The sequence below is a fragment of the Schistocerca gregaria genome, chromosome 2, assembly GCF_023897955.1.
Source record: "Schistocerca gregaria isolate iqSchGreg1 chromosome 2, iqSchGreg1.2, whole genome shotgun sequence".
Lineage (NCBI taxonomy): Eukaryota > Metazoa > Arthropoda > Insecta > Orthoptera > Acrididae > Schistocerca > Schistocerca gregaria.
Window position 1 is genome coordinate 473184461 of NC_064921.1, and position 458379 is coordinate 473642839.

The 458379-nt window shown below is 41.1% G+C and overlaps 2 protein-coding genes across 5 annotated transcripts; one reads left to right on the forward strand and one right to left on the reverse strand.

Moving 5' to 3' along the window:
* Positions 1–4820: 4820 nt before the first annotated feature.
* On the reverse strand, positions 4821–397008 carry LOC126326481 (peroxisome biogenesis factor 1-like). The gene is made up of 19 exons (XM_049995644.1): positions 396558–397008; positions 356830–357057; positions 339341–339455; positions 329254–330080; positions 280146–280435; positions 279949–280067; positions 272005–272112; positions 255002–255149; positions 247061–247223; positions 232754–232925; positions 214789–214967; positions 210829–210963; positions 190745–190809; positions 167313–167372; positions 155960–156146; positions 139733–139892; positions 128790–128854; positions 28395–28489; positions 4821–6559 (listed from the first exon to the last, which is right to left on the reverse strand). Exons 1-19 carry the CDS (start codon positions 396660–396662, stop codon positions 6472–6474), a joined length of 3309 nt encoding a protein of 1102 aa, XP_049851601.1. The 5' UTR covers positions 396663–397008; the 3' UTR covers positions 4821–6471.
* LOC126326510 (G2/mitotic-specific cyclin-B3) lies at positions 396985–447532 on the forward strand. 4 transcript variants are annotated; one of them, XM_049995670.1, is made up of 9 exons: positions 396985–397249; positions 421194–421387; positions 421497–421822; positions 421906–422053; positions 423594–423824; positions 423897–424052; positions 440918–441092; positions 441164–441269; positions 447010–447532. In XM_049995670.1, exons 2-9 carry the CDS (start codon positions 421196–421198, stop codon positions 447059–447061), a joined length of 1386 nt encoding a protein of 461 aa, XP_049851627.1. In that variant the 5' UTR covers positions 396985–397249; positions 421194–421195; the 3' UTR covers positions 447062–447532. The 4 variants fall into 4 exon arrangements, with proteins under 4 accessions (XP_049851627.1, XP_049851619.1, XP_049851635.1 ...); XM_049995662.1 differs by having other exon boundaries at positions 397015–397264; positions 421894–422053; XM_049995678.1 differs by having other exon boundaries at positions 397017–397264.
* The last annotated feature ends 10847 nt before the right edge of the window (positions 447533–458379 follow it).

Here is a 458379-nt window from a genome sequence, read left to right on the forward strand (position 1 = left end):
GCGTCGGTATATCAACTGTTGAAAATCATGTAATTTAGCTGTATAATGGTGGAAGAATAACTAAATTGGATAATGTGTAACTACTGATGCGAGATATGCAGGATGAGGTTATTACAGGTACTCCAAACCGAAAAATTCGAGACGAATATTCTGAAGGAGATATATCCCAGGACAGTATCCGCGGCGGGAACAAAAAATTCGTCCATGTCCTGCCACCCCAGCTCCCAGAGCCGGACCGCATGTCTCAATGACCAGGAGACTGCCAGCTAGGGGGAGGAAATGCTGGGCGAGCTGCAGCAGACGCAGAAGCCATCGCCGTAAGGCGGAACGATCGAGCGCCCAGGTCCGCAAGTAAAGCATAATAACATCATGGAAACCGAGAAATACCGCCATACTAATGACAAAGCAGAAAGTGGTAAGGAAGGCTAGGTACGACGCAACAATAACTATTCAGGTGCCGTAACAGCAGAAAAGAGCCTATGAAACATGAAGTTGCGAAAGTCTGAAGTCACCACAGCAGAGCACATAGGAAGTGGCAACATAAGTACCGTACGCTTATTAAGAAACGTCTGATTGTCGAGTGCTGACTGCCAACTGTACAATGTATAGCATCAGCCCTTGTATCGCTGTAGCTATCCAGTGAGAAGGGAGGTTATGGAGGTAGATTCTCAGTTTAGGTAGCTTTCTTCGGTCATCTCTAGAACCATGAGTCCAGCTGGAAGGATACTGGTCCTTCCAACTGCCGAGGCGACGCTGATGAGGCGCGGAAGCCGCCATCACCCTGCAGGCCTGGCTGGAGGCTTGATATGCATGACTTGGATGCTGTCCGTCATCCGCCTTCGAGAGGGGGTGGAGGGAGGCACTGCTGCTACTCATCCAGTTCTTGTGGCAGATACCAACACCGCCGGCTCCTGTTTGTTTAAAAGGGGCTGAGAGCCGACTCCTGCGAGTCAGTGACTACTTCAGTTGGACCTGAGACGAGACTCCTAAGTGCAAATCTTCGATATCAACGAGAGAACTTTGGAGATCGACACATAAAGCCTGAGGTAGCTGGAGCCCACAGGCCGATGACCCCCGTGACGCAATAGCTGATACCGAACTCTTCGCCGCACTGGCGGTAATGCCAGTAGAGCCCATGCCAACATTCCGCTGCCGACGAGGCGCTGTTCCGCCGGCCGGGTTGAGGCACGGTGCTCTGGAAAACGATCCTATATTACCGCCTAACAAATGCGTTATTATCAACGATGTTTTCTACGCGCTCTCAAGCCTAAGTAGGTCCTGATCACCGCATTCCACCTGGCTCTCTCCTGTAGACTGTAGGAGTCTGGGATCGGACACCCATAGCGCAGTTTCTCACATGAATTACGGCTTGAAGATGATAAACCGAACAGACAAGAGTAGAAAACAAGTTTATGGTGTTACAGAAGAATGCCGAATATTAGACAGAACGATTAGATAACTTATTAAAAGAAAAATGTTGATGGAACACATTCTGTCACATCAAGAATTAGTTAATTTGATAATGGAACGAAGTGTAATGGCGAAAATTGCAGTGGGTGCCCAAGACTTGACTACAGTAAAGTGGATGTAGGTTGCAATAGCTATCCAGAGATGGAGAGACTTGTGCATAACAGCCTATTCGGAGACCTGTATCGGTCCAATCTTCAGACTGAAGACAACAACAACAACAACAACAACAACAACAACAAAAACAACGCAGTTCAGAGTAGGTAGCCAAGGAAGGAATGGCAGAGTGGTAAGTACTGGCAATATCAAGTTATTACAGATGGAGCACATCGCATTTGCTAGGAAGTGTGAATGGAAACTGCTGTCGGTTTGATTACAGATGCATTTTCCATTTAACCGTTTGCCTCAAGTGGTTTGGGGAAATCAATGTCACCCTAATTCTCCAAAGCAGAACAGAAATTTGAACCAAACTCTTCATCCACTTTAGTAGGACCGCAACTCTGCATAAGGCATGTGTCAAAGGGTTCGTAGAGTTCCAGTATCATTTCACTGTCTTCCTACTCCGTTCTTGAATTTTACAACGGAAGAAAGACTGGCAGTTCATTTCTATGTAAGGCCATATATCACTAATTTTCCCATCATGGTAAAATAAGTGTGTATCATTAAGTAATGTGCGTCTAGGCAGGCCTTGCAATATACACTCCCGTAATTCTAAAAGACGACACACCATGTGAGAACTTGAACGATTTTCCCTCTCTATCTCTCTCTGCCTTCTGTAAGACATCATGAAAGGGTCTCTTCGAGACCAAAAAAAGAGAGGGCTTTGAACGTGACCTCCACATAAATGAACTAAAGGCACTCAGAGAGAGGAGTTATCTCAGTTTTAAAAATCTCCCTTCACACACTCTTCCCTGGATACTAATAAGAAACTGGACAGTTAATTTCCCAAAGCTAAACCATCTTTCAGCTCTTAAATTTTGTTATTAAAAGTTAAGCAAATTAGTCGTAGAACTAGTTCTGATACTTAGGGAAAGACATTTTTCATTTTCTTTCACATAATTGAAATCTTCTTACAAATATTTTTTGTTCTTTGACCGCTACCAGACCTCAGACTTTCTGTTCCAGCGGCCAGCTGGTCTGATATTGCAGGAAAGCCTTTCTTCGTTTAAATCCGAAATGTGCACGTCTTTATGCTGGATGCAGCACAAATATAAACTTGGCTGGCGGATTCCTCAGACAAAAGCGGACATAAATAAAGGCCGAAAGTCCTTCGTTTTGTTAAAGAATATTTTACTAGGTTTTCAAGTCAGAAGCTCATAGCAAATGTTCAAAATGGTATCCGCTTGCTTCTGCACACTCATTTACGCCCACCCTTTTTTTTTTTGCTCAATCAATACAATGATAGGACAATTTAATCTAGGCATCAACAGCTGTTTAATGAGTGGCCTGGAATTTTAGGCGACAGTCCAATGTTATCCCACCGCACCTCACAAGAACTGTGGACACGGATTTTATACTGAACATTGTTTCATAGTTGCTACAGGACACAACGGCCTTACCTCGTTCAAAACACTGATTCTCGTCAGAACACAAAGGATAAGCAACGTCGGGGGCGGCCAGTGCTTGGTTGAGTAATTGCCTGGATATGCTACAAACTGTTGGCAGTTTTCACTTTGCCTTTTACGGCAAACAGAGGGACGGATTGTGGCGTGAAGTCCATGATCATCTGTCTTTGTGCCAGTGTCCTGGATTAAATTCCAAACCACTCTGCTGTATCTGATGAAGTAAGGGTACGTGACACCGTTGATGGTGATCTGTCTGTCGGATATGGAAGTTCAGCTCGGCGTTACCCCTTAGTGTTATTCGGGAGCTACAGGCTATGTGATCACACCTGGTTTCACCCTCTCTCTTCTCTCGTCATCATCCAACACATATATGACAGCACACTACACATACACCCGTACCCATACTTATGCCTAACTCGGGGCACTTAAACACACAATAGTCACACTTCACGAAGGAAAGGTGTCACTTTCCACGACGGATAGAAAAACCTTTCCAACTAGGCGACTGAATTTACCATTCGCGGTCTCCCGGCCAACCATGCTTATAACTTTATTTTTACAGCATGTACCTTGCAAAGAATGCTGAAGATTAGACGGATAGATCATGTAACTAATGAATGGACTTGAGGAAAAGAGGAATTTGTGGCATAACTTTACTAGAAGAAGGGGTCGGTTGGTAGGACATGTTCTAAGGCATCAAGGGATCACCAATTTAGTATTTGAGGGCAGCGTGGAAGGTAAAAACAGTGGAAGGAGACCAAGAGATGAGTACACTAAGCAGATTCAGAAGGATGTAGGTTTTAGTAGGTACTTGGGGAACACAAGGAAGCATGTGGTTCAAATGGCACTGAGCACTATGGGACTCAACTGCTGTGGTCATCAGTCCCCTAGAACTTAGAACTACTTAAACCTAATTAACCTAAGGACATCACACACATCCACGCCCGAGGCAGGATTCGAACCTGCGACCGTAGCAGTCGCACGGTTCCGGACTGCGCGCCTAGAACCGTGCTATCACCGCGGCCGGCAAGGAAGCATGTGGTTTGTGCATCACGGGGCTCCAGCACATTTCTGTCACGTTGCTCGACATGCATTGGATGACATCAACCGTGACAGACGAAAAGATAGGGCAAACCCAGTTCTATGGCACCCTGTTCTTCCGACCGCAGTCCTCAGGGATAATCAACCTCAGGCAGAGGCCAGTGAAACCATTTGACTCCGTCCGTTTTGAAAGGGACTACTCTTCCACAAACGTAAATGATTCGACCAGTGTATGTGTTTGTATAACAGTTTTTTCCTTCTTTTAGTACAAGGATTCCGCTTACAATGTTAGTAAAAGCGTTTCTACTACGCTCATATTAGTAGCGATGTATGATCTTTGATTTTGCACGCAGTATTTTTGTCTTTTTATATCGTCATGAAATACGAGGGCTACGTGAAAATTTCTCGACCTGATAGTAAAAGACTGGATTTTTTAAAGCTCAAAAACACACTTTTCCGTTGACAAGATCAATGTACTGCGTCCAGAGTTGTTCAAGGGAGGGCATTTCATCTCTCTAGTGAGATACCCGAAGATCTGCAAAATGGAAATCGTCCATGAACATTTTACTTCGAAAAAAAAAAAACATTTTGTATACTTTTAGATGCGTATGAACTTCAGTAAATCTGCTTTAGCACTCACTGCGCAACCACGCAATGCTCTTGACAGCTGTTAAACAGACGCCTGTGGTTATGGCTATGTAATATGATCACTCAGAAGTAGAACACAGGAAAAAGACAGACACAGGTAATACGCATGCAACATTTATTTATTCATTTAACAAGTATAAAACCCATTTGTACTTATAAAAAATAACATTTGAACTGCTATATATAGAGTATTAACCTCCGTAAGGTCTCGCCAGTCCACAGAAAAGCGAGCCGTTCACTCCCACCGTTGCGGTCCCTTAACACAGCGTCCGCACAATGACGCTACAGACCTCCGACCCTCTTGCTCGCTCGCAATCACCGTCCATTGTATCTAACTGGTCAGACACAAACACCTAATAACGGCTAATGACAATTCACATCGAAAATAATATCCTTTGTCAATCCGGTCAATATTCCGGCAAACGCGATCACCTATTGTTCTGCCTGGTGCAACAGGTGGAAAATATATATATTTTTTCCCGTTGTCGAGGGGAGTGAGGAAACGGAGATTAAGGTACTATACTTTTACTGTTCTCGTTAACTGCACATCCTTGTCGTAAACCAACTTGGTAAAACATTTGTACTATCTGGGAAACAGTCTTATCTTTACTGAGCAAATGCTGTGGATCTGAATTTAACGGTCTGACACCAAAGATGAAATGGAAGAAATGATGTCTGCTGCGTTGCTAAGAAACATACCTGAGATTCAGTTGTCATGGATCAAAATGCGACAGAATCGCCTTCTACGGAACAAAAAAAAGTTCATGGTTGCACAGTTTGCTTTGAAATAAGAGTTGTAATGCATCAAAACTGTAATACCACCATGTTGAACGTATAAAAAAATTAAGAACCATCTAGTGTTAAAATACCCAATCAATATAGAATTAAAAAGAAAATAGATACAAGTAGTTTCACTACGCCCCAAAGTATATGATAAATTCAAAGAAAATAAGGATACCCAGAAATAAAGCTGCTAACAAAAATATAAGAATTTTTTGGTAAATGTGAGCATCGTTACTGGAAAGCACTAACTTCCCAATCTCTTAAGTAAATTCCCCACGATTGACTTAAATAACCGGCCTGAGGCATTGATTGTTAATAGGAGCCGAAAGCGATATTCTGACATTCTAGGTGAATACGTCAATTGAAAACAGGGACTTATTAAGCAGAAACAAATTGTGTTACGAGCAAGAAACATGCACGTAAACTTATTCTCCATTTGAAATGAAACGTTAGTTGAGTTAGTGTCTAAATGGAATGGAGGTACAGCACAGAGGAAGCGAAGGTGACGCATGAACAGTCCCCCGTAAACAGCAAACTTGTTAGCCACATCCTTCGTACATAAGGAAGATGGGATTTGCAAAAGAGAGCAAGTTTTTTCCTCCTAAAATGTGTTTGATCATCTCGAAAATATTGCTACGGACTGGCCTAATCTTAAGATTGATGAAGTCTTTCACTTACATAAGCCACAACAAATTACTCTTCATATATTCAGTCTTATTATGGAGTACCGGGAACTTAGGTTCAGATTCTTCAGTTGACGGGAGCATTTAGAATGTAAGCTACAGATGCATGTCCAAGAAGAGGAAAAAATGTATGAAGGACGTATTCAGCTTGGTTTGCCTTTTTTGAAGCGCAACTTACGACCTCACTGTTTGTACCGAACTTAGCTGGAACTAAACGGAACTTTGTAACTCTTTTAAAGTACAATGCGAATATAATAATGCCTCAGCGTCCAGAATGAAAAGTTTCACGCCAGTGTCGCTCTTTGGACCATCCTCTCCACCTTGGATTTGTTCTTCAGGCTGCCGCTACGGGACTTCTCGAACTTCTGGTAGCTGCAACATACGAAATAACATTTAATACCTTTCATACTATTAGTTTACAAGTGGTTCAAAATACCAGTATAGAAATACATTGAAACTTTGAAGGTGAATGGTCTGTGGAATTAGATACGACAATATACACAGACTACATTGGTATTACTGGTTGAACTATGACTACCTAAATAGAACATCTGGAGTTTCCAACTGAAAGGGAAGAAATGTTACTTGGGCCCAATGCCACGTGCTTTCGTATTCGAAAAGTAAATTGCGCCCAGGTAGTGTATGATGGCTCAGTAGCACAAGTTCGTAAGACACGCTGCACAGTACGCAGTGCAGCGCTAACATTCAAAACTGAAAGGCCCCGTTGCGACAGGAAGGCAGTGAAAGAAACACCAAAAATGCGAAATAAGGGATAATTTTCGGTTAGAGCTTCAGCGCACAACTCTCAATCACTAGAAGCATTTACAAAACAAAGTGCAGAGTCATAGCATCCAGCATCGAGTCTGTAAAAAAACAACGTGAACTAAATATTCACAAAGACTCTCTTATACTCTTTAAACCCGTTGCAATGGACATTTGCTGTGAGTAAAAGGACTCTCTGAAAGTGAAAAACAAAAGGAAATTTTAGTACAGACAGGGCCGGTTTTAGGCCCAAGCGACATATGCTGCCGCTCTTCGAGCTGAGACGAATGGCAGGGGCGCCACAGCTGTAAGTTCTCTATACAGGCTATATCGCAATCAGTAGCGGCCGCGTAAGGCAGCCCTGGCACCCAAATGCAAGATTTGTATACTGTGCTTATCGTCTATAGTAGCGGAAATTTACCGGGTGAGAATGTACAACGGAAAAAGGGTTAGAGGGCGGGAGCCAAATGGCAAGTCGCTTGTGCCGAAAAATATTCTAGAACCGGCCCTGAGTACACAACAAGAAATTCTTACATACTTGGTCTACATACAACTGAGCTAACGTTGTACATATTTAACATAATACAGCAAAAATTAAGCAAATTTTCCACAGAAAATCCGTATCAGCGACATCAGTAGACATTAGACATCGTGAGCGAACAGAATGGGGCGCCCCGCGGAACTCACGGAGAACCGCACTGCTGCTACGGTCGCAGGTTCGAATCATGCCTCGGGCATGGATGTGTGTGATGGCCTTAGGCTAGTTAGGTTTAAGTAGTTCTAAGTCTAGGGGACTGATGACCTCAGATGTTAAGTCCCATAGTGCTAAGAGGCATCTGAACCGTTTGAACTCACCGACATCGAACGTGGTCAGGTGACTGGGTGTCACTTGTGTCATATGTCTATAGGCGAGATTTCCACACTCCTAAACATCCCTAGATCCACGGTTTCCGATGTGATAGTTAAGTGGAAACGCCAAGGGACACGTACAGCACAAAAGCGTACAGGTCGACCACGTCTGTTGATTAACACAGACCGCCAACAGTTAAAGAGGATCGTAATGTGCAATAGGCAGACACCTATCCAGACAATCACACACGAATTCCAAACTGCATCAGTATCCACTGCAAGTACTATGACAGTTAGGCGCGAGGTGATAGAACTTGGATTTCAAGGTCGAGTGGCTGCTCATAAGCCACACATCACGCCGGTAAATGCCAAACGACGCCTCGCTCGGTGTAAGGAGCATAAACATTGGACGATTCAACTGAGGAAAAACGCTGTGTGGGGTGACGAATCACGGTACACAACGTGGCTATCCGATGGCGGGATGTGGGTATGGCGAATGCCCGATGAACGTCATCTGCCAGCGTGTATAGTGCCAACAGTAACATTTGGAGGCGGTGGTGTTACGATGTTGTCGTGTTTCTCATGGACCCCTTGTTGTTTTGCGTGGCAGTATCACAGCACAGGCCTACATTGATGTTTTAAGTACCTACTTGCTTCCCACAGTTGAAGATCAATTCGGGGATGGTGACTGCATCTTTCAACACGATAGAGCACTTGTTCATAATACACGGCCTGTGGCGGAGTGGTTACACGACAACGCGACAATAACATGCAAGTAATGGACGGGCCTGCACAGAGTCCTGACCTGAATCCTACAGAACACCTTTGGGATGTTTTGGAACGCCGACTTCGTGCCAGGCCTCACCGACCAACATCGATACCTTCCTTCAGCGCAGCACTCCGTGAAAAATGGGCTGCCATTCCCCAAGAAACCTTCCGGCACCTGATTGAGCGTATGTCTGCGAGAATGGAAGCTGTCATCAAGGCTAAGAGTGGGCCAACACAATATTGAATTCCAGCAATACCGATGGAGGTCGCCAGGAACTTGTAAGTTATTTTCAGCCAGGTATCCGGATACTGTTGAGCACATAGTGTACTTACAGACACGCCCCACTGAGGAACAGGGTTAGCAGGCACGTGACACTGCCTCCTTATACGTAAGTGAACGAGATGAACCGGTGTTAGCGGCCACTGTTTTCAGGGATCAGTCTCAGCTCGTGTGTTCGCCGGAGATAGGTGGCACATAAAGCGTACGAGAAATGACTGTGAGCTGCTAAGTGATGGCAGCTGTAGCCATTGACTCAGAGAGAGAGACTATGTACTCACTCCCAAAATGCTATGTACTCACTCCCATAGCGCCACATACTCTCAGCAGGCACCGAGTGAGTACACAGAAACGGGCTGGAACACACCTCCCTTCACCATGTCAACGTGGCTAGCGCGATCCCATAGTCTTCGGAACAGGAGAAAGTTGCCTTCACAGCAACACCAAGTCAGTCTAGTGTTCTTTACCAGACACGCGCCGGTGGTCATTCTGTTGATCACCTACGCTGCAAACTTGGCTCAAGTTATTTGTCCGTGACAGTACTTATTACAGCTTTACGACGAACTTGGGCCTTACGCAAGGACTAAGTGTTTCTCCATATTTGGCGTTTATATAACCGCACCCAGCCAGAAGCTTTTCTTATGCGCCTAACTCTTAAGGGTACAGAGCTTCGGAACCACCATTTCATCAAGGCTTCAGCCATGTTCTCAACAGGCTTATGGGGAGCAGGTCAAGCTAGTTTCGTACGACGGGTCGCGTTTCCTAGTAGCGGCGGACTAGTCGTGATGTACATGGACGTGTCTCCGTACCTACACCTACTGTATGTTTATACTCCGCAATTCATTCTACGGTATGTGGTGGGTGTCGTAAGGCACTCCTACCATCTGTTCCATTCACGAATGGTCTGTAGAAAAATGACTGTTGGTAGTGCTCTGTATGAGTTTCAAATTTCTCTGATTTCATTGTCATGATTATTTCGTGAGCTATATGCGGGAGGAAGCAATATGTTGCTTGACTATCCCTCGAACACGAGCTCTCACACAGTTTTAAAGGTATTTTTTAAGGTTTCTAAGGTCTCTTCATGATGCATGCTTCCCTTGTAGCTTCTGCTACCAGATATGACTGACCACCTCCGTGACGCTGTTACACTGACTGGACGAATATGGGACGAATTCCCTATCAATCTGTTAATCTGAAGTGGTAGGGGTTTTAGGCTGGCGAGCAGTATTCAAGATTCTCTTGAATGAGAATTTTGTAAGGTACTTTCTTCGTTGATGTTCCTACGAATCGCAAGAGATAAAGTGGCGGGTAGGAAAATGTGCTCTCACACAATTTTATAGGGTACTCTCTTCCCGAACCACACTGCATCACTTGCAGCTTCTGCCAACAGATTTCGTTCACCATCTCCGAGACGCTGTTACACTGACTGAACGAATCTGGGACGAATTCTCTATTAATCTCTTAATCCGAAGCAGTAGGGCTTCCAGCCTAATTAGCAGTATTCAAGATTCGGTTGAACGAGGGTTTTGTAAGCTACTTTCTTCGTGGATGTTCTTAAGTAAACACAAGAGAAAATGTGGCGGGTAAAGCATGAGGGGGAATTTGCTCCAATTGAAACACCGGGCGAACATGCGCAGTGATTAGCACACTGGATTCGCATTCATGAGAATGGCGGTTCAAACCCGCGTCAGGCCATCCTGATTAGGTTTTCCTTGATTTCCCTAGATCACTTCAAGCAAATGCTGGGATGGTTCCTTTGAAAGGGCACGGCCGATTTGCTTCCCCACCTTTCCCTAATCCGAGCTTTTGCACCGTCTCTAAGCACCTCGTTGTCGACGGGATGTTAAACAGTAATCTCCTCCTCCTCCGACTGAAACTTGGGCATCAGTAAGGAATTTTTGACAGTGTTTCTTTTTCAGTAGTTATCTCATTATATATATTGTAGAAATATGGGCGAGTCCTTTATATTGCAAGCCTCTCATACCACTTTTGTTATTATTTGCTATCATATTACGACCAACAACTATTTACAATTCATCGATATGTTTATTAATGGACACCGCTTATTTATATCCTGGGACTGCATCTATGGAGCTTTCTCCACCAAGATTTGTTTGTCGAAGTTTGTACCCGTTTTAATGGAAACCAACCGAGATCAGCGTCTGCCAATTCCATAGTAACCAACATCAACGCAATGTCGTCTGTTGGACATCACCTATCGATACTCGCAGCCATCTCTCTGAAAATCGCCGTGCTCCTGCAGATCGGAAACGCCGTCCTCCATCTCCATATCTACAGCTACATCTACATTTAAGCTCTGCAAACCACCATGAAGTGCATGGCAGAGGGTACGTCCCTTTGCATCAGTTATTAGAGTTTCTTCCTGTTCCATTCACGAACTGAGCGCGGGAAGAATGATTGAATGTGTTTGTACGTGCAGTAATTATTCTTATCTTATGCTCACGATCCATACGTGAGCGATACGTACGGGATTGTAGTATATTCCTAGAGTCACCATTTAAAGCCGGTCCATGAAACTTTATTAATAGACTTTCGGCATAGTTTATGCCTACCTACAACAGTCTTCCAGTTCAGTTCCTTTAGTATCTATGTGACACTGTTCCACGGATTAAACAAACCTGTGACCATTCGTGCCGCCCTTCTCTGTATACGTTCAATATCCGCTGTTAGTCCTATTTGGTAGGGGTCCATCGAAACCAACAGCACTGTAAGTATTTTCCTTGCATGTCCCAGGAGGGCAGCCTATATGCAACGAATGCGATGCTTATTGGTTTCCTTTTCAAGGCATTTAGTATATTTATTTGACAATAGCTGTATTAACAACCTGTTTCTTCTTTGCTATAAAATTATTCTAAGTAATTATGTCATTTTACTAATACGTACATCGTTTTGCACATAATTCTTTTGACTTATACCTGATTGATTAAAGCTGACATGCAGATATAACTAACATGGGTATATTTATGTTTTGTAATTTTTGATAGTTTTACGTTCTTTTGTGTGTTCCTCTATTTTATATCCTGCGTCATATTACAGTTTTGAAGGTCTGAAACGGATCATGTGATGATCGAAACTGGACATCTACTAATAAAAGTTCCTTTTCTAACTAGTCTATTTTATAACTAATTGAAATATTCTATTTTGATCGCTGACTATCTCCATCAATGTTTTGGAAAATAATTAATATTAAAGAGTTTTATTTGGAGGGCCCACGTAAACCGTACCAGACACATTTCCGTAGATGTTTTACAGCTGTTAACAGTTTCCAGTGAACTAAGTTCAATAGTGCAATGACATAGGAATGAGGCATCCCCTTTATTTATGCACAATGTGCTTTCATTTCTCTTATGTTGACAGTCAGCTGCTAGTCCGCGCACTCGCCGTGGCTCCTCATTAGGTCTGGTTCAAATGGCTCTGACCACTATAGGACTTAAGCCTGGTTCAAATGGCTCTGACCACTATGGGACTTAACATCTGAGGTCATCAGTCCCCTAGAACTTAGAACTACTTAAACCTAACTAAACTAAGGACATCACACACATCCATGGCCGAGGCAGGATTCAAACCTGCGCCGTAGCAGTTGCGCGGTTCCGGATTGAAGCGCTTAGAACCGCTTGGTCACCGCGGCCGGCCTCATTAGGTCTTCCTGGAATTATGCACAACTTTTGGGCGCTGTTATTGCCCTTTACACAAGAGAGCTAAGCAACTTCTGACGCTATCCACCAGGTAACTGACATAGCGACGGTCTTGTAACTGTTCTTTGGCAGAACTCCCGAAGCTATTTTTAAACCCGACAATTTATTTCCGTTCCCAGTGTACTAATGTCTATTTGCTATTAAGCCTCCAATGCAGTCTGAATATCCATAAGAGCACAATAATAGTTAAGTATTGCTCAAAAATAAGCAGAAAGAACTATTACTGCTCGATAACGCTAAACCACTGGAAACAGTAATGACCATAAGAGCGGCATAAAGCGAACCGGAAACATATAACCAATGGTAAGAAAGGTAGACGCCAGACAGATTCAACGGAAAGTCCTAAAGAAAGCATTCGGCTATAACAGAAGCAGCTTACAAAACCATGATTCTACAGATTCTTCAGTATTACTCGTCAGTCGGAGACCATTACGAAGAGCGAACGACAAACGACACACGAAAGATACAAAGAAGAGAGGTTCTGTGTAGTAAGCGCCAGACTCTAACGGAGATGCTAATCAAACTCCAGTGACAGACACTACAAGAGTTTTAGGGAGCACCGCAGAGTGGTTTACTGTTAAAATATTCCAATACTGTACTTTCCAGCTAGGTTCAGGCAACATATTATTTCCATCCACATGACTCTCCCGAAATAACTATGACGCGAAAATCTGGGAAATTTGAGCTGATACAGAGACTTAAAGACAATCCATCTTCCTGGGAATGTAAGACAGTGATGTCAGAAGTACGTTACTATTGCGGGTTTTAGCAATTTCACTATGCGTCGGAAACACGGTGGGCATCGAATTTTACTGTCACAGAGTGACAGAGTGCTTGCAAAATCCAGAAAGGCGACAACGCGGGGTCTTTAAGTGTTCCTCAACATCTTGACAGCAAATGAGTCCACAGTTACAGGCACTCCCCTCTTCAAAACGGGACTGAACTGCCCTTTCCAGACACTTGCATCTGCTCTAGTCAGCCACGATCTACCTTCCCGGACATGAGCAGATTTCTATAACCACCTCATTCTTTACGCAGCAAATATCCTATATTCAAAAAAAATTTTCTAGCTCAGCGAGTAAAATAAACTCGCAGTGCCTGATTGTAGCATATACACTGGGGTGACAAAACTCATGGGACAACGATATGCATATACACAGATGGCGGCAGTATCGTGTACACAACCTATAAAAGCGCAGGGCATTGGTGGAGCTGCCATCTGTACTCAGGTGATTCACGTGAAAAGGTTTCCGACGTAATTAGAGCCGCATGACGGAATTTAACAGACTTTGAATGTGGAACAGAAGTTGGAGCTAGATGCGTGGGACACTCCATTTCGAAAATCGTCGTGGAATGCAATATTCTGAGCTCAACAGTGGGCCGAGAATACCAAATTTCAGACATTCACCACTAACGACGCACTTAACGATCGACGGCAGCGGCGCTTGCATGGAGTTGTCAGTGCTAACAGACAAGCAACACTGCGTGAAATAATTCTGAGCTCAACAGTGTGCCGAGAATACCAAATTTCAGACATTCACCACTAACGAAGCACTTAACGATCGACGGCAGCGGCGCTTGCATGGTGTTGTCAGTGCTAACAGACAAGCAACACTGCGTGAAATAACCGCAGAAATCAATGTGGGACTTACGACGAACGTTTCTGTTAGGACTGTGTGACAAAGTTTGGCGTTAATGGGCTATGGCAGCAGACGACTGACGAGAGTGACTTTGCCAACAGCACGACATCACCTGCAGCGCCTCTCCTGGGCTTGAGACCATATCGGTGGACGCTAGACGACTGGAAAACCTTAGCCCGGTCAGATTAGTCCCGATTTCAGTTGATAAGAGCTGATGGTAAGGTTCGAGTGTGGCGCAGACCCCGCGAAGCAATGGACCCAAGTTGTCAACAAGGCACTGTGCAATATTGTGGTGGCTCCATAAAGGTGTGGGCTGCGTTTACAAGGAATGAACTGGATCCACTGGTCCAAATGAACTCATCACTGACTGGAAATGCTTATGTTCGGCTACTTGGAGGCCATTTGCAGCCATTCACGGACTTCATGTTCCCAAAGAACTATGGAATTTGTATGGATGAAAATGCACCATGTCGCCAGGCAACAGTTGTTCGCGACTGGTTTGAAGTGCATTATGGACATTTTGAACTAATGGTCGGACCATCCAGACACCCGACATGAAACCCATCAAATATTTATTGGACATAATCCAGAAGTCATTTCCTGCACAGCATCCTTCACCGGCAACACTTTCTCAATTACGGACAGCTATAGAAGCAGCATGGTTCAATATTTCTGTAGGGGACGTCCAATGAATTGTTCTGTCCAGTCCACGTCGAAGTGCTGCACTATGCTGGGCAAAAGGTCCGTCACGGTATAAAAGGAGGCCTCCCATGACTTCTATCACCTCAGTGTACTTTTCGTGTGTCACTTGTTTTCATTTCTGAACGTTCCCAGTAGGTGGCAGCATTTGCACACAGAAAACAGTTTTGTTTGGTTTTAGTAAGTTTGGAATAGAATGTGTCTAGAACATTAATATATACAACACTATCGAATAAGTATTTGTTTTATCACAACAATACACCGATGTATTTTTTTCGTTTTAGCATTGACGCTACATCCGGCAACGATCTATTCTTTCACATTCCAGTGGCACCGTTTTCATAACTTTTAAGAATTAGTAAAGCGTTTTCTGAATATTGTACGTATTCCAGTTATTTTCTAAAACAAACAGTAGTATTCATTTTGAACAAGTTCTAACATTTTGGTGAATCTCACCGGTTTTTTAAAAAAAATCAGTATTTTAATCTTATTTTGTAACAGAACAATGCACTAACCACTAATATAAACTTTTCATTCATATAATCAGAGTTGAGGAATGAGGAAAACAATCTGTATACACAGGGTGATCCATTGAAAGTGACCGGGTCAAATATCTCACGAAATAATCATCAAACGAAAAAACTACAAAGAACGAAACTCGTCTAGCTTGAAGAGGGAAACCAGATGGCGCTATGGTTGGCCCGCTAGATGGCGCTGCCATAGTTCAAACGGATATCAACTGCGTTTTTAAATATGAATGTTTTAGTTGGACCATTTTTTTCGCTTTGTAGATGGCGCTGCAATAGTCACAACGTATAAGTGCGTGGTATCACTTAACATTCCGCCAGTTAGACGGTATTTGCTTCGTGATACATTACACGTGTTAAAATGCACTGTTTACCAATTGCGGAGAAGGTCGATATCTTGTTGATGTATGGCTATCGTGATCAAAATGCCCAACGGGCGTGTGCTATGTATGCTGCTCGGTATCCTGAACGACATAATCCAAGTGTCCGGACCGCTCGCCGGATAGTTGCGTTATTTAAGGAAACAGGAAGTGTTCAGCCACACGTGAAACGTCAACCACGACTTGCAACAAATGATGATGCCCAAGTAGGTGTTTTAGCTGATATCGCGGTCGTCGAAGCACCATGCCATGGCACGCACGTTCACAGTATCTGACGTCCCTGGATTTCTTTCTGTGGGGAAAGTTGAAGGATATTTGCTATCGTGATTCACCGACAACGCGTGACAACATGCGTCAGCGCACTGTCAATGCACGTGCGATCATTGCGGAAGGCGAACTACTCGCTGTTGAGAGGAATGTCGTTGCACGTGTTGCCTAATGCATTGGGGTTGACGGACATCATTTTGGGCATTTATTGCATTAATGTGGTATGTACAGGTAATCACGCTGTAACAGCATGCGTTCTCAGAAATGATAACTTCACAAAGGTACATGTATCACATTGGAACAACCGAAATAAAATGTTCAAACGTACCTACGCTCCGTAATTTAAAAAAAACCTACCTGTTACCAACTGTTCGTCTAAAATTGTGAGCCGTATGTTTGTGACTATTACAGCACCATCGATCACAAAGCGAAAAAAGTGGTCCAACTAAAACAGTCATACTTCTTTACGTACTACACGAATATGTAATAAAAATGGGGGTTCCTATTTTTAAAAAAAAACGGAGTTGAGATCCATTTGACCTATGTCAGCGCCATCTATCGGGCCAACCATAGCGCCATCTGGTTTCCCCCTTCAAGCTAGACGAGTTTCGTTCTTTGTAGTTTTTTCGTTTGATGATTATTTCGTGAGATATTTGGCCGGGTCACGATCAATGGACAACCAGGTATATCATGTTTCATAATTCCTACTACTGGTTTCCAGGGGGTTAGAAGATAAAATTTTGATAAGAAAACGATGTGCTGAAATCCACCGTTTGGATATAATCTCAGTTTGAAGATAGGATCACGTTCAAATCGGCCGCTTCACGATATGCACACATACTGAGAAGAGGGCGCTGTCGTCACTGAGTGTTGCAATGATGGCATCACATTTTATTTATTTATTGCCAAATTATAGACATGTTACCTGATGTTCTGAAACAGGCAGTACATCTTATAGTTTTCTGTTTTCATCTTTTTGTAGCTTTCTTTTATTTTTATCTACAACGTTTTACTTTTCAAAATAATAAAATTTAAGGTTGAGATATAAATAAAATTTTGTTGTTTTTTTAAGAAGACACAGGATACAGGAGAGATCTGTTAGTGCCATCACCGATTGTGACTGGCGGTGAATATCTCAGAATGGTTTATTCGAGCTGTTGACCGCCAGTTATCACAAAAAATTTAGTTTTGTCAGCAGTACCGAAATAGTATTGCTAATCGTATGCATTAACGTTAGGTACTCCTCCGTGTACAATATTTGGTACTTTCTTGGCTGGCTCGCCAGCACCTTATGCTTATTTACTGTCACATCTCGTCTCCTCCTCCTGTTCCTCTTCAGTATCAATGTTTAGACTGTCACTGTGGGTATCGCTGTTCCGCCCTCTGGAGATCGTTATTACGTTGCATATACGCAAGTCTGTTATTTCGTGTCCGCAGGCACTCTTCATGCGTTGTTTTTGAAATACTGTTTGGCAGTACGTGTAGTTGTGCCCATTGTTCTTCGTATCATGTATGTCAGTTTCTGTGCAGTCTAAGTGTAGTGCATGTCCACTGTTTGCGTATTGCCCGCGGAAAAAGACAGTGTGTACTGGGGAACCTTCTTCCCCGCATGCATTTGTAGATGTAGATGTCTGTCTCAGACTCAAACGGTTTAAGTGCATGGGGTGAGGTCCGTGTCCGGTTAAGAAACGTACCATACCGTTGTTGGTATCGATATATTTCATTCTCAACCGCTCCCCAGCATCACATACCATTTAAGCCCGACTATAGCAACAACCTCGAGGAACTCGTACTTTCGCAACTGGGAGGGTTGATTGTGGTGTTCCACGGACTCGCCCCTCTCTACACTTTGAAGAGGATGTCCTTCCTTACGTAGAAAAGAACGCGACGGTGAGTATTCGAAACACTGCCCATACAGAGTTGCCTCCTATTACGAGTATACAAAGACAAAGCAGAAGGCGACATATAAGCAGATTTACCAAAGTCTTTATTAGCAAGTTCGGCCATATGGTTGGTGCGAAATGCAATAATGCCTCTGTCAACGAAACTTACGAGTCCACCAACATTGGGTACTCCAGAACCTCCACGAACAATGGCTACAGTAAACCATCCGTTACCATGACCAAACGAATCATTAATATCTAAACTAAAATTAAGTTAACGAAACTTTCGAGTCCACCAACATTGGGTACTCCAGAACCTCCACGAACAATGGCTACAGTAAACCATCCGTTACCATGACCAAACGAATCATTAGTATCTAAACTAAAATTAAGTCATACAGAATTGTGCCGTACAGAAGATACCGTCGCCGCTCTAAACAGACAGTGTACAAAACCATCGAGAACATTGAGTTTGCTACAACATCTGTATACCAGTCAGGTCTGTCGCTGCTGAAGCCTTGCTGGACCGGCCTTCTGTTTTCTGTGCGTACTGCGAAGTGAGCATTTTCGAAATGATAACGATCTTCAATTTTTTTTATACACAAACTGTACATTCCTGGACCTGAGTTCTTTATCAAAACTTTACCTAACATCCCTAGAAGCGTGTAATAGGAACTGCGAAACACCCTATAGATGCGAAGAACTACCTCTCCAGGGTCAGTGCTCTACCTTCAAGTAAGCGATTTTAATTGAATTTTCCATTACTGTGTGATCACTACATATGTCATTTTTGGTGTTGTGCAGATCCCGGAAGGAGTAACGGTATTAAGGTTTTCAGTGAAGGAAGAAGCCAGCAATGCGATCTACTCTTTGTCACCATGTGTTTCAGTTCAAGTATGCTCACTGAGGGTGAAAGAACAGTTTCATGGGCAGGACAAAGCTGCACGACAGCTTTCTGTCTGATGTTTCAGAAGGCAGGTAACCTGTAATGTGAGAAACACTATGGAAAACCGTGTTACACATTCATCGCGCAACTGATGCGGGTACAGAACCATGCTCGTAGTATCAAGTGAGGGGAAATGTCCCTTGTCCCGATAAATGAAGGGAAATTGCAACAGTGACAAATCAAGCAGAAGACTGAATTATGGTATGGCGATGATGATAACGATAGATTTTTTTATGTCTCGTATGAAGTATGAAAAATTAGATAACACTGATCTCAAATGACAAGTTCAAGATTAAACAGACTTGGATTATTAAAGTTTGTTAACAAAATTCGTTTGGCAAAGAACTTCCAAACCCCGCTACAGAACAACGATGCCGCTCGTGACTGCTCCTCTCGCTCCCCCTAACGCCTCCCCTCCCCCTCTCGCCCCCGCCCTTCCCATCACTTAAATACCTAATGGCGTAACGTGACGGTCTATCGCATTATTCCACGATGAACGGTCGTTCGCCACTCGCGTTGATTACACATTGGCAATATAGTGGTCACGACTCCGGCAAATAGGTTTCTAAAGCCAATAACCGGGCGCGGCGGACCGCGCACGCCGTGTCAAACGCATTAGCCGCACCAAACTACGCAAAATGATCCCCTGTGTTTCCAACTTCGTTACCAGCCAAACAAGCGTTATTTGCCGGCACCGAACCGCGATAATTTAGAATAACTGAAAATGACGGACAGCGCTTGACAACAGAGCTTCGAAACAAGGACTCCATAACTGGCAACCAAAGGCTACTGCTTTTGTTGGGGAGTAGACTTTGCACTCAGAGGAAACGACCTTCGGCGAGTATTATTAAACTACAAGGGAATCTCATCCAGCACGTTATGCTTGGACAGACATCCACTCCTTAAAAGGAACAATTGGGAAAGGAGTACAATATCACTATAACGTCGACTGGTAAGTGTACCACATTCAAAGATTTGGAGGTCAATACGCCCACGCAATATCATGCGCCCCCACACCATAACACGTGCGTCATCACAAAGAACATGCTCAACAATGGTGAACGTACCCTCATATAGCGGGAAGTACGATCACTTAATGCACCCAGAAACATAGTCGAACATGATCGTTTTGATGATCTAGGTGTTGTGGTGTCTGGGCTAGGGGGAGGGGCTAACGCTGCATGGGCGTCATCCAGATGATATCATCATCATTTTCCAATTCCAGTTTCCCGGGTGATGTGTACAAACGCACGCCACCTCTTCTGTCTTCATACATCTTCTGTTACAGCATAACTTCCGATTTGTCCCCTTTATCCTCCACGCCTGATCTTACGGTTTCTATCCAGCGTTTTCTTGATATTCCCCGGGGTCTTCTTCCTACGAGGTTTAGTTTGAAATACTTTTTGGTAGGTCATTCGCTGTTCATTCTCATTATATGCCCATACCACTGAAGCCTGCGTTTTTTTTTATGGCACTGGCAACAGGAACCTCAGTACCGTCTACTTTTCTATTCACCTCATTCCTGATTTTGGCCTTTCTAGTAGAAATTCGAATGAATTTCATTACTGTTGACTCATTTCTGCTGAGGTCTTTGTTTAGTAGGGTACATGTTTCTGAACCATATGTAAGATATGGTACGAAATAGCTGTGGTACATGGTCGCTTTTGCTTTTCGTGGCATTTTATCGTACCAGCGAAGATTTCTGATTTGATTGTAAAAACTGAATGCTTTCTGTATCCTCCTCAGTATTTCCTGATTAATGGTATTTTCTTTCGAGATCGTGCTTCCGAGGTACTTGAAATGGGAAACAAATTCTACTTTGACTCCTTCCAGAAATATATTTGAGGTTGCTCCTCGCCTGTTGACTGTCATTTCTACTGTCTTTGTTATATTTTTTTTTTAGTAAGAAATTTTTGAATGTGTTGTTAGAATCATTAAGTTTCTTCTGTGCTTCAGCTTCTCTCCCCATACTGTCAAATCATTAGCAAAAGCCAGGGCATTTGGTTCCCTATTTTCTTGATATGTACTTTATGTTCTTGTCCATTACTATCACAAACTGGAGTGCTGGTAGGGCACTTTCTTGTTGGAAACGTCTCATTGATTTAAATCATTCTGATCTTCGTTCCCTACCTGGACACAGCTGTAACACTTTTGGTATAGTTTCTTGACTTTATGAATTAGGTACTTTGGCACCTTTAAAGGCCTTCCAAACATTCACATATCTTGTTTAGAGAAACACTGTCATACGCTTTTTCAACGTCCACAAATTCAGACACAAGATTTCTTCCATATTCCCAGCACTTTTATCATAATTCTTACTGCAAAAATAATATCCATAGTAACTCGGTCTTTCCTGAATCCCGGTTGTTCTTCCTCAGGAAGAGGTTCTACTATCTTTCCATATCTCATTTCTGTGATGTTTTCAGCAGCTTCATGGTGTGTGGCAGCAGCGTGATGACTCTGTAACCAAGTGTTTCCTTCTCTTTTGATGTGGCTCTCGATTTTCCGCAGATGTCCTTGGCCTCTTTAAAAAGGGTTTCTTTGAATAAAGACCATTCTTCTTCAACTCACCTTTTCTCATTTTTGGGTAAATTGCCTATTATTCGCGCTTTTAGTTTCTTTTCTTTTCCATATCCTTCAACAGCTAAGTCACAACCTTTGGCATTCTCTTTTGTTTAAATTTTTTACTTGAACATCTTTTAGGTCAGCAATTAATAATCGGTGGTCACTATCTACGCATTCAATGGGCATGACTTTAACATCTGTAACATACTGATCAACTTATCTATGCTTGATGACGAAGTCTTATCATAGTCTTGAGCTTGCCATCCAGTTGTATTTTGTTATTTTATGACTTTCCCTCTTCTGATACCACGTGTTCTGCATGGTTGTTTCGCACACGGAAAAGAATTAGATTATCTCTTTCCGGGTTTCTGTTCCCATAACCATGAGGAACGATGATGTTTTCACATTGTAGTGTTTTTTAGCAACTTGAGCATTCAAATTGCCTGTGTTATTTGTTCTTGAAGCTCAGTAAGGAAATGCTCTTTCTCCTCCGTCGTACGTCCTGTCTGAGGATGCTTCACTACAATGACTTCCTCTGGTAGCGCTAGATCTTTCTTAGCGCTTCCTTGAATTGGATTACAAAATCTGAGTACAGGATCTTACCGTTCTCCTGATTGCCCGTGGTAATGGCTACTGTCGCTAACTTGGCACTCATTTCATTCCTGCGAAGAACGCCACGGGATTTTAGCAATATAAAAGTAACGTCGTGTTCCTTTCTCGCAGTTTTATATACCGAATTATCTTAAACATCAAAGGGATCTTATAGCGTTGTCCGCTGTGATATTTCAGTACTTCTAGTGCTGCTTGAGAACCTTTCAATCGGGAGCAGAACTCGATATATGTGCACTAGTGATGAGGAAGAGGTCCCATACTCCGAGGAGCGTAGGGAACGATGCCGTTGACCCGCACCGCCGTCTAGGAAAAGTCCTAGAGGTGGTGGTTTTCCTTAGCCTGAATGATGATGATGAAGACAACACAACTACACCAGTCATCTCGAGGCAGGGAAAATCCCTGACCCCGGCGGGAATCGAACCCGGGGCCCAGTGCGCGGGAAGGGAGAAAGCTACCGCGAGACCACGAGCTGCGGACATACACTAGTAAAATATGATTAATAGTACTGTACACTGGTGTCCAAAATTTAAGGATGGAAATAACTTTCGCGTCATGTGTCATTGGAAAGTAACATAGCCCGATGAAATTTGGACCTTATACAAAAAGAACTACTTCAGTATAGTTCAGAAGGTTGTTGGAAGAAATATCCAATGATACGGTCAGATATGACACTTTGATTCAAAGACAATAATTATACTGATATCGCCGCGATTTATAAGGGTATCCTCGACATTACAAACGCAGGGTGGCCGAGCGGTCCTAGACGCTTCAGTCTGGAACTGAGCGACCGCTACGGTCACAGGTTCGAATCCTGCCTCGGGCATGGATGTGTGTGATGTCCTTAGGTGAGTTAGAATTACTTAAATTCTAAGTTCTAGGGGACTGATGACCTCAGACGTTAAGTCCCATCGTGCTCAGAGCCGTTTGAACCATTTGAACAAACGGCGGACACGATTCTTTAATAGGCTGTTTGATCACCACGGACGGCGATACACGATCTGCAACGCGTTCCTATGCTGGCCACAATGTAGGGAAGGAGTGCTTGCGGTACGAGGCTCCCTTCCTCCACCAGCGCGGCTGACAACTCCTTCATGGTCCGTGGTGCATGTGGACGCGCCGTAGTACGCTTCTCCAACGCATCCCCCGCGTCCTCGAGGGAATTTAAGTCGGGGGAACGGGCAAGCCTGTCCATTCGCCGTTTCAAGAGTTGCTGCATCTACGTTGCTCAATGCGTTCGCACATTGTCATCGACAGAAATGAAGTCAGCGGTGAACGCTGTCCAAAAAAGACGCACTTGGGGAAGGACGACAGTGTCAGAAATAAGGTTGACGGTGAGAGTAGCCTCTTCAAAGATTTGGTGCTCAGTACGCCCATACATACTGGTTTCAAACCTAAACCAAGCCTCGGATGGAAGAATGAATTAAAGACGAGACATGACAGTTCTTCGAGTACCGCTCGAAGTAATTCGGTGCAAATGGCTGGTGCTCATCGTAGACAACGGAAGACACAAAAAAAAACCTTCCCAAAAAGGAACGACAGAAAATTGGTACACGCAGTATCCTCACTCTTAACAACAAATGTGAAGAACTAGTAGAACTTATGGGCAGGCGTAAGCTCAGGATATTGGGATTGGGTAAGACAAAGTGGAAAAGCTGTGAGAAGAAATCACTGAGAAATGGATATGTGTTATACTGGAGAGGTAACAGTTGCGAATCCAAAAATGGAGTTGGCCTCGTCCTCCATAGATGTACAGACAGTGCCTGGATCATCCAGATGAGAATAGGGACTGGTAATACACAGAATTCTGTGTTGCATGTATATGCACCTCAGAAACAATATACCCCTGAGGAGAAAGAGTATTTCCTTAATGACATTGAAGAACAAATAACACAGGAGAATACTATAAGTACAGGCGATTTGAATGCTCAAGTTGGTAAAAAAGACTAGGATGTGGAAACATCATCGGTCCTCATGGTTATGGGAACAGAAACCCGGAAAGAGATAATCTAGTTCTTTCCCGCGTGCGAAACAACTTAACCATGCAGAACACGTGGTATCAGAAGAGGGGAAGCCATAACACCACCGGTATACTAAACGAACCTTACCATGAAGGATTTACGTAGCAGTTATGCTCAAAAATTCAGACACAGAAGTTTCATACAACACCTACGTCGAAACGGCTGGGTAGAGAGCAAGAAGTTTCTAACTACACTGTGCTCGCCTGCCAGCGACGGGAACCGTGCAACGGACACACTACTTCATCAGCTGTTCAACTCTGGATAAAGGCCACTTCAATTCATAGTGTCATAAGGCTTCTGTCTATCGCCAACGTCAGGGTCAAGGTCTTGAAACTACTACAGACCTCCCTTACTTCAGATGGGACAAAGATACTATACGACTATCAAGCCTTAAAGAAATTATGTTAAGATTTATGCGTAGGAAGTACAACATTAAGAATTTTGATGAGTGAGCGCGCTTATGGAAGTATGTATGTGGAAACAGTGTCGTCGCTCCATGAAACGTTTGTGCAAGTATGCTGTATACGCTGATGGTATTGTACAGTCTCTAACATGGCTCTATGACTATCAAATCAATTTCAAAAAGTCAGTTTCACAGAATTTTAAATTAACACTCAAAAAGACGTATGTTTTTAAGCTATTGCCTGAGGCAGAATTCAAAAATTTCTAACAACTTTGGATCATTGCACATACTATAAACATTTAGTAACGTTATAACGTTTAAGTCGCACCGATAAGTTTCTGCCGGCCGTTGTCGCCGAGCGGTTCAAGGCGCTTCAGTCCGGAACCGCGGTGCTGCAACGGTAGCAGGTTCGAATCCTGCCTCGGGCATGGCTGTGTGTGATGTCCTTAGGTTGGTCAGGTTTAATTAGTTCTAAGTCTAGGGGACTGGTGACCTCAGATATTAAGTCCCATAGTGCTTAGAGCTATTTGAACCACTTGACCAGTTGCTCAATAAGTACCCAGAAGAAACATGCGTTCTATCGGAAGTAGTATTAATAATTTACTACGCAACACGAATGACTAACATCATCGGCGCTACAACCGTAGAAAACATAAATCCTACGCGTCATGTCTCCCTATCTTGTTGCTCGAAGATTTGCCATTAATGCCTGCTCTTTCTGTGACCAAGGGGTAGTTCCCTCCTTTTCCTATTGAACTGGAGACTAAAACCAATCCAAAAACGAATCCGAGGGTGATTGTGCCTGCGACTTATCTTTCAAACAGGCTTCGTCAACATGTACTACGTTCATGTTTTCAGTTAAAGATCGATGTTTATTTTATTATCAACCTATACTCATTCCTGCGACGTACGACATACCCCGCAACTGTTCCTTTATTGTGTGAATTAGTCTGACACATTGCTCCACTGTCATTGGTCTCTGTAGAAAACGAGGCATCTACCCTGGAGAGAGTGACGCAATGTACAATAGTACTTCATAAATGATAGTTAAAGGCTAGTCTCCGTCAATACACTCACCAGCCAACTAGCATCAGAACTTCGTCGTCTCTGCTCTATCTACAAATATCATAAATTAAAATAGGCCGCCGCGATTTTTCTGCCTGTACGTATATTATGGTTAATTTCAGGAACTACTGCAGCGATTCTGATACGTTTTGCACTAATAAATAGACTGACTCACGAGGAAAATTTTACTACCCCTACGCTAGATACGTCATCCATCCGAGGATACTTAAGAGGTTACGAGGTGCACTCAAGTAATAACACTTCCGACTTTTTTCTCGCAAACTAATCATACGAAAACTGTGAAATTTTATCAGCTCTCCACTTAATCTCCCTGCAGCGTACACATGTATACCAACGTCGACCCGACGATTTACGGGCTGCCGTGAACGTTTCTTTAGGAGTCTGTTTTGACAACGGTAAATCGCTGATGCAATAGGATCACGACTAGTGAATGTGCCACAACGAAGTGTGTCTGTCACCGTTGTAAACAGCCACGAGTCGCTAGGATCCAGGTCAGATGAGTAGCGACCATAAGAAATCACTTCACAGTTTTTTTCGCGAAGATACTGCTGCATCCCATGCACCCTATGAGCTAGTGCGTTCTCTTGGTAAAAGAGCACATGTACAGCCCTTTTTTGGCCATTTTTCACACAATGTTTAAAGGAGCTTGTTCTTCAAAACATCTTGGTAGGGTATATCTGTGACCGTAGTGTCCTTTAGAACGCAATGTGTAAGAATTACGCCATTAAGCCACCGCTGTCCCAGAAAATGGCCATCATCGTTTTTTCAGCACTCGCGCTTACCTGAAATTTTTTGGATGGTGGTAGTGTGTGTGTGTGTGTGTGTGTGTGTGTGTGTGTGTGTGTGCGCGACATCGATATCTCATCCTTCTTCAAAATCGATGAAGAGTCCCATTCATGCCGTCATCACGCATCAGCATTGCCAGACAACGTGCCACACGCGCAGCCTTGTGGTCGTCCGTCAGCATCCGTGGGATCCACATGGAGGACACTTTTCGTATTTTCAGGCCTTCATACTGGATTGTGCGGACAGTTCCCACAGAAATGCCAGCTTCGGAAATGGTGCGTTCCACACACGTTCGGCAACACTCTCAAACAACTTTATCCACTCGATCATGTCGTCAGACAGGTAGGGACAAGGCCGAGATCGTCTTTGTTGTCACCAGACGTTCTGCCTTCTTTGAACTTTCGCACCCGCGCACACTCGTTAGACACGTCAATAACACCATCGCAATATGTATCACTCAACTGAAGATGAATTCCAATCGGCGTCACAGCATGGAAATGAAAAACCGGATGATTACGCTGCTCGCGGAATGTAAATACCGCCATTTGAAGTATCAAAACCAGTCCACACACTCTCAGCTACCGCTATAGTTGTCCCTGTATTAGACAGGTGCTGTCTCTGTCACACGTTCACAACGAGTGCACGCGTATTTCAAAATAAATCTCATCTTTCTACCTGTTTCCAATTGTGAGAAAAAAAAACTGAGGTGCACTTCGTACAATCAGCGTTACCCGAGGGAAGTTGGGAGAGGTCGCTGTCGCTAGTTGCTAGTAGTTTCCAAACCCACCAACCTCTTGCTGGGACATGTTTTCGCCATACAGTACCTGCCGTAACTGGCCTATCTGAGAGAAATACCATTAAAACGTGCGCCGAATGTACAGCGCTAAAATGGCGGTGTATGTGCCCACTATCTGCTTGTACTGTAACAGCATACAATAGTGACATGAACTGTCAAATTAATTTTACAGCACAATACGACTCAAATTGTTAAAATGAAATGCGTAGCGTACCTGCTGGTAATGGAAGGTTAATAGAGTAATTACCTTTTTAAATAGGTTTCAATCTCTCCACTGAAGGATCGATCGGATTCTTCGAGACCCGACTCACTGTAGAGCTCAATGTTTTCCAGTCAGATACCAGTCGAATGTGGGGAATGGGGGATATGGGCCTTGGGGCAGGGGAGAGGGAGCGAAAGGGAAGACAACAGAATATTTGAGAACTGATTTCCAGTTCTGCTATTTGCCTTATAAACAAGGGAAATCTCCCGAAAATCTTTGATTAGGACCAGCAGATCGGCAAGTATTTTTTACTTAGTTCTGGGACAATACGTCTCAGACGAAAATGTGGAGACTACTAAATGTAAAGAGAGTAAAGTAGATGACTTGGTCAGCTTGGGTAGTGCGTCTACCGCAGCAGTCGCCTGCTTGAAATCCTACCTTTTGTAAATTTCCCAGCGGAGAATATAGAAAAGAGAAACCCTCCAAGAACCTTGCTCAGAAATGGCTCATTTGAAATATTTTTATTTTTGTATAAAAGCTTGTCTGTTTTCGTATATCTGTTGGCGTCAGTTAAGACAGGACTGTCGATGACTTGTTCGACAGCCTTAGTATACCTACGGTAGTCGGCTGCATATGATTCTCTTTTTAAATTCATTAATGCAAAGGGGTGGTTACGCACACATTATAAATTTGTGTATCTGCCCTGAAGTATGGCAGAACGAACATAATTCAAGCCTGCCAATGCGTCAGGCGCTTGCTTCAGCATTACACTGAAACTTGTTACTAATGTTTCAAATGGCTCTGAGCACTATGCGACTTAACTTCTGAGGTCATCAGTCGCCTAGAACGTAGAACTAATTAAACCTAACTAACCTAAGGACATCACAGAAATCCATGCCCGAGGCAGGATTCGAACCTGCGACCGTAGCGGTCGCTCGGCTCCAGACTGTAGCGCCTAGAAGCGCACGGCCACTCCGGCCGGCACACTGAAACTTGACCATCTAGCTATGACTAGGGGTACTTACATCATATCGTACTTCGCCTTTTCAGCCGGCGACAAAGAGGGTCTCGTATTCTTTAGCGATGTTTCCAAATGATGTTGCGTGATGACAGGAGCGAGCTGAAAGAAACAACAACATTAAAATTACACGAACAACTCACCAAAGGCTGTTAAATTAAAATCAAGTGGATTAACCCAAAACATGAAGCAAGTTCCCAGTACACCGGGATTCTTACTCACGGTACAGAATAAACAGACTTTAGATAGAAGTTACTGGATCAAAACGCGCAGGATGGAAATTTACAGTCAGCTACATAGCAAACAGTATCTATAACAACTGAACTGCAGACCGCGAGAAACACAGAAAGAACGGAAATCTAACCCTGAGTTACAGCTTCTTGCGTGAAAAGAAATCACTCACGCAATCAGAGCCTAAAATTTTTAACGCCTGCCGTAATTGTTTCCTTGTACAATGTACAAGACGTAGAAAGTAAAAATTAAAGTCCCGTGCATCTGTTCTCCCCCCCCCCCCCCCCTCCCCCCGTTTGTTACGATCTTCAGGTTTAGGCACCTAAGCATGTCTTGTCTTTTCCCTTCTGTCGTCTGTATTATAATTATCTTACACGATAAATCCTGCAAAGAATTCCTTTACTACAATTTCTTTCATTTTATCTATTTTTATATACACACTATGTGACCAAAAGTATCCGGACACCCCCAAAACATATGTTTTACATATGTGCATTGCGCTGCCACCTACTGCCAGGTACTTCATATCAGTGACCTAGACATCGTGAGAGAGCAGCATGGGGCGCTCCGCGGAACTCACGGACTTCAAACGTGGTCAGGCGATTGGGTACCACTTGTTTCATACGTCTGTACGCGAGATTTCCACACTCCTAAACATCAATAGGTCCACTGTTTCCGAAGCGATAGTGAAGTGGAAACGTTAAAGGACACGTACAGCACAAAAGCGTACAGGCCGACCTTGTCTGTTGAATGACAGAGATTGCCGACAGTTGAAGAGGGTCGTAATGTGTAATAGACAGACATCTATCCAGACCATTAAACAGGAATCCCAAACTGCATCAGCATCCACTGAAAGTACTGTGGCAGTCAGCCAGGAGATGAGAAAACTTGTATTTCATGGCCAAGGGCTGCTCATGAGCCACACTTCACGCCGATAAATGCCAAACGACGCCTCGCTTGGCGTAAGAAGCGTAAACATTGGACCATTCAACAGTGGCAAAAGTTGAGTGGAGTGACGAGTCACAGTACACAATGTGGCGATCCGATGGCTTGGTGTGGGTATGACGAATGCCCGGTGACATCATCTGCCAGCGTGTGTAGGACCAACAGTAAAATTCGGAGGCTGTGGTGTTATGGTGTGGTCGTGTTTCTCATGGAGGGGACTTGCACCCCTTGTTGATTTACGTGGCACTATCATGGTACATGCCTACATCGATGTTTTAAGCACCTTCTTACTTTCCACTGTTGAAGAGCAATTCAGGGATGGCGATTGCATCTGTCAACACGATCGACACCTGTTCATAATGGCGGAGTGGTTACACGACAAGAACATGCAAGTAATGGACGGGCCTGCACAGAGTCCTGACCTGAATGCTACAGAACACCTTTGGAATGTTTTGGAACGCTGACTTCGTGCCAGAACTCACCGACCAACATCGATACCTTTCCTCAGCGCAGCACTCCGAAAGAATGGGCTGCTATTCCCCAAAAAAACATTCCAGCAACAGACTGAACGTATGCCTGTGAGAGTTGAAGCTATGATCAAGGCTAAGGGTGGGCCAACACCATACTGAATTCCAGCATTACCGATGGAGGGCGCCATGAACTTGCACGTCATTTTCAGTCAAGTGTCCGGATACTTTTGATCACATGTGTACATGCCACCACCATTTCAGTTTCTTACCGATCACTATGACTATACATCCTCGCACATATAGACGATTATTCGTAAGTACCGATGGGGTTTCAGAAGTCAACTGCCAGAAAATAGAGTACATTTTCACTCTACAGGAGGTCCCGAGTTCGAGTATCGATCCGGCACACAGTTTTACTGCCAGGAAGTTTTATATCACTGCACACTCGGATGTAGAGTGATAATTTCATCATGGCTTCTGTTCTCCACAAACCATGAATTCCGCATACTTCAGCGATTACGTGAACTCATTTGCTTGTGTGCTGGCTGACAAACTGTGTTTTCCACAGAATCCATCTTCCAACTGTAACACAGTTGTGGTTGCACATATCTAAAACGATACCGTGCTCTGGCAACATAGTGGACAAACGCCAGCTCTGAAGGTCTGAGTAGCCACTGCATAAGACGTGCATTCCTGAGTACTACATATTGAGGACAGTCTGAACAATAGGTCGTTCAAAATGTTTTTGAGCCTGCTTACACCCTGCCCTTCAGCTTATTCTACATGCTGGAACAATACAATCCCAGCCTATGTACTTTTACATTCTTCAATGAACATCTGGGGCCACAGTCTCCCTAGCCTGTAATTTTGTGTGACACCTCGCCTATCAACCATATCTGCTATATGGTTAACAGCAAGTTTAGTCGGAGAGAATCTAGTGTCAGAGAGCTTATTGGCAAATGACGTCAAACAACGTGTGCTTGTCCAGAACATTCGTCAACTGCTACCGAGTTTCGCGATTCCTTCGAGTTTTACGGTAGTAAGGTGTGTGAGTGGACCCTCGGAAATTTGCGATATATTCGTAAAGAAACAGCTGAATGTTTGTTGCAAGCAAGAATACAAACATAATTGCTTCTCAATCCAATTACAGAAATCTTTCGCTGTTTAATCAGACTGAAGCCACAAAATCGCAAAAAATCACTTTTGTGAGAGAGCACTCTTATATGGAAATAACATCGAATACTGCAGACCATTCTTCTATTACATTCATAAAAAAAATTCGGAATCTTACACAAACGCAAAGACATATAAATAAGTACTAGGATATTGTAGGTCTCAAACCTACTTTTTCCACTCCTTAACACCTCTGGCCGTTACGCAGTGACGAATACATGGTTGGTTGGTTGGTTGTTTGTTTGGGGAAGGAGACCAGACAGCGTGGTCATCGGTCTCATCGGATTAGGGAAGGACGTCGGCCGTGCCCTTTTGAGAAGAACCATCCCGGCATTTGCCTGGAGTGATTTAGGGAAATCACCGAAAACCCAACTCAGGATGGCCGGACGCGGGATTGAACCGTCGTCCTCCCGAATGCGAGTCCAGTGTCGAACCACTGCGCCACCTCGCTCGGTGACGAATACATGGACAACTTTCAACAATGGTATCTTTCATCTTAGAATTTCCTTAAGGCTTTTACCGCCAATGTGTTATTAACTGACATTTAATTATAATAAATCCTACCAATAGTGATGAGTTTGTGGTAATTCTATAATGTGGCAAGCGAACGATACTGCGATGGCAACAGAAACTCTTCAGAACCGGATCCATTTTTGGTGGAAAAAGGACAGGTCGAATAGCAACACGCCACCAAATACGTGCAGCAGTGGCGGTTTCTCTGACCATATTTACCATAAAGTCACTGCGGAAAAGATCTGCTGGACTTGACATTCCAAAGGACGTGCAGTGAAGCCATGAAGCTTACTCATGATTACTCGAGATGTTTGCGACATTCCCACAGCGGGGCAAAGTTTTGTGATTAGAAGAATGTTCAATTTACCGATCTTGTAGGAATAAGAGCATTTTTTCTGGAGCAAGGAACACCCATATTATTACGAGGAGTTAGAGAATAATCCCGGAAATGTTACGATCTGGGCTGCAACGTCCAGTAGGCACCTCATAAGGCCGTATTCCTTTGACAGTGCGATGAATCAGCGTTTTTAATTGTAAATGTTACGTGAATATTTTATTCCAGAGCTCCAGAGACTGAACATTCTTAGTGACAGATGGATTCAACAAACTCGAGCTCCTGCCCACTACGCTCTCCGTGTTCGAGAATTTTTGGATGAAGTGTTACCCGAGAGGTGAACAGGGCAATCAGTGCATCTGCCAACCCCGATCCAGTGGCCTCCGGGGAGACCACATCTGAAATCATGCGATAGTTGCCCGTGGAAACAATTAAGCAGCTTGTCGCGAAACAACGACACCAGACAACTGCCGATCTAAAGCAAGCTGTTAGGGACACATTCAAGGACATCACGCTGCCTGTGCTTCGGAAAATTTCACACAGGGCGCATCATTTAGTGCCGCGACAATGATGGTGCCCATACTGACGTTCTCGATCACTAAACAAATTGCAATGCAAAGTATCAGCGTTTTGCACATATCTACTATAACATGTTCTAAATAAACAAATAAATACACATCATGACCGAAAAAGTGGGAGATGACAGGACTTTAGGACAAGGCTGTATATTCCAGGGGGCGAGATGAACTAGGCCGCAACGATAGTATAGCTACTATGTTACTAAACCTGCCGTTTACTGTGCACTCCGTACCACAGTGCAACGTAGCATTTTCTCATTTACATGTCACTATCAGAGGTAGAAAAAGGGAGAAGTGACAGAAAAATCGCATGACCAATGGTAGAGCAACCTCCAACCCAATGGATTTGTAGTTTGGCATTTATCCACTGAGCCAAAACTCAAACTTTTGGATAAAGCACTAAGTAATTATTTACATCGATGAGCCTCAGAAACTAACACTCTTTATAGGTGACACAGTGTAGATAAAGAAATTAACACCAAAAAATCCTGTAGTAGTCCTCTTTATTTGTTAGTTAAGTGGGCGAATAACAAACAATAAGTAATTATTAGTATTAGCGTAGACGAATAATCATTTTATTCACGAATAACTTTTCGGATTATCTATTTATTCGAATAATTATCTAGATGGGAATTTATTCAAATAATGTCCATTTCTTTTTATGGGTATCGAAAGAACGACCATGTGTTGGTGACAAATTGGTGCGCATACTAAAAAACAGGGACGGTGGTTGCCATCCTTCTTTCTCTTACCGACTTGTACCCTCCCAAAAATTCTCACCCGGGACAGATCACCCACAAGCCAAAGTACAGACTCGATGTCGACAGCACGATTTGACTTCGAATCGTTCGATAACTTTCCTGGTTTCAGAATCAATATTACCTTAGCTGTTTTCCAATGTAATGGGATCTTTTACTGTACGTAACTGTGTTGAACAAACTTTGTGAGGATATGATTAATTCATTTGGTGCTTATCTTAATGTTTTCCTAATTATTCCATCCATGCCTGGCGCATTACTTCTTCCGTTATTGATAGCGGTTATAATTTCTTGTTCCATAATTTCGGTTGATAATTGAGCATGATATTCACCTAACTGTAAGTCGTCATCAATAGGGGTATATAATTCATCACTGAACAGTTTATCCATGTTTCAAGTAAAACTGTTCATCGTTTGGATGTTGCCGAATATTATCTAGCACATTTTTAAAATGTCGGTCACAACGCTTCCTTCGTGAATTAGTGGAGGATTTTCTCTGGTGGTGTAGCCGAATTTCTTTTTTTAAGTTTTGCAGAAGAGTCATCAATTTTTATGGTCCAATTTAAGAGTTGTTTCGATCCATCTTCGTGAATGGAATCCCTTTAAGTTGATTTCTGAGCAGTCTGTTTTTCTAGTCAAGAAGACATAATACATTTTACGTTTATATTATACTGTTTAAATTATATCTATGAATCCTCTGTCTTCCTGGAGTGATCGGTGGATCCAAGGGGGCCACTCGTGTACCGCACTATTTGTGGCATTCATAATTATTTTGTTATAGTCATTTATATCCCCTTTGTTGGTAGACTGTTCAACATCCTTAAGAGAAATTTTTAATTTTTATTCCAGTTTTTGCGTTTTCATTCTGTTCCGGTCCTGAATGATTTTTCATTGTTGTTGTTGACTATTATATGTTAAAGGGAAGTATTGAAGTAGACTGGGAGATGGTCACGAAAGACGACGAATAGTAGAAACAATTGTGTAACACAAAAGATATTGAATTTAATCGATGAAAAGAGAAAATATAAAAACGCAGTAAATGAAGCAGGCGAAAAGGAATACAAACATCTCAAAAACGAGATCGACAGAAAGTGCATAATGGCTAAGCAGAAATGGCTACAGGACAAATTTAAGGTTGTAGAAGCATATATCACCAGGGGAAACATAGATACCACCATATCGCCTGCAGGAAAATTAGACAGACCTTTGGAGACAAGGGAACCACCTGTATGAATATCAAGAGCTGAGATGGAAAACCAGTCATAAGCAAAGAAGGGAAAGCGGAAAGGTGGAAGGAGATAGAGACGGCCTATATAAGGGCGATTTGCTTGAGAGCAATGTTATGGAAATGGAAGAGGACGAAAATGAAGATGAGATGGGAGGTGTGATACTTCGTGAAGAATCTGATAGATCACTGAAAAACGTAAGTCGAAACGAGGCCCCGAGAGTAGACAACATTCCATTAGAACTACTGAAAGCCTTGAGGAAGCCAGCCATGATAAAACTCTTCCATCTGGTGAGTAAGACGTATGTGGCAGACGAAATACCCTCAGACCTCAAGAAGAATATAATTATTCTAATTCCAAAGACAGAAGGTGCTGACAGGTGTGAAAATTACAGAACTATCAGATCAATAAGTCATGGTTGCAAAATACACTACTGGCCATTAAAACTGCTGCACCAAGAAGAAATGCAGATGGTAAACGGGTATTCATTGGACAAATAAATTATACTAGAACTGGCATGTGATTACATTTTCACGCAAATTGGGTACATAGATCCTGAGAAATCAGTATCCAGAACAACCACCTCTGTCCCTAATAAAGGCCTTGATACGCCTGGGCATTGATACAAAAAGAGCTTGGATGACGTATACAGGTACAGCTGCCCATGCAGCTTCAACACGACACCACAGTTCATCAAAAGTAAGTGACTGGCGCATTGTGACGAGCCAGTTGCTCGGCCACCATGGACCAGACGTTTTCAATTTGTGAGAGATCTGGAGAATGTGCTGGCCAAGGCAGCAGTCGAACATTTTCTGTATCCAGAGAGGCCCGTACACTACCTGCAACTTGCGGTCGTGCATTATCCTGCTGAAATGTAAGGTTTCGCAGGGATCGAATGAAGGGTAGAGCCACGGGTGGTAACACATCTGAAATGTAACATCCACTGTTCAAACTTTACAGAAGCTCTCCTGCGAACCTTGCAGAACTAGCACTCCTGAACGAAAGGATATTGTGGAGACATGGCTTAGCCACAGCCTGGGGGATGTTTCCAGAACAAGATTTTCACTCTGCCACGGAGTGTGCGTTGAAGTAGAGCTGTAAGAACGGGACGTGAGTCGTGCTGGGGTAGCTCTGATGGTAGAGCACTTACCCGCGACAGGCAAAGGTCGCGAGTTCGAGTCTCGGTCTGACACACAGTTTTAATCTGCCAGGAAGTTTCGTATCAGCGCACACTCCGCTGCAGAGTGAAAAAAATCATTATGGAAACACCCCCCAGGCTGTGGCTAAGCCATAAACAATATTCTTTCTTTCAGGAGTGTTAGTTCTGCAAGGTTCGCAGGAGAGCTTTTGTAAAGTTTGGAAGGTAGGAGAAGAGGTACTGGCAGAAGTAAAGCTGTGAGGACGGGTGTGAGTCGTGCTTGGGTAGCTCAGATGGCAGGGCACTTGCCCACGAAAGGCAAAGGTCCCGAATTCGCGTCTCGGTCCGGCACACAGTTTTAATCTGCCAGGAAGTTTCATATCAGCACACACTCCGCTGCAGAGTGAAAATCTCATTTTGGAAACATCTCCCAGGCTGTGGCTAAGCCATGTCTCCGCAATATCCTTTATTTAACATGTGTGAGTTCTGCAAGGTTCGCAGGAGAGCTTCTGTAAAGTTTGGAAGGTAGGAGACGAGGTACTGGCAGAAGTAAAGCAGTGAGGACGGGGCGTGAGTCGTGTTTGGGTAGCTCAGATGGTAGAGCACTTGCCCGCGGAAGGCAAAGGTACCGAGCTCGGGTCTCGGTCCGGCAAACAGTTTTAATCTGCCAGGAAGTTTCAGAGAATAGATGCTTTAAAAATGTGGTGCTACAGAAGAACGCTGAATATTAGATCGGTGGATCACGTAACTAATGAGGAGATACTGAACAGAACAGAGAAGAGGAATTTGTGGCACAACTCGACTAGAAGAAGGGATCGGTTGGTAGGACACGTTCTGAGGCATCAATGGATCACCAATTTAGTAGTGGATGAAAGCGCCGATGGTAAAAATCGTAGAGGAAAACCAAGAAATGAATACACTAAGTAGATTTAGAAGGATGTCGGTTGCAGCGGTTACTCGGAGATGATGAGGCTTGCGCGGGACAGAGTAGCATGGAGAGCTGCATCAAACCAGTCTTTGGCTTTGGACTGAGGCCAACAACAACAACACCAACTTGAACATCACTGTATTCTTCTGGAGGCATATTGTAAGAGCTGGAACTATTTTGTCATGATGTACAGGAGTGGAAATCAGTATAAAGGCAGAGTTCCTCTGAAGCACACATGTATCAAATTTATTACGAAAGTAGTGGATACATATAAGACGTAAACAATGATAATGGAATTACGTGGTTTCTTTCAAAACACAAGTAACAAAGTAAGGCGTTTTCATTTCCCCGTTGGTAATTGGTATAAAGGCACTCACCAGCTTGTCGTGTTATTGCATTGTTAGTACTTTGTCCAATCTTTGTTCTTCCTAATTGTCTCAGAAATTCTCTTCGGCACTGATTTTGTTGTGATTTGTAGTTTTACAATGAAATTGTCAGCCGCTCTTCTTTTATCGCTCTTTTCAGTTCATAAACGGTCTCAAATTGCCTTCGACTGCGACAAACAAGCTTTTCAAGTACTTGCCAAATGTTTTCAACGGGGTTCAAATCCAGGCTACGAGGAGATAACGACAAGACACCAATACCATTATCTTCTAACCACTTTTTGTTGTATCAGAAACATGAGTAGATGCATGATCTTGTTGAAACATTAGACTTTCATTCTCTAGCTCTTCGAACACTGTAATCCATTCTGTTTTTAGTATCTCAGTGTACATGTTAGAGTTCATTCTAGTGTTCACCCAAGCGATGTGTCATTTACCTTTACTGCAGAAGGCTGCACAAATCATAACACTTCCACCACCAAGATTTCTGCTCACTTCTCAGATCAGATCAAGCCAGTCACACTGAAGTCCGTCCGTACCATCTACATTAAACTTTTTCTCATCGCTGAATATTACTTTATTCTATTATTAAGACCATGACATGTTTTTCAGCAAACTCCAATACAACCACTTAATGTTTGGGAGTCACAGCAGGGTTTTTGGCTATTAGACGATTATTATGTGAATTTTTACGATGGCATATATAATCATTTAATGCATCGCAAGATCATCTCTAGTTTCAGTGACGCCAAAAATTTTGGCGTTTCCTTATCAATGACATACGAATATTCTATTATCGGTTGTTTGGATCGATGGCTACTTGTATTAACGAACGCAGTGGTTAAATTACTTTCCATTATACCAGTGCAGGACATAATGTGGAGTCTTATATCTGTCTCTGGACTTCTGGAATTTGGTTTTCACCCGGTTTGTTTTATTTATGCAGTAATGCATTAGTGTTCCTGATTGAAAGCTGAGAATTTTCGGCGGAAGAAAGTCGTGGCAATTTGACTCATCGCTGTAACAACCTTTTTGTTGGAGAAGATATAAATTAGTGCTGTTGTAACTGCACGCAACGAATCATTGATATTTGAAATGCGTCCTCTGGTTTCGATTATGGCTCTGAAAAAAATGGGGGGATCGACATATTGGTAACAGCCGCAGTTTCAGTGCTTGTGGGCTTCTTGGGATACTTATAACTCTTTACATTGGTTGAGTGATGGTCTCCTTGACAGTTTGCGCAAAAAAAGTAGTTTTGATTCAAAGCTGCAATTGCTAGAAAAATTATCGTCAGTACATGTACTACATTTCACACGGCAATTTTCTGTCTAGTGATCAAAAGTATAACACTGGTACATTGCATATATCTTGGGGGAGATAAATTTGATGGTTCCACCCTACGCACTTGTCCCAAAAACTCGAAGTGGTTCTTGAGGAAGTAATCTACTGTGGTTTTTTCTGCTGTAAAAAACACGTATCATTGTTGTTGTTCATTTTATCAACCTTGATTTTACTCTTACTGTGTTTAGAACGTTCAGATTTGGGTTGCTTCTCAGCACTTCCACTATTTGTTTTGAGATCAACGGCTAAGTCAACAGTTTTAATAATCACATTAAATGTCGGCACTTGCCTGTCGCGCTCTTGGTAGTGTAAGCATGGCTTTTGTCGATGATTTTGGATAAACTTTTTAATTTTCGTTAAGACATCTGGATTGTAGCTTTCTATTCTTACTAATCTGTCTCTTGAAAGTGGAAGTTATAAATATCATTTGACACCACTAATTCCCAGTCGAGTGTTCTCTGAATTTCCTCTCTTTTTAGATTACTATTGAACACAATAATTAGTTCTTCAGTTGTAACTAAAGAGGTATTTTATTCTTCGGTGGGTTTTTCGGTTGGAATTGACAGTGTCATGTATTGACGGGTTCCAAGACCATGGAGATTTGTTCCTCAATTTGATCCTACGGAACTAGACGTGTAAAATAAAAAAGGGGTATTTTCTTTTTCAGTAAGTTTTACCGTAGTCCGATTTGGTTTCGCTACATCTTCCTGTGTTTTTAGTTGTATAATATTTGTTGGCCTCGATTGTGATGGCAGATCAAGGTTGTTTTATGTTTCTTGTTTTTTGTTTACCTTTCATGTTTTCTTTCACTTAGTTTGGAATCCATCATCTGTCATCGGATAATCTGGTATTTGGTCGATTCAGAATGTACGACATCAGCGCTAGCATTTGCCATTTGACTGGTCCTGAGTTCTTTCTCAGTTGTGAGCATAATTTTGAATGAGAGTTCTGATTTGGTTTTTTGAACATTCGTAAGTTGCGGAATAATGGCGCTGTGTGAGAAGTTGAAATCTATTATGGATTTTGGATCCATATCATAGAAGTTAACAGAGATTAAAATAGGTGCACCAGTAGAGAAACAGTAACATCTAGCTTTAGCCTCTGTACTCGCGGATAACCCCAATGTGAATGGAACCCTGGAGTGCGCGTCCCCTAGCTAACACCCTTTTCTGGCTAATGCAGGATCAAACTAAGTGATGAGGTAAAGTTTCGACGATAGTAAAATATTAACCGCCGGGGTGACTCCACCGGGTGGAGTCATCAGGTCCCAGCTTTTCACACTGCTGTAAGTTAACTGGAAACACGTTACAGATGCTGAAAAACAGCGCTCACACGCTACGCTAGAGCGCATACGTACTACTGAGACCCCCTCAAGTGGAAAAAGTCGTTCTTTAAAGACTCGGTGGGTTGAAATTTACACACGCGTCATTTGCCGATTCTGCTGAAGAAAAAATTGAACACTTCCTTATCCTACCATTCCATACAGCTTCCAAAATGGCAGTTCAAAAAATGGTGACGCTGTTCATAACTCCTATGCGAAAAAACTTGTTTCACCCTTCTGGTGAAGATGTGCCAAAACCTTTTCTGAGCTCTTGCAGATCCACGTCAGCAATCCACCCACGCTGCTACACCGGTGAAGACATCACACACTGCTTTATCTGCTTCTGCTCACAATCTGAGCAACAACATCAGCACCTCCCTTCCAAATGGGCTCTCCAATATGAGCACGAATCAAGAGATATCAATCATGTTCGGACAGCAGAACTATCAGGATCACAGGTAGAAAAAAAATGACGCTGCCAAAATCACCCACAACCATGATAAACCCAGACGTCCAAACTGACAGCCTGGGGCACGTCGCCAGAACACCCACAACACCATTCACATCCCCCAGATCCAGCCCATCGAACAATCTCTGTCCATGTCAGCGAGAACACTTGACTACCATGATCGATGTACTATCTGCATAGCCGGTCCCAAGCGTGGGGAAAATATGAAGGAGTGGTATTGCAAAACAGTCGGAAAATCTGCGGCTAACACCAACCAGTTTTTCACCGAGGTATTTCCGACCAGAGCGTTCGCTACTGCTGCTGATGCTTCCTTCGGCGGTCCGAAAAGCCACGGTTAAAATGGCTGTGGTCGTAAACATCACATTGACGTCAAGTGTCGGCACGTACACGGTCGGGAAGTCTTCGTCACCGCTGGAGGCTATCGAAGGGGCTGTTTTATCTCCATGGTAGGGGCTTTCTTCACTCCACGACAATGCCCCAAATCTTTCCACATAGGAAGCACAACCACGTATGCTGTTTCTTTGGGCCATCATATTTTGCCTCACCCACTTATTTTCCAGACGTGGTATTCACATCTTTCTCTTTCCTCGGATGAAGAAACCGTTACGCGGCAGACAATTCCCAAATGATAACGATGTGGTTTCAAAGGTAGGACGTTTCCTGAACAGCCAAAACGCAGACATGTACAACCAAGGCCTCCACGAAGAAATCCATTGTTGCAAAATTTTGAAGCTTGAATATGCAGCATGTCGCAGCATAATTTCTTCGAGACAATAGTTAAAACTTTACGACTAACCCTCGTACGTCTGAACTTCAGATGAGTACGAAAAACAAGTTCCAGAAACGAGCTATTTTATGTCACAGTGCTCACACCGCTTTATCCAGCCACCGTTCAGCCAGAGACAGATCCGACACGGGACGGCGTCAGAGTGAGGGATTTCCTGAAGTGGCCCAGATTGTGCACCACGAGGGTGGGCGGCAGGGGCCTCACCCCCGCCGAGCACGTAGCCCGACGACATCGGAGGCTGGCCGCCGTGCCGATACAATCCAGCGCTGATAATTACATCGTTAACTAACGGCGCGCTATTCTACCTTGCGCTGATCGGCCGTAATGGCTTGCCAGGGGCGGCGCGATAAACCTGCGCAGAAACTCAGCAAGATGACATTGTTATCTGGCGGCGCGTTAGGCCCGCCTCGGCCTGCTGCCGGCGCGGCTCAGCTAACAGCCCGGGTGATTCCCCGCCCTCCCACCACGACCGCCACCATACCACTCTAGTTAGTACCAGCAAACACCCGATTCTTTAACGAATCGAACTCCCATGTGTAAAACAACTTCAAAAGTCCGATTACTTTACATTTTAGTTAATGTGTTAAAAAAAGTACAGAAAATGTTTGAAATTACGTTTAAAATTTTTTGGAGGTGGTTAAGCGCTCTCATTATCAAGTACTGTGTGAATATAGTCTGAGTAACTGGAACTCCACTTTAAGCAAAAGCAAGTTTCTAGGCATTACAATGTTTATGGCACCATATCTCCTGAACTACGTGTCGTCAATGATATGATGTTACAGGTACATTCAATGGTATATACTCGTATGTCTACTGTCTGAAAAATGTGTTGAAGTTTTACTGCATGAACTTTCTTTCCCTTTCATACTTGGGGGGGGGGGGGGGGGGGGGAGGACGACGACGACAGCGAGAACAGGTTTCTCATGCATTTGAATTTATGTGTAATGTTTGTTGCAAGAAGCTAAGTGCTCTCCTTCAAACATACTGGATCTATCTCTTTTTTCTCTCCCACCAGCACTGTCTCCTCTGTCTTCGACTGTCGCTGGCTCTAGACTACTCTTTCACCACAAAAATAGGGCGACTACGCTCGCAAGCCAAAATTTTTAGTGAGGAAGGCGGAATGACGAATGAGAGAGCTAGTTTCCCCACTTTTCTGTCAGAGCCTGTTAAAGGGCAAAATATCCGCCTTTCTTCTGTTCCGACAGAAGAATTTTACCGCTGGTTCCGTGCTTTTCCCTGCTACAGCTGGGTGTGCCCCTTATATAAAACGAATTCTGGAGGTCAGTATCGTTTGATAGTTTATTTATATACTTCCACACACTTACATTCTTTGACACATATAGCCGGCCGGAATGGCCGTGCGGTTCTAGACGCTACAGTCTGGAACCGAACGACCGCCACGGTCGCAGGTTCGAATCGTGCCTCGGGCGTGGATGTGTGTGATGTCCTTAGGTTAGTTAGGTTTAAGTAGTTCTAAGTTCTAGGGGCTGATGACCACAGATGTTAAGTCCCATAGTGCTCAGGGCCATTTGAACCATTTGACCATGTTAGCATATCCTGTGTAAGCCTCTTCGCCTCTGCATAACAACTGCAACCTGCAGCCACTTGAACCTGCCTACTGTATTCAAGCACTGATCTCTCTCCACCAACATCACCTCCCATACTTCCCACCATGATCAAACTGACCCTCCGCTGATGTCTCAGGACGTGTCCCATCAAAAGAGCCCTTCTTTTGGTCACGCTGAGCCATACATTATAAAGGTCAATGAATTGAAATGGGACTGGGCAGGACATGCAGCCAGCCGAGGCTGGCAGATAGGACCAAGGCAGTTAACTACTGGATTCCAAGGGGTTGGAGAAGTGCCAGCCGACGACCTAATGGAAGGTGCGTATATAACATAAAGCGTCAAGGGGCAGCCTAGTTCCTTATGGAGTGGTTGATGACAATGACGTTGCAAATAACGATTCACAGGCATTCTATATGAACGCAGATATTTCAAGCTGTGTCAACATTATTTTTAAACAAAATTTAACTACATTCCGCAGTCAAGACCAAAATAAAGCTAGGTGTGTTTATTCACCGGTGGAGACTCGTCAGATGGGCAACTAGAGAATTCGTCGAATTTGCCTCATGAATGCAAATATCCTACCGTATGTCCCATGGCGTACACGATGCAGGAGTGACGTGCATTCGACTTCGGTCCATACTTTTTTCTTCTATCATTCTCCCTCGAATGTTTACCTGAGCAACACTAACGCTCTGCCAGAGTCGTTGGTTGTGGAAGAAGATAAACATGGCCCTTCACACACAGTCTCTCAGCCTCTCAGTTAATCAAGCCTTAGTTTTGCGAGGTTGAACGGTGCAAAACAGAGCCAACTACGATTAAGTTCAGTTCATCTGCACGGAAGATTGTCTTCTACGAGTAAATGAGTATCAGCGGTGAATGGGGAGGACAGTAACTTGTCCTATCTGGAAGAGAGACTTCTTGTAGTCTGTTTACAGCTGTGACACAATTTACAGCAGTCTACAATACTCAAGGGACAACTACCCTTCCTGGTCTCGTGGTTGCCTTTTATTTGCCCCTGATGATGTTAGTTTGTCAATAGGCATACACGCACTTTTCATAACGTTCCCTAACTTACTGAAAAAGTTAAACTAAAAAATTGATACACGGAGTTTCCCAGAAGTTCTACTACACCTCTATCCTTTGTGAAACTGGGAAATACACTGTTGTTTTGTAGATATTCCTTCTTTGAAATTGCCGAAATGTTTGTTAACAGTACTGTATCGTTGTGTCTCAGCACTGCAGTCTTTCAGTTGTGAAGAAGCCATCGCTGATGTGAGTGTTCCTAGTTACACTCTTGTGGAGCACTTAGTAGCGTGCGCGTGTGTGTGTGTGTGTGTGTGTGTGTGTGTGTGTGTGTGTGTGTGTGTGTGTGTACGCGCGCGCACGAACCTCTATAAAGTAAAACATGAGGTCGTTTTGGCAAGGTCCCCTCTTGTAATGGCCCCTACTTGATTGGGAGGAACGTACTTTAGTATCGCGATCAACACGCATGATGACATTAAAAAGTATTTGAAAATTAGTTATCTAACAACGACATGGAGCAGCGAGTTCGAAACTGCCGTGCTTTGTTGGCACACTTTCGAAATGCCGTGTCTTGATCCAGTAAGCAATTTTCTCATGAATGTGCGATGCACTGCAGTTCACACAAGAGGAATGTTGTTTTCTTGTCTATGGAAAAACCTCATTTCGTGAAAGAGTGGGAAAGGCACCCGCCTCAAGTTAAGACATGGCGCGGGCTGGCATCACGATACCTGTTCGTACCATATTTTTTAAGGATATCGCTGACTGGAAATTCTTATTTGGGCATGTTTAAAACGTAGTTAACACCTCATCCCGAAGGTAAAGTAATCGTGGATCAATGTGGTTACAGCATGTCGGAGCTCCAGCACAGCTAACTATTCCTTGATGAACAGTTTCTAGGTCTCTGCATTTGGCATGTGGTGCAGCAACATCTGCAGGCCCACTTAATTGGTCACCACGAAGCACGGACCTTATCACGCCAGATAAACAATTATGGGAAATAAACAAGCCCCACGTGGCTCAACGTCGGTACAAGACTACGCAAGAAACGAGCAAAACTGTTGAGGCAGCCTTTAGAAGCATAATTCCTTAGATGTTCCGTAAGATGTCAAGGAGGACGTGGAGACGCAAAGATCTCTGCACAAGCTACGATGGTGTACACACAGATCCGCTGGATGCAAAGTTTCTTTGCGAAAGTACTCAGATCTGCAATATACTATTCTAACATAGGCGTACAGGGACTCCTCGCTCAAACCTACATGCTAAAGCTGTTCATAATAATACGAGACTGCCCAATGCGCAATGCTGACGATTGTCTAGCTAGTGGTTGACTGGGTGAATGACTGTGATGAAAGGCGATAATGGATAGCAGAATATGAGCCTTATGGAAATGTACTACAGGGACATGTTGTATAAGGTCTAACATATGAACTAAACATGCACAACATGACTCTTTACAAATTCGTATAAATAAATTTGTGAAACTGACGATTCACTTATGTTGCAGGGTTAATATGCACCAAAATAACAAAAGTACGCCAGGCTCCCGATAATCCGGGTTAATGCGGACTCGAGGCCGCACGGATAACAGAAAAACATGGATAATCCAAAATACAAGTATGTTTACCTGTTAACTGTTTCATATCATATTTAAAAGCCCAATTAGAAAACTTCTTCGTGTCATTTGCTTTCAGTTCACTGTCGAGAAATAACCGTATAATTCAATCTGTTTCTGCTTTTCATTTGCTTTTTTTCCTGACGACGTTTGTCGTTCTCGAAGAGTCGAAACATCAGGGCAGTCAAAGGAATTTTATCCTGTATACTCTTACAACAGACACACGCGCTTCAACTCCTCGACGAACGTGATAGCGAGTTCCTCTGTCTCCTCGTCCAGTCTCTTTTCCTCTGACGATAAAATTTGTTCGCTACATTCACGTCACTTAGCTGCTATAACTCCGTTTCATAGGCATCGCTGTTTAAACACACGAAAATGTTTTCGGTCATCGATGTCTTCGTAAGCAAAAATTTGTTTCGCAAAACAGGTCCGACGAGTAGCAGTGCCACATTCATCACTTCTGTAACTTTCAGATCTTAGTTTCACGGATGGTGGCGTCATTTTCTTCAGAGGGGCGAACTGCTACTCCCGTCTCTACGTCTCTACGTCGTCCCAAGCCTCGTCTGTACCACGGATTACAATGAGCACGTTCAGTGATTTCTAAAAACCGAGGACGTCCAACGGTAGGACTGGCACCAGACGTGACTTCTGGTTGCACAACACATTATTCTTATTTAAATCGCCGAATCGTCCAAGGATAATCTGCAACCGGGCTAATCCTCACCCTGATAATCGGAAGATTGCTGCATCACTGATATAGATTACAAGTAGTTAAAGAAAAAATAGGGACTTCGATTACAGACACGTATTTCATTGAGGATCATTTCCCTTGTCTAAACATACACGGCTAAACGCTCGAAGTTTGTTCTTCTTCCCTCTCTTGTTTCCACTTCTCTACCGGTTCTGGTTTTTCCCTATTTGTTGATTTTCGTCTGTTGTCGCTTTGTTTACATCGCATTTGGGCAGGCTGTCAACTTACAGAGTTCATTTCGCTTTATATTTCTCGCTACATCATGATTTTGATATTCTTTGAGATCTCTCCCATCATGGCTTGCAACCGTAGGAGAGACTGAACAAAGACCGTGGGTACAGAAGGAAATCATAAAAACAGAAGAGATGAATTCAGATACGTGGAAAGGACAGAAATTCCAAGTCCGTCACCTTCACACACGCGTTTTGCCGCCCACAGTCTCCACCAGAAGATATCGCAAAACGGATCACATCGTGACCCCAAGGAGAACTATACCTGTAAACTTCGCAAAAAACCAATCCCCAAAATTCATTCAGTGAGGTATCAAAGGAGAACTCAACTACCAAGCACATCAACAAAAGACTGGTGAAATCATAACTGCCGGCCGCGGTGGTCTAGCGGTTCTAGGCGCTCAGTCCGGAACCGCGCGACTGCTACGGTCGCAGGTTCGAATCCTGCCTCGAGCATGGGTCTGTGTGACGTCCTTAGGTTAGTTAGGTTTAAGTAGTTCTAAGTTCTAGGGGACTGATGATAATAGATGTTAAGTCCCATAGTGCTCAGAGCCATTTGAACCAAATCATAACTCAAATGTAACTACATGGATGTGATAAAGTGATCAAACATTTGATTTTTAAATGAAAAGTGCCAAGATAAAGCCAATGCCATCATCATGATGTAAGGTCCTGGCGATGTCCGTAATCACATTATCTGGATGCTGATATGAATCTTCCAATAGGGCTTGAGGTCGGGTAGATCGGTCGCCCGGTGCAACTCTTTATAGCTGACACCTTTTCGGCGACTTGCGTGTCGATGAGGATAAAATAATGTTGAACACAACACAACACCCAGTCCCCCAGCGGAGAAAATTTCCTACCGGGCCGGGAATCGAAACCAGGCCCCTCGCATGGGCTTCTGCCGTGCCGACTCATCTATGGAGGCGAACTCCAATACCATTCATTAATCCATACGGTCAGCCAATGGTACGAAGTTACACTGCTGCTGGCGTCATGTGTAAACAGTGGTTCAAATGGCTCTGAGCACTATGGCACTTAACTTCTGAGGTCATCAGTCCCCTAGAACTTAGAACTACTTAAATCTAACTAACCTAAGGACATCACACGCACGTATGCCCGAGGCAGGGTTCGAACCTGCGAACGTAGCGGTCGCGCGGTTCCAGACTGAAGCGCCTAGGACCGCTCGGCCACGCCGGCCGGCTGTAAACAGCGCAAATATTGTATATTTAAAGTAGATTCTAAAATTTCATCTATATATCATAACAGAGGAAGCCAATGGGAGCAGTAATGCTGTCCTTCACCGGGAGCGGTCTAGAGACACTTGGGTAATCCTTGAGAGCGCTAACAGGACGAGGGTTTGAAGCTGATCCGTCACGCAGGAGAGTCGAGTTTTTCCGCACTGCGCCGCCTCCGCCAGTAGGGGAGCTCGTAACATAAGAGGCGTTGCCGATAAGGCTGGAACGCCCGGAATGGTACACACTGCACGCACTGCATAATGTGCGGCCTTTTATCGACGCTCGCGTAAATCTGTTCTTTGGACATTTTCACAGCTCCAGCGGTCATCAGCGAGTCCTTTCTTACGAGTTACTACTTGTATAACGCTCTGCGCTGATGTTTCTTGCTAGCTTCACAATCGATCTCGAAACTGCGGCGGCGACTGCCATTCCACTTTCGAGAGAAGTGCTCGACGCAGACGCTTCCGCTCCAGTGTAAAATTCCGGTAGCAAAAGTAGTATACAAGTGTAAGAAGTTTCTGCCGGATACGCACCATACACTGTGCAACGCACTGGGACTTGGCGGCCTTTTACCAGAATTAAAAACTATGTGCAACATCACACTGCTCTGCATCTGATGTAACTGAGTCCAAAAGCGGTTCCTTTGCCTCCAGAATGCAGTAATGCAAACTCATTCTTTCTTTCTCTCTCACACAGCACTGCTCACTACACGCTACATAAGGGCATGAGACTAGATAACGGCAACTTTGTTTTTAATTAAATTGCACGACAGTATTTTGGAAAACAAGGACAGAAATCCTGTAAGTACTATCAGGCACATATAACATGCTTAAACACAGATGCATTTGATATCTTTACTCCTGTAAGAGGATGTTGTCCTAGGTGGTCCCAAAAATCTTCTATCGGGGACAGATCTGGGGAACTTGAAGGTCACAGGAGTACCTAAACATCACAGACACAGTTCATAGCGACGTGTGGAGTGTGTGGATGAGCTTTGTGCTGTTGAAAAGTGGCATCACCATAGGGTTCCATGAGAGGTAACACATGAAGACGTAGGATGTCCGTGACGCGTCGTTGTGCCGTCAGACTTTCTTAAATCACTACCAGAAGTAACCTGAATTAATTACCGATGGATCCTCACACTATGACACCGGGAGTAACACCCCTATGCCTCTCCAAAGCATTGTAAGAATGATACGTCTCCGCGGCGCACAATCGTTGTTCAGTGGTGAAAACATTGCGATGCCACTCGTCTGCAGTACTACTCCCTGGTCACACCACCACTCCAGGCGCAGCTGTCTGTGTTGTTGTATCAAAGGCAGCGTATGCACGGAACAGCAGTTCTCTAGTCCGGCTGCTTCTGGTCTCTGACCAATGATGCGAAGGGGCACAGAATGTTGCAGGGAGTCCAGTACCAGTTCTCGGATGGCAGGCGCAGGTGTCACCATGTGCTGGATGCACTATATGACGATCATCCCTTGTTGTGGTTGGTTGGTTGGTTGATCGGTCCCATCGGATTAGGAAAGGAAGACGGCCGTACCCTTTGAATGGCACCATCCCGGCATTTGTCGGAAGAGATTTAGGGAAATCATGGAGAACCTAAATCAGGATGACCGGACGCGAGTTTGAACGATCGTCCTCCCGTCAGCCGTGGATGACCGGAACCTTATGACGAGTATGCCTACCCTAAGGTTCCCATGCAGTCCAAACTGGGATACTGCCACATTTGAAAGTCCCACAAATCTGCGTATTTCATGAGTCAACCATCTGCCGAAGTGGAGACTCGCAATGACGCTCCTTTTCAAATTATATTGAATGCTGATAATGCTGTCTCACAAGCGCATGCGGCATCTCCGTGTCCTTCACAGAGATCACTACACATCTGACCATGTTCACTCCCCTTATATACCCTATCTGGCTTGATGATAACATTAAACTCGAACGTCACCAATGCACTCTCGTGACCGTTCTACGTGTCAGAGAGAATTGCAACTCTAATCATTGACATACTCAATGATGGTGTGTACGCGCACGAAATTACATTCGCATCTGACAGTCTTCTGAGTGCTCCACATTTTAGTCAGGCACTGTACTTATGAGTCACACAGTGTTACGCATTAAATGAATAATTCTACTGACGTTTGTAGGTCAACTACTAACAGCATCATACGACAACTGTCTGGCAGTAAAAATGTAGATTTTACATTCATTCTTGTGCTAGAATATCCGTACTGTGCACTGCTGCACTGAATAGTTTTTTTTCTTTTTTTTACGAATAGCACGAGAAGTGTGATAAAAGTAATGAAATTGATTTTTTTATCTACCAAAGTTTTTATCTTTTTCAAACAACAATATGATCCCCCCCCCCCCCAAAGTAGTTCTCCTTAGCAGCTATACCTCGGCGAAATCATTCGCAGTCTTGGTAGCAGCGCTGAAGAGCTTCAACTGGTAGGCCCTCTGACGTGTCGCTCACATTCTTTTTAATGTTCTCCAGAGTCCCACAATGATGTCCTTTTGAGACTTTCAATTTCAGCAAAAGAAAACAAAGTCGCAAGGACTCAGATCAGGTGAACAGGCACCTGTGCAACAGTTACCTTTTTGAGGCCGTGTGAGATATGGTGTCATACTGATGCAGCAGCCACTTGTCTGCAATGTCCGGTCTCACTCAAAAGACCCTTGTCCTAAGCCTTTGAAGGACATTTTTGTGGAACACTTGGTTGACAGTTTGTCCTAGAGGAAAAAATTCGGTCTGATCTCACAAGAGCACACCCACGCTCGACGTTTTCGTCGTTTTTTGAAGTTGAACGTCTCCCTGTGCGAACTTCATATTCAAAACTGTTCTCGGCCTTCCAAAAATGATATCTACCAGTGAAAAACTTGTGTTCTTGATAAGGAATGTTCGCCATAGGCCTGATAAACTTTTCAAGTGGGTGTTTGGTTGATTTGGGGGCAGGGGACCAAACAGCGAGGCGCCGCGCGGGATTAGCCGTGCGGTCTCGGCGCCGCAGTCACGGACTATGCGGCTGGTCCCGGCGGAGGTTCGAGTCCTCCCTCGGGCATGGGTGGGTGTGTGTGTGTGTGTGTTTGACCTTAGGATAATTTAGGTTAAATCGTGTGAAAGCTTAGGGACTGATGACCTTAGCAGTTACGTCCCACAAGATTTCACACACAAACAGCGAGGCATCGGTCCCATCGGATTACGGAAGGACGGGGAAGAAAGTCGGCCGCGCCCTTTCAATGGAACCATCCGAGCATTTGCCTGAAGGCCATTTAGGGAAATCATGTAGAACCTAAATCAGGATGACCGGAGCGGGTTTGAACCGTCGTCCTCCCGAATGCGAGTCCGGTATCCTTTTCAAGTGTCACACCTGCGGATTCCTCAAGTTTTGAGTTAAACTTTCGCTTTTCCATTTTCGTAACACACAACAAAAACTTTCACAGACGCGCTCCCAAAAATCTTGTGACATCTGTAGGGAGCTGAAACTCGGACTGAGCATCTGGAAGTTCGCTTGCAGTGTTATCAGTCTCAATACTCTTCTCACACCCCTCGTACGTAAACAAGACATTTTATTGGTTATGCGTTGCTAATGGGACTTCACACAGCAAGGAGTAACTTTCCTGTTTCCACAAACCACCTTTATGATTCTCGTCTTCAGGGTTAACTTTGAAAGTCTGATATTTGCGTCGATCTTCATTTATCGGAGATACTAGCGTCATGTAACCACCTCACAACAATTTTTACAGTCAATAGCGGAACAACCTGTAATCGCTCTTAACTGTCATTAAATAATACTTAAGCCAAATTAGTTACATTCGTTAAACGCAAATCAAAATTTAGTTTAGAAAACTTGCTGTGAAACTGTGACGGTGCAATCATCGCACACTGGACTCGCATTTGGCAGGACGACTGTTCAAATCCGAGTCCGGCCATCCCGATTTAGGTTTTTCCGTGATTTCCCTAAATCGTTTGAGGCAAATGCCGGGATGGCTCCTTTGAAGGGGCACGGCCGATTTCCTTCCCTAATCCGAGCTTCAGCTCCGTCTCTAACTACCTCGTTGTCGACGGGACGTTAAACACTAATCTCCTCCTTGATTACAAAAGCATCGCTAGTTTCTTCTCATCAGCATAATTTCAGCATACGTGTTGTCCGTCGTTGCAGTACTATAAAACTATCAATACCAGCAGGACACCAACGACACATTATTCGTCTCCACATCGTAATTACTCGCAATTTTAACTCTGCGAGAACGCCACGAGTCGTAAATTAGCCTGTGTACGCTCAAATTACAATGGCGAGGAAATAATTTCTCAGCCTGGAAGCGATTTTTTTGACGACATAGTGCTCTTACGACATGTTGATGGAGAAAGTAGTCAGCCACAAATACTTTTAAGAAATCTTTATTTTACTACCTTGACTTAGTTCTTGCTATCATCCCCATCTTAGATGGGTGCACTCTTTTTACTATAGCACTAGCTGAAATGGACTCGCTTCGCACGGTTTTTATCTTCACTTGTTTTCTGCAAACATCCCCGATCAATCGAGAGTATTAGAGAACACAGTAGAAATGAATATTTAAAAAATCGTAAAAATTTAGTACGACACGGTAAAAAGTACTCTCGATTGCTAAAAAATACTCGCAAGTACTCTTTAATCCACTGAAGTATTGCACAATACCCAATTTTAAACAAAGTGCTCTGCCATCTATTTCTCTATAGAAGACCGAGACTATTCCAAAACATTTGAGAACGTTAAAAAACCAGGAACTTTCTAGAACGTTCTACAGTCTAAAACAATTGTGAATATTTTACAACATTCGAAAACATTCGTTAACATTTAAACATATTCACAAATGTACGACAACATTGTTAAGTCTCAAACATTTTCACTTTGAACATACATTGATGCGAAAGACGAAAAATTTCCTGATGACGAACATAATGTGACAGCGACCACTCGAAACATTCGTATCTCCAGAAGCACAACAACAAGCACAGCAAAATCAGTAAAGCACATAACAGGGCAACATAGGTTATCACCTGACACAAAAATTAGTGGTTGGCAGTACATTATTAACAGAATAAACCTTCAAATACAGAAACTGTGAATGTATACTCGATCATCATATTCTCAACATAGCTGTATTTAATGCAGTGAAAGAAAACTTTGTTTTGTTATCAATACATTTCGTTGTTAAAAACTAATTCTACAACAACACTTGCATTAGAATTACATTTGTCATCGTGTTACTTGGTGGGCAGACACACAAATTCCTTATGTTTCCCATTTTAGAACGAATATTCTGCTTAGTCTACACCACTTCGCACACGATTCCAAGCTGCTTCACTGTCTTCCCGTAAGAAGTCAATTAGTGTGAGCCCTGTTTTGGCACTTGGCATCTTCACACCCGCCCCTGCAGTTCCAAACCTAACCTTTTTCATGGATGGAGGGCAACTGAACCACATAAGCACCGTGTGTGTGTGTGTGTGTGTGTGTGTGTGTGTGTGTGTGTGTGTGTGTGCGCGCGGCGGTGTTATAACGGCACACACGGACAAACCACGCTAACATTTATTACGTAGTCGCGAACAAATACCCTCTTTAGACACCCATATCTTCGTAACTAACCCCTGGAGGTCAAAAAAACAACAGCCGTCATGGCTGGCGGATGGAGGATTACCACACTGCATAACCCCCACGGGGTTGTGAAATCAGCTTGCGAAGTTTTGGTGGCTCGCACAGTCACACCACACTTATTTTTATTATACAACTGCTTAGATCTGTCTGTATACTGCTAACGAATACCATACTGTAATAACACAAGTGCAACCATATGAAGGTGGATACGGTGACCCGATGGCAGTGAAATAAAGCTTTTTAAAAATTTCTTGGCTGGCTGCGTTCTCCATTAACAACCCTTAATTAACAACCACGGAGTTCAACGTACTCTTTAGTTTTCGATCTGCAAGTGACGCAATTTCCGAAGTACGATTCTGCAAAATGCGTCGAGGCCTTGCCAATGGAATCAAAATGTTTCCAGTAATAAATTTCTTTAGATGTGATTTATTTCGCTTCCAACTCAGGCTTCCGAAGTATTTCTTTTCATCCAGTTGGTCCAGAAGCCGTGAGAAGTATTCAGCACCCACTTTTTTACCCTTTGTAAGATAACTAGCAACTAGAACCCCGTTGCACCCCAGAAAAATCTCACCACAGTTTTCCCAGCAGAAGAAATCATCTTTGATTTTTCAAGTGCAGAGCCACGGGCTGCAGCCTACTGTTTTGGTTGCTGTGTCGTTTCTGACGTTAGTGTTGGACCGAAGTCTTATCCAGTGTAACAAAACATGCACATTGAATCGCTCCAATTCTTTTCAAAACGGCGTAAAACATGTGCAAGATACAGAGCTTTTGTATAGAGTCGGTGACAATGTTGTTGTATTCTTTTTTATATATAATATTACAATAAAGAAAATATATCAATTAATCCTACCGTTCTTTGCATTATTCGACCACTCATTGTGTGCCCTGCCAACAGAAAACTTCTTGTCAAATACTTTTTAACAGTGATGCTATATGTGAGTTCAGTTTCAGTTTGAGTTAAAAGCCCCATCGAGAAAGAGGCCATCAGAGATGGAGCACAAGCTAGAATTAAGGAAGGATGGGGAAGTAAATCGGGCGTTCCCTTTTAGAGGAGCCATCCCGGAATTTGTCTTAAGCAATTTAAGAACATCACGAAAAACCTAAATTGAGATGTCATGAGGGTGATTTGAACCGTCGTCCTCCTGAATGCAAGTCCATAGTGCTAACCATTGCCGTACCTCGCACTATCCAAACCTAGCAGAATTAACCGAAAGACTACTGACGAAAGCGTAAGTTATTCTGACCATGCAGTACATCTTCCTGCAGCAGGTGCACTAAATTTTTCCTTTATTTATGCTATAAAAGTTCTTTTCGCTTTTCAATCAGACGCCTTTCATCTTTATTTAGAAAGTCTCGTTGGAAGAGTAGCTTACTACGAAAAATGATGGTTTGGAACAAAAAAGTGGAAATCGATTGGTGTTTCAGCGTAACATGTAAACAACTGCTTTTACCCAGTAGGACGACGTACTTAAACGTGTCGACTGCTGCATACACTTAGTGAAAAACCAAGGTTAACCACAAGCACAAATAAAATCACAATTTCATTATAGTTTGTGCAAAGTGGCAAGTTTACTGAGAAATTGGGGTCTCATGCAGAGGCACGTTCACAGTTCTTTATAAGCTTTTATTATATAGTTTTCATTCCCCCCCCCCCCCCCCTCTCTCTCTCTCTCTCTCTCTCTCTCTCTCTCTCTCTCTCTCTCTCTCTCTCTCTTCCTGTTCCATTTAAGAATGGTGAACAGGAGGAACGACAGTCCATAAGCCTTTGAATGATTTCGAATTTCTGTGATTTTAATGTCGCGGCGTTTCAAGAGGTGGGTGGCCCAAGTAGTATGTTGCTCTGTTATTCCTTGGAACACACGCTCTCGTTATTTTAACAGAAAATCTCTCCATGGTACGTATCAGCCCTCCAGCAGTGTCTGCCGCTGGAGTTCGGTGAACATCTTCGTAACAGAACGAAATTTTCACTGTGCATTGGAGAGTGCGCTGATATGAAACTTCCTGGTTGATAAAAACTGTGTGTCCGACCGAGACTCGAACTCAGGACCTTTGCCTTTCGCGGCTCTACCGACTGAGCTAGCCAAGCACGAATCACAACCTGTCCTCACATCTTCAATTCTTCTAGTAGTTCGTCACACGACGTACTGGTAGAATTGAAGCTTCGAGGATGGGTCGTGAGTTGTGCTTGGGTAGCCCAGTCGGTAGATCCGCGAAAGTCAAATGTCCAGAGTTTGAGTCTCGGTGCGGTACAGAGTTTCATCTTCGTAACACTCTCGCATTTACCACACAGACTTCTGCCGAGGCGCTATGTTCTTCTTTGGCTATCTCTATGTCCTCGTTTAACATTACTTCCTAGGGGTCCCATGCTGACAACCAATTTTTTGCCGACACGGTGAAAGACGATGTTGGAAGCTATCTCCTTCAGCCCTTTGTGGATGGACTACACGTTTCAGGCCCATTCTAACGAATCTCGAACTGCCCTCTGGGTTTCAAATGGTTCAAATGGCTCTGAGCACTATGGGACTTAACTTCTGAGGTCATTTTGGAAGAGGTAGTCCACAGAATACATGCATGATCTGCAGCAATGCAGAAAATGGACTTCGGAAGCAGCATGGGAACCCCAGATCGGCGATCATGTGCTGGTCAAGCAGGATAACTTGCCTCCCTTGGTGTGGAGACTGGAAGTCATTGACAAGCTGTTTCCCGGTCCTGATAGGTGTGTGCATGTGGTAATGGTGAAAACTGCTAATGGGCAGATTAAGAAGCCTGTAGCAAAATTGTGTCCCCTGCCTAAGCAGTGAATCAGTTAAGTGTTTCCTCAGACCTGTGCAAAATGATTCAAATCGTTCTGAGCACTATGGGACTTAACATCTGAGGTCATCAGTCCCCTATAACTTAGAACTACTTAAACCTAACTAACCTAAGGGCATCACACACATCCATGCCCGAGGCAGGATTCGAACCTGCGACCGCAGCGGTCGCGCGGGTCCAGACTGTAGCGCCTAGAACCGCTCGGCCACTACGGCCGGCCCTCTGGGTTTCTTATATTTTGTTTAATGAGGGTGTTTCACTTTAAATCGCTCCGAAGACATACCCCCAGATATTTAAGAGTTGTTGCTCTTCCCAAATATAGACAGCCAATCGTGTATTTAACCAATAATGGATACTTCCACCTACCCATGGTCAATACCTTATATTTGTTTACACTTTAAACCATCTGTCAGTCCTGAACTGCGTCGGTGGTCCGCAGGTCTTCCCGAATTTTGATACAAATTTCAGGTATTGTGACTTCCCCACATACAACAGCATCATCTGCGAAAAGCGTCCGGGATTTCCCACATCATAAATCCCGTATGACTGCAAACTGCCGTTCAGCGAAAAAAATGCGAGTTTACCCAGTATCGGACCAGATTTAAGAGCGGATTCAAGACTTCCTTGCCGATTGAACACAACAAGTCGCTCTTAACGGAACAAAATAGACAGCTGTGAAGCTAATTTCAAGATTACCCCAAGAAAGTGCGATAGGACCGATACTGTTTACGATGTACACAGGGTGGTCCATTGATCGTGACCGGGCTAAATCTCTCACGAAATAAGCGTCAAACGAAAAAACTACAAAGAACGAAACGTGTCTAGCTTGAAGGGGGAAACCAGATGGCTCTATGTTTGACCTGCTAAATGGCGCTGCCATAGGTCAAACGGATAACAACTGCGTTTTTTTTAAAAAATAGGAACCCCCATTTTTATTACCTATTCGTGTAGTACGTAAATAAATATGAATGTTTTAGTTGGCCCACTTTTTTCGCTTTGTGACAGATGGCGCTGTAATAGTCACAAACATATGGTTCACAATTTTAGACGAACAGTTGGTAACAGGTAGGTCTTTGAAATTAAAATACAGAACGTAGGTACGTTTGAACATTTTATTTCTGATGTTGTAATGTGATACATGTACCTTTGTGAACTTATCATTTCTGAGAACGCATGCTGTTACAGCCTGATTACCTGTACATACCACATTAATGCAATAAATGCTGAAAATGATGTCCGTCAATCTCAATGCATTTGGCAATACGTGTAACGACATTCCTCTCAACAGCGGGTAGCTCGCCTTCCGTAATGTTCGCACGTGCATTGACAATGCGCTGACGCATGTTGTCAGGCGTTGTCGGTGGATCACGATAGCAAATATCCTTCAACTTTCCCTACAGAAGGAAATCCTGGGATGTCTGATCCGGTGAACGTGCGTGCCATGGTATGGTGCTTCGACGACCAATCCACCTGTCATGAAATATGCTGTTCAATACCGCTTCAACCGCACGCGAGCTATATGCCGGACATCCATCATGTTCAAGTACATCGCCTTTCTGTCATGCAGTGAAACATCTTGTAGTAACATCGGTAGAACATTACGTAGGAAACCAGCATACATTGCACCATTTAGACTGCCATCGATAAAATAGGAGCCAAGTATCCTTCCTCCCATAATGCCACACCATACATTAACCCGCCAAGGTCGCTGATGTTCCACTTGTCGAAGCCATCGTGGATTTTTCCGTTGCCCAATAGTGCATATTATGCTGGTTTGCGTTACCGCTGTTGGTGGATGACGCTTCGTCGCTAAATAGAACGCGTGCAAAAAATCTGTCATCGTCCCGTAATTTCTCTTGTTCCCAGTGGCAGAACTGTACACGACGTTCAAAGTCGTCCTCATGCAATTCCTAGTGCATAGAAATATGGTTCGGGCGCAATCGATGTTGATGTTGCATTCTCAAAACCGACGTTCTTGAGATTCCTGATTCTCGCGCAATTTGTCTGCTACTGATGTGAGGATTAGCCGCGACAGCAGCTAAAACACCTACTTGGGCATCATAATTTGTTGCAGGTCGTGGTTGACGTTTCACATGTGGCAGAACACTTCCTGTTGCCTTAAATAACGTAACTATCCGGGGAACGGTCCGGACACTTGGATGATGTCCAGGATACCGAATAGCATACATATCACAAGCCCGTTGGGCATATTGATCACAGTAGCCATACATCAACACGATATCGACCTTTTCCGCAATTGGTAAACGTTCCACTTTAACACGGGTAATGTATCACGAAGCAAATACCGTCCGCACTTGCGGAATGTTACGTGATACCACGTACTTATACGTTTGTGACTGTTACAGCACCATCTATCACAAAGCGAAAAAAGTGGTCCAACTAAAACATTCATATTTCTTTACGTACTACTCGAATATGTAATAAAAATGGGGGGTTCCTATTTTTAAAAAAACGCAGTTGATATCCGTTTGACCTATGGCAGCACCATCTAGCGGGCCAACCATAGCGCCATCTGGTTTCCCCCTTTAAGCAAGACGAGTTTCGTTCTTTGTAGATTTTTCGTTTTATGCTTATTTCGTGAGATATTTGGCCCGGTCGCTATTGATGGACCACCCTGTATACATGATGTAGTAGAAAGCGACGATTGTTCTTTAAGATTGTTCGCAGATGATGCAGTTGTCTGTAACAATGTAGCAACGCCAGAAGACAGTATCGATTTGCAGAATGACCTGCAGAGGACTGATGACTGGTGCAGGCTCTGGCTGTTGACCCTGAAAGTAAATAAATGTAACATATTGCGCATACAAAGAAAACGAAATCCACTGCTGTACACCTACACTACTGATGACAAAAATTGCGGGAAACAGTATCTACCGTAAAATATCCACGAGTACCTGTCCAGAGCGACCTTACGTGGAATGCCTACGTAAAACAAATAGTACGAAGAGAGATTCAAAGGAAGAATCTTAAGGAAATGTGACTCATCCAGAAGGAAGTGGCTTATAAGGCGCTTGTTCGACATATTCTTGAGTACTGTTCATTAATATGGGATCCTTACAAGTACGAATGCTAAAGTGATAGAGAAGATCCAACGAAGAACGGCGCATTTCGTCACGGGGTCAGTTAGTCGGCGTTAGAGTGTTACAAAAATGCTTAACAAACTCCATTGGCAAACGTTACAAGAGAAGTATTTTGCATCACGGAAATGGTTACTTTTGAAATTTCGAGAAAGCACTTTTCGGCAAGAGTCGGGGAACATATTTCCTACCACATACATCTCGCATAATGACAAGAGAAATTAGAGCCGATACAGAAACTTACCGACAATCATTCTTCAAAAATGGTTCAAATGGCTCTGAGCACTATGGGACTTAACATCTCAGGTAATCAGTCCGCTAGAACTTAGAACTACTTAAACCTAACTAACCTAAGGACATCACACACATCCATGCCCTAGGCAGGATTCGAACCTGCGACTGTAGCGGTCGCGCGGGTCCAGACTGTAGCGCCTAGAACCGCTCGGTCACTCCGGCCGGCAATCATTCTTCCCACGCGCCTTTAGCGTAGGGGAGTTCAATCAATTGTAGCAGAAATAGCCTCTGCTATGCACAATTAGGTGACATTAGGAGCATTGTGTAGATGTAGATGAAGATACAAAATTTTGTGAAGTGTTTGTGAACCTCTGCCGCACATTACTATGATAGCTCCATGCTGCCACGAATACGTGGATTCCTTCAGCGTTCCGCATCTTCTATTTACACGAAAAGTTTGGTGTTTCTCACTACCATTGCAAGATAATAGAATGACAGCCTCCACAGAACTAAGAGCAAGACAAACTAAGTTATCGAGTTTTATTCTGACTGTGCTTCAGTCCGCTTTGAAGCTGTTCCTGACAAGTCTATTTACAGTAAGTACAGTCAGTGGTGAGTTACTGAAGAACACTCTAAGACTAAAATAAGCGATACACCACGAAAGAATTATCCGAATGGGACGAAAATCAGTAGATGTGATGCACAGATAAACAAATGGTGGCAATTTCAGAAAAATTGGATGACTTATTTACGAGAAAGAGCAGGCGACAGGCTGGTTGCTTTCCCACCGCTGTATAGGCGTCTCCAGGCACGTCTTCGCTGGTCGTTGGGACTGAGTTGGAAGCGGAACTCTTCACTGAAGGCAGTTTTTCTCCAGTAATGAAGGCATGTCTAGAGGTGCCGTAGACAACGGTGGGGTACGAACCTGATTGTCGCCCACCAGACGGCCTGACAACTGGGAGCGATGGTCTGGGGCCTCATTTCATTTCATAGCAGGACCCCTTCGCTTGTCATCCGCGGAGGCATTACAGCACAACGCTACGTGATCGATATACCCTCCAACCAGCTCGGGATTCTGACGATCCAGTGCGTAAGTTGTACTGAATTTGGCAAGGAGTCCCTCAGAAGGACATACAATAACTCTGCCAATCAATGACCAGCCGAATAACTGCTTACATAAGAACCAGAAGTGGACCAACGCGTTATTGACTTGCTCAATTTGTGAAGCTCTTTCTCTTGAATAAATCATCCATTTTTTTCTGGTACGGTAGTCATTTGCTCGTCTGTCTACGTACATCACATTTACCGATTTCCGACCCATTCGGATAATTATTCTTTGTGGTGCGTATTTTGTTTTCCTTAGAGTGTGTATTAGGAAAAGAGGTGGTGTAAGAATGTCGTAAAAAATAAGACAAAACCGTATTCTGATAATTTTTAAGCTCTTAAACAGATAAAAGATGGGCGGTGTAATATTGAATGCAGCTGTAGAGCAACGCTGAAAGAGCTGCGTAGCATCGATGACTGGTGCAACGACTGACAGTTATCGTGAAAGTAAGGCAATTGTACGAGAATTGGCGAAGAGATCCATTACTGTTCGATTATGCTATTAGTTAAAAATTACTACAATCAGTAGCGACGGTGAAATACCTACGGAGTCATCTAAAGGGGAGTGATCATATAAAACTGACTCTAGGAAAAAGCAGATGCCAGGCTGAGATTCACCGAGAAGATCTTAAGGGAATGTAATTCATCTGTGAAAGAAGGGGTTAAAACACTTGTTCGACCGATTCTTGACCATTTTTCATCGGTTCCTTACCAAGTAAAAGTGAAGACGACGGGAAAAATTAGCGAAATTACTGCTCATACAGAGGTACTACCCGCCACACACCATATAGTGGTGGCGTGCAAAGTATAGAATTAGACGTAGAACGATGTTTCAGTTTTCAGTTCTTATCTCATCATGGGTTTTTACGATCTGCATACTTATAATATTTCATTACAATCTGTGTTTAACATTTTGTTTTCAGTATACAAAAAAGGCTAATTTGACTATGCGTGAGGGTTTGTTCTAAAATGTTTTCCTTTTCACTTGCGCACTTGTAAATTAAACACAGCTGAAAATGTTCATGCGAGCGTACTACCCGAGATGGCGCGCTGGTAAGACACTGGACTCCTACTCGGGAAGTCGGTCGTTCAAATTCCGATCCAGCCGTTCAGTTTTAAGTTTCAAGAGCATAACGACAGATGTGGTGGACCGGCAGCGATTGAAAAAAAAAATGGAATCAAACATTAACTTACTGAAAGGAGAACAAAGCAAAATACATTCTGGCGTAAGAAAAAAATTAAAATTCATATTTACACTGATTGATATAATGAACATCCACTGGAGTCCAAAATATAGAGACGAAAGTAACTTTCAAATGATGGGTCAGTGCAAAGCAACATAGCTCCATGAAACTTGGGACCATACATAGAAAGCATTGCTACAGTATAATACAGAAGGTAAGTGGAAGATCTACGCATTGAGACTAGCAGAAATGACACTTTTACTTAAAGACAATCACTACACCGTAGTCACCGCGATTTGTCATGCTCCCTTCGACATTAAATAAAGAGGGTCTTGGTCCTTAATAGGTTTTGTGATCACCACGAACGGAAATGCATGCTCTGCAACGGGATCCAATGCTGGCCACAAGTCTGGTAAGCAGTCCTTGTACTCCATTCCTCACCAGCGCGGCTGACGGCTGCTGGATGGCCTTTCATGCAGGTGGACGCCCTATAGTGCGTCTCCTCAATGCACCCCACACGTGACTGACGCGATTTAAATCGGACAAACCAACAGGCTAGTCAATTCGCCATACACACTCACGTTCCAAGAGCTCATTCACCTGCGCATTTTCATGCGGTCACATATCTGCCAGAACCGAATGCATCCCTAAAAAGACGCATATGGGGAAGGGGTACAGTGTCGCAATAACGTTGACTGGTGAATGTACCGTATCAAAGATCTTGAGGTCAGTACCCCCATGCAACTGTGCTCCCCACGCCATAATATCTGGACCATCAAAACGATCATGTTCGACAATGTTCCGTGCTTATGTTTCCATCTCTCGCCATATGAGGGTACGTCCAGTACTGCAGCTAGGCGGAACGAGTCACGCACGCGACTGACTTGTCAGCGAATGGTAACAAACAAGAAAACACTTCGCCTCTCACGTTCTCCCACACTGCAACGACCGTGCTACTTTTCTCTCTGCACCCCCTGCACCTCGAACGTAAATCACCAACTCTTCGCATTTTACATGTACGATAAAGATCAAAAGTGGGCCATAGATTCTGGGTGTATCAATGCAGCGATCCATATTGTCAAATAGCAATAAATTTATTTATACTTGGTAGTGTGTAAGGTTCGTAACTTCGTAATTTTAGAGTCAAAATACTCAATATATTATTATCGTGTCAGGAATGGAGGCAGGGGAGGGGAGCGGAGATGAAAATTATGTTTGAAAATTGAAAGATTGAAAAATGCAGACTTACGGCAAATGCCGCGATGGTTCCTTTAAAAAAGCATCTCCGACTCCATTCCCTTTCCTTCTCCAATTTTAGCTTGCGCTTTCTCCCACGATCATGTTGTCGACGGGACATTACACCCTATTATTCTTTCAAACCGTCCATATAGATATGTACAGCACCGTCAACTGAAGTATGGTAGTGTATTCGTATTAACATATGTTTACGGAAATTTGTATATTTTATCTCATTGTTTTACAGTTGAATCTCGATGTTTACGCGCCCTTTGCAGGTACACTGTGTGATCAAAAGTATCCGGACGTCTGGGTGAAAATGACTTATAAGTTCATACCGCACTCCATCGGTAATGATACAATTCAGTATGATTTTGGCCCACCCTTAGCCTTTATGATAGCTTCCACTCTCTCAGGTATACACTCAATCAGGTGGTGGAAGGTTTCTTGGGGAATAGCAGCCCATTCTTCATGGAGTGCTGCGCTGAGGAGAGGTATCGATGTCGGTCGGTGAGGCCTGGCACGATGTCGGCGTTTCGTAACGTCCCAAAGGTGCTCTATAGGATTCAAGTCAGGTCTCTGTGCAGGCCAGTCCATTACAGGGATGTAATTGTCGTGTAACCACTCCGCCACACGCCGTTTATTATGAACAGGTGCTCGATGGAGTTAAAAGAAGCAAACGCTATCCCCTAATTGCTCTTTAACAGTGGGAAGCAAGATGCTGCTTAAAACATCAATGTAGGCCTGTGCTGTGATAGTGCCACGCAAAACAACAGCGGGTACAAGACCCTTCCATGAAAAACACGATCACACCTTAACGCCACGGCCTCCGAATTTTACTGTTCTCAGTACACAAGCTGCCAGATGACGTTCATCGGGCATTCGCCATACTCACCCCCTGTCATCGGATAACCACATTGTGTACCGTGATTCACCACTAAACACAACGTTTTTCCACGCTTACGTTTACGCTCCTTACACCAAGCGAAGCGACGTTTGGCATTTACCGGCGTGATGTGTGGCTTATGAGCAGCCGCTCGACCATAAAATCCAAGTTTTCTCACCTCCCGCCTAACTGTCATATTACTTGCAGTGGATCCGTATGCAGTTTGAAATTCCTATGTGATGGTCTGGATAGATGTCTGCCTATTACACCTTACGACCCTCTTCAACTTTCGGCGGTCTCTGTCAGTCAACAGACGAGGTCGGCCTGTATGCTTTTATGCTATACGTGTCCCTTCACGTTTCCAGTTCACTATCACATCGAAAACAGTGGACCTAGGGATGTTTAGGAGTGTGGAAATCTCGCATACAGACGTATGACACAAGTGACTCCCAATCACCTGACCATGTTCGAGATCCGTGAGTTCTGCGGAGTGCCCCATTCTGCTCTCTCATGATGTCTAATGACTACTGAGGCCGCTGATATGGGGTACCTGGCAGTAGGTGGCAGCACAATGCACCTAGTATAAAAAACGTATTTTTTGTGGGTGTCCGGATACTTCTGATCACATAATGTATGAATGTTACCGTGTCAACAGGGAAGTACATACAACACACCCGTACTGGAGACCCATTTACACCGACATGCCATGAAGTATGTGCTTACTATGTTCTGATGTGCAGCTCTCAGCTGTCTCTTATTAAAAATGTCCGACAACAGAGAAGAAGGAGAGGGGGAAGAGAGTTAACACTTAAGTGTCACGGCGACGGCATACGAATCCGGACAGGGCAAGGAAGGGTACCGACCTGTCCCTTTCTTAGGAACCATGTCGGCATTCGCCTGAATCGATATTGGAAAGAACGGAAAACGTAAATTGGGATGTCCAGTCGGAAGCTTGTTCTACGTGCTACAAACTGCCGTTACTACTGCTTTACAAAAATAGTAGGCGCCGATTCAGAAATGGACGTCTTCGTCACCTAGTAGCGGTTTCGGCCATTTTTTTATGAATGCTAATGATATATTTTGTAGTCATGTGTTTTTAGGAAGATATAAGAATTGTAAAATTGTGTATTCGTTGCATTTATATATAGCGAGTAGTTATGGTCACTGACATTTTCAAACAGTACCAGCAACGTAAACAAATATTATATATGTTGTATGGAAAACATGCTGATGAGACTTAAAAGACATGAGCTTTGTTTGGAAAATGGCCAAGGACGACAACTAATTGCGAAGTGAATGCAGTAAAGCGGATACTTCGCAGACAGGTTAAATTAGTTTTTACAGCCTTGTTATAATGTTAATGATGGTAGTAGATGAACACCCGACGATCATCGTCAGTTTCTGGATATTAGTTCTCAACAGCACGTATTCAGCAATCCGCCCTCCAATGTAGATAATTAAATAAGCAGCTTTTCGACCCTTTCTTGTAGATTGATACTTTCACGCTGCTGTCCTCCCCGCCGGAGCTATTACACGTAATAAGAGGTAATGCAAAAGACGGTGCTGCGTTGTGCATATAATTGAATTGACTTAGATGTGTTTTTATAAAATATTATGTATCACGTAGAGCACACGAAAGTATCCTCACAACAGAAGCCGTATGCGCTGAGCTGGTCATCGCCACGCCACGACATAAGCGAAGCCAACAGGTGGCGTCGCTGAGTGACAAGCTTTAAGACAAAAAGATGCAAAATCGTTCAAAGACTGACGTCGCGTAGTAATGTTGTGGACAAGCCTTCTTTCTGACAACGCTACACGAGATGAATTGTGTGATACATGTAAAACCGAAGTTTGGAGTACATTAAATAAAGTAAGAAGTATGCGCCCATTTTGAACGTTTTTAAACACTGATACAGCGCTGATATGGACACTACAGAAATATCAGCAGATAATCTGAAAAAGTAACAATACCTCAAATAGCACAGTGGAAACAGATTGATAATTGAAAAATTTGTTAATATTTGTTTGGAAAACCGGTACAAAAGTTATACAAAGTACATACCAAATGTGAACAGGACCCACATGGAGTAACTTACATAATTTACAAGATAACACTGGCTAGTTAACGCGACCTGTGCGACGAAAATTAACAATCAAGCCACTACTTGGTATGAGTTGTGTAGCGTACGCCGTAGAGATTCACTTATAAGATACAGATAATAGAAAACAGGAAGGCATAGCCATGTAGGGCTTAAGAAGAGAAATCATTTTTTTTCCAAAAACCATGACAAGAGAATATCTTTAACATAACGAGTAGTGTATAACCGAAAAAAAATATTTAATTAAATATTAAACTTCAATCAAATCACTCATTTATATTGTACGGCTTATTTATTAGAACCATGCATGGTTCACGTCCCGACAATTTGAGCGATTTACGAAATATAATACATACCGACCGTGAAAGTCATTTGAGTAACCATTGAAAAATATTAATACCTGTCATTACAATCTTGGATAATGACCAATAAAACAGAAAATTTGGAAGCTTTCAATACATGAAAGATAAACAACGAGAGTAAATGACGACCAATAAGTCTGCGAGTACATAGTAATTATTCTGAACGCCTGAACTGAGATGATCTGGGAAATAAGATCCCATTGATTTTAACTATTACGAAAGTTTACGTCGGTACATTTACGTCGTATAAATTTCTAAGATTGGAAACAAGTTGCATGCTACTACTAAATTAAGTTTCTTGATTAAATACATTTAGGAATTCCAAACAAGAAGTGAGAAAGATTACAAAGTTTATGACCCGTGTAACCTCTACAACCGATCACTATTCAGTATAGGGTAGGGTCCCATTTAAGAAAAAAGAAATAATAAAATTATAGGATGTAACACTTATCCCTGAATATGAAGCTGATTGCTAATTAGCATCTGGGCGATTGGGGGGGGGGGGGGGGCGTAAATTAACTTCCTGAGGAGTAAATGCAAAAAGGATTTAATCATATATATCACTATTTTGTAACACTAGTATTTATTACATAAACATCGTCACCGTCTTAATCATTAGTCGTCTGATACTTACCGCTAGGTAGTGACCTCTTCTAGATTAAGTCTTCAGCTAGAAGAGCGTATACAGGGTTAGAGCTTACGGAGAGGGCTGGAGGGCATATTAGATTCGCGATGAATGGCGAAACAGTTTTGAGATTACACAACAAATGGTGCTGGGTACATTTGTTACTAGACAACATCCATTACATATGTCTTCAGAATGTGTGCGCCCGGGAAAATAATACGATTAGACCCAGATATCCGGCGATTCCGAAGTTTTTGTCTGGGGTCAGAAATTTAAGTGTTGGTAGGCATATCCGGCATATTTAGCTTTCTTGATTATTGTAAGTGGTACTCGTACACTGTACTGTACACTGTACTGTACACTCACTGTATATTAATAAATAATCAGATGCCCACTTTAAGTTAAATGATATTTATTGGTTTAGATAGTAAGCTATCTGCCGCTCGTATTCTTTTGTTAAAATGTATTTGAAAAACATTGCAACCTACGTTGTTGTTGTTGTTGTTGTTGTTGTTGTTGTCGTCTTCAGTCCTGAGACTGGTTTGATGCAGCTCTCCATGCTACTCTATACTGTGCAAGCTTCTTCATCTCCCAGTACCTACTGCAACCTACATCCTTCTGAATCTGCTTAGTGTATTCATCTCTTGGTCTCCCTCTACGATTTTTACCCTCCACGCTGCTTTCCAATGCTAAATTTGTGATCCCTTGATGCCTCAAAACATGTCCTACCAACCGATCCCTTCTTCTAGTCAAGTTGTGCCACAAACTTCTCTTCTCCCAAATCTTATTCAATACCTCCTCATTAGTTACGTGATCTATCCACCTTATCTTCAGCATTCTTCTGTAGCACCACATTTCGAAAGCTTATATTCTCTTCTTGTCCAAACTAGTAATCGTCCATGTTTCACTTCCATACATGGATACACTCCATACAAATACTTTCAGAAACGACTTCCTGATACATAAATCTATATTCGATGTTAACAAATGTCTCTTCTTCAGAAATGCTTTCCTTGCCATTGCCAGTCTACTTCTTATATCCTCTCTACTTCGACCATCATCAGTTATTTTACATCCTAAATAGCAAAACTCCTTTACTACTTTAAGTGTAGCATTTCCTAATCTAATTCCCACAGCATCACCCGATTTAATTTGACTACATTCCATTATCCTCGTTTTGCTTTTGTTGATGTTCATCGTATATCCTCCTTTCAAGACACTGTCCATTCCGTTCAACTGCTCTTCCAAGTCCTTTGCCGTCTCTGACAGAATTACAATGTCATCGGCGAACCAAAAAGTTTTTACTTCTTCTGCATGAATTTTAATACCTACTCCGAATTTTTCTTTTGTTTCCTTTACTGCTTGCTCAATATACAGATTGAATAACATCGGGGAGAGGCTACAACCCTGTCTCACTCCCTTCCCAACCGCTGCTTCCCTTTCGTGCCCCTCGATTCTTATAACTGCCATCTGGTTTCTGTACAAATTGTAAATAGCCTTTCGCTCCCTGTATTTTACCCCTGCCACCTTCAGAAATTGAAAGAGAGTATTCCAGTGAACATTGTCAAAAGCTTTCTCTAAGTCTACAAATGCTAGAAACGTAGGTTTGCCTTTCCTTAATCTAGCTTCTAAGATGAGTCGTAGGGTCAGTATTGCCTCACTTGTTCCAACATTTCTAGACCACCGTGGCCGGCTCTTCAGTTTTAATCTACAGGTCATAACCAATAGATTGCGGTCAGAGTCCACATCTGCTCCGGGAAATGTCCTACAATTTAAAACCTGATTCCTAAATCTCTGTCTTACCATTATATAATCTATCTGATACCTTTTAGTATCTCCAGGATTCTTCAATGTATACAACGTTGTTTTATGGTTCTTGAACCAAGTGTTAGCTATGATTAAGTTATGCTCTGTGCAAAAATCTACCAGGCGGCTTCCTCTTTCATTTCTTAGCCCCAATCCATAATCACCTACTATGTTTCCTTCTCTCCCTTTTCCTACTGACGAATTCCAGTCACCCATGACTATTAAATTTTCGTCTCCCTTCACTACCTGAATAATTTCTTTTATCTCATCATACATTTCATCAATTTCTTCATCATCTGCAGAGCTAGTTGGCATATAAACTTGTACTACTGTAGTAGGCGTGGGCTTCGTGTCTATCTTGGCCACAATAATGCGTTCACTATGCTGTTTGTAGTATCTTACCCGCACTCCTATTTTTTATTCATTATTAAACCTACTCCTGCATTACCCCTATTTGACTTTGTATTTATAACCCTGTATTCACCTGACCAAAAGTCTTGTTCCTCCTGTCACCGAACATCACTAATTCCCACTATATCTAACTTTAACCTATCCATTTCCCTTTTTAAATTTTCTAACCTACCTGCAACCTATACTGATACATAATTATATAAAAAAAAGACTGAATCTGATGAAGTAATATATTCGCTGATTTCTGAAATCATTTTATTCAGTGTAATATCATACTCCAGTTGGGAGGGGGGCTATATCTCCCATAGCCTCCCCTTGCCAACGCACCTGCTTGTACAGAACTGGCCATTAAAACTGCTACACCAAGAAGAAATGAAGATGATAAATGGGTATTCAATGGACAAATATATTATAATAGAACTGACATGTGATTATATTTTCACGCAATTTGGGTGCATAGATCCTGAGAAATCAGTACCCAGAACAACCACCTCTGGCCGTAATAACGGCCTTGATACGCCTGGGCATTGAGTCAAACAGAGCTTGGATGGCGTGTACAGGTACAGCTGCCCATGCAGCTTCAACACGATACCACAGTTCATAAAGAGTAGTGACTGGCGTATTGTGACGAGCCAGTTGCTCGGCCACCATTGACCAGACGTTTTCAATTGCTGAGAGCTCTGGAGAATGTGCTGGCCAGGGCAGCAGCCAAATATTTTCTGTATCCAGAAACGCCCTTAGAGGACCTGCAACGTGCGGTCGTGCATTATCCCGCTGAAATGTAGTGTTTCGCAGTGATCGAATGAAGGGTAGAGCCATGGGTCGTAAACACATCTGAAATGTAACGTCCACTGTTCAAAGTGCCGTCAATGCGAACAAGAGGTGACCGAGACGTGAAACCAATCGCACCCCATACCACCACGCCGGGTAATACGCCAGTATGGTGATGAAGAATACACGCTTCCAATGTGCGTTCACCGCGATGTCGCCAAACACGGATGCGACCACCATCATGCTGTAAATAGAACCTGTATTCATCCGAAAACATGACTTTTTGCCATTCGTGCACCCAGGTTCGTCGTTGACTATACCATCGCAGGCGCTCCTGTTTGAGATGCAGCGTCAAGGGTAACCGCAGCCATGGTCTCCGAGCTGATAGTCCATGCTGCTGCAAACATCGTCGAACTGTTCGTGCAGATGGTTGTTGTCTTGCAAACGTCCCCGTCAGTTGACTCAGGGATCGATGGCTGCAAGATCCGTTACCGCCATGCGGAGAAGATGCGTGTCATCTCGACTGCTAGTGATACGAGGCCGTTGGGATTCAGCACGGCGTTCCGTATTACCCTCCTGAACCCACCGATTCCATAATCTGCTAACAGTCACTGGATCTCGACCAACGCGAGCAGCAATGTCGCGATACGATAAACCGCAATCGCGATAGCCTACAATCCGACCTTTATCAAAGTCGGAAACGTGATGGTACACATTTCTCCTCCTTACACGAGGCATCACAACAAGGTTTCACCATGAACTCCGGTCAACTGCTGTTTGTGTATGAGAAATCGGTTGGAAACTTTCCTCGTATCAGCACGTTGTAGGAGTCGCCACCTGCGCCAACCTTGTGTGAATGCTCTGAAAAAGCTGATAATTTGCATATCACAGTATCTTCTTCCTGTGGGTTAAAATTCGCGTCTGTAGCACGTCATCTTCGTGGTTTAGCAATTTTAGTGGCCAGTAGCGTCTATATTTTCTAACGTCATCTACGCAGTCTTTTGGATCGGCATCTGGAATAGCAATACTTCGTCTTTCAATATTTCTGGTGTTAACCGTACAGCCATCTTTCAAGCCGAGTCGGTGACTGAATTAAAACCATAGAACACAATGATATACGAGTGGAGTACAACGGGCATCCGTGACAGGGCAGTTGGCACAACAACGCCTGTCGTAGATAAAATTTGTCTTAGAATATAACATAACAAGCGCAAGTCAGTAAATCCACAGTTTTTAGAAATTATATTGATCATTATTAAAATGGACGGCATGTGCTGAGATGGCAGGCAGCAAAGGCACAGAACAATAACTCCTCTGAGAGCGAAGGCCTGAAATATGTGGTTTCCGCAAACTGTCGAACTAGAAAACCTCGTCAAGGTTGAGAAGGTTGTCTGTAAGTTGTAAATCCACTACTTCCATATCCAGTAAATTCCAACAGGTAGAAACTGTATTCAGTATCTTGACTATCTCGTCATCCGAGGAATGACTAGTGAAAATACAATATTCAGTCATTGTGCTGTAGAAGGCGGATGTGTCGCCGGTTTTGATGCACCGTTTTTGCACAGCGCGTGTTGTTTGTAACTTTTACCTAACTGGGAAAGAATTTCATAAATACCCGTCTTTCGTAAAAATGTACACGCAAAACATCATATAAGAGACCTCTGAAAGAGAAAACTCCATATAAACAACAGAAAGAAGAAAGAGATTTAAAGTGCACGTGCTTTCGTCCGTACCAGTTCGTGAGAAACGTTTCTTCATAAACTGTTAGAATAATGCATAAAGTTGTCAGTATAATGTGAATACTGCTTGAATACTGTTCAGCAGTGTGGGATCCGTACCAGATAGGGTTGATAGAAGAGATAGAGAAGATCCAACGGAGAGAAGAGCGCTTCGTTAAAGGATCATTTAGTAATCACGAAAGCGTTACGGACATGATAGATAAACTCCAATGGAAGACTCTGCAGGAGACACGTTCAATAGGTCGGTACGGGCTTTTGTTGAAGTTTCGAGAACATACCTTCACCGAGGAGTCAAGAAATATACAGGGTAATTCAAAAAGAATACCACAACTTTAGGAATTTAAAACTGTGCAACGACAAAAGGCAGAGCTAAGCACTATCTGTCGACGAATTAAGGGAGCTATAAAGTTTCATTTAGTTGTACATTTGTTTGCTTGAGGCGCTGTTGACTAGGCGTCAGCGTCAGTTGATGCTAAGATGGCGACCGCTCAACAGAAAGCTTTTTGTGTTACGGCAGAAGTGAATCGACGACAGTTGTTCAGCGTACATTTCGAACGAAGTATGGTGTTAAACCTCCCGATAGGTGGTGTATTAAACGTTGGTATAAACAGTTTACAGAGAATGGGTGTTTGTGCAAAGGGAAAAGTTCTGGACGGCCGAGAACGAGTGATGAAAATGTAGCACGCATCCAGCAAGCATTTGTTCGCAGCCCAGGAAAATCGACTCGCAGAGCTAGCAGAGAGCTGCAAATTCCACAATCAACTGTATGGACAGTCCTACGAAAAAGGTTAGTTATGAAACCTTATCGTCTGAAATTGGTTCAAGCAGTGTCTGCAGCTGATAAGATTAAAAGAATCGATTTCTGTGATTTTATCCTTGCTCAAATGGAAACAGATGAATCTTCCGTTTCAAAGATTGTGTTTAGTGATGAAGCAACATTACACACTTACGGGAAAGTCAACCGTCACAATGTCTGTATATGGGGCACTGAGAATCCGCGGGAAACAACTCAGAATGAACGTGACTCGCCTAAGGTGAACGTTTTCTGTGCCATTTCAGCCAATAAAGTTTTTGGTCCCTTTTTCTTCGAAGGTGCTACTGTAACTGGACTACAGTATCTGGAGACGTTAGAGAATTGGCTGTTCCCTCAGCTCGAACAAGAAGCACAACAATTCATATTTCAGCAGGATGGAGCGCCACCACATTGGCACTTATCTGTCCGTAACTACCTGAACGTCAACTACCCGAGGCGATGGATCGGCCGCCAGGCAGCCCGTGACAGAGCACTTCATCACTGGCCTCCAAGAAGCCCTGATCTTACCCCCTCCGATTTTTTCTTATGGGGGTATGTTAAGGATATGGTGTTTCGGCCACCTCTCCCAGTCACCATTGATGATTTGAAACGAGAAATAACAGCAACTATCCAAACTGTTACGCCTGATATGCTACAGAGAGTGTTGAACGAGTTGGAGTATCGGGTTGATATTGCTCGAGTGTCTGGAGGGGGCCATATAGAACATCTCTGAACTTTTTTTTGAGTGAAAAAAAACCTTTTTAAATACTCTTTGTAATGATGTATAACAGAAGGTTATATTATGTTTCTTTCATTAAATACACATTTTGTGGTATTCTTTTTGAATCACCCTGTATTGCTCCCTCCTACGTATATCTCGCGAAGAGACCATGAGGATAAAATCAGAGAGATTAGAGCCCACACTGAGGCATACCGACAATCCCTCTTTCCACGAACAATATGAGACTGGAATAGAAGGGAGAACCGATAGAGAAACTCAAAGTACCCTCCGCCACACACCGTCAGGTGGCTTGCGGAGTATGGATGTAGATGTAGATGAATGAGATCTTCCGCCCGCCGGCCGAGGCAATCGCTCTTCTGGGATCTGTGGACGATAATCTGCTCTTATGAAAGACCGGTATTCTTGAAATTCCTCGTCACTGGGTAAAAGGCACACAGGACAACAATACGAACTGTACAACAGCGGTGCATCTAACACCACAGACACAACCGCCCCCTAAAGCATAATAAATATGCAGTTCCTCAACACCGTATTTCCACAGGTCACTCCGTGGATTCCGGAAAGTTACGATACTGACCAAACCTTTATCATAATGGAACTCAGTCGTCACGGAAGCTGTGGAAATTCAATTTTTAGACAACTTGCTCAACCGAGAGGAGAGTTTTCCGCTCGACAAATCATGGAAACCACTCATTACACCTCTCGACCCTCAGAGGAATTATTGTCTGAGTGTTCCCTCCCTGGCATTCCAGAACACGCCGTCCGTTATAATGATTAACCACATAATTTGTAAGTACTCTGGATTAGCTGTTGTACATACTGGCTTATCTATGACGCATGCGACTTTTACTCCACAGTACACTATCTGATAAGAAGAAGCCGGACATCTATTAATGGACATTAACATGGGGTGTGTTCAAGCTCTGCGTTCATGACGCTCGAACTCTCCAGGAAAGAGAAAGCAATGACGTAGGTCGGTGGGATCTCGAGAGAAGTCGACGATATAACTCATCCGAAAGTTGTTACATTGGTTCAGGACGGAACTGTAGGTAGGCCAGTCCATTTCAGAAATGTTATTGTCCACAAACCATTAGCTTACAGTTGCTGCCTTGTAACAGGGTGCAATATCATTCTGATACAGATAACTGTCATCTGCGAAATGGTGCTCTCCTGTACATAGTACATAACGCTGTAAAATGTGTTCATTTCCTCCAAATTTAACGTATTCTTAAATGCAATAAGGGGACCACACGATAATCATGGGAAACACTCCAGTACAGAAACATCAACTCCTCCAAGGTTAGAACTACACATAATGGCACATAACGCTTTCAAGGCTTTCGCTAAATCCAAACTCTTCCATCGGATTGCTACAAGTATAGCGTCATTCATCACTACAAATCATTCGTTGACAATCATCCACTGTCCAGTGGCGTCACTCTTTACACCACCTCAAACGTCGCTTAACATTGACTACAGAAACGTGTGGCTTGTGAGGATCTGCTCGACCACTGTGGCCCTTTATTATTAATCCCCTACCCACAGCCACTGAGCTACCTCGACCGCTGGGGCGACTTTGGAAGTCAGGAGGTATTCCTTACCCTCATTTCATACAACTTTTTTCAAGCAACCTCCGCAATGCTCGACGGTGTCGGCCTGTCAGTACATGACGTTTTAGATTAGATTAGATTAATACTTGTTCCATAGATCATGAATACGACACTTCGTAATGATGTGGAACGTGTCAGGTTAATAAAAGATGTCTGTACAAGAAATTACATTACACAAAATATTGCATGACACTAATGATTAAGTTTTTTTTTTCTTCTTAGTTTATATCTAAAAATTCAGCCAATGAGTAGAAGGAGTTGTCATCTAGAAATTCTTTTAATTTATTTTTAAATGTTAGTTGGCTATCTGTCAGGCTTTTGATGCTGTTTGGTAGGTGCCCAAAGACTTTTGTGGCAGCATAATTTACCCCTTTCTGTGCCAAAGTCAGATTTAACCCTGGATAGTGAAGATCATCCTTTCTCCTGGTGTTATAGGTATGCACACTGCTATTACTTTGGAATTGGGTTGGATTATTATCAACAAATTTCATAAGGGAATATATATACTGTGAGATTACTGTGAGGATCCCTAGATCCTTAAATAGATGTCTGCAGGATGACCGTGGGTGGGCTCCAGCAATTATTCTGATTACACGTTTTTGTGCAATGAATACTTTTCTACTCAACGATGAATTACCCCAGAATATGATGCCATACGAAAGCAGTGAATGAAAGTAGGCATAGTAAGCTAATTTACTGAGATTCTTATCACCAAAATTTGCAATAACCCTAATAGCATACGTAGCTGAACTCAGACGTTTCAGCAGACCATCAATGTGTTGCTTCCAGTTTAACCTCTCATCAATGGACACACCTACAAATTTTGAAAATTCTACCTTAGCTACAGACTTCTGTTCAAATTCTATATTTATTACTGGAGTTGTGCCATTTACTGTACGGAACTGTATATACTGTGTTTTATCAAAATTTAAAGAGAGTCCGTTTGCTGAGAACCACTTAATAATTTTGTGAAAAACATCATTTACAATTACATCACTTAGTTCTTGGTTTTTGGATGTTATTACTATACTTGTATCATCATCAAAAAGAACTAACTTTGCATCTTCATCAATGTGGAATGGTAAGTCATTAATGTATATCAAGAACAGTAAAGGACCTAAGACCGAACCCTGTGGGACCCCGTGCTTGATAGCACCCCAGTTTGAGGAATCAGCTGTTGTTTTAACATTACACGAACCACTTATTTCAACTTTCTGCATTCTTCCAGTTAAGTATGAATTAAACCATCTGGCTGCTCTTGGATTAGTTGTGGTTATTCCATCGCATTTCCACTTCACAATCACATGACCAATACTCGACTTGGACAGCTTTAGAAGGCTAGAAATATTCCTGATAGATTTGTTACTCAGGAGAAGTTCAACTCATAGTCCACGTTCGAAGTCACTGACTCTCCTGATCGACCCATTCTACTGTTACCAGTTGTCTACTAACGTTGTATACTGAGGGGGGGGGGGGGGGGAGGGGGGGGGGGAGGGTCCGCCTCTCGTAACGTATAGCGACCAATTGTGCAATACGCAGGGGTGTCCGGATCCTATGATCAGCTAATGTATACCGCTCGACCCGCTGCAGATCAAACCGTTGCTGCTGTCAAACGTCTCGCTCGCCTAAACTTCGTCGACATGTCCGGACGCGGAAAAGAAGGCAAAGTTGCCGCTGTGGTCGATTTCCTGTTCAGCCTGGCCGGCAACAAGAAGAGCGAGAAAAACAAAGCGAAGAGGAGCAGTGCTACCGCTACCAGAAAATGGGGCTCGAAGCCAAGACCCATAGGGGCACAGTCGCCTGATACACGTGATTGTGATAAACTGAGGGACGTCGCTGCCACGTATGTGAACTGCGGCAGCGCTCACGCTGTCAACTTACGCAGGTGCAGCTATACAAAGAGCACAACAAGGAGGGCAAGGCGCCCCCGCCCCCTTTCTACGCCCCCCTCCCCCTCCCCCACCCACCCATTCAAGAGGGGAAACTGGCCACGCCGCCACGAAGAAGGCAACGGTCACTTCCGCGCAGCGTTGCGGATAGCAGCTGACGACACAGTTGCGGCTCTCAGTTCCGCCATGACGGAGGAGAGGGCGGCCCTGAGGGCGGAGTTAGACGAGGCGCTCCGTCAGGTTCGGCACTCACGTGACGCTCTCTCTGCCACGCGCTTCTCGCAAAACACAAGAGCTGGCGTCCGCCCCCACCAGGACGGGAGCAGACGCAGGAACAAGGACTGTCTCCCCGAGGCAGAAACGCAGGCAGATCCGGAAGTGGGCACGGGAGCTGGAGACACCAGCCCCAGCCACAAAGATGGACAGCATGGACGCGGCTGCCTCTCCAGTCCACGCAGAGATGAAGGATGCTGAGGTGGCGGCCAAGACATGGAGACGTGAGGGCGGTACTTAACTACTTCGCCGTCTCTCTCCATGTTGGCACCTATCCACGCCATGACTTTCCCTATCTGTTCTCCGCCACAGACATCCCTGATCTCCCTCAACAACCCAACGATTTCCAACAGGGATACGAACCACCGAAATGAGAATACGAAAACGGCAGTTCTAACAAGCAACGCCTATTGTGCCACTGACTCATGAGTTATTGGTTCCATAGAAGAAAACCCACAGAAACACACATTATTTTTTTGTTTGAACATTAACTGATATGGTTTAGCTCATATCACTTTGAAAACTGATGTGTTAATGCTACTTCCTCCCCCCCCTCCCCCCCCCTCCCCAGTGACGCACCCGAACACTAATTAATGTTTCGTCAATAGCTAAAAGTTTCAAGAGATGTTGGCTGAAATCTGATCTAATTCAGGGGTAATGGTCTCTGAAAGCTTGGGAACCCGTTTATAGCATGTCTGCTTGGGATACATCTGTCTAACGGCACACGGAATCAGGGCAGGTGACCCCAGGAAACTTCCACGTCCCGCTAAAACTGTACATAGCGACGGATAATAAAACGATAATATGAAAGACGTCGTTTTACCAGAAATTTGAAACATTTAATTTAATGATTGCCTCTCTACTAACATTTCACCATACATATTCCTGCTAATTTTATTTGTACATATAGGTCAAAAGGAAAATGTGGATGTAAAATCTGTGAATTAAATTTTGTCTGTACTATACTATTCCAAATTTCTTTTAAATGTTGTTTATTTATAGGGCTTGGCGTGCAGTGAATTCTTTTAGCATTAATAAAAATACTGATTTCGTTTCGCTGGTATACCCCCCGCTCTGAAGCTGATGAAAAGCACTGTTGTCAGAATTGTACTGTTTTGGTTCAGTACCGTGTTGTTTCAGTTGCGAGGCCATATTTGACGTGAGCAGACACACACATGGTCCAGTCACAATAATGACCGAGCGAGATGGCGCAGTGGTTAGCACACTGGACGCGCATTCAGGAGGACGAAGATTCAAACACGGTTCCGGCCATCCTGATTTAGGTTTTCCCTCATCTCCCTAAATCACTTCAGGCAAATGTCGGGATGGGTGCTTTGAAAGGGCACAGCTGATTCCCTTCCCCATCCTTCCCCAGTCCGACGGGACCGATGACCACGTTGTTTGGTCCCGTCCCCCCAACCAACCATCACTTTACTGTGACCACCGCCCATGGTCGGTGTCAACGTGCAGTTATTGCTCACAGATGACAGGTGGCAGCACTAATAGTGCGAGGTATATAAAGTGTGTTGTGGAGACGTGGAAAATAATCCTGTCGTTGTCGTCATGTAGAAATGGAGCGATTTATCTGACGGCCAAAAGATAACAATCATTGGCTTTCAGAAACGGCCAAGTTTGCAAAGTGAAAGTATACCGTGAATGACAAAATGGAACTATGCAAAACCAGCGCTGAGGCAACTATGGTGCACCATGTGACATAAATGACAGGGGTGAATGATGGCTCTGGAGACGTGTAACTATAGAGCAACTGACCCCCACCCCCTCGACTCCCCTGACGAACCAAGGACTACTAACAGTTTCTCCTCAAAAACCGTTCAGCAAACGTTGTTGCGTAAGGGTCTCCGTAGGTGCAGCTTAGTCCATGCACCTATGCTGATTTCTGTTCATCGGCTACGAAAGCTGGAATTTGCACGCCAGTTCCGTATCCGAACGTCGAGTGAGTAGCAACAGATGGCAGTTTTAGATAATCACGTTTCATTCCCCATCGGCGTGAAACGTTTAAAAGCAAACTCCCTGCAACTATCGTTGGAAGGGCCCAGGCAGGAAGAGGAGGCGTTAGGGCCTGGGAAATGTTTTCTTGGTATCCCTTCGTTATCTCGTCATTCTGGAGGAACAATGGATGCATCTATCCTTGGGAACCACATCCACCACTACATGGAGTTTGTTTTTCCTCGGCACGATGGCATCTACCAGCTTGACAAAGCTATGTGTCACACAGCTCCCAGCACGGTTCAAAGAGCACATGGATCAGTTTACTATACTACTCTGGCCACCAAACTACCCGTTTTGAAATCCAATCGAGAATCCGTGGGACCACCTTGATCGGGCTGTTCGCGCCGTAGATCCTCAACCGAGAAACCTAGCGCAGGTGGCCACGGCAGTGGAGTCGGCATGGCTCCACATCCCTGTCGGGACCTTCCATTACCTCAATGACCGTCTTCCTGAAAAAGGTGGTTACTCAGGCCTTTGACACGTGGTCACATTAATGTGACTGGGCAGTGTAGTTATATGGGTGGGAGCTACTAGTGGCGTGTGAGTGCACAAACGTCCATTGACTGGCGAAAAATGAGTGCGTTTATGGACAATTTCGGTAAGTGTGTCCCTCCCCTCTCATAAAGCAACCATGCTTCATTAGGAGAAATGTGCTTTTGTTTGTGGCAGTGGCAAAGACAAGCCACTTAATGTGAGCGAGAGGAAATGTGTGATCTATCAATTGCACAGTATCCAATGAAATCCGTTTGCAAGAGAGCAAGTGAGTTTCAAGTACTACGGTCAATAATGCATGACCGCATCAATAGACACAGGAAAATGAAAGGACTTTGACGGATGTTTGGGAAATGAATTTCTGACAACTTGGAGCAACGAGCTGCAGCTTCTGTGCTTTGTGGGCACCGTTCCCAAGTTCCTTATCTCTCTACAGAGTGTTTACCTTTTATGCTGTCACGATATCTGTTTAGACCATATTTTTTAAAGTGTACATCAATGAAAAGAGTTCTTCAGTGACGATGCAAGTGTGACTAATACCTTATATAGAAGACCAGGGAATCACTGATCATTAAAGGAAATAAGAAAATCTCGTGTGGATCAACGTCGGTACAGGTCTAATGAATTGTCGGAAGTGCTGAAGAAACATTGTTATGTATAACTCTTGAGATGCTCCGCAAGATGTCGACGAACACATTAAGACGCACAGATTTCTGTCTAAGGCACAATGGTGCACATACAGATCCACTGTCGACATACTATTTGTTTGTAAGTAAATCAGTGCAAAATGTGCGGTTTTGATCTAGGGGCCGGCCTGTGTGGCAGAGCGGTTCTAGGCGCTTCAGTCTGGAATCACGCGACCGCTACGGTCGCAGGTGCGAATCCTGCCTCTGGCATGGATGTGTGTGACGTCCTTAGTTTAGTTAGGCTTAAGCAGTTCTAAGTTCTAGGGGAGTGATGGCCTCAGATGTTACGTCCCATAGTGCTCAGAGCCATTTTGAAGCTCTCTGCGAGAGGCATGTATCGGTTTGCCTGTAGGAGACGTTACTGAATATGGCTTCTGATAAAACTATAGTGCCAAACGTTTCTGATCCTGAGACGTTATCATCATACGGGCGGCTATTGATAAACAGTTCACATTAAAAAATAGCAGAGAGATGTTTTTTTTATAATCTCTGATTAGATGATCGTCTCAGGTAATTGAATGTGTACGGCTTCTTTAACTCTGACACAGTAAAGCTAATAATTCAGTCGCCAAAAAGATCGTTCTGCGAGCAAAATTTCAAATACTTCAAAATCGAGATCGCAATTAAGTTTCGAATATCATTTTCCCGGAGACCGGCTTGGAAAACTGGGCTTCGCACCCAACGTTGCTACTAGTCTATAGGTAGACAGTGATGTCATTAGCGACGAGACTGCGAGGAGGAAATTTGTCGAAAACATGAATCGCGCCAACTACCGACCGTCCTCCGCAAAGCGCTGCCGTTTCGTCTGCTGTCGTATTTAAGCGGCAGCGCCTTCAGAAGAAATTAAGCGATCTCAGGCTTCTTCCGGAGCGGCGGTTTGCTTTCCCGTCGCCTAAAATCAAACACTCCGCAGCCGACCGCAAAAACGTGTCGCTCCGCAGGCGCGCCCCGTCAAAAGAACCAATGAAATTATTTGGCTTTGCAAGGGTGAGGAAGGCACACAATCTCTTAAATTGGAATCCGGAATCTTGAACCTTCATCAAACCGGCGCGGCCGCAGCGCGCGGGAAACCAATCTCGACGGTGCGCATTCTGTAATGGAGACGGGGCGGACACGTGGGTCTCCTCGCCTCGCGAGCCTTAATTAATTCCCAGGACTGGCAGCGGGGCTCCGCCGGGTTGGCGCGGGCGCAGTCGGGGAGTGCCCCGGACGCAGAACAACGGAGACTTCGGCATTAACATATGGTACGGTTGGCCCGAGCAAACTGTGCCTGTACATCTACATTTACACGGATACTCTGAAAATCACATTTAAGTGCCTGGCAGAGGGTTCACCGAACCACCTTCACAATTCTCTACCATGTGTACCGGTATGAAATGAACGTTTTTTTTTTGTGAAAATGAAACACTATTTTTGAATTGAAAAGTAAAAACATTTTATCCAAAGTACTGACCACTGCTTTCTATACATTTTGACCACCCTTCTGGCAATTTGTGGACACCACGCGAATAGAAATGTTCGTCTTTTGAAGCAGACCAATCAGACACCCAATTTTCGACTTCTTCGTAGGAATCGAAGTGTTCCTCAGCCAATGCGTGTCCCATTGATGAAAACAAATGGTAGTCGGAAGGGGCCAAGTCTGGTGAATATGGCGGGTGGGGTAGCAGCTCCCAGCCAAGTGTTTTGATTGTATCCTGAACCAGTTTTGCCTTGTGTGCAGGTGCATTGTCGTGTACAAAAATTACTTTGCCATGTCTTCTGGCCCATTCTGGTCTTTTTTCAATCAATGCATAGTTTAAATTGATCATTTGTTGTCTGTAGCGATTAGTATTTACAGTTTCACCGGGTTTTAGAAGCTCATGATACACCACACCTTTCTGATTCCACCAGACACAGAGCATTGTCTTCTTGCCGAATCGAGCTGGTTTTGCAGTCGTTGTTGATGGTTGTCCCGGATTAACCCATGATTTTTCCCGTTTAGGATTCTTAAAATAAATCCATTTTTCATCGCCAGTACCAATTCGATGCAAAACTGATTTTCTTTCGTGTCTGTGAAGCAAAATTTGACAAATGCTTTTTCGGTTTTCCATCTGTCTTTCATTCAATTCGTGTGGCACCTATTTTCCACACTTTTGGAACTTTCCCATAGCTTTCAAACGGTCAGAAATTGATTGTTGTGCAACATTTAGCATTGCTGCCATTTGTTTCTGACTCAAAGTATCATCTTCATCCAATATTGCTTGCAATTCGGCTTCTTCGAACTTTTTTTATGGTCTTCCTCGTTCTTCATTTCTTACATCAAAATCATTATTTCTGAACCGTTGAAACCATCTTTTGCATGTTGCTTCTGATAGTGCATGATCACCATATGCCTCGACAAGCATTCGATGCGACTCTGCAGCACTTTTATTCAAATGAAAACAAAAAAAATAAGGCTTTCCGCAAATCATCACCTTCTGGTACAAAATTCGACATTGTTAACACGATGAAAACATATGATGTTGTTTGATCCATGACTTGATGTATACTAAATATCTCTAACAGATCTCATAGCAAAAAATAAAAAAAAGGCTCGTTCACAACAAATGTTCCCTATCGACACATTTGTATCTTAACGCTCATTTAATACCGGTACACCTGGTATTATTCCAATCTCGTATAGCGCGCGAAAAGAACGAACACCTATATCTTTCGGTACGAGCTCTGATTTCCCTTATTTTATCATGTAGGTCGGCGTCAACAAAATATTTTCGCATTCGGAGGAGAAAGTTGGTGATTGGAATTTCTTGAGAAGATTCCTCCGCAACGAAAAACGCCTTTGTTTTAATGATGTCCATCCTAAGTCCTGTACCATTTCAGTGACTCTCTCTCCCCTATTTCGTGATAATACAAAATGTGCTGCCCTTCTTTGGACTTTTCCGATGTACTCCGTCAATCCTATATGGTAAGGATCGCACACTGCGCAGCAGTATTCCAAAAGAGGACGGACAAGCGTAGTGTAGTTAGTCTCCTTAGTGGATCTGTTACATTTTGTAAGTGACCTAATAAAACGCAGTCTCTGGTTAGCCTTCCCCACAACATTTTCTATGCTTTCCTTCCAATTTAAGTTGATCGTAACTGTAATATCTAGGTATTTAGTTGAATTTACGGCCTTTAAAATTGACTGATTTATCATGTAACCGAAATTTAACGGATTCCTTTTAACACTCATGTGGATGACCTCACACTTTTCGTTATTTAAGGTCAATTGCCAATTTTCGCATCATACAGATAACTTTCCTACATCGTGCCTCGCAGTCGCGTCGTTACTGTGTGTGTGTGTGTGTGTGTGTGTGTGTGTGTGTGTGTGTGTGTGTGAGTGGGAAGGAGTGGAGGGGGGGGGGGTGTATATACACATCGATCATACAGACATCAATGAAACGTCAAACAATGGCGTGTACAGCACTGCTGTAGACAAAGCGTCAACGTCACGTCGCAAAGCCCGGTAGGGCAGGTTAAATGAAAATGTATGAGCTTCCTAAAAAAATTTAAAGGAAAACAAAAATGCCTGGGTATGCATTTATTACATTCTTCCATTAGTCCATCTCCTCCTACCCCCTCGCTGTATGCCATCTCCTCCTCCCTCTTCTCTCTCCACGTTTTCACCCCTATCCAAATAGGACTCAAGTTCTTCTTAACACCACAGTATTTCTTTCTGGATCATGACTGTGTACCAAATTTCGTTGAAATCGTTCAAGAGGTTTAGGTGAACTTTTTATACGTGACGTTGCTAGCGTACGCACACGCTAAATATATTTAAGATGTATTTAACACTTTTCACACGTATTTGTACACACGTTTCACCTGTATCTCTAGCGAACTTCGCCCTGCCGTTTTATCTTCACGCAGCTCAATGTCTATGGCGTTCTACCTCTTGAATTGTGTGTCCTACAATATCATTCTGCCGGTACATCCAGTGAGATATGTGGCTACTGTCTGAGCAACGTGTTCGAATAGACTCAGTAGTAAGGAAGTAATAAATTAAAACGTCATACATGATACCGCAGTTTCCGACAAATCTTAATATTTGACGTCATATCTCCTGAAATGTCTCCAAAATGTGTCGCGAATACAATAGGTAGTAAAGTAGTAGTAAATTAAAACGTCATGCTACATGTGGTAGTTTTGCTGCAATATGCGATAAACTTTTTTCCTTTCATTATTTTGTGGAGGTTTTCAGCGTGACAACATTTCGTAAACGTCTAGAATTATGTATAAGTTTGTTGCAAGTCACTAAGAGCTATCATTCTCAAATTCTGGATGAATAAAGTATGGGCACTCGCGCGTCGTGGCCTACACTGCTTTTTTCACCCCTAACCCTTTGACAGGTAGGTATATACAAGGTAGTCTACAAGTTAATTCAGGGTGTAAGCTATTGCCAATCGAAATGTCATCCAAATCAGTCCAGCCGTTTCAGCGTGAAGGTGATACAACATACTAACACAAACCCAAACTTTCGCATTTGCCAGGTTTTATTCCCTCCTCATAGAAAACTTACCTTTCAAACTGTTCACAAATGTAATAAAGTAAACTATCGACAAACGCCTCACCGAAACCCAAATGGGATTCAAGAAGGAAAGTTCAACTCTGACTGCATTAGAACTCCTGCCAAAGAGCGTATGAGAAGCCCTTAAAGATACAAAAAATTTTATGTGGTATTTATAGACTTCACAAAAGACTTTGACTTAATAAACAGAAAATTAATGACCAAAAACTAGAGGAAACCCTAAGAGAAAACAATATATGGACACGAATGGCAATACTGCGATGGAACGAAATACGGATCTGAGACAACCTCTCCCTGTCGGAACCGATACTCCAATCAAACGGAGTACTACAGGGAGACCCACTGAGTCCTCTGTTATTTATCCTTGCAACGGAAGAATACCCCAAAGGGAAGGTGTAATCTCACGTGCATATGCAAACAATATTGTAACAGGTGCATAGGACATTGCAATGTTACAAGAAGTGATAAACGATGTGGAAGATTGGTGTGTCAAACACGGCTTCGAAATAAATGTGGCGAAAACAGGAATGATGGTACTCAGAAACGGAGGAAGAGCATCTGCATCAGCTGAGATCTTCATACGGGAGAGAAAACTGAAGATTGTACCAGACTTCAAGTGCCTAGGGGTCACAATACAATCAACTTCAAAATGTTTCACAAAACATGTAACAGAGAAAGCAATGCAAGCAATAATGGCAATGCATGAAATACATCAGGTCCTTTAGCCTAGAGACAGAAATGCCACTATTCAGAACCAAAATCTTTCAAACGTTGACGTACGGCAAAGAAATTATCGGACCACATCTTACAGTAAAGAACCTAACGACACTAGAAAGAGTGAAGGGGACCTACATAAAGAAAGCAACAAGAGTGTACAAAACAACATGATCCAGACTTGTATACCTGCTGACGAGGAAACCCTTTCTCACTGAAGACCTACGGACAAACTTGATGCTACCCAACAGCAGCGCTTTGGAAAGTCTACTTAACGAATTGAAGAAAAAAAGGGAAAATGTCATTAAATATACATACGTTACCATACAGAATTCTTTACCAAACGGAGACCGTCAATAAGTGACTACGCAAATCACTATATGTAAAATTTCTAATTTCGTTTATTGTCATCATTGTACTATGAATTTGTATGGCTGTTTGGCTACAATAAACTTATTATTATTTCCTCCTCGTAAAGTAATAATCATGCATAAACTATTAATTAGAAATAAAAGAAAAATGGCTTTTGAATAAGAGTTAAGAACATATCCCTTCCAGGCACTGCGTATTTATCACAATTTTACTCTGAATTTCCTTGCTTTGAGTGAAGAAAACGGACTGATTATGTCAGCGAAAACCAGTTCAGTTCTATCGCCAGGATAGCTACAACTGACAGACTGCTTTCAATTCTTTCAATTTAAATGACTTATAGTTTTATATACACACAACGGCTAGCAACTTCCGTACTAGTGGCAATCAGTGAATTCCTCCACTCTCATGTATGAGACAGCTTCAAATGTCGGTTTACTTCACAAATTAATTGATGTGTTAAATATTTGATGTTACTCATGAAAGCGAGAAAAAGGTTTGAAATTATGTTGCACACTGGGTCACAACGTTTGTTGGCTATGTTGCATAGGAGGTTTCGGATCCCCAATGGGCGTAACACAGTCAAAGGAGTTATCAGGAAATGTTTAAAATGCTTTAGGCTTAAGTCCAAGACAGCAGTTCAACTCATGGGTCAGCTACCTGCAGCTAGAGTAAACCAGTCTCGTCCATTCCAGCACTGTGGAGTAGATTATGCAAGCCCTATTGCTGTAAAGCATGGTGGAAGTCGGAGTAAAGTTGCCACCAAGGCTTATTTTGCTTTATTCATTTTCATGTCAACCAAGGCCATCCACTTGGAATTAGTCAGTGACTTGGTAACAAGTTCATTTTTGGCTACCCTCAGGAGATTCACTGCAAGACGAGGGAAACCCTCTCACATGTGCAGTAACAATGGCACCACATTTGTAGATACAATGAGCTTAAACTTTTTTTCTCTAATGATGCTATTGTTGAAGGTGTGGCGAATTTTTCGACCTCAGAGGGAATCAGTTGGAGGTTCACTCCACCTCGCGCCGCTCACTTTGGTCGACTCTGGGAGGCAGGAATCAAATGCTCGAAGTCGCATCTCAAACGCGTCCTCGGCAATGCGGTACTGACATTTGAACAACTGGCTACTGTGTTAATTCAGATAGAAGCATGCTTGAATTCAAGGCCATTGTGCCTTCTCTCTGATGACCTAGATTCTCCTGCCACTCTAACTCCTGGTCATTTCCTAATCGGACACCCCCTTTGTTCTCATCCTGAACCCTCTGACCATGGGGTTCCCGCCAACAGGTTACACAGATGGCAACTTCTACAGCAGTTGCATCAGTCATTTTGGAAGAGGTAGTCCACAGAATACATGCATGATCTGCAGCAATGCAGAAAATGGACTTCGGAAGCAGCATGGGAACCCCAGATCGGCGATCATGTGCTGGTCAAGCAGGATAACTTGCCTCCCTTGGTGTGGAGACTGGAAGTCATTGACAAGCTGTTTCCCGGTCCTGATAGGTGTGTGCATGTGGTAATGGTGAAAACTGCTAATGGGCAGATTAAGAAGCCTGTAGCAAAATTGTGTCCCCTGCCTAAGCAGTGAATCAGTTAAGTGTTTCCTCAGACCTGTGCAAAATGATTCAAATCGTTCTGAGCACTATGGGACTTAACATCTGAGGTCATCAGTCCCCTAGAACTTAGAACTACTTAAATCTAACTAACCTAAGGACATCACACACATCCATGCCCAAGGCAGGATTCGAACCTGCGACCGTAGTAGTCGCCCGGTTACGGACTGAAGCGCCTCGAACCGCTCGCCCACCGCGGCCGGCAGACCTGTGCAGTGATATATGATACAGGGCCACTGCCAAAATGTCATTTACTGGAAGAATCTCATAATTCATAAGATCAGCTTGGGAAGCTGTGGATGTTTCTTGTGGACTAACTGCTGTTAGTACTGATTTCCATCTTTTTATGCAGTATGATATTAATAGTTTATTGTTTTGTGTCCTACATGTTGGTACCCATCATGTTTCACATGAAGTGTGACAGTGGTGTTTTGGTGATGTGAGCATCCCAAATGTTAGTGTATTCATGTTTTATGTGCATTGATATTGTGCCTAGTTCTATTTTTATTGTTTTCCTTGTTTTGGTTTTGTTGTTTGTTAAAATTATGGTTATTTGTAAAACGAGAATACTCATTTTTGGACCTCCAATGTACGCACGGGCTCTTCCTCCCGTGATGGCACACTGGAGAGTGAGTGTTTGGTGCGAGAGGACTCACTGTCCTCCCCTTATTTCCACTCACAATAATTTGACGGAACAAGCTATCTGGCATGAGAGTTTATTTGAATGAACCTTAACAACTTGCACAGGCTGCGCGCCAACTGCGGCTCCTGGCTTAGCTGGGAGACAGACACGCCCTTCCGCTAAGGGGTCTCGAAGCTACCTGTCCGGCCGTTACAACCGCTAATCTTACCTGCGCGCATAAAGGACCTGGGAGATCCACCTCTGCACGTAGCTCTGCACGTAGCTTTCAAGGTCTCCCGACAGGGAGATGACTACACTGGACAGTTTGACCTGCCCAGTTTGAAGCGGCCACTAGATCGCTGTTGGAGTGAGTAGCAGAGTCCAAGCAAATTATGTTTTAAGTTTACCGGAAGTCGCTAACTGCTCTCGGTGTCAAGCAACTGATGAGTATACACTGGTAATATGAGCTCCGTTTTAAGCAACACCTAGTTTCTAATGCATCTCAGTGTTTATAACGTTGTATCTCCCGAAATGTGTGTTGTGGAACGATATAATGTTGCAGATACATTCACTGGTACTCACTGAGTTGATAAAAGTCATGGGATGCCTCCTAGTATCGTGCCGGGCCTCATTTGCCTGGCGTAGAGCAGCAGCTCGAAGTAGCGTGATGGACTCAACAAGTCGCTGGAAGTCCCCCGCAGAAATATTCAGCCATGCTACCTCTACAGCTGTCCATAATTGTGAAAGTGTTGGCGGTGCAGGATTTCGTACCTAAACTAACCTCTCGATTATGTACCATAAATGTTCGATACGATTCACGTCCGGCGATTCGCTCAAACTGTCCAGAATGTTCCTCTAACCAGTCTCGAACAATTATCATCCGGTAACATGGCGCATTGTCATTCACAAAAATTCAGTACTTGTTTGGGAACATGAAGTGCACGAATGGATGCAAATGGTCTCCAAGTGGTCGAACATAACCGTTTACAGTCAATGGTCAGTTCACATGGACCAGAGGACCCAGTCCACTCCACTCAAACACACTCCACACCATTATGCAACCACTACCAGCTTGCACCGCGCCTTGACAACTTGAGTCCATTGATTTGTGGGGCCCGCGTCACACTCGAACCCTACCATCAGCTACTACTAACTGAAATCGGGACTCATCAGACCAGCAACGGTTTTCCAGTCGTGTAGAGTCCAGCCGACATGGTCACGAGCCCAGGAGAGGCACTAAATGCGATGTTGTGCTCTTTACAGAGGCACTCGCATAGGTCGTCTGCTGCCGTAGCCCATTAACGCCAAATTCGCCGCACTATTGTAACGGATGGGTTCCACTTTGTTTTCTGCGGCTTTTACACGCAGTGTTGCTTGTCTGTTGATACTGACAAATCTGCGAAAACGTCGCTGCTCTCGGTCGTTAAGTAAAGGACGTCGGCCATTCCGTTGTCCATGGTGAGAGGTAATGCCGGTGGTATTCTCGTCATACTCTTGATATTGTAGCTCTCAGAATATTGAATTCCCTAACGGTTTCCGAAAGGGAATGTTCCATGCGCGTGGCTCCTACTGCCATTCCTCGTTTCAAGTCTGTTAATTCTCGTCTTGCGGTCATAACCATACCGCAAACTGTTCACATAAATCAGCTGAGTGCAAATGACAACTCCTCCAACTCTTTTGTACCTTATGCACACGATACTACAGCTTTGACTTTTGTCGCCTCAGTGTAAGCTCAACGGCTAACAACTCCCATAATAGTAGCAATCTGTCCGCCCCCGGTAGCTGAGTGCGCCGGCACGGTAGCTCAGCGTGTTCGGTCAGAGAGCCGGTTGACCTCCGTAATATAAAACTGAGTGGAAGGATCAAGCACCGAACTTGAACAGGATGTCTTGCGACGTCCGCAACGACCAAACACAATGATCAATGACGGAAAAAAAGTGTTCAGCGCGACAGAATGTCAATACTAAGGGCCCGGGTTTGATTCCCGGCTGGGTCGGAGATTTTCTCCGCTCAGGGACTGGGTGTTGTGTTGTCCTAATCATCATCATCATCATCATCATCATCATCATCATCATCATCATCATCATCATCATCTCCCTATCGACGCGCAAGTCGCCGAAGTGGCGTCAAATCGAAAGCTTGCACCCGGAGATCGGTCTACCCGACGGGAGGCCCTAGTCACACATTTTATTTTGTACCAATCTGTAAATTCCCCCACTCCCGTGTATGATACTGTTTGAAACGTCCAATTACTTTACAATGAGTTAATGTGTCACAAATTTGTCGCTACACATATAAGGATAAAAAGTTTAAAATTACGTTTAAAGTTTATTGGAAGTCGCTAACTGATCTTATTATGACACACGAGCTGAGTACTGTCTATGTAATTTGCGCTCTGTTTTCCGTAAAGCTTAGTTTTTAACGCATCTCATAACGTTGTATCTCCTGATCTGTGTGTAGTCCAAAGATACAGTTTTGCAGATACGTTCAGTGGTATATGTGCATACTGTCTACAAGACTTGAATAGAACAGAATTATAAATCAGAATATATTATCAAAGTAACTGTACAAGTGCATGCCACTAAAACTCAGAAACGAGTTTCGGTACGGTCAAGCAAGTTATATGGTGTCGTAGCCCACTATCCCCAATCCATGAAGAAGGTCCCCGATTTTATCTGAAAGGCGTGCTTTTGAAGATATAATGGCTGGGAAGTTTTGCCCTCTACAAATTTATAGAACATTCCAGAACGTTCCGGAATGTTCAGAATGATCCGGGATATTCTGGAATGCTCGGGAATAGTCTGGAACATTCGACGATTCCAGAATGTTCGGGAACATCCCGGAACATCTCCGATCACTGTGGAACATTCCAGAACACTCTCGAATGTCGCTGAATGTTCTGGAACACTGTGGTCCATTCGAAGCCTTTTTGGTATGGTCTGGAATAAGCCACTTGTGGAACTACCCATTGGTAGCGGTATATAAACCAAGACCCGTCGTGTGTTCGAACATCAGTTTCTTATCAGTGACGAAGGAAGGAACAGAAGAAATGCAGAGAGTGAATAAAAATAAACAGTGAAGTGTCAGTAGTCAAAGTGATACAGTGGCTGAATCTAAAACGAAAATAAAGTTTGAAAAATGGAATATGGATGATCGTGAAAAAGCTATCGGATAACATCATCGAAGCCGAGCTTATGACTGAAAGTACAAAGGACACAAATTATTTATCCCCGGAATACTATTGATCTCTACTGAACTGCCATTCCAATTTAAAAGACTGTAATTTCCAATCAAACTAGCCTACAGTTTCACAGTTAACAAAACGCAAGGACAAAGTTTAAAATATTGCAGCATCAACCTCAAAGACTCCTGCTTCTCTCAGAGTCAACTGTACGCAGATTGCTGCCGCTTAAGAGACTTGAAAAATTTGTAGATATATACTCCACATAACAAGTACTGTAAATAGTTCAGATATGTTTTTAATAAAAAATTTTAGATGGTATACTTTACAGTTTATCCTTTTATTCCAAGTACAACACAATCTCAAATCAAATCCCTGAGCGAATCCGGAAACCCCAGCTAGTAATTAATAAATTAAAACATCATGCCTGATGCTGAAGTTTCACTGCATGAACAACTGAAATTTAGCAAGCAACAAACTTTTTTTTTCCTTTTCATCATTTTGAGGGAGTGTCAGTGAGAAAAAGGTTTCGAACAGCTATGAAATTATGTGTGAAGATTGTTTTCAAATATTGGTTGAATATAATCTGCGTAGCTCGCATGCCGTGAGTTATGCTGCCAGTTTCTAACTGTAATACTCACCCTGCTGTGTTAGTCTTGTATCTTAAGATTAGACCTCTTAATGAGCAGAATATGAAAACATTTTAAATTTCCAAATTTGCTCACTAATTATATGAAATGTGGACAAATTTTTGTTGCCCCTGGTAGTCGTTAGATGGGCAGCCTGGAGCTAGGACTGTGCACGGTGATATCACTTTAGTAACATTGGCTGTTTCAAGATTAATATCGGGTTTTATGCTTATCTAACATATATTACCATCATCTGTCCGCCGGCTTAGCTGAGTGGTAACGTGCTCGCCTCCCATGCAAGTGGGCCCGGGTTCGATTCCTGGCAGGGACTGAGTGTTGAGTTGTCTTCATCATCATTTCATCCTCATCACCGGCGCAAAAGTCGCCCAGTGTGGCGTCGAAAGAAGTAAGGCTTGCACTTGGCGGGCGAACTTCCCCAAATGGGGCCTCCCGGCCAACGATGCCATAGGCTCATTTCCATTTACCACCAACTTAAATTATAAATAATATGTCAAATCAAAGAACAATTCGAACAGTTACGTTTAAAGACCTGTTTCCTGTCTCATCTGTTGATAGCACTAGTAGCAAAAATGACTACTACTCAAAAGAAACCTTTTTTGTGTTTTACAGTTTGCAACAGCTGAAGTAGTCCCAGGCACCTGCAGGCATGCGACCACTGGACACCTCTCCGTTTCGGAACGTCTACTAGCAGTGTCCAGGACTTTCTCTCACACACAAGTAGGTTTTCTCTTTAAAGGCACATATTTAAACTTTTCCGTAAGTGTGAATGGGTGCCAGTGAGGGTATTGCTGAAACTGTGGGTCTTAGAGGAAACCTTTGTCATTTTTTGTCGAATGATTTTGAACGGTTCCTAGTGGTTCGACCCTGTACCCCAGAGAAAAAAAAAAATCAGTCGCACTAGCGGTCAAATCACGTTGGATGGGATTGCAGCGCCACGATGCCCTTAGAGAAGGACTGAATCGCCCGGGAGATGTCAGAAGTGTCAAAAATTGTCAATAACGTCAATATGTTGCTCACCGTACTGCAAATAGTTGTTTTCCACCGCCAAATGTGTGGGATCAACGCCCCAAGAGAAGCGTTAGTTTCGTTGAAGACTTTTCCCACAACTTCCAAGGCTTTTTCGTATCGAATCTGAGCGGAAGTGCGCTTAGCGTCGCCGTTCTGACCTCCATCGCAGAGGCGCCAAAAAAGGGGTGTGATGCTGGTAAAAGGGACTGTGGCGATCTTCGCATTATATGAGGGACCCACTGTTGCGTTGAGCAGAACTGTGGTGTAATTTGGTGTCAATGTGACATTATTAAGCCACCTTACACCTAGCATGAACTTCTGAGCTCTTGCTCTCCCCCCCCCCCCCCCCCCCCTCCCCTGCATGTGCCGACATCTTGCTGTTTGAAGCGTTGCCGAGACCGAGCATGACGTAGCTTTTGGTCCAATAGAGAGGAAGGTTGTAAGCACCTTTGTGCTAGATTTCAAACTTATGTGTCGCAATGGGAGACAAAAAGTGACTGCTTAATTGTGTTGCGCAGTATATTTACGAGACGAATGCTTGATAAATTTGGTGTCATGGTAATGTACAGCTAGTGAAGCAGTTTAATTTTACATAGTTCTACCAAGGGTCACCTGCAGTTGAGAATTATAAATGTCTGTTGAAGTCACTTCCTTCGTACTATTTTCGTTTTCCAAAGCGCGATACTTCTTTTGCAGAAGTCCAAGCTTCTGTGACATGGAGAATGAGTATGTGTGATTAATGTTTTAGTTTCCATGAGGAAAAACGGACTGAAAAGAATATAGCAGAAAATACAAAAAGAAGGATTTCATCTTTAAAAATGTCAGTTTGATAAATCTCTAATTTGCAGCATGACAGAATTCCAAAGTCGAAGTTTTTCGGTACGCTTTCGGATTGGTGCATTGAGAAACAATTTCACAATCCCACCGCAGCATAATTTATTAAAACAGAGAGTCGTAAACGTGATAAAGTCCAGCACAAAACCTAAAAAAGTACGTTGGTAATCCCTTCTTTTCCCACACCAGAAAAAGAGGAAAAAAGGGCAGGGGCATCTGAGCTTCGACACTTGTCGCAAACAAGCGAAATGCCCTCCTGTTTCTCTATTCGAAGCTACATCTACATCTACATACTCAGCAATCCACCAAACGGTGCGTGGCGGAGAGTACCCCGTACCACAACTAGTATCTTCTCTCCCTGTTCCACTCCCAAACAGAACTAGGGAAAAATGACTGCCTATATGCCTCTGTACGAGCCCTAATCTCTCTTATCTTTGTTGTCTTTCCGCGAAATATAAGTTGGCGGCAGTATAATTGTACTGCAGTCAGCCTCAAACGCTGGTTCTCTAAATTTCCTCAGTAGTGATTCACGAAAAGAGCGCCTCCTTTCCTCCAGAGTCTCCCATCCGAGTTCCTGAAGCATTTCCGTAACACTCGCGTGATGATCAAACCTACCAGTAACAAATCTAGCAGCCCGCCTCTGAATCGCTTCTATGTCCTCCTTCAATCGGACCTCATAGCGATCCCAACGCTCGAGCAGTACTCAAGAATAGGTCGTATTAGTGTTTTATAAGCTGTCTCGTTTACAGATGAACCACATCTTCCCAAAATTCTACCAGTGAACGGAAGACGACTATCCGCCTTCCCCACAACTACCATTACATGCTTGTCCCACTTCATATCGCTCTGCAATGTTACGCCCAAATATTTAATCGACGTGACTCTGTCAAGCGCTACACTACTAATGGAGTATTCAAATATTACGGGATTCTTTTTCCTATTCATCTGCATTAATTAACATTTAACTATATTTAGAGTTAGTTGCCATTCTTTACACCAATCACAAATCCTGCCCAAGTCATCTTGTATCCTCCTACAGTCACTCAACGACGACACCTTCCCGTACACCAAAGCATCATCAGCAAACAGCTCCACATTGCTATCCACCCCATCCAAAATATCATTTATGTAGATAGAAAACAACAGTGGACCTACCACACTTCCCTGGGGTTATATACAGGCGTCACCTGTGCTTTTTTCCAGTCGCTCGCGACTTTACGTTGGGCAAGAAATTCGCGATAAATGCAAGCTAAGTAAGGAGCCAATGCAGTAGACTCCCTGTAAAACCGAATTGGAATCCCGTCAGGACCTGGCTATTTATTTATTTTCAACCCATTCAGCTTATTCACAACCCCAGGGATGTATATCACTATGTCCTCCATACGGGAATCTGTATGAGACTCAAACGGCCCTATGTTTGTACGATACTCCTGCGTGAAAGATTTCTCAAATGCTAAATTTAAAATTTCAGCTTTCCTTTTGCTGTCTTCCGTTGCCAAGCCAGACTGATCAGTGAGTGACTGGATGGAAGCCTTCGACCCGCTTACCGATTTTACGTAAGACCAGAATTTCCTTGGGTTTTCAGCTACATCTTTTGCTAAGGTATGACTGTGGTAGTGGTTGTATACTTCGCGCATCGCTCTTTTTACAGCAGCACGAATCTCTACTAACTTTTGCCTGTCCCCATTCTCCCGATCTTTCTTGTACCGCGAGTGCAACTGTCTTTGCTTCCTGAGCATTCTCCGAATTGCGCTGTTAAACCACGGTGGGTCTTTTCCGTCCGTAACCCACTTTTTCGGCACATACTTCTCCAATGCGTGATTTAAAATGTGTTTTTGACCATAATTCCTCCACGTCCATAGTACCGGAAGTAAATGAAGTCGATTCATTTACTAAGTGGCATGCTAACAATTGCTTATCTGCTCTTTCTAGTAAGAATACTCTCCTAGCCTTCTTGGGCGACTTTTTAATTTTCGTAACCATAGTCGTAATGACATCATGATCACTAATCCCTGTCTCAACAATGACACTGTCGATGAGGTCTGGTCTGTTCGTGGCTACCAGATCTAACCACGTTGGCTGTCGATTTAGCTGCTCATGACAGTTTTCGGATGTGTTCAAAGGTAATTCACACGACAGCTTGTCTGTACCACCTGTAATGAATCCATAGACATCCCAGTCTATACTAGGCAGTTTGAAGTCGCCACCGACTAATATAGCATGATCCGGGTAGTTATGCGATACAGAGTGTAGACTCCCTTTGAATGATCTAGAACTGTCACAGTGGAACCTGGTGGCCGGTAACAACACCCAAAAATTAAATTAATTTCTCCTAGCCCTGTTAAACCTGTCCAGATAACTTTACAATCACACTCTACTTCGACCTCAGTAGACACAATACTTTTGTCAACTGCAATGAAAGCACCACCTCCTACGGTGTCTAATCTGTCTTTCCGATACACGTTCCAACCCTCACTAAATAGTTCAGAACTTCCTATCTCAGGGTTCAGCCAGGTCTCAGACCCTAGAATAATTTGCGCGCCACACGCTTCCTGGAGGGCAGTAAATTCAGGAACGTTACTCCGAACACTCGGAAAATTTCCGCACGTCGACTGGTGAGTGTTAATCAGGACATCTCGCACTACTGCCTAGCCTAAAAAATCCCCATGTGCACACCACAAGCACTCTGCTACCTGAGTAGCTGCTTCCTTTGTGTAGTGCACCCCTGACCTATCTAGGGGCGTCCTACAATTCCCCACCCAATAGCGCAAGTCTAGAAATCTGCAGCCAAGACCATCACAGAGTCGACGAAGCCTCTGGTTGAGACCCTCCACTCGGCTCCATACCAAAGGACCCCAATCCACTCTGGGAACGATGCTGAAAACACAGAGCTCTGCTTGCACCCCACGTGCGAGGCCAGCAGTCTTCACCAAATCCGCCAGCCGCCTGTAGGAACTGAGGATTGCCTCAGAACCCAAGCGACAGGCATCATTGGTGCCGACGTGAGCAACTACTTGCAGACGACTACACCCCGAACGCTCGATAGCCGCAGGCAAGGACGCCTCCACATCTTGGATGAGGCCCCTTGGCAGACAAACCGAGTGCACGTTGGAATTCTTTCCAACCCTGTACGCTATTTCCCTAAGGGGCTCCATCATCCGCCTAACGTTGGAGCTCCCAATAACCAGCAAGCCTTTGCCCCCGTGTGCCTGCTCGGGTCCTGCTGAAGAAGCGGCCACCTGCCCACTGACAGGATGAACGGGCGAGGCCAGCCGGCCAGCCTCCACATTGCCCCTCCGCCTCGAGCGACGCGTACGCGTTGCAGTCCGCCACTCACCCTGAGGTGAGGGCGGCCCCAAAACGCCGGGTACACTAAAAAGTACCTCAGCGGCTGAGTCAGTGGACGCAGCAAACGACACCTGGGGTGTCTCAAGAGACGCGCCAGACCCTCCGCCGTCGCTGCACCTCGAGGCAGCAGCCTGAAGGCGGCTGACCGTGACCAACAGCACGCTCGGCTGCTCGCGAACCGCGGCCATTTCCTCCTGCGCCCGCACACAGCACGCACACACCCTATCCATCCTACTGCTAATATCTGGACGTATAGAGTTGCGACAAATAAAACAGCAATATGCGACTGCACAGTTGCGTCACCAGCGCCAGATTGAGCTGCGACGTATGAACAATTACTTACGAACGAAGCTATCAAATGACCACGACTACGCCACTATACATATATGACAATGCGATCCTACCCCTGTCTTAGTACCAAATGACAACCGCCTTCGCGATGTTACACTCTACCGTTATTAAAATTTGATACTACCCCTTTCTAATTCGAAAATACCCAAAGATCCGAAAAATTTCACCACGCAAGCACACAAAAGTAATTTGAATTAAACCTACGGAATTAATACGAAAAACTGAATGAATATACGATTAGTTTCTGCTACTGCTGCTCGCATACGTCACCCTGTAAGCACAGATGAAACTGTACTGGCCTCTTTCTGCTGCTAACTGACTCTACGAAATAAACAGAAAGTACTGGCTGTCCAAATCAAACAACTGACTAACGACTCAGCGTGTCTGCAAGGAGTGGTGTACCTCTAACAGCCATGTAACACAGCGTGGCATCAGTGATGGAAAAATATCCAAACTGACAGGGACCGGCCACAGGTGCTACACCTTGTCAATGACAGTCTGTATCAAACACGACAGGAAGTGCTGTTATTAATTAAAGCAGTTGATCTCATCCACTTTGCGAGCAAACATTGAGAAAGAAACTGCAACCAATGGACAACTGAACTGACATGCCTCAGTGCTATTTTGGAGGTATCCATTTTTCATACCAGATTTAGATCCACTCATTCAGGTTACCGTGAACATTAACTAGAATGTGAAACTTGAGTTTCAACTGGCCTATAAAATGTTCAAAAGGCTTACGGAAATGGAGCTGCGTGACATCTTCGACAACCGCCGATATTTCGAACGAAATAGCAATGTGCAAGCAAATTTAAACCCTCGTTAGGCGGGGTTACAACGACCAAGAGCCATAATATGACATCTGCATAACAACAACGAACACTCACCGTAAACGTTTACTTCTATAGAGACGAAAATTGCCGTTGTTTGTGAAAGTTAGACAAACTTCGCATTAGAAGAATGAGAATGCAAGTGCACCAGCTCTTGTTCGTCACAGGATCCATTACACTCGCTTAATCTACATCACACTCTGAAATCATCCGAACGGTGTGTGACGGAGGGTACTTCTGGTACCAGTAACTGATCCTCCCTTGCCTGTTCCACCTGCGAATGGCGTGTGGGAAGAATGATTACCGGTAACTTTCTGTATTATTTCTAATTTCTCGAAGTTCCTCGTCGTGGTCACTAAGCTTCTTAGTCGCTGTCTGACTGGTAATTTCTTTCTGCAATTCACCGATATTCGGCTAAGTTTGAACTTTCGTGTCTCGGAGTGTGATATTACATCTCGGTGTCCTGTGATCGATCTCACGGAGAAATCATTGGACTACGCATCCTTATCCATGTTGAGGAATGGTTTTGACTTTGCAACGACGCCAAGCGTTTGCCAGTTCTTAATTTTTTTAATTTCAATCAAATAGGCCGACTTTAAAACTACCTCTAGACACTGTCGAGGAAGTTAGGAGACAACCATATTGTGTGTGGGCGGAGGGCGTTTGCCCAAGAATACAACAGCTGAAACGTGTCCTCAGCGTGCGCTCAGGATGGATCTTGATATTGTTATCTGCCGAACAATAGAAATGCTACATTTATGTTAGACAAAAAGGATATAAAGATGCAGCGTTTACCATTTGATCCAGCACACCATAGGCAGTGATTGCCCGACAAAAATAGTTCAGAGGAAAATTAATCACCTCCTGAGGAGTTCCTTCTCGCAAGAGACTATTAAGTGTCCTAACTATTACTATGCTGTCAATAAAATTCTTCATGGTATGTGATACCTTCATCTGGCCATATGGAGAAAAAGAGCTATCGAACTTTCACCAGTACCTCAGCCAAAAGCACACCAAAATAAAATTTACTTTGGAGATAGAAAAGAATCGGATGCTGCATTTCCCCTATGTGGAAGTTTACCAAAAGTCTGGTGGTAAACTTGGCCAAGAGTATATAGAAAATCTATCAGCACAAACAGGTACCTACATGCCTCCTCTCATCGTCACCCTATGCAGAGAAAAAAGCTGCCCTGCACATTTTATTCGAAAGGGTCCACAGCATCAGCAATGAAGAACATCTGAAGATGGAACCACAAACCTTCAAGTCCATCTTTGGAGACAATGGTTATGATATGAAGATGACAGATAAAACTATGGTGACAGAGGATGAAGGTAATAGAGAAGAGGAGTGGACAGTACAAAACATTGCAAAGAGGTCACTGAATATGTGAGCAAAATTCTATGTCAACCAAATATCAACCCAGTTTTCCAAAGCAGCAACAAAATAAAAGATGTTCTTAGGTCAACAAAATATGCAGTCAACAAGCTACATACTGGTGGAATCTACAAAATTGGCTGCAAGTATGGACTAGTTTATGTAAGCGGAACATTAAGATGAGTACAGGCAAAAGAGCCACTTAACTTGATTGGGGAGATTAGAGGCATGGTAGAAATAGGTAAGTGACCTGCCAACATGAATAGAGAAGATGAGTATAGACTTCAAGTGACTTGGCTGCCATCTATGGAACAACAGTATTTGCAAAGCAATCCACACAGGCACACAGAAGATCTAAGTGGCCATATGAATAAAGAGTACTGGTTTGCCTCAGGCAGCATTAAAACAGCACTACAACATGACTGCCACCTATTTCTCGTTGCCTGTTTCCACTAATGACAAGAGATAAAGCAAACACCAACAAAGGTCACCTAACAGCCTTCCTCCTCATCCTCAATATCCTATCAGATTACCAGAACAGTTTCTTTCACTAGTATATCAGAACTTAGGTTTTTCTCACTCAACAATCAGCTCAACATCCTGAGGAGACCCATTTGTAAGAGTGGCCAGAACACTGGAGAATTTTATATGTTAACATTGGTCACATACCCTGAAGAATTTTATTGACTGTGACAATAGCTGCAAAACCCATCGCTTACATTATTATGTGCTATCCCCTATAGATTATATTGCCTTCCAAAGATCTACAAGGAAAGGGTCCTCGTAGGCGTATTATCAGTAACATTGGTGCTCCAACATACCATGCAGCGAAACACCCTGATACTCTGTTGAACCCACTAGTAGCTCAGTGCAGACATCACACTAGGTAGTTGGTAGGTTTCTTGTGTGGGAAAAAAGAGATTGTATTTGAATGGCTCTGATATTTTAGTAAGTTTTAATGTGGACACACTATTTTGAGATATCTTAACTTGCACTTACTTTTTATTCAGTGACTACTTCAATAGATAGTTACATGGATTTGTGACAGAAAGCCAATTGTCATCTATCATCTGTTTATGGATTGTTTATGGTAGACTTTGAAGAAGGTGCCTTGGAGTTGGTGGCACTTTCTTAATGTGTATGTGATACTTTAGTTGTTTCACCTCATGACAGTGACAATTTGCAAACCTTTTAAGAACATCTCAATTCGGGTTACTTGAATATTTGCTTCACTGTGGAGATGGAAAAGAATGGCCACCTTGCCTTATTTGATGTGATGGAAAGAAGGGAATTGGTGGTACATTGGGGCATGCCATTTACAGGAAGCCAATTCACACTGATTTGTATCTTCAGGCTGATAGCTGTCAGTCATCCAGGTCATGATAAAGAGGTCCTTTGTACCTGGGGTCAGAAGGCCCACATCATCTCAGATCCTGAAAGTTTGTCAGCTGTGTTAGCTCTCTTCAAAGTCCTTTTCACCAGAATGGTCATAGTGAGCTACTAATCAAAAGCATATTATACTATCAATCTACTGTGGATCCGGTGAGGTAAAAATGACAAGGTAGCACTTCAGTCTATAGTCTTTTTGCTACATGCGGTAGCATTTCCAACAGGAATGGCCACCTTATTTAGAAACATGGCGTGAAACGCATTTTTTTACCACCATCTAAGATTAGAACCCTGTTAGGGCATTTAAGGGTTACCTAAGTCAGGTGTCTACAGTATACCAGGTATACAGGACCATCGGGACCATGAAGGATTGGTGCACAGAGTTTAAGCGCTTTATAGAGCAGAAGAATCACATACACTTACAACAGCTGAGAAAATCTGCTACTGCACATCATTGCCTTGGTATTCATTATCTTATGGCATAAAATAACAGAGAGATTCTGGCATGGACTTCCTGCTACAAGGATGGCATTATTAACAAAGTAGTTGAGATTAAATTAGCAAGTGACTTCATAAACAGAAATCAAGGCTTATTTAAATTCTGTTTGGAGTCCTGCTTCCCCCAACCCCACCCCCACCCCCTCTGCTCCACTCTCCCCTGCTCGGACAACAGAGAAACAGAGTTAATACTACCCATTGGTAATTAATATTCACTACTGAGAACTTCAAATATTGTTAATCTTTGATCATATGATGATACCAGTTATTTATGTTATGTAAACTGTCTTTCTTCATATGCCAGGCTATGGGCCTTGGTCAGCATAGCCCTGCCTACTGAGGGTTTAAATTTTCTTGCACAGTGCTCTGCTATTGCATCTGTGCCTTAAAAATGATGGGGTGTTCACCTGCCCAACTATCAGTGGTTGTCAAAAACATCACCCACCTGCATTCTGGTAAATTGCTTGAACATGAACCAGGATGTTTATTTCAACATTACTGATGACGAAGCACTACATTTCCTTCTACATCTTCATGATGAGTATGCTATGGACACTTCTGGCCTCCAAATGATAAAAGCGAAGTCAACAGGGCTGTACTCAGAGTCACAATTTGATAAACAGTCAGGCAAATTTTTGCACCTTAATTGGCTCACTAAATCCCCATATTTTAATCCCACAAGAAATGTCTGGGACTATTTTAAACAGTGGGGAAAATGTTGCTCTCAACATGCCTTCAATCTGGTAGCTCTAAGGTATATTATGTCAATAAATGGTTTCAGCTAGATGTGGCATACCTGCAGAAAATTGCAGACACGCCCTCACTGAACTGAGGCCATTATCAGGGCTGGAAGTGGTGGAACACAGTATAATGTGTGCTTCTCATTGAAATGATTAATTTTTTGCCCAATATGCTTATATACAGGTGTCTCAAAGCTTTTGGGCCAAACTGAAACAGTGACACTGGGCCCACAACTGATTTTATTGAGATAGGGAACCAATGGTCGGAAATGCATATTTATAGTGTTATGGACATATATAGTGTGCACCACATAACAACATAGCTCACATTAATTTTTCAAAGTGATGATCATCAGTCTCAATGTGCATATTGAAATGGCACATGCAGTTCTGCTGCACTCTCGCAAAGCCTCCGGGTGTTGTTGTACACTGGAACACGCAGTGGGCGATAATCTACCAGACAGACACCCAGTACACAATATAACTCATAGCACATACATCATGCAACAACTCCATATATCACACCAGTGCATTAGCGATCACTACAAACACACTGCTACCCCTGATGTCAGTTGCCCCTTGTGTCAGGAAGGTTGTGAAGCGTACATGGTGAGGCGTACCACTGTGTATAGTGCATGATGCATAGTCAAAGACAGAAAGGTACTCAACACAAGAGTTGGCAGACACACATTTAACGTACAATGCACCAGGATGTAGTGCCCGCACAGCAGTACGAATGTACAGAGAATGCTTTCCCAACAGGCATCAACCTAAATAGAGGAAGTTTCTCTCCATGGATTCCAACTTACAAGAGACGGGGTCATTTAGGCCACAGAGAGCCAGCCAAGTTTCCTGCCTGACATGTCCAAACACCAGATTTTGAGGAGATGGTGTTGGATCATGTGGCCAATCACCCAGCAATGAGCACTCGTCAAACATAAAGAACACGCACAAGCACTGGAACCAATGGATTTTGAGACCCATCTTCACTTCTGTCAGTGGATTAGCCATGACAGTGCTGTAGTGCCAAACTTTGTAAAGTTTGTACTGTCCATGCACGAGGCTTCATTCACCTGTGATGGTGTTTCCAAAAGCCATAACAGCCACATCTGGAGTGAGGACAAATCCCATGTCACACACATCGATAGCCACCTGTCAATGTACATGCAGGCATTGTCCTAGATCGTGTAACAGGATCTTATTTGCTGCCTTCTTGTTTGACTGGCCCATGTTACCTGGTGTTTGACTGGCCCATGTTACCTGGTGTTCCTGCTACATATGCTACCACAGTCTTGGAGACTGTACCCCTTTTTGTCAAAGAAAGGATGTGGTTTCAACATGATGGTGCAACAGGTCACTTGGATGTTAATATCTGCAAGCACCTGAACAACACGTACCCTCATCGTTGGACTGGAATGGGAGTTCCTGTCCAATGGCCAGCGCAACTGCCAGATCTCACACCTTTCGACTTTGCCTCCAGGGTTATGTAAAAATGGATGAAGACCTACTTGCTTGGATCCAAGCAGCCTGTGTCCCGGTACAACAGACACTAGGGATCTTTCAACAAGTGAGGATGAGATTCATGCAATGTTGCTAGTTTCGCACTGAGGCTAGTGATTATCATGTTGAACAATTATGATGAGTTACTTTGTTGTTCTGCAGTGTATGCGTTGTATGTCCACAGCACAATAAAGATTTATTTCCAACCATGGGTTCCATATCTCAGTATAATTGGTTGTGGATCTACTATCACCTGTTCAATTTAATGCAAAAAGTTTGAGACACCCTGTATGAGCACTAACGTGCTATAAATGATGGTAGAGCTTATCTGTGATTGAAGCAAAATTCATAACGGGCGTTCTTGACAAAGGTTGTACAGTACATTATACACGGTGTAAGGAATGGAAAGAATATGAAGAGAGCAATAAAAATATTTCAAAATATTATCGTATATTTCCTGTAGTACATATGGCATTTTTGCTTGATCTTTTGAGCCTCATTTTCTTTCTTTCTGTCAAATAAAACAAAACAATCCTTTTTCTCCCTCAATGGAGACTACTATGCTGCAGTTTTTTCATAAAAAACATTACTTTCTTATTTATGCCCAAACTGGGATTCATATTAGTAAAGGTAGGCTGCTGTTTAATATAAATAATTTTTCATTTTCAGATTTTGACATCATCTTTGAGAAACAACACTGGTACAAAATACATCAAGCAACTTCCACAACGAGTCACAAAATTAAAGCAAAATAAAGATAAAAATTAAGATGACACAAAGGCAACAAAATCCGCTTTTACAACTGGAAATAGCGGAAACTGAAAAAGAAGAGAATGTAAGTGGAGATATGTTGCTACAGAACGATAATGAAAATTAAGTGGCCTTGTAAGTCAACAAATGGAGACGTTCTCTGCAGAATCAGTAAGGAAAAGACTAGACAAAATTATAGCTTCATGGGACAGATGCAAAGGCATTGGGAACTAACTTTTATGATGCTAGAGGAGCCACAGAGGGGAAAAAACTGTAGAAGATGTACAATATTCAACTATAAATTCAACAAATAATCAAAGACCTTGAGCTTAACAGCTACTACAAGATGAAAAGGTCAGTGCACAGGAGAGCAAATTGTGACAGACTGAATTAAAGCAGTCAGTAGACGTAAGCCTCCCCCCCCCCCCCCCCATACACACACACTCTCTCACCCTCTCCCACCTCTCCCAGTAAAGTTATCCATGGAAAGTGTGTGTGAAAGCAAACAGTTTTGCTACTGTTTTTGATAAAATTTCAAGATTTTATCAGCTTGTAGAAGCTAGAGTTCTTGTTCACCATACCAAAAGAAGCAATGAACTAAAAACTGGGACTTAAGTTCATGCCATTTCAAGTTCAATCATGTAAAAGGCATGCAGACAGTTGCTATTCTATCAATAAATCAAGAGCTTCTAACACATTTTTCTGGATTAATAGATCTTGAATCTTCCTGACATCATTATTAAATAATTAGTTACAAAAATTGTTGAAAAGTAAAAGAAACTGGAATTAACAACCATAAAACTGCTACTCGTGATAGACAAGTACACGGCCAAAAAACACATAAATTTACACATACTATTGCAGCCAGTACTGGGAAGACAATTTCTCCATGTCTTCCAAGTTCTGGATAAGATGAAAACATTTCCTCATCTTCTCCCTCTATATTAGATACATCACCAACCAGTGATTTGTGAAAGACGAAGATGAAGTAGAATTTTGAGTTTTTCATGCATATTTCATTGTTATGGTATCCTTTCTAACTAAATTTTTATATAATAACATTACTAATACCTGTTTTCCAGCAGACAGTTGCACAGGTGCTCAGTAAATTGCATCACGTTACCTTTTTCTTCCTAAGTGTCTTCTACCGTGTCACTGATGTTGAAATATTAATTTTCACATTTGGAATCACTCCTCATCTGATTCTGAACTTTTTGTTGTTGCTCAATAACACTGTTCAATTTTTAGTAGAACTTCTGCATCTGATCCTTAAGATAGAGCTGAAATTAATAATATTGCTTCTTTCAAGTGCATCTTTGGAGGTAAGTACTTCAGCTCATGTTTTACTTTACTTGACCTGTAATATTGTTTTACTGTTTCTAACATCAGCTCTTGTAACTTAACATCTGGTTTCAGGACTGCTTTCTCTGAAAAACCTGTCACAGTCTTTGCTTCTCTAGTGTATTATTTCCTCAGATGCACATTTGCAGGGACTGTATTTTCTTTGCGGTACACTTGAAGTCTTTCAAAATCAAATTTTTCTCCAGGAATTATGTCAGTATCATATCTTTTGCAAGTGATTCTCATACCCACTGAGCCAGACTGCTGCAATAATGGGCCACTGGGCATGCCAGCTATGATCTTGCGTAAGAAACCACCAAATCAATCACTGGAAATTACTTAGGAGGGCTGAACAGTGATTTGATTCATTTTTCTCAAAAAAGCACGTACAATGACTCAACCACTGTGCTAACTCACTAACTCAATATAACTGATGAATCAGAACTGGTATTAAGAAACAGCTTCCCCTCCTCTCTGGGAAAGAATGAGTGTGAAAACACCCCAGGTGATTAACTTTTAAATAAGCAGAATATACATTGTCCTGAACTGGCTATTATTACTTATTTACAAGATAATCTCTTCAGGAGCACTTCACACACATTCTTTCTTAAGGAAGAAAGGGAAGCTGTTTGATACTGGCTCTAATCTGTCAGTCAGTATACTAGTCCTGTGTTGTACAGAAAATACACAAAAATAAATAATCTATCAGTCAGTATACTAATCCTGTGTTGTACAGAAAATATACAAAAATAAATAGATACATTCAAATGAGAAAATAACTGTGTAAAATTTAATATATTAACAATGAGCATCATTTTCAAGACAGTGTTAAACAATTATATTCTACTCGAGATACTCAGTTTCACTATTTTGAACTTGACCATTCATTAAATAAAGCTGATTTCATTCTGTTTCACTATCGCTGATGATCATTGGTTTGTTTCATATATAATTCCTGAATACTATCTGTTGTGCACAGGCCTCAAGAGGTACACAACTGTACTATAAAAGGCTGCCACCACGTACAATGACTCAACCACTGTGCTAACTCACTAACTCAATATAACTGATGAATCAGAACTGGTATTAAGAAACAGCTTCCCCTCCTCTCTGGGAAAGAATGAGTGTGAAAACACCCCAGGTGATTAACTTTTAAATAAGCAGAATATACATTGTCCTGAATTTAATATATTAACAATGAGCATCATTTTCAAGACAGTGTTAAACAATTATATTCTACTCGAGATACTCAGTTTCACTATTTTGAACTTGACCATTCATTAAATAAAGCTGATTTCATTCTGTTTCACTATCGCTGATGATCATTGGTTTGTTTCATATATAATTCCTGAATACTATCTGTTGTGCACAGGCCTCAAGAGGTACACAACTGTACTATAAAAGGCTGCCACCACAAAGCATCACTCATCCTATGCCTTCTCAGTTCAGAGCAGCCACCTCCAGATGGAACTTGCTAATCTGGATTACACACTGCTTCCACATCGCATCCATTAGTGCATCATATTTGACCAAAAATAGTGTTGTCAGTGATCAGAGAGAGCGTTTTCAACAGTGGAATAAGATACTTTTGTCCGATCTCAACACTGAAAACAAGTCAGTGTAAACCTACGGAATTATTCTTGTCAACAAGTGCAGAGTTTAACAAGCCAATACTGGAGACAGTTACAGAACTAAGCAGGCACTTTTACTTTAAATTTCTCTTTCTGAGTGTATGTTTTCTTTCTTTGATTTTTATAGCAAGATTATGTGGTCTACCATTATTTTGTGCATACTATACTCTAAGACTACTAATCCCTTTCCTTTTCAGGAAGATTTTTAAGAATTCCATAAAATGTTCTGATCATATTTTTCAGATATGGCATCTTATATTTAGAAAATACAACTTCAAGAAATGAAAAGAGTAGAAATAAGAACAAATAATTTTTCTAGGAAGTACCCGGAGCACATAGGAGGCACCACAGGTAGGGCGTACTCGTGAGGTTTCTTGTAGTATCATATGGCCTCAGGTGAGAAGCTGCTAGGAGCAATGAAGGCATTGTCTGTACATAAGCCCAATCATATATGGACTCAGGGCATCACAAGAAGAGCAGGGCTGCAGCAAGAGTCTCCAGTAAAGGCAGCAGCATCTCAATTGTGTGGGGAGAGTAGAGCATTCAGTTCAGACAATCATCTGAGAAGGGCCTCTGCATAGGTCAGGCCCACCACCTGGACTTGTAGTATTCGCCCTGGCTCTGGTCACATTCATACTTAGCTGCATACCTCCCTCCAACGCAATTTGATAGTAAGTAATAGCTTATCAGTACTTTACTTCAAGTCATTCAGTCACTTTATACTGCAATGAGCATTAAAGGTTGTTCTTGTTAAACTCTTGCCTTTTGATTGTATATTTCATGACAGAGTTACATGATTTCTTCAAAAACTTTGTTTAGCCATTTCCATGTTAGCTAACTGGACAGACCTCCCTCAGCATCCCACGCCATCAAGTGTCTTGACCATTTGCTGGGCGCTACATTAGAACTTAATAGTTTCTGGTGTCAGATGTGAGTTTGGTTGGCCGTTGATTGGTGTGTGGTCATTGTAATGCCTTGAGTTATGAGAGACGACACCTCTATTTGTAACATCAAACCTGCTCAGCCCAACAAAATGTAAAATGACAGAACAGCTTTGAGAACCCTTTGCATTACCTGACTAAGTAGTACGCAGGCCACAGTCAGAGCCAGGAAAGTAAAAGAATGTTCCTCTTCCACTTTAGAGAAGAATCTGTCAGGTTCTTTCCAGCATCAAGGAATGGAGGGCGCCAGAAGGAGAAGAAAGAAGAGGTCACAACAAGAACAGCAAACAGACGATTCCTGCGGACAAGGCAATCAGGAAGGTGGGCAGGGGGCAGTGCAGCCTCAGCAGCAGCTGACAGATCACACTCAGGATCAAGACGGACGTCCCAGAAGGTGACCACGGGTGCTGACAGTGGTGTGAGGTCACAGAAAGTGCCCAGAGGTGGTGCAGTGACAATGGCAGTTGCAGACACCTGAGCAGGTGACAGTGGTGTGAGGGCACGAGCAGCCACAGTAGTCATGGAGACAAGCACAGTGTCACAGATGATGCAGAGGTGGTGCATTGGCACTAGCAATGACAGACAGCAGAGCAGATGACACAGAGGTGGTGCAGTTACACCAGCAATGACAGATAGTAGTGGCAGTGCAGTCGAGGCCCAGGATCATTCACATCGGTATGAGGCACAAAGGCCTACACCAGCAGCAGTAGCAGCAGCAGCAAAGACAGATGGCAGCATGAGGGCAATGCTTTGTAGTGGATGGCACACATAAGTAGTAGCAGCAGCAGCAGTGAGAATTTTGATAGTGAGTTAGAAAGCTAGCAGGCATGACACATGATGGAGATGGTGTTTCAAGCACTGGCACTGACACACGAGTCACTCTGTAGGCAATTCATGACCGTAGTTTAACAGATGTACTAAAATTGATACTGCAATTGTTTGATGGCGTCAAGAATGCTCAACCCAGAGTAGCATGGTACCTTGTTGAAGTTAGTCAAAACAAAAATAGCTGTCTCCGCACATAAGAATTTGTTGATTAGAGACGTAAGCACCACTTGGCAGGATTTGCATGCCATACTATAAGAAAACTATGCTAGCAAAAGGATACTCAATTTATATGCTTGTTAGCAGTTTGCAAGTCAGCAAGAACATGAGGAAAGCATAGCACAGTGGGGCTCAAGGCTAGATGCAATGCAGCACAACTTCAGGGAAGCAATCAGAGGCACCATGCAAGAACATGAGTTGGAACACAGCTTTACACTCATCTGGAAGTTAAGCCATGCAGTGTTTATCCAAGGGATTTTTGATGACAGGATAAAGACTGTAGTGTGTATGTGTGGTGAGCACTTAATATTAATAGAGATCGTTCTGACAGGGGAGAGCATGACATATTCAGCCTGGGAAAAGGTGATTACACAGTGCAGTGCTGTGGTGTGGTGTTGTGGAACAATAAGAATGCCAGAGGTGCTTCACATGTGGGAAACCAGGAGGAGGAGGAAGAGGAGGAGAGTAGCGTTTAACATCCTGTCAACAATAAGGTCATTAGAGACAGAGCACACACTCGGATTAGGGAAGGATGGGAAAGTAAATCAGCCATACCCTTTCAAAGGAACCATCCTGGCACTTGCCTGAAGCAATTTAGGGAAATCACGGAAAACCTTAAATAGGAAGGCCGGAGATGGGTTTGAACCATCGTCCTCCCAAATGCGAGTCCAGTGTGCTAACCGCTGTGCCACCTTGCTCAGTGGGAAACCAGGCCAAACGGCACAGGATTGTCACACAGATAAAGGAAAATAAAAAGGAGGGCCAGTTATATAAGGAAATTGTATGGAAACTGATGGATCGTGAACAGTGTAGTGTTCACAGTGTAACTGGCAAAGTCATAGAGGTCCCATGTGAAGCTGAAGTGCACACCATGTTTTAAATTCAAATAAACCAGTCATTATCAGAGACTGCCCTGAGAGCACTTTTATGCACAAAAACCACACAGAAAACATAAAAGCCTGAAAAACTAAGTAGGGGCATAAGAAAGCAGCTGCCTCACACTCTACCCAGAAAGGTATTATTTGCCAACCATGGAAACAGGAATGAGTTTATAGAACCGGAGTGCCAGGAAGGAGGCATTAATAATTACCTGGTGTTTCTCACAGGTAGTGGAACACACACAACGCTAAATGCTAAAATTGCTAATACCAAGCAAAAGTGGTTGGAATTTCCCCTTAATTTGGATTCTGAAGAAGATGGACGACAGTAGAAAGCAAAAGTGATGAATAGTCATGGACTATAGAGAACTGAATGAGATCACCCTAAATTCATCATATCCGTTGACAGTCTAGGAAAGTCAAAGTACTTCTCAACCCTACATTTAATAGAGGCCTATTAACAGGTCTTGTTGAACAAACAGGATCAAGAAAGGAAGGCTTTCAGTATGCTATATGGACACTGCAAGTACAAACAAATGCCAAGTGCATTTCAGAGACTGATGAACTTCATTTTAACAGGGTTACAATATAACAAGTTGTTCATCAACTGGATGACAAGGCAATATATGGCTACTACTTAGAAGACCATAATGTGCAGCACAGAAATATTTCAACGACTTAGACTCCACAATTTAAATCTACAAGTGGACAAGTGCAAAATTTTTGTGAAAAGAAGGTCAAAGTGATAAAGCAGTATCTACAGCCCTAAAACAATAAAGCAACCGAAAGCATTACTGGGCCTTGGTAGATACTATATGCATTTTATAAGCAATGCCAGCAAAAGCATGAAGTTGCTACATGAATTATTGAGGAAAGTACCATTTTACACTTTGAGTGTCAAAAAGCAGAAAAATGCTTTTTTCAGGATTTGAGGATAAGCTGATCCGTCCATTGTTACTGCAGTATCTGTATCCCATCTTTTAAAAGGACTTCATAATTACAATGGACACTAGATAGATATCTATTGCAGCAATTTTACGCTTAATGAAAAATAGAAAGTGATTTATCTGTTGTGTGTATCTCAAGAAAACTGAATAAGGCAGAAAGAGGATACAGTATGATTGGGAAGGAAACATTAGTCATTTGTTGGGCAGTAAAATACTTTAGATCATATATATTTGGTACAAAGTTCCTGATCTTTACTGACCATAAACCACTAACATGGGTAGGCATTATATCAGATTCATAGTCCCGATTGATAAAGTTTAGGTTACAGTTGGAGAGATGTGACTATAAAATCATGTACAAGAGTGGCAAAAGAAATCAACAACCGGTGCCCTCTTACAAATGAGAGATGTCAGGGAGGCTGGAACATGACTGGAAGGGAACAGCAGCCTAAGGAGAAGAGGAAGCTGTAATGCAGGCCAGGGATCCCTGGGGGCAGAGAGAGTGGGGCTATTGACCACATGAGCAGGTGAGAAGCAAGACACTCAAGGACACCAAACACATAGAAGAGACAGCTGAATTGAGAATGTCAGAAGAAATAAGAAAAAGTAAAACCTGCAATATTAAAAAAGTTTCATGATTCTCCCACTGGAGGGCACCAGGGCATAGGAAGATCTATGAGTGAACAAAAAAATACTGAGAATGAAACAAAATGAAGAAAGATCTACAATAAAATATCTGGAAATGTGAGAGCTCTCAAAAGAATAAACTCACTAGGAAACATATAAATGCGCCAAGAAAATCACGAAGACCCAAAAATGCATTTTCAAAAGTTGTGATATTGAACTGGAAGATCCATTAAACCAAATGGACAGATGAAACAAGTATATCCTCACCTTTCAGAATATATTGAGCAAGTTTACGGCAGCTGAGACTTTTCAATGGCAAGATGCAGACATGGTAGTGCAAGGAACAATTGTTTCCATTGGAATGCATGTTGTAATTAGTGTAAAAAGACCGAACATAAGACTGAGGTGTGCAAATGAACCACAATCGATAAAAAAAATCAGACACTCAAGTGTACTGCAGTGGTCAACAATAAAAAGTCTGGTATTGTCCATAGCAAATATGTGCAAAGTCATAAAGTTTGATGGGTGAAACGTCACGTGAATGCCATGTTTTCCACCAATAACAAGTCATTATTTGTAATTCTTCAAGTTAACAAAGTGCCAGTCAATTTTCAAATTCCCACAGAGTCATAAATTTCCATCCTCAATCTACAGGAGCCCCAAACATTTGAATTGCCAAAGTTAACAGACTTTCAAGCTTCACTTTCAGTTACAATGATCAGGAGATTCCAGTAAAGGGACAATTTTCAGCAAATGTTACTACATTCATCATTGTAAATTCAAATAAATTACCTCATTTACTAGAACCGGTTGTCTTCAATGCTTTATTAGTCACCACCATTCATGAAGGAGCAAATCAAAATCAAAGTGATGTTCCAAATGGAAAGTTCATCTGTAGCAAGAAATTGAAGATCTTTTTTCTGAAGCAACAAGTAGTATTTAAGGTTACAAGGTGTACATTACACTAAAGATAAAAGCAGTGTCAAAATTTTGAAAGCATACAACATTCCTTTTGTGTTAAAAGATAATGTACAGCAGGAACTACACTGCCTTTGAAAGAATGAGGGTATATAAGGCAAAACCAGCTGCCAATGGCTGAAGCTAATTGTAGCACAGAAAGCGAACAGCTCCAGCTTGCATCTGCAGAGATTTGAAAGTGACAATCCATGCTCAGTGTATTAATGACTGCTACTGCAAAGCCAGAAGAACTGTGTCAAAATTATCTGGTGATGTGTACCTTGCAAAACTGGAAGTATATTTGCAAATTCCTTTGGATGAAGACAAACATAGCTTTATTGTGACAAACACTCCATTTGGTTCTGCCATCAAAATCAGTTATCCTTTGGAATAGTCAGCACACTCAGTTTGTTCCAGTGACACAGGAGACTGGGGCAAAGTGAGTAGTGAGACACAGTGAGCAATGGATTATAAAAAAATATATGACAAGATGCCATCATAGTTTTCTACATCCTACAGTCTCTGAGCATTTAGAAGACTGTGAAAACTAGAAGGCTGAATATGCTGGAGAATTGAACCTATGACTCTCCTGTTTTACTATCTTCCTCTCCTAATTGTGCCATGCCTGCATAATGACTTGTAGAAATTCATTTAATAGAAACCAGACATTAAAAATGTAAGCAGTTGTCACGGGTATTGTTTCTTCATAGCATATGAAATACAGAATTATAAAGTCTATTTGTTACTGAATAAATGTGTTTAACTGTGTTGATGGGATATGGGGAAGGGTGAGCAATTTTTTCTGGACACAATGAGCATACACTGATCAGCCAGAACATAAGTCAGCATGCTGTCCATGTGTAGAATAGGGAAGGCATGCAATCTAGCTCAGTCTGACTGAGGGCAGAATTGTGATGGTCCAGAGGCTCTGCAGAGCATTTCAGAAACTGAAAGGGTATTTGAGGAGTGTTGTGGTGAATGTTGTCTACAACATTTGGTGAAACCACGTCCATATGTTGTGAGGTTTGGCGGTCACTCATCCTTACAGATGTTGGCCACAGTAGGCTGGGTAGACTGATAAAGCAGGACAGACAGTGAACTGTGGTGGAACTAACATCAGACTTTAATGATGGGTAGAGTATAAGTGTGTCTGAGCACACAGTGCACCGGACTTCCGTAGCTGATGACCCATGAGTGTGCCAATGATAACACCACATCACTGGGAAGTACATCTGAAATGGGCACGTGATCATTGAGACTGGACGTATGCACAGTGGCAAAGTGCTGCATAGTCTGATGAAACCTGACATCTTCATCATCATGCTCATCGAAAGGCACAAATCTGTTGTCTTCTACAGGAATAGCTCCTTGACACCTGTACTGTGGGACAGAGACAAGCTGGCGGCAGCCTCATTATGCTCTGGGGAACATTCACGTGGGCATCCCTGGGTCAAGTGGAGCTCGTGCAAGGCACCTTGATGATCAGGGAGCATCGTACACTGGCTGCAGATCATGTACACTCCATTATGATGATCATGTTTCTCGATGGTAGCAGCATTTTTTAACATGATAATGCACCATCTCACAAGGCCAGGTGTGTGATCAAGCGGTTCACAGAAGGCAGTGTAGGAGTTCCAGTTGATATTCTGGCCTCCCAACACATCAGATCTGAAGCTGATCAAACGCATATGGGATATTATTGAACATGGCATCAGAGTTCATTGCCTCCGTCCCCAGAACTTATGGGAATTAGATCACTTGTGTGAGCAGATGTTGTGCCAGCTCCCTCCAGTGACCTTCCAAGGCCTCACTTTTTCCATCCCATGATGCATTGCTGCTGTTATCCCTGCCAAAGGTGGGCATACTGGCTATTAGGTAGGTGATCATAATGTTCTGGCTGATCAGTGCATAAGCAGAAAATAAAAATAGTCTGCTGTAGAGAGAGAAAACTACTTCTGGTCTAGTTCCAGATAAAGAAATGAAGAAAGCTGTGACTAACATGATTCAAAATGGCTTGAAAGTTCTGGTGAAAAATATTCCTCGACAGGTAAGACAACATCTCAGGATGGAGCAAAAAGAGGATGCACAAGAATACTTACTGATATCCAAGAGAAGCAAGAGCTTTTAGAATGTGAAAATGGCAAGGAAAGAAAATGGCCAAATTCTAAAAATCAAACAACCATTAAGCCCATTTCTAAAAATGCCTGAAGGCAACTTCAACCAGAAGAAACCTATAAAGTCCCCGGTAGTCTTCAGATGGGTGACAGTAACAGTAATTCACGTCTTCTCGATGAAGAAGAATTTAACATGGGAGGTAAGCTCAAGTAGAACCTTAGTAGGACATATCAGTCAATTAATAAAAATGAAAGCACTGAACTTGTGACTTATTTGCACAAGTCATGTAAGTTTGACAGACACTGTTCATATGCTGCAGATGAAGAACTACAGAGAATGTCATTTGTAGACTACCAAAATGAGTTGTAGAAATGTTTTATTTCCTATTGACATGGATACTTATAATCTCCATTTGATTTTGTTATGCATAACATCAATGTATCAGATAATGTTTACTATGAAAAATAAATATTTTCAATCTGCTGTAATATCGTATCTCAAGGAAGGACTGTGGCTCAAGTTTAAAGACAGGTGACTAGTAGAATAATTAATGGTAAGCAATACCCTCCACAGTATACAGTCTTTGTAAAGAAACTTGTCAAAAAACAGGTTAAGTGGCGGGGTACACATAGAAGAAATAGGAACCGAAATTTTGGGTAGCAAAGAAAAACCAGAAATTCTGAACTCAGTTTTCAAATGTTCCTTTACAAAGGAAGATCCAGGTGTACAGATCCAGTTTAATTCTTGCACCACTACAATAATGAGTGATATACATATTAGTGTCAACTGAAATCTCTAAAACTGAACAAGGCCTATAGGCCCAAAGAAATCCCCCTCAGATTTTATAAGAAATCATCACCATATTCTGGTCAAATCTGCCAGTGGTAGCGGTCAGGTGTGCATGAGGTGTGATTGCTTCTGTGAACATGTGCGTTTTCTTTGCTGAAAATGGTTTTGGCTGAAAGCTATAATGTGTTACAGTCTCTTCGTTGCACCTGTTTGCAACTCAATGGTTCATCTTTACAGTGAGTAGCAGTCAATCCTTTTCCTAATATTGTTAAATTAACACCTAATTTAGACCCTCTCTTAACCATAACATACTGTGAATCATGAAAAAAGAGCACAGTTCATCTCTGTCTACAGGAAGTGTAATGAGCGATCCACATCACTATCATCCTGCATCATAAACACTCATCTGTTGTAAAATACACGCATAAAAAAAATTTCCATCGCCTCGGTTCCAAAAGTTCCAAAACTTGTACACAAAATTGGATTAGAGATCAACATAAACATCATTTCAACCCTTTTTATTGCTCATGAAAACCACACATTTCATGTTATACCACACAGCAACACCTTCAGAGGTGATGGTCCAAACTGCTGTACACACCGATACCTCTAATACTCAGTAGCACATCCTCTTGCATTGATGCATGCCTGTATTCATTGTGGCATACTATCCACACATTTTTCAAGGTGCTATTGGTCCAGATTGCCCCACTCCTCGCGGGTAATTCAGCATAGATCCCTTAGAGTGGTTGGTGGGTCACGTCGTCCACAAACAGCCGTTTCTAATCTATCCCAGGCATGTTTGACAGGGTTCATGTCTGGAGAACATGCTGGCCATTCTAGTCAAGCGACGTTGTTATCCTGAAGGAAGTCATTCACAAGATGTGCACGATGGGGGTGTGAATTGTCGTCCATGAAGATGAATTCCTCACCAATATGCTGCCGATATGGTTGTGGAATCAGTTGGAGGATGGCATTCAAATATCATACAGCCATTACGGTGTCTTCCATGACCACAACGGCGTACGTTGGCCCCACATAATACCACCCCAAAACAGCAGGGAACCTCCACCTTGCTGCACTCACTGGACACTGTATCTAAGGCACTCAGCCTGACTAGGCTGCCTCCAAATAAGTCTCCAATGATTGTCTGGTTTAAGGCATATGTGACACGCCTCAGTGAAGCAAACGTGATTCCAATCCTGAGCGATCCATTCGGCATGTTGTTGGACCCATCTGTACAGCACTGCATGGTGTCGTGGTTGCAAAGATGGGCCTTGCCATGGACGTCGGGAGTGAAGTTGTGCATCATGCAGCCTACTGCACACAGCTTAAGTCATAACACGACGTCCCGTGGCTGCATAAAAAGTATTATTCAGTATGGTGACATTTCTGTCAGGGTTCCTCTGAGCCATAATCCATAGGTAGTGGTCATCCACTGCAGTAGTAGCCCTTGGGCGGGCTGAGCAAGGCATGTCATAGACAGTTTCTGTTTCTCTGTATCTCCTCCAAGTCCGAACAGCATCCCTTAGGTTCACTCAGAGATGCCTGTACACTTCCTTTGTTGAGACCCCTTCCTAGCACAAAGTAACAATGTGGGTATGATTGAAGCGTGGTACTGACCGTCTAGGCATGGTTGAACTACAGACAAAATGAGCCGTGTACCTCCTTCCTGGTGGAATGACTGAAACTGATAATCTCTCATACCCCCTCCGTCTAATAGGTGCTGTTCATGCATGGTTGTTTACATCTTTGGGCAGGTTTAGTGACATCTCTGAACAGACAACGATATCCAGTAAACGATATCCACAGTCAATGCCTTTCTTCAGGAATTCTGGGAACTGGGGTGATGCAAAACTTTTTTTGATGTGTGTATTAGACATATTCTGAGCTCAAACTTAATGACTTCATCTATGTTAAATGGCACGGAGTCCTAAATTATCAGGCCTGTGATACTTACCTCTAAATGCCTGAATATACAACAATCTGCTTGTTGCCATGTGCAGTGCAGAAGAAAACTAATTGTAAATATGTTTGCACATGACTCCTTTATTAATTTTATACTTTACATTGTAGGAAATGTTACTATGAATTACACATACCACTATTTATATGGGAAAATATCAGAAGAGCAAATCCATGTGTGACAAAAGCTAGCTGAACACATAACCAAGTTTGGAAGACGGGTGCCTCAAAGACCATTGGTAAGTATTCAAACCATTATTTACTTGTCCCTAACGTCTCAAGCCCACTGACTTACAAACATACAAATTGTATTCATAATTATCATGCCTTTCACGGGCAAGGATCGGTCATGAGTCGTGCTTGGGTAGCTCAGATGGTCGAACACTTGTCCGCGAAAGGCAAAGGTCCTGAGTTCGAGTCTCGGTCCAGCACACAGTTTTAATCTGCCAGGAAGTTTCACATAAGAGCACACTCTGCTTCAGAGCGAAAATCTCATTCTGGAAACATACCCCAGGCAGTGGTTAAGCCACGTCTTTGAATTATCCATTCTTCCAGTAGTGCCAGTTCCACAACATTCGCAGAAGAGCTTCTGTGGAGTTTGGAAGGCAGGAGACAAGGTACTGGCACAATTGAAGCTGTGAGGATGGGTTGTGAGTCATGCTTGGGTAGCTCAGATGGTACAGCACTTGCCCATGAAAGGCAAAGGTCCCAAGTTCAAGTATCAATCTGGCACACAGTTTCAATCTGCCAGAAAGTTTCAACAGTTAACTTTCTGTATGAACAGCGATTTGTTTGCAATACATTACTATCTGTCAAGGAACTTCATGATGTACAGTGTTATACATGTCATTTAACTAACAACAGTATCATGAAAAGGATAGAGGGCTACTCACTTAAAGATGTCATGCTAAGTTGGAGACTGGCATGATGGAAAGATTGTACACACAAGTGTTCGGCTGAAGCCATTCTGACCCAAGCGACCAGAGACAGCAGTCGTGTGTGTGCAGAAGAAGGGTTTGGTCAAAAGTCCTTGTGTACAGTCTTTTCGTCATGCCTGTTTGCAGATAAACATATCATCTTTATGATGAGTAGCAATATATCCTTTTTATAATATTGTTGATATTCCAACCTGTCCTTTCCACTGTTTCATTTAACTACCAAGAATTTTCAGTCCCTAAATATAAATACCAAATTAATTTGTTGAATTTGCTAATTAGTTATCTTTCCAATTTCTTTTGAATTGCATGGATTTCCCAGTCCTGTAATTATGTTAGACAGTGGCTGCAGAGGAAATTTTCACTGCAGTATATAACTTCATTCTGAACCCCAGACAAGGAGGTGAAATATACATGAACATTATTTTTTTGTGACATGAAACTTGCAGCTCAGCAGCAACAAGCACCACCAAGGAGTAAATATACTGGGAACTGTGTACAGGAATCCCAAAATTCTTAATGATGCTGCACCAAGATGCAAAATAAGCCTTTAGACAATTAGATACATTCCTAAGTGAAAGACACACTGAATTAAGTTTCTTCATTTATCTAGGAGGTCCGGGGATGGCACCTTTTTTAGGTTAGAATCAAGTTTCTGTTTTGAAAGAAATCACTAGAACAGATGAGCCCCACAAGAATGTTCAGAAAAGTAAAGTTAACTTATTCCACCAAAATATTAGAGGATTGACTAATAAGGTACAAGAGCTTCTTGCCTGCTTCCAGAATTTAGAGAAAAAGATAGACATTCTGTGCCTGTCTGGACACCACATGACCACAGGGTTAGATTAGTTACATATACAAGATTATAGTCTAGCAGCTTACTCGTGCAAAACTAATATGGGAAAAGGAGGAGATGTTGCATATATTAAGACAGAACACAAGTTCAAAAGCACTGACACAAGTAGATTTTGTAGTGATCAGCACATAGATATATGTGCTTGTGAATAAATGCTGAAAAACTATTCACTTTAATTTTAACAGTATATAGATCCCCACTGGGAAATTTTGAATCATTTGTGAGGAACCTGGATCCCTTCCTGTGCTGTCTGTCAGGCATCAGCAAGCAGTTAATAGTCTGTGGTGACTTCAATGTAAATTTTCTAAAGGATTCTGTTAGGAAAAATGATCTGGAAATCTTATTTGGATCCTACAATTTGCTCTCAGTAGTTAACTTTCCAACAAGGGTTTATAAAGACAGTAGGTACCTAATTGATAATGTTTTCTTTGGTGAGGCACAAAGCAATAAAATAACTGTCTACCCAGTAACAAATGCTCTCTCTGATCATGATGCACCATAAGTCAGGATAAATGACATAGTGCCTTACAGTGTGGATACACCTTAGTGGAAGTCAGTCAGAATTATTAAAGACTACCGCGCAAATTTTTTAAGAGTAGTCTATGAGAAAAAACCTGGGATGAAGTTTATAATTAACCAAATGCCAATATAAAATTTAATCTATTCCACAATAAATTCAGATCAGTATTTGAAAATAGCTTTCCGCACAAGCTAATCAGAAGGGACATTAAACAGGCATGTAAAAAACCATGGATCACTAAGGGGCTTAAAGTATCTTGTGAAAGGAAAAGGGAAATGTATCTTTTGGCAAAAACAAGCAGAGACCCTGCAGTAGTTGTGCACTGCAAAAACTACACAAAATTACTAAGAAAGGTTGTTACAAAATCAAGAAACATGCACATACTGTCAGAAATCAGTGCATCTGACAACAGAATTAAGGCAATATGGAATATAGTGAAGCAAGAGACAGGACAACCAACCACAGCAGAGGATAACAATACTGTTGAATTGAATGGAAGGATTATAAATTATGAGTCACAGGTAGCAAATGTATTTAGTAATCATTTCTTAAACATAGTAGAAAGCGTAGGGACCAACAGTTCAAGAGAAAGATCACAGCAATATGTTGAAGAGGTAACTGTCATAAAATTACATCATATGAATGTACCACTAACTTCTACTTCTGAAATTAAGAGGGTCATACATTCTCTCAAGAATAAAAGCTCTTCTGGTTTTAATGGAGTTTCCAATAGAGTACTAAAGATTTGTTCCCACAGAATAAGTAAAGTATTGTCCAAAATATGTAATGCATCACTAACTCGGGGCACTTTTCCAGAAAGACTAAAATATGCCATTGTTAAACCCCTCATTAACAAAAGTGATAAAGAGACACATCAGTAACTACTGACCTATTTCACTGCTCATAACATTTTCCAAAATTTTTGAGAAGGTGATGTATTCAAGTATAGTATCTCAAAAATGGTTCAAATGGCTCTGAGCACTTGGGACTTTACTTCTAAGGTAATCAGTTCCCTAGAACTTAGAACTACTTAAACCTAACTAACCTAAGGACATCACACAGATCCATGCCCAAGACAGGATTCGAACATGCGACCATAGCGGTCGCGTGGTTCCAGACTGTAGCACTTAGAACCACTCAGCCACCCAGCCTGGCCTATAGTATCTCACCTTGGCAACAATAATATTCTCAGCAAATCACAATTTGGGTTTTAGAAGGTTTGCTCTACTGAGAATGCCACTTACAGATTCACACACCAGATATTGTAATCATTAAATGACACAATAGCACCAGTAGGTATTTTCTGTGACCTACCCAAGGCAGTTGATTGTGTGAATCATAGTATACTCCTAGATAAATTGAAGTTTTATGGGATTGATGGTATAGGCAACCAATGGATCATGCCATATCCAACCAAAATATGCAGACACTTGTACTTAGTAGTAATTCAACCAACAGAATCCAGGGACATAATTTTGACTGGGGAGAAATCACACATGGGGTTCCCCAATGCTCAGTCTTAGGTCCACTAGTGTTTCTCATATATTTAAATGATCTACCATCTAATGTACAACAAGCAGAATTAGTTCTTCGTGCAGATGACACCAGTATTGTAATCACTCCCAGTATACATACAATAATGGAAGGAATGGTGAATAAGTATCATTGACTGGTTTTCTGTGAATGGTCTCACCCTGAATTTTACAAAGACCCATCATATTCAGTTCTGCACCTCTAGGGGTACTGCACCAGTGATAGGTGTGAGAATTGAAAAAGCACATTTTGGAGCTCCTAAAGCAATTTAGTTCAGCCACATTTGCACTTAGAATCATAGCAAATTTTGAGGAGAGAGTAATCAGTAAGTTGACATATTTTGCTTATTTTCATTCAGTAATGTCATATGGAACAATGTTCTGGGTTAACTCATATTTAAGAAAGAATGTCTTCAATGCTCAAAAACATGCTGTAAGAATAATACGTGGTGGTCAATCACAATCATCTTGTAGACATCTGTTTAAGAAGTTCGGCATTCTGACTACTGCTTAACAGTATATTTATTTCCTCATAAAGTTTGTTGTAAATAATCCACTACAGTTCAAAAGGGACAATGAAGTACATAATTACAATTCGAGAAGGAAAAATGACATTCATTATGCAACACTGAGATTGTCTTTAGCACAGGAAGGGGTGAACAATACAGCAACAAAAAATTTTGACCACTTACCCAGTGATATAAAATGTCTGACAGACAGCAAGGTAAAATTTGAAAATAAATTGAAAAAGTTTTTCCTTCACAACTCCTCCTATTCTATAGAAGAATTTCTATGTTTGAAATGTGTAAAAGGTGGTGGGTAGGAATTGCTAACTCAATTTGTATATCTTGTTTGCATTTTGGGGGGAAAATATATGGTGAGGTTTAGAGTACAAACAGATGTACAAATTAATTTGCAATATGAATGTAAAATAACTCATTCCACATCATGAAGATTTATCATGCAAAATGATCCTGGAACATGAAAGTAACTTTTTTTTTCAGTATAGTTGTATGATGGAGATAAACAGTGATTAATTTACTTATAATCAATTATTCAAAATTATAGTCACAATCACATTATTTATTTTGCCACTAACCAGTTTCAACCCGTGATGGGGTCGTCTTCAGGGCTATTTACACCATTTGGTCACTCGCCGGAGTCATCACCCTGCCCGTGCACAGTTGGTAACTATGCATTGGCAGGGTGGCGAGTCCAGCGAGCAATTTACACCATTTGGTCACTCGCTGGAGTTGTCACCCTGCCTGTGCACAGTTGGTAACTATGCATTGGCAGGGTGACGAGTCCAGCAAGCGACCAAATGATGTAAATTGCCCTGAAGATGACCCCACATGGGTTGAAACCAGTAGGCAGCAAAATAAATAATGTGATTGTAACTGTCATTTTGAATTACTGATGAAAGTAACTAACTAACTCCATTTTAATTACTATCTAGCTGGACCCACAAGAATTTTACATATTACATTTCATTTACTGTATGATTGTGAATAAAGGACATAGACACTATTCATACATTTCAACTGTGGTTGCATTGCTCTGACAGCAAGAGAAAAAAAAGAGGCTAATTTTTAAAGTGCTATCAAATCAAGTCACTTACCAGAAATTTGAATTTGGGTCTCTGATATAAAATAATTTAGTGGTTTGTCATCGTGTGATGAAAATCTGTAAGGCTGTAAGGCTCTAATGTAACTTTTTTCTAAAATGTCCTATAGAATGGTACTTCCATCTCACAAAATGTTGAACATAAGACACATTAAATCAATAAAAATCATGATGGCAACACCATACATTTTGATAATAAATGAAGCCCATTGTTTTACAGTTAACCAGAATTTACCAACCATCTACAAAGGATAAAATCAAATTATTAAAGAATTTGTAATAACACCAAGGTACGACTGAGGTAACAGATGAGAGGGCACAGTAGTAGTGGTGTACATACACTATGATTTATTACCTACTGTGCTACACACATCCAACAAAAATGAAGGTAAACAAGTGGAATATACATTCATAGAGATCAAAACCATTAACAGAAAATGCCTGACAGTGTCCTCTACAAACTCTTAAAGTAGTACGTCCGTCTGCTTCAAAACTGCTGTTTCGTGTCTCGAATTCATATATGAGCACACAATTATACATGGCATAACTAACATATATTTTCTAGACAGTAGTCCTCCCATGTAAAATTTAAGTCGATACTTATTTTTAAAACATGTTGCTACTTCAGGTTACTCCTCCCTATTGAACAAACAGTAGTCATATTCTCATAGATACATTGCAATGAAATCTCCAAAGACAGTAAATTCACACCTCTCAAGGCTCTGCACCTGGCATGTCAGCTCATGACACAATTTTCATGATGTACTTGCTAGAATGTCCCTGAAAGAAACCACAACTGACTGCTTACTGAGACTTTAAATGCATTAATTTATGTGAACTTGCACTGAGGTGCAAGAAATAGTTTCAGGAACATCACCCATTCCCTTCTCAAACCTAAAAGAAAAACTTCATGGATTTACTAATAAATTTAGTAAATTATGTGACAAATATGTCCCCCAAGGCCTAGAAAGGTAAGAAGGAAACCTGCACCTTGGTTCACAGAAGAATTAAAGCAGCTCACGAAGCTCAGAGATCACATAAACAAACTGTGCCCTATGCCTGAAAATCCAGAACAGAGTCAGTCAAGCTGTGAGAAATTCCAGACTCAGGCTTGCCCACACATTGACTGACAACAGAAATAGACCAGCCATCCTACGGAACAACCTGTACGATCTTTGTATAGGCAACGTAAAAGATGCAGCCAAAGAACTGAACTGGTCCTTCACAGCAAATACATCAACAAATAATGTGGGGACTCATTGATTACTTCATCAGCGTAAATAGCTGTAGCCATTAAAAATTCTATCTAAAGCATATTACTTGAAATGCCATCAAAAAAGCCATCATGCTATTCACATCAGCATCCACTGGACATGGTAGCACCACAGACCAAATGATGATGCTTATAATAATAATGATAATGGCGTGTGACGAGGGCCTCCCGTCGAATAGACCGCTCGGCTGGTGCAAGTCTTTCGATTTGACGCCACTTCGGCTACTTGCGTGTCGTTGGGGGTGAAATGATGTACTTACCCACTACTGCCCACTATAACAGATATTTTCAACCACTTCTTAACCACAAGTGTTTTCCCTGAGGATGGAAACAGGGGCTAGTTGAGATACTACCTAAAAATTATGTTGCCACACCACCCTCTGATTAGCAACCTATTTGCACTCTTCCTGCACTGTACAAGGCATTAAAACACATGGTCCATGACCAGTTAACAAACTATTTAACTACAAACAACCTACTAGGTGAATACCACTCATGTTTCTGTCAACATCACAGCACAACATCGACCTTAATAAGGGTAACAATGACCTCAAGCTTTCCATGGATGCACAAGAGAGAATTATCATTCACTTCTTAGACTTCAGAAAAGTCTCTGCAACTGTCAACTTTGACATTTTATTTGCCGAGCTTTGCAGCCTAAAATTCTCTCAAAGTGCAGGGCAATGGTTTTGCTAATACCTGATGTCTCACCAGCATTGCATCATGTCCGGCAGCATAAAGTCACAATGTATGCAAGTAGTAACAGGTGTCCTCTAGGGTCCTACTCTATTTTCATTGTATGTCAATAATGTGTCATACGAATTGTATACTGCAAATATCACATGTACCTTGAAGACCTCCAGTTGTATGTAAGCACAAAACCAATAAACCTGAAGACAGCTATCAAGATTCTCAGTACCAAACAGTGTGCATTATCAAAATGGATGCAGGATACTGGTTAATTAGGGCAGGCTAATTAGCACAAAGTATCAGGACTCCCTACCATATTTAACCATAAATGGGACAAATATCAGCTTCTCTCCTTTACCAGACAGTCCAGGAGTAATAACAGATGAAAATCTAAACTGAACTGAGCATATAACTGCAATGTGCATGAAGGCAGCAGTACCCTGTGAAAATATAAAAACCTCTTCCCACATGACCTGAAAAAGAAACTTTTACAAACACTTCCAATTATTGGTTACAGTAATGTTATTCCCCCACCCATGAACCATGGACCTTGCCATTGGTGGGGATGCTGGCTTGCCTCAGCAATGCAGATGGCCGTACCGTAGGTACAACCACAACGGAGGGGTATTTGTTGAGAGGCCAGACAAACGTGTGGTTCCTGAAGAGGGGCAGCAGCCTTTACAGTAGTTGCAGGGGCAACAGTCTGGATGATTGAATGATCTGGCCTTGTAACACTAACCAAAACGGCCTTGCTGTGTTGGTACTTCGAACAGCTGAAAGCAAGGGGAAACTACAGCCATAATTTTTCCCGAGGGTATGCAGCTTTACTGTATGGTTAAATGATGATGGCGTCCTCTTGGGTAAAATATTCCAGAGGTAACATAGCCCCCCATTCGGATCTCCGGGCGGGGACTACTCAGGAGGACATCATTATCAGGAGAAAGAAAACTGGCGTTCTACGGATCAGAGCGTGGAATATCAGACCCCTTAATCGGGCAGGTAGATTGGAAAATTTAAAAAGGAAAATGGATAGGTTAAAGTTAGATATAGTGGGAATTAGTGATGTTCGGTGGCAGGAGGAACAAGACTTTAGGTCAGGTGAATACAGGGTTATAAATACAAAATCAAATAGGAGTTATGCAGGAGTAGGTTTAATAATGAATTAAAAAAATAGGAGTGCAGGTAAGCTACTACAAACAGCATAGTGAATGCATTATTGTGGCCAAGATAGACACGTAGCCCATGCCTACTACAGTAGTACAACCGTTTATATGCCAACTAGCTCTGCAGTTGATGAAGAAATTGATGAAATGTATGATGAGATAAAAGAAATTATTCAGGTAGTGAAGGGAGACGAAAATTTAATAGTCATGGGTGACTGGAATTCGAGAGTAGGAAAAGGGAGAGAAGGAAACATAGCAGGTGAATATGGATTGGGGTAAGAAATGGAAGAGGAAGCTGTCTGGTAGAATTTTGCACAGAGCATAAATTAATCATTGCTAACACTTGGTTCATGAATCATGAAAGAAGGTTGTATACATGGAAGAACCCTGGAGATACTAAAAGGTATCAGATAGATTATATAATAGTAAGACAGAGATTTAGGAACAAGGCTTTAATTGTAAGACATTTCCAGGGGCAGATGTGGACTCTGACCACAATCTGTTGGTTAAGAACTGTAGATTACAACTGAAGAAACTGCAAAAAGGTGGGAATTTAAGGAGATGGGACCTTGATAAACTGGCTAAACCAGAGGTTGTAGAGAGTTTCGGGGAGAGCATAAGGGAACAATTGACAGGAATGGGGGAAAGAAATACAATAGAAGAAGAATGGGTAGCTCTGAGGGATGAAGTAGTGAAGCCAGCAGATTATCAAGTAGGTAAAAAGACAAGGGCTGGTAGAAATCCTTGGGTAACAGAAGAAATATTGAATTTAATTGATGAAAGGAGAAAATACAAAAATGCAGTAAATGAAGCAGGTAAAAAGGAGTACAAACATCTCAAAAATGAGATCGACAGGAAGTGCAAAATGGCTAAGCAGGGATGGCTAGAGGACAAATATAAGGATGTAGAGGCTTATCTCACTAGGGGTAAGATAGATACTGCCTACAGGAAAATTAAAGAGACCTTTGGAGAAAAGAGAACCACTTGCATGAATATCAAGAGCTCAGATGGAAACCCAGTTCTAAGCAAAGAAGGGAAAGCAGAAAGGTGGAAGGAGTATATAGAGGGTCTATACAATGGTGATGTACTTGAGGATAATATCATGGATATTGAAGAGGATGTAGATGAAGATGAAATGGGAGATACGATACTGCGTGAAGAGTATGACAGAGCACTAAAAGACCTGAGTCGAAACAAGGCCCCGGCAGTAGACAACATTCCATTAGAACTACTGACGGCCTTGGGAGAGCCAGTCATGACAAAACTCTACCAGCTGGTGAGCAAGATGTATGAGACAGGTGAAATACCCTCAGACTTCAAGAAGAATATAACAATTCCAATCCCAAAGAGAGAAGGGACTGACACATGTGAAAATTACCGAACTATCAGTTTAATACGTCACTGCTGCAAAATACTAACGTGATTTCTTTACAGACGAATGGAAACACACGTAGAAGTCGACCTCAGGGAAAATCAGTTTGGATTCCATAGAAACGTTGGAACACGTGAGTCAATACTGATCTAAACGCCTTATATTAGAAGAAAGATTAAGGAAAGGCAAACCTACGTTTCCAGCATTTGTAGCCTTAGAGAAAGCTTTTGACAATGTTGACTGGAATACTCTCTTTCAAATTCTGAGGGTGGCAGGGGTAAAATACAGGGAGCGAAAGGCTATTTACAATTTGTACAGAAAGGGAAGCAGTGGTTGGGAATGGAGTGAGACAGGGTTGTAGCCTATCACCAATGCTGCCATGGGCAATAGCTCTGCTAGCTGCCCTGGTTGACTTACGCGCAGGCGCCACATTGTGTCTATCTGATTGGATGCTGATGATGTCATTATGCCTATATAAGTGAGAAACCATAGCAGCCCCGGCAGTCAGTGAACTCCTGATGATGATGGTGGAGATGGTCATTGAAAGCTTGATGATTTTATTCAAACTGATGCGGCTTGAAAACTGAGAACGTTTCATTCATGTATGCCATCATGAAAGACTCTGAGGACACAGAGATCAGATTAAGTAAGTATTTAAATTAAATAAAAGCCAGTGCTAATCTTAATGCTAGTCAGAGCTTCTGATCATTTAGACTAGTCTACATGCCACCCATCATTTACCTACAAGTGACTGGCCACACATGCACAAGTGTGTGTGTAACCTAACCTGTGTGTGTGTGTGTGTGTGTGTGTGTGTGTGTGTGTGTGTGTGTGTGTCTGTGTGTGTGTTTTTAAGGAATCATTTTCTGAACAGTTACGTCCAATGCCTGTAGTTATCCAGTGTTGACCAGCTTGATCATTTCATTCTGCAATTAAGTTAGACTCATCTGCTCTATAACATTGGCATTTTTAATGTCACACCACATGATACAAATAATCTGTGAACCAAAATAGCTAATTTACAACAAGCAAATAGTATAGCAGTACTGTTTAAGGTCACAGGAGCAACCAAACAGAGACAGTGATAGGTTTAACTACATTAGAGATAAAAAATACATCCTACTTTCAGAGAGGAAACTTAGCAAATCTTACACACAGCAAATGGAATATAAATGATATGTAAAACAAAAATGACATTAATGTCTAAAAAAATCATTATTAATAAAGTTATGACATTCTCATAAGTGATATGTTTTAATAGACAACTGCCAAATCTTCATTTCTATCCATTACACATACAAGAACCACATAGCAGTCAGAATCACTGATTAAGGCAACTGAAACATATAAAATACAAATCGTACATACCTCCAATTTCTGAGTCACAGGAACACTATGTGATTCATGTAAGTCAACTGCAGTTTCCGTTAAGCCTGTAAGATTGATGGTCTGATTAATATGAACAGAAAACTTAACAAGCACAAAATATGAGAATCAAGAAGACTATGCTTTCTCTAATAAACCAAAAAAAGGCATCAAGTGATAAATTTATACAGATGTGAATGGTAGTAAAAATGAAGACTAAATTTGTATGAATTGTACTAAAAAGCTAAATGTAAGTAATAATACCTGGAGTTGGGAAGGAGTGGGGGGGGGGGGGGGGGGGTTTGGCTGTAAGAGTTAAGTAAAGTAATGTCTGTTACAGTCTTTGTGATTGTTGTTAGCAATTCATACAGTTCATCATTATAATTTGCAGTTTTGTATTTCACAGCTTCTAAAATTAGAATGTGATTCAAAATGGCAGAGAACTCAACAAAATTGCTCAGTGAGACTACTGTCATATCTTTGACTGTTTTCACCTTTGTTCAGTTCTCTATGATCTTCCATGTAGTCAGTAGATTTTGAATTGTTTACAATTGTATGTTTCTTGCACGAGTGTGAAATAAACTGCTTTCATTCACTGTATCAGGACATAAGTTTTTATTGTGGCTATTGATTCCACAAGAACATCTATTGTTACGTACTTCTAGTAGATGCAGATACTGTTGCACTAATTGCTGTTCCAAAGGATACACAGTACTGCAATGATATTCATGAAAGAGGTACATTTTGATGATTTTCTGTAACTATGAGTTTCTGTAACAGGAAATGCTGCAAAATGGTTGAGATCCCATTTTTTCTGACAGGAAGCATGAGGTGTTAAAAGTAAAGAGATGTGAATTTAAGCTATCATTCATCACCCAAATGGGTACTAATTACATGTGGTGTCCTACAAGATTCCATCTTAGGAGTCTTACTTTTTCTTGTATATGTCAATGAACTCTCATCCATAACATCACTGGATGCCAAGTATGTTTTTGTTTGTAGGTGACATAAACATTGCAATAAAGAGCAAATCAAGTATAGTCCAGAAAGATCTGTTAACAAAATTATTGTGGACATTAGTAACCCCCCCCCCAAGAACCATGGACCTTGCCGTTGGTGGGGAGGCTTGCGTGCCTCAGCGATACAGATAGCCATACGGTATCTGTTGAGAGGCCAGACAAACGCGTGGTTCCTGAAGAGGGGCAGCAGCCTTTTCAGTAGTTGCAAGGGCAACAGTCTGGATTATTGACTGATCTGACCTTGTAACACTAACCAAAATGGCCTTGCTGTGCTGGTACTGCGAACGGTTGAAAGCAAAGGGAAACTACAGCCGTCATTTTTCCCGAGGGCATGCAGCTTTACTGTATGGTTAAATGATGGCGTCCTCTTGGGTAAAATATTCCAGAGGTAAAATAGAATCTCCGCGCAAAGACTACTCAGGAGGATGTCATTACCAGGAGAAAGAAAACTGGCGTTCTACGGATCGGAGCGTGGAATGTCAGATCCCTTAATTGGGCAGGTAGGTTAGAGAATTTAAAAAGGAAAATGGATGGGTTAAAGTTACATATAGTGGGAATTAGTGAAGTTCGGTGGCAGGAGGAAAAAGACATTTGGTCAGGCGAATACAGGGTTATAAATACAAAGTCAAATAGTGGTAATGCAGGAGTAGGTTTAATAATGAATAAAAAAATAGGAATGCGGGTAAGCTACTACAAAAAGCATAGTGAACGCATTATTGTGGCCAAGATAGACACGAAGCCCATGCCTACTAAAGTAGAACAAGTCTATGTGCCAACTAGCTCTGGAGATGACGAAGAAATTGAAGAAATGTATGATGAAATAAAAGAAATTATTCAGATAGTGAAGGGAGATGAAAATTTAATAGTCACAGGCTACTGGAATTCGGTAGTAGGAAAAGGGAGAGACGGAAACGTAGTAGGTGAATATGGATTGGGGGTTAGAAATGAAAGAGGAAGCCGTCTGGTAGAATTTTGCACAGAGCACAACTAAATCATTGCTAACACTTGGTTCAAGAATCATAAAAGAAGGTTGTATAAATGGAAGAAGCCTGGAGATACTGGCAGAGTATCAGATAGATTATATAATGGTAAGATAGAGATTTAGGAACAAGGTTTTAATTGTAAGATCTTTCCAGGGGCAGATGTGGACTCTGACCACAATCTATTGGCTATTAACTGTAGATTGAAACTGAAGAAACTGCAAAAAGGTGGGAATTAAAGGAGATGGGACCTGGATAATCTGAAAGAACCAGAGTTTGTAGAGTGTTTCAGGGAGACCGTAAGGCAACAAATGGCAGGAATGGGGGAAAGAAATACAATAGAAGAAGAATGGGTAGCTTTGTGGGATGAAGTAGTGAAGGCAGCTGAGGATCAAGTAGGTAAAAAGACGAGGGCTAGTAGAAATCCTTGGGTAACAGAAGAAATATTGAATTTAATTGATGAAAGGAGAAAATATATAAATGCAGTAAATGAAGCAGGCAAAAAGGAGTACAAACATCTCAAAAATGAGATCGACAGGAAGTGCAAAATGGCTAAGCAGGGATGGCTAGAGGATAAATGTAAGGATGTAGAGGCATATCTCACTAGGGGTAAGGTAGATACTGCCTACAGGAAAATTAAACAGACCTTTGGAGAAAAGAGAACCACTTGTATGAATATCAAGAGCTCAGATGGAAACCCAGTTTTAAGCAAAGAAGGGAAAGCAGAAAGGTGGAAGAGTATATAGAGGGCCTATACATGGGCGATGTAGTTGAGGACCATATTATGGAAATCGAAGAGGATGTAGATGAAGATAAAATGGGAGATACGATACTGTGTGAAGAGTTTGACAGAGCACTAAAAGACCTGAGTCGAAACAAGGCCCTGGGAGTAGACAACATTCCATTAGAACTACTGACGGCCTTGGGAGAGCCAGTCCTGACAAAATTCTACCATCGGGTGAGCAAGATGTATGAGACAGGTGAAATACCCTCAGACTTCAAGAAGAATATAACAATTCCAATCCCAAAGAGAGAAGGGACTGACACATGTGAAAATTACTGAACTATCAGTTTAATAAGTCAAGGCTGCAAAATACTAACACGAATTCTTTACAGACGAATGGAAAAACTGATAGAAGCCGACTTTGGGGAAGATCAGTTTGGATTCCGTAGAAATATTGGAACATGTGAGGCAATACTGATCCTACGGCTTATCTTAGAAGAAAGATTAAGGAAAGGCAAACCTACGTTTCTAGCATTTGTAGACTTAGAGAAAGCTTTTACAATGTTGACTGGAATACTCTCTTTCAAATTCTGAAGGCGGCAGGCGTAAAATATAAGGAGCAAAAGGCTATTTACAATTTGTATAGAAACCAAATGGCAGTTATAAGAGCTGAGGGGCATGAAAGGGAAGCAGTGGTTGGGAAGGGAGTGAGACAGGGTTGTGGCCTCTCCCCGATGTTATTCAATCTGTATATTGAGCAAGCAGTGAAGGAAACAAAAGAAAAATTCGGAGTAGGTATTAAAATCCATGGAGAAGAAATTATAACTTTGAGGTTCGCCGATGACATTGTAATTCTGTCAGAGACAGCAAAGGACTTGGAAGAGCAGTTGAATGGAATGGATGGTGTCTTGAAAGGAGGATATAAGATGAACATCAAAAAAAGCAAAACAAGGATAATGGAATGTAGTCGAATTAAGTCAGGTGATGGTGAAGGTATTAGATTAGGAAATGAGACACTTAAAGTAGTAAAGGAGTTTTGCTATTTGGGAAGCAAAATAACTGATGATTGTTGAAGTAGAGAGGATATAAAATGTAGACTGGCAATGGCAAGAAAAGAGTTTCTGAAGAAGAGAAATTAGTTAACATCGAGTATAGATTTAAGTGTCAGGAAGTCGATTCTGAAAGTATTTGTATGGAGTGTAGCCATGTATGGAAGTGAAACATGGACTATAAATAGTTTAGAGAAGAAGAGAATAGAAGCTTTCGAAATGTGATGCTACAGAAGAATGCTGAAGATTAGATGGGTAGATCACATAACTAATGAGGAGGTGTTGAATAGGATTAGGGAGAAGAGAAGCTTGTGGCACAACTTGACTAGAAGAAGGGATCGGTTGGTAGGACATGTTCTGAGGCATCAAGGGATCACCAATTTAGTATTGGAGGGCAGAGTGGAGGATAAAAATCGTAGAGGGAGACCAAGAGATGAATACACTAAGCAGATTTAGAAGGATGTAGGTTGCAGTAGGTACTGGGAGATGAAGAAGCTTGCACAGGATAGAGTAGCATGCAGAGCTGCATCAAACCAGTCTCAGGACTGAAGACCACCACCACCACCACCACCACCACCACCACCACCACCACAACCACAACAACAACAACAACAACAACAACATCAGTAAACAGTTTCCAGCCAATTTTTAATCCTTTGAAAAAAAATACACTACATGCAGTTTAGAACTTTTAAGGGGTTCCCCACCAATATATACCTAAGATACGACTACAAGCAAACACTGTAAGTTGACACTTTAATTCTTGGGATTACAGCCTGAAAATAAATTACACTGGGAGGAGCACACCCTAGCCCTGCTCAGGTGCCTAAACAAATCTCTATTTACAATGTGAATTTTGTCATACAAAGGAGATATAAAAACAAAAAGCTAGAATACTATGCTTACTTTCATTTCATAATGTCATATGGGATTATGTTTTGGGTAACCCATCAAGCCACACTAAAATTTTCTGACTCCAAAAATGTGTAATAAGAATTACTTGTGGTATGATATCAAGAACATCATGCACAGGTATACTGTCTATTGCTTTCAAACATATTCATTGCTTGGCAAAATTTTTCATTAAAATATATCTCTTTTACAAACCAACCGATCAGTTTATAGAATCAGTACTAGAAATAAGAATAATCTTGACAAAGATTTAAAGTCACCTACTTTAGTCTTGAAAAGTGCCCATTATTGAGGAACACACATTTTCAATAACTTACCAGCAGCCATAAAAAGTTTAACTACTAATAAAGTTCATTTAAGGTGAGGCTAGAGGATTTATTAGTGACCAATTATGCATATTCCATTGATTAGTTTCTTACTAGAACCAACTGAAATGCATATCTTGCTAATAATATAAAATAATGTGAGTATTATGTACAATCTGACTTCTGTATAAATTCAGTGCATTGATGCTATCATTGTAAATAAATTGTTGTAAAATCATTTTTCTATTTGATGCTGTGTGGATACAACAGTTTAAGAATTAACATATGCAGCTTAGTGCATTGAACACTTACACGTTTAGTGACAACTTTGCAGTTACCTTGTAGATGAAAATATGTTCCACATTTTTTTGACTTACTTCACATCAATGAGGATCATTTCACTCAGGACATGAAGAGGGTACATTAGCCTATTTGTTTTCCTTTGTAAATATTTATTGTGTATTCCTGTTTTCTGATATGACCTACATTCTGGATGATGCCCTCACTGAGAGTCTATTGGAAGGAAAAGTACATCTTACCTAATTTAATCTGAAGCTGTCCTTCAGACAAGGCTCTACAAATAGGAAATAAGAAACAGTGGTACAGTCGTATAATGAGGAGACAGTAAACCATTTTCTGTCAACTATGTAGCACTATAATTCAAAATTCACTGTATTTTACTGGTTTCAGGGAAGTCACTTTCAGGAAAAATCTAAACTTGTGCACAAGCAATAACATTGTTTTTGTCTAGTATCTAACAACTATGGCTATTTTTATCTTAACAGAAAGCAGAGTTTTGAGAGCATACTTTGATTTGCTGGGACGGAATCACAGTTTCATTCTTTCTGCATCTAAAGAATATTCTTTGCTGAATAGCTCCATTTTCCAATTTTTTTGTTTATTTTGCAGCTCCAGAGCATGGCTGATCTGATGACTTACAGTTGACCTTCTACTCCTCTCTTTTTGTTGGGAAATCTACACATGGAATCTTAACCTTACAATAATGACATTTTTTGTACAAGAATGTATTCTGACTTGTTGTGCTTGCTCAATGAGGCAATGAGGAGGATGTATCCATATAGAAAAAGTAGTTGTGATACCTCAGTCTTTATTCTACTTCCTGGTATTTGTGTAAGGCTTAAGCTTTGGTAATGCCATATTTTTCTAGTCTTTCTGATCAGCACTTGACTACCCTACTTTACTGATCTGAGTACATTCTTCCCCTAAAAAATAATTCCATATGACACTATGAATGAACCACACAGCCTATCCACACTGCCTTTATAAGATAGGTATTTAAAATATTTGATAGCTTCACAGCACGCGCACGCAAGTGCGCACGCGCGCGCGCGCACACACACACACACACACACACACACACACACACACACACACACACACACACACACACACAAATAATACTAAAGTATCATGAATTGCATCCAATATCTAAAATCCATATTATGTATATGAGGGGTCAGCAAATCTATAGTTTCCTGTTTTCTGATACCCACTAGTTTAGCTATGGGACCATCTCTCATTTTCAAAAAATCTTGAGGTTTTGAGCCATCACCCCCAAAAATTCAATCACACCAACATGATCCACTTAAAACATGTGCATGCTTACATGAAAGAATATATTTTTGTTGGACAGTTGACTTCCAATGAGCCTTTTATCTTTCACTGTCATATATTTGCAAGGAAACCCATCATAGATAACACTCATTGATGTATTATTTTACCTCTGCACCCATCTTGCAATAACTAGATGGTACAAATGTCAGAAAAGTATACAGTAACCTGCTTTTTACTACATGATTATGGGTACAAAATAATTATTCTGATTTTATTATTTCAAAAATTATCTGTATGGCCCTATAGAAGTATGAGAGTACTTTTTTGTGCACAAGTTGGAAAATTAAATGACTGACTCCTGACAAGAAATTCTTGAAGTTTCCTGCAAGCAGAGTGCAGATATTGGGTATAGTATCTGATGCTAATATTTACTATGTCTGGATCTGAATAACTAAGTAATTGACAAAAATGTTTTTGTACAGGACAGTTGTCATAAAAACAACCAATCAGAAGGAGTTTCATTACACTTCTATTCTCTCCACCACTATCATATAACTCTGCTACCTCAGGTGCTACTTGCCACAGTCAGTTGTAAATAATGCTTGCGGCTGGTAACGTCACAATGGGAGTTCATTTTCATTGTCTGCATTGTTTCTCTAAGCAGTGTGTTTATTTTATGCTACAAAATGTGCTAAACAAGTTGTAAAAGTGACCACAGAAGTCATAAGGATGTTATTATTCCATTAACTGACCCAACACTGGATGGTAACTGGATGCCTGTGAATGTATCCAGAAAGAAAATGCTCAGCTGTTCCTGCCACAGACAGACCCTGAATAGGCAACATTGCCCCTTTCTATGCTCAACGATTATTATTATTATTATTATTATTATTATTATTATTATTATTATTATTACTCTCTCTCTCTCTCTCTCTCTCTCTCCCCCATGGATTCTAAATAGTCTCACTGCCCACAGGTGGTTATGGAACAGTCACCCCAGTAGTGGCTGGGTGGCGGGGATAGATGCTGGTGATTTGAACAGACAGAGCCCAGTAAGCTTGGTGGATCACAAGGAGAAGATGTCGAATATACGGTAGAGGGTCACCAGCATCTGCACACAGGCTAGTAACGGTACTCATGCAATAAGCCCTTGTTGGCAGCCTAATGCCCTTGTGATGGACCAAGTCCAGAATTTTGATGTAGTCTCACAAAGTCTTCTTAAAGTTGGAGCCGACTTGCCCTGAAGCATTTCAATTTTAGTTCTGTAAGGCATGGCAGCCATGTTAGCCTCTCATCAAAAGTGATGCCCAGATATTTCATCTTTTCCTAAAAAGTGAGAACAGTATCCCCCAGTTTTAAAAAAGGTAAATTATAAAGAGAGAGAGAGAGAATAAAAGCAATGCAGACAGTTTTCTCACAAGCAAATTTGAAATCTGTGGTGTTTGGCCATACCTCCAATTGCCTGATCATCAAATGCAATTGCTGAATAGGCACTGCAGGGTTGGAGGATGTAAAGATGATGGAGAAGTCATTCACAATGAACATTGAACTCCTCACCACAGAAGCAATACTGTTGATCACTACGGCAAATGCCAATTCACTTATGAGAGTGTCCGCCCCGGTAGCCGAGTGGTCAGCGCGACAGACTGTCAAACCAAAGGGCCCGTGTTTGATTCCCGGCTGGGTCGGAGATTTTCTCCACTCAGGGACTGGGTGTTGTATTGTCCTAATCATCATCATTTCATCCCCATCGACGCGCAAGTCGCCGAAGTGGCGTCAAATCAAAAGACTTGCACCAGGCGAACGGTCTACCCGACGGGAGGCCCTCGTCACATGACATTTCATTTCATTTTCACTTATGAGAGTTGTTCAATAATTAATGCCCCAATTTTTTTTCAGAACATATTTACTGTTAAGAGTCAGAATTTGGTGACAATATACATCAACATGTCTTGTACATGTCCCTATTTTTCTAGATAGTCTCCAGCAGGTTCTATGGCCGTATGCCAACATTGTGGAAGAGCATGTATTCCCTGCTGGTAAAAGCTCTTGTCCTGTAGGCGTAACCATGTTTTCACTGCATGACTGACACTCCCGTCACAGCGTGTTCTCCATAGAGATTCTTTAAGTGGCCCAAAAAGATGGAAGCCCGAGGGTACCACATCTGGACTGCAGGGAGGATGAGGCAGTGATGTTCAACGCAATTTGGTGATGTGTTCCTGGGTTCTAAGACTTGTGTGTGGGCATGCATTATCATGTTGGAGGAAGACTGCTGATGGATTCTTGTCTGACCAAACACATTGGAAACGGTTCTTGAGCTTATTCAGCATCTTCACATAAAGTGATGGTTGACCATCTTGGCATCACAGCCACGAGAATGATGCCATCACAATCCCAGAAGACTGTCACCATGACTTTTCCGGCAGAGGGGTTGCCTTGAATTTCTTCTTTTGTGGTACCTGAGGATGACGGCACTCCATGGACTGCCTTTTCATTTCCAGTGCAAAGTGATGCACCCTGCATTTGTTCCCCATAACAATCCGTGACAGAAAGGCCTCTCCATCGATCTCAAAGTGCTCCAGCAATTCAGATAAAATGGCTTCTCTTTGAATCTTGTGGTCCACTGTGAGCATTCATGGAACCCATAGTGAGCACCTCCTTGAATATCCAAGAATCTTGATCATTGCAAATGCACTTCCAATGCTGACTGACAACTGTAGAGCCAAATAACAAGTTGTGATGCACCGGTCAGCATGAATAATGAGATCCGCATGATTCAGCATGTCTGGAACAGTGGCTGTGACAGGAGATCATGGAGCTCTTTTTCTGCATTTTCTGGGCTGTAACTTTCTTTACCCATCACCCAACTGTACTCCTATCAACTGCAGCATCACCACACACTGCACACATATGTTTCTATTTCTGCACACAAGGATTCAGTAACAGCATACTGCTTGTAACACGAGTCATATGTACACACAACTTTGACACTGCACTACAGCTCTGCCATCTGTCAGAACAATTCAAAACATCACCGGCACACAAAACAAACATCAAATGTGGAGCACAAAGAAGGACATTTGTCTATGTATATTAATGAATTTTTTAAAAAAATGTGGGGCATTACTTACTGAATGACCCTCTTAAAACACACTGAGGTATGTCATTCCCCTGCTTGAAATGGTCAGACAGGGCATTTCTAACATTAAATCTCAAATACCTAATCAAGAGGAAGGACTGCATGTAAGTAGGGAGTTATCCACAGAAATGCCACTTGTAGAGCCACAAAACAATATTATGCCTCCAGGCAGTATTATGGGCCTTCTCCAAACTGAAGAATAATTGACAAGTTGTTACTTACATAGGAAAGCTTGTTGAATCAGCAGTTCAAGCAGGATTTGGTTATCAAGTGTGGAGTGATTCTTCCTGAACCTGCACTGAGAGTGACTTAGCTGTAATGAGGTTTTAACAACCTACACTAGGTTTGGTTAACCATGCACTTCAGTGTCTTTCTTACGCAGCTTGTGAGACTAATGCTACAATTACTACTAGGGTAAGTCCAATCCTTCCCTGGTTTTAAAATACAGAGTGAAATGGGTTCTTTCCGTGAGGCAGGATATATTCCTGTCAGCCAAATCTCATTAAAAATCTGAAAGAGGACCTTCTTTGACTGCAAGGTTTACGGTTCCAGCATGTGTTTGTTATCAGGTCATCACCAGACACACTATTATGAGCTACTGACAATGCAGGATCAAGCTCCCACAGAGAGAAACACTGTTAGTATTCTTCCATGTTGATGAAACAGAGATCAAGACCAACCCTCTCCTGTGCTACATGATGATGACAGAAAGCTAAATCATGGCAAGAATTGACCATAATGTCCTAAAGGATTCAGTCATTGTCCGAGCAATGTCTCTCTGCTATCAGCAGTCATGAGTTGTGCCAGGGAATTATTCCTATTGGCATCCCACACTTTGCTTGCATGAGTGGACCTATTGATGGAGTTCAGGAACTGTTGCTAGATCTCTGCCTGTTCTCTCAAATTATCCTCTAAGCATGTTTCAGATGGATCCACATAGGGTAGTTGTGACTGCCATGAAGGATATCATCCACCCCCACTGAGCGGTGTCCACAAGGTTTGGTGAGCAGAACGAGAGGTCCATGGCTGTAGCAGAACCTGTAGTGGTGCTGAAATACATAGCTTGATCCATGTTCAGCATGATGATGTCTTTTATGTTCATGAGAGATCCTCAACTATTTCACCCCCGAGTAACTGGTGTTGGACCTTCATGGTGCACCCCCACTTTTGACTATCAATTACATTGTTATTTTGATTGAGGTACAGGAAGAAATATAAACAATGCTCATGTAAAAAATCATACCTTGTTGTTCTTCCAGTGCCATTATTTGTGCTGTATACAGTAATGACTGAAGGTCAGCTCCTGTAAAGCCTGGTGACTTCTGAGCTATCTTTGAAAGGTCCACATCATCAGAAAGTTCAACTTTCCGGCTGAGAACTTTTAATATTGATAAACGATCTTCCTAAAAATAAAAACAAATATATTTGTATTTAGAGTTCTCATGCCTGCATAAAAGTAGCTTGCTCAAATGTAACAAACATTCATAAGATTCTATTAAGGAGACATGCACAAACCATGTAAACTAGATAATGCTGGCTTGAAGACAAAGTAGTGAATCATTATCCATTGTGTCCAATTGTCTTTTATTTTATTCCAAATATCATATCTCAGCATGACTACTGTGTGATATGACATTATGAAGGATGTGGTTTTACCAATGGTCTGGACTTCACAGGGGAGTTCTTGGAACCAAAAGAGAACCCTGCATAAACATAAGTCCAAATATTCTCCTGCTTCTCAACAATAACCCTTGATATGTTTGAATAACACTTTTTCAATATGTCTTTCATGTTTACCTTTCCAAAATATGTTATCTTGTTGTATGTGATAGTTACATCACCATGCATACAGACTTCACATGAATCAAGACCCACTTTATTAACTTGGAGCATAAGTTTGCAGCACTTTTGTTTTGAATGTTGGTACTCTGGTTGTTATGGGTTTATTTATTGATGGTCATATTTTATTTGTAGTTCACTGCTCCTATCTGAGTTTACATATTGTCATTCTGTCATCTGAAGATAGTGGCATGAGTTTTGGATGCTATAAAATGGAGTGCTAAGAGGAGAAATTAGAATATTTCCAACATGCTCTTCTGTCTGAGTTTAGTAGAGGAGTGATAGCAGTGGAGGCAGCCAGGAATGTTTGCACCATGTATGAGGATAATGCCATTGGACAGAGCATGGCAAGAAATTTGTTTTCTTGTTTTAAGGAGGATCATTTTGGTATTAGGGACTCTCCATGTAAGGCCTTTGGGCTTTGATGAAGAGCATTTAAACACTTTAATCCACTTTTATCCACATTAGTGTACTTGAGAACTTGCAAATGTGATGAACTGTGATCATTCCACTACTGTGGGACATTTGTAGGTGATGTGGTGGATTCAAAAATTGGGTGTATGGGTACTGCATGCTCTAAACCAAATCACAAAAATCAGTGGGTAGCCAAATGTGCGCCTCTGCTTGCTTGTCATCAATTGGCTCATGAACAACACCTACCCAGTATCATTAATGGTGGTGAGAACTGGTGTCTTCATCCTAACATTAGGGAAAGAGAGGAAGGTTTGAGCCCAAACAAAGCAGTGATTCCACATACAAAGACCTTGTGCATCCACAAAACACAGCATTATGCATCTGATGGAACAGTGATGGTGTGGAGTACTATGAACTGCTTCCCTGACGTGTAACCATTACGGCTGACATTTTTTCAACAGCTGAGATGTTTTGCAGGCACAGTCCAAGAACAATAACCAGGAAGACTGCATTAAGTGATGCTGTTACAAGATAACACTTGCTTGCATTCTGCTCAACTGACAAAAAACACTACACAGGAGTTTGGTTGGGAAGTCATTCTGCACCCACCTTATTCATCTGATCTTGTACTCTCAGATTTTCAGCTTTACCACACTCTACTGAACAACCTTTAAGGAACTTCCTTTCCCTACGAAAATGCACTCTCAACATGGCACAAAGAGTTCTTCACCCCAAAATAACATGATTTCTACAGTTGAGGAATCAAGCAGTTAGCCTAGCATTAACAGACTGTTGTAAACAGCAAAGGAGAATATATTATTGATGACTCACATCTCTGTTATCTGTATCTATTGTGTTTATTAAACTTATGGAAAAATGCAATGAACTTATGCACCAACCCAATACATGTAAAATATAAGACTAAGTTCTCATTTTCTCACTTCTTAAGTTTAAAATAGAGTTTCATAGTATTTTTGCCAAAAATAATCATTATCTTTTTCTTAAATGCATTTTAATACAAAATTTACACACTTAAAAATTTGTACAATGAAACCAGCCAAACTTGCAAAGAAACTAGTCATTGAGTGAATATAAAAAAGTGAAATCTGTAACTTTGGGTGGTTTTTCATTGTACTGATTAACAGAAGTTGTTGACCTACAATTACTCCCATATGCTGGAATTCGTACTTAAAAATTTAACACACAATACATAAATCATGCATCATAAATAGCCTCTGGATCATCTGCAGTGGAAGAATCTGTCAATGCCATAGTCAGTTCATTTCCCGTGACAGATTTCTTTACATGCAAGTTATTTGTAGTAGCTGAAGCATCTCCACAATGCAATTGACATTTGTTTGAAGTGCCACACTGTCTTGCAAAGAAGTGCTTCATTGCCAGCTGTATAAACTGTTTTGCCAGTTGATTATACAATTCTTTGTAACATTTAGGAGAATGTTCAACTTCTCTCTTCACTACTGTACTCCTTACTCATTCAGGATCACTGTTCTTCAAAAACTATCATTGCAGCATCAATCACTCTCAAGGCATCGGCCATTTTCTTCATTGTCAGCTTCCTAACAGATGGAACTTCTTCAACTTCAGCCTCTTCTTTATTATTGTTCTCACTGAAAACTACCAATCTTCATTGATCACGTTCTTAGAATGTGAGATTAGGTCACATATTCTCTTCACAGACCTCAGTGAATTCAAACTGTTGTGCCATGTCCACAGTGTGTCTCATTGCAACAGTGAAATCACTGACCACTTCATCTTTTAGCACTCACACAGCATGGGGCCACAGTTTCCTCCATACACCATTCATACATTCTGGAGTGATGTCAGTCCATGTGTCTCTAGTGACATTTTATCACAGTCTTAATATTAAACTGTCACCAAAAAAATCTTCATTGTAACTTTGTCATTTGAATCACATTCTTCCATGAGATTGGAGACAGTTTTATTCAGATAGCAAACCTTAAATTTAAAAATAACTTCCTGGTCCATGGGTTCCAAGATAGATGTAGTGTTAGGCAGGAGAAACAGGACTTCACAGTTTTTATTAGAATCAGTAATGAAAAGTGGGTGGCTGCAGCATTATCAAGGAGGAGAAAAATTTTGAAAGGGATTTTTTCCTTTCTCATGGCAGATCTTCATTTCTCTATTATGTACAGCAACAAAATTGTCATTGAAAATAGTATAAGTTGTCAAACCTTTTTTATTCCATCTCGAATGAACAGTCAGCATGGTCCTCACAACCTTTAAAGACCTAGAATTTTAAGAGTGGTAGATCATAACGGATTTTAATTTTCAGTCACTTGCAATATTTTCTTCAAAAAGAAGGGGGCATAATCCTTGGCAGCCTTGAAACCACAAGCTGTTTTTTATTCAACAAAGATGAAGATGGGTTCATTTCCAAAGCAAAGTAAGCACATTTGATCAGCACAGCCTTTTCCTGTCAATTTCCTTAAATCTCTTTTCAAATTCCTCAGCTTCAACTTCATCTGCTGCCACTGTCTCTACTCTGTTTTAATGGTGTGAAAGCCAAAACGATACCTGAAGCAATCAAAGCAACCTGAGGTGGACGAGAAAGGTGTTGCATCATCTTCTTCTTTCATCAAATCTGCATACAAGCTGTTGGTTTTGGCTTTAACAGCAGCTCCAGAGAGAGGCTTGTGGTTGTGGGTGGTGCTCAGCTCAATGGCTTAGAATTTTTTCATTCTTTCCATCACCTCTAAGTGCGATTTGTTCACTCTATAGCTTGAAATAGCCAAAGATTGGGCAGTTTTTCATACTGACTCAACAGTATGACAAATAGTTCTCAGCACGCACACGCACACAGGTACACACGCATGTGTTAATGCAACTCACAAACATGACTGCAGTCTCAGGCAACTGAAACAGCACTGTGAGCACCAACACCAGTGCATGCTGGGAGTGGCAACTGGCTGGGGTATGGAGGAGTCTGGAGTGGGGAAGTAGCGGAAAAGGAGAGAGGTAAAAAGACTGAGAGTGATGCAGGAATGATGGCTGTATAGTGCTGGAATGGGAACAGGGAAGAGGCTGGATGCATGAGGACACTAACTAACAAAAGTTGAGGCAAGGAGGGTTATGAGAACGTAGGATGTATTGCAGGGAAAATTCCCACTTGCACAATTCAGTAAAGCTGGTGTTGGTGCGAAGGTTCCGTATGGCACAGGTTGTGGAGCAGTCATTGAAATGAAGGATGTCAAGTTTGGCAGCTTGATCAGCAACCAGGGTGTCCACTTGTTTAATGGCCACGGTTTGTCAGTGGCCATTCATGCAGACAGACAGCTTGTTGGTTGTCATGTCCACATAGAAGCAGCACAGTGATTGCAGCCTAGCTTGGAGATCACATCACTGGTTTCACAGGTAGCCCTGCCTTCAATGGGATAGGTGATGTTCGTGACTGGGCTGGAGTAGGTGGTGGTGGTGGGAGGATAAATGGGACAGGTCTTGCATCTAGGTCTATTTACAAGGGTATGAGCCATGAGGTAAGGGGTTGGGAGCAGGGATAGTGTAAGGATGGATGAGTATATTGTGTAGGTTCAGTGGATGGCGAAATACCACTGTGGGAGGAGTGAGAAGGATAGTGGGCAGGACTTTTCTCATTTCAGGGCATGACGAAAGGTAGTCGAAAACCTAGCAGGGAATGTAATTCCATTGCTCCAGTCCTGGGTGGAATTGAGTTACGAGGAGAATGCTCCTCTGTGGCTGGACAGTGATACTTTGGGATGTGGTGGGAGACTGGAAAGATAAGGCACAGGAGATTTGTTTTTGTACAAGGCTGGGAGGATAATTACAGTCTGTGAAGGCTTCAATGAGACATTTGGTATATTTCGAGAGGGACCGCTTGACACTGCAGATGTGACGACAATTTGCATACACAGTTCTTTCCATTGACAGATGCACTTCCTTTCCTTTTACCAAGTACTGTAGATAAGATCCTATCAAGTGCACCTTCACAGCTATACTAACATGAACTGACAATTCATGTCTTGACAAATGCATAGAAGATGCATGTTGAGATGTGCTGATGTATTATTGCTTCTGTGTACTGTTAACAGATGGCAATACTGAACTTTAAACTACACTCCTGGAAATGGAAAAAAGAACACATTCACACCGGTGTGTCAGACCCACCATACTTGCTCCGGACACTGTGAGAGGGCTGTACAAGCAATGATCACACGCACGGCACAGCGGACACACCAGGAACCGCGGTGTTGGCCGTCGAATGGCGCTAGCTGCGCAGCATTTGTGCACCGCCGCCGTCAGTGTCAGCCAGTTTGCTGTGGCATACGGAGCTCCATCGCAGTCTTTAACACTGGTAGCATGCCGCGACAGCGTGGACGTGAACCGTATGTGCAGTTGACGGACTTTGAGCGAGGGCGTATAGTGGGCATGCGGGAGGCCGGGTGGACGTACCACCGAATTGCTCAATGCGTGGGGCGTGAGGTCTCCACAGTACATCGATATTGTCGCCAGTGGTCGGCGGAAGGTGCACATGCCCGTTGACCTGGGACCGGACCGCAGCGACGCACGGATGCACGCCAAGACCGTAGGATCCTACGCAGTGCCATAGGGGACCGCACCACCACTTCCCAGCAAATTAGGGACACTGTTGCTCCTGGGGTATCGGTGAGGACCATTCGCAACCGTCTCCATGAAGCTGGGCTACGGTCCCGCACACCGTTAGGCCGTCTTCCGCTCACGCCCCAACATCGTGCAGCCCGCCTCCAGTGGTGTCGCGACAGGCGTGAATGGAGGGACGAATGGAGACGTGTCGTCTTCAGCGATGAGAGTCGCTTCTGCCTTGGTGCCAATAATGGTCGTATGCGTGTTTGGCGCCGTGCAGGTGAGTGCCACAATCAGGACTGCATACGACCGATGCACACAGGGCCAACACCCGGCACCATGGTGTGGGGAGCGATCTCCTACACTGGCCGTACACCTCTGTTGATCATCGAGGGGACACTGAATAGTGTACGGTACATCCAAACCGTCATCGAACCCATCGTTCTACCATTCCTAGACCGGCAAGGGAACTTGCTGTTCCAACAGGACAATGCACGTCCGCATGTATCCCGTGCCACCCAATGTGCTCTAGAAGGTGTAAGTCAACTATCCTGGCCAGCAAGATCTCCGGATCTGTCCCCCATTGAGCATGTTTGGGACTGGATGAAGCGTCGTCTTACGCGGTCTGCATGTCCAGCACGAACGCTGGTCCAACTGAGGCGCCAGGTGGAAATGGCATGGCAAGCCGTTCCACAGGACTACATCCAGCATCTCTACGATCGTCTCCATGGGAGAATAGCAGCCTGCATTGCTGCGAAAGGTGGATATACACTGTACTAGTGCCGACATTGTGCATGCTCTGTTGCCTGTGTCTATGTGCCTGTGGTTCTGTCAGTGTGATCATGTGATGTATCTGACCCCAGGAATGTGTCAATAAAGTTTCCCCTTCCTGGGACAATTAATTCACGGTGTTCTTATTTCAATTTCCAGGAGTGTAAAATCACTTGTATGTGAAAATGTGAATAAGTATTCCATGTATAATGGGGCATACCTGTATCTGAGCAGAATATATTTAATCAATTTCAGTTTCAGCTTTGCAACTGTACATCTGCCCACACTATGGTCTTGTGAACTGTCCCTCCAAAATACCTGCCAAAGCATTAATGGAAAATCAAAGCTTCTGATGTACATGAATGTTAGCCTGTGTATTTGCACTGGAAAACTTGTGAATATTGTTGATATTAATTGTGCCCTCGCAACAAGACCCAGCCTCTCAAGTAAACAAAGATCAGCTACAAAGAGTACAAACAGCCACTCATAGAACATATCTATGACATCAGTGTGGCACAATGTGTTGTATTCATTGTTTATAGCACAGGTACAGCCGCAGATGCTGCAGATGAAACAGTACCTGCCAGGCCACTAGCACAGTGATCCTTGTAGTAATCACACACAGTTTACAATATCTTAAGATCTTTCTCAATGTTACATATAGTTCTGGATTACATTCAAATAACCATATCCCAATGCTGGATAAACACACTGCAAAATTTCCTCCTCCTCTAAAATGTTGATCAAGCCATATAAGTATATGATAATCTGAGATTGTTCTCAAAGAAGATTACATAAACCAGAATTACGTTTCCTCTGATAGAGCAATAACTCTTTTTTTTTTTTCCACAGGCTGAATCAGCCATCACAATTTGCAGACTGACATAGCTTTCCCAAATTGAAACAATTTTCATTATATAAGTGTACTAAGATGAATAATAGGGCCCAAGCTCCAGGTCAATATTGGTTGGATAAAAATGAAAGTTTAATCAAAGTGAAATTATGATTAGCAGACATGTGTGCAGTTCAAAATGTCTTATCATCATCACTGTGTGGCACAATAACATGAAATAAAGATTTAACAGCTGGCATAATAGTGACTTCCAGAACTGCCAAAATACGTAAATTATAAAGTACAGTCAACAGACACATTTAGAAGTAGAAAAAACTGATCTTTGTCTCCTATCATCCTCTAAACAGTTGGGTCCATCTCAACTTCAGATCTCAGTGAACTGGCCCTACTTTCAAACTTTCCTCAATGTATACCTCATTCCTCCCTCAAGACAGATCTCACATTTCAAAAAGCTAGGAATAGACTTTGTTTTGTTTTTCTTTTTTTCTCATACTTTCAAAAGTGTCAGTTGGCATTACTTGAAATTTCTCATATTGAAACCATTCTGTTTCCTTGTAATACAACAGCTTCCTGAAATGAACTTCCCTTTTAATACAAAATATATAATTTGAATGATTTGTTCCAGTGTGAATATAGAATTATGATTAAAAAAAACAGTGCATCACTAACAATTAAGAGTAACCTGAAAGAATTACTGCAACACAAACTTCAGATATCAAACAAATACCAGAATTTCAATTAAAATTTCCAAGCTGAAAGGCCATGATCGATACACATGAAACTGTTTCCTGACATTTCATTTCTGACTGTGCAAGACATCTTCAGAGGTAAAACGGTCACTACAAAAAGGGCTCAAAGGGCCCTCAAACTTATGAAACAGCATAGAGAATATCACCATTTGTTACATCATGCTGATTTCATGATTACGTCAGGCTGGTATCACTGTACTCAATTAAAAGTAATTAATAATCATTCTGCTGGTGGGGTTGGTGCAATATTGACATCAACATTTTATTTAACTTAACAGCATCTTCTTTTCTATTAACATTATTATGTTCTTCATGAATCTCTGTGGTCTCTCTACACATGTTCGCATTACAACAACAACCTTTCACCTGACTCCATCAAACTCCTGACCCCATCAACACCTCGCACTCCTACCTTCTACCTGCTTCCTAAAATTCACAAACCCAAACATCCCGACCGCCCCATTGTAGCTGGTTACCAAGCCCCCACAGAATGTATCTCTGCCTACGTAGATCAACATCTTCAACCCATTACATGCAGTCTCCCATCCTTCATCAAAGACACCAACCACTTTCTCGAACGCCTGGAATCCTCACCCACCCAGTCTGTTAGCCCCGGAAACCATCCTTGTAACCATTGATGCCACTTCCCTATACACAAATATCCTGCACGTCCAGGGCCTCGCTGCAATGGAGCACTTCCTTTCACGCCATCACCTGCCACCCTACCTAAAACCTCTTTCCTCGTCACCTTAGCCAGCTTCATCCTGACCCACAACTACTTCACTTTTGATGGCCAGACATAACAACAATTACAGGGAACAGCCATGGGTACCACGATGGCCCCCTCGTATGCCAACCTATTTATGGGTCGCTTAGAGGAAGCCTTCTTGGTTACCCAAGCCTGCCAACCCGAAGTTTGGTACAGATTTATTGACGACATCTTCATGATCTGGACTCACAGTGAAGAACAACTCCTGAATTTCCTCTCCAACCTCAACTCCTTTGGTTCCATCAGATTCACCTGGTCCTACTCCAAATCCCATGCCACTTTCCTTGATGTTGACCTCCATCTGTCCAATGGCCAGCTTCACACGTCCATCCACATCAAACCCACCAACAAGCAACAGTACCTCCATTATGACAGCTGCCACCCATTCCATATCAAACGGTCCCTTCCCTACAGCCTAGGCCTTCATGGCAAACGAATCTGCTCCAGTCCTGAATCCCTTAACCATTACACCAACAACCTGAAAACAGCTTTCGCATCCCGCAACTACCCTCCTGACCAGGTAAAGAAAAAAATAACCAGAGCCACTTCCTCATCCCCTCAAACCCAGAACCTCTCGCAGAAGAACCCTAAAAGTGCCCCACTTGTGACAGGATACTTCCCGGGACTGGATCAGACTCTGAATGTGGCTCTCCAGCAGGGATACGACTTCCTAAAATCCTGCCCCGAAATGAGATCCATCCTTCATGAAATCCTCCCCACTCCACCAAGAGTGTCTTTCCGCCATCCACCTAACCTTCGTAACCTCTTGGTTCATCCCTATGAAATCCCCAAACCACCTTCCCTACCCTCTGGCTCCTACCCTTGTAACCGCCCCCAGTGTAAAACCTGTCCTATGCACCCTCCCACCACCCCCTACTCCATTCGCATGAATGGACACAGGCAGACAGTGTTTGTTGGTAATGAGGATCACCCTGTGGCTAAACATGCCTTGGTGCACGGCCAGCACATCTTGGCACAGTGTTACACCGTCCGGGTTATCTGGATACTTCCCACCAACACCAACCTATCCGAACTCCAGAGATGGGAACTTGCCCTTCAGTATATCCTCTCTTCTCGATATCCACCAGGCCTCAACCTCCGCTAATTTCAAGTTGCCGCCGCTCATACCTCACCTGTCTTTCAACAACTTCTTTGCCTCTGTACTTCCGCCTCAACTGACATCTCCGCCCGAACTCTTTGCCTTTACCAATGTCTGCTTGTGTCTGTGTATGTGCAGATGGATGTGTGTGTGTGTGTGTGTGTGTGTGTGTGTGTGTGTGTGTGTGTGTGTGCGCGCGCGCAAGTGTACACCTGTCCTTTTTCCCCCCCCTAAGGTAAGTCTTCTGCTCCCGGGATTGGAATGACTCCTTACCCTCTCCCTTAAAACCCACATCCTTTCGTCTTTCCCTCTCCTTCCCTCTTTCCTGAAGAAGCAACAGTCGGTTGCGAAAGCTAGAAATTCTGTGTGTGTGTTTGTGTGTTTTATTTATTGTGCCTGTCTACCGGCGCTTTCCGCTTGGTAAGTCTTGGAATCTTTGTTTTTAATATATTACAATGTACTGGTTCTGATAAAACACTTGTCTCATTGAATTTTATTTCATAGTTCTTATCATGGAAGACTTGTTCTCCTATGATCCATTTCTCAGGTCAGGGTAGCTGACAGTTCTTTTCATGTTCAGCCAAGTGAGTGGTAATACGTTTCTTTGAAGAGTCAATGTATATTTGCCCACAACTGTAAGAAATTCTGTAAACCTCAAGTGTCACCAATGGATGTCGCACATATTTTGCCATTTTTAAGCAGCCTAAAAATTGTTTCAACGACATCCTTGGCCAACACTTTCCCAGTTCATAAACAGGAGGAAAACTTTCCTAGTTGTCCTCTTCTTATTCAGAGTGCTTGATTCGTCTCTTTAGTGAAGTAACTTTTTTTTTTTTTTTTTAAAAAAAAAGGACAACTATAGGTAATTTAGCTTATCTTGTAAATAATATTAGCTCTGTCCACCAAAGTTTTAATGATGCATCCTTTCGTCTTGGGTGATGGCTGTAGTCCTTATTGAAGTATTGATCAGTGAGAGTAGCTTTCCTTTGCACCTTATGACCCAAAGTCCTATCCACCTTTCTGATCACACATACTTTCAGAAAATTAAATAGTCCAATTTTCTTTTTCTTCTTCATAAATTGAATTTTTGAGCTGATATTACTTAGAGCCCTCCCAAGCCCTTGTTGCAGTTGGCATTTTATCTCTGAAGATGTCTCCCACAGTTGAGATGAGATGTCAGTGAATTGTTTTATATACCTCAGCCCATAAGTCTTAAATGAAGTAAACACTGGCTGTGAAAGCCTACACTGTATGATGCAAGTCTTGAACAAGTGTGCGGGAGAAAATACAAAAGTTTACTTGAAAAGTAACTGTGAGGCATGACATGGCATGACATACACCGACAAAGGGTACAACGCCAGGGGACATACTGTAAGTACACTTAATAATGGCATGTTGGAACATGGACTACAAACTATATTCAAGTGGACTGCAAATGTGGAGAGTGAGAATGCCAAAAAAAGATTGGCTGTTTACTGTCAGAAGGTTTACAGCAAATTCCTCTGTAGTACAAAGATGTGAAATTTTCAACAACACTCGGCGTTCAAACTGGAAAGTCTGGTTTGAGCCCCAGGAAGTGAACTGTCTACAGTAGTAAGCAGAAACATTAGGTTTAGTGAGGTTGGGACTTAGATCAATAATTGGTTGTTTCTACCTATTCTGTTACATTAGTTGTCAAGTCATTAACCTAAACCTAATAGTATGGAAATAGCTTAAGAATACAGTTGTGGTGGTAGTGGTAGTAATAGTACATGACTATAATATGACCAATATCAAATGGGAAAATTACACATACATTTTGACGTCAAGGTAAGATATGGAGGATTACAATTCAGCATTCCTTTGATGACACAGTTTCAATTATTGAAATATTGGGTTGGAAACCGGCTGCATACTTCCCAAAAGAGCTGTCTTACCATATACCAAAGTTCAGCAACTTAGAGAAACCACCAAAAATCTAAATATGGATGGCTGAACAGAGATTAGAAACCTTGTCTTCTCAAATGAGTCCACTGCCTCAACTGCTATGCCAACTCGTCCAGTAGGTTAGGTCAGTGTTGCAATGTAATTCTTAACTCACTGCCCTAAAACTACCTAGAACAACCAATCTCTTAACCATAACATGTCACAGATACACTGAATAAAAAACTGAGTCAGTCATTGGAGGGAATCACAGGCCATGCCTGTCTACAAGGACAGCAGAAGTGAGCCACAAAACTACCACCCAGTACCAATGACATTCATTTGTTGCATAGTCTTGGAACATATTTCAAGCTCAAACATAATGAGCTATCTCAGATGAAATGACCTCCTCATGCCAACCACCATGCATTCCATGAACATCTGTCCACAAATCCCAACTCTCTCTTTTCTCATATGACACTGTGACATTTGTGGATGAAGGAACTCTAGTGAATGCAGTACTTCCTGAATTCCGAAAAGCATTTGCATCAGTACCACATCAATATTTATTAATGAAAGTACAGTTATAAGCGATAAACAAAATTTGTAACTGGACAGAGGATTTCTTGATAGGGAGGACACAGCTTATTATCTTGGATGTAGAGTCCTTGCAGCTTAAAAATAACTGAAAAAATAACCAAAGAAAGTTCAAGCCTATTGAAAAAATTTTCTTCGGTAGTTTGCAAAACACAAACTCTTCTCTTATATTTTCATGATGGTCAAGGAAATATGCTTGGTCATCAGGTCAAGTTTTGTTTTTTTTTTTAATTTCGGTTAATGTAGGCGGAGTGACTTTTTGCACATTGATGGACAAGTAGAAATATTAGACTGATCATAAAGGTGTCTCAACGTCTAATATGTGGAAAAAATAATAAGAGGAATAGGTGCTAACTAAACCAGAAACTGGAATAGCTGTTTTCCAATCGTCATTTTTGAATGGGCTAGTAAATACGCTTCAGGCATAAAAATAACAGCAAAAAATAGTTTCCAAAATTCAGTTTCCATTTTCTGGAAGATGTGTCACATGTAAACATAATGAATTCATAATGACTATTGCAGTGAAACACATTTGTACATTGAATAAGCTGGCAGCAGTTGCAAAGTGGTATGAAAACTTTAGAATAACCACCAAGACCCAATCAAAATATCGCCAACTTCACACCATGAGGACCATTCCCTCTCAAGGCATCAAAAGCTAATGAAGGGAGGGATAGGGAGAGTACAATCTGACCTTGCATCCTGCGTACAGCCTGAAACAAACATTTTACAGTAAATCCATTTTCTTTAACATTATACAGATGCTAATTTAGCAATCAGTTTTCTCATAATCATTTTATTTTAAAAATAACATAAAGTAAGGAAATACTTTTACTTGTATCAGCATGCACTATGTTTAATTTTATGCATACCATCTGAAATGTTCTTGCATACCACCAGTGGTATGTGCACCACCATCTGGAGACCCCTGCTTTAAATGACTAATTGCATGTTGGCTTCAGCCTCGGGTTCTTTGGCTTTTCTGAAATTCTGCCAGTACAAGTGGCTAGAATTGTCAAAGCTTCACCCTCCACTGTCAGGGACAAGGGAAGCTTTGACATTGCTAGTTGCTCATGCTGGCAAAATGTCAGAAAAATCATCAAACAAATGTCAGCCAAAGAATCTGAGACAGAAGCCAACAGGCAGTTTGGCAACAAGTGGCCACCAAAGCCTTAATAATTTTATGCTTTAAATGTTCAGAAATTTATATTCTTTAAATATTCACAAAATGCAAAAAAAGTATCCTGTAGTTACAATATCAGTGTCACAATCAGAATGTCAACTTGCACAAATAACTTGGTGTAATAGTAGGCGGTAGAGAGTGGATTATTGGTAGGATACAGGGAAAATGTGGTCAGTCTGTAAATGAGATTTACAGAACACTCCTATGATCCACCAAAGTAAATTGTTCAAGTATGTGAGACACATACAAATAAGACTAACAGCGGACACTGAATGTGTACAAAACAGGGCAGCACAAAGAGTCTCAGTTTTTTCTGAAACTGAAAAAAACATGCCACAAAACTGCTCAATCATTTGAACTGGCATGTGCCTGAAGATGGATGTCAACTATTCCCTCCCCCCCCCCCCCCCCCCCTCCCCCCAGACCCTGTACATATCAATTCAATAGGCACAGTGAAGACAAGTGGAAAAATTACAATGTATACAGAGGCATTTAAACAGTCATTCTTCCCTGCTCTGCTTGTGATTGGAAATGCGGAAAAAAACCTAACACATTGTGCAAAGGGAAGTACCCTTTTCCATGCAGTTCACAGTTGTTTGCAGAGTAAGAATGTAGCAAGAGAAAATGCTCTAATACAGTTCCTTCAGACACATCACATTGAAGTAGGTCAATTTAGTTGTTAGCAACCGTTCGATACAATTATAAGTTAACTTAACAAACTGTTTCCTGCCTCTTAAATAGGAAGTAAGAGGTTTTAAGGCTACCTCTATCATTCCACATTCCTCTAAAATATGCTATAAAATGGTATGATTCATAGTCCCAAAAGCTTTCCTCACAGCCAAGAAAGTATCTTTTACCTTGACTTCTTTATCCAGTTTATTAATACTTCATGTATAAAATTTCCTATTGCCTAAATTCAGAGATACACCACTAGGATGGTAACAGGACAGTTTAGTCAATATAAAACTGTAGTAGACTTGCTTAGGAAACTTAAACTGGACTCTCTGGAGGAAAAGTGATATCAGCACAGAACTGTACTGCAAATTTAAAGAATCAGTTTTTAAGTAACACCATGTACAATTATGTTGCCTCTGTTCAATGTAGAATTCATGAGACTAAGATAACAAGAGATTTGAATATGAACAGGGGCATATCAACAGTCATTCGCCATCTGTCAGCACATGAATGGAATATGATGGAGTATTAATAACATTGTTATGAAGTACATTTCACCATGAGCTGTGCCCTGCCTTCCAAAGTATGTATGTTTGTGAATGTAGAACTAAGTAAATCAGATAATGAATACTCTGAAAGCATCAATGTCAAATGGGATTATCATTGGCACTAGACTACAACTTCCATCAGCACAAAGGAGAAACAATTATGCCAGAGTAATAGAAGACAACAAAGTATCTGCTTCACACAAAGCAGAAAAAAATTATGTATAATAGTGATAACATATTTTGGGATAATAATTGATTTTGCTATGGGCAATGGTGATTTTTACCAACTGTAAAATGATCAAGATTATAGTTATTGCATCAAAAGGAAAATTCAGTTGAGAATATAATTAAATTAAGAGACAGAACTGCTAGCCAGTACATACCTGCAGGATACAGCTTACTGAATACTGCCAACAGACACATGTAAGTAGAAGTACACAACAGTATCTTAGCTTTTGGAACTATTAGTTCCACCCTCGGTGAGGAGAGAGGTGTAGGTTGGGGAACGTCAAAAGGAAGGGCATGTTAATGACACCCCAGGATGAGAGGGACCAGCCTGTAGTAAGGATTAGCATAAACAAAGCTTGGTCTCAAAGGGGAGTGGGAAGACAGCAAGTAGTGACAGTCGCATGCCACAGTTTTCAACTTTTACACACAAGGATGTTGTTTTATGTACATAATTCATTAACCAGCCATCTGTAAGATGAAATGATGATGTTTGATCTTTGTAAAATCTCTAGTGTAAACTTGGATGACATACTCATCTGAGAGACTACACTATTAGAAAAACTATTTCTTCATTTCACCAAATAATTCATATTTCAAGACTCTCTACTATGAATCAGGCAATTTATATTTGTTTTCCTTTTCATTTTGAAACAAACCAGTTTGTTCTCATTACAGCCTGGCACAGCTGGCATTAACAGTTAATCATATTACTTGACAATTATTAAATGAAGCAAATTATCTCCAACTGTTTCAGTGAGCAGCCATGAGTTTTTCTTTTGGCTGATGAATTCTCTCCTGCTGATTAGGTTACATCTTTAAAACACACATGAAAATGTCAAACATGCCTGACTCTACTGAATAAAAATCTTTACAATAGACATAAATTCCATGGACAGACAATTTTCAATACTATTTGGTTCAGTCCTCAGGCACATTCATTGTAATACAGTCAACTAGAAGCTTAAACGCTGTTGCTCCCATTTTATTAAACACAGCCATCTCACTCGGTACTATTCTAGTGTACCAAACATATCCTTACTTAACTACAGTTTTTATTAAGAGGAATAAGGAACAGTTCTGCAATTTTTTATGAATTATGTTGCTGGGTTCCAAAATAAATTGCAACAATTTTAAAGAACCACTGAAAGAGTTAAAATAGAGACTAATCAAAATTTTAATGTCAAGTTTTAAAACTTGACACATTCCCATGTATCCTAATGCATATTTACAATTAAGTCATATACCTCTGTTGGAAGGGTACAGAGAACAGTATGATCAATTCTTCCAGGGCGAAGCAAAGCTGGATCAAGCAGGTCAGGGCGACTGGTAGCTGCCAATACCCAGACACCCTGCAGACCTTCTACACCATCTAACTGAGTCAACAACTGATTGACAACACGGTCTGTGACACCTGTACTATCATGGCCACGCCTATAACGAAAAAAGAAATGCTAGTTAACAAAGTAACTGACCAAATGAATGTCAAAAACATAAATAAGAAAAGAAACAGACTAAATATATGCTGTGAAACAATTACTAACAAAGAGATAGAGGGGCTGGCCAGTACTTACCTCAGCTCAGTACAGCCGATAGAGACACAAAAACAACCGAAAATTTAAGCTCCTAGCTTTCGGAATAAATGTTCCTTCATCAGGGAGGAGAGAGAGGAAAGAAAGGGAAGGAGGGAAAGTGGATTTAGTTACTCACAACCCAGGTGAAATCCACTTTCCCTCCTTCCCTTTCTTTCCTCTCTCTCCTCCCTGATGAAGGAACATTTATTCCGAAAAATCCACTTTCCCTCCTTCCCTTTCTTTCCTCTCTCTCCTCCCTGATGAAGGAACATTTATTCCGAAAGCTAGGAGCTTAAATTTTCACCTGGGTTGTGAGTAACTAAATCCACTTTCCCTCCTTCCCTTTCTTTCCTCTCTCTCCTCCCTGATGAAGGAACATTTATTCCGAAAGCTAGGAGCTTAAATTTTCGGTTGTTTTTTGTGTCTCTATCGGCTGTACTGAGCTGAGGTAAGTACTGGCCAGCCCCTCTATCTCTTTGTTAGTAATTGTTTCACATCTTTATATGAGATTTTCCATTAATTAGTTAAATATATGCTGTTTCAGTTAACATCTTTGCTACAGCAAAAAATTGTGTTCATTCAAGAGAAATAAAACTTTAAATGAAAGTGGCTGTATAGTGGATATTTTCCATCCTCTGTTTTAAGTTCAATGTATTACCATTGTAATAAAACTAATTTTTGTATTTCTAAATTTCCAAACTTTCAAAAAAAATAAGGACTTAAACCAAAGGCCATGAGTGTGTGTGGCACTAGTCATGGTAACAGGTAAACAGAGTAATAGATGAGAGCAGCAAGAAGAGGAATGTGCCAACCTGAATACATGTCCTGTCTAACCTCCCTAAGGGATCCAAAACACAATTGTTTTTAGTGTTGTATGGAAATATCTAAATATCTGCATCTTTCGGTGATATTTGTTTGTTGCATGAAATGTTTAGTGTTCCACAAAATACTAACTCACATTACAAAATAAATCACAGGTACTGACACAAATATATTGCAAGGGTATTCTTTTTTTAACTTGCTGTTGTTTCTTTTTTTATTGGGATTTGGTCTAAATATCGAGTAACCAGCACCATATTAAACGGATAGTAATCTGACATTTAATACGAAAAACACCTACAGTTATGTACCAAAGCATGTAACACCTGATGATATATGATATTGGTCAGTAATTTTAACATTTTTATGTTCTGTTTGATTTCCCTATACTGAAATGAACACATTGAATATTTATTCCATTTATTACAAATTAATCTGCAACTGCTGTCTTTAACTTATAACACTACTGTCCTCATGACACAATATTTAGTACACTGTGCATCATATGAGTCATCCTCCTAACATTTGAGCAAGCATGCCTGTGTATAAAGTGCGACAATCACAAATAACATTGTCTGGTACAATGCCATTATTGTTTTACAACTGTGAGCCCATACCTATTCCTTCATTATCACTTCAGCTAATATATTAATTAATTGTGTTGTCATATGTCCAAATGAGCATCAGTAATATAAAATAAACAGCCAACTAAGTGAGAAAAAATTTACAATCTGTGCAAGAAAATGACCCAGATTTCAAAATAGCAGCACAGTCCCCCAATGAGGCAGTTATCTACGAGATAATTAGTAATTAAGTAATCACTTGGCAGGGATCTGATGTAATGCACTGTTTAATGCTTCAACTGGGTCACTGCTGTGGGGTAACACTTGTATGCAGAAACAGAGTGATAACATGAAAGGTTTTGTGGGGTCCTGCCCTCTCGTCTCATATAGAGTGCCTAAGGGAAGCTGCATTCTTGGAATATTCAAGCAAATAACGTTAGTAGTTTTATTTCAATAAAGCAGATTGACAATACTTAACTTGTATTTACAGTGGTGTCGCAAGCAGTGAGTGACATGCAACATAAATCTGAGTCCTTTGCAATATAACAGTGTTCATGCAAGTTTGACACGCAGTTTGTGGATCACTAATACATCTACATCTACATCCATACTCCGCAAGCCACCTGACGGTGTGTGGCGGAGGGTACCCTGAGTACCTCTATAACTGCTGTCGTAGCACTCTCTTCTAGGCCATGCTAATGCTCTGCGAAAACGGTCCACTAATGTCTGACCAATGCTGGCAGGAGCAGCACTCATATTCACTTCACCTAGATGCCTCTCATATTGTGGTGATGTCCTGGTCAGCGCGCTATTGGCCGACATCATCTCACCACCTTCCCTTCTCTTGCATTCTTCATCTTTGTTCCAGCACTTGTGATTTCGCCAGAGCAGACTTATTTTATTCTTGTCTAATTGAACAGTGATTTAGCTCATGAAATGCAAGTTTATTTTATCATTCTTCAATTAAATTAACCATAAGATTAAACAGTGACTTTGCTCTTACATGTTTCCATTTGTAACATAAGGACAGCTATTCTTTATATATGTACAAGGTGCACCTACTGCTCACTGGCATTATGAAAAATAGCACACCTATCAGAGTGTTAATACAAGGATATACCTATTACTTTATGATGCACCTTCCAACAGTAAGAACTCCAGCTACAAGGCCTATAAATTCTGTCACAAGAGCAATGACTCTCTGTTCTGTAGAGTATTTGCTTGAACAAGCATGATCTAAGGATGTCTTCCACTTTAGTTAGTATTCCAAACTGTCTTTGGTTTTGTGGCAGGGTAAGAAACTAATCATTCTGGGATTTAAAAAAGAAGTATATACAGGCCTTTCAGTTTGGTCACTATGTTGAATTCAGAACAAACACATATTACATCTTCAATTTTCCATGATGTAGGACACCTTTTATTAAGTTTACTGAATGTAAGCATATAAATTTTTCCAATTCTTCTACAACATTTTGGTCATATATTTTCCTGCAATTCTCAGAATGAGTCAAAAAAGTTAATAAAAGTCAGTGGTTTCGACAGTGCATAGAATTTGTCCTCAACAATGATTCAGTCACAAAGACGTCATCATAGTGTTGCTACCACCAAAACTAGACCCCAAAATGATTTGACATTTGAGTGCCTCTTTCTTCCAAACCACTTATGAAGCCACCTCTTTGCCAAAGACCAGCCCCTTTGACACACATTCACATGTTCCTTGATGATGTACACAAGGGATATACTGGCAACATTTAATCAGTCTCTTAGCTCATTCCAAGGTCGACCAGAAGATGCATAATAAAAATTTCAGTACAAGAAGTGGAAACTGCATAGCTGCATGCTTGACACTTGATGGATTAACCACATATCAATTGGTTGGTTTGTAAGTTTACACCATTATTCATAGAAAAAGTAGTCTTTAATCTCTGAACTCTACTGAGAGTAAGCAGATGCAAATGTCATACCTCTTCTGTAATGAAGCAGCACAAGAAAATCATATGCCAAGCTATATAAACAAGAGGACAAAGAGTAAAATGAACACATTACAACTGAAACTGGACAGCCTGTGTGTGGAGCCATCAGTGGCTCTTCTGTTTTAATAATAGAGAAATATATTTAATTTGCAAAAAGGTCTGACTGTGTAGATCTCAACATTTTATAACAAAAACAGAAGTTTTATTAAATTAAAAGTACTGTTAACAGGTGACTCACACCATGCTTAATTAAAGGAATGCAAAAGACTGTACTTCATGATTAACACACTGGAGAATGAGAATCTCTTTCAGATTAAGAGAAATCATTGGAGTTCCACAAGGTTGAGTATTGGGCCCCCTTTTGCTTCTCATGTGTGTTTATGACCTTCCATTTAATACACAGTGAGCAGAATTAGCACTTTTTTCATATGTCACATGCAAATTATTCAATCCCAATAGACATACAGCAAATAAAGAAATTATAAATAATTTGTAGAGAGGGATTATTGAATGATTCTCCGCAAATTGCCTCTCTCTTGATTTTAAGAAAATACAGCATATTCAATTTTGCACATCAAAAGTTATGACACCATTGACAAATTTACAGAAGAAGCATGGGATAGTAAGACAGGCAGAACCTTTACAACTTTGGATGTACATACTAATGGGAAATGAAATTGGAAGAAATCTCACTTTAGAGCTTACTAAACAACTAAGTTCAGACACTTTTGTACTTTGTGTTATTGCAACAAGTACTTGACACAGGTAAATCAGCAAGTTAACATACTTCGCTTATTTTCATTTAATAATGTTATCTGGAATTTTACTCTGGGGTAACTCATCTTTCCTTATAAAGCAAGCCATAATAATAATATGGTGCTCATCCTATATTACCTTGAGTAAGTTGAGGGTTGGGAATTTTAATGATAGTATCATGCATGAAACTTCCTGGAAGTATCATGCCAAGTATAGTCAAGACAGACACAAAGCTGGTCCCACCACTTCAGTACAAATTTATGTGCCAACTAATTCCACAGATGGTGAAGTGAAACTGAAAGAATGTATGATGCAATAAAAGAAATTATTCTGATAGTTAAGGAGGAGAAAAATTTAATTTGTGGGGAGGAGACTGGAATTTGATAGTAGGAAAAGGAAGAGAATGGATTATAGTTGGGGGTTATGGACTGGGGGAAAGAAATGAAAGAAGAAGCTACCTGGTAGAATTTTCCTCAGAGCACAAATCACTCAGCACTAATACTTGGTTTAAGAAGTATCAAAGAAGGCTGTATATATGGAAGAGACCCACAGACAATGGGAGATATCAGGCTGATTACACAATGGTAACACAGAGATTCCAGAATTAGTTTTTAAACTGCATGGCAATTGTAGAGGCAGATGTGGACTCTGACCACAATTTATTCGTAAATTAAAAAAAGAAGAAATTGCAAAACAATAAGAAATTAAGGTGGAGGGTTCTGGGTAAGTTAAAAAAGAAAAAGAAAATAGATTTTATTGAAAGTTTCAGAGGGAGCATTAGACAACAACTGACTGAAGCAGAGGACAGGAATACGGGAAGATGGATGGGTAGCTTTAGGAGATTAAATAGTGACAGCAGCAGAGGATCAAATAAGCTAAAAGACAAGGTCAAATAGAAATTTTTGTATGTCACACAGGAGATATTAAATATAATTGATAAAAAGAGAAAATATAAAAACACAGCAAGTGATGCAGGTAAAAGGGAATTAGAGGTCTACAAAATGAGACTGACAAAAAGTGCAAAATGGCTAAACAGGAATGCCTACAGGGCAAATATAAGGCTATAAAAGCATATATAACTAGGAGAAAGGTAGATACCACCTATAAGAAAATTAAAAGACCTTTGGAGAAAAGAGAAGTAGCTATATGAATATCAAGAGCTCATATGGGAGATGTACTAAACAGAGAAGGGAAAGCTCAAAAGTGTATAAAATATATAGAGGGGCTGTACAAGGGAGATGAACTTTAAGGCAGTATTATCGAAAGGGAAGAAGATTTAGAAGAAGATGACATGGAAAACATGATAGTGTGAGAAGAATTTGACAGAGCACAGAATAATCTAAGTCAAAACAACATGCCTGGAACAGATGACAGTCCATCAGAACTACTGATATCTTTGGGAGGACCAGCCATGACAAAACTATTCTACCTGGTGTGCAAGATGGATGACACAGGCGAAAATCCCTCAGACTTCGAGAGGATTGTAATAATTCTGATTCCAAAGAAATCAGATGCTGACAGGTATAAATAATACTGCATAATGAATAATACTTTGCTATAAGTCATAGTTGCTAAATTCTGAGACAAATTATTTAAGAAGTCAACCTCAGAGAAGATCAGTTTGGAGTCCAGAAAAATGCAGAAACACAGGAGGCAATGCTGACCATACGACTCATCTTAGAAGACAGATTAAGGAAAGGAAAAACCTACACTTATATCCTTTGTAGACTTACAGAAATCTTTTGAGAATGTTGACTGGAGTACAACGTTTGAAATTCTGAAGATAGCAGGGTAAAATACAACGAGTGAAAGGTTACTTACAACTTGCACACAAAACAGACCTCAGTTATAGTGTTGTGGGGCATGGAAGGTAACACTGTTTGAGAAGGGAGTGGGACAGGGTTGTAGCCTATCCCCAGTGTTATTCAATGTGAGCACTGACCAAGCAGAGCGGGAAACCAAAGAAAAGTTTGGGCAAGAAATTAAATTACAGGGAGAAGAAATAAAAACTCTTGAGGTTTGTCAATGACTTTGTAATTCTGTCAGAGACAGCAAAGAACATGTAAGAGAAATGAAACGGAATGGACAGTGTCTAGATAAGACGAAGTACGATGAACACTAACAAAACCAACAGAAAGGTAATGCAATGTAGCCTAATTAAATCACGCAATTAGATTAGGAAATGAAACAGCAGTAGATGAATTTTGTTACTTGGGCAATGAAATAACTGGTGATAGCCAGGGTAGAGTGGATATAAAATGTAGACTGGCTATGGCAATAAAAGTATCTCTGGTGACGTGAGATTTGTTAACATAAAAAATTTAGCTTTAAGTGTTACGAAGTCTTTTCTGAAGATATTTGTCTGGAGTGCAGCCAAGTATGGAACTGAAATGTTGACAATAACCAGTTCAGAAAAGAAGCGAATAGAATCTTTTGAAATGCAGTGCTACAGAAGAATGCTGGAGATTAGGTGGTTATATCATATGACTAATGGGGAGAAATTGAACAGAATTGGGAGAAAAGAAATTTGTTGCACAGCCAGAGTATAAGAGGAGATCAGTTGATAGGATGCATTATGATTAGTACTGGAGGAAAGTGTGAGAGTTGAAGAATACAGTAAGAATTTTCAAATGGATGTAGGTTCCAATACTTATTCAGACATGTAAAGGCTTATACAGGATAAAGTAGCATGGGGAGCTGCATCAAACCGTTCTTCAGACTGAAGACCGCAACAACAGCAACAAAAACAACAACAACAACAACAACAACAACAACAACTACTACTACTACTACTACTACTACTACTAGTAGTAGTAGTAGTAGTAGTAGTAGTAGTAGCAGTAGTAGTAGTATTACTGTAACTACAACACAGTACCGATTTTCCCTCATGTAATTCATTGTAAATAATCCATCAGAGTTCAGAAAGAACAATGGCATCCATAATAACTATACTAGAAGAAAAAATTACCTCCATCGCTCATCAAAATTGGTTTTACCTGATAAAGGGGTAAATAATGCTGCTACCACAATATTTGCTTTCTTTGCCTATGATTTTAAACACCTGACTGAAAACAAGCTGAAAACATTCCTTGTTAGAAACTATTTCTACTGCAGAAACAAGGTGGAAACACTCTTTGTTCGAAACTACTTCTACTGCACAGAGCTATTTTTGTTTAGAAACTTGTAGCTTATTTACAGCAAGGCACTGCATATTTAGTAGCGGTATTATATTAAGCACTGATACATGAACTCATACGCATATGGTCAGCATGCAGCCATTTCTGAATACCAATTAAGTTAACATTCTGTAAAGTGGCTTGTTCCACATCATTACGGTACCTCATGCAAAGTGACCCAAGAAACATGTAACTAACAGAATATAAACAAACAGATCAGAATATCATGGTAATATGTGACTGTAAATGAAGTACTACAAAAGAATTTTAAGATTAGAATATTTTAGCGCTCTCTCTCTCTCTCTCTCTCTCTCTCTCTCTCTCTCTCTCTCTCTCTCATCTATCTATCTAATTTTACCTCCGCACCCTCTTGTGAGATATAAGAAAGAGGAAACAATATATTGACCAGCTCTTCTGCAAACACGCAGTCCCACAATATTGACAGTAAACTTCTCCATATTGCACACTGACACTCTTATAGAGCCTGCCTCTGGAGTTGGATTAGTTTTCGTATGATGTTTTTGCACTTACTAAACAAACCCAAGACAAAATATGACTCTCTTCTTCAGATCCTCTGCATGCTCTTTATCAGTCCTACCTGGCAAGGGTTGAAGACTGAAGAGCAATACCCAAGAATTAGTCAAACAAGGGATTTGTAAATTACTTCCTTAGTAGGTGGACTACACTTTGTGAAGAGACTTCCAATGAAACTCGGTCTGGCATCTGATTTTCCTAACTGGCTATCAAACTGTTAGTGATCACAGATTCTTAACATGCCGAGTAAAAGCTGTCATAAAGCTAGAAAGGAACAGACTCATCATGAGAGTTGTTCAAGAACAGGGAGGTTTAACAATCAAATTAAGCAACAGGTTCAGCATTCTAGGAAATTAATTTATTGATGCAGTTAATAGGGGTAATTATTTAAAAAAGGTAATTTTTCAAGCAACACTAAAAATTTCTAACAAACAATAATATGAACATACTTAGCTTAATGCAAAACTACTCAGAAATGACTCGGGGAGGATGTGAAGCGAATTTAGGTGAAAAGTTTTAGAAAAGAAAAGTGCAAAATGTACACAATGGATTTGAGGATGACAGCTCTCAAAAACTGGAACAATACTGTAATCATTTTACTTCAAAGCAAAGGAGACAATACATACAAAAAACTACAAAGCAGTCAACCTCCTCCATAAATTATCACCAATCAGACACAACAACCTGAATTTTAATCAGGCAAAGCAACAAGTAATTGCAGTCATGAACAAAATTATATTATGGAGTAATGAGTATTAACTACCACTTTGCCTGGCATTCAGAGATTCTGACAAAGCTTTTGATTCAGTTACAACAAAACCCATATGAACAGCACATGATAAACAAATGACTAATTTGACCTATGATATTATTCTGAAGAATATAAGCATCAAAGCTAAGGTTCCTTATGCTTCACCACAACACTGGGACATTCAAGACTGATAAAGGAATCAAGCAAGGAGATTCTGTTTTCAGTAGTCATAGAGAGAGGTTGCTATGTGATTTTACAAAGCATGCAAGAGTAAAACAGATACAAATAGCTGAAGTTAACTCATAAAAAACATGAATGGCTAATGACCTAGTGTATATTGAGGCCCAGAGGATTGCAAGTTTTGCTTTAATGACAGTTCATGTCTAAGCACTTAAGAGATGGTAGTACTAGTAAGAAGAACCCATATGCAATGATTTGTGAAGTAGCCACTGAAGCTGAGGTGTGATGTGCAGAAGTAGGTAGTCAACTATACTCTTGGCCACAGTCTGATAGTAATCAGTCATTCAGTTGGGCAGCTGGTTGGTGATCACACCCACTAAAAGCCTTTGCAGAATCTCAACAGAGCTGATATACCTTCTCTCACAGATGCACATGAAATGATCGAAGATATCTATGACAGGCCGGGAGGAAGAGGACAGGTCTTGCACCTACATCTTCCACAAGGTATGGCCCATATAAGAAGAGGAACACTTATCATACCTTCCAAAGCGGTATTTCGCCACCCACCCAGCCTTAAAAATATTCTAGTGCATCCTTATGCCAGGCCTACTTTCACCACTTGCCATATTGAGTGTCCAAAACAAAACAGGACCCTAAAATGTTCCCAGCATTTCATGACAATGTAATCTGAACAGCAAAGAGATCACCAGAAAATTATCCTACTAAATGAATCTAATCTCTGAAAACATTAATCCAGTGAAAGGCAGCTTGCAACAATAATCGAGAGATGCTCATGGAAGAATGATGAAATGCATTATGGAAATTAATAGGAGAGATAGAAAAAAAGAAAACAATTTGACAAGGGCATGGTTAGAGTGGAAGACATAATTATGACTGGAGTGAAATTAAAATAAATATGGGTACAGTGTGAACCAGATGGAAAGATGGCAGATAGACAGAAGAAGTTCTTTGCTGTATATGAGTGATAGTAAAACCGAAAAATGTTACATTTTCTTATATGCTGGTCCAACAAGCACCACTGGAAAATCTTCCAGTGCTTTCCTTTTTGAATGATACTGGATGACATCATCACAAGGGCACTCATTACCCTCGCAACATAAAATGAAGTAGCTGCCCTAAAAAATCAAAAACAACCACTGGTAGCTGCATATAGTACTGTCATAGTAAGCACTAGAATAAGATGAAGAGGCATCCATTATAGCTACACCTTAAAAATCATTTACGAGATTAAGGATACAATTGTTTTGGTAGGAACAAGCAACATTTTTTATGAATTTCAAACTCAGAAGCAAAGGCACCAATACAAGTATGCAAAAGTCTACAAAATTTTACACTTGCCAATCCACAATAACGAAGGTGATATGAAGGCCTAGAGTGTTCCTCCTACACCTGACAATGCCTCCCTGCATACAACTCTTGAAACACTACAATCAGTCATATTATCAGGATGGGAGTAATTTCCTCATTCTCCTTTGAATATATCTGGCACCAAGTGAATCATTCAATGGCAGAGAGCATTTATATGAGGACAATGTGTATGAAATTGACATCATAAAGTTATTGTCCCATTCTTCCATATTGATAACTTATGAACCCGTACTTCATGACAGTACTGTCTTTCACATATCAGCTCTTGAATCACAGACAGCTGAAATGCTACTTAAGATTCATTTAAATTCTTCATGGTTTTTTTTATAACACCCAACCTTACTTATGAGGTATGTCTCCAAAAAAATTGTTTTGAAAATAAATAAATAAAAGTAAATAAAGCTTGCAGCAAACTAAACCATTGTTAAACAATATCAACAAATAAGGCATGCTTTTGTTATTAGATTTACAGATATTTGAAAGAGTGTACTAAATTGTCTTGAGACCCTAAGAACAAATTGTAATTGTTTGTTTGAGAATGAATGCAAGCTGTATTCACCAAGATAAAGAGGGTAGATCACAAAGTAAATGTTGCACAACATGAAAAGGTGAACAACAACACACTGTAGATATGAATTGGGGATTACAGTGTCATTTACAAAAGAATACAAGTACCAACACCAGATAATCCTCATCACATCAATCGAAAACTGGGGAGACAAATGTTTCTCTCAATTGCAATAGTGTCATAGATCTTTGTTTTTAGTTACCAATAATATTTCCTTAAAGTAAGAAATATTGTGTAAATTACACACATTTAGAGCTTTTATCTTAAGATGGATAAACAAAACAAAAAATCTTTAGAAAACGTAAGTGACCACTCACCTTGGAGCCAAACTATCAAATTCATCAAAAAAGAGTATACATGGCTTGGCACTCTGTGCTCTGGAAAAAAGCAAGCAATTTATTTGTCAGCTTCTATTTATGCAGTATTTCAATTAAATGAATATTTATTAAATAAAAACCTGTTAAAACTATATTTATCTACAGAATTTCTTGATGGCAATGACGGCTCTCGCTGCTTATGTCCTGGTATATAAGTTTCACTTTTAAGTTATTTGTGTAATTGGGGGAGGGGGGGGGGGGGGGGAGGAGGAGGAGGAGGAGTAATTCAGATGCTGAATGAACTGTATGTTGTAAAATCCTGACCTCAAATATAATGAGATATTTCAAACAGAACAACCTCCTCTATCCCAACCTGAATGGATTCTGAAAACTTTGGTCATACAAAATCCGACTTGTGCTTTTCTCACATGAGTGTACTGGAAGCCAAGAATCAAAGTTAAATACATATGGTACATCTTGACTTCTGAAACATATTTAACTCAGAATCACACTGATACTCGTTAATGAAAGTATGGTCTTATGGAGATAGCAAATAAAATTTTTCACTGGATTAAAGATTACTGGTATGGAGGTTGCAACATGTTATCCTGGATGGGAAGTCATCAACATAGGTACAAGTAACTTGAGGTGTGTCCTAGGAAAGTGTGTAGGGACACTTGCTGTTAATGTTGTATATTCATGGCCTGGTGAACAACGTTAACAGCAAACTCTAACTTTTTGCAATTGGTGTGGTTATCTATGAAATACTGTCTGAAAAAAAGTTGCACAAATATTCAGTTAGAAATTGATAATATTTCAAAATAGTGCAGAGTATGGTAGACTGCTCTAAGCATTCAGATATGTAGAATTGTGCACTTCACAAAATGAAAAAAGACATAGTATTCAATACTAAAACATCAAGGAGTCACAATTGGAAACTAGCTGGGAGTGACAGTTTGTGGGGATATGAAATGGAATGATCACATAGGCACTGTTGTAGATAGAACAGATGGCAAACTTCAGTTCACTGGTACAATAAGGAGAAAATGCAATCAGTTTACAAAGGGATTTCTTATGAAAAACATGTGACACAGTGTACTACACTGTTCAGGTGTCCTGTACCCCACCCCAATCAGGCATGACAGGGACACTGGATGTATACAGTATGAATGGTCACAGGTTTGTTTGACCTGTGGGAGAGCATCATGGAGATGCTGAAAAACCTGAACTTGTTGCACACACTTGAATATGGAAGTCAACTATCCTGTTAAAGCCTACCTACAAAGTTTTATGATTCAATATTAAATAAGTAATGAACATTACAGCTCTCTACTTACTGCTCCCATAGAGGCCTTGAGGGTAAGATTAGACTAATTACAAGATTAGACTAATTACAAGATTAGTCTAATTATAATTAGAGGTATTTAAGCAGATAGTCTTCACATGCTGCATACATGAAGGGAATGCTAGGAAACCCAAACATATGGTATAATGAGAACAATTTTTGCCAAGCTTTTTTTGTTACAGTTACTGATGTTAATGTGCACTATATACACATACAGCCATACAATCAAGAACCTGCACTTATATTACGAAAATCAGGAGGGACTTGGATGCATAACATTTTATATGCATAAGAGGCAATCAAAAAGTTCCCATTCAGAGGAGGGCCACATGGACAAGAATCGGTATGCCAGTCAAGCAAAATCACTGTTAGCATTGAGGCAATCATTCCACCACCACACCAAGTTGAACATGCCCATTCGGTAAACACCATGTCCTACTGTGTGAAGACGTCTATAACTGCCTGCTACACATCCTCGTTCAACAGGAACCATCACCCTTGAAGGCCTTTTTTAAGAGGCTGTAGATGTGATAATCACATGGGGAGAGATGAGGACTGAAGGGAGTGTGTTCACATGTCTCCCATTTCAGTTAATCCATAACACACAAGGCTGGCCTCCCAAATTGACCAGCGTCTTGTGTCAAATTGCAACCAGCACGGAATTTGGTGCACCATTCCACACCAATTGTCTTTGACAGAGATGCTGTCCCATACACACTCTTCATGCTCCATTAGATGTCTATCAGTGTTTATCCTTCAGTAGCTAAGAAAATAATAACACATTGGTTCTGATGGTATGCATTTGGTAATAATGTCACTATAGTTTGTTTTCACATTTACCACACACACTTCTGAAAGACATGAATGCCCCTCTAATTCCTTGCCCACATGTCAGTGCTTATGTATTCACAATGGAGTTGTGCTACATTGTCTATAGACTGCATTGACACCCTCAAACAGAAACTTTTTAATTTCCCCTTGGAGTACACATGTAGGAAAACAAGTGGTGGCACCCATGCAATAGCATTCAATGTATGTTACAAAAAAGTTATTAAAATGTAATAAAGCATAAAAATTAATGATAACAGAAATGGCTGCATTACACATTTATATAGCCGATTTAATTACACATTCAAAATGCAACGGCTTTGTGGTAGCTATAGAGTAATGTGACACTTCAAAAACTAAGAATTTCATAGTTTAAAACCCTGACTGTTCTGGGTTGAATGCTCAGTCATATGCAAATGGTTTGAATGGCTATGGGACTTAACATCTGCGGTCACCACTCTCCTAGAACTTAGAACTACTTAAACTTAACTAACCTAAGGACACCACACACATCCATGCCCGAGGCAGGATTCGAACCTACGACCATAGTGGTCGCGCGGTTCCAGACTGAAGTGCCTAGAACCGCTCGGCCACAACGGCTGGCTTAGTCACATGCAGCTATGTATCCACACGCAGGTGAGGATAAACAGCTTACACTCAGGTAGTCAACACTTTCTATACTGATAAGAGGACTGATTAAAGAAGTGTGACTGCAACAAGACACGTTCCACAGAAAAATCCAGTCTAAGTAAATAGCACCCCTCAGGAGACACCGCCTTAACAAAACACTGCCCATGTGATCCAATGAAGTAGAGGGCTATACCAGCAATAGTGTAACTACCGGCAGCACCTCCCAAGCTGGACAGGTCTCTATAAAGGATCCAGATGAAGTGTGTCTCTCAACATCTTGTCTAGTGTCCTATCCTATCCCATCCTAGACTCTCTCTTCCTTTCCTTTCCATCTCTGTGATGTGTGGCAGCAGGCACAGTCCTCTAATGTGGACAGTGGAAGATCCTTGGAAACCAGGACAACGTTGATGCACATAGGCCGCACTGCGAACGGATGGATAGCGTTCTGTAGTCGTGGTGAAGACAAGCTATCTAAGGGGTAAGGTCCTGAAATAAAACCTTGGCAGGTGTGCAGGCCACGAGGTGGCAGCCCCACCAGGACACTCGGGGGCTGTGGGCTGATAACCCGCACCACCAAAAACCACATATCACAGAAACTAAAAGAAGAGACAGATGTATCTTAAGGAGATGACCTTTGGCCTGGAAAGGAAAACCCATATTGGTTTTTGGAATGTAAGGACATTGAGAGAGGCAGGAAGGCTAAGACAGGTTGAAAAAGAGATGGAGAAATACCAACTAGATATATTGGGATTAAGTGAAAAAATAAGGTGGCCAGAATTTGGGGAATTCCAAACACAAAATGGTGGAGTGCTGTTGTATACATGTCAGACAGGTGAGGGCGCGATGCATAGATATGGTGTTGGGCTCTTACTGTGTAAAAGCAGCAAGAAAAGCTTATTGGAGTGGAAACAAGTCTCAGAATGGATAATAACCACATGCTTTAAAACAGATGTGTGATATGTCACTGTAATTCAATGCTATGCACCTACTGAAATAGATAAAGGAAAATTAAAAGGTGTAATTTATACAGAGCTTAATGGAGTCCTTAGACAAACAAATTCTATGGACATAAAAATTTCAATGGGTGACTTGAATGCAAAAGTTGGTTCAGGAAATGAAGGGCTTGAACATATCATGGATGTGTTTGGCACGGGGACCAGAAATGTAAATGGTGAACTGTTGATAAATACGTGCTCTGAACATGACCTAGTCATTGGAGGCACATTGTTTCCACATCATAACAGACATAAGATAATGTGGGTATCTCCAGACCACATTACCAAAAATCAAATAGACCACATAGTCATAAACCGCAAGTTTCGACACTCTCTGTTAGATGTCAGAGAAGCAGATGTTGGAAGTGAGCAATACCTAGTTTTGGCGGAATTCAGACTGAAGATAGTGGTAAATAGAACCAAGCTCAATCACAAGAGAAAGAAAATATATGTGGCAAGGTTAAAAGACCATCAAATCAAAGAAACATTTGCCCTTGAACTACAAGGTGTACAACTTTGCTTCCACCATTTGCTGATAGGTGGCGACAACACTAAGTAGCGGTGGAAAGAACAGATCGTAGATGTCAGACAGTCAGCTTGGACCTCGGTCAACATAATCTCATTCAAACTTCCATCGATTTGTGACTGCATCATAAAGTTGTTCTTGACTGAAAATGTCAGTTTATGAGCCTAATTCTTGTTATTTGCAAGAGGTGTTACTGTTTTGTTTCAATATGAAGAAAACAGCATCTGAGTCTCATCAAGTGCTCTCAAGCACATATAGTAAGGATACTATTAGTGAAAGAACATGTCATGAGTGGTTTCAATACTTCGAGTACAGTGATTTTAACATCATAGACCAGCATAGTGGTGAAAGAGAGAATGTTTCCGAAGCTGCAGAATTGGAGACATTGCTGAGTGAAGACTCAAATCAAAATGAAGAAGAATTGGCATGATTAGTGGGAGTGAAACAGCAAGCCATTTCAAAATATTTCAAGGCCATGGGCATGATTCAGAAAGAAGGAACTTGGGTCCCGTGTGAGCTGAAACCAAGAGACATTAAACGACGTTTGTGTGTTTGTGAACAGTTGCTTCAGAGGCAAAAACGGAAGGGTTTCTGCATCGCATTGTGACTGGGGACAAAAAATGGGTTTATTACAATAACCCTAAATGCAAAAGGCAGGTGACAGGTTGAGATTCATTGGGAGAGTCCTTAGAAAATTTAGTCCATCAACAAAGGAGGTGGCTTACAAAAAAACACATTCGCCCTATACTTGAGTATTGGTCAACAGTGTGGGATCCATACCAGGTCGGGTTGACAGAGCAAATAGAGAAGATCCAAAGAAGAGCAGCGCATTTCATGACAGGGTTATTTGGTAAGCGTGACAGCGTTATGGAGATGTTTAGCAAACTCAAGTGGCAGACGCTGCAAGAGCGGCACTCTGCATTGCGATGTAGCTTGCTGTCCAGGTTTTGAGAGGGTGCGTTTCTGGATGAGGTATCGAATATATTGCTTCCCCCTACTTATACCTCCAGAGGAAATAAGGAATGTAAAATTAGAGAGATTCAAATGGGCACGGAGGCTTTCCGGCAATCGTTCTTCCCGCGAGCCATACGTGACTGGAACAGAAAAGGGAGGTAATGACAGTGGCACGTAAAGCACCCTCCGCCACACACTGTTGGGTGGCTTGCGGAGTATATATGTAGATGAAGACGAAAAATTCATGGGGCTACCCTGACCAAGCTTCCACGTCGAAGGCCAAACCAAATATTCATGGCTCCAAGATCATGCTCTGCATTTGCTGGAGCCAGCTCGGCAAAGTGTCTATGAGGTGTTAAAACCAAGTGAAACTATCACAGGTGCTCATTATTATACGCAATTAATGCCGGGAGACACCACCTTGACAAAGCACTGTCCTTGTGGGTGGAGAGGCTTGCGTATCCGCAGGAAGCTGAGGGCTAAGCCGAAGGTAGAGGACCTACTGCCAGACAGGCCTCAGCCGATGGATCAGACGTCCTGTCTTCCCTATCCACTCTTAATCCTACCCTATTCCCTGACCCAACCCAAGGTGTGATGCGATCCGTGCTGAGGGGTGCTTGGCACATGGGAAGATGTGTCGCAAATGGAGCCTCAGGGATACCGGGCGACCTCGCTGAGTAATTAGCCTTAGACCGCGTGGGAAATTTGTGGTGTGGCCCTTATAGATCCCCAAATCTCATGGGACCAATATGGACACAACTACAGAAAATAAAGAAAAAGAAACTGAGGGGCAAATTGAGACCTCAGATACCCTAACATCGGGGACAGAACCAATGGAAGGCATTTCCACTACTGAATCAGGGTCTAGACCTGAGCCAGAAGTGGGAACTGTAACCAAGATGCTAGACCAGATTAAGATCAAAGGCTTGTCTGGGGTCCAGATGAGGAAGCTACTCAGGGACCAGAGGAAAAAGGAAGGCAAAGAATGGCTTCCTAAAAACAAGTAGAGGGAAGTAAAGGGACTTGAACCTAAGACCCACAGGAAAAAACTGTCTCAGGTTGACGGGAACACGCAGACCACCACAACTTCAAAGAAAGGTAGTTAGCGAATAAGGGAGGAATCAGAGACTCCCTCCTCCCTGGATAAGCGAGTCCAGAAAAGACCGAGGCAAGAAATAAGGAAACAGACCTATAGTACTGCAGTCTAGGTTTTTGGGATGGTAGTTATTCAGGAAGGTTATACACTGGTGGCCATTACCTCGCAGCAAGAGAAACTAGTACAGATGGCCCTACTTGAAAAGATTGGGGGGATGCTGGCTCAGGTCCCAACTTCATGAGGGGCTATCTACATCGTGGTGTACTGATTTTTGTCTGTGAAGGTGTGTGCGCAGTAGAATGGCTCAAGGACAAGGTGCCCACAATATCCCCATGGGAACATGTGAAGCTGCTGGTCAAGATGGCAGTCGAGCTTCTTAAGACCACAAAGATATCATTATGGGTACCTAAGATCCTTAAGGAAGTCTCTCCCAAGACTCTGTTCAGAAAAATAGGGGCGCAGAACCCAAAAGTCCCGACAGAAGACTGGACAGTGATTAACCAGTAGGTAGCTCCATAAGGATGAACCCTAGTGGTGGAGGTTGGTGAGAAGTCCCTGAAGGCGATGCGGGAGCAGGACCTAAAACTGTTTTTAGGGTTCTCGCAGTTCACCATCAGGGTTCTCCAAGATCTCAAAGATGGTAGTAAGATGGAGCCTGGAGTTGCTGCAGATTAATCTACAGCAAAGTAAAGGGGCCTCTGCTGCCCTGAGCCACTGCCTGAGGAGACAGGAAGTGGACATGGCCCTGATACAATAACCTATTTATACAAAGTAGGCTGTATTGGGCCTTGGAGGCACTGCAGGTAAGCTGATCTATGCTAGGAATCTAAGAAACCCCAGAACATGCATCTATGTTAGAAATAGCATTTCTTTCATGCCAATGATGGTTTTCTGCTCTAGGGACTTAGTGACCATCAAAATGCAGCAATGTGAGAAAGGTATCACGAGGGAAATTTTGGCCTCAGCATATCTTCCCCCTCCCTTGGAGGTGAGAAGACTGGTAGAGACTTGCCATCGGCAAGGTGATCAAATGCTGGTGGGATGCGACACCAGTGCCCACAACCTAGTGTGGGGCAGCAAGGACACCAACAGTAGAGGTGAGTACCTTCTTGAATTTCTCTTAGGCAGCAACTTAAGAGGTCCTGAATAGGGGCAATTAACATACATTCAGGAATAGCAGAAGGGAAGAAGTAATTGACCTAACATTTGGTTCCATGACGATAGGTAGCTATGTCAGACAATGGCATGTGGTGTTGGAGCCATCCTCGTCGGACCATATATACATTAAATTCAAGGTTGAAATGGGAATCAGACAGACCATGACCTATAGGGATCCCTGGAAAACAAACTGGGAAACATATAGGAGGGACCTTGACTTAGGCTTATCAGAAATTAAAACCTTGATAAGGAAGCCAGTACAATTTGAGGAAGTAGCAGAGGCTGTTACCTCTGCCATAGTGACCTCATATCAGGACAACTGCACAATGACCAGGAAGTGCACAATTAGGGGTGTTCCTTGGTGGAATAACAAACTGGAAACGCAAAGAAAACAGGTATGAAGACTATTTAATATTGTGAGACATAAAGGACAATGGACTAAATATCATGAGGCCCTTGTCAATTACAATCTTGCAATAAGACAAGCAAAGGAGGCACCATGGAAAGCATTCTGTGAGGAAGTGGTGGGCACAGCTGCACAAGCCAGACTTCACAAGACTCCTACTAGAGTACCAACCAATCCAAGAGGTACATTGAGGAAGGAGGATGGGGAATACACAAGGACAGCACATGAGATGCTGGAATTGCTCCTTAAAACTCACTTTCCTCAATATGCTCTTCCGGACAACACACAAACACCAGTATATGACCCCAGAGAGACAACGGTTCTCAGGCACTCGAAGAAAGGACTGGGAAATGGCCAAGGAGTGTGTGAAATTCAACAAAATCCAGTTGGCAGTGGGAACATTCCAACTGTTCAAGTCACTGGCCCAGATGGAATTTTTCCAGCTCTCCTGCAACAGGCAGGAGGAAAGCTTATAAGAGTCCTATGCAGACTATTCAGGGTTAGCCTAGCAGTAGGAATCATTCCCAATGCTTGGAGGGCAGTGAAGGCTGTCTTCATCCCGAAGCCAGGGCGAATTAATCATACCAAGGCCAAGGATATGATAACAATCAGTCTGTCCTCCTTCATTCTCAAAACATTGGAAAAACTGGTTAATGTATTTGTTGGGGAGAGGAGGCTAAGTAGAGTCCCTCTACACCTAAACCAACACGCATACCAACCAGGTAAATCATATGAGACAGCTCTCCACCAACTCATTGGAAAAGTGGAAAAAGCACTTCACTTCCAAGAAATAGTCCTCTGCATCTTTCTGGATATAGAGGGGGGCCTCCAGTAACACGACCTTTGATTCCAAGTCAAGGGCAGCAGAGGTGCATGACCTGGAGACCACTACATGTAGGTGAAACAGGGTCATGCTTAGTGGAAGGAAGGCAGAGGCGACCATGATGAATGAAAAGATGGTAATTAAGACGACTAGAGGCAGCCCACAAGGAGGAGTTTTGTTCCTCTATTGTGACATCTAGTGGTGAACAAACTCATTGAGGAACTAAATTCCAGACAGTGCTTCTGCCAAGGATACGCAGACGACCTTGTCATAGTAATACTTCGCAAATTCACTGACACAATCAGGAATATGGCACAAGGAGGGTTGGACATTGTGCAGAAATGGTGCATTAAACGGGATCTGAGAGTTAATCCTAAGAAGACTGTTGTGATGCCATTTACGAAGAGAAATGTTCAACATGCAAGTTGGAATCTAAAGCTCTTCGATGAAACTCTACATGTGAAGGGGATAGTGAAATATCTAGGGGTAACCTTGGATGAGAAGCTAACTTGGACCCCTCATATTAAGAGCATCTGCTCCATGGCAAAAAGTACTTTAGCAAGTACTAGGAGGGCTTGTGGCAAAAACTGGAGCCTAAGCCCCAGGGGTATGCACTGGATATACACCACAGTGGTTAGACCTAGGATTTCCTATGGGCCGTAGTGTGGTGGAAGAAGGTAGAACAGTGGGTTGATGCTAAAGAGCTTGCTAAGGTGCAGAGATTAGCCTGCTTAGCCATAACGGGCAGAATTAGCAGCACACCAACCGCTGTAATGGAACCCATGCTGGATATGCCTCCACTTCACCTTTGGGTTAAGATGGAGGCAGCAGCTGGGGCACACAGACTTAAAACTGGCCAAAATTGGATCTCATTCGGATATTCAGAATCACACACTAACATAGTGAGTGAGGTAAATATAGGTATGGCTGGGTAAATGCCTTCCGACTATATAATAACTCCCAACTGCTTCAACAAGTCTTACAACATAATAATTGGAAGTAGGGAGCAGTGGGAGAAAACAGTTCAACACCGTATGGAGGACATCGTTTGGTTCACCGATGGGTCGAAAACAGACCAAGGCATGGGGGCAGGGTTGTACAGGGTTCAGCCAAGACTGGAGAGCATCATCTCTCTAGGGAAACTGGCCTCTGTATTCCAAGCTGAAATTACTGCAATCAGGGCATGTGTGGTGGAGAATACGCATAGGTGCTACAATGACCATAGTATCTACATCTATTCAGACAGCCATGCAGCCCTGAAATCATTAACAACTCCTGCAACAAGATCTAAGATCATTGCAGATTGCCACAGGGCTCTGGTTGAGCTAGGGGGAAGCAATAGGGTGAACCTAGTGTGGGTATCTGGCCACTCAGGAATCTGTGGCAATGAACAAACTGATAGAATGGCTAGGATGGGGGCAACCACTCCATTTATTGTACCAGAACCCGAACTAACAATCACCAAGGCTATGATCAAATTAGAACTATGGAACTGGCTTAGGAAACAGCACGCAGGATATTGGACCGAGGTCCATGATCAAAAACATGATAAAGTAATGATGGCCAAGCCATGTTTTAAAAGAAGCTCTGTAATCTTGGGATTGAACAGGAAAGAGATCAAACTCATGACTGGACTGATAACCGGCCATGAGAATTTCAAAAAAACACCTACACACAATGGGTATAATGGAAGAGGACCCTAAACGTAGGATCTGTGATGAGGGTGAAGAAACTGCATCATACCTAATCTTCGAATGCATGGCATTGGAGAAAAAAAGATACAGAATCTTCGGCACAACTACACTTGAAGAAATTGTGTCTAACAATAAACTGGTAGAGGCACTCCTTGCACTATTTAAGGGCACTGGTTGGCATTACTAGATATACAGGAAGCGATACTGCACAATAAACCTAGTTTCGGTGAGGGCAGTGGCGGGTCAGCCCTAAGCTGTTTTAGCTGCCTTGTTAAAACCAATCAATCTATGCATTTGAGCAGAGCATTAAAAGAAAAACCACCACAATACAATAAGAGGCATGATGAAGTGATTTTGCAGAATGACAATGTTCAACCCCACATTGCAAAAGAGGTCAAAACGTACTTGGAAACATTAAAATGGGAAGTCCTACCCCTCCCACTGTATTCTCCATACATTGCTCCCTCTGATGATCACCTGTTTATATCAATGGCCTGGGTGACCAACACTTCCGATCTCATGAAGAAGTCACAAATTGGATTGATTCGTGGGCCACTCCAAAAGATGAACAATTTTTTCGATGCGGGATTCGTACACTGCCTGAAAGATGGGAGAAAGTAGTGGCCAGTGATGTAAAATATAATGAATGATACATGTGTAACCAATTTGTTTCATTAAAGCCTCAAATGCTGTGAAAAAAAAAAAAAAAAACGGTGGAAGCAAAGTTGTACACCTTGTACAAAACAGATTCCAGGTCCTCTATGAAGGAAACTTTATGGAAGAGGGAAATTAAACATGTGGGCAAAATATCAAAGATAGTTATTTAGATGTGGGAGATAAAATCTTAGGATTTAAGGCACGTCAAAGGAAAGAATGGATCTTCAATGCTACATGGAATGAAATCAGCCACACAAAAGAACTAAAACTGAAGTTAAATCTTTGTAAGACAAGAGTGCAGAAGAGCAAACTGCAGAAAGAATACATGGAGGCAAACAAAAAAGTGAAAATATGGCTATGTCAAGATAAAAGGAAATGAGCAAGAAAAGTTAGTAGAAGAGGCAGCAAGACAAGGAAATATGAAAGAGCTCTAAAACATAAACAAATGGTTGTCAATGAAAAACTCAGACATGAGGGACCACTTAAGAACCAGGATGGGGTGATGCTTACAGCTCAACACCCACAGCTACAGAGATGGGAGGAGCGCTTCAAGGAACTTTTAAATTGTGAAGACAATCAAGAGGAACAGGTAAGAAATGTTCCAGAGGAAGTCGAAGGAGATCAAGACATAAATCTGCAATGCCCCACAATGGACAGGGGGATTGCTTTGAAAACCCAAATACAAAGTATCCAGGCCTAGAGAACACAGCACCAGAGCTCTTAAAAGTCGATATTGAAAGAACTGTTAAAATACTCCATCCGTTGCTGAAGCATATTTGGCTTGAAGAGAAATCTCCAAAGGAGTGGAAAAATGGTTTGCTGGTAAAGCTCCCAAAAAAGGGAAATTTGTCATACTGTAACAACCGGTGTGGTATTACATTGTTGTCAGTGCCCAGTAAGGTCCTCACCAGAATTATTTTAAACAGATTAAAGAGTCTCTTGATAAGTGACTGTGTAAAGAACAGGCCGGTTTTAGGGCACAATGCAGTTGTGTTGATCTTACTAGCACACTTAGGATTATTTTAGAGCAAAGCAAAGAATTACAAGCAACCATGTGCCTGGCATTCATTGATTTTCAAAACTGCTCTGGCAGGTGTTGCGGAAGTATGGCATACCACAGAAGATCTTAAACATCAAAAAAGATCTATATGATCTCCACAAGAGAAATATGACAGAGCCCATAAAAGTAACAACTGGAGTCTGTCGGGGTTGCATTTTATCACCAACACATTTTCTACTTATTCTAGACTCAGTTATGAGAAGAGTTATAGCAGGGAGGAGATGAGGAATCCAGTGGGGGATCCATGAATGTCTGGAGGATTTGGATTTTGCAGATGACATCGTTTTATTAGCTCAAAGGCTGACTGATATGCAAGCTAAATTAAACTTGCTGAAAGAAGAAGCAGAGACTGCTGGCCTCAAGATAAATACAGGCAAAACAAAGGAAATTAGAGTAAATTCAGGGAACATGGAGGTGCCACTGTTAATAGGGGAGCAGTGGGTGGAGACTGTCAACTCATTCCTCTATCTGGGTAATATAGAGATGGAAGATGGTGGAGCTGGAGATTACATGAAAGACCACATTAAAAAGGCAAATTCTGCCTTCATACAATTGTATCCAACATGGAAAAATAGAAATATCAGGTAAAAACAAAAATCCATATTTGAATACAAATGTGAAGGCTGTCCTGTATGCCAGTGAAAGCTCGAAAATGGATAAAAAGATAACATCCCAGTAACAAAGCTTCATAAATAAATGTCTCTGACACATCATGAATATCTGGTGGCCAGAAAAAATATGTAATGAGGAGCTCTGGTGAATAACAAACCAGATACCTATAGAAGATCAGCTACGAGAGAGAAAGTGGGGTTGGTTGGGGCACACATTGAGAAAACCAAATGGAACCATTGAGAAAAAAACATTGGAATGGAATCCCCAGGAAACAAGGAAGAGAAGAAGACCTAGGGGCACATGGAAGAGGACAGTGGAAGGGGAAGCAAAAAGAATTGGCAAGACCTGAGCAGAATTGAGACAAATGGCCAAAGACAGAGACAGATGGCGAGTTCTCCTGGATGCCCTATGCCCACACAGAGGAACAAAGGAATTAAGTCAAGTAAGTCAAGAAAATAATATTAACATTTTATTTAATTTGAGGAACAAAAGCTTTTTCTCCATTCATTGGCAATGAAATGCTTAGTATATAACTGCAAGCTGTCACATGATGCAGAACGCTCTTCAGTGTTAGATTTTGAAGATGGGACATTTCTTTATTTTTATCCTTTTTCTTTATTTTTATCCTTTCCATGACACAAAATAGTTGACAATGAAAAGTTACCCAAAATATAAGACATGGTCTTAGCTGCATTGCTGTATAACATGCAAAAATCTTCTATGCATAATTAACACCGTTGTCGTAGCAAAATCATTTTGCTTTAATACTTGCCCTTTAATACAGTTAAGTTTTACAAAACAATTCATTTCAGTCACATTTCTACACATACAGTATCTGGTGCAACTGAAACCAGAATGCTATATAATTTCAATCGGTTTTCTATAAGCAGGTTCTAAAGCATTGATTGAAACTCAAAGCTACACAAAGTCAGAGATCTAAATTTAGTTGCATGAAATTCATCTCATAATTGAAGCACATCATATGAAGAAAATGCAAAAACTCTAGACCTGGTGTATTTCTGCCTCAGATTTATTTCATGGAGTATTTCATTCTCCACTGTGTGACAAATGCTGATTTCTATGCAACCTACCAAACTGCACTACATGAAGGAACATGCAGCATGCTGCAATTATTATTCTTACTGTTATTATTATTCTTATTCTTATTATTATTATTATTATTATTGGTGAATTATACCCAGAAATTGAAGATGTTAAGCAAATAACTCAAACAATTTATCTTGTTCTGACAATAGGCTTTCATTCTTTCTGAAAAGACTAGTTTATCCTCATCCAGCCACATTAATTTGTACTGTTTTCTTTTGGTTGCTCTGATAAAACTTCCCATTTGTCTCTTTTGTGTCTCAAGCTGTTTCTTCCTAGAATGTCGGCTGGTCTTATGTTGCAGTATTTAGGTCCTTTCGAATTTCATCTAGCCAAGATGTGGAGTTCTTAAGTGAGATTATAGAATCTATTAATCTATTATTCTCTTTGTCAATCGATTTTCTAACAGTTGGCCGAGTTGACCAAAGAATTTCATTTGCCTTTTCCCAATACCAGTTCCAATATTTGAAAACTTTTGTGTTGTTTTAATGGATTGTAGGCTATAGCTATCTAGGGTACATCTTCCTTCTAGAATTTTCCAGATGATCTTTCCCTCTTCCATTTTGATGTCTTCAATTTGTTGTTTTCTGTTAAGGGTTTGTGTTTCACTCGCTTACAGGATTGCTGGTTTTATGATAGTACTGTAGTGTCATATTTTTTCCCATCTTGACATTTGTTGTAGAGGTTTTGTGTAAACCTTAATTAAATTTTAATTTTTTTTAGATGTTGCTGTGAGATTTTTTCAATACCTTTTGGTTCAATGAATTCTCCAAGGAATTTAAAGTCTGGGATTCTGTTAATTTTACCGTGTTTCGTTTTCAAGCTTGCAGTTTCTGTTTCTGAACAAAAGAATTGAGTTTTCTCAAATGAAATTTATAAACCTACTTTTTCTGCACATTCTTTGAGTATTTCCAGCTGTTTGACTGCAGTCTGCTCATCCACTGTTAGTATCGCCAGGTCATCTGTAAATGCAAGATATGGTAAGTAGAAGTTGTTTTTGCAAATGCCCTTTCGGATTGGCTGCCAAACCCCATATTTCTTGAGTTCTTTCTCTCATTCTTGCACAACTTTGACTGGAACTACATTGAACAGAATAGGAGAGAGTCCACACCTTATCTCACACCTGTTGGAATGTTGATGGGTTCTGAGATCTCCCCAATAAATTTTACTTTACATTTCATGCCAATTAGTGTTTGTTTTATGATTTCTCATGTCTAGGGATCCATCCCCCCCCCCCCCCCCCTCTCCCTCCCCCTCTACTAAAATTTGGAACAGTGAGGGCCTGTGTATTGATTCGTATGCTTTTTTTAAATCTACAAATGTGCATACTACAGGGTTTTTCTCTGAGAGCTCACATTTTGAGTATGGTTGTGAGGTTGAAAACTTGCTTCAGACATGATCTGTTTGGTCTGAATCCTGCTTGGTATCCTGCTACTTTGGGTTCTAATTGCTAATGTGTTCTATTCAAGGGAACAGCTGATAGAATTTTGTAGGTGACTGGTAATAGAGAGATCCTCCTATAGTTGTTTACATCTGATTTATTACCTTTTTAATGTAGTGGATGAATCAGATCAATCTTCCAGTCATCAAGGATTTTTTTCAGTTTGCCAGATGTTTTGGATTATTTTAGTAATTTCTCCGAGTGAATTCGAGCATAAATCTTTCAAGAATTCTGCTACAATTCTGTTCTCCCCTGATGTTTTATTGCTTTTAAGTTTCTTGATGAGCGGGTAAATTTCTTCTTGTGTTGGCCGTGACAAGTTCTGTGGCGAGGTTTCTGGCTGCATTTTCGGGAATCTCTCTTTGGGTTCTGGACAATTTAAAAGTTGTGAAAAATATGTGACTAGTACTGGGCAAGTTTCTTTACCTGTCAGGCCAATTTACCACATTATTTTCGGAAGCAAATGTTTTGTGGTGAGTACTCCTTGATCTGGTTTGTGAAGCTCTTATATAAATCATGTGTATTGTAGTTTTTGAAGTTTTCTTTGATTGACTGCAGTTGCTCATTGACATATTTTCGTTTAATTTGTCTCAAAATCTTAGAAGTCTATTTGTGCATTTCACAAAATTTCTTCTGTGTTTCTTCTGATTTATTTCAACTGTAAGTTTGAAAAGCCTTTCTTCTTTCTTCCCTCCCAGAGCACAAAGCCTTATCGTAGGTACCTTCAGTGCCATGCGGGAGGTTTGCGTGCTCCAATGAAGCCGAGAGCCGTGTGAGCGGTAGCGTAGCTACTGGCAGCGTCACCCATGCTGGACTGGTGTCGATGGAGGAGACAGACGAAATGTGTCCTGCAACATAGGGCAGGGGAGGCTCTATAGGCATAGGGAAGTCAACCCTCCCTGGCGAGTGAACCATAAAAAACCCAGGTTCTCCAAGATGGGGGTTGGGCATGAGTCTAACAACCTCACCCCAGGAAAAATGAGCTTGTTACGGAACCAAAGTACAAATAAAGCCAGATGGATGTAATGGATAAACAGCCTTGGTAACAGAAACGGCACATGAATTGGTATTTAGCGACATGGAACGCGAGAACACCGAACAAGCCTGGAGGACTACAGAACTTGAAAAAGGAATTGAAGAAATATAATGTGACGATAGTGGCAGTACAAGAAGTGAAATGGAAAGGAAGCAGAATATTAGCATCTGGACACACACACACTGTTTTACACCTGTGGAAGCAGAAGATATGGAGGCACAGGTTTTCTCGCTGATAATGCTCAAAAGTCTGCCACATGGAACTTTAACCCTGTTACTGAAAGAATCTACGTATTATGAATGAAAACCCATTTCTTCAATATGTCCTTCATATCTACACATGCACCAACAGAAGATGCAGAGTCGGTGGAAAAAGATGATGGAGCAGGATATAGCAGGAGTGGCAAAGCACGATGTTGAATTGGTTATGGGGGACTTCAGTGATCAAGCAGAAAAAGAAATCTCATACAGGAAAACAGCTGGTAAGGAGAGTCTGCATGACATTTGTAATGATAATCATATCAAGCTAATTGATTTTTCCATGAGTAATAACATGGTTATTAATAGCACACGGATGCAAAGGAAGTATATAAGGAAAGTTACTTGGGGCTCCCCAGATGGGATCACAAAAAATCAGATTGATTATGTACTCATAGATAGATGACATGCTTCAGATATATTAGAGGTGGATGGCTTTTATGGTGCAGATGGAGATAATGATCATTATTTGGTAAGAATCAAATACAGGCAGAGAATAGCCAATTACAAACATACAATAAAGCCATCACGCCAAGGTTTGATGATACCAAGTTAAAAACTGATGAAATTACAGTACAACAGTATAAAACTATCTTGACAAATAGACTTAATGAAGCCAAAGAGTGGGCAGGAGAGGATATTAAAGAAAGATGGGAAACAGTTAAAGGAAAATTACATAAGACAGCTGAAACTGTACTGAGCAGAAAGTAGCAATCAAGAACCCAGAGGTGGTTTGACGAAGGCTGTAGAAGGAAGACAGAAGAATGCAATGAGCAAGAAAAAGAATGATGCAGAGGAGAACTATAGGTACTGTAGAAGAATATCAGGAGAAGAGAAGGGAAGCAGATAAGGAATGTACGAGGAAAAAAGAGATAATTTGAAAAATGGTGGATTGATGAGTCAGAGGAGAGAAATCCTGCTCAAGAAACCAGGAAATATGAGGGTGAAAGCTATAAGGAAAGGATTCCAACATAGAGCAGTTTTTCGTAAAGATAAATAGGGAAATCTGATTGGAGGAAAAAAGCAGATTTTAGACCGATGGCTGGAGTATTTTAGTGAACTACTGAATGCAGAATTGAAAAATGAAGGTGGGATAGCTGCCGGTATGGCAGAAGAGGTGAGGCAGGAAGTAAATAGAGATGAAGAGCTCCAGGAATTAGTAGCAAAACCCACACTGGAAGAAGTTAAAGTTAATATCAAGACTCTTAAAAACAATAAAGTTCTGGGAAAAGACAATATTACAGCAGAAATGATAAAATATGGTGGAGAAAAACTAGTAAGGGTTTATCATGAGATTATAGTGGAAATATGGGGAAAAAAATATGCTGAAACAGTGGAGTACAGGAATTCTCTGCCCTATACATAAGAAACACGACAAAGCTGACTCCAGTAATTAACGAGGAACTGCATTACTCAGTATATTATATAAAGTATTAGGAAAAATCATGGCTGGACAGTTAAAAACATACATAGAAGAGTATCTAGGAAACTACCAGTGTGGTTTCAGACCTAATAAACACATCAAAAAAAGTTTTGCAACACCTCGTTTCCGAGAGTTCCGGAACCTGTATAGAAAATTGGAATAGAGATCAACATAAACATCATTTCCACCATTTTTATTGCTCAAGAAAAACTACACGTTGCATGTTGTACCACCATACAGCGAGACCATCAGAGGTGGTGGTCCAGATTGCTGTACACACCAGTACCTCTAATACCCAGCAGCATGTCCTCTTGCATTGATGCATGCTTGTATTTATCATGGCATACTATCCACAAGTTGTCCGCAGCTCTTGGTCTTGCGACAGCATTCTGACTTACCGTGCACAGGGTTCCTGGTTCGATTCCCGGCAGGGTCAGGGATTTTCTATGCCTCGAGATGACTGGATGTTGTGTGTCTTTCATCATCATTTCATCCTCATTCACTCGCAAGTCGCCAAAGTGGCGTTAAAGAACTTGTGGAGTGGTGGCTGAACCACCCCACAATGGGCCGTATGCTCATTATTATTATTATTATTATTATTATTATTATTATTATTATTAGTAGTAGTAGTAGTAGTAGTAGTAGTAGTAGTAGTAGTATTATCCACAAGTTCATCGAGGCACTGTCGGTCCAGATTGTCCCACTACTCAACGGCAATTCAGCATAGATCCTTCAGAGAGGTTTGCAGGTCACGTCGCCCATAAACAGCACTTTCCAAGGTGTCCCAGGCATGTTCGATAGGGTTAATGTCTGAAGAACATGCTGGCCACTCTAGTCGAGCGATGTTGTTATCTTGAAGGAAGTCATTCACAAGATGTGTGTATGATGGGCGCGCAAATTGTCGTCCACAAAGATGAATGCCTCGCCAATATGCTGCCCATATAGTTGCACTATTGGTCAGAGGATGGCATTCATGTATCGTACAGCCATTATGGCACTTTCCATGACCACCATGACCCCACATAATGCCACCCCAAAACAGCAAGGAACCTCCACGGTGCTGCAATCGCTGGACAGTGTGTCTAAGGCGTTTAGCTTGACCGGGTTTCCTTCAAACACATCTCTGACAATTGTCTGTTAGAAGGCATATGTGACACTCATCGGTGAAGAGAGCATGATGAGTGGTCCATTCAGCATGTTGTTGGACTCATCTGTACTATGCTGCATGATTTTGTGGTTGCAAAGATGGACCTTACCATGGATGTCAGAAGTGAAGTAGAGCATCATGCAGACTATTGTGCACAGTTTGAGTCGTAACACAACGTTCTGTGGCTGCACGGAAAGTATTATTCAACATGGTGGTGGTGCTGCTGTCAGGGCTCCTCCAAGCCATAATCCGTACCTAGCTGTCATCCACTGCAGTAGTAGCCCTTAGGCAGCCTGAGCAAGGTATGTCATGGACACTTCTTATCTCTCTGTATCTCCTCCAGGTCTGAACAACATCACTTTGCTTCACTCCAATACGCCTGGACACTCCCCTTGTTGAGAACCCTTCCTGGCACAAAATAAAAATGCAGACATGATAGAACTGCGGTATTGACCATCTAGGTATGGTTGAACTACAGACAACATGAGCCGTGTACCTCCTTCCTGGTAGAAAGACTGGAACTGATCGACTGTCGGATCCCCTACGTCTAATAGGCGCTGCTCACACATGGTTGTTGATATCTTTGGACAAGTTTAGTGACATCTCTGTACAGTCAAAGGGACTGTGTGTGTGATACAATATCCACAGTCAACGTCAATCTTCAAGAGTTCTGGGAACCAGGGTGATGCAAAACTTTTTCACTATCAGACAGATCTTTGAAAAATATTACAAGTTCAACATTGATGTCCACCAGCTGTTCATTGACCTCAAAAAAAAAAACAAGCTTATTGATAGTATCAAAAGCGATCAACATTGGAAGGCAAATTGAAGAGGCAGAGTCCCTAAGAAACTGATAAGATTGGTTCAAATTACTTTGAGAAGAACAAAGTAAAGATTGAGAGCACTTTATCAAAGGCATTTGAAGTTAACCAAGGACTGCGGCAGGGTGATGTGCTCTCCACTATTCGGTTTATTCTCGCCTTGGAGAGTGTAATGCAAAATACACAAAGCAACAACCCTGGGGGAACACTGTGTAATAGAGTTACCCAGGAGCTTGCTGTTATTTGTTAACCAGGAGGAAACAGCACCTGAAAGAAAAGTTTGAGAATGTAGAAATATATGGTGCAGAGATGGGGCTGACCATTAATCAGTCATAGACCAAGTATACGTTAACATCTAGGAAAAGATATAGTGAAGGAGAAAGAAGCATGACTTTGAACGGAAAAGAATATGAATGCTGTGAGAGCTTTAAATATCTTGGGTCACTGGTAACTGAGAATAATGATATGAGAGAAGAAATACATGCAAGGATTGCAGCTGGTAACAGAAGCTACTTTGCACTGGTTAAAGTGTTTAAAGCAAGGAGCCTTAGTAGGAATCTGAAGCTGATGGTGTATCGTACAGTAGTTAGACGTATGGTGATGTATGGGCCAGTGAATGATAGGGATTTTCAGAGAATCGGAAATAATAAGGATATCAGAAAGTTGTACAACAAACCAGATATCATGACTGGAATAAAGAGTAATAGATTACGTTGGTTAGGACATGTAGAAAGAATGGTGGAGAACAGCACAGACAAGAAAGTTTTCAAAGGAAAACCAGGTGGAAGTCATATAAGAGGCAGACCAACGATCACACAACGTGGAAGAGGACTTGAGAAGGATGGGAGTGAGAAGATGGAGAACCAAGACAGCGAGCAGAGAAGAGTGGGCAAAGGTTCCCCACAAAGGCTGTAGCGCCAAGTAGTAGTAGTAGTAGTAGTAGTAGTAGTAGTAGTAGTAGTTTCTTCTTTCTTCTTGTGCATTGTAGAATTCTTGATTCCACAAGAGTATTTTGGTTTTTTGTGAAGAAAGATCAGATCTCTTGCAGTTTTGATGATTTTAGTTTGAAATTTCTCCCAATCTTCTTCGTGTTGTTCTTCCCATTTTTCAGTGATTTTGGAGTCTTTGATTTTGTGTAGAACAAATTTTGGGATCAGTGTTTTTTTTTTAATTTCCTCTTGGGTGTGAATTTATTTTTTATTCTGGTTAAATAATGATTCGAATTAATATTTGCACCTCTGCACACTTGCACACCATGAATTTCTTTTTGGTTTCTGCAATTATTATTATTATTATTATTAAGTTTGTTTTCCAATAAACAAGAACGGTTCTTACTAGTGAAGTGAGAATGACAATCCATAATTCTGGAAACCATAATTACTACTACTTCACTAAAAAGCTCAAGACATTTATAACTTGATCATTTTGGAAATAAGTGTTGCCACACCTCACATGTACTAATAATTATAATTTTATTCACACAACGGAATGATGTACAAACATGGTAAAATATGGCCACTGTCCAGCCAGACTGTGTCTACCTCATAGATGAACTGCAGATACTCACTGGCCTCCATGATGTGTGGGGCAAAGCTGGGATAACTTGATTTATTTAGTTACCTCAATGTTTTAATAATCAGCTTTAAAATTTAAAATGGTTTATATTGTTGAAATATCAGACTAAATACAAGTACCATTTTAAAACAAAATAAAAAACAAAAACAATACTGCAACAAATTTATTTTTACATGGAACCCTGCATCTACTTCACAACATAATTTCTACTTATATTAAGGCACTTACTGTATCTTTCTACCAGCTTCTGAAATCTGTTCTCATGGAAAAATGCCAGCCATTTTTTCACTAGTCTTGATTTGATGTCATCATCATCTTCTTTATAGTGTTAACTGACAAGGTGCTTCTTTGAGTACAAAATAGGTGCTACGTCAGGGCTACCTGGAGGATGATTAAATTGTCCCCAGTTGTACGATGTGATGAGATCTTAAGTGCAATGAGCCACAAGGGGACAGACATTTCCATGCAGCAAAATGATGTCTCTACTAAGTATGCCATACCTTTTGTTTTGGATTGCACATAATAGTTTCGTTCAGTTCTCACAGTAACTATCTGTACTGAGTGAGTTACCTTGAAGCAAAAATCGAGAAGCAAAATACCGTCCCTGTCTCGGGACATAGTAAACATGATTTTTATGGCTGGAATTGTTTGCTAGTACTTCAATTTCTTAGCATATGTTGAATGTGTCCATTCCAAGAACTGTTGTTTTGATTTATGTGTAACATGAGCAACCCATGTTTCAATATCAGTGATAATAGTATCTCTGGTGGAAAGTCACTGCACTTGCTAAATAATTAGTTTTGCATAACTCAAATCAGCATTTTTTGTAATCTAACATGAAAACTACTTCCGATAGTGTAAGCATTCTGTCATAATTCCATATAGAACACTTCTTCAAATGTGAGGGAAGGTACAAGATGATGACGAAATCATGGATTGCCTACCTTCTAAATTTTTTTATCAATCTTCTGCATCACATTGTCAGTAATGACTTTAAATGCTGTATACAATTTTCCAAGCATTCTAGCATTCATAGTGCTTTTTCCATAGACTTTACTAAATATTCTGATGAATTTTGGCATCTTTTACATCTCTTGAATTCAACAAATGAATATCAATGTGTATTTCACTATCAATGGCATTTTCACTCTACTGAGTTACTTTGAACGTATACAAACAAATTTTCATGTGAGCAAAAGCTACTGTACGGCATTTGTGGTAGTCAACAGTTGAAAGCATTTTGCGAGCATGCAGAGTATGGTGACCGAAAACACCAATGACCATATTTCAAAATGGTACTTACTTCAAAAAGAAACCTCATCTGCTTAAAGCTCTTTAGAGCTCAATGAATAATTTATGTAGCGTTGTATGATTTCAAATTGCCTGATATAAGCTAACATCTACTTTCATTCCACATATGTAGCTCATACTAACATTTCCATTAATTCAATTCTGTATAATGTTCTACTAAGTGAAAATTATGTTAAGAGATGTAAGTTTATGCCAGAATGGATCAAAAACAGCTAGTCAATTATAATAATCACACAATTTAAATTGTGTTTACAATGAAGCACTATACTGAAACTGAAAAACAACAATAATTAGCGTGTTCACTTTAGGTCATTGCTAAGCTAAATTAGACATTATTTTTAATATAAAATGGATTAAGTAGCTTTGTTCATTTCTGTAAATGTCTTTTGATGTAAGTACATTGAAACTTTTGATTGAAATCAGGTATATTTCAATATGTGATAGTTTATGTATTTTGAAGTAATAAGACAAATAAATTATCAATTACAGGCAACTTATTTGAAAAAAGTTAATAAAAGCTTCAAAAAATTTACCTTATAAAAAGATTCCTTACAGCTTCTTCACTGGCTCCTATGTATTTTGAAAGCAGTTCAGGTCCCTACAACAATAAAACATTGATAACATGGTAAATGAAAACCAACATTGACTACAATCAACAGTACTGCCTGACAAAAAAGTGAGGAGAAAGCCAAATGAAGCTTCATGAGTTCAGTTGGTATGTAGGGTTATTTGAGTGATTACAAAATTGAGTCAAATTTGCCAATAACTTGGTAGTATGAGTCCATTTATCAGTATGACATTGCAGTCACTCTGCTCTGGATTCATACACCAATTCAGTTGGAAAAGATATCACAAGGCTGTTCTATACTTGCCTGAGGCAAGCTGGCCCAGAAATGCTGTAAGTGATTCTTGATATTCTGGATATTGGCACTCGAGTGGAGCTGACATCTGAGCTGGCCCAACACATGTTCTATTGGGGACAGATCCGGCGATCTTGTTGGCCATGGAAAAATCTCAACATTACACAGATAGTTCTTAGCCACATGTGCCATGTGTTGTTGAATGTTGCTCTGTTGAAAAATGGCACCATGATGCTGTTTCATAAGAGGTATCACTTGAGGGTGTAGAAAGCCTGTGAGACACTGCTGTGCCATCAGAGTTCCCTCAATCACTTGCTAGTGACCTGAAATTATACCAACTGGCTCCCCACAGCATGACACCAGAAGTAACACTGCTGTGCCCCACCAAAACATTGGAAGACTGGGACCTCTCCTCACCATACTGTCTCACAATAGTCATCCGAGGTACTGTGGATCATGATTAATCACTGAACACAATGTGATGCCATCAGCAGTTTATGCTCCCCGGTAATGCACCACTCCAAACGTAGTATTTTGTGCTGTAGTATAGATGGCAGGGTATGAAGGAGACAGTAATTCCAAAGTCTCCCTGTTGTTAGTATCAGGCTTGATAACAACACTAAACTTGAACAAAACTATTGCACTCTGGTGGCTATTCAACCTTTCACAGAGAATTCCAACTCTAATCATTTACACCCTAATGGTGTCTTCATGTATGAAGTTACACTGCTTCATGGTGCTTCAGGATGCTTCATGGTGCAGGATGACAAAGTATGTTGTAGGATAGTGTTAGTCCTGACAGTAAAAAGTAAAACCATAGTAATTGAGATAGAATAGATTGCATTACTTGTTGTTGTGGTCTTCAGTCCAAAGACTGGTCTGATGCACCTCTCCATGCTACTCTATCCTATTGAAGCCCCTTCATCTCCAAGTAACTACTGCGGCCTATTTGAATCTGCTCACTATTCTCCAGCTACAATATCAGCCCCCTCCACACACACACACACACACACACACACACACACACACACACACACACATTAATAAACTGATGACCCCTTAATGTGTCAGAAACTGTCCTATCAACCAATCCCTTTTCTTAGTCGAGTTGGGTCACAAGTTTCTTTCCTCCCAATGCTATTCAGTACCTCCTCATGAGTTATGCAATTTACCTATCTAGTCTTCAGCATTCTTCTGTAGCACCACAAAAGTTTCTTTCAATTTTTGTCTGAACTGATTATCATTAACATTTGATTTCCATACATGCCTACACTTTACACAAATCCCTTCAGAAAAGACTTCTTAACAAATCTACATTTGATGTTGATATATAGCAGTTTTTAATGCCACTGCCAGTATACATTTTTTATCTTCTCTATTTTGGCCATCATCAGTAATTTTGCTACCCAAATAGCACAACTCGTCTACTATTTCACTTGCCTCATTTTCTAGTCTAATTCCCTCAGCATCACCTGATTTATTTCAACTACATTCCATTACCCTCGTGTGGTATCGATAGCTAAGATGCCACAGCAAGGGCAAAGTTGTTAGGTTGGCATGAAGACACCGACAGTGCCCTCTAGCCAGGGCTGGAGAGCTCTACAAGCATCGCTCCAGATTCTCCCCATTTCATCCAGTGCAAACAGCTTAGTTTGCTATTGAGACTTTGCACCAGTTACGATGGGGCCACAACATTGCACCTACATGTCATTATCTAAAGTTATATTATATATTTGCATATGTTTGTACACTAGTAAAGGTGCTTTAACTGTATTTTCAGTAAGGACGTGTATTACCTTTTCCTGCTCCTATCCACGTGCCGCCTTCCAGGTGGGATACAATACCTTGTTTTACTTTTTTTGGTGTTCATCTTATATGCTCCTTTCAAGAAACAGTCAGTTCCTTTCAGCTAATCTTCAATGTCCTTTGTTGTCTCTGACAGAATTACAGTGTCATTGGCAAACATAAAGGTTTTTATTTCTTCTTCCTGAACTTTAATCCCTACTTGCAAATTTTTCTTTGGTTTCCTTCACTACTCGCTGAATGTTCAGATTGAATAACACCAGGACAGACTGCCAACTTGTCTTACTTCCATCTTAACCATTGTTGCCCTTTCATGCTCCTCAACTCTTATAATTTGTAACATTAGTATTGGAAGTAAAATCTAATGCATAACCTTTCAAAGCCCAGCAAGTTTCTCAAAACTCTGGAGATGAAAGCATAAACTAAGATCCCACTCTTCTTAAAAATTTGTAAGCAGATTCCAACAAGGATTATACACTCACTAGTAGTAAATGCATCATTTTTTGTATAATTAGAGCTTCACGTATCCTGATAAGTCTGACTGCTTTTATTTTACAATGGGCCTATTTTGGCTGAACTGATGTTAAGTCTGATGGTAATGTCTTCCATGTGATATCTGTGGTTATGTTACATTACTGTAGTAGCAATAGTAGGCAACAATAGTAATAATAGTTAGTTATCACTTCATAATCAACTATTATTACTACAGTAATACCAACAGGATGTATCTAACAAGCAAACAGACAGTAATAGAACCATGGGTATCACATGAATGCCAAAACCATCAGAAAAAAAACATGATGATAGCAACTCAGATGAAACGGATCTACTGCAAAATAAACGCAACCAAACTTAGGAGTAGGCTTGGAATTACATCTATACAATGTCCTTAAAAGACACATAATAAGCAGAAGAATATAAATTGCATTATCTTTTGTTGTTTGACCTGCACTGTTGTGAATGCCGTGACATACAAAACGTACATTCATGCTTGCTATAATTAGTAATTAGATGTATTCTCTCTCTCTCTCTCTCTCTCTCTCTCTCTCTCTCTCTCACACACACACACACACACACACACACACACACACACACACACACACAAAAGCAACTAGAACAAGCAAATTAGTTAAAAAAGTTTTGATTAAATATGACATACTACAAATCAGAAACCATACTTTTGAGATATATATATATATATCAAGAATTACCAAGCGGGAAAGCACCGGTAGATAGGCACAATGAATAAAACACACAAACACACACACAGAATTTCGAGCTTTCGCAACCGGCGGCTGCTTCGTCAGGAAAGAGGGAAGGAAAAGGAAAGATGAAAGGATGTGGGTTTTAAGTGGTCATTCCAATCCCGGGAGTGAAAAGACTTATCTGACGAAGCAGCCGTTGGTAGCGAAAGCTCGAAATTCTGTGTGTGTGTTTGTGTGTTTTATTCATTGTGCCTATCTACCGGCGCTTTCCCGCTTGGTAAGTCTTGGAATCTTTGTTTTTAATATATTTTTCCCATGTGGAAGTTTTATCTCCACCTCCCCCACCCCCCACCTTTAAGCCAATACCACCACCAATCTAGGTGAAAAAGCCAGATAACAAAAACTTCTGAATCCAACATGGACAAACACACACACACACACACACACACACACACACACACACACACACACAAGGTGAAGATTTATGATGTTCTCCTACACCTTCCTTACATAATTTGTGAGGTTGGTACAATTCATCCCAAGTTTACACAATTGAAATTACTTCCTTCCCAACAACAAGGAAATTGTCAGGTTACTTATGTGGTATAATAAAGGTCGAAAAGTAGATATTGTTGGCATCCCTTGTAAGCTGCCACAACACACTGAACAGTAATTTTGTCATGTTAAGGCGTTACATCACACACTACACACTATGCTTAACTGACCTGCACAGTAGTCTAGAGACATTTGTAAACCATATTTTTGGTTGAGCTAAAGCCCCACCAGTGCCTTTCCATAACATCTCTTTTTCCACAATTCTCAAAAAAGTAATGTATTGTAGAGTAGCTTCACACCTTTGTAAAAATAAAGTTTTAACAAAATGTCAGTTTGGTTTCCAGAAAGTTTTTTCAACGGAAAATGCTATATATACTTTCACTAATGAAATATTAAAAGCTCTGAGAAACCAGAAGTCACCTGTTGGGATTTTTTGTGATCTCTCAATGGATTTTGATTGTGTAAATCATGGAATACTTCTAGATAAGCTCAAGTACTGTGGTATGAATGGGGCAGCACTCAAATGGTTTAAATCGTACCTAACTGAAAGAGTGCAGAAAGTTGAAATAAGCAGTTCACATAATATGCAAAAAACTAGTGATTTCTCAAACTGGGGAAAAATCAAGACTGGGTGCCGCAAGATTTGGCCTTGGGTCCTCTGCTGTTCTTAATTTATATTAATGACTTGCCATTCAATATTCATGAAGATGCAAAGCTGGTACTTTTTGCCGATGATACAAGTTTAGCTATCACACCCAACAGACAAGAATTAACTGGTGAAATTGTAAATGACGTTTTTCAGAAAATCATTAAGTGGTTCTCTGCAAATGTTATCTCATTAAACTTTGGCAAAACACAGTACATACAGTTCCACACAGTAAATGGAATGACACCATTAATAAATATAGACTTCGATCAGAAATTGGTAGCTAGGGTAGAATGTTCAAAATTTCTAGGTGTATGCATTGATGAGGGGTTGAACTGGAAAAAAACACACTGAGGACCTGCTAAAACATTTTAGTTCAGTTACTTATGCTATTAGGGTCATTGCAAATTTTGGCGATATACATCTCAGTAAATTAACTCACCACACCTATTTTCATTCTCTGCTTTCGTATGGCATCATATTCTGGGGTAACTTATCATTGAGTAAAACAGTGCTCATTGTACAAAAGCATGTAAACAGAATAATTGTTGGAGCTCATCGAAGATCATCCTGCAGACACTTATTTAAAGAGCTAGAGATCTTCACTATAGCCTCACAATATGTATATTCACCAAAGAAATTTGTTATTAACAATCCGAACGAATTCAAAAGTAATAGCAGTGTACATGGCTACAACACAAGGAGAAAGAATGATCTTCACTACTCAAGGTTAACTAACTTTGGCTCAGAAGGGGGTAATTACGCTGCCACAAAAGCCTTTGGTCACTTACCTAACAGCATCAAAGGTCTGACAGATAGCCATGCAACATGTAAAAGGAAATTGAAAGAATTTCTTAATGGCCACTCCTACTCATTAGACAAATTTTTGGATATAGTAAGTGGGTAATTTCCCCAACCCCCATCAAAAAATAAAAAAAATAAATAAAAAATAAAAATAAAAATAATATTAAGTGTCATATAATATTTTGTGTAATGTAATATCTTGTATAGACACCTTTTATTTACCTGACACTTTCCACATCATTACGAAGTGTTATATTCATTATCTATGGAACAAGTACTAATCTAATCTAATCTAATCTACAGGATATTGCAACATGATTCTGACTGGTTGTAGTGGTAATTTTAGTGAACTCATGTGCAATTGTCTGCATGATATATATTTTAATTATCGGAATGTTCCCACACTATAACTGTCATATGACATAGTCCATCTCTACTGGAAGTCATGCTGATGGTTCCCCACACTACAGAACATTTTGTATGGTGGTTTAAAAAGATAAGGTGAATATTTCTTAGTTTGGCAGTGAAAGAAATATTAGGTACTTATTTTTTAACTTAGTGCCTTATTATATCAGTGCATTTCATCCACTGTTTTATCCAGAGAGGACATTCTTCTTCTAAAGTGAGATTCTGGAAGGATAGCTGAAACCCACATGCAGTGCCAAACCTAAACGCTTTCTTTAGACCCAATATGTTTCCCACCCACAAATTACAGAATAGACAAAAATATAGAGGGTGCCAAATTTTGTATAAAAAAAAATGGATGATCAAATGACTTGTATTTCAAATATACACTTTTCCCACTCAGGAACCACGTTTTTGGGCAGCTACTTCCGTTCACACTACTGCCATCTTTTTACACATTTTCTAGTTAGTCCACAAGAGCTGCCTAGCAGTCACTAGTTTTTGAAGCCTTTGTAAGCTAAACAATGAGAAGAATCCTTTTCCCTTCTCAGACAACAATGGCTGTGACATTCAGATACATGAAATTAATCTCCCTTTAGAGGTGCAGCAGTGGTATTGGCTTTAACAACATATTCAGTTCCCCTCCATTTTTTCTTCTTCTTCTTATTCTTGTTCTTCTTCTTCCCTCCCTCCCTCTCTCTCTCTCTCTCTCTCTCTCTCTCTCTCTCTCTCTCTCTCTCTCTCACTCACTCACTCACCCACTCACTCACTCATTCATTATTCCCTGATATGGACCCACATAACAATACAGTCTCACAATATCAGTTGGACTCTTTATAAACTGCCCAAATACTGATGAAAACTAGTTCTCACAACTGACTTCACCACTACTTAGCAAATGTGACACCCCTCTCGCTCAAAGCATTTGCATAGTTAATTCTTCACGTAAAGTTTGCCAAATCTTTCCTCTAGAATTTCTATGGCGTCAATTATTCTCTGCACCTTTACTCAAGGACACTCCAATGCCACATTTTGCACTTTCAACATTTCATTCATATATCCACTACCTCACTCACTCTATCATCACATACTATAGATCTCATCAAGAAGTGATGTGGAACACATCAAGATGTACATGGATTAAAGACCAGCAAATCATATAAAGTACTATCTTTACACTATACTAACAAAATCATCAAAATGCCTGCAGTTGATGCTTATGACAGCTAAAATTCAACCAGTAAATTATAAAAAAATCTGCTGTTGTTAAAAAAGCTGTTACTCCCTTGGGTATATTAAATATCTACTACTTATCTCCAGTTGGTAATTTAATATTAATTTGATTAAAAACGTTGGTGTTTTTAAAAGAAAAATACACACATACATTTTTGGTACAGAGAAAATATGGATACACTGTAGTCATCTGATAACTGACTGTGGAACACACCAGCGGAATAATTCAGATAATGCAGGGTCAAACAAGTCCATCAATAATCCATAGAATGGCAATCTTAAATGTAAACCAGTTGGAATACGGTACACGGCCCATGAAAGTACTGTGTCAGTGAAATACAGACTTTAGCACAGTGTGATTCAAAGTGTCTTGCACCTACTCAGAGGCCGGATTTTATCTCTGGCTTGATACTAGTAACCAGACCCATATGACAGTCCATTGGTATCTCTTACTAGCTGCTAGTGGAGTCAGTGATAGCATACATCACAGTTTATTGGACTCAGTGCCTGATGTCAGAGGTACAGCATTCCTTCTCCCTTTAATTGGTGCACAGAGCTAGAAATCTCTGCTTGCAGAAGGAGTTTGCTGCTGAAACTGGAGTTGGCTGGTGCTGATGTTCTGGTATTTGGGTTTATGCTGCGAAGTCACTGTCGCTGCAGGTGGAGAAGGGTTCCATTCCACGAACAACCAACTCTGATAGCACTGAACCTAGGCACGTGAGTCTGCCAGGCACCTGAAATTGTATTGAGCTGACTCTGGGGACAGTAGTCGTTGTCTCAAGCTAAAAGCCACTAAACTTGGGCACAGCTTGTTGGCGTGTCATACCACCACGGTGGCATTTACATCCACTGTTAACTTCTGTCACCCAAAGAACTTATTGTTTCGCTTGCTGTGGTATTTGACATTTGAATGACAGACAGAATCTGGAGTACGCATCTATGACAAGCCACATCTCTGGCAGGGATGGGCCACCAAAGTCCAAATTTACGTGTTCCCATGACAGCTGTGGTGCTGATCAGGCATGGGACTGCTGCAGATATGCTGATTGGGTTCATGTTCAGCTCTCACAGGAGGGCACTGTCATCTCAATGTCCTGCATGATGCCACAGGCATTTTGGCTAGCCAACACCTTCATGCATGACATCCCCTGGTGGTCAGCATGCAGGAGATTTGTGCCATGCTGACACAGTGGTAGTGGGATAAGCATCCAGCACTCATTGTCATCACTGTCTGATGTCAGCAGCAGTACTCCCTGCACCATCTGGATTACATTTTTTAGGGAAAAATATGTGCGGGATCTGGAAGGAAGTGCATTGGGAAGTATTCCAGATAATCTTGGCAAATGTATTTCATAACTTGTTTGAGGATAAGATCCTCAGCTATATACTTCACCATTACAGATGCAGTGACAGCAAACCATTGTAGGTAGTTTTGTAAGGTGTCCTATATTTGGAAGCACTTTGTTTCCCAAGACTTAAGTTTGAGATCTGGTCCCTTAGACAGTGTGGATAGGACACCAGCGTTACTGTGTGGTGCTGCCAGTTGACAGTGAATCAAACAATTGTAAATGCAGAGGAGGAAAGCACAGTGCTATAGGTATTGTTTCACTTTCCCTGGAAGTTCAATCTTCCACATCTCAGGAATCCACCATATAGTGCATGGCCAAGGTACCACATACCACTACTAGTCATTTCCTTCCTGTTCCACTCACAAACACAGTCAGGGAAATTGACTGTCTATAAGCCTCCACATGCACCCTAATTTTTCTCATCTTACCTTTGTGGTCCTTATATAAAATGTATGTTGGTGGCAGTAGGTTCAATCTGCAGTCAGCCTCAAATAAATTTCCACAACAATGCTTGTGGTATACACCACTTCTAACAAACACCGAACTCCAGTACGCGGCCACCAAATACATCGTTGGCCGCACATCTCTGGGCGGCCCACTGCTTCCATCGCTGGCAGTCTTCACACACACGCTCCCTTACGTGGCCGAGAAATACACTGCTGGCTGCACTTCTCTGGGTGGCTCGTGGCTACCATCGCTGGCCGCCTTCACGCGCACGCGTTTGTCAGCACAAAGCAGTTGGCTACACCAGGAAACATTGCGATTGGTTTTCCCTGGAAAACAGCGACCCCAGCCAACGGCTCCATTAACTAGCAAGCCTTATATAAACCCGGCTGCTGCTGCAAACGACAGTTCTCATCAACAAGTGCAGTACGCTGTGTTCCAGCTGCTTGTGGATGACTCGCCGCACCACTCTAGGTTATCTGGCTGCTCGTCGGAAATCTTGCGGATTCACTTGGAGAGACTGAACTTCACTGGACTTGGGAATAATTACGAGACGTGCACCCCACCATGCACATTTGGACATTGGTATACCCGAACTTTAATTATGCATTACTTCTGAGTGTGGGCTGGGTAGATGCTTGGCTAACATAATTGTTAAAAAGTGATTTGTGATTTAATAAACCAGACTGAAGAGGTTATTGTGTTATTCCTGGTTATAACAATGCTCCATGAAAAGAGAATTGTATTCCTTACTGGAATTCCCATCACAAAGTATGTCCACAATAATTGCATGTCGATCGAACCTACCAGCAGCAAATCTAACAGGCCACCTTTGAATTGCTTGGATGTCTTCCTTTAATCCAAACTGGCAGATGATCCCAAACATTCAAGCATTACTGAAGAACATGTTGCACTATTGTTCTATACAATGTCTCCTTTACAGATGATCTACACAATCCCAAAATTCTCCCAATTAAACAAAGGCATTCACCTAGATTACTACCAACCTGATGTGCTCATTCCATTTTGTATCACTTTGCAACATTACACCTTAATGTTTACTTAGTTGATGTGACCATGTCAACCAGCACACCACTAAGCCCATATTCAAACATTACATGTTGTTTCTCCTACTCATTTGCATTAGCTGCCACTTTCCTACATTTAGAGCAAGATGTCATTCACCAAACCAACTATAAATTATGTATAAGTCACCTCAGGACTAAACAAAGAGATTAATAGTTAATGGTATCTTGGGAAGATCTAAAATTTTGTGCCTCAAAGAAATGTACTGAACTTTTGGAAGCCAAACATGACAGTCAGTGCCTTTAACAACAACAACAACAACAACAACAACAAGAATAATAATAATAATAATAATAATAATAATAATAATAATAATAATCTGGGAGTAACTGACCTCGACTGAAGTATTTTAGATGTGTATATGGTGGTTGTTCATGCACCAAATCATTCTTGTTAGAAAAAACACACATTGTGTCATGTTGAGACACACACAATGGCCAGTATGAGGTGTTCATACATTCCCAGACAAGATGCACACATTAGATAATATTTTAATTTGTGAAAAGCCTGTAAGATGGTAACCTTTGTGATGTTGGCTACAGAGATGGTGAACAAATCATCATTAGAACACATGTTCCCTTGTTTATAACAGAAGCTGCTGAACCAGAATCAACGACAAATTTTATTAACTGGTTGTTCATTCTTAGTGGGAGAGAAAACTTTTTCGGTTACTCTTTGAAGGGGTCAGCTATGGCTGTAACAAGTTAATGCTACTGCACTGTTGCCAGTGTGATGCAGAGCCTCATTTGCAACTTTCTGTTTAGAGCACTGCACACAGCTTGTTTCCCTATATGGGCAATGAGTGTGCTTCTTGTTGTTGTTGTTTTCTTCAGTCCAATGACTGGTTTGATGCAACTCCCTATGCTACTCTACCCTGTGCAAGCCTCTTCATCTCCATGTAATCACTGCAACCTACATTCTTCAGCATCTGCTTACTGTATTCATCTCTTGGTCCACCTCTATGATTTTTACCCCCTACACTTCCCTCCAGTAATAAATCGGTGACTCCTTGATGTTTCAGATTGTGTCCTACCAACCAATCCCTTCTTCTAGTCAGGTTGAGCCACAAATTTTTTACCCCAATTTTATTCAGTACCTCATCATTATCTATATGATCTATCCATCTAATCTTCAGTATTCTTCTGGAGCACCACATTTCAAGAGCTTCTATCCTCTTCTCGTCTGAACTGTTCATTGTTTGTGTTTCGCTTCCATACATGGCTACACTCCACACAAATATTTTCAGGTAAGTTTTCCAGACACTTAAATCTCTACTCGATGTTAACAAATTTCCCTTCTTCAGAAACACTTTTCTTGCCATTGCCAGTCTACATTTTATATCCTCTTTACTTTGACCATCATCAGTTGTTTTGCTACCCAAATAGCAAAACTTGTCTACTGTTTTAAGGGTCTCATTTTCTAACTGAACTCTCTCAGCATCACCTGATTTAATTTGGTTGCGTCCCATTAGCCTCGCTTAATTTTGTGGATGTTAATCTTATATCCTCCTTTCAAGACACTGCCCATTCCGTTCAACTGCCCTTTCAAGTCCTTTGCTGTCTATGATAGTATTACGTCATCAGCAAATCTCAAAGTTTTTATTTATTCTCCTTGGACTTAAATTCCTACACCAAATTTTTCATTTGTTTCCTTCACTGCTTACTCAATATATAGACTGAATAATATCAGGGATAGGGTGCAAACTAGTTTCATTCCTTCTTAACCATTGCTTCCCTTTCATGACTCTTAAATCTTATAATTGGCATCTGGTTTCTATATAAACTGTAAATAGCATTTCGATCCATGTATTTTACACCTGCCACCTTTAGAATTTGAAAGAGAGTATTCTAGTCGGCATTGTCAAAAGCTTTCTTTAAGTCAACAAATGCTATAATTTTAGGTTTGTCTTTCCTTAACCTATCTTCTATGAGAAGTCAGTATTGCCTTGTGTGTTCCTACATTTCTCTGAAATCCACACTGACCTTCCCCAAGCTCTGCTTCTATGAGCTTTTCTGTCCTTTTGTAGAGAATTCATGTTAGAATTTTGCAACTGTGACATATTAAACTGATAGTTTGGTGATTTTCACACTGGTCAGAACCTGCTCTCTTCAGAATTCAAATTATTATATTCTTCTTGAAGTCTAAGGGTATTTTGCTTGTCTCATACATCTTTCTAGCCAGATGGAAGAGTTTTGTCATGACTGGCTCTCCCAAGGTTATCAGTAGTTCTGTCGGAATGTTGTCCACTCCCGGGGCCTTGTTTCGACTTAAGGTCTTTCAGTGCTCTGTCAAATTCTTCATGCAATATCCTATCTCCCATCTCATCTTCATTTACATTGTCTACCATTTCCATAATATTGCTCTCCAAGTAAGTCTCCTTGGATAGACCCTCCATATACTCCTTCCACCTTTCTGCTTTCCCTTCTCTGCTTAGGACTGGTTTTTCATCTGAACTCTTGATGTTCATACAGGTGGTTCTCTTTTCTCCAAAGCTCACCTTTAATTTTCATCTTTCCTCTAATGATATATCCTTCTAAATCCTTACAATTGTCCTCTAGCCATTCCTCCTTAGCCATTTTACACTTCCTGTCAATCTCGTTTTTTTGGCATTTCTATTTCCTTTTGCCTGCATCATTTACTATATTTTTATAGTTTCTCCTTTCATTAATTAAATTAAATATCTCTTTTTTTACCCATGGATCTCTACTAGCCCTTGTCTTTTTACCAACTTAATCCTTTGCACGTTCACTATATCATCTATCAAAGATACCCATTCTTCTTCTAATGTATTTTTCCCCCTGTTGCTAATATTTAGCAAAACAGTGAGGACTGCCTGGACAACACTTCCTACTGTCATTGTGATGAGGTTGGGTGGTAGAGGGACTATGTGAAGGCAATGAGTCGAATACATGCTCTGCTGACTTGTTGCTTGGGCTTTGTCCCTAAATGGGCATCAGGGTCTGAATCTCAAGTTGCATTATGAAGATGAACTTGATTAATTCTGATATCATCTGCTGTGGTGTGAAAGGAAATAATGTTTTACGAATTATACCTCACTTTCATCAAAATTCTGCAGTACTGCATTCAATATTTTAAGCAATTTCACACAAAATATGCTGCTTTCCTCTGCTATTGTTAATACTTGTTTGGGAGCATGATCTGTTAATCTCAATGCCTGTGCACAAGCTTCTTTATTTGGTGCATTTATTATGCCATGCGCTAATGTTTCAGCATAAGATTGTTTCAGTTTTTATTTTTGCATAAAAACTGACACTTGCAGGTCAGCCATTTGAGAGCATTTGCCCATGCAGCATATTATTGATGTGACTTCTTGTCACAATGAAACAATGTGAGCCTAGTTGGTACAAAATGTGATAGCTGCTTGTTATGCTTAGAGAGCAAACTACAAATTTCAGGCAAATTTAAACACTCGTTATTGAGAGGACATAATTTTTGTCAAAGAGATAATTTTTGGAGTTTGTAGATAGCAGAAAAGTACATTGTTTAGCTGCTTGCAAGGAAGTGTAACTGCACACATATGTAGTATGAATCCCAGCCTTTGTCTTCTGGATGAAGAGGTACAATTGTTGGTGGTGACAACTGATCTGGCTAGAAGCCATTGTAGTATAATCTGTTGCAGTTCCAGTATTTGCTTTTACATTTCACCCTGTCATGTCTGGTACTGCCACTGAAGTTGTAGTTGTCAATTTCATTGTCTCCTCCTTGTGCCTGCTGTTTCATTTGAAGTTGCAGCTGTCGTCCCCACTGTTTGATGTAGTCTGGATCCATATTCACTCAACTTACAGGGAGAGGACCCCAGTGGTGGGAACAACTTTCTCAAACAATCTGTATGGTGATGTGGGCTAAAATCCCAGGTATCACACCCTGCAGTCATTCACCCAGTGTACCCCACAGTTGTGAGTGATCGATGAAAAAAATTGGGGATTCTACATGATGCCCAACAGTGTTGAAAGATAAGAATTTTCTAGACTAGATGGGTGGTATAATGGCTAGGGTAAGTCCTTTATGTGCTGAGGGGCAATGGCCTGGCAGCAGTGGATACCATATTTATTCGAATCTAAGCCGCACTCAAATCTAAGCTGCACCTGAAAAATGAGACTCGAAATCAAAGAAAAAAAATTTTCCCAAATCTAAGCCGCACCTGAAATTTGAGACTCGAAATTCAAGGGGAGAGAAAAGTTTTAGGCCACTCCTCCAAATCGAAACACAGTTGGTCCATTGTAATATGAGAAACAATTTAGCTCGAATGAATGACAATAAAGTTACAGTAGTTTGGTTCGAGTCGTAAGCTTAGCAGTTAAGCTTTACCAGGTAGCCATTGCTATGTGTCAGGCGCTCCATCCATATTTATTCGAGTACCCTTCCTTTTTCACGTGCTTCGTCTGGTTTGAATTGATTGCTTATTTTTCTGTGATCTGATAAGTGCCGTTCTCTTTGTTATATTGTTATAGGTGTTTACGTCACTCTAAGCTGAAAATGCATTACTGTACTGTGTCATGCATTGTTTGTCGCATTCTGATAATGAGTGTCTATGGCCTGTCATCGCTCATGGCATGGCTTGCTTTTGTGCACGCTACCACCGCTTACAATTAAAAAGAAAGAGAGAGAGAGAGAGAGAGAGAGAGAGAGAGAGAGAGAGAGAGAGAGAGAGAGAGAGAGAGAGAGAAATCGTCTCATTAGTGAGACAATGGCAAGAGATTGCTATTTGTTGTTACTTACACTGCTGCTTTCTTTGATAATGATCAACAAGAACCAAATAATAGACTGCGTATGATAGATGATGTTCTTAACGAGAGTTTAGTGAAAAATTTTCTCTGTTTGAAAATCTTTGCAGGTGCCTCTTTAGTACATTACATTCTGCACAGAAATTAGAGTCATCTTAGATTTAAAAATCTAGTCAATTGACGTGCTTCATTTCTGACTGTATCACTATCAGGCATAAGAATAATACAAATATAAACATGACATAATATGTATATTCTTTCGCGTTTGCTGTTGTCTCACTCTAGTTTCGTAGTTTATTAGGCAGACAAGATTTAAACGAGATAGCAGCAAACACGAAAGAATACATGGCAAAATGTTTATATTCGTATTATTCTTATGGTGAAGAGAATACTGCATATGATTCACACTTCATAAAAGTTCCTATTTGCAACCATCTCTTCTCCAGCTAGGAAGAAATTCAGAACGTAGAGTTGGCCATGTTGACAAACATCCCAAACAGTCATGCCAGTCGAATTTTCGTAGTGCATTGAAATGCTGCTACATTCGAAGATGAACAATATGGCATTTGTATTTACTTCATTGGATAATGTATGAAAAGGCAGTGGTCGAAACTCGGGGCAGAGAAAAAAAGCTCGTCTTCCACCTTTTTTTATTTATTTACTGACACAGAGATTTTGGCACCAGTATTTATCTTTGTGCCTGCAAAGCATGCCTGTGCAGCGCTACATATATTCGACGGCAGAAGTTAGTTGAGGAGGCACCTACCAACATTTTTCAGAACTTCCGCTTACTTTGCACTCGATTCTAAGCTGCAGGCGGTTTTTTGGATTACAAAAACCGGAAAAAAAATTGCAGCTTAGATTCGAGTAAATACAGTACACCAGTTCCTGTCAGACCACCAAAGTTAAGTGCTGTCGGGCATGGCCGGCACTTGGATGGGTGACCATCTGGTCAAAGAAAACCATCATAATGACCGGGAGAGTGGTGTATGCTACCACACCCCCCTCCTATACGCATCCTCAGCTGAGGATGACACAACAGTCGGATGGTCCCGGTGGGCCACATATGACCTGATGACAGAGTGCTTTTTTATGTGCTGAAGGTCATGGGCTTCAATCTCATCAGGTACTTTGAATTTTTTATTTTTAAATCTTTACTGAAATGATTTTGATCATTATATTTATTTACTTAACTGGTATAAACGTAATTTCTTATTTCAATTCATTTGTCACATCATTTCATTGTATTAATTTTTTGTTGAGGGAGACGGAGGGGGAGGGGGAGGGGGAGGGGAGGGGGAGGGGGAGGGGGAGGGGGAGAGGAACCTCATTTGCAAATACTGCACATGCCACAGAGCAACATGCTCTTTATTATACAGATAATATGGATACAAGATTATCACTTGATCGTTCACAATTCCCTTCTGCACTGGATCATAAATTGAAGAATACAACAAGAGAACTTTCTGACAGTCCAGGGTCAAGCAAATGAGTCATTATTCCTTATCAGAAAAATCCTAAGCATAGTCCAATTGAAATAAACCTCCTGACATGAAATAAAGTCAACAGCCAGGTCTCGAAAGTACAGTGCAAGTGAGGTACAGGCATTAGCACAGCAGGATTAAAAGTTTTGCAACTGCCCAGTGGTCAGATTTCATCGAAGACTTGACATCAGCGGCCATGTCCATGTGATGGCCCACTGGTACCTCTTACTAGCTGCCAGAGAACTCACTGAGAGTGGACTCTGCAGGGTATTAATCTCGCTGTCTGATGGCCAATATACAGCATACACTACTACTTTGCATGCAGATTTACAATGAACACCACTCCTCGCCATGTAATTAACAGAATTTTTTGGTCTTCTTTGACTATGTATGCAAATAATTTCAAGAAAGAGTGGCTAATAAGGTAAGCTTTTTAACTCTTTTGATTGATACTGATTCCCAATTTATACGAAAGCAGTTTTGAGGCATTCTTTGTTGGGAACCTATCGAGAGAAGTGGGTTACATTTTAAATCAGTCACCTATTTCCTAATGGGTGACAATGTAGTTCTGGTAAAATTCCTCTAACTATGAATAGATTTTTGTTTGGTGATAAATGATATAAAATAAAGAATACTATGATAGCACAGTATTCCAGTTTATACTGTTGGAATACATGTACACAATACACCACTTAACAATTCTGTATAAAGAAAACAATCCCACATATTAAGCTGGCACATTATTTGTGATATTGTGCAAGATGTAGCAACTGCATCAAAGGAACATATACAAAATTTCATTGATACCAAGACTATCTCTCTGCTGGGCCACAACTTCTTCCCATGCCGTCATATAAGATCTGCAACACTTACCAAGATCTATTTTTGTTCAGCTTAATTATCCACTATTATTTCTCCCTGCGGCTCAAAATGTTGTGTGGTACACTGCTATAGGTCTGAATTTAAACCTTTACAGTGTCACCAGATTGTCTTCATACAGCAATGTTGCTCATGCTCGCTGGGTGGGAACTGACTGTCTTTTCAGCAAAAGTTGAGATCTTGGAAAGGATGCATAGTGTATCAGATTTATCATGTGCTTCAGTGAATTCTTGGCCCTGTCTTGGCAACTTTCCAGAGACATTCTGTTCCGTTCGTGAACCACAATGAGAAGGGGTACATCAGATAATCTACAGTCGATGCTGAACTGACCAGGAGAGAAATGAGTAGTAGGAGTGAATAATAAATTGGTTCAGAGTCTCATATTAAACAGACTCATATAGTGGCAGATGTACATAATATACCACAAATTCTTGATGTGTGGCTGTCAGTAGAGTGAATGCTTGAAGCTGAGTGTTTAGAGCCATGGAAGTGACACGGAAAGGTTTTTCATTAACACACTTCCTTTCCTCTGTCAGGATCATTGTTATGGTAGAAAAAATAGCCCATTAAGACAGCAGCAACAAATAGTTTAAAATGTCTGTGTGTACACATCCATATAGATCTTACCTGCATTAGGAGTTTATGTTCCTCTATGTATGACCTGAATCCAATCATATTCCATCACAGTATGATCACCATTCTACCTGTGGGGCCTCAAATTATACCCAATATCACAGTCAAGGTGCCTATTGCATGGTTCTGAAATAGAGATATCCAATTCAAGGAAGAAACTTTCATTATCAATATTTGGCCACCAAGGAGAGGAGAGATGATGGTGAAATGTTCTCAAATCACAAGATTTTGCACCAATGCTCTGGATTAAATTCCAGTTCACAATTTATGAAGCAAAGGTGTTAATAAGTGGTTCACAATTTGTGAAGCAAAGGTGTCAATAGGTATTAAGCAAGAAAAATCTTCCCAAATTCAAGGTTGAGTCACTTTAATATTACCACCACCTATGTTTGACGTCAATTTGCAATAACCACTCACAGATGGCAGGTGACAGCACTAGCAGTGACCGGTATATAAAGCACCTGAGAGGGACACAAAAAACAGTGCAGTTGCTGTTGTAATGTGGAAACAGAGCGATTTATCTGGTGTCCAGAAGAATTTGACCCCTGGCTTTTGAGCCAAGAATGGAACAGTTTCTGAAATGGATCAATTTGTAAACTGGTTACATGCCGCCATGGTTAAAGCATACCAAGAATGGAAAAATAGCCCTAGCCAAAACTGGTGCCGAGTTGTGCACCATGGAGCACAGATGACAGGGTTGAACGATGCCTGTGGAGATGTATACAGGCAGACAGACACCCAACTGTTGAGCAGCTGACCACCCAAATTAACAATGGGGCAACCAAAGGCATCTCCTCAACAACCGTTGAGTGAACAATGCTGTGTATGGGTTTCTGCAGCATGCGTCTGGTTCAGCACCCATGCTAAACGCAGTTCATCGGCGATATAAGCTGAATATCAATACTGCAACTGGATGTCCAATGAGTGGCGACTGGTGGCATTTTTAGATGGATCATTGGTGTGAAACATCTGAAAGCAAACAACCTGCAACAATCATCAAAAGGATCCAAGCTGCAGGGCATTCCCTGAGTGATCTCACCATTCTGGAAGTGACAATGGTTCAGAAAACATATACATTTATCCTTGGGGACCATGTCCACCCCTACATGTAGTTTATAACAATGTAAACAATCAATTTTGACAAAATAATTTAACTGGGTAGATAAAAAATCCACTCACCGCGCGGCAGCAGAACACACATGTAAAAGACGGTTGTAATTGGCTAGCTTTTGGAGCCAGTGGTTTCTTATTCAGGTAGAAGGGTTGAAGGGGAAGGCAGACAGGTGAAGGAAAAGAATTGGAAAGGTGTAGGAAAAGGGGTAGATTTTGGGAAAGTCTCCCCTGACCCGCGGTTCTGGGTGACTTTCCCGAAATCTACCCCTTTTCCTAGACCTCTCCTTTTCCTTCACCACTCTTCCTTCCCCATCAGCCTTTCTGCCCAAAGGAGGCTCCACTGGCTCCAAAAGCTTGCTAATTACAGCTGTCTTTAATGTGTGTGTTCTGCCACTGCATGCTGAGTGGATCTTTTATCTACCTACATGTAGTTTGTTTTTCCTCAGTACAATGGCATCAACCAATAGGACAACACAACCTCTCACACAGATCACAGTATGCATGCGTGGTTCGAAGAGCATCAGAATGAGTTTACAATACTCCCCTGGCCAACAAACTCCCCAGATTTAAACCCAACTGAGAATCTGTGGGATCACACCAATCAGGCTGTTCACACCACAAATCCTCAACCAAGAAACCCAGTGCAGTTGGCCACGACACTGGAGTCAGTATGGTTCCACATCCTTGTCGGTACCTAACTACGTAGCTAGTTGCATCTCACAACACTCTTGCTGTAATTACAGATATTGTATAGATCTGTTACCATTGTAAAATTTGTGAAACATGTTTTGCATTACATTGTTTCCTTGATTGGCTATCATGGTCTCCAGAAAGGCTTTGCTTATGAAGGTGTTTTAAAAATTTTAGCATCCCTGCCACTTATCAGCTCTTTCTGTACACAGAAGGGTAAAACCTTCTTAACTGCACTTCTTGTTTTCTTTCTTTTTTCACTTCTTTTTTTAAAAATTGTTACTGCTGTGTAAATGTTCTGACACAAAGCATGTGGGGTACCTTTTTAACTGACATCTGCCCAAGATGACCCACTTTATGTACTATAGTGATATAATAGTTGTTAAGAGTTCCTAACAGCTCACCAAACCACAGCAATTTCTTTTGCTTTGATTATTGAGAACCATATTGTTCTGACATAGGGGAAAAAGAAATAACAATTAAGCTTTGTGGGGCGAAAAACATCTGGAGAGATATTAAGCTGCAGCTTGAAACATACTTTGATTTTCATTACACTGTTTTTATCAAACAAATTCTGTACTGTATACATCACAAATATTTATGAAGGCACCATCATCATAAAGTAAAATTCAAGACAGGTGAGTATATTTGTGGAGGATAGCAGTTCTTATAATAAACTTCACCTTAATGCTAATAAATTTCAGTCCACACTCTTGGGCCATGGCACCAGCCAGTAGTGTTTTCCCAGTTCCTGGCGATCCATAAAGCAGAACACCACTTTGGTGACGTAAAGGAGACTGCTCAAACAGTTCTGGATACTGAAACAATTAAAACCTTTGAGTGGTTTACATCATAAACCAAAATATATTAAACATACTTTTGCAGAATAGAGTTGCAAAGCATGCTTTTGCCTTGAAAGTATAATGAGAGGATTATAAAAACTGAATATTTAAGTTATTTAGACAATTACATTTTCTATTACTTGAAAGTGTTCGTTTCTATCAACATTGTTCAACATCCTGACAAATATTACACAGGTAATATGCATTTGTTAATTAAAATCAGTTTTTCTTCTGTTACATGTTACATTTTTTTTAACTGTATTCTAAATACTTTGAATGGATTTTCCAGATAATTGTAGTGATGTTGATTTTATATATGTAAGAAATAGCAACAAATTTCAGATATCATTTTTATATAACCATACATTAGTTTTATTCTGTGCCAGTGTTTCAAATTCAACAAATCTACTACACATCGCTGCTGGATCCATGTTGATTTCCTCGGTCTTCTCCTAAAACTATTGATCACAGCCATTTTCATTGCTACTAAAGTAGTTTTTCTTGTCTTCACTGACAATTTGGTAATAGTTTTCCAAATTTCAACATTTAGCCAAATCAGATGCTCACATCAACTGCTCTTCAGAGGAATAGAATTACTGTAGAAGAAGAAAGGGTAGCTTTGAGAGATGAAATATTGAAGGCAGAAGATGTTCAAGTAGGTAAAAAAAATGATGGCTAGTAGAAATCCATGAGAAATAGAACAGATATTGAATTTAACTGATGAAAGGATAAAATATAAAAATGACAAAAGGGAATACAAACAACTAAAACGAGATTGACAGGAAATGCAAAATGGCTAGAGGACAAATATAAGGATTTTGAAAAATATTTCACCAGGGGAAGCATAGATGCCACCTACAGGAAAATTAAAGAGAGGTTTGCAGAAAAGAGAACCACCTGTATGAATATCAAGAGCTCAGATGGAAAACCAGTCCTAAGCAAAGAAGGGAAAGCAGAAAGGTGGAAGAAGTATAAGGGGGTCTATACAAGAGAAACATACTTGAAGGAAATATTATGGAAATGGTAGAGCACGTAGGTGAAGATCAGATGGGAGATACAATATTGCATGAAGAATTTGACAGAGCACTGAAAGACCTAAGTTGAAACAAGGCCCCGGGAGTAGACAACATTCCGACAGAATTACTGATAGCCTTGAGAGAGCCAGTCATGATAAAATTCTTCCATCTGAGCAAGGTGTATGAGACAGGAGAAATACCCTAGACTTCAAGAAGAATGTAATAAGTCGAATTTCAAAGACAGCAGGTTCTGACAGGTGTGAAAATTACCGGACTATCAGTTTAACATGTCACAGTTGCAAAATACTAACACAAATTCTTTACAAAAAGATGGAGAAACTGGTAGAAGCTGAGCTTGGGGAAAGTCAGTTTGGATTTCAGATAAATATAAGAACACACAAGACAATACAGACCCTACGACTTCCCATAGAGATAGGTTATGGAAAAGCAAACCTACATTTATAGCATTTGTTGGTTTAAACAAAGCTTTTGACAATGTTGACTAGAATACTCTCGTTCAAATTCAAAAGGTGGCAGGAGTAAAATACAGGGAGAGAAAGGCTATTTACATTTTTTACACAAATCAGATGGCAATTATAAGAGTCGTGGGTCATGGCAGGGAAGCAGTGGTCGAGAACAGAGTGGACTAGGTTCTACAATATCCTTGATGTTATTCAATCTGTATATTGAACAAGCAATGAAGGAATCAAAAGACAAATTTGGTGTAGGAATTAAAGCCCAGGGAGAGGAAAGAAAATCTTTGAGATTTGCCTACGACGTCATAATTCTATCAGAGACAGCAAAGGGCTTGGAAGAGCAGTTGAATGGAATGGGCAGTGTCTTGAAAGGAAGATATATGATTAACTTCTACAAAAGCAAAACAAGTATAATGGACTGTAGTCAAATTAAATCAGGGCATACTAAGGGAATTAGATTAGGAAATGAGACACTTAAAGTAGTACAGGAGTTTTGCTATTTGGGCAGCAGAGTAACTAATGATGGCTGAAGTAGAGAGGAAATAAAATGTAGACTAGCAATGGCAAGGAAAGTGTTTCTGTAGAAGAGAAATTTGTTAATATCAAATATAGATTTAAGTGTAAGTAAGTCTTTTCTGAAAGCATTTGTATTGAATGTTACCATGTATGGAAGTGAAATGTGGATGATAAACAGTTTAGACAAAAAGAGGATAGTAGCTTTTGAAATGTGATGCTCCAGAAGAATGCTGAAGATTAGATGGGTAGATCATGTAACTAATGAGGAGGTACTGAACAGAATTGGGGAGGCAAGAAATTTGTGGCACAACTTGACTAAAAGAAGGGAGATAGGTTGATAGGACACATTCTGAGACATCAAGGGATCACCAATGTTGTACTGGAGGGAAGCAAGGAAGGTGAAAGTCATAGAGCAAGGCCAAGAGAAGAATATAGTAAGCAGAGTCAGAAGGATGTAGGTTGCAGTAGTTACTCGGAGATGAAGACGCTTTCACAGGATAGAGTAGCATGGGGAGCTGCATCAAACCAGTCTTCAGACTGAAGACCACCACAACAATAACTGATCTTCACAATTTTTATCTTTCTCTTGTTTATCTGCGAATAAACTAGTGTGGCCAATAATTTTGCACACTCAGTCCTAAAGACATATCATCAAGAAGCATTAATTCTATTACCGTTTACTCTACAGTCAACTTTTCTGATACTTCAATTACTCATTCTTCGCCACACGTCACTAACTTACTCTTCCTAAGACGGTGTAATTGTAGTTCCTAGTTTTCAATTTTTTTGATTGTTATACCGATGTTTAAGCATTGTAGTCTAGTTCTCCATTGTTAAACAGTTTATCTAGCTACTTATTACAATGGCCTTTCTCCATATATCCAAATGTTATGGAAGCCTGTTGGCATTCATAAACTTTCCTTTATTATGAATCTTGGTTTTTGGTGACATAGGAAGTTGTAACATGATAGACATTCTTCACTAACTCATAGCTTACTGTCAACACATATAACATTGATTATCCCAATGTCTATGCATCACTTAGTAAAATTTACCGTTATTCTACAGAATGACATATGACAGATTTTAAATTTATCTGCAAAAGCTTTATTTCAAAAGGTGTTAATAATTGTAATTTATATAGCCATGGCTAAAGATCAATAACAAGCACAAATATATTTTACACCAATTATGAATGAAAATATACAGTAAAATTATGTTAAATTAACCCTCAAGGCATTCAATATTCCTCTGACCAGCAGAACTAACATCTCACAATCTCTTGCATATTCTGCTTGAATAGAAGCATAAATGTTTATATGCATTTTCTATTGAGTATCCCAAAACATTAAACAATCCATGAACTTCTGATAGAATAAGCCTCTTGAATACTACAATCCACATCTTCCAGTGTTCCAACAACTGTTGCTATTACCCAAACTGATCTTGTCTCTTATAATCTAGAGTCTAGAATGACTTTTCCTTCCACCCACCATTTGTACTTTTTCACATCTTATCTCCCTATTTTTCTTTGGTACCTGGTGTTGATGGAGAAACTGTTGCAAAATTATGAATCAGACATACATATTTCTGTTTTATGTTTTGGGTACCCACTAGCCGTGTTTCAGCAATTAGGAAGCAGGTAATTTGTTTCAGTCCCAAACAGTCTAAAATCAAATTTCTGACTTTTTATTTTTGATTACAGTTTCCATTCACTTCAAGACTTTATGACAAATGTATATGGTTATTGTTAGTATAAATATAAAATAGGGTAAATATATGGAAATACATACCTGTGATGGCCATCGGAAAAGTTCAGTTAACATTTCCTTTACTTTAAGAAGGCCACCAACATCAGCCCAAGACAGAGAAGAATCATGATGAAGCTTCACATCTCTTAGGGACAATGGAATATTCTTCTCAAATGCTTTAATTAAATCACTAGTCTCTATTTCTGGTAATTTTTCATCACCTACATGAAAACACCAGTTATTAGAAAAAAAACTTGTCTAGACATGTTCAAATTACATGCCAACAAGCTTCTATAAATCAAATACAAATTGTTCCAAAATAACCAAATTAAAACACACTTTCCTGGGGCACACGCAAAGTTATTTCTACGTCTGCCAGTGACTCTCCTTCCAAGGTAACATATCGCATCCTCCTTTCGCAGTCCAGTCACAAATTTCGTTTCATACTCCATAGGATTGACAGTAAGTGTAAATGTGGTACAGAGTCAAATGCTTTTTAAAAATTGAAAAATACTGCATCTACTTCACTGCTTTCAAGAAGTCAAATGGAAAAAAAATGTGAGCTGGCAACACATGATTGACATTTTCAGAACCCATGCTGGTCATTCTGTTCAAGATACCAAATTACATTTTGAGCTCAAAATAGGTTCCATGAGTCTAAAACAAATGGATTGCTAGGATATTGGATGGTAGTTCTGTGGATCACTTCTGCTACCCTTCTTGTAGGTGGATGTGACCTCAGCTTTCTTCCAACTACTGGGCACAGTTTCACATTTGAGGCATTTTTGGTAGATTATACTTAAAAGAGGGGCTAACTCCACTGAAATTTGGCATAGAATCTGACAGAGATTCCATCAGGCCCTGGAGCTTTGTTTACTTTAGGAATTTCAGCTGTTTCTCTTACCACTAACATTAACAGCTGTATCACTTATCTTTGCAGTGGTGCAAGAATTAAATTGGGGAATACCCCTGGATTTTCATTTGCAATGGAACATCTCAACACTGAGTTCAGTGTTTCTGCTTTTCTTTGCTGCCATCAATTTCAGTACCTACCTCATCCATGATTTACTGGACACTAAGTTTGGTCCCACTAACAGCCATTACCCATGATCAGAATTTCTTTGGGTTTTGTGGGAGATCCTCTGATAATACTCTATTGCTGTAGTCACTGAAGGTTTCACACATCGCCCACCTGATTTCATATTTCATTTTTCTAGTCCTTGGTTTTGTTTTACAAATAGTATGCAGTAGTCTCTGTTTCTTTAGTGGCTGTTTACCATATATTGCCACTCTGAAAAATCTTGCCTAGGTAGTTCAGAGAACACACCTAGTAATGTTTTGCAGGACATCTTATCATCTGCACTCACTTAAGAAACTGTAATATTCCCAATTGATTGTTGGCTGATTAAGGACTAATCCAATGCTGACAGTATTATTGGGAATTTCTGTGCTACTGAACTTGGGCTTACTGTGAGGGTTTTGGTTAAACATGGAGGTAACATCCTCTTCGTCTCAGAACAGCACCATGTTTCCTAAGCCCACAATTATTTGTTGTATGTTCTCTAATCTCTGTGTAACCCTTCAGTTTTTACCCTCTACAGCTCCCTCTAGTACCAGGGAAGTTATTTTCTAATACCTTAAAACATGTTTTCTCTTCTTGTCAGTGTTTTCCATATACTCCTTTCTACAGTGAAATGAAATGGTCATATGGCTTTACTGGCCAGGAGACCCCACCTGAGGTTGTTCAGCTGCCTACTGCATGTCTTTCAATTCAGTGCCACTTCAGTGTCTTTTACGTCAATAATGGGATGAAATAATTTTGCAGAGAACTTCCCCATTCCTCACCTTACCAGTACCCCTAATTTTCAACATACTTTTACAGCACCATAACTCAAACACTTCAGTTTTCTTGTTTTCTGGTTTTTCCAGTCTATGCAATCATAGGTGCCACAGGAAAGCAGGAGAGAGCCAAACATGTCAATAACATTGCCAAAGCTCTCACAGAACCAGAATTTCTATACCACTTCTTCCAGTAACACCAACAAGCTCAAAGCCACTGTGAACTTGTCACTTACAGCACCAGAAAAAATGAAGAACTGAATCTTTCTGTGCAAGCTCCAATTTCTCTTATTTTATTACAATAGCTATTTTTGCCTATATAGTTGGTAATCAACAATTTTTGCACTTAGAATAGACTGTTTGTGACTGAAATTTCATGAAAGATCGCACTGCAATGAACACATATATCCTATCTGTGACACTTTCTGCCCCATTTTGCAATAATACGGAATAAGCTATTGTTATTTGAACTTTTTTGATGTTCTTCATCAATACCAGCTGCTAAGGATCCCACATCATGCATAAATACTCCAGAAGAGTATGACCAAGTGTAGTATAGTGTGATGTTCCCTATACATGTTTTCATATATAAGTATGATGACTTCTCATATTTCTGAATTTCTGCATCTGAAATGTATTTTCATTTTGCCACATCAGGCAGTTCTGTTGGATTTTGTCACTGTTACAGTCTAGAGTAATGCTGGAATTGAAATATTTAGAATAACGAGTACACTTTTAAATGAATATGCAGAGTTTCTTCTATAATAACCTTCATATATTATTCCAGAAGTATACAACAGCTGTTTCTGTAAAAGACTTTTCAGTTGAGGAAACGTCACATAATAGTATATATCGTCAACGAAGAAACAATACCGTGTAGCTGACAAATTGCCGATTTTTCGTTTTTCAATCAAATGATGTTGTTGACCGTATACGCATCTGCTCTTAATGCCATAATGCCGAATTTTTAATTATTTACCATGAAAAAATTATCTAAAACAATAGCACATATGTGACACAGCAAGTAAACAGATGGCAATAATGTGGAACTGTAGAGAATTAAATATTGTGTATCTACAATCTATGGATATTGTAAACAATACCACATAAATACAAAAGTGCATGCATCACAGCACATTGATATTGCCTTATTACATATTTAATAGTGCTCAAAAGTGGTTCCAAGCTTGTAGCTTCATTCATGATAATGGACAGTGATACAGATGACTATCTTTTTACTCAAGAAGAAATTGTTTCTCAGCTGAAATCAGCTTATGAAAGTGGAGAATCATTCCTGAGAGTGAGGACAGTAGTAAGAAAATTGTTTTATTTTTCAACTTTGAATGTTAGTAGCACCACGAGTGTCTTATTGTGATATAAATCAGAAATCCCCCACTTCACTTGTTCTGAGATTTATTCATTTCTGCCAAAGATTTCTAGACTGTCCACTTTCTTGTAGGATCTCCCGTAAATGCAGAACAAGCAACAGGTGAGAAAAGTCGTAATGCTGGAGTTACATTTACCAAAGATTAATTAATTTCATATATGGGGTTCTCAATTACTGTTCCTGCAACATCTAATGATGCAGGTAAATTTTCTTGGGATTATTGTTAATAGTATTACTGAAGCTGTCATTCTCATAAATACAACAATTTGAGCTTCATCTTTGTCTGCTTAAATTAATTTATAACTATTTTACCATCTAGAAACTTCAGTGGCTGTATCCAACAATGCTCAAAATGAAACCACAGTCACATTTTCCACTAGAGATGACAGTACTTCACACTCATTGCTATGCAGTGGTGATCATCGTTTGCCAAACACTCTGGATAAATTATCGGAAGATCATGGGAGAAATAATGATGCTGACAGTCAAGGCCAAGAATTTTATGGTGATGTAAGCAGTGACAGGAAAAAGAAGTCTAAACCACATTCTGAAGCTTGGAAGAAAAATGCCAATAAAATTCCGAGAATGCATGGACAGGAGCATATCGGATACAAAAGAAGTTGAATTGGTAAAATTACTCATGATACTCCAAGAGAGGCATGAAAATTAGGTCCAACATGTACTTCGAAGATGTGCCAGAAATTCTTTTAAATGATGTGTCATCAGTTTTCTGGTGATGATAGGCAGGTAGTATTTAACACATTTTGGGAAATGATGTCATGGGATCAGAGGAAGGTTTATGGTATCAACCTTGTGGATGTAATTCTCACCAAATGTCCAGGGAAGAACAGTGGCGAATGCAGGAGAAAAGGGGCACTCATTTATCATTTGAAAAATGAGCTGGGGAAACAAAATATGCAAAAAGATGTTTCTCAATACTCTTGGGATTAAAGAATGGACTGTCCAATATTGGCTGGGCAATTCCACACATGAGATGAGTCCTGATACAGAATCGTCACAACCTCAAATCAAACAGATGAAGAAGAAAGATGAGATAACCTTCATGAAAGAATTCCTGGAGTCTCTTCCAAAACTTCCATTGCATTACTGCAGGAAATCCTCCTCAAAGTTGTACCTTGAGCCTATTCTACAATCCAAACAACAGCTATATGGACTCTATGTGAAAAAATGTCATGCGGAAAAGGTTTCACCATTAAGTCGGGCTACCTTTAACTTGATTTTAGAAGATACTAATATTAGCTTATTTTCCCCCAAGAAAGACCAGTGCGACTTGTATTGTAGTTACAGGCTTGGTAACTTGAGTGAAGATGTGTGGAAGCATCACACAGAACGGAAAAAGCACATAAGGATGCAAAAAGATGCTGCCAAGAAAGAAACCAAGCAGAAGCTCTGCTCAGTGTACACCATGGATTTACAGACTGTGAAAGTAGTTCCATTTTTAAGTGCAAGTGCAGTTTATTATAAAGCAAAGTTGGCTGTTCATAACTTAACAATGTATACTTTAGAAAGTTGTGATGCAGTATGTTACTGGTTTGATGAAACGCAAGGTAATTTGGTTGCCTCATGCATCATGGACACCCTATCCAGAATGATTAAGGAAAATCCCATTCAAGTCATTCTGTATTCTGACGGCTGCACATATCAGAACAGAAACGTGATATTATCAAATCCTCTTTTAATATTAGCAATTGATACTGGAGTATTTATTACACCAAAGGTTTTGGAGAAAGGCCATACTCAGATGGAATGTGACTCAGGTCACAGTTCTACTGAGTGCAAGCTTAAAGGACGTGAAGTTACACATCCTAGCCAATATGCTGTGATATCTAAAGAAGCAAGAAAAAAGCCACAGCCATACAAAGTCCATTACTTAGAAAAGTTTGTAGCTGTATGATTCAATTAGGCCTGGAAGAGCTGTAAAAAATGAGCCTACAGTTACCGATCAGAGGGCGCTACAGTACCGCCCAAATGGTATTATTTACTACAAGTGCTCTTTCAACAAGGTGTGGCAAGAATTACCGAGGCATCCGAGGAAAATTCTTGGAGATGTTTGCTTCCCAAAACTATACAAGAAAGGGCTGAAAAATCAAAAAATCCAAATGGGATAATTTACAACAGCTTAAATCTGTTGTTCCTAAATATTGTCATAGTTATTATGACACCATTCCTTATGAATGAAAATTACCATGGAGGTAACTGTGTGACGAGTATCAGTGCAGTGTAATTCTTTGTTGCTGCTTTGAGTGACGTTCACGATTTTTCTTGAAGAAATGTGCAGACATTATTGGAACTATGTAAATAGCATATTTACTTAAAATGTTTCTATGAAAATGATTAATGCTCCAAAATGAGTTCTTACTAGCTTTCTCAGTACCAAATACAAACATAAATATGTAAAGTCGTGCCGGGATGTTGACAAACAAATACCGCGTAAGTAACAGATCATGGCATAAATACCGAGAAAAAGCTTTCTAAACCGTATTTTTTTGTTTCACTTTTTTATTTGATCCAATATTTCCTTGTGATGCTACAATGCAAATTTAGCACCATGGTGAAACGTATTAGACATTTTAGACAGTTTTTTGTCTCTCGTGTAAAATTCTTATTTTGCTACTTACGTGGTATTGTTTCTTCACCAACGATATACAATTTTGACAGACATTGCATGAATAAATGGGTGGTCTACATGAGGACTGGTCACAGTGTGCCAAACTTCATGTTTGCAAGTACTCAGAACAGTGTGACATTTCATTTAGCATTGTGATGTCAGTACAACTCTCTGAGTTCAGCACATTCATGCTTTCAGCACTTTTTAACTTTCGCTATTTGTTCATGATACAAAAGACATTCAAAAGAGCAGTCTATTGATCTGTCATTGGAATACTTTAAAATGAATGAAGAATGGCAGAAGAGAGAGATGAGAATTCTCAATTCGCATAAGTGACAAGTACTGCATATTTACTATGAAATGACATTACAATACCATGCAGAAAAATTTAAGTAATTTGTTGACAATGAAATGGCAAAAAATTACAATGATCAACACACAAGATTCATTGTTCTGTACATCAAAAAGCACAAAAATACAAAAATTTCCAGGCCTGAAGCACATACATTTATGAAGCCACACACAGCATTCCATTGTCAGTTGCAACAGTTTTCAATGGAACTGAACAAAGAGTACAGAGACATTACATAGCACTGCAAAGTATGTTGTTTAAGTCAAGAGACAGGAACAAAAATTAGAACATTTGGAATGGAGTGCAGACTTCACATTTTAAGTCGGCTTGATTGCACACTGTCCATAGCAAGACATTGTAAGGTAACCTCTTTCTGGTTTGATGGGGATGCATTTGAAAATAAAACCATGCTAATAAAGAAAGCTCAGTTACCTAAGCTCTCTAGCATTAAGGAAAGTGCAAGGATTGAAGATGTTTGGTTTTTGGGGTGCTCAACTGCGTGGTCATCAGTGCCCATACAAAGTCCCATGTTTTCACAGTCCAATATTTTTCACGATCCACTATAGCTACTGTCACAAATGATGAAGATAATGATGATGATGATGAGGAGGAGGAGGAGGAGGAGGAGGAGGAGGATGAAATGATGAGGGCAACACAAATAGCCAGTACCCTGGCAGAGAAAACCCCCAATCTGGCCAGGAATCAAACCGGGACTCAGTGATCCAGAGGCAGCAACATTAACCACTAGACTACGAACCGCGGCGCTGCAAGGTTTGAAGAATTCATTGTGAGCTTGAAAGAATTAAAAAGAGAGTTTTAAAGAGATTTTGAGGACACTTTCAATCTTATGTCTGTTTCCGTGCTAATTTCAAGATCATTTGCCATTTCAGTTGAAGTCCTGCTGTGTACATGCAATTGTAACTGACTGATGTGCAAAATAATTCCTGTTTTAATAACATATCTTTCTGTGTTAAAAATGTCCAGGATGTCTGAATTGCTTTCCTCAGGTACAGTTTCTGAGGCTTCCTAATGAGGCTGCAAAAGTGTTACAAAGTTTCAATGGACATATTTGTGTGAAAGATCTTTTATTGTCTACAAAACTAAATAAGTCATGATTACATGACAACCTGAGTGTGAAACTGTGAAATTGTCTGCACCTGCCTGTATACCAACTGTCTTAAAAGATAAAAATTATATTATGCCTTCAGTGTGCCAAAAATAATTAAATATTACTGAAAATTTGTTTTGTTGTGACCTATGTTGTTGAAAAATGTTAAATATAAAACCAACTGCACTGCCATTTAAATGCATTGCATTCACAGTTTTCCCCTCTTCCTCCTCACACTCAGACAACCTGGCTTGTTGGTGGGGGAAATGTGAAGTGAGCCTGAGCACTTTGGCACTCGTGTGTGGGCATGGCCTGAGAACCGAAATCTTGGCTAACCCTGCTCTACATGCTGCTTCTTTTTCAGCACAGATCTCTCACAGCATTCTTACACTGCAGGAATTTACTATGGGATTGCTGTGCTACTCCAACTTGGGACATAAGTGCATGGAGTGTATAAAAATGCTTACACTGATACTTCATCTTGAGGAGATACCTTCCACAACATGTGGCACGCTTTGAGTTGTTACACAAAAATAAACAACAGACACATAAACAGCTGTACTCACCCAAATATTTAATTTCTTTATTGCTTTTAGTTTGTGAGCATTAACCGTTGTCCAAGTTGTTGAGAGCAATGTATTTTTCTATGTCTTGTTGTTATATGTTGTGCACGCTGCTTTATGTATTTTCCATGTATTGTTTTTAATAATGCTTATACAGTAAATACTCTTTGCGCAATCAGTTGTCTGTTGTTTCTTGTTCAAGCTTATTGTAAGTGAAGAAGTGACATTAAAGTGTAGTCCTTTAAACATAACAAAATAGTTACTTATCTTTAATACAAGAATTTATCAAAAGGTTAGTGGTCCAGATACATGGGAGTAGAAAACTAGATATGTAACTAGTCATCGTCTATTATAAAGGAGCACACAAACAGGTCAGTGACATATTGTATATAAGCATGTAATCGAAATTCGCATCAGCCGACAAGTTAGTTGCAGTGAACAAAGTGGCCAAGTTACTCTGTTGATAATCAGTCAAAGTACAGTCAGAAAAGTCAGTTATGTGGTTTACATTCACAGATAGTAAATTTGTCTGTTATCAATGGATTCGACTAAGTCACTATTGGACCTTTGGCCGAGGATCATTATCGAGCAACATCAAAGTCAGAAATGTTATAATCAGTAGTAACCAGACAGGAAGTTAAACCCACAGAAGGAGAAACTAAACACAATGAAAAGTCTTGGAGTGAAAAAGATCATGATGCACAAATTTTTAGCAAGTCTGTTTGTCAAATGCTTAAAAAATTAGAAACACTATATGGCAAGAAATCAGATTTAATGATAGAAGGTTTGCAGAGAAATTTCTTTAGTTACAAATACTATATTAGTAAGTCAGCTGTTTAGAACTGTGTGCAGATTCAAGAATACACAGAAGATTTAGTGGCAATAAGTGAAGCTGTAAAAAAGGGCTGAATTATGTTGTAAATTTCTGGAATGTTACTGCCAAAATTTCATCACTTCCATACTGTATGGGATAATGTAGCAGCAGCCAACAAAAATCTCGACATGTTATTAGAACACCTGCATCTGGAGTCAAACCTGTCTCAAATGTTTTCATATCAAAACAAAATAAACATTTTTTTTTTTTTTTTTCTCCAAAGTAAGTCAGTAGGGACAGTCTACAGTTCAATGCCTCACATGTGGCAAAACCAGGCGTGCGAAGAAAACACTTCGGAAACAAACCATGTACCACATATTTAGTGTATTGTAGAGACAACTACACACACAACTGCAAACAAAAGAGTCACTTTGCCAGGGACTGTCCAAATGTAACATTAACACAAATGATACGAGTGAAAACTCCCAAACTCAAAATGTTTCAAATGAAATGCGCTAGTCACTTCTGAATTACCTGTTGCCAATGTAAATGACATAAATTTGCAATGTGATCAAGGAAACACTTGGTACCAAGACTGTGGTGCCACACAGCATGTGACATTTATATTAATAAATTATGAAGAATTAAATAAATGTATCAAAGTGTTGATTGGCAATGCTTCTGAATTAGAATGAACTGGAGTGGTAGACATTGAATTAGAGGCTTTTCATCGAGGAGAGTTGTGTGACATAGTTCTGGAGAACATTTTAGAAGTACCTAATAGAAATTTTAATTTATCTTCTGTTACTCAAGTCTTAGATATGGAATATGTTCTGAGTGCAATTGTGTACATCTCTGTTTTCATCTCCATTTTCAAAACCAATGACAATTTGGGAACTGTAGCAATAAGCAGACATGAGTGACAGCTGAACTAAATGTTGTTTCATACAAAAGAGTCCAACAAACGTCTGAGAGCAGTCTCAATTAAAATGTGGCATGAAAAGTAAGCTCATCAAAATCTCACGTGTTAGAGACATTCTAAAAAGAAATGACACTGATTATACTGATGACTAGAATGAGAATGTATGCGTTGATCATATCTACAGCAAACAACATTACAAATCTATCCAACAAATATGAAGACTGCAGAAAATACCCTGGATATAAATCATGTTGACTTGTGCGAAGTGAATCTCATGTCATTAGGAGGAGTAAGGTATTTTCTGTTGTTAAAAGATTATCTGTCCCATTTCCGAACTGTATATTTTCGGAAGACAGATGGTTAAGCTACTGCCAAATTAGAAACTTCCATGAAAACAGTAGAAAACCAGTGTAGGAATAAAGTAAAATGTTTATGTCTGACAACAGGATCAAAATCAACAACGCTCTCACTAAAAAGTTTTTAGATAAAAGTAGTATTTTTCACATCAGGACCAACATGTACACACCTCAGCAAAAAAGAAGTACTGAACGAGAAATGTGCACAATTAACGAGTCAGCACAATCAGCAACACATGCACAAAAAATTAATGAGAATCTGTTGGCTAAAGTGATAAATTATGCAGTCTTCATGTTAAATCAAAGTGGACGAAGTGTAATAAAAGGAAAATGTCCTACTGAATTGTGGTTTGGATGAAATCTCACTAATTTAAGAAGTTTTGAAAGTGACTGGTACCTTTCAATTTAAGATAACAAATGAAGAAAGAAATAAAAGGAGGGAATCATCTTTGGCTATGATTTGGATTTGCCCTGCTACAGACTCTACATACCTGATGAAAAGGATGTTGTTGCCTCTGATAATGTCATATTTGATGAAAGAATAGAAGATAATGAAGAAGCTACTGAATTAGACTTTCACAAGGGAAAATGAGAATGAAACTGAATATCAGCATCTAGAAGAAAACCAGGCATCTGATGACTCACTGTGTGATGCCTCTGAAGAATGCAGTGTGTCATCTGATCACATAAAACAAAACTGAGTCTCACCCCCAAAACTACATGACTGCAACGTGATTGGCTGTGAATGGTTTCATCAGACTATGAAATAGCTTCACAGCCAGTAAGAATGCAAACTTAGGCATGATGGGTGACGTTGAAGGCATTTCTATTTCAAATGCCTTGAAAGACAAAAATTGGTACAAAGCAGTACCTGATGAATAGAAATCCCTAATAAAACTTGAAACTGGGAGGCTTGTAGAACTTCCAAAGAATGTAACACCTTTAACCTGTTGCTGGGTATTGCGTAAAAAGCAAGACAGATGTTATAAAGCCAGGCAAGTTGCAAGAGGGTTTGGAGCGAGAGGAAGGACTAGGCTACTCAGAAACCTTTAGTCCTGTAGCACATTATGAATCAATTAGACTGCTTCTTAGTCATGCGGCTATTAATGAAGTGAAAGTAACAACTTTTGACATAAAGACAGCTTTTCTATACAGCAATCTGCAAGAGAAAACCTACATGAACCAAACTGAAGGATACAACAATGATACAAACAGAGTTTGCAAGCTGAAGAAGAGTTTACATGGCCTAAAATGAACTCCAAGGCACTGGAATGAGAACTTCTCAAATTATCTGATTTCATTGGAATTTATTAACACAGATGATCACCCTTATCTACTATAATGAATACAGAAGCACCATTATAGCATTGTTTGTTGATGATGGGTCAGTTATAGGAAGGAGGACAGCCAGCACTACTGAAGTTCTGAATAAGCTGAATCAGGAGTCTGAAATAAAATTTGACAAAATATTTCAAAATCAGATGTCATCTCATGATGGAAATTAAAATTGCATGGGTAGCACATGCTGTGTGGCATGGACTGGGTGGTTTTCTATGTTATAGGGTCTTGGGGAAAAATGAAATGGCTTCAGTCTTAAAGGGTACAGGTTGAACACAGGAAGGACATAGATCTAGGAACAATCAGCATAACAGTTGTAAACTGCCATAGCTGTGTTCAGAAAGTACCAGAGCTCCAAACACTAATAGGAAGCACTGATGCTCAAATTGAGGCACTGATAAGTTCGGCCAAAATCTTTGCGAAGGACCTAATGGTGTTCAGAAAGGATAGGCTAAGTACAGTTGGAGGTGGTATGTTTGCTGTTGTTAGAAATAGTTTATTTTGTGGCAAAATTGAAGTAGATAGTTCCATTGAGTTATTATGCGTAGAGGGCACTCTTGGCAACTCGCAACTAACATGATTCAATTCCTGAAAGGTTCAAAGAAAACTTGAGTCTAATTTCAAACACATACCTGACACATACAATTATGATTGGTGGTGACTTCAATCTACCCTCGATATGGTGGTGAAAATACATGTTTAAATATGGAGGTACACATAAAACATCATCAGAAATAGTGTGAAATGTATTCTCTAGAAATAATTTTTTAGTTCATGAGCCAACTTGCATAGTAAATTGCTATGAAAACACACTTGACCTGTTAGCAACAAATAACCTTGATCTAATAACAAATGTTAAAACAGATATAGGGATAAGTGAAAACAGAGTTGTCATATCAAGCCTGAATACCATAACTCCCAGATCCAATAAAAATAAAAGAAAAATATACTTAATCAAAAAAGCAGATAAAAATTTGCTTGATACCTTCCTGAGAAATAATCTCCACTCCTTCCAAATTAATTCTTTAATTGTAAACCACATGTGGCTTGAATTCAGGGAAATAGTATCAACAGCAATTGAGAGATTTATACCAAACAAATAAACATGTGATGGAGCTGATCCCCCAGGGTACAAAAAATAGATCAGAACACTGTCACAGAATTTAAACAACCGCAAAGTCCCCAAGATTGGTGATATTTTACAGAACCCCAAATTTCAATGTGGAATTCAATGCAAGATACTTATAACAATGAACCCTGGCAGAAAATCCAGAGAGATTCTGGTTGAACAAAGTATTCCAGCAGTAAGACATAATCAATGTATTGTCTGTGCAATAGTAATGAAAATACTGTTGATGACAATACTGCTAAAGCAGAGTTACTAAACACAGCCTTCTGAAATTCCTTCACCAAAAAAGACAAAGTAAATGTTCCATAATTCAAATCAAGAGCATCTGCCAACATGAGTAACTTAGAAGTAGATGTCCTCAGAATAGTGAAGCAACTTAACTCACCTAATAAAAGCAAGTCTTTTGGTCCAGATTGTATAACAATCAGGTTCCTTTCAGAGTATGCTGATGCAATAGCTCCATACTTAGCAATCATATGCAACTGCTCACTTGAGGAAAGATTTGTATCCAAAGACTGGAAAGTTGCACAGGTCACACGGATATTCAAGAAATGCAAAAGGAGTAATTCATTAAATTACAGGTCTGTACCATTAACACTGATATGCAGCAGGAATTTGGAACATATATTGTGCTCAAACATTAAAAATTACTCAAAGAGAATGGTCTATTGATATATAATCAACATTAATTCAGAAAACTTTGTTCTTGTTAAAGTCAACCAGCTCTATACTGACACAAAGCACTGATTGCTATCAACAAGAAATTTCATGTTGATTCCATATTTCTGTATTTCTGGACTCCATTGAGAAAGCTCAAAGGAGGACAGCAATTTTTGTATTATTGAGAAATATGGAAGAGAGTGTCAAGAACATGAAACTTGATTTGGGGTGGACGTAATTAAAACAAAGGTGTTTCTCTTTGCAGCAAGGTCTTCTCACATAATTTTAATCACCAACTTTCTCCTCTGAATGAAAAAATATTTTGTTGACACTGACCTACATACTGATAAATGATAATCATACTAAAATAAGGTGAATCAGAGCTCACAGAGAAGGATGTGGATGTTCATTTTTTCTGCAGAATTCTGTTGGTTCATTCAGACTTTGCTGTTTGAGAGTGGACTAAAAGAGAATTATAATGGAAGTGGTCTTATGAACCTTCTTCCAGGCACTTAAGTGTGATTTGCAGAGTAGCCATTTAGATGACGTATACAAACAAACTTTTAAGACAATTTAAGTTTGATGATTTGAACCCAGTAGCTACACCTATGGAGCACGGAATGGTAACAGACAAAGAAAATCTCGTCAATAATGTGTCACTAGAGAGGACTGAAGCCCATAGAGAAGCTATTGAGAGTCTAGAGTGCCTTTTACAACAACATCTCATTCAGGTATCACTTTTTCTGCTAATTGCTTAAACAGATTTAGTAATAAATTAATGATTAGTCACTGGAAAATGGTGAAACATATTTTTCAGTACCTAAAAGGTACTATGAAGATTGGTATATTCTTCAATGGAGACTCAACATGGCTTGACTATGCCGATTCTGATTATGGAGACAATATTTCAACTACATGCTCCAGCAATGGAGTTCTTATCATGTGGGATGGACCCATTGCCTGGTATGCACAAAAGCAATGTCTTGTTGCACCGTAGAATGGTGTGTAGTGCAACATGTGGGGTAAAGTGGGACGTTATATTATCTTTGGTATTTTGTTGGTGCTGACATCGAGTGGCTCTCTGAAACTGATCTCTTTACTTAATTTTGCTCATCAAAGTTTAACAAAGCAGATACATAGTGTTTGAAGCTTATTTAGCTGGTAAGTGCTTCACAGTTTTTTTTGTCATGCCAAAAACGTTAAATTATAAAATATCCTTACAAACCTCTTCCAGTGCTCAGAAGAATATTAATGTAATACTCAGCTTAACCTATAGTCTCAGAACTAGTATTGAGGTTATGTTGTATACAAATCATTATGATGTTATTGTCATTAATGTACTCATGAGACTAATTAGTTCAAAGAATTGTCATCTTCATGGGTGAAGTGGGACATGGTGCGAAGCTATAAAAAAAGCTGCAGGAAGTGATGGACTCTTTTATGTGATGCAAAATGATATTGCAGAGTACAGGAGAAGTAGCAGAAGCTTAGGGATCATAGCTGAGGAATATAGTGTTGCAAAAACTGTGATGGCAAATGAAAAATTTAAGAAGAAACATGGAGGTCAACAAGTTTTAAGCGAGGAGCATGAAAATTTAATAGTGGCAGGAGTTTTAACCTGTGCAGAGTGGGGTTTTGTCGTCAAAGTGATGATGTTGAGAACACAGTAAAAACTTTTCTTGGTCGACTTGGATATCATGAGAAAAAATTCAAAGACAATAGACCAGGGAGAGATTTGATTCAGAATCTATTTTGTTGATATCCTAACCTGACATTTTGTCTTTCAGAAAATGTAAAAATATCAAGAGCTGCTGTTAACGAAGACTGCCTTACTGGATATTTCAAAAACTTGGAAGCTAATTTGAAAGACATTCCTCAAGAAAGGGTTCTAAACTATGATGAAACAAATTTCACAGATGATCCTGGATCTTCCAGGGTCATTGTAAGAAGAGGATGTCGACATTCAGAAAGAGTTATTGACCATAGCAAAGAGTCAGTCAGTGTGATGTTAACTGTTTCTGCTAATGGAGAAGTGCACCTCCCTTTTATTGTGTACAAGACCTTGGGCACAAGTCTCTACCCAACTTGGACAGTAGATGGTGTTGAAGGCTCACGTTAGGCAGTAAGCAAATCTGGTTGGTTTGACAAGACATTATTTGAAGAATGGTTTGTCAAAATAGGTCTGCCATATCTGAGAAGGTCTGATGGAAGAAAAGCTGTCATAGGGGAGAATCTTCCAAGTCATCTCTCACAGGAAGTGATAAGTTTGTGTCATGATCATAACATTGCCTTTATAATGCTTCCTCCAAATTCTACACATCTAACATAACCCTTGGATATTGCAGAATGCAAACCAATTAAAGCAGCATGGAGAGCTGTTTTGCTGAACTGGAAGAAACTGTACAAGGGCTGTCTGCCTAAAGTCCAGTTTCCAAAAAAAACTGAAGCAAGCACTGGAGAAGGTTCTGGTATAATACCATTAGATTCTGAAAAAGTGCTGCAGCATTCCAAATCTGAGAAAGTTTGGATAGATGTTCTCACTGAAAAGTTTGTCATAGCCATATCTAGTGCCGTGATTCCACAAGAAACAGAGGTAGAAAACTAAATGTTCATCCAGGTATGAGCATTTCTCCTGCAGATTTTGTCACTAATGTTTCCATAACTTCTGCCAACCACAGTAGTGTCTGCAAGCACCAGGGGTTCACTGGTACCCAACAAGATACTGCATTTCGTAGAGGTAAGAACAGAAGTAGGGAAGTGAAACCTAAATTTGAACTGTCAACAAGAGAACAACCCAGAGGCTTCATTGTGGCAAAATTCATCACAGAGCAAGACCACCAAACAAAATTCTACCAGGGAGAAATCACTGGCGTACCAAAGGATAAGACAATTGAAATAAAATTTCTAAGGAAAAAAGTAGGGAAAACAGTGACAATGTTCCATTTCCCTCAAGTGAATGACATCCAAGATGTTCTCTACGCTGATATTGTTTGGAAAACTGGTGTGAATCAAGACATCAGAAGAGGAATATTTCTCTTCCCAACACTGTTCAAGATTGTTGACATTGCAAAAGTCCGATGAGTGAAAATTAGCGATTAACAGTATAGCAAAGCTGGATATAGATTTGTAAGACCATATCATCATTTTATAGAGCATTAAAATATTCTTATTTTCAGAAAAAGTTCCTGAATGTAAAATAAAAGGTTTTCTCTACAAAACTTTTTTATACGGTAGCATATAATAAAAAGAATTTCTGCTTACCATACTCATTTGCGTTATTTCCCTTCAAGGGTATTTTGAACACAAATAAATGTCTGGGACACACATTTCAGCACTTAAACAGTCCCTCCATCTAACATATTTAAAAAATATGAACCTAAACATAGTGCAAAATGTTGTTAGAAGATTAAATATTTAAAGTTTCATAAGGTTTGGAAACAAAATTGGTACCACAGGTAAATTTACTAAAAAGCTGAAAATCTGCCCCACTTCACCCCATTCTATGGTAACTTCAGCCACTGAAGCAGAATATCTAACTGCCATCTCTTCAATCAACAATGAATGCTGGATACAATGCCTTGGGCAAGAATTTGGAATTTTAAGTCTGAATGAACCAACATATTATGTACTGACAATCAAACTGCCAGAGCTCTGTATTGACAATCAAACTGCCACATACATGTTGAAGAATACCTACAAAGGAAAAATAACAAGAGGCAAGAAAAATATAGATATTCCACGAAAGTTCACTCAACAATATATTGGAACAACCACAAAAATGAAATATGTGGAAAGTTCAAGTCAACTTGCTGACATACTAACAAAACCGCAGACTCGTAAAGTATTTGAAGAATTAAGAAGAAAAATAATTAAGGAGGAGCATTGGACATTAACTATTTTTCTGTCTTAAGGTGCTTTCATATATGTTCCATGATTTTTTGGATAATGCTGTATGTAGTAATTACTCTCTGATCAGTCAGTTGTCTGTTGTTTCTTTTCCAAGCATTTTATAGATTACATCCAAGGGATCAGTGGAGTTGGCATACACAATCAGCATCTCATCTCATATCCACTTATGAGAATATTTCAGGGGATATAAGGAGATATATTTCTCTCTTCTGGAGATAACAAAGCTAGATGCAAGTATAATTTACCACATACTGTACCCAACAGCCAAGAGGATGATCTCGACAACATTCTGGCTCTATGTGGCACAGCAACTCATGAAGAAAGTGACTCTCCTTGTCTCTAATTGTGAGGGAGGACCAAGCAAAGCAGAAAACCCATTAAGGTTTCGAGCCAAAAAAGCTGAGGGCTTCTTACAGAAAAAATAATACCAGCTCAGAAGAAAACAACTCCTTTTAGAAGGTGAAAAGTTTATTATGATTGAAGACATTGTGGGGAAACCTGTTTCGAATGTAATATATGTAAAATTACCCTTCATGTAGACATCTATATCATGATATACGATACACAGACTGAGCCATGAGTGAGTATTTCAACACATGAAAAACAAGTAATGGTGTACCATAAACAATGCAACTGGGGTTATGAGTCCTTAGTATATATATATTTCTTCAAATTTCATAAATAATCATTTACATGCAAAACACACACACACACACACACACATACACACACACACAATAAAAACAATTGTACGTGAATAGTTTAATGTAGTGAGTGATATATTACTGCAGCTCCTATATTTGCAAAGTTTTTTCTGTTAAAATACTTGTTATTCATTTATGACACTTTCTTTAAGACAAAGAATTGTTTTTGTTGCTAATAAATATAGTTTTTAATATGGTTTAACATGTTAATCATTCAGAACTTCGACTTTAGAAACCTGTATACAAGTGACACACAGCATTTGTTTTTGATCTTCATTATCAACTGATAACACTTACCAACTCGTTTCCAGCTCTCAAATAAAGTTTTCTCAGCTAAATCTATTAAATCTTGCAATACATAGCCCTCAGTCTTCTGGGAAAAATGTTTCAAATCATCTAATGTTATCAAACTTGGGATATCCCTGAAGCTTCCTTGTAACAAATTCCTTAATATTTCAAGTCTTGCATCCTGTAAATACAAATGTTAGAGCTTTAATGATGAGGCATTAGCTAAAATATGCAATTCATAATTTAAAAAACTGTTTTTCCCACACAAATACTTATATCAGATGAAACATAATGATTGTCCCCATTCCTCAAGAACATGAAAATGGCAATGTTGGAAATGGCAGCTCTCCTTCCAACCCCCTCTTTTGTGTGTGTGTGTGTGTGTGTGTGTGTGTGTGTGTGTGTGTGTGTGTGTGTGTGTCTCACAAATACAAAAAACTGATTCGTCTCTTAAGAGCGGAAAGTCATGTGTTAGTTCATATGTAATTATTCCATTGCTATCTGAAGTCAGAGTGAAGGGAAGGAGTTCCACAATGGCTGGACAAATGGTGCCACAAAATGTACATTCTTGTCCAACATACACATTTACACTCTGCGAGCCATTGTGAAGTATGTGGCATATGTTACTTCCCATGGTACCATGTATTAAGGACTGTTCCCATTCCATTCACATATGGTATCTCATCTTTTCTGTGATGTTATCTTGTGGATCACGTACAACTGTGACCATGTGTGCTGCCCTTTTCTGAATACGTTTGGTAGTTCCTGATAGTCCTGTCTGGTATGTATCCCACACACTAGTTCTAAGGTGCTTCACTCTAGTGTTATATAAACAATCTCCTTTGTAGACTCATTGCATTTTCGGAGTATCTTACCAATGAACCAAAGTCTATCAGCTGCTTTACCTACAACTGGACCCATGCAATCATTCCATTTTATAATCATACATATTTTTAAATCCAGGTATTTGTAAGGAATGTTTGGTTCTAACTGTGACTTACTGATATTGTAGTCATAGGATGCTACATTTTGGTGTTTTGTGAAGTGCAAAATGGTCTGTCCTTGTTTCTCCCACTGACTCATAACTTTTGATTCAGTAATGATATGAACAATAATAGGAGGCCTTTGAAAGGTATCACTGTGTATATCGATAAGCCTTGTCAGTTACCAAGTCACGTGACTCACCAGAGTGCTACAGCAAGAGTGGAGAATCCTGAATGGTGTGGATAATTTCCATCTCTGGCTATATCTCTTGAATGCCTTATGGGACACAGAGAGAATCAAATCAGATAGGAAAGTTCTTTTCTACACTAAAGTTTATCTAAGGCAGTGACTGTAGGAGATATAATGCTCTGTTGTATGTGGTAAATTTTGCAACCAAAGTAGGTCTCTTTTAGATCCACCAAGATACTCAATGTTAAAAGTGAGTGCTTTATTTTTTAGTGTCATCAAAGCAAAGTAGTTCTGGAACTCCTACATCGGAGCATCCATGCCTAAAAGGCAGTACCCAGGTCCAGCTCTAAGCAGAATTCCCAAAAACCCTAATTGATTTTTAATGAAAAATTTGTGAGCACTTTCAAGTATGGCTGAGCAATTGTGTAATATGTAAATAAGCATGTATAGAGCAAATTTCATATGCTCATTCCATCATGAGGAATTGCTACCTGTTAAGTGATAGTTCTGCAAGCATTTGTGGCCTGCCTTATGCCACATGGTGGACTGCATCAAACATTTCTGGCAGAACATCCCAGCATACTCATACATATTGCAATCATGATCAACCTGTGATTTTATACAGCCTCTTTAAAATACAAATCAGACTAGCTCTGTCTCCTTCCAAGCTCTGTGCCTAATATATTTTAACATAATAAGTCCTTTGAGGGTGTGGCTTTCATGTTTATCACATTCAACAGCCAAGTAAAATTTGTATCAAGAAGAAAGCCCAGAAAACTCAACTGAATATGTGAAATCAGGACACTCATTCTCAAATTAAAAGCAAAACTTTGATGTTTAATAGGCACACACAGATACTCCAACAGAAAATTTAATAATCTATTTGCTAACCCACTCCAATCTCCAAACTGTTGTTGTTGTTGTTGTGGTGGTCTTCAGTCCTGAGACTGGTTTGATGCAGCTCTCCATGCTACCCTGTCCTGTGCAAGCTTCTTCATCTCCCAGTACTTACTGCAACCCACATCCTTCTGAATCTGCTTAGTGTATTCATCTCTTGGTCTCCTTCTGTGATTTTTACCCTCCACACTGCCCTCCAATGCTAAATTTGTGATCCCTTGATGCCTCAGAACATGTCCTACTAACCGGTCCCTCCTTTTTGTCAAGTTGTGCCACATACTCCTCTTCTCCCCAATTCTATTCAATACTTCATCATTAGTTATGTGATCTACCCATCTCCAAACTGTTATCTCTAATAAAAGTGTTGTTATTGTAAGTCTGTGAGAAAAGTAAAATTTTGCTATTGAACTCATGCTAGCTGTGGAAGTTTCAAGCGTGGGTACATTTAAAGTGTCTGAGAGATGTATTCTCACAATTAAGTAGACCGGCTGGACTTCACCGAGTCAGAACTCATCTGCAAAACAAGCAGTTGGTCATCCTATAAAGCCAATCTCATTGCACGACTTCTCAACTGAACCCAAGATTTTGACTAGGGCACATTACAAGTAAGATGAGCATTGTGAATGCTGTGTGGCACAGACATATGGACTCTGTCTCAATGTAAGTTCTTTTTGTTTACCGAGCTTGTACTTCAGCTGTTTGTTTGGTGAAACTCCTCTGTCAACCAGGTGGAGACTGATGGTAAAGTGGAAACTTCATTGCAATTACAGTCCACTGCACAGTATTTTTGAGAGCATACTGAGAGACTAGTAACTGAAATGACACTCAGAATGGCTGAAATACATCCCTTGGGACAGAAAGCTCCATTTCAGAGTCATAGTATTAAAAGACACAACCATGAAAGGATTAACAGAAAAGCTGTGCTATGGGCTTAGAACATCTACTGGTCTAGGGTGTTATATATGGTAGGTATGAGGACACTACTGTTACCCTACTACAGCAACTGCTGTATAAATCAGTCACAAGGGAGATAGACAAAATATTGTATGTACTGTTAACAAAAATAATCCTCTCCCCCTTCCAGAAGTCACCATTACTGTTGAGGCTACAGTCCATTAATATAAGAGAGTGTTTCCTGGAAACATAGGCAGAAGTTTAACTTCTTCCACTTGAGAGCTAGTGATTTTTCTTGATGTGTGTTTTAGAAATTACTACCAAACTTTGAACTGCTAGTATTTGTATGCCACATAGCCTCCCAGAAGGAGACAACAAATTGTGAATCAAGAGCTTTTGGAACCGCATTTGCAAGCACAGGTATTGATGCTGCTAATAGCAGTATGAGTCAGTGTATAGCCATCTATCTCCACAATAGATATATGAAGAGCTAAAATAAATGAGACAGTGAATATCATAATTCACATTACCATTCTACGGTGCAACAATATGGAATCTGGCTTACAATTTTGGGTTCCTGTACATTCATAACATCGAAGTACACAAAATATCCAGAATAAAAGCTGTCAAGGTAAAACTCTTAAGAAGACAGAGTTGCACAAGAAGTCAGTTATAACTAACACTTTCCAGAATACACCAGATGAACATCGTAAGTTACACAAGCCACCTAGGGTTGATCTTCAAGTTGCTAATGTTTTTGATGTCATGGGGAAGTGGAAGAAAAGCTGAAATGAACAACCATCCCAAAACGCCCATCTAATTAAACATCTAATGAACAATATTGCTGGGTTAGAGCTTGCCAGTTATAAATGGTTGATACTTAACTGCATTCAAATGGGATATTGATGAAATGGGGTTCAGTGTGGGACTGTGGTGTGGAGGAGCAAAGAGTAAGACACATGAAAAACTGCCCATTCCATGCTTTTAAAGGTGATCTGAAAGATTCATAAAAATTGATACTGAGTGTTGCAATTTCTACAACCCTTTAGATCACATAACATCAACAGATACGAAGAAAGTAAATTGGAAAAAGAAACCACTACATGGCAAGCACCCGTATCATCTAACACAGCCACGCATCGATCAAGACGCATCCAACACATGGCTAAGAAAAGGCAATATATGCAGTGAGACGGAAGGATTCACGATTGCAATACAGGATCAAACAATAAACACCAGATATTACAGCAAGCATATTATTAAATATCCCAATACCACAACAGATAAATGCAGACTTTGCAAACAACAAATAGAAACAGTAGATCACATCACAAGCGGATGTACAATACTAGCAAATACAGAATACCCCAGAAGACATGACAATGTAGCAAAAATAATACATCAACAGCATGCCTTAAAACATAAACTTATAAAACAACACGTTCCCACATACAAGTATGCACCACAAAATGTACTGGATAATGATGAATACAAATTATACTGGAACAGAACCATTATAACAGATAAAACAACACCGCATAACAAACCTGACATCATACTCACTAATAAAAAGAAGAAATTAACACAACTAATCTAAATATCCATATCCAATACAACAAATATAGAAAAGAAAACAGGAGAAAAAATTGAAAAATACATCCAACTGGCTGAGGAAGTCAAGGATATGTGGCATCAGGATAAAGTTGACATTATACCAATTATACTATCAACTACAGGAGTCATACCACACAATATCCACCAGTACATCAATGCAATACAGCTACATCTAAACTTATATATACAACTACAGAAATCCGTAATTATTGATACATGTTCAATTACCCGAAAGTTCCTAAATGCAATATAACATATACCGTACAGTTAAAAGGAAGTCACGCTCGATCAAGGTCCGTGTCACTTTCTACTTTTGACCAGACATAACGTCTGAGATAAGAAAGAAATAATAATAATAATAATAATAGGCTAGGTAAAATCTCACAACAAGAAGCGATAGAGCAATTAGATGAAAAGAAGCAGAAATTACAAGCATTGACCAAACGACTTAGAAGATACAAGAAAAGTGAAAATAGAAGAAAACAAAACCAAACATTCAACACAAACCAAAAGAAATTTTACCAGACAATAGATAACACACACATTAAAATAGACAATCCACCAAACATAACAGACATGGAACACTTCTGGAGCAACATATGGTCAAACCTGGTACAACATAACAGGCATGCACGGTGGATAGAAGCAGAAACAGACACATACAAGATGATACCACAAATACCTGAAGTGATAATTTTGCAACATGAAGTCAACAAAGCAATTAATTCTACTCACAATTGGAAAGCCCCTGGAAAAGATAAAATAGCAAATTTCTGGCTAAAGAAGTTCACCTCAACACATTCACATCTAACTAAACTATTTAACATATATTAAAAACAAAGATTCCAAGACTTACCAAGCGGGAAAGCGCCGGCAGACAGGCACATGAACAAAACACACAAACACACACACAGAATTACGAGCTTTCGCAACTGGCAGTTGCTTCGTCAGGAAAGAGGGAAGGAGAGGGAAAAATGAAAGGATGTGGGTTTTAAGGGAGAGGGTAAGGAGTCATTCCAATCCCGGGAGCGGAAAGACTTCCCTTAGGGGAAAAAAAGGACAGGTGTACACTCGCACACACACACACAATTTTTAATATATTTTTCCCATGTGGAAGTTTCTTTCTATTTTATTTATAAACTATTTAACAGTTACATTGCAGACCCACACACATTCCCTGATACACTTACACATGGAATAACTTATATGAAACCTAAAGATCAAGCAGACACAGCAAACCCAGCTAAATACAGCCCCATAACATGCCTACCAACAATATACAAAATATTAACTTCAGTCATTACACAGAAATTAATGACACATACAACACAGAACAAAATTATAAATGAAGAACAAAAAGGCTGTTGCAAAGGAGCATGAGGGTGTAAACAGCAACTGATAATAGATGCAGAGGTAACATATCAAGTGAAAACTAAACAAAGGTCGCTACACTACGCATACATTGATTACCGAAAAGCTTTTGATAGTGTACTCCACTCATGGTTACTACAAATATTGGAAATATACAAAGTAGATCCTAAATTGATACAGTTCCTAAACATAGAATTGAAAAATTGGAAAACCACACTTAATACCCAAACAAATTCAAATAATATCACATCACAGCCAATACAGATTAAGCGTGGAATATACCAAGGAGACTCATTAAGTCCTTTCTGGTTCTGCCTTGCTCTGAACCCACTATCCAACATGCTAAATAATACAAATTATGGATACAATATTACTGGAACATACCCACACAAAATCACACATTTGCTATACATTGGAACAGACAAATGTAAGAAAAATAGCATAGTCAAGGGAAAACACACTAAACAAGAAGATTACATATTGGATAACCACAGCGACTGCATAGAAGTGATGGAAAAAACAGATGCCTATAAATATCTAGGATACAGACAAAAAATAGGAATAGATAATACAAATATTAAAGAAGAACTAAAAGAAAAATATAGACAAAGACTAACAAAAATACTGAAAACAGAATTGACAGTAAGAAACAAAACAAAAGCTATAAATACTTACGCTATACCAATATTGACCTAATCATTTGGAATAGTGAAATAGAGTAACACAGACCTACAAGCACTCAATACATTTACACGATCACAATGCCACAAATATAGAATACATCACATACATTCAGCAACAGAAAGATTCACATTAAGCAGAAAGTAAGGAGGAAGGGGATTTATCGACATAAAAAACCTACATTATGGACAATTACTAACAAAGAGATAGAGGGGCTGGCCAGTACTTACCTCAGCTCAGTACAGCCGATAGAAACACAAAAAACAACCGAAAATTTAAGTTCCTAGCTTTCGGAATAAATGTTCCTTCATCAGGGAGAAGAGAGGGGAAAGAAAGGGAAGAAGGGAAAGTGGATTTAGTTACTCACAACCCAGGTTATGAAGCAAAATGGAAAGGAAAACAGGGAAGGTAACAAGGATGGAGGCATGGTTGTCAGAGGGAAGCCAAAGATATTCTACTGTAGGTACTGTGCCAACTTCAAACCAAAGAGGATGCATACAGAAGTAAAGAGGTGTATAGTATAAAGATGTAGGATGAAAAGATGCATGAATGGCTAAAGAGGAAAGGGAACGAGGAGAAGACTGAAAAGTAAATGGGAGTGAGGTTGTTTAACGTAGGTTCAGTCCAGGGGGATAGCGGGATGAAAGGATGTGCTGGAGTGCAAGTTCCCATCTCCGCAGTTCAGAGGGACTGGTGTTGGGTGGGAGAAGCCAAATGGCACATACAGTGTAGCAGGTTCCTAGGTTCCTAGAATTATGCTGGAGGGCATGCTCCGCTACTGGGTATTGGACATCTCCTAGGCGGACAGTTCGTCTGTGTCCGTTCATGCGCTCAGCCAGTTTAGTTGTTGTCATACCAATGTAACAGGCTGTGCAGTGCAGGCATGTCAGCTGATAAATGACGTGTGTAGTCTCACACGTGGCCCTGCCTTGAATTGTGTATGTTTTACCAGTAGTGGGGCTGGAGTAGGTGGTTGTGGGGGGATGCATGGGGCAGGTTTTGCAGCGGGGTCGGTTACAGGGGTAGGAACCGCTGGGTAGAGAAGGTAGTCTGGGAATATTGCAAGGTTTAACAAGGATGTTACGGAGGTTAGGGGGATGACGAAAGGCAACTCTGGGTGGTGTGGGGAGAATTTTGTCAAGGGATGATCTCATTTCAGGGGTTGACTTGAGAAAGTCATATCCCTGGCGGAGTAATTTATTGATGTATTTGAGGCCAGGATAATATTGGGTGACAAGAGGGATGCTTCTGTGTGGTCTGAGGGTAGGAATATTGTTGTTGGACGGGGAGGAATGTATTGCCATGAATACCTAGGCAAACGTATCTGCTCCAGTGACGAATCCCTCAACAATTACGCCTCAACAATTACTATCCTGCAGACCTTGTCCACAAACAGATCTCCCGAGCAATACATTCCTCCCCGTCCAACAACAATATTCCTACCCTCAGACCACACAGAAGCATCCCCGTTGTCACCCAATATTATCCTGGCCTCAAATACATCAATAAATTACTCCGCCAGGGATATGACTTTCTCAAGTCAACCCCTGAAATGAGATCATCCCTTGACAAAATTCTCCCCACACCACCCAGAGTTGCCTTTCGTCATCCCCCTAACCTCCGTAACATCCTTGGTTAAACCCTGCAATATTCCCAGACTACCTTCTCTACCCAGCGGTTCCTACCCCTGTAACCGACCCCGCTGCAAAACCCCCCCATGCATCCACCCACGACCACCTACTCCAGCCCCACTACTGGTAAAACATACACAATTCAAGGCAGGGCCACGTTTGAGACTACACATGTCATTTATCAGCTGACATGCCTGCACTGCACAGCCTTTTACATTAGTATGACAACAACTAAACTGGCTGAGCGCATGAACGGACACAGACGAACTGTCCGCCTAGGAGATGTCCAATACCCAGTAGCGGAGCATGCCCTCCAGCATAATTCTAGGGACCTAGGAACCTGCTACACTGTATGTGCCATTTGGCTTCTCCCAACCAACACCAGTCCCTCTGAACTGCGGAGATGGGAACTTGCACTCCAGCACATCCTTTCATCCCGCCATCCCCCTGGACTGAACCTACGTCAAACAACCTCACTCCCATTTACTTTTCAGTCTTCTCCTTGTTCCCTTTCCTCTTTAGCCATTCATGCATCTTTTCATCCTACATCTTTATACTATACACCTCTTTACTTCTGTATGCATCCTCTTTGGTTTGAAGCTGGCACAGTGCCTACAGTAGAATATCTTTGGCTTCCCTCTGACAACCATGCCTCCATCCTTGCTACCTTCCCTGTTTTCCTTTCCCTGTTGCTTCATAATCTGGGTTGTGAGTAACTAAATCCACTTTCCCTTCTTCCCTTTCTTTCCCCTCTCTTCTCCCTGATGAAGGAACATTTATTCCGAAAGCTAGGAACTTAAATTTTCGGTTGTTTTTTGTGTTTCTATCAGCTGTACTGAGCTGAGGTAAGTACTGGCCAGCCCCTCTATCTCTTTGTTAGTAATTGTTTCACATCTTTATATGAGATTTTCCCTTAATTAGTTACATCACTTACATTATGGACAGGTAGACAATTTAAGAAAATTCTTTCTAGAACGAGCAGAAACTAGCCAAATATACAAAGCAATCACTCATATAAATACATTGGCTACACCACTGCAATTTCATAACCACTTCTACAACCCTTTAGATCACATAACATCAACAGATACTAAGAAAGTAAATTGGAAAAAGAAAACACTAAACGGCAAGCTCCCGTATCATCTAACACAGCCACACATCGATCAAGACGCATCTAACACATGGCTAAGAAAAGGCAATATATACAGTGAGATGGAAGGATTCATGATTGCAACACAGGATCAAACAATAAACACCAGATATTACAGCAAGCATATTATTAAAGATCCCAATACCACAACAGATAAATGCAGACTTTGCAAACAACAAATAGAAACAGTAGATCACATCACAAGCGGATGTACAATACTAGCAAATACAGAATACCCCAGAAGACATGACAATGTAGCAAAAATAATACATCAACAGCATGCCTTAAAACATAAACTTATAAAACAACATGATCCCACATACAAGTATGCACCACAAAATGTACTGGAGAATGATGAATACAAATTATACTGGAACAGAACCATTATAACAGATAAAACAACACCGCATAACAAACCTGACATCATACTCACCAATAAAAAGAAGAAATTAACACAACTAATCTAAATATCCATATCCAATACAACAAATATAGAAAAGAAAACAGGAGAAAAAATTGAAAAATACATCCAACTGGCTGAGGAAGTCAAGGATATGTGGCATCAGGATAAAGTTGACATTATACCAATTATACTATTATACTATCAACTACAGGAGTCATACCACACAATATCCACCAGTACATCAATGTAATACAGCTACATCCAAACTCATATATACAACTACAGAAATCCGTAATTATTGATACATGTTCAATTACCCGAAAGTTCCTAAATGCAATATAACATATACCCTACAGTTAAAAGGAAGTCACGCTTGATCAAGGTCCACGTCACTTTCTACTTTTGACCAGACATAACGTCTGAGATAAGAAAGAAATAATAATAATGCTGCAAATAGTGATTTCCAAAGCAACTTAGGGGTACTTGTGAAAACAGGCAATTATGTTTCTTGATGAATAACATGGAGGCATTTTCTTTATATGCTTAGTCTTCTGGTTAAGCCAATGGCTTTTAAGCAGTCCATAAAGTCTTATTTTGAGTTATATAAATACTCTTGAGTGATTACATTACAGGTAGCTAATTTGCTGTGGAGAAAGCATTCCTGTCACCAAGGATAATGAAATAGTTTGACAAATTATGTGATTGGTACAATGTAAGACTTGGTTCTGGCCTTTGTAGAATTGGCAAGAAAAGTGATTTCAGTGCATTTGATCACTGCCTGGTAATGAGAGCCTGATGCATAGAATACTCATTCTTCAAGCTAACACAAACAATGGGCTTTTTACACACCAGTGGGTCAAAGGGGTATAGTGAGTTTGTTGACCCGAGAGAACAGCCACTACCCAAGTTAACTGTTGTGGTCCATAATGTGACAGATATCATCACTGAATATAATGGATAGTAGTGGTGGGAAGATGGGCCACAGTCTTGTAACATACTTGTCAATTCAGTGCTGGACAACAACAACTCTCACCAGATTTTGGTATAAGAAAGCCACTACACCACATGTTACGCCACTCACAAGACTACACAAGGCACAGGGATTAGTGCATACACAGTAACATCATGATTCATTGCTTAAAGCATGACAAAAGGTTGCCTTAGCTGATGAACTGTGGTAAACATTGTTACATGTCATCGGGAAGGTGTGAGGACATAAAATACCATGTGAGAGGATGCATTCCACTCACCAACAGAATACTTTGGAGGCAGTGAAGGTATGGTACGTTCACAGAGAGAAGAATGAGAGCTTCCTAGTTTTGAATTTGCAGGAGTTGGTCAACTTCAGCCTACTTATGTTTCGTGACTGGCCACTGCTAAGCCCAGTGATGTAATCCAGAAATTTACAAAGTGGTTGTTGTGTCATGTTCTAGTGTCTTACGAATTAATACCTCTATTGATAACGGACAGAGTGGTTTCTTGTCCATCATGGGCAGCACCAGGCACACTTTCCACTCCTTGGAGAGAGGCAAGTGGTAGTACTTTAAGGCGTTGACCATATATAGCAGTGACAGGTACAGAAAAACCTCAAGGAGTGACGCTAAAGGTATCTTGAGCTACATTTACTTTTGCCATAATAAATGATAATCAAGTCACATGCAAGGATTAAGAAAGTTTTTTTTAAAGTGATTATACACATATACAAGACAATGTCATCTTACGATATCAAAATGTTACACTTGTGGTTCTCTTCCTTAAATGATGACTTCTATGTGCCTATTCTTCCTGGCAAATCAGTTAATTACATTGTCAAAAAGATAATCAATGTCAGGGTAAGTGCTCAACAGAGCTAAGCCATTAAGTCAGTCTTCCTTCACTGTCGACCTCAGCCATGTCTTTGTACTCCACAATGTTGAAAAACTTCTTTCTACTGTAGCAATAGATGCAGGTAAACAAGCAAACATTTTGTACAGCATGTGCAAAGTAGGATAGTCAGATCTAGTACAAACAGACAATGCTTGCATAACAGAATCATAATCATTAAGGGCGTTTATGCTTGTTTGCTTGTATTGAAGAATCTCTTGCATTAGTTTCTTTTTAATCACAAAGAGTGAATCTTCTTCAAAGAACAGAAGTTCAGTTAAGCACTGATTCAGTTTATGTGTCAGATCATTACAGTCATGTTTCAGTAATTGTGAGGGCAAGAGTATGTTGAATTTTAAGTGATAAATATTTTATTCAGCAAAATGCGCATGCTACATAGGAAAGTACAACTACTGGATAACTTGATTCAGTCAAGTCACCTGACAAAAGAAATGAAGAAATAGCATGCAAGCTGACTTACGGGGGCGGCGCGGGTGGCAATGCAGGCGGCTCTGCAAGTGGGAGGCGTGCGTGCCCTGCGTGCCTCCCTTATGTATCCACCACTGATATGGTGTCACAGAATGTTGTGAGCAGGGCCGCAAAAGAGGAAAAAAAGAAAAAAAAAGGAGCTGTTCCACTTTCTCTCTTAGCCCGTGAGACAAACAGTGAAGTGCACAGGACCAACATTATTAATGCTGTTGAATCGAACAGTAGCACCAGTAATAAAGAATCTTTGCAAAGATGAAGAATATGAAGTTCAAAATTGTAACAATTCTTTTTATTGTCACAATGTAAGTTTTATTATTGGCTCTTTTGGATTCCAAATTGCCTATGAGAACTGATACAGAACTAGTAGTAACTCAACCTGAAACTATCAACTTCAATTTCAATTGTTAGCTTTTGTTACACCTGTTTCAGTTTTTACTTTCATAGACACGCAGCACACAGACAGCTGATACAGTGGCAGATAGGGTGCTGCTTTGAGCATAAACTGATATGTGAGCAGAAGTGCAGTGCCAGCACCATGTGACGTAAGAGCAGTTTGAACCCCAACCCACCTCACTTGACAGGCCATATTCTGGGGGTTGATGGGCAGAGCTTACTTCCTCTGCTCAATGCAACCCACATCCATCCACTTACTTCAATATACTAACCTGCACACTTCCTGTATTTACAGCAAGGCAATGCACCAGCCAGCTGCCCCAGAGATGAGTAATAATGGTTTGAGGAACACTACAGAGATATGAGGATGTTTGTGTGATCTCCTATGTTTATCTGACTAAATTCCTAATGAACACATCTGAGTAACCGCTGAGCCAGACACAGGTGCCCTTGAACGTAGTTCCGATGAATATCTATGAGTGGTAGGTGGTGCAATGGTCACAAATCAGAATGTCTCACAAACCTTTTCAGTCCCAATGAGTGTAGAGCAAGACTTAATATGTTATTGGAAAAACTGGACTATTAAATGTATGAATGAGCACTGCTGTCTCTACCAACTTCTCGCTCACGTTTTGCATTACACTTTTAAAATCAATCCCGTCAACTTTTTTTTCCAGTTCTCTTACAACCCGTGTCTGTGCACATACAAGTTTCATTCCACGATACAACACCCATATTAACAAATTTAATTATTTTCCTGAAATGAAATGAATGGATCAGTGGGAATTAAATCAATCAAGATGGAATGACATGAAATGTTATCATCTAAAACTGGCCATAAATGCTGAAGCTACAATGTAACAAATATGGTGTGATTAATGCAGATTTATATTTCACCCCAGCAGTTGCCTTAACAATTATGCTATCTGAGCACACCACTGGAGCTAATTCAGTGTTTCACTATCGCTAATGTTCCTATCTGTGATATTGTTTCATTGATGCCAGCTGTTCTTGACTATGTTAATTTTCTCTATGGGAAATTCTTATAAATCCAGAAGAATCACTGACAAATAAAATACACTTTGTTAGATTGAACTGCTGTGCAATTTGTTGCTCTTCCACACTTCAAGAGTTGGGCTCCTGCTTGTTACAGTGCCCATCTCTTCCTTTGTCTTCAGACACTTCTTTGATCTACTGGATTATAATTTCTGACTGTAAGGTAGTCTTCTGCTAGTTCATTCTGTCAATGTTTCTTCCATTTTATTCTGTTGTCTTCAGTTTTGGTTCTTACACAAATATGTTAAATTCTGTCCTAATGTTGCTGTTTCTTGATCTGTTTACTCAGGTACAGCCTTTCATGGCTATAAGAAGTCTCATTACAGTCACCTGGATCTTACTTTCTTGCCATTCATAAATGACCCGTAACCAACTTCGGTATAGTGTCCTCACAGGGTTTGCTCTACCATCTGAGCTACCCAAACATGACTCACACCTCATCCCCACAAGGTGTGAGTCATGCTTGAGTAGCTCATACAGTAGAGCATTTGCCCGCGAAAGGCAAAGGTCTCAAGTTCGAGTCTCAGTCCGGCTCACAGTTTTAATCTGCCAAGAAGTTTCAATTTTTCTTTGGTTGCACAGTTCATTTTGTATACTCTACTTATTGGAGTCACTCCCCATCATTGACAATACATTACATAGCCTCTTTCCCTTTCCAAAAAGCCAGTAAGTATATAAGATATCAAAAAATAAAAAAACACCTTGTTCAGTTCAGGAATTTCCAGAATTGTTTTAAATATATGTCTTCCCTCAGGCTCAGATATGGCAGGGTTAAGTTTTCCCAGTTCCAACGCTGTAGCAATCACAGCAACATAATTGTATTTCTGAAAGTCCAATAATGTAACGCAGAACATTTCAGCAACTCTGAAACAGTCAAAGGCATTTTAAAAAAACTTAATTTTGGCAATCCAGGAAAACAAATTGATTTTTCTTTTTAGTCCTTCTTGTTCCACTATTACAATGGCACAATAGTAAAACAGTGATTTAATGACCTACATCATGCAATAATCTGGAACATGTAAGAGAGAAAAAAAATCTGGACACAAAAGAAATGACAAGCTGTTTCACAAATACATTGGGATAGGTTGTTAGGGCATTCTTATGTTGCCATCAAAAGGCAAGCTCTCAATTTATCCTCAACGGTAGTAACTGGCATTTGTATAGTACATCAATATAGAACATTATAGACATCTTCACACAAAGCCAGCAACCTACAGTAAAATTTTGCAGTAGCTATAACAAAATGAACATTGCTAACTGTGATGCAGTAGTGTGTGATCCACATAAAAACTCACACGTTTGTTGACTAATAAAATTGCATTGCAGTAGTAACGTACTAGAAAGAAGACATGTTCTCAAAACTCCTGCAGTTGCATTTACAACATGTGCCATGTTCTATGATGTACTGTAATACTTACTGAACAAAGTTTCCATACTTCATGAGTTCATGCCATGATTATTTGCTATCTTTTTTTTAAAAAAACACTTTGAGAAGTGTCTTACTCATCTTGTAACATACATTTACAAGTTATTACAGGTAAGCGTGAAATTAATAGTAAATGCTAATGCTTTTAAACAATAGCTGATTAATGATAACAGGAGCTTGGTATTAACCAGGTTTTACTGTGCATAAACAGCAATTTTTATGTAATAAGAATAGTGATAACTTTCACTAATAAGGAAATGTGTCTAATTTAGTTTTTTTATTAGTGTTTATCTAGAGAATGAATGATAAATAGTTATTCCATTATTCATATAAATGCCTTATTTTGAACATTCCACTAAATATTTGACTATTGTCACATTTAAATAACCAATTAGGGAAATCTGTAAGCAGCTACTCATAATTTTTGAGGTGGAAATCTAAATCCTAATGAGTGCAAAAACCTATTACATCATCATTAAAAAGGTCAAACCAATTTATGCTAATATATATGGAATAGTCAACATTTATAAGGTCTCCACAGTGAGTGCAAAAACCCTATTGATTGACTTGGTAACTGAAGTTCTTGTGACTCAACTTAATGTGAATGGCTCAAATTTGTGATTTAATTTTCAAGAGCATGTCTTTTCTGCAGTTGTGTTCACAAATAACTTCTCTTTTTCTGACTACATATGGTACTTTTGCAGTATAAAATATTTATAAAGGATCAGTGTGTTGTATTCTTTCAGTGAAATCATATTGAATTAGAAAGTTTTCCCTCTCTCGGCCTCAGTGTTTCAAATAAGTCTCCTATTTTGTCACCGTATTTAACACTAATTCATGATATACAGTGTAGCCTCGTGGCTCAGTAGGTAACAGTCAATTACAGATCCAAGGGACCAGAGTTCAATTTCCAGTCAGTTCTAGGATTTCTTCTGTCAGCTATTGTTCCTTCTATCTTTCATAACAGTTTGTTAATGTGAAAAATGTTGAGTGACACCATGGCTTGGAGTCCACATTAAACTGTAGATCCCCTTATAACTGACTAGGCACATCAGTTCAAAAACTGGAGAATGTAATAGCATACCACATAACATAGAACAATGCCTAGTAAATCACTGTGGTATTCAACATAGTTTCAACTTCCCATCATTACCTTTCAAACATTTACATGTCAAAGCTCAAACATGTAACCTTGCTTGGTGAATCTGCTTTGCCTGATACAGAGAAACATTAAACTATGATAGCTGGGTAGATATTTGAACTCTCTCCCTCTCCAAATTGGAAGTCCAATTTGCTAACCATGGCACCACCTCATTCAGTTAAAAGCTTTCATGTCAATCACTTTGTGGTTGAGAAAAAAACTCTTGCATCAAATCAATTGCTGCTGGAGATATACTCCTGTGGTGGCCAACTGCTGACTATGCTCTCTACAGGGAAATGTTTGGTTGAATTAGATAACTGTACCAGAAGTGTTATTTCATGAGTACTTGCAACCCACAGTATGTACATCCAGGTAAAAGAAAAAAATCAAAACTAATGTAAATAAAAGAGAACATTTGCCATATTTACAGGCTTTAACACAATGACACTGAACTTTCGAAGGCTGTTCACGGAATTTTCTGAATATTTTGGTATAAGGGACCTGCAGTCTTCTGTGGCTCAGTATACAATAATTATATTCTCACCAGATAGCAGAGATGCTGAGCCACAGATCGGTACAACAAAAAGACTGCCACAAATAAAGCTTTCGGACAGTAAGGCCTTCATGAAAAATACATGATACAGTCTCTCTCTGTCTCTCTCTCTCTCTCTCTCATCCCCCCCCCCCCCCCCCTCAGCCAACTGAAGCCACAATTGTGTGTGTGTGTGTGTGTGTGTGTGTGTGTGTGTGTGTGTGTGTGTGTGTGTGTGTTGTCTATTTTTGATGAAGTCCTTATTGGCCTAAAGCTTTATTTGTGACAGTCTTTTTGTTGTGCCTATCTGCAACACTGCATCTCCACAATACGGTGTGTAGCAACTTCCTATTTCATCATATTGTTACATTCCATCCTGGATTTTCCATTGTTTAATAATTACATTTCATTTGATTTCTTACCCCTTGTATCAATACTGCAATGAAAATATATGCACACCAGCATAAATGTCAATAATATGTACTTTATGTCTCGCTTCAGAACAAACTTGTTTCATCCAGTCACAGTTCATGCTGTTGGCAGCAGTAATGTCTACTTTACACTTAGTCCTCAAGCCTGCATTCAGTACCACTTAGTTCTGTCTCAGTATCTGTTCTGTCTCTGAGTATCTTGGCATACTCTTAAAACTAAATATTGAAAGAACAGGTAGTAGTTTCATTCTATTTACAATACCCAATATGACTATCTGCAGTAGTTCCATTTCCCTCCTCTTTTCCTATTGTTTCTTATTCTGCTACTATCACTAGACACCATATTAAGAAGAGAATCATCAAATTTAATTTCCAATTTCCCATTCGGACTTCACTAGTTCCACGCTGAGACTGCAGAATAATACCAAAACCTCAATATTATAACATGAAAATGAATATTCTATAATTCCAAATACATCTTAGAAACAATGTTAAGGATCTAATAATGAAAAAAATTGTGGTATTCTTTTGTAGTTATCATCAGATTTATTATTAGTCCAGCTACTTATAGGCCATATCAAAGACAGTAAACTTTACAGACACACATCACTTTTACAGTGGTCCTTCTAAAATATTTTGGTCATTCCAAGTTGGAGATTACTATAAAAGGAAAGTTGTGGCAGAATGTAAACCCTTTAGCAGTAAAGGTAGCCGCTTGCCAAATAGTAGAAGTGCTGAGCTGTTGGCAGGCACACAAAAAGGAACGAAATTTTGTTAGCTTTTGGAAGAAACCCTTTGATGCGCTAGAGTGCATGACCCCCCCCCCCCCCCCCCCCCCCCACACACACACACACACCACACACCTGTGCACCACAACATTGCGTCAGCTGGACCACACTACCACAACTGCAATTTGGCAGGTGGACTGGGGTGGGGGTTGTGTCAAATTTGGTGAGTAAAGGGAGAAATAGATGGGAAGCAAGAGGATGAGTTGGGGACAGATGGATAACATCTCAGAGAGAGACATCAGGTGTGTAGCCTAGGAATGTGGGAAGGAGTTATGGCATGTACTCAGGCTAGGGACACAACACATGGGCACCAGAGCCAGTTATGTGCCGCACATGATAAAGATGGCATGGGGACACAGACTGGGAAGGGATGACAAGATAGATGAAGGGAAGCTGTTGGACAGATGTTGTGGGGACAAGGGGTTGGTGGAGATTAATGCCAAGAGGATTATAGGAGTGAAGTACGTGTTGCAAGGGTAACTTCCATTTATGTAGTTCAGAAAAGGTGGTGCTGATGGGAAGGATCCAGATATCATGGATTGTGGAGCAGCCATTGAACCAGAGCATGTTGTGCTCAGCAGTGTGTTGTGTCCCTCGTCCATCCTGTCACTCCTTCCCAATCTACACCCCCATGTCATATTCACCACATGCCGCACCTCACCAGCTCTGGTGTCCTTGTGTCACATGCCTTGGCCATGCAACTACCACCCCTACCTCTCAATGTCATATCTTGCTTTCCTGCTTCCTCCCTTTTAATTGCTAGGCACCTGTCCCAACAACAACTCCTGCTTCCCACCTCTTTCTCCCTCTACCCGTCCCAACTGACAACTTCAATTCCAGTCCATAGCTCCTCACAGAATTTCTTCCAAAAGCTAACAAACATTCATTCATTTTTGTGTACCTGGAGACAACAATGCTTCTACTATTTGATGAATGGTGTCCTTTATTCCTAATGTTAGACATTACCTGTATTACACTGCTTCTGAAATGAATTGCTCATTTACTTTTATAAAATAAGTACTGTGCTGCTGAACAAGTTAACACATTATTTCCATCATTAAAAAATAAGTTTACTCAGTTGCATTGCTGCATTTTTTACCAGTGATGTAATTCATATTCGATCATCAAAACATCCCCACAACTACTATCTGTAACATTCCAAATTTCATTGTTGAGATGTCTTGTAACTCCCCAGTTATTGTCAACCTCATGCTTCAACATAAGCAGCACATTTCTTGTCCTATCTGTTGAGCACCAAGAAGGGAAAAAGAACATTCTTCAATATGCTATATATATTGGTCAATATTTCCTTTCACAAAACTCTGAATTTTCACTGTTTTATACTCTAAGTCGGTTATTAGAATTTTACAACTCATCTTTCAAATATCTGAAAATTGGCTAATTTTTTCCCCAACAGTTTGAGATAACGTGCAGTTTTGTATCCTCATTCTCTGACTGGATGCTGTAACCTCGAGACTCTTGAATATGGTTTGGCAAAAGTAGTGTACTTTCTGTCATCAGCTCCAAAACAGCCTTGCCCATTTATGTAATACTGATTTTAATCATCTTAAATATTAACTGTCTCTTTGTCCTGAACTGAAATTAAATAAAAAACAACATAAACAAATTATTTTATCCATTTTGGTTGGAGGACACTGCAACTGTTTCTGTACATTACACTGCAGGAAATAGTTTTTTAAAAATGATTTTTATTGTACCATTATAGAAACAAACATTGAGAGTTCAAAGTTAGTGCATATATTTGAACAACTGAGTTGTTTTTCTCTGGGATGAAGACATGATAACTCCGTAGGTGTTCAAAGGGGGAAGGGGGGGGGGGGGGGCTTGGGGCACTTTCCCCTCCTGGAATCAGGGATACAGTGTGTTACATCCTCAGAAGCATCTCTCATTGTGCTCACCCAAAGACAAGAGTGTTGGCTTATTTAGCAGATTGTCACTCCCTGTTGTCTTATGAATTATTTGTTGGGGCAGTGCATGTAAAGTAACTACAGTGCTTGTTCAGCAGAAGAGAGCAGTGAGAACTATTTATCGTCCATGTTTCACTTCCATATATGGCTACACTCCATACAAATACTTTCAGAAACGACTTCCTGACACTTAAATCTATACTCGATGTTAACAAATTTATCTTCTTCAGAAACGCTTTCCTCGCCATTGCCAGTCTACATTTTATATCCTCTCTACTTCAACCATCATCGTTTATTTTGCTCCACAAATAACAAAACTCCTTTACTACTTTAAGTGTCTCATTTACTAATCTAATTCCCTCAGCATCACCCGACTTAATTCGACTACATTCCATTATCCTTCTTTTGCTTTTGTTGACGCTCATCTTATATCCTCCTTTCCAGACACTGTCCATTCCGTTCAACTGTTCTTCCAAGTCTTTTGCTGCCTCTGACAGAATTACAATGTCATCAGCAAACCTCAACGTTTTTATTTCTTCTCCATGGACTTTAATACCTACTCCGATTTTTTCTTTCGTTTTCTTAACTGCTTGCTCAATGTACAGATTGAATAACATCGGGGATAGACTACAACCCTGCCTCACTCCTTTCCAAACCACTGCTTCCCTTTCATGCCCCTCAACTCTTATAACTGCCATCTGGTCTCTGTACAAATTGTAAATAGCCTTTCACTCCCTGTATTTTACCCCTGCCACCTTTAGAATTTGAAAGAGAGTATTCTAGTCAACATTGTCAAAAGCTTTCTCTAAGTCTACAAATGCTAGAAATGTAGGTTTGCCTTTCCTTAATCTAGCTTCTAAGATAAGTCGCAGGGTCAGTATTGTCTCACGTGTTCCAACATTTCTGCGGGATCCAAACTGATCTTCGCCGAGGTTGGCTTCTACTAGTTTTTCCAGTTGTCTGTAAACAATTTGCATTAGTATTTGGCAGCTGTGGCTTATTAAACTGATAGTTCGGTAATTTTTACATCTGTCAACACCTGCTTTCTTTGGGATTGGAATAATTATTTTCTTCTTGAAGTCTGAGGGAATTTCGCCTGTCTCATACATCTTGCTTACCAGCTGGTAGAGTTTTGTCAGGACTGGCTCTCCCAAGGTCGTCAGTAGTTCTAATGGAATGTTGTCTACTCCCAGGGCCTTGTTTCGACTTAGGTCTTTCAGTGCTCTGTCAAACTCTTCACGCAGTATCATATCTCCCATTTCATCTCCACCTACATCCTCTTCCATTTCCATAATATTGTCCTCAAGTACATTGCCCTTGTATAGACCCTCTATATACACCTTCCACCTTTCTGCTTTCCCTTCTTTGCTTAGAACTGGGTTTCCATCTGAGCTCTTGATATTCATGCAAGTGGTTCTCTTTTCTCCAAAGGTCTCTTTAATTTTCCTGTAGGCAGTATCTATCTTACCCCTAGTGAGATAAGCCTCTACATCCTTACATTTGTCCTCTAGCCATTCCTGCTTAGCCTTATTGCACTTCCTGTTGATGGTCCATGGTTCAGGATGGAGTTATGTAGCATACTCTGGAGTTTAGATATTCAACAAGCTTCCATCTATCATACAGTGAGAAATTGGGAATGCCTACCAGTTCAACAGAAAATTTAAAAAATGCTTCATTAGCCATTCTTTCCACAGGGCACTTGAATATATAGACTCACGGATTGAAAAGTTTTGTTAGCTGCATGGCAAGTGACAGAGTTTGTTATAAAGCTGTATGTCAAGTAATAATCTATGCAAATAACATGTAAAAATATTCACTTTGTAAAATACCATTGCAATCGAGGAAATATGAAGCCACTAATAGAAGGCAAACAGCAGCTATACAGTAAACAAGAGCAGACAGCAGCTTTTTCCAAAGTAGCAGCTTCCGTCATTGATTAAATTTAGATGACGTAAGTGTCACTAGCATCAAGCAGTACAGTGTCTTGATGGAATCTACAGCAGATTAGAAATGAATGAAAAAACGAATGAATGAACAGACTGCTTGTTTATTACAGAATTCACACACATGTCCAAAAATGACTGACTGTGATGCTAGTAAAACTCAAGTGGGGGGAAAATCATGTAGAACATACGAAGCATTAAAACCACCATCTTAACTCTTCTCTCTCTTTTTTTGTTTAAATCCAGTCAAACTTTTTGGATACATGGGGTATATAAGAGAATATGTTCACATCTATGGCTTTGCAAACATAGTGTGCTATAAACTTTTATCTCAAAAAAATTTAAAAGAAATTCTCGTTTCATTTCGTTGCAATGTGTAATCAATCTAAGTTGTCTGTTGGTTATATTCTTGTTTAATAATACTTCATTTACTGGATAATTAGTGAAAAGTACCTGTCATAATAAGTGTGTTCTGTGTGCTCCAGCTGGACAGCACTGGCTATAGCATCCAGATCATCCAAGAGCAAAACTGAGGGCTGGTAATAGACACATTCCGTTAAGGCTGTCAACAATATTCTCTGCACTGTCTCAACAGTTTTTCCTTTCAAAAGAGAAGAAACAGATAATGTCTCACACAATGATCGCCATCTACTGTAAATAAAAACTCTGTTACACTGTATTAAATGCACCAATCTTTCATTTATTATGAATTCCAATATGTTTACCACCAACAATTGCAGCAATAATAATTAAAATACAATAAATATTAATAACAAAAAAATAATAGAAATGTAAAGAATATTTTTTCCAAGTATTTGGTGACAAATAGTTTCGAACTCAACAACTGTAGAAAAACACACACACACACACACACACACACACACACACACACAAAGAGAGAGAGAGAGAGAGAGAGAGAGAGAGAGAGAGAGAGAGATGAGAGTAAGAACATCCCATCTTATATCTGTTGGTAGGCTGTCACTCCACCTACATACCTAAATTCAGAAATCAGTGGCATTCCTAGCCAAATCTAAATCTCCTATCTCCTACCATTTTTCTGAAATAGTATTTTACTTAGATGTGTCCCACAAAACTAATGCAATTTTTGCCACAAAACTTCCAACACTTCCTCTAATGTCTAATAACCACAACTTTGAAAAACAGAGAGGGAGTCACCATAGGCATCCTTGCTCTATTCACAAGATTCTTCTGTTATGCAATCCAAACATCCCCCACTTTATCTCCCAGACTGAAGACTTAGCCGTCCAGTAAGTGATGTAGCTTTTTAAGTTGTTGTTGTTGTGATCTTCAGTCCTGAGACTGGTTTGATGCAGCACTCCATGCTACTCTATCCTGTGCAAGCTATCATCTCAAAAAGCTATCCAAAATACTGTTTTGACTATTCCTCTCTTGGAATGCTACTACTTATCAAAAGCACAGTAAGCTTCAGCAAACAAACCTCCTACCACCAGCAATCCCTACAGTCCCATAATCAAATTTAACCACATCGCATCAGTCGAAGACCTAGTCTCCTTAACCTAATACCTGCAGTTACCCCTTTACTTTGCACTTACCACGACTCTCTCGCCCAGCACAAAGTCCCAAGCAACTTGAAAAAATGCAAGTGACTCCCATATATAAGTAAGAGTAAAAGAAAGGACCCCCAAAATTAGACACCGAAATCCTTATCATCAGTTTGCTACTGAATTCTTGAGCATATTCTAACTTGGAATATAATATAGGTCTTGAGGCAGAAAAACTTCTGTTCACAATTCAGCATGGATTTAGAAGCCATCACCGGTGTAAAACTCAGTTTGTTCTTTTCTCGCCAAAACTCCAGTAAACTGTAGATGAAGTCTGGAAAGTATTTGACACAATGTCCAACTGCAGACTGTTAACAAAGGTCTGAGCATGCAGAATAAGTTCTCAGACATTTGATTGGCTTGAGGGCTTCTAGGTAACAGAACTTTGTATATTGTCCTGGATGGCAAGCATTTATTAGAGGAAAAGTTATCATCAGAAGTGTCCCTCGGAAGTGTCATAAGACTGCTCTTGAACTCTTTACACACTAAAAAACCTCACAGATAGAGTATGCAGCAGTCTGTGATTGATTGCTGATGACGCTGTAGTCTATGGGAAAGTGTCATCATTCAGTGGCTGTAGGAGGATACAGGGTGACTTGTTCAGAGGAAGCCGTCATTCATCACGCCAAACAGATATTCTATCGACACAAAATGTGGGTTAATGCACATGAGTAGGAGCTACAATCCTGTAATATTTGGATATAGTATTAGTGGCACACAGCTTGAGTATTTGGGATCCCACCATGTCAAATAAAAGGAAGACATCAAAGCTATTCGGAGGTATGTGCCAGAAATGTTACTGGTATCTGTTTTATCAAAACCTGCATACTATGGGCATTCCTGGAGGGAAGGCAATTATCTTTATGTAAAATGCTATTGAGATAGTGCAGAGAACCATCATCTGAGACTGACTTCAGAAGACTCTACTGCCACCAATGTACATCCCACGTAAGGGATCCAAAGGCAAGACAAGAAAAATTAAAGGAAAGGGAATGACTTGCTTTCTCCACCATGCAACATAGGGTGACTCAAGAGTATTTATGTATGTATTTGCTGTTCTTAATAGCTCACCTGTGTACCTATTTTTCAACTCATGACAGATGCACCCCTTCACTGCTTCTGTTTCATGTTGTGTTGATAACCCTATATTAGTGTTCTTCCTACCATCCCACTTCACTACTTCCCACTAAACCTAACTTCAACCTATCCACTTAAAGATAAAATCTCTAACCTAGCTACTTGATTGAGGTCTCTAACATTCTAAGTGCTGACTCACAGGAGTCAAGATTTGTTTTTCCTGATGACAACATTCTCCTGTGTAGTCCTCACCTGACGGTCTATTTTACTTTCAAAATATTTGTCCCATTAAAATGCTATCCAGCATTAAACAACACAGTAAAGCTGCATGTCCTTGAGAAATAATGACCTTCAATTACCCTTGCTTTCAGTGATTCACAGAAACAACATAGCAAGGCTATGAGATGGCTGTACTTACAGTATGAGTGTTTGTCTTTCCGCATCTTTGAGGCATGCAGTCCAACCTATCATGACAAGCTCTGTTGTCTTGTTCGAGGAGACCGAAGCAGGTAGGTTATTTGGGCAAGAGGGAGTAGCTAATTTGTAGTTATAACATCAGTAAGCTGGTTATCGCCTACCTATTCTAAGGCACAGATAATGCTGTATGTATACAAACAGGGTGATGGTCGGAAGGTAGTGAGAAGTTCCTACCTACCACTCAATATCTACATGATCAGAGGTTATACATCAAGAACATATTCCAAGTCTTAGTTGCTGTGTCACTGTTTTTACTCTGCAAAAGAATGCCTAAAATGGTAAACATGCTGGTTATGGTTGAGTGTGAAACATGTACTGTTCAGTGAAGCAAATCTTATATAAACTTGTTTCAATGTATTGCGACTCAACACTACCTAATGTAATATTAACTCATTTTGTCCACTTTCTACAGCACACTGTGTAATACTCCATGAAATGAATCAAATAAATAAATAAGTAATGTATAGTATCAACATACCAGCTGAGGGGTAACATACCATTTCTGTGAAGTGATGTGTTGCACATGTTAATAGTACCAACGAATGCTGCTCGCCAAAAATATAGTTAATTTTTATTACTACTTTTATGGAGTTGGTAGCCCTGCGCCTGCTATACGGACGTTTAAGTCACAGCTCCCGTACAAGATAAGTAATTTTAGTAGTAATAAACTGTTTCTAACACTTTAAACTAATTTATTATACTAATTATAGTGCTCTTCAAGTGTACCATTAAAAGTTTTTGTCTTACTCTCGTATTTTTACAGTAATCACGCAAAGTTCATTTTGTTTACATATTGCGGCCAGGCCGAACTTTTGGGCTTTCAGATTAAACTTCATACCGCAATTTTAAGTGCATTTACTGATAGTTTAGTGTGCTAAATACGTTTGCTGCCCCTTTATATCTGTAGAGTATCGTCATCTATAAGTAATTTCCAGTAATAAACTTCGGAACCATTGTTTACATTGTTGCGAGTAGGCCTAATTTTTCGTAGACGTATTTTCATTGTTTTCCGGTAACTTAATTGTCTTTCTGTCAATAAAATTGATTTGTACCATGAGTGTAAAGTGCCTGACGTGCCATAGAATCGTTAGCTCCGGGGTCTGGTGTGATGGATGTAGTAACTTTTTTCATTGGTGCGATTGTAATGGCGTGGGAATTGGGAAAATGAGCGAGACTCATCAGTGGTTCTGTAGGCTATGCAGTAGAGATAGAAAGATTGTGGAACAGGAGGGGAAAATTGCTGCCCTTCACGCTGAGTTAGATGAGGCTAGGCGAGAACTGGGGGGTGGGGGGGGTGGGGGGGAGAAGGGCAAACAGGGGTGGGAAGTGGCATCAGGCATAAGGAACAGGCCAAGAAATTCTTCTGACAGCTTTGTTATTAATGTACAAAATAGGTTTGACCTGTTGCCTCAGTCAGAAACTGAGGAGCCTCTCACAGAAGTAGATGTAGACAGGACTCAACAAGCTTTCAGCAGCAAATTGAATAAGAAGGTAGGGAAGTCTGCAAAGAGAAAGAAAGTCTTGTTGCTAGGTAGTTCGCATGCTAGGGGTGTGAGCCAACTTCTGCAGGATGAATTAGGGTCAGAATACCAGGTCACAAGTTTTTTCAAACCTAGTGCTGGACTGGGTCAGGTTACAGAGGATTTAGGTTCACTATGTAGAGGCTCTACTAAGGAAGATACCGTGGTTATTGTGGGTGGGCCGGGCAACAGTATTGAAAGAGATCCGGGGTACAGCATAGAGTGTGACCTGGCAAATATTGCGTCAGCATCGAGTCATACCAGTGTTGGGTTTGTGTCGGTTCTGGAGCACCACGACCAGCCTCATTTGAGCTCTTCTGACAGGAGAGTTAATTTGGAGTTGGAACGGCTACTTGGATCTGATGCAGGGTCACACATTGGTGTGGTTCCTGTTGATTCACTCTGTAGGTGGAACTATACTAGACATGGCCTAAATCTCAACAAGGAGAAGAGTAAACTGGGTGGGCTGATAGCAGGAAATTTAAAGGGGGGGAGGAACTACATCTCATGGTGGTAACTCTTTTTTTAGTGTAAGATCAGTGTCCAGTGGGAAACTCAGCCAGGCAAGTACTAAAGATGTTAAAAAAGTTCAAGATACTCACAAAAGTAAAATGAAAAATAATGTTAGTATATTTCATCAAAATATTGGGGGATTGAAGAATAAAATTGATGAGCTTCTGCTTTGTTTAGAAGATATAGAAACTGAGAATGTAATAGATGTATTATGCCTGGCTGAGCATCACATTGCCACTGATATGAAAAAGGTTAGCATCAATGGGTACAAATCAGCTGCACATGTAAGTAGAGATAATATGATGAGAGGAGGAGTTGCCATATATTTCAAAAGCTTCCACAGCGCAAAAAATTAAGAAACTAAAAAATTTTGTGTAGAGCAACATATGGAAGCATGTGGAACTGAACTGAAACTAAATGATGGCACTTTCATAATTGTAACAGTGTATAGGTCCCCTTCAGGGAATTTCCAGCTATTTCTAGAAAACTCGGATGCTTTGTTGTGCTATCTGTCAGACAGTGGGAAGCAAATTATCATTTGTGGGGATTTCAATGTTGATTCCCTGAACGAGTGTAATAGGAAGAATGACCTTGTAGTATTACTCAGTTCTTTCAATTTGAGCTCCGTCATTGATTTTCCTACTCAGATAACAAAGAACAGCAGGACATTGATAGATAACTTTTTTAAAGACCAAGATAAGTTTAAGGGCATAAATCCTTATCCTGTTGAGAATGGTCTTTCAGATCATGGTGCACAGCTAGTTACAGTACATGACATAGCTCCATGCAGTATATCAAACCAGAATTTCAAAGCACTGTGTTCAATTAACAATATAAATACTGCAAACTTTAGGGAAAGCCTAAAGCAGCTAGACTGGGATGAAGTGTATATGGAACCCGATGCAAACTTGAAATATAACTTATTTCACGATACATTTTTAAGGGTACTTGAAAATTGTTTTCCCAAGAAAATAGTTAAACATAATTCCAAGAAAACATATAAAAAACCTTGGCTAACTAAAGGAATAAGAATATCTTGCAACCGTAAAAGAGAAATGTATCTAACAGCAAGAGGGAGTACTGACCCCGAAATTGTTCAATATTATAAAAACTATTGTGTGGTACTAAGAAAAGTTATTAAAAAGTCCAGAAGCATGTGTATCATGTCTGAGATCAGTAACTCTGATAATAAAATTAAAGCAATTTGGAATATTATTGAAAGGGAAACAGGGCAACCAAGATCACAGGAAGACTTTAGTGCCATAAAACTGAATGACAAGTGTACTAACAAACAATCAGAAATTGGAAATATTTTCAATAATCATTTTTTAAATGTTGTGGAGAAAATAGGATCTAGATCTTCACTAGAAGAGGCAAGGCTTCTAATAGAAGAGGCCATACCTGTGCAGTTTGAAACAACTGTATTTCCACCAACCTCTCCCTCTGAAATCAGTAAAATAATAAACTCACAGAAAAGTAAAAGCTCTTACGGAATTGGTGGCATTTCCAGCAAGATACTTAAAGCTTGTTCCCCACAGATAAGTAGGATTCTCAGCCACGTATGTAATAGCTCTTTGGAGCAGGGTGTTTTCCCCAACAGACTGAAATATGCCATTGTAAAACCATTGCATAAAAAGGGGGATACGTCGGATGTCAACAACTATCGCCCAATCTCTCTTCTGACAGCTCTATCAAAAATTTTTGAGAAAGTAATGTATTCAAGAGTAGCCTCCCATATTTGTAAAAATAAAGTACTAACAAAATGTCAGTTTGGTTTTCAGAAAGGCTTTTCAACAGAAAATGCTATATATGCTTTCACTGATCAAATATTAAATGCTCTGAATAACCGGACATCACCCATTGGTATTTTTTGTGGTCTCTCGAAGGCCTTTGATTGTGTAAATCATGGAATTCTTTTAGATAAGCTAAATCATTATTGTTTGAGGGGGCAGTGCACAAATGGTTTAATTCATACTTAACTGGAAGAATGCAGAAAGTTGAAATAAGTGGTTTATGTAATGTTAAAACAACAGCTGATTCCTCAAACTGAGGGGGCTATCAAGTACAGGGTCCCACAGGGTTCAGTCTTAGGTCCTTTACTGTTCTTGATATACATTAATGACGTACCATTCCATATTGATGAAGATGCAAAGTTAGTTCTTTTTGCTGATGATACAAGTATAGTAATAACATCCAAAAACCAAGAACTAAGTGATGTAATTGTAAATGATGTTTTTCACAAAATTATTAAGTGGTTCTCAGCAAACGGACTCTCTTTAAATTTTGATAAGACACAGTATATACAGTTCCGTACAGTAAATGGCACAACTCCTGTAATAAATATAGACTTTGAACAGAAGTCTGTAGCTAAGTTAGAATTTTCAAAATTTGTAGGTGTGGCCATTGATGAGAGGTTAAACTGGAAGCAACACATTGATGGTCTGCTGAAACGTCTGAGTTCAGCTACATATGCTATTAGGCCTATTGCAAATTTTGGTGATAAGAATCTCAGTAAATTAGCTTACTATGCCTACTTTCATTCACTGCTTTCGTATGGCATCATATTCTGGGGTAATTCATCATTGAGTAGAAAAGTATTGATTGCTCAAAAACGTGTTATCAGAATAATTGCTGGAGCCCACCCACGGTCATCTTGCAGACATCTATTTAAGGATCTAGGGATCCTCACAGTATATATATTCACTTATGAAATTTGTTGTTAATAATCCAACCCAGTTCAAAAGTAATAGCAGTGTGCATAGCTATAACACCAGGAGAAAGGATGATCTTCACTATGCAGGGTTAAATCTGACTTTGGCACAGAAAGGGGTAAATTATGCTGCCACAAAAGTCTTTGGTCACCTACCAAACAGCATCAAAAGCATGGCAAATAGTCAACCAACATTTAAAAATAAATTAAAAAAATTTCTAGATGACAACTCCTTCTACTCATTGGCTGAATTTTTAGATATAAATTAAGGGAGGGGAAAAAAAACTAACTTAAACATTAGTGTCATGCAATATTTTGTGTAATGTAATATCTTGTACAGGTATCTTTTATTAACCTGACACGTTCCACTCATTACGAAGTGTTGTATTCATGATCTATGGAACAAGTATTAATCTAATCTAATCTCTTTTGAATATGCATATTGTGTGGAGAATTTGTACCGTTTGTGCATGTTAACAAGTGTGATGGAAGCAGTGTTTCTGCAAGAAGGGGGTGGGGGCAAGAAGGGGGCAGTCTGCAGTTTCAGCACCTGCTGATGTGGCAGTTATTGTGTGCAGCTGCACCCCTGCATCTGAGACATGCTGCACTCTGTAGAATAGCATGACTAGACAATGGCTTATGTCAACAAAAAAAAGTAGAGTGAGTTTCCACTGAAGAGTCTGTGCTAAAGCCTGTTAGAGAGTGGACACTGAGCTGTTGGTAATTTCGTTAACATTTTACGTAAATGCCAAAGCTAAATTGCAGACAATTGTATATGGGAGTTTCCAGAGCTGTATAAGTTGAAAGAACACGTGAATGTCTTTTAAAAAAAATTCCTCAGCTAGTTGGTACCTTGTTGAACCTATATATGCAATATTTTTCTCATCTGCACAGGCAAGACTGCACAGGAAAGAAGAAAGATGATCCAGAGAGGAGAACTGTACTCCAAATAAACATGTCAGTGATCACAAATCTGACACCACAGTATCAAAAGTGTTACAAGAAATTTCTTCCCCTCTGAACATTCTTCAAATTCAGTGGGAAACATCCCAAAGTATATAATCTAAAACAAGTACATTGCGATAAACTACAGTGGGCTGAATAATTTCTGGCTCTTTTAGTCATAAAATAATAAAATACAAGTTTTTATAAAAAATCTAGTGAACTAGAAACACTTGATAATATTTTAGTTGGTTAGTTCACATCACATTCATTACATAATTGGGGAGAAGACATTCAATTAAAAAGAAGTAGCATAGCAGTAGCAAAACAGTGTAGATACAGAACAAAGGCTATATTTATGAAGTACTATATATGTGATCATATAAGGGACAGTCTATTGAAAATGAGAAAGATGGGAGAAAATATGTAAAAGTTTATTATTTCAAAAGTAACTGTCATAAATGTTAATACATTTCTCCCCTGTTAGCCAAGACGGTCCATGTCTTCATGGAAAAATGTTTGTGTTTGCCTACAGACCACAATTGTACCTGTGTGTGCTCCTCTTTGCCAAAAGCAAATTGTCAGCTGTGAATGTCTGTCTTCAGAGCTCCAAAAATATGGAAATTGCAAAGGAAGGGTGTGTAAGGGTTCCTCAGTAAAACTTCTACGTCACAATCAAAACAACAGGCATGCCAGCTCCATGAAAGTCATCATGACCTTTTTCTTTGACTGCAATAATCTGCTGCTCACTGACTTTCTGGAAAACAGTGGCCCAATTAATGCACAATAGTATGTGGACACTTTGCAAAAACTGAAGCACGTCATGAAATCCAAATGCACAGGAACGCTGATGAACAGCATCATTCTGCCACACGATAATGCCTGCCAAAATACTGCCAAGGTTGTTTTGAGTCGATGCAGAAGTTCTGCTTGGAAGCTGTCACACATCCTCCATACAGACCTGATCTGTCCCCATGAGATATCCATGTATTTGAAGCCCTGAAGAAAGACATTTGTGACCACTGATTTGCTTCGGACGAAGAGGTGCATGCCTTGGTACAATCGTGGTTCCACAGGTAACCACAAAGTTTTCCCATGAATGCACTGACTATCTTGTCTCACAGTGGGGCAAATGTATTGACAATTATGGTGATTACTTTTTTTCCATCTGTCTCATTTTCATTTGACTGCTGCTTGAACATGAATTGCAGTTCAAAGGATGTATAATGATGTGTTGCTTGTATCTTTATGGTGTACATGACAGTGGCACCTTCTTGGATCAAGCATGGTTGTAAGAATCATAAAAAGTATCTGCACATAGATCTGTATCGTTGCAGCAAAAGTCTGTGATACAAAGTAAAACTTATGCAACCCTATGGATATCCCATCTGTTCAACATTCCCGAGTGGTGTAAAGATGATAATGCATGTGTAATCGCTTATGATATGAATGCGGAAAATAATGGACTGTGGTGTAACATATCACTTAAGGAATGTGATGTGTTACCACATGTCTTCTCTAATTGACAACCTTGGCAAGTGTCTTCTAGTTCATTGAGTAGATAGCTTCAACCTGTAAACTATGTGCAGACTTTTTGTTTCTTCTGTGCATGTGTATGAGTTTGGGTGGATGCAATACATCTGCAAGACAAGGTGAAAAGAGCTGTAATTCTGCACATTGTAGCACCTGCTAGTTGCACAATTACTCTGTGCCACCACCACTGCAGCTTAGAAATGGACTGTGGGCCATGGGGTCTAGAAGGTAGTGACAATAATGATGACATCACAATAAATGAAATTGGCATTCGTTATCTAGACCTAAAAGGGTATTGCTACATTTTAACATACAAGCAATGTCCACACAAAAGTCTTCAAACTATCTGTAATTGAAGTGTTCTGAATTGTAACTGCAATATATAAATCTCTTAACAAGAGAAAGTGGACATTTTGCAAAAATGACATTTTAATTACCACTCGTGATGGAGTTTGCAGCTACAAAATAACTTCAGGGCCATTCTGTCAGTGGATTGCATCACATATAAATGGCAAATAAAAATCAACAAAGGTGAGCACAAAATTAGTTATACAACTTACTGACAGAAAATGTACATTCCAGGACATATAAGGTACAGAGAAAGTTGAGCTACACAAGATTTAATTTGTATTCTTTTTCATCTTTTTTAAGTAAATGAGACTCTGCAACAGCAAAGCAACTTAGCTTTTATAACAGTGTCTGGTGCTAATGATAGTAAGCGTGACAGTCTCTGAGAGCTGACGAATACAAAGTCAAAAAACCCAGATAGCCAATCACAATTTCATGACACTTAGTGACTGGAACATTAATTATACCCTTCTCCCTTTATGGTGAACCAAGAGTGAAAAAATACAGGGAATAAATAGCTGTTTTGGTGGCCAAAAGGGCATGTGCCAAAATGTGCCATATGCCTGCAAGCTAGTGCCTCACTTCAGAGAAGAAAGACTGTGTTCATAAGAGAGTAAGTAGATGGGGACAGAAAACAATTTGTCATAAAACTGACAGGGCAATCCTGAACACCAGTTTGTCATCTCTCTGATGAACTTGAGTCACATTCATAGCATTAAGGACAGGGCATATTTCCCTAACACAGGGCTATTTTGTACAGGTAGAGAATCCACTTATTTGTGAGCTGGAGGCATTTGAAATTCAGTAGTTGATAAGAGCAGCGTTTTAGTAGTTTACTGGAAATATATTCTACATCTGATGATCCTTTGTTTTTAAATGACGCAATGGTTTTCTTTGCCTCCTTTCTGGTTATGGAGGATGCATTTATTTCACTTTGTGGATTGGGAAAATGGTGCTTTAGTATGTCCATGGCACTTTCTAAAGAGCCACTGCAACCCATTTGCGTAGCAGCATTTATGAAGCTGTCGTTGTAGGCTTTGGTAACTATCTCTTGATGGCTTATATGTTCATTATCAATATTTAAAACAAAGTCTAGATGTTTATTGGCACTGTTGACACCTGTCACACTCCTGATGATGTTCCACATTGTTTTGATTTTATTACAGGATTGACTGATTTTGGTGTTAACATATGAACTTTCTGAGTGTTTAATTACTTTCCTTAATATTTTACAGTACTTTGTATAATGATTTATTTGGGCAGAATTTTCTGAATGTTTTGCTGTTGTCTATAATTCACGTTTGTATTTGCAGGATATCCTTATCCCCTTGGTGATCCATGACTTGCTTGTGATTTCTTTGGGTTGATTCTTGTAAACCTTTTTTGAGAAGGAAACTTCAAATAATGATGCAATTTCACTGCTAAACAAATTATATTTGGAACTGACATCTGTTTTATAGTGTATGTGATCCAATTTACATTTTGGAGGCATGACAAAGTCCTTAATCGTTTCATCATTTATGGGCCTGACTACCTTCCACTGTGGCTCAGTTTTATTCTGGCAAGTAATCATATTATGAATGGTAAGGCTCTGACCATCATGATGAGAGGGGCCATTTAGTATTTTACTAATGGTGGTGCTTCCCAGATTCCTTTGGTCTACAAATACAATGCTTGAATTAGAAGTTACTCTGGTGGGAAAATTCAACACTGGGACAAGGTTGTAAGTGTACACCAAATTTTCCAGATCTCACTTCCCACTACTGTGTGCTAGAAAGTTGATACTGAAATTTCAAAGTATTATAACACCTCTTTTAGAATTAAATAGATGAAGTAAAAGCAAGCCAGGCCACTTCAAAATCAGGTTAAGATTTATTTACGGTGTGCTATATACAGGGTGATTGTTTCCACCTTGTACAAGCTGTAAGGCTTGAATGATGAGAGGATATGGAATAAAAAGTTCTAATGAACTTGTGTCCAGAAATTGCAGGAATCAGTGGACATCAGTATTCAGATATTCATACTCTTGTATTGCCATGTTTGCCACTATTTGTAGGCCAGAACAGACTTTTCATTGAAGTTCGGGTGGTAGATAATCCATTAGCCCTACAAGTCAACATAGGTCCCTACTCAATTCACAGATGCACGTCAGGCTAGGACCTCCACAGCTGTCTCACATTGAGTGTCAATTGGTAAGCCTTAACAAATTGCAAATTCATAGTCTCAGCCAATTCATGACAGACACAATTTACAAGTCAGTTGTTGGTACCATTATGTACTTGCTGTTTAATGACATGAGTACTGGAAATCTGATTAGGTCAGATGCCTTTGTTACTTTTGGTTTTTCAACTGTGGATGCAATGCACCTGGTGTCAGAACAAGGGGCTTCTCACAAACTGTTCTGAGTGTTCAGATCAGTTTGCCCCAGGGTTAAGTTGGGCAAACACTTTCACAGTAGATATCACCCTCAAAACCTCTGGCATGGCCAGTGCCAGTAGCTTCACACGATCAGGTTATGATGGAGCTGGATTGCTTAAAATCATTGGGACTGATTAGAAATTTCCTCAAGTGAATGGACTGCACCCTTAGTGATTGTAAAGAATCCATCCAGTCAGCTTCAGCTCTATGGTGACTTCAGGGTCACTATTAACACACAGCCTCCCTCTACAACCCAAATACAATGTCATTAAGTCTCACTTTTTCCAGCCTACCACTGTTAATCTGGACCATGAAATTTCCCAGAAGAGCATGGAATAACATGTTTCCACTATTATAGCTTATCCCCATCAGTCTAATCTATGTGAACTTGAGGCATTCCTTGCCAGAGTGGTGTACTCTCACATGTTTTTTGCCAGAGCAGTTACTATCACACACCCCTTTCACATGTTGCTTCAGAAAAGTGCTCCTGCAGCCTGTGATCATCCCTTTGTGATCTTAAGGATAGTCTTTGCTCCATGCCGTGCCTTGCAACATTTCAACCCAGCAAGCATCTGATCCTGGAAACTGATACATCCCAGTACGGTTTTCGGGATGGTCCTGGCCCATTGTCATTCACACAATTCCAAACAGCCTACTGCCTTTTCATCAAAACACAACGAAGCTCAGCAACATTATTCTCATGTGGAAAAAGATAATCTTACTATGGTATATGCCTTAAATATTTTAATGTGTTTTCAGATGCTGCAAAATTTGATTTAATTACCAACTGTAAGCCCTTGGTTCCCTGTTTAGCCAGTCAGTGTCCTTAACAGATAAAGCCACTCATTGTCTTCAATTTTGGGCTCTGTTCTTGCTATGTTCAAACTTGAGGCCCATTTTCGTCCCAAAATGCAACATGCAAGTGTTGATGGTCTGTCCTGGCTACCCATTTTATTTGATCCCTTATTTGATCAGGAGGGTGTTCTCTGTTTTCAAATGCATACAGAGGCAAGGCACACAGTGCATGGATTCCCTGTCACTAGTTCCTGTATTGCCTCTTTGTGGCAGCAGATCCAGTGCCCCAGCAGGTAGTAAACATGAGGCGACATGGATAGCCCGATCATCCGAACTATTACTGTGTTGTCCCATTGCCTCTCCCTCTTGGATGGCATTATTCTCTTATCAACAGAAGGGTTTATGGTCTGCATCATGGTTCTAGCAGCTCTGTGGCAGGAGAACGTTTCATTACATCAGGATCACTGGGGCTATCTCTCACACAAAACTGTCAGTGCACCACCATGTGTTAGGGCCGGGCATCATTCAGGAGGTGGAACTCCTGTTTGGAGGCTTGGAGGCAGCCGCAAGTGTTCGGGTCAGCAGGCGGTCTTGCGTACTGTTTTTTCACCACTGCCGGCCCCTACACAGCCTCAGGAAACAGCCCACATTGCTTTCACTGGTCTCTCTCTCTCTCTCTCTCTCTCTCTCTCTCTCTCTCAATACTTTGTAGTTACTGGCAATTGCAGTTTTATCTCCTTTTCCTTATGTCATATGTTGTGTACCTGTGGCCGGAAACAGCCCACATTGCACTCACTGGTCTCTCTCTCTCTCTCTCTCTCTCTCTCTCTCTCTCTCTCTCTCAATACTTTCCGGTTACTGGCAATTGCTGCGTTATCTCATTTTCCTTATGTCATATGTTGTGTACCTGTGGCAGCAGATACAACTGTCAAAGCCCTTCAAAGGTATTCTCCACAGAAGGCTTGTCTTGCACCATGGTTTCAGACAATGGCCCTAAGTTTGGGGTACAATATTTCAAGGACTTCTGCATGCACAATGCCTTTCATTACATCATGGCAACTATCTTCCAGCCATAGTTGACTGGCAAGACAAAACACCTTGTTCGAACATATAAGACACAGATGCACTAATATGTCGAATATTTATTGGCTGAGAGGATCTCAATTTTTTACTCTTTTTAAGTCCTTAACAATGATGCCAGTTGGGGCCAAGTGTCCCAGTGAACTCCTGCATGGTTGTCAGCCACAGACACTGCTCAATCTCTTGTCCCCCCAGCAACACTGCTTTTGCTGAATTTTGTGCCCAGTATACCAGTTCAAGTCAAGGCATTCGTATTCTGACAATTGTTCACAGCCAGCAGGGTCACTTCATCTTCATGGGTCGCTCCGAATATCGAATCGTGGCGTGCCACTGGACCAATTGCATCCCAGGATGGGGACAAGCCTTCTCCTTGGGCCATGAGCCTGATGCCTTGCTCTTTGGCACCCGTGGCCACTCCCGGGGTTGTGTCTACTCCATTGGTTGAGGTTGTCAACACAGACAGAAGTTTGTTTCCTGCAGCATCTGACACTGCAGTGAGCAAGCACCACCACCAGCCAGGGTGAAAGCCAGATCTCCATCATCAGAGCCTCCCCTCTCCAGTCCACTGTCTCCTACCCATGCCAGTGCCATTGATGTGGACTCTAGTGTCCCGATGGCTTCCGCCCCCCATTGCTGATCCTGTCCACGGCTAACCCTGGACTTTGCAGTTGGCGGGGATGACTTCATCCTATTCACTTTCATATGTAGGTGCTGGTCCAGTTGTATCAGGGATTTCTTGCACTTCTGCTCTCTCAGCACTGCCACTGACGCCACAGACGCCTCTTTGGTCACAGCATCGTGGATGGCATCGCAATGGTTACATCACCAACTGCCCATAGTGTGCAAATGTTGGGTCACAACAGCAAGCTAGTGCACATTGACATTCAAACAGTATGGCTTCAACTCTTCAACTACCTGAGCCAGCCTGGTCACTGACCACCTCCACCAGGTCCACCACGTGTACACAGCGCTACAACAGCAACACCTGATGTGGACAGCCTCTTTATAAGGGCAGGCAGGGGCCTTGGGCCCTCGGCTGTTGAATGTGTCTGAGATGGGTAAACTATGTACATGGTATTCTTGCTGATGTTGCTCTGTGACCCAATAAAATGCATCTCTTTTACAGAATGTGTTTTCTAGTGTTCCTAGTTAGATCAGCATGAAGTAACATGAATAGTTACAAGACTGGATTTGAATTTAAAATGTGTATGATTCAAATCCACATCTCATCATGAGGATTAGGTTTTAAATGTTTTTATTAAATCAATTACAGCAAATACTGAGACCATTTCTTTGAAAAGGATATGACCAAAATTTATCTTCATCCTTGTCCTACCTCCTACCATTTTGACAAATGGAACAGGACAATAAACAAATTGAAACCCAACAGCAAGACTGTACCAAAACATAAACATGTTGAAGAAAAAAAATGTCACAAGGCAAAACCCTTCACTAAGAAATCCCTTAATAAGCATTTACATAATAACACAACAATGTTGTCTGATGTAACTGAAGTAAAATGAGTGCAGGAATCCATATTATTTAAGCTAAAGCCTCTGTCATTTTTGATTAAATTATCTATAACTCTAATCTCAGTACCCTCTTTTTATTGCACTGCTCCAGAAATTCATTGTCTGCAACTCAATGCTCGTATTTTTACATTTCATTCCATGTTCACAGGTGAGGCAGTGTTTGTTGGCAGCTTATTTTGTTGGTTGCTTTAGTCATGTGTAACAAGTGTTTTTTACCACTTTGTTCAACAGTTTTTATAATTTGTGCAACATATGACATGCCAAATTCAAACTGAATGTCTCACACACCCAGTTTTTGAAGCTGTAGATTATTTTTCACACAACACAGTAGACCCAATGAAATTCAAAGGCCTACTGATATATCTCGTAACACATCTTCATCATGTAAACTCTATTTCCACCTCAGATCATGATTGTCACAACAAATGCCTTGGAAATGAATTACTACCAACAGCATACATATCACATATCTCAGTTATGACAGTAGAACTGCCTGCCATGAATCCACCCCCTCCTACCCTCCCAATCTATGTCAAATATTAACATACAATTTTATGCGCTCAAATATACATATACAGTTACTCATGCAACAATTAACTGTGTAGAATAATTAATGAAAAAGTGTACATACTGGCCTACTGTTGAACATCAATGTATTATGTGGCCACAATTTCCCATGTATTACAATAATTAATTTCAACAAATTTTTCATTTACAATGGTGATAAGCTTTAAAAATGCACTGATGCATCAAAGGTACACGGAAATAACACTCATTCCACGATAGAAGACATTTGTTAGACACATCTTGTGTAACGTTTGACAGCAAAATAAACAACGGAATGAAATCCGCAGAGAAATTATTGAGATACACATATGCTTTCGAACAAAAGAATTTAGAAAATAATTCTTGCATGCTGCTCACAAACCTCTCAAATGCTTGCAGTAAAGTTCCACAACATGAATATAATATGGTGATTCCTTTACTTCATTGCATAGCATCTTCGCAATGGTGCTTCGTCCAGAACCACTTTTACCTGAAAATGTGAAATAATAAGTTAAATGTGAATTTACACACTCACTGGGAAGACCTGAAGATAAAGTACTATTCTTCCTAAAAGCACCTACTACCTGATTTTGCATACAATTCTATGATTGCTAGCTCATATCCATAGATAAATTATATTTTGGGAAACTGGGTTACTGAACGGTAGTGGGACACACGTGACAAATATGGCATGTCTATCTTAAACTGCTTGGTGTTCCTACAACAGTCGGCATGGGCAGACTTGTTGGATATAGTTGTTCTAGGTGCCACTGAAGTAGGATGGTAGAAGAAACACATCTGGATGACATTATACACAGACAGATCATGGACGGATTAGAGGTTGGTCAGTCAGAACAAAGTGAAAGAGAGAGATGTGTGCCACCTATAGTGTCTTTTTATGAGAAATTTTCAGTAGGAAGGAAACATTCAACAGCAGAATGGGCAAGGTAATGATAAACTACGGCTGAGCACTAGTAACATCACTGCTGCCCTAACTGATTACATACAGGACCTGAACGGGCTGGAAACCTCATGCCAGTTCCTAAGTTACACAATCGCCATCAAACTATGCATTAACAGGTTCTTGAAATTCCTCTGGATGCTTGTCAACATCATCAATGAAATCCCCTTGAACAAAAGCACAGCATGGGCAGGAGAATATCGTGCCTTGCCTACCACGAGTGGATCCAGGAATATTGGGGTGTCGCTCTGTTCCTAGGAAATCACAGTTCAGCTTGGAGAGCTCAATGTTATCTTGATGAAGAGATCATTAGAGATGGAGGAAAGGTTGGAATGGGGAGGGACTGATAGGGAAATTGGTTGTACTCTTTTTCAAGAGAACCATTTTGATATTCCCTTAGGTGATTTTTGGAAAACCACAAAAAACCTAAATCTGTTTGGCCAAAAATAGAACTGAACTGCCATCGTCCTGAATGCAAGTCCAGTGTCTTGCCTCTGAATCTCCTCACCTACCAGTTTGCAATGCAATTCTCAGCATACTGTAATATGATGTATCCCTTGACTCACATTACACACCTCACCTACCAGTAGTTGAGGAAGGGCAGCTGGCAATATTGTTTTTGGTAAAACATAGCATATTGTTATATGCATTTTCTCATGGTATATATTTATTTATGCATTTATTTTACGTGGCAGGATTAGGGCCTTTAGGCCCTCTCTTACACCTAACCATGCATACTCAGATTGAACGAATTTCAGTTTGTACAGAACATTATGAACATACCACGTGTTATAGAGTATTAATGTTAAAGAAAAAAGAGAGATTACAACTTTAGTACACAGATAATTATAACAATAAAAAATTATAACAATTAATAATAATAATAGTAATGACTATGTATATGAAAGTAAACATATTTTACTTTTATGAATGTCAGTCATATTGCTAGTTGGGAATTTTCTCGTTGTGCAGCTTGTGAGTTATTCACATTGAGCAGAGACATAATACGATAGAATAGAGATATAGAAGAGGTACCTAGATTAGAGGAAGAGAAATAGAATGGTAAAATTTGAAGCTATGATGGAGAGGAGAAAGAAAGAGATTAGAGGGGCATAACAATGGTGGCTATACCGTCCCCAATATGTAAGTTTTGAGTTGCCTCTTGAATGTTGAGTGGTTCTGGATAAGACACAGATCACAGGGGAGCGCGTTCCATAGTCATATGGCTGAGATGGAGAATGACACGGAGAAAGATTTTGTGTTATGTAAAGGTACAGCCAAGATGCTATACGTATCTGATCCGGTATTGCGGTTGTGGTATGATGATAGGTGTTTAATGTGAGAAGATAAATTATTGGGGGAACATAAATTCCATGAGATGAATGATAATGCCAAACCACACAGCTATCACCTGGTGGTCATGTACCAGCAACACGACAACTTCGCATGCTGGGAAGGTCAGCTTCCCCCCAACCCCCCCCCCCCCCCCCTCTTTCAGATTTAAGTTCTGTTGGACAAAGCTAAAAAAGCCTAAAGACTGCAGACTTAACCTAGCAGAAGAGTCCCATGATTGACTTAGCAGAAAAAAGTCATAGCAGAGTGTCGCAAGAGACCTCAGAGGTAGGAGGTATGTGCTTTTGCACAAGAAGCCATATTCTGACTATGCTGACACTGCAAAAGTCATCACCTGGGTATCCTGAAAGGCAAGGTTGCTACACAGCCTTGGCACAGAAAGGACTGCAGTACCCCTGACACTTTGAAAAGATCGGGACTTTGAGACAGTGATGTCGTAATTTCCCAGCAACAATACCTCAGGACTCAGTACTTCTGTCTCTTAGGGGAGGAATGGTGCTAAAGACATGCAAACACGTGGCCTATCCACTTGCCCTCCAAACACCTCCAGTGTGTCGGACAGAGTGTGAATCCACTTTGCAAATATCTGCAGAAGTTGTCAAAGATTACCGATGTTAATGACAGACGTGTGAGCACTTGCACATGTGCAAGGTGTCTGGTACAGGTTCTTGTTCACAGTGATGTGGAATTCATGCAATTCAATTCACTTGCACACAAGCTGGAAGTTTGCAGTGTGTGCATGCGCAATGTGCTTCACTTAACACCAGAGTTGGGCGAAATTAATGCAAATGAAAATATGGACACAGATAAAAATTATTATTCATTATTTGTCAATAACAAATATTATTCAAAACATTACTCACTCACACAAATAAAAAAGCTTCATCAACTGTGAATAAAACTTATTATGAACAACAGATACATTTTAAATGCGGTTTATTGCCCAATTCTTCGTACAATGGATGCATTTTCTGTTTCTTTGGAATTTGTTTTCAAAACAACTTTTTTTTCCAAACATTACATCAGAAACTTTATTTGATTTTCGAAGACTTGCCTTTGTAATGGTAAAGAAATACATTCTAAACGTGCAAAGAGGATAAGCTATTGGTGTGTGACATCTCCTAAATTCACGTTTATATTGTGACTAAGCCCAGAGGCTGTACAGAGTTTCAGGGAGAGCATAAGGGAACAATTGACAGGAATGGGGGAAAGAAATATAATAGAAGAAGAATGGGTAGCTTTGAGGGATGAAGTAGTGAAGGCAGTGGAAGATCAAGTATGTAAAAAGACGGGGGCTAGTAGAAATCCTTGGATAACAGAAGAAATATTGCATTTAATTGATTAAAGGAGAAAATATAAAAACGCAGTAAATGAAGCAGGCAAAAGGGAATACAAACGTCTCAAAAATGAGATCGACAGGAAGTGCAATATGGCTAAGCAGGGATGGCTAGAGGACAAATGTAAGGATGTAGAGGCTTATCTCACTAGGGGTAAGATAGATACTGCCTACAGGAAAATTAAAGAGACCTTTGGAGACAAGAGAGCCACTTGTATGAACATCAAGAGCTCAGATGGAAACCCAGTTCTAAGCAAAGAAGGGAAAGCAGAAAGGTGGAAGGAGTATATAGAGGGTCTATACAAGGGCAATGTACTTGAGGACAATATTATGGAAATGGAAGAGGATGTAGATGTAGATGAAGATGAAATGGGAGATATGATACTGCGTGAAGAGTTTGACAGAGCACTGAAAGACCTGAGTCGAAACAAGGCCCCAGGAGTACACAACATTCCATTGGAACTACTGATGGCCTTGGGAGAGTCAGTCCTGACAAAACTCTACCACCTGGTGAGCAAGATGTATGAGACAGGCAAAATTCCCTCAGACTTCAAGAAGAATGTAATAATTCCAATCCCAAAGAAAGCAGGTGTTGACAGATGTGAAACTTACTGAACTATCAGTTTAATAAGTCACAGCTGCAAAACATTAACACAAATTCTTTACAGATGAATGGAAAAACTGATAGAAGCCAACCTTGGTGAAGATCAGTTTGGATTCCGCAGAAATGTTGGAACACGTGAGGCAATACTGACCCTACGACTTATCTTAGAAAAAAGATTAAGGAGAAGCAAACCTACATTTCTAGCATTTGTAGACTTAGAGAAAGCTTTTGACAATGTTGACTGGAATACTCTCTTTCAAATCCTGAAGGTGGCAGGGGTAAAATACAGGGAGTGAAAGGCTATTTACAATTTGTACAGAAACCAGATGGCAGTTATAAGGGTTGAGGGGCATGAAAGGGAAGCAGTGGTTGGGAAGGGAGTGAGACAGGGTTGTAGCCCATCCCCGATGTTATTCAATCTGTATATTGAGCAAGCAGTGAAGGAAACAAAAGAAAAATTCAGAGTTGGTATTAAAATCCATGGAGAAGAAATAAAAACTTTGAGGTTCGCCGATGACATTGTAATTCTGTCAGAGGCAGCAAAGGACTTGGGAAGAGCAGTTGAACGGAATGGACAGTGTCATGAAAGGAGGGTATAAGATGAACATCAACAAAAGCAAAACTAAGATAATGGAATGTAGTCAAATTAAGTCGGGTGATGCTGAGGGAATTAGATTAGGAAACAACAGCACTGTGATAATGAAATTAATTTCAGCTCACAACCTTCTTCAGCAAAAATTGGGAGTTCATCAATTCTGCTGCCATTTTTGGAAAATAATTCATTCTAGTTCCATGTTAGCTTCATTTCTCAAATCACATTCTGTATAAAATCTTCTTTTTACATCATATCATCATTTGAAACTCACGACCTGGTTTCTTTGTAACTTCTTTGGCTATTACATGTCAGTAGTTTGTTGTATGCCTCCCTTTGTCATGGATAGAATATAGGTGTTCTACTTGTTTTTAAATTGTGGGTAAGACACTGATTGCTGCAATAACTGCAGTTATTGTAGAAAGGCGGGAAAGTCTTCCAATAGTCTCTTGACACTTCATTGATAAAAAAAATTACCAGGGTGCTGCAATAATGTGTTTCTTTTATGAGCCCAAACCCAGTGTTTCTACTGGAATGATTTTAAAAAAATTGTGAATGTTGGAAAAATTTTGGTCTGTGCATATTTGAGGGCAACTCTAGACAGGGTGATTGACAACACCGTACTGACAGGTGCAGGGAGAGTTGAACAGGGACATGTCAGTAATGTAACTGCTAATTATTTTTAAGTTTCATTTGTTATGCACTGAAGTTAGTAAAGATGTGCTCAACCTGAAGGTGGGCCTGAACACTGCAGTGCTTTACTGTAAGCCATGACAACGTAAGAAGATCCCTAAGGCTTGGAGCATGGTTGCCAGCTTTCAGCATTGAAGATGCGCAAAGCTGCCACATCCACTCCCTTGCAACTGTCAGCAATCAACTTATGCTGACTTAACCATGGGCAATGTCATGTACTCTTGACTTTCTCTGACCTTTGAACTGATTTACACAGCCAGTTGGAGGTGGACGTAAATTTTCAGCATGTGCCCGAAACATGGTACAACTCAATTTGGCATTTTTGTCATTTGTTACAGGTGAAAGATGCAATAAGTAACAGAGAAAATTGTAGGACCAATGGGGGTTCAGCCCCAAACATTTAGTTGTGTAGTCTGGAACTTTACCCAGTGAAGCAGGTTGCTGTACAAACCGTTAATAAGCTATTTGTCAAACAGAAACTGCACTGAGCCAAAGGGAGAAACACTAGCCATAGAATCTACTACAAGAAGTAAACAAAGAAAATATAGTGGCATTCTACATTATTCATTATTTAAGTCACAAATAATTTATTCACAAATAAACTTGTCTGAATGATCCACTTACTCAAATAATGACCCCGAAAGGAATTTATTCAAATAATGCTCATTTCTGCTTACCACAATATGTTATGCTTCCACTCACTGCAGTTCATATTATCAACTTCAACAAGTCTTATGAGTTCATTTGCTCGAGTTACTCATGAAAGCTTGAGGTGTAGCTGAACTTAAGGTTTTTTGGTTAATTGCAAATAAAGTTGACAATTATAGTCTGTTATGCTACTTGATATAAATCCTTTCCAAAACATGTCTCAATATTGGTATGATTTTAGCAGTAGACTGAATGTGAGCGTTGTTTCATGAGCTATTCTTTTATGCAAATTTACAGTTCCACAGCTAAAACAATGTTCTTCAATAATGTCAATATTCAATCATCACTTTAATTTCATTATACATGATCATACTTAGTCACTGTGGTAACATTTGGTGAATCTCATGTATACAACAAACACTTTCTCCACACAAAACATGGAAAATCAACAAATAAAAATAAATTCTAATTGTAAATGCATCCAAACTCTAGCCACGACCATAAGCGCCGCTAAGTTGTGCCAAAGCCATATACAGTCCACATTTCCCTAGCCACGTGATCCTAGTGACAAAAAAATTAGAATTTTTGAGTTTCACAGTGATCAACACATAAATTTTCACGTACAGATTTGTAAGACTGGTGTACGACCAAACTTATTTTACAAAATTATTTAATGCTTTAAAATTCAGCTAAGTTGGATTTTACTATTTTTGATGAATTACAAGCACTAATGTGATTTTGATTTACAGAAAATATTGTTGGCTAGAAATTTAGAAACATATATGTTCACTATTATACTTATGCAATGTGAATCCCTTTATTTATATGAATGAGCACCATATAGCAAATTAGAGTAAATTGCATGAAATTATTAGTTAGTGAGTTAATCAATCAATGCTGCATGTCATTGTGTACAGAAAAATTAATGTAAGAAAAGTATGTACTTAAAGTTCAGAATCTTGCAGTGGTTTTGACCAAATCTGCAATGGAAAAATTGGGCTGCTTATGAACTTCAAGTTTAATTATCATGGAGGACAAACAGTTTTAGGTAATTACTGGTAAATCAAAATTTTTAAGCTTCAAATGGCATAGGTCACCTTCTCAAGTATAAGTGTTAACTTGCAGGTTTTTGGATGTGGTGAACTGTAGTGCTAACTTCAGTTAACTGAAAGTTTTAATTAACAGCACCCTAATGAAAACTAATAACACCAATGGAACCACAACAGCCAAAAAAGTAATCTGAATAATAATTCCACTGAAATTCAGTCTAAATAAGAACTTGTGATTTTTATGTCTCTGTATGCCCATCTTTTTAGAGATGGTTGCGGGACTTGGCTTTTCTACAGAGGATGTCAAATTAAACACCTTTCAGCTGTCTAGTTTCCACCTTATTTTATTTATCAACCAGTTTCAGCGTAATACTATGACAACTTCAAGGCCCTGACTGATGTGTAGGGGGAATCTAACTTACATGTCATGAAAACAGGGGTCAGCAACACTGGCATTAGTACATTTTTGCTATATTGATCACTTCAGCCATCACCGGCCAACTCTGGACTTCTGGATGGACATGAAACATATAGTATTAATTTACATGTTAGTTTAGACGTGGTGTTCATTACAGGTGGCACAAAGCAAACATTGCAAGTGTTACATTAAGAAGTGTCACAAACAGTTTGAGAGAGGGAGGGGAGGAAGGGCACACACACTTGGTGACGCCCCCTATTGTTCTGTGCAGAATGCATCTACTAAATCACCTTCTTATGCGCACACCACTATAGTAATGGTGGGTGCCTCATTTCATGTTCCCAAAGCCTCCCCTCCCCCCTAATTGTATGTTTGTCTAACCTTTCCTTGACATTTTATGATTCTATTTGTCTCTGTTTTAATCTACTCCACTTTCTTCTTAAGAGTACCTACAGTTTTATTCTAACTATGGAGAAATCCTCAAACATCTGGTTATTGTTGGACAATTTCAGGCAAGCCACAGAGAATACTGCTATTTTTCTTGTGTCATATGGCACTGTCCAATCTTTGATAATTGCAGAAAATTATCATCAGCAAATGTGGAATACTACACATTTGTGGAACATGACACCCTGCATAATATGAAACAGTGTAACTGAAATTACTACATACCAACAATAAGTATGTTTTGCAGTATCAGATTTGGCCACATTTCTGGAGGCAATGAACTTCCTAAATGCAATCCAACCTCCAGTGTAGTTAAACCTTCATTTAGTATATCCCTTTGCCACCTGTAGGACAATAGGAGTAATAAGAAGAAAACATCACACCGAAGTAGAAAAGTGATAATTACTATCAGCATTACTTACTCAGCAAAAATTCTATTACTTTTTGACAAAAGTTTACTTTCATCATCTTTTTCAATCTCTGGTGTTCTCTCACAGAATTCAGTAATCTTCACAGCACACTTCTTCATAGATTCTGAGTTTAAGATACAGTACTCCACTTTGTCAGGAATAATTTTTACCAATACAGTCTTCTTTGGCATAATAGCACTTAGAGGAAATAATGTCTCAGAATTTAAAAGAATGCCATGTTTCTTGCTGTACTTCTGTACAAATGTCTGAAATAACTTTGGCGGACTTTCATCGCTTTCTTCCTATAAAGAAATAAAAAGCCACTTGCAACATTTTTGGTTGTATTATTCATAAGTATAATACAAAACTACATGTTCATCTAATTTTTATTATTCCACACACATAGGACACACTAAAAGCAGCACTATAAAAGAATATATGGAGTACCAACAGATCTAACAAGTGCATGGTAATTTGTATAACAGACAAAAGAAAAATTAATGACGATGTAAATAAAACAGAAAGAAACTTCCACATGGGAAAAATATATTAAAAATAAAGATTCCAAGACTTACCAAGCGGGAAAGCGCCGGCAGACAGGCACATGAACAAAACACACAAACACACACACAGAATTACAAGCTTTCGCAACTGGCAGTTGCTTCGTCAGGAAGGAAGGAAGGAGAGGGAAAAATGAAAGGGTGTGGGTTTTAAGGGAGAGGGTAAGGAGTCATTCCAATCCCGGGAGCGGAAAGACTTCCCTTAGGGGAAAAAAAGGACAGGTGTACACTCGCACACACACACACACACACACACACACACACACACACACATATCCATCCGCACATACACAGACACAAGCAGACATATTTAAAGGCGAGTGTACACCTGTCCTTTTTTTCCCCTAAGGGAAGTCTTTCCGCTCCCGGGATTGGAATGACTCCTTACCCTCTCCCTTAAAACCCACACCCTTTCATTTTTCCCTCTCCTTCCTTCCTTCCTGACGAAGCAACTGCCAGTTGCGAAAGCTTGTAATTCTGTGTGTGTGTTTGTGCGTTTTGTTCATGTGCCTGTCTGCCGGCGCTTTCCCGCTTGGTAAGTCTTGGAATCTTTATTTTTAATATATAGACAAAAGAAAAAGATTAACATAAGAAACACATGTCATGAATTATCATTTTGACTACTTACAAATAAACATGTAAATATAAGAACTAACGTCTTTGGAGAACCAATTCTCATCACCAATAACCACATACATTATGCTGTGAATATAATTAATTAAATAAAAGTAATTTATGTCCAGACAGGCTATCTGGTATTTACTTCAAAGAGTCATAGCTCCAAGAATTGTAGCTCCAAGTACTGAATATTTAAAACAAAAAATAATAAATAATATTTTCTCTAGAATGAACTGTTTGTCAAGAGTTGCAGGTGTTTAGATACAGCATGAAACAACAAAATCTTATTGATCTGTCCCACACCATTACACTGTTTCCAACAAATTTTACAAACAACACAACACGCACAAATACACCACTTAAATGCAACATTGTGTGTCAGGTGAAGACATGATAGCAAAATGTCGGATCTAGTACTTATGATTAAACTGTTCTCCAGAAAAAAAGCTTAATCTTAATACTACTGTGCCTTACTACAAATGGCCCTATTGGAGTTTAAGTGCTTGCATCTTCCTCCAACTTTTGAGCTAACTTATCCAGACATTCAATAGGGGAAACTAAAATTTAATGTAGATTCTGACTCTAGGTACAACTCTGCATTTTTCAGATGTACAAAGCAATGCAGAGATGAAAATGTAGTAAGTAAAAAACCCTACGAACAACAGGATTTAACCCTGAACCTTTGGATTTGTAGTCTGAGACTTACCCAATCAGCATCACACTACACCATCTTGACCTACACCATGTAAAATTGGATGAACAATGTTTGCAGAAAGTTGTTTATAATGTGTAAAATTTGGATAACACCAAAATCTCTTAAATAACAACTGTTCAAAATTATGTTTTTTCAGACCACTGAAGATTTTCAGTATAATAGTAGAAAAGTGTGTATGCCAGGTACTTCAAAATCTTTTTATATTAGTCACAGATTTTTGTCACGCAACACAGAAATTCAAACTTGATTATCAAATTGAAGAACCAACACGCCATACAGAAAATGATGGACTTCTATTATTAACTGATATTTTTATGTCTTCATCTAGTGGTGTGAGAACATTTAAGCTATAACTTTCAATTCCTGATTAACAGGACTAGGTCAGTCAACAAATTATTATTAATAGGAACACGATTAAGTTGGCTGGGTACCTGAAAATACAGGGTGAGCAAACCAAGCTGTTCACCTCAAATATTTCTGGAACATAATTCTGTTTTCATCCAGATGAATTGTGAAAAAATCCTTATTAAATGATATTCTTCAATTCTTATTAAATGACATTCTTTGTTATATTGTCACATCTTAACCAGACACTAGTCTGAATCCGAAAACAAGAGCATCAATGAAGTACAGCAATTAGTACTGAAAGCACATTTATTACAAACACCAATGTAAATTCAGAGGAGAGGAGAACAGAACTAGACTCCTGGACAGAGAATGCTGCTATTTATATGAACAGTGACTATTCCAGAATATACAAAGATCACAAACATAAGAACTTTCAAGAACCTTTCAGAAAGGATAAATACTAAATAACAATTAATTGCTGGTTTGGACTGACGAACAGCAGCACACCAGCCAGTGATGCTAACAGTTATGCCACACTGCATGCAGAACCAGCAGCATTGCTCCCTCTCCTGGAAAAAAAGCCACCTGCTATTTCAGAAGTTTGTCAAATGACCTCATCTCACTGAATGGTCTTTGTGTTATAGTGCTCTCGATCTTTCTCATGGACACCAAGAGTCTGTATATGAGTCAGCTGTCTTACTTCTTTGGTCCTGGTGATGAAATTCCACATAATCGTCCTGAGTACCACCTGGTTGAAAAGGAACAGCATGTCCAATGTCATTTCAGTCCCATGACTGTGGCACAGGAAGAAAAGTGTGAATCCTGTAGTGTCCTACTTCACTACGTTACATGTGAATATCACGACAGGCAGTACAGTATTTCGGTCTCTCACTGTTCGAAATCTGTTTACATTGAGAGCACATTTGCCAGCTCTTATTAAGCTGTTCTGTAAGACCATTCATTTGTGAGCGATAGGCACTTGTCACGCTGTGGGTGATGTCACAATGTGAAATTCCCTCTGATACTAGTATCAAGTGGACATCTTTTGCATGATCAGGGATTATCACACGGGATGCTCCGTGCTTCAAAATTACATCCTCTACGATGAAACTGCAATTTCTGGAGCTTCAGCAGTCAGCACAGATTTGATGACAGCATAGCAGGCAAGGTAGTCAGTGCAAACTACTATCCACTGATTCCTGTTTGTCAACTTTAGGAAACTCCCCAAGAGGTCTATTCCAATTTAGTGGCATGGCGCTGCTGCATGTGGAATTGGTACCAGCAGCCCCAGAGGTAACTGCAGCACCTGCTTTCATCACTAGAATTCCTTACAGTGGCTCTCATATGAGTAGTGTCTAAATTATGAGTAGAGACCTGACAAGAGATACATGCATCTCATTGTATCAAGAGTCTTCATGAATCCCAGGTGATCAGATGTTGGGGCATCAAGAAAAAACTTCAGGATATGAAAATCTCTTCGGGTTTTGCTGCCGGATCCTAAAATCAACTTGACTCGATATTTCAGCGATCCAACTGGTCGCCATCTTCAGGAGAATGCTGCTTGCTGATGAGTCCCGCTGAGAACTAACGCCTGGCGGCAAAACGACGTCCTATATAGCCCACCGTGCAGCACACGGCGCGTGCGCCGCCCGTCACAGTTACTGCCCTCCAAGACAGGGAAGGGGCGCCGCCCCTGGTAGAACTTGCGGCAACTATATATCGCACTCATGGTCGCACCGAAGAACGTTCAATTTTAATGCGGGATAGTACCGGATTCCACGTCCTGCTAAGAGGAAACCCATTGTCTCTATTGATTAAATTATCCGCCAACCTAATTTCAATCGCCTCTTTATAAACACTATTCCAAAAACTGGAAATGTTGGCAACTACCACCGTTTCGTCATATTTCATGCCATGTCCCTCATTTAAACAGTGTTCTGCCACTGCCGATTTTTCCGGCTGTTGTAGCCTCGTATGGCGTCGATGTTCCACACACCTGTCATGAACTGTGCGAATCGAACGACCAATGTAAGCTTTCCCACACTGACACGGAATTTTGTATACACCGGGTTTCCTAAGCCCCAGATCATCTTTTACAGAGCCAAGTAGTGCCCTAATCTTAGAAGGCGGTCGGAACACACTTTTGATGTTAAAATTCCTTAAAATTCGTCCAATCTTAAACGATATACCTCCCGCATAGGGAAGAAAGGCCACCGATCCATGTTCCTCTTCATGCACCTCCAGAGATGGTCCAAACTCCATAGCCCGACGAATCTGCTTCTCGGAGTATCCATTATCCTTAAAAACAGCCATCAAATGCGCAAGTTCTTGGGTTAAGCTGTCCGCGTCGGAAATGGCATATGCTCTCCGTACCAAAGTCCTGAGGACGCCACTGCGTTGGTAGGGTGGATGAGAACTCGTAGAATGCAGATACCGATCTGTGTGCGTCGGCTTTCGGTGAACACTGTGTCCCAAAGTACCATCTGGTTTTTTATAAACCATAATGTCTAAAAATGGAAGCATCCCATCACTTTCGACCTCCATGGTAAATTTGACGCGGAGATGAAGACAGTTGAAATGGTCCAAAAATCTATTAAGAGAGTCACGTCCATGCGGCCAAATGAAAAACGTATCATCCACGTATCTCCAGAAGCACGTTGGTTGCAAAGCTGAAGTCTTTAGTGCCATATCCTCGAAGTCCTCCATAAATAAATTGGAGACTATAGGTGATAAAGGACTACCCATAGCCACTCCGTCATTCTGTTCAAAAAAGTTGCCGTTGAATAAAAAATATGTGGATGTCAGCACATGACGACAAAGCTTCACCAACTCTTCATCCAGTTTTTCACTAATCAAATTAAGCGACTCTTCTAGAGGAACTTGCGTAAACAGAGATACCACATCAAAACTCACTAATAGATCTGAAGGACTCAACTTCAAAGATTTCAATCGACTAATAAAATCCACCGAATTGGAAATATGGTGTTCACACTTGCCAACATATGGACGGAGAACAGATGATAAATACTTCGCCAGGTTATAAGTGGGTGCACCCAAATTACTAACAATTGGGTGTAGAGGAACCCCTTCTTTATGAACCTTAGGCAGACCATACAACCTAGGCGGAACGGCAGCACCAGGATGAAGTTCCTTACATAAATCGTCGGACAACGAACTCTTTTTCAACAGTGAAAGTGTCTTGCGTTTAATCCTTTCTGTGGGGTCACTAGATAGTTTTCTGTATGCCGGGTCGTTGAGTAATAAATCCATTTTTAGGACTAATCATCCCGCGTCATTACAACCGTGGCATTCCCCTTGTCAGCTGGTAAAACTACTACTTCATCATCATTCCTAAGGGAACGAGTGGCTGCTCTCTCTGCGGAAGAGATGTTATCCCGCGGTGGCCGAGCCCGACGTAATGTGTGGGACACTTCTTGCCTTATTTCTTCTGCTTGGTCCTCGGGTAGGCTGTGTACTGCTTGTTCTACAGAGCATATGAACTCGGTGACAGGAAGACTCTTGGGAGGCGATTGAAATTAGGTTGGCGGATAATTTAATCAATAGAGACAATGGGTTTCCTCTTAGCAGGACGTGGAATCCGGTACTATTCTGCTTTAAAATTGAACGTTCTTCGGTGCGACCATGAGTGCGATATATAGTTGCCGCAAGTTCTACCAGGGGCGGCGCCCCTTCCCTGTCTTGGAGGGCAGCAACTGTGACGGGCGGCGCACGCGCCGTGTGCTGCACGGTGGGCTATATAGGACGTCGTTTTGCCGCCAGGCGTTAGTTCTCAGCGGGACTCATCAGCAAGCAGCATTCTCCTGAAGATGGCGACCAGTTGGATCGCCGAAATATCGAGTCAAGTTGATTTTAGGATCCGGCAGCAAACCCGAAGAGATTTTCATGACTTATTACGCCGGGAAAGCCTACGAAGTCACAAACTTCAGGATAGTTGGCCATATATGATCTACGATGATGATCAATCATTTCAACCCCCCTGAATCATAGTTCCCCTTCAGAGTGGTTACAAAGAAAAGATTCAAAAATTCCTTGATTTTGAAATTTTATTTGTATTTTAAAGACAGTTAAAGTTTAATTGTTTTCTAACTGTCAGTAACAAAATATGAAACAAAACTCGCAAAAATGGTTCATTTTTAGTACACTGCCATAGTTGGCATTTTATAAGTAATTTAACAATGTTATAAAATGTATACAATTTAAAACAGGTAACACAAAAATAAGACAATGACTTGTCATATGAACTAGAACAAATTAAAATTCTAAATTTGGTAGAACAATTTACTGAAGATTCCTACATTACTCATCAAATGCTTGAATTTTAGCTTAAAGGAAAATACATACAAAAAAATACAACTAACACAGTAAGAATATTTAAGCTACTTGCTTTACAATATTCTCTTAACATTGAAGACAATATTAAATGCTGGCACTGTGGATAATGACTATGTTTACGCATGTCACTATGTGGACAAAATGTGACATACTTGCTTAAACTAACTTCTTTCATTGAACTACACAAACTAGTAAAGACAGTTACAAAAGCAAATTTACCTGTTTAATGACTTGCAATTAAGAGCTAATGGACAGGCCTGTTTGTAAGTACTCATCACCGGGCATCCAATTGTAACAATTTAAACAAAAAAATTCCAAAATGAGCGACAGTATTCTCATAGAATATTTCGAAGCATAAACAAAATTCATGAGCTCATGAAAATTTGAGAGCAAGTCCAGCAGGAGGCAGTGCATAGTAACTTAATACTAAAATTATTTCAATATTATTCAACAACTTTCCCCAGAATTTGGAATGTTAGATGCTACAAACAAGAGCCACTGTGCACAAATACCAATCAAGAGCTACCACAGATGGGGATAATCTACCAGTTGATCCTGTGAGAACCTGAGCGCCTCGAGTAATAAGAATTGGCAGAGTTCGCATAAGATGACCTTGACTGCTGGGAAGGAAAATCTGAACCTGAAATTCTGTCTTCCTGGATACGTGGGACACGAGAAAATGTGTTGTCAAATTCTCTGTACTGTTGGGAGTTGGACATTCTTGATCTACATTCACCAGAGTTCAGAGGATCTCGTTCCACATATCTATCTTCTCTGGACGGCATCTGATCTGACCCTCTCAACCGGGATTCCCGGAAAGGTGACTCATTCAGGTCTCTAAATCTGGAGTCATGGGACGGTGGTTGATACGAGCCTCTGAACCACAGGTTATCTGATTGACCTCTGTCTGGAATCATGATTGTGGAATCGTGAGACTGTGCCTCATCCAAAGCTGCATACTTTGTTTCTTGAGGCAACAGCTCATCTGGAACAATAAGCCTCATCAAAAGGAGCTGGGGAGGATCTGCGACTCCATAACCTGTCTCACGAGGCTGCTGACGTTCTGCAGCAAAGTAGCTGTTTTCCTGGGATCGATCTGTGGTAAATCTAGGCTGCCTACACTGTGCGTGGTCCGACGTGATGCAACTGGCTTCTCGCAAAGAGGACTGTTCTGGCACGGAGAACCCATGCTCACGAGGCCGTTCTGAAACCGGGAATCTAGACTTGCGATTCTGAAGTGTTGTATGCTCTTGTGACGAGAGTCTACCTGAAGCCATAAACTGCACTTCATGAAGGTGGGGAGGTTTGACACCAGCAAAATTCGAACTCATTACACTGTGGCCGTACCCGACTTTCAAATCTGGAAACACGAGGACGAGAATTTGTATGAGAGGGTCCAGATTTCAGAGTCCGAGTCACAGCCCGAAAACCCAAACTGGGTATCAGCGGACGCAGAAAATTGTGAGTCGTGAACTTTGGCCCTAGAGGTTTATGCGGTGTGTAATTCAGCGAGGGCCGTGGCCAATTCTGGAGCTGCAGGTCACTTTGCTTTGCCGCTCCACACTGCTGCTCCTTCCATTTCGACATCGGCACAAATTTAGTTTTACCAAAGCCGAGGAATAATTTATAATTGTGTTTCTTCAGAGGGTCAGAAGATTTGTCGTCTACCCAAACAGCCAGCCTTGCCTTTATGTCTGACTCTGGCACTCTCCTGAGTACTTTCCACTCTGTGGTGGAGATGTCTTTATTTTGCTTCTGAAACAAATCCAGAATCTGCTGGCTGCTTTTCTTCACCATCTCCTTCATCACCCACAGTATGTACCTGGTACCCGTCAACGTGGTTTCTGCCTGTCCGACAGCCAGCCTGGCCCCTAGCCACGGAACAAGTTTGTTCACCTTCTTGTGCAGCCACGATTTTGTCTCTTTGTTGACACAAGTGAACACCAAGCCCCCATTCTCGTACTGTGTCGCAGAAAACTGGTCGAATGGGTTGATGCTCTCCACAAGGGCAGCCTCCACCACCTCAGCCTGTTTCTCCGTCATCTTATTATCTGGAAAACCCTGCAGTACAACAGCCAGCCTCATCGAGCGAAACATTTCCTCCTTTGCTTCCACTTCTTGGCCCGACAAACACGTTCCGTTTTTGTCAACCTCTTCGTCGCCATTAGTTTTTAGTTTTTTAACACCCCCATTTATTTTTTCAGTGTTGTGGACTACTTCCTCCAGTTTCCTTTTATTTGTGAGGGGGACAATTTTATCTGCAAGGTTCGAGCTCTCCTCCTGTGCAGCACTGTCACCCTTTTCCCTGGCTGCTCTTTCAGAGCTGTTTTTGGAAGTATCAGTTACCCCAGCACCAAGTACAGCAGCTGAAGTTCCTCCTGTTGTGAGTTTAGAACTATCTCCCTCTGCAACTGAGCCTTTATCATCTACGAGGACCGGGGTCACCTCACCTAGAGGTCCCCTCGCACCAAGTTCGTGTTCTGTCTGTTCTGACTCCCGGGTCACCTCACAGTGAGGTCCCCCAGAATTCTCGGCATCTGCTGGCTCGGAGCTAATTTCAGATTTTTTCTCTATAATCCCACGAGACGCTGAGGAAAGTGTGGACCACACGGGTAGAGCCCCGCATGCCTGGGCTAGGCTGGATACTCTGGGAGAGCGCCTGGTATTCCAGAGGCCCTGTTCGAGGCACAGCTCTCCTGTGCCACGCACACCTCGGCATGGGTCACACCACAGAAAGAAACGTCCACATGGGAAAAATATATTAAAAATAAAGATTCCAAGACTTACCAAATGCGAAAGTGCCGGTAGGCAGGCACAATAAATAAAACACACACACAAAATTTCTACCTTTCGCAACCGACGGTTGCTTCTTCAGGAAAGAGGGAAGAAGAGGGAAAGACGAAAGGATGTGGGTTTTAAGGAAGAGGGTAAGGAGTCATTCCAATCCCGGGAGCGGAAAGACTTACTTCAGTGGGAAAAAAAGGACAGGTGTACAGTCACGCGCACACACACACATATCCATCCGCACATACACAGACACAAGCAGACATTTGTAAAGGCAAAGAGTTCGGGCAGAGATGTCAACGAGGCGGAAGTGTGGAGGCAAAGATGTTGTTGAAAGACAGGTGAGGTATGAGTGGTGGCAACTTGAAATTAGCGGAGGTTGAGGCCTGGCGGATATCGAGAAGAGAGTATATACTGAAGGGCAAGTTCCCATCTCCGGAGTTCGGATAGGTTGTTGTTGGTAGGAAGTATCCAGATAACTCTGATGGTGTAACACTGTGCCAAGATGTGCTGGCCATGCACCAAGGCATGTTTAGCCACAGGGTGATCCTCATTACCAACAAACACTGTCTGCCTGTGTCCATTCATGCGAATGGACAGTTTGTTGCTGGTCATTCCCACATAGAAAGCGTCACAGTGCAGGCAGGTCAGTTGGTAAATCACGTGGGTGCTTTCACACGTGGCTCTGCCTTTGATCGTGTACACCTTCCAGGTTACAGGACTGGAGTAGGTGGTGGTGGGATGGTGCATAAGACAGGTTTTACACCGGGGGCGGTTACAAGGGTAGGAGCCGGAGGGTAGGAAGGTGGTTTGGGGATTTCATAGGCATGAACCAAGAGGTTACGAAGGTTAGGTGGACGGCGGAAAGACACTCTAGGTGGAGTGGGGAGGATTTCACAAAGGATGGATCTCATCACCTTCAGCCCCACTCCCAGATTCAATCAAACTGCCCTTGTCAAAGATTTACTGTCCTACACTCGTAGTCTCTGCTGGAAATATCACTTTGCCACAAAGAAAAATAATCCTGATCCCACTCCTAATGATCCAACTCCCCAAGACACTATCTAAATTGAACCCTGCCTGGAACAGTTCTGTCCTCCATCACAGCGGGACCCACCTCCTCTTCCTCAAAATCACCCTCTCCAAACCTTCCAGGAATTTCTCACTTCCAGCCTTGCCTCTCAATCTTTCTTGAAAAACCTTAATCCTACTCCCAACATCACCACAGCCGAAGCCCAGGCTATCCGTGATATGAAAGCTGACCGATCCATCATCATTCTTCCGGCTGACAAGGGTTCCACGACCGTGGTACTTGATCGTCGGGAGTATGTGGCTGAGGGACTGCGTCAGCTTTCAGACAACTCTACATGCAAAGTTCGCCAAGGTAATCCCATTCCTGAAGTCCAGGCAGAACTTCAAGGAATCCTCACAACCTTAGGCCCCTACAAAACCTTTCACCTGACTACATCAAACTCCTCACCCCACCGACACCTCGCACTCCTACCTTCTACCTACTTCCTAAAATTCACAAACCCAAACATCCTGGCCGCCTCATTGTAGCTAGTGACCAAGCCCCCACAGAACGTATTTCTGCCTACGAAGATCAACACCTTCAACCCATTACATGCAGTCTCCCATCCTTCATCAAAGACACCAACCACTTTCTCGAACGCCTGGAATCCGTACCCAGTCTGTTACAGATTTATTGATGACATCTTTATGATCTGGACTAACAGTGAAGAACAAATCCTGAATTTCCTCTCCAACCTCAACTCCTTTGATTCCATCAGATTCACCTGGTCCTACTCCAAATCCCATGCCACTTTCCTTGACGTTGACCTCCATCTGTCCAATGGCCAGCTTCACACATTCGTCCACATCAAACCCACCAACAAGCAACAGTACCTCCATTATGACAGCTGCCACCCATTCCATATCAAACGGTCCCTTCCCTACAGCCTAGGCCTTCACGGCAAGTGAATCTGCTCTAGTCCTGAATCCCTGAACCATTATACAAACAACCTGAAAATAGCTTTCACATCCCGCAACTACTCCCCCTCCCCTCCCCCCTCCCACCCCCCCCCCTCCCCGCCCCCAAAACCTGGTACAGAAGCAAATAACCAGAGCCACTGCCTCATCCCTTCAAACCCAGAACCTCTCACAGAAGAACCCCAAAAGTGCCCCACTTGTGACAAGATACTTCCCAGGACTGCATCACACTCTGAATGTGGCTCTCCAGCAGGGATATGACTTCCAAAATCCTGCCCCGAAATGAGATCCATCCTTCATGAAATCCCCCCTGCTCCATCAAGAGTGTCTTTCCGCCGTCCACCTAACCTTCGTAACCTCTTGGTTCATCCCTATGAAATCCCCAGACCACCTTCCCTACCCTCTGGCTCCTACCCTTGCAACTGCCCCCAGTGTAAAACCTATCCTATGCACCCTCCCACCACCACCTACTCCAGTCCTGTAACCCGGAAGATGTACATGATCAAAGGCAGAGCCACATGTGAAAGCACCCAAGTGATTTACCAACTGACCTGCCTACACTGTGATGCTTTCTATGTGGGAATGGCCAGCAACAAACTGTCCATTCGCATGAATGGACACAGGCAGACAGTGTTTGTTGGTAATGAGGATCACCCTGTGGCTAAACATGGCTTGGTGCATGGCCAGCACATCTTGGCACAGTGTTACACCGTCCGAGTTATCTGGATACCTCCCACCAACACCAACCTATCCGAACTCCAGAGATGGGAACTTGCCCTTCAGTATATACTCTCTTCTCGATATCCGCCAGGCCTCAACCTCCGCTATTTTCAAGTTGCCGCTGCTCATAACTCACCTGTCTTTCAACAACAATGGGGAAAAAATAAAGACTATCTTTAACATTTTTACTAATGGTCATGGATTGCTATGCAAAAGAATTAATTCATTAAAAAAATGATCTAAGCATTTGTTAGTCTGTGAATAAATTCTGAGAAGTAGTTGTGCCAAAGGCTGAGAACAAAAAATGTTGATATCTCGTGTAATTTCATCAGCCACAATCCAAAATTGCACTCAAAATAGTGAGCAAACTTATCAATCTTCCTCTTCTGACTTTAGGAAAAGGTACAAGACTTGGCGCAAAATATGAGACTGCTCTAATAAGATTATATAGTAAGGGTGATTGCAGTTTTTCTATTAAAGCTATGATACTCAGTTGTGGCATCTTTTCTAAATTGCAAAATCATAATATCAGTGATTTTTTTTTTTGTTATTCTTTGATAGCTTTTTTAGTACCAGATCCTATTTCTACAGAATCAAATTGTTTTTATCAGTTAAGTCAATACTTGAGAAGGAGACAACACACTTCGGTATATCTGCTTTGCTAAACTTTCGCATTATATTTGGAATAACCATCACTAAAGAGCTGTGCAGAAACAGTGCTGCAGGAGCACTAGTTCAATATTCTTGAATAAATTTTTGTGACTCAGCTGCTAATGACTGAAAGAATTGTAATTTCACTGGCAGAAAAGGATCTGAAGAAGCCCCATTTTCTATTTTGTTGCTGGTACTACTCGGTTCTTTTTTATCTCACTGTAAACCCACCACAGTTTTTTAAAGATTAGAAACAATTTCAAAAGTCAAAACCCAAAAGGGTTCCAAAATTTCTTATGATAAAGATTTGATGCTGTATACTCTGTCGATTGAGTGTGAAGAGTCAGCATGTCTTTAAACACACAATAAAATAATTGAACAGTAATCCAATTAGTGGCTTCAGTTTCACATTTAAATGCACTATGAATGACATGAGTATTGCAGTCACCAATATCAAGTATCATCGGATCATTAATTTATTTAATAGACTGCAGCTCAGAATTCAGACCTCTAAAAAATTTATGGGGGGTAGTAGTAGAGGGGTTTTGGGCGCATGACAGCAAGGTCTTCAGCGCCCGTTCAGTAACTTAGTGAGACGGGTGTCAAGAAAAATCCCAGAACAGGAATATAAAACGGAACAGAAAACATGGGTAAAATCGTTGAAAAACATGTGCTCACCCACACCAAAGCATGGGATGAAGCAGAGCGACAGCAGTAAAACATGGACAACACAGGAAGAAAATGATAGAGGAAGCTAAAACAATGTAGCAGATGGAAGTGGCTGGCTAACCGCAAGGAAAAAAGGGGAGGAGTCAGCCACTCTGCAATACACTAAAACCTCCAGCCTAAAATTTTAGGCCAGAGTCCAGACACATCACAAAAGTTAAAAACCCTAGACACACACGTCTCATCATTAGCTAAAACAGAAGGCAGATCCCCAGCAACTTGTGCTTCTGCCCGTGCATCACGGTATAAAATGCAGTCTGTTAAAAGGTGCCGGACAGAGATGTGCACACCACAAGCATCACAAAACGGTGGATCCTCCCGCCGTAATAAAAAGCTATGTGTGAGAGGACAGTGCCCGATCTGAAGACGTGTGAGGGCCACCTCCTCCCGCCTGAGCAACCGGCAGGAGGAACGCCACAGCCGAGTGGTTGACTTTATCAACCGCAGTTTATTGGCCGTCACCGCCAGCCATTTGTCCTCCCACAACTCCATGCACTTCCTGTGGAGTGCAGCAATGACTGACTGCAAGGGAATAGGACACTGGACCACATCCTGCTCTCTGCAGGCCTCCTTGGCAGCCCGATCGGCCTGTTCATTGCCCCAGATGCCAACATGACCAGGCACACAGCAGAAGGATACTTCTGTATCCCGCCGTTGGAGCAAGTACAGTTGGTCATGTATCAGCTGGACCATCGCCTCAGTTGGGTACAGGTTCTGCAGTGATTGTAGGGCACTAAGAGAATCGGAGCAGAGAAGAAATCGATCGCTCCGAACACGATTCATCTGCTCCAGTGACTTCAGGATCGCGTGGAGCTCCGCTGCGAAAACGCTATATTCAGCAGGGAGGCGAATCCGGGTAACTTGATCAGGGAACACTACAGAACAGCCAAGGAAATTCTCCTGTTTGGAGCCATCAGTGTACATGACAGTGAAACCGTGATGCACATCTAAAATGTTAAAAAACAGACATTGGAATGTAAAATCTGGTGTGCGATCTTTCTTAAAACTATTCAAATCTAGAATAAGCTTGGGTCTCCGGAGGAGCCAAGGTGGGGATCTGCTCCAACCGTGACGCAAAACACGAAGACCAGCCATAGACATCGCAGCGAGGCAATCCTGTGCGCGAATCCCATAAGGCTGCATCGCACGTTGCCAGTCATGAAATAACTGTGCAAAAGAGGATGAGCAATGGCAGGGTATGCAGGGGTGTATGGTGTGGACAAAGTTTTATATGCCTGGTGCACTGTAAGTAGCCGTCGCCGCATAGGAAGTGGCGGTTCACCAGCCTCTGCACAGAGGCTTGGTATGGGGCTAGTTCAGAATGCCCCAGTGGCCAACCGAAGCCCTTCATGGTGTACAACGTCCAACATCTTTAAGTAAGAAGGCCTCGCAGACCCATACACAGTGCACCCATAATCGAGCCGAGATCGCACAAACGCCCTGTAAAACTGGAGCAGACAAGTCTTGTCAGCTCCCCAGGTACTGTGGCTAAGACATACTTAAAGCCTTAAGCGACCGCCGTTTCAGGTCTTTAAGATGAGGTAACCACATGAGCTTCAAGTCAAAAATGATCCCCAGAAACCTCACTGTGTCCTTAAAAGTAAGAATAGTGTCCCTCATCCGCAACTCAGGAAAGGTTAAAAGCATACAAGAACGATTAAAAAGAACACATACAGACTTCTCGGTGGAAAACTTAAAACCACTCTTCCGCGCCCAGTCATACAAACGTCTAATCGTAAGTTGCAACTGACGAGATGTCGTTGCAAGGCTTGAAGAAGAGCAAAACAAAGAGAAATCATCCACAAACAAAGAACACTGGACAGGACTTTTCACTATGGACGTAATGCTATTAATAGCGATGGCAAAGAGAGTCACACTTAAAACGCTACCCTGAGGGACACCGTTCTCCTGCTCAAAGCGATCAGACAGGACATCACCAATTCGGCATCGAAAATATCGTGGCGAGGGGAAAGAATGAATAAAAAGAGGAAGACAACCCCGAAAACCCCATTCATGAAGTTGCTCCAGGATGAGATGCCTCCAAGTGGTATCGTAGGCCTTCTCAATGTCAAAAAATACACCTAGAAGGTGATGACAGCGTAGGAAAGCTTGTTGTATAGCCGCCTCCAGTAGGGCCAGGTTATCGAAGGTGGAACGAAACCTCCTGAACCCACGCTGAAAGCGACTAAGGAGTTGCCGGGATTCTAACATCCAGACAAGGCGGCAGTTGACCATCCGCTCCAAAGTCTTCCCTATGCAACTAGTGAGGGCAACACTACGGTAGCTACTCGGGCTCGAGCGGTCTTTCCCAGGTTTTAAAAAAGGGATTAAAACAGCCTCACGCCACGCGTCAGGAAAGTGACCCGACGCCCAAATTCCATTAAAAAGTGCGAGGAGGATTTCTTTGTTGCGCATTGTGAGGTGCCATAGCATACTGTAACGGACCCTGTCGTGACCAGGGGATGTGTCACGAGCTCCAGACAATGCAGAATCCAGCTCTCACATAGAAAATGGACAGTTGTAAACTTCATGAGAGGTGGACTGGAAGTCCAGACTACATCTCTCAGCAACGGCCCTATAGCGATGGAAACCCAGATCCTGACTGGTTGTTGCAGTAACTGTGGCAAAATACGCTGCCATAGTCTGGGCAATGTTTCGCGGATCCGTGTGGAGAGTGCCGTTATTCATTACAGCAGCTATGGGACACCTCCCTCCTCTGCCAGAAATTCTCCTGATGGTCTCCCACACAATGGAACTTTTGGTGGAACGATTAATGGAGTTCAGGAACTGTTGCCATGACCTCTTCTTGCTCTCATGAATAATGCGGCGACACCTTGCCCTCGCCACCCAAAATACTGCAAGATTCTCAGCAGTCGGCCCAGACTTGTACCGACGCAGAGCCGCACGCCTGGTCCTGATTGCAGAGCGGCAGTCGGCACTCCACCAAGGCACAGGTGGCCTCTTCCGGGGGCCCATGGACTGTGGAATGGATGCTGCAGCGGCGTGGTGGACCGTTTCAGTAATATGATCCACCCACACCTCAACAGTCGCACAGTGTTCGAATTGGGCCAACTGGCTATAAAGTGTCCATTCAGCTCCACTGAGCACCCATCGTGGTGGTCTCCTTTCGGGGCCCACGCCATCTGGCAGGTGAATCCAGATGGGAAAATGATCACTGCCATGCAAGTCAGCGACCACTTCCCAGTGAGCACTGGCGGCAAGAGCTGGAGAGCAAAGCGAGAGATCAATGGCAGAGAATGACCCAGTCGCTGTGCAGAAATGAGTACTCTGTCCTCCATTGAGCAAGTAGGCACAGGATGACAGGAGAAGCCTCTCAATGCTCTGCCCCTGGGGCAGGTAATTGCAGAGCCCCAAAGCACATTGTGGGCACTAAAATCACCACAAATAACGAATGGTTGGGGGAGCTGTGTAAGGAGGTTGGTGAGGGCCACTTCATCAAGTGCATCATGTGGGGGCAAGTAAAGTGAACAGACAGTCAATGGATGACGTACTTGCACAGTCAGAGCGACAGCCTGTAAAGTCGTCATAAGCGAGAGAGGCGAGGAGTGGTAGTCCGTCCTGACGAAAATACCTACACCTCCTCTAGCTCTCTCTCCAAGCAGGTCGTCCTTTTTGTGGAGTGTATAGCCTCGCAGCTCAGGGGAGTATGAGGGATGGAAATAAGTCTCCTGGAGACAGAGACACAGTGGTCTACCCTGAGAGAGTAGACGAAGTTCCTCCACATGCGTCCTGAACCCTTGCAAGTTCCACTGAAGTATGGGAGCCATCTATGATGGGGGTAGCACCTTCATCCTGTCTCTCCGACGGGGCGGGAGACCGCACCAGGTGGAGGGGTAGGTGTGGGGTGAGCTGATTGCCCCACACATACGTCGTATTTCATCAACTCTGGGGAAGAGTCAGATGAAGCCTCACGTAAAACAACAGCCGCATGGTCAGATGGTTTACCATGGGATTTGACCCGGTGTTGCTGCGGTACAGGAGCTTTCTGTGGTTTAGTGGGCTTTGGGGAGTTGATGTGGGAGTGGTAATTGGCGCACTGGGCTTGGGAACAGCCTCAGCTGTTGGAGGCGACAGGGGCTGGCCCAAGTTCGCCACTATACCCTTGTCTGCCGTTCGAGTAGGGGCTACCGGATCTGAAACACTGGCTGTGTTGTAAGTGCACTGACAGCTGCAGGTGTTAGTGCCAACACTCACCACCTCGGTCTGCGTTGAGGCATCAACTTTCGGAGTAGGCTTCTGAACCAGGGCTGCAAAAGATGTAGCAAATGTGGGAGGTTGCATCGACTTATAGATCTTCTTGGCCTCACCATAGGGGATTCGCTTGGTTGTTTTGATTTCCTGGACTTTGCGTTCCTCTAAAAATATTCAGCAGTCCCTACTCCAAACAGGGTGGTTCCCAGAGCAATTAATACATTTAGCCGGAGACGAGCAACCAACTCATTCATGAGCAGCCTTAGCACAGTTGCCACAAGTTGCTTCGCCTTTACATCCTACGGTGGTATGCCCAAAACGCTGGCATTTAAAACAGCGCATTGGGGTCGGGAAATAAGGCCTCACACTAAGGCGAAGGAAGCCAGCTTTAACATGTTCAGGAAGTTTTGTGCTACTGAAGGTCAGAATAAAGGAGTCGGATTTGACAAGATTGCCATCAACCTTCTTCATGATGTGTTGGATATCAACGATACCTTCCGGAGCCCACTCACGTTGCAGTTCGCCCTTGGGAATGTCAACTAGATCCCGGCATGTCACAACAACTTTGCTGTAGTTCAAGGTGCTGTGCAATTCAGTGTCTATGGCATACTCTCCAAGACATTTAGCAGATTGGAGGTTAGTTACTTGATGGGAAGTGGAAATTTCCACTAGCAAGGTCCCATTACGTAAGCGCTTCACCGATTTCAAGGAGCCACAGATGCCCACCAATCCCTTTTGTATATAGAAGGGCGAAACCTTCTCGAAACTACCCTCCTTCCGTTCACAATGAGGAACACATTATGAGCACCAGAATGCATCCTGTTACTAAAGACTTCACTTGTCAAAGATGTGCTGCAGTCAGGGGGACTGACTGCACGAGCCCTCTTCAGAGACTGGGTGTTAGAACCCTCCAGCGGCCCACCCTTTCCGCTGGGAGGAGGAAAAGATTTCGAAGGATCCATCTCAGTCCCACGAGCAACTACGGAACTAGAAGTCCACCTAGACAGAGCCCCGCGTGCCTAGGTAAGCCTTATACAACTGAGGTGCGGCAGGTTCCCCAGAGGCTGCCAGCTAATGACTATTCCACCTCAACAGCCATGCATCTCATCGGCGCGCAGTACACCTTGAGATTGAGGGGTTGTTTATAGAGGTTGGTCATTGAAGTATGCCCAGAGCTTACGGTGATAGGGGACTGGCGGCGCTTACCAGTGCCCAGCTCAGGAACCCCGGGGTCGCCAAGCCCGAAAAAGTTTATGATCAACATTTGGTCCAACCACAGAGATTTGTAACATTCTATTGTGGCATATAAGAGGTATAAGTGTTGAGTTTGACAGATTTCGTTGAGTGATTCATCAAATTCTATAACAAAACAATTCCCTCAGTCTATATGACAGAGCAGGCCCATATATATATATATATATATATATATATATATATACACACACACAGATAACTTGGACGGTGTAACACTGTGCCAAGATGTGCTGGCCGTGCATCAAGGCATGTTTAGCCACAGGGTGATCCTCATTACCAACAAACACTGTCTGCCTGAGTCCATTCATGCGAATGGACAGTTTGTTGCTGGTCATTCCCACATAGAAAGCGTCCCAGTGTAGGCAGGTCAGTTGGTAAATCACGTGGGTGCTTTCACACGTGGCTCTGCCTTTGATCGTGTACACCTTCCGAGTTACAGGACTGGAGTAGGTGGTGGTGGGAGGGTGCATAGGATAGGTTTTACACTGGGGGCAGTTGCAAGGGTAGGAGCCAGAGGGTAGGGAAGGTGGTCTGGGGATTTCATAGGGATGAACCAAGAGGTTACGAAGGTTAGGTGGACGGCGGAAAGACACTCTTGGTGGAGTGGAGAGGATTTCATGAAGGATGGATCTCATTTCGGGGCAGGATTTTAGGAAGTCGTATCCCTGCTGGAGAGCCACATTCAGAGTTTGATCCAGTCCCGGGAAGTATCCTGTCACAAGTGGGGCACTTTTGGGGTTCTTCTGTGAGAGGTTCTGGGTTTGAGGGGATGAGGAAGTGGCTCTGGTTATCTGCTTCTGTACCAGGTCGGGAGGGTAGTTGCGGGACGTGAAAGCTGTTTCAGGTTGTTGGTGTAATGGTCCAGGGATTCAGGACTGGAGCAGATTCGTTTGCCACGAAGGCCTAGGCTGTAGGGAAAGGACCGTTTGATATGGAATGGGTGGCAGCTGTCATAATGGAGGTACTATTGCTTGTTGGTGGGTTTGATGTGGATGGATGTGTGAAGTTGGCCATTGGACAGATGGAGGTCAACATCAAGGAAAGTGGCATGAGATTTGGAGTAGGATCAGGTGAATCTGATGGAACTAAAGGAGTTGAGGTTGGAGATGAAATTCTGGAGTTGTTCTTCACTGTGAGTCCAGATCATGAAGATGTCATCAATAAATCTGTACTATACTTTGGGTTGGCAGGCTTGGGTAACCAAGAAGGCTTCCTCTAAGTGACCCATAAATAGGTTGGCATACGAGGGGGCCATCCTGGTACCCATGGTTGTTCCCTTTAATTGTTGGTATGTCTGGCCTTCAAAAGCGAAGAAGTTGTGGGTCAGGATGAAGCTGGCTAAGGTGACGAGGAAAGAGGTTTTAGGTAAGGTGGCAGGTGATCGGCGCGAAAGGAAGTGCTCTATTGCAGCGAGGCCCTGGACGTGCGGGACATTTGTGTATAAGGAAGTGGCATCAATGGTTACAAGGATGGTTTCCGGGGGTAACAGACTGAGTACGGATTCCAGGCATTCGAGAATGTGGTTAGTGTCTTTGATGAAGGATGAGAGACTGCATGTAATGGGTTGAAGGTGTTGATCTACGTAGGCAGAGATACGTTCTGTGGGGGCTTGGTAACCAGCTTCAATGGGGCGGCCACGATGTTTGGATTTGTGAATTTTAGGAAGTAGGTAGAAGGTAGGAGTGCGAGGTGTCGGTGGGATGAGGAGTTTGATGGAGTCGGGTGAAAGGTTTTGTAGGGGGCCTAAGGTTCTGAGGATTCCTTGAAGCTCTGCCTGGACATCAGGAATGGGATTACCACGACCGTGGTACTTGATCGTCGGGAGTCAGCTTTCAGACGACTCTACATACAAATTTTCTTCACTGGATAAGAAATGGTCAATTTTACTGAAGAATCATGTTTTAATTGCATCAGCGCTAATATGTTGTAAATGAGTTACAAAGCTTTGAAGAGGAGTTGTATATTTGTAGATTTTAACTTTGCAAATATATTTTAATCCTTTAGCAGAACTTTTGACAACTGTTATACCCAAATTACTTGAAAGAAATGTCACACTGCCAAAGCTTGCATTTTGCCCTCTCAGAACTGTTTGTATTTTATTCTATCCAAAACCCCAAATTTGGGGCACTATCAATAACTCTGAAAGTGTGCTCTTATGCTGAATGCAACTGTCTGAATTTTTTTTAAAATAATTTTACATTTTTAGAATTATAGAGTTTATTCAACAATATAAACAATGGAACAAATGACAAATGGCAGTAACAGTGATTTTTGAAAGTGTATTATAAATATAGTCCTCCTCAGAAACAGTACTTATCTGTAATACAGATTATGAAACTAAACTAGTGGGTCTATACAGTCAAGAAGCCTCATGCCAATAGGGAAAAGTAGAGCATGTTCTCAGATTTTGATTGTTGAACCAGTATATTGTACATAAAAAATAAAGTACTGCACCAGTATTAGTTGGAGAACACTGCTAAATATACATAATACACTCCACAGCTCAAAGTTTCCATAGTTTATACTACAGAACAACAAGCATAAATACAGGTCTCAACAACTGCAATATTATCTCAAACAATAAAGTGCGGTAAGCTTCCAGCTGCAGTCCAAAGATGCCATGCTATATGGTGAAGATCATGTAGGCACAAAGGTCTGTGGTAATTTAAAAAAAGCAAAGACATTGGGTAGTTGGAAAAAAATTCCCAGGTACTTTGTTCAATTCTCTGATATTTTCATGGTATTTCCCGGTTGCATGCAATTCTTTGATAATTCACAAATTCCCAGTTTTCTCGATTTGTGGCCACCCTGCTGTTATACGATTCTCTTTTTATTAATTGGAACTCTCCTTTGGTTGGTTCCTCATTCTTCAGACTTCTGTGGTTATAGCAAGGCTGGATCTTCCCTCTCTTCAGCAGCAATGTCATTTAATGCAATGATGACTTAGATTTCATTCAGATTGCTGTGTCCCACCATAGGATTTCTCAAAAGCCAGTCAGTATCCTTATGTTTGCAATCATTTTTGTGTCAAACTGACATGAATTCCTGAAGCCACAGTGCCCGTCTCGTCAGTTGATGAAATATACCTTTCAGACTAGTCAGCCCACATAAAAAATGGTGGCCCGCCACTTGAATGGTTTACCAATTGAACAAGACCAAAACAACTGCAAGGCATTGTTTCTCAGTTGTGGAATAGTTCACCTCACACTTGGAGAGTAGTCTGGAAGCATAAGCTGTCACCTCAGCACCTTCCATCATTTGTACTTGAACTGAATCTGTCCCATAGAATAGGTTTGAAGTTCTGTCATTCAAAGCTAGGATGGGAGAAAATGTTAGCACATCATCAAGCACAAGCAAAATCTCTTTCTTGCATGTAACCCCAGGAAAGTTTGGTATCCCACCACCTGTAGTTCTTGCAAGTTATGTGCCTTGGTACAGAACTCCTATGTGTACAACAGATAGAACTTCTGATGAAACTTCTCACATTACAAGTATGTAAACGAATCTGAAAATCTATGACTGCTCTTATTTTCTCTCTATCAGGGTGAGCTCCATTACTATTCCCAATGCAAAAAGGCACTTCTTTGGATTCAGACACCTGCTGCATGAACACACTTCAACACAGTTTCAGGTAGCTTGGATGTCTTTCAAATATCTTTATAAAATTGTCACTCGCATAGCAAAGACATGTCATCTATTTTAAGCACTGAAGCATTGTCGAAAGTGGCTGGAGCATTATGTGGTCCAAACATCATATCCTTTAACTCCTACACACTGTCAGGAGTTGTGTAGGCAGTCTTTTCACAGTCAGCCTCATCAGTCAAGATTTACCAGTAGCCTGTCTGCGTGTTCACCATTGAGAAATACTTTGCTCCACTCAAGTAATCAAGGTTATCATCAATGCACAGCAATGGATAGACATCCTTGTTTTGGCATTATGTTCAGTCACTTATAGTCAGAGCATAAAAGCCACGTACCATCCCCCTTCTTTACAAGGACTACACGAGCAGATCGAGGACTCTCTGAATGTTCAATTTTCTTCTTGCACATGTCCTCCAGTTCCTGCCAGATTATCCGTTGTCCAGTTCACAACCCTCTACATGAGTACAGCCTAATTGGTGAATGATAATCATGTTGATCTGTCTTTTCTCCTTTCTGCATCTGAAAGCATTTGAATATTGATGCAGAACAGCTAGCACTCACTGATGTTGTTGCCAGATCAAGCCCAATACTATTGGCAATTTGATAGTAGCTGCCCCCATGTTGTCTGTGCTGATATTAGAGTACAGTTCTTCAACAAATGTATTAAGCTGCCCTTCCTGGACTGGTTCAGCTGTCTGAGTTGTAGCTGCTCATGACAATTGGTGATCCAAAGTTCTCCTTGACCACTTACAATACTTATGATCGACGATGACATGCAGATTTCTTTTGTGAGCCAGTGTAGCTTTTTGCAATCTATATGCACAGGTTAATTAAGCATCTGTACTGACAGCTAGAACTTCTGTCACTGATTTCAGTAAGTTAACAACATCTTTGATGGCAAACAACCATTTAGAGCAACCACTGTTATGAGTGTGTGTCGCATTGGCTTTGTCAGTTTGGAGCTCTGATCTTCCACAGTCTATGACTGATTGTGATGCCTGCAAGAAGTACTAGCAGAGAATAATGTTATGATTACATTCTGTTAAAATAACACATTCAAAGCAGTTTCTTATGTCATTGGTAATTACTCTTGCTATACCTGTTTTTGTTAGCTGTACAATTTCCCATTTGAAGCCTTCAGCACAATTTCTTTTGTATCACAGACAGTCTTCTTTAGTTACAGGTGGTAAGTATCCAAAATTACATGAAAAGAAACCAGTGATTCAACTAGTGCCCATATAAGTCTATGATGACATTAACGAGACTTCCTGATATCTTGGTGACAGTCGTCCATTGCTTCTTAAATAGTCGCCTCACTTAGGTTTCCTCAATTCAGCAGCTAAGCAAGTGGCTTGTTCCTCTGTATGGCAACATGATAGGGAGCAACCCCATCTATGGTGCAGTAATTGGCCTCATCCTACAGATCAACTATAATTGTCTGCCAGTCTTGGGGCGTAGTAATCATCAAAAACTAGTCATCTTTCTCTGCAGTAGTGTACAAAGTGTCCCGGGCATCCACAGAGAAAATATACTGGTGTGCTGTCCTCTGACATCCAAATTTCTGTTGCTCTGTGGGGCGTTATACTCAGTGGAGGAGTTGGTTGTACCTGCATCGGTTCAGTGCCGGATTGTTGTTTAACAACTGTGGTTTAAGTCTAAGTTGGCCAAGTCTATTCTTCCTGGCATGTTGTAATGGTGGTTCTAAAGATCGATGCACATCATCTTCAAGATCCTCTTAAACTTCAGATGTATGGAGTCAACATTCATGGCTGCTATCTCTTACTTACATAGTCCACCTGTTCTGAGTGACAAATTGCTCTCTCTCTTCTCTGACAACCTGGAGTACGAGGGAGGGTGAGGACATGGTGGTCTTCAACAACAGCCATAGGGTCCATATTTGGGAGTCAGTCACATCTCCTTTTCTGTTTCATTTCCTTGACGTGCTGGTACCACTTGATGAATTTCTCTGGTGCTGGGACATTCTTTATAATAAGACTTTGGCACATTTTCTGTGACTCCTTTTACCAAGTATGTGAGTCTGTCAGGCTCTGTTATACTATGATTCTCAATGTGGGATAGGCCCAAAAACAATCTGTTATTAGGAGTGTGTAATTTCCCCATGACATTGGGCCTGGTTATTCAACTGTTCTTCTTCTTCTAAGAGGAATTGCTGCAAATTGTCACCAAATGTTTTCTTCAGTATGGCCTGTAAATTACTCCAGCTGTTGAGATTCTCAAACCACTGTGCTATACAAATGTTGTTGTTGTTGTTGTTGTTGTCTTCAGTCCTGAGACTGGTTCGATGCAGCTCTCCACGCTACTCTATCCTGTGCAAGATTCTTCATCTCCCAGTACCTACTGCAACCTACATCCTTCTGAATCTGCTTAATGTATTCATCTCTTGGTCTCTCTCTATGATTTTTACCCTCCACGCTGCTCTCCAATACTAAATGGGTGATCCCTTGATGCCTCAGAACATGTCCTACCAACCGATACCTTCTTCTAGTCAAGTTGTGCCACAAACTTCTCTTCTCGCCAACCCTATTCAGTACCTCCTCATTAGTTATGTGATCTACCCATCTAAACTTCAACATTCTTCTGTAGCACCACATTTCGATAGCTTCTATTCTCTTCTTGTCCAAACTATTTATCGTCCATGTTTCACATCCATACATGGCTACACTCCATACAAATACTTTCAGAAAAGACTTCCTGACGCTTAAATCTACACTCGATGTTAACAAATTTCTCTTATTCAGAAACTCTTTCCTTGCCATTGCCAGTCTACATTTTATATCCTCTCTACTTCGACCATCATCAGTTATTTTGCTCCTCTAATAGCAAAACTCCGTCACTACTTTAAGTGTTTCATTTCCTAATCTAATTCCCTCAGCATCCCCGACTTAATTCGACTACATTCCATTATCCTCGTTTTGCTTTTGTTGATGCTCATCTTATATCCTCCTTTCAAGACATTATCCATTCCATTCAACTGCTCTTCCAAGTCCTTTGCTGTCTTTGCAGAGTCCACATCTGCCCCTGGAAATGTCTTACAATTTAAAACCTGGTTCCTAAATCTCTATTTTACTATTATATAATCTATCTGAAATCTGTCAGTATCTCCAGGCTTTTGAAGTACCTGATGTCTCCACCAAACACTGTCATGTAATAAACAGAATCAAGTTGAAATCAGAAAGCAAGGTTGTTCCATAAAGCACAAGCTTAGTACAGAAAGCGTGTTGATTATGAACAGTAATGTACAGCCAGAACAGAACAGAACAGAAATCCTACCAAGAGTGCTGCTATTTATACAAACATCAAATATTCCAGAATATACAAACACAAGAACTTTCAAGAATTTCTGAGAAATGTTATTTACTAAATAACAAATACCTGTTGGTGGTTGTTTTAGAACAGGTGACCTGCTGCACACCAACAACTGGCACTAACTGCTACACTGCACTAAATGCACCATACCTAATAGTAATATGAATTACAGAGGTATTGGTATCAACTTGGACCTTCAGTAGTTTGTACTGCTCAACAGCATTTAACCCTTCAAAATCTAGCTATTAGTTTTTGGAGAAATTACGTATTTTGAACTTTTGATTTATATGTTTTGAATTTTATATCGATTGCTGACTTATGCAAAAGTTCACATTTCACAACCAAATAAGAAAAACCGTCACATCAGGTAACGAGGAAGCAGAGCATTGGAACACTATGATATTAGTGTAAAAGGAGCACAGAGGGAATTAAGCATTCATTCTACTGGTGTCAATCCCATGTGTTGAGTGTTGGTGAATTTGAAAAAATAAATGTTTTTCACAAACCAAGAGAAACTAAGTATGCTACTTCTTTATGAAAAATGCAGAAGGAACATGGGGAGAACAGTTAAGTTGTATGCACAAAAGTAGCGCCAACGGGCAAAGGTCCAACAAGGATCATAATTTAGCAAATATCGAAATATTGTTACTGGAAGAGCACTGAAATACTATGCAGAGCATAAATAGTGAGCCTGAAATGAGCAGAGAGAGTAAAATAAATGTCCTGGCAGTTGTTATTCATAAACTATATGTTAGCTCCAGAGAAACAAAGTGACTCTAGAATAAATCAGCTCAGTTTCATACACATTTTGCATGCAAACAGCTGCCATCCATATCATGTCACTTCACCAGCAGATTGACCAGCGAGACTGCAGAAGACAAAGAAATTCTATTGCTCAGTTCTGGTGCAACATCAGGACAAAAGATTCTTTCTACAAAGAATTCTCTTTACCAATGAAACTACATTTACAGATCATGGAAAGCTGACTGAAATAACTATGCTTTATGGGATCACTGGGGATTCGTATCGGTGAGGCAGGTTCATCATCAAAAACAGTGAAGAGTAAATGTTTGTGTGCAGGATTTTTAAAGATTACATGATTGATCCTTACTTCATTCAAACTTTATTAACCAGTAAAAGATCACTAACCAAAGTGCTAAAGGCTCTCCTAGTGGAACTACCCCTTAGAGTACATAGATATTGTGGTATTAGCATGGTGTGTGCCTGGCTTACTACTCACGCTTGTGACTAAGGAAGTGCTCACCCAGCTCTTTCCTGGTTGTTTTATAGTGTAAGACAGCAATCGGTTTTTTGTTCTAAACAGGTAAGTTCTAAATACAGTTTCTCCATAATTGCTAATCACATTTTGAAAAAAGTAATGCTACTGAATTCATTTCTTTTAGAACTGTGATATTAGCACCAGTTATTACTATAGCTGCATCTGAAAAAGTGAAGTCAACACTAATATTTCTGTAATTAATATAGCTATTAAACATTTTAGGAATATCTCAGCTGAAAAGCTATGCTGAATCACCCTGTATATTATCTACAAAGAAATGATTGTTGGAATATGAAAGTAGATCCAGTAACAATGAAAAATCTGTCTGTCAACAAAATTGTTCAGGTTTCCTCAACTACTGGAAGAGTGTTAAAGTGTGTGGCATTTGATTCCCACAAAATAGTCACTTTGAAGAAAATCTCCCAACAAAATGCCTGGTTCAAGTTGCATATGTATTTTAAACCATTCATTCAAAATAAAGATCTAACAATTTGGTTCTTTCACATGGCAGTGCTCTAGAATATACGTCCAACCTCTCTAGACAGCAATGATCTTGACCCTGTGACTACTTGCCATTTTTGTAAGTTAACAAGCAGCTGAAATGATTATAATCTCCTATGGATGAAGAGCTGCTGCAGGAGTAAGAACAATGGAACAATGTAGGGGAAAAATCCTTTGTGCAGTCTACAGTTAAAGAGATACTCTGGATAGTGTGCAATGGAACTTATTTAGGAAAAGGGATATGAATTTGTTTTTCTTTAAAAAAAATGCAGAATCCATTAAACATCTCTCTCATTCATCATAATCAAATACACAAACTATTTTGCAACTTTCGTTTAATTAATATATTATTAGTCCCTGCTCTCATTCTGGTAGCACCGATTTCAAATTTTTGTTGTTTATTTTTATTCCTTTTAATCAGGCATGCTACTGACAACATAGTTCTCGAACAATTCCCTAGTAGTGTGCACTTGCTCAATATCTGTAACGATTGTAAGTGGACCACCTACCCTTTCAAATTTAATTACCACATAGGTCATAGAAACAAATTACTAGTTCCAGTTCTATTATCAAAATATATATGATAGAAGAAAGAGAGTATCATAGGGAACTCATGCAAATTCTTCACTGATCTTGCACGAACAGTATAAGGGTGATTTGAAAAGTTCACTGAATCACCACGAGAGGTCAGCACTAGTGCAACAATTTGTTCAGATGATATTCATTGGACTGTTGCCTGTAAACACATGGCACGTGGTGTGGTAGTGATGTGGCTCTGTCGTTGTTCCCACTTAGTGATTTGCAAACATGGAAAAAATTGAGATTCAAGCAGTGACTAAGTACATGAAGAAACGTATGTAAGCAAAGGACATTCATGCCAATTTCCAGAATACACTTGGGGGGGGGGGGGGGGGGAGAGGGGAGGGCGCTGCCCCTTCATATTCAACTGTTGCCAAGTGGAAAAATGAATTTAAATTTGGTCAGGAGAGCTTAGATGATGATCCAAGCAGTGGATGACCAAGATGTGTCACTATTCCAGAAATCATTGCAAAAGTCCACAAAATGATCATAGAGTATTGCCAATTAAAAGTGTGTCAAATTGCTCACATGTGCCAGATGTCATCTGAAAGGGAATATCACATTTTAACTGAAGAATTAGAAATGAAAAGTTATCTGCAAGATGGGTGCCGCGACTCTTGACGCGCGCCTGCACACACGGCAAAATTACACAAACTAAGGTCTGAATTGCTTTATTCACCTGAAATGCTCCGTCAGACTTCCATCCCTTGGCAAAACTGAAAATTTTTCTTGTTGGATGTAGATTAAATTCAAATGAAGAACTGATAGCTGAAGGTAACAACTATTGTGCAGGCCTGGAAGAAACTCATTTTTCGAGATGGGATCAAGGTACTGGAACATCACTGGACCAAGTGCATTAATTTCCAAGGAGGCTACTTTGAAAAATAAAAAAGCTTCAGTGATGTAAGTACTATTTTTCTATTCCGTTCTGAGTACTTCTCAAACCACCCAGTATAATGCTAACTCTTATGATACAATGTCACAGACAAATTATCTATATACATAATACACATAACATGAACAGGCCCCTGAACATTTCTGAAAGCCTACTCCTTACATTGAAATTCAAACCATCCAATTTCAAGTACCAGTATTTCTGAGACTTTGAAGTGAAACTGCTTTTCCAGCACATTCTTCATTCTCAGCACTCGCCAACCCTTACCTTTTATTAAATCACTCTGTCTCTTACTTCAGCTGATCCACTTGCTGTCTGCACTTGTTATACTTTCTTTGCCCCTTTGACATCAGTTTCTAACAAGGATTATACTTTCTGAAGCTGGAGATTAAGTAATTTTTGTCATTAAGAGTTTTCTGTCAATTATTCAGTTTCAGGGAAATAAGTGTTTTTCTCTGAACCCGTCATAGAGCTTAACCTTGAATAATACTGCTTATTGTTTGGTGCAACCCACAATTCTCATTCATAAACACTCACTAACAATCTTTCATAACCTAAATCAGCTAATAATGTTTAGTCTTTGACTATGGAATTCTGGATAATACTCATTCAACAAGAATTACAAATAAGTATATTACAATATTATAAAAAGGAAAGGTGCCACTCACAATATAGCGGAGATGTTGAGTCACAGATAAGCACAACAAAAATACTATCACAAATTCTCTCTCTCTCTCTCTCTCTCTCTCTCTCTCTCTCTCTCTCTCTCTCTCTCTCTCTCACACACACACACACACACACACACACACCTGCAGTCTCATACCAAAAATAAGAACCAATAGTAATAATAATAACAGTAATCATCATCATTAGCTGCAGCCGCCACTGTCATTTGAATAGACTGCTGAATAAAGCTTCCTAAAACTCCTTAATCTAAACACATCCATCTTGTGCATGCAAGTACATTAGGGCAACATTTATGGCTCATCTATTTGATTCTAAAAAGAATTTCCTTGGTCCACGCACCATTCATTCACATGGTTACATGTACTGCCAACCTCCATACCTTAACCAGCAGAAATAAATTTGTACTCTATGTATAGCACTGTTGGCCCGTATATACATAAATTCAAAATTCTTTACGCACAACTACTGGCCATTTATTCATTACAGTAAAACTATTTTCTGTGACTGGCTCCAATGAGACTGAACACAGTTAATCACTGAGACAATGAGAGAAAGAGGATGAATCCAAGTACCACTGCCCAGCCCATTCCTCTTGAACTACACCAAGATGGGTGCAGATTTCAAGCGTGACAACCGCCGTTCCCCCAGCCCCCTCCACACACACAGATATACAGTGTGTCTCACCTTCCTCCACCACCTCAGATATCTCTGGAACAACAATAGATATTCAAAAATGGTTTTCACCAGCACAAAAGTACAGCAGGGGCATAGGAAACCAAATACTATGTGAAATTTTAAAACAAGCAAATACTATTTTCAACACAAACTTGTGTATTTTTAAATGGACACCTTCTATTATTTTGCATGCAGCCTATAGCATGAAAATCACAAAAATAATGGTGTTGGTTACATCGCAATACGTCAATTACATCCCAAGAAATTGCCTAGCGAAGTTGACGCTTGAAATAAATTAAGCACACAGCTAGCGCACGTCCTGAGACTCAATCGTGCACCTCACGATGCCTGTGTCAGGGGCTCACACAATGGAAAGGTATGCACAATCCACAAAAATAAACTAATAACATGTCCAACGCAAGGTTATGTCTTTTAAATTGTAAATGTATGTTTATTCTAGCAAAATGACAACTAGAGCTACAATGAGAGATAACACACTTGAATTCACTTTGCTAAACACATTTACTAGTGCCCTGTCACCCACAGAAACTGTATTGCCGTGCATTACGTCCAGCTTAGAAAATGCAGCCACATTTTGACTAATGAAACTTTGTCACATCAGCATATGTTTGAAGTGCCCTATGTTTGTATCAATACACATTTGCAGATGGATAATGAGAGAGTGTTGCACAGATTGTAGAGTTTCTACAAGTATTGCTGCACACATCACAGTAATATGATGTTGCATATCCTCTACTGACATTGGCAGTTCTTGATACACTCTGTCTCTCACTGTGTCCCAGAGAAAGAAGTCTGGTGGGGACCGTGCTGGTCATCACACCGTACCATACCTCCCCGTCCCATCCACCTATTTGGAAATACCACACCTAGAATGTCTCTGGAAACTTTTTCATCGTGTGCGGAACATCCATCATGTTGGAACCACATCGACAGACAAGTTTCCAGTCTTAGATCCTCCATGAGGAATGCTAGTGTGTTTTAAAGAAATGATGCATATCATGTTCCATGGTAAAAATAGGGACCTACAATACAGTTAGCAACGATACTGCCCACATTCCACTCTCTTTGATGAGCAACCTGGTGAATCCAGTGGGGATTTTGCACCGACCAGTAGTGAGTGCATGTTACACAGAGTCACATTACCATGATTTGTAAATGAAGCCTCGTCCATCAACAACATATTGCTTAGGAATACTGAATTACCTTGCAACTGTTGAAGAGCAAAACAACAGAATACAATGCAAAATTCAAAGTCATTCCCATACAGTTCTTGGTGCAGTGAGATATGGAACGAATGAAACCGATGCCGATGCAAGATTCTGCACACACTACTGTGGCTTATCCCTACACCTCGTGCAATTTCTCGTACACCCACCTGAGGATTGTGCGCTAAAGTAGCCCAAACATCAATTTCATTTCCATTGCCAGACGCTGGAGTTGTACATTGACTTTTTGTGGGAGCCCAGCTTCCTGTTCCCGTGAGTGTCTTGCAGATGTTGCCAATGTTTCGGCATAACGGACATCGCCAATTTGGGTAGCTTTCAGCATACAGTGTCACAGCTGTGGTTGCATTTCTGTGACATTCATTATAAATTAAAATAATATCTAGTTTTTCTTCATTACTGAAGGCCGGCATATTGACTAGATGACAGCAAATGTAACAAGCAACAAGAAAACAGGTTTTAATGTGGCAACGTATGTGAATTACGTTACAGTATGAGAGCAGTTCAGCAGACCAGATTAGGAGACACTTGTACACTGAAGGTAGAGTGTGCCATGGTGATATTGGTATGTTTACAGCAGGATACAGGCACCACTGCAGGCAAGCCCTGCACCGAGTACAGTACTACATGCGACGCATTACGTCAGAAACTGTGACGCCATTGCTATCCTTTATAAGCCATATATTTCTGAACTTATGAGGTTTCGAAACATGAAACCAAGTGTGTTATCACTAATTGTACCTCTAGTTGTCTTTTCGAAACAATAAACATTATGCACAGGACATCCATCATTCTGATACCGCATTATTTGACACATTATAAGAGGTGGACTGATTCAAGTAAGGTACAGCTCAAGAAGGGGCTAAACTATCCCCCTTTAGGAGTGCCAGCAATGAAATATGGGCCAATGATGTGTTGTCAATACAATACCACACCATACATTGACACTCCACTGATGTACTACGTTAATCACATCACGATTACCAGTAGTGTGAGGTGCACGCTCGAGTCTCAGGACGTGCGCTAGCTTTGCGCTTCATTTATTTCAAGGGTCAATTTCGCTTCGCAGTTTTTCATGATGTAATTGACATATTGTAATGCAACCAAGGCCATAAAATTTCACATAGTATTTAGTTTCCTAAGCCCCTGCCTTAAATTCATGCTGGTGAAAACTGTTTTTGAATATCTACTGTTGTTCCAGAGATATTTGAGGTGGCAGAGTTAGGTGAGACACCCCGTATATGTGCCATTACAATGTGCTGGCTGAGCACACAATGACTGCAGTCGAAAGAGACATGAATTCAAGAATTGAAAGGGATGCCTGGGTAGGGGGGGGGGGGGGGGGAGGAGGAGGAGGAGGAGAAAGAAGAGTGGCTGATGGCTCGGGTGGAGGCAACGAATAAGCAGAATAAGAAAGAGAGAGAGAGAGAGGCAGCAGGTGCACAGGCTAGGATGCATGAACATCAGAGTCAATGAGTTTATGCAGAATATAATGATGATGATGATGATGATGAGAGGAGACTGTTGGGTCGAGTGTGTGTGTGTGTGTGTGTGTGTGTGTGTGTGTGTGTGTGTAGTGGGTTATAGGAGAGAGAAACCAGAAGCATTACAGGAGTGTGTTGTATTCTAACACCATAATAAATGACACACACATTGGAAATAAATACAAAAAAATTGGTGTAATGTCTGGTGATCAGAAACTGTATGCCAGCAAATTTTCTCCCCCTTGTTAGCCAAAAACAGGCAATGGGACTTTTTCTTCCTATACCAGGGTTTGAACTGGCAGCCTTAGGATTGAGCACCACGGCACAAACTATACATTAATGATCTTGGCTACAGTGACATGTTATAAACTGTCCCCTGTCTCAAACTGGTATAAAATTCCAAACTTTCAATATTATCATCCAAGTCTCTGAGATTATAACCTACTTTTTTTTTTTACATGGAACACAGGCTATATATTTTTTGACAACAATGTACAGATTTTTTGTTAAAACTAACTGTGACAAAGATACTGCTGTACTGTGCAGTGAAGATGTTCAGTTTAATTTCCAGTTTTAACTACAATGGCACGGAACTTAAACCATTTGACAAATTGTTTCTCGCGTATGTTGTCTTTCTCCTCATATATATTTTTAATCAAAACTGTATGCACAATAATGTGCTGTTTTGTTTTCTTCCTCACTGTCAGTTTTAAGAAAAAACAGTAATGTTGTATTTAGGGTGAAGCAGAGATGATGCACAAATAGGGGGTGAGGTGGAGGTAATGGACAGGGCAGGGGGGGGTGGGGGGGTGGGAGGTGATGGACAGAGAGAGGAGACGGGCAAGGAGAGAGGGGGGGAGGAGATTGACTAATAGAGGGGAGGGAGGAGGAGATAGAAAAAGAGGGAGGCATATTTAGCAATCGTGCAGCTCTTCCTGGTTCATTAGTATTCTATATGTTTCACGTGACATTTATATACCCTTCATAGTGTTACAATTTCCACAAACCAGAGTAAGAAATTCACTGTACATAAAACTAAAGCCGTGGAAGTTTTTTCTCATTATTTATTGTCACGTTGGATGCTGCACAATATTATACTCTTCAGATTAACTACTCTCTGTACCTCTGCCAGTAGGGTCTCATAAAGCTCATAGTTTTTTTTACGCACTTACAGTTAATATTTTCACCTTGAAAGCCGAGATTTCTTGCTGATGGTCAGTTTTGATTACTGGTGTGATATTTTTAACATTGAAAAGCATAAGCTTACTTCAGAATCCACTTTGGAGTAACAAACACCACACATAATTTTACTGTTGCCATCCATCAGATTTTGCAATCTATTTCACTGTTCAATTAGCACAGACTGCAGAACAAACTATTCGTTCTACTATGCCCACTTTAGCAATCTTCTTTTTAGTATTGCTGTAAGTATCTGAAAGACAGTTTAATGAAGATTACTATGAAGTGCCCAATGAGCAATTTCTCAGGGAGCATAAGGAAACACAAATGACAGAAAGAGCAATATGGCACTGATGAAATATGGCATGATTATAATTACAAAGGAAAAACCTAGGTCTCTTCAATTTACAAGATTCTCTTACAACCAATGGAGTCAAGTTTTTGTAAAAAATGATATATTGTTGGGAGACACTGACTGATTGTTTTGCGAGTACATTTAATATTTTCACTGACACAATAACATAAGATAAACCACAGTCATAATAAGCATTAATAGGGGCTCATCATTATGCTGTTTCAGTTGTACTGATGATGGGTGTTGGTGGTTAAAATCAATTAATAGTATAAAATTATTATGTGATTGAGTCAATAAAAGTATTACATGTACGAGAGACTGCGAGTGCTAAAATACATTAAAAGAATCCAATTTCTTAATAAGACTAGCATGCACGGAACCTTCATAAAAGGAGATTTAATTCATGATCCCACCGCCAACACCATTATTTAACAGCATAGTTATTTTCTGATTTACATGGGGACAGCTGCTTGTATATTAACAGTCCAGCTACCAGTTAAATGAAGTATCACTAATGAACACTTTTACTCCAAGTTTATCTCTGTTTGCAGTTGAATGTGTCAGTCTGAACAAATTAGCCCCTGAGGTAGCAAAAGCAACTCTTCACATCAGAATCAGTAAACATTTTATTCAACTGCACATGCAGTTAATTAATGACGAATACTAAATCACGGTGTTTCACATGAAAGTACTACTAACCTGATGGCTAGAACATTCAATAGTCAAATTTGACTCCATAACAAATTAACAATGGAATGGAAAACTATTCTAAGAACAAGTGTACAAACATCATAGAATACAGTTCATCTGGTGGCTGGGGCATATGCACTTTGACAGCATAATAAAATTACATGCAAAAACCACACAACTTCCACTGCACTGTAGAGTCACTTCTATTTGCTACATCAGCCCCCAACAAGTAAGCAGAGCAGTGTCCAAAAACCTTGTAGGGAAATGTGCTCATTGACCAAATCATGTTGTGCATCCTGAGGGCACCTTTGCATTGACAGTTAGTGAATTTTACGGTGACTAAACAAGTGGAACTGGGTCAGGATTGTGCTGTATTGTCCTCTTCAGAATTCCTTCTTGAAAGAGGCTCACAGTTTTCATGCAGTCCAGTAATACAGAAATGGTTTTGCCAATAATGATAATGCAGAACAAGTGTGGGGTCTCTTCACCATACCACTTTATGTGGCCCTGAGTAAGGTGGCTGTAATGGAGCTTTGACACTGTCAGAGAGTAGCATTATGTCTTGGTTTAAAAACATAGGATTGGTGCCATGTCTGAATATTTGTCACGATCGGAAGTGGAAGATATCTGTCAAGGTGGGTAGCTGCTAGGACTGTGGAGCCACTAACTCCCTTTGCAGGCGTAACATTCCACCCCACACAATTTCACCAGCTGGAGCATCCAAATCAAGCTTGCAAGTATTTATCAGACTGAGGAAAACCATTGGCAGGGCTATGGTCCAACTGGCATTGTGCTACATCAAGACTGTGCCGATTCTGTCTACTGATGCGGCTTCCAGCCAGCATGTGAAATGGTCTATCATTGTAAGTAAAATACGTTGGCCATTCGATGGAGGTACGGAGCCAACTACATAGGTATGAATGTGTGCAAATTGAGCCATTGCATCAGGAAAGTTGCCCACAGGCACACCCACGTCTCTGTTGACTTTACTGCATTGGCATTTAATCCATGTTCACATCCAGTCTTGGCAATCTTTCTTGATTCCTGACCACATAAGACGATTGAAGACAAGTCACAATGTCACATGAACTCCAAGATGGCACAGGCATATTACCAAAAACACACCTCCTTAATGCCATTGGTAGGAAAGTGCAAGGTTTGCCACTGGACACTTCACAGTAAAACTTGGCGTCATTGCTGGGAATTTGTACTATCCGAAGTTTGAGCAATGATCTGAAGTCTTCAAGCAGATCATGCAGCTCCTGGCCTGATTGTTATGCTGCTGTAGATTCTGTGAAATCCATCAAATGAGTGATGCAGCTGACAGGAGAGGCAGTTGGCCCCTATATTGTCTATTCCACAAATGTGCTTCATGCCTGTGCTGAACTGAGAAATGTAGACCAACTGGTTGTGTTGGCTAGGTGAGCAGTTCATGTTATTTTGTTGGATGGTATATGTGACTTATGGTCAGTAAAGAAAATTCTCAGACCCCCAGTTGAGATTGTAAATATTTAAGGGCTTCGTAGATTGGTAAAAGCTCTTTGTCATAGGCACTCCATTTCTTTTAAGATGGAGACAGCTTGTGCAAGAAGAATGCTAGCAATTGCCATGCTCCATCAAAAAGTTGTTGTAATGTTGTGCCGATTGTCATATGACTGGCATCAACTACCAGTGCCAATGATGTGCTCGTTTTTGGGTGAGTATTGCCCCATCTGCTATACTCCACTTGGCTGCTTCAAAAGTCGAGATCATTTTGTCCATCCATGAAACTGGTGACTTTCCCTTGCTCTTCAGTCTTTGTGAGTGCCGCTTTTATCGGTACTTCCTACTCAGCCACATGAGATAGATGTTAGCATAGAAATTGAGGATTCTGAGGTAATGATGCAATTCCTTGAAAGTCTTTGGCATGGTCATCTGCAGGATGGCTTCAACTTTCTCTGCCAAGGGTAGTGAGCCAGACTGTATGGTCCTATGGCCCAAAAACTCAACTTGTGTTTGGCTGAAGACATTCTTGGCAGTATTTAGAATGATGTAAAAGACTAGAACATCATTGAGATAAGGGAAGCAAAATATTAGCCCTTGTAACATGGAGTCGATGAGCCTTTACCATGCATTTTGTAGGCAAAACTTCACGAACCAACTCACAAAAAGGCCCAAAGGAGTGATAATGGCTGTCTTTTGTATCTATGCTTCTGCAAACAGAATGTGCATAAATGCTTTTGCAGTCTGCAACACGGTATCCATCATGCCACATAATGCATAATTATAGTCTGAAGTAATTGTATGGGGCAACAACTGGTCACAGTTCTATCATTTAGGACCCAATAATCACCACAAAGGTGTCATTCACCATTCTTTTTTGCCACCAAGTGTAATGGAGACCACAAGGGGCTACTCTATCCAGTGCCAAGCATTAGGTTGGCAGGACACTGGTGGGCCTTCCGTAGTCTGTATGTGAACACGGAGTCATGGGGTATCTTCTTTGGTGCTCCTGAAAGTCTTGTTAGTGCAGGAAATATCTTCAACAAGTCAATGGACTTGCCACTGGTGTCTTGCATGAGTTTATCCACGTGTACTGCTGTGTGCTGACGAAAACCTGCTGCTGTTGACCATACACCAAAAATTCTGCTCCTGTTATGGCTCCTGACACATCTGCAATTGTGAAATCCCACGTAAAGTTGCGCCTTAGTGCAGAGTCCAGGCTAATTCCCAGCATTCCATATCAATATAGGAAGAATTGTCGGAGGCAGTCAAATGGAAGTGGGTGCACGACCACTTGCTATGCAACTTCATGCATGGGAACACACACAAGTCAGAACCAGTATGTACGAGATATTGTTACCCGGACTTATGATGACTGACAACAAGGTGCTAAGACAATGTCCAAGTGATCGGTTGATGTGCCAACATCAGATTGCTGCTGGCATTTGGGTGTAAGCAGGGCATTGTACACTTGCCTGCCCGATTCCAAATCCCCTATAACAACAGAAAATGGAGAGCTTGTCAGGACCTGATGTTGATCAAGTGGTAGACAAATGGCTGTTCGACCACTTGCAAAAATGACCGCTGTCTCTGTTGCGATCACACTAAGCCAATAATTATTCCATCTTCTTGGTCAGTAAATTCACTTTGGCTGACAACGTATCAGTATCAGCTCATGTTACCATTTGTGACAATAAGCTGTTGCCCCCCTCCACCCATCACTGTACTCTCTGGCATAAATTTTAAAGCATCAAACATTTTGTCAGCTAATTCCACTACAGTCTCTAAGGGAATGCCCCTTTGTAATGCAATAACAGTTTTCGCTTGGGGTGGCAAGCGATTACTACACAGGGTGCTTACTAAGCATGTGTTGCAAATACTGTGAGGGTCGTATCTTGCCAATGTCTTCTTGGGTTATGACTCATCTAATTCATCCTTCCTGTGAAGCAGAAACCCTTCACATCAGTTTGTTATTAAATTTTCATATGTGTCTGATATAGGTGGAATGGTGATCACATCTTTGATCTCCACTACATATTTCTGATCCACCTGGCTTGCTATGAATTTGGTTGCATCCACGGTAATTTTGCCATAGTGAAAATTCACTTCCACTTGTGCAAATCATAGATAGCAAATGCATGGCGAGTCCTGAGACTGAAGGCACAGTTTCCATTCATGCCTCTGTCATGTCGAACGCATCCTTCCTGTTATATAATGTGGCTAATTCTATCACGTCGAGATCACCAGTGTCAGACTGACCTTGTGTCTGTCATTGTCCACACAAATTATTGCATGAGTACTATTAGCTGCCAACATAGTGAAAGAGACTCTTCACATCAGAATTGGTAAACAATTTACTCAATTGCACAGGGAGTTTGTTAACAATGAATACTAGATCGAGGCATTTTACATGAAAGTACAACTGACCGGGCAACTAGAAAATTCAGTAGGCAAATGTAGTTCTGTAACTAATTGACAACGGAATGAAAAACTTCAGAGAGTAAGCATGCAATTGTCATATGTACATTGAATCTGGTGGCTGATGTGGAAACACTTTGAGAGCATTACAAAATTACGTATGAAAACCACACAACTTGCACTGCACTATAGGGGTCATTCCTGTCTGCTACAAATTTATCTCATTCCATGAAGTGTAAGTTTTCCTTGTGAAATCTCAATTCCAGGGTATCACAGTGATTTTGCAAACCAGTAACTCTGTTCATGATTAATGTCTTTTAAATACAACTGGACTACTTCCTCCTCTCAAGATGGTTCTGTCAGTGAGAGTAGGAAGACACTTTGGTCTTTCAGCTAACTGCCTTTCTTATGCTTGATGATATGTTAGTACACTCACAAGCAAATGAATGAGAGGAAACTACTATTTTCAAGAGAGAGAGGACCTATGCCCATAGCAAATGCAGTAGTTTAGTACATTAAGTGCTTGGACTATCATTAGACCTCATACGGAACATTGGTATGATAGTCAAGTGCATGGTGGGCAACGTGCAAAGTATCGGCACCAGATCACAGCAAGACCATGAGTGACCAAAGGTCATATGGGCACTTTTCATATGCTACTATGTCAAGTGTGTAACCATAAATATTGCCACTGGCAACATGTTGATGACAGGGGTCACCATTTGCTATCACATATTACAACAACATTTAAAGAGGACACAAAGCACCATATAAATCACAAATTCAACAACGGATGAATACAACAACTATTCAGCAATCATACCATCCTAAAATTCAGAAATCATTGCACCATATGTATAACTAAGCTTGCTGCACGCCACATGACAAAGTTTTTCACTGGTGCAGCAATACTGCCACTAGATGCTCAGAGAATAGGAAAATGTCATCTGGACAGACAAGTTGTACACTTTCCAATAGGAGCTACTTCAGTAAGTAGTGGAAGCATTCTTGTGCACTGCAGTTCATACAGGATGAATAAGAACCCTGATATGTGCCCCCACAGTCTTTCACACTGAGTAAAAATACATAAATCTGCTGTCCAACTGAATGTATTCATTTATTCACTTACAGCACACAGTTGGTAGCCTGTATCTTCAGCAAGACGTGCACCATCTCACCACTTTTTTTATTGCATCAGAATGGTTTTAGCAATTCTCACTGGACATCAAAGTCCTTGTGCAGCTTCGTAGGTCAACTGATTTCAATCCTATTGCATGTGGTACAACATTAATGTGCAAACTCGGGAACCACCTCCAAACACTCCCCATAAGTTATGAGTTTCAGGTGAGTACTTATAGTTCGAGGTAGTTCCCCAATTAATTTGCCATCCCATGGAGTCCTTAGTGTAATGTGTCATCATTGACATAAGGGTGAAAGGAGCAATTACATGCTGCTTTGTTAAGTGTAAAAAATTCAGCTCAAGAGTGAACTTAATAAGAACCTACATCATTAAAAGGGGAGACTCCAGAACTTGTGAACTTACAATGTGAAACTGATTTTGGTGTGTGTGGGGAGGGTTGGAGGAGGGGGGAGGGGGGGGGGGGGAGTGCATGTGTGTTTGCGCAGATATATTTATCAAAGTAGGGGGGCAGGAGGTAGCCGAGTTTGACTAAAAACACACAGTGCTGCAGTAGTCCTTTTTGTCTGCTGTGGCAGCATATAGCATGTTAAAACCAGTCACAATACAAAGTGTTTTAATTACCATAACTATGTAAAAATTAAGCATATGTTATCATAGCATTGAGCCTCACAGCACAATAAATTTATGAGCTAAAGAATCACAAGTCATGTTCTGATTGCACTCTTGCATTAGTCATTGCACTCGTTTTGCTCCTCGATACTGCTCCGTCTAAGCTCTCCCTTTGGTTCACTCTCTGGACTTGTCATTCTGTCACGTTGCCTTCACTGTCCATTTTGCTGTTGCTGTCTTTCCATGTTTAAAAGCAATTCACTGTCAATGCACTCGGCTGGCCGTATTTGATTCTGGCTACTATATTCTGTGTCATGTACAGTGAGTCAGGATGATAAATGAATATTGAGGATGCTAAGGCAGCAGTTGACTCCAATTCTGGGTTAGAAATGGTTCCACTAGATCATGTTTTGTATGAATCACAAGTAACCTCACCACTCAATAACAATATATAAAGGTGATTTCCATAGCATGGTGAACAATGGTTTGGTATGACAATGATACTGGAACAATGAAGAACCAGTATTGCCCGACACATATTGAAGAACTTGCACTGGATGAAGTGCAGCAGAGCCACAACCTCAGTATAGAGGCCAAGCATCTGATCATGACCGTCTCTTTTCCTTGTGGTGGATAGTGTCAATAGTCTTAAAGTATAATGTACTCAGTGAACCATAAATTGTACATCCATAATCTAGCCAGAACTTGATGATAAAACACACACACACACACACACACACACACACACACACACACACACACACACACACACACACACACACACTTATCAACAGAAAATCTAAAATCAATATTGCCAGTCCATATTCCAACTTCCTAAGTGTGAGTGTCTGTTGGCAAATCGCTGTTGTACAGCTGGAAGAGGAACAAGAAACTGCAAAACCATCCACAAATCTTGAACATTGTTCCAAGCTCCTTGAAGTAAGAGTTATACATTATTATGATAACAGTAAAAATGGTTCCACAAAAAATATTGCCTTGAAGGATACCATTCCCCTGCTAAAACATCAAAATACACTCCTGGAAATGGAAAAAAGAACACATTGACACTGGTGTGTCAGACCCACCATACTTGCTCCGGACACTGCGAGAGGGCTGTACAAGCAATGATCACACCCACAGCACAGCGGACACACCAGGAACCGCGGTGTTGGCCGTCGAATGGTGCTAGCTGCGCAGCATTTGTGCACCGCCGCCGTCAGTGTCAGCCAGTTTGCCGTGGCATACGGAGCTCCATCGCAGTCTTTAACACTGGTAGCATGCCGCGACAGCGTGGACGTGAACCGTATGTGCAGTTAACGGACTTTGAGCGAGGGCGTATAGTGGGCATGCGGGAGGCTGGGTGGACGTACCGCCGAATTGCTCAACACGTGGGGCGTGAGGTCTCCACAGTACGCCAGTGGTCGGCGGAAGGTGCACGTGCCCGTCGACCTGGGACCGGACCGCAGCGACGCACGGATGCACGCCAAGACCGTAGGATCCTACGCAGTGCCGTAGGGGACCGCACCGCCACTTCCCAGCAAATTAGGGACAGTGTTGCTCCTGGGGTATCGGCGAGGACCATTCGCAACCATCTCCATGAAGCTGGGCTACGGTCCCGCACACCGTTAGGCCGTCTTCCGCTCACGCCCCAACATCGTGCAGCCCGCCTCCAGTGGTGTCGCGACAGGCGTGAATGGAGGGACGAATGGAGACGTGTCGTCTTCAGCGATGAGAGTCGCTTCTGCCTTGGTGCCAATGATGGTCGTATGCGTGTTTGGCGACGTGCAGGTGAGCGCCACTATCAGGACTGCATACGACCGAGGCACACAGGGCCAACACCCGGCATCATGGTGTGGGGAGCGATCTCCTACACTGGCCGTACACCTCTGGTGATCGTCGAGGGGACACCGAATAGTGCACGGTACATCCAAACCGTCATCGAACCCATCGTTCTACCATTCCTAGACCGGCAAGGGAACTTGCTGTTCCAACAGGACAATGCACGTCCGCATGTATTCCGTGCCACCCAACGTGCTCTAGAAGGTGTAAGTCAATTACCCTGGCCAGCAAGATCTCCAGGACTGGATGAAGCGTCGTCTCACGCGGTCTGCACGTCCAGCACGAACGCTGGTCCAACTGAGGCGCCAGGTGGAAATGGCATGGCAAGCCGTTCCACAGGACTACATCCAGCATCTCTATGATCGTCTCCATGGGAGAATAGCAGCCTGCATTGCTGCGAAAGGTGGATATACACTATACTAGTGCCGACATTGTGCATGCTCTGTTGCCTGTGTCTATGTGCCTGTGGTTCTGTCAGTGTGATCATGTGATGTATCTGACCACAGGAATGTGTCAATAAAATTTCCCCTTCCTGGGACAATGAATTCACGGTGTTCTTATTTCAATTTCCAGGAGTGTATATGCACCTAAAAATGTTGAATTTTGAATAATTGTGCGAGTATACGCAGGTAGTGTCATCATGTAGTTTTACGCCCCTTTTCTTTGTTGAAAACTATGCCCACTGTATTTTCTGTCACTGAAGGAAAGCCTGCTGACAATATGCCATCCGTTTTGTTGTTGTTGGTAGATTAATACCTCATGCATCCATATTGATCTCTAGGATTCAGACCAGACAATGGTATCTCATATGACCCAAGGTCTTCCAAAAAGAAGATTACACTTCAATAACTACTGGGGAGCATGCTTGATCCTTTCCTGGTCTGAGGAGGAGGACAAAAACTATCTACCTCCTCGAGTTTGTACATTGTTGTATCTGCCGTATTTCACTAACAAACATTATGGGAAACAAATGAAATTTGGTAAGTACTTTCTAGCTCTGCAGTGGATGTTCTTTATACAAGCAGGTTAGCTTTAAAGGCCTTAATGCCAATAACAATTCAATTTACGAATTAAATAATTCTATCTGCAATGGAATATATGATGACCTGAGCCATAGTAAAATTAAAGTTGTGTTAGACCCTGTTACTTCATTGACTTTTATGTATAATGTTCCACATTCGAAGCCATTCAAGAATATGTTATTAACCTTCATAAAACTTCTATCAATTACTGCATCCAATTACCCTTCCATTTGGTGAGAACAAAATTCCCAATTACAAATTCTGATCGACTGGGACATCCTAGTGTCACTAAAATTTACAACTTAAGTTATTTACTAATATTTCCATTGCCATTTTAACTGAAAATGAACAACATTTACTGCAGCTATTTCCCTCAGTCTCATTAAGTCTCTGAAGTTTGATGTATTTCACAATTTCATAAAATATGGGCATTTGGTTACTTTTTTCCCTAATTTTTCAGACAGGTGGCAGAAAAGCTTATTTGTCTAAGAACTTTGCCATTTCATTAAACCACTCCAATACTGAAAAATACACATTCTCATAATGACCATTTGTACCTCATGACAATATAGTTTGTCATACTATCTTGGTTCTTTCTTAAGAAATACATCAAGGTATTAGAATCTATTTGTAGAGAGAGCAATGAAACTTATCTACACAAGTTCAAAGATAGTAGCTGTTCCAACTGAATTGCTTGTGAAGAACAAATTTTTCTGCCAAAGCTGCACCAACCTCCCCATTCATTACTAGCATTCATAATGCTATATGCTCTTAGGTATGAACACTGGGCAAGAAAGATTCTAGCATATGACCCATTAAGCTACAGTATCAAGTTCACTGGACAAAAAAAAAATAAATAAATAAATAAATAAATAGTCACCCCTAGAGAACTCATTATAATCATCATTTAATACTGTATAATTCTACTACTGGCCTTGATAACCATCTAGATTTGGTTAGCAAGGAATCCACAACATGATGCAGGTCTGGCACATCAGGTTAAGGCACTCATTGAGGATTTGATCCCACAGTTCCACCAAATTGCAAGGATGCTGATGTAAGCATTTCATCCACTGTTCCATCATGTCCCACACCAGAACATTCCGGGACTCAGAAATAAAGTTGAGGAACTACTCATTTGTATCAGTGAAATGAATTCATCTAACAAATTGACATAATCTGCCTCTCTGAACATCAAGTGACCACTGGTACGGATATGTTAGACATTTCAGGATTCTTCCTACTTCTGCAGAGTAGATATGGACGAAGGAGGAGTTGCCACACTTATTAAAAACTGCCATAAGTTCAAGAACATTGACATTAATAAATTCTGTTTAGATCAGCATCTAGAAGCATGTGTAACAGAAGTAGAGTTCCACAACAGATCCTATATAATAGTAACTATTTACCGAGCACCTGCAGGAAATTATAATCTATTCATAAATCATCTAGAAGCTCTTTTGGGTTATTTAACAGGAAGAAACAAAGAAATTTTGATTGCTGGTGACTTTAATACAGATTTTCTAACGCAATTTGCCAGTAAACATTTACTGCAGTTAGTAATGTTGTCTTTCAATCTAACTCACACTGTAAACTTTCCAACTAGGTTCACTAAATCCTCAAGGACAGCCATTGATAACATTTTTATAGACAAATCAAAGGAACAAAATCATATAATAAAACCTGTAGTAAATGGACTATCAGATCATGACATGCAGCTCCTTGTTTTACATGTAAATTCTAAGCAGATTATCAAGACTACTAAATCTGAGTACAGGAGAATATTCACTCAACAAAAAATTGAGTGTTTTAGAAAACTGCTCAAAGATATGAACTGGAAAGATGTTTATAGTGCTCATGACATGAATGAAAAATATAACACATTCATGAACAATGTCAGTACCATGTTTGAAAACTGTTTTCCTCTAAAAGTTACTCAAATTAAACAGAAGTCCATAATAAAACCATGGATCACACAAGGAATAAAGATTTCCTGTAAGACAAAAAGTAAAATGTATCTGTCAACCAAGAATAACTCCAATGCTAATGATTTAGCTAAATACAATGAATACTGTAAAATATTAAAAAAAAGTAATTCAGATATCTAAACAAATGCACTACGAGAAGATAGCAATGTCAGGGAACAAAATAAAAACAATATGGGATATTGTGAAAGAAGAGACTGGTAAAACCAGAAAGGGGCAGAAGAAAATAGCACTAAGGGTAGATGACACATTAGTAACCGATGGGCATAGTGTGGCAAATCTATTTAACACGTACTTTATATCCATTACTGATAGAATGGGATTGTCAGGATCAGTAAATAATGCCCTTGAATATCTGAAACTAGCCTTTACAAATAGCTTCAGGTACATGAAGATGTCACTCACTTCACCAAAAGAAATAACTTACATAATAAAATCTTAAAAAACAAAGCGTTCTAGTGGTTACGATGAAATATCAACAAAGTTAATCAAGGAATGTTCTTGTGAGTTTAGTACGATTCTAAGTTACTTGTGTAACCAGTCAATTATAACTGGGACATTTCCTGACTGGCTGAAATATGCAGATGTTAAGCCTCTATTCAAGAAAGGGGATAAAGAGACGCCATCAAACTACAAACCGATTTCACTTTTGCCAGCATTCTCAAAAATTTTGGAAAAAGTGACGTACAGGCAGCTTCTCAACCATCTGACCACAAATAACATATTATCAAAAAACAGTTTGGATTTCTGAAGGGTTCCGATATCGAAAAGGCTATTTACACCTAAAGTGAAAATGTACTTAATTCATTAAATAACAAGTTACAAGCAGCAGGTACTTTCTGTGATTTGTCAAAGGCATTCGATCGTGTAAATCACAACATCCTTTTAAATAAATTAGAATTCTATGGTGTCACGGGCAGTGCTGCAAAATGGTTCAAGTCATACCTCGCTAACAGGAAACAAAGGGTGTCAGTGCAAGGGACTAGAGAATTAAGTCATCAGTCATCATCATAATGGGAAGAAATAACATGTGGTGTCCCACAAGGATCCATCTTAGGGCCATTCCTTTTTCTTGTGTACATTAATGATGTCTCATCAGTTACACTGCCAGAAGCAGAGTTCATTTTGTTTGCAGATGACACAAGTATTGCAATAAATAGTTTGTCGAGTGTAGTTCTAGAAAGATCTGCTAATGATATTTTCATGGATGTTAATAAATGGTTTAAAGCCAACTCACTGAGATTAAACTTCGAAAAGACTCACCATATGCAATTCAGAACCTGTAAGAGGTTTCCACCCAGCATATGCATAAAGTACGAAGAAGAGCAGATAGAAGAGGTTGACAGTCTTAAATTCCTGGGATTACAACTTGATAATAAAATCAGTTGGGAGGAGCACACCACAGAACTGCGGAAACGCCTTAACAAATCTGTATCTGCAATTCGAATGTTAACAGACATAGGCGACATAAAAGTGAAAAAGCTTGCATACTTTGCCTACTTTCATTCCATAATGTCATGTGGTATAATATTTTGGGGTAACTCTTCAAGTCAAACAAAAGTTTTCAGAGTCCAAAAGCATGTAATGCGTGTTATTTGTGGAGTAAATTCACGGACGTCTTGTAGAAACCTCTTCAAAGAACTGGGTATACTAACTACTGCCTCTCAGTATATTTACTCCTTAATGAAATTTGTCCTAAATAATTATCTCTTTTTCCAACAAACAGCTCAGTTCATACATACAATACCAGGAACAAAAATGATCTGCACAAGGACTTAAAAGCACTTACTTTAGTTCAAAAAGGGGTCCACTACTCAGGAACACTCATCTTCAATAATTTGCCAGCAAACATAAAAAATTTAGTTACAAATAAAGATCAGTTTAAAAGGAGCCTGAAAGACTTACTAGTGGCCAACTCTTTCTACTCCATTGATGAGTTTTTTAATAGAAACAAATGATGTATTGTATATATTCATACTATTAGTATTGTTATTTCAGCTTCTTTTTTTAAGTCATGTTACACATCCACCAGGATCTCCTCAACACGGATCTATGGAACGAAAAAATAATCTAATCTAATCTAAGATGTTCTATGGGGTTTAAGTCAATTGATTTAGCATGCCAATCAAAAAATTTGTGGTGGGTGAGTGTTCAGAAAAACAGTCACATATTCTTTCAACCCATAGAACTTTACTATTGTCTTGAAAAACTTTGGTATCAATAAAATACTTATCATGCAGATGTTGACTGAAAGGCAACACCTGGTAATTCTGAATGTTTAAATGAACATGCTTGTTCATGTCAATTGTCACCTCAGTGAGCCGCCCACCTTAGGATTTATTTACTTATTTTTTTTAACTAAAAGATTCATTTCGTCATGAACATATGTCATTTCAATAGGGGCGAAAATGTGATTTGTCAGATTATACCCAGTTCTGGCAGTCAGCTACTATCCACTTTCAACGCTTTCTCTAGCCTACTAAGATGCGTAGCATTACATCTCTGTGAGAGCAATGGCCTCTTGCGAGGTGACCCACTCCAAGCTCTCATTGCAGTTCCTATCATAATATTCTCCTGCTGATAGGTGGGGATGGACTTTCATCCTCTGTCTGCAGCAAATCCTGTCGGGTTTGGAAGCGATTCTGATTCACAGGCCATGAAATGCACCTCCATTCTCCCTCATTCAGTATCTTTCTCAACCACAATTCTGATGTGTTTCGTGGCCACATATGTTACACTCCTGCTTGTAGACACATTGAACAGTCCACCACAAAACACCAACAAATTCAGCAACTTCACAGACCATTTGGCCATAGGTAAGACAAAAATGATTGTCTCTTTTTGCCACTCCTTTTGCACCCTTAGATTTACCAACGTTTACATACAATGTCTGCTTGAAACATAAATATGTCACAAATCACTAATAGAGGCAGTGTTTGTGCAATTGAGTGTGTGACTCAATCATTGTGCTATTGTAAAGGCTTAACAATTCATCTGTGCAAGCATACAGGGATGATTAATTTTTTATTCAGAGAGTTTATTTTTGTACTTAAATAGCTGTTCTGGAAAAAATACATAAAATAAATAGCTTTTTATGGATAAAAGTTGTGACTCTGCTGAGACATCACTGTAATAAAAAGGAAAACCCACTACTTACCACACTGTCAATAGCAGATAAGTGAATTTCAGTAACATGTGAACTATTGTCCACAGGCAACATTTCTAATGTAGTCCTTGACCCGGGCAAAACATTTAAAGTATGCATGACAATTTCACTGACAAATAAAGGTCTGTGAATGGTCTTCAAAGCTGTTTTTATTACACGAGTCCTTATGCTCTCAGAAGCATTTCGCATAACACACTCCAAACACACAAGTCTCACAAAGAGACAGTTTCTTGATGTTATTTTAGTACCTCCCTTGTTTTCCTCTACAGGTAAAGACAGGTTAGCATATTCTTTCACCACCTTTTGTTGGAATGGTACAACTGACAGCTTGCATATTACAGATTCTGGATGCACTGAATCTGTTCTTGGAAAGTCTGTTTCATATACAAATACATTGTATGGCTGGGAAAATAGTTCATCCTGGTAATTAGTTTCTACCAAGTCTACACTACAATGAAGTAACTGAAGTCTATACAAGTATGTTTGATCATCTTTATACACAATGGATTTCTGTATTTTTGAATTGTTAATGGAATTCTTTAGAGGCACATCAATCACTTCCTCTTCAGCTGCAGATGCCTGGAGAAATGACCCCAGTTTTCTGACAGAGTTCCAAAGAGTAGTTGCTGGTCTGAAATGTGCTGTTCCACTTTCACTATTGTCTTCAACTTCTGGTACAGAAGAAATACCACTACTTGGTCCTAAAGATGGTTGTGTCACCTGCACTTGTGAAGAGAGAGAATGGCTTGGAATGTCATTAACAATTACTTCAGTGAAATTTTCCACATAACCAACTTCATAAGAAGGTTCCAGAGAATCTGAAACATAAAAGAAAGTCGTATTCTTCTTTTACTGAAATATGATTGCAAAGCTATTTTATTTTTATTAAATACATTTACATGTCACTATTTTCATTGTTTTCCAATTTAATGCAATAATGTACTTTCATTTTTTTAAATTTAAATGATGCTATGTTTGCTTTCAACTGTAACATTTTAGTGTGCTACTGCAGCTTTCGATTTTGTGCCATTTTCTAGCATCCACAAAGACATAATAAAACATACAGATCTGATGTCCAATTATTCCATAATATATTCATATGTTACTCCACGGACATTGGGTCTTTACATTGTTGTAATCTTTGCATCTTTGTGGATTTTTGAAAATGGCACAAAACCCAAATTTACAATACAGCAATAAAACAGTTACAGCTAAAAGCAAACGTGACCTCATTTAAACAATTTATAGGGGCTGTGGATCCATATTACAAGAAATCATGTACTATCGTGAGTCTCAAACAATTAAAAGCATTACACCCAAACTGGATTATCCTGTGTACAAAGCCTTATTTAGTTCACTTTCTTATCAGAATGATTGTTGACTTACTTCCAAATTATTTTCATATCAAGAGGATTGAATGTAGCCTCTTATGCATGTTACAACTGAATTCACTGGACTCTAAATTCAAATGTGCTACATAAATCTAACTGATATTTTGTAAATGACACATTAATCTTCACATATTTTATTATTCACCTTTTTTCTCTGCAGTAGAACATTCATCTTCAATTCCCAGCATTCTCTGACAGTTCTTAACAAATGCAGCATTAATTTGTAAAATTAACACTTACAATAGGTTTGGAATATACAAACATCAAATGATAACACTGAAATTTTGAAAAAAAAATCATAATGAAGTGCATTTCATTCACCTAAAACCCATAAATGAGAGTTTTAATTCAATGTTTACTTCAGATTGCAATACAGAGCAACTCCAAAAACGCTCAGTTTGTAACACGTGAAATTTTATATATGACATTATTTAAATGTGAAGCAGAATTACACTGTCAGTTTTTCCTATGCAGAGGCAGAAACAGCAGCCTCAAATTTCATTGTCTTGTCCTCAATTGCTCACATTTCTCTCTTCATAGACTTGTAGGAGACACTTTTTCAGAATTTTGCATATGGCATTCACTGTGTGTATTCCTTCCATTCTGTTTTATTCCACAAACAGTGCACACTGAACTCTGCCCTTACTGACCAGCAGAATTTTAAGATGCTTCCATTTATTTGACATTTTCTCCCATTTATAGCTAAATGTTTTGATTGCTATAACAATGTAAGAACTTTCATTATACAAAAAATTTTAGTAAGTACAGTCACTTTCAATTACTTTAATCAGACTTTTTGGATATATTTCTAGCCACATTCCTGTTTTTCTTAACATGTTCCCACCCACACAACCCCTTTTTTTACAATAATTTCTGAATCTTTTGTACTGTCTGTTTTACAATAAAAACTGAAAGTCATGCCACCTTCATGAAATGAGAAAGAACTTTCATTATGGAACATTCTTCAGGTATTTTACATCTTTTACAGCCCACGTGAAGCAGACATACAATTTTAAACTTAAAAACATGCTGCTGTATTTAATCACTTCCACGTGTGTGCTGCCCAATATAGCAGCCACCCACCAGTCTCACCTTTATCTTTCCCAGGATCTGTGCTTGGGGCAGAGGGGATCTCATATTACATTTGTGGGGGAACCACTCACAATTTCTTATACAATAAAAGTCAAAACCAAGCATACTAAAAAAAAGCCCTTCATAACAAGAGACTTACTACCTACAATTTTCTTAACTGATAGTCTATAATTGGTATGAGATTTGTACACATTTTAAGTTGTCGGAATGGCAACATTTAGTTTCATGTGCAAACTCTACATTTACATTTCAGCAGTTTTTGACACACTGATAACATGACGAAAAATATGAATTGGAGGTACAAAGCTGTTTAGGACCTAAAGCCATCTGCCATACGAGAATAGCAACAAATGGTTCTGAATGCTCTTGTAACCAGTGAATATGCATTACATGTTCTGACTTCAAACTGGTATTGGACTGAGACATCTGTCTACGTGGTGAGTCAAAGTTAGGATTGCGAAGATCATATTTTTTTCCTAAGGGAGGAAAGAGTGGAAAAGATGGTGGCAGCTGCTCTGTCCCACCCCTTGCTGGGAGTGGCCTTGCCTTTACCAATGTCTCATCTTGCTCTGGTATTTCACAATTTTGTGTAAATTAAATGGCCCATCTTGGATTACCTTTCCATGATGCACACCATATTTTTCAGAGAACTCCAAATCAAGACCTGAATACTGGTAAAATTTCTGTCACCTGATTACAATAGTATGCTGATCTTAAGATGATAAAGCAACAAAGCTCAAGTATCTCACAGAATGATTCACTGTAATTTATAAATATATTAATTTTAGAAAGTTATTAACACGTCTGTTAAAAGTTACATGCCTGGTGTGTGATGGCAGTTTGTTTCTACATTTGTGTCAGTGTACCATATGCTATCTGGTTTTAATAACTGACAAGTACTGTCAACCCTAGTTCTGGCCTTTGGTTCACAATGTCTTGACAAATTATTTGCTTCACTATTTTCAAAGGTTGTCATCTTACTCTTCAATGGTTTAGAATCATACAGTTCATGCAATTCAAGATGAGAAATAGTGATTTTTACACAATTTTGTTAGAAGCATCATAATTTTTTACTCAGTTTACAAGTGATTCAGATTTCATTCATTTGTTATACTCTTCTTGTCTTTGGATTCTTGTTTCTTTCTCTGGAGGTAGATTATATAGCATTTTTCTTTTATGATGTTGAAACTGATAGTCTCTTCTTTTTGGTCTCCAATGATACTGTAGCACTGACAACTTTTTTCTTTTGTTTGTGCATTTATTTTACCCAACAAGATTAGGGGCTGCTATCCCTCTTATACATCTAAGAAGACATCTTTTGTGAGTTAACACTACAATATGAACAGTAGATGGGCAGTACATATTGATGGTGATAACAACAACAACAACTACTACTACTACTACTACTACTACTACTACTACTACTAAAGATATAATAATCTCTGCAATATGTTCACTGCCAGATTAGTAAATAATAATAATAATAATAATAATAATAATAATAATAATAATTTCTACTTTTGACCAGGCATAATGTCCGAGATAAGAAAGAAATAATAATAATAATGATTATAGATATTATAATGAATGCATAGTATTTCATAAACATCAGTCTTACTAACAATGTGTTAGCTATTTTTCATTTAAAAAGTGTATGGCAGCAGTACTGTAAAGACCCAAGTCTAGACAAATGGGCACAGTGGCATAAAGCAGGCCTCCTTGCAGCTATATATTGACCCAGAGTTATCCCATAGCTCTCACCAAGTGTCACCATCTGCCTTTTGAGGTGATTACTGAAACTGCAAAGCACTTTGGCACGCAGTTTACACAATTTTAGCAGCTGTAACACCAGAACAGTCCTGCTCCGGGACATATAAATACTGTCTGTCTGGCCGAGATGATCTTCAGTTGGATCAGAGTCACTGATTTATCAACTGTCATCATGATGGCCTCTGCCATGATGTCAGTGCTGCTCTGCCATCAGCCTGACAAGACCACCTGATAAGAAAGTGCAGCTGCTGTCAGAAGGGCTGAGGGTTGACTTCCAAGGCCCTCCCTGACATTGAAAATCCAGCCAGATGTAAGTCTGGGGTTCTTACCCGGATCCCTCCACCGCCCCATACTGGCAGCCAGCTGGCCTTGCATATTGCCAAGTCTACCGCGCCAGCTGGGCTTAACGCAATCATTATGACCAGCAGGAATGCTGCAACTTATCAGGAGCAAGTCAACATGCTGGGGACCAGTGACGTGTGTAAGTTCAAGGACACTATCTCTACTGCATCAATACACAGAAATTGTGGGTTGATGCCAGGCTGCAGATGAGGGCATGTACCTGTAGCTGCATTAAGCTTCTTGGTGCAATAAAGAGTTTGTCTTGCTGCAGCCACATTACTCTTCCAAAAGTCTCTGATGGTTCTCACCAATAAATCAAATTCACAACCCCCAAGTGGGAGAACCCAGCACCATCCTGACAACTAGCAGAATGGCTCTACAACAACTTGTAGAAGTCATTGCACACCAAGTCTCTACACTCTAGAAGGAATCAAATATGTATAAGAAGTTGACTCATCAGGGGAAAGTGACAAATACGCAATCCAGTCACATTAATGTGACCACTACCCACATTCAACATTAACTAGCAATAACCACTCACAGACAGCAGGTGGCAGCACTAACAGTGGAGTGTTATAAGTGTGTTCACATGACAGGGAAAATAGTGCAATCATTGTCATAATGTGGAAACAGAGTGATTTGCCTGACATCCAAAACAGAATGATCATTGGCTTTTAGGCAAAGGGTGAAAGTATTTTTGAAACAGCTAAGTTTGTAAACTTTCATGTGCCACTATGGTTAAAGTAAACCATGCATGACAAAATAGCACTATCCAAAATCGGTGCTGAGGCAAATATGGCACCCCACAGGCCAGAGATCACAGGAGTACATGACAGCTGCAGAGATGTTTATGGGCAAATAGACATGCAACTGTTCAGCAACCAACTGTCCAAATGAATCAAGGGGCTACAAACAGTGTCTCCTCAATGACCACTCCAGGAACATTACTGCCTCTACAGCAGGCACATGATTAATGCACCCAAGATCACTGCTGTTCGCTAGCAACAAAGGCTGGAATTTGAACACCAGTACTATAACTGAATTTCCAGAGTGGTAAATAAATGGCCTTTTCAGATTAATCACATTTTATGCTCCGTCTGCATCAGACGTCTGAAAGCTAACACCCTCCAACAATCTTCAGAAGGGTCCACAGGAGAATGTTTTTGTGGCATTCCCTCGGGACCTTATCGTTCCGGAAAACCAAATGGATCAACACAAGTAAACATATACCCTTGGGCACAATGTCAACACCTACATGCAGTTTGTTCTTCCTCGGCACGATGGCATCTACTGTCAGGAAAAAGCAACATGTCACATAGCTCAGAGTGTACGTACATGGTTTGAAGAGCACCAGGATGAGTTTATTGTACTCTCCTACCCCCACCCCCCAAATCTCCAAGAAATAAATTGAATTGAGAATCTGTGGGACCACCTTGAGTAGACTAGATCTTCAACCAAGCACAGACGGCCATGACACTGGAGGTGACATGGGTCCACATCCCTGTCTCTTCCTGCATGTCTCAAAGCAGTCTGTGGTGCAAAAGGTGGTTATTCAGGCTTTTGACAGGTGGTCACAAATGTAAGTGGTCATTGCTTCGCACCTGTTTATGGCATACAATCAGTTTATTTTGAAACTCTTCCACTTGCCCATGTATCCATAAGAAACAACAATAAGGCATTGTGAGTCTGCCTTGATGCAAAACACTTGTTTTTATTTATTTTATTTCCTTTCCCTAACTAGTTTCAGTCACAATGTCACCATCATCAGTGGTTTTCTTCCTTTGTTCAAAATGTGCAAAAATATTGTAGTTATAAATATTATAAAACCTTTTAATTTTTGCACAAGGTGAACCCAAATCCGATATTCTTTTTCACAGCATGTTTAACATCATCCGACATTTTGATTAATGCAGTTGTTGTATTATGGTGTTTACAGAAGCCTGATTGATATTTATCATGGGTGTTCTACATTTTTAAATAGTCTAACAGCCAGTGACAGAAAATGTACTCCAAGGCTTTACGTACTGTGATAAACGTATTTCTCAGCCTATCATCGCCTTGTGATTTTGAAATATCATTCTTGGGTATTGATTAATTCCACTCAGTGTGACAGGCATCATGCATTAGAAACTGAAGATGTCTAAAAAAATCTGGAACAATAATGGTGGTAGCAGTACAGATTATACCTACACTCACTCCCATTATAACCTACTGCCTCAGAACAGAGCATATGCTTTTCACAGAGCACAAGTAGAAACATGTTTTACGAAAGATACATCCAACGCAGTGATCCTAGCCTGTGGTTGGTAATTTATGACAACTTTAGAGCCAACTGTTGTTGAGGAAAAAAAAATCATTTAATTCATATGTCAAGGCTTGAAAAACAGCATTGAGTTTTGCATTATATATGTCAAATATGTACAGTTTCTTCCGCATTAGAATAGCATTCAACTTGCTGCATATAGTGAGTGTGTCTAACTTTGGCATTGCACATATTTTGCTTTGATTTGTTCTGCAGCTTCCTATGCATTTCATAATTTCTAGGACTTGCTACTACAACACTATGAAGACAGCAATCAACAAATGTCAAACTGTCATGAAATGTACTATGCACTCTGATGTGCATAAGATCAGCAGTTCAGTGTAACCACATAAAGTAGGTAAGAATAACGCCATCTACATTGTGTGAACAAGAGAACATTACACTGCAGGTTTTACATTCAGAACTTGTGTTTGAATGCCAGTTATTTGTGAGCCAATTGTGTTACATCTCGTGCAAGAAGGGGAATGTCTATTATGTGTCAGAGTTCAATAGTAGCACAAATGTGGCCTATTGAGACGGCAATTTATCGATCTACGATACTGTTACTCAGTAGTTGGTTGGGATCACACAGCTGTCATGTGAATATGTAATCGATGGGTTAAAGAGGGCTATACTCAACTCTACGCAGGATCTCAGCAGCTCCACAAGACTTGAACCAAAGAGGACTCCTGAACCCAAATGTCTCAGGTTTGCATATAGCATCACAATGGATGTACCTGTGTGGTGGAGGCTGCAAAGAGTGCACATTGCCAAACTGAACTTGCCACTGTTATATGGGTCCGGCAACTGCCATGATGTTATGGGGTGCCACGATCATCCATTGCTCACATAGCTAGTAATTTGAGCAACATGTTACATTTCTGAGGTATAAAGGTCTTAAATAGGAAGGAACACACAGCAAATGTTGTGGGTAAGGATAACCAAAGACAGTATTATTGGCAGGACACTTAGAAAATGTAACAGACCTACTAAGGAGACTGCCTACATTATGCTTGTCCGTCCTCTTTTAGAATACTGCTATGGGATGTGGGATCCCTACCAGATAGAACTGACAGAGTACATTGAAAAAGTTCAAAGAAGGACAGCATGTTTTGTATTATTGCAAAAGATGAGAGAGAGTGTCACTGAAATGATACAGGATTTGGGCTGGACATCATTAAAAGAAAGGCGTTTTTCATTGGAATGAAATCTTCTCACAAAATTTCAATCATCAACTTTCTCCTCTGAATGCAAAAATATTTTGTTGATATCAGCTTACATAGGAATAAACAATTACCACAATAAAATAAGGGAAATCAGAGCTTGTATGGAAAGATATAGGTGTTCATTCTTTCCGCGCACTATACATGATTTGAATAACAGAGAATTGTGAAGGTGGTTCGATGAACCCTCTGCCAGGCACTTAAATGTGATTTATAGAATATCCATGTACATATACATGTAGATGTAGATGTCGATCTGGTCATGGGTTTCTTAAGAACTGGCACACCACCAGTCCCCAGCCTATACTACTGATGAAGGCTGGTAGGGAGTTGCAGCAGTACTGAATAACAAGCCGATATAGGTCACCCAAGTTCAGATAGACTCAGCTATTGTTACTGCTGACAGAGATCACAGCTCTGTGAACTAAATTTCACTCTCTTCATCCACAATTACCTGCTCATATTGTGACACTAGTAAGGACAAGGTTGACTCAAAAGATGACAGAACACAGATTTCAATCAGTTTATAAATTATTTACTATTAAAAACAGTCTTGATCAAGATTTATTTATTAAGGTAACCGGTTTCAACCACTACTGTGGTCATCTTCAGACCATTGAGTAGGAACCTAGTGATTCTCCAGCAGAAAGAGGTTCCTCTTCAATGGTCTGAAGATGACCACAGTAGTGGTCGAAAACGGCCACCTTAATAAATAAATCCGGATCAAGACTGTTTTTAATAGCAAATATTTGTAACTCATTGGTCACTGCTACTCCAATAATGTATTCAAAAGTAACTAGTTTATGGATTACCCCATTTAAAAATTTCTGATTATATACATTTATTTTGAGAAACAGGAATTATTCTTCTCGTTCAACATTGACATCCACTGTACTTAGTATCTCTGATTTTAGATCAGAATGAACACAAGTGCCCACAATGCCCTTATGATGAGTTACAGTAAGTGAACAACCATTCTAAGTGAATCATCCATGAGATGAACAGAGTATGAGGAGGTGCTTGGGTTTTAACTGTCTGCTGCAAGAATTACTTGGAACTTCAGAACAGATCAAAAAACTTGTCAAAATGAGCCATTAATGACTGCACATTGGAGTGAGCACCATGCAGCTCAATGAGTATGTTCTATTGTGGCCACTAAAATTGCAATCTTCCATGGAAAAGTGTGTAAACAATAGAATAGAAATTGTATACACAAATGTGTACTAGCAAGGAAATTGAGCAACTAGTCAGAGATATCTGCTAGTGATGTAATTATATTTTCTTGGAGACACACTGAGCCTCAACTCTGAAATTAATCAAATGTTGGACTTAATTTATTGGAGTCTGAATTTGAACCTCACTTTTCGGATAGTTTCAATCGAAAAATGGTTGAAAAGCAAAATACAATGCCAGTGTAATTAAAGCTTCACTAGACTATATGCTTAGTGTGCATTTTCTGTATCAGGAAATCCACAATTACAGCATGAATACCAAATTTTTATTACAGGATATCCTAATTATTTCATATTCTAACAAAATGTGCTAATCTTTATTTCTTCTTACTTAACAGACATTGACATACAAACAATCAGTAAGAACTGCAACAATTTCTTGAAAAAATTAATTCTTCCAATTGAGAGACCATCTGTAGCATGGACGCAATAGGTAATTGGTCAGTGTGTGTACTCACCTTACACCACTGCAAGTAATGTTTCCATTTTCTACATTAATTAGCATAATCAGATGTTGCTGTCATCTGTATATTTATTATACTGGAAGTATACTTCTAATGGATTTTTATTTAAGGGTCTTGGTTTCACAGTTGAGTATTTTTGGCTCATATATTTCTATTTCTAGAGCACATTATATGTCTTCAAATTGATCATATACTTTTACTATATAACATTATTACTATACCTATTTTAAAAAAATAATAATATAATAATTTTGTCTCTCACCAATTCGAAGGGAGATGTGAACATTTTTTGACACCCAAGCCACAAAAAGTTCATTTTGAAATACAATACGAATTTGGTTTAGAAGTGTAGACTGTAGTTTAACACTGTTAGACTCCTGGAAAAAATATAGTGCAACGAAGTAAATTACTTTGGTTTCCCACAAAATTCAATAATACATAGTTACATTTAAAAAATTAAAAAATAAACACACATGGAGAAAATAAAATATGATTAGAAGATATTGACAAACAGCATCGGTACAGGTTCTTACCTCATGAACCTATTACAGAAATGGCTTCTGGCCTATGGAAATAAATGATGCAATGGTCAACAGAAATCATAATGAAACTGGATAGATAAGAAATCTACTCAGAAAGAGGCAGCAGGAAAACATACATACAAAACAGGTTTGACTGATGCAAACTTAAGGAGGCAGTGGCTCCATCTTGCAGCAGAAGGGTTGAAGTGGAAAGAGTGGTAAAAGGAAAAGAACGGGATAGGTTTAGAAGAAGGTGTAGAGTTCAGAGAAGCCACCCAGAACTGCAGATCAGGGGAGATTTACTGGATGGCATGAAAAGAAAAGACTGATTGTTGAGGACTGCAACGGATGAGAGGTGAAAACCTGAGAGCTTAAAGTTGGATGGCAAGGTAACATGCAAGACAGAGATAGCGACTAAAACACCATGCACAAGTTAATAAGGGTAGAAAGGTAAGTGCATCGTATGTAACAGGATTGGATGCGATGGCCTGGGAAATCTGCTTTTCAGCAAAGCTGATACTGCTGATCCCTCCAGAACACAATTCAGAGCACACCACTTGCCACTAGTCTTGAATGTATTAATCAGCTACTTCAACAAGGCCATGACATCCTAAAACTGTGACCTGCAATGAGACCCATTATGTCCGAGATTCTGCCCACCACACCTTGAACAGCTTTTCATCTTCCCCCCAATCTCCCGAATTATCCTCGTTAGACAATATGCTCCTTCTGCACCTATCTCCCAACCCTATGGTTCCTAAACCTATGACCGCCCCACTGCAAGACTTGCCCAATGCACCCACCTACCACTACATATACCAGCCCTGTAACTGGCAAAACATATACTATCAAAGGGATAGTCACCTGTGAAACAACATGTCATATGCCAGCTGTTATGTAAACACTGTTCAGCCCTTTAAATGACTACAAAGAAGTTATCAGTTCAGATGAATAGACAAAGGCAGAAAGTGTATATCAGCAACACACAATAAAGTGTTGCAGAGCATACTCTACGACATGACAGTCATGACCTCGGTGCCTGTTTCACTGCTCACACCCTCTGGATTCTTTCACCGGCACCAGGTTCTTAGAATTCCACAGGTGGGAACTAGCACTAAAGCAAGTCCTTGGTTCTTGCCACCCACCTGTTCTTAATTTACATTAATTTCATCTGTCTCAGAATTTCTTCACAGTAACTACTCCTTTCTTCACTCCATTTTTTTTATCTGCATCTTTCACTTGCTGTCCTGTCTATTTTTCACCAGCCCCTTGTTGTTGTGGTCTTCAGTCCTGAGACTGGTTTGATGCAGCTCTCCATGCTAATCTATCCTGTGCAAGCTGCTCCATCTCCCAGTACCTACTGCAACCTACATGCTTCTGAATCTGCTTAGTGTATTCATCTCTTGGTCTCCCCCTACGATTTCTACCCTCCACGCTGCCCTCCAATGCTAAATTTGTGATCCCTTGATGCCTCAGGACATGTCCTACCAACCGATCCCTTCTTCTAGTCAAGTTGTGCCACAAAATTCTCTTCTCCCCAATCCTATTCAATACCTCCTCATTAGTTACGTGATCTACCCACCAAATCTTCAACATTCTTCTGTAACACCACATTTCGAAAGCTTTTATTCTTTTCTTGCCCAAACTATTTATTGTCCATGTTTCACATCCATACATGGCTACACTCCATACAAATACTTTCAGAAACGACTTCCTGACACTTAAATCTATACTCGATGTTAACAAATTTATCTTCTTCAGAAACGCTTTCCTTGCCATTGCCAGTCTACATTTTATATCCTCTCTACTTCGACCATCATCAGTTATTTTGCTCCCCAAATAGCAAAACTCCTTTACTACGTTAAGTGTCTCATTTCCTAATCTAATTCCCTCAGCATCACCCGACTTAATTCGACTACATTCCATTATCCTCGTTTTGCTTCTGTTGATGTTCATCTTATATCCTCCTTTCAAGACACTATCCATTCCGTTCAACTGCTCTTCCAAGTCCTTTGCTGTCTCTGACAGAATTACAATGTCATCGGCAAAACCTCAAAGTTTTTATTTCTTCTCCATGGATTTTAATACCTACTCCGAATTTTTCTTTTGTTTCCTTCACTGCTTGCACAATAAACAGATTGAATAACATCCGGGAGAGACTACAACCCTGTCTCACTCCCTTCCCAACCACTGCTTCCCTTTTATGTCCCTCGACTCTTCTAACTGCCATCTGGTTTCTGTATGAATTGTAAATAGCCTTTCGCTCCCTGTATTTTACCCTGCCACCTTTAGAATATGAAAGAGTATTCCAGTCAACATTGTCAAAAGCTTTCTCTAAGTCTACAAATGCTAGAAACGTAGGTTTGCCTTTCCTTAATCTTTCTTCTAAGATAAGTCGTAGGATCAGTATTGCCTCACGTGTTCCAACATTGCTACAGAATCCAAACTGATCTTCCCCGAGGTCGGCTTCTCCTAGTTTTTCTATTCGTCTGTAAAGAATTCGCGTTAGTATTTTGCAGCTGTGACTTATTAAACTGATAGTTCGGTAATTTTCACATCTGTTGGCACCTGCTTTCTTTAGGATTGGAATTATTATATTCTTCTTGAAGTCTGAGGGTATTTCGCCTGTTTCATATATCCTGCTCACCAGATGGTAGAGTTTTGTCAGGACTGGCTCTCCGAAGGCCATCAGTAGTTCTAATGGAATGTTGTCTACTCTCGGGGCCTTGTTTCGACTCAGGTCTTTCAGAGCTCTGTCAAACTCTTCACGCAGTATCGTATCTCCCATTTCATCTTAGACTCTCTATATACTCCTTCCACCTTTCTGCTTTCCCTGCTTTGCTTAGAAGTGGGTTTCCATCAAAGCTCTTGATATTCATGCAAGTGGTTCTCCTTACACCAGAGGTCTCTTTAATTTTCCTGTAGGCTGTATCTATCTTACCCCTCATGAGATAAGCCTCTACATCCTTACATTTGTCCTCTAGCCATGCCTGCTTAGCCATTTTGCACTTCCTGTCGATCTCATTTTTGAGATGTTTGTATTCCTTTTTGCCTGCTTCATTTACTGCATTTTTATATTTTCTCCTTTCTTCAATTAAATTCAATATTTCTTCTGTTACCCAAGGATTTCTACTAGCTCTCATCTTTTTACTTACTTGATCCTCTGCTGCCTTCACTGCTTCATCCCTCAGAGCTACCCATTCGTCTTCTACTGTATTTCTTTCCCCCATTCCTGTCAATTGTTCCCTTATGCTCTCCCTGAAACTATGTACAACCTCTGGTTTAGTCATTTTATCCAGGTCCCATCTCCTTAAATTCCCACCTTTTTGCAACTTCTTCATTTTTAATCTACAGTTCATAACCAATTAATTGTGGTCAGAGTCCACATCTGCCCCTGGAAATGTCCTACAATTTAAAACCTGGTTCCTAAATCTCTGTCTTACCATTATATAATCTATCTGATACCTTTTAGCACCTCCAAGATTCTTCCATGTTTACAACCTTCTTTTATGATTCTTGAACCAAGTGTTAGCTATGATTAAGTTATGCTCTGTGCAAAATTCTAACCGACGGCTTCCTCTTTCCAATCCATATTCACCTACTATGTTTCCTTCTCTCCCTTTTCCTACTCTCGAATTCCAGTCAACCATGACTATTAAATTTTTGTCTCCCTTCACAATCTGAATAATTTCTTTTATTTCATCATACATTTTTTCAATTTCTTCGTCATCTGCAGAGCTAGTTGGCATATAAACTTGTACTACTGTAATAGGCATGGGCTTTGTGTCTATCTTGGCCACTATAATATGTTCACTATGCTGTTTGTAGTAGCTTATCCGCATCGTTATTTTTTAATTCATTATTTAAATCTACTCCTGCATTACTCCTATTTGATTTTGTACTGATAACCCTGTATTCACCTGACCAGAAGTCTTCTTCCTCCTGCCACTGAGCTTCACTAATTCCCACTATATCTAACTTTAACCTATCTATTTCCCCTTTTAAATTTTCTAACCTACCTGCCCGATTAAGGGATCTGACATTCCACGCTCCGATCCATAGAACGCCAGTTTTCTTTCTCCTGATAACGACGTCCTCTTGAGTAGTCCCTGCTCGGAGATTCGAATTGGGAACTATTTTACCTCCGGAATATTTTACCTAAGAAGACGCCATCATCATTTAACCATACAGTAAAGCTGCATGCCCTCAGGAAAAATTAAGGCTGTAGTTTCCCCTTGCTTTCAGCCATTTGCAGTACCACAACAGCATGGCCATTTTGGTTAATGTTACAAGGCCAGATCAGTCAATCATCCAGACTGTTGCCCCTGCAACTACTGAAAAGGCTGCTGTCCCTCTTCAGGAACCACACATTTGTCTGGCCTCTCAACAGATACCCCTCCGTTGTGGTTGCACCTACGGTACTCACCAGCCCCATCCCACGTCTATTACATATATTGCACTTAGCTTTTCACTCTTAGTAACTCATGCACAATGTTTTAGCAGTAATTTCTGTCTTGGATATTACCCTGTCTTCTACCTTTTCAAATCTCATCCAGAGCAGTCCCCAACAATCAGTCTTTCCTTCTTGTACCGTCTGTTAAGTTCTGGGTGACTTTTCCGAACTGTACCCCTTGTCCTAAACCTCTCAGGTTTCTTTCCATTCACCACACTTCCTTCCCATTCAACTCTTCTGCTGGAAGGAGAAGCCACTGGCTCCAAAAGCTTACATAAGTGAAACCTTTTTGTATGTGTGTTCTTCTGCTGCCACTTGCCGAGTGGATTTCTTATCTGTCCAATTATTCAACTTCTACATAATTAATAAAGGTGGAATTAGGTTTATTTCTGAAAATTAGAAAAGAAAATGTGAAAAAACTTCTTGAAGTTGGGAACAGAAAAGTTTTTACTGGAATTTCTTGGCAAATCAGTCCATAAATAGTAATGTTTCTGGTCAACTCTTGAAAAAATATTACACTATATGCATGTAGAGCAAAAAGTGCTAAGAAGTATTCAAATACATAAATAATCAGTTTTATACAATACCATCAATTATTTCATCCAGAGTTTACATTGCAGTCCCACCTAAATACACAAGGAACGATCAATAAGTAATGCTATACATTTTTTTTTCTTCTGAAAGCAGGTTGCCAGTGCATCATAGTATTCCTCACTCATTTGACTGTACACTTATTTTCTGAACATATCTCCATTCAGTGTGATGGGCTTATGCCAGCTTACTTGGTGAGCCCACATTCCCACAAGGTACCACACTACTGGTTGACACTGGAGTCAGTGTCTTGATGCATCACTAACATCTGCAACATGCCTGTATGCTTCCCATGGCGTGTATCCTTCATTGGGCCAAACAAATGAAAGTCAAAAGGTGTGGGATCCAGACTGTGGGATGGATAAGGAAAAACATTCCAATGAAGTTTTGTGAGCTCCTCTCAGATGCACCGACTATTGTGAGGCCTTGTATTGTCATGGAGAAGGAGAAGTTCATTTGCATTTTTTGTTGACAAACAAGCTGACGTCATTTATTATTTATTCAGTTTCTTGAGGCTAGCACAACACACATCGGAGTTGATTGTTGCACCATGAGGGAGAACAGCAAACAGGATAACGACTATAGAATCCCAGAAGACTGTGATGATGACTCTATTGTCAGAGTGTGGCTTTGAACTTTTTCTTTGCAGAAGAGGTGATGTGGTGCCATTCCTTGGATTGCTGTTTTGTTTACAGTTCAAAGTGATAGTGATAAATGCACTATGAACAGAGATGGCGAGCTGGACAGTGAAGTGTTTGACTGAGTGTCCGCGTACTTTTCAACATCACATGAGTCACAGTTGTGTGAGGCCAGCAGAGAAGACCGTCGGTTTGCGTGATCTTGTTGTGATGATGACAGACTCACCATGCTTTTGTTCACTGCCAGGTATCCATAGATATTCTGCAACTGCTTATGAATATCTGCAATGATCTGGTTTAAAAAAAAGCAGGGGGAGAGAGAGAGCGCAAGAGGGAGCAAGAGCCAGGGAGAGGGGGAAGAGGGCGGAGGGGGGGGAAGAGGGGGGAGGGAGGGAGGGAGGGAGGGAGGGAGGGAGTGAGAGAGAGAGAGAGAGAGAGAGAGAGAGAGAGAGAGAGAGAGAGAGAGAGAGAGAGAGAGAGAGAGAGAAGTTTAATACCATTTTGAAGGCTACGTATAGCACCACCACTTATTCCTACAACAAATTCTGCATTTTTTTCAACAGAAATTGGCAGAAGAAAAAAAAAAGATGCATTACTTACTGAATGCTCCGGTAAGTAGCATTATAACTAAGCTAAAAGTAGAGCTGTTACAGCTAAAGAAATGGAAATTAGGCCAATGTCAGGTAATATTGTTTATGTACTATAAACTTAATAAACGCAACTAGAATCATAGTGTAATAGAACAACAGCAACTCACGATTTTATAGGAACCAAAAATAATTCAAGTAGTAGATGGTCAGAATATGAATAAAAACATTTACTGACCACAGCTCATTATCCTTTCTACAGAGCTACAAATCAATAGAAGCCTACCAACGCAAGCCTGGGTTTGTAAGAATGTGATTATTCAATTGTTTTTATTAGCTAAATAGATGACATCGTGACAGACATGTTGCCTTACCTAAATGTCAGTAAGCCTACAACAGGAGGAGAATAAAAAGAAGAGAATTTTACAAACAAGACCTTTCAGGGCCAGATCAACAATCTTTGAGAAATGATGCATAACATTCTAAAGCATCATTCTTTGTTAGTGAAGAGCCCCATAAGGTTCAGAGAATTAATGATGATAACTGCACACAATGAATGTTAAGAAAATCACAACAGCTGTTACTTTAGGTACATTTACTAATCCACAACCGTTTTCATTCTATATAAACATCCTCAGTTAACCTAAAGTTCAACAACACATAGACTAGGCTAAAAGCTACTGAAACATCCAAATAATATGTGATCTGTAACTGTTCATTGAATATTCATCAACTGTCTGTGTAAATATTACCCACAAAGTGTCTGAATTGTACCGATGTCATGGTTTGAAATGTCCAGTCGCCCAATGAATTTGAAAAGTACATATTGAAATACAACAACAAAACAACAACGTTTCAGTTTATTGACTGTGCTTGGTACAGGCACAGCCATGTTGGGTAGGGCACTGCCACTCAACGAAAGACATAAACATTCTGGTTGGCATCTATCAACAAACTGAATTTAAGACAGCAATCATTTCAAACTAAGTTTATGGCGAAGTGTTAGACGCCAACCTAATAATTTACACATTCTCAGCTTAAAAATAAAATGTAAAATTACTTGATGTGCTAATTATGCCATGAATGCATAAAAGAAATTTTTAGGGAAAAGAATGAAAAGAGTTGACAGTCAAGTGTAAAAGACACTACACATTTATTCTAACATTTTGCGAAAAACAACTGAAGGTTCGTGTGGAATGAAATTGGCCCTTGATAAACATTCATATCAATCAGCTAAGGAAGTACAACATGATCAAGATTAAATAATGTTACACATATTACATTTATTTAAAGGCATACTTGAACAACCTTCTAACAGATGTTCAATAAACCCCCCATGAGCCCTATTACATGTCTAATGTCTTCATAGCCACTAAGGAACTGCTCTGTAAAGTATAGTAGGATTCTCATACATGTTGTGAAATGCACATGTGATCTGGGCAGTCAGCTCAGCTTCAGTGAAAATTAAGATGATGTACCCTACACTCTTGTCATGCCCCTAAAGAAAAAGAGTCAAAGAGTGTTGAATCATGCAAACTTGCTAGCACATAATATATCCTATCAAATACATCCATGAAACTTCCTGGCAGATTAAAACTGTGTGCCGGACTGAGACTCGAACTCGAGACCTCTGCCTTTTGCGGGCAAGTACTTTACCAATTGAGCTACCCAAGCATGACTCACACCCTGTCCTTACCACTTTAATTCCGCCAGTACCTCATCTCCTACCTTAAAGCAGTGAGGACGGAGCTTGAGTCGTGCTTGGGTAGCTCAGTTGGTAGAGCACTTGACCGTGTAAGACAAAGGTCCCGAGTTCGAGACTCAATCCAGCACAGTTTTAATCCGCCAGGAAGTTTCATATCAGCACAAACTCCGCTGCAGAGTGGAATTTTCATTCTGAAAATAGCTCCATGTTCCTCAGACAGGACAGCTTGCTGACATGCAAACAATAAAATGTGATGAGGCTCCATCATGTGGACCCAGAGGTTTCTCTGCACAGGAAATGGTACTAAGTTCAGGAATTCTGTAAGTTATGGAAGTTGTTGGTCAGGTCCAAAAGCATTCGATGTCAGTTTTCACGGTTTTAGAGATGGCTATTTGCACTATAAAAAAATCTTGCATAATTGGGTAATATAGTTTCCATGATGGTGTGGTTTGTGTTCCTGCAGTAGCCACAAATAATTAGACAATTTTGCTCATTGCACCCGTGACAGCTCAAATACCTGTACAATTGTCACAGCTCACATACTTATATAATACACTCCACAAAATGTCAGTCACACAACAACCTCAAAAACCAGAGTGCTTACAGAACATTTTTCACTGCCAGTGTGCTCAAAACAAGGAATTAGTGTTTTTAGAAGTCAGCAATAGAATGAAGTGAAGCTATTATGTTGTAAATATTTCCTGTCAGGAAACCAACACTCTTCGACATAATGAGAGCATTTGCCATGGTCCCTTTTTCACATCACTTGTCAATGAGCTCGAACAACTCATAGTCCACACTGTGTTCAGAACTTAACCTGTTAACAACAAGGGGTGGTATGCCAACATTTTAACATGGCAGTTTTAGATGGCAGTGTTTTGGACAATGGTTGTATGAGATACTGCTAGAGGTCGTGCTTGTTCTATGTCGTTTATGGCACTGCCAACTTCAGCAAGCAGTTGTGGTAGCCATTCTGGAGAACTTTGTATACTCCAATTTTCTTCACATATTGTGCTGCTTATTGTATTCTTTCCTTATTCTGAAATAATTGAAGAGGCTGTATAGGTCCATCATAGGGTTCAAGTATGACTCTCATGTACAAAAAAGTATTTAACAAAATTTCTTTCATAATAATGATTACTCACTTTCTTTATGTTGACTCTAAATACTCATACGAATTTTTAAGACCGTGCTATTTATTACTTTTGGCTGTGAACTAGTTTCTGCATACAACAAAAACTCTGCATGTGGTAATCATTCAACCATTCCTCAAGCTGCACTTCGTAGATAGACATTCCATCACCAACAGGGTCATTAGAGGTGGAATGTACATCATAAACTTTTCCAGGGGGATTCACATTCAAATTGGTACGGGCAAAGCAACCATTGTATCCAGCTCATACAAAGAAAGAGCATTTTATAAATCTAAACAACTAAATTTAGTTCACAGGTTCTGACAGCTGATGAAATTACAAATTGAGTACCAGCAGCTACATTTATATGTATATGAAGCAAGTACATAAATTTAAAAGCAAATCTCTCCCTGTAAATCAGTTGTGTGTCAAGCTTTGTATCTGCCAATGTGTTATAGAAGGACTGGCTGTCAGACAGTAATCTAGAATAATTATGCAATTACCCTAACTCACTTTCATTAAAAATCTCAATAGGTCTGTACAAAAACAAAAAGCCATTTCTGTTCAAATTTTTTTTATGGCACACACTGTCTTGGAAGAAGACATTTATCTCTGTGTTTTTGTGTTGGCATCACGTAAAGAGGGCAACCTTAGAACTATAAAACTGGTCCATGTGTCTGAGGATTCTGCATAAACTTCATTATGTACATAGACAGTTCATCCATCCCACGAATTGAGAATCTGGGCAATTTTTGCCTGTTATTGACATTAATACTGGCAAGATATTGTTCCAGGAATTCCAAGTATTTTGAGAATGTTTTAATTTTAAATTTGAGGAGGATAACAAATGACAAAAGAAATAATTTTTTGTATGATATAATTACAAATTAATGCTTTTTCCTTTACTTAATGCTGTGAAACATTGCTTCATCCCAAATTTCATGATTCTAGGTCAACGACAAGTAACCTATAAATGTTGATGAGTGAGTTTATGACTATCGAAACATGTGACAGCTCGCTGTATCATTTGATTGAATTGACTTCGAAGCTAATGTTTATTACAACACAAGGGAACAACAGACCTTGGTATGTGATATAAATTTCAACTTGATATGCCTAACTATTCCTGAGAAAAATAAGTCTTAACAGACAGATGGACAGGCAGACAGTCGGATAATAAATGACAAAAAAATATTTTTTATGTGATGTAATTTCAAATTCACAATTCTTGTATTTTTTCCTTTGGCTGTACTGTAAAAACTTGCTTCTTGTCAAATTTTATGATTCTAGGTCAATAGTAAGTACCAAACAGGTTTTGATGATTAACAAAGAGTGTGACATAATTAGCAGTATCTTTTGATGGCACTGACTTATAAGCTTCAATTATTATTATTATTATTATTATTATTATTATTATTATTATTATTATTAATTTCTCCCCCACTGCCAAGAGACTCTAGACCTTAGCATGTGACATAAATTTCAACTTGTTATGTCTACCTGTTCTGAGAAAAAAGGGTTTCTAACAGTCACACAGACAGACAGACAGACAGACAGACATGACAGTGACTCTGTTAGGGTTTTGTTTTTACTGACTGATGTACAGAATCCTAAAAAGTCCTCACCGCCGACAAAGATGTTGCAGGTGTAGGTCAATGCAGCCACCTCATAGGGATGGCAATGTGGAGCATGTTTTTAGCCATGGAAACACATTACTCATGTTATAAAACTGCTGGAGACACAACATTTTGCCTCACTACACTGTTTCACTTGTTTTGTCTTATTTGTCAGATTCGTTTCCAGTTTGTTATTTGTCCTTTGTCAATAGGCACATTGGTGTAGATGTCTGTCGTCACGCGAGATAACAGCATGCACTGACTTCCATTACCTTGGAATCAGTCTTGTAGAGCTAGCTATTAATTCCACGACATTGTGAGAACATGGCCTCAACAGATGTCAGAGTAAAGATGATGCTTGCCCGAGGTCAAAGCTCTGATCCGTCTGTGTACTGCCAATACGTAAGTGCTATATTCTACGCTGCCACTTGCAATAAACATCTAGAAATCCCTTGCCTAGCTAGGAACTCCCATTCTGTCTTTCACACATAGTTTTCCCCATCAACTGTATTTGAAATTCAAACCATTTTGTTTATGATGCAAGTGTAGTGGTTAATTGGTCTCCTGCCATATTGTCATAGCATTTCTGAAGTTCTATGGGCTGGAGTAAACAAACTTCTCTATCTCTCTAAAACTATTTCTGTTCTAATAATTTCATGTGTGCAACAGGGCTATTTCTACTAATATTCTGACATTGTGAACCAGGGGCTCCCATAACAGAAATGCTGCCTCAATCTCCATACATACTGAAAAACATATTTATATAACATTAAAATTCTACTAATTTTTTCTTGTCTGTAACCGTCCCATCTGTTCCACTATATGTATACAGCATATTACGGTATAAACAGACCACAGAACTTATGTTTGTAAACACAAACTGATTGTGTCAATAAACTGATTTAGTGAGTGTAATCACTAACTAACTATAAAAGTGTCCCAAGCTGGGGCACTTCAGCTGACGACGAGGTGTGGCAAGAATTTCACATGACTGTTCCAGATACAGCTTCTGCGTTTTGTATTGCCATGGCGTTGGAAGATGTGCCCGTGGACCTTACTCCTCCAATGAGCCTTCTGCTACAACCAATGCAGTGGGTCAACAAGGCTCTTCTGGAGAAGCTCACAGATCTGGTGCACTGACCACCAGAAGTTTCAGAGCATGTGGACACAACCTTTGCCATCCAGCCAGGAGTTCCAGCAGCCACCCACTGCCTTCATAGAGTTTGACCACAAAGTGAAGCTGTGGTCATTCTACCTAGTGCATATGGAAGAACATTTCTTGGTCCACGTGTTGACAGTTGACGTCTAGTGGTGTGCTTCTCTTGTGGCCAGTGCCAGCCCCATTGTGTACCAACTCATCCAACAGCAGCATTCTGAGGGTGATCCAGACTCTTGTTTCCTATAAACTTCTGAAGTCCAGCCTCCCTGACTATTTTGATTCCAATGTTCATGTGCCCGTGGCCATCTACCATGTTTTTAGTTGTTACAGACTTTTTTGCGAGTCTTATAGGGAGTGGATTAGCTGCCTCCAGGGACCCTCGGGACTGTTGTTTCTAGAACACTAATGGCCAGTGTAAACGTTTGTACACTTCCTCCCTGGTGTGTGACACAGTTCTAGTGCACTCCCCAGATGAGGCTCTCCAGAACGATTTGCTCAAACTTAAGGAACCCTCCCTTGAATGCCCTTCTCTCCTGCAGTCAATGTTTTATTAGCCATTTTTCCACCACGCCAAATGTTTGACATGTAAAAAGTCTGGCCACAGGTCCGAAGTTTGCTGCTCCTTGGCGATGTCTGTCGACTGGGCGTCTCCTGTCACCTCTGACATTGACAACTCTGAGGGCACTGATACTCCACCATCTGTTCTCCTGATCCGCATAGTGCTCCCTTCCTCCCACAAATCAGTCTCTCTCCCTGTCCTGCTTGACGACATCCCAAATTCTCTCTAAATCAATACAGGGTCCTCTGTCACCATCATTAACTGGCCGACATATAAGGCCCTGGGATCTCCCCTCTTCCCCTCTCCAGCCTTCCCACACCCAGCTACGCAGTTTTAGCAACAATCTCATGCCCGTCGAGGGCACCCTCTTTTCTCGTAATCAGTAAGGGGATACAGCTCTCACGGGGCGCATTCTGGTGGTGATCTACCTGCCTGGCACTCCTAACCATCTTGGCTTGGACCCTTTCACTACCTCGGGGGATGCAAATTGACAATACCAATCCTCACGTCAGTCAGGTGGAGGGAGATTCCTATCCCTCTAAATTGTTTGCCAAGTACCTTGAAGTGTTTTCTGCACCCTCTTCTGGCCTCAAGGTCTTTGAGGCACATGTCCCACTTCTTCTGTCAGCTCTTCTAAGTTTTACAAAGCTTGAACCATTCCCTTTGCACTCCGAGACCATCTCCAACAGGAACTCTGGTGTCCTCATTCCTATCTCCAACAGTTGCTGGGCTACCCCATAGTTTTCGTTGAGAATCCAGATGGTGCCTTACACATCTGCAACCATTTCAGTGTCATGGTCAATGCCCAGTCAGTTGTGGGCTCTTATCCTATCCCCAAAGTTGAGGAGATTTTGTCTAAACTGGGCACCAGCAAGATTTTTGCAAAAATTGATCTTCGTGACCCATACCTCCAACTTCCTTTGGATGCAGCGACCAGGAACATTTTGGTTATTAATACCCCATTGGGTCTGTTTCAATGCAATTGACTCCCTTTCGGTATCGGCAGAGTACCGTCGGTTTTCTAGCAGTATCTTAAGCAATTTGTGTAGGATGTTCTGCATGCTACCAACTACCTGGACGATACCTTTGGTGCTGGTGTCTCTGCTAAAGACTTCGGCCACAATCTGGACCTTTGTTTGCAGTGTTCGATCATATGGGCCTCCATTGTAACAAGGACAAGGGTGACCTGTTTGTGTGACAAGTGGAATATCTTGGCCATATCCTTTGTGTTTCTGGAATCCACACAGTCCCACAGTTTGTTAAGTCCATCCGGAAGCTCTCTGTGCCTTGCAACAAGACTCAACTCAAATCTGTCTTAGGTCAACTGAACTATTACCATCATTTCATTCCCAATGCAGCTGTCATTTTGGAGCCTCTCCATCACCACCTCTGCAAGAATGTCCAGTGGCACTTGTCCCCTGGGTGTGGCATGGTGTTCCGTGTATTAAGATGGGCACTCCTCAAGCCTACCTGCTTGATGACCTATGATCCCTCCTGGTCACTCATCCACACCGCCGAAGCCTCCAGTTATGATGTGGGAACTGTTCTTCCCAAGTGACTGATGGAGTGGAGTGGCCGATTGCATTTGTCTCTAAAACTCTTAATTCTGTTCAGTGTAACTACAGCCAAACCACATAAAAAGCACTGGCCATTATTTTTGGGCCCAAAATGATCCATGATTATGTCTATGGGTGTCTATTTACCCTCTGTATGGATCACAAGCCCCTGCTACTCCTCCTCTGAGCTGTAGCACCTGGTCCCACCAACACGGCCTGCTGCCTCCAGCACTGAACCCTGTTCCTCTCTACCCATTTTAATGAGACAGTTTTTCTCTCTACCACCCATCATGCCAAAGCTGAATTCCTTTCCGGCTTCTACTGGAACAGGATCCAGCATTTGAAGCTGATCCCAAAGTCTGCTGCCACCTCGACCCCACTGCCAATGTCACCACTGTGTGGATACCCCTAGATGTGGACCTCTACCAACACCAGGCTGCAGAAGATTTGATCCTTCAGATCCTCCTCCAGCACATCCAGCACTGCTGGCCCTGCAACAGGAAGGCTCTGGCACATCTGGACCTCAGGTATTCTGGGGTTGTCACCAGGACCTCTCTTCCCTGGATGGCATTCTCCTGCTACAGGGCGCAATCGGGCGTCCCCTGGAAATGACCTAGTTGGCCAATCCTGCAAATACCGGAGCACCAAATTGGTGCATCCGGATACGGAAGAAGAAGAAGAAGAAGAAGAAGAAGAAGAAGAAGCTACAGGGCAACAATGACCGCACTCTAGTGGTCATTCTGGTGGCTCTCCACAACTGTGTCCTCCGGTTGCTCCATGAAGGACAATGGGGGACTGTTCTTACCAAGCAGCTGGCTTGCCATCATGACTACTGGTAGGGCATGGATTCTGCTATCATGGATTTGGTTTTCACCTGCCCTATCTGCCATAGACAGCAGGTGGCCCAGCCTCAGTGATACTTCCCATGACTTTCCACCGCCATCCCTTGGTCCTGCTTATAATTGGATATTGCTGGCCCCTTCCTTGGCTCATTGTGGCTTATTGTAGTGGACACTGTGTCCAGTTTTCCGTTCATGGCCTGCCTGTCTTCCACTTTCCTCTTCCCACGCCGTTTGTGTCTTTACACAAATTTTCGCCCTTGAGGGCCTTCCTGAATCTATTGTCACGGATAATGAGCGTCAGTTTACTTCCTATGAATTTTCTGCCTTCTGTACTAATTGCAGCATTGTAATAATCCACACTACATCTTTCCACCCTGCGTCAAATGGCACTGCTGAGCATTTTGTGTGGACTTTAAGCCTCAAATATCCAAACTACACCAGCACCACTCCCTCAAAGAGACTCTTCACCTTTTTCTCACATCATACCATGCCACTCCGATGGAGGGCTCCACTCCAGCAAAGAGCTCCATGGTCACCCTCCCTGTCCATTCTCAACCTCACAGACCATCCCACCTCTCCCCCTTCTTCCCATTGACATTGTTTTTCTCCTGGAGACCAAAATGGGCAATGAATTTTGTCCATGACAAGCTCCGGTGGCTGCCGGCCACTGTTTCCCATCACCTGGACCAAGTTATACTTCTCATCACATTCCTCGATGGCTCCCAATCCCACAACATCTAAACCAACTCTGCACCCACCGTGGTTACCCACCTCCGACAGAATCGGCCCCTCCTCTCTCTGTTTCAGATACACAGGACTCATGACTCACTGCATGTCCAGCCAATGTGCTCCTGTGCCCAGCCTGTTGACACCTTCACCTGCTGTCCCAATGGGCATCGATCCACCAGTGTCCTATGCCCGGCCCTGCAGCTATGTTTCCAGCAATGACACGACCCACGACTTCAAGTCTTGCCTCTGCCTCTCCTCAGTATTTCTTGGGGAAGGGGAGAAGATATGCTGTGTTTCCGGTGTCTGTTACAATGACACCAACACCCAATGTCAAACTGCTACGCAGGTCAATGCTCCAGCTCCACAGGCACACCAGCGGAAGTCTGCCGAATTTCACCTGGCCAAGGAAGCACACTAGTACCAAGGGGACACAGAAGAGCAGTAGAAGCTCCCACCCTTTGGTGCATCTGCCACACCATTTTCCTCAGCCAATCCAAAACCATGTCACTAAACCAATAGCTATCTAATAGTCATTCATCACATGGGTATAACTGCCATCACCCGGCGAGCAGCAAGCAGTTCCATCTCTACAAGCAGAAGGAGAAGTTTGCCAGCACCACGCTGCTGCCCAGACTCAACATTGCCCTTGCCACCCAGGACCAACATGCATTTCCACCCAGCACCAACATGCATCACTACACAGGGCTCAGGTTGTGGACTCTGAAGTTGGAGCTCCTTGTATTGCTTATGAGATGTGACTTTAATTTTCTGCCTACTGCGCATGTGTATGAAGAGTCTTTTTCTTTTGCAAGAGAACTTTTCAGAGGATAGTCTCACACCAAGATTTATTTATGCTGTTTTCCAAGAACTTTAAGTTGTCAAAGAATTCACTCCTTTATTTTCAAGAAGGATTTTTTTATTTCTTTTGAACTGCTAACAGAGCACAGAACTTACATTTGTAACCATAAATTGAGTGCGCCAATAAATTGATTAGTGAATGTAATCTCTGAGTTACTGTAACTAAAGTCCATGGAAAATTAAAGCTTCATGTCGCTTCTTGGGTCATGCTTGAAGAGCACAACCATCAGCACACTGCACACAAAAGAAGGGAATCAATTTAGACGTCCAACCAATTTAGAGACCCACACCCTAACACAGTTTCCACTTGCCACATACAGTCAATGCAGCGCATATTCTTCATAGCCTAAGAATATTCAATTTGGAAACAGTTAAACTATGTTCCTTCTAGATCTGGCATTTTTTCAAGTGGAGTGGCAAAAACTGTCTTTAAAAACTAAGTAGAATAATTTGCAATTAAGTTTAACCAATCAAAGTATTAGCAAAAAAATTGATCCGTACTTATTTGGAAACACCTGTAATGTCTCAAGAAAAGATAATTCACACTTTATTTCAAAATTAGCATACACTGATAATAGCTTATACCATATTTTATATACATGTTGAAGTATGACAAGTTCAAGAATTACACTAATACACAATTAAATGACTAAGTTTTAATCGACTTTTTGTTCTAGTTTAGCATGCAATATTTCTTCAAATACATTTCAGACTTTATTTTCAGTGAATATAAACAAAGGTTTTTGAGTGTCTGAGCCCAATGCAGTTAATATAGACAATATGTAACATAATTTATTCGCTTACTAAAAGATCCCAGTCTTCAGATGACAGTGGTGAAACGCACACTTTGCTCACTGCAGCAACATTTGGAAAATAAGAAATAAGCACTGTATCCTCATTTTTTAACCCTAGTTTCTGTGCAAAGACAGAGCTAACAGAAACTTCATTTTGTTCAATAGAACTGTCTGCATAAGGACTCCAAGAAACAAAAGCTGCCTGCTCATTACCATATTCCATTTTTAATCCTCCAACCTGCAATTAAAAAAAAGAAAAAGATAATTTAATAATCTGAATCATAATGCTTTACATTTCATATGCTGATATTTACAGATCAGTCTGAATATTTCGAGAATGATTTGGGAAAGGTCTACAACCACTCTTCCAAACAGCATATACAGCAAACTCCAATTTGCTCTATGTAGGGAGAAACACAAACAATGAAAATACCACTATCCTGCTCCACTCAAAATTAAGACTGCCAGCCACAGAGTTTAAACAACTATTTAAATTTATCCCCTTGGATTCCATTCATTCCATGCTTCTGAATTTAATTCGATTGGCATTACACAGTTTTAAAGTGAGTTTCAATACGGATGAGAGACTTGGAAATTATAGTTTTCATTTGGGTTGATTTTCCTCTTCCATGGCTACTATGTTAGCTGATACTCAGAGATAAAAATGATTTCAAGTGCCCAACAACATCAGTGAGAAAAAATAAAATGTTACACACTCAATAACTGATTAAGAAATCACCACTTGCAAGCACAATCACATTCAGTGTTCCAGTACTTTAGGGAATGGGTCATTTGCATCCCAAAAAGCTTGCAGATACCAAATCTAACAATGGAAAATCCAGAATGGAATTTAACAATATTAACTGATAGGGTTGTGGTCGTGTGTGTGTGTGTGTGTGTGTGTGTGTGTGTGTGTGTGTTTTCTAATTTTGAAGGCCTTGTTGGCCGAAAGCTCAGTATCCGATAGTCTTTTTGTTGTACCCATCTGCGACTCAGCACGTCTACTACATGGTGAAATGACTATCCTTTTCATAGTACAGCTTGCACATAAGTCTTCATGTGTATTCTTCACAGTTCATGGCCGCAGCTCTATCTAATATCAGAACAGATATTTCAGCACTTGGCGCTTTATCGCTAGATGCTCAGCATGTTCAGTTGCATTAGGTCAAAGTTAACTTTCAACGTTGCTACTGTTAATGAAACAAGCCTATGTTATTCTGAGTCTAAGATAAAATAAAAACCATGCAAACCTATTATGTTAAAATAGAAGGCCACTTCATTCACTCAATTAATCTGAGAGCGGTAACACTGGACAAACTAGCAGCAGCTTACGCATGCCATCTTCTAGGTCCCTCCATTCCCTTGGAAAGGAAAGGGATGGTTCATTGCCAAAAGGCGAACAAAAACAAACAGGCAAGAAAAGAATGTGGGAGCATGGAATGAATGATTACAGATAGAAAGACAGACAATTAGAGCTTAAGGTCCCACGACAACTAGGTCATTAGAAATGGAGTACAATCTCCGATTGTTTCGAGGATGGCGAAGGAAATGCCCCGCCAAAGGAACCATCCTAGCATTTGCCTGGCACGATTTAGGAAACCTAAAGTAGGATAGACTGATGCATGTTTGCACCATCACCCTTCCAAATGCAAGTCTAGGTGCTAACCACTTCACCATCTTGCTCAGTTCAGTATTGTGGATGGAGGAACATGGAAGAAGGGTGAGGGGAGGGATGGGGCAAAGAAGAGGGGCAGGTTTTGTGTGTGTGTGTGTGTGTGTGTGTGTGTGTGTGTGTGTGTGTGTGTGTGTGTGTGTGTGTGTGTGGTTTCTAAACAAAGAATTATTAATTACACTGCTTATTTGGCAATCGAATGACCATGCTGCAAGGAAAGATTTTAATAAAACTGCATTTCTTATTTCATGGAAAATAAAAATGTTGTACCTCCACGTAAAGCCAAATGCTTTTTCAATGCCAAAGAGTATCCCTATAAGGTGCCATCCATGTATGTAAGCTTTCTGTAGAGCTGTCACCTGTGGAGTCATGTTGCCTAAAATGGAACAGCACTTTCTGAAGCCACATTGCAAGGATCTGCTAAGTGTCTTCTTACTCACCAACACCCATGCTAGAGAGTAATTTACTATTCATTCAAAGGTTTACCTACACAGCATAACAGTAACTGCATATGGAGGTGCTATCCTTCCCTGGTTATAAGATGGAAATCACAATGGATTCCCTCCATGTGTCTGGGTATCATACACAGTTGAAAAGATAAAGGAGTGTTTCTTTCACATGCTATTTCTGTGGCTGTATCCTTCACAGCAGACAAGGTGTTTTCCAATACTACACAGAGAGGGTGAAGGTACAGAGGGTGAAATTACAGCCTTCTCAGCCGTAGAAATTAAAGTCCAAATACACCCTCTCTGCAGCTTCTTTTTGATGTAAGAATGTGTGATCTCTGTTTCTGAGACACGGTATGTTATACAGGGAATTATCCATGGCTTGTACTAAGTCAGCTGGAGAAATTTATGTAACCTCATCATTTATTATGGCAGAGATAGCTGTTCAACTGGCTTTACCATAGACCCTCCTGATTGATTCTCATACTCTTGTGTGGGATGAGGAACCATGAACAACATTCAGTAACTCTTGTCATGACATTTCTCAGGTATCTTAATTGTTTGCTGTGTTTTTACCCTCACTCCACAAAAGGCTGCTAAATTATCTCATGTTTGTCTGGTTTCTAGCTTTCACAGCACTGCCTATACCTTTCTGATTAGAGACCAGCATTTGTTGTTCCACCACAGTATAGGTTGCCTCTTACGATGTTCCGAGATCTTTGGTGTGCATGACTCAGCCACAACGTAAATTATACTTTTAACAGAACTCAACACGATCTTCATGTACAAATGTTGGAAACTGGGAACAGAACATCCAGTATGCTCTACTGGTAACTGATTTCAGCAGCTGCCTTTTTGGTTCTCTTAAATCTGAAAAGTGTGTCCAGATAGGGAAATGATCACTTAAGTGCAACTCAGTGCCCACTTCTGCTCAGCAATGTCTGCAAGGGTATGTGCATAGATGGAGAGGTCAGTGGCTGAGCATGACACTGTCACTCAGCTAAACTGCACAATTTAAGAAGACAATGGGATCCTCGAGAATGAAATCCCTGGATGGAGGTGCCGTTGGAATCCCTGAGTACGTGCTGTGGATTAAATCTCCAGTAAGTAGGAATGGCTGGGGAGTAGTCTAGTAAGGTCTATGAGAGCCTATTTATTTAATGGGTCATGAAGTGGTAATTATGCAATGCACACAGTTTTCAGCAGTACTTGGATGACAACAGGTGTGTATGGCAAGCTGATGGAAGTGGAACAAGTGGGCTGTGGTATATGCTACTAAAGAATGACACTACCCCCGCCCACAGCACTGTAACCACTAATGTTATATTTCCTACGGAGGCAGTAAGTTACTAGCACAGAGGCATCAGTGGTTTTCAAGTTTATCTCCAGCAGATAAAGGCACAGTGGACTTTTCTGTGTTAGGAGTTTCAGTTCCTCCATATGCGTTCTGAGTGCACTTGCATTCCATTGAGTTATGAAAGCTACCAATCAATGACGGTTTTCTTTTTCACTGCCTCTCTTCTTTGATATCAGGTGGAAGATAATAGGGGAAAAGCTGTCAGTGACTTTGGTTCCTTGTTAGGGATACCTCTGTCCATAATGTTGCCTTCGCCATTAGAACACAACAGGACTCACCAATCCAATAGTTTTAAACTGATTTTCTTTGGCTTTGTTGGCTTTTAGCTGAACCTTCCTCTATTATTGAAGGTGATAGTGTTGGTATGGATAATGATGCAGACTTTCTGAGCTACTACAGACTTAATATTTTTGTTTGGAAGACCGACTGGCTTCTAAGCACCTGAAGGTTCAGAGGAAATTTTATTTTTGCAGGTGCAGCTGCAAGAATTTAGGCTTGCAGTAGGCAACAGTTCTTCAAGTGCTAGATTTTTCCTTTTTAGTCCTGGCTGCCAGGAGTTAGTTCTGACTCATTTGATATGTCCTACCAAACTCCTCTACTCTTCATTTTGGAGTAGCACTTAAACCAAGTACCATCAATTATTTGTTGGATATGTTCGTCTCCATCTCACCTATAGTTTTTACCCTCCACACCTCCCTCTAGTACAGCTAAAGCTATTTCCTGGTGTTTGAACACATGTCATATCATACTGTCCCTTCTTCTGCTTAGTGTTTTCCACATTTTCCATTACTTGTTGAATAGCACATCCCAATTTCTATCAGTCCACTAAATTTTTGACGTCCTTCAGAACTGTATCTCAAATGCTTCAGTTCTGTTTATCAGGTTTTCCCACTGTCCAAGATTTAATTCCAAACAATTCTGTCCTGTATATGCACTTTCTCAAAAAAATCTTCCTGAATTTAAGGCATATCTTTGGTACTTCTAGGCTCCTTTTAGCAAAGAATGCCCTCTTTGCCCATGACAGTTTGCTTTTTATGTACCCCTTACTTTGTTTGTAATTCCTTATTTGGCTCTGAAGATAAAAGAACTGGTTCACTTTGTGTACTTCATAGTCCCTAACTACATTGTAAGTTTATCGCTAATCTCATCTCTGTTTCATATTTCCATGGTTTACTCTTAATCCATATCCTGTGCTCATTATAGACTATTCATTCTATGCAACAGGTCCGGTATTTTTCTCATTTTCACTGAATACGGCTATGTCATCAGCGAATCTGATTGATATCCTTTCACCCTGAAGTTTAATACCACTCCGAGACTACCTTTTGTTTCTGTCATTGCTTCCTTGATGTACAAATTGAACACTACTGGAGAAAGACTGCATCCCTGCCTTACACCATTTTTAATCTAAGCACTTCATTCTTTGCCTTCCATTCTTACCATTCCCTCCAGGTTCTTACAGATATTGTGTACTACCTTCTAACCCAGTGGATTGTGATGGTGGACACATGACAATGGAGTATTTAACAACCCCCTTACCAAGATCTTTGAGATGAGTATGGTTAAAACAAATTAATAAAAGTTTCAACGTGGATGAAATCAATTCAGTTGAGCCTTCAGAATCATGCCATGTACAGTCCAGTACAGCATTTGGTAGGCAGCCTATGACACACAGTCAGGCAAAACTACTGAGCAGCCAAGGGATTCCATAATTGTAAATTGTGGTGCTCATCTACAATGTTATTAAATATATATTTGAAAATCACATACAGAGTATTTTCTTTTTTAAAAGTAGTCAAGTATCAAATAATTTTGGACATCTGAAGAAGCCAATGTGGTAATTTACTCCACCCTTAGCATAAAATATTACTATTTGCCATATTCACTTTAAAACATGGCCTTGTCACTCACAGACAACTGTTGAAAAGTCACTACAAAGGTGAGCAGGCATCTCCGGTGTGGAATACATTCTGTACACTTATCACACGAAGAGTAATTACTGTCTGAGTGTAAGCGGATGTGTGCAACTTCAGCACAGAAGTTGAGCATGAGACTTGTTCTAAATGTGCCTGTTGTCAATCTAATGGTCTCATGGTGGACAGAATCCGGTACCTTACATTATGATGATCTAGCAGACACGTACATTGTGCATCTCTAATAAAGTTGGGATGGAAGTGAAGCTGTATAAAACTGGAGCAGACATATTTGGTCTACGCCCCCCGCCCCCCACCTCCCACTCCAACCAGTGTGCAACACATTAAAAATAATAAGGGCTTTGCAGGATCAAGTTCTCAAGTTCTGCAAATGAGGCAACCATGTAACCTGGCCACAACGGAAGCTCAGATAACGCACTGAATGTTTTAAATTTTAAACAGTGACCCTTATTTAAGTTCTAGTAGGTTAAAAAGATGATGAGAGTGGTCAAAAACAAAACAAATCAACTTTTAGTGTGAAAACATAAATTCTGTTTTTCATGCCCATTTCTTCAGTCTCTTAGTCATAAGCGGCAGGTGTGTACTTGACACTACACTGGAATGTGAACTAAAAACTGACAGGTTGTTCAAAAATAAAGAAAACTTAACAGGGCTTCTTACTGTGGATGTAATATTAGCTATAGCCAATAAAAACAAGATCAAGCTTAAAACTCTACCTTGAGAAAATAATTTTCTTGTATAAAATTATCCAGTAAAACATTGCATGCTAACTAGACATATAAAATAACTTGGCACAGAAAGGACCATATAAAAATAAGAAGATGACCCTAGCCCTAGAAGACATGTGCATGCACTTGTCCAAGGATATTACACCTCAAAGCAGTATATAGGGTTTCTCAAGGGGAAAGGGGGAGGGGGGAGGGGGGGGGGGGGGGAAGGGATGTCACTTAAGTGCTTGTTGCATAGGAAACTCTGTCTAAAATCCATACAACACAGAATTTGACTATTCACTCCAAGGTCTCTACCACAGTCTAGTGAGGGCAACGTTATGGTAACTAATTAGCTATTTACGGTCTTCCCCTTATTTAAGAAGTGTAATTAAAATAGCTTTATTTTATGCACCACGAAATTGTCCAGTTTCCTATTTTAACTTAAAAAGTTAAAAATGGATTCTCTTAGCAGTACCAGTGATGTGCAGCAACATGCTGTAAAGCATTTTGTAGTGAAATGCTGCCATGTCATTTACTGCAATCAGTGCTGAATCCAGCTACCACCAAGAGGGGGAGCAGTTATAGACTTCATCACTGGTGGAACTTAAGTCCCTAATGCCCCTCTCAGCAAGAGCTCAGTAATGACATAAAGCTGGATCTTGGCCAACAGTGGCCCTGATTTGAGTGAAGTGCTCTACCTTGGTCTGGAGAATGTCTCTCTTGCTAGTCACGAAATCCCCATTCCTCATACCAGTTTTAATAGGGTACCACTCACTTGTCCCCAAAATCCTCCTAATGGTTTTCCCTACATAGGCTGGTTAAGTGCAATGGCTGGTGGAGTTCATAAGCTGTAGCCATGATCCCTTTTTCTCTTCCTAAGTGTACAACAGCTTTCTGCCCTTCCCAGTTAAAAGACTGTGAGATTCTCATCCAATAGTCAATACTTGAACCTCTGCGAGGCCAGACACCTACTCCTAATTACAGAGTGGCATTTGTCAATCCAACAAGGAGCAGGTGGTCTTCGTGACTGCCCTGAAAACTTGGGCACAGTTGAATCAGTAGTGTGGTGGATGGTGTTGAAAAGTGTGTGAGAGGACTGAAGAGAATAAGGATAGATTGATGGTACAGAACAACCCAATGGCAGTGCTGAAGCGTGTGTTTTCCTCCCCATTCAGGAGAAAGCTATTTTCGGACAATATGAGAGCCTCAGCAGCTTCACCCTGGGGACATCTGGTGGTGGAGCCCCACAGGAGGCTTAAGCACATACCAAGGAGGAACAGCCAAGGGACCTGTGTGACGAGGTTGCAGAGGGGCTCACCCTCTGGAGCTAAATTCAATGGCAAGTAAAGGGAGTATTAGGTCTTCCCATATGTCACATGTGCACCTCTGCATTAACTGCTTGCAAGCTGGTGTGTAAGAGAGAGTCGAGGAGTATTATGTGTCTTTTACAGAGATGACGACGCCTTCTTTAGCAATTTCCCTACTTAGGTCATCCTTTCTGTGGATGTAATATCAGTGAGCATGCGGTCCGTGTGTAGAACGGGGAAGGTGCGGGATCCATCTGAGTTTGACATGGGGCAGATTTTGATGGCGTAGAGACTCAGCGCAAGCATTTCAGAAATAGTGTGAACTGTCAAGCATTCAAGGAGTGCTGCGCTGAGTGTCTTCAACACATGTTGAAACCAAGTCCAGACGATGTGGGGTTGGGTGGCCAACCATCATCACAGATGTTGGACACCGTAGGCTGCATAGACTGGTAAAATATGACAGGTGGCGAACTGTGGTGGAACTAACATCAGGCTTTAATGTTAGGTAGAGTACAAGTGTGCCTGAACACACAGTGCATGGAACACTCTTAACGATAGGCCTCCACAGCAGAAGACTCATGGATATGCCAACATTAACATCACGACACTGGCATCTATGAATGAAACGGGCATTTGACCATCAGCACTAGATGTTGGTGCAGTGGCAGAGCGTCATCTAGGGGTAGCATCTGCGATTAGTAATCAAAACGTCCTCAGTCCTGAGTTTGAACTCTGCTACCGCTTAAATTTTTAATAAAAATCAGTAACGGTCGTCGAAGACTTCCAGCATAAGAACTTACCCTCATTCTGCCAACGGCCTTGTCAAAGAGGTTGGAGGAGACAACAAAGGTTCAGGGTACTCTCTTGCCCTTAAGATGAGAAACAGCCCCTAGAAGTGGAAGAATCAGCAATGATCAACAGCAAGAAGATGCAGAAGGCATTAAAGACACGTAATGTGTATCCACAGAACATGTGGTCTGTAACTGGAAACGTGTTATGATGATCTCTCCATTGGAAAAAGATTCCGGAATAGTCTCCCTTTCATATCTCTGGGAGGGGAAATCTAAGAGGAAGGTGACCATGAGAAAAAGATTGAGTAACCAATGAAAGGATAATGTTCTACGATTCAGAGCATGGAATGTCAGAAGCTAGAAAATCTGAAAAGGGAATTGCAAAGGCTCAATCTAGATATAGCAGGGGTCCGAGAAGTGAAACAGAAAGAAGATAAGGATTTCTGGCCAGGTGAGTACAGGTAACATGAACAACAGCAGAAAATGGTATAACAGAAGTAGTATTTGTTATGAATAGGAAGGTAGGGCAGAGATTGTGTTACTGTGAACAATTCAGTGATAGGGTTGTTCTCATCAAAATCGACAGCAAACCAACACCGACAATGATAGTTCAGGTATACATGCCAATGTTGCACGCTGAAGATGAAGAGAGAGAGAAGGTATACAGAGGATATTGAATGGGTAATTCAGTATGTGAAGGGAGATGAAAATCTAACAGTCATGATGGAATGAAATGCGGTTGTGGGGGATGGAGTAGAGGAGGAATGTAGTAGTGGTGATGAATAGGCTGAAGTTTAAGAGATTAATCAGGAAGAATCAATAAACAAAGAAGTGTGATATGGAAGTAATAAGGAATGAAGAGAGATGCTTGAAATCCTCTAAGGCTATAGATACTTCAATAAGGAATAGCTCAATGGGTAACACAGCTGAAGAGGCATAGACAACTCTAAAAAGGGTAGTCACAGAAGTTGGAAAGAAAAACATAGGTACAAAGAAGGTAACTGCGAAGAAACCATGGGTAACAGAAAAGAAATACTTCAGTTGATCGACGAAAGAAGGGAGGTCAAAAATGTTCTGGGTAATTCACAAATACAGAAATACAAGTTGCTGAGGAAGGAAATAAGTAGGAAGTGCAGTGAAGCTAAGGCAAAATGGTTGCATAGAGGAGGGGGGGGAGGGGGGGGGGGGGAAAGATTGTCAGGACTGACTCAGCACATAGAAACATCAAAACAACTTTCAGTGAAATTAAAAGCAAGGGTGATAACATTAAGAGTACAGTGGTAATTCCACTGTCACATGCAGAGGAGAGAGCGGATAGGTGGAAAGAGTACATTGAGGGCCTCTATGAGGGGGGACTATTTGTCTGATGTGATGAAAGAAGAAACAACAGTTGATTTAGAGGAGATGGGGGATCTGGTATTAGAATCATAATTTAAAAGAGCTTTCGGAGACTTAAGATCAAATAATGAAGATGTGATAGATAATATTCCACCAGAATTTCTAAAATCATTGAGAGTAGTGGCAACAAAACAACTATTCGTGTTGGTGTGTAGAATGTATGAGTCTGGCAGAAAAACATCATCCACACAGTTCAGAAGACTGCAAGAGCTAACATGTGACAATTACCACACAGCCAGCTTTACAGCACATCCATCCAAGAAGCTGACACTAATAATATACAGAAGACTGGAAAAGAAAATTTAAGATGTGTTTGGCTTTGGGGAAGGTACAGGCTTCAGACAGGCAGTTCTGACATTGCAGTTGATAATGAAAGACAAGAATAAAGAAAAATCAAGACATGGTCAAAGGATTTGTTGACTTGGAAAAAGCATTCGATAATATCAAATGGTGCAAGATATTCAAAATTCTGAGGAAAATAGGGGTAAGCTATAGGGAAAGATGAGTAATATACAAGACCTACAAGAGCTAAGAAGGAATAATAAGAGTGGAAGACCAAGAATTAAGTGCACAGCTTAAAAAAGCTGTAAGACAGTGATCTATTCTTTCGCTACTACTTTTCGATCTACACATTGAAGAAGCAATTACAAAAATAAAAGAAAGGTTCAGCAGTGGAATTAAAATTCAAGGTGAAAGGATATGAATGATACAATCCGCTGATGACACTGCTATCCTCAAAGAAAATGAAGAAGAATTACATTATCTGCTGAACGGAATGAACAGTCTAATGAGTGCAGAATATGGATTGAGAGTAAATTGCAGAAAGACAAACGTAATGAGAAGTAGCAGAAATGAGACCAGCGAGAAACTTAACATCAGGATTGATGGTCACGAAGTAGATGAAGTTAAGGGATTCTGTTACTTAGGCAGCAAAATAAACAATGATGGACAGAGCTAGAGGACATCAAAAGCACACTAGCACTGGCAAAAAGGGCGTTCCTGGCCAAGAGAAGTCTACTAGTATCAAACATAGGAAGTAATTTCTGTGAAAGTACGTTTGGAGCTCAGCACTGTATGGAGAGAAAAACGGATTCTGGGAAAACCAGAACAGATGAGAATAAAAGCATTTGAGATGTGGTGCTACAGACAAATGTTAAAAATTAGGTGGACTGGTAAGATGAGGAGTGAAGAGGTTCTGTGCTGAATTGGAAAGGAAAGAAATATGTTGGAGACACCAACAAGAAGAACAGACAGCATGATAAGGCATCTGTTCAGACATCAGGGAATAACTTCCACAGACTAGAGGGAGCCGTACAGCACAAAAACTGTAGAGGAAGTCAGGCAGGAATACATCCAGCAAATAACTGAGGATGTAGATTGCAAGAGCTACTCTGAGATGAAGAAGTTGGCACAGAAGACGAATTCATGGCAGGCTGCAATAAACAAATCAGAAGACTGAAGGAGAAAAAAAGGTCAGGATTGTGATGGAGGGTTCGAGGAATGCAGTTGCAAGTTCCAATTGATATACTTTCCCAACTCGCCAGATCTGAACAGAATCAAACACATCTGGGATGTGACGGAATGTGTTGCCAGAGCTCATTGCCCCCTTTCCTGGAATGTACAGGAATTAGGTGACTTATGTGTGCAGATGTGGTGCCAACTCCCTCCAGCAACCTACTAAGGCCTCATTGCTTTCGTGTCATGATATGTCGCCACCATTATCGGTGCCAAAGTGGGACATAGCAGCTATTAAGTAGGTGGTCATAATATTCTGGATGATCAGTGTACAGCCTCTAAACATAGAGGGATCAGATAATTTAAAATATGTTTCCTGTAAACACAAGTGTAAAGGTCTGACCTGTGCTAAGAGTCTGACTTCCTCCACATATGTTCCAAGTCAACTTGTGTTCCACTGTAAAATGGGAGACATTTTATTGGTGAGGTTTTGTGTGTTCTTGACCGGTTTCTATCTGTCAAGTGGGGATGCTGCAACAGCATATCCTGCTGGAGTGGCTTTTTGTTCCTTCAACCACATTTCCACATCCATATTTCCTGTACTTCCATCAGCTTCGTTATACAATACTAATGCAGTGTGGTGTGATGGCTTTGGACTGTTTTGTTCCACTCTCTAGACATCTTTACCATACCTTTCCCCATCACTGGAGATGGTGGTGACTTAATCATTGGTGGCATATTACTGATCTTCAGTCTGTGTACCTGTCGCTATTTGTGGCTTGTTGGTTACATTTGATGACAATGTTATGCAAAGGATAGATTGCTACTCACCATATAGGTTTTGAGCTCCCGACAGACTCAACAGAAAAATTGCAGTCTTTTTGTTGTTACTGTCTGCAATTCATCATCTCCTTTATACAGTGAATAGTCTTGCTTCCTTTCCATAATGTTGTCATTATTCCATCCTGCATTTTCCATTGTTTGTTCAGTAAGCTTGTAAGATTCATATGTTGTCTGGCAGCAACTTCTCCATTGCAAGTGCACTTGCATGTGCAGGTGTCCGTGGCAACTTCAGATGATAAAGTCTGCATTGAAGACTGCTCTCTTTAAGGATCAAGTTTTTGCTACCAAAGCAAATGAGGTTACAAATCTTGGTGGTTTCTGAGTTTCAAAATAGGGATTCTCCTTGTAACTTTTATCTGCTAGATTTTCCCTCATCCTCCAAAACTTGGCAGTCATGGCACCAAGCAGCATGACTGCTTTGCACTTCAAACTAAACAGAGGAGCCATACAAGGATTCCCATTTTGCTTGTGCCTTGGCCAAATTTACACAAAATGTCCGTCTATTGCATGCTGTAGTGGAGTGTCCATCATGTTGACATTTGGTACAGTGTATTGGGTCAGGAATATATAGTCTCTTTTTCAAAAGGAGGAGTGCTGCTGTAGTAAGCTCAGCCAACACAGGAGAACTAGAGAATGAATGCAGACATCTTTTTCAATTTAACATTCTCTCACATCACTTAATTTTTAACATTCATCACAGTGAGATGTTCTCACTCTTTCCTCAGCTCCTTTAAGTCAATATCCATTAGGTTTCCACAAGTGAAAAACCCTTGCTAGAAAGAAATATTGTTGTGAAGTTTTATCACAATTGGGTATTCTCAAAAATCTTTCACAGTCTCCAAGACTTCAGCTTGGTGTGATGTGGCAGTTTCCACCATTAGTGTGCCATTCCTAAGTCACCTGATAAATTTTTGTGTGACTGGTATACACTGTAGTCCAACATATATGTAGAAAGGAGGCACTTTTTCAAAGCTTACCTCCTGTCTTAATAATCAAAGACACATTCTGAGACATCGTAAGTGGCCTATTACTATATGGAATTCTTTTAAGAGCTAAAGCTCGCAATGGGTGTTAACACACCCAGACAGTAAGCCCATCTTCCCTTTGAGGGTGTTCCTTTTTTTCTGTTGAATTTGTCGTGGAGTTCCACAGGCAGCTAGTGAAATAAACTTCCACTCAGGCAAAGCCCCCACTTGGCTGGGTAAGCCTTATACACCTGAGATGTGATAGATCTCCCATAAGTTATACGCTAATGGCTATTCCATCTCATCGGTGAACAGCACATTTTATTACTGAGGTTTCTTTCATAGACGTTTGTACCACACAGGCAATCCGCAGCATGAAGCTGAGATTTCTGGTCCCTGTGACACAATATTCCACTACCACACTGTACAGTAGTCATTGAATCCTGCCCAGAGTTTATGGTTATACAGGACTGGCAACACTCACAGTCTCCAGATCAGGAAACCAGGTTTGGTAAACTCATACCTAGCAAATGAAAGTTCAGCTGCTTGAGAAGGCACCATCTGGCACGGCCCTGGAAGCAAATATGGCTTATTGAATGCCATGGATACAACTAGCATTACAGAATTACCTCCCCTCCCCTCCCTCTTTCCCACAAGCTTATACCAATTTTTTTGAGAATTTTGACCACCTTGCATCTTTTTTACAATGCTGAATGCTTTTTTACAACGTAAAATCCCATGTAAGTGTTTTGTCTCCATTATCAAGTCTAATGCCAGAACTGCCACTGGTGTCTTTACTTTTCCTCAGGCCAAACTGATAGTTGTCTAACAGGTCCTCAATTTTCAAGCTCTGGGAAACTCTTATTATAGAACTACTCTCCTCCTCCTCCCCCCCCCCCCCTTCCCCCTGTCTGACAAATTGCCATGTATTTCTTCTTCTGACACATCCACAGACACTTCCTCCCTCAAAGAGGCAATCTATGTACTTTTTTGAAAGACATTTCGCCATTTGACTTAATTGTTCATCTATCTCCACAGTCATAATTTTGGCTTTACAGCCATTCTCAATTGCATGCTGAAACATTAAAAGAAGCCTGCCCTAACATGCCCTTGAGAATGGCTAAAAAGCCAATATAATGATTGAGTTCAATAAATTAACAATTAACAGTCAAATGCCGGAAACATATTTCAAAAAATTCTATTCCCAAAGAAAAGATCATTAATCACCATACTCTTTTTCACTTGTCTTCTCTCTCTCTAACTTTTCTATGTGCTAAATTTGTTCTTCCAAATAACAATATTTTTCTTGATTTCGTCATATTTTTTTTTGTATCTATTTCGTTTTGCTTCCCTACACTTCCCATTGATTCGATATCTAAGAGACTTTGCTAAATACCTCTCTTTTCATTATCATTTTTGTATTCCCTTCTTTCTTTGATGAACTACTTCTTAACAGTTACCTGTGTTTATCTGTATAACTTCTTAGGGAAACAAATAGCAGAAATGGGTAGGGCCAAGTTATATACAGTGGGAGGTAGTGGGGAGTATGTGGTCAGCTGAGTACTGGAAAATCAACACAGATTGAATAGAGGTATTTCAGTAGTAGGTCTCATATTTGTAATGAAAAAAACAATAGGAATGTAAGTGAGTTACTATGAATAGCATATCTTGTAGTCAAGATCGATATAAAGCCAACACTATCCACATTAGTACAAGATTATATGCTTCCTAGCTCCACAGATGATGTACAGATTGAACAAAATGTATGATAAGATCAAAGAAATTATTCATATCATAGGGGAGATAGTAATTTAATTGTCACAGGCAACTGGAATTTAATAATAGGAAAATTAATAGCAGAACATGGACTGGGGGAAAGGAATGAAATGGGAAGTTGCCTGATAGAATTCAGCACAGAGGAAAATTTAATCATCATTAACACTTCAACATGGAAAACAATCTATCAAGAAGTTTGGATAATAAAATTAACCTCACACACAAACTGAAATCATGCCTGCTTGACAACTCCTTGTACTCCAAAGAAAACTTCTGAATCTACATCTACATTTGTAAACATAATCCGCAAGCCACTGTACTGTGTTTGTCGGAGAGTACCACATACCACTACCAGTCATTTCCTTTCCTATTCCATTCACAAACAGAGTGAGGGAAAAACAACTATCTATAAACCTCCATTTGTGCTCTAATCTCTCTCACCTTGTCTTAATAGCCCTTACACAAAATGAACACTGACGGCAGTGGAATTTTTCTGCAGTCAGCCTCAAATGCTGGTTCTTTAAATTTTCTCAATAATGTCTCACAAAAAACAATGTCTTGTTTCCTTCAGGGATTCCCGTTTTTTAGTTCATGAAGCATCTCCATAGTACTTGTATGCTGACGGAACCTACCTGCAACAAATCTAGAAGCATGCCTCTGAATTGTGTCAATGCCTTCCTTTAATCTGACCTGGTGGGGAGTTCAAATACTCTAGCAGTGTTCAAGAAGGGGTCACACTAGTGTCCTACACACCACTGCCTTTAAAGGTCAGCTATACTTGCCCAAAGTTTCTCCCAATAAAATGAAGTTAGTTATTCAGCTTCCTACTATCAACCTGATGTGCTTACTCCATTTCATATTGCTTTGCCACTCATCACACTAAATAGAAATTCTGTCCAAGTCAACCTGTATCCTCCTACAGCCACTCCGTTAGACACCTTCCTGTATGCCACAGCATCATCAGCAAACAGCTGTAAATTGCCGCTCAACTTGTTGATCAGATCATTTACAAACATAGAGAGAAAAGAGCAGTCATATCACAGTTCACTGTGTCACTCCTGACAATGCCCTTGTTTTTAATGGATACTCACCATTGAGGACAACATACTGGGATCTTTAAGACACTCACATATATGTGAAACTGATCCATATGCTCACATCTTCATCAACACTCTACAGTCAGGTACCATGGCAAACGCTTTCTGGAAATCTAGAAATATGGAACCTGCCTGTTGCCCTTCATCCATGGTTTGCAGAATATCATATCAGAAAAGGGCAAGCTGAATTTCACATCAGCAATGGTTTCTAAATCTGTGCTGCTCTGGTGACAGAAGATTTTTCTGTCTGAAGAACAGACAGAAGAATGTGTAGTAGTATGACTTTGTGTGTGTGTGTGTGTGTGTGTGTGTGTGTGTGTGTGTGTGTGTGTGTGAGAGAGAGAGAGAGAGAGAGAGAGAGAGAGAGAGAGAGAGAGAGAGAGAGAGAAGGGGCACACAGGGAAGGGGGGAGGGAAGAGAGATTGGACATAGTTCAGTAGGAATCACTGTATGCACGGTAAAAGAAAACTAAAAAAACATAAAACTGTGTCATTCAGCATCACAGTGAGAGGTTGCAATTATTACCCACAAAATTATTTAAAATGTAGGGGCGACACCTCACACCAGAAGTCTTTGGCCACCACTGATGATGATTCTATTGAAAATTGAAGCAGTGGCTGCAAACTGATACCCAGACCTGTGATGTTTTGATTAGTTGTCAAGTAAACTACCCTTAGATCTCATAACTACCACAAATGAATTTTTGTAAACATGTGCACTGTTGCTTTCTTTACATACATTCTTTTGATCTGATCAATTGGGAGGACTAACCATGCAAGTACTCTGTTGGTTGGATGTCAGTAGTCCAGAACAGTTTACTCTTTCTGTGAAGAATTTGAATATGAGCAGTAGCAATAACTTTATTTCCACGATGCTACATTCAGCAGATGACAATGCACAAACACGTGGAAATGTAGGAAAGTAAGGTGAGACCTAGATAAATACAAGGAATCACAGACTGTTCAGAGTTTCAAAGAGAGTATTATGCAATGGAAAACAGGAGAGGAATACAACAGAAGTTGAACGGATAACTTTGTAATATGAAATACTAAAAGCAGCAGAGGATTGAATATATAAAAAGAGAACTCCACAGAAATCCTTGGATAACACAAGATATAATGAATTTAATTGGTGTGCAGCAAAAGTGAATACAGACATCTAAATATATGAGAAAGACAGAAAACACAAAAGGGCTAAGCAGGAATGGGTAGAGGACAAATGCAACACTGTAGAAGGGTGTGTAACTAGAGGAAAGATGAATACTGTCTATATGAAAAATAAAGAGATCTGTGGAGAAATGAGGAGCACTTTTATGAATATCAAGAGCTCAGGTAGCAAACCAGTACTCAGCAAAAAAGGAAAAGCTGAAAGTGGAAAGAATATATACAAGGGCTATTCAAGGGAAACAACCTTGAAGGAAATATTACAGGTAGCAAAGTAATGTAAATGAAGATGGGATGGGAGAAACAACACTACAAGAAGAATTTTCCACAGCACTGAAACATCTCAGTCAAAAAACAAGATCCCTGAAGTAAATGATGTTCACTCAGTATTATTGAGATCCTTGGGAAAGCCAGCGACGATAAAATTATTCCACCACATTTGCAGGATGTATCAGCCAGACAAAAGATCTGCAGACTTCAAAAAGATTGTAATAATTCTATTTCCAAAAAAAAAAAAAGGGGGGAGATACTGGCAGGTCCAAATATTACTGAACCCCTAGTTTAATAAGTCATGGTTGCAAAATACTGGAATTACCAATAATTAAGAGAAGAATTGAAAAACTGACAGAAACTGATCATGGGCAGGATGTTTGTGTTCTGGAGGATTGTAGGACCACCCAAGACAATACTGACCTTAAAAATTATTTTACAAGATAGGCTATAAGCAAATCAACATTTATACACTGCCCAGTCACATTAATATAACCACTTGACAAAACCCTGAATAACCACCTTTTGCAGCATGGACTGCTGCGAGATAAGCAGGAAGAGAGTAAATGAGGTTTTAGAAGCTCTGACAGGGATGTGGAGCCATGAAGCTCTGACAGGGATGTGGAGCCAGTCTGACTCCAGTGCCTTTGCTGGTGTGCTAGGTAATTCGGTTGAGGAACAGAACACTTAAGATGGTCCCACTAGGATGGGTGGGAAGTATCTTGGGTAGGAAGTCCTTCATTTCAGGGCATGATGGTTGGTAATCAAAGCTGCAGTAAAGGATTTAGATCAGTTGTTCCGGTCCTAGGATGGTACTGGCTGATGAAGGGGACACTCCTTTGTGGCTGGTTGTTGGGGTGGTGGGAGGACTGGGGGTGTGAGGGCAAATGGAATGAGATATTTGTTTGTGGACTAGGTTTTGGGGATAGTGACTGTCAGTGAAGGCCTTGGTGAGACTATCAGCATACTGAGCAACGGAGTTTTTGTCACTGCAGATAGGCTGTCCCTGGTTGGCCAGGTTGAATGGGACACATTTTTTCTTTGTGAAAGGGAGGACAGCTGTCATAATGGTGGTACTGTTGGTGATTGGTGAGTTCAATGCAGATGGAGCCATCAGAGAGGAGGAGGTAGACATCTAAGAGCACTGGGTTGAGGAGGACCACATGAAGCAGATGGGAAAGGTGTTGAGGCTGTGAAGCAATGAAGATAGGCTGTCTTGGCCCCAAATCCAAATCACAAAGATATCATCAATGAACCTGAATCAGATTAGGGGTTTGGTGTTTTCAGAGGCTAGGAAGGTCTTCTCTAGATGGCCCATAAAAAGGTTGGCATCGGAGAGCGCCATGCAGGTGCCCATGGCTGTGCCACGGATTTGTTCATGTACCTTCCCTTCAAATGAGAAATAGTTGTGGCTTAGGATAAAATTAGTAAGGTATATAAGGAATGAGGTAGTGGGGGATGTTGGTGCACAGGGAGATGGTGTCAACAGTGATGAGTAGGGATCCAGGAGGTAAAGGTGTGGGGATGGTAGAGAGTCAGTGAAGGAAGTAGTTGGTGTCCTTGGTGTGGGAGGCTAGATTATGGGCTGTTGGTTGGAGTTGTTGGTCAATGAGGGCTGAATTGTTTTCAGTGGGGGCACAATAAACAGCCACAATGGACCATCAAGCGTTGCTGGGTTTGTGGTGCATGTAGAAGGTGGGAGTGCACGGTATCACAGGGGTAATGAGGGAGATGGATGCAGGGAGGGTGTTCTAGGAAGGGCCTATGGCTTTAAGCAGGCACTGGAGTTTGTGTTGGACTTCTGGTATGGGATCACTTTGGCAGAGTTTATAGGCGGAGGAGTCAGATAATTGGCGAAGGCCTCTGCCATGTTGCCACTGTGATTCATAACAACAGTGGTGGAACCTTGCATTAATTTAATTATTTTAAACAGCACTATATGCAGTAAACATTATTTATAACAGTAACTTTTTCTGAAAAGAGTACATCTACTCCTCTGAAAACTGGTTAAGTTCTTCCAGTTGAGAGTTTAAGTTATTCAACAACAGAAAGCACACAAGGAATGAGAACTGGTCAAATACCCTCTCATTTGGGCAAACGGAGCTATGCAAAAGTCCTGAAGGGCACACAAATTGTATATGAATAGCTTGTTCTGTTGTATTTTTTGCAGTGATTATTCCAAAGTATCATGGATTGGGATACTTACAAGCTATGTGTCTTGGAGGATATGGACTTGCTAGCTGATAACATAAGTAACAATTCATGCCTAAGTATGAGAAAGGAACAAATTCAGCTGGTAAATATCCCCATCTCACTTATCTGATTTCAGGAAAAAATCTGAAATACTTTCAAAAGTTTCTGAATACTGAACATGGCAAGCAGAACCAAGGCTGCAAAAGAGAGAAGAAACTAAAAATTGAAGTAACTAATTTACTAATAAATGATTATCATTTGAAGTGAAGAACAGTCTACAAACAACGTACAAAAGATATTGGAAGCACAGGAAAAAAATGTATGAAAGAAAATAGTTGAATTTAGGTGATTTATATCACGTTTGTTCAAGATTTAAAGGCAAATATAGAGAAACTGAAGCAGATATTTCAACACAGGATTCACTTCTACCTAAATGGTGTGTTTTAGTATGTGCTATTGCTGTGTTTGCATCATTAATCAACACACAAATTTACTAAAATGCCCAGTAGCATTTGAAGGAAGCTATAAAGAACTCACAAGTAATAGTACATGAAAATCCAACCTCCGCACGTATGCTACGGCAATGAAATGAGTGCCATCCAAAAGAAACACTATGTTCCCTATGTTTTATATTAGAGAGGGCTGATAACTGTAATCAAGATGAAACATTGATTTTTGTCAGTAGATTTTAACTGGTACAACACAAATGGTCACATGTACTGTTAATATTGCTGACTTGACTGACGATCTTTAACTAAACTACGCCATTTTTTTCTACATCCTTAAATTGCCAAGTCTCAATAAGAATATTATAAGATTCTTAATGAATTGTCTGATATAAATGTTTCCACAATATCAATGGGCTCTGGTGAAAATTACTCTTTCATGAGCAAAGATGAAGAACAATGATACCATTGAAACTCTTGCAATGCAGATCCTATCAGGAGTAATCTAAAAATACTGAAGATGAGGGATTTGTTAAATGTCTTCATGCTTTATCTGATGATATCAAACATGATGACTGTATGGGTGCACAAAAATGCAAGAAACTTTACTGAATTAATAAAAGAAACATACATTCAAATATTCAAAAAATCCATTATGTTAGTGATAGCTGTGTTAGCAATACAAAGAAAATAAATTGGTAAATCAATATCTTCATCAAACGAATTTTAATGTCTAAGTGGTCATTTATTGCAACTAGCCACCAAAAAAGAGAGTGTGACATTTTAGGAAGGCCAGTTTAAAGACTAGCACAGAAGTAATAACAATATTATGAAAATGATGAGTCACTGACAAGCACAACAAAAAGGCTGCAAGATATGTAAGCTTTTGACCAAAAAGCCTTCTTCTGGATTAGACAACACACACACACACACACACACACACACACACACACACACGCGGAATGGAATCACAGTAGGACAGCTGGCTGCAGCCAGGAGGTTAGACACAGGGCTGGAGGAGATTTTTTTTTTTTTTTTGGGGGGGGGGGGGGGGGGGAGCTGGAGGGCTGAAAAGAATTGAAAAAACTGTGGGGTGCATTGGTAGAACAGAAGGCTGTGTAGTGCTTGGATGGGAACAGGGGAAGGAGATAGGTGGGTATACGACAATGACGAACACTAACTAATGCTTGGCTCATAAAATGCCCCAAAATGGCCTTACCATCAAATTATCCATCTATGGCTGCAACCCCTCCTTCCACAATGACCTCCACCTGTTCAGATTCTGCCATTCCTTAACCCTCACCAAAACAGTCCTCCAAAAACCATATTGATCAGGTTCAAACCTCCTTGAAATACCCCTTCTCCAATCATAAAATTCTCGTGCTGTGCAAACCCAAATTCTTTGATTCCATCTCACACATTGAAAATCTTGCTCTCCAGGAACTACATCAGTACACACAATGCCATCTGATAAAACTCTCCAAACTGTTCATTTCTGAATCCCACCTTAGACTAACACCTCTACAGCTGCCTCCAAACGTCCCCCACATTCTCATAGCTGACAAAACCAACAACTCACCTTGATCCTATACAATATTCTTGTCCATCCTTACCACCCCCCATGAACTATGGACCTTGCCATTGGTGGGGAGGCTTACGTGCCTCAGCGATACAATTAGTCGTACCGTAGGTGCAGCCACAACGGAGGGGTATCTGTTGAGTGGCCAGACAAATGTGTGGTTCCTGAAGAGGGGCAGCAGACTTTTTAGTAGTTGCAGGGGCAACAGTCTGGATGATTGACTGATCTGGCCTTGTAACACTAACCAAAACGGCCTTGGCTGTGCTCGTAGTGCGAACGGCTGAAAGCAAGGGGAAACTACAGCCTTAATTTTTCCTGAGGACATGCAGCTTTACTGTATGGTTAAATGATGATGGCGTCCTCTTGGGTAAAATATTCTGGAGGTAAAATAGGCCCCCTTTCGGATCTCTGGGTGGGGACTACTCAAGAGGATGTTGTTATCAGGAGAAAGAAAACTGGCGTTCTATGGATCGGAGTGTGGAATGTCAGATCCCTTAATCGGGCAGGTAGGTTAGAAAATTTAAAAGGGGAAATGGATAGGCTGAAGTTAGATACAGTGGGAATTAGTGAAGTTCAGTGGCAGAAGAAACAAGACTTCTGGTCAGGTGACTACAGGGTAATAAACACAGAATCAAATTGGGGTAATGCCAGAGTAGGTTTAATAATGAATAAGAAAATAGGAATGCCAGTAAGCTATTACAAACAGCATAGTGAATGCATTATTGTGGCCAAGATAGATACGAAGCCCACGCCTACCACAGCAGTGCAAGTTTACATGGCAACAAGCTCTGCAGATGACGAAGAAATTGAAGAAATGTATGATGAAATTAAAAAAAAAAAATATTCAGATAGTGAAGGGACATGAAAATTTAATAGTCATGGGTGACTGGAATTCGTCAGTAGGAAAAGGGAGAGAAGGAAAAATAGTAGGTGAATATGGATTGGGGCTGACAAATGAAAGAGGAAGCCGCCTGGTAGAATTTTGCACAGAGCACAACTTAATCATAGCTAACACTTGGTTCAAGAATCATAAAAGAAGGGGCAGATGTGGACTGTGACCACAATCTATTGGTTATGAACTGTAGATTAAAACTGAAGAACCTACAAAAAGGTGGTAATTTAAGGAGATGGGACCAGGATAAACTGACTAAACCAGAGGTTGTACAGAGTTTCAGGGAGAGCATAAGGGAACAACTGACAAGAATGGGGGAAAGAAATAGAGTAAAAGAAGAATGGGTAGCTTTGAGGGATGAAGTAGTGAAGGCAGCAGAGGATCAAGTAGGTAAAAAGACGAGGGCTAGTAGAAATTCTTGGGTAACAGAAGAAATATTGATTTTAATTGATGAAAGGAGAAAATATAAAATTGCAGTAAATGAAGCAGGCAAAAAGGAATACAAACGTCTCAAAAATGAGATCGACAGGAAGTGCAAAATGGCTAAGCAGGCATGGCTAGAGGACAAATGTAAGGATGTAGAGGCTTATCTCACTAGGGGTAAGATAGATACTGCCTACAGGAAAATTAAAGAGACCTTTGGAGAAAAGAGAACCACTTGCATGAATATCAAGAGCTCACATGGAAACCCAGTTCTAAGCAAAGAAGGGAAAGCAGAAAGGTGGAAGGAGTATATAGAGGGCCTATACAAGGGCAATGTACTTGAGGACAGTGTTATCGAAATGGAAGAGGATGTAGATGAAGATGAAATGGGAGATATGATGCTGTGTGAAGAGTTTGACAGAGCACTGAAAGACCTGAGTCGAAACAAGGCCCCGGGAGTAGACAACATTCCATTGGAACTACTGAAGGCCTTGGGAGAGCCAGTCCTGACAAAACTCTACCATCTGGTGAGCAAGATGTATGAGACAGGCAAAATTCCCTCAGACTTCAAGAATAATATAATAATTCCAATCCCAAAGAAAGCAGATGTTGACAGATGTGAAAATTACCGAACTATCAGTTTAATATGTCACGGCTGCAAAATACTAAAGTGAATTATTTACAGACGAATGGAAAAACTAGTAGAAGCCAACCTTGGGGAAGATCAGTTAGGATTCCGTAGAAATATTGGAACACGTGAGGCAATACTGCCCCTACGACTTATCTTATAAGCTAGATTAAGTAAAGGCAAACCTACGTTTTTAGCATTTGTAGACTTGGAGAAAGTTTTTGATAATGTTGTCTGGAATAGAATGAGATTTTCACTCTGCAGCGGAGTGTGCGCTGATATGAAACTTACTGGCAGATTAAAACTGTGTGCCCGACCGAGACTCGAACTCTGGACCTTCGCCTTTCGCGGGCAAGCGCTCTACCATCTGAGCTACCGAAGCACGACTCACGCTCGGTACTCACAGTTTTACTTCTGCCAGGTTCACAGGAGAGCTTCTGTAAAGTTTGGAAGGTAGGATACGAGATACTGGCAGAAGTAAAGCTGTGAGTACCGGGCGTGAGTAGTGCTTTGGTAGCTCAGATGGTAGAGCGCTTGCCCGCGAAAGTCAATGGTCCCGAGTTCGAGTCTCGGTCGGGCACACGGTTTTAATATGCCAGCAAGTTTGTCTGGAATACTCTCTTTCAAATTCTGAAAGTGGCAGGGGTAAAATATAGGGAGCGAAAAGCTATTTCCAATTTGTACAGAAACCAGACGGCAGTTATAAGAGTTGAGGGACATGAAATGGAAGCAGTGGTTGGGAAGGGGTTGAGACAGGGTTGTAGCCTCTCCCCGATGTTATTCAATGTCTATATTGAGCAAGCAGTGAAGGAAACAAAAGAAAAATTTGGAGTGGGTATTAAAATCCATGGAGAAGAAATTATAACTTTGAGGTTTGCCGATGACATTGTAATTCTGTCAGAGACAGCAAAGGACTTGGAAGAGCAGTTGAACGGAATGGACAGTGTCTTGAAAGGAGGATATAAGATGAACATCAACAAAAGCAAAACGAGGCTAATGGAATGTAGTCGAGTTAACTCGGGTGATGCTGAGGGAATTAGATTAGGAAATGAGACACTTAAAGTAGTAAAGGAGTTTTGCTATTTAGGAAGTAAAGTAACTGATGATGGTCGAAGTAGAGAGGATATAAAATGTAGACTGGCAATGGCAAAGAAAGTGTTTCTGAAGAAGAGAAATTTGTTAACATCGAGTATAGATTCAAGAGTCAGGAAGTCGTTTCTGAAAGAATTTGTATGGAGTGTAGCCATGTGTGGAAGTGAAACATTGACGATAAATAGTTTGGACAAGAAGAGAATAGGAGCTTTTGAAATGTGGTGCTACAGAAGAATGCTGAAGATTAGATGGGTAGATCACATAACTAATGAGGAAGTATTGAATAGGATTGGGGAGAAGAGAAGTTTGTGGCACAACTTGACTAGAAGAAGGGATCGGTTAGTAGGACATGTTCTGAGGCATCAAGGTTGTTGTTGTTGTTGTTGGGATGTTTAAGGGGGACTAAACAGCTAAGGTCATCAGTCCCCCATTCCAAAAAAAACCGGAGAAACAAAATTTACGGAATAGGTAAAACCCCAAGGGGGGAGGAGACGCCCCTCCCCCCAATCACTGAAAGAACACCAATGTGGCAGCGAACACTAGAGACAAGAAAAGTACAGACGAACACTGGAAAGAAAGAAACGGAAGAAAATAAGAGGGTCGGAGACTGGTTGACTGACCATGGGAACAAAAATTGGGAAAGAGTCAACCACCCAAATACACACATTAAAATCTGCGACCAATGGGACACTCGAGGACAAGATACACAGAAAGGGAAAGGGACAGGCCCCCCCTAAATGGAACCATAAAAAGGACTACCACGGATAAAATTTAAAACGTCGTCAGCCATGGAGGCATCGTCGCATAAAACCAAAGGCAACGTGCCCGGGAGATTAAAAGTCTGCCGGAGGGTGCGCAGGCGGGGACACTCCAACAAAATATGGGCGACCATCAACCGGGACCCACACTGACACAGGGGGGGATCTTCCTGACGCAAAAGATGTCCGTGCGTCAGGTAGGTATGGCCGATGCAGAGCCGACACAAGATGACAGAGTCCCTGCGAGAAGCCCGTAGGGAGGACTGCCACACATCGGTCGTCTCCTTAACAGCCCGCAGTTTATTCGGAGAAGTCAGGCTACGCCACTCGTCACGCCACATCTGAAGCACCTTACGGCGCAACGCCAGCTGCAAATCACGAGCCGGGAGGCCGATCGCCAAAGTGGGGGCGTCGACCGCCCCTTTGGCCAGCCTGTCGACACGTTCATTCCCCGGGATGCCAACGTGACCTGGCGTCCAAACAAAGACCACCGAACGACCAGAGCGTGTAATGACAAAAACAGACTCCTGAATAAAGGATACCAGAGGAGAAGAGGTATAGCAGCGGTCGATAGCCTGGAGGCTGCTCAGGGAGTCACTGCAGATGACGATGGACGTACCTGAGCAGGAACGCATATGCTCAAGAGCACGCAATATGGCCACCAGCTCTGCAGTAAAAATACTGCAGCCAGCCGGCAAGGAGCGCTGTTCAACATGGGCAGCGTGAGCAAAAGCGTAGGCAGGACGACCATCCACCAGGGAACCATCAGTGTAGACAGGCTCACAGCCTGAAAATGAGGCGACGAGCGCAAGAAAACGGTGACGGAGGGCCACATGCAGAACCGAGTCCTTGGGTTCCCGTGCCAAGTCCAGGCGGACGGACGGACGGGTCATACACCAGGGAGGCGTGGGTGCACAGGCCCGGAAGGGCGGCAGAAGAGGGAACGACCCCAGTTCAGACAGCAGGGACTGGACGCGGACAGCAATGGAAAGCCCAGACCTAGGTCGCCGGTCGGGCAGAGGGAGAACCCTGGCAGGGAAAAGCAGGCGATGATTGGGATGGCCCGGTGAGCAATGCACGTGGACAGCATAGTCGGCGAGCAGTCGGTGGCGGCGAATCCGCAGCGGGGGAACCCCGGCCTCCACCAGCAGACTATCCACGGGGCTCGTACGGAAAGTGCCAGTTGCAAGCCGAACCCCACAGTGGTGTATGGGGTCCAACAACGTCAACACTGATGGCGATGCAGACCCACAGGCCAGGCTCCCATAATCAAGCCTGGACTGCACAAGGGCTCTGTACAATCGCAACAGCGTGCTGCGATCTGCACCCCAAGACGCATGGCTCAGGCAGCGGAGGGCGTTGAGGTGCTGCCAGCACTTTTGCTTCAGCTGAGTAATATGAGGAACCCACGTGAGCCGGGCATCAAAGACGAGTCCTAAGAAGCGGCTAGTGTCCACCACTTCAAGTAGTTGACCGTCGAGGTAAAGTTCCGGATGAGGGTGGACCGTCCGACGCCTGCAGAAGTGCATAACTCGAGTCTTGGCCGTAGAGAACTGAAATCCATGAGTCAGAGCCCATGATGCCGCCTTGCGAACGGCTGCTTGCAGCCTGCGTTCGGCGACTCCCGTAGTCGTTGAGCTAAATGAGATGCAGAAGTCGTCGGCATACAAAGAAGGAGACACCGACGACCCCACGGCTGCAGCCAGACCATTAATGGCCACTAGAAATAAGGAAACGCTCAAATCCGAGCCCTGCGGGACCCCATTTTCCTGTATATAAGATGAACTAGAGGCGGCACCGACTTGCACCCGGAAAGAGCGGCGCAATAAAAAGTTTTGAAGAAAAGCTGGGAGCTGACCACGAAGACCCCACTCGCGCAACGTAGCAAGGATGTGATGCCTCCATGTTGTGTCATATGCCTTCCGCAGATCAAAAAATACAGCAACGAGATGCTGACGGCGGGAAAAGGCCGTACGGATAGCAGATTCCAGCTGCACCAAATTGTCCGCAGCAGACCGGCCCTGACGGAAGCCACCCTGGGATGGAGCGAGGAGACCGCGCGACTCAAGGACCCAACACAAACGCCGCCCCACCATACGTTCGAGCAATTTGCACAAAACGTTGGTTAGTGTAATGGGACGATAGCCGTCCACCGCCAGAGGGTCCGCACCGGGCTTCAAGATGGGAACGATAACACCCTCTCGCCATTGCGACGGGAACACGCTCTCGCTCCAAATGCGGTTAAAGATAGTAAGGATGTGTCTCTGGCAGTCCCTGGAGAGATGCTTCAGCATCTGCGCGTGGATGCAGTCCGGTCCTGGCGCTGTATCAGGGCAATTGGCGAGGGCAGCGAGGAATTCCCTCTCGCTGAAAGGAGCATTGTATTTTTCAGAACGACGTGTGTGAAACGATAACGGCGTCCGCTCGGCGCGCTCCTGACAGCGACTGCCTCTAAAGGCGTCAGAAGGGGTACTGGTGAGCTACAGACAGAGTGGTGAACAAAGAGGCAAACTCCACCTGAAGCTCGTTGACAGTCAGCGCGATTCTTATAGTATCCCCGATAACCGCGAAGGGCAGGGGTCCGCATTGCTGGAAATCAAGTTTCCTGAAGAGCAATGCACAGAACAGGGGAAACACTCAGAAGCATCCGGAGCTCAGGCAGGTGGCGGAAATAACCGGCACAATTCCACTGGAGAATGGAAGCAGGAAGGGACTGGGAGGGTGTGAAGGCGACTAAGAGGCAGACGGCGCCGCAGAGTCAACGGCCGCCACTGAGCGAGAGTCAGCTGTGTCCATAGGAGAGGTCCCCGAGGGTTCCGTGAGGGCGAGATCCGCGGCAGAGGTGAGGATCTCCACCGCATCCCCTGAGCCAGAGCTATTGACAGCAGGCGGTACTGAAACTGCCGGAGCGTCCTTCTTCTTGGACACGTTCCGGTCCTTCTTCTCGCGTCTGTCCTTTGGCTTAGAGGGCTGGGAGAGTTTCTCTGAAGGAGCGTCGGAGGCTGACGACGACGCAGAAGCCCTACGACCAGCAGGTGGATGAACCTTCAGCCACTGGCTGACATCCGGCGGAGTAGCAGAAGAAACGGAAGAAGGGAGGGCCCCGAGGGACCCCATCCGCGAGAGAGGAGCCGGCAGAGACGACGCCGGCGGAGACGACGCCGGCAGAGAAGGGGGAGGGGGAGGGGGAGGGGGAGGGATCGAGCCCCCTGGTTTTGGAGCAGATGTCACTCCTGAAGCATGTGCGGGGGGAGTGACAGAAGGGGGTTTGCCCCCAACTGCTAAGGGGGCAACAGAGGAAGGCTTGCCCCCAGACACGAGGGAGGCAGACAGAGATGGACGGCCCCGAGGGCCAACAGAAGGCGGCACAGAGGAGGCGACAACTGCCGCCCGTGAGGGCGACGATAACGTAGCTGCAGCATAAGAAGTTTGAAGAGGGACAGGATGCAACCTTTCAAATTTCAGTTTTGCCTCGCGATAAGTAAGCCGGTCCAGGGTCTTAAATTCCATAATCTTCCGCTCCTTATGATGAACGGGGCAGTCCGACGAGCATGGAGAGTGGTGTTCCCCACAGTTGACACAGACAGGCGGAGGCGCACATGGAGAATCGGGATGAGAGGGGCGTCCGCAATCTCGACATGTGGCGCTGGATGGGCAACGGGAGGACATATGCCCAAACTTCCAGCACTGGAAGCACCGCATCGCGGGAGGGACGTATGGCTTGACGTCACAACGGTAAACCATTACCTTGACCTTCTCAGGCAATACAGCACCCTCGAAGGCCAAGATAAAGGCACCGGTGGCCACCCTGTTGGTCTTGGGTCCTCTGTGCACACGACGGACAAAATGCACACCACGTCGTTCCAAGTCAGCTCTCAGCTCGTCATCGGACTGTAACAAGAGGTCGCGATGGTAAATAATCCCCTGGACCATATTTAAGCTACTGTGGGGAGTGACGGTAACAGGGACGTCTCCCAGCTTATCACACAAGAGCAACGCCTGTGACTGGGCTGGGGAGGACGTCTTGAGGAGGATGGACCCATTCCTCATTTTAGACAAACCCGCCACTTCCCCAAACTTATCCTCCAGGTGTTCCACAAAAAACATAGGCTTTGTCGAAAGAAAGGAGTCACCATCAGTCCTGCTGCAGACAAGGTATTGTGGTACATAAGGCTCCTGCTTGGCACTAGATCTGCGTCCCTCCCATGGCGCAGCCAACGAGGGGAACGACTGAGGATCATATTGTGCAGCATCGAATTCAATTTTGCCTCGCTTAGAGACGCTGGTGGCAGTGCGACCACCAGCTTGGTGAGATTTATTGCGCTTCATTGCGCCACATCCGCCCAGATGCCACCTACTCCGAACGAGGGCTCTCCCCAAGGGCGCCACCCAGCCAAAGCAACGGGTACCTGGCCGATATCCCATTGCCCGGAGTCCCCGTGCCCCAGACAAGATGGGCACATACTCCTTGGCATGCATGGGGAGGAAACAGCTCTGGCATCTGTAGTGCGATCCCTGCGTGGTCAGGGGGCTACCACCAAGAGGGTACATGACGACCCCACCACAACGGACTGGCTACCGTGCTGGATTTTAGGTGTTGAAAGGGTCCACAGTTGCGGTGGGCGCTAAGAACGGGATTGCGCACAAGACGAGGAGGCAACCCAGAAGACATGGGGTGTAAATCCCTCCACACGACAATAGATAGCATGCAAGATGGAGGTGCACGATGGACCAATAGAAAAACACCACGTAAGGCGTCCTTCCCCAAATGGCACGCACTAACAACGGAAATTTTGAAAATGGCAGGTCAAACCCAAGTGGGGACCATCACATAAGGTCGAAACTTTGAAGTCTCCTTTTAGTCGCCTCTTACGACAGGCAGGAATACCGCGGGCCTATTAATACCCCCGAACCCGCAGGGGGGAGGCATCAAGGGATCAGCAATTTAGTATTGGAGGGCAGTGTGAAGGGTAAAAATCGTAGAGGGGGACCAAGTGATGAATACACTAAGCAGATTCAGAAGGATGTAGGCTGCAGTAAGTACTGGGAGATGAAGAAGCTTGCACAGGATAGAGTAGCATGGAGAGCTGCATCAAACCAGTCTCAGGACTGAAGACCACAACAACAACAACAACAACAACAACAACAACATCCTTACCACTCCAGTCACAAGCATCAACTATCCCATCAAAGGCAGGGCTACCTGTGAAACCAGTCATACAATCTACAAGCTATGCTGCAACAAGTGTGCTGCATTCTCAGTGGGCATGACAACCAACAAACTCTCTGTTCACATGAATGGCCACTCACAAACTGCAGTCAAGAAACAGCTGGACCATCCAATTGTTGAGCATGCCTCCCAACACAACATTCTTTATTTCAATTGAATCTTTTGGGAGAGATGAAAATGTGATGCTATCAAGATGTGCAGCCTGTAATTATTCCAGTTGGGGTACTCTGGCAGAAGCATTACACTAAAAACATAGAAATGATATTACTGAATGATTTATGCACCCCTTAGTATCTTGGAAGTCATTCCATTAACCTAAATGGCAGGAATTTTTCTGGTTCCCTTTCCTTATGTACTTGCTGTTGTTAACTGTACTAAAACATCTACTGGAAGAACTTACCAATTTTCAGATAATTTCATGCAGTCTATTCAGAATAAGAATGTTACCGTTACAAATTGCATACACTACACATATTGATAACAATCAATTTTTGACAAAATAGTTCAATTGGATAGATTAAAAAAATCTACTCACCAAGAGGCGACAGAAAACTTGCATAAAAGGAAGTTATAATTAGGCAAGCTTCCAGAGCCAGTGGCTCCTTCTTCAGGCAGAAGGGTTGAAGGGGAAGGAAGACAGGTGATGGAAAATGACTGCAGCTGTCTAGGAAAAGGTGTAGATTTCGGGAAAGTCACCCAGAACCATGGAGCAGGAAAGACCCCTCCATGTGCCAAAGAAACTGATGTAGGCAGGCATATTCAAATACAGAGATATGTAAACATGCAGAATACAGTGCAATGGTCGGCAAAGACTATGTAAGACGAGTGGCTGGCACAGTTGTTAAATCAGTTACTGCTGCTACAATGGCAGTTTATCAAAATTTAAGTGAGATTCAACATAGTGTTATAGTAGGCGCACGAGCGATGGGACACAGCATTTCTGAGGTAGCAATGAAGAGGGGATTTTCCCATACAATCATTTCAAGAGTGTACTGTCAATATCAGGAATCCAGCAAAACATCAAATATCTGATATTGCGGAGGCCGGAAAAAGATTCTGTAAGAACAGGACCAATGACAAATGTAGAGAACTGTTCAATGTGACAGAAATGCAATCCTTCCACAAATTGCTGCAGATTTCAATGCTGGGCCGTCAGCAACTATCAGCATGTGAACCATTGAATGAATAAGGGCTTTCAGAGCTGAAGGCCCACTCGTGTACCTTTGATGACTGATCACACGAAGCTTCATGCCTCGCCACAGCCTGTCAACACCAACATTGGACTGTTGATAACTGGAAACATAATGCCTGGTTGGACGAGTCTCGTTTCTAACTGGATTTGGCGGCTGGACTGTACAGGTATGGAGACAACCTCATGAATCTGCGGACCTTGCACATCAGCAAGGGACTGTTCAAGAAGGTGAAGACTCTGTAATGATGTGGGTCATGTGCAGTTGGAGTGATATGGGACCCCTGATACACTATGTGATAAAAAGTATCTGGACACCTGGCTGAAAATGAATTACAAGTTCGTGGTGCCCTCCATCAGTAATGCTTGAATTGAATATGGTGTTGGCCCACCCTCAGCCTTGATGACAGCTACCACTCTCGCAGACATATGTTAAATCAGATGCTGAAAGGTTTCTTGGGGAATGGCTGACCATTCTTCATGGAGTGCTGCACTGAGGAGAGGTATCAATGTGTGTCGATGAGGCCGTGGCATGAAGTCGGCGTTCCGAAGCATCCCAAAGGTGTTATATAGGATTCAGGTCAGGACTCTGTGCAGGCCAGTCCATTCCAGGGATGTTATTATCATGTAACCACTCTGCCACAGACCATACATTATGAATAGGTGCTCGATCATGTTAAAAGACGCAATCGCCATCCCCGAATTGCTGTTTGACAGTGGGGAGCAAGAAGGTGCTTGAAACATCAATCTAGGCCTTAGGCCTGTGCTGTGATAGTGCCATGCAAAGCAACAAGGAGTGCAAGCCCCCTTCAGGAAAAACACTACCACACCACGACACCACCGCTTCCAAATTTTACGGCTGGCACTACACACGCTGGCAGCTGATGTTCACCGGGCATTAGCCACACCCACACCCTACCATAAGATCGCCACATTGTGTACCGTGATTTGTCACTCCACACAAGATTTTTCTACTGTTCAATCGTCCAATGTTTATGCTACTTACACCAAGTGAGACATCGCTTGGCATTTACCGGCATCATGTGTGGGTTACGAGCAACTGCTCAACCATGAAATACAAGTTTTCTCACCTCCCACCTTACAGTCATCGTACTTGCAATGGATACAGATGCTGTTTGGAACTCCTGTGTGATGATCTGGACAGATGTCTTCCTATTACACATTACGACCCTTTTCAACTACTGTCGGTGGTCTCTGTCAGTCAACAGATGAGGTCAGCCTGTACGCTTTTGTGTTGTACATGTCCCTTCACATTTCCACTTCACTATCACATCAGAAACAGTGTACCTAGGGATGTTTAGAAGTATGGAAATCTCATGTACAGATGTATGACACAAGTTACACCCAATCAGCTGACCATGTTCAAAGTCCTTGAGTTCCATGGAGCACACCATTCTGCTCTCTCACAACATCTAATGACTACTGAGGTCGCTGATATGAAGTATCTGGCAGTAGGTGGCAGCAAAATGCACCCAATATGAAAAATGTATGTTTTGATGGGTGTCCAGATACTTTTAATCACATAGTGTATGTCTAGATATGACTGACAGGTGATTCAGACTTATGCATCCTGTCTGATCACCTGCATCCATTCACATCCAATGTGCATTTCAACAGACTTGGGCAATTCCAGCAGGACAAACCAACTCCCCACTGGTCCAGAATCACTACATAGTGGCTCCAGGAACACTATTCCGAGCTTAAACACTTCCACTGGCCACCAAGCCTCCAAGAGATGAATATTATTGGGCATATCGGGGATGCATTGTAACATGCTGTTCAGAAGAGATCTTCACCTCCTCGTACTCTCACAGAATTATTATGGACAGCCTGCAGGATTCATGGTGGCAGTTTCCTCCAGCACTATTTCAGACATTAGTTGAGTACATGACACCAAATTTAGCTTTCTCTGAATAAATGAAAAACACACACACACACACACACACACACACACACACACACACACACACACACAGAGAGAGAGAGAGAGAGAGAGAGAGAGAGAGAGAGAGAGAGAGAGAGAGAGAGAGAGTGTGTGTGTGTGCGCGTGTGTGTGTGCGCGTGTGCGCGCTTGATTTTGGTATGGTTACTTGTTGCCATTAGGAGAGCAAATAAGCCATGTTCCATCCAAATCTGGGATGGTGGGTGAGTAAAATGCTTTTTTCCTGGTTGAACAAACAAGGAATGGACCTGAAAAAAAATGGCTCTGAGCACTATGGGACTTAACATCTATGGTCATCAGTCCCCTAGAACTTAGAACTACTTAAACCTAACTAACCTAAGGACAACACACAACACCCAGCTATCACGAGGCAGAGAAAATCCCTGACCCCGCCGGGAATCGAACTATTCTTTCACTGAAACTGACCAGTGAGACACACTTCACCTGTTTTGGTGAAACCAGTTTTATCCAGTGTCAGGAGGAGGCAGTCACAAAAGGGAAGGGGTCAATTAATTGTTGGCAGGTCAAACTCATGGCAAATGATGGCACCCCTTGGGGAAATGGCAGCAAGGGACAAAAAAGGACACCATGTGCACTCAGTGTGTATGCCTGGGGGCCTCGTTCAACATGTTGGAGATACATCTACATCTACATCTACATGACTACTCTGCAATTCACGTTTAAGTGCTTGGCAGAGGGTTCATCGAACCACAATCATACTATCTCTCTACTATTCCACTCCCGAACAGCGAGCGGGAAAAACGAACACCTAAACCTTTCTGTTCGAGCTCTGATTTCTCTTATTTTATTTTGATGATCATTCCTACCTATGTAGGTTGGGCTCAACAAAATATTTTCGCATTCGGAAGAGAAAGTTGGTGAGTGAAATTTCGTAAAAAGGTCTCGCCGCGACGAAAAACGTCTATGCTGTAATGACTTCCATCCCAACTCGTGTATCATATCTGCCACACTCTCTCCCCTATAACGCGATAATACAAAACGAGCTGCCCTTCTTTGCACCCTCTCGATGTCCTCCGTCAATCCCACCTGGTAAGGATCCCACACCGCGCAGCAATATTCTAACAGAGGACGAACGAGTGTAGTGTAAGCTGTCTCTTTAGTGGACTTGTTGCATCTTCTAAGTGTCCTGCCAATGAAACGCAACCTTTGGCTCGCCTTCCCGACAATATTATCTATGTGGTCCTTCCAACTGAAGTTGTTTGTAATTTTAACACCCAGGTACTTAGTTGAATTGACAGCCTTGAGAATTGTACTATTTATTGAGTAATCGAATTCCAACGGATTTCTTTTGGAACTCATGTGGATCATCTCACACTTTTCGTTATTTAGCGTCAACTGCCACCTGACACACCATACAGCAATCTTTTCTAAATCGCTTTGCAGCTGATACTGGTCTTCGGATGACCTTACTAGACGGTAAATTACAGCATCATCTGCGAACAACCTAAGAGAACTGCTCAGATTGTCACCCAGGTCATTTATATAGATCAGGAACAGTAGAGGTCCCAGGACGCTTCCCTGGGGAACACCTGATATCACTTCAGTTTTACTCGATGATTTGCCGTCTATTACTACGAACTGCGACCTTCCTGACAGGAAATCACGAATCCAGTCGCACAACTGAGACGATACCCCATAGCTCCGCAGCTTGATTAGAAGTCGCTTGTGAGGAACGGTGTCAAAAGCTTTCCGGAAATCTAGAAATACGGAATCAACTTGAGATCCCCTGTCGATAGCGGCCATTACTTCGTGCGAATAAAGAGCTAGCTGCGTTGCACAAGAGCGATGTTTTCTGAAGCCATGCTGATTACGTGTCAATAGATCGTTCCCTTCGAGGTGATTCATAATGTTTGAATACAGTATATGCTCCAAAACCCTACTGCAAACCGACGTCAATGATATAGGTCTGTAGTTAAATGGATTACTCCTACTACCCTTCTTGAACACTGGTGCGACCTGCGCAATTTTCCAATCTGTAGGTACAGATCTATCGGTGAGCGAGCGGTTGTATATGAGTGCTAAGTAGGGAGCTATAGTATCAGCGTAATCTGAAAGGAACCTAATCATGTTGAAGATGCTATTTCAGCAACCACTGAGGGAAAAGGATCCAATCAATTGCAGATTGTGGTGCACCTTGGAACAAACTATGCCTGTCTTCTGGGCTCCAAGGTCTTGGGCCATTCCATCAACTGGCAGAGAACACTGAGAAGACAAGCCGGGCACATGGAGTTTCAATGAAGCTCACAATTTGCAGTATTGCTCCGGAACTGATCATGGCCCTTTGGTCCAGTCCTTCCACTCAACTCGGAACCAGAGACTTTGAAAGTTCTTTAACAAGCTAGGCTGCAACTTCCTGGACTTGCGCCACAGGATTGAGAACTGTAGGATCTCCCTAAATGGATCAGATGTGTACTACAGATCAGAGGCTGCTACTTGTAGCTGACTGTGTGTGGTGTGTACAAAAGGTTTTTTTTAGATTAGTTAACTCACCACTTACTGCAGATAACAATAGCTGTAGGCAACCCAGAAATATCAGTGTAAGATTGAAAGAAATTTGTCCCACAGGCGAGAGAGTTTTAAAAAAAATCATAACGGTACACTGCCAAAACTTTTGTAATAAAGAGGCCAGAGTTTGAAGCAGTGAAGCTCAGACAATACTACATACAGAAAGCTGGTTGAAACATGAAATTGATAGCAGTGAGATCTTTGGGGAAAATGTATATATATTAAAAGGATAGGCAATTGGAAACATAGATGGAGTATTTGTCACAGTAGAGAAACAACTCAAATGCACTGAAGTAGAAATTGCAGCTGCATGTGAGATTGTTTGGACAAAACTCAGTGTCAAGGGTGGGAATATAATAACAACTCGATCCTTTTATTGCCCACCAGACTCATCTCATGATGTAATTGAGACCTTTAGAGAAAACCGTCAGTTCACTTCTACATAAGTTCCTCAACCATACTGTAATCATCAATGAAGAGTTTAATCATACAAAAATTAATTTGAAAAATTCAAGTTTTGATAGCAGTTGGCATGATAAGACAACCTGCAAATACAATACAATACAATACTTTACTAAATGCCTTCTCTGAAAACTACCACAAGCAAATAGTTAGGAACCCCATTCATGATGGAAATATATTGGATCTAATGGCAACAAATAGACCAGCTCTTTGACAATGTCCACATCGAAACTAGTATCAGTGACCATGATGTGGTTGTGGCAACAGTGAGTACTAAAGTACAAAGGACAGTTAAAACAAGCAGAAAGATATATATGTTCAGTAAACTAGATAAAAAAAGATCAGTTGCATCGTATTTCAAAGAGGAAATTCAAACTTTTAGCACAGGGTAGGAGCATGTCAAGGAACTGTCACACAGGTTTAAAAGAATAGCTCACCATGCACTGGATAGGTATGTACCCATGTACAGTCATTCTAAAAGAACTCAAAGGAACAGAGATTACTCCATAGTAGGTCTAAAACAAAGCATAGGGCTATAGATAGAGAGATGCTGAATGAAACAGTTTTTTGACTGTCAACAGAGCAATGTGTGATGCTTTCAATGACTACCGTAGCAGAATATTTTCAAATGATATTTCACAAAATCCAAAGAAATTCTGTTCATATGAAATGGCTGTCGCAGGCAATGAAGTTAGTGTCCAGTCCGTAGTAAATGAGACAGGAACTGAAACTGAGGGTAGCAAAACAAAAGCTGAAATGCTTAACTTAGTTTTCAAATGTTCCTTTACAAAAGTAAACCCAGGAGAATTGGTGGTGGTGGTTAGTGTTTGACATCCCATCGACAACGAGGTCATTAGAGACCGAGCGCAAGCTCGTGTTAGGGAAGGATTGGGAAGGAAATTAGCCATGCTCTTTCAAAGGAACCATCCCGGCATTTGCCTTAAATGATTTACGGAAATCACGGAAAACTTAAATCAGGATGGCCAGAGACGGGATTGAACGGTCCTCCTCCCAAATGAGAGTCCAGTGTGCTAACCACTGCGCCACCTCGCTCGGTCCAGAACTGCCCCAATATAATCATCATACCACTGAAAATATGAATGAAATAAATATTAGTGTCAATTGTGTTGAGAAGAAGATGATATTAAAATTAAAAAAAATCTCCAGGCCCCGATGGAATCCCTGTCAGATACTATGCTGAATTTGTGGCCGAGCTTGTCCCTCTTCTAACTATAATCTATCATTGGTCCCTCAAACAAAAAGCCATGCCCAGTACTTGGAAAAAGGCACAGGTCATACCCATCTACAAGAAGGGTAGTAGAAATTATCCACAAAACCACCATCCAATATCTGTAACATTGATTTGCTGTAGGAGCTGAGAATGTATTCTGAGCTCAAACCTAGTGAGATACCTTGAACACAACAACCTTTTCAATACCAACCAGCATCGTTTTTAAAAACATTGACTACGTGAAAATCAACTTGCACTTTTCTCACATGATGTACTGAAAGCTATGTGTCAAGCAATCAGGTAGATGCTGTATTTCTTGATCTCCGAAAAACATTTGACTCAGTACAACTACACTTATTATAAGAAATATGATCATATGGGGGGCATCATAGAAGTGTGTTGGATTGTTTGCTGCTCATGTTGTGTATTAATAACCTTGCAGACAATATTAATAATGCAATCAAGCTCTTTGCAGATATGCAGTTATCTATAATGGAGGACTAACTGAAAGAAGCTGCATAAATATTCAGTCAGATCTTGATAAGATTGGCAACTTGCTTTAAATGTTCAGAAATGTACAAATTTGCACTTCAAAAAATGAAAAAAAAAAAAAAAAAACATAGTACCCAACAACCATAATATGATATCAATGAGTCACTGTTGGAATCAGCCAATTCATAGACGTAGAGGGTGTATCACTTCATAGGGATATGAAATGGAATGATCACATAGGTTCTGTTAGGGGTTAAGCAGGTGGTAGACTTTGGTTTATCGGTATAATACTAGGGAACTGCAATCAGTCTACATAGGAAACTGCTTAAAAATCACTCATGCCACTAGTTCCAAAATATTGCTCACGTGTGTGGGACCCATATCAGATAAGAGTAACAAGGGATATTGAACTACACAGAGAAGGACAGCATGAATTGTCACAGGTTTGTTTAGTACATGGGAGAGTGACACAGAAAAATTAAAGGAACTGAACTGGAAGACTATTGAAGATAGACGTAAACTAGACCAGGAAAGACTATTAAAGTTTCATGAACCGGCTTTAAACAATCACTCTAGGAATATACTACAGTCCCCTACATATTGCTCACACAGGGATCACGAAGATAAGATTAAAATAATTACTGCACACACAGACGCATTCAAACAATCATCCTTCCTGCACTCCATAGGTGAATGGTATGACAAGAACCCTAAAAAACTAGTACAATGGGGCACCTCTCTACCGCACGCCTCACAGTGGTTTGCAGATTACCGATGTAGATGTAGACCACAGCAACAGCTAGGAGGTTGTCTTTCACTTGCACTTTATTGTATCAAAGCCACAGCATATCAGATCTGTTACTTGCTGCAGTCTTCCACACCTCAGGTAGCGTACAACACAGTGGCTTGATGGGACTGTAATCCACTGCCAGTTCCCCTCTTCATTAATGCCTGATGTGAGTGGATAGTCGTTCCTGGTTCTCAGTACTCATGGTTGAAATAAATAACCTAGGCAGTCCCGAGTAATATCTTTAAATGTAGCTTGTCGACACCACTGTTGTATTACGCAGTTACTGCTGAAATGACACTTTCACCCGGAACGTGTGTACAGTTCTCCCTTGACGTAATAAGCTCTTTTTAAGGGAAGCTTCTGATCCTTTCTGTAAGCTCTTCCGTAGTCCAATACGTGACTTTAGCCGATCTTACAGTCTGTACTTAGTAAATATTGCAGTTATTAACGGTTTTCCCATAGCTCCTATGAACGGATTCCAAGGGAACCTAATTCATTTCTTTTTCTCCAGTTTCCTGACAACGTGGACCAGGTTTTGTAAGCTCACAAAGCGGAATTGCTATTTATCAAGCTTACTTGTATTATGAATCTCTATACTGAATGTCTCTACTATTGCGCTGCGTATTATATAATATCATCAAAGAAAAGCCGTCTACTTACCGCTACCTTACTGGCATTTAATAATCGTAACCAGTAAGCTGAAAAGTGAAGGAAACAGTTCCTCGACGAATTGTGTTTGACGATAAAAGATTGTCCATGGATCATTTTTTTCTCGTCAATCTTTATTGTCAGCAGGCTTTGTACCTGTTACTGGGAATATTTACTAAGTTTCAGCTTCGATCAGCTGTTGTTGACAATATCCACGTGCATTTACAAACTCCAAAGATGTTGGGTGGATGTTGCAAGCACTTTTTTTTCTGAACATTTTAAATGTATTTAAGGTACTCTGGAAAATTTCAGATAGATATATTTATTTTATCTCACTGGAATAAACATAAATTTACAACTGCAAAGCATTATATTTCATCTTTTTTTTAATTTTCTGATCAGACACGGAAAGTTTTTCGAAAACAAAATAACATCGAACACGAATCTGAGAGCGCCGGTAGAGCGCACTACAATGAATTTAAAGGCTTTCATTGGTTCCTTCCTTGAAGGTTCAACCAATCGCATGTGATCGTAACAGTCATCAGAATTTCGAAAACTGTTCAGAATCTGCATAGTTGCAGATTGAGTATTCCTGAAGTAGTATTTCTATATACCACTTCTAATTAGCTCTGTGCTGCAGTGCCGCGGCAAACAGAAACACCGCTGGGAATAGCTTCTATCCGGACTTCTCCATCTTATTATTCGTGCGTATACCATCTGTAAGTGATATGTATAGCGGTTTTTAAAGGGACCTGTTGAAGTTTGTTTATGTTTGAGATAGCAATCGTTTGCCTGTTAATGTTAAAATTTATTAGAAAATACAAATTCAAATATAAAGGAAGGGTAGTATTTTGTTTCCAGTATCTAACTAAAGTTGTTAAATTTTTGGATATTACTGTTGAAGTGGCTAGTTAAGCAGCCATGGAAATACAAACACCCTGTTTGTGTGTGCCAAAGCTAAGTTTTCACGGGCAGAAATTCTGACTAGTAAAACTAGCTTACTTCTAAACAGTTATTTGGTGCATGCTGACCAATTCTAAGTATTACGCCGGTGATAAATGCCTTTAAGCTTTTGTAATTGGCGTCCTGTACGTTAGTGTAACTGAAGGAATTAATAAATTTGAAGTATTTGGTCTAGATTAATATGGGAATTGCTCATTTATTCCTCCTTAGAAATCTGAGCTGCACTTCTTCCTAATAATGCCCATGGGAGTTACTGTACTCGCAGGTCACTTACAGGCTTTAACTGAGTGTTATATGTATTACAATACATAATACTCATTGCTCTCATTGACGTAGTTGGTGACTTGCTATGATTGTTAAATATCAGAAATTTAGCGGCACAGTCTGAGACTTAAGTGGAAGACAGATTCTTCATTGGGAAATTTACACGACACGCTTCGAATAATTGTCCGGAACAGAACCGCACACAATTAAATGCGAGTGGCTCAAGAGAGAATAGTTCGCAGTATGCTATTTCTTTGGCAACTTACTCGCTTGCCTTATTTCCGATTCGTAACGTAGATCTAATCCAGAAAAAATTTTTAGATATGGATCTTGCTTTTTCAGGGTCAGGGACCTTTTTATAATAAAAAAAATAAGACCTACAACTTTGTAGTCATACAGAACTTTGTAGTGTTGACTTCATACAGTGAAGTTAACATATTGTCTTTATGTGGGCGTTATATTTTTTGCTTAATTTGTTTTGCAACTGTTAATATGGCTTGTTTCTCTACATTTGTGTAAAATGTATAGTTCTAAAGTTTATAATCTTAGGTACCTGATACCTGTAGTGTCTGTAGGAGAAGTAATCACAACCCTGAAGACTACATGCTGCTTCCACCCTCTCCATTCTTTTGTTTTATGCACTATTTCTACAGGTGTCTTCAATCCACAGGGCTGCCAGGTCTGTAACAAGGTCGTCCGTACTGTGGTGCCTTGAAAGTCTCATGAATTGTTTGGTTTCCAGTCCCATTTTCAATTGCCCGTCTTCTGGTACACGGGCGATGTGGCCCACCCACTATGTTTCTGTTCTACAGCTTCTGTAGCTTTATTGGTTGTTGCCACAAGAGGTAGATTGCATTCATTACTTTTTCAGTTTTTTTTAAGTCGAGTTTTTGAACAGTGCATGCCTGCTGGATAGGCCTATTGCTTAGTGTTAGTAGTTATTGATTTTGAGCTGAGTGTCTCCACGAGGGAATAAATGAATTTCATTGCCACTGTTCTTTCCTATCTGTTGTCACTGGTAAACAAAGGTACCAAGTATTCAAACTGGTGAACTCTTGAAGAGCAGGAAGTGAATGCAGCTGCGTATAAATGTGTAATTTAACATAAGTCTTCTAAACTGTTGCTTTTGGAACAAAAATAGAAGTGACATCTTCCTTAAGTGCCCCAATACTATATGGTGAAAATAATGGTTTGGGAGTTTGTTATCCTAGCAAAAATTGTGCTGTTTTCCAGGATCTTAAATTCAGTACTACATTTTTGTAGTTATGATATAGCTTATCATAGGTACTTTCTTGTAGGCCTAATTGAAAGCATTTTGCAAATATTATGTGGAAGTCTTGAATTGAGAAAAGGCTACACTTCTCCAAAGGGGACCATGTTGGTCTATTATGGTTTTGGAATTGACCTCTATTTTATATTAGGCATGTGTAAAATATCAAAATCCTTTCTAAAATGATTTTTTTTTTTAGGGGTAGACGTAACTCTGTGCTAGATTCAGAAGAGGCCAGAGGAAATATATTTCCTTCTAGGGTTCATAAATCTTTTTTAGTGTGTGTACGTTTAGGATTATGTTATTGAGTATTATTCAAATTGAGTTGGAAGTAGTCCCTACATCAGATTGGTGAATGAAAAGGTTTCTTAGATGTATTAATTACTTGAGTTTGTAGGTATTACTATGACTTTGTCTTCAATGCTTTATTAAATGTGTAGGGTGGGCATTTGTGTGGTGTTTGGATATAAAACCAAAATTAATTTGCAACGTGCAGTAGATAAGTGTGCCTCAGTCACTAAATATACTTAGGAAGATATTTGATGGAAAAATAATCTTGGTTTATTAAAAGTTCAATCAAAATAGTTTCCCATTTGAATTTATTGGATCACTGTGTGGTCAGATTTTCTCCATGGAGAAAAGAACTACAAACATCAACTGAAAAATAGGAAACTATTCCCATTACAAAAGTCTGTTTAATTTTAAAACTGGACTACATATTTCTTAATAAGTGACTTTGTTGGAAATCTTTAACTACAAGATGAGCTTTATAAGAAACATACTTTTCATCTTTCACCTAAAAACCCACTTTGTCAATAACATGTGTAATCCAATGTTCTATTTTCTTCCAGGGCTTGCAGCTATCTTCCTATGGCATGTTTTTAATTTTCAACTTCACTAAAAGACATCACTTCAGTGTAGGTGCTGGGGTCATCATTCAGTGCTTGTCAACAGGCCCAACTTGTAAGCATCTTAGTAATGTGGATGTTTCACATTCCACCTAGGTCTGATTTTATGGCCTCCCATCAGTATCTATTTTTATTTCTTAAAAAGAACTATTTTTGTCTTCGCTGACTCAGTTTTACTTAAAGCTGACTTGTATTTTCTTTCATGAACTTGGTCCTTATTTTTAGTTTCCTGCCCCTCTGGTTCTGAAATTTTAGGATTCTCTTCACCACAACAAATGATTCTATTACAGGAACACGTTTCCTTTTGCCATTCAGATATTGCTGCTTGCAAGAAAACATCCTATTACCTCAATGTTTATTGTATATAAATTGTGTATCTTTTTCAATCATCATAACCCATAAATAAAGCTGTCTTGTTTTTGCGTTTGTTTCAATCTCTTTTCTTTGCATAAAATTGCATGTGCACACACTAAATATTTTCTTATCTTCTCAGGATAAGTCAGTGCCATAAAAGGTTTCAGAAATGAATTTTGCCTCTGACAGGATGTGGACCAGTTCCATTTAACATACAAGCTTCCATGTTAACTGCTTCAGCCCAGAAATGTTTGGGAATTTGTGAAATCATTGAATGACCAGCTGCACCCAAGATGCATCCTTTTTCAGCCATTCTTTCCTCAGCTTCCTTTTCTGCAGCTCATGGTCCAGTGGTTACTGTTGGTGCCCCTGGATCACAGGGTCCCTGGTCAGATTGAGGATTGTCTGCCCAGGGACTGTGTGTTTTTGTTCTCGTCATTTCATCATTCAGGAGATGGAAATGAAACAATTGGGTCTCCTTCAGAAGCTGTGCCATTGACATAATCTAAAAATGCTGTTCCTCTATCACTTCCATTTGGAATTTCCACATGGCCCAATTGGTCCCTCCAGATAGCTTAAAGTACTGGTGCTTAGATTGTTCTGTAGCATCATGCTGATGTCAAAGTTGCTCTTGATCACAATACCACCAAGAAGCTGTGCCATTACCTGAAAAATACTTACGCAACTGGCCCCATAACCTGTAATTAGGTCCCATAAATGAAGCTTGATAATATTGTTAGTACAGTCTGGTTAGATATTTAATAGTGTAAAATTCAGTCACATGACAATGCACACAGAGAATAAAAAAGTGCCCATAAAATGGAAGTTGACACAAATTGAAAAACTGGTGCCAACTTAAAACAATATTTACATTGTACCACTATTTTCCAAAAAAATAATCAAACTTAATAATGGCAAGTCATTAAAAATCTTGGATCACATGTCATAATGAAGGACTTAAAGAAAACAGCGAGAACAAGTAGTGATTAATATGTACTTTGATATTATAAAAAACACAGTAACATTTTATGGAACATTGTAAAAATCCAGGAGAATGCATATCTTGTTGTGAGATTGACAGCTCAGTGTCAAATATAGATATAGAATACTGTTAAGAGACAGGGAAAGAAACAATCCCATTTCCCTGTTAAAGGGAATGGGACTATATAACACAGTTAAAGTAGAGCAGATAGTTTAAATTACTTTAAAAATATGTAGCAGTCAAGCAGGCAAATAATTCAGAAGAGGGGCAATTTCATTGTCATAGGTGGGACAGCTGCACTACTGTTTTTGAACAGTCAAAAGCTAATGCAACAAAAAGTATAAATAGAAATAGATTGGTTATCATACTGACTAGTGTAATTTACACTAGTGCTTAATGGTCTAACAGAGGCTCAAATCCAGTCTTACCTCTCTGATCAGGCTGTCACTGCCATCAATCATGTAATGAAAGAGGTAGATTCCTCCTTAGTGCCCACTATAACATTTCAGCTCCTACACCAAATTAAAACGTTGCATTAGGTGTCTGCTTCGTGCAAAAGGTCTTGAGTTCATATTGATGACAAGTAATTCTTCATTACAGATGTTTATTTACAAACAGAACTGACAGACTTCAGACCCAACAACTGACTCTGAGCTAACCACACTGCATATCCGAACTGCAACTGACAACTCCTAGGTGTATTAATATCTTTCCAAACAATGAGAGTCTAAGACAATGTTTTGTTTACAATAAGATAGCAATTCACGACTTAAAACTAAATTAGACATTACAGAATTTTAGTACAGATTAAAGTAAAAGGATCAGTACATATAAATTCTTACAAGCATAATTTCCAAATAGATTTTATAACATTTTTCTACCAGCTTCTGGATAACCTTCACCAGATTTGTACCGATGTTTCCAGAAATATCTTGACATTTGATTCTGGATATTTCTTGAGTGATTTAGAACAACTATTTATATGTAAAATGATTTAAATCGTGTTTCAAAATGTAAGTAAATCTTTTTAGCAATATTTCTTGATACAAATCGTCTTTCGAAATTAGGTTATGAAACAGTTTTCACAAGTTTTCGTATTTTTGCAATCATAATATAGAATTTCTCCATAGAAAGTTCCAGAAGTGTGCATTAAACGTTCATTTACAGACTTTCTCTTTAGCTGGTGAGTTTTTAAAAGTATCTTGTCCATATTATATGAAATAATTTAGCTCAAAACTGATAATTTATACAATTAATCACAGCTACAGCAAACAGTGAGTCTTTCTTTTACAAAATGAAATATAATTACAAAATTGAATGAAAATAGGTTACTAACACTAATATATATTTACATTAATTCTATTTTTGTTCTTTCTGTGCAAAATGTCCCAATATTGACACAGTACAATATTTAAACATCACCAAAGTTTCCCTTTACATTTTGCATATCTGTATCGACATCCCCTAAAAGTCTACAGTATCGAATACTTCAATATGTCCCAATGTGTCCTGTAATGTTACACCACCTGCACTCTTTTTCCTCCCCTTTGAGAGTGGTGCTTCTATCCAAGATCAAAGCAGGCTGTGAATTACCATAGTCTGGCCATACATTCCGAATCCTGTGAACTGCTACCAATGCCATTGTTTCAATTGCACTAAAACATCTTCTCAGCACCCAGCCAAATGGTAACCTGTAGTTGGCATGTGCATGAAGGGTGATTCTGTGTGACCTCCTTCAAGCTGTATCAACTGCATCAGTGGCCACACCACCTCTCAGGATTGTCTTCTGTATCTTCATGAGCAGGCTGTCAGAGATCCGCGTAAAAGAGAAAGTGCCTTACCAAATTCCTTGCAATTTACTGGCTAGTCGCAAACCCTGTGTTCTCCCATCTGACACCTGTAGTTCTGTTCTTGTTACCCCCTCACCCCATGAAAGACATGGCCACACAGACATGTGACCTCCAATTCACCTCTGAGGTTGTGAAATTGATCAGTGTCAAGGTAGCATGGCATCCTCCCGTCCAGCTGTGCAATGAGCACTCACTCTCTCGCCTCAAGGGGCGAAGCAACCAGCTACACAACTGGTGCTCTGAAAAGTACAAGAGGAGTACTCCTGTGAAGACCTCAAAGACCTTCCGTTTAGAGGAAGACTCGGGTGAAGTCCACCAAAGGCAAACGGTCTTTCCTTTGCCAACTTGAAGATCCTCTTCGACAGTCTCTTCATGCTGCCTTAGCCCAACCGGCCCCATGTAACCGGTGTGCACCACTGTTCTTCAGCATTAGACTCCTGACACTGCACAAGCAAGCCAATGTTTCTCCAGCACCATGCAGCAGGTTCCTCTTGCTTCTACAAAGGCTGTAAATCGGCAGCTGCCGAGGCAACACTCCAACATCTCTTCATCATGACTATCCTCCAATGGAACATTCCCAGCCTTCGGTCCCACAGAGGATTTACAGCTGCTTTTAACATATCAGCAAACACTGGTACACTGCCCTCAGGAAACGCCTTAACACTGGAGCACCCACTTTCCTTTCTCACTCCTCACACACCTATTCCCATTTTGACCTACCCTTTAGCACTGGCCAGCTTGCCCATAGTCTTGAGTGGTCTGTTCTGATGCCTACTAGAGTGACCATTTCCAGTGTGCTATTGGTTTGCTGACTCCTACCCCATCTGCCTGCCCACCCAAATGGCAGCTTGCTAAGGCTGATTGGCAGCTTTACTCCTCCCTGGCGACCCTTGCAGTAGTTTTCCCCAGTTATGTCCAGGTGGAATATCTCTCAAACATTACCCTTACTGCTCCATTCCTCACATCCACGCCATGTCCCAGTCCCTTGGCAGACTGAGGCATGCCACTACACAATTCGCAAACATATAGGTGCTCTCAACATTTTTAAGTCATCCTACAATGGCAAACTGCATTCATTATAAATAGTTGCATGTTAGCTGGATTTCATTGACTAATTCCTTTTCCTCTGTCATGTTAGCCAATCTCAGATGGCTCGCTGGGACCAAGATCTGTTCCCCAATTTCCAGCCTGATGTTAGCAGACGATATTGTGACACCTAGTGCTATGTGAAACACCTTGGGCCACCATTTTGTTGAAGTTTGGAGCTCTTCAGGCTATCACCCTGCCTTCCTCCATTGGAAACGAGCAGAGGCAGCTCGGGTGATGCTCTGCTCTTTTCTCCAAATAATGAGTGGTGCCATGCCACCTTTACTATGTGGAAGCTTGGTTAACCTCTCATTTCATCCTGATCCTCCACCCCAGGGCCAGATGCCAGATGTTGAAGCACCTTTCTCTTGTGGGCAAGCACTTACTGCTTAACATGTACAACTGCATTTGGGCATAGGGCACATTTCCTGGACACTGGTGTGAAGCCAATGGCTTTTTACATAACACAAACTGTGGCTGTGTTTTTCGATTTGGAGAAGGCCCCAAACACCTGCTGGAGAACTGGTATCCTCTGTGCAGCCTGTCCTGTTTCCTTCAGTCATATTTTAAGACAGTTTTCAAGGTGCATGTGGGTTCTGCCTTGTTGGACATATTTATCCAGGATGACAGTATGCCTCGGGGTTCGGTCCTAAGTGTCATCCTCTTAGCTATCACCATAATGGCCGGTCTTGTGTCGAGTATCTCCAGCTCTTTTGTTGATGATTTTGCCATCTAATGCAGTTCTCCAGACCTCTCTTACGGAGTGGTGTCTTCAGTGTGGTCTGATAGTCTTCACTCCTGGAGCATCTCTATTGGCTTCAGCTTTTCCAATGACAAAGCTGTCTGTATGAATTTCTGGTGGCACAAATGGTTTCTCCCATCTGTACATCTTGGACCTGTTGCTCTTCAGTTCATTGATACTAAGAAATTTCTGGGGCTCGTGGTTGATAGGAAACCCTTTTGGTCCTCCCGTGTCTCTTACCTGGCAGCTTGCTGTACAGTCCCTCAATGTCCTGTGTGTCCTCAATAGTACTTCTTGGGGTGCCAATCGAACCACTCTCCTCCATTTGTACTGGTCCCTTGTCCATTTGAAACTTGACTGTGGGTACTTTGTGTGTCTGCATGCCCATCCCTCTTACGCTATCTCAACACTATCCACCACTGTGGCATCCATTTAGCCATGGGTACCTTTTACACTAGCCTGGTTGAGTCTGTATACTGAAGCTGCTGAACTACCACTGTCCTACTGCTGTAACTTTCTCCTCAGCAGGTATGCATGCAATTTGTGTGCCATGTGTAGCCACCCATCCTATGCCTCCTTTGATTCCTTCGATCACCAGTATGGGGTGTGTCCCTTTTACCTCCTGGAGTCCGCTTCAACTACTTGCTACAGTGGCTTAAATTGACACTACTTGCAACTTTCCCAGTGGGTGTGAACCCTTCGCCACCTTCGCATTAAGTGACCCATGTTAACCTTTGCTTTCATTTGCTTCCTAAGGACACTACTCCAGCCTTGATCTATCGCCATCAGATTCACGACCTTCGCATGGATCTTCACGAAAGTGCCTTTGTATACACTGATGGCTGTAGGATTGACTGGGGTCACGTGTGCCTTCGTCATTGGAACCTGTGTCTTTCGAAATTGGTGTCACACTGCTCAGTATTTACAGCCGAGCTCTTCACCCTGTATCAGGCCACCGAGTACACTCGGTGATACAGCCTATTCAGTTGTTCTCTGCTCACTGTCAGTGCCCTTCAAAGTCTATGTGCACTGTCCATCCATTAGTGCAGCAGGTCCCAGAAAACTGTCACTTGCTTACTCTTGGTGGAGTCAGTGTGATGTTTCTGTGGGTTCCTGGTCTTGTCAGTCTGCCAGGATATGAGGCTGCTGCCAAGGCTGCAGTCCTCATATTTCAGCCCACGAGTTCCTATATTCACTGGGATAATACTGGTATTGCTGTCTGTCAGGAGGTGGTCACTTTAGCATCACCACTGGTCCTCACTTCACAGGAAAATGTCCGGCCTGTTAAACCTCCCCCCAATGGCTTGGACCACCCATTGACTCTCCAGCTGGGATGAGGTCATTTTAAATAGGCTTCCATATTGGGCACTGCCTTTTTAGCCAGTCACTTGATAAGTGTCACCACCCCACTGCTTTGTACACATTGCACCCATGTTCAAACTGTCTGCCAGTTTGACACTGCCCATTTTTAACAGTTTACGTTCTCACTTAGGGTTGCTGTCTGAGTTACCGTCCTTTTTAGCAAATGACGCGTGAGATGTTGATAGCAGTTTTACCTTTTATGTCACGGCAATATGTTGAAGGCCATTCAGTTTTTAGTTTTGGACCTGCATTTCTATGTAATGTCTTTTTTAGCCCTTACTCAACATGGTTGTTGTTAACTGTCTTATCTTAGGCCAATTGGGACTTCCGTATAGGCCAATTGGGACTTCCGTATAGGCCAATTGGGACTTCCGTATAGTCCTTTTTTAATTTCTGTCTGTGTTCTATAGTTTTAACTTAGGTATGTATGACCCCTGTTGTTTGTTGTACTCTGAAGCAAAACAAACCCCCACACGCTTATGTTGAACTGACTACCTTAATAAGACAACTCGTACCGCCATCTCTCCTCCTCAGGGACTTAAACGTACACCACGCCCTTTGGGGAGTGCCACTTTAACAGGTAGGGGTCTTATAATTGACAAACGTTTTACAGACATTAATTTGCCTCTCCCCATTGATGGTTCCCTTATCTATTCCCACTTTAGCAGAAAAGGTGCTATGAGCAGTACTATTGTTGTGGTGGGGCTGGTGCCTACTTATCTGGTGGTATCCCCATGGCAACAGAGGGATTACACTGCTGGTGCCTGAGCTGTAAGCTCCCCATGTATGTCAATGGGTAGATGCCTGTCTTCCTGAGGCATCAGGACTCCCAGCAACTGCCATCATGCCAGGTGACCTTTGCTGTGGCTGGGTGGTGCCCATGGGGAGAACCCCTGTGGGAGTGGGTGGCATCAAAGCAGATGACCTGCAATGAAGTGGACTGTCATCTCTCACTGGTGACCATATGGCACCAGCAGTCTTAAACAAGGGCAAGATAGAGTAAAATGCTAACCCATGATGCTAAATCGTTTCCCTACCTCACTACACCATGGGAGGAATGTAGGGCTACAGAAAGAAGAGCCATACTCGCCTCAGTACTTAGTCTGTAGCAGAATACACACACTCCTTTCCACCTATGGAGCCTGTTTTTTTAACATCTTGAGGATAAGTTTGGGGAAGTGACAGTGCTGTCAAAGATAAGCGGTGCAGTCTTCATTCAGACCACCTCTTGTAGCCAGACATAAAGCTCCATGCCGATCTAGAATGGCAGGGTGTTAATTCCACCTGGTGCATTTAGAGGACCCAAAGACGACAGGGTTGCTACTGGTGCCTTCATCTGGACCTTTGAGGGTGATTCATTGCCTGAAAAGGTCAGGGTGATGGCTTACTGCTGTGATGTTACCATGTCCCTTCCCCTATGTGATTCTTTAAGTGCTGGAAATTTGGGCATGTCTTCCCACTGCTCTTCCAGCGCCACATGTCGAGACTGCGGATATCCACTGCATCTAGATACTCAATGTGCTCTGGAGAGCATCATACTCCCCTTGCTCGCCAGACTGCACAGTACTCTGTAAGGAGTGGAAAATCATGGAGTAAAATATCCTGAACCGGTTGACTTAAAAAGAGGCTAAACGTAAATTTGAACAATACACCCCGTTTGATTGATGTCCACATATGCTGCAGCTACATTACCATTGCAGTCACAAGTACGTCATACCACATTCTGTGCCATGAACAGTGGGCCCTCTGGGCCTGCAGAATACATCTGCCCACTTGGTGGTAGGGAGCAACAGAAGGAAATTTTCCCCTAAGTATCTACTTTGAAAGCAAGGACGCCCCCCTAAACACAAGGTCGCATTGGTCCCCTACTGCCCAGCCGGAGAAGCAACATCCTCCTCTGGCTCCTTTTGCGTGGAAGGGGTCCCTTAGGGCCCTCTCGCCAGGTTCACCACTAATGCTACAGCACACACTCGCCAGTGGCTAAAAGAGCCAAAGGCTGCTGGACGAAGATCTTAATGATCTTCCTACATGCCTGGAGCTACTTTGGAGAGGTCTTAACTGCATGCCCCTAAAGTCAAGTCAGGGGGCAAGCAAAGAAAGTATGTTAAGAGGGAAAGAGGACCCTCCAGTGGCCCTACCACCACCACTCCCTACCAATTGTGCACATGAAGATTAGGTGGATATCTTAGTGTCCCCTGAGGTCCTGGATCTCACTGATACCACATAAATAATACGAATGGATACAAATATCCATTCGGTGGCAGCAGGCGACCCTGCTGTGTAACCTGACTCCTTACACGCTTCATGCCTTCCCAGCATCAAGATAATGTCATCCTCCAGTGGAATTGCGGAAGTTTTTTCCACCACCTGGCTGAGCTATGGCAACTGTTAAGCTTTACACCTGCTTTTTGCATTGCCCTCCAGGGAATCTGGTTCCTGACACTGCAGACATCTGCCCTCCGCAGCTATAAGGTATTTTACATGATCTGTAGTGACTATACTAGCGTCAGTTGGAGTTTGTCTATATGTACTGAACTCGGTATGCAGTGAACCTGTGCCCTTTCAAACCCTTCAAGCTGTGGCTGTCAGGATAAGGACGACACAGGAAATAACTGTCTGCAGTGTATATTTTTCTCCAGATGGTGCAGTACCCATGAACACATTGGCTGCACTGATTCAACTACTCCCTAAACATTTTCTACCTTTTGGAGATTTTAACACTAGTTACCCCTTGTGGGGTGGCACTGTGTTAACTGGCAGAGGTAGAGATGTCAAAACTTTACGGTTTCAGCTCAACATCTGCCTGTTGAATACTGGAGCCCCCACACATTTGTGTGGCTCATGGCACTTAATCTGCCATCGATTGATCCCTCTGCAGCCCCGGACTTCTCCCATTTGTCCAATGGAAAGCCCACAGTGAGATGCATGGTAGTGACCACTTGCCAATCTTTGTCGTTCCCCTGGACATCTACGAAGATTGGCTATAAACAAGACTGGGAAGCTTCCACCAAATGAATCTCCCCCACATGGTGCCACTGATGTGGTAGTTCAGCAGGTCACTAGATAAATTGTTTCTGCAGTGTAAAACACATTCCCTTGTTCCTTAGGTTGCCCCTGATGAAAGTCTGTACCTTGGTAGTAGCAGGAAATTGCTGAAGCCATTAAAGAGCATCAGTGAGCTCTACAGCGACATATGTGGCACCCTTCCCTAGAGCATGTAATAGCTTTCAAATGGCTCCATGCTCGTGTTCACCAGCTTGTAAAAAAAGATGGAAACAGGAATGTTGGGAGAGGTATGTCTCGGCCATTTGGTGCTGTCACCTTACCAAGTGTGGATGAATCTCAGATGTGTTTGGGTACCAGACCCCGACTGGTGTCACTGACATCAACATCAGTAGCGTGTTAACTACCATCGCAAACACAGTTGCTGAGCACTATGCTCAAGCCTGTCTGGGAATTATCCCCCAGTATTTTGCATCCTCAAACGGTGGAAAGAAAGGAAAGCCCTCTGGTTCACTGAACATTATAGTGAACCTTGTAATGCTCCATTTACAGAGTGGGAGCTCCTCAGTATCCTTGCATATTGCCCAGGCACAGCTCCTAGGCCATATTGGATCCAGTCAATGATCAAACATATCTTGTGTGGCTAAAAGCAACATTTCCTAGTCATCTTCAACCGGATCTGATGGGATGGTGTCTTCCATAGCAATAGCAAGAGCACCATCATTCCAGTGCTCAAACCTGGCAAATACCCACTTGATGTGGATAGCTATCGGCTCATCAGCCTCACCAATGTTCTTTGTAAGCTGTTAGAATGTATGACAAGTCAACAGTTCTGTTGGGTCCAGGAGTCATGTGGCCTACTTGCTCCATGCCAAGGCAGTTCCTCTTCACAGCACCCTACCTTCGGTGTTGGGCAACAATGCCTCAACAGCAGATTTAGGTTTGTTTTATTATGACAGGTTTTTTATTGTACCGTCCAAGGGTGGGCATTTAGCCCTTTGTGAAGCCACTGCCACCCTACCTCCATTTGAACTCTGCCACCAAGACAGACAAATGCAAAGAAAGTGCGACAGTCTTTTCCCTACAGGTGTTCATCTCGCTTTGTCTTTTTTCGGTAGATATTTTAATGTGTTGCAGAATGACTGGCTCGTCCTGTTTCATTGTGATCAGCCAGCCCAGACCATCTACTGTATGGTTTTAATACCCTCTGCTTTTCTTTGCGGTGTAAGTTTTCCCTGTTTTTCGTTCGTTCCATTCATTTTCTGTTTACGTGTGATTCCCCATTTGTTTTCGTTTTTACTTTCTCAAACATACTTTGGGTGTTTCTTGTACCCTGAGCCTTGATTGTGTAAAGAATAAGGGACTAATGACACAGTAGTTTGGTCCCTTTATACCCCAATCCAGCCAACAATTACCACCATCTTATACTTTCCATCCTTGCGTTCTAGGGTGTTCCATCTTCTGCACAGACTGTTCTAAAATGATAGGTATGGCGGGATACACTTTTGTCTCCTATTGCCATGGAACACCATTTACTGCTGTGATCATGTAGTGTGTTCACAGCAGAGCTGCTAGCCAGTAACAGAGACCTCAGTTTTGTTACTAGGACCTCCAGCCACAGTGTTATATGTACTGACTCAATGAATGCCTGCAGGGTACAGACTGATGCTACTCTCGCCACCCTTTGGTCATGCTGTCCATGACCTTCTCCTTGCCCTTGGCTGTGCTGCCTGCTCAGTTGACTTTGAGTCCAAAGTCATTTGGGCAGCCCAGGGAATGAATTGGCAGATTGTTTGGCTACAGGCAGGTAATTGTGTGTGCCCCCTCCCCAGTTCCCTTTAATGATTCCAGGTGCAGATACACAGATAAAAGCAAATCTAAATTTGCCTAAAACTGGAGTGACATCTGGTGTACTACTGCTCTTAGTAATAAACGCCACACAATCAAGGAAACTATTGCAGTTTGGTGCTCTTCCTTTTGCTCCTCTCATAAGTCCACTGTCTTATGCTGTCCATGCATTGGTCATACTAAGCTCACCCACGTTTGCTCTTGCATAACGAGCCACTCCCACAATGTGATCATGGAGCCAGATGGTCAGATCCATATATTGGTGGAATAAATCTACATCTACATCCATACTCCACAAGCCACCTGACGGTGTGTGGCGGAGAGTACCCTGAGTACCTCTATCGGTTCTCCCTTCTATTCCAGTCTCGTATTGTTCGTGGAAAGGATTGTCGGTATGCTTCTATGTGGGCTCTAATCTCTCTGATTTTATTCTCATGGTCTCTTCGCGAGATATACATAGGAGGTGAAGGTATGTTCTCGAAACTTTAATAAAAACCTGTACCGAGCATCTCTCCTGAAGTCTTCCACTGGAGTTTATCTATCATCTCCGTAACGCTTTCGCGATTACTAAATGATCCTGTAACGAAGCGCGCTGCTCTCTGTTGGATCTTCTCTCTTCTATCAGCCCTATCTGGTATGGATCCCACACTATTGAGCAGTATTAAAGCAGTGGGCGAACAAGTGTACTGTAACCTACTTCCTTTATTTTCAGATTGCATTTCCTTAGGATTCTTCCAATGAATCTGGCATCTGCTTTACCGACAATCAACTTTATACGATCATTCCATTTTAAATCACTCCTAATGCGTACTCCCAGATAATTTATGGAATTAACTGCTTCCAGTTGCTGACCTGCTATTTTGTAGCTAAATAAGGGATCTATCTATGTATTCGCAGCACATTACACTTGTCTACATTGAGATTCAATTGCCATTCCGTGCACCATGCGTCAATTCGCTGCAGATCCTCCTGCATTTCAGTACAATTTTCCATTGTTACAACCTCTCGATACACCACAGTATCATCTGCCAAAAGCCTCATTAAACTTCCAATGTCATCCACCAGGTCATTTATGTATATTGTGAATAGCAACGGTCACATGACACTCCCCTGCGGCACACCTGAAATCACTCTTACTTCGGAAGACTTCTCTCCATTGAGAATGACCTGGTGCATTCTGTTGTCTAGGAACTCCTCAATCCAATCACACAATTGGTCTGATAGTCTGTATGCTCTTACTTTGTTCATTAAACGACTGTGGGGAACTGCGTGAAACGCCTTGCGGAAGTCAAGAAACACGGCATCTACCTGTGAACCCGTGTCTAAGGCCCTCTGAGTCTCGTGGACGAATAGCGCAAGCTGGGTTTCACACGACCGTCTTTTCCGAAACCCATGCTGATTCCTACAGAGTAGATTTCTAGTCTCCAGAAAAGACCTTATACTCGAACATAATACGTGTTCCAAAATTCTACAACTGATCGACGTTAGAGATATAGGTCTATAGTTGTGCACATCTGTTCGACGTCCCTTCTCGAAAATGGGGATGACCTGTGCCCTTTTCCAATCCTTTGGAACGCTTCGCTCTTCTAGAGACCTACGGTACACTGCTGCAAGAAGGGGGCAAGTTCCTCGCGTACTCTATGTAAAATCGAACTGGTATCCCATCATGTGCAGCTGCCTTTCCTCTTTTGAGAGATTTTGTTTCTCTATCCTTCTGTCGTCTTTTTGATATCTACCATTTTGTCATCTGTGCTACAATCTAAAGAAGGAACTACAGTGGAGTCTTCCTCTGTGAAACAGCTTTGGAAGAAGAAATTTAGTATTTTGGCCTTTAGTCTGTCATCCTGTTTCAGTACTATTTTGACAGTGTCGGCACATTTTGTTTTGATCCACCTACCGCTTTGACATGGACCAAAATTTCTTAGGATTTTCTGCCAAGTCAGTACATAGAACTTTACTTTCAAATTCATTGAACGCTTTTCGCATAGCCCTCCTCACACAACATTTTGCTTCGCGTAATTTTTGTTTGTCTGCAGGGCTTTGGCTATGTTTGCTGTGAAGTCCCCTTTGCTTCCGCAACAGTTTTCTAACTTGGTTGTTGTACCATGGTGGCTCTTTTCCATCTCTTAAGATATTTCTTGGCGCACACTCATCTAACGCATATTGTACAATGGTTGTGAACTTCGTCCACTGATCCTCAACACTATCTGTACTTGAGACAAAACTTTTGCGTTGAACCCTTAAGTACTCTGAAATCTGCTTTTTGTCACTTTTGCTAAACAGAAAAATCCTACCTTTTTAATATTTCTATTTACGGCTGAAATCATCGATGCAGCAACCGCTTTATGGTCCCTGATTCCCTGTTCTTCATTAACTGATTCAAATAGTTCGGGTTCTGTTTGTCACCAGAAGGTCTAATATGTTATCGCCATGAGTTGGTTCTCTGTTTAACTGCTCAAGGTAGTTTTCAGATAAAGCACTTAAAAGAATTTCACTGGATGCTTTTCCCTGCCACCCGTTACAAACGTTTAAGTCTCCCAGTCTATATCTGGCAAATTAAAATCTCCACCCAGGTGCTCAGCCACAACAGCTGCTGAGCCCGGGGGCCTATAGAGAAATCAAATTACCATGTCTGAGCTTGCTTTAACCGTGACCTTCACCTAAATCATTTCACAATTCGGATCTCCGTGAATTTCCTTAGATACTATTGCACTTCTTATCGCTATAAACACGCCTCTTCCTTCACTGTCCAGCCTCTTTCTGCGGTATACATTCCAGTCTGAGTTTAGGATTTCATTACTGTTTGTCCGGTTTCAGCCAACTTACTGTCCCTAGTACTATATGGGAGTTGTGGCCGTTTATTAATGAGAGCAGTTCTGGGACCTTTCTATAGACGCTCCTGCAGTTTACTATTAGCCCTTTCTCTTGGCTGTTCATGCTAAGTATGGTCTTCCAAATTCCTTGTCTTTAATCTTAGTGGACGGTTCACTGCTGGCTGAACAGTTCCTCAGTTTCCTTCATGAAAGTTTTTATTTTCAGTCAGGAAGTTTTGCCTTCCTCCTGGTCTCTCTCCGTTTTCTGAGCTGGGGCACATGACCTTTCCCCCATGCAAATACTATTCTATCCCTCTGTTTTCCAGTTTTTAGATTTGCCCTATCATGTTATGCCTGCTACTGTGTGTGATTTTAGCTTCCTTGCTTTATAAATTGATTCCACTGGCTGAATCTGCCCACTTTTTGCAGGCCCCTGTTATGCATGTACCTTGAAAGGTATGGTACTGTTTAGTACCATAATCCCACTCATTCAATCGTCTTTTGGTGAAAGGAAATAAATTTGCCCTGTTGATGTTTTCACATGAACCTTTGTAAGAATGTCCTTGTCGACAGCTGTGATGTCAGGTTTCTCAGTATAAGTGAAGGGGAAGGCCCGTAAGGATGTAAGCTGATTTGACACCTCATCAGTATCTTAACATTCAGGACATGTCCAACCCATTAGTGACCTTGGTGCTTGCATGCATACAAGAAACCCTGTGATACTGAGAAACCAGCCTTGCTGGATCCTAGTGAGATTTGTTTCTGATGTCTGGAAAATTGGAGAAAAGGTTTTGTTGTAATGAGCAGTGGAAATAACACAATGTAACTCGTGGGTACCTATAATTACTCTCCCTCAAGAGTGGTACACACATGCTCAGAGCTAGTTTGTATGAGTGGCATACTGCAAAGTTCTTGGTGCACCATTCAAACAACTGTCTGGGTGTCATTATCTGCAATGTGGATGCACTGCAGACTGGCACAGGCACAGCATCTTGATACCAGCAATACCATCATATGGTTCTTTGCCATGTGATGGGGCAAAAAACCATTCTGCAGAGCATTGAAATCAGTCGGGTGAAGTTTTACATTGACAAAATTCTTGCAGTTCTTATACAGGGTTGTAGCACCACCAGAAGAGTAATAGTACACATACATAGGTGTTTTATGGAAATGGGGTCTTGTGGAGCTGATATTGACACTGAAAAAAGATAAATTAGTCATGTTTAATGCAGTTCGATATAACAAAGGAAATGTGATAAATTGCACAGTTTTCTGGTTGTCTGTAATAAACAAGTGGCCTGGGCATTGTTCTGATGAAACCTGTGCACCTCATTGTGGTGGGCTAATGCACAATTTCCTACAAAATTATATATTAATGATTTATTGCAAAAGTATCTCAAATGTTTTAGATATGGAGATTGTTGGGTGGCTATGAAGGAATGCAACAGCTTCTTTTCATTTGTCTCCAGGGTTTTCTAAGAAGTCTTCCAAAGATGATACACATATAAAGTTGTTATATCTGTAAGTGTCCAGTGTTTCATAGATTCCATTTTCATCAAACAATTCTTTAAAGTGTTTCATGATAGAATGTGTACCTGGACAGTTTCCACTGTGGACATATAGCATTATGGCTGTGCAGGAGATATATATATCTCTTAGTTTGTGTGTTTTTGTGTGTACTGGTTGCACCAGCCAAAACAAAATTCTTAGGTTGCAACTGGAAGAATTTAGATAATCCTGTTTTCTGTCCTGGGTGTTCATCCCACTGTTCAATTTGTTCACTTACGACTTGTTTAGGTCTTGGATTGGGAGTTTCTGCTTTTCTCACCAAATAAAAGCGCTAAATTCATGTTCAAATCTTCGAATGCTCAAACTTTGTTCTAAGTGTCAGAATTTCATTCTCCTTACTGAATGAGGTGCTGGTACTGAAGCTATGCAAGTTTGTAGTGGGTTAGCCACAGGTCTTTGGCAAAAGTTAATTTTTTCTACATGTATCGCGTATTATGTAGTATTGTTACTGATCCTGTCGACCATCCACATTTGCACTTTACATTGGTTTTGCTTGTAACTGTTGTCCATCTTCCAGAATGAATTACAGCAATAAAAGATCTCTAACTCCATCTTCAATCTGTATTTGTATAATTTCAATACACAGTACCTTCTGCAGCAACTGTGTGCATGTAGCAGCCACACTGCCATCCAATATTGATAGCTTGATATTGGCCTGCCAACATTTTACCTTATTGTGCTTCGTTAGACCACCGTGTTAACAATAAAAACATCTTTTCCAGAGCTCTGTGTCATATTGTTGAAGGCTGAATAAAATTTTTGTGTTAATGCAACACTTCCTGTACATATAAACTAATATCTCCTAATCCCATTGTCCTCCCAAATTGATTTTTTACTGTGTTATATAGTATAACCTAAAGAAACATAAATTTTTTCATCAATTTTGAAAGTTTTAATGTATTCAGTGCTAAAAGTTAAAGGTCACTGACCTAAATAGTGTACATTCTTTGAATACGACAAAATTCTATGTTCTTGAAAAGCTTGTTTCAGAACCTTTCCAAAATTACATGGTTCACTGTTCTACCTTCTTTGATCTACACAAGGCTTAAGACAGGACACGAAACTACACTACACAGCTTGGTACCACACATTTTAGTTACCCTCCATGACTGGGGCTTTTCTGGCCGTCTTCAGGTTTTTATTGGCAAGTTTTTATTCCACTGGCTCTTTTGTTAATTTGCACTTCACTTGGCACCCTCGGCTGCAGAACAGTATCCCACAGGGTACTGTGCCAAGTGTTGCACTCTTCCTTGTCACTGTCAATGAGCTTGTATCCTTTGTTGGGCCCCTGGCTACCCCAGCATTGTATGTCAACAGATTTTTTGCATCCAGTGCAGTTTCCACACAGTAGCATCTGCTGGATGCTGGCTCTAAGGTGCTGTCTGATGGGCCTGTGTGTTGGCCCTTTCCCATGGCTTCCAGTTTCCTCCCTTAAAAACACAGGTTATGCATTTTTCCAATGTGCCATTCTGCTATCCAGAACTTAGGCAACCAGTGCTTAGATTAATGAATCTACTCTTGTATGGAGCCACAGTTGTATGAAACTTTCTGAAAGGTATACTGTATTTACTCGAATCTAAGCCACACCTGAGAAATGAAATGAGAAAAAATTTTCCTGAATCTAAGCCGCACGTGAAATTTGAGACTTAAAATTCAAGGGTTGGGAAGTTTTAGGCTGCACCTCCAAATCGAAACAAAGTTGGTCCATTGTAATACGACACAATTTAGGTCGAATGAAGATACAGCTACAGTAGTTTGGTTAGTTGTAAGCTTAGCAGTTAAGCTTTACCAGGTAGCCATTGCTACGCATCAGGCACTCTGTCCGTATTTATACGAGAACCCTTCTTTTTCACGTGCTTCGTCTGGTTTGAATTGATTACTTATTTTTCTTTGATCTGATAAGTACCATTCTCTTTGTTATTGGTGTTAATGTCACTCTAAGCTGAAAATGCATTACTGTACTGTCATGCATTGTTTGTCGCTTTCTGATATTGAGTGTTTACAGCCTGTCGCCACTCGTGGCATGGCTTGATTTTGTGCACGCTACTGCTGCTTACAATTTAAAAAAAAAAGGAATCGTCTCATTAGTGAAACAATGGCAAGAGACTGCTATTTGTTGTTTCTTACACCCCTGCTTTCTTTGATAATGATAAACAGGAACCAAATAAGACTGCATATGATGTTCTAAATGAGTTTAGTGAAAAATTTTGTTTAAAAATTTTTGCAGATGCCTCTTTAGTACATTACATTAGGCACAGAAATTAGTCATCTTAGATTTAAAAATGTAGTCAATTGCCATGCTTTATTTCTGACTGTATCACTATCAGGCATAAGAATGATAAAAATATAAACATGACATATGTATATTCTTCTGCATTTACTGTTGTCTCCCTCTAGTTTCATAGTTTGAGGCAGACAGGATTTAAATGAGATAGCAGTAAGCATGAAACAATATGTGGCAAAATGTTTATATTCATATTCTTATGGTGACGAGAATACTGCATGTGATTAACAAATCATAAGTTACTATTAGCAACCATCTCTTCTCACAGGTAGGAAAAAATTCAGAATGTTGGCCATATTGACAAACATCCCAAACAGTCCTGTCAGTCGGATTTTCGTATTACATTGAAATGCTGCTACATTTGAAGATGAAAACTAGGGAATTTGTATTTGCTTCATTGGATAATGTATGAAAATGCAGCGGTTGAAACTCGGGGTGGAGAAAAAAGCTCGGCTTCAGTATTTTTTAAAATTTTACGGATGCAGAGGTTTTGGTGCCAGTATTTATCTTTGTGTCGGCAAAGCATGCCTGTGTAGTGCTACATATATTCAATGCAGTAGTTAGTTGTGGCGGCACCTACCAACATTTTTCAGAACTTCCGCTAACTTTGCACCCGATTCTAAGCCGCAGGCAGGTTTTTGGATTACAAAAACTGGAAAAAAGTGCAGCTTGTATTTGTGTAAATACAGTAACTGCCATTTCACTGTAAAAGTTTCGTCCCACAATCTAAATTTCAGCCTTGGGCCATTATCAAGGGTTAGAACTTATTCAATATCTAAAACTACTTCACTCATTCCTACCAGACATACCAGTCAGCCATAGGTATACATATAAAATTGTATAATCATTTTTAACTACTGATGCTACTCTTGCCATCCTGTGGTATCTATCCATTACCTTCTCCTTGCCCTTGGCTGTGCTGCCTTCTTGTTTTTCTTTCTTTGAAGCTGCAGTCATGTGGACATCTCATGGAATGATGGGGTGTCAGTTTGGCAAGAGAGGCAGATACACATCAAATCTCTTTGACAAAAAGTGAAGTGACATCTGGTGTGCTGTTATCAGTAATAAACTCTGCACAATCAAGGAGACTGCTGTTGTTGGGCACTCTTTCCTGCACTCCTCTTGGAAGGAGTGCACTATCGTATGCTGTTTATGCAATGGTCAAATTAGGCTTGCCTGTTGATTTCTTGTGTGTAACAAGCCACCCAATAATGTGGTTGAAGAATGTCCTTAAAGATTCCTTGTCTTTAACAGTAGTAAATGATTCACAGGTGGCTGAACTAATCTTAAGTTTACTTAATCAAAGTGGTTTTTATTTTCAGTTGAAAGGTTTTGTGTACTCCTGCAGCAGGGGCAAGGTGGCTGTGGATGGAGCCTTTGTGTTTTCTGGGTCAGGGACTCAAGACCAGTCACCTGTAAAACTGATTTTTAGCCCTGCTTTTCCAGTTTTTAGATTTGGGCTACCACATTATGCCTTCTGCTGGGTGTTTCTTAGCTTCCTCATTTTATATTTTGAGCTGCTGACTGGTTCTATTCTCTTTTGGGGGACACTTCTATCTTACGCATGTAACTTTAAAGTTGTGGGACTGGTGAGCTCTCTGTTAAGTTCCGTAACTTAATTAATTCCCCTCCACACACCACCCTGCAGCCTCTAGATGCTGTGCTTACTGGCAGTCTAGTCCCAGCACTCTGCCTGGCAGTGCTCTCCTCCACCTGTACACTGCTGCCCTTCTCCATTCCACATGACTTTCATTCAGGTCTGAGCTGCTGTAGATGAGTTGTGGTTCTTTTGGGAATGTGTGTGTGTGTGTGTGTGTGTGTGTGTGTGTGTGTGTGTGTGTGTGTGTGTGTGTGTGTGTGTGTGTTGTTTTCCTTTTCTGATGAAGTTTGTGAGCTGAAAGCTGGTGTGAGGTGTCTTCAGTTATGCCTGTCGGCAACTTAAAGTCGCCTTCTCCTTACATTGACATTACACCCCATGTTTCTATTGTTTGATTTGTTCTATTAATCTCTTATACCAAAAAGTAATAAACAGGGTAGAAAATTCTAAGTTCTAGTACATATTTACGAAAACTTTTAACTGGAAAAATCTGATAGTACTTCTGCTAAAATATCTAGGTCCACCTACTTTTACATAAGAATAACATATTTTGTGGATAAAGAAGTCAGTAAGTGAAAATATTTTACATATTTTCATTTGCTGGTGTCTCCTAGAATGATGATCTAGGGTAAATACATCTTTAGGCAACAAGAATTAATTCTTAAAAGAAAGTAATTAGAATTCTAAAGAATTCATACATCAGGTCTCTCTTCAAGCAGCTGAGAATGTTAACCATAGGCTCACATATGACTTACTAAATTTATCAACAGTCCATGTTAGTGTGACATATTCACAAGTACATTACTAGAAGAAAAAACATGCTTCCATTACCCTTTGATCTTTGGTGCAGAAGAGAAATATGCAGCTGTAAAACTGACAATCCACACATGGAAATAAATTTGACGAGTGTTTTGTAATGTAGGTTCAAGATGTTTCTCCACAACAACCAGGCTTTTGGTTTGGCCCTTGCAAACTTTAATAGGTTAAATGTGTACGGAACTTAATACAAAAGTCATAAGTGAACAGTAGAATTGAGAAGCTTATAAAGTTAATGCAGCAATGCAAAGTTCAGTGCTTACCATAAGTTTTCCTAATTCTTCGTACAGTGGTCAGTTTGAATTATGTGCAAGACTTTACATACATACTGCATACAACCATCTTCATTAATTTCCTTTGTTTTTCTCTATCCTCATCCTTGTATGAAATGACCTTAACATAAAGAAACCATCCCAGGTAATATTTGCATGATAGCTTATTATGAATATGTTCCCTACTGCACTTCCTGTACTTGCGAACTGCAATGCTGTAGAACCAGGCTACAATCCCTGAAAGCAAAAATGAATGCAGCTCAGAAAGTTGGACTGCCTCATATAGAGACTGCACTTGTGTAATAATTCATTGTTGCCTCAATTGTTCTAGTCAGTTTTTGACTGCACTGCATTTGTAGATTTAATTGTAGATGGAGATCCTCTGATTATACACTGAATGATGTACTGGTTAAACACTCTGAAACTAGGTAACTACTTTTTGGTTAGCAATCCAGTTTTAATACCTGAGTAATATAATGAAATAGTCCTGTGAGGACACATGTAGTGTCATGTAAGTTACTTTATTAAGCTGTAATCTTATGGATACAAATCTTTGCTGAGGTGTCTTGACAAGGCAGTTTCTGCCTTTAATCTAGTGAAAGATAAAATTTGCAAAAATATCAAGATTCCTGTAGATGTGATTTACCTAAGATTTTTTGTTTCAGGTATGTTTAATATGGCACCAAAAAAGACAGCTTTAAAAAAATCTCTTGGTGAGACGACAATGTTGAAAAGATCAGTTAGTACTCGTGCGAAAAAGAACTCTGATGTGAAATTGGTAGACGAATCTTCAAAGCGAAAAGCTGTTTCTCCCCTGAAGCAGTTGTCTAAAAGATCAGCATTTGGAGATATAACTAACGTAAGTATGCCAGGTTCGCAAATGCATGCCTTGGTGATTTGTGAATAAATCATAGGTGTCTATTTGGCTTATCGCTTGCAACCATTAATATTTGGTCTCCTTATGGTAGGATGCTGATCTATCGAAGAAAATTGCCACAAATAAAAAAGACTCAAAAAAGAATGTGGAAACGATTTCTCATGTTGTTAAGAAAAACCTTAAAGAATCAGAAAATGGGAATAAGGCTGTTATGCCACAAAAAAAAACTGGCAGGAGTAACATTCCAACATTCCCACCGAAAGTGCAAATGGCAAAAGCAAACATAAAACCTGAAAAGGTACACCCAAGCTCAGTTTCGAAGCCTACATGTGACAAAACAGAAGTTTTAACTTCTGTTCGTGTGAAATCGCCAGATTCCACTGACAATGAGCTTTATTTGACAGCTGTGGAAGAACTGTAAGTATGGTAAAATGTATTTACCTCATTGTGCTTTGGTTTTTTTCCTCCGGTGATTCACTTTATTACAGTGGCTCGTCCAGTAAAAAACTGACTACAAAGGATGAGGAAAGAAAGAAAGAACCACTACCTCCACCTGGAGTTGAAGACTTTGATGCAGAAAACATGAGTGATCCAGTCCAAGTTTCAGAATATGCTATGGATATATTCAGTTACCTCAAAGAGAGAGAGGTAAGTGTTCAGTTCAACTCTGATAATTTTGTAAAAGAAATTACCATATCAATGGGTCAACATACTGAAGTATGGAACTAGAAAACATTGTTTACTGATTGCAATTATCTGTAAAAAAAAGTAGCAAATAAGACAGTCTTAAGTGGTCAGCATGTTGCCATACTGTTATGTGTGCATTATAAATTCTGCAGCATAGTGAGGTACCACTAATAATTAATGCACTTGGCAAATAAGCAGCCAACTTACTAAAATAAGTTGTAGGAATGTAGTGGAGTAAATTTGATTAACTGATGTTAATTAGGTTACCTCTTAATGTTCAAAAAGTATTTTCCAGTTTATGCCTTTGATATAAGGGGGCGGGGGGGGGGGGGGGGGTGCTATTAGCTGTGACAACATTGTCGAAGAATTTTTGAACATTCTGATGAACGATGTAAGTTTTGCAACCAAGCTGTTTATCCTTGGGAAATAGGTCAAACTTTCGATGTCACTTATACTAAGCATATGTTCGCAAATCTTTTTATAAAAATTACCACTTAATGGAGGCTAACAACTGCTCATGTGATATTCTGACACAGCAAAAAAATTTTGAAACCTTGACTGTAAAAGCAAGAACTACTCTCACCTTGTCTGCATAACACCATTGCTCCCTCTGTGTATTAAACATCTGGATGCATTTCTCTGGAGATTAAACAACTTTAAATGTCAGAATATTAACATAACAATGAAAATGATCAATTATTGACAAAATTATTTAATTAGATAACAATCTACTCACAAAATGGTGGCAGAACACACATAAGACTGTAATTTGCAAGCTTTCGAAGCCAGAGGCATAAGGGTTGAAGGGGAAGGAAGAAGGGTGAAGGAAAAGAACTGGAGCAGTTTAGGAAAAGTAGATTTCAGGAAAGTTAACCAGAGCTGTGGGTCAGGGCAGACTTACCATACGGGATGAGGAGACTGATTGTTCGGGACTGCATAAGAAGTGATTTGAAAACAAAATCTCATCCAATGCAGTCCTGAACAGCCTTTCCTTCTCACTCCGTACAAGTCTCCCCCGGACCCATGGCTCTGTGACTTTCCTACAATCTACCTCTTTTTCCTAGACATCTCTCGTCCTTTCCCTTCACCTTCACTGTCAACCCTTCTACCTGAAGCAACCATTGGCTCCAAAAGCTTGCCAATTGCAATAGTCTTTCAGGTGTGCATTCTGCTGCTGCTTGGTTCACAAGATTATTAACATAACATTGTGAACTGTGATCTAAACTATATGTTAGATGTACATTAAAACCACCAGTTAGATGACTGAAAGTAAATAAGCAATTGAAATGATTTATTAGTATTTTGAGGTAAATGTAGTCAGAGATGATAAAGCTGATTACATATATACTGAATTGTTAAAAACTGTGTGCATTAGCAAGATGACCATAAGATGAAACATTCATGGAGCAGCAGTATAAACATAATTAATCAAAGAAAGGCTTTGTGACAAACTGTTTATCTGTTGTAGTTGAAATAACCACTCAGTGATGTTATTTTACAGGCAAAGTTTGTAATTGATAACTACATGGAGAGGCAAACCAGTATAAACACTGCAATGAGAGCTTTGCTTGTTGACTGGCTGGTTGAAATACAAGAGAATTTTGAGCTTAACCATGAAACATTATACCTTGCTGTTAAGCTTACAGACATATATCTATCAAAGGTTACTGTATCAAAAGAAACTTTGCAATTAGTTGGTGCAGCTGCCATCTTTATCGCCAGCAAATATGATGTGAGTATTAGGTCAAATTGTGAATATCTCATTTGAGAAATACATGTATTTATAACAACTTCATGCTGACAGGAACGAATGGCCCCAATGCTCGAAGAAATGTTATATGTATGTGATGGAGCTTATGACAAGAAGGAACTCATAAGGATGGAAATAAATATCTTGAATAAAGTGGGATTTGAATTGGGCATTCCACTCTCATACAGATTTCTTAGGAGATATGCAAGGGTATGTAAGCCAGTACTTAAACATCTTTTCTAATATCTGTAGAATAATGTTATAACTATCTTAGAGGGTCAGTAATGACATTTCTGCTGAAGAGAGAAGTCACATGTTGGTTTGTTAAAAGCTGATTTTTAGTTATGCCTACTGAAAATAGGGAAGATTTCTTAGCAAAGTCATATTGGACATCAGGTGTATTCCAAACCCAGATTGAAGTATTTATATACTTCAGCTCCAGATACAGGCTCTGTATATACATAATTTTAAGGTGAATTGTGGCAGTAACACGGAAATGTAGTCTTCAGGTATGAAACTTGATGTGTTTAAACTGATATGGGTATGTCTGTTAGCTTGTTAATTACTTGGTTAATTGAAAACTGCATGTCACTACATGTTCTAGATATTTCTCCAGAACATTAACCCTGTTTGAATACTTCAGTTGTTAAAGTTTACACTACCTGATTTTCAGAATTATAACACTAGTGTGTATTGGTGTATTTTTGCACTATCTGTTAAAGGTTTGATGTTTCCGTAGTAATATTGCAGAAATCGTGAAGAGATCAATGTTAGGTTGTAGATGTATGTTTGTCTAAATTTTTGACACAGTATGATTGCAGGATTGGAAAAGCAGTTAAATTTTAAGTTTTTGATGCAGAAACTGTGCTTTGGTACTGGTAGTTAATGTACACACACACTTGTTTATAGGCCTGTTTTTCCTTATTTTTTTGGTAATATAACTTGATGTATTCTTAGTAAAATATATTTATCATAAGTGGAAAGTCCCTGACTTGCTGTGGAATTGTTAGGTCAGGGCTTCGGTGTGATGGTTGCTCTATTTTTTTCATGTGAGTGATGTTAGTGGTGTAGGAAAGGGGAAGTAAATGAGGTTCTTCAGCAAGTTTGTAGAATATGTAGTGGAGATACTATACTGGAACAGACTGTGAAAATTTCCACCTTTTAGGCTGAATTAGACAAGGCTGGGGAAGATCTGGACAAGTTAGAGGAAAGAGTAAGAACAGGTGGAAGTGGACACTAGAAGAACAGGCTCAGAACTACATTAGGCAGCTTCGTGGTGATTGTGAAAATGTTTCACCTGTTGCTTCAGTTAGAAATTCAGGAACCTCAAGCAGATGCACAAAAAACTAAATGCAAATTGAAAAGTAACAATTTAGGGAAGTCAGTAAAGAAAAAGTTCTTTTACAGAGTTCTCATGCTAGCGGTGTTGGCCAACTTTTGCAGGACAAACTATAATCAGAATACCAGGTCACAATTTTTTAAACCTGAAGCTGGTTTGTAGAAGATGATGAGCATTTTGGCTCACTTTGCAGAGACTTCACAAAGGAAGACATTGTGGGTATGGTGGGTGAATAGGGTAACAACATTCAGATATTCTACATACAGTATGTGTTTTCTTTAATTGTCTGTCTGCTGAATTTAGCTAGTGTGATAATATTTTGACTGTTTGTAGACATTACTCCCTGCAGCTACATCTAACACTGCTGCCTTAACATTCCATTAGACTGGTATAGATATTCAGCCTTGCAACTCTTGATTTACCTCAGGGTCCAGCTATGCTATGTCCTGTTCTTCCTTGGCACCAAACTTTCTTCCATGCAGATTTCTATGAGTGCCTATAAAAGAAAACATTGCCTCTACTTAGTGTAGATTGCATCCAATGAACTATATATATTGTCACAGCCTTTCACCAAAGGCTACACATTTTGTGGGAACCAACTATTACAATCTTGTTAACATTCTGTGTGAGAATAGTATATGACAATCATGTATGTACATCGTATTCACCTTCCTTGGTGTAGGAAATCTTCCACGGACCAGAGCTTTTTATTCCTTGCTTTATGGAGATTAGATTCTCTCCAGCAGGTTCTCTGCACCTGTTGGGCAATAGTTTCCCCACAGTGTTTGGCCCAATGTTAACAAACTAATTGCAATCAAGCAAATCTTTAATCTAACTTCTATGTTTGATGGTTGATGCCAGTCAAAGAACGGCATGTATCACTACATATGAAGTGTTACCTGGCAAAGATAGCATTAGCAGAGACACATCAATGTTAAGGTTGTATCTTCTCAGGTGCCATGACGGACCTCATTTGAACTCTTCAATTGGGAAAGTTAATTTGGAGTTGGAATGGTTACATATATCACTCATGTGGTTCCTGTTTCCCTTGGTGATATTATACTATACATGGCCTTCACCTCAACAGGAAGCTGAAGGGAAAACAGGCTGCCCCCCCCCCCCCAGGGAGTTCACCACTCTTTAGCAGGTTTGTGCTTGGCTACCACAGGCCCCAGCCTTTGCAGCACTTTTTTCCCTTCTGTGCTGTCTATGCTCTTGCTATTTTTTCCTCTCCCTTGGGAACATGTTTGAGGTATTATTAGGAATGTTCTGCACTCTGTTGCTGACCTGCGAACAGTCACAACTTTCTTATTGGCTCCCTTTTCCTTTCTCTGTTGCCCTTCTCCTGTCATTCCTCCACTTCAGCGTTTGAGAATACTTTCCTTCTTCCCAGTGCCCTCCTGAAGGCCGGTCCACAAGTCTGATGCTTAAAAGGTGACTAGGTAATGCACAATTACCAGCCCCAGGATGACAGGTAAGGTTCACTCGTACCCCCTGGTGCAGGCCAGGCCCAGGGAGGGGTGATTGCCTGAGCTGTAACCTTCCCAAAATGCTGATTGGTCCCTGTGTCGGGTGTTCGGGAGGTGTGACCTGAGGTGAGAACAATGGTCCAAGGCTGGTGTGCACCCTTGTGAAGGGGTCCCCCAGTTCGAAGGACCGCGCCATTGGAGATGCTAGCAACCATGGATTTCCTCTCGATGAGTCAATTGTCCTCTCCATTGACGTTGACAAAACATAAATGTAATGAGGCTACTGATTAGGAGACCCTTCCCACCGCACTGTGGTTCTCTGTGGTATCACGTACTGAAGACGGTCAGTCCTTTGCAAAAGTCAATCCATTTATTATTCAGAAAGGTGCTTATGCCATTCCTGGGCCTGTTAAATCCTGCTCTTGTTTACAGAATGGCACTTCGCTTTTGAAGACGGCTTCAGATTCTAAAGGACAACTGCTGCTTTCTGCCTCGCTTCTCCACAGCTACCCTCCCCCCTGCGGGTCCGGGAGTTGGAATAGGCCCGAGGTATTCCTGCCTGTCGTAAGAGGTGACTAAGAGTCCCTCCCCCCTCAAGGGGGTAGTTAGCGCCTGCGTCCGGAGACGGACGGTTTCACGACCTATATTTGCATTCATTTTGGTTTTTCACTTCTGGTTTCTTTCTTCCTTCCTTTGGTTGGTTCCTTTCTTCGTTCCTCTCCATCTCACTGTCTTACTCACTCTTCTCCTTGCCTCCTTCTCCTTGCCTCCTTCTCCACTTCGGCGTTTGAGACAGTATGTCCTTTCCCTCTCTCCTTTTTCCTCTTCTTCCTTCCTCCCTGTGCGTACCTGAAGGTCGACCCACGCGTTCGCACGCTTAGCTGGTGACGGGGTAACGCGTAATTCCCCGCCCTGGGAGACAAGTAAGGCACGCACGTACCCCCTGGTAAAGGCCAGGCCCAGGGAGGGGTGATTGCCTGAGCTGGTCCCTCCGTCCGTTTCTCGGGAGGTGTGACCTGAGGTGTGAACAATCACCTAAGGCGGGAGTGCCCTCTGAGAGGGTCCCCACGAGGAAGGAGCGCACCATCAGACGCTGGCAATCATGGATTCCTACGCAGTGGATTTCTCTTCTTCTCTCTAGACTACTACCCACAAACGGAAACTTGACCAGCCTCCAGTGACAAAAGTACTACCGCCTGCCCCACAGTTCCTCCTAGTTTCTCGATCTGAGGACGGAAAGGATTTTTCCTGTCAACCCTTTCGTTATCCAGAAGGGTGTAGATGCCACAGCCGGATCTGTCAAGTCTTGTACCAGGTTGCGTAATGGTACCTTGTTACTAGAAACTGAGAGCGCCTTTCAGGCACAAAAACTGCTTCGGGCCACACTCCTGTACACGTTCCCTATCCGGATGGAGGCTCACCGCACTTTGAATTCGTCTCGTGGAGTGGTCTATACTAGATCACTCGACGGATTGACTGACGAGGAGATTGAGTCTTTCCTCACTGAGCAGGGCGTGACGGCTGTCCATAGGGTCATGAAAAAGGTCAACAATGACCTTGTACCGACCCGGACACTTTTCTTGACTTTTGACAGTGTTCAGCTGCCATCACGCATCAAGGCGGACTACGAGGTTTTCTGTTCGCCCCTATGTCCAGACACCTACGCGCAGCTACCAGTGTCAGCATTTCAATCACACTCGCCATTCTTGTTCCAATGTGGCTACATGTGTGGCTTGTGGCTGGGCTGCCCATGAGGGTGACTGTCCACCTCCGTCTCCTCGTTGTGTGAACTGTTGCGGTGACCATGCAGCGTCCTCCCGCAACTGTCCCGTCTACAAGGAAGAACGCTGCATCCAAGAAATTCGGGTCAGAGAGTCTCCACCTCAGCTGCTCGCAAGCTATTCGCTAGTAGGAAGCCCACGTTGCTCCCAGTGGGGAAGTACAGTACAGTACTGTCCTCGCCTCTCCTCGGAATACGAGGGAGGTGGCAACGCAGACATGCGATCTGACCTTCAGCACTACGGTCGTCCGTTCAGCCAGTGCTAAGATCGCCCGGTCGACGTCTCCTCTTCCTCCCGTCGCCTCTCCGACACAAGCACTTCCATCAGCTTCTGCCAGGACGAAGACCCAGAAGTCGGAAGCACGGGCCTTCAAGAAAGATCAGTCTCGTGCAGACCTTCTACGTACCTCGAACGGCCTTCCAAGAAGGCTCATAGGAAGCACAGTTCTCCTTCCCCGCCACGGCGCATTTCTCCTCCTGCGCCCCCCAGCGGTTGCCGCCCCAGGCCGTCATCCGTTTCGCCTGGCCACACCGCTGGTAGCCGAACATCTGGCCGTTCACCAGCGGAGGAAGCTCCCCCATCCAGCCATCTTCACAAGATGGCCGATGAACCTATAGTACAAATGGACGATGACTGTCTGCCTCCTGCTAGCAGCGGCAGTGCTCGCTCGAAGCCGGGCCCTCAGCGGCCTTCTAGATGACCCCTTCTTGCATCTTCTTCTCACGATGGCACTTATTCACTGGAATATTCGCAGCATTCGTTCCAACCGAGAGGACTTGAAATTGCTGCTCCGCTCGCACCGTCCGCTCTTCGTAGCCTTCCAGGAAATGAAGCTACGCCCATGCGATCAAATTGCCTTGGCACACTACACCTCTGAGCGTTTTGACTTACCCCCTGTGGCAGGTATTCCGGCTCATGGAGAGGTTATGTTGCTGGTCCGGGATGATATCTACTATGATGCCAATACATTGCACACCGGCCTGCAGGCAGTTGCCGTCCGCATTACTCTCCCCAATTTTACATTTTCCATCTGTACCGTTTACACTCCATCGTCGTCTGCCGTTACCAGGGCAGACATGCTGCAAATTATTGCTCAGCTCCCTGCACCATTTTTGTTAACTGGAGACTTCAATGCTCACCATCCTCTTTGGGGCTCTCCAGCATCCTGTCAGAGGGGCTCCCTGTTAGAAGTTTTCAACCAGCTCAATCTTGTCTGCCTCAATACTGGCGCCCCTACTTTCCTTTCAGACACCTCTCACACCTATTCCCATTTAGACCTCTCTGTATGTACTACCCAACTTGCACGTTTTCTGATACATATTCGAGCGACCACTTCCTGTGTGTTATCCATCTCCTGCATCATACCCCCCTCTCCGTGCTCAACTTGTTGGAACATCTCCAAAGCAGACTGGGGGCCCTTCACTTCCAGGGCGACCTTTCAGGATCAAACCTTCACAAGCTGCGATAGTCAGGCTGCACACCTCACGGAAGTCATTCTCACTGCTGCTGAATATTCCATCCCGCACACTACTTCTTCTCCATGCCGCCTACTGGTCCCCTGGTGGACCGCAGCATGTAGAGACACCTTAGGTGCTCGTCGACGTGCTTTACGCACCTTTAAACGCCACCCTACAGTGGCGAATTGTATCAATTATAAACGATTACGTGCGCAATGTCATCGTAATTTTAAAGAAAGCAAGAAAGCCAGCTGGGCTGCTTTCACAAGCACCTTCAACAGTTTTACTCCTTCTGTTGTATGGGGTAGCCTGCGCCGGCTATCAGGCACTAAGGTCCACTCACCAGTTTCTGGCTTGACAGTCGCGAATGACGTCCTTGTGGCCCCTGAAGATGTCTCCAATGCCTTCGGCCGCTTTTTCGCAGAGGTTTCGAGCTCCACTCATTACCCCCCTGCCTTCCTCCCCCGAAAACAGGCAGAGGAGGCTCGGTCACCTAATTTCCACTCCTCGAATTGTGAAAACTACAATGCCCCATTCACCATGTGGGAACTCGAAAATGCACTTGCCTGGTCACGGTCCTCCGCTCCGGGGCCTGATTCTATTCATATTCAGATGCTAAAGAACCTTTCTCCTGCGGGTAAAGGTTTCCTTCTTCGTACTTACAATCACATCTGGATTGAGGGACATGTTCCCACATGCTGGCGCGAGTCTATTGTTGTACTGATTCCTAAGCTGGGGAAGGACAAGCACTTGCCTTCCAGTTATCGACCCATCTCACTTACCAGCTGTGTCTGTAAGGTGGAGCGAATGGTTAACTCTCGGTTGGTTTGGTTGCTCAAATCTCGACACCTACTTACCAATGTACAATGTGGATTTCGTAGGCGCCGCTCTGCTGTTAAACATCTGGTTACCCTGCCAACCTTCATTATTCATAACTTCTTGCGGAAGTGCCCGACCGCGGCTGTGTTTTTGATTTGGAGAAGGCTTACGACACCTGTTGGAGGGCAGGCATTCTCCACACCATGCATACATAGGGCTTTCACGGTCGCCTCCCTCTTTTTATTTGTTCCTTTTTAATGGATCGACAGTTCAGGGTACGTGTGAGTTCTGTCCTGTCACACCTTTCGCCAGGAAAATGGGGTGCCCCAGGGCTACGTTTTGAGCGTCGCTCTCTTCGCCATAGCGATCAATCCAATAATGGATTGCCTCCCAGATGATGTATCAGGCTCCCTTTTCGTGGACGATTTTACTATCTATTGCAGCGCGCAGCGTACATGTTTCCTGGAGTGTCGCCAATGGCTTCAGTTTTTCTGCCGAGAAAACTGTCTGTATTAACTGCTGGCGCTTCAGAGTTTCTCCCACCGTCCTTATGACTCGGCCCCGTTGCTCTCCAATTCGTGGAGACAACAAAATTTTTAGGTCTTACATTTGACAGGAAACTTAGTTGGTTTCCACATGTCATGTTGGCTGCCCGTTGTACCCATTCTCTAAATGTCCTCGTGTTCTCAGTGGCACGTCGTGGAGAGCGGATCGAACCGTCCTACTTCGCCTATATCGGTCAGTCGATCGTCCGCTCCAAGCTGGATTATGGGTGCTTTGTATACTCCTGTGCACGGCCGTCCATCTTACGCCGCCTCAACTCCATACAACATCGGGGTTTACGGCTTGCGATCGGAGCGTTTTATACTAGTCCCGTCGAGTCTTCATGCTGAAGCTGGTGAATTGCCACTCACCTACCGGCGCGATATGCTGCTTTGTCGTTACGCCTGTCGGCTTCTGTCAATATCCAACCACCCATCGCATCGTTCCTTTTTTGACGACTCTCTCGAACGTCAATACAGGGTTGTATGTCTCTGGCCTGTTACCCCCTGGAGTTCGCTTTTACTTCGCCTCCTTCAACACCTTGATTTTTCACTCCCTGCAACCTTTAGAGTGGGCGAGAGCCACACACAACCTTGGCTCCAGGCTCAGATTCACGTTCACCTTGACCTCCGCTCGCTCCCAAAGGAGGTTACCCCCGGTTCAGTATACCACTCCCGTTTTGTCGAACTTCGAAGTTCATTAATATGACCTTCATTTATACAGATGGCTCTAAGACCAATGATGGGGTCTGGTGTTCTTTTATTGTCGGTGCACAAAGTTTCAAATACTGGCTACATGGCCATTGTTCGGTCTTCACCGCTGAACTCTTAGCCCTCTACCAGGCTGTTCTTTACGTCTGCCACCACCGACATTCTGCTTATGTCATCTGCTCAGATTCTGAGCGCCATCCAGAGCCTCAGTGATCCGTATCCGGTTCACCCTTTCGTGCACCGGATCCAACGCTCTCTTCAGCAGCTGATGGACGACGGGTCTCCAGTTAGCTTTATGTGGGTTCCTGGCCCTGTTGGTATCCCTGGGATTGAAGTTGCGTATGCTGCGGCCAAGGCTGCGGTCCTCCAGCCTCGGACGGCTTCTTGTTGTGTCCCTTCATCAGATTGTAGCACAGTCATTTGTAGACGCATTTTATCGCTGTGGCATGCCGATTGGGCTGCACTTAGGGACAACCAGCTTTGGGCCTTGAAACTGCTTCCCGTAGCTTGGACGTCCTTCTCGGCGGGAGGAGGTCATTTTGGCCCGGCTATGAATTGGACACTGCCAGATCAGCCATCGCCATCTGCTGACGGCAGTGCCGTCGCCGTTCTGTCCATGTGGGCAATTGCTGACGGTTGTCCACATTTTAATGTCCTGTCCGGATTTTACTACGCTGGGTCTTGATCTTGGCCTGCCATGTACTCTGGATGCCATTTTAGCGGATGACCCAGGAGCTGCTGCTCGCGTTCTTCGTTTTATCAACTTGACACACCTGACTCAGGATGTTTGATTATGCTGTAGTTTTTTAATCGTATGTCTGTTAATACGTCTTTTATAGTGTTGTCCCTTTTAGTTGCTGTTTTAACCTTGTGCCTCGCAGTACATTCCTAAATTAGTCAGGGCGCTAATGACCATTGTAGTTGTGCGCCCTAAAACCACACAAGAAGTTACCCTGTTCATGTCAAGGCATATAGGACTTCAAATTCTCCCTGTGATGTAATTTCCACCAGGCTGCTTGACGGTCTAACCAAGGCTGAAATACTCTTACCTCTCTAATCAGGGTATAATTGTCATTAGTCATGTAATGGAAAAAGGTCAATTCCTCCTTGGTGTCCACCCGTGCTCTTTTCCTCACCTTTGACTGGGTGATTCTGCCATCAAAGATTAAAGCAGGCTTTGAAATCACAGTCCAACCGCACATTCCGAATCCGATGCACTGCTACCAATCAATCAAACTAGAACATCTTGGCGACACCCAGCCAAATGTGTAACCTGTGGCAGGGATGTACACAGGGGAGAAAGTCTACCTCCTTCTCTCTGCTGTATCAACTGCAATGGCTGCCACACCACCTTCTCCCAGGATTTTCCTGTGTATCTAGATGAGTGGACTGTAAAAGAGATTCGCGTAAAGCAAAAATGCCTTACCCAGTAGCTCGCAAGTTACTGGCTTGTCACAAACGCTGTGGTCTCCCCTTTGGCACCTGTAGTAAGTGCTTATTACCCTTTGCTATATGAAGGACCTGGCCCTGCAGACAAGCAACCCCAAATTTGACTATGAGGTTGTGAAGTCGCCCAGTGTCAAGGTAGCATTGCCGCCCCACTGTGCTATAAACTGTCAAACTCCCGTGTAAAGGGGTGAAGCTACCCACTACACAACCAGCAGGAGGAAAGGACAGGAGAACTCCTGACAAGACTTCCTCTGTCCCTCCAGCCAAGCATCAAAGTCTTCCCCTAACCACAGGGCTCAAAGTTTGCTATAGACAAACAGTCCTTTCCTTCACCAACTCAAAGATCCTTCTTGACGGTATTGCCACATGGTCACTTAGCCTGGCTGGCCTCTGATTTGCTGGTGTGCAGCACTGTCTTTCTTTGTGTTGGACTCCAGACTGACTGCACAAGCACATCAATGCTTCTGTGGACCCCATGGAACAGGAGCCAGGATCCTCCTGCTTCTGTGCCCTGTAGTAGAGACTCCATCAGCTGTCCCTCTGTGGTGACAGTTGATACCCCTACATTTCATCGTGACTGTTCTCCAGTGGAATGTCTGCAGTGTTCGGTCCCACAGAGATTTATGCCTGTTTATAGCAGCACAGCATCCCCTTGTACTCTGCCTTCACGAAACAAAATTATGCCCTCAGGACCACTTTGGGCATGCACATTACTTGACGATTTGTTTTGACCATCACCCTGAGGTCTGCATGACCCCATTTGGGTGTCGTGGTGCTCATAAGGGATGACCTTAAGTCAACCCATTTGGCTGACAACCCGTGTACAAGTTGTTGCCGTTCACTTTTTATTCCCCCACCTGACTTTCTCCCTCTGTACCATTTGTCACTCCATGATTCGATGTCACCAGGGCAGACATCCTTCAGCTTATTGGGCAGCTACCTCCCCTGTTTTTGCTACTCGGTGACTTTAATCCACATCATCCCCTTTCTGGTTCTCCCAGGACCTGCCAGAGAGGTGTCCTCCTGGCCGACCTTCTTAACTGAACCTCTTGTGACTTAACACTGGAGCACCCACTTTCCTTTCCAACTCCTTGCACACTTACTCCCATTTGGACCTATCCTTTTGTACTGTCCAGCTTCCCCATAGTATTGAGTGGAAATGGTCACTCAAGTAGATGTCAGAATGGACCAGTGTGCTACGTTTGCTGACTCCTACCTCATCCACATGCATGCCCAAATGGCAGCTTACTAAGGCTGAGTGGCAGCTTTACTCCTCCCTGGCGACCTTCGCAGAGCAAGATTCCCTCAGTTGTGATGAACAGGTAGACTATCTTACCAACGTTATCCTTATTGCTGCAGAATGTTACATTCCTCGCCCTTCCTCTTTTACCACGTCGTGTCCCAGTCCTTCAGTGGACTGAGGCAAGCTGTGATGCAATTCACGAACGGAGAAGTGCTCTCCACGTTTTTAACTGTGACACTACGCTGGAAAACCGCGTTCATTGTAAACAAATGCTTGCAAAGTGTTGAGTTCTTCGGGATTGCAAAAGAGCTAGTTGGATATCATTCTCTTTTAACAGTTCCACACCTTTTGTCATGTGAGCCAATCTGACAGATCTCTAGAACAAAGATCCATTCCCCATTTCCAGCCTGACAGTAGGTGCCTATGTCATCGTAGATTCTTTTGCTATATCTATCACCTTGGGCCGCCATTTTGCGGAAGTTTTGAGCTCTTCCCAATATCACACCACCTTCATCCATTGGAAACGAGTGGAGGCAGCTTGGGCGATACCCTTCTCTTCTCCGGATAGTGCTGCAATGCTGCCTTCACTATTAGGGAGCTAAATCATGCTATAAACATTCAGATGTTGCTGAATGACAGAATGCCTCGGGGTTCGGTCTTGAGTGTCGTCCTCTTAGCTATCGCCATAATGGCCGGTCTCACATCGAGCATCTCCAGCTCTTTTGTTGATGATTTTGCCATCTAATGCAGTTCTCCAAATCTCTCTTACGGAGTGGCGTCTTCAGTGTGGTCTTGATAGTCTTCACTCCTGGAGCATCTCCATTGGCTTCAGCTTTTCCAATGAAAAAGCTGTCTGTATGAATTTCTGGTGGCACAAATGGTTTCTCCCATCTGTACATCCTGGACCTGTTGCTCTTCAGTTCATTGATACTAAGAAATTTCTGGGGCTCGTGGTTGATAGGAAACCCTTTTGGTCCTCCCGTGTCTCTTACCTGGCAGCTTGCTGTACAGTCCCTCAATGTCCTGTGTGTCCTCAATAGTACTTCTTGGGGTGCCAATCGAACCACTCTCCTCCATTTGTACTGGTCCCTTGTCCATTTGAAACTTGACTGTGGGTACTTTGTGTGTCTGCATGCCCATCCCTCTTACGCTATCTCAACACTATCCACCACTGTGGCATCCATTTAGCCATGGGTACCTTTTACACTAGCCTGGTTGAGTCTGTATACTGAAGCTGCTGAACTACCACTGTCCTACTGCTGTAACTTTCTCCTCAGCAGGTATGCATGCAATTTGTGTGCCATGTGTAGCCATCCATCCTATGCCTCCTTTGATTCCTTTGATCACCAGCATGGGGTGTGTCGCTCTTGTTACCTCCTGGAGTCTGCTTCCACTACTTGCTACAGTGGCTGAAATTCACCCTACTTGCAACTTTCCCAGTGGGTGTGAACCCTTTGCCACCTTGGCAGTGTGAACGAACCATGTTTAATCTTTACCTTCATTTTCTTCCTAAAGACACTACTCCACCTTTGATCTATCGTTGTCAGTTTCATGACCTTTGCGTAGAACTTCACAAGTGCCTTTGTATACAGTGACGGCTTTGACTGTGGGATCGTGTGTGCCTTCGTCATTGGAACCAGTGTCTTTGATATCGGCTTCCAGCACACGTCTCGGTATTTACAGCTAAGCTTTTCGCCATGTATTGGGCCACGGGAGTACATCTGGCGACACAGCCTACCCAATTGTCCTCTGCTCATACTCAGAGCCCTCCAAAGTATGTGTGTGCTGTACACTGCTCATCCCTTAGTGCAGCAGGTCCAGGAAGACTCAATTGCTCACTCTTGGTGGAGTCAGTCATTCTTCTGTGGTTCCCTGGTCATGTCAGCCTGCCAGGAAACAAAGCTATGGTTCTCATACCGCAGCCTGTGAGTATATCTATTCCTTGCAATGTTATCTGCATTGCCATCTGTCAAGAGGCGGCATCTCTTTGGTGTCGCCAATGGTCCTCCCTCCAAGGGAATAAGCTACGGCTTAATAAGCCTCTCCTGGTGCCTTGGACATTATCTGCCAGGAGGAGATTATTTAAACTTGGCTGCGTATTGGGCACTGCCTTTCTAGCAATCATTTGCTCAGTGGTGTTGTCCCACCACTTTGTACACCTTGTGCCCAAATTTTAACTTTTCACCACTTCCTGCTGGAATGTGTGTGTTGTGTGTGTGTGTGTGTGTGTGTGTGTGTGTGTGTGTGTGTGTGTGTGTGTGTGTTAGAGCTTGGGTTTGCTATCTGATTTGTCAGCCATTTTAGCAAATGACAGCAAGGGCTGTCAACCACATTTTACTTTTTATCTGCCAAAGCAATATGGTGACGGCCATTAAATTTTAAACCCTCATATTTGTATGGTGGGTTTTTAAGCCCTTTTTCCATGTGCTTTTTTAGTTGTCTCCTTTTCTGTCCATTGGGACTGACAGTGTCTCTAATCTGTGTCTCTAATCTGTGTTCTATAGTTTTTGCACCCCAAAACAAACTGGCTGGGCTAATAGTAGAAAATTTGTGATAAAACGGCAGTGGTTACAGTGTTGGTAAAATCATCTTTAGAGTGAAAAGGGGGGGAGGGGGGCGGCAGGAACACCGTTTTAAGACAGGTTATGAATGAAACAAAACCTTTTCGGTGTGAGGATGAAATGAAGTGTAATTCTGCTTATTGTATCAGCACTAACAGCGGTTCATTAAAAACTTGCAACAGAAATCTTATTTCAACTCAGTGGGGAATGTCAGTAGTCTTCACTGCATCAGAATATTCTAGGACTAAAAAGTAAAATTAATAAACTAATAATCTGCATTGATAAATTAGTCGTCAAACCCAGTTGATGTAACAGACTTCTGAACATGTGTTAAGTGCCTCATGATTTAGGTTAGCATCTCAATTATGTAGAATAGATGTAGGAATAATGGCTTGTCATAAATTTAAGAACAAATATTCGTAAATATTACCTGGAGCGGCATATATATAGGAGCATGTTTAACCAAAGGAGAATTTCATAATAGTGTCTATTGAGCACCTGCAGGTAATTCCAATCTGTTCATAAACTGTGAAACTGTTCTGGCCTAATAAACATAAAAACAAAGAAATAGTGGTTATTGGTGATTTAAATGTAGTCAAAACCAGACCAGACGGCACAGGCAACTTAACTATTATGAATATGACCATCACTCCCCAAGCAGAGGTACCGTATTTACTCGAACCTAAGCCGCACCTGAAATTTCAGACTCGAAATACGAGGGGAGAGAGAAGTTTTAGGCCGCACCTCCAAATCTAAACAAAGTTGGTCCATTGTAATATGAGAGAATTTAGGTCGAATGAGTGACGATACAGCTACAGTAGTTTGGTTCGAGTCGTAAGCTTAGCAGTTAACCTTTACCAGGTAGCCATTGCTATGCATCAGGCGCTCCGTCTGTATTTATACGGGTACCCTTGCTTTTTCATGTGTTTCGTCTGGTTTGAATTGATTGCTTATTTTGCTTTGTTCTGATAAGTGCCGTTTTTTTGTTATAGGTGTTTACGTCACTCTAAGCTGAAAATGCATTACTGTACTGTCATGATGTTTGTCGCTTTCTCATAGTGCATGTTTACGGCCTGTGGCCGCACTCGGCATTGCTTGCTTTTGGGCGCTGTGTGCTACCGCTGCTTACAATTAAAAAACAATGGCAAGAGACTGCTATTTGTTACTTACTGCTGCTTTTTTTTAATAATGATCAACAAGAACCAAATAAGACTGCGTATGATAAAACATGTTCTGAAAGAGAGTAAGGCGATAATTTTTCTGTTTGAAAATATTTGCGGCTGCTTCTTTAGTACATCAAATTCTGCACAGAAATTAGTCATCTTAGATTTAAAAATCTAGTCAGTTGCCATGCTTAATTTCTGAGTGTATCACTATTAGGCATAAGAATAATACAAATATAAACGACACGATATGTATATTCTTCCACGTTTGCTGTTGTCTCACTCTAGTTTCTTACTTTATCAGGCAGACAGGGTTTAAATGAGATAGCAGCAAACATGAAAGAATACATGGCAAAATGTTTATATTCGTATTATGGTGAAGAGAATACTGCGTGTGATTCACAACTTGTAAAAGTTCCTATTAGCAACAATCTCTTGTCACAGGTAGGAAAAAATTAAGAATGTAGAGTTGGCCATGTTGACAAACGTCCCAAACAGTCTTGCAGTCAGATTTTCATATTACATTAAAATTCTGCTACATTCGAAGATGGACAATAGGGAATTTGTATTTACTTCGTTGGATAATGTATGAAAATGCAGTGGTCGAAATTCGGGGCAGAGGAAAAAAGCTAGTCTTCCACCTTTTTTAAATTTATTTACTGATGCAGGTGTTTTGGTGCCAGTATTTATCTTTGTGCCTGCAAAGCATGCCTGTGTAGTGCTACATATATTCGATGGCAGAAGATAGTTGTGGCGGCACCTACCAACATTTCTCAGAACTTCAGCTTGCTTTGCACTCGATTCTAAGCCACAGGTGGTTTTTTTGGATTACAAAAACTGGGAAAAAAAGTGTGGTGTAGATTCGAGTAAATACGGTAATCCTGTTGTAAAATCTTTAAATTGTTGAAATTTTATCTTTACTAGAATCTTTTGATAGTGTGGTTCTTAGTTTCATAACATGCTAAGCTATCTGTGCAAAGTCATTTATTAGTGGACCATTACCTGAATGGTTATAATGTGCTGAAATTTACCCATTGTTTAAGAAAGTCAAATTTCCATCCCATTTCACTTTTGCCAGTAGTCACAAAGTTCTAGAAAAAGCAATCAGCTTCTTAACCATCTGACAACAAATCTCTTAACCATAGTCTCAGTTTAAATTTCTAGAGTTCTAATACACATACAGTAAAAATGTACTAAATATGTTAAATTAGTCTACTGTTACGTTCTATGTCACAGGCATTTGACTGTAAATCACAATACCATTCTAAGTAAATCAGATTATAATAGAGTAACAAGAATTGTTGCAAAATTGTGAAATTCCTGTATTTGACAAAACAGGTGTCATTAGGAAAGACATAAATTAAGCTATCACGCATCAAACAGAACAAATTGTGGTGAGGTGTCCCACAAGGTTCCATCTTAAGGCTTTTGCTCTTTTTGTGTGTGTGTTAATGATCATTCATCAGTACCATTGCCAGATGCCGAGTTTGTTTTGTTTGCAGCTGACATAAACATTGCAATCAGTAGCAAATCAAATGTAGTTGTAAGAAGACAGGTAAATGAAATTTTCATGGGCATTAGTAAATGTTTCTTAGCTGATGTTTTGTTACTCAACTTTGGAAATGCCCTACTTGCAGTTCAGAGCTTGTGAAAGGTTCTCTGCCATATTTGTCCAAGATGACAAACAGGAGTGGAAGGAGCAATGTGACTGTTGTCATAGATATAAAAATGAAAAGTCTCACTTTCATTCCAAAATGTCATATGGGATTATTTTTGGGGGTAACTCATAAAGCCAAACTAAGCTTTCCCCGAGTGCAAAAACCTGTATTAAGAACTGAGTGTGAACTAAAACAGACTGTAGAGGCCTGTGTAAGGAAGTAAGGATGCATACTACTGCATTTCGCCAGATTTATTCCTCTAACTTTTTAAAATCTTCCTCACACAAACAGCTAGTGTCATGGAATTAACACTAGAAATAAGAATAATCTTCAAAAATACTTGAACACTTCAATTCAGAAATATCCATTATTCAGGATACAAATTTTCGGTAGTATGCCAGTAGCCACAAAGTTTTACTACTAAAATAGTTCAATTAAAGAGGATCCTAAATCAGTTGTTGGTGACAAACTACTCCTATATGGGAGGCACATTAGCATACTTCTATTTCTCATTGTTTGCTTTTCATTTTAAATATTTGTGTAGTGTTCTTCTGACACGTTCAACGACCTGGAGGATCTCATCACAATGGATAAATTGGAATGAAAAGTACATTTAATTCTATCAATTTCCAGTGTTAAACTGTTTTTAACTCCTGTGTGGGAATCATTTAATCTGATAACTTGAATTCTGTTACAAAGTTCAAAAGTGATGTGAAACATTAATCTTGGTAATACATAAAATCTGTACATAAATTGTGGGTCTGGTAGTCTAGATTGTCATGATAATGCAGCAAGTAATCATATGACTTGCTGTAAAGTAGTATTACATTTTCTGTTCCATATTCACAATGGTGTGCTTATTATTGCTTAAAATTTGTTGCAGTGTTCCAAAGTAACTCTACCAGTCCTCACATTGGCACGTTACATCCTTGAACTCTCCCTTATGGAATACACATTTGTGTCTGAATCAGATTCAAAGTTGGCTGCAGCTGCTTTATTACTTGCTTTAAAAATGAAAGAAATATCTGGGTGGACAAAAACTCTTCAGTATTATTCTGGTGAGTCAGTTGTACAATTAAGACACACAGATGTATGTTGAATACGGTGATAATACTGGTTTCTTTCACAGGTTATAGCCTTGAAGAAATCAAGGATCTGGTTTTTAAGTTGAATGACATGCTGAAGATGAAACCAAAGGAAGCATTGTCCACAGTAAGAAACAAATATTCCCACAAGTAAGTGTGTAATCAATTACATTAACTATTCGTCACTGTAAAACACACTGCTTAGAATCCTCTGCAGTGCTGAAAGAATTACTGTATTTACCTGATTCCAAAGTGAGGTTCCCACATTGTTATTTGAAAGTCTCGCCATGTTTGCAGATAAAGCTTTGGAAACTGATATTGTGTAGATTTACTTTGAAAAATTCATAATGGTTGAAGGGAGAAAAGTGGTGCCATCTTGGCTGAGAATGAATATGAATTCAGGGAGAGAAGTGATGATTGAGCAGCATATTTGGTAGTGCTGCCAACCATGAGAATATCTTACTTTGTTATGAATATCTACCATGTTTAAACTGCAGTTTGTTGGAAGCTATTGGATTGACTTCAAAACTGTTAAAATAGTAAATATACATTACTGCAAGAGTAAAAGCATAGGTAAGAGAGTGGCATACTTCCATGTGTCAAGCAGCTTTGTTCTCAAATCTCACCATTATATATTCCTTTTTATTTCCATTGTATCTAAGTGGCTGGTTCTACACAGCCAATGAGGCCGGTAGACAATGTGCAGAAGAGGTAAAAATCTCGTGTCAGTATAGATGTGAAATTATTGTGACAACCATGTCAGAATATATTTGTGACAACAAAGATTATTCGCATGCAGCAATTTCAGCTTTTTTACTATTAATATTGTTACTGTACAATAAAAAGTGAAGATAAAATTAATGTAAACCATCATAGAAGGTTTAGCCAAGAGATAAACATAAATTTGAAAGATTACACCCAGTTGGATTTATATCCACATATGCTACAGTTAAATTACCATCGTCCTTAAAAGTAAAAGTAGTACCACAGTGTGCCATGAGCTGTGGGCCATCTGGGGCAAAAACAGTTGCCGAGCACTTATCTGAGCACTATGCTCAAGCCTCTGTCTGGGAATTATCCCCCAGTATTTTGCATCCTCAAATGGTGGAAAGAAAGGAAAGCCCTCTGGTTCACTGAACATTACAGTGAACCCTGTAATGCTCCATTTACAGAGTGGGAGCTCTTCAATGTCCTTGCATATTGCCCAGACACAGATCCTAGGCCATATTGGATCCAGTCAATGATCAAACATCTCTTGTGTGGCTAAAAGCAACATTTCCTAGTCATCTTCAACCGGATCTGATGGGATGGTGTCTACCATAGCAATAGCGAGAGCACAATCATTCCAGTGCTCAAACCTGGCAAATACCCACTTGATGTAGATAGCTATCGGCCCATCAGCCTCACCAATGTTCTTTGTAAGCTGTTAGAATGTATGACAAGTCAACAGTTCTGTTGGGTCCAGGAGTCATGTGGCCTACTCGCTCCATGCCAAGGCAGGTCGCGACAAGACCACCTTTGTTATAGTGACCATTTCCCATTGATTCTCTCACTCCCTTTCCACTCCCCGATGGATAGGTTACCCTGTTGGACTTCCCAATGTGCCAATTGGCTCCAATATACTGCACAGGTCATTTTTTCTCCCTCTTTGTCAGGTTGTATTGATGACTTCTTACGTGACTTGTCTGACGCTATTGTTCACACTGCTAGCCTTGCTGTACCGTGCTCATCTGGACCATTTCGTTGTCGGCAAGTCCTGTGTAGAGGCACCCATCAGTTGCCAGCCTTATTACATTTAGACGCCTTCACGCTAAGGCTCCATTATTTAATCAGAGCAAACAGCAGTGTCAGGAAAGCTTGGTTTCTTCTCACAGTTCTACTATCCCTATATCATGGGTATGAGCTACAGTTCGCGCTCTCAAAGGTTGCCATCGGCAGTCCACCCTTCCGGGCCTTCACCTCCCGCATTGCCTTTGCATGTACTTGTTGATTCTCACGGAACATCTTGCAACCCATTTTGCAACAGAATCAGCCTCCTATCTGGCTGCTTTCCTTCACCAGAAATAGCAGGCCGAAGCTTCTGCCTTGTTTTGCCCCCTGTCAGTAAGAATCTTACAACAAACCTTTTACTGAGTGGGAATGTCATTCTGCACTTTCTTATTCTCATGATACATCCCCTGGCCCTGACTCCATAACAAACTGCCTCAACATCTGTGATCCACAGCTGCAACATCTTCACCTGGTGTTTAACTGTATTTGGCTCCAGGGTGACTTCCCTTCTCAGTGTTGCGATAGCATCATGGTTCCTGTCCTTAAGCTGGTAAGAACCCCCTATTTGTTGAAAGCTATTGGCCAGTTAGTCTGAAAAATGTTTTTTTCAAGTTACTTGAACGGGTGGTAGCCTGTTCGCTCAATTGGGTCCTCGAATCTCGGGATCTATTGTCTCCTTACTAGTGTGGCTTCCGAGAGGGACATTCTTCGATCAATCATTTACTTCGCTTGGATTCCGCAGTTCTGCAGGCTTTTCCCAGTGCTGCCATTTGGTTGCAGTATCTTTCGACCTTCACAAGGCCTATGACATTGCTTGGCGCCATCTCGCATTATTCCCACTTCATGAGTGATATCTTAGAAATCTGAAGTGGATCACTATCTGCCAGTTCCTGTTCCACCAGTCATTCAGGGTTCAGGTTGGTACTGTTTTCAGTTCTCCACGGACCCAGAAGAATGGCATCCCACAGGGTTATGTATTGAGTGTACTGCATTTCCTCATTGCTATCGATGGACTAGTGGCCACTGTCAGTCCTTTGGTCACCCTTGCTCTGTATGTGGATGATTTCTGCATTTGGGTTAGTTCCTCTTTGATGGCTTCTGCAGAGTAGCAGCTCCAGGGAGCTATATTGCATGCCTCTGCATGGACCCTCACATCGGTTTCAGTTGTCTCCTTTAAAATTGTGGGTGGTCCACTTCTGTTGCTGTACTATAATCTGCCTGATCTGGAGCTATATCTCGATGCACGACAATTACCTGTGGTCCCACAGTTTCTTTTTTTGGGCGGTCTTTTTGACAAACAGCTCACTTGGCAGCCTAATATCAGACTTCTAAAGGTAGGGGAGGTGTGGACTGCTCCAGCCTTCTCCGCCTTTATTGGCATTAGTGCTGTCTTGCTTGGACTATAATTGTCAAGTTCATGATTCGGCTGCCCCCCTTCCCCACTGGATCTCCTGGATCTGGTCCACCATTGTGGATCCGTTTGGCCACTGGTGCCTTCCGTACTAGCTGTGCTGATAGTCTCCTGGTTGAAGCTGGGATCTCCCCCTCCCCCCCGCCTCTTTTGTTTGGCGGTCCCAGCTTCTGGTTTCTTATGCAGTCGCTTTCCATTCCTCTCCCACTCATCCTTCCTATTCTATCCTGTTTCCAGACCATGCACATCACCCACCTGATTCCCACTCTCGGTGGGTTTGCCACTTGGGCTCCGCTTTGCGTCTCTTCGCCGTGATTTTCAGCTTCCTTCTTTGTCGTGTTTTCCATGCACCCTCCCCATCACTCTCCCATGCCCGGTTAGTTCCTCGGCCCTGAATTCGGATGGATCTCTGCCGAGGTCTGAAAGATTCCATTCTCTGATGCTATTCCGTTGTTTCTTCCAAATTTTATGGGAGTTTTTGGGATGCTGTTGTTTTTTACACCGATGGCTCTAAATCTGCTGATCATGTGGAATATGCGTTCACATCCTCTGTTGGAAAGGAAACTATTGACCGGTGTTTTTTTCCCCACCATCCCTTGGTCTGGACCATCTCCCTGATCTTCATCGTGCTGCTTGTTCCGTTTACTTCCTTTGGGTCCCTGGCCATGAGGGTAAAACCACATAATGAGCTTGCTGATCATTTGGTTGTGGGAGCAGTCTCTTACCTGCCCCCTCCCCCCCCTTATCTGTAATCCCTCCTGCAGCAGATTTACAGCTTCACATAAAATCCCACTTCGCACAATCGTGGGCCAACTCTTGGGAGGCTATGTCCCTGTCTAATAAACTTTGTGCGATTAAGGTGACACCAGTCCTGTGGCGTTCTTCCTTCCACCTCTCTCGAACGGCTTCAGCCACCCTGTCGTCTCTGCATTGACCATACCAGGTTGGCCCATGGTTTTCTTTTGTGTAACGAGCCAACCCCATTTTGTGGTTGTGGAGCCTTCCAGTCTGTAGCCCACATTTTGGTGGAATGCCCCCTTCTTTTGGTTCTACGTACTAATTAGACTTCACTGCACTTTACCTTTAATGTTTGCTGATTCCCGGATGGTCAAACTGGTTCAGTTTCCTCTGTTGTACCTTGAGCCTTGCTTGCATCAGGTAAAAGGGACTGATGACCCTGACCCTGTAGATTGAACTTTAGATTACTTGGAATGGGTTATAAAGGGACCAGACATTTGGTGGACCACACAAATTTCATTAAGGACACCATCTATCTTGTGGGACTTTAAAAAGTGTATCTTGGCCCAGGCATGCTGGTTAGCTTCAACGTGAGGTCTTTATTCACGAATGTAACAGTACAAGATGCAACGAATGTCTTAGAGAAATGTATAGCACTTGATATGTGATCTAGTGCACCACTGTTTAACAGATAAAGCTAAGAGGAGAGCTAAAGATAGCACAAAACATCGCTCTATTACCATATGTTAAAGGTGCCACTGAACAGGTAGGCAAAATTCTCCACCAAGCAGGCATCAAGCCAGTTTTCTGAAGCAGCAACAGAATAAAAGATGTTCTTCGCACAATGAAAGATACAGTTGACAAACTACATGCTGCTGGATTTTACGAAATCGGGTGTGAATGTGGATTAGTGTATGTAGGAGAGATGGAGTGACCAATTAGCACAAGGATATGTGAACACGAAAGATAAATCCGACTGGGACAGCCCACCTGTTTAGAGGTGGCAGAGCGGCAGGATGTGTGCGGCAAACATTAATTTTGGTTCAGCTCACATACTGACAAAACAGCCTCTTAGTTTCAGGAGGAAGATTAGACATTTCTATTGTCTCTCTAAACGATCGGCCATCATGCACAGAGGATCGGTACAGATTTCTGATGACTTGGCTGCCAGCAATTACAGTGCTAAGGGGTGATAGCTCACATGAAGCAACACATACAGGCATGCGGGAGAATGCAGTGGCCACAGGTACATAGAGTAGTGGCGCACCTTAGCAAATGCTAGACAGCAGGAAAAAGCTGTCGCAGTTGCTCCCTGGTTTTCTATTCGCCAATTTCTGCCAATCACAAGCAGTAAGCAAACACCAATCAAAATGTCAGGTTTACACCAATGAAGACATAATAAAAACGTCAAGAAAGACTTTGAACGTCCCTCCCCTTCATCCTAAACAGCCTATCAGAATTAGATAACTGCTATGTCTGCAGGTTAGTTTTCTCATTCAGCAGTAAATAAAAACACCTTGAAAGTCACTTGAAACAGGGACTGAAATGTTGCTTAGGTTTATATATATTGACAATGCAGTCACAAACCCAGAAAAATTTTGTTGAATGGGTTGATGGCTTTGGGAGCCTACATTTACATGTTTTATCTCCTTGTGATACCAAAATCTAAAAATTGATAAATGCCATAAATTTAAAATAGGTATATTTTTAGAAATGTTTTTATGCCAATAAAACTTAATTTTCATTAGTCAAAACGTTAAATTTTTCTCAAATACCCCCTTTAAAAAAGGGGAGGGGGGTTAATCTTGTACTAAAGTTAACACTATAAGTTGATTTACTAAGATTAAAAGTTACAGAAAGGAAAGAATAGCTTCTCCTTAACTACTGTGTGTGTGTGTGTGTGTGTGTGTGTGTGTGTGTGTGTGTGTGTGTGTGTGTCACACACTAATAATTTTTTTCCTCTTTGTTCAGAATATTTTTTGAAGTTGCCAAAGAACCAGTATTAGCAGAAGTCAACCTGTGATGAACACAAATGCCATTCTGGAGGTGCACTGCAGTAATCATTGTTGTTCAATTCTTCATTATTTACTGTTTTTTCTGCCAGTATATTTTGTACAAAGTCTGTTATTTATAGACCTTTACTGAGGTTTTATACAATTCGAGGTTGATACTTCCAGTGTAAAAACATTTTTATATTCTTTACTATTAATCTATACATACTTTTAGATGTACATATTTAAGTGCTGTATTTTAAGTCTTTTGAAAATAAAATTTTTGACGTGAATGTGAATTGGTAATGTGTATACTTCTGTCATTTTTGTATTGTCAGCATAGCACTGCCAACCAAGTCTTCCTTAAAATTACAAATCTGCTACTTTGCAGCAGTACTCAGCATCACTGCTGTTTATATTGTACAAAGTTATAATTTTATGTATTTATGACAACTGACTGTAAGTCTGTAAATAGTGTAAAAAATAAATTTTCTTTTTGATAATTCATTGTCTTTGAGAATGACCTAAAAACCTAAGATGAAGGCAAAGTCCCGTGTGGAAAATGTCATGACCTGAGCCACAGATACTGCTGAAACAACTAATCATGCTTTCTTTATTTCCATGTTTTCCAGAAGTTTGATTCTAATTTATCAATTGAGCCAAATTGTGAAATATCTTAAACATAGCCTTTTAGACACCTGACAAAGCTTAACTTCGCTTTAGCTGCAAACAGCTAAATCTCTGGTGTTGATTATATGCATAAATGTGAAATCATTCTTGTTAACTTTGGTTTGTATCAATAGTATCACGACTCGCATGTAACTGTGATTCAGGTCACATTTGCAGGTAATGTGCTAAATTTCAGCTGAGTAAGGATGGGAAATGAATGCATGTCTGGCTGCTAGATGTCTACATGCTTTTCTCGACTCATGGGCAGTAAAAATGCTTATGTCATGATTCTGTGAAGAAATTTTGTTCAGATATCATTCATTTGGCTTGAATAAAACACTTGTAATACATTCAGTACTTGTACCGTGTATGGATAGTAGTGAAGAGGAAATCACAAGCTTAAATATTCCATACATCCCTGAAAATAGTCAAATTTGTTCCTGTTACACTGCTTTTCAAGTGCAGTATGTTAATTGTGCCTTTTCTATGGTGAAAGCTTTACATTAGGTATAAAAATTCAGTTGTTGGTGCAAATGTAACTTGTGCAGAAGATCAGTTTTCTGAGGTAGCCTTAAAACAGACAAGGCTAATAAATTTAACATATCATATGCATAACAAGATGACACATTGAGCACAGGAACGATTAAAGGAAATATCTGAATAAATACATCTGTAATCTGTGATACACATTGTTAACAATCTTTGCATTGAGATTGAATATATCTGGGAACTTCTGGCACAAAAGCAAATTAATGTTGGCTATGTAGGGACGAATTATTGTAACAGTATCAATGTACTTAGAAGGCTGTAAATCTGAAACTGGCTTTCATTTACAAAAGCACAGAAAACTGAAAACAAAGCACCATTGTAAACAGATGTTTCCTGTGCAAGTGCTCTTTGTCATTTGTTTCCTCAGCCTGTGCTTCAGCTGCTATTATTTTGCCCCAGGCTTTTTGAATTAGTTTCATCACTTATTTGCACTAGCACTAATTTCACAGCAGGATACTGGAGTCCCAAACAAGTGAGAACTTGGGAGCACATGAATAATTCTGCAGAGAATTTTGAGTTTGAACTTGTTTGACACAATGTCAATGATGGAGTACAGTAGAGAGGAGTTTGTGGTTTATGCAAGACCAGGTGGTGGTTAAGTGAAAAACACAATTCTTGGAAATCTGTCAGAGGTATTGCAGAAATATCTTAATCCCCAAGTAAATGTTATCACATCTACCATGCAGGAATTGCTATACTTACAAATACGCTATCCCGGACGAAGACCACAGTTGAAATATGGTCACTATTTTTATTTACTTAAATTTGGCATATTTCATGACAGTACCTTTTCCGTGAAATGTTTACAAGGTGATAATTGTCTTGGCTTCAGTTGTCTAGTGGAAGTATGATTCCACTATGCAGTTTTGTTGACTGCAGAAATGTCCTGGTTCAATGAGTTTGCCTCATTTTTTGGTGCTTCAAATACCATTTCTTCAAATGTGGTTTCTTCTTAAAGCTTATATAGAAAAAGTAATAACAATTCTTCTTTTTATTCACTCCCAAATTATGACTGTGACCTGCACATTGTTAAACTGTCAACACACAAGAGTTCACTGCTGACTGTCTTTGACGCTGGAGACGTCTTTGACTGTAGTCATTTTACACAACACACAAGCTTCCACTTGTAATGAGTCTTTGATATTCGTCACATTTACTAATATTTCCGAGAGTGAAAGCATATTGATTATTACAAGTAAATTAACAAAAAAGGCAAATTACAAAAAATTCTGACAAAAATATAAGAAAATATTTAATTTGGTATCGACAAATCCGGTAAAAAAGATCTCCCAGATCCATTGCAGATTGCTAAAAGAAATTCAGTGATCACAAACCTGAATGATCAGTCACCAGAAAGTGAACCTGAAGAGTCAGATGTTTATATTCCTGGGTGTGAAGTTGTTGGAGGATTGAATGTTTGCATTTTTGTTGTAGCCCCCCCCCCCCCCCCCCCCCCTCTACTGTATGCCCCCTTAAATGTCCAGGGAAGCACAAGAAAACAGCATGTACAAAGTGGAAGAACTTAGTTTTACACAAACTTTGTAATTTAAGTGCACTACCTGAAGTCACATGTATGCCCAATGTGATGTGGTCTCAAAACATAAATACTACCTCAGCAGCCACTTTTACTGACACCAACACCAAATAGCTACTTCGAGCAGCAGATCTCTGCTGCTTGAAATATGTACCCGCTTCCTCACATTTAATTTCAAAACCTTGTAAAATAAAGAATGCAAAAGGTATTTGGTTATGTCTAGATTCCTACTGTGGGTATTTGTTGAAAGATATTCTTAACATTGCTCTGAAATGTTACGCAAGTGATGACAGACTGAAGCAGGCAAAGTTCTAAATGGGCTGATTATCTCTTAGTGAAAAAGGTAAGAAGATGAAAGATCAGTAAGAGAAGCATCTCCTAATGAAAAAGGAAAATTCAGATTTAAAAACTGATTTCATAAAATTCCACTAATTATGACCAAAATGGGTAAAATGTCAACCAGTGAAGGAAGTATGTACATGTATTTACTACACTAATTTGAAACTTGTTTCATAAGTAGTGTCACAGAGAATAAGCATAAAGATTGATATGCTTTTTTGTGTCGAGAACTGAGACCAAAGTTGGTTGCAGGTGTGTGCAATGTTCATTTAGACTTCACTGAGAACTAGCCTGTTGCTTTGCAGAACAGTTCAAACCTACCACTGGCACACATCCAAAGTGTCAATATTCAAATATGTTGCTCACTTCTGTGACATGTTAAGTTTGCTGTTTGTTATTGATCATCTCAGTCATGACAGTGCACATGCATGCTATACTGGCAGCATAATTGGTGTCATAGCATCTAGAGGCCACACATTTCCTAAACATTTGATGGCGCAGCATCTAATTTTTTAAAAATTCAGCTTTGTTCTTGGAAGATACTGTACAGGAATTAAGAGAGAAAAATGGGTATTTTCAGCAACAGGTTGTGGAAATACTGCATGTGATGGGATAGGACAGCTCTGTAAATATCTTGGAACAAGATTTAATTTCCAGATGAAGCTCTGAAGATGCTATTGGATTTCTGCAGACCATATCAAAATTGAAACTTCCTGGCAGATTAAAACTGTGTGCCCGACCGAGACTCGAACTCGGGACCTTTGCCTTTCGCGGGCAAGTGCTCTACCATCTGAGCTACCGAAGCACGACTCACGCCCGGTACTCACAGCTTTACTTCTGCCAGTATCCGTCTCCTACCTTCCAAACTTTACAGAAGCTCTCCTGCGAAACATATCAAAATTATTACAAAATGTGTAACTCTTACTCTACATGAAAGTACATTAGTGGCATTCTGCTTAAAAAAATGAGTGGCCTGCTACGAAGCCAGTGGCAGGTATTCAGTAAAGTCACAGCTGGGTTGCATTCTGGAGTGGCATATACATTGCAAGAACAGTTCTCCACACAATGCAGCCTGTTGCTGTGTAATAAATGCTCTATATTTTTCTTATAAATTGCTTGAACAAAGTGAACAGTTGCTTTCCTACTCAGTTGTAAGGCTAAAATAATTATTTTGACTTAATATATACCAGTTTTGCATTATTTACTCAACATCAGCAATTAGTTTAAAGTTTCAAGTTCCCAGAATTTTTGACCTTGAGCTACACTTACCAAATTTTGCACCACAAAATATTACCCACTTTGTACCTTCCATAAGTACACTCCTGGAAATTGAAATAAGAACACCGTGAATTCATTGTCCCAGGAAGGGGAAACTTTATTGACACATTCCTGGTGTCAGATACCTGTACATCACATGATCACACTGACAGAACCACAGGCACATAGACACAGGCAACAGAGCATGCACAATGTCGGAGCAATGCAGGCTGCTATTCTCCCATGGAGACGATCGTAGAGATGCTGGATGTAGTCCTGTGGAACGGCTTGCCATGCCATTTCCACCTGGCGCCTCAGTTGGACCAGCGTTCGTGCAGACCACGTGAGACGATGCTTCATCCAGTCCCAAACATGCTCAATGGGGGACAGATCCGGAGATCTTGCTGGCCAGGGTAGTTGACTTACACCTTCTAGAGCACCTTGGGTGGCACGGGATACATGCGGACGTGCATTGTCCTGTTGGAACAGCAAGTTCCCTTGCCGGTCTAGGAATGGTAGAACGATGGGTTCGATGACAGTTTGGATGTACCGTGCACTATTCAGTGTCCCCTCGACGATCACCAGAGGTGTACGACCAGTGTAGGAGATCACTCCCCACACCATGATGCCGGGTGTTGGCCCTGTGTGCCTCGGTCGTATGCAGTCCTGATTGTGGTGCTCACCTGCACGGCGCCAAACACGCATACGACCATCATTGGCACCAAGGCAGAAGCGACTCTCATCGCTGAAGACGACACGTCTCCATTCGTCCCTCCATTCACGCCTGTCGCGACACCACTGGAGGCGGGCTGCACGATGTTGGGGCGTGAGCGGAAGACGGCCTAACGGTGTGCGGGACCGTATCCCAGCTTCATGGAGACGGTTGCGAATGGTCCTCGCCGATACCCCAGGAGCAACAGTGTCCCTAATTTGCTGGGAAGTGGCGGTGCGGTCCCCTACGGCACTGCGTAGGATCCTACGGTCCCAGGTTGACGGGCACGTGCACCTTCCGCCGACCACTGGCGACAACATCGATGTACTGTGGAGACCTCACGCCCCACGTGTTGAGCAATTCGGCGGTACGTCCACCCGGCCTCCCGCATGCCCACTATACGCCCTCGCTCAAAGTCCGTCAACTACACATACGGTTCACGTCCGCGCTGTCGCGGCATGCTACCAGTGTTAAAGACTGCGATGGAGCTCCGTATGCCACGGAAAACTGGCTGACACTGACAGCGGCGGTGCACAAATGCTGCGCAGCTAGCGCCATTCGACGGCCAACACCGCGGTTCCTGGTGTGTCCGCTGTGCCGTGCGTGTGATCATTGCTTGTACAGCCCTCTCGCAGTGTCTGGAGCAAGTATGGTGGGTCTGACACCGGTGTCAATGTGTTCTTTTTTCCATTTCCAGGAGTGTATAATGACCAACTAACATACCTTGTAATGTACAAATGCATACTTTTGCGGCGATATCCACTTTAATGAAATATTTTCCAAGTCTCGGGCTGCATCAAGTGCTTAACTGCCCACAAGCTTTGAGCAGAGATCTATCTCCTCTGGCATGGTCAAGTGGTTGACTGTTGTCTGAATGCCACTGCCATGCTTATATAGCAGTCACTGATGGTGACACGGCTTTATATGCACAGCAGCAGCATTCAGACCACAGTCAACCACTTGACAATGCCGGAGGAGATCTCTGCTGAAAGCTCTTGAGCAGTTAACTACTTGACATGGCTTGAAACCTGAGAATATTTATACCATGCAATTTTTAGAATTTCACATCATTACTTTGCTTAGTTTAGTTCTTTGTTCAATAAGAAATCAACAATATCTTACGTCTTTGCTTCGGGGATGCACTTTGCTCTGTAAATATAGATGTTTAAACAGGTAGAATACGGCAATGCCTATAAAAGTCAAGTGTCTGGTGCAGTTGTTAAATCAGTTACCGCTGCTACAATGGCAAGCTTACAAGATTTAAGTGACTTTGAATGTGTTGTTATAGTTGGCACATGAGTGATGGGACTCAGTATCTCTGAGGTAGCAATGAAATAGGGATTCTCCCATACGATCTATTCACGAGTGTACTGTGAATATCAGGAATCCTGTAAAACATCAAATCTCCGACATCACTGCAGCCGAGAAAAGGTCCTGCAAGAAGGGAACCAACAATGACCGAAGACAATCATCATGACAGATGTGCAACCCTTCCGCAAATTGCTGCAGATTTCAATTCTGGGCCATCAACAAGTGTCAGTCTGCAAAGCATTCAACAGAACATTATCGATATGGGCTTTTGGAGCGAAACGCCCACTCGTCTACCCTGGATAACTGCACAACAGAAAGCTTTATGCCTTGCATGGGCCCATCAACACCGACATTGGACTGTTGATGACTGGAAACATTTTGCCTGATCAGACGAGTCTCATTTCAAATTGTATTGAGCGGATGGACATGTACGGGTATGGAGACAACCTCATGAATCCAAGAACCCTGCATGTTAGCAGAGAACTTTATAAGCTGGTGAAGGCTCTGTAATGGTGCACGGTGTTTACAGTTGGAGTGATATGGGACCCCTGATACATCCAGATACGCCTCTGTCAGCTGACATGTACGTAAGCGTCCTGTCCGATTGCCTGCATCCATTCATGTTCCTTATGTATTCCAACAGACTTTGACAATTTCAGCAGGACAATGTGACACTCCACACATCAAAAATTGCTACAGAGTGGCTCCAGGAAAACATTTTTGAGTTGAAACACTTCTGCTGGCCACCAGACTCCCCAAACATATTGAGCATATTGGGACGCCTTGCAAACAACTGTTCAGAAAAGATCCCCTCGTACTCTTACGGAATTATGGACAACCCTGCAGGATTTGAGGTGTGACTTCCCTCCAGCACTACTTCAGACATTAGTTGAGTCCATGCCATGTAGTGTTGTGGCACTTCTGCGTACTCACAGGGGCCCTACAAGATATTGGGCAGGTGTATCACTCTCTGTGGCTCTTTAGTGTAAAATCAAGTGTGGAGCCCAGACTGACACAATGAATATTTTGAAGTGTTTTACTTGCCACTATGTGCTTAAAATATGTGTGCTAATTACAACACAACACTTATACATCATTCTCTGTATAGAGACCAGAGAAAGACAGTCCTGTCCACAGTTGGATATGTAGCTAAGCAACTCTTTTGCTTTAAAATAAATGCAGGCACATTAGCATGTTTTTTACCATTAAAGCATAAAAGTAGCCCTAAATATTCAAACATTTTTACAGTGCTGAAGCTGACAATACACTGCTGTTGAAAATAGTTACTGTAAGTACTTGGAAATATTAGCCATCTGAAGATGGGCATGAACGCCTGAAACTAGTTATTGCTCTCAAATAAAAGCATTTGTGGCTGATTACGATATTTGCCAACATTCGTTAACATCTGTGGAGTTCATGAGATCCAGCAAGGATAATATAATATAATATAATATAAATTGTTTCAAGGCACAGATCACGAGCCTTGGTCTGGCTTAGATGTTACAGAAAAACGGCAGTGTCTAAATGAAATTAACCGTTCTTCATATGGCAAGTTATACAAATGTATATATTCTGTTTTAATAATATAGGGAGCTCCATACGGTGCATTAATTATTTAGTAATCAAAAGGTTAGAGTTAAGCAAATCATATACTGACAGAAAAGGGAAATATTAACTGCAAATTAAAGATAGGGATTTGTTGCGCTCGTTCTCTGCACTTAACATGTACTTGCAGAGGTTACTTCATTAATATTAACTGTTATGTACCATGCCATTCATATTTGGAATTTCAGACTATATACAACAAAGGCAGCACAACAACTTCCTCTATATTTACATACATGAAGTACTTCCCGTAATTATCAGTGTGGAGTAAATTAGCATGAACTTTAGTGTGATTTTAGTATCCTTTACACAAGTAGCCTCCTCTGACTGTTAGATTATAATTTGACAGGTTTCACATCCCTGAGGGCACTCTAAACTTAGTCTTATTCATGCCATATTTGTTAATGTCGCCCACTTTTTTTTATTCTCATCAAGATCCATGCAGGGGGAATGCCAAGTAGAATTTTATGAGCTACACAATCTAAGTCCTTGGCAGGATCACAGAAAATGCCAACAGAGTAATGTTTTGTGTTTGATTTACAAGAACTGATTTCATTTGGTTATATATCTCAGGGGAGAAGCAGAACTGAGACAAAATATTACACTCTAAGTGATTGTTCAGTTTTCTGTTGTAAACTACCTTCTCAAATATTTTGGGTCTATAGAGCCCATTTGCTTCTCTCCTCTTTAAAATTGCATATCATGAAAAGGCTGAAGCAAAATATCCATTTATACTCATTGATTGGTTACAATAGTAACTCTAAGGGGCCCATTTTAAGTCAGCACAAAATTTGAATACTTTGTTTGAAATATCATCATAGCCAAGAGTATTATTCCTTTTCAGTGGCCTGATTACTTCTGTGATATGTCAAACACGTTTGGTAATGCCTCAGTAAGTAATCTAGTGGATGCATTTAAAATACTCATTGTTTTGAAGTACTGTTAGGAATAATTCTTGGCATTAGCTAATGATTTGAATTTAACATAAGACATCTCAATGCTACTGTCAGGGACAGACTAGTCACCACATTGTGCACCATTCTGAGCCCCCAGACTTTGTCAGCACAACTTGCGTCATTTTATACAACCACTTGCCAGCCTGTGGCGCTGGGCTGCATCAACCTATTTCATTGCACCGCACTGGGTGGGCTGCATTACTTACATCACCATGCATGTACTACCGGTACGGGCATATTGTTCAACCATGAGGACGCACAAGACTCATCGCATTATTCATTTACTATTCAGCATGTGGGTTCTGTTGTCAGCTGCTCAGTTTTCATAAATAACTTTACCAAAGGGATGACACAAGTATGAAATAAAGCCCCTGCTACTCAGTAATAATTTACATGTAAGTAGTTTTATTTCACATCAGTAAATCGAAAGTAATTTAAAAAAATAGATGTAAATAAAACATATACACAACAAATGCGTGCAATGAACAATTTTTTTTTGTAAGTACAAACAAAGTAAAATTAAAACTGCTGTGCCAAAATAGTTTAATCATTCTTTTTCACTCATTTGTCTCTGATAGTAGAGTTCCTATGAATAAGAAGCGTACCAATGTTGTCTTGGTGTAAAAGTGAATGTCTCGTTGAGAGCGGAACTAGTCAAACTAAAATTTCTTTCAGAAGCTGAGCTAGTTGCTGGTTTCCACAATATTGTGAATAGTTTGAATTTTTGCATTTCACTGGCAATTTGATGGAAGAATATCTTCACAGCACATATATGCCTTCTTCACTATAAAGCCTTTTATCTGACTGGAAAAGAACAGACTTCTAAATATCTGTTTCACTGATTTATGCCAAAATGAGTCGTATAGATAACATGAAAATGCTTTCAAAAACAAAACCTAATGTTCTTTTTTTGAATATATTTGAACTCTTTCATGGAATTTTGGGACTCTACCAATGTCATTACTAGATTTGACCTCTTGACCTGTTAAAAGTATTCCCACAATCAGCCACTCCTTTAGGTGAAGAAACACTCTTAGGCATACAATCACTTCTGTGACTGACTTGGTTGCAAATGACAGTCAGCAGTCCCCTTTGGAACTTTCACTCTTGAGAGGGGCCCCCATGAAAACAAATGATCATAGGTTAATGAGATTTTGTGGAAACATTTATAATGAATAAACCATTGAAAGAAATACATTTTAATTTCCACATGACAGTGTAACATTTGGTAATTTTGTACCATCTTATATTACAGATTACAAATATTGTTCAATATGATGACCACTGCATCAACAACAGCATGGATCCACTCTACAGATCTCCACAGCCTGAAATCGCATGGGTTCAAATCTAGTGATCTTGGTGGCCATGCACTTTGGAACCATCAGCTAATGGTCTGGTTTTCTCCATATATGTTGTGGGGTAACAGAGTGACCTCTCTACTCATGAAGAACAGTGTAGCAGCAGCAGCCACTGAGCCGAGAGGATGCACAGCAGTGACATTGGGGCACCAGTGATGAGACCCGCAACACCTTTGGTGCCACTGGAATCCCCTGGTGACCCGGACATTGCTGCGGCTTCTGATACACAACATCTGACTGGTCCGTCCTCATGCCAGAGTGGGTGGCAGACAGTGATGGCATGTCATTGGGTAGAAGGCGAAATAGGGAGCAGGCCATGCGGCTAGATCCCTACGTCTTAGTATTAGGTACGAGGTTCTACCCAGTATTGATGATAACTCTGAGTCAGCACAAGATGCCTCTCCTGTTGGGCCAACTGTCGATTTTCCCACCCAGTCAAGACAAGTACAGAGGGTGCGTATGCTTATCATTGCGAATTCCAATGTTAGGCAGGTGATGGAGCCTATCACGTAGAGAGCAGGCAATGAGGGAAAGATTTCCAGTGTGCCTTCGGTATGTTTGCCGGGAGGTCTCATCTGTGATGTGAAGGAGGCCCTGCCGGCAGCTATCGAGCGCACTGGGTGCAACCGGTAGCATGTAATGGCAAATGTCGGCACGAATGATGTCTGCTGCTTGGGTTCTGAGGCCATCCTCGAATCCTTTTGGCGGCTGACTGGTTTGGTGAAGACAACTAGCAATGTATGCGGGGTGCAGGCTTAGCTGTCTATTTTTAGCATTGTACCCAGGATTGATCGCGGTCCTCTGGTTTAGAGCAGAGTGGAAGGTTTAAACCAGAGGCTCAGGCGATACTGGGACGGTATCGGATGTGAATTTCACGACCCCTGCTATCAGGTGCAGAATGTAGAGTTCCCCTTAATAGCGATACCTCAGAGAATCTTGGTCCTCGCAGATCAGAGACAGAAGAGATCAATTTGATTTTAGTAAACTGCAGGAACATCCAAGGAAACATCCCAGAATTAGTATCGCCTACTGAAGGTTATAATGTACAGACAGTATT

What these genes read in the sequence shown, in the direction of transcription:
- LOC126326481 (XM_049995644.1), bottom strand. Translation starts at nt 396,662, where the DNA reads ATGATCCATGGACAATCTTTTATCGTCAAACACAATTCGTCGAGGAAC. An exon ending in TATCTGCTATTGACAGTGTG is followed by an intron (nt 280,436 to 329,253) that starts GTAAGTAGTGGG and finishes ATTTCTTTATAG; the next exon opens with GAAGAAAGCGATGAAAGTCC. An exon ending in GGCACTGGAAGAACAACAAG is followed by an intron (nt 128,855 to 139,732) that starts GTATGATTTTTT and finishes TCAATCTTACAG; the next exon opens with GCTTAACGGAAACTGCAGTT.
- LOC126326510 (XM_049995662.1), top strand. Translation starts at nt 421,196, where the DNA reads ATGTTTAATATGGCACCAAAAAAGACAGCTTTAAAAAAATCTCTTGGT. An exon ending in TTCTTAGGAGATATGCAAGG is followed by an intron (nt 424,053 to 440,917) that starts GTATGTAAGCCA and finishes AATTTGTTGCAG; the next exon opens with TGTTCCAAAGTAACTCTACC. An exon ending in AGAAACAAATATTCCCACAA is followed by an intron (nt 441,270 to 447,009) that starts GTAAGTGTGTAA and finishes CTCTTTGTTCAG; the next exon opens with AATATTTTTTGAAGTTGCCA.